We start from the raw sequence: 569,543 nt of genomic DNA on the forward strand, positions 1-569,543 counted from the left end.
GATGCTTTTTTTTTTTTTTTTTTAGTTGAAGGATAATTGCTTTATAGAATTTTGTTGTTTTCTGTCAGACTTCAACATGAATCAGCCATAGGTATACATATATCCCCTCTCTTTTGAACTTTCCTCCTATCTCCCTCCCACCCCGCTAGGTTGATACAGAGCCCCTGTTTGAGTTTCCTTAGCCAAACAGCAAATTCTCGTTGCCTATCTATTTCACATATGGTAAAGTAAGTTTTCTTGTTACTCTATCCATACATCTCACCCTCTCCTCCCCTCTCCCCATGTCCACAAGTCTATTCCCTATGTCTGTTTCTCCACTGCTGCCCTGGAAGTAAATTCTTCAGTACTATTTTTCTAGATTCCATATATATGCATTAGAATATAATATTTATCTTTCTCTTTCTGACTTACTTCACTCTGTATAATAGGTTCTAGATTCATCCACCTCATTAGAACTGACTCAAAGGCATTCCTTTTAATGGTTGAGTAATATTCCATTGTGTATATGTACCACAACTTCTTTATCCATTCATCTGTTGATGGACATCTAGGTTGCTTCCATGTTCTAACTATTATAAATAGTGCTTCAATGAACAATGGGATACATGTGTCTTTTTCAATTTTGGTTTCCTCAGGGTATATGCCTAAGAGTGGGACTGCTGGGTCAAATGGTGGTTTTATTCCTAGTTTTTAACAGAATCCCCATACCATCTTCCATAGTGGCTGTATCAATTTACATTTCCACCAACAGTGCAAGAGCATTCCCTTTTCTCCACATCCTCTCCAGCATTTATTGTTTGTAGACTTTTTGATGATGGCCATTCTGACTGGTGTGAGGTGATAGCTCATTGTAGTTTTGATTTGCATTTCTCTAATAATGAGCAATGTTGAGCATCTTTTCATGTGTTTGTTAGCCATCTGTATGTCCTCTTTGGAGAAATGTCTGTTTAGGTCTTTTTCTCACTTTTTGATTGGGTTGTTTGTTTTTCTGGTATTGAGTTATATGAGCTGCTTGTATATTTTGGAAGTTAATCCTTCATCAATTGTTTCATTTTTTGTCCCATTCTGAGGGTTGTCTTTTCACCTTGCTTATAAGTTCCTGAGGTGGGTCATAGAGAATCTTGCTTTGATTTATGTCATCGAGTATTCTGCCTATGTTTTTTCTTCTAAGAGTTTTATAGTTTCTGGTCTTACATTTAGGTTTTTAATCCATTTTGAGTTTATCTTTGTGTATGGTGTTAGGAAGTGTTCTAATTTCATTCTTTTACATGTGGCTGTCCTGTTTTCCCAGCCCCATTTATTGAAGAGGCTGTCTTTGCCCCATTGTCAAAATAAGGTACCCGTGGGTCCATGGGTTTATTTCTGGGCTTTCTATCTTGTTTCATTGGTCTATATTTATGTTTTTGTGCCAGTACCATACCGTCTTGATGATTGTAACTTTGTAGTATAATCTGAAGTCAGGAAGGTTGATTCCTCCAGCTCCATTTTTCTTTCTCAAGACTGCTTTGGCTATTTGGGGTCTTTTGTGTTTACATATTAATTGTGAAAGTTTTTGTTCTAGTTCTGTGAAAAATATCATTGGTAATTTAATAGGGATTGTATTGAATCTGTAGATTGCATTTGGTAGTATAGTTATTTTCACAGTATTGATTCTTCCTACCCAGGAACGTGGAATATCTCATCTGTTTATGTCATCTTTGATTTCTCTCATTAGTGTCTTATAATTTTCTGTGTACAGTTCTTTTGTCTCCTTAGGTAAGTTTATTCCTAGATATTTGATTCTTTTTGTTGCAATGGTGAATGGGATTGATTCCTAAATTTCTCTTTCTGATTTTTCATTGTTAGCATATAGAAACGCAAGTGATTTCTGTGTATTGATTTTGTATCCTATAAATTTGCTAAATTCACTGATTAGTTCTAGCAATTTTCTGATACTATCTTTAGGGTTTTCTATGTACAGTACCACGATGCTGTCTACATCATGTCCTTTCCTAGCTGAAAATTCTTCTGTGGCTCCCCACTGACTTATTATTATTATTGTTATTCAAAGTTCTTCATAATTAGGTGCCCATTGAACAAAAATTACATAATGCTGGAGTTATATTTTTATATTGTAGATCTCATTGTTTTTTCATTGTTTTCCCCTTACCTGGCTAGTGACATGCTTAATTAGAATTCACTTATTTATTCAACAAATATTTTTTGAGCTACTGCTACATGTCAGGGTCTGCTGAGAACTGGAGGATAAAGTGATAATAGGCATGATGAACACTGGCCCTAGCCATATGAAAACACTTTCTAGTAGGGGAGACAAATAAAAAAAGAAAACAGGCAAATAATGAAAATATTGGAAACTGTGATAAGTGCTAAGTAAGAGTTGATAGAGAATAAGGGAAGTCTAGGTGGTACTAGTGGTAAAGAATCTGCCCACTAATGGAGACCAGGGTTTTATCCCTGGATTGGGAAGATCTCCTGGAGAAAGGAATGGCTACCCACTCCAGTATTCTTGTCAGGAGAATCCCATGGACAGAGGAGCCTGGTGGGCTACAGTCCATGTGGTAGCAAAGAGTTGGACATGACGGAGTCATTTTAACGGTATTTTACTCAGGTCTCTAAATTCTCCCCTTTCCCACTGCTACCTCTCTGGTTCCTGAAGGATATGGTCACTTTTGAGGAACCACCCCTTAATAGCTCCAAAAAAGACAGGCATAAATAATACTTTGTAAAATAAATCATTCTCCTGTGCCTATGTGCCAAGTCGCATCAGTCGCATCTGACTCTTTGCAAACCACTGGTCTGCAGCCTGCCAGGCTCCTCTGTCCATGAGGTTCTCCAGGCAAGAATACTGGAGTGATTGCCATGCCCTCCTCCAGGGGCTCGTCCTGACTCAGGGAGGGAACCAGCGTCTCTTACCTCTCCTGCATTGGCAGGCAGGTTCTTTACCACTAGCGCCACCTGGGAAGCCTCATGCCCCTAGTGCATCTCTATTTTTGTAGCCCAAATAGATATCAAACAAATCAAGCTACGTTTCTTGAATTTAGAATCAAGGATATAACCTAGTGACTCCTTGTTTGGCCTGCAGATGGAAATGGATCTTTACCTTAATATATGAGGGATTCAGGTTAGACATAGGGGAAAACTTACTGGCAAAATTTCAGTGGAACAGATGCCTGAGGGAGTATATCAGTCAACTTTACTAAATAGTGCTGAATACCTTCCCAGGGCTTCCCAAGTAGCTTCCCAGGGTTTCCAAAGTCTTCTCAGGTATTGCTAGTGGTAAAGAACCTGCCTGCCAATGCAGGAGAAGTAAGAAATGTGGGTTCTGTTCCTGAGTCAGGAAGATCCCCTGGAGGAGGCTATAGCAACCCACTCCAGTATTCTTGCCTGGAGAACCCCATGGTCAGACAAACCTGGAGGCTATAGTTCATGGGGTCACAAAGAGTCGGACATGACTAAAGTGACTTAGCATGCTGTATAACAAATAACCTAAAATCCTAGAGGTTACAACCTTTATTTCTTGCTTACTGGTTTGCAGATGGGCTACAGTACTTCTGTTGCAGGTAATGGGTCTTGTTCAGGTCCACTCTGTGTACCTTCTCATTCTGGGACCCAGGCCAAAGTGACAGGAGTGTGCTCTTCTCACAGCCAAGGACAGAAATGGAAAAGCCAAGCCAGGCCAAGCAAATAGAGTTGAAATCTATGCTTATGTTTCATTGGCCAAAGCAAATCACAAGACTAAATCCATCACCCGTGGAGTGGTAAGTTTTCTCCCCCCGTGGAAGGGCAGAGAGGACAGTGAATACTTGCTGAACAATAATACACTCCAGCGCCAGGAGATTATGGAGTTTCCTTCACAAGTGGTCTTTACAAATAGAAGAGATTGTTATCTATCTGGGTTCCTCTGGGTACCATATTATCTGAAGTACAGCAAAGGAGGACCAGAAGACATGATTTCTTAAAGATGCCTATTTTGGTACAAGGGCAATGTAACTCGTGTTTGCTGTCTGGTTGCCACTGAAGCCCCTTTTCCTTTTCCACCAGAGCTGTGCCATGGGGGTGATTTGTAGCCCAAGTCTTAATATCAGAGTCTCTATGTGATTGTATACAAGTGACAGTCGCGGAGCAAACATAAATACAGAAGAGGTTCTGATACCATCGGGGAACAGTATTCCTGCCATCAGGCCAGCTTTGTCTGCCACTGCAGTGCAGTTAAATCTGGAATGAAATTGGAGAGCTAACTGATGGTCAGAGGGGACCGGGAAGATTTCCATTTGTAAGAGAGAGGCAGGGCTCAGCAAAAGGCAAGGCAAGAATAGACTTTACCATGGCTAGATGAATTCAGTTTACATACATTTGTATATTGTATTAAATCCCTTAATGGTTTTAATAGTTGAACTTATCCAAATGGAAAGACAGAGGCATGATTGTGAACCCATACCCTCAGCAGCTTTTCACTTCAAGTTTTCAATCTGTACCCTCAACAATAACCTGTCTCTGTCTTTTTACCCCAAGGTGATTGTCCTCCTTCTCCCCTCTCAGTATTTGCTCCCAGGAACCGTTTCAGTGCTACTCAAGGTATAGACTCCAGACCATGGAAACTGCATTATCTGAGAACTTGTTAGAAATGCAAATTATTGGGGCCTTTCCCCCTGACTTGCTGAATCAGAATCTCTGGGGATGGAGTGGAGAGGAGTTGTTCCAGGAAGCTGTGTTTTAAATAAACTTTTCAACTTAAGCACATCCACTGAATTTTGCGAACCAAGGTAGGTCTAACTCAGTAGGTCTGGGGCAGAAGCCATGACTTGCAGTGCTAACAATATGCAGATGACAGAGATGCTGTTGTCTGTGGACCACACTTCAAGAGCACTGCTTTGGAAGTCAATCATATACACATGAAATGACAGCCAACAGTAAAAGTCTTAGTAGTCCTGAGAGGATAGGATCAAAGTCTTAGAGAGAGATATGAGTCACTAATGGTGGCATTTCAGATAAGAGCCACCCAGGTTAAAACAAACAAAAAACTTTTTTTTTTTTTTTTTGCTCAGAGGGTGGACCTGGAGTCTCTGAAGCCACAATGTGTGTGATTGGAGTCCCTGAAGCCACAATGTGTGTGATTAGCTTTCTTCCATACACAGAGCTCATCCTGGCTATGATGATTAAAGAGGAGGTGCTGTATGGGTGGAAAACATGGAGTCAGAAGACCTGGCTTCTAGTTCTTGCCCTGTCACTGAGAATGTCATCATGGTTGGGTCCTTCTGTCTCTAATTCTCTTCTATAAACAGAAGATGGGAGCCACACAAGCTCTACCACCCCTACTCCCTCCCCTCTTTTCTTATTACACAAGATTACCTTAACAACAGTTTTCTCTCCACATACCTAGTTCAGTTCAGTTCAGTCGCTCAGTTTGTGACCCCATGGACTGCAGCACGCCAGGCCTCCCTGTCCATCACCAACTCCTGGAGTCCACCCAAACTCATGTCCATGGAGTCAGTGATACCATCCAACCTCTCATCCTCTGTCGTCCCCTTCTCCTCCTGCCCTCAATCTTTCCCAGCATCAAAGTCTTTTCAAATGAGTCAGCTCTTTGCATCAGGTGGCCAAAGTATTGGAGTTTCAGCTTCAACATAAGTCCTTCCAGTGAACACCCAGGACTGATCTCCTTTAGGATGGACTGGTTGGATCTTGCAGTCCAAGGGACTCTCAAGAGTCTTCTCCAACACCTCAGTTCAAAAGCATCAATTCTTCGGCACTCAGCTTTCTTTGCAGTCCAACTCTCACATCTGTACATGACTACTAAAAAACCATAGCCTTGACTAAATGGACCTTTGTTGGCAAAGTAATGTCTCTGCTTTTTAATATGCTATCTAGGTTGGTCATAACTTTCCTTCCAGGGAGTAAGCGTCTTTTAATTTCATGGCTGCAGTCACCATTGGCAGTGATTTTGAACCCCCCAAGATAAAGTCAACCACTGTTTCCACTGTTTCCCCATCTATTTGCCATGAAGTGATGGGACCGGATGCCATGATCTTAGTTTTCTGAATGTTGAGCTACCTAAGGGAGTCTCAAAAATATGGGAACGCCAAGGTGCGCAATTGAAGGCTAAGTTAAATACTTAGCCCTGAGTTATACTGTGAATCATGGGGGTGGGTAGGACTGACTCTATTCCGCCACACCCTCCTCAGGGTAATGTTTGGTGAGCATTCAGGCTCTGAGCCAGACTCTCAGGGTTGGGATTCCAGCCTCCCACTTATCAACTGTCTGACTTTGGGCATGTTACTCTTGGAGCTGTAGCTTTCTAGTCTATAGAACAAGGACGACAATAAAACCTACCTCATTGGGTGGTTGTCAAGTTTAAAGCGTTAATATATGTTAAGCGCTTACGACAGTGTCTGACACGAGAAAAGCACTGGATAAACGTCAGGGGCTGAGAAAGAGGAGGGGCCGGTCAATCCCTGCCATCGAGCGGTTGAATTCTCCAGACCAGGTTGCAGGTCTTTCTTTCTCCTGTAGGTGGCGCCTCCCCTCGTTGAGCTGGCTACCTGCGCTCTGGCGCGCTGGAGGAAATAAGTTTCTTTGCATCTCTGCTCTGTTTAGTATTTCTAGAGCCGGCTTTTTGCAGCCCCCTGAAACCTGTGCCCAGGACAGCTAGGTTTGGGGATCCCGATTTCCTTCCTGGAGTGGCTCCTCTCCACCCTACCTCCATCAGAGGCCACTCACCACCCCTGGAAGCCAGAGCCTCCCCCACGGATGCGACCCTGTAGGCCTTGTCGTGGGAGGATTTAACTCCCAGCACCTGAGCCAGGGAGTTCAGTGGGAGTTTCTTTCCTGGTCGGTTAAAATGACAAATTGGTACATGAGCGCTTAATGAAAGATGCTGGAAACGTCCGTGGAGATCAGAAAAATCGCCTCTCCGAGCTGACAGCCAGGCCATCTGCATTCCCACATTCCTATTAATTCCTTAACAATAAACGACAGGAGCGCCTAGAGGGTTAACAGCTTAATTTAATCTCTGAGATTCCTTCGTGAAGCATTGAGAATTAGAAAGACATTCACAAAACGTTATCTGCACACCTGATTTTTTCCCCACTTGATGTGTCTTCTGGAACAGTTACACCCGTTCCTGACAGATCTTGCATAGAGGCTCTGCCCCTCTGACTGATAGAATACTCTCCACTGGGCCACTCTTGGGCCCCTTGAACCACATCATTGGGCTCCCAGTGTCATGGGATTTGGCCTCTTAGCAGGCACCCCAAATGCTGGTTTACTTTGTTTCTCCAGGGCCTTTTAGGGACATAACAGAGCTAGAAAGGTGATGTCCCTGCTTCAGGTGAATTTCCTCTCCTAGTGAGGAGAAAAGGGAAGAGGTACTTAGTAGCAACAACCAGCTTGCTGTGCTATCAGGTCAGGTTTTGAGAATCTCTGGAAGATCATGAGCTTCTCAGTGGAGAAGCTCAATTCTAATGCCATTCTATGGATAAGGAAACTGAGACCTGGAAATGTTTAATAGTTTGTTTAAGGCCATATATCCAGATAATACCAAAGCCCCAGAGTAGGATTCAAGTCTCGTTACTCGCCGGTAAATATTTGTTCGACAATAGATTTCATCTTACAACATCACTCCCATCACTGGTTGGTGGGGGCTGTCCAGAGCCCTGTGGACTGACTTCTCAGAAAGCCTCGGTCACAGTTTGGAGATGACTTCTAGGAACAGAGAAGGGGCAGAGGTGCCAGGTATTTGCAGTTTCTGCACTTTTCAGGCTGCTTCCTTTGGGTTAGGCATTAAAAGACTTCTATTAAACTGGAAATGTTATCTGGGAGGAGTAATGCATTAAGCCATTATCTGTCATTAACACCTTGGCTGGAATTCATTCAAGATTAGTTTGCTGGTTGCCCAGCAGATCCCTGAGGGAATGAGAGTTTTGACCAGGATAGGTGCCTAGGAAAGGACATAGAACCTTGCCCTGGAGGGTGCAATATTTGAGGGCTCAGTGCAGAAAGGACTTAGAAGACACTGCATATCCAGAGGGGCTGAGGTGAGAGGAAGAAGTGACCCTGAAGACTGTTGCACAATCCACTCTTGGCTTGCTGTGCTGTGCTTAGTCACTCAGCCATGTCCGACTGTTTGTGACTCCATGGACTGTAGCCTGCCAGGCTCCTCTGTCCATGGGGATTCTCCAGGCAAGAAGACTGGAGTGGGTTGCCATGCCCTCCTCCAGGGGATCTTCCCAACCCAGGGATTTAAGCCAGGTCTCCTGCATTGCAGGCAGATTCTTTCCCAGCTGAACTACCAGGGAAGCCACCTTTGCATAATATGGTTTCTACCAATCACATTGCTTGATTCTCAGTTTCTTCAAATGTAACACAAAGAGTGAGCTGGACTAGATCACAGGTTCTCAAATCTGCCTGTACATATTAGCATCATCCAGAGGGCCTGAAAAAAAAACACACACACACAACTCAAAACCAATATTTGGGTCCTCCCAGGCTAATTAAATCAGAATGTCCAGAAATGAGCCCTGTGCCTCCTTTTCCCACCTCTCTATAGAATATCCTGGTGTGAGTCATTTTACCATCCAGTCCTTATCCACACACTAACATATTTTATATATTTACAATTCCAGCTTCTGGATAGTTTTGCATTTTTAATATATCAAAATGCTTTCATTGGCAGGTACAAGAATATTTAAAAGCCTCAATAGCAGCTTTCACTGTCTCACAAAAGAAGTGTAAAGGTCCTACTTTGGTTCATCAGCTGCAAAATACTACAGCTGACCAGACTTCTTTTATCCTTTTGTTTCTTTAGACTCATCATTGGCTCTTGGGCTTTAGACCAAGAGTTGTTCCATAGTTCCACAGTTGTGGAACTATGGTTCCCATAGTTGAAGAAATCACGTCCTCACACAACCATATTCACAGGCACGATGCCCATCCTTTTAACTGGAAGAAAAGTGTCCCCAGCCATTTCCAGTATGGTCTTCCTCTTACCTCTCATTGGCCAGAACTGGCTCTTGTGGCCATCTTTAGCTTCAAGTGAACCTGGGAAAGCAAGAATCTTGTACTTTCAGCTTTTATCACTAGAGGCAATTCTGCTAGAAATAAAGAAGTGTGAGTATTGAGTAAGCTATTTAGAGAATCTACCCAATCAATTGCAGTAAATATATTTGGTAACACCTACAACACAATTATCTATAATAACAGCTAGAGACCTAAATGCAGCTGCTACTTTATATATTACTTCCTTAAGCAGCTAACACTTTTTATTCATGTCTGCAGTGCTAACTCCTGAGACCACATCCTCCTACCTAGGCAGGAAGTATAAAAGAAGATCAAGGCCATTTAGATGTGTTTTGTTTACTTGTGATGTGACTATAAATGTCTTCCTGAGCAGTAGACTCCTGTCATCTGGGATCTGATTCCACCACCCCATCTTGCTAACTGATTTCATGATGTTTAGCCCTTTCTCATATTCTTGAACAAGGTAGACCATCCACTTCCTGGCATCTGTGCCTTCATCTCCAGATCCCAGACCACTGGTGTTTGTCTGCCCTTGACATCTGAGAGCTCTCTAGTAGACCTATCTCCCTAACAAACACAATTCTGCTGCTGAGAGTGTGAAAAAAAAAGGTGGTGGGAGGTATGTACATGCACTGAATGAAGTGGAATACGTGTGGAATAAATGTGATGTGCAAGTACTGAGGGATGCTAAACAAAGGGAAACTCACCTGGGTTAATCAGATCAGGGCTGGTTCCTAGCAAAATTTGACATTTTGAAATGGTCTTTGGTTAATGGGTTAATACTCTTACTATGTAAAAAAATTCTTAAAAGTCTATAGGAAAACAAAAGGACAAATACTCACAAAGAAAAATAGATAAGGAGTAGAATTTGTTGTTATTTAGTCACTGAGTTGTGTCTGACTCTTTGTGACCCCATGGACTGTAGCCCACCATGCTCCTCTGTCCACAGGATTTCCAAGGCAAGAACACTGGAGTGGGTTGCTGTTTTCTTCTCCAGGGTGTAGAACTAGTAATTTACAAAATAAGTAATAAAAAGGCATTTTTAGAAGTTCTTTACTGATAATCGGGTAAGTATAAATCAGGATAAAAAGATGCCAGTTCTTTCAACATGACAAAAGTTAAAGAAAGTTCTTAAAATAATAATACTAGCATTTGGTCCATGCCCACTGTTTCTGGTGTGTGTATGTGCTGGTTTTGAGTGTGTGTGTGAGTGTGCATACTGCAGAGGCTGGGAAACTAATACACTGTCTAATTAGGATTCTAGATGTGAGTCAGGTTTCATGAATTAAATGTACTTTCTGGATGATGGTGTCTGCTGCTGTCCATAACCTTAAGCTTTGGGTTAGAGCCTTTAGACTACTAAACATTGTAGCAAATAATAGGCTTAACAATAATTAATGTGTAGGGGTGCTTTAGGGATTCCTAGGTGACTCAATGATAATGCAGGAGGAGGGTTTGATCTCTGGGTTGGGAAGATCCCCTGGAGGAGGAAATGGCTACCCACTCCAGTATTCTTGCCTGGACAATTTCATAGACAGAGGAGCCTGGCAGGCTACAGTCCACTGGGTCACAAAGAGTCAGACACGACTGAGCGAGTGACCATGAGCACAAGCATGGTGCGTTAAATAAGTGAAAAAGCAAGTTTCCCATTCATAAATTCAAGAAAATATTTAGTTCCAAATCTGGCCTCAAGCCCCTGACAGCTCACCTCTCTCTCCGGTGGTCTCAGTTCCTCCTCTGTAGAGCAAAGGGGATTTATTAGATGACTCCTGCCCCCTTGACAGCTAGCCTCATGCCAATCAAGCACAAGGCTGGCTCCTTTCTCCTGAAAGAGTCTTCCATACGGGTGACCCTAACTTGGAGAAGAGTGTGTGGTGGCTGAGAGTGTGGGCTTTGTGCTCACAGTCCCTGGGTTTGAATCCTGGCTCTGTGACCTTGAACAAGGTACTTAACCACCCCTGGTTCCAGTTTTCTGTGAAATGGAGAGAAAAATCATACCCATCTCATAGAGTTGGGAGAATTAAATGAAATAATACATAGAAAGCACTCAGCAATTGTGTCAATTACCAATTGTGTCAATTCTGAGGTGAGTTCTGTGAAACAGAAATGACTCAATTCAATGGCAGAGCTCAGGAGTTCTAGCTCCAGGTCAGGATCTTTGGTCTTATGCTGAAACCAACAGCTTCTCCATGGTGCCCCAGGGATTTTGTGAATCTATTTTATAACTCTTTTGCCTGCCTCATCCAATTATTTTCTCATCTATTCTTTTGTAAATACAAACATGCCTCATGTTCAAAAAATTCAGGACAGGTAAATCTGAGTGTGTTTAACAGATACACCTAGGGTTCATTATTCATATTACAAAATAATTATTTGTTTTAAAAGAGAATTAACCTTTACAAAGTTAATTTCCTGTGTACATGCAAAATTGAGTGCAGAATATAGAAACTTAATTTGCATACATCTTAGAATCATAAAATTGTGAAAACTTAAAGACAGAACTGGCCTTTAGAAATCATTTAGGCCAGCAGTTTTCACAACTTTATTGTAGCAGCGCTATTTCTTTAGAAATCTTTCTTAGATTTCCTAGATGCATGATGCAGGGGAAAGTAGATCTAGTTTGGTTAAACCAGGTATGGGGAGGAGGCACTATTCACTTCCTTACCCTCTTGCCCTATCCCAAAAGCAGCTTCACAATCCTTCTGAGAAACCCTAGGGCTTCTAGCACCATAAATTTAAGTTCCACTGATTTAACACAGCCATCTTGCTGTGTACATTCCTTTTGTAAAACCTGATACTCCTATATTCCTATTAATTCAACTGCCATTTTCTTTTTTAAGTTATAGGTTTCTTGAGGACAAGAGCCTTTTTGTTTAGATTTTAAAAAATTCTTAAGTGTATTGGCCTGCATGTAAGTGGAGTATTTAAGTCTTGCTAAAGTCTTCCTGTTAGTTCCAGAAATGACCAGAAACTATTATTATATATAAACACCATTTATTAAGTCTTTGAAAAGTGATTTCATAGAACCACTGAAGTTTCAGCTTGAAGGGACCTTAGAGAATGTGTACTTTAACACTCTCATTATCTGGATGTGGAAACTTTGGCCCAGATAAGTGATTCAGTTGATATTATATTGTAAGTTAATAGCAGAGCTGGGACAAGAGTGCTGGACACCTGATTCTTGGGTTAGGGCTGTTTCAACTTACAACAAGAGTCTGCTCTTATACTATTGTTCAGTTGCTCAGTAGTGTCCAATTCTTTGTGACCCCATGGACTGCAGCACACCAGGCTTCTCTGCCCTTCACTATCTCCCAGAGTTTGCTCATGTTCATTGGGTTGGAGATGCCATCCAATCATCTTACCCTCTGTCATCCCCTTCTCCTGCCCTCAATCTTTCCCGGTATCAGAGTCTTTTCCAATTAGACCCTGGCTCTTTGCATCAGGTAGCCAAAGTATTAGAGTTTCAGCTTCAGCATCAGTTCTTCCAATGAATATTCAGGACTGATTTCTTTTAGGATTGACTGGTTTGATCTCCTTGGAGTCCAAGGGACTCTCAAGAGTCTTCTCCAACAGTTCACAGTTCAAAAGCATAAATTTCTTTGGTGCTCAGCTTTCTTTGTGGTCCAACTCTCACATCCATACATGACTACTGGAAAAGCCATAGCTTTGACTATACGGACCTTTGTTGGCAAAGTAATGTCTCTGCTTTTTAATATGCTGTCTAGGTTTGTCATAGCTCTTCTCCCAAGGAGAAAGCATCTTTTAATTTCATGGCTGCAGTCACTGTCTGCAGTGATCTCCAGCACTCAGCTTATGCTATTAGAAAATTATAGATTAGTATTCCTGAAAACACATATAAACTACCTACAAATCTCCTTTCTTTCTTCAGTAGTTAACCCAGAGAACTATCTTAATATTTGATGGCCAATGTTTTATTATGTAAATTAAAAAATTATAAAAGTAAAAGTGGACTGACATAAGGAAATGCCCAGGATATAGGAAATGGAAATCCATGTATTATATGTGGGATGATCCTGTTTTGTTTAAAGCTTAGGTTATTTCTCTGAGACTTAGCTGAAGATGTTTTTCTATCATATGTGACTCAAGTATCTAATGATGTGATAACCATACCTGTTAATTTATATACATTGGCATTGATGCATGAATATTACAACCATAAGAATTTTTAATTTACTTTATCTCATTATATTTACTATTGCACAGTATTACATAGTGTATATGCATCACTATTTACCCAGTTCTCTACTGACAACATTTAGGTTCTCTCCGATTTTTAAAAAAGCTGTAGTGAAATTCCTCACACAAACATCCTTTTGCAGATCAGAGCATTTTTGTGGGAAAAATTCCAAAAGTAGAATTGCTGGATCAAATTTTGAGATACTGTGTGGCATTTATTTGGAGAAGGCACTGGCGACCCACTCCAGTACTCTTGCCTGGAAAATCCCATGGACGGAGGAGCCTGGTAGGCTGCAGTCCATGGGGTTGCTAAGAGTTGGACACGACTAAGCGACTTCACTTTCACTTTTCACTTTCATGCACTGGAGAAGGAAATGGCAACCCACTCCAGTGTTCTTGCCTGGATAATCCCAGGGACGGGGGAGCCTGGTGGGCTGCCGTCTATGGGGTCGCACAGAGTTGGACACGACTGAAGTGACTTAGCAGCAGCAGCAGTGGCATTTATTCTCAGGTTTTTCTTTTGTTGCTGAGACTAAAATGAATAAACTCCAGCATTTGTACATAATTTTGTAGTTTACTAAGTTTACTAGTAAACTAGTTTACTAGTTTACTAAGGTTTTCACAAACATGACGTTACTTGAACTTTTTAACAACTTGTTTGGGTTTACAGATGGGGAAGATGAGGTTTAGATAAGGCAGTTTGCTCAAGTCATTTAGCTAGGGAAGGCAGAGCCAGAGCTGAAAACTAGGTCTTCTTACTGCAGATGTAGGGCCAAAAGTCCCCAATGAAAACGCAGAAATAAACCATTAGGATGAGAACAGGAACATGAACACATTCTCTTCAGGCAGCAGAGACCACTAATTTGGGACAGAGACATCATCTCACCTTCACCTTAAAATCACCTTTATATCTTAAAGTCGTAGTAAAAGTGATTCAGTTGTATCTCCACAAACCAACACTGTGCAATCTCCTGTGGTGAGAAGAGGTTCAAAAGAGTATTGACGAAACCATTTGTGCCCTAGATATAGAGGAGAAGCCCTAAGATTTGCTAATTAGACTTACTGGACAGACCTCTGTGAGCAGAAGAGGGGTGTGTGTGTGTGTGTGTGTGTGTGTGTGTGTGTGTGCGCACGTGCACACACATGCGTGCACATAGGGCAGGGGTGGCTGAAGACATTTTTTATTCTGGAGACAGAGGACTCTGCTCTGCTGCATTTCAACTTGCTAGTGGGTTTCTAGCATGGGCTGGCGCTCGGTGAATAAATATGACAGTAAAGTTGTCCTTGTACAAACATCCCTTTTCCCTGTCCGTGCAAACTACATATTGATATTAAAGCAATTAAGTCTTATTTGGTTTAATAGACATTTGACAGGCATCTCCCATTTGTAAGGTCCAGAGGATGTTGACTTAGGGCTGGTATAACATAATACCACAGACTGGGTGGCATAAACAATAAACATTTGTTTCTTACGGTTCTGGAGGCTGGAATTCCAAGATCAGGGTGCCAGCATGGTCAGGTTTCCGGTGAGTCCTCTTCCTGGTTTACAGATGGCTGCCATCTCCTTGGTGTATTCTCCTCACGTGGCCAAGAAAAAAGGTTTCAGTTTCTCTTCCTTTCTCTAAGGGCATTAATTCCATCATGGGATCCCCACTCTCATGACTTAATTTACCCTAAAAATTCATTTGAAGGACTGATGCTGAAGCTCCAATACTTTAGCCATCTGAGGCAAAGAACAGACTCACTGGAAAAGACCCTGATGCTGGAAAAGACTGAGGGCAGGAGAAGGTGGCAACAGAAGATGAGTTGGTTGGATGGCATCACCAACCTGATGGACATGAGTTTGAGCAAACTCCAGGAGAATAGTGGAGGACAGGGGAGCCTGGCATGCTGCTGTTCATGGGGGTCACAAGAGCTGGACAGGACTTAGTGACTGAGCAACAACAACTTCCCAAGTGCCCACTTTCAATACCATTATATCGGGGATTAGTGTTTCAATATATGAATAGGGGTGGGTCACAAATATTCAGTCCATAGCAGATGGGAAATATTCAGTCCAAGCAGTGCAGAGGTCTTTGCTGAAAGGCTAGGGGGTCTTCTGTAGCACCTCCACTCTCAGCCACCCAACTGTACCCAACCCTATATCTGTTGGGAGCAGAAGCTGATTTGGTGGGAGCAGAGCTAGCAATGGAGAAGGCAATGGCACCCCACTCCAGTACGCTTGCCTGGAAAATCCCATGGACGGAGGAGCCTGGTAGGCTGCAGTCCATGGGGTCGCTAAGAGTCAGACATGACTGAGCGACTTCACTTTCACCTTTCACTTTCATGCGCTGGAGAAGGAAATGGCAACCCACTCCAGTGTTCTTGCCTGGATAATCCCAGGGACGGGGGAGCCTGGTGGGCTGCCGTCTATGGGGTCGCTCAGAGTCGGACACGACTGAAGCGACTTAGCAGCAGCAGCAGAGCTAGCAAAGGCCTGTCTTGTCACACACTGCCATGGACAGGTGGCTATGAGGGGGCCTGGCAACCTTTCAGGCTTGGGCTATGTCTGGCTCAAGTCCCCTCTTCTGAGACCCTGTCTCCAAGCTGCATATTATACTAGTAGGACCCAGAGAGAGATTTATTTGGTGACCTTTCTGGATGTGCAATCCAAGCAGGGGAAGGGAGCGAATCAGCTCCGAAGCGGTTAATTTTACTGGCTCCTAAATTGATAAGCGGTGGGACGTCAGTCTGAAATGAACTCGCCTTGTTCGAAGGGGTTCTAAGACAGCGGAACTCAATCAGCAGCGGGCCGCACGGTTCAAGGCTGCAATTCATCCCGCCGCGCCTCTGAAAAATGGGAGGTGACAGTTCATTTTGCCAGTGACAGTCTGTCGGTCTCGCTCGCTGCTTCTCCTGTCGATTGCCTGGCTGAGGTGAAGTGCAGCTCCAAGACACCCTCGTTTGGTATTCCACTCAGCCGAGCAGGATGGTCCCAGGACCCGAGGTGTGCAAATCTGACTCTACCACCGCGGCTCGCCTTTTTGCCTTCTTCATGCAGGCCCGAAATGCTGAAGCTTGATTATGGGTCCCAGGAGCCATCTTCCCACTTCCTGGGCCTCACCTTTCCTTCCAACTTGCACTTCCGGCGGACGGGGTTTCCTCCTCCCTCCGGGGACGATGTAGAACAAAGCCATCCTGCTCAGAGGGCTTCCAGCTTTCCGACAGAGGACTTAGGGCAACGTGAGGCATAGACGTGGGTGAGAGAAGCTGCTGCTGCCAGTCGGGGCACGGAGGGAGAACAGGCACACTCAGCCCTCAGCCAGGCACTGCCTTCCCCACCACGACCTCAGCTTTTGAAGAAGCTCTTGAACTGGGGCAGAGAGAGAGGAAGGAGAAGGAGAGACCTTAATCCTAGAAAGCCCTTCCCCAGTACTTCCTACTTCCCTTAACAAACAAACAAACAAAAAACAGAATTAGAGCTCACTTTCACTTTTCACTTAAAAAAAAGAGCTCAGGTATCTTTGTTAACTTCCCTCATTTTGATAATGTGCTAAGGAAATATCCTCATTCTTAGGAAATACTACTGAATTATTAATGGCAAAAGAAGCATGATGTCTGCAACTTACTCTCAGATGGTTTGGAAAAAATATGTACATTTACATAAATAGAAAATAATAAAACAAATGTGACAAAACCTTATAATTGATGGATCTATGGATGACAAAAGCTTACAGTGGTATATAAGAATTCTAGGTACCGTGGTACCTAAACTTTTCTATAAGTTTGAAATTAATTAAAAATAAAAAATATTTTAAAAACTCCAATAGGGACTTCCCTGGTGGTTCAGTGGCTTAGACTCTGTGCTCCCTATCAGGAGGCCTTTATTCCATTCCGGGTCAGGGAGCTAGATCCCACATATTGCAAGTAAAGACCCCACATACTGCAACGAATATTGAAGATCCATGTGCTGTAGCTAAGACTTGGCACGGCCAAAATAAATAAATATTAAAAAAAAAAAAAAACCAACAGACTTACCTTCACCACGTCCTCAATGAGCATATGTTGAGAACCTACTATGTACCAGGCACGGTAAGTGCTAGGCATACTGGGATGAACGTGAGAGGAAAGGTCTGGACCCTGAGGGAGCTTACAGTTGGGAGGGAAGACAGGTGGTAGATAGGTAGTTACAGATGGAAATTGAGCTTTGAATGGCAGGCCTTAGTGCTACAGGAACATATGAGAAGGAAACAAGCCAGCCTCAAGAGCCGAGGATGGTTACTAGAAGAAATGATGTTTAAGTTGAAACTTGAAGCGTAAGACTCAACTGAATGGGAGTGGGGGGGCGGGGAAGATTGTTGCAGAGAGAGGGAAAAGCACATGTGGAAAAATGAAAGTGGGAGTGGGTATGTCTCTCTGAGAAACTGAAAGAAATCTGCTACTGAAGAGGACAGAGAATAAGGGACCATTTGGCAGAGAAGATAAGCAAGAGGTCAAGTGTGGTCAGGAGTGGGGGCATATTAGCCATATTGAGGGGTTTGGAAGGATAATATTGGGGGGCTGCTAAAGTTTTAAAGAGTGAGAGACATAAGCAGATTTTTTAAAAACGAGATCACTGTCAATAAGGTGGAAAATAGGCTGAGAGGGTAGAAGGCTAGAGGGCTGCAAGGTGAGAGGTGATGGTAGTTTGCAACAGGATGGTGGCAGCCAGGCTGGAAAGAAATGACAAGTCTGAAAGATATTTAGTAAGTGGAATGACAGAGGGAGGAAGAGGAATGAATGATGCCCAGGTTTCTAGATTGGGCAATTAGATTATCCACAGTACCATTTACGGACTTGGGGAAGATGGGAAGAGAGGGGGAGTTGGCTAAGAAGAGACAAGTTGTTATCTTTGTGATATCTGGGTCCACCCTGAACATTTCACAACCAAAAATTTAACACCTAGTAAAGCAGAGTCCCTGTCAGGCTGAAACTAAGGCCCAGTGAGTGAAAAGAGTAAGGATCTAAACCCCTGTCTGACCACACCCCTGACTTTCAAGGGCCTAGAAGTTCGATAAGAGAGAGTTTGTACCTTTTGTATTGTGATTTAGGCATTACAGGCAGATCTGTAGGGAGTTGTGATGGATAGATTGTTTTTTTTGTACAACAACCCTACGCCCCTTAAGAAACAGCAATCTCTGTTGTCTAGGGATTTTTTTCTCCCCCATTTCCACACATTTGGTTTCTGTAGGAGCTGCTATGTTCTTACATGACACTGTTCTCCTGGCTACAACTACTTCTGTTGGGCCAATGAGAGCCCACTCTACGGCCTAAGAAACAATAGTATCCAGGAGCCCAAAGACATTTAAGGCCTGCCTTCCATGTTCAATTATTTCAGCCTTCCTTGAAATCTTGATGACAATTTCCCTATCTGCCTAAGGCTATTTGATTTGGATTTCTGTCTCATCCAAACAAAAGAGTCTTAATATAGGAGACCATTAAAGAAGCTGGGTTGTTGGAAAGAAAAGGAGACTGTTGAAAGAAAACCAAAAAGTAAGGATGGAGTCGACAGATGGGCCACACTCAGTGACAGAGTTTGCGTGGAAGGCAGCATGTGGTTATTCTTAAGCCCTCCTGACCCAGCCATAGGAGGTACTGAAGTCTGTCAAGTGATGGGTAAAAAAGACCACTCTTCTTGGGCAGCACAGCAAAAGTAGGCACTTCTCAAAATAAGCCAAGGGAACAAAAAAGAACCAAAGGGTTGGCAGAAGCAGAAGTAATGCAAATTTGTGAACTAATCCTGGAAATAACAGAAAGACACAAGAAAGGAGAAAGAAGGGCTGAGATCATGTTTGAGAGATGAGGGTCTATTGATCCAGTGGTCCTAGGGACAAATTGTTAAACTGATCTCACCTGGTAGTACCTAGATGGTGGGTTAGTCGCCAAGTTGTGTCTGACTCTTGCGACTCCATGAACTGTAGCCCCGCCAGGCTCCTCTGTCCATGGGATTCTCCAGGCAAGAATACTGGAGTAGGTTGCCATTTCCTTTTCCAGGGGATCATCCCAACCCAGGGATCGAACCCAGGTCTCCTGCATTGCAGGCAGAGTCTTTACCAACTGAGCTATGAGGGAAGCCACACTACCTGGGAACCCACACTAAATCTTATTGAGGACAAAGAGAAGCCACTGAGGAAGCCCAGATCTGAGCCAGGAATTTAGTAAGTTTGGCCAAAGATGGAAGACTCCAGAGGGCAATGATCAAAGCTCCTAGGGAAAAAAATTCTGAAATAAGCTTTCCTTGCCTTCAGATCCCTTTTTTGTTCTCCATCCTTCATTGGTGCCCAATCCCTCAAGTTGATTTTAATATTAATATTTAATTAATTTTTGATATTCACACAGGAACTGAATTCTCTTGGATAAAGCTCAGTGTCCCAGATACTTTTTGCTTCCATATCATATCATATCAAAATTTATCTGCCTATATCCTATATCAGCCTCTGAGGACAGCTACTAATCTGATAAACTGATGTGTACTAATGGGACAAAGAGTGAGAATGGACACCATGTTACCTTTGCCAGGTAATTCATATCTGATTTATTTATGAACTCTTACTATCTGACACTGTTACTGGCACGTTCGAGGTATTCAGTTCATGTTTGCTGAAATGAAATTGATGGAGCATGATTCTTTTCTGGAGATAATACCTTACTCAAAGTTATGGCTCTTCTTCACAGTAAGAATTTTAAGTGTTGTAGTAACCTTTAAGGGAAAAGAGTCTGAAAAAGAAATCATGGAATTCTGGATGTTAGAGCTGGAAGTAAACTTATTTCCTCTTGTACAGTTGAGAAAGTAGATCCTTTAATAAAAAGAAAAGAGAATCGAATTATCTATCCTAGATGATTTAGTTACCAGAAAACATGATGCCAAACCAGATAATTCTCTTGGAGTTCCTATAAACTCCATTGTTCTTTGATTTCATGATTCTGTGTTGGACACTAACCAAAAAACCCTATGAACAATCAGACTCCTGCTCCCCTCAGTGGCCTGAGATAAACAGTGTGAATTGGGTGGGGACAGTTGTGTGGAAGCTTACAGTCCTGTCACTTGACTGTTTTCTTGTCTAGAATCTTCCCTCTTTGGCATCAGCTAACATAGGAAGTGGTAATGCTATTATCTGTAGATTCAGCCAAATCACCATTTCCTGATTCTAATGTTCAACAACCACTTTTGAATCCTCCCCCCACTTCCTCTCTGCTTCAGTTTGAGGTTCAAAAGCATCCAAGAACTAAATTAGTACCTAGCTGAGCAGAGTGGGGCCCTGACACCCTTGTGGTTCCGCTGTTCGTTAATCTGCTGTAACGCAGGTACATTACTTCTCCAGTTCAGGCCTCAGACTGGGCCTTTTCACTGTATGTTATGGGGTTGCAAAAGTCCCTTCCAGCTCTGAAATTCTGAGATTCTCTGTCGGGATTCTGAAAGGAGAATCTAATGGACCAGTTACTTTTGGAAAGAAGAATGTGTCATACAGCCCTATGAATCTCTTCTTAGCCCAAATCTTGGTTTGGTTTTGTTTATTTTCAGAGCACTATACTGAAACAGTGTAAAACATCAGAAAAGCAGGGTGATGGGTAACTGAAGTCTGCCAGTGTCTCATATGAATTGGCAAGTGGACTCAGAGGATGCCGGCATCAAAGTGGCCAGAGCAGCTCTTCGCCAAGGCTGAGTGGAAGTCAAGGGAAGAGACTGTGGGCTCCTCCTTTCATACTGCTACATGTCTTTTTCTTTTTTCTTTTCTTTTGGCCCTACCATGAGTCATGTGAGACCCCAGTTCCCCAATCAGGGATCAAACCTGTGTCCTCTGCATTGGGAGAGTAGAGTTAACCACTGGACCACCAGGGAAGTCCCTGATACTGCTACATTTCTCTCTGAGCCATTTTCTATCAGTTTAGCATGAACTGGTCTCCAACTTAAGGCCAGTTCAGAAGGAATTGTGTCCTGGTTTTGTTTCCAAAGGGAGTCCCAGGTGGCATATTGGTAAAAAATCCGCCTGCCAAAGCAGGAAACACAGGTTCAATTCCTGGGTTGGGAAGATCCCCTGTAGTAGGAAATGGCAACTCACTCCAGTATTCTTTCCTGGAAAATTCCATGGACAGAGGAGCCTGGCAGTCTACAGTCCACGGGATGACAAAGAGCTGGACACAACTGAGCATGCATGGCACGTATTTGTCTACAAATCAGGATAGAGGTGAGGAAGTCCTGCTGAGGCTCTCCAGTGGTAATCCCCACATTATCTGTTTTCAACTATAGAATCAGGGTTTGAAGTCTTAGTAACTAGTACTAGTAAGATGGAAAACTTACTTCTTGGGGCAGGATTGCACTGGAGATTGTAGAATTCTCTCCTGTTAAGTGTAAGTAGGTACTATCTTTTCCTGGGGACTTTGGAAACCCTCAGAACTCTTTTACCCAAGCATTTTCTCCCTGGGGGAAGATGTTGAAAGTTGGAGGTTAAATGACTTGCCCAAGGTCACACTGTTGGTGGCAGAGCAGAGGTGAAAACTTCCACCAATCTTCCAAGTCCTTAATCTGGCTCTCATTGGACCATGCCATAGCTGCTCCCCGTAAAAGGGACAGTTACACCTCCTGAGTACACTGGACAGGGATGCCAGGTATTAATGTGTCTGCTGTTTCAGCCCCTAGTGACCTTTTACATCCTGCAGCCTGCTCAGACTGGAGGAAGCAGCTCTGGAGCAGTGGGGGTTGCCATCTGCAGAGCTGCCCTGGTGAAGATAACAGGTTGTCTGTCAATGTATGAAGCCTATGTATGGCCCGGACCACAGAGCTTCCACAGGAGGAGAAATTAAACCTGTCTCACACACCAATCCCAGTGCTCTGATTACATTTACAGAGGTCATGGCCTGCATTCTGTCACCATGGAAACCTCTCATGCTGCCAGTGTGTTGTCTGTGTGTGTCGTTGATATTTAAAGGCAAAGTCACAGGCCCCATTGCCGAACTATCAGCTGCCAGGAGCAGTTGCTCTCCTTCAGCAGCCCGAGTCCTGGTGCTTCATCCCACAGATAAGAGATGGAGAGAAGGGTCAACCTGTCTGTACCAGGCAGGCCTCTTTAATAGAGCCAGGTTTGCAGGGAGGGGGGCTCTGGGACTGATACGGTGGTTTTGGTATGGCAGACATGGGGGAACCAAAAAGCACCCGACTTTGTCAGAATGCAAGCATCTCCTCACCACCCCCGTGCTGAGTAGAGCCCTTCTCTCTCTGATAACTTCCAAGTCATGAGCACATTTCAGAAAGGCCAGATGGAGCTGGGGGAGGCCCCTGTGCCTGAGTGCCCTTGGTGGTTTCGATTTTGTACATCTGGTAGCTGTGTGAATTGTGCTGATAACAATACCATTTATGAAGGATCCCTGCTTCTTCCAAAGACCCCACAGCACTGTCCTGGAAAAAGCTATCAGGGGAATGACTTATCAGGAGTCCCAGGTGTTGGAAGAGGTAAATAACACCTGATTCAACAGAGTAAGAAAAGAACACAAGTGCTGACTCGGCTTGTGACCATCAATTTTTTCTTTAGTCTCAAGACAATTATTTCCACACCATTGAATGGAGTGTAGATAACACCGGCACCTTAATAGACTGGGAGCAGAGGCTGTTTAGAGGAGATTTTAAGCACTGTGAGCATAAAATGAACATGAATATTCTGCAATATGCATCTTACAAGTTGTCATTAAGTGGATGGCCTCAGTGATTTGATGCAACAGGCTTTGATTGGAATATTGAGCTCTGAGAAAGGAAATTCTGCATCAATAGTCTCACGATGTGGAATATCACATAGTACTCAATAAGACGTGTCATTGTGTTGATAGTGCATATGCTAAAAAGTACAGCAGCAGATAATAATGGCTTGACTTTCCAAAAGGAGCTTTTCTTTGGGAATTTACAGCCTCTTTCTGAAGTTTCTCAATGTCCTTGGCGGTGGAACATAGTATAACCTGGAATTACCACTAGGGAAATGGACTAGATCTATTTGATTTAATTTCTAATCTTCCAGATTATGGGAATCTCTTTATTTTCTCCTACATTTTCTATTTCTCAATTTATTTTTTCACCCAGTTTCTCATTCGCTTTCTTCTTTTCCAGTTTTCTTTTTTGCTTGTTTTATCCCTAGTTTGTCACCCCTTCCTGTCATCACCACGCCCCCCATCCCACCCCTATTTTCGGTAGAGCTCAATCCTGCAGCCTCCAGACTAAAGAGGCTACCAACTCCTGGGATGTCATCTGCCTTCTGATTGATTCTTTCTGGGGTCTGTATTTATAGTGATAATTTGACTTCTGCCACAGTGAGTGAAAAGAGGAGTTAATATCTCATGCCTTCAGATGAATGTTTTCTATGTGACTTGGAAGCACTGCAAGTATTCTAGAATAGACAGGGCAGGGAAGAAATCTTTAGAGGTGGGCAGGGAGAATCTGCCTGCTGATTATTCCACTTCATTACAGCCTGGTGCCAAGGAAGCCAAGGCTGCTCTTTTCATCTCTTTAAAGGTAAGTTAGCTTCATAGAGGAAAACTCATCCTTAGAGACCAATGGCACCCATATCTTGGCCAGTCTCTCCTCTAATATATCTTTAGTGAGCAAGGAGGTTTGAGTGAGAGATTATGGATGATTCAGGCATCAAGCACCTCCCAGGGCTAGTTGTTGCAGGGAATGAATGCAGAAATGATAATAATTGCTACCATATGTGAATCACCTACCATGTTGCAGGTGTTATAAACACACTATATATGAGCTCTTTGAATCTTCACAGCAACCTTGAAAGTGCAAATAGTGTTACCACTGTACAGATGAGGAAATCGAGGTATGGAGAGGACAGGTAGTTTGCCTAAGGTCATAGTAGGCAAGTAGCAGATATGAACAAAGGACAGTCTGACTTTAGGGCCACTATGCTCTATCACCTTTTAGGTGGGGTCAGGATTGAGCTTTGGGATACATATTCTGCAACATGGATGCTGAGTAGCATATAATAATGGGGATATTGGATATTGAGGGATACTGAGGATCAAAAGCCATTTCAGTATCACTTCTCAACAGAGATAATGAGAACCCAAACCAGTGGTGACACTCAGGATTCAAAAGCCATTGTGAGCAGGTAAGATTGGCCAGATTGGTGGATATTTGGAATGGGGGTGAGGAAGGGTCCAAGATGAGTCCTACATTTTGAGTTTGGATTACTGGACAACAGCAGTGTCTTTATAATGGTTACAGTTTATTGAGCATATAACATATACTGCTTATAGATGCCATCTTATTTAAGCTTTGTAATTACCCTGTAAGGTGGGAAGTATGATACCCAATCTACAGATGAAGAAACTGAGACTCATAGAGCTCTGTCCAGAGGCTTAGAGCTGATAGGTGACTGAGCCAGAATTGGGACTCACTTTTTTTTTAAGCTCATACAACTTTCACTGAACTTTGTTGCCATTACAAGGATTAAGGGGACAGGAAATAAATTGGTCAAACTGTTCAGATATCCAGGTGGAAATGGGGAACAGAGATATCGATTAGAAGAGTCATCTACATAAAGGAGAAAGTTGGAGCAGTGGGAAAATGAAACCCTGGGGACTCAGACAGCAAGGAGAGGAAATGGGAAAAGGCCAGTGTGAAACTTTGGTGAATACCTGTGACTAGAAGGTGAAATGAAGAGAGCCAAAGAAAGAGGCAGAGAAACAATAGGAAAGATAGGAAGAAGACCAGAATAGGGCAATGCCAAGGGAGCTGGATGCCCAAAGCAAGAGTAAGAGGCCAATGCCACCCAAGGCTGCAAACATAAGTTGGTAAAGACAGAGCAGAGGTGAGAAGGAAAGAGGGCACTGATGCCCTTGAGAGAGTCGCTTCACTGTGCAAAGACAGACAGGCAAAGACATGATATTTGATGAGGGAAAGGAAGAAGAAAAGATGAAATTGGAGAAGGCCTCAGGGTTGAAGGAAGGTTTTATTTGTGTGTTTTGTTTGTTTTTAGGACGGAGGAGACCAAGGATGTTAGCAGACAGAGGGAAAAGCTGAAGATGAAAAAGACTGTGAGAGTGAAGATCTAGAAGGTGGTAGGAGAGCGGGGATCAGGAATTCTGTGAAAAGAGGAGGAACAATCCACCCTTTAGAAGATAAGAAAAAGTAAAGTCTGAAAATCAGTACAAGGACTGCGAGTACTGTCTTGTATATGAAAGAGCATGGTTTACACTGGTAGAAAATGCTGTTGGAAGCGTCAGAAGTCCAAGGATGTTTAGGACATTTAGGACAAGGGTGTTTAAGAATACACATCTAGAAAGGAAAACATCAAAATGGACACTGACACAATTCTGAAAGAAAGGAAAGAATTTATTTGGGGGACCCAAAGGTCATTACACACAAGATGTCCACTAAGGGAAGGGTATTTTCACCCAGATTCTTGCACTGAAACAATCAGCCATTGCTGGTGTCCAGGTAGTGTGTCTGTTGGTATTTGTGAATATTGTTGAGTCTGGCTAGATTACATCAGTTCCTCTTAGTGTGCACGTGTCGACCTGCGCCATGCAGGTTATTTCTCTCAGATTCCAGATAACAGCCTCTTCTCTCACCTTGAATCCCTCCTGCCCCTACCCTGAATTCTAAAACCTGTAGTGAATTGAGGGAGAAGAAAGGGCAGAAATAAAGGAAGGGGCTTACAAAGCTTAAACTTTTGCTTTTTGAAATAACGAAAAGATCAGTTCAACCTTTGTAAGGTTGCTTTCCTTCTATTATTAACCTTTAATTTCCTTAATCACTTCTAAAAGAAAGGGTTACTCCTTCCATAGTTTTTCAAAGTTATCATGACAGCATATATCTAGCCTATTAAATTAGCTTTGGCCCCACCTGCTTCTCATGCAGATTAACCCCACAGACTGCCTGCACATCCTACTGAGACAGTGCGCAGCCTCATCTACTACAGCTGACACTTTTTGTATGCCCCCCCACCCCACCGCCACTTCAGATTCCCAAGAGAACCAATCAAAGCAAGAGAATGTCAGAGTCAGCAACCTCTGGTCTTTAGGGCCTCTGTTCAGCTCAGCAGTAACCATAGGGGATGTCTAATGTGGTCTAAGGGATAGGCAAAGAAGATTAAAAAAAAAAAACTGATTGAGAAATACAGAGAAACAGAATAAAGGGAGAGATAGAAATATAAAGGACAAAGAGAGAAATGTTACCATTCAGATGGAGGGGGACCAACTATGATGGTTTCACAGAGCTGCTCAGTAATCCCTGGAGTATAATTATCCATCTCAGGTGTTCAGTTGTACAGGAGCTTTGGACCAGCACTAGAGAACCAGGATTTTAGTATCAGCACAGCCTCTGGTGAGCAGGGTGGCCCTGGGCAGAGCACTAGGTCAGTTCCCAATCTTAAATTTGAATCACCTTGAAAATTCTTGAGTTTTAATAGTCTCTCATTCTGTTCTGAGCCTGGGCCTCACTGAGAACCTGTTTTGGAAATGTTCCCTGATACGATATGAGAACCTGTTTATTTTGTTGTATTAGTGCAAAGAATCTGGAAGTGTGAGCGGGGAGACCATCGAAGTGCATCATGTGCATAACAGGACGCTCCTAAATCGAAAGGTTAGCTAATTGGTAAAAATAAGGCTTCTGGCAAGCTGTGAAAACCCTGTATCTTAAGGCCACCAAGCAAAGTGCCCAAGCAAGCATCTGTGTCCAGCTCCTCTGCCTCAAGGGTGCCGTGAGGCTTGGTTTCCAGGGTCTTGCCAAGCATGCCGTGAGCCTGGTTCTTGGCACCAGCTGGATGCATCATCTCTCTTTCCACGGTCCTTAATGAAGTGTGCAGCTCTTGTCCTCATTAGGCCCCAGCATCGTCAATAAAAGAGTCAATAAACCCGGTTGATGGGGTTGGGACCGAGGGGCTGAGATGCAGCGGCCGCGCATTCACAGGGCAGACGTCAGCTTGGCCGCATGTCGTGACCCGGCATCCAGGGATCAATAACCAAATCGGAATAAAGCCCAAGAGCTGCCCTCTGCAGTCTCCTCTCCCTACCCATTTCACCTGGGGCTGAGCAGTGCCAGCCAGCTCCTGCTTTGCTTGCAGTTGTTTCCGCCCCGTGCCATTCTAGGTGCCAGATGCTTTTGTTTCTTCCTGACTGAACCCTCCGAACACCCCATGGATGCATATTTAGTGAGTGCCCACCTGGCATGAGAACATGTAGATGGCATCTCCAAGCAGCCGAGAGGCCAGCATGGGCCCTGTTTTCTGTGTCTTCTGTCTGCTAACAGTGAGGGAGGGGCCCCTGTGGACCAGGTGGTAGACTTTCTGCGTGTTGTGCTATGGAGTCCATTTCAGCTGCTCTGCATCTCTTCAGATACCCTTATCTTATCTAATTACAAGGAATTTCAGATGAATTTCATGGCCTTTGCTCCAAAGAACCTCTTATCTGTGAGGGCCTTGTATTTTAACCTTGTCATTCTTTTGTTGTTAGCCATTACAGGAGAGATAGCTAAGAAAGGGATGCTAGGATCTTGCTGGAATTGGGTTTGGGGGAGGGGAAGAAGAGGGAGGCAGACAGACCTGGGACTTGTGTATTCTGCTCCATCCCCCTGCCTGTGTGTGGAGACAGCTGGCTGCTTACTTCCATGACAGCCACATGGTACCCAGCCACACAAACAGGACCCGGGCAGCAACTCGTCTGCTGCCAACCTCTCCAGATCCCTTTGATATTTCCGACAGAGCAGTAAAAGACTCTTGACTATCACATTTTGCCTTGCCTCTCTCCACCTCCTCTAAGACTCCTCAGTGTGGTTTCCATGGCTACCCCCAATCAGATTTGGCTTCCTGCAAAATTGGATTTCAAAGAAGGACAAGGCTTCAAAGGAATTTGTCCATTTAACAGAATGTCATTAGGAGTGAGGCTGACTGTTGAACCAGGGTCCTCAGATGATTAAGGAGGGGCTGCGTTCATGTGTGGAGGCGGGTTTCTGTCTGCAATGAGGAACCTTGATGCAACATGACAATGGTGTATTGGAATCTGCCACTCACCACACGCTACCCAACTGTGCACCTCCCTCTACTCCATCTCTCTGCACCCAGAATGAATGTAGAATATCTTTGCCTTGAGTTTCTGCTGCTTCCCTTGGTATAAGTAAGCTATGACAGGCAGTGAGTCCTGATAGGATGTGCAATTACTAGGGTTTATTGCTTTTTATCAAACAACCCTTTAACTTGTAGCCTATTTCAGCATTTGACAAATACCCTTGAAGAAGGGAGGGAGGTTGTCAAATTTCCTCCCACTGTTGAGAGGAAAGCAAGGCAAAGTGCTGGGGTTGCATATAGGAGGGACTGTGCTGTTTTTTTAATCTTTTAGATTTAAGAAAAATTGCAACTGTAGTACACAGAGCTCCGTTGCCTTTTAACACATAAGTACTCAAAAATGATTCCAGAGCAGCTACAATTTTATAGAAGGAGCAGTGAGTGTGGGAAAAATGCCCCAGTGGGGAACTGGTCTTACTCTGGAGCCTGAAGGAGGCAGCCTGCCCATGTTAACTTTCCCAGGGCAAGGATGCCTTGTAACAGGGGCCAGATTTCCCAGAGACTCTAGCCAGCCTCTGTCCCCTACACTTTCACCCCAGTTACTGGAACTGGTAGGTGAGTCATGTGACCCTGAAACCAAGGCATCGTTCCTCTTCAGGTTGCAGTACTTAGATGTATAGATGGCTCAAAGACACTGGACCCCTTAAAGGATCAAGCCCCCAAACTTGAAACTGCATCTCTGGAGGGGAAGCTATGCCTGGAGGCAGGAACTGCTTCCAAGAGTCCTCTGAACAGTTTCTCCTTGCCCCCATCCCCACATCCACGGTTCTGTCATTATTTCCCCTGAGGTTACTGTAAAAGGCACTTCACCCATCTTCTCTGTTTCCTTTCTCTTACTACTCCCAATCCTTTCCACATATTCTAGTGTACATAGAATCTGATAATAGAAACTATTTTTTACAAAGAAGGAAACTGATAGAGGTGAAGTGAGATGTGCAGGGGCTCAGGTTAGCTCACTCCCCATCTCAAAATTTGTCTGTGGCTCCCAATGTCCACTCAAATGAGTTCAGAATCCTCACCCTTTCAAGTTCCTTCACAGTAGAACTTTACTTTTTCTTGACAACTATTTCCCTACACCAGCCAGAAGCTGCCCTGAAGCAGGAGAAGGCTTTTCCATCTTTGTTTACTCTGGTCCTTCCACCTGCCCCCTTGCCCCTTCAAAGTGTGGTGTCTTCAGAGCCATCTCAAATGCCACATGCACCATTACACCACACACACATTTTCCCTCCTTTTCTTATATTCATCTCCCTCCTTGTATCACCCCATGGCACTTTATACTTTTTTCATGACACTTGCCCTATACTTAAAAAAAAACAAAAAACAAGATAACTGTGGATTCACAGAAGTTGTGATAAATAATCGAGTGGTCCTGTTTCCCCAGGTAAAATTGTTTAATATCACAGGATATCACAGCTAGGACACCTGACACCTACATACTCTGAATGAGAAGGAAGCCCACTTCTGTTATCTTGTCCTTCACTTTCCTCCCTTTTAAACTCTTACAGGGAAAGGGCTGGATGCTCCTCTCCTTTAGCTTTCTCTCTGGGTTACCGCTTCCTTTTCCTCTCATCCTTTTAGCCTTAGGGAAGGAAGGGATACTTTGCCTCCGTGTTTCCATTGCAGAGGGACTGCTTTGATTCTCCCTGAAGTTGGTGACTTGAGAGTATTTGTTGGGACTTATGATCATTCCCTCGAACAGTCCTGGTTTGCCTGACCAACGGTTCTGCCCTGGTTTTCCGGGCTTGGACTCGCGAACTGAGTCGGGAATAACTGCGGCCCGGCTTGGCGAGGACTGACCCCGTCCTCGGATTCCACCTCCTCGCGCCTCATCTCGGCCCCACGGGGGCTTCTCCACCTGCCGGCGAGGCCCGCGGTCCCGAGCTTAGAATGGGGAGCGCCCGGGGGCGAGGTGCCTGGAGTCGCGTCGCGTCTTTGTTCTGACAGGGAATGGGGGCCGCGCGGCGGGCACCTCCTCCCTGGGGCGCGGGCGTAGGGTCGCGGGCCCCGCGCACAGGTGTCGCCGCCGCCCAGGCGCCCCGCCCGCCGCGCGCCGCTTCCTGAGCGCGCCCCGCCCTGCGGCTCGGCCCCGCGGCGCCGGCGACTGAGGGCCAGGTGCCGCCGCAGCCGCCCGCCCGCCCGCCAGTCCGCCCGTCCGGCCCTCTCCCGCCGCCCGCCACATGCAGGCCGCCGCCGCCCTCCCCGAGGAGATCCGTTGGCTCCTGGAAGGTAACGCCCCGCTGGCCCGGGCGCCGCCGAGCCCGCCGGGAGTCGCACGTGCCGAGCCGGCAGCAGCCGAGACGCCAGCGGCTCCCAAGGCCGGCCTTCCCAGGCGGCTCCCTCCCACCTTCTAGAACCTCGAGGCTGCTGCCGGAGTCCTGACTCTGCAGAGCCAGCTGTTCACCCCTCGCTCAGGGGTCCCTTTCACTCCTAGTAACACATTTTCTTTTCCCTCAAGGCGTCTCCACCTCCCACTTAGCCTCCCGGCTTCTCAGCAAGTTCTGGCCGGGTTCAAGGTCCCCGGGCCGCCGTGGCTGGCCTTCAGCCTGTCCCTTTCTCTTCAGGACGCCCTGCGTCTGTGGGTTACGCGCTGGCCCCTCTCCAGCCCTGACTCTGTCCCTTCACAGGGAACCCTGACCTTCGTGCTTAGAGCTCCCCACGGTCTCACGGGGCTGTTAGGGCTCATGGGCTCCTGTCGGCCAAGGCCTGGACACCCAGACCTCAGGCCCCCTTCACCCGCCCACAGACTCCCTCTTGCCCCGGGTCGGATCCCAGTGTTACATCTCTTCCCTTTCTAGAAGTGCCCCATTGCGGTGTGTTCACCCTCAAACCGTAGAGCCCATCAGTCCTTGTAAGAGTTAAGGCCATACTCACTAACACTCAACACATCCCGCTGTAACACTCCAGAGACGCTTTTTGCTAATGGGCAAGATCTGCTTGCCTCCCACTTTTCCTGGTGAAAAAGTATTAATAATTTGCTTTTCCTGTAACTGACCTTCCTGGAAGGATGGGGACCTGGAATCTGTGTTTGCATAAGGGTCCCAGGAGGAAACTGCTCAGAATTAAGCCTTTTGGTATTGAGGTGACATTTTTGACACATACTTAACAGATGGCCTGTTTTCGGCAGGTCATAGTTTTGGCAAGCAGTATTTTTTTTTCTCTTCAGTTTCTCTCAATTTAATTGGTTTTATATCTCCATTACCATGTTATCTTAGTATAAATGCCTCCTAATCAAATATTTGGCAAGTCTTTTCAGTCTGTTTGTAGCGCTGTTTCCATTCTGGGTTGCTTCCATAAAAGCTGTCAACTACGTGTTTCTTATGAAATGAAGTTTCCAAAATTTATTTTGCTTGCAACCTGAGTGAATCTAAATTTTCAGAATAGAGAAGTATTTGTGGGGTAAAAGAGCATCATCTGGATGTCTAGAAGGAACCCAGCCTTTCTGTCTGCTGTTGGCTCAGTAATTCCAAATATAAAGAGAGTCTGTACTGTGTCTGGTTTCCAGGAGAGAAGGAACTGTGGCAAAAAGTTTCATTCTGCTTGCAGTTAAAGATATAAACAGATTCTTTTTATTGATATCTGTCATTTGTTGAGAGGAAACCTGTTTTACAAACTAGTTAAACTATACTTAGATTTTGTTTACAGCCTTGATAGAAAATTCCTTTTTATTTTCAGAGGCTTACAATGACATCCACTCCTTCAGCATTTTTGATGTGCAGTTCTTTATTGTTCAAAACTGACACTTTGGTAAACAACTCATTTCTGCACCTGCCACCTTCCTTTAGTTTAGATTATTTTCTTGTTAGCTGACTGTTTTTAATTGAAGTCTTCAGATCTCCTCCTAAAGCAGAACCTTTGTTTGCTGACAAGTAGAGCAGAGTATGAATGGAGATTAATTGCATGTCACATACTTCTGTATCAAACTTGCTGTGTCTTAACAATCTGTGTTGGTGCTCGGGTCTTTGGAATATATAGAACAATCCAAGATTAAATTCTAAGGAGCTATGTTGGTTAATGTATTACTTTAAGGCTCCCCCTTTTTTTTAAGGTATGTAATTAGAGTCTGAATCTGAAGTAGAGAAAAAAAATGTGAAAGTGGAATTCAACCAATAATTCTATTGAAAAATGTTTGAAGAATATACTTTTGAAAGGTTTGTGTAATCATAGCAACATATTGGTTGTAGGTTTTGTTTTTTATGGAACACATTCTCTGTTGTAGACCAACAGAATTATTCACTGGACTACAAATAGTTTGCAAATATTAGAAACCCATAATGGCTATCAATTTTTCATCTGTTGCTGTTTGTCTTCCCCCACCCACCCCCACACACACTTTTTAAGGTTAACTGCTGACAATTAGAAATATGTAGGTCCTGATCTCTATATTGTCACTCAGGGGAGGGAGTCATAGGGTGAGAGTGCTGCCACTTCAATGCTGCCACAGGCTGTGGGGGTGGAGTTTCCACAATGAATTACTACTTTCATAAACCAAGGCATAAGCATTTGCACAGTGATTTAATGCTGGCCATCACAGCCATAACTTTAGTATTTATTTATTTATAACTACAAGAGCATAAATGACAGGGGCGTTTTTTGACATAATGTGTGTGCTTTGAAAAATAAGATATGCAAAACATTATGAAAGGTTTATGCCAGATTTTGCATAATGAAGAAGGGAACAGAAATGCTGAAGGTCTAAAATTAATTTTGTTTAAGGATAAAATTTTAAACATTTGACCAAGAAACTCCACTCCTAGGAATCTATGTTAATGAAAGTAAAGAACATGAAGTATATATTTTTGTTTGTTTGTTTTAGTCGCTAAGTTGTGTTCAACTCTATGGACTGTATAGCTCATCAGGCTCCAGAATACTGGAGTGGGTTGCCATTTCCTTCTCCTGGGGATCTTCCTGACTCAGGGATCAAACCTGCTTCTCCTGCATTGGCAGGTGGATTCTGAGTCACCTGGGAAGCCTGAAGTATATGTATCAGGATGCATAGTAAGTGGCCATGAGTTGGGAGAAGTCAGGCGATGATATCTTGTGGAATCATCCATCTTATGGAATATTTTGTAACCGTTAAAAAGGGTGAGGTGGATCTTTATATATTGTCTTAGGATATGTTGATAACATTTTTGAGACTAAAAAGCAAGATGCACAACAGTATAAATAACATACCATTTTTGTTTGAAAACAACCCCACCAAAAAAAATACCCCATAATATTTGTGTAAGCCTAAGAAAGAGTAAGAAAGAATATACACCAAGCTCCCAAATTGGTTCTCTAGGGAGGGGAAAGAGAAGGTTGGGGAGAGAGAGGTTATTACTTTTATTTCATACATCTTCATGTTGTTTGAACCGTGACAATGACCATGTATTACTTTTGTAATCAGGATAAAACAACCAGTAAGGCTATTTAAAAGGAAAAGGAACAAAGGACAAATAGAAGCTTGGAGAGGTCAGAGTTCCAAAGGACCATTAACCAGTATTGTGATTATGCTTTTTTGTTTTTAGTACTAGAGATATGTGGAAGGTGGGAATCCTCCCCACCCCCGCCTTTTTTTAGTGCTTTCTTGGATTTTGGGCAAATATTAAAGCAGTGAGAGATTTCTAGAGTAACTCAGGAACCATCTTCCTCAGATTCTGTCAGGCTCTCATATAGAAATAGTAACTAGTCCATTTCAGCAATTAAGTGCCTTATAGATAAGTAAAGTGAAGGACATTTACTGCCTTATTGAAAGAGGAAGAAATATTCAGGTCTATTTTCAAATAATCAGGCTTCAGGAGTAGAAGTTATCATTTTGTTTTTGTGCTGTGATAACCACACTGGAAACAGAAACAATGGCGTGCTGACAGTTTGCATAGTCTTTGTTTCACAGATACAAACATAATCAGTTTCTTCCTTGTCTTTCTAGTATCACTTTTGAAGTCAGCAGCACAAGAGGCAGCTGTAAAGGAAATAGAATAAATATTTCTTTAGTTCATAATTTGTCCTGTGTGATGGAATGGGGCTTACTGAGTTTAATAGGTAATAAGTATCTACAAGGTACCTAAATCCTGCTCAAACATGGATTAGAGCCAAAATAACATCCACAATTCAGCTGCATTTAGTAGCAATTGTTGCGTTAATGCTGATTCTGACATGCCTATAGTTACTTGTTTTAAACTTCCTTGGAAAGAAGTCATTAATCATTTCATTCCAGGTTGTTCTCCAGTTTTGTACTGGTCGATGTAGCCAACCATCGACCAATATGGTAAAATTCCAACTCTGTGGAACTCGCAGGAGTGAGTTGTGCTGGAGAGCTGAAGATGTTCTGTTTAAGCATTTTTATTATAAACAGTTGTGATCAAATTTTTTCTCGGATTCTATAGAAACTTCTCACACTTCCTCAACCAGTCTGCATTCAAGACGACCTCCTCTGAACACTTTAAGTCTGAATTGTTACAGTGTATATCAATTATTGTACTGTATAGAGATATATTAAGTTATTTACAGATTTTTTTGCCATAATTGCCACTGGACTGCTTTGTGAATGTGTCTGTTTTATATTTTAATTTTTTGTCATTGTTTCCTACAGTTAGACCAGGCCTATCACTTTGTGCTGTTCTCAGTGTATCGGTATCCCCAATGCTCTAGAAACATTAGATAATTAAGTTCATTGGAATTAAGATATGTGTAAAAGAAAATATAAAGGTCTGTTTTGATGAACATGGTACCCAAACTTTAGGTCTGCATGTTGCGACTTATACATTGGCTGCTCATAGTCTTTTTTGCTTAATTTTTTAATACTGGCTTGTCTTCTGGATAAATGGCGGTATTGTTTGGCTAAATTCTGAAATGTATATGACCCTACTTCCATTTCTTTCTTTTTTTTTAACTAATTTTTTCTTTTTTTTTTGGCTGTGTGAGCTCTTCATTTGTGATGCTCAGGCTCTCTAGCTGTGGGGCACAGGCTTGGTTGTCCTGCTGCACATGGGATGCTAGTTCCCCAGCCACGGATTGAACCCACATACCCTGTGTTGGAAGGCAGATTCTTAACCCCTGGACCACCAGAGAAGTCTCTTATTTCTTTTTCATGCTAAATTTTTTGGTTATAAAAATAATATTGCTCATGTAGAAGATTTAGAAAACAGTCACCCATAGTCAACAACTATTAAATTTCCATGCATATTTTTCAGTTTTTATTATTTGTACAGACTTTAAAAGTTGGGACATATTGTGTGTATAGTTTTGTATACTGATTTTTCCACTTACTGTTTTTCACTTGCTATGGTCACCTGAGTATCTTCTTAGATCACTCATGTTCTTTTTTTTTCCTTGTGAGTGATTTTAAAGTTATACATCCTGGTTTTATTCCACTGATAGTTTGACCCTTATAGCTAAAAAAAAAAAAAAAACCATGTCCCTTTGATTAGCAACGTTAAGAATGAAACAGTATCTTCTACTCTTTCCTCCAATGTGAAATGTGAAATGGCTTATATAATCTGAGATTTTAGATTCAGGATTATTAATGTTTTTATTGTGTATATTAGGTTATAAGAATTATTTTGATATTTGCGTAATATTTAAAACCATAGCTATAATGATTTTTTGGATAGTTTATATTTAATGAAATACAATGATATTTTTGTTCAACTTGTTTATTGCATACTTTTTGTACCACAGCTTTTTCATTCTTGAGCTCTTTATCTCTTAGATATTTAGACTTTGCTAGAAGGGTAACCACGGCCATATGTAGCTATTTAAATTATCTGAAATTAAATAAAACCAAAGAAAATCTGTTCCTAGTTATGTTAGCTATGTTTCAGCTACTCAGTAGCCACAGTGGCTGCTGTATCGGGTAGTGCAGAAAGCCCTAGTAGATGACGATTGAGTCTGTGATGCTGAGTGGATTTTTCAGGAAGCGGACTTCGATAGCACACTTACTGAGTGCCTCTGAGTTTGAGTATGTGTCTGTCTAGTTTCATATAAACTTAGCTGTGGGGATAAGGTTCTAGGATCAATTCCTTTCCCTTCCTCTCAACTTAACCTCTCAAAGTTTTACCTATATCTCCTGGTCTTCAGTTTTGTGGAGGAGAAGTCTGATGCCAACCTGATGTATTTATTTTATAACCCATCCCTCCCATTGCCTGCCTGCATGTTTATAGGATATTTTTATTTGCTCTCAAAATGTCACTGGATAATTTCAAAGTTAGACTTTTGATTACTTTTGCCTGGTATGTAGTGAACCCTTTTGATCTATAGTGTTAAGGTCTTTAACATGAGAAAGTTTTTTCTATTGTCATTGCTTTTATTGTGCTATACTAAGGTTTATATTGTAAATATATTGAGCCCCGATTTATTCTCTGCGTTTCATCTCTTTTATTGTTTCATCTGTCACTGATTGTGGTTTTAAATTCAGCATTTATTTATTAAAAAAAAATTTCCATGTGTTCTTTCCACACCATTCATTGTTTTGTTTTCATTACATCTGTAAATCTGGCTTATAGACATAATGACATTTTGGATGTTGTTGGAAATATGAAAGAAAATATTTAAACATTTCTGTTCTTTAATAATAAGGGTACTTCAGAGGGAGATATTTTCTCTAGTTCTTCAAGATATTTTTCTTTTTGAAGGTTAATATTTTCTCATAGCTCCTGTATATTTTCTTTGTGGTAAGTTTTGTTGTTTCGTTCAGTTTCTCAGTCATGTCCAACTCTGTGCGACCCCATGGACTGAAGCATGCCAGGCTTTCCTGTCCTTCACCATCTCCTGGAGTTTGCTCAGACTCATGCGCATTGAATTGGTGATGCCATCCAACCATCTTGTCCTCTGTCATCTCCTTGTCCTCCTGCCTTCGCTCTTTCCTAGCATCAGGGTCTTTTCCAGTGAGTCAGCTGTTCTCGTCAGGTGGCCAAAGGACTGGAGCTTCAGCTTCAGCATCAGTCCTTCCAATAAATATTCAGGGTTGGTTTCCTTTTAGGATTGACTGGTTTGATCTCCTTGCTGACCAAGGGACTCTCAAGAGTCTTCTCCAGCACCACAGTCAGAAAGCATCTATTCAATGCTCACCATCTGAGCCATCAGGGAAGCCCATGCCAGCTCTTAGTTGTATGCAGACTCTTAGTTGCAGCATGTGGGATCTAGTTCCCTGATTAGGGATTGAATCCAGGCCCCCTGCGTTGGGAGCACAGTCTTAGCCACTGGACCACCAGAGAAGTTCCTATCTCATTGAATTTATGAGAAATAAAGGACTAAGTATTTGAAAAGAAGTTAGAATAGTATCTAGAATGTATTATACACCATATGTTTGATAAATAAAATTTTAAAAAAGTTTTTTTCTTTGAGGAAGTCTTGTTGATCTCTCTTCTTGCAACTGCTTCACCCCAGGAAAACTTATAAGCCTTTTGCTTGGGTCAGTGGTTCATCCTTGCTCCTCCAAATTAGAGGAGGTTTGTAGGGGTTCTTTCAGGATGTTCTTCATTTCCTTCCTTAGATCAGAACTTTTTGGAGGAAGGAAAGAGGAAGTTAGCTTCCTTGCTAACTTAAGAAAGACATGTGTTCCTTACCTTGTTATATAGAATGCTTTAATACATGTGTGTTTCTGTAAATAGTATTTTTGCATTATTTCTCAGTTGAAAAAAAAAGGTTCAGTCTTTCCCTTCTCCCTTTCTGTTTTAATAAACAGAATTGTTTTTTAATTGGTAGAAATATTTTAGCTTCATTATGGGTATGTCCTAGATGTTAGCTGGGCTGCCCAGGCCTTTTGAACTCTGTGCTGTGTGTGTTTAGTCGCTCAGTCGTGTCCAACTCTTGCAACCCCATAGACTGAGGCCTGCCAGGCTCCTCTGTCCATGGTATTCTCCAAACAAGAATACTGGAGTGGGTTTTCATTTCCTTCTCCAGGAGATCTTCCCGACCCGGGATTGAACGCAGGTCTCCTGCGTAGAAGTCAGACTCTTTACCGACCGAGCTACGAGGGAGTTCAGAACTCTAGGCAAGATCTATTCCTCAGGGTGGAAGGCCAAATATCTCCTCAAAATCTGAAGAATTCTCAAAGGCTGTGCATTCTCAAGGTTACCTTTCCTTCCAGGTTCCCCTGCTTCCATGGTTCTCAAATGGGGTGGTTTTGTCCCTCAGGGGGCATTTGGCAACACTTGGAGACATTTTTGTTGTTGTTGTCACAACTAGGGAAGGTGCTATTGGTACCCAATGGGTAGGCCAGTGATGCTGTTCAACTTCCTACAATGCAAAGAATTGGACAGCCCTACAGCAAAGAATTATCGAGCCCCAAATGTCAGTAGCGGAGAAGGCAATGGCACCCCACTCCAGTACTCTTTCCTGGAAAATCCCATGGGTGGAGGAGCCTGGTAAGCTGCAGTCCATGGGGTCACTAAGAGTCGGACACAACTGAGCGACTTCACTTTCACTTTACACTTTCATGCATTGGAGAAGGAAATGGCAACCCACTCCTGTGTTCTTGCCTGGAGAATCCCAGGGACGGGGGAGCCTGCTGGGCTACCATCTGTGGGGTTGCACAAGTCGGACACGACTGAAGTGACTTAGCAGCAGCAAATGTCAGTAGTGCCAGGGTTGAGAAACTATGGCCGTGACATATATCCTTGTCTTCAATTTCCACAAAGGCCTGTCCACATGAAGTCCCTGTGAGTGTCGAAAACATCACTGTAGAGTCAGGGGGTAGAGGGAGAGGGAGGAAGGGTTTCCACGGCAGTTATGCAAAATATTTCATATTGAATGTTAGCCATTCCTGTTCCTAAACTCCCTTTTGCCAATCCAGTCATGAGACAGTGCCCTCTGGCCTTTCCCCTGATGTAGTTCTCAGCCTTATGCTTTCTCACTGGCACTTTCTCCCTGTATCCTGTCTGGAGCAAAACAAACAAAAAAAAGTTTTTTTTCTCTTGCCACATGGAAAGGTAGTTTCACCAAAGGTAGTTTATTGGTTTAGGCTCCCACCAACACCCCCACAGAGAGAGAAACAGGTTACTTTGCCAAACAATGGTGATTCTCTTCCTAAGAGGAATTCTAATGCTATTAAGAGAATAACGTTTTTACCTCATTATATAAGTGTAATACTTAAACAATTTTTAATCACTTTAAGTATAGAAAAAAATAAGATAAATTTCAAATTCTGCCATCACCAGAGAATCTTAACATATTGACATAACTATAATAGATCTAATTTTTCACATTATGAACCATTACACTGTACAGAAATCCTATAGTTTCTGCTACATTTATTCATATTTATTTCCCCTGTGTTTCCAAGTTCACTGCTTGCTTTTCTGGTTTACCAGTGTTGCATTATAGGTTAGGTGATTATAACAGATGGCTTTTCAGGTTTGGAGCCTTTGAGTTCCACTGTTTAATTTTACTATCCAATTTTTACATGGAAGATAGGACAGATGTAGGGTCAGAAACAGAGTGGTCTTAGTATCCAGAGAGCAAGCTTTCCTGAAAGCTTATGGCTTTGAAAAAATTATTTATGAATTACGTAAATTCCATCTAGGATCTCCTTCTAACATTGTTGATATTCTAATATTAGTATGTTATGAGGGAAATAAAATTTCTATTCACATAATAGGAGCTTTACTAAAATGTATCCAATGGCACATATTTGTACATATTTACACCAATGTGATAGTTAAGTTGGAATTAATTAAGGTACTGTATATTATAAATCAAATATGAGAAGTGTCCTGGGTACTTAGAAAGTTATAGCCAATCTCTTTTTATGTATTGTAATAAATTTCCTTAAAATCACCCTCCCTTTAAAATAAATTTTCCTTTTTGATAGCTCTTTGTGTGAGCCTCTTCATCCATTGATCCCTCCCCTCTTCCTTTCTTCCTTCCCAGTACTTTATTAAGGTGTGATTAATGTATGTAAAATGCACTAGTGTTAAGTGTTACAACTGGGTGACTTTCATATATGTATATACCTGTGTGACTACAACTCACATCAAGACATAAACATTTCCATCTCCCAATAAGGTTCCTTTCCAGTTCTGGAATTTCATAAATCAGTATGATCTCTTTTGTGTCTGTCCTCAATATAATGTTTTTGAGATTCATACATGTTTTACTGTGTATCATTTATCTATCCTTTTGCTAAGTAGTAATCCATTGTGTGACTCCATTGTTTGCTTATTCATTTTTCTTCTGATGAACAATTGAATTGTTCAGTTTTGGGTTACTATGATTATAGCTGCTATGAGAATTCTTGTATAACTTTTTTTGTAACATAAACACTCATTTCTCCTGAATAAAGATCTAGGAGTGGAATTACTGGGTCTTATGGTATGAAACATTTAATTTTATTGGAAACCAGTTTCCCAAAGTGATCATAACCGCTTTTACACTCCCAACAACAGTATATGAGAATTATAGTTACTCCATTTCCTCACAAACTCTTGATGTTGTATTCTTTATTTTTAGGTATTCTGATAGGTGTTATGGTCCATGTATTTTTTACAAAAATAACTTATGAATATATTTTTACTGTAGAATATTTGTACAACATAGAAGAATATAGATTACTTGACCTAGCTCCAGCAATCAGAGAAGAAAAATAGGTATTCAAATTGGAAGGGAAGAGGCAAAATTGTCATTATATGCAAATGAGATGATATTATATATAGAAGAGCCTAAAGACTCCACACTAAAACTATTGGAACTAATAAGTGAATTCAGCAAGGTTGCAGGTTACAAGATTAATATACAGAAATCTTTTGCATTTCTTTATACTAACAATGAACTATGAGAAAGTGAAAGAACAATCCCATTTAATACTGTGTCCAGGGACTTCCCTGGTGGTACAGTGGATAGGAATCTGCCTGCCAGTGCAGAGGACACGAGTTCAATCCCTGGTTCAGGAAGATTCCACATGAGCACCTAAGCCCATGCACTGTAACTTCTGAGCCCACACCCTAGAGCCTGTGAGCCACAACTGCTAAAGCCCATGTACTCCAGGGCCCATGAGCCGCAAATACTGAGCCTGTGTGCTCTAACTACTGAGGCCTCTGTGTCCTAGAGCCACACACTGCAGCTGCTGAGCCTGCATGCTGCAGTCACTGAAGCCTGCATACCTGGAGCCTATGTGCTACAACAGGAGAGGCCACCACAACGAGAAGCAACTAGAGAAAGCCCATGCACAGCAATGCAGACCCAGTGCAACCAAAAAAGTTTTTTAATGAATTAAAAAAATTGTGTACAAAAAAGAGCTAAGAATAAACCTAATCAAGGAGGTGAAAGACCTATGTGCTAAGAACTATAAAACATGGGTAAAAGAAATTGAAAATGATTCAAAGAAATGGAAAGACATCTCATGACCTTTGATTGTTAGAATTAATATTGTTAAAATGGCCATGCTACCCAAAGCAACATACAAATTCAGTGCAGTCCCTATCAAACTATCCATGACATTTTTCACACATTTAGAACAAATAATCCAAATATATATGGAATCATAAAAGACCCAGAATTTCCAAAGCAATCCTGAGAGAAAAGAACAAAGCTGGAGGCATAAACCCTCCCAGACCTTAGACAATACTCAAAGCTACAGTAATCAAAACAGTGTGGTATTGGCACAAAAACAGACATATAGATCAACAGAACAGAATAGAGAGCCCAGAAATAAACACATACTCAGTTCAGTTCAGTTCAGTTCAGTCGCTCAGTCGTGTCTGACTCTTTGCGACCCTGTGAATCGCAGCACTCCAAGCCTCCCTGTCCATCACCAACTCCCAGAGTTCACTCAGACTCACATCCATCGAGTCAGTGATGCAATCCAGCCATCTCATCCTCTGTCGTCCCCTTCTCCTTCTGCCCCCAATCCCTCCCAGCATCAGAGTCTTTTCCAATGAGTCAGCTCTTCGCATGAGGTGGCCAAAGTACTGGAGTTTCAGCTTTGGCATCATTCCCTCCAAAGAAATCCCAGGGCTGATCTCCTTCAGAATGGACTGGTTGGATCTCCTTGCAGTCCAAGGGACTCTCAAGAATCTTCTCCAACAGCACAGTTCAAAAGCATCAATTCTTTGGCACTCAGCTTTCTTCACAGTCCAACTCTCACATCCAGGCATGACCATTGGAAAAACCATAGCCTTGACTAGACGGACCTTTGTTGGCAAAGTAATGTCTCTGCTTTTCAATATGCTATTTAGGTTGATCATAACTTTTCTTCCAAGGAGTAAGCGTCTTTTAATTTCATGGCTGCAGTCACCATCTGCAGTGATTTTGGAGCCCCCCAAAATAAAGTCTGACACTGTTTCCACTGTTTCCCCATCTATTTGCCATGAAGTGATGGGACCAGATGCCATGATCTTAGTTTTCTGATGAGCTTTAAGCCAACTTTTTCACTCTCCACTTTCACTTTCATCAATATGGTCAATTAATCTTTAACTAATGAAGCAAGAATATACATTGGAGAAAAGACAATCTCTTCAGCAAGTGGTGTCGGGAAAGCTGGGCAGCCTCATCTAAATCAATAAAGTTAGAATACTCCCTCACATCATATACACACACACAAAAAAACTCAAAACGGCTTAAAGACTTAAATATAAGACATGACATCATAGGACTCCTAGGAGAGAATATAGGCAAAACATTTTCTACAACTGCTGAAGCTGTGTGCTACAACCACTGAAGCCTGCTACAATTCTGACATGAATTGTGGCAATATTTTCTTAGTTCTGTCTCCCAAAGCAATAGAAATAAAAGCAAAAACAAATGGGTCCTAATCAAACTTATAAGCATTTGCATAGCAGAGGAAACTGTAAACAAAACAAAAAGACAGCCTACAGACTGGGAGAAAATATTTCCAAATTATGTGACCAACAAGGACTTAATTTCCAAAATATACAAACAGCTCATACAACTCAGTGTCAAAAAAACCAAACAATCCAATTGAAAAATGGCAGAAGAACTTAACAGGCATTTCTCCAAAGACATCCAGATGGCCAAGAGGCACATGAAATGATGCTCAATATTGCTAATTGTTGTTGTTTAGTCTCTAAGTTGTGTCCAACTCTTTGCGACCCCATGGACTATAGCCCACCAGGGTCCTCTGTCCATGGGATTTCCCAGGCAAGAATAAATTGGAGTGGGTTGCCATTTCCTTCTCCAGGGGATCTTCCCAATCCAGGGACCAAACCTGTTTCTCCTGCATTGGCAAGTGTATTCTTTACTGCTGAGCCACCAGGAAAGCCCACTAATTATTAGAGAAATACAAATCGAAACTACAGTGAGCTATCACCTCACACCAGTTAGAATGGCTGTCACTAAAAAGTCTACAATAAATACAGGAGAGAGTGTGGAAAAAAGGAAACCTTCCTACATTGTAGGTGGGAACATAAATTGGTGTGGTCACTGTGGGAAACAATATAGAGGCTCCTTTAGAAACTAAAAATAGAACTACCGTATGATCCAGCAATCCCACCCTGAGGCATATATCTAGAAAAGACAAAAGCTCTGATTTGAGAAGATATATGCAACCCAGTGTTCATAGCAGCACAATTTATAATAGCCAAGAGATAGAAGCAACTAGAGTGTCCACTGACAGTTGAATGGATAAAGAAGATGTGATATGTATATATATCACATTACTCAGCCATAAAAATTATGAAATAGGGACTTCCCTGGTGGTCCAGTGGCTAAGACTCTGAGCTCCCAATGCAGGGGACCCAAATTCAATCCCTGGTCAGGGAACAAGATCTCACATGCTGCAACTAAGACCTGGTGCGGCCAAATAAATAAATATTTAAAAGGTAATAAAATATTGCCATTTGCAGCAACATGAATGGACTCAGAGATTATTGTACTAAGTGAAGTAAGTCGGAGAAAGACAACTATTATATGATAACACTTATGCATGAAATCTAAAAAATAATACAAATGGACTTACTTACAAAACAGAAACAGACTCACATAGAAAACAAACTTATGGTTACCAAAGCAGAAGACAGGGAGGGATAAATTAGGAGTATGGGGTTAACAGATATGCACCACTATATATAAAATAGATAAACAACAAAGATTTACTCTGTAGCTCAGGGAACTATATTCAGTATCTTGCAGGGGCCCATATTGGAAAAGAATCTGTAAAAGAGAATATATATGTGTATCTGAATTACTTTGCTGTATACTTGAAGCTAACACAATATTGTAAATCAACTATAGTTCAATGAAAAAAAGAAAAAAAGAAATTGGTTTTTTAACATCACACCATTGTAAGCTTTCCCATATAAATCTATGAATATACTCATATATATATATTCATTTTAACTATTGTACAGTGTTTCGAATTTAATTATTCCCCTATTAAAGGATGTTTAGATTGTTTACAGGTTTTTTAAATATTTCCACAGTGCCATAGAGAACATATCTGGATCTTTGTCTATATATGCAAATATTTCTGTAGGATAGATTCAGTGAAGATTGCAGAAGTGTTAATTCAGATTTGCAGACCAGTCAGTAGTTAAAACTTAATCTATAGTACTATCTGTATTTCCAGTTTTTGTTTTCTCTATGCTATATGTGTATAGTTATTGTCATTTTTTTCACCTTCAGGAGGTAGAGGAATTAAAAATATAAACACCACACATTTCTTGGGTCATGGGGCAGAAACAATCAGCAGGTGAAGCAAACCACAGAACATGCTGACAGTTTCTCTATTGTATGCTGACAACTTCCTGCAAGGCAAAACAAAGCTGGTGGGTATGATTTTAGCCTTGCCAACAAGTTTTACCTCTTAAGAAAAAGCAAAATATATGCCTTAAAGGATTACAATTGATTGCCAGATGAAAAATTTAATGCAAGGTTTAAAACAAGTTCTAAGCACAGTAAAGAAAGGCAGTGCCAAAGAATGCTCAAATTGCACTCATCTCGCACACTAGTAAAGTAATGCTCAAAATTCTCCAAGCCAGGCTTCAGCAATACGTGAACTGTGAACTTCCTGATGTTCAACCTGGTTTTAGAAAAGGCAGAGGAACCAGAGATCAAATTGCCAACATCCGCTGGATCATGGAAAAAGCAAGAGAGTTCCAGAAAAACATCTATTTCTGCTCTATTGACTATGCCAAAGTCTTTGACTGTGTGGATCACAATAAACTGTGGACAATTCTGAAAGAGATGGGAATACCAGACCACCTGACCTGCCTCTTGAGAAATCTGTATGCAGGTCAGGAAGCAACAGTTAGAACTGGACATGGAACAACAGACTGGTTCCAAATAGGAAAAGGAGTACGTCAAGGCTGTATATTGTCACCCTGCTTATTTAACTTACATGCTGAGTACATCATGAGAAACGCTGGACTGGAAGAAACAAGCTGGAATCAAGATTGCCGGGAGAAATATCAGTAACCTCAGATATGCAGATGACACCACCCTAATGGCAGAAAGTGAAGAGGAGCTAAAAAGCCTCTTGATGAAAGTGAAAGAGGAGAGTGAAAAAGTTGGCTTAAAGCTCAACATTCAGAAAACGAAGATCATGGCATCCGGTCCCATCACTTCATGGGAAATAGATGGAGAAACAGTGGAAACAGTGTCAGACTTTTTTTTTGGGGGGGGGGGGCTCCAAAATCACTGCAGATGGTGACTGCAGCCATGAAATTAAAAGACGCTTACTCCTTGGAAGAAAAGTTATGACCAACCTAGATAGTATATTCAAAAGCAGAGACATTACTTTGCCAACCAAGGTCCATCTAGTCAAGGCTATGGTTTTTCCTGTGGTCATGTATGGATGTGAGAGTTGGACTGTGAAGAAGGCTGAGTGCTGAAGAATTGATGCTTTTGAACTGTGGTGTTGGAGAAGACTCTTGAGAGTCCCTTAGACTGCAAGGAAATCCAACCAGTCCATTCTGAAGGAGATTTCTTTGGAGGGAATGATGCTAAAGCTGAAACTTCAGTACGTTGGCCACCTCATGCGAAGAGTTGACTCATTGGAAAAGACTTAGATGTTGGGAGGGATTGGGGGCAGGAGGAGAAGGGGACGACCGAGGATGAGATGACTGGATGGCATCACTGACTCGATGGACGTGAGTCTGAGTGAACTCCGAGAGTTGGTGATGGACAGGGATGCCTGGCGTGCTACGATTCATGGGGTCGCAAAGAGTCGGACACGACTGAGCGACTGAGCTGAACTGAACTGAAGCACAGTAAAAGTCATTTCCTCCCCCCTCACTATGATACTTTTATTTAATTGGTGTGAAAATAAGCAAGACAAGATTCTATGAAGGCTTCCATCGTGTGTGCATACATGCTCAGTTGTGTCTGACTCTCTGTGACCCCATGGATTGTAGCCACCCAGGCTCCTCTGTCCATGGGATTATCCTGGCAAGAATACTGGAGTGGGTTGCCATTTCCTCCAGGGGATCTTCCTTACCCAGGGATCTAACCCATGTCTCCTGTGGCTCATGCATTGATAGCCAGATTCTTTAGCGCTGAGCCACTTGGGAAGCCTTCTATCATTAGAGTAGGAAAATTAAACACTGAAGTTTCAGAAGTTTGATTTTACTGAGATATTTAAGTTACTGCAAAAATACTAATGGTCTGATACCTTCAGTATATTTGTGACAAGAAATCAGAAATGATTATTTTTTGTTTGTTTCTATCAGAAGCTGTCAATGAGACTTTGTAGAAGTTGGATCAGTAACCAGGGTGCTTCTGTAAAATAGCAATATGTTACTAAAGGGAAAGTTGTGACACTTAATTAAATAGAATACCCAAATATCTGGAATGAAATGTGGTCTTCTGTTATTTCCAAGGTGGAGATTGTTTTGATTTGGCAGGCATGATTTGTTAGGCATGGCCAAGTGCATGGCCATAGTCTGTTACTGGAAAGGTTGTCTTACTATTAGCAGCTCACTCAGGGAAGTCCTGAGGATGGTGCAGATCTGTACTCCCTGCCTCCTCTCCCTTGATCCCCTTTCTCTTCTCCACAATCCCAACAACGTTTCCTATATGCCTCCTTTCCAAATAGGTTCCCATCTTCATCCTCAAAGGGTCACATCTCATCTTTAAGGGTTTAACTCCTTCAAAGTGTTCAGAGTTATGTATCTGTAAGATAAATTAAACATTTTAATTAGAAAAGATGTAGGTATCCTTGAAAATTGAAAGATGAGTCTGAAGTAGCATCCTGCCCCTAGATTTTGTTTTTCTTTTTTTAAATAGTGAGTAGATTGTTTTCTAACATTTACTTAGGTATTTTCTTTATTAATACCTTTTTTTCCCCACGTGGGAAAAAGAACCATGTTCTTTAAGTTGATTCCCAGGCCATCCCATTTTTAAACACTATTTTGTGGATCATAAAATTATGTATTTCTCTGACAAGACTGTTCAGGGCATTAGTGCTAAGTCTGGACAAGAAAGGACAATGGTTCTCATAGATTAGGATTAGAAGCTATGTATAATTTTTTATTATATATTTTTGGAAATTGATCTCAAAAACTTACATGTTCACCCAGTAAAGGTTGTTTATTCAAATTTTATTTTATTTTATTTTAAATTAATTTATTTATTTTAATTGGAGGCTAATTACTTTACAATATTGTAGTGGTTTTTGCCAAACATCAACATGAATCAGCCACGGTGCACATGTGTTCCCCATCCTGAACCCCCCTCCCACCTCCCTCCCCATCCCATCCCCCAGAGTCATCCCAGTGCACCAGCCCTGAGCACCCTGTCTCATTCATTGAACCTGGACTGGCGATCCGCTTCACATATGATAATATACATGATTCAATGCTACCCTCTGATATCATCCCACCCTCGCCTTCTCCCACAGAGTCCTAAAGACTGTTCTTTACATCCGTGTCTCTTTTGCTGTCTCGCATATAGGGTCATTGTTACCATCTTTCTAAATTCTATATATATGCATTAGTATACTGTATAGGAGTTTTTCTTTCTGACGTACTTCACTTTGTATAATAGGCTCCAGTTTCATCCACCTCATTAGAACTGATTCAAATGCATTCTTTTTAAAAATATGGAACGCTTCACAAATTTGTGTGTCATCCTTGCACAGGGGCCATGCTAATCTTCTCTGTATCGTTCCAGTTTTAGTATATATGCTGCCGAAGCTAGCACTGTTTATTCAAATTTTAAACTTAATTGTATGTCGTGCATTAAAAAAAAAAAACCCTTTTGTATTTTACCTAGAGGAGAATCGTTGTTTAATCGCTAAGTCGTGTCTGGCCCATTTGTGACCCCATGGACTGTAACCCACCAGGCTCCTCTGTCCGTGGGATTTCCCAAGCAAATACTGGTGTAGGATTGCCATTTCATTCTCCAGGGGTGTTTTCCAGATGTGGGGATTGAACCGGTGTCTCTTCCATAGGCAGGCGGATTCTTTACCATTGAGCCACCAGGGAAGCTCCCTAGAGGAGAATTCTGTAAGCATATTTTGATGGGGAATGATCGTCCAGTTTGAGACTCCAGAAACCTTTCAGTCCTGAAGCCTGGGCCATTCCCCCTTCTGTTGGCTTCCTCTTTGTTAGTGGGAGCACTCCTTTAATCCCCTGTTCCCTAACTCCAAGCTCTGATGGTGGCATTGTGACTGGGGAGTGACTCCAGTGGTCACGACTGGGAAGGATATGAGGAGCTGGGTGAGAGCTAGGTTGGAGTTCCCAGGATTAGGGAAGAGCCTATTTAATAAGCTAGAATGAGAATGGGAATGGGCCTCACCTAGGAAGGAGGTAAGAGCCAGTGGAGGGACCCAGAGAGAAAGGAGAACAGAATTTCCTCTCATCTCCCACCCTTTCTCTCCTGTCTCTTTACCTCTGACCTCCGCTCCCACTGAGAATGTGGCTACCAACAGGCTTGGAGGTGCTGTGATAAGACAGAAGGCTGGGGGTGGGGTGAGGAGAGATGATGGAAGTCAGCAGAAGGTTACTGAAGTAAAATGACTGTCAAAGCAGCAGCAGTGAGAAAACAGATATTTCTGTGATTGTGCCCAGCCAGCCAGGACAACCATTCACGTTTAAAGAATATTTGTGAGTACTTGGGTTTTTTGTTTTGTTTTTAACTAATGAGAGGGCTGAAATACTGCCTAGCATTAAACTTAATATAATTAATTTTGAGTCATTTCACCCTGTGCCAACAAAAATCTCAAATATTTTCTTGGGTATAATGTAAGTATAGACAGAAATTTATGGTATCCTTCTTTTCAGAAATGTGAGTTCTGCTTTACTAGTTCAAATATTTTAGCAAAATATCCCCTCTAGGAACACTTTGATTGGTTTTTGGTTGGTGGAGTTGTTTTCAGCAGCATTTGGTCATTCATCCTGCCTTCAAATTAGAAGGCTGATTGAAGTGAACTTTTGAATTTTAGAAACAATATATCAACAAAAATTTTCTAACTATTAAAGAACACCAACTTAAATATTTTGTTCTTTCTGTGTGTTAGGAGCAGTATTTAGAAAATAGGTGGAGGCAACCTTTATTTTTTAGTAGTTTGAAAAATGTGACCCTTAAGATGTCATTCTCCTCCAAGTAAACAAAATATCCCCTGGTAGCCTCATAAAATGGACAAGGTGAGAGGCTTGGGAGAATGTCAAAGACTTTCACCAGTCTACAGAACCTAGAGATCTTGGGTGCATCCTGTCAAGTCAGAATCTTTTCAGCTGGCCTTAGACCCTGCAGTGGTTTCTCCCAGGGATCTGATGATTAGTCGTGTCTACAAGTTTCCACATACCCTCCCTTCCCTTGCTCTTCAGGTTTCCTTTCCTACTCTGGTTTAATGAAATAGATATTCATAAGCTGGCTGGAAGCTGAGGAAATCTAAGTTTCAGGGAAGCTGTGAATTATAATAGGAAGATACATGTTTGTCAGAGCTGTGTTTACCTTTTCAATATGGAACTTTAAATCATTGTAGATTACTTTTAGTACAAAATATTATATATTGCTACAAACTTGCCTTCCAGAATAATCTTTCATCACTGTTGCTCTTACCCCTAACCTTTGTATTCTTGCTTCCAAGTTAGAATTCTTTCAGTTTCTCCAGCTGAACTAAGATCTGTCACCTTAGGACCTGTGCACATGATGTTTCCATGCTTGTGCCATTCTTTTCCTCATTCTACCAGCTCTTCCCCACCCCAACATACATACTTGACCTGCTGATCTGGGGGTTTCAGATGAAAGGTTAGGTCTCTGGGAGATCTCCCTAACTTACTTCCCTCTAGACTCGGTGCATCTACTGTGGGCCTGTGCCTCCCTCACTTTTCTTATTATAACTCGTATCACAGTTTATTCTAATTGTCTATTTAAGTCTTTATTCTTTGGTAGACTGTCAACTTTTAGTTTGGATCTGTCTTGTTCACTTTTTCAGTATACAGCATATAATAAGTGCTCAAATATTTGTAGAAGAATAAAGGGATTTAGGGAAAAAAAGTGACAATATTTATGGTACATTTCTGATTTTGTCTTTTCTCCTAGGTGTGAGGATATTTATACCAGTGTGGTATTGCTCACTCATTAGTCAAAGGTATAGACCTTGTACCATCAGGTATTATGTGTAGTGAGTGATGTGATGTCAGAGGCACCTCTGGAATGTTGTTACTCAGTGGTGTTTTTCACTCTGGGCTTGGTAGTTACAGATGCCTAAGGCATTCTGATTTGATAAGACATGATATTTATATTAGAAGCGTTTTTATTTGCACAAGGCTGATTGCTTAATGGAAAACCCACCCAGGGAGAGTGGTGAACTTGGTTAAAATACAGGAGGTGGAAATCTCTTTCTTATTCAGTGGTGAGCAGTACATTTCTGAGCAGCCTTACTGAGGCACCTTCAGGTCATAATCACTGTAAGTAACATCATCTTCTAAACTGAGAGGCAAATGTATTATATGTTGGTCTGCAGTTTTCCTTCCTTAGTATTTTTAAATATATTTTCCTTAATATCTTTGAATTTTGATATCAGAGTTATTCTGGCTTATAAAATGAATTGGGAAGTGTGTAAAATACTAGATGCATAATCCCTCCTATAGCTCTTGCTTTTGACTTATTTATGTTTTCATGATTATAAATTTGTTCGTCTAGTGAGTTGTGGGAGTATTTTTAGATCAGGTTAAAAAAAGATGAGACAGGTGGAAGAGGTTGTCTTTGTGCCATGTTATTCCTCTGAGTAGATGACACTTGCAGATGAAGGAATAAGTACTTAAACAAACACATGGCCCTCTAAAGTGTTTTGAAATAAAGCCTTCAAAAAAGTAATTTTAAAGTGAAAATTAACAAGTAAAGTCATAATGAAATATCAAAGTATCAAATATCCCCCAATGAGTTGGGGGATAATTATATCCTGTTGATTCCCTTTTAACAATTTTAGTACATACAAATATAGTTACATGGGATATTTTACTTATAAGAATTTAGTAAGTCAAGTAGAGGTTCAAAATAATATACACACACATATATATATTTAACATCTATAGGCACAAAATATCCATTATAACCATCTATCTCCCATAGGATCTTTATTCCCCAGAATCATTATTCCACAGGATCTTTATTCTGCCTGGGTGTCCTCCTTTACTGTTCCCAGCTATGAATCAGTACAATCTACTACTACTGAGTGAAATGAAGAGGAGGGTGAAAAATTAAAGTCAGTCTAAGCTAAGAGTAATATTACATTATGCTTGCATAGTAATTTTAATTTTACTTTTTTCATATGTAAAACACATATTTTAGAACATTTAGGAAATGTAGAAGAGTATGAAGATGATAAAATGGCTTGTAATTCCACTACCTAGAGATGACCATTGTTAATATTTTGGTGTCTTATCACAGTACCTGACTGACCTGTGTTGCTGCTGCTGCTGCTAAGTTGCTTCAGTTGTGTCGGACTCTGTGTGACCCCATAGACGGCAGCCCACCAGCCTCCCCCATCCCTGGGATTCTCTAGGCAAGAGTACTGGAGTGGGTTGCCATTTCCTTCTCCATGATTGACCTGTAGGAAGGACTCAATTTAGACTGGGTTAATGACTGAATAAGCCAAGTACCTCCCCCTTTTTTCAGGTAAAATGTCAAGATTATATCATATATTAAAAATTAATAGACTAGTTTTTAGAATAGTTTTAGATTTACAGGAAAGATTGAACAGGTAGTACCGAGAATTCTCCTATTCCCTTCCCCCTCCCCCTAATTTCCTCCATTATTAGCTAACTTTCACATTAGTATGATACATTTGTTACAGTTAATGAACCAAAACTGATTTGTTATTGACTAAAGTCTGCAGTTTATTCCGTCTTGTCAGACTCTTTGTGACCCCATGTACCATACAGCCCATGGAACTCTCCAGGCCAGAATACTGGAGTGAGTAGCCTATCCCTTCTCCAGGGGATCTTCCCGACCCAGGAATCGAACTCGGGTCTCCTGCACCGCAGGCAGATTCTTCACCAGCTGAGCTACCGGGGAAGCCCCTCCTCCCCCTTTCTTTGGATAAAATGTCAAGATTATATCATATTCACTTCTTAAGAATTAATAGACTAGTTTTTAGAATAATTTTAGATTTACAGAAAAGATTGAGTGGGTAGTACAGAGAATTGTCCTATTCCCTGTTCCCCCAATTTCCTCCATTATTAATTAACTTTCACATTAGTATGAACCATTTATTACAATTAATGAACCATTTGTTACAATTAATGAACCTATACTGATGTGTTATTGATGGAAAGTCTGTAGTTTATTCCATTTCCCTTAGTTTTTACCTAATGTCCTTTTTCTTTTCCAGGATCCTATTCAGGATATCTCATTTAATTTAGTTCTTTAGAACTTCTCTGCAACTGTTTCTCAAACTTTCCTTGTTTTTGATGATCTTGAGAGTTTTGAGGAGTACTGGTCACATATATTGTAGAATGCCATATATTAGAATTGACCATTTTCTCATGATTAGACTAGGTTTTTGGAAAGAAGATCACAGAAGTAAAGTGCCATTCTCATCACATGTCAAGGGTACATACAATCAACATGATTTATAACTGTTGATGTTTTCTTTGATTGCCTGGCTGATAAAGTTTCTGTCAAGTTACTCTTTATTTCCCCTTTCAATACTGTATTCTTTGGAAGGAAGTCTCTATGTGCAGTCTACACTTGAGTGTTGGGAGTTATGCTCCTTCTTCCTTAGGGTGGTGTGTCTACATTATTTGGAATTATGCACTGGAGATTTGTGTTTTCTCCCCCATGTATTAATTTATTCATTTCCTTATTAATATTTATATCATTGTGGACTCATGAATACTTATTTTATACTTTGAGTTATAATCCAGTGTTACCTAACTTTGTTGCTCAAATTGTTCTAACATTGGCCACTAAGCTGTTTTACTTGGCTTCTGGGTTCCTTTTGACATGCCACATCAAGTGTGTGTGTGTTTGTTTTGGGCACTTCCTTACTTTCTGGCCACACAAAATGGTCCAGGCTCATCTTGTATGTTTCCTGCCCTAGACCTAGAATTAGCCATCTCTCAAAAAAGCCTTGGTTACTTTTATTGAAGATTGGTTTTAGAAACCATGATCTTGGTAGTAAATATGCTCATTTTCACTGGGACATTGTTTCTTTTAGGTCTTCTCACTCACAAACAAAGATATATATGTATGCATAATAATCCCACATATACATATGCATGCCATGCCAAGTCTCTTCAGTCCTGTCCAATTCTTTGCGATCCTATGGACTGTAGCCTGCCAGGCTCTTCTGTCCATGGGATTCTTTAGGCAAGAATACTTAAGTGGGTTGCCATGCCCTCCTCCAGGGGACTTTCCCAACCCAGGGATGGAACCCGCATCTCTTATGTTTCCTGCACTGGCAGGCGGTTCTTTACCACTAACAACATATATGTTTATCTATTAGCAATTTCTATGGGTTTCCATTGTGGCTCAGTTGGTAAAGAATCTGCCTGCAATGTGGGAGACCTGGGTTGGGAAGATTCCCTGGAGAAGGGAAAGGCTACCCAGTCTAGTATGCTGGCCTAGAGAATTCTATGGACTGTACAGTCCATAGGACCACAAAGAGTTGGACATGACTGAGCGGCTTTCACACTAGCAATTTCTGTACATAACTATCTGTATCTGTACAAACTTAAACATGAGTTCTTTTTTTAAATTTTTTTTTTTTTTTGCAAACCCTTCTTTAGACTTTCAATAGCTTGCAGCAAGGGAGCTGCTCTGCTGTGTACAAAACCCGGACCCAGAAGCAGGTCATCTACCAATGGTTCCCCATGGTAGCACCAGATTCTGTCTAGCAACAGGGTCCCCATGAATGTGTGGTCCTTGATGGGTGAGGGAGCTAAACATGAGCTCTTATTGATGTCTTGAACTCTAATTCATTTTAGACTGCTCTCCTTACTATTCTTTAAAATTGAGCCAACATTGTTGTATAACATTGTATACGTTTCATGTGTACAACATTCTGTTTCTACTTCTGTGTGCACTACAGTGTGCTTACCACGAAAAATTTAATTTCTTGCTGTCACATATAGTTGACACTCTTTTACCCATTTCACCCTCTTCCCCTCCCTTCTGATAACCAATATTCTGTTCACTGTATCCACATGTTTGTTTTTGTTTGGTCTGTTTTGTTCATTTATTTGTTTATTTATTTTATTTGCTTTTTATATTCCACACATGAGAGAAATTTTACAATATTTGTCTTTCTCCCTCTGACTTGTTTCACTTGGCATAATACCTTCAAGGTCCATCCATTGTTGTCATAAATGGCAAGATTTCATCATTTTTTATGGCTGAATGGTAACCCATCATTATATATATATATGGCTTCCCTGGTGGCTCAGACAGTAAAGTGTCTGTCTGCAATGCAGGAGACCTGGGTTCGATTCCTGGGTCAGGAAGATCCCCTGGAGAAGGGAAATGGCAATCCACTCCAGCACTCTTGCTTGGAAAATCCCATGGACGGAGGAGCCTGATAGGCTACAGTCCATGAGGCTGCAAGGAGTTGGACATCTTCATTCATTCATCTATTGATGGGCACTGGGGTTGTTTCCATATCTTAGCTATTGTAAAAAATGCTGTGATAATGGAGATGGAAATGGCAACCCACTCCAGTATTCTTGCCGGGAAATACTGATGGGCAGAGCAGCCTGGCAGGCTACAGTCCATTGAGTTGCAAAAGAGTCAGACATGACTTCTCAACTAAACAACAAGGTCTACAGGACCCAGTTAAAGAGAAACAGGAATTTAGAATGATTCTCAAGTTTTGGGCCTGGGCAGTTAGGTAGATGATGATGTCATTCAAAGGTATAGGGAAAGATAATGGATTCAATTTGTATATCTTGTATCTGAGAGGTTGTAGATGCATAGTCAGTTTCTGGCAAAACCTTGTGCATAGTGATTTTATGATTTAGAAAATGAATAAGGGAACATTTCATGCAAAGATGGGCTCGATAAAGGACAGAAATGGTCTGGCCCTAACAGAAGCAGAAGATATTAAGAAGAGGTGGCAAGAATACATGGAAGAACTGTACAAAAAAGATCTTCACGACCCAGATAATCATGATGATGTGATCACTAATCCAGAGCCAGACATCTTGGAATGTGAAGTCAAGTGGGCCTTAGAAAGCATCACTACGAACAAAGCTAGTGGAGGTGATGGAATTCCAGTTGAGCTGTTTCAAATCCTGAAAGATGATGCTGTAAAAGTGCTGCACTCAATATGCCAGCAAGTTTGGAAAACTCAACAGTGGCCACAGGACTGGAAAAGGTCTGTTTTCATTCCAATCCCAAAGAAAGGGAATGCAAAAGAATGCTCAAACTACCACACAATTGCACTCATCTCACACACTAGTAAAGTAATGCTCAAAATTCTCCAAGCCAGACTTCAGCAATACGTGAACTGTGAACTCCATGATGTTCAAGCTGGTTTTAGAAAAGGCAGAGGAACCAGAGATCAAATTGCCAACATCCGCTGGATCATGGAAAAAGCAAGAGAGTTCCAGAAAAACATCTACTTCTGCTTTATTGACTATGCCAAAGCCTTTGACTGTGTGGATCACAATAAACTGTGGACAATTCTGAAAGAGATGGGAATACCAGAGCACCTGACCTGCCTCTTGAGAAACCTGTATGCAGGTCAGGAAGCAACAGTTAGAACTGGACATGGAACAACAGACTGGTTCCAAATAGGAAAAGGAGTACATCAAGACTGTATATTGTCACCCTGCTTATTTAACTTATATGCAGAGTACATCATGAGAAACGCTGGACTGGAAGAAAAACAAGCTGGAATCAAGATTGCCGGGAGAAATATCAATAACCTCAGATATGCAGATGACACCACCCTTATGGCAGAAAGTGAAGAGGAGCTAAAAAGCCTCTTGATGAAAGTGAAAGAGGAGAGTGAAAAAGTTGGTTTAAAGCTCAACATTCAGAAAACGAAGATGATGGCGTCTGGTCCCATCACTTCATGGGAAATAGATGGGGAAACAGTGGAAACAGTGTCAGATTTTATTTTTTTGGGCTCCAAAATCACTGCAGATGGTGACTGCAGCCATGAAATTAAAAGACGCTTACTCCTTGGAAGAAAAGTTATGACCAACCTAGATAGTATATTCAAAAGCAGAGACATTACTTTGCCGACTAAGGTCCATCTAGTCAAGGCTATGGTTTTTCCTGTGGTCATGTATGGATGTGAGAGTTGGACTGTGAAGAAGGCTGAGTGCCAAAGAATTGATGCATTTGAACTGTGATGTTGGAGAAGACTCTTGAGGGTCCCTTGGACTGCAAGGAGATCCAACCAGTCCATTCTGAAGGAGGTCAAACCTGGGATTTCTTTGGAAGGAATGATGCTAAAGCTGAAACTCCAGTAGTTTGGCCACGTCATGCTAAGAGTTGACTCATTGGAAAAGACTCTGATGCTGGGAGGGATTGGGGGCAGGAAGAGAAGGGGATGACCGAGGATGAGATGACTGGATGGCATCATGGACTCGATGGACATGAGTCTGAGTGAACTCCGGGAGATGGTGATGGACAGGGAGGCCTGGTGTGCTGCGATTCATGGGGTCGCAAAGAGTTGGACACGACTGAGCAACTGAACTGAACTAAACTGAACTGAACTGAATTTGTTAAAACATGCTGTGATGAAAATAGAGGTGCATATACCTTTTTGAATTATTGTTTGTATTCTTTAGATAAATACCCAGAAATGGAATAGCTGAATCATATGATAGTTTAAGTCTTAATGTTTTGAGAAATCTCCATATTGTTTTCCATAGTGGTGGCACCAATTTATACTTCTACCAACAGTGCATGAGGGGTCCTTTTTCTCCACATCTTCTCCAACACTTATTACTTCTTGCCTTTTTGATAATAGCTATTCTAATGGATTGAGGTGATATCTATCTCATTGTGGTTTTGATTTACATTTCCCTAATAATGATTTTGAACATCTTTTCATGTTGGCCATTTGTATCTCTTCTTTCGAAAAATGTCTGTTCAGCCCTTCACCTCAATATTTTTGCTTCTTGCTCCTCTCCTTTCCACTCCCAAACTGAGAAACCTGACTCCCACCATTCACCATCTACTTATTGTTTGATTAGACTATACATGTATAGCAATATAAGAAGTGATAACCTGTACACCCACTGGAAACTGTTGCCTAGGGTCCAGTATTCACCTGCAGTTCCTTTTGCCTTTAGTCTTATAGACTACCCATTACCAATGTTACTTAGGTCAGCACCTTTCCCCCATTCAATGAGTTTAATTCATGTATTTATAATTAGTTAGATTATGTTGTTTATCTGCAATTTTCCCTGAGATCCCCCAACCTGCAAAATGATTTTTTGAAATCTACAGACATTAAAGGTCATTCTTTGTGTTGTAAAGTCCTGTAGGTTTTGACAATTACAAAATGCCACGTGTCAACCATTAAAGTGTCATGCGATATAGTTTCACTGCCCTAAAGGTCTCCTGTGCTCTATCTATTCATCCCTCTGACTCCTCTTGAACCCCTTGCCAACCACTGAATTTTTTTATATTGTTGCCTTTTCCAGAATGTCATGTAGTGGGATAGTCAATAAAGCAGAAGTAGATGTTTTTCTGGAACTCTCTTGCTTTTTCCATGATCCAGCAGATGTTGGCAATTTGATCTCTGGTTCCTCTGCCTTTTCTAAAACCAGCTTGAACATCTGTAAGTTCATGGTTCACATACTGTTGAAGCCTGGCTTGGAGAATTTTGAGCATTACTTTACTAGTGTGTGAGGTGAGTGCAATTGTGCGGTAGTTTGAGCATTCTTTGGCATTGCCTTTCTTTGGGATTGGAATGAAAACTGACCTTTTCCAGTCCCATGGGCACTGCTGAGTTTTCCAAATTTACTGGCATATTGAGTGCAGCACTTTCACAGCATCATCTTTCAGGATTTGAAACAGCTCAACTGGAATTCCATCACCTCCACTAGCTTTGTTCGTAGTGATGCTTCCTAAGGCCCACTTGACTTCACATTCCAGGATGTCTGGCTCTAGGTGAGTTATCACACCATCATGATTGTCTTGGTCACGAACATCCTTTTTGTACAGTTCTTCTGTGTATTCTTGCCACCTCTTCTTAATATCTTCTGCTTCTGTTAGGTCCATACCAATTTTGTGCCCATCTTTGCATGTTCCCTTGGTCTCTAATTTTCTTGAAGAGATCTTTAGTCTTTCGCATTCTATTGTTTTCCTCTATTACTTTGCATTGATCACTGAGGAAGGCTTTCTTATCTCTCCTTGCTATTCTTTGGAATTCTGCATTCAAATGGATATATCTTTCCTTTTCTCCTTTGCCTTTTGCTTCTCTTCCTTTCACAGCTATTTGTAAGCCCTCCTCAGACAACCATTTTGCCTTTTTGCATTTCTTTTTCTTGGGGATGGTCTTGATCCCTGCCTCCTATACAATGTCACGAACTTCCATCCATAGTTCTCCAGGCACTTTGTCTATCAGATCTAATCCCTTGAGTTTATTTCTCACTTCTACTGTGTAATCTTAAGGGATTTGATTTAGGTCATATCTGAATGGTCTAGTGGTTTTCCCTACTTTCTTCAGTTTAAGTCTGAATTTGGCAATAAGGAGTTCATGATCTGAGCCATAGTCAGCTCCCAGTCTTGTTTTTGCTGACTGTATAGAGCTTCTCCATCATGGCTGCAAAGAATATGATTTTGGTATTGACCATCTGATGATGTCCATGTGTAGTCTTCTCTTGTGTTGTTGGAAGAAGGTGTTTGCTAACTCTGTTAACTTTTACCTTGCTTCATTCTGTACTGCAAGGCCATTTGCCTGTTACTCCAGGTATTTCTTGACTTCTTACTTTTGCATTCCAGTCTCCTATAATGAAAAGGACATCTTTTTGGGGTGTTAGTTCTAGAAGTTCTTGTAGATTGTTCAACTTCAGCTTCTTCAGCATTTCTGGTGGGGGCATAGACTTGGATTACTGTGATATTGAATGGTTTGCCTTGGAAACAAACAGAGATCACTCTGTCATTTTTGAGATTGCATCCAAGTAGTGCATTTCAGACTCTTTTGTTGACTATGATGGCTACTCCATTTCTTTAATACATTTAAGGTTCCCCAGTGACACATCATGCGAAGAGTTGACTCATTGGAAAAGACCCTGATGCTGGGAGGGATTGGGGGCAGGAGGAGAAGGGGACGACAGAGGATGAGATGGCTGATGGCATCACCAACTCAATGGACATGAGTTTGAGTGAACTCCAGGAGTTGGTGATGAACAGGGAAGCCTGGCGTGCTGTGATTCATGGGATTGCAAAGAGTCGGACATGCCTGAGCGACTGAACTGAACTGAACTGAATGTTTTTTCATTTCTTGAGAGTTCATTTCTTGTTTGCACTGAATAGTATTCCACTGTTTGTATATATCACAATTTATTATCCTCTCACCTCCTGAAGGACATTTTGATTGCTTCCAAAAATTTAGCAAATGTAAATAAAGCTGCTCTAATCTAAATGTGCAGATTTTTCTGTGGACTTAAGTTTTCAAGTCAGTTGGGTGAATACTGAGGAGTATGATTGCTGGATCTTATGGTAAGACTACATTTAGCTTTGTAAGAAACCAAGCCATCTTCCAAAGTGGATATACCATTTGGCATTCCCATCAGCAATTAATAAGATTCTGGTTGCTCTGCATCCTTGTCAGTCATTGGTATTGTCAGTTTTAAAAAATTTATTCATTCTAGGATGTACATAGTGATATATCATTGTTTTGATTTGCAGTTTCCTAATGACATACGATTATGCTGATTTGCTTTTTTGTTATCAGTGTATCTTCTTCAGTGAGGTCTCTGTTCACATTTTACGTCCATTTCAAAATTGGGTTGTTTGTTTTCTTATTATTGAGTTTTAAGAGTTTTTAACTATTTTGGATATACATCCTTTATTAGGTATGTGTTTTGTAAAGATTTTCTACCAGTCTATGGCTTGTCTTTTCATTCTCTTAACACTGGCTTTTGTAGAACAGCAGTTTTTCATTTTTATGAAGTCTAAATTATTTCTTTCATGGATCATTGGATCATGCTTTTGGTCTTATAACTAAAAACCCATTGCCAAACCCAAGGCCACTTACATTTTCTCCTGTGTGCATTTCCGTCTGTGATTTACTTGAGTTAATTTTTGTATAAAGGGAGAGCTGTGCCTTTTTTTTTTTTTAATTTGATTGTTTAGTTGTCCCAGCACAATTTGTTAAAAAGGCTTATCCTCTCTTGGTTGAATTGCTTTATATCTTTTTTCAAAGATCAGCTGACTGTGTTTGTATAGGTCTATTTCTGTGTTCTCTGTTCTGTTCCATTAATCTGTGTCTGTTCTTCCAATGGTACTACTCTATCTTGATCACTGCATCATAGTAGTAAGTCTTTAAGTTGAGTAATGTCAGTCCTTCAATCTTCCTTCTCCCCTCCCGCTCTCCTTTTTTCTTCGTCTTCCTCTTCTTCTCCTTTTCCTTCAGTATTGTATTAAAAATATGCTGTGAGAATATTTGAATTCGTCCCATTCCCTCATGAATATTATTTTTAATTGGTTACAAAATACTTCATTATATGATCTGTGATATAACCAGTGTTTAGTGGAAAAAGTTCAAAACTTTTGATATCTCACTTTTGTAAATGAAAATAAAGTTATGTTAGCACAGAATAAAAACTGAACGAGTGATGGTATTGTAAATAATTGTAATTGTGTTCCTTATATCAATTGATTTATTTTCCAATGTTTCTATTAATACAATGAGTAGCAATGCCTTTTTTATTAGGGAAAAGTAAATATGTTTGTGTTTGTTTTCTAAAGTCTGAGAAATACTTTTTCTTTCTCCTCTCAATCTGATACTGGTATTTCTCTGTATTGCTTTTATGAATCTTAATAAAATCTTTATGGACTTATCAAATTTATTGGTCTTTTAAAAGAACCAAGCAATGCTTTTTATGCTTTCTATTTAATTGACTTCCATTCTTATTTTTTGTTATTTTCTTTTTTCTGTTTGGAGTTTAATTTGATCTTCTTTTTCTACTTTCTTGAGATGAAAACTTAGATCGTTGATTTTAAACCTTTCTTCTTTCTACCATAAACATTTAAAGCTGTGTGTTTCCCTTAAGTGTGGCTCTAACTGCATCTTACAAATTTGGATAGATTTTATAATTTTTAAATTTTTATAATATTTTTATTTTATAATCATTCAATTTATTAAAAGAAGAATATTTCCTCTTTGAATTATGTTTCTTCAAATTGTTGAGGCTTTTTATATATCTCATTGTTATTGATTTCTAACTTAATTCTTTTTGATTAGAGAACATACTCTAAGATTTTAGATTTTTGGTGTTTATAAGACTTATTTTATGGCCTAGAATAATGTATATCTTGGTGAAGACTTCACCCACTTAAAAAAAGTATATTCTGTAGTTGTTAGATGTAGCATTGTATGAATGCCAAGTGGATCAAAGTTAATAGTGTTGCTCACATTCTTTATCTCTTTATTGATTATTTATCTAGTAGTTTTACTAGTTTCTTAAAGAGGATAGTAAAATTTCCAACTATGATTGTAGATATGTTTTTTTCTCGCTTTAGTTCTGTTGGAATTTGCTTCAAGTAATTTTGAAGCTATTTTGTTACGTGCATGCTGCTGCTGCTGCTGCTAAGTCACTTCAGTTGTGTCTGACTCGGTGCTACCCCATAGACGGCAGCCCATCAGGCTCCTCTGTCCCTGGGATTCTCCAGGCAAGAATACTGGAGTGGGTTGCCATTTCCTTCTCCAATGTATGCATGCATGCTAACTTGCTTCAGTCGTGTCCGACTCTGTGCGACGCTATGGACAGTAGCCCACCAGGCTCCTCTGTCCACGTGATTCTCTAGGCAAGAATACTGGAGTGGGTTGCCATTTCCTTCTCCTGTTATATGCATACACATTTATAATTTTTCTGTCTTCCTGATGACTTGGCCCTTTTATCATTATGAAATATCTCTTTTTATATCTGGTAATATTCCATGTCCTGAAGTCTACTTTGACATTAATATAGCCATTCCATCTTCCTTATGCTTACTCTTAGCATACTGTATAATTTCCATTCTTTTTTCCAGCCTGTGTCTTTATTTGAATATAGTTGATTTACAATGTGTTAGTTTCAGATATACAACAAAGTGAATCAGTTATCCATATAAATATACATATGTATACATATGTGTGTATATATATATATCCACTATTTTTTAAGATTATTTTCTCTGTGCCTTCTTATTTAAAATGTGTCTCTTGTAGATTACTATGATAATTATATGCTAATAAAATGGACAACCTAGAAGAAATGGACAAATTCCTAGAAATGTACATTCTCCCATGACTGAATCAGGAAGAAATGTAAAACATGAATAGACCAATTACCAGTAATTGAATCAGTGTTTTAAAAACTCCCAAGAAACAAAATTCCAGGATCAAATGACTTTATAGGTGAATTCTACCAAACAATTAGAGAACGATTAACACCTATCCTTTCCAAACTATTCCAAAAATATTACCGAGGAAGGAATGCTTCTGAGAACTCGTTCTGTGAAGGCAGTATCACCCTGATACCAAAACTAGACAAAGATATAATAATTAAAAAAAAGAAAATTATAGGTCAATATCACTGATGAACATGAATGCAGAAACCCTCAACAAAATATTAACAAACCAAATAAATACATTAAAAGGATCATATACCATGATCAAGTGGGATTAATCCCAGGGGTGCAATGATGATTCAGTATCTACAAATCAATCAATGTAATATACCACATTAACAAATTGAGGAATAAAAATCATATGATCATCATATGTTATGAAAAAAGACTTTGACAAAATTCAACATCCATTTATGATAAAAACTCTCAACAAAATGGGTATAGAGGGAATATATCTCAACATAAGAAAGGCCATATATGACAGGCCTACAGCTAACATCATACTGAATGATGAAAAGCTGGATGCATTTCCTCTAAGGTCAGGAACAAGACAAGGATGCCCTTGAGGGTGTTATGCTGCTAAGTAAAATAAATCATACAGAGAAAGACAAATACTGTGTGATTTCACTTATATGTGAACCTAAAAAAAAAAACAACAAATGAACAATCGTAACAAAACAGAAACAGAGTGATAGCTACAGAGAACAAGCAGATGGCTGCTAGAGTGGAGAGCAGGGAGGGGAAGGAGAAAGGTGAGGGATACTAAGAGGTACAAACTCCTAGTTACAAAATAAATGAGCCATGGATATGAAATGTACAGTGTGGAGAGTATAGCCAGTAACTATGTAGTATCTTTGGATGGTGACAGATGATAACTGGACTTATTGTGGTGATCATTTTTAAGTGTATAGAAATTGTAAATCACTGTGTTGTATACTGGGCTTCCCAAGTGGCTCTAGTGGTAAAGAACCTACCTGCCAATGCAGGAGACATAATGAGACTTGAGTTTAATCCCTAGGTTGGGAAGATCCCCTGGAGGAGGGCATGGCAACCCACTCCAGTATTCTTGCCTGGAGAATCCAATGGACAGAGGAGCCTGGTGGGCTACAGTCCATAGGATCACAAAGAATAGGACATGACTGAAACAACAGTGTGCATGCTTGTTGTATACCAGGAACTGACATACTGTTGTAGGTCAATTATACTTCAAAAACAATCAAGCTCATAGAAAAAGAGATCAGATTTGTGATTAGCAGAAGTTGGGCATCGAGGGAGAGGGAATTGGATGAATGGTCAAAAGTTACGAACTTTCAGTCATAAGTCAGTACTAGGGATGTAATGTACAGCGTGGTAAATATAAGTAACAGTGCTGTACACTATATATAGGGCTTCCCTGGTGGCTCAGTGGTAAAGAATCTGGCTGCCAATGCAGGAGACACAGGTTTGATCCCTGGATTGGAAAGATCGCCTGGAGAAGGAAATGGCAAGTCACTCCAATATTCTTGCCTAGGAAATCCCATGGACAGAGGAGCCTGGCAGACTACAGTCCATGGGGTCGTGAAAGAGTAGAACACAACTTAGTAACTAAACAACAACAACAGTATATATAAAAGTTGTTAAGAGAGTAAATGCTTAGAGTTCTTATTACAAGGAAAAAAATTATTTCTTTAATTTTCTATCTGTATGAGATGATAAGTATAATTTTACTGTGGTAATCATTTCATGGCATATGTATGTCAAATCATTATGCTGTGCATCTTAAACAATGCTATATGTGAATTATATCTCAATAAAACTGGAAGGAAAAAAAGTGTCTCCTGTAGACAGACAGCATATAATTGGGTCTTGCATTTTTATTCAGTCAGACAGTCTCTGCTTTTTAATTGAAGTGTTTAGTTCATTTACAACTAATGCAACTATTGCTAGGGATGGATTTAGGGTCTACCATTGAACTATTTCTTTTCCAGCTGTCACATTTTTGGCTATACTTGCCCTTGTAGAAAGTTATTCAAATGCTTTTTAATATTCCATTTTGATTTCTCTATTTAAAAAAAATTGTTCCTGTTTGTTTTGTCTGTTAGGGTTGTTCCGTTGATTACAGTGTGTTCCTTAACTTATCACAGGCTACTCAGAATTAATTTTATACCACAAAAGGTGCTTCATTTACTCTCCTTTCCACATCTTCTGTTTTATTGCTATATATATATATATATATATATATATATATATATATATATTATAAGCTGTGCAGTGCCATTTTATAATCTCTGCTTCAGATTGCCAGTTATCTTTCGAAGAGATTAAGAGAAAAAAGTGATAATGTTTTATATTTACCCACATGTTTAGCATTTTGGTACTGCTGTTGATCTGAGTTTCCCTTTAGTGTCAGTTCCCTTCAGCCTGACGAATTTCATGTAGATTTCTTTTTAAAGCAGGTTTCTTAGCAAAAATTTTTCTCAGTTTTTGTTCATCTGAAAAGTGTCTTTATTTTGTCTTTACATTTGGACAGTTATTGTCACTGGATATAGAATTCTGTGTTGACAAGTTTTTTCCCTTTTTCTTTTCAAAATTTTAAATATGTTATTTTAGCATCTTCTGGCCTCCATTATTTTTGATGAAAAGTCAACTCTCATTCCTATCATTATTCTTCTGTGTGTAATAGATCGTTTTCTCTAGCTTCTTTGAAATTCTTCTCTTTATTTTAGGTTTTCAGCAGTTTGCCTGTAATTTACCTGTGTTTAGTTTTCTTTATATTTATCCAACTGAGCTTCCACTGAGCTTCTTGAATCTGTAAATTGCTATTTTTTCACCAAATTTGGGAAAATTTTGACTCTTATTTTTTCTGTTATTTCTTCTGGTACATTTTCTGTCCTATTCTGGTTTTAATCTTCTTCTGAGACTCCAAATATACGTTAAGTTGTGGCACTGGTGTTTTCCCACAGTCCACTAAGCTTTTTGCCTAAGGGTGCGCCCCAGCCACTCCACACCAAATGAACTGGAAGTACCTTTAGGTGAAAAGCTATATAAATAAAAGTCTCACCCAGTAGTTCTTTTCTTTCAAGGATCAAATCCCCACCAATTTCTGCCTGCTTTGGCTACTGCTTTCATTGTTTTTTGTTTAGTTGTATCCAACTTTTTGTGACCCCATGGATTGGGATTTTCTAGGCAAGAATACTAGAGTGGGTTGCCATTTCCTTTTTCCAGGGGATCTTCCCCACTCAGGGGTTGAACCCTTGTCTCCTGCCTGTGTCTCCTACATTGCAGGCAGATTCTTTACTGCTGGGCCACCAGAGAAGCCCTTGGCTACTGTTCAGTGCCCTAAAATAGGTGCTCTTAATTATTTTGTTTAGTGTTGACAGTTCTTATCTGTGGGAAAATCATTGCAACACAAGCTATTCTTCTATTGCCCAGAAAGGTATCAAGTTTTAAAGCATTTATTTTCTGGTTACCCAAGTGAATTCTTAAAATTTGTAAAAGTTTCCCAAGTTCATACTTTAAGCTTATATGTATTTGGTCATAATATCTGCACATAATGACTTCTTTTTCCTTCTAAGACTTATTTTTGTGTAAAACCTCCACAACAATGTTATTTGACAGTGGGAGTAGCTGAAAAAACAATCTTTAGTAATAACGATTTAGTTTTTCAGCCATAAATATGAAGCTAGTTGAGAAGGTATTCTTTACTTACATATGTGACCCCATGGACTGTAGCTCACCAGGCTCCTCTGTCTGTGGAATTTTCCAGTATTCTCGCCTGGAGAACTCCATGGACAGAGGAGCCTTGCGGGCTACAGCCCATGGGGTTGCAAAGAGTTGGACACAACTGGGCAACTCACACACACACACACACACACACACACACACACACAATATAGTTTTGTCACAAACAGATAATAAATATCATCAGAGAAAGTTTTGTCATTTACAAAAAGGTTTGTATAAACTTTTCTTTTAACCTATTATATAAATGGGCTTCCCTAGTGGCTCAGATGGTAAAGAAATTGCCTTCAATTTCAGAGATCCAGGTTCGATCCCTGGGTCAGGAGCATCCCCTGGAGAAGAGAATGGCTACCCACTCCAGTATTCTTGCCTGGAGAATTTCATGCATAGATGAGCCTGGTCAGTTGCAGTTCATGGATTGCAAAGAGTTAGATATTACTGAGCAACTAACACTACTTATAAGAGATGTATTAGTATGTAATATGTCAATAATATTGAAACATCTTTATATTACCAGGATAAACTGTATTGTTCTTGTAATATACTGTTAGGTGTGATCTACTGGTGTTTTATTTAGGATTTTTGTATCTATATTAACTTTTAAAATTTTAATTAAAAATTTTTTAAACTTTTACTTTTATATTGGAGTATAATATACATGAAACTAGCTGTGTTAGTTTCAGGTGCACAACAGAATGACTCAGTCATATATGCACATGCATCCATTCCCCTTCAAATTCTCTTCCCATCTAGATCATTTCATAATACCAAGCAAAGTTCCCTGAGCTACACAGTAGGTCCCCACTGGCTAACCATTTTAAACAGAGCAGTATGTACATGTCAATCTCAAACTCCTTAACTATCCCTGCATCCCACCCTTCCCTCTGTATTAACTTTAAACTGATTCCCTTTTGTGCTCTTTTAGAACTGTGGTTATGCTATGTTATACCAAATAATACGAGAAGCTTCTTTTTCTAGGCTCTGAAATAATTTATATAGAACCAGAATTATTCATTACTTAAAGATTTGAAAAACATCTTAAAAATTATATTAATATGAATTTAGAGAAACATTTTAGCAACCTTTTCTTCTTTTCCCCTGGTTTTTAGCCTGTTCAGGAGTCAGGTTTTCTATTTCTCAATTCAGTTTTAAAAATTTATATTTTTCTCAGAAACTTTCACTGAGAGTTTATTTGCATGACATTTTATTTTGTTTACATGGCACTTTATTTTTGAAAATAATCTTTTAAAGGGATAAAAATGAAATTTACATAGACATAAAAGCACAAAGAAGAAGATTAAAATAACTTGAAATCTCACCAATTTTGTCAAATATTTCATTATCTTTAAAAATTGTGTTTTTTATTGCTTCTTTTTATTCTGTCTAATTTCTGTATATTTGTGCTTTCTTTCCTTTTTCCTTGATTACATTTGCTGACAGTACATCAATTTATTGGATTTCCCCCTAACCCGTGAAAAATTCCAGCTTTTATACTTATTTAGCATTTATATATGTTTTTCTCGCTATTTTTAAGTTCAGTGAAAGTAATGGTTTTTAAGTGGTTTTTTAGCCACTAAGTTGTGCAATGGAACCCTTTTCAAAGTTAAAATCTTATATGAAATCCCAGTGTATAAATAGATAAAAGCCAAGCACTTGTGATTAAAGTAAAGGGGAATTGTAGGGGAGGGAAGGAAGGGAGTTTCCCAGAGTCTCACTCAATTGACACCTCTCCAACTCCTCTTTTTTTTAAAATTCAAATTTATTTATTTTAATCGGAGGCTAATTACTTTACAATATTGTATTGGTTTTGCCATACATCAACATGAATCCGCCACGGGTGTACATGTGTTCCCCATTCTGAACCCCTCCCTCCCTCCTCCCTCCCCGTACCATCCCTCTGGGTCATCCCAGTGCACCAGCCCCAAGCATCCTGTATCCTGCATCGAACCTGAACTGGTGATTCATTTCTTATATGATATTATACATGTTTCAGTGCTATTCTCCCAAATCATCCCACCCTCTCCCTCTCCCACAGAGTCCAAAAGACTGTTCTATACATCTGTGTCTCTTGCTGTCTCGCATACAGGGTTATTGTTACCATCTTTCTAAATTCCACATATATGCTTTAGTATACTGTATTGGTGTTTTTCTTTCTGGCTACTTCACTCTGTATAATAGGCTCCAGTTTCATCCACCTCATTAGAACTGATTCAAATGTATTCTTCTTAATGGCTGAGTAATAAATACTCCATTGTGTGTATGTACCACAGCTTCCTTATCCATTCATCTGCTGACGGACATTTTGGTTGCTTCCGTGTCCTGGCTATTATAAACAGTGCTGCGATGAACATTGGGGTACATGTGTCTCTTTCAATTCTGGTTTCCTCAGTGTGTATGCCCAGTAGTGGGATTGCTGGGTCATAAGGCAGTTCTATTTCCAGTTTTTTAAGGAATCTCCACGCTGGTCTCCATAGTGGCTGTACTAGTTTGCATTCCCACCAGTAGTGTAAGAGGGTTCCCTTTTCTCCACACCCTCTCCAGCATTTATTGCTTGTAGACTTTTGGATAGCAGCCATTCTGACTGGCGTGAGATGGTACCTCATTGTGATTTTGATTTGCATTTCTCTGATAATGAGTGATGTTGAGTATCTTTTCATGTGTTTGTTAGCCATCCATATGTCTTCTTTGGAGAAATGTCTGTTTAGTTCTTTGGCCCATTTTTTGATTGGGTCATTTATTTTTCTGGAACTGTGCTGCAGGACTTGCTTGTATATTTTTGAGATTAGTTCTTTTGTCAGTTGCTTCATTTGCTATTATTTTCTCCCATTCTGAAGGCTGTCTTTTCACCTTGCTTATAGTTTCCTTTGCTGTGCAGAAGCTTTTAATTTTAATTAGGTCCCATTTGTTTATTTTTGCTTTTATTTCCAATATTCTGGGAGGTGGGTCATAGAGGATCCTGCTGTGATCTATGTTGGAGAGTGTTTTCCCTATGTTCTCCTCTGAGAGTTTTATAGTTTCTGGTCTTACGTTTAGATCTTTAATCCATTTTGAGTTTATTTTTGTGTATGGTGTTAGAAAGTGTTCTAGTTTCATTCTTTTACAAATGGTTGACCAGTTTTCCCAGCACCACTTGTTAAAGAGATTGTCTTTTCTCCGTTATATATTCTTGCCTCCTTTGTCAAAGATAAGGTGTCCATAGGTGCGTGGATTTATCTCTGGGCTTTCTATTTTGTTCCATTGATCTATATTTCTGTCTTTGTGCCAGTACCATACTATCTTGATGACTGTGGCTTTGTAGTAGAGCCTGAAGTCAGGCAGGTTGATTCCTCCAGTTCCATTCTTCTTTCTCAAGATTGCTTTGGCTATTCGAGGTTTTTTGTACTTCCATACAAATTGTGAAATTATTTGTTCTAGCTCTGTGAAAAATACCATTGGTAGCTTGATAGGGATTGCACTGAATCTATAGATTGTTTTGGGTAGTATGTTCATTTTCACTATAGTGATTCTTCTGATCCATGAACATGGTATATTTCTCCATCTATTAGTGTCCTCTTTGTTATCGGATGCTCATGACTCCAGAGAGCACTGTTAGACAACCACTGTTCTAACTTTTTCATTCTGTTTTTATCCTTATTGTTTTCTTTCTCCTGCTTTCCATAGGCTGGTTTATTGCTCTTTTCTGATTTTTTGAATTTGTTGCTTCCTGTATTTCTTTTCATCCTTTCTTATTTAATATTGGAAATATTGAGGTCGTTAAAGGTCTATAAATAAGAGATTACCCTGTACAATGCTGGTTATATTTAATAATATTTTACACAGGCTATTTTCTCAATAGATGGTAATTATAGTTTTGAGTTTCCTCTATGACCCACAATGTATGTGTGCATGTGTTTTCAAATGTCTTATGTATGGAGAGATTTTTTTACTCTTTTAAATGTTAAGTTCTTGTTTTATTTTGTTTTCATCATAAAATAGATCTTTCTAATTTTCAGTTTTTAAGAAATTATTGATTTTTTGGTAATCCAGTACTTAATTAATATTCATAAATATGAGCATTTGAATGTGACTAGTCTGAACTGATATGTGTTGTTAAGTGTAAAATGAACATAGCTTTTGAAGATATAATACAAAAACAGGTAAAATAGCTCAATAATTTTTTGTTCATTACATATTGAAATCATACTATTTTGGTTAAAAAAAATAAATTTATTTATTTACTTTTGCCTGTGCTGGATCTTCGTTGCTGCATAGGCTTTTCTCTAGTTGTGGCAAGCAGAGGCTACTCTCTAGTTGTGGTATATGCAGGCTTCTCATTGTTTCTGTTGTTGCTTCTTTTGTTGAGGAGCACGAGCTCTAGGGTGCTTGGGCTTCAGTAGTGGTGACAGGAGGGCTTAGTAGTTGCAGTTCCCAGACTAAAGCACAGACTCAGTAGTTGTGGCACACGGGCTTAGTTGCTCCATAGCATGTGGAATTTTCCCGGATCAGGGATACAACTCGTGTCTCCTGCATTGGCAGGTAGATTCTTTACCAGTGAGCCACCAGGGAAGCCCCAAATCATAATATTTTGTATCTATTGAGTTAAATAAAATAAATATTGCTAAAATTAATTTTCTCTCTTTTGGGGCTATCTTTTGAAATGAGGCTACTAGAAAATTTTAAATTAAGTGTGTAATTTTATTTCTATTGGACATAACTGCCCTCTATAATTATATATTTTTATCTCGAATTTTTCACTGTATATATTTTTGTGCTATTCTGTTTAGCACATAACAGGTCATTTCTATTATGGATTGTACTTTATATAAAATAAAATGACTCTGTTGGCTTGTTTGTGTTCTACTTTGATATGAATTATTGCTATTCTTGCTTTTTAAGAAAATTTTTTAGGACATTTTGCATACCTGTCTTTTAATTTCAGTCTCACTTTATTTCAGGTGAATATCTTTTAAACAGTAAACAAATTAACTGTATCTTTTTACATAGAAATTCTTTACTTTTCTTTTTCCCTTGTTTCTGTTAACTTTTTTCTTTTTTAATTGAAGTATAGTTGATTTACAATATTATATTAGTTTCAGGTGTACAACATAGTGATTAAAAATTTTATAGATTATTCTCAATTTATACTTATTATAAAACATAGGCTATATTCCCCATGCTATGCAATATATCCTTATAGCTTGTTTTTAATAGAGAACTCTAACTTTTCATGATTATTGTCATCAGTTATATATCATTTTATGAGTTTATTATTTGCTACATTATATTTTTCTGTTTTATTACATTGAATATTAAAAAAATTTTTTTCCTCTTTAAATTTTTTGTTCACATAGTGCAGTGCTGAGTTGCCCAGTAGTGCCCGACTCTTTGTGACTCCATGACTGTAGCCTGCCAAAGCACCTCTGTCCATGGGGATTCTCCAGGCAAGAATACTGGAGTGGATTGCCATGCCCTCCTCCAGGGGATCTTCCCAACACAGGGATTGAACCCAGGTCTCTCACATTGTAGGTGGTTTCTTTACCATCTGGGCCACCAGAGAAACACATTATTACACTTATTACATTCAGTTCAGTTCAGTTCAGTTCAGTTGCTTAGTCATGTCTGACTCTTTGCGACCCCATGAATCGCAGCAGGCCAGGCCTTCCTGTCCATCACCATCTCCCAGAGTTCACTCAGACTCACGTCCATCGAGTCCGTGATGCCATCCAGCCATCTCATCCTCTGTCGTCCCCTTCTCCTCCTGCCCCCAATCCCTCCCAGCATCAGAGTCTTTTCCAATGAGTCAACTCTTCGCGTGAGGTGGCCAAAGTATTGGAGCTTCAGCTTCAGCATCATTCCCTCCAAAGGAATCCCAGGGCTGATCTCCTTCAGAATGGACTGGTTGGATCTTCTTGCAGTCCAAGGGACTCTCAAGAGTCTTCTCCAACAGCACAGTTCAAAAGCATCAATGCTTCGGCGCTCAGCTTTCTTCACAGTCCAACTCTCACATCCATACATGGCCACTGGAAAAACCATAGCCTTGACTAAATGGACCTTTGTTGGAAAAGTAATCTCTGCTTTTCAACATGCTATCTAGGTTGGTCATAACTTTTCTTCCAAGGAGTAAGCGTCTTTTAATTTCATGGCTGCAGTCACCATCTGCAGTGATTTTGGAGCCCAAAAAAATAAAGTCTGACAACTGTTTCCACTGTTTCCCCATCTATTTCCCATGAAGTGATGGGACCGGATGCCATGATCTTTGTTTTCTGAATGTTGAGCTTTAAGCCAACTTTTTCACTCTCCACTTTCACTTTCATCAAGAGGCTTTTTAGTTCCTCTTCACTTTCTGCCATAAAGGTGGTGTCATCTGCATATCTGAGGTTATTGATATTTCTCCCAGCAATCTTGATTCCAGCTTGTGTTTTTTCCAGTCCAGCGTTTCTCATGATGTACTCAGCATGTAAGTTAAATAAGCAGAGTGACAATATACAGCCTTGTCATACTCCTTTTCTTATTTGAAACCAGTCTGTTGTTCCATGTCCAGTTCTGACTGTTGCTTCCTGACCTGCATACAGATTTCTCAAGAGGCAGGTCAGGTGGTCTGGTATTCCCATCTCTTTCAGAATTTTCCGCAGTTTATTGTGATCCACACAGTCAAAGGCTTTGGCATACAATAAAGCAGAAATAGATGTTTTTCTGGAACTCTCTTGCTTTTTCCATGATCCAGCAGATGTTGGCAATTTGATCTCTGGTTCCTCTGCCTTTTCTAAAACCAGCTTGAACATCAGGAAGTTCACGGTTCATGTATTGCTGAAGCCTGGCTTGGAGAATTTTGAGCATTACTTTACTAGCATGTGAGATGAGTGCAATTGTGTGGTAGTTTGAGCATTCTTTGGTATTGCCTTTCTTTGGGATTGGAATGAAAACTGACCTTTTCCAGTCCTGTGGGCACTGCTGAGTTTTCCAAACTTGCTGGCATATTGAGTGCAGCACTTTCACAGCATCATCTTTCAGGATTTGAAACAGCTCAGCTGGAATTCCATCACCTCCACTAGCTTTGTTCGTAGTGATGCTTTCTAAGGCCCACTTGACTTCACATTCCAGGATGTCTGGCTCTAGATGAGTGATCACACCATTGTGATTATCTGGGTCATGAAGATCTTTTTTGGACAGTTCTTCTGTGTATTCTTGCCACCTCTTCTTAATATCTTCTGCTTCTGTTAGGTCCATACCATTTCTATCCTTTATTGAGCCCATCTTTGCATGAAATGTTCTCTTGGTATCTCTAATTTTCTTGAAGAGATCTCTAGTCTTTCCCATTCTGTTGTTTTCCTCTATTTCTTTGCACTGATCCCTGAAGAAGGCTTTCTTATCTCTTCTTGCTATTCTTTGGAACTCTGCATTCAGATGCTTATATCTTTCCTTTTCTCCTTTGCTTTTCGCCTCTCTTCTTTTCACAGCTATTTGTAAGGCCTCCTCAGACAGCCATTTTGCTTTTTCACATTTCTGTTCCAAGGGGATGGTCTTGGTCCCTGTCTCCTGTACAATGTCACGAACCTCATTCCATAGTTCATCAGGGACTCTTATCTTTTTTAACAGCTTCATTGAGATGTAGTTCTTATACCATAAAACCTATCCATTTAAAGGGTACAGTCCAATGGCTTCTAGTATGGTATTCACAGAGTTGTTTAGAACATTTTTCCTCATCTTCCAAAGAAAACTTGAACCCTCTTAGCCTTCATTCTTCAATCTGCATCCCTCTCTCCCACAGCCCTAGGCATCTGCTTATCTACTTTCTATTCCTATAGATTTTTGCCCATTCTGTATGTTTCATGTAAATGGAATTATACTATATGTGACCCTTGGTTCTGGTTTCCTTTAATGGATGAAATTATGATTTCAGAGATTTATTTGTATTGTGGCATGTATCAGCGTTTCCTTTTTTATTGCTGCCACATTTTGTTTATCTGTTCATCAGTTGATGAGTGTTAGTATTTATCCACTTATTGGCTGTTAAGAATAATGCTGCTATGAACATTTGTGTACAAGTTTTTATTTGAACACTTGTTTTCATTTCTCTTGTGTATATACCTAGTAGTGGAATTGGTGGGCAACTCTCTTTTTAGCTTTTTGAGGAACTGCCAGACTTTTACAAAGTAACAACACCATTTTACATTCCCACTAGTAATGTATAAGGATCCTAATTTCTCTCCATCTTCAACAGCACTCATTTTTGTCCATCTTCTTGACAGTAACCATGTGAAATTGGTACCTCAGTGTGGTATTGATTATTGTTTTCCTGATAACAACTGATGTTAAGCATCTTTTCATGTGTTTATTAGTCATTTGTATATCTTCTTTGGATAAATGTCTATTTAGCTTCTTTGTTTTAAAATCAGGTTATTTGTGTTTTTATTATTGAATTGTAAGAGCTTTTTATATATTCTGTATATAAGTCTCCTATTAGATACATGATTTGCAAAAATTTTCTCACTTTCTTGATAGCATCCTTTGAACCACAATAGTTTTAATTTTGATGTCCAATTTGTTTCTTTGGTTGCTTGTTCTTTTGGCATCATATCTAAGAAACTATTATCTAATCCAAGGTTACAAGGATTTGTGCCTATTTTCTTCTAATAGTTTTATAGTTTTAGCTTTTGTGTTTGGGTCTATGATCCATTTTGAGTTAATTTTTGTATATTGTATGAGGTAGGGGTTCAATTTCATTTCTTTACATGTGGATATTTAATTGTTCCAGCACCATTTATTAAAAAACAATTTTTCTATTGCATTATCTTGTCATCCTTGTCAAAAATTTATTGAATATAAATGTGAGGGTTTTCTTCTAAATTCCCAATTCTGTTCCTTTGATCTGTGTGTCTGATTTTATACCAATACCATATTGTCTTGATTACTGTAGCTTTGTAGTAAGTTTTGAAATCAGAAAATGGGAAAGTTGTCCTCCTTTTTCAAAATTGTTTTGACTATTCTGGGTACCTCAAATTTCCAAATGAATTATAGGATTAGTTTGTCAGTTTCTGCAAAAAATCCAGCTGAGATTTTAATAGAGATTGCATTGAGTATTTAGATCAATATGGAAATATTCCCATATTTTTAGCCCAAAGTCTCATATGTAAACATGGGATGTCTTCCCATTTATTTTCTTCCTTTAATTTAAGGTCTTTCATTTCTTTCAATAATATATTGTAGTTTTCAGAGTTTAAGTGTTATCCTTCTCTTGTTAAATTTATTCCTCAATATTAATTCTGTTTTATATTATTTTAAATGGAATTTTCCTAATTTAATTTTGGCTTGTTCATTGCTACTGTATAGAAATACAGCTGATTTTTAATATTAATCTTGTATCCTGCAAACTTATTGAACTCATTTTTTAGTTCTAATAGTTGTCAGTGGATTCCTTAGGGTTTTCTATATACAAGATTATATCATCTGCATGTAGAGATAGTTTTACTTCTTTCTTTTTAACCTAGACTCTTTTAATTTCATTTTTTGCATATTTTCCCTGTCTAGCACCAGTGCAATGTTGAATGTAAGTGGTAAGAGCAGACAGCTTGTCTTGTTTCTGATCTTTAGGAACAGGGGGAAAGTATTCAGCCTTTCATTTGTTGACCTAAAATAGTAAAACAAACAGTTATTTTACCTGCAAAATGGTTTATTTGGGAACAGCAATGACTTGCAATTAAGGATGTGCAATCATGGTTATCCACAGGCAAGCCCAGAAAACAAAAGAGAGGAACTTTCTTTTATAGAGGAGAAGAAGGAACTGGGAGGAGCTGTTATAAACAGAGACCATTGGAGAAAACTGGAAGTTCCAAGTGTAATGGATTCTTGTTGACTGAGTTATTGTTAACAGTCTTCCATTGACCAGACTCTTGCAGGACAAGGAGACGTTTTTTCCTTCCTCCTGTTGTAGTAAAGTAGCAACCTTCTCCCTGTTGGGGATATAGTGATATATCTCTTCCAGTTGGGTCTGCAATTGACATCGGTGGGTAGGGCCTTAGAGCTCTCTTTTCTGGCACCCTGACTTTATTTTAAAAGGGAGGGGTCTGTATGTTGATTTTCACCTATCATTAAGTATGATGTTAGTGGGTTTTTGTAGATGATCATTATGAGGCTAAGGAAGTTTCCTTCTATTTCCAGTTTGTTGAGTGTTTTTGTTTGTTTGTTTTATCATAAAGTGCTGTTGAATTTTGTCGAATGCTTTTTCTGCATCTGTTGAGACAATCACATGGTCTTTGTCCTTTATCCTGTTAATATGGCATATTCAGTTCAGTTCAGTCACTCAGTTGTGTCTGACTCTTTGTGACCCCATGCATCGCAGCACGCCAGGCCTCCCTGTCCATCACCATCTCTCGGAGTTCAAACTCACGTCCATCAAGTCAGTGATGCCATCCAGCCATCTCATCCTCTGTCGTCCCCTTTTCCTCCTGCCCCCAATCCCTCCAAGCATCAGAGTCTTTTCCAATGAGTCAACTCTTCACATGAGGTGGCCAAAGTACTGGAGTTTCAGCTTTAGCATCATTCCTTCCAAAGAACACCCAGGGCTGATCTTCTTCAGAATGGACTGGTTGGATCTCCTTGCAGTCCAAGGGACTCTCAAGAGTCTTCTCCAACACCACAGTTCAAAAGCATTAATTTAATTTTGGATAGCATTTATTTTTACCTTTGAATTCAACTTTTCATCCTTTAGCCTTCAGAGGAACTTGGAGGAACCTATTAAATGACATATGCAATAGATATGACATACATCTTGGAATTTAATGGCGGTCCTTAGCGAAATTTTTATTTTCAGAACTTTATACCCCATCAAAAGTCCTAGTTGTGGCTATGTAGGATTTTTTGTTTGGTATTGTTGAGTGGTGAGAATGTAAAACAAAATTTTCATATGCTTAGGTAACCCAACTGTATAAATTTGTAACATTATCTTGATAGTATATCTAGTGCAGTTTCATATTACAGGCACTAGAGTGAAATATTCATAAGTATACTCTTCTATGGCGTTACTTACAATCACCTTACTCTGCAACTTTAAAGTTTTTAAAGAGAAAATTATACCCATTTGTTAATCCTCCAGATTTTCTTCCTTCTCTCTTGGTACTTTTTCTTTTCTGTTGATCAGCTTTCCTTTTCCTTTAGATACTGAAGAGTTCCTGGGTGAAGGTTTGCGGAATGAGAACCTCAGTGCTGGTGCAAAGGACAACAGAGACCATATTCTACGGGGCTTGCAGCAAATCAAAGCTAGGTTTGTATAAGCCGGTTCCATTATTCTTCTTCATAAAGTTTAAAACAGTTTATAATCAGCAAAATCTACTTTAATTGTATATAAATTATCAAAGTAAGACAAACTTATTATAGTTCTTTATACTTGGTAGAGGCTTTTAAGTGTTTACTGAGTTGCACTGAGGGTAGGCAGGCATATTTAGGGTAGTTAGTTTACCACAATGGAAATATTTTGATAATTATGTATGTTAAAAAAGTTATTCTGCTTTTAGCTTTGGATTGTTATGTTAGTCTTTATTGGACACTTTTGCAAAATGGGTGAAAAGCTAAATATTTATGCTTGTCCAAATTACTGAAAGAGAGGATGTTAAAACAGTATGAGATAATTTCCATTATGACTTTTGGTCCTGATTTTATATCCTCATCTCCTTCCTGAATAGAAAACTTAAACTGGACTTATCCAGTTGATTCTCTCTTCCTATTAAAATGTCTTAATCTCAAGCTGATTGGAATATCATGCTCATTAAGTTTCTTTTTTTAATTAAAGGCCCTCACCCAGTTTGTGCCTTTCAGAATGTGAGCACCTGACAGATGCATACACTTGCTTGATGGAGGGAGAAATTAAAAATTTCCATTACAGTGTATTCCCCAACCACTTCTTGTTTGAAGTGTGGTAACTGAATGAGAGTTGGGGATAAGTGAGTACAATCTTAAGTCTTTTCTGACTTGGAGGCAATGTGATTTGAAACGTTTGAACTGTGTACTCTTAGTAAAGGAAGAGCATCAGCAGTGTTATACCTGGGATTTCATTTGTGTGGCAGACAGATCTTATCATCTACTTTAGAAACGTCATTGAAACTCTTTAGAAGCAAGGAGTTTTATCCTTTCGAAGGGCATGGCCAGAATATATTCCCTCCAGGAATGTGAGAGAACTTCACAAGATGCCCTGCTGGATCTTAATCGATCTTTCCTGCTGGCTAATTAAGCATCACTTTTACTCAGCAACTGGGGACTGTGTAATTATCAGCCTGGGTTGCCCTGAATAATTGAAACAAACAGAATGCAAAAGATGAGAGCTTTTTGCAAAAGTGAGAATATCTGTAATTTTTGGTAGGTTGGAAGAGTGTTTAAAACAAACTTCCCTATACTTTATTAGTGGATAAGTTTAGGCTTAGTTGTGTATCTGAAGGCTCAGTTAGTAACTTAAAGAATTTTTTATTTTTTTAATACAAAGTTGAGCTTTGTGTTATAGGATTATTATAAGGATGGCATGAAGAACAAAGATGGAATTATTATAAACTGTATTATAGGGAGTGAAAGTGAAGTTGCTCAGTCATGTCTGACTCTTTGCGACCCCATGGACGGTAACCTACCAGGCTCTGCTGTCCATGGGATTTTCTAGGCAAGAATGCTGGAATGGGCTGCCATTTCCTTCTCCAGGGGATCTTCCCAACCCAGGGATTGAACCTGGGTCTCCTGCATTGCAGACAGACGCTTTACCATCTGAGCCACCAAGCATAGGGAGAGGGATGCCCAAAATATAATTGTGTATGTGGTGGTGTTAATGGTATAAATCTGTGGTAAGGAATATAAAAATAATTTTATTTCATCTATGGAGACAAATATACAATAAGTAGAAATTCTCCTTTCCCGTTATTTGCAGTGTAGCACTGGAAAGGACTGAATTTCAATCTGAAATTGATAATAAAAGGTGATTTTGTGGTGACTCACTGTTATCTCACTGTTATCGTTTACTTATTACTTCTTAGTTCTCTTTTTTAAGTGCATACACACACTCATACACACACACCCATGCACACAGACGTAGAAGCTGTATTTATTATGAGGTAGAGAGGGTTCCTTGTTCTCAAAGGACTTGCTGTGTGGTTTGTGGGATAGATATTCAGGAAATAATCAGCAGAGGTTTTAGGAAACATCTGCATTGTTGATGGGAGCTTTCTGTTCATTGATTTGTTGTAAGAAAGATGACACTTTATTTAGAATTTCATAATTATCAGATCAGGAGGAAATGAGGAGCCAGAAATTAGATACTATACAAGAAAATGGAAAAATGAGGATTTCCTTTGGCAAGCTGTTTGAAATTGTCTTAAATTTACCCATTCAATCATCATCCCATAATGTAACCCTTGTCTTACTGAATCTTCTTTTTCAGCCACATTGTGTGTATGGCCCCATGTATGGCTTGTTGATGTTATGTACTTATATGTATTGGTAGCAGTTGCTTTGAGAGCACTGAAAGCTTGTTCAATGCCAATCACATTTACTTTTTTTTGCGTGGAAGTTGTATCTCTCCCAGAGGCTGAGTATGAAAGGAAATTTGGGAATCATCAAACTTGAGAGCTAAATGTATATGGAAAATGGCCAAGTAACATCAAAAGAATTAATGAAAGCCACTTTAAAAGTTTTATCTTGAGTCATATTAAAGCAATACAACTTTAGGGGTTTGGTAAATTTGTGGGGGAGGTAGGAATCTGTCTAAAACTACTAACTTGGCACATTAGGGCCGAAGGTGGGTAAGAAATCTCTAGCAGGATAATTTGGGAAAGACACTAGATAAATATAAATGCCATATATACATATACTTCCCCCCACCAAAACTTTCCATTCTATCTTTGTTGTGTCCTTGCTTTAATTCCTTTAATTATCTCCTCAACACTGTGCTGCCTGAGAATAGAGTGGAGTGATGGGAAAATACTGATTCCTGGTAAACTCTAGGGGCTTGGCCATAATTTTTATGGTGGCTCAGAATTCAGTGCTGTTTGCCATGACTGTGGACTCACTGTAAATTAAAGCATCTGACTTCATCACAGCTGTTATGTGCTATTTGCCACCTTTCGATTGCCTAGAGTGACTGACCCCAGAAAATGATAGTTGTGTTGAGTCATGAATGTCCTCCAAGTGCTCATCTGTTTTTCAGTACAAGTAGCTTTTCTGTCTTCCCAGACTGAAAATCATATCTGTATTTCTGTCTTTATAGGGTCTTTTTGGCTTAAGAGTGTTACCAGTGAAGGATAATGTTTTCCATATAAGACAAAATAAAAAACGGATGGCACTTTGCATAATTCCAAGGAAACGAAGTCCTGTTGTGGTATTTGATGTCCTGAGCTGTGATGTTCATGGCTCTTCTTCAAACTGCCTCCTCATTTAAACCTTCTCCCTAAAACTAACAGCTTTCACATTCTGAGTCCAAGTTTTCAGGAAGCTCTTTAGAGAATGATTAGGATGAAAGCCAGGCAGAGGCTCCTCCTGTTTTATTGCGGTGGTCACTGCAGGACCAGCGCCAGCTGTGAGACACCTGGAATGAAACATGCTTGATCTATACTCAGACGTTTGATGGCATTCTTATGCATTTGCAGAAACAGTTGAGCATTTCTTAAGTTTGATTCAGGGGAGGCCATCTGACAGCAAGAATGCATTGAGAATGGGGAAAAGGGTGAAGAAAATAGAAAATTTTTATTACTGAGGTAGGGATAAATTCTCCATGGCTCATTTTGGAACAGCTAGTCATTTATGCTCACTGTTGGAAGTGAAGTCTAGAGCCAATGGAAACAAACTTGGAGTATTGTTTTCTTTTGTGAAACTTAAAGGAGTTCCAAAAAGAGACAGGTAGATTAATAGCAAATTGAAATGGAAAGAAATAAAGAAATAACTTTATATAACAGGATTATGGCACAAACCCCACAAAACCAGTGCTTTTAAAGTACAGACTGAAAGAATATCTTGAACATCTCTCATTGTGGGTGGTTAGCATATAGCTCTGCATGAAACATGATATGTTAGTACAAATATCATAAAAATAATTCCAGTTCTCTTTGGGAACTTTGTTTTTCTTGTCATCTTACCATGGATTTAGCTTCAAAACAGAATTTAGTTTAAGAATATATTGTTCTTGTGTCTTTGTATTATAGGAGGAAAGACAAGAAGTTAGTCCAATGTAACTCTTGAGAGCAAGATTTTCAAAGTGATATGCTGTCAATATTATCACCATTAATTACATGGAGAATGTTACTTTTCCTAAATGCTGGTTATTGAGCTTAAAATTCCCAAACAAAAAACATTCAGATGAAGTGTGCTTATCAAGAGAAGAAATGTGAAATGTGTTGTTGGTACATTTGTGTTACAAGTTTAGATATTTGTTCATATCTTCTCTTTCTGTTCACTTTGCTACTTTCACTGAAGTTTCAGTGTCAATGCAGAAATAAAAAAGGTAGTAGGTACTAGTGCAATCTATCTAAGTTTAAAGAGCTCTGAAAAGGCTTCAAATTCATAGCAATAATTTGACCACATCTTGAAGTTTAAAAATTCATTTCTTCCTTTTCCAGTCCTATCTCTTTTTCTCACCCTTAACCAAGAAAGCAAACAAAAACTTATAACTTCACGGCTCTCAAGTTATCAATTATATGCTAAATCCCTGTACTAGTTTTCTGTTATTTAGTGAGTATATGTTGAGATTTCACAATTGTGTTAAAGATTTTTGGAGATACACTTACTGGGAGTAGTAAAGGGTTATTTTTGTTGCTCTTTTAGTCTGAAATGGTCTACAGGTGAAACTGATACAATATTACTTGCTATTGGTCTCTTGGCTTAACCTGGAAAGGAAGATCATTTTATTATATGTTCTTTCATAGAAAGTGTCCTATACTTTCAAAGCAACCTTGAAGTGTATGACTCTTTTTTAATTTTATGATGATGATTATTTTGTTTATTCTTTCACTTGAGTAGGTGTCTTGGATTTGGTACCAGCTATAAGATTAAATTGATTCATTTTTGTTTTCTTTTACACTGGGCTATTTTGGTGGTATTAGTAGATAGAAGCCTCTCCCTTTGGTCATTCCATAAAATAAATATTTTACATGAGTAATTTTGATGTACAGTAACTTTTTAGTAAGTGGGTTTTTTTCAAACATTTTTATTAAACATTCCCAGTACTGAGCTCATGAAACAGAATAACATGTTCTATCAAGAGTGAAAGGACTTTTGAAATGAAACCTGGGAAGCAGGCAGATAACTGAGCTTTCTCCCTTCAGGTTGGACTGACCCATTAGAATAAGCTGAGCACTACTATTTAGTCCTATAGTTAGGTCTCTGAATTTGCTTTACTTCTGATAGAATTATAGCCATCATTTTTACTTGGGCACATTCCTATTTTCTACTTGAAATGGATTTGTCTTGGAAGATCTCAGAAAATCCTCAGTATCAGTTTTTTAATACTAGAAGCTTTTCTATTTGTCTATAAATGGGGGCTCTTAATTCATGCATTGTGTGAAAAGATCCTTTATATGAAATTACTGTCTTCATTTTACCAATGTTTACTTTGGCCATGATTTTAAATCTCACTTGATCTGGATCTAATCTTTTGTCCCAATGTGTGCTATTTTTTGTGCTTATAGAAAGCCAGTGGGGGGAAAAAAAAGCCTCTTTGTATTCATCTATTTGTGGATCTCCAGAAACTTGTGGCGTGAGGCCCTCCTGGTTGTGGTTATCTCTAATTTGCTGGTTTTCTCTTATTTCTGATATAGATCCATCCTGTATCCACTTCCTGTGTTATACTGAAATTAGAGCAAAGGGGAGAGAAATGCAAGAGCACTGGGTCAGCTCTCAGAATTCAAAGTCTTTGTTCTGATGTTTTTTCTGTAACATTGTCTGATTCAATAGAAGATTCGCCTAACCATGATCTTGTGTTTTCTTTTTCAGTTGCCTCCCCCAAAATGTTATTTGGGATTGTTTTTTCAAATGTTACAAAAATGCAAACATTACCAACCAAACCTTGAAACCTCAAAAATTTGATTTTTTTTATGGTATCACTGTGATTTTTCTTTTTTTTTAATTTGCAAAGTGATGCAGGAAATTTCATTTCCTTGGGATCTCATTTCATTTCATGATTCTGTTGAAAATGAGTTGTGCCTAAAGTGGGTTTTTATAATCACAACATGTGAATCATTTCTTCTTTGGAAGCCGGGTCTTCTCTCCACTGTGTAGCCTCATCTAGTCTCCCTGAAGTGCAGCACTAGCAGGGTTGATAATGAAATGCGGTCCTTCTTATCTCACCCAGCAAAGGGCTCGGAAACGACAGGAAAAAAAATCAATCCCACAGGAACTTCTCAAGTGCTAGATATCCATATTTAACCCCCATGCATTTAAAATGGAAATGAGATATCTCAGGGTTTTAGTTTTTGATTTACACAAGATGTCACCGCCTCCTTGGCAGTGGGAATATTTTGCAGACCAACTGCTGACCTGTTTAGGGAGATCTCAGCCTATCGCCTCAGGTCCAGTGTAGTTTCTTCATAATTCTTTCGAAACTCTCAGCAGTGCTTTGCAGCAGCTTTGATTCTTCAGGCTTCAAAGAATCCCCCTTCCAGGCCAATCTTCTAAAAGAAAAAAAAAAAAAATCATTGTAGGGAAATAAACAGTTCATAAAGGAAGGGGCAGCTATCTCTGTGGCAGTGCTTACTGTACTTAATTAATAAGGAGTTCATAAGCCAGCTACGGCTTCACAAAGCCAAGAAAATTCCAGTTTTGTGCTAGTGCCTTGTTACAAATTCCCACTTGGAGTGACTCAGTCTTCAATAATCAATTTGTTTTATCATAGATATACAGTGACGCTTATGCGTTATGATTAAATGCTCACCCTCAAGCTCCCTCTTACTTGTTGAGTTATTATAATTTATAGAAAACTTTATGCCCACATAATTTCCAATTAGCTATTTCTCAGTTATATTAAGGGAGTGTCTCTCTTTTCTGGATTCTGCCGTAACCACAATGTTCATTTTACGATTTGATAATCGAGACCTCCTATCATATCTACCAAGAACCTTTGTTTTTTTGTTGATGATAAAACTAAGATATGTGACATTGCTCAAAGTAAGAGCATTAATAAAAGATTAGGATTTAGAATGTAGGATTTCTAATTGGTTGCATAGTTTACTTAAGCAAGCCATTATTTTAAAAAAGAATTGGCATCTTTCAAAAGCTTATTGGTTTAAAGGAACTGTAATAAATATTGAAGTTTAGTTAATTATATATGCATCTAGAGTCTAGCAACATCTGCTAGATGGATGGATAAGTGACAAAGCAGATATAACAAAATGTGAATCATAGCATCTAGATTATGAGTATACACATATATGGTGTTCATTTACCTTTTATGCATATCTGAAACATTTCATAATATGATGTTGCAAAAAACATTTGTTTCACTTTGCAGTTCAGAAACCATAGACTTCATTCATACTGTGGTTTCAGAAAACCATAGACTTCCTCAAGTTGGAAATGTAATAAGTATGTCTGTGGTATTTTTAGGATTATAATTTTCTAAGAATAACCTTATTATTTCAGACGATAGTAGTCTAAGGGATAATCCTTCAGTTTGTTATTTCTGACATAACTAACTTTAAGTATCTAACTTTTATACTTCTTTAAGACTTCCAGGCCAGCAATTATTGAGAGCTCAAATTCAATTCAAGCATTCTGCCCAGGAGATCCTGAGATTTTGATCTTTTTTAAGGAAAGGCAATTTCTGACTTTCCTCATAAATTTGATAAAAGGAAAGCTAATATGAGATTGGTAGTCCAGTAGGAAATGGAACTCAATTTTACATTTTTAAAATCATTTTATGGTATTAAAAATGACAGAGGTTAGAAACAAAGCTCTTATTCTTTTATTGAACTAGAATTGAAAGTGGCAGAAAATCATTTTGGCCCTGGTGCAGTAAATGTTATCACTAAAACATGTTCAGGGAATATCAGGATAGTCTCTCAAGCACCAGAGACAAAAGTTCACAGAAAAAGAACTGATTTTTCTGTCCTTATCTTGAAATTATGAGATGTACAAGAGATGAAAGAATCTTAGCTCTAATAGGACAGGCGATGGAGTATGTGTTAGAAATGATAATGTCTCCATTCTGGAGAGAGTTGAAATGGAGAGAATGTGGTGGGATGGGTGTCTCAGCAGTGACAGGCATGATGGAGGGAGTTCACAGGGACAAGGAGGGTCAGCAGCTGAGCCAGCCCCAAAGATGAGGAATCCAGAACCAGAGAAAATTATACTTGTGCAAAATTACACTGTGAACTGATGATGAAGATGGTAAGAAAGCAAACAGTACTATTTGTTAAAAGTACTGTTTGAAGATTTTGTTTGAAAGAGAAATTAAACTGGAGCTGTCAGCAGCTACTTGATTTTGAGAATCCAGTAAAAGAGAAATTTTAAGTCCATTTGGGAAAAACCAATCATTTTTGAGTATGCAATGTGATTAATCTTTAGAATTTTGTGTAAATGGAGCAAGTTGGTAGACATATGTTTGCTGATCCTATAATGATTAAAATTCAGAATAAGTAAAACTCTTGTGAAATTGAGTTTTCAGGTTCCAGCCAGTGTTCTATACTGCCATATGGCATAACTAGAATTAATTGCTGCTCCCAGTCTGTTTATTCTTTTACTGAATATTTGGTGCCCTGTTTGAAATAGTAGGGATTCCACAAAAGTATGTAATCACATGAGATAGATGGTTGACATGTTCACGACAGCGGTCTGTATAGCTAATAGTTGCTTTTGTAGCTAATAGAAGAGGAAGCTTTTTGTAAGTTTTTCTACCCTAACCTCTCTTTTTATTAGAAAGAACAGATGGGTAAGAGAGTTAAAAAGGAAAAGGGGAAAAAATTTAGGACCTTATAGGTCAGTGTAAATAGAAAAGGCAAAGCAAGAAATATAGAGTCCTAGCTTCTTGATGCTCAAGAGTGACTCATGGACCAGCAACATCAACATCACCTGGAAAGTTGTTAAAAATGCAGAATCTCAGGCTCCATTGAATCAGACCCACTGAATCAGAACCTGCATGTTAATAAGATCCCAAGGTTATTTGTATGCACATAAACGTTTGAGAATCACTGCTCTACCACATACTTTTAAGTTCATTTTAAATTCAGTTTCTTAGAACTTGGAAGACATACTTATGGAGATTATAAACTCCTTAATCACATGGATGTTCATTTTTTGAAAAATAATCTATCACCGTACTGGCATATGATATGAGCTCAATAATGTGAGTTGAATGAGGGAGAAACTGTTATAAATGTGTTATCTGGTCCTTGGGTAAACATTAGAACAAGAGATCCTCTATATTTTGAAATTTACTATTCAGTAGCCAGCCCCATATATTCTTGTCCAAAGATAGAACACATTCTTTTTATTGAGCATTAGAAGTTACAGAGCCATTTGTAAAGATGGCATCCATCTCTTTAAACGTCTCCTCTGATGACATTTCTCTAATATTCTGTGGCATAAGGTTACAGGGCTGCTGCCCATGTGTTGGAGTTCTGTTGGAGTGTGGATGCCAGTTAGTCCAGACATGATCCATCATAAGCCCTCTGCCTTTGGTTATCATCTTTCCTATAAAGCTTTGCACTTCCTTGTTTCCACCATCTTTCATATTTCTTGAGGACTTCTTTTCTAATCCTTCCCCCTGTGTTTCCTAGAATCCATGTTCTAGTATAATCAAATTCCACAATATCCTCAACCTCTTTTCTGCATCCCTGCCCAAGTAAAACATGACTCTTCTTCAGGATACTGTTTTGCTTGCAGCTATCTTAAATAGAACTTGCTCATTTTCCAGAAGTGCTGTTGGCATCCTTCATGCTCCTTGCTTGTCATTTCTAGATTTTTACTATTCAATCTTTTGCCAAACCTCTTCCCTTTTGAGATTTGCCTACATGGTTTTACAATTCTCTGTCATCGTTTGAGTTCAGAGTCTCCCCTCATGCTATTTGAGGACTGAGGCTTTGACTCACAGTTGTCATCTGCACTCTGCTGTAACCACTGCCTCCCAGAGACCTCTCTCTCAACTTTAGCTTTTCCCTCCTGACTACATCTCTCCATTCATCATATAAATATGCTCAAATCCCTCCTAATATTAAGAAAAACAATACATCCTGCACAGTGATCCCTCTCTGGCTACTGTCCTGTATCTCTATCTCTCTCTTTTTTTAATAGACACCCTTCTTGAAATAGAAGCCTAGGCTAGCCATTTCTGGCTTCTTCTTTGGCCACTTTTTAGTCCCCTACAATCTAATCTCTGCTCCTATCAAGTTATTCTTGCCAAAGTACCAGTAACTTGCTGATTGCATTATCCGGGTGACACTGTTCAATCCTTGTCTTATTTGGTGTGTCTGCAGCATGTGACGATATTAATAGCTTCATTTTCCTCAAAAAGTAAAAACAAACAAGCAAATAAAAACAGCAAAAGCAAATAAAAACTCTCTCCCTCTGTTGGTCCCCATGATAATAGTCTCTCCTGGTTTTCCTTCTTCCTGTATTTATACTCTTAGTTTAGGCTTTGGCTTGAGCTTGTTTTTCTACCCTGCCCTCTTCACTGCTATTTCTTGGGCTTGCCACTTTCTCATCACATTCTCTGTAAGCAGTTGCATGCGTGCCCCCTAACTCTATAGCTTCCCTAGAACATGGATGACTCCTAGTTCTGCAGCTCAACTGCAGTTCTCTCTCCAAGGCACTATACAGCATATTGGACAGCTCCTTTCGGGTGTCTTATAGATTATCTTATAGATATCTCAAACCTGCAAAGCTGGGACAGACCCTGCTATATGCCTTCCCAGCAGCCACCCTCTATTCTTCCTAGACAACAGCACCCCACCTTCCCAGGGAAGGACTCATGATCTGAAAGCCATTCTGTTTTGCCAGTGGTTGGTCTAGAGTTTGCATAAGATACAGTTTTGGCCAAAGAAACGTGAGAAGACTTCTGATAGCTTCTCACATGACGACCTTATGCTTAAGAAAAGAAAGTGAAGTCATTCAGTTGTGTCTGACTCTTTGCGACCCCGTGGACTATAGCCTACCAGTCTCCTCCATCCATGGGATTCTCCAGGCAAGAATACTGGAATGGGTTGCCATTTCCTTCTCCAAATCTTATGCTTGGGAGGCCAAAATAAAGCACTGAAATGCAGTAGCCACTGTAAGATATAACTCTGCTCTAAGGTGTTAGAGCAGAAATAAGGGAAGAGCCTAGGTCCTTCATGCTGTTGGGACCCTGCATCATGCATAGAGTCACCAGTCTTCAGACTCTTTGTTTTGAAGGAAAAATAAACTTGTATTTGCTTAAGCCTCTGCCAGTCAGATTTTCTGTTATTTTGTAGCCAGAAGAATCATATCTGACTGAGTGTCCGGAAGTGAACTCATTATTCTGATATTCTGCTTACGCTTAAAGTCTATTTCTGCTTTCACTAGGTCCTGACCTGCTAGGTAGAATCCTGGAAGTCACTCCTGACTCCTCTTTCTTTATTCCCCAAACCATCAACAAGCCTATTGATTCTTCATTCTAAATCTATCTTCTCCCTTCTATTCTCTTTCTCACTGGCTAAATTTTAGCTCTCATGAAGTCTTACTCAGAGCTTTGCACAATTCTCTTTTCTGATTCTCTGCTTCAGGCTTCTCCCTGTTCCAGTTTATTCTGCTCCTCCATTCTGTTAAAAGGGGAGATATAAAAAAGAAGATAATTTAATCATTTGTGCTATAGAAGAAGATATATTGATTTGGAATGATATGATATACTATACATGAAGAAATGGTTTAACTGTTGTTTTTTTTCTTTTCAGAGACATGTCTGAAAAAATACACCAAAATGTTAATGATAGTAACTTCTGGCATGTAGAATTTGAATGATTTTTAATTTCTCCTTTTTGTCTATTTGTCTTTTCTAAATCTCTACAGTGAATGTGTAAATCTTAAATCACTGATATCAGAGCCTTTCCTGTTTTACAAAGAGGCAGGGAACAAAAAGAAGCAGGGATTTAAAAACCAAAGAGTATTTCTTTCCAGGTGGAAAAGGAGTTGGCATTGCAGGGAAAAGAGATGTGGATAGAGGAAACTGGGCTTTAATTGTAGCCTTGGGTCACTTCTATTCAAATAAATAGATGTATTTGGAGGTTGTTTTTTTTTTTTTACTCTGTAATGCATGCGTGCACACACAAAAGTAAGATTATTTTTGAGCCATATGAAATACAGCAGTCCTTTTAGTAATTTATGATGACTTTTCTAAAATAAGTTTGTTTTTTTTTAAATAAAGGAAGTTCATTCTCAAGGTCTTCATTAGATGAGGTATCTAATTGTTGACAAGGAACAACTTCCGTTTCTTAGATTTTATCTTTTTGAGCTGCACTGAACTGACACAGGATGAATCCCTCATTAGAAAAGGATTATCTACACTCTGTGTGGCTATTTAATGAAACATTTTTATTTGTGAGACTAGCTTTCCAAAGTGATGGTGCTTGAGTAAACCATTCACTTCCTCCTTCTCAAAACATCAGTCACCATGATTGATTTTCATGTTGGTCATGGAGAGAAATGGAATTAACTAAAAGCAAGGGTGAGGATTACAAGCCGGAAGCAGTTAATTTACTTAACAAATATGTATTGGCTATTTGTTTACTCTTTATCGGGCACAATGCCAGGTGATCAAGTGTCAGAGAAGATATATCCCTGTTTTTCAAGAAGTTCTTGGGCCACTAAGCGACCCAAGTCTGTTCAGACTTATGAACAGAGCTAGCACAGAGCCCACCATGCATGGGTATCTTCTCTAGTTAGTCTGAAATGTTTGGTTTCAATTTGCTGCATACCTGGATTTTCACCATTTAGAGATTCGTTTAGGCTCATAGTCCTCTTTTACAAATATAAATTCACTTGGAGGGATAAGGGCTCTGATATCAGTGATTTAAGATTTACACGTTCACTGTAGAGATTTAGAAAATATAAATAGATAAAAAGAAATTAAAAATCATTCAAACTCTACATGCCAGAGTACTTTGATGTGCACTAGCCCTATTGAATGGTTTTCTTCTAACTTTTGGTTAAGATGATTGTGCTGTGGAAATTCGATAAGTTTGTTGAACCTATGTTATGGGCAACACACAGTGCTAGGTACACTGAGGGTTAAAAAGTTAACAGAGGATCCTTTTCTTCAGAAAGAATGAGGGCTTTAGAAACTCTTGCCTCTGCACTGAAGAGTTAGTCACAGCTAACATTCATCACACAGTTACCATGTGCCAGGCCCAGTGTTGGAGGACTTTATACACATTTTCTCATTTATCCCTCACAACAGGTGTGAGGTGAATACTGTTAATAATCCCCAGCTAGCAGATGAGAATACTGAGGTTCAGAGAACTTGCTCAAGTTTATACAGCTGTTAGGGTTTGGAACTGGGATTTGAACCAAGGCGGGATGATTGTTTGGCCAGCACTCTTACTGAGGCTTGATTTCTTCATAAGTGAATAATGCTACTTCATTCATGCACCAAATATTTATTGAGCATCTACTATGTGCAAAGCATTTTTGTAGTGATTATATGACAGTTTTCAGTCCTCCTATAACTTGTTGTTTTTGAACCAGATAAACTAAATAATTATACAATACACCCACCTTGTAGGATTGTTGTTATGGATATAAAAGTGCTTAATACAAGGCATGTTACATTGTAGATACCCAATAGATATTCCCAAGAAATGTACAACCTAATGAGAAAGATAAAAAAGATACAGAAATAAGAAATCTTCATGGATGAAATGTCATCATGGCTTGGTCTTGGGTTTGAAAGGGATGGATTTTTGGTCAGATGTATTGCACACAAAAATAGCATGTACAAAGAAACAGAGGAGATAAAAGTTTAGCCATGGTTGGGAACCAAAGGATAATTCTGTTGATTAGGTATAAGGAAGTAATGAGATACATAGCTGAAAAGATAAGATAGAATCAAATCCTGGAAATGGGAATTTTTACTGGATTTGTGGAGAAGAGGTACATGACTGCAGAGAGTAAAGCATGGGACAGGGATGGGTAAGCTGATGCTTTAGTAGGGAATTATGGATATCATATGAGTCTTTGGTTCCTGGGCTGAGGCCTCTGGGAGGCAGAGGATGCTTGCAAAGGGAGAGAAGAGGAATAAGACTCTCAAAGGGTGCCCGTGTTTATTCTCTATGCATGCCCAGAAAAGGAAGACAGATGTTTCTCTCTTCCCAGTATTTCTTGCTTTGAGCTCATATTTATATCCTTGATTCCATAGCTGCCTTTGGTTTATTATGAGCTTCACAAGCTTTTATGGATAACCAGATAATATAACCACTTTTCCTTTATGTCAGTGGGAAAATACACTCTAAATGGACAACATTGTGCTTCAGCTTTTGAAATGTGGTTGGTTGGTAAATTAAAGATTGTATTTACTATATTTCACATTTGTAAACAAGATTTAATTTTTTTTAAAGAAGACGCAGAAAATTTAACACTATCACTTTGTTTCATTAGGAAAATGCATTTCCAGATCCAAACAATGGAAGTGAATTTTGGAATACAGTCTATACTTGAACTAGGGGCTGCCTGTTTATAATTCCCTTAACAGGCAACCATTTATGAAATACCCATGTCCTTAATGGTGTTCTACAAACTTGCCCCATCATATGAATTACCTGGGGATCTTGTTAAAAACACAGACTTTAAGGTCACTAACCTGGACATGCTAATTTACTAGGTCTGGTGTGGACCCTGGGGAATTTGTGTTTCAATTAGGGTTCCAGGAGATTCTTAAAATCAGACAAGTAGGTGTAGAAATCTTTATTAGAAGATACCATTTTTGTTTAGATAAGTAGCTATTTTGGTTTTAAACTGAATTTTAACAGTGAGAGGGAGCAAAGGAAGAAGGATTTGACTGGGAAGTATGAGTAGGCTGTTTGTTTGAGTGGTTAGGAGAGTCCCAGTATGACTGGGTTTGATTGACAGGAAGATCTTACCAGCCCGGCTTAGGGCCAGCCAGTAGCTGACAACATTTCAACCTAATTAGCTTCTAGGATGAGGGATGGAGATATGGTCAGAATAAATAGTCTTGGTTCTTTCCTTGTCCTGATGTTTGCCTGCTGTCTTAAGTGCTTCCGCATGGCCTGGAAACATCTGGAGACATTTTTGATGCTGGGGAATCCCTTGATGTGGGACAGAACCAGAAGTCCTGGCCCCAGGATGGGTCAGGTAAGTCCTGAGATTGACTGGTTGTTGTGGCTGAACTGCTGGTGACCCTTGACCTGTATTGATACAGCAGTAGAACTGGTCGCATAGTCATTAGCCTTTAGCTCTAATCCAGTTTCCTACTTTTATGATTTGGATAACTGAGTATCTCATATAAGGGTTTAACTGTGACTGCTGTAGGCCCTGTACCAAGAAATAAATGGGGAAGAATGATATTTTAGTACAGACTCTTGTACAATTAGAAAAAAGTCAAGTTGAGGGCCAAACTATGCAATAATTTTAAGATGATTTCTGAATTTTTGTATACATCTCAGTCCTTAATTGGAAGAAAATGTACATTTAAGGATAGGAGTTGTTGTTTTTTTAATTTTGGCAATTCACTGTAGCTCTTAGAGTGGTTACCATAGAAGGATGCTTTCTCGATTCTGTCTTTATATATTTATCCAAATTTTGTTTTAGTGAATGAGTGAAATAATATTAAGTCTTTAATTAGAATTCTGTTATCTTTCAATTAATCTGTGTCAGTAGCTTTAGCATTTGTATTAAATCATTTTCTTCATGAAGGCTTTTAATGAGGAAACAAATTGGTTGTATTTATATATTGGATTCTTGTCACTGTGATGTATATTTGGTTGTGTCTTTTGAAGTCTATTTTTGCCGGTCATTTTGTAGTTAGTCTTTGAAGCCAGGCTTTGGGTGAAAACCTTCTTCGTTTGGATGTTTTAGTTTAACAAAGCTTACTTATTTTTATCTTTCTCTTCTTTATTTTCTTTCCTTCCTTTGATTTCTCTTTTTCCCCCTCTTACCTTTGTGTGAGTAATTTAGAGGAAGAGGAGGGCACTTCTCCCTATCTTATTTGGGATAAAATCCACACTCTGTAGCATTGCTTAGAAAGCCTTGCCTTCTGCCTGCCTCTTCAGCCTTGTCTCCACCGCGCCCTGAAATATACTCAGTGCTCTACTCATGCTTAACACAGACAGCTCTTCTGCTTCTCACCTCCATTTACTTATTTAGCAAGGTCTGTGCTACTGCCCCTTGAGGGCTCAGGAACATAAAGAGACAAGAAGCTTGTGGTGCAGTACACAGGTGCTGCTAAGGGGAGTGCAAGGGGAAGCACCTAACGCAGGAGACTAGACTGAGCCTCAAAGGGCCATCAGGCGTTCGCTAGTAGAGGGAGGGATCTGAGGAGAAAAGTGTACCAGCAGAGAGAGAGCTGTGATGTGTAAGAGCAAGAGTGTGAGCCAAGGAGGGGAGGGCCAGACTGGGGTAAGCCACTGAAGGATTTCAAGCAGGGGGATGATAAGATTTCGTTTGTGTGTTGCTGGGTGGTTAGAATAATGATGGCACTAATGGAACATTTCATGCAAAGATGGGCTCAATCAAGGACAGAAATGGTATGGACCTAAACGAACCAGAAGATATTAAGAAGAGGGTGGCAAGAATACACAGAACTGTACAAAAAAAGATCTTCACAACCTAGATAATCATGATGGTATGATCACTCACCTAGAGTCAGACATCCTGGAATGTGAAGTTGAGTAGGCCTTAGGAAGCATCAGTACGAACAAAGCTAGTAGAGGTGATAGAATTCCAGTTGAGCTATTTCAAATCCTGAAGGATGATGCTGTGAAAGTACTGCACTCAGTATGCCAGCAAATTTGGAAAACTAAGCAGTGGCCACAGGACTGGAAAAGGTCAGTTTTCATTCCAATCCCAAAGAAAGGCAATGCCAAAGAATGCTCAAACTACTGCACAAGTGCACTCATCTCACATGCTAGCAAAGTAATACTCAAAATTCTCAAGCCAGGCTTCAACAGTACGTGAACCATGAACTCCCTGATGTTCAAGCTGGCTTTAGAAAAGGCAGAGGAACCAGAGATCAAATTGCCAACATCCTCTGGATCATCGGAAAAGCAAGAATTCCAGAGAAACATCTATTTCTGCTTTATTGGGGCTTCCATCATAGCTAAGTTGGTAAAGAATCTGCCTGTAATGCAGAAGAACCAGGGTTCGATTCCTGGGTCGGGAATATCCCCTGGAGAAGGAAATGGCAATCCACTCCAGCATTCTTGCCTGGAAAATCCCAGGGACAGAGGAGCCTGGCAGGCTACAGTCCATGGGGTTGTAAGAGTCAAACACGACTTAGCAACTAAACCACCACCACTACCACAGCTTTATTGACTATGCCAAAGCCTTTGACTATGTGGATCACAATAAACTGTGGACAATTCTGAAAGAAATGGGAATACCAGACCACCTGACCTGCCTCTTGAGAAATCTGTATGCAGGTCGGGAAGCAACAGTTAGAACTGGGCTTGGAAAAATAGACTGGTTCCAAATAGGAAAAAGACTACTTCAAGGCTATATATTGTCACCCTGCTTATTTAACTTCTATGCTGAGTACATCATGAGAAACTTGGCTGGATGAAGTGGAAGCTGGAATCAGGATTGCCGGAGACATATCAGTAACCTCAGATATGCAGATGACACCACCCTTATGGCAGAAAGTGAAGAACTAAAGAGCTTCTTGATGAAAGTGAAAGAGGAGAGTGAAAAAGTTGGTTTAAAGCTCAACATTCAGGAAACAAAGATCATGGCGTTTGGTCCCATCACTTCATGGCAAACAGATGGAGAAACAGTGGAAATGATGTCAGACTTTAACTTTTGGGCTCCAAAATCACTGCAGATGCTGACTGCAGCCATGAAATTAAAAGACGCTTACTCCTTGGAAGGAAAGTTATGACCAACCTAGATAGCATATTAAAAAACAGAGACATTACTTTGTCAACAAAGGTCCATCTAGTCAAAGCTATGGTTTTTCCTGTGGTCATGTATGGATGTGAGAGTTGGACTATAAAGAAAGCTGAGCGCTGAAGCATTGATGCTTTTGAACTGTGGTGTTGGAGAAGACTCTTGAGAGTCCCTTGGAGTGCAAGGAGATCCAACCAGTCCATCCTAAAGGAAATCAGTCCTGAATATTCACTGGAAAGACTGATGCTGAAGCTGAAATTCTAAAAGTTTGGCGACCTGATGCGAAGAACTGACTCATTTGAAAAGACCCTGATGCTAGGAAAGATTAAAGGCAGGAGGAGAAGGGGACGACAGAGGATGAGATGGTTGGATGTCATCACCAGCTTAATGGACACGAGTTTGAGTAAACTCCAGGAGTTGGTGATGGATTGGGAGACTTGGCGTGCTGCAATCCATGGGGTCACAAAGAGTCGGACATGGCTGAGTGACTGAACTGACTGGATGACGTAGCAATTGAGGTTTACTGAAGGCTGCCAGGTGCCAGGCCTAATGCTCAGTTCTTTATGTATATCATCTCAGTTAATCTTCCCAAGAATGATATGTGACAGATATGATTATTATTTCTATTTTAAAGATGAAGAAACTGAGACTGCAGCTACAGTCTCACAGCTAGAAGATGAAGGTGCTAGAACTCCAACCTAGACTTATCTGCAGAGCCTTTGCTCTTCACAGTCACTGCACTTCCTTCTCCATCAGCATTGATGGGAATTGCTCAGAGAGGAGCAAAGTGGTAGGTAGACCACTTTGGACGTGGTTATATTAATCTGGGTGAGGTGTTTTGAGGACTTGAGTGAATTCAGTGCCCATAGTGAGGGAGAGGAGATAGATTAAAAATAAATGAAGAAGATAGAATCTCCAGGTCTTGGTGATTGATGGGATATACATAGAATAGGGAACGAGATAAAAGATGACTCCTAAGCTTCAGTTGGGTGGATGGAGATGTTGGCCGCTGAAGCAGGAAACGAGATAAGAGAGGTTTGAGACTTTAGGGACAAAGAACAGTCCTGAGAGAGAAGAGTAGAATAGCTGTATCTCTTATTTTTGAATCTTTTAATTGAATATTAAATGTTGACTATTTAATATTTGATTGTTTAAAGTAGTTTATATGTGCGGACAGCATAGTCAAGTCTCTGGCCATTGGTTTCTACCCTGGCCAGCCTGAGCTCCATGGCATGCTCCTCCAGTCTTCTCTTACTCTCTTGTCTTTTTATCCCACAAGCCTAGAAAAATTCTAAACTTGGGTCAGTTCAGCTGTCCACCTTTTCTGACCTTACACCTGGGCAGCTAATTAGTGCTGGAGAAAAATGACACAATTGGATTGCCGCCACAGTAAATCTTAGTCTCCAACCTCAGCTGACCCCTTAATGATGCCTGGCAGTTATTTCACATGCTTTGTATCAACAGCCTTTTTCATTTTCCTCAATATTCTTCCCTCTAATGTCTTTAGCTGCCTTTACCTTATCATATCACCTCTCACTCTTGCTCAACATCATAGTCTATTTCACAAGATAAAACAAAGACTTTCAGGTTGGAACCCATTCACAATCCTGCCCTGCCTGCGTGCCCGCCCCCACCCCAACATCTGCTGTGGGCCTCTGCCACCTGCTCTGAACACCTGGCCCCTCTGCCTGGCTTCTCTCTGCATCCTGGGCCTGGCCTCTCTGTGACTCTCCCCTCCAGGCATCCTCCCTCAGTCTGACCCCAGGTCCACCCCCAGAAACTCTCATCTGCAGGCAGTAAGACGGATTCTGGGATTAGCCAGACCTAGTTCTGCTGGCCCCAATTTTTACCTCGTATGTGTTTTAGGTCACTCACACCACTTTTGCACAATTTTGCATTATTCCAGCCAAACTGCTCCACAGTTCAGGCTTTCTGTGCTCTCAGACCCTCATGGAGTGTCTGGCAAATAGTGGAGATTTTTTACTGTTTGAGAGAATGAATGCAGTGTCCATAATTTGAGATATAAAGGGTTTGTTGACATGTTAATGTTCACAAGTCCACGCTGCCTGGAGGAGCCCCAGGAACTAGTCCAGTTCAAAAATTTTATGTAATATTTGAGGTCAGGTGAATAAAGTGGCCATGTTCACAACAAGAAAAATACCAAAGGAATTTTCAAATGAATATCACATATTGAACCTGTTTCTGATTTTGCACAAGATAAACTGTCGTGGCTCTACAATGTGGATTTTTAAACTCTTATGGTACAATCAGATAACCTCCTCAGGTTTCGTTTTCCTCATCTATAAAGTCAGAGGCTGAGTTAAATGACCTTCGATGTCCTTCTAGCTGTAAAATTCAGGGAGTATATGGTCCACAGTCATAGTCATCTAGTTATCAGTTATTCATCAGTCACATAACTAGGAGTCTCAGTGGTCTAAGAGTAGCTATTAACCTGAAGCAAGCAAAAAATAATTAGGTTCTAAGTATCAGTAGTGACAAAAGTGGCAGGGCAAGAGCTAAAGATAGTACAGATTAAAATATGATAATCAGCTAGAGTTCTTGTGAGTTCTGCCTTGTTTTCTCTCTCAAAACACAGGTTTGGAATCAAAAGACGTCTCTGACTTTCCTTCTGAAACATTTTGCCCCTTCTCTTGCTCTCCAGCAGCTTCCTAAACCGATTTGCTCCTCTCTCTCCCATCCAGGGTGCACATTTCTGCTGGATCTGATCAAAATGGACATTATTCCCTATCCTTAAAAACAAGCAAACCAACCGACCAATGAACCCTTCAGTTGTTCCCTTTTTTCTGCACAAAGGAAAGAAAATTTTAACTCTGACCTGACATTTAGTGTCTTTCATTTTGCCACAACACAGCTAGCTAGCGTTTTTCTTTAATAGTCCACTGAGTCATATTTGGTTGTCTGTTACATGTAGGGAGTAGGGGGATTGCATAGCAACCACAATTTGCAGTGTTAATGCTAGAACACAGGGGATGAAATATTAGAATGTAGGTTTCCAGTGTTTCAATGAAAGGGCATAATCATTGAGCTCCTAGATTTTACTATTAATGTCATAGCAGGGATTTCATGTAGTGATTGTGTTACAGAAGACTCTAGCGGTGAATAGGATTTTATTTAATGAATTTATTTTATATTATTTCTTTTTTATTATCTGCAAATAGACTTCTAAAAAATTTTTTTAGTCATGGGTGATATTATCAAATCAAATCAGATAGTGTTACTTGTTTATTATTGAATACAAGTTTAATTGTGACCATTGTATTTTATAAGATAACTTTGTGGTGCTGTCTTCTAGGGTTTCTAAAATTTGTGGACATAGACTCAAGATCACAGAAATATTACCTCCCCCCAAATAATCCAAGACTTTCTTATGACACCTCCTTCTATTACATGAGTTAGGTGCTTATCATCTGTTGTTACCATTGTTGTGGTTGTTCAGTTGCTAAGTTGTGTCTTACTCTTTGTGACCTCATGGGCTACAGCATGCCAGGCTCCTGTGTCCTCTACTGTCTCCTGGAGTTTGCTCAGATTCATGTCCATTGAGTCAGTGATGCTGTCTAACCATCTCATCTGGGGATCTACCCAACCCAGGGATCGAACCCAGGTCTCCTGCATTGCAGGCAGATTCATCAGCTGAGCCACCAAGGAAGCTCAAGGATACTGGAATGGGTAGCCTATCCCTTCTCCAGTGGACTTCCCAACCCAGGAATTGAACTGGGGTCTCCTGCATTGCAGGTGGATTCTTTACCAGCTGAGCTACCAGAGAAGCCCCGTCCTCTGCCACCCTTTCTCCTTTTGCCTTCAGTCTTTTCCAGCATCAAGATCTTTTCCAGAGAGTCAGCTCTTAGCATCAGGCAACCAAAGTATGAATGCTGGATCTCTTTGCAGTCCAAAGGACTCCCAAGTCTTCAGTAGCATACTTTGAAAGCATCAATTCTTTGGCACTCAGCCTTCTTTATGGCCAAACTCTCATATCCGTACATGACTTTTGGAAAAACCATAGCTTTGACTATACAGACCTTTGTTGGCAAAGTGATGTCTCTGCTTTTTAATATGTCCGGATTTGTCATGATTTTCAAGGAACAAGCATCTTTTAATTTCATGGCTGCAGTCACTGTCTGTAGTGATTTTGGAGCCCCCCCCAAATAAAATCTGTCACTGCTTCTACTTTTTCCCCTTCTATTTGCCATGAAGTGATGGGACCAGATGCCATGATCTTAGTTTTTTCAATGTTGTGTTTTCAAGTCAGCTTTTTCACTCTTTGCATTAACCCTCATCAAGAGGTTCTTTAGTTCCTCTTCACTTTCTGCCATTAGAGTGCTATCATCTGCATATCTTTTTTTGCTGTTGTTACCATAGTGTTTGTTTGTAATTTACTATCTTAAATTGACTATCTCTTCATGTGTATTCTCTTCATGTGTATCTCATATTTTAGAAAAGATTGTAAGCTTCCTGTAGGCAGATACTAGTTCTTGTACTTTTGATGGCTTGAAGGAACTAGGACTATAGGGGGCACCACTCCCAGGGACCTTCCCATTCTTGCTCAACTGTTTCTAAGGCTGGTACCCCCACCCCTGGTGGCCCAACTAGTAAAGAATCTGCCTGCAATGACCCAGGTTCGATCCCTGAGTTGGGAAGATCCCCTGGAGAAGGGAATGACAACCCACTCCAGTATTCTTGCCTGGAGAATCCCACGGACAGAGGAGCCTGGCAGGCTACAGTCCATGGGGTCACAAAGAGTCGGACACCCCCACCCCTGGGTCCCTGTCCTCTGATGCTCCATCAGAGACTTCCACCAGATGGTGCTCTTTTCCCATTTGTGTTCTTGGGTGTCATGCCCTATTACCTCTGCCCCTTGCCCATTCTTTCTGTTGGAATACTGGTAGTGGAAAGAAAATTCAAAATCAACTGAATCTTCCCAAATGAGAGAAGAGGTTATAGGAAATATTCAGTATAGAGACTATTAGCATTGTTCAGAAAAGTCATTTCCTGGGGGTATAATCAGTATTTACCATGTGACTCACTACTCAAGGTCAAATGCAAGGGTTTTCCTAGCCTTATTAACTTACTACTGAAGCCCTGCTCAACCTGGTGTCCATCTGAATTCTTAGATGCCGTTTCTAGTGCCAGGATAACACTTTAGTGTTAGTCTTTGCAGTTTGTTTGGAGACAGCCATTACCAGGGAACAGAGATGATCAAGAGGGAAATGGAAGTTTCTGGACATTGAGTATTACAGATAGCCTACCCATTTAGAAGACACCACTGTTTTTGTACAAAAAACTGAAGTTCAAATCTGGACATCTGTAAGTCATCAGGAAGAGATTTGATTTTTTTTTTTTTAACCAAGACAGGGTATGTATGATGGGTCTTAAATTTTTGTAAGTCACAAGTAAAACAACACTCTTAATGCTTTAGTTGTAAAAGATTTTCATCTAGATGTTCTAGATTACAGGTTTTAGCCTTTCTGCATAGCTAGGTTTATAATGCCATTATAATCCTTTTCATCTAACCCTACTCATCTAATGATAAGTGGGTCTTGCCATTTTGGAGGAGGCGAGTTAGTGACATTTTTTGAATTCTAATGGAGTTCATGGACTCTTTTTCAAGGAAAAAGAAAACACATTACTTTTCACCTATAATTTCAGGGAGTTTGTGAATTTCCCAAAGCTCAAATAGTTGAATCCATAGTTGACTCCAAATTAAAGACTCTGAACTGACTGCTCCCTGATACTAGGCTGTCTGACAAAACAGTTATAACTTCTCTTACTACTAGACTTGTTTTCTGCATTACAGCCAGTAGAAATGCAGTTACCCAGCAGACCTAGATACAGATACAGACTCTGCCACTTATTGGCTGCATGATCCTGGTCAATTTGTTTGACTATTCTGAGTCTTAGTTTCCTCATCTGTAAAATGGGGATAGTAATAGTATCATTGTAACAGTAATAATCTCATTGGATTATGATGAAGATAAAATAATACATGTAAAATGTGCTCAGTAGAGCACAACACCTCAGTTCAGTTCAGTTCAGTTGCTTAGTTGTGTCTGACTCTTTGCAACCCCATGAATTGCAGCACACCAGGCCTCCCTGTCCATTGCCAACTCCCAGAGTTCACTCAAACTCATGTCCATCGAGTCAGTGATGCCATCTAGCCATCTCATCCTCTGTCATCCCCTTCTCCTCCTGCCCCCAATCCCTCCCAGCATCAGAGTCTTTTCCAATGAGCCAACTCTTCGCATGAGGTGGCCAAAGTACTGGAGTTTCAGCCTTAGCATCATTCCTTCCAAAGAATACCCAGGACTGATCTCCTTTAGGATGGACTGGTTGGATCTCCTTGCAGTCCAAGGGACTCTCAAGAGTCTTCTCCAACAGCACAGTTCAAAAGCATCAATTCTTCGGTGCTCAGCTTTCTTCACAGTCCAACTCTCACATCCATACATGACCATTGGAAAAACCATAGCCTTGACTAGATGGACCTTTGTTGACAAAGTAATGTCTCTGCTTTTGAATATGCTATCTAGGTTGGTCATAACTTTCCTTCCAAGGAATAAGCATCTTTTAATTTCATGGCTGCAATCACCATCTGGAGTGATTTTGGAGCCCCCCAAAATAAAGTCTGACACACTGTTTCCACTGTTTCCCCATCTATTTCCCATGAAGTGATGGGACCAGATGCCATGATCTTCGTTTTCTGAATGTTGAGCTTTAAGCTAACTTTTTCACTCTCCTCTTTGACTTTCATCAAGAGGCTTTTTAGTTCCTCTTCACTTTCTGCCATAACACCTAGCTTGTGTTAAATGCTAAATACAGAGTTTTATTGTAATTAGGAAATGGAATTATTTTTCCTTCTTAGATAGTTCCAATAAAATGAGGATAGTTACATTTGTCTTACCTACTTCACCAGGATCTATCTAATTAGCTAGCTTAGTGGTTAAAGCTCTGAATATTTTAACCTCACTAACCATGTTTATTGGTTAGCTCCATGGTCAAGAATTTGACACCCACCTTCAAACCCCAAACTAATGATCAAAAGTTAATAGCCTCATTTTTAGGAGAAATCTCATATTCCATCAATCTTAAGTGGCAAACTAGAACAGTATGATTGCAATTTGAAAGATACTGAAGTGTAATCTGAGATGGGTGGGCCTCCCCCTGCAGTGGAAACACAGAGTCCCAAAACTTTCCTGTTTAATTTCTTATTAGAGTGACTGTTCTGGATCTAGTTGCTAGAATTAGCTAGGATTAATAAACCTTGATTAGCAGCTATGAAACCATGGGCAAGTTCTCTCACCTCTTGATGCCTTGGTTTCCTCATTTATAAAATAGGCATGATAATAGGGTTAGAATGTGGAGGAAGTAAGTTTATATAAGTACTTAAAACAATGCCCAACAACTGATTTTTAAAAATCTTAGCAGTTATTATCATTAGTATCACTACTGCTATGATAGCTATAGCTGCACATCAAGACTCCCTCCATATAGTGAGTTAATTTTATTTGCTCCACCTTTCCTTAAAGTTCAATTAAAACTTCTCTAATTTAAAAACACAATAGCAAATTTTGTCTTGCATATAAAGTAACCTTAAAATTTCAAGACTTTATTCAGGGACTTCCCTGGGGTCCAGTGGTTAAGAATCTGCCTGCCAATGCAGGGGACAGGAGTTCCACCCTGGTCTTGGAAGAGTCCCCATGCCTTGGGGCAACTAAGCCTGTGGGCGCCACAACTACTGAGCCCGTGTGCTGAAATTACTGAAGTCTGTGTGCCCCAGAACATGTGCTCTGCAACAAGAGAAGCCACTGCAATGAGAAGCCCGTGCATTGCAACTAGAGAGTAGCCCCCCGCCCTACCCCCACAACTGGAGAAAGCCTGAGTGGAGACCCAGTGCAGCCAAAAATAATAGATAAATAAATAATTATAATAATATAATTTTTAAGACTTTATTCTGTAGCATAGATTAAATGTTGTAAAATATTATTCTTCCATTTTAATTTTGGAGGCACAAGTAAAGATGGATTTATTTTGACTGAATGTGAAAATCATCATCATCAATATGGTTGCAGCATTCTCTCTCTGCTCATTCTGTACTCATCTTTTTTCCAGTTCCAAATATCATTTGCATGGACCTGATGATGTCAAGTATGGATATTGTAGAGGAGTGATAGCTTCCCTTTCATATTGAAGCTGAAGCTTCAAAGAGAAGATTAAAGAAGTGTTTGCTATCTATCTGCTCAGCCCTGATATGAAATTCTCAGAGGCATTTAGGATAAACACAACTCTGTGTGTGTGTTTGCATGCTTTTTCTTCTATATATTTCCATTGTGGTCTTTGTATTTTGGTTTAAAAATTCTAGTTTCAGACTTGTTGGAGTCTCTGGCTAAAGGATAATTGTTTTTAAAGTGAAGGATAAGAATTAGAAGATGTTGGCAGGATTTGACTAAATGCCTCCTAAGGAGGCATTCTCTAGTGTGGAATCATCTTTCCAGAGAATGTAATGAACACCATTCATAGGATAGATTTAACAAAATAAGATTAAGACTTTTAAGTGAGTCAGCAAAGAATAATCCATGGTGCCCTCCAGTGAGAAATGAGATTGTTCACCTTTTGGCCTTGCCTTTTAGAAGTATCCTCTCTGAGCTCTGGGATAGAGGGGTGTGTGTGTGTGTGTGTGTGTGTGTGTGTGTGTGTGTATTTATGAACTTCCTTTAGGGTTGTTACATAATAAATAGTTAAAATAAGAAGAAAGGAAAAAGAGGTAGTTTACCAGGGTAGTTTTATATCCCTTGAGAAAGAAGCGAACTGATATTCCACTTCATGTCATTTTTCTACATCAAGTTCTATATATAATTCTTATTGACTAAAATATTTAATTACAGTATAAAGCAGATTATTGGATTAAATTCAATTTTGTTCTTTCTCCATAAACAGTCTTCTTAAAATATAACTACTATTGGGAGAAGCAATACTTGGTATATGTGAACATATAACATCTCCTTAACTAACAAGCGAAACCAGGACACTTTATAGTACGTAGAGAAAGGAACTGAAAATGTGTGTGAGTTGGAATGGAGATTGTGGAGAGCAAGGGTGGGGGGAACAGGTAAGAGACTGAGATCATTAGTAACGTTTTATCTATTTTGACAATTTACCATGAATTGGCCCTTTAACTGCCACTGGGGCATGGCTAAGTTTTTTACTTGATCAGTAAGTGAAAACATTTGTCAGCCAAGTTTTTGCTGTTGCTGTCACTAACATTTTGGAAAGAGGAGTGCACACATACAATTTGCACATGTTCATATCCTAATTTCTATTTATATTGAACTAGGTAGAGGTCAGATAATGATTGGAATGGGGAGGGAGCAAGGCAAAACCTTGAGAAAAGATGGAAAAATAGGACTAGAAGATGGAAAATTGTTCACCCTCTTGATAATTTGCTTGGTAAGCTGTGTTTTACAGACAGGAGATTTATGGAGAACTTTTCACATTGGCCAAGTTCATTGGGAAATGGCAGTGTCTGCTTGGTGGAAATTGACCAATTATACTAATATAAACAAATTATTTAAGTTGCAGCTAGTTTCCATTTGCATATGCCCTTATGTCAGTGTGGATGCCCTTTTCCCCAGATGCTGCACCTTTATATTTCCCACCCTCCCCCTTCTCATCCCCTCTCCCCCTTTCCACTGAAGATGTCAAAGCTGTTCTGAACTTTATTTGCCCTCTAACCCAAGCATCTTAACATTCCTTCACCTGATTGCCAGTCCGAAACTGTTCTGGGAAAGAAAAGGAACAAGAAAAGTCAGTTGCAAGGTTTCTTCACGTTCTCTTTTCAACTCTGTTTATTTCCCACAAATTCATCTCTGGATTATACTCCAGAGATGTATACTCCCTGCATATATCTCCTTCCTCTCCATTTTCTGAATTTTTATAAAGAAATAACCTAGATGCTCATTGGGCTGGTGTTCCTCCCCAAAGTAGCTTTATTTCACTTGGTAAAGAATCCACCTGCAATGCAGGAGACCCGGGTTTGATTCCTGGGTTGAGAAGATCCGCTAGAGAAGAGATAAACTACCCACTCCAGTTTTCTTGGGCTTCCCTTATGGCTCAACTGATAAAGAATCCGCCTGCAATGCCGGAGACCTGGGTTGGGAAGATTCCCCTGGAGAAGACAAAGGCTACCCACTCCAGTAGTCTGGCCTAGAGAATTCCATGGACTATATAGTCCATGGGGTTGCAAAGAGTCAGACATGACTGAGTGACTTTCACTTTCATGTACTAGAAGACACACCATTATCATCACTGTATTACCCTTTTCCTCATCTTTTTTGGAATATTTTTAAGAATTGGATTAAAACTGTGAATTCTCTCCTTTAGAAAAAAAATGCTGTTATACTCATATATGCCCCTGGGAAGTCAAGATGAGGATAGAAAAATATTCTTTCCACTTAGAGGGATAGAGATTACTATGTTTATAGCAAGAATTAATATGTGGTGACCGTAAGCAAGATTGGGATATATTGAAGAGCGGGTGGGAGGTGAGGAAACAAAGAGAGACTATAGCCAACACTTTTGAAAATTTCACTGTGATGTGAAAGGAAAGAGGGCAGCAGATGGAGGGATATGAAGGGGGTGAGGGAAGGTTTGCTTTATTTTTATATGAGCATAAATGCTGATGGAAAGGACCATGTTGAGAGGAAGAGGTTGAATTTATACAAGAGAAAATCGATGTAGAATAATGTAAGTATCCTGTGAAGGCAGGAGGAAATGGAGTCCAAAGTACAATAGACTTTTGTGGGTAGCCACTATATATAACATTGCTTCTGTGGGGAGGCGGGGGAAGCAATTTAGATTTCAAATAAGTGACTTGCAAATGATCCCTTCTGCTATTGCCATTTCATTATTTGTAAGACTTCAAGGGTTATGGGGTTTGCCAGTCATTTCCCAAAATAAAAGAGGAGATGGAATGATAGACTGAATTGCAAGAGCCCCAGTCTTGGCTCGGATACTAAAATATTAGATGACCTTGAGCCAGTTGTTTATGCATCACCTGTAAAATTAAGAATCTAGGCCTAGAAGGTATCTGGGATGTGTTGGGGGGGGGTGTTTTAGTTGTCATAACAACTGGGGGTGCCACTGGTTTTTGGCGCCCAGAACCAGTGAAGCTAATTGTCCTGTAATACACAAGATAGATTATCAAAACAAGGAATTGTCCTGCTCAAAGCCTGCAGAGCTCCTTAGGAGAAACCTGGACCACAGTTAGGTAATATTTTAGGACCTTTCTAGCTCTAAAGTCAAACTTATCTAAGGAGATACAGTGAGTTAAATGTCCCGTTCAAGCCTTTAAGAATCTTTCAAATCTCAAGGACTGCTGCTGCTGCTAAGTCGCTTCAGTCGTGTCCGACTCTGCAACCCCATAGACAGCAGCCCATGAGGCTCCCCCGTCCCAGGGATTCTCCAGGCAAGAACACTGGAGTGGGTTCCCATTTCCTTCTCCAGTGCATGAAAGTGAAAAGTGAAAGTGAAGTCGCTCAGTCGAGTCCAACTCTTAGCGACCCCATGGACTGCGGCCCACCAGGTTCCTCCGTCCATGGGATTTTCCAGGCAAGAGTGCTGGAGTGGAGTGCCATTGCCTTCTCCGAATCTCAAGGACAACCCTTCGGTTTTTCTTAGAGTGGATTGTGGCTTTGGCTAGTTATTGACTGTTTAGGAAGCTTTTTGGAAGGAGTGCCATTGCTATCATATGCCACGATTGAGAAATACAAGTTTGACTTATCTCCATTCTTTTTCCTTTTATTTCAGATACTTTTGGAATTTTCAGCCCCAAGGTGAGTCCTCTCCAACCATTTATGGTTCATACTAAAAATGTGTAGATGGTATTGTTACTTCTATATCTTCTAAGTAAGCTTCTCCATAGGGTGGCATTAGCCTTTTCTGAGGAAAGTTAGTGGAGTGTTTAATTAACCTTCACCCTGCTGGGCTCCCTTGCCCTGCTTTTTAGCAATAAGAAACCCTGATGGTTCTGCCTTTTGAATGAATTAGTGCTAGACTATTTTATAGGACCAAAGCTTTAGTATGCTTTTATTCCTTGAGCTTTGTTAGATGCCAGTAGGATCCACCGGCATTCAAATAAAATGGTGGCCAAGTCCATAATAAAAGCCTTGGGAGGGCTCCAACTCAACTAATCCTTCATTGCTCCAGAAATAAATTCCAGTATGTTACCTCCTCAATCACAGTGCTCTTCCATACAGCCTGCCTGTCTGGCAGCAGAAAAATGTCAGAAATGGAGTAGTGTTGAAATTCCCACTAGAACGGTGTTATCACATTTTAATATGAGCCTGGCTGCAGCCTCAGTGCTTCTAATTGCTTTCAAACCATTGTTTTCCTGCTTTTGCTTGATGAACCCAGCATCTGGCATGATTCTAAAAAGTACAACAGACAGCTGTGTGCAAAATTGAAAAAAAGAGACAGGATTAAAACACATTTTTAAAAGGTTCAAAATTGAAAAATTTTCTGATTTCAGTTTGAGGGGGTGCCTTAAAAGTATATGCATTCTTTATTTTTAGTACCCTGGTTGAGAATGTCAGAAACATCATTCTGAATATTAACTATCCCAACTTGTTATAAATGGGAGATTTTTATTTTCTCAGAAAAATCACAAAGCATTTTAAACTAAAATATCTTTATGAACTATTTTGCTGTATAAAATTTTTTAACCAATTGCAAGCTTTTCCATTTTTTTTCTCAACATTATCAATGTATCCATCTCAGTGAGCAGTAGTACCTTTAAAAATTCAAACTGTAATGATACTAGTTTTATTAAAATTTTAATTTTCTTAGCTCATACTTTGAAGTCTATAAAGGTTTTCTTTAAAAGCAAACTTTAAAAATAAAATATTATATTTTAAAAGTTTTTAAACTTTTGTAAATTATAACCATAGCATTTGTAACATTTTAAATAATGTGATATGGTGTTACTGTATATCTCACTGTCCTAAAGCATTTATGGCTGAAAACATAGGTTGAGAATAGAGAATTATATGTACTAATGTAGCAGTTTGTTTTGCAAAATGTGAAATATGCTATTCAAGAAATGGCCCTATAGTTCAGGGTTTAACAGATGCTAACCAAAATCCACAGGGGGCAGAATATGAATGTAAACTGGCAGAAACGAATGGAACTGTGAAGACAGAATTAATTACCTAAAGGAGAAATAAAGAATTAGTGTCAGAGATGTGGTACAGTAATGTGTTGAGAAGAGAAAATAATTTTAGAACTTAACACAAGGGACTGTGTGGGGCTCAAAGGACAAAGCACACATCTCACCAGATTCTTGTGATAGTGGCATTACAGTCATCTTCCAGCACAGGTAACTTCTACACAGTCTTTCTCTTTTAGAAAGAAGGCGGAGGTAGAGCAGTCAAGGAGACAACTGAGAAGAGTTTATTTAGAGCAGAAGACTGTTTACTTCTGGACAGTGATTGGAGATATGTAGCAAATTGCATATTCTTTGCTCATTTGGAAGTAATGTAAGGAAAGATAAAATAGAAAAACCCATGTACATGCGGCTTGCCCCCAGCTTTGTTCCTCCCACTAAGACAGTTTTGAGGGGCAGAAGAGGAAAGAAAGGATATCTTTTGCCTTGTCCTTTTGGTCAGATCTTAGCAGATTGTTTGCTTCTAGAATGTAGGTTGGCTGGGAGCAGTAACAGGTCTATTTAAGATACTATGGGGCAATTTGGGATTATGAAAAGAAGAAGAATATGTAAGAAGTAGAACAGATGGCAGAAGTATTTTAAGAGCCCTGGAAGAGTAGGTAGTATTGGGAAGGGAGTGAAGAAAGACGGAAATGGTGGCCCCAAACATTCCTGGCATTTTTGTCTGTGGCAGGATTTTTGTGCAGGAAGGTGAATGGATGAATTTTATTAACTCTGTGCGTTTCCCTAAACACATAGGCATATTCTTCAGAATATTTGTACCAAAATCTGGTACCTAGAGGGAAAATAGTCCTTAGTTATAGAAGAGTTGACATAACGTGCTGAAAAGGTAACCTTTAAAAGAGAGATACTTGGGAGAGTAGACTGCTAGACCTAGAGAAGGATTTCAAGCGAAGCATTTCTTATCCATCATTCCATTCAATGCCAGGTTTAATGCGATGGAAGAGTGATCGTGGAATAGTATCAGGAGAGTATTGTCCCTGTTCTGGAGAAGAAACAGGATGTGGTAGAAAGAGCATGGACGTTGAGGCCTAATAATCCTGGGTTCAAGTCTCACTATACCATTTAGCTAAAGGTTATGTGAACTTAGCAAGTTGCTTCATTTTTCTGAATCTTGGCTTCCTTATCTATAAAACAAAGATGTGTCAGACACTGTGCAAAGTCTTTTACATGCATTATCTTTTCTAACTCTCAGAACAGCCCTATGTAATAAGTACTATTAATATACCCATCTGATAGATGTGGCTACTGAGGCAGAGAGTGGTTAAGAGAATTGCTCAAGGCCAATCTCCTCAAGAAGTCTAACTTAATCAGTATGGGTTTGTAACATGTACTCGTTTTAGAAAATATAAAAGCCATATTGTGCTATAATTCGCATAACAAAAAATTAACCCTTTAAAAGTATGCATAAGTGGTTTTTTACTTTAGTCACTGAGTTGCACAACCATCACCATTGTCTAACTTCAGAACGTGTTCATCACCCTAATAAGAAACTCCATGCTTATTAGTATTCTAGAGCCCAGTATCTTCATTGCTGTATTTTACTGCCTCATTGCAGGTTGTCATGAGGACTAATAGTAATATGTGTAAGTCCTAGCACAGTGGCTGGACATAGTATAATTTCTGTTCATGGTGTTATGATAATTCTTTCCTTCCGTTTTCACCTAAATTTTCATATTCGTCCACTGTTTAACTTCCTGAATGATGTTCATTTAAAAATAATGAAATAGGAAGAAAAATAATCCCAATAATTTATTACTTTAATATAGAAGGAACATAAATGAAAGACCTCTTTTAATGGGCTTAAACAAAATTGTAAGACATGGGAAAGACTTTTTCTTTTTTAGTAAGATTGAGATTCCTTTGATAATTCAAGCCCTGTTTACTTCGAAAACTTTTTCTCTACTTAAATTCACTTAAAATTACACAGAAAGTACACTGGAATCTTTGCTATGGAACTTTTACCATTTCAGCAATCAGATATTTAAAACGTGATATTGCTCAAATTACTGCAACAATATTAGCTTTACCTTTTTAGATAGCCATAGTGCTTGATGGTATTGATCCTAGTGACAGTTACAGTTAGAAAAAGTTTCAGTTACAAGGCATAGTGTTTATAATTTAAATTTATTGCTATAAAACTTCTTCATGAGTATTAGAAAAATTGCCCACCATGGACCCAGAGTCTAAAATAATACAATATTTATATAAAAATTTAAGAAAGACCATGGGAATATCATAAATATATGTAACAAAATGGTATTTTTTTCTGTCCAGTGGTCGCTTACATTATACTTGCAATAATGGTAAATATGGACCAGTGAAATTTCTTGCCATCTTGAAGATTCTTTGAGTATCTGCATAGGTGATGTGGAGGGTTTATGAGAAAATTACTTGGTATATTTCAATATGAAAACTTTCTACTATGAGAATCTTAAAAATCTTATTTTGAAGTGCAGGCCTATATCCCTTGTCAAAGTAAATTGATGCCAAAAAATACAGTTTAGCAAAAGCAAATAATACAAAATGAATAAAGAAAATGTTATTATAAAACCACATTAACTATAGATTAAAAGAGATTTAAAAGCCACATCAACTAATGTGTGAACCTTATTTGCATCCTGAATCAAATTATAAAATCTATGAGAGAATTAGAAATTTGGACACTGACTGGATTTTTTATGTTGAGAATCTACTGCTAATTTTTTAGGTGTGACAGTGACATTATGTTTATATTTGTATGCTGTGATATTTGAAGATAAAGTAATAGATTCTGATGTATTATTCAAAATAATATGGGAGAGGAAGAAATAAATGGGGTGGGGTATAGATGAAATAAAATGGATCATAAATTACATTGAAGCTGGACAATGTGTACAAAGGGGGTTATTACACTTTTTCCTACTTTTGTACATTTTTAAAATTCACCATAATGCAAGAATAAAAGAAAAAAATCTAGTTTGAAATTAATAAAAAATGTAATGATATTTTGTTTCTAGTACATTAAAGCGTAAGATACTTTATGTATCTTGGACACAAAATACATAAAATAATGAGGGCTTTTTTTAAAGATCTTGTTTCAAGTTTAAGGTTTTGTTAAGGAAAGAGCATGAGCTTTGAAGTTGATCTGAACTTGAATCCCAGTTCCTTTACTAACAAGCATTGTGAGCTATAGCAAGTGACATCACCTTCTCATTTACAAAATCTTGCTAATAATATCTATGTGTGTGTGTGTGCTGTCACTTCAGTCGTGTCTGATGCTGTACAACCCTGTGGACTGTAGCCCACCAGGCTTCTCTGTCCATGGAATTCTCCAGGCAAGATTACTGGAGTGGGTTGCCATGCCCTCTTCCAAGGGATCTTCCCGACCCAGGTATCGAACCTGCGTCACTTGAGTCTCCTGCACGTTCTTTACCACTAGTGCCACCTGGGAAGCCCTAATAATATCTTCTTCACACTTATTATGAGTTGTAATAATTTTAATAAGATGATGAACTCATGAGGAGTGCTTGCCGCTTGGTAGGCGCTTACTGAAGTGGTAGCAAGTATTGTGTTTATGTTTCAAAGTAGGGCTATGCAAGTAAATCCATGTATGGAACTTAGGTAATATATATTCATATATCTTTCTATAATATTCATCCATTCCAGCTGAACCCTGGTATAAGGCCATTTAACTCACCATATATATTTATACATATACATATATATATTTATACATATATATATATTTATACATATACATATATATATATACATATATTTGTGAGATTTTGTGTTTAAAGGCTGTGTGTGCAGACTTTTTGTTGGTAGGCACTTCAGAGGTTAGATTTATGAGCTTATTGCTCCGTAATGTCTGAGACATGTTGAATCGAAGCATGGATGTCACTTTCCTTCTCTTCTCTTACTATCACATACTTGGAGCATGTAGTTATGACAACTACAAGAAGCAAGTCATTAAAGCAGCAAAGAAACACCATCTTAGCACTAAAAAAAGGAGAGAAAGGTTTCCCTTTGAAGTTGAAGAGAAGTGTTTTTGACTTAATGGAGTGTACAGTGATTTTACAAGTTTTATTTATGAAAATACTCTTTGCATTCATGCCAGAAGGCTTTAGCACAGTCATAAGTAGGATTTACACAAAGAAACATAGCCTAAATTTATGATGTGTTTGCAAATGTAAGAAAAAGTCTGAATTTACAATATTTGTAATTTATTGTTAAGTGTCTTTCTATCACTATTCCTGGAATGCTAATATTTTATAAACACAAGTGTTGGTTATGAACCTAGAATATCCTAACCTATACTACTTTTTAAAAAGAAATCTTCCAGAATGTTTTCCATGTCTTTTGGGAATTTAATAGGGGGAAATGTACACGGGACGAATGCTCCTGCCCTTGGCTTTAGCCCAAACTTTTAGCATCAACAATCTTGACAGCTGCTTTTGTGACTTGACTTCCTTTGGACCTTTCTCCCCTCTCCCTATTTGCTACATGTTATACAAATTAATCTGTAGAAAGTGGACATATACACACACATTGTTTTTAAATTTAATTACTGACTTTGATACCTTTTCAAATATTTTACTTCCTATACATCTACTGGTTGGGTTTTTCTAGAGTGGCATAATGCAATAATGCATTTTTAAATCAATGCACTATTTTGCAGCTTCTATCAAAGGTTAGTTTTTTTTTTTTTTTAACAAAAAGACTCACTTTTTTCCTTTCTAACCTTAAAATTTTCTAAGACTTTGATGTCCTTTTAAAGTCCCATCTTGGCATATGTGATCTTGAGACACAAGAAAAAGAACTGACTTTCATGCAGGCAAAAGAACTCATTTGAATCAGATGCTGCTGCCTTCTGTATTCCCTATACAATATATTATACACACAAATGTTCTTTTATAGCATTGTTTGGAATAGCAAGGACTCCAAACAGCCTAAATGCTCAGCAATAGGGGACTAGTTAAATAAAGTATGTTAGATGCATTTAATGGAGTGCTACATAGAGATTAAAGGAATATATATGTGTATCATGGAGAGCTCTCCAAGGCATATTGTTAAATGAAGAGGGCAGTTTGGACAGTGTACTCTGTGTGTATGTGCACACACATGCATGCAAGTTTGCTTGCTTTTATTTGTATATAGTATATTTTTGGAAGGATACACATGAATCTGTTAACCATGGTACCCCTGCTGAGGCGGGTACCAGTGTGAGTACAGAGAGAATCTTTGTTATTTATATCTTTTGGTGCGATTTGAATTTTCACCATGTGCATTAATTATTTTTTGGCTAAAAATTAGTTAAAAGTGAAGTAAGTCTATTTCTGCTAAGATGAAGCAACCTTCAAGATAAATGATTAGGAGGAAAAGCAGGATACAAGATAAGACAAATGCTACCTTTGTTGTTTTTTTTAAACAAAAAGACTTACTACTCTCACAGACACTTGTTATATTTAGACAGAAAATTCATAGAATTCCCACAAAACATATTGCTTCTGGAGAGAAGAACCATGAAAAGGGAAAAAAGATGAGCTTTCATTACACGCCTTCTTGTAATGTTTGAAATTTTTGCTCTGGGCATACTTAACTTTTTTATCTAATAAAGCTCACTGTAGTTAACAATACTGTATTGTGTATTTGAAGGTTGCTAAGAGAGTAGATTTCAAAAGTTCTCATCATAAGAACAAAATTGTAGCTATGTGAGGTGATGGATGTTGACTAAACTTACAGTCTTGGCCGAGGAGTCTTACCTGTTAATATATTTTCAATTCATTAAAAGTTTATGGAAAATCCCCCCCAAATTTCTTAATGTATACACATATTAAATCACTATGATGTACATCTAAAACTAATACAATATTGTATGTCAATGATATATCAACAAGGCTTGGGAGAAAAAGAAGCACACCAAAAATCTGGATTTAATACAGTAGCTCTTTTTCAATAGAATCATGATTTGGTAGTTTATGTCCATTCATGTTTTTTCCTTGTTTATTTTTACATATGAATTTATAGGTGAGATCCTGATGATGATATAAAATAGCAGTATTCTCTTTTGTTTCACGTTTGGAAACCAGTATTACATAAGTGTGGCAAGTTAACCTACCACTTAAAAGTATACTTTAAAATAAATAATAAAATAGGATCATATCAATTACCCATGGTAATTGATAAAGAATACCTTTTTACCCTATCTTAGTCTTTCTTTTTTGCATGTGTGGTAATTAAAGGCTCATAGAACTTCAGATTCTTGTCATTATGTAGATGGCAAAGAAAATAAAGTGATAAATTAATGACTGCTTTAATTTTATTTGATTAGCCTGGACACTTGTTGAGGAAAAAAACTTATAAACTATTTTTTCTTAGATAGAATTATCCCTGGATCAATACAGAAAATCAGGTAAAGAGTATAGTTCCTGAACACAGAATTTTGGTATAAATATTAATTTACTTCATGAATTGTGTCTCTAATGAATTTTCATGGTTTGGACCCAAAGTGTTGAGAGAAATCCCTGGTTAATTTGAATACAACATTTTTGGGGTTTCTGCTTAAAATTCTCTGTGAATAAGCCCTTGGACTTGAAAGCCAGTGAGTTTGTTTGATATCTGGAGACTGAATAAGGTGATGGTTAAGCCCAATTCTATATATAGCATTTCACTATGCTTCTCAGCAACACATACTTCTCTTGGAAACTTGTTTAATAGTTATTGTTTACCAGGCTAAATCCTATTAAAACAGAAAAGGAACTGTTAAGTTATGAACAACGGGAGTTACATGATGTATAAAATAAAGATTCCAGTCAGTATTAATACTTGAGAAGCAGAGTGGAAAAACCAATCTCTGAACTTGTCTATCCCTGTCCGCTGACATGCACTTAACACACACTTGCCAGTTTAGAAAGTTCTTGATCACAGTTCATCTCTAAAAAGCATTTTCCTAAACTTAAAAAGTGATACCACTTTTCTTAAGATTAGGACACTTTCCTTTTTAGTGGTACCCCAATAAAGATGGAAAAATAAAATTTAAATATAAGGAGATACTTTTCCATGTGAAACTTCTGTTCCAAAAAAGACCAAACATTGAACAGAATTGTTGATGGTAAGAGGCTTTGGTTGTTAATGTTGTTGTTATACACGTTATTTTCATATATGAACAGGAGTTCCTATTAGGCAGAGGGGCAAAAGGAGGCTGAATTTTGTCACTTTTTGCCATTCCAGCTTTAGTGGTATTGGAAGTCTATGTTACTCACAAAGAACACTCACTTTTTCTTCCGTATGTTAAAAGACGTTTCACGTTTTCAGGCCTGCTTATCTTACCCATAGTACATTCTTTATTATACGTTATTTTATTTTTACTTCTTTGTCTTTTGTGAAATTTTCTTATATCTGCCTGTAGACAATGTAGTCCCATTCTTCTTCAGCAGAAGATATTGAAATCCAAGTGGGCTTATAGTTTCCCTCAAGAAGTAATATAAGCTGATTGGGATATGATAGATCCTAGGATGCGTCAGGACAGGGACTAGGTGCTGAGGTCCGCTCAGTTTATTATTTGAGAGAAAGGAAAAGAGGGAAAGAGAGCAAGATAAATCAAATAGTAATAAAATTGCTGCATTCAGAGTCAACGGCATATTTTTGAGGCGTTTTCCTACTATGAGACTTAAGTATGGTGGTGTCAGAAAGGAAATGTATTCTATAGCTAGGCCAGGTCAAAGATGTATTTGGGTGTGGAACATGTTGCCTCACTTTTTCTGAAGCAGCATCAAAATATCCAGGATCAAACAAAATCACACAGACGTCACTAGAAAAAAATTCAACATAATTGATCTGACTAAACCCAAAATGTTGTATTTTTTTGTAAGCATGAGCTTCATGCTAAAAAGTGGTATTTCTAAAAAAAATCACTGCAACAATACTATAATAGGTACCTTTGAACCTATAAATTGGACCACCTCCTTCTTGACCAAATAATTGACCACATTTGACTTTGTTAGTTTCATGCATAATATGACTACTAGTATTCCCACTACTTATAATAAATTATACTTTTGATTTTATAGATTTACCTTACTGAAGTAAAAAAATATACTGATTAATGGCACATGCTATAAATTCAAGTCATTCAGTATGCTTTGCCTTTGAGTAATAATTGTAATTTACAAAGCATGCATATTTGGAGACTGTACAGCTCAGTGAATTAGAACAAGATCTTATAATCAGACAAGGCGGAGTCAGAGCCACTTATGAGTCACCTGTATGACTTTGGGTAAATTGTTTAATCTCTGGATCTCAATTTCTTTATCTGTAACTTTGGGTTAATAGTATATCACAGGATTATTTTGTAGATTAAATGAGATAGTACCTAAAGGGTCTTGACCCAGAGCCTGTAACCAGTAAGAGTTCAGTTAGCTATTATATTTTTATTGTTACTAGAGCTGCTTTCTCCTATAAGTCAAAACATGTTGAAAATTCAGTTGAATAGCTTCATAGTAAGACTTAAATGCCGAGAAGACAGTGGAAAACAGAACAATGAACCAATAATTTCAGTTATGATTGCCTGGCTGCCAAATAATAAATGCATTCATTTTATAGTATATTTACTACATACTACCAAATACCTAGATTTACATGTTTTGAATTCTGTCAAAATCTCATTCCTATTGAAAACATTCAGACTCAGCAGGTCCCACCTTAGTAGCAGTTGAACAATAACAGTGGTGGGTGGAATGTGTTAGCGTAAAGCCGGAATGATTGCTGACAGGCTGTAATTTGCTTTATGAAGTGTGCATTGTCACATATACAATTATCTGGTCCATATTTTGCTATCAGTCTTCCAGTTTGTTAATGTCCAGGAGTTATGTCTTTATGTGAAACCTAAGAAGGGTTAAAAATCTCAGCATTTAAGGTGTGAGGCAAGGGAAGGAAGGAAAGAGCAGAGTGTTCACACAGTGGCTACCTTTTTTTTTCTTTTTTGAAGAACTAGGATGATGCTACACACTGCAGCTCACCCTACTGGTCAAAACGAAAAACTGCATCATGAAGGATTTTTTTTTTTTTAAGGAAGGAGAAAAAAAGAAACTTTTCCATTGGCTCCCCTGGGCATTTTCCTGTCCAACTCACCCCTGACAGATGTAGTTCATTCTGGAAGTATTATTAAACCATGCTGCCCTTTTGGTTGTTGGAGTGATTCTGCTATAAGCATCCAACCCATTTGATTCCATTTCTTATCATTTAAACCATGCTCTCTTTACAAATGAGATCCCTAAAGGTTCTTAAGAAGTCTGTGATTCTTTGCATGATTTATACAATTAGTATAAACAGTATTCCAAGCTAAAAAACTTAGTCGTAGGCTCAATTTATTTCTTGCACATTCAAGATCTAGTTGGAGCAACTTTTTGAAAGAATGATAAATGAAAACTTTCTTTACCTGGGCCATCATTTGTTCTGTAGACTTAATGACATTCAGTACTATTATACTCACTTCCAGGGCCTTGGGAGAAAAAAGAATATTTATACATTGAGTTATGGCTAGATGTAGGAGGCCAAAAGGAAAAAAAAAAGATGGGCAGGAAGTCAGGCTGTATAGAACAGAGAAGAATTTGAGACCTTCACTATACATGGATTAATCACAAGAACTAACCATGCAAATCGAAATGGATATTTAGAAATAGGTGAAGCCTCACCATACATTTTCTAACGCATGAGTATGTGCAAAATGGTATCTAATTTATAATGGAAGTGTTGACAGAACTTTAGATTTGGTGTTACAAATGTTCTCCAGAATATGTTTACATGTGAATAACATTTCACATATATGGACACGTATGTACTCAATATATTTCTTTAGTTGGTATTATATTTAATAATTTAGGTGAATGGTTATAAATAAGGAATAATAAACTGAAGTTTTACTAATCTTACCTTAGTTCAGCTTTGGGAACTGCATTACTAGGAAATTGGTCCATGAAAATCTGGCAATATTAACGCTATCAAGCATGAAAACTAACTGGATTGGATCAGAGACCCCTTTATTTATGACATTTTATTCAAGATTTATTAATTTAAAGAAGGAGCTGTGTGTCTCGCAGGTTCTTAAGTATTAAATAGAGTCAGAAGTTGTATATTCCCTTTCAGTGTCAACAGTGAAAGCAAAAACAATGCAGACAACTTTACATTAATTTCATTTTCCTTATATTATCCAAAGATACTTGGTGAAGTAATAGCAAACCCTAGAAAATTTTCAACCATGCCATATAGTTGGTTGCAGATGTGCATAAAGTTTTTATATAATATAGCTCATAATTAATTAGGAGAAAAGTAAAAGTTAATGACTTCATAGTAACATGAAAAAAACACATTGAGCCTTTGCATATTGAATAAACAAACATATTTATATGTTGTATTTATTATTCTTATGTTTTTATGCTTATGTTTTATGCTTTTTTATTTTTTCTGTCTTTTTAAATTTTTCTCTCATTTCTTGGTAAAATCATCATTATAGTTTGTTTTTATCTGCAAACAGTACCTGCAAGTTCAGAATCAGATGGATTTGCTGTGAGTCAAAATAGTTACAAGGGGAGCATCATCATGGCTCATTTTCCCCCCTGTTTTATTTGGAATTGAATTAGGAAATGAAAGTTTTTAGCAGTTTAATTCACTTCTCCATAAAGTTTATGGAGCAGCAACAGCTGGTTGAATTCATGGCAGAAAAAGCCAGCTTCAAGTGGCCAAGCTATTGTTTCAGAATTAAGGGAGAAAACTCATTAGCTGTTAATGAAAACACAGGGAATAAAAACAAATAGCACAGAAACCCTAGCAAATAATTACCTTACACCTGACACAAAGCTGCTTTATCTTCCTGCTCCAACCCTCAGAAATTCCCAACTTATCACTCTATGGAGCATGAATGAAATTGAGTTTGACTTGAAGGAAAGAACAATAGAGAAGTTATCCTCCTTACAGGCCCCTCAGCACCATACTCAGTGGAAACCTGCCACTGAATATGCTAAGGGGCGTTTCTGGTGCCAAATTCTTATGACACTTAGGATTAGAGGAGCAAATTACCAGCTAATAGCAGGTGAACCCTTAATATAGTTCCCCCAGATCTTGTTTAGAAATACAAAAGGAAGGGACTGAAGGTAGTGGATGTGATTAATGGAGATACTGTGTGTTAGAATATATATATCTGGATAGAAATATATTGATTCTGAGTGAGTTGGCAATGGGGAAGAGTGTCTCTAGTGGCTAGGGGTCTTGCTTGTGAGAAAGCCACTCAAAGCAGGTGGAGTTCTAAGCCCTAATTGTAGAGCTCCTGAGTGGAAATGTCTGTCACTATAGTTTGTGATCATTTATGTCTGATCCCACTGGACTGTGGTTGTGGCCACTTGTAACTGCAATTGTAAGAGCTGTAGATAAGTCCAGAGATTACTTGCGATTATGTTTTAAGAAAAAATTATGTTCTAAACTTCAACAAATCCAAAATGACCACAGTAATTGTTAGTTCTTCTATAAAAATTTTCACCCATGCATCTTGAATAATTATAATCATTTTAATTACATGGGAGTGTTTATTTATATGTTACTGGCTTTTTTTCTGTGTGTGTCCAGGGGAACTGGGCCACTTGATATGACACTGAAAACACTTACAGCTACATTTCCCTCATCAGGAACTAATTACACTTGGATGTAAAACATATTTTTAAATGTTTCCCCCACTGCAGTCATTTTTAGTACTGACCTAGGCCCTATTTTTCCTGCATTGAGTTGTATACCTTTGTTGTTGTATACTTTACAGAGTCATGGTCTTTTATTTAGCACAGAGGTAGCTGTTAAAAACTCACCGTGAGTAACTGTTTAGATACCATAGGAATCACATGGAAGTGACTTTTCCATCTGAAGTTAATAATGCATGCATGCATGCATGCTAAGTCACTTCAGTCATGTCCAGCTCTTTGCGACCCCATGAACTGTAGCCAGCCAGGCTTCTCTGTCCATGGGATTCTCCAGGTATGCCAAATCCAGGCAGGTATTTTGGATAATACTTTAAAAATGGAAGCTCTAAATATAACTGAATTGGATCCTGTGACAGGAAAAGGACACTAGTGGGAAAACTGGTGTAATCTGAATAAGGTCTGTGGTTTAGTTAATAGCAGTGTACCAATGCTAATTTCTTGATTTTGACAAGTATACACTAGTTATGTAAAAAGTTGACATTGGGAAACTGCTTGAACAGTATGTAGGAACTCCTTGTACTATCTTTGCAATACTTAGAATAAATCCACAACTATTCCAAAACTTAAAAGCTCATTTAAAATAACAAAGCAAAGCAAAGCCCCTCCTGATTTGCTTTTTTAAAAAAAGCCTACACTGCTAGAATATGTAAGAGTAGATTTGTCAGATTTCTGGAGCAAGCAGAAAACTTTGAGTCTGGAGTGACAGTTGATAAATAATACCCATTATGTCCTACAAATCTTAAATTTTGCTTGGCAACCCATATGACTACTTTTTAACTGGATCTTTGTTTGACTCAAAATTTTTAAATTCCTTTAACCTCACAGCTCACTTTCAGGTTGCCTGCCAGGCTGTACATTTAGATTGCCTTGATAATATCATTTCAGTGGATTTGCAGTGATGTAAAATTTGAGAATTTTAGCCCTCAGTTCAGTATTTGAGTATTTTTTTGCTTATAATAGAAATTTCTCAGTAGTACTTTAGCAGAACTATAAGCTTTGTATCTTGATCAAGTAACCTAGTAAAACACAGCATTTCTTCCTACTCTAGCCAGTGACTGTTGTGTGAAGGGTTTGTTTGTTTTAATTTTACTTTTATTCTCCACAACAAACTTCACAGTTTATTTTTAAAGTCCTGTATCTGCAGGTGTTCAACTCAGTTATGGACGTCTACCTATCATTGAGCGTCTGCAGAGGAATCTAGATATGATCATCTAATTTATGGAAAGAGAAGGCTACAGCTTTCCACTTTTAATCATTTTATATCCTCCCTATCCTTCTAGTTTAATTGTAGGAAATAAACCTTTAAAGTGAGGCAATACAGATTCTATGTAGGTTGTTCGGTTTCACTGCTCCCTAGTTGAAATCCAGGGCCAAAACTCTACAGTGTTTGCTGAGATTAGCATTGGTGATTTCCTTTGGAAATTAGTATTTGAGATAATATTAAATTCAGTTGAAAATCCTCTTTTCATGTTTGTGAAATGAACTGAGCAGCTGTTGGTATCTTTTTATCAGCAGACTGTACCTCTGTTTGGGGGATTTCGAGGAAAGCCATTTGCAGTGCAGAGCCTTTTCTTCTGGTTTCTGAATGAGCTAACATCTTCTTTCTAAACCTTTTAAAGTGTTGTAATAGCATGGGCCACTTCTACAAAATATAATCCACTAGTGTGTCAAAAACGCCCAAAAGAGATTAGCATTATTTTAATTGCCTTATTCAGAATTGTATATACATTACCTTTCATCAAAGCAATTTTGGAGAACAAATATTACCTCCTTAGGGTTTTTAGAATTCCTAAGAGGTTGGTTGCATAGGTTGTAAACCAGAATTATAAAGAGAACTTCCTTAAAATTGTAAAACAAGTAGTGATTTAAATTGGAATAGTCCAGATTCTTTCCAAATTTTACTTGTCTTATTTTTTAGCAAAGGAAAGAATCTTCACCTTGCTGCTGCTGCTAAGTCGCTTCAGTCATGTCCAACTCTGTGCGACTCCATAGACGGCAGCCCACCAGGCTCCCCAACTTCTCCGCTTGACCTTGCTACACTGTATTATGTATAGAAGTTTAACTCTTTGTGTAATTTATTCTATTTCATTTGGAAATAGAGGCATTCAGGGTACAAGTTGTAATTAATGGGATATTTTTATAACTGTTTTCATTTTAAGTGTGATGGGGAAATTTCTTTCTGGTGGCAAAAGGTCTCCTCACTTTAACAGTTTCTCAGTTCTAGTTAGTTGAATGGAAAATTTCCCATCCAGGTAGGTTGGTTCTATAAATTATTTATATGTTTCTCTTACGTTAATGGATATATATATATTTGGTAAATACCGAAGGAATCTGGGCTTCCCTGGTAGCTCAGATGGAAAAGAATCTACCTGCAATGCAGGAGACCCAGGTTCAGTCCCTGGGTTGGGAAAATCCCCTGGAGAAGGGAATGGCAACCCACTCCAGTATTCTTGCCTGGGGAATTTCATGGACAGACCATGGAGAGTCAGTCGCAAAGAGTCAGACACGACTCTTTGGAAGGAATCTACAAAGACATTTATTAAGATGTCAGAAGTATGACCTTTTTTCCTTTCTTTTTTGTCCCTCAGGGGGAGACCAACCTGAAAATTACCTTGGACAGGACAGCTCCGATGATAATCACAGTGGAACTCATGGCCCTTCTTTTACATCAGATGCACCTTTTTTGCCAGATTATCAGGATGAGGGTGAGTGTCATCTTTCTGTCTTTAGGGTGACCATACTTTTATACTTTTTGCCTTTGGTCATTTTCAATCCAGCAGCCTTCAGAAGGTTCTCTGTATTGGTAATCACTCGTTTGCAAAGAACAACTATTTGTTTCATTGTGGTGCTATCCTCCTAGATAATTCAATAGTTCTCAAGTTAATGTACTTAGGGAAACACTAATTCCATATTGGAGCAGGAAGACATCATTATTGATCTTTCTATAAGAACTGTAGCTGAAAAGCTAAGAGACCTTTTTAAGATTGCAGGGCCCAGTTTAACCTTCTTTCATATTTTTTAGCTTCAGTGAAGTTCATGAGAATTAGAGCTTTTGTTTAATGATTATTGAATTATTGATTTATTGAGGATTATTTGAGACTCTTGAGCTTATCACATTATAATAGGATATCATTTTTACCCATACTCACATCCCTCTGACCATATTGGTGTTGTCTAAGGGGAAGGGAAAATCACAAGAACCATAATGCAGATCTTCCTGGAACATCCATTTTATTTGAAGATTTGGGAATGGGAAGAGTTAAATAATTCAACCCTTATAAACATTATATTAGAAACACATTGGTATATAATATAGTGGCATGTATATGAATTTTTAAGATACATGAATATAAAACTTTTGGCATGGTGGCTGCCAGTTTCTGGCTCAGGCTCAGATATCCCAGGGGTGGGAGTTCACTGTGCCTCTTCTGGCATTTGGCCACTTGAACAGAAGGTTTGATCATCATTGATGCACATGGTTATCTTATCAAAGTCTCTCTTGTGCCTTTGCAGTGTGTGTGTGCTGGGGGGATGTCGAAATGCTACTAAACTGAATATTAAATTGGAAGCTTATTATTCACTTAGGGATTGGGAGTAAAGTTGGTAAATTATTCTTTATTTTTCTTTATTAGTCTGTGATCTTAGTATTTATTTTGCTTCCAAATTTCCCTCCGACTTTGGCATTTTCCAAGTGTTCATAATCGCTGCATTCCCTTCTCCTTTTAATTTGTCATTAATTCTTATTTCATTTAGCCATTTTGGTGATTTCGTATTTTCTTATTTTCGTTGAATTGATAACCACCAAACAGAACTATAGATTCAGTCACACAAAAGCAGTTTATTTTGTTTGAGCTTTGTATCCTAGCTCAATTAGTAATACCTAAGCTTTTATACTAAAAACATCATTTGGATTGAAAGCTTAATAATTACATTGGTAGCTGATTAATAATTATACAAAATTAACAGTGCAAAACAAAAAATTTGTTTTGTTTGTTTTTGATCAATCTAATGCTTGACAGAATTAGAACAATAGTACCTCATTAATCCATAGGTCACTTACTTAGTATTTCCAGCTTTCCCAAACACAACTGAGAATACAATAAGTAAGCCAGAAAGACCTCTAAGTGGAAATAGTATATTTAAAATGTTTTCATTAAAAATAGTTGAAATTAAAGAAAGTGATTAGTGTTGAGAGAGGTAAACCTATTACCTGGAAAATCCCAAAGCACATTAAAGTTGAAAGAATTCCCAAAGTGTCACTGTTAATAGTAGAGGTAAGAGCAGACTTGTTTACTTGTAGGATGATAAGATATGTTTCTGCAAAGTATTGAATCTAGCAAAGTGCCTAGTGCCTGATGGATAATGGGCACAATAAATGTTTGTTTCCTTCCCATGAAAAATAAAGATATGTACATTTCTTGTGAAATTAAAGAGACGCTTATAAAGATGTTAAAATTTTAAGTAAACTTTCTATCCTATTTTACTAGATTATACCATTATAGAGAACAGTAACATTTGATATGTTATTTATTCATTATTTTAACAAATACTTATTTAGAGATTATAAGGCAATGCTATGCAAAACTATAAGGCAGTAAAAAGTCAAACACGGTCCTTGCCCTCATGGAGCTGACTATCTCATTGGGAAAACACACTATTAATATGTTGACAAATGGACAGTGTCTTCATTTGCTGATGAGATAGCTACAGTGATCTATTAGCAACAAAAGATTTAAAAAATTTTTTATTTATAGTAACATTATTTTAAACACTTGGAATTTTTATCTTTATTAGAAAAATGAAAGATCAGTCCTAAAATTTTTCAGCTTGGTTGCTTTCCAGCTCTAGCCAGATCAGTATCCTAAACGTACAACTATGCAAGGACACAGTCTGACCCATTTGGCCATTACTTCAGTGATGAGAAGCAATAACCATGGTGCGTGTCGTGTTTGGGTCATGCTTTTGTGAAAACTACAAAGAGATCTAGAAGAATATAGAAACCTGACCAGGTGCACAGCATAAAATGAAAACCAAGGTTACATGCTAAACCATGCATAAAAATGAGAGCATGTTGCTACCTAATCACAATTCCTTCTCCTCTTCCTTTGTAAATTGCCCTCAGTCTGAGAATGTCAGGCTCTAGCCTAAGGAGAGATACCTACAAACAAGAGCGTAACCCCATAATCAGGAATGAAAACTTGCTAACAAGTAATAAAACTTAGATTTATAGATTTAGGAAGACATAGTTTCTACTATATTGAAGGAAAAATTTTTTAGTATGAAGCATTCAATACAGTAACTATACAAAAGCCAGCCAACTATGAAACTCAAAATCTGATTGCTCTCATTGTCCAAAATATACAATGGATATATAATTACGAAGAACCCCCGTGGGAAGTCCCTGGGAACCTGGGACTTCCCAGGTGGCTCAGGGGTAAAGAATCTGCCCACAAAGGCAGGAGATGCTGGTTCAGTCCCTGCATGGGGAAGATCTTTCGCAGAAGGAAATGGCAACCCACTCCAGTATTCTTGCCTGGGAAATCTCATTGACAGAGGAGCCTGGCAGGCTGCAGTCCATGGGGTTGCAAGAACCAGAAATGACTTAGTGACTAAACAACACATATATAAATTTTTTAAAGATGGGTTAGGGAAAGAGTTCTGTAGAAGGTTACAGTGACTCCTTCTGGAAGAAAAATTTTTTAAATAAAATGATTTTAAGTGAAGAAACCAGAAATCTATAATAATATATTAATATTATGTATCATGTATTATTACCTTCTAATTAAGGAAAAGGTAATAAATGGTATTGGTTAGATATATCTGGGAAGAAATGAGGAAGAATGTTTTTCGAACTTATTTTTACATCTGGATGTTAAAGGTTATAAAGCATTCTTGTTCTCCAGCAAAATGAAAAATAGAATTGGAAAAGTAAAAACCTGTAACCATCATTGGAGAAGAGTAAAAATGATTAAGTGAAGAGCCTTTATAGACCAATTTATATGCTACTTGATTTAAAAGAAATTGTAGACTTGTTAATGTACCAGTGGCCATTTTCAACTCCATGCCTTTTCTGAAAGATATATTAAAAAACAGAATATTTTTAAAATAAAGAGAATCAGTTTTTATGGCTTCATTTTTAACAGTTCTTAAAAACATTTTTTAATGTTTTGTAATGATAACTGGAGGATTTGTTGTTGTTCAGTCAGTCAGTCGTGTCCAACGCTTTGCGACAGCATGGACTGCAAAACGCCAGCCTTCCCTGTCCTTCACTATCTCCCCGGGTGTGCTCAAACTCATGTCCATTGAATTGGTGTTGCCATACAACCATCTCATCCTCTCTTGCCCACTTCTCCTCCTGCCCTCCATCTTTCCCAGCATCAGGGTCTTTCGCATCAGGTGGCCAAAGTATTAGAGCCTTAGCTTCAGCGTCAGTCCTTCCAATGAATATTCAGGGTTGATTTCCTTTAGAATTGACTAGTTTGATCTCCTTGCTGTCCAAGGGACTCTCAAGAGTCTTCACCAGTACCATAATTTGAAAACGTCAGTTCTTCAGTGCTCAGCCTGCTTTATGGTCCACCTCTCACATTCCACACATGACTACTGGCAAAACCATAGCAAGTCTACTCATAGCACCCCTGATAGATTTTATATTCAGTGAAGATAAAAAAATGTTGGTTCACAAGCCAGTTTGAGACCTCATTGCTGTGAGTTGTGTGTAAGGCCTGATTTTACTATATAAATTATATTGTTTCACATAATAAATAAACTGCACATACTTATGGGTTGTGTGAATTAATGGTGCAGTGATTAGTGGTAAGTGACCCCTCTGATCAGGTAAACCTTAGGCTGAATACTGCTGACAGCTTTGGAGGAAAATGTGTGTGTTTTATGGCTGCTTTACTTGGAATGTTAGAAAGCTATTGCAAGTTCAGTCATTGGTACCCTAGTAGGTTGAAAGAGTTAATGGCCTAAAAACAGCAAGCTATTTGCTTCCTTCTCACTGATGGGGTCAAGCACATTACATTCTTCGTGTGTATTTTTCTTAAATTCCATAAACTATATGAACATATTTAGGGTTGTTAGTACCTTCTTATTCTATTATATGATGATAATAGAAGTGACTCAAATAGTCCCTCTCCATATATGATTATATAAATAAACATACATACATTCAAACAAGCATTTATCTCATTTCATTTTTATTCTTCAGTTATTTGCTTTTATCTTTATTGCTTGCGGGTATATTTTTCTTTAATAAGGCATATGACTCCTGTCAAACCTAACAGAAGTTATGTCTGTGTATTTAGAGTGTACGCTGTGGAAGAGCACAAAACTGGTTTCTATGTCTGTGTTTTGAGAGTCAAAGAATAAATTCCTACTGTAAAACACCTACTTTCATGAGCATGGTAGATTTCTGAACAAGTCTTTGTTGGCTTCAGGTGAGTCCATCAGATTTCAGATCATTGGGAGAAATTAAGGACTCAGTGTTGAGTTAACTGTGATAAGGGTAAGTAAGCTGTCACTCAGGATTGCAGTGGCCTCCTTCATGAAGATAAATGTCTTATTAGATCTAAGACATCATGTCGTTTATATAGTCTGGTATAAATCACAGATGAAGATGACAAACTGGGCTTCAAAGTTGACAGTAATTTATATAACTTAAACAAATGATTACCAAGGATTATACATGTTTTGTGAAGAATAAAAAAAACAATAACAATTATCTGTCTATGAACTACTCATTTTTCATTCTTCAGCCAAGCGTGTTTGGGCTGTTGGTGCATATTTAAACTCTAACCTTCTGTCCAGTGCTTTAGTAAAGCACTCTCGCATGTGTTGATTGTTGGATAGCTTCCATAATGCTTCTTTCACTAGGAAAAACTCCTTGCAAACTTAACCCACATTTTAACATTAAAACCATGGCAGTTTAGACATGGAAGAGACTTGGTAATCACCCAATCTAATCTCTGTTTTCCAAAAATGGAAACTACATTTTTAAAAAGGTCAAGTGCCTGGTCCTATGGTCAACAAGACAGAATCAGTAAGAAAACCAAGACCTGGGCACAGCCTCCCCTGACCCCATACTGTGTACTTTCCTCACCTGCCTGATCTCAGCATGCTTTTCAGTGCGGGCCCAGATAGCTTTGCCTGGCCATGGGCATTAAGCTATTTTTCAGAAGTTTTAGTCAAGTTCTTCAGACATGTGTGTCTCTCTGGCCTATATATGTTATCTTCCCAGAATGATTTGGAAGCAGTATTTTATAAAGAATTTCAAAGGGCTCCATAAATTCGGACAATTAAAATTGTGAATAGCATATAATTAGTTTCTGAATTGACTTGACAGAGAACTAATTCATTATCTTTTTTGGCCTTTTTGTCCATGTTATAGATTTTAATAGACTGCCAATGAAGAGTTAGTTATTGAATTCCCATATTGAATGCTCTTATTCAGTTATGAATTTAGAGGATGAGTGGAGGATACAAAAAGAAGTAAGGTGCGATTCCTTTGGTTAGTAAGTAAATAATCTAGTTGAAGAGAGAAGACTGAACACCCCCACAATAAGGTATATGGTACATAATCAAGTGCTGTTTGAAGGACTGAGTTTTCAGGAAAAAAAAAAAAAACAATTGGTTGGAGTAGTTTGAAAGAAAGAGTAGTTTGAAAGAAAGTCAGAAAAAAAAAAAAAGAAAGAAAGAAAGTCAGGATAAGATTTGGCCTTTGCTGTAGCCAACGTGATTTTAGAAATTTTTGCACACTAGCAATATGAGCAAAAGCCCATTCTTTGAAAGGTCAACATTTATTGAGCTTCTACTCTAATTAGTAGTGAAGTAACAGTGGCCATTTTTAAATGTAAATAGTTGATTTTTAAGTGAGTGATTTGGCTGATGAGATTAAGCTTTTTTATGTTGCCTCAAATATTTTTTGTTTCTTTACAAATTCTAAATGAGTTAATGAGTGTAGTGGTAGTATGAAAGTCCTAGTATGTGATTATTGAAGTTGTTAGTGTGGTCATTACAGTGGTGGCAAAATGATATACAGTGTTTTGGTTGCTAATGTGATATAGTTATCTGATATATGTATATATATATATATATATATATATATAAAACTGAGTTAAAGGCAGACCATTTTTCTTCAAGCTGCAAAGCCATTGACCATTTTTATCTCAAAGTTTAATATTCACTTAAATGTGAAAGAATTTTGTTTAAGCATAAAACTTTCAGGCCAAGTATGTAGATACATATACTTAATTTATATAGGCATAAATTTATATTTATACTTAATATATATTATGCTTTATATATTTTTGTTGTATATATATGTAAGTGTATATGTAGAGTGATTTCTTCATGCTTTGGTGATCTTTGTTCTTCTAGCCATAAATTCTTTTGCTTTGTCATAGAACTCTGGCTTTTCGAGTAAAAAGTAAATGTTAGTAATGCTGTTTAAAACAATGCTGAAACATGTTAATCTAGAATATTATTGTCTACTATGGGAAGATTGTTGAATTCATAAACTATAATTACACTTATGCTCTACACTGCCTTTCTGACTTTGAGTGACAGGTTTTTTTATGTTAGGCCCTAAGTAGCTTAAACCCAGATACATTAGTCTAGAGGGAAAGATTATACAAAGTGGTTTCTCTGGCTTGTAAAACTGGGATTTATAGGGGAGTTGTTCCTTCATGGAAAATTTTCACTTATAGAAACCTTTAGCCAATTATTTGTGGACCCATTTCTATGAGCTGTTAGGGTATAGCTTATATGGTATAGTTTATCAGCTATAGCTTATACCGTAGCTTATATGGTATAGTTTATTTTAATGGAATTCTCTATGAGATAAGCATCATTTTAATGGTTAATTTTGTAATTATGTTACTTCATAATAATACTCCAGATTTTGTTTTAATCAAAAAAACATAGGGTTAACTGGGATCATGAGCACTCCTTTCTACAAATGACCATTATCATCATTGAAAGACATTTATGAATATCCAAGTACGTAGTTGAGCCTAGAGATTGTCACAGCTTAGGGGAAAAAAAAATCACTTGAGTTATCTAATCTAGCCCTTCTAATGAATTCACATCATTCTTACTAATATCTCATTTAATTAATTATCAAATATAGCCATTATGCTCTGTATCCTTCCTTTGCAGGACATATTTCCCGCCCAACTATTATTACTAATTTATTCTTCATGTCTAACCTAAACTTTTCCTTCCTTAGTTTCAGGCCATTGCTCTCTTCTATACCATCTTCCGAGACTGGATAATTCCCCTAATTCATTTATATTGTTACCTTTAGAAGGTATTTAAAGACTGTGAACATTCATCCCTAGAGTCTTCACTTTTCCAAACTACATAAATTTCAGTTCTCTTAATCCTTAGTTCACTCTTCTCCTGTCATATTCTCCACTTCTTGGGCATTTTATCACATTCCTTGATATTTCCATTCCAAAGGGTTCACCTAATCAAAAGAGCTGACTAAAGTGTAAAATCTCATATAAACCTCTTGAAGACGCCTAAGTGTTTATTTGATGTTGGTGTTGGTGATCATCTGGTGGGCACGCTAGTGTAGTTCTTGCTTTGGCATATGTTGGGATATATGTGTATTTTAATGCCTTAATGTATTATGGCCTGTTGTAATTGAATGTCTATAAAGTAGCAGTTAAAAGGGTTTTATAGACCTTAGAAGAGATTAGAATTCTCTAGCCCCCTCTTGTGGTAAAAGAAAATATTACTTTTGAACTTGATTGTTTTGTTTTAAAAATGATCCAAGGCTATAAGATACATAAATTCTCAACATGTGAATATAGGGAATGAATCCAACAATTTAAAAATTATAGACTACGTCATATAAAAATTACACACACACACACATATATACATATATATTGTATCGTTTGTTCGTTAGTCGCTCAGTCGTGTCCGACTCTTTGCAACCCCACGGACTGTGGCTCACTAGGCTCCTCTGTCCATGGGATTCTCCAGGCAAGAATACTGGAGTGGATTGCCATGTGTATGTATATATATTCAAGCACAAACACACACTCAGATCTGAGAAGTTCCTATTCTTTTATTAATGCCCTAAAACCTAAAAAATATTAATTTCTTAACAACTGTCATTTCAGTATATTCTTATTACACAAGTCAGGAGGAGGACAAGTAAAACCATAATCTTGAGGGTTTATATTCTTAAATAAATGAGGGAGGCTTGAATATGAATTTTAAACCAAATTTGCAGGTAATTTTTTCTTTTCCATTAAAAATGGATATTGTTAGCATTTCTAACAGATTTAAACAGATATCCTTTATCTCCTATAACAAATTATTAGTTTTATAATATATTATTGTAGCATGCCTTCTGTGAATTTCAGTTATATTTACATAAATGTCTAGTAAGTAGCAAACAGATGAAGGGAAGATTGAACTGGCATGCAGATGAATTCAAGTGTATTGCCTATGGAAAAAACTTCTACATGTAGCACAAAATTGTTTTTCTAGGAGGCCATTAAAAGTAACATTTCTGTTCTTCCTTGGAATAGTTGGTCTAGAGATAAGAACCAATGAAGAGTTGCTATTAATATGCCTTACATGGCAATCCAGGAGGTGAAAAGATAGATTAAAGTTAAACACTGCCCCTCAGTAGTTTTTTTTTAAGCTACTTGAAAAACTTGAATAATGGTTGAGGTAGACTGCCTTTATGCTCAAGTCACATTCTAATGAAAAAAAATGGGGTCCTGTTTAGCAATTCTAAGAGCTCTAGAAATAAATTAGAGACCATGATTTTTAATATTAAATATTTTTAATTTTAAAAGAGAGGATTTAATATTATATTCACGGAGGAAGTACAAGAGAAGAGTGGCGTGGACATAGCAGAACAAGATGAGAAGGGGTTTCACAGGTGAAATAGGTAAGAATAGCATAATGACTTAAATATTAAATAGAGAACTGGCAGTTTTGACGGATTCTCTTTTTCTCCCCCATTTGAAGAGATGATAATTGTTTTTTTCAAACAGGGAAATTAATTCACTTTATGTGCTTCTCCCTTAAGATGTATGAATACAATTTTAATCTCAGCTATTTATTAATTTTTAGTATTGACATTCCTTTGAATATCTGAAGACAAAATTTAACAAACCTAAAGATGGAATCTCTTAATAACAAAGCATTTATGGATCTTCATAGTAAAAGTCTAGTTTTTACACTTTTAGAAAAATAATAATTTGACAACATTTTTGAGATTTATCTGTGGTCAGGTTGAGGGATCTTATATACCCCTGTTTCCTAATCTGTGGTCAGGTTTTTCAGGCTGGATCTGATTTTTTCATGTTAAGGCCATACTTTTCATGAGACAGACTAAACTGTGGAGTTTGTTTAAAACTTTGTAACATGCTTATAATTATGAGTAGAGATGCAGATAATGGCCTTTAGTTATACCTGTTTCTGTTTCAATTAGTTTGGTCATCAAAAAATTACAACTGCTCTTAGGCACATGTTCTTTGAACTATTGATTTTAAATTAAGCATATATACTTTCACAGAGCTCTTTTAAGTGTAGCTTTCTTACTTCAAGGTAAGTGTTTACTTGGCTATTGGAAAAAGATTCATTTTAGAAAAACTGTTTATTAACTCAAATTTATTAATCAGTTTAAGATTTTGTATTCTTTCTCTTAGCATTAAAATTAGGGAAATTAAAACAGCCAATTTGTTGGATGGTTACAGTTGATACATTGTGATATAGAAACTGTTTGCAAATATTTGGCTTTGTAGGTATAAGGAGGTGTCAGAAGGTTTGTTGGAGTTTTGTGATCGTTGTCAAAGTATAGGATAGAAGAGATTTTCCTAGAAAACCTCATCTGTGTTCTTATTAAATGTCATTATAAATAATTTTTATTTTCCTTGTCATATCTTTAAAGCTGAAAATAAGGCAGGTTACTTACTTCTTCCTTGCTTTTTCACTCCATATTACAAATGCTTTCATTTGTAAAGCAAGAATTTTTTCTGAATTTTTCTAAGGAACACCAGGTCAATTCAAGGAGCTTGTCCTGCGAAATCATTTGCATGTTGTTTCTTCAAGAATAACAAATTTATTTAAATTTGATAATGTTGTTTTTAAGTGTTTCTCTCTTAATTTAGAGTTCCTTAAAATACCCTTTTCATTTAGGATAAGACATAAAAAGGAGCCAGAGAAACTTCTTACTGTCTTTTTCACTTGTTTAAATCCTGGTTTCCAAAAAAACAACTTTTCACTGCTTTTATATTTGTTCCACAGATAAATTATCAAATCATAATATAATTCTAAATATATATTAACTTTTTAAAAAATATGTTTCATTTCATGTTAAGAGACAATATATATAACTTGTCTTACCAGTGGAAAGACATTTTTCAGCTGTATTAAGTCCCAGCTTTATCTAAATGAGAGAGAAAGGTACGTGTATGAATAAGGATTTTGCATATTGGGTGCAAAGAAATTTAGCACAACTGTTGGAACAATTGATATTAATTTCAATTTAGTTAAGAAGGCTAGGTTACTACACTAAATATGTCTAGCAAAAATAAATGCAGACTAACTTGCGAAAGTACATAAATTTATAAACTTTTAGGATGTTTGCATTTTGTTTCTGGTGGTGGCCTTCCTTAGCATTTTTGTTGTTTCTTATACTCTTTTTAAGAAGTTAGTTAAGGTGAAATTTCTGGAATTGCACAGGTTAATTCTAACAGTTGAGTTAGTATTTACAGCACATTTTACAGTTCACTTATGATTGTTACTAGTGTTGCTATTATGACTGTTACAGTATGAATCACTGTTCAGAGTGTTGCAGGGATCCTGGTCTAGCACTATAGAAATCAGAATTAGGAAAAGCTTTCAGGACTTTGTTTACTTCTCCTATATGGAATAGGTGAAAACTGAGTTCTGATTTAGTTACAATGCTCTTTAAACTCTTACCCAAGTTATCACTGACAAAGTCTAACATATTCTGTCTTTCAGTCTAGAAGATATAAGACCATATTAAATATGATTTTCAACATATGGCAAAAGTGTAAAATTAAGAAAAGATTTCTATAAAAATTTTTGCACACTCTGCTAAATGAATTATTGAAATTCCAATAAAGAATATTTTAAAACTCTAAAAAACAGTATGGGTTTTATTTTTCCTCAGTCCTTCCAGCACTTATAAATGTGCCCTTGAAAGGTATGTCTATAGGGTTAGAAAAGAATATATTCTATAATATTACCTGATCAGGAAGATTCTTAAAACATGGCATCTCAATGTGAGATATTGACTAAAGGGGCTGGTAGGTTTACTGGCCTGGCAGATACAGCAAGTTTGCAGTAAATCCATGTGGTAAAAAACCTCTAAGAAGTTTTTGATTAAGAAACTTTTACTATCCTTTTAAAATGAAATATGCTGGTCATTTTTTAAATGATAAAAGTGGATATTTTATGTTGTTATCTGAGTCAGATTCTGAAATATATTTTAATGAGTTTGTTGTATGAAAGTTCCTGGATTTCTAAGATGCTAACTTAAATTATAAGTCTATAATCCAGCAGATCCAGACATGTGAAAAGAAATGATAAAAATAAACATATTCAGCAAAAATAAAAATAAAATTTTACATCTAAAACCAGAAAATCTGCATTCAAAGAAGAGTTAACATTGTTATTCTTTTATAAAAGTTATAAATTATTTAAAGATGTAATAATATCATGAACTCTGCCTAATAGTGAAATTAAGGAAAAATATTTTGAAATAAGAAATGTAATTTAAAATACTTGTAGTTTTAAGAGCAAACTAAAATTATGAGTAGTTTTTTTTTTTTAATACTTTACAGGTTGCATTTCTACTTAGAGTCAATGACAGCAATTATTAATTTAAAACATAACATGACAAGACTCTGTTAAGTGGTAAACAACTTTATTGGGAAGGTGAATTTAGGAGTAATATTTTATGTAGAAGTTCACAATTGAAGTTTAAATTTATTGAGAATTAAAATTTGAAGATGGTGCATGTTCCTTCAGAAAGCTACATGCTCAATGAATATATTATTTCCCCCTTCAGATGTTTTATTAACAAGTTCTTCTTGAATTTTGTATAAAATCTGTTGTTTAACCCAACACTAATTGTTTAAGCCTTTAGACTTTTTAAAGTCTTATATGATTCAGTACTGTAAAACTTTTTGATTTAATGAAGTAAGAACAGAGGTTAAAAAGAGGTCTATATCTCAAATTGATTTCTGGTTTCTGTTGAAGAAGAGCTATGTGTCTATATACCTTTCCAAATTAAACTTAATTTTAAAAAAAATCCTCAGCATCACAGTAAAAAACCTGCTGCTTACCTCACTGAGACCCTCTGTTCTACCCCACAATTGCAGGAGAGGCAACTAAAATAATCAGCATCATTCTTCACCTAGATAATGCCTTCTCTGCAGCTAATAGTTCGTTGTTCATCAGGGAAACAAATGTGCACAGAGGTGACATGCTCTTCACCCACCACTCTTTGTTCTAGGTTCCCTCAGACTGATTGTATCAGCCCCGGCACTGACAGCTATCACCCCAAACTGTAACGCTATGTTAAACTGAGTTATGAGGTTTTAAGGTTACACTCCCCTGGCTGAAGGTTGATTGTCTCTAAGAGATAAAGGAATTATGCTCAGTGATAACAAAATCCATGCCATGGGATGATCCTGGTGTTTGAACTCAGAGCTCTCTTCATTTGATTACTTGGTCACTCTTTTTTTCCTGGGGAGTGACTAGATACTAAATTGGTTCACCACTTTCCACCTACTTCTCCAAGGATATTTTAGAAAGACCCACAAGCATTCTAGCAGATGAAGGAACAAGACATAGCAAGCCGGTAGAACAACTGCTTGAAATGTACTCTCACTTAGGGAGTACCAACTACTGGCAACGAGAGACTCAATGCTTGTTTGCCCTTCTCCTGACAGCATGAATTTGTAAGAGGATCTAAGGATACAAAATGCTTCCTTCTCCTTCCTTCTACCCTCCAACTTTTCATATATGCATTTAATCTCTGTTTTTAAAAATACTGTGATTTTTTTTTTTTAAGTTTTTCTCTGAAGGCAGAAATTTCAGACTTGCTGTCTGGGCATAATTTTAAGCTGCAGCCTTCATTGGTGATAGTGATGGTGACAGTTCTTCATGCCAATCTTTGCAATTCCAATCCAGCATGCCACTCCATAAGTGTCTTCATAGTAGTAAAAACTACTGGATAACGGTAAATTAAAGCCTGTCTGATGATTGTGAATACTCATTTTTTTTCTTACATAAATTTAAGAGAACTATTATGAGCAGAATTAATAATACCATAGAGAAAAACTTTAGTTTAGCTGCACTGTAGGAATACTAGAGAAAGCCGTATTGAGGGAAAACTCTTAAAACGATGCAAAATGTCACCCTACAAAAGATTTACTAGCCTGACCTTCATTACCAAGAGCAACAATCACTTAATATGCAACTATGTTGAGTACATGGCACTCTATAAGGTGAATTAATAGTACCTGCTTTCTATAATAAATTTCTTGAATGCCTACCATATGCGAGACATCGTATTTTACATACATTATCTCTAATCATCATTACTACTGTGCAGTGTAGGTATTAGTGTTCCCATATTACAGATCAAGAAACTGAGCACCAGAGATTAATTTGCTCAAGGTCCTAAGATAATAAAGTGGCAGAGGAGGGTTTGAATAAGTCTTTATACATGCAAAGTCGATAACTTTTCGAATATGCCACACAGCCTCGCAGAAAAGGAAGTAACATTTGCTGTTGCTTCTGCAGATTCTTGTATACACTGCTAAAAGGAAAATTAGAGATTCTGGAGTTACTTGGGAAAGCAGTATTGTATTAATGGCTACCATTCACTGAGCACTTACCCTCTGACAGGCATTGTGCAGAGCACTTATACAGTTTCATATAGTCACTTTTAAGTCCAATATTCAAAAGCTAAAGGGCATCTAATTTCAAAGCTTACATATTTCTTCCACATTGTCTTCCAAGACTGTATAGAAGAGGAAGAGGAAATGGGCTGCAGCACAGTGCTATCCAATAAACTTCCTGCAATAATGGAAGTGTCCTATAATACTTACACTCTGCAATAGTATAGCCACTACCATATGTCACTACTGAGTACTTGAAAATGTGACTAGCAAGACTGAGGCTAAATTAGGGATTTCCCTGGCAGTTCAGTGGTTAGGACTTTGCACTTTCACTCCTGAGTTGTGTGGGTTCATTCCCTGGTTGTGGAACTAAGATCCTGCAAGCTGTGCAGCATGGCCAAAAATATATATATTTTTGGTTAATCTAAGTGGTTTCATGTAGTAGGAGTGGGACGAATTGGAGATTGGTCCACTATATATAAAAGAGATAACTAATGAGAACCTACTATTTAGCACTGGGAACTCTATTTAGTGATCTGTGATGACCTAAATGGGAAGGAAACCTAAAAAAAAAGAGTGGATTTATGTATACGTATAACTGATTCACTTTACTGTACAGCAGAAACTAACACAACATTGTAAAGCAACTTGTACTCCAGTAAAAAGTTAATTTTAAAAAATTAAAAATAAGTAAATGGCTTTATGTAGCTAGTGGATTCCATAAAGGAGAATAAAACTCAGAATGGCTTCTTCTTAACCACATGGTCAAGACAACCTGGAAATAGTATTTCAGAAACTTCTTGAAAGATGGATTGGACATAAGTTGGGTGGGCAAGAGAAAAAAGAAAAGAAGGCTCAGACATTGGCTGTGGCTGAGGAGAAGGTCAGAGGTGTGAGGTAGGTGAATAGGCAGAAGGACCCTCAAGTAAATTTATGAGAAGCTCAGAGAAAACAGGATGTGGAGTGGAAGAAGGGAAGTGACCTGGCAAAGTGCTTTGAAGAAGAGCATTAGAATCCATAGTTAATGGATTTGCACAGATTGAAAGGTAAATAAAAATCAGCATTTTTTTTCAGTATTCACCTGCTATAAATCATTACTCGACATTTTGATGAGTGGCTTTGGAGTGAGTTGTTTAAATGGTACTGTGATGTTTGTGTATGCTAGAAGCTTACAAGCTCTCATCCTACAGAACTCAGCTCCTGAGTCATACGGCTGTAAGTTTCTGGGCGGGGCTGGGAGGCTGTCATTTATTCCTTCGCAAGTATTCGTTAAGTCAATAAATCATCTCCTTGTTTTGTGTCAATGCCATATCTAATCTTTCTTAAGAAATTAATTCTCCAAGACATTTAAAACTTTTAATTATAAAACTATTTAAGCCCCTGGTAATGAATAATGATGACTAGTATGATTTTATAGCACTTTACAGTTTAAAAATCTTGTTTGAATGTGTTGCTCCATTTAACCCTCATAGCAATCTCATGAGGTGAGTGGTATCTTTGTCTTATAAGTGAGAAAGCTTGAGCTTGAGGTTTTGTCTGAGATCATGCAATTGACCAGAAGCTGGGCAATTGCAGGGTCTGAGCACACTCTCTCCATGCTTATTCTTAGCCCCTGCTCCTTCTGCAGTAATAAGTACAGACATCCCAGTGAGCTGCAATACTTTCATGTGTGGTTTCAAATTATGGTTTCAAATTAAGAAACTGAGGCATAAAAAAGGCAAATATGAGTCATCAAGTCTTTGGGTCCAACTACCAATTTGCAAGGGGAAAAGGACAGAACCTGTTGAACTTCCCTGTGGGTATGCAATTAGCAAAGTGCTGACAGTAGGAAATTGTAACAATCAAAAAGCCTAGATTTTTCAACAGATAAATTATAAGGAAAAGTAAGGGATGAAGGGGAACATGTAGATTAAAAGAGATTTACAAGGCAAAATTTTCTACATGGGCCAGATTATTTTAAATCAACTTGCGGATGCATTAGAACCCCAATCTAAGAACTGTGATTTATTTTCTGGTCTACCACTTAGCCTCTTGAATTTATGCTTTTCTGTACTTATATTGAAAGAGCATTCCATTACATTTTTAGCTGTCACTTTGGAAAATGCATAGTTAAATTTTAAAAAAGAAGAAAAACAATTAAGCAGTTGCTCTTTTCTGTATTGACCCTAATGGTCCATTCTAAATGGCTATAAACCCTTTACCCATTCAGTTTTCTTATCACTCACATTATGGTCATCACTTAAAATGGTTCTTTGGAAAGAAACTATTTCGGATTAAAGAGCTTTATCATAAGTTCCTAGTTGTCTGTAAATTTTGATAGTGCCCAATCTAGGAAAACAGTGAGGAGAAACTATTGGACATACTGTTAATTTCCTACTCTGAGTTCTAATCTACAATCAATACAAGAATGAAAACAAACATTAAAAAAAAGATTTCAAACATAAAAGGAATGCTTATACTGTAACCTGTAATGTCCAAGTGTTTAAATTTGGTCTAGATAAACCATTTAAAACAAAATTAGTTCTTCACTCACAGGGATGCTGAGTTTGCAGAAAAACAATTCCAATGAGAGACAACCTTACAAATTCTGTTGCCAATAATTCTAAAGCTCCAGGAGATTGAAGAGCCTGAGTCATTTGACCTGTAGATTTTCCCACAAGCTATGATAATTCCTTTTGTTTTTATCTTCTCTGTTGCCCTGGGTTTGAAATAAGTGGGCTTATCAAAGTTTCAGGAATAATATGAGACAGGAAGATTTTGACAGGCATCCTAATTAGTCTGACCCATACTAATGTAAACAAATGCATTCCTCTCCATTATCAGGACAGTTCTAGGAAGGAAGAGCAAGATGTACATACAAAGATGTTCCTGTTTCAAGCTTTTTATAATAAAGGTGGAATTCTTGATGTTTTACAGACTTGGAAAGATTGCAGTGTTATGTTATAACATTAGTATAATGTAATTATATTTAAATTTCCCCATATTTTACTTGTTTTTCCTTCTGCAAAGATTACTAATGAGTACTTCCCACTAGATTACACATCAAAAATCTCAAACACTTCCTATTTTTATAATACCTATAGATTATTATACAGCACGTTACATCAAGCATTAAAATCTGAAAACAAGCTTGGAGCATTTTCTGTAGGAAAACATGGGAAGTTCTGGCAGTAATCTGTACATTCATCCAACAGGTAGTTGTTGTTGCTTTGTGTGTGTTAGACACAGCTAGGTACTAGGACTGTGGCAGTGAATTAGATATGACCTTTTCCTCCAAGAAGCACACAGTCTAATTGAAAAGACAGTATCTGAATAAATAATCTGACTACTTATAAGCACTAAAAATGAGGAATATAAATGCTGTCGTGAGAGCACAGTGTGGGGAGCAGTAACTATACTTGGAAAGGAAACTGGTATTCAAAGAAGGTCTCTCAAGGAGGTGCTATTTGAATTACATCTTAAAAGATAAATTGGAATTTATCAGGCTGAAAGGGTTGGGCAGCAATAAATGAAAATACTCAGTGTTGGACAAAAGTGTAGGAAGTGGCCACACACTGCAAGTGGGTATATTGCTTAGTACAATCTTTCTAGAGGTAAGCTTGGAGAAAAGGTAACAAAAACTGTAATTGCAAATGTCCTTTGATTTAGCAGTTCAACTTTAAATGTACTTTAAGAAAATAAACATACATAAAAATGTTCAAGGGTGTTCATTGCAGACTTGTTTATAAAAGCACAAAATTGAGAACCAGGTTAAACATCTAAGCTACTATCACACAATGGATTATATGCAGCCATTAATGTGATGTTTATAAAAGAACAATGGCTATCAGAAGATATTTATACTTTAAAGGGAAATATAAGGCTTTAAGACAGTACATACAATAAGCTCTTACTTTCTGAAATATATGTATTTCATATGAGCATTGAAAAAAGACTATATTGTTCTTCACCAAAATATTTTTGACCTGATTTTATTTCTAAATTTTATATAGTGAACATTTATTATTTTTATAATTAAAAACAGACAGTTATTTTTCAAAAATCTTGAAAATGTGCATGCAGAGTTCTAGCCCAGAACTTTCACTTTTGAGAAGTTTATTCTAAGGAAATAAGCCAGTACAGCTCCTAGAACATCAAGTAATTGGAAACAACCTAAATGTCTAATTACATGGAATTGGTTTAATAAATTACAGTACACCATATGATGGACTGCAGTTCAACCATTAAAAATCATGTTGTCAGTAGAGGAGTCATTATTGTCACAGGAAAATATTCATGATATATGAAAGGTAAAAAGCAGGCTACAAAACAGTACAGAAAGAGAATATACCAAAATGGTAATAGTGGCTTTCTCTGGGTTATAATATTATGGGGTTTTTCTCCTTTGTATGTTTCTATATTTCTAAATTTGCTGGTTTGAGCATGTTACTTTTTAAAATTAAAGGTCATTGACTGGGTTTTTTTTTTTTTAATGAGTACGCTATTATTTGTGACATTAATCAAGTGTTGACTAACCGCTGAGAACACACAAGAGTCCACAGCGACATAAGTATATATAAGGAGCAAACATCAGGCACAGCACGTGTTTGTAAAGGGCTAGATGTCCTGTAAAATACACCAACCAGACCTGGGAAGGTTATTCCTGCTGTCCCTGGGGCAGTGTTAGAGGAACAGATGCCCAGCACCCATGGTCCTATTTGGAATCTGCCCTCACTCAGCATCATCCCTCTCTCATCCCTCCTTCTGGTCCAGGCCTTCATATATGTTCTCCGTCGTTATTATAACCTCTTTTGCAGGTAGTGATAATGCCTAATCCAACTTTGTGTTGTTCTTCCTCTTCTAGGCTCTAGAATCTGGCATGGTACTTTTCACATAGGAATGCTCAATAATTGCTTGTTAAATAAATGTTAAAATAAATTAATTTAAAAAGAAAGGTCACAATGCTTTCTATCATAACACTTCCATTTTGTGCCCTATTTGGCAGAGTAATCCATTAGACTAATGTCTTTAAGGATCACTTTCTAATGATCTAAGTGAGAAACTTTTCTTTGGTTTTAATTGTTGAATATCCACAGTACACTAGGTATAATCTGAATTCTGTGAGCAAAATGTCTTGTATACTTTCCCAGTACTAAAGAAAAACATTAGCTAATACTTTCCACTGGAGTTCATCTGCCACTTCTCTGCCCAGTGATTGATGCAGTCTTGTGAGGCTTTTCTCTTGTTAGTTGATGTCCTATTCTCTAGCTTTGTTTTACTGTTGTCGTTTTCATGCTACATTTTCAGTAGCAATGTCACTGTCTTCCTTGTAAGTTGTGACAGGCTCTACTTATCGTGTATCGGCATCCATTTCACTTTATTTCTTACTTGCAGAACCTTGATTTTGTCCACAGTAGCCATGTGCCCAGCTGAAAACACTTGCCTTCATAGATAGGCCTGCAGTTAGATAGCCATAATACAGAGTTCTTGCCAGGAAGGTGTAAGGTGGAAGTCACTGGAAGAAATGTCTCTTCTCAAAAAAGCTGAAGTAGCCCCTTGCTTCTCTTGCTTTTGCCTTTCCTCTTGTCCCTTTATCTTCTTCCTGCCTGGGATACAGAGTTGTTGCCTGGAAGTATAGCAGCCATTTGCACAGAGACGTTGTGACTTGCTCTGGCCATCGTCAGTAAGTAGCAAGACTGGAAGAACAGAAATGTCTAGGCCACTCTTTCTGTTATACCTTGAGTGTAATTATTAGTGAACTTCCCTTTATTATAGATTTTGTGCTAATTTTCCCTCTACCCTGGAATTAACTGCATTTCAAAAGAAAGAGGTCTAGATAAATATGCCTACAAATACGCACAACCCAGCGAAAATTTCAGTGCTTTTCTGTGCAAACTCTAAGCCAAGACATAAAGGGGAGGGGGGCAGAAATAAGACTGTCCCTGCCTTCAAGCAGCTTACAAATAGATTTATTTGAAAATGTACTGAAGGTAGACTATAGTAATTCTATAATGTAGTAAGAGAACAAAGGAGTGTAAGACCACCTTGAGTGGAAAATTCTCCAGAAACTTCAAGGAGCCTTGAAGTACAGTCAACAGTTAAGAATGAAGGAAATGTAATACCAGAAAATAAGAAAGTATGAGCAAAGATATGAAAGAAGACTTTCTTGGGTTGAGTTGGGTAGCTGGGCTGGCACAGAGGCTGCACAGGTAAGAACAGAGACAAGGATGTAAAAATAGTCTGGGTATGAATTGTGAAGACTGTGTTTAAACTTTATTTTGTAAGTGGCTATGAAAAAGGTTTTATGAATTTACATGGTAAGGTTAAGAGGCTCTTGCTGTGGTGTTGGTGAACAGTGTTGAAGACCTTTCCATGTTACTGACATGTGATAAAGGAGAGGAATGGACTGGAAAGAGCATTTTACCTCTAAAAATGATGAAAGAGGAGGATGAACTGGACTGCAGAGATCATTGTTGAATATTCTTCCTTGAAAATCTTTTAAAATGAGGTGACTCAATAACCTGTATGCAGGTCAAGAAGCAACAGTTAGAACCAAACATGGAACAACAGACTGGTTCAAAATTGGGAAGGAGTACATCAAGGCTGTATATTGTCACCCTCCTTATTTAATTTATATGAGACTACATAATGTGAAATGCCAGGCTACATGAACCTCAAGCTGGAATAAAAATTGCTGGGAGAAATATCAATAACCTCAGATATGCAGATAACACCACTCCATAGTGGCAGAAAGTGAAGAGGAACTAAAGAGCCACTTGATGAAGGTGAAAGAGGAGAGTGAAAAAACTGGCTTAAAAATCAACATTCAGAAAACTAAAATCATGGCATCTGGTCCCATCAGTTCAGTTCAGTTCAGTTCAGTTGCTCAGTTGTGTCCGACTCTTTGCAACCCCATGAATCGCAGCATGCCAGGCCTCCCTGTTCATCACCATCTCCCGGAGTTCACTCAGACTCATGTCCATCGAGTCAGTGATGCCATCCAGCCATCTCATCCTCTGTCGTCCCCTTCTCCTCCTGCCCCCAATCCCTCCCAGCATCAGAGTCTTTTCCAATGAGTCAACTCTTCGCATCAGGTGGCCAAAGTACTGGAGTTTCAGCCTTAGCATCATTCCTTCCAAAGAAATCCCAGGGTTGATCTCCTTCAGAATGGACTGGTTGGATCTCCTTGCAGTCCAAGGGACTCTCAAGAGTCTTCTCCAACACCACAGTTCAAAAGCATCAATTCTTCGGCTCTCAGCCTTCTTCACAGTCCAACTCTCACATCCATACATGACCACAGGAAAAACCATAGCCTGGTCCCATCACTTCATGGCAAATACACGGGGGAAAAAAATGGAAACAGTGACAGACTTTATTTTCTTGGGCTCCAAAATCACTCTGGATGGTGACTGCAGCCATAAAATTAAAAGATGCTTACTCCTTGGAAGAAAAGCTATGACAAACCTAGACAGCTTATTAAAAAAGCAGAGACATCACTTTGCCGATAAAGGTCTGTATAGTCAAAGCTATGGTTTATCCTGTAGCCATGTATGGATGTGAGAGTTGGACCATAAAGAAGACTGAGCACTGAAGGACTAGTGCTTTTGAACTGTGGTGCTGGAGAAGACTCTTAAGAGTCCCTTGGACATCAGGGAGATCAAACCAGTCAATCCTAAAGGAAATCAACCCTGAATATTCATTGGAAGGACTGATGTTGAAGCTGAAGCTCCAATACTTTGGCCACCTGATGCAAAGAGCTGACTCATTGGAAAAGACCCTGATGCTGAGAAAGATTGAAGGCAGGAGGAGAAGGGGGAGACAGAGATTGAGATTGAGATGGTTGGATGGCATCAGTGATTCAATGGACATAAGTGAGAAAACTCCAGGAGATTGTGAAGGACTGGGAAGCCTGTTATACTGCAGTCCATGGGGTCGCAAAGAGTTGGACACTACTGAGTGACTGAACAACTAACCATCTATCTTGAATGAGTTACATACTTATGTCTAAGAAGATAAAGAATTGGCCCTAATGATTTCTTGAGGAACCATTTTCTGCTTTTGGGTAAATGGAAACCATGTACAAATATGTAGCTCCTACAATCGGGTTGGTTTATTTATTATCTAAATCTCTTGCCTTTTTCTCTCCATCCTGTTATAGACTGCTAACTATATTACTGACTAGTCTGACATCCTCAAAAAAAAAAAGAAAGGAGATATTCTGAGAACTCACATGCCAAGATTCTTATTATCTCTATGCCTGCCATTGGTTCGGATGGCCTAAGCCTGAATACACTGATTTCCAAAAGAAATAGACAACATTAGATGTTTAATGAGTTCAGTAATCACTGTCCTCTACTCCTTGCCCAGCATGATAACAGTTGAATAAGTTTTTAAATATCCATGAATTTTATGTATTATTGCTGTCCTCCCAACTTTTTTGGGGAATAATCAACAAATATAATTGTATGTATTTAAAGTGTACATATATGCTTTGTGAAATGATTGCCAAGATTAAGGTAATTAACACATCCATCACCTCACACACTTAAATCTGTCTCTCTTTTTTTCCCCTTTTTCCCTTTTTTTGTTGTTGTGAGAATGCCTAAGATTTACTCTCAACAACTGTCAAGTATACAATAGTGCATTTTATTTTTCTCTTTTAACTATAATTGCTGATAAGAAGAAATGCTTTTTTGATAAGGAAGTATGCATTATATTTTCTTTCTGTGTTTCCTTTGCCTTAAGATTTTGAAGATAAGCTAACTTTCCTTTTTGTACTACAGTAACTATTACTATTTTTAGAAATTACAAAGTTCATCTCCAATCATTCATTTTTATTTAACATTTATAAGTTTGCTGGGCACTGAGTTTCTACCATGTTATGGGTTTTTATAGCAACCTTATTTCTAGAATAGTAAGGAAAATTTTTGCTTTTGAAGGACATACTTGTCTAGAAATATCAGTTTAATTTTAAGGTAATATTGATTTATTTAGATCCTAGAATTGATACAGAGTTTTCAAGGTATGCAGAGATCTCATTTAATTCATACTTAGGCCAAGTTTTTCCTGATGACATGTTCTTGAATTATTTTTTGGTTATTTTGTGGTTCATGAGAGACTATTTCCTGGCATAATCATTGATAGGAAATTCATGAGGATATCCTGGCAGACCAGTGATTAGGACTCCGCACTCTTACTACAGCAGGTCTAAGTTCTGTCCCTGGTTGGGGAACTAAGATCCCACAAGCCTGATGATACAGCTAAAAATAAATAAGAACTCCAGGGAATAGGAAACTTACTCTTCTTTTCTTTTTGACTTGATTTTTGTTCGTGGCTTATTTTGTATACCTTTGGATCTCTTATGAAATATCCTAATAATTATGCTTCTCAGTTTTTTTGCTTGTTAATTTGGGTTATTTGTCCATTTATTAGATGGTTTTCATATAAGGGATATTTTAGACACTTAATCATAAGCTTTCTTATCAAAGCTTCAAATTTTTATTAAAACAGAAGAACCATCTCTAAAGCAATATTCAGAACATTAATGTACCTGTTTTGATCAAGTTGTATAGCACCATTATCTGCTGTGGTTTCATACGTCACAGATACACTGATGGAGGAAATGATTGGTGTCTCCAAGCCTGTCGTCATTTTCCCAGTTGCACCTATTCTTTCATATTAGCTTAAATATTGTTCTAGCTCTAATTCTTAAATTGTCTCCTCCAGGACTATAGAAAGGATATGGCAGGCAAATATCTTCCCCAAAGGAGATTGTCTGGAGCTGGGAGAACTTTTGGGATTTATAACTGAAGTGATTCTGCAGTGGACATGTGAACCTGCAGAATACCAGAAACTACTGAGATACATCTCTGGTTTCATACTTCTGATTGCCTGCTTGCCTTTTGTCATTCCAGTGTACTTCTTTTATCTTTTTTCCACTCCGTCAGAGAGTCATCAAAACAAAGCCCAAGACCTCATTTGTTCTAGAGAATTTCTATCAAAAGGTTATTGTTACCACTCTGCATATTTATGATTTCCTTCAAATGTTAAAGATTTGTGTTTCTTTTTTGTCTCCACTTCAAGATGACACTTATATTAAATTGGGAATACTCAAGTCTTTGAAAATATTGAAGCTAATAATAGAAAATCTTACGAGAGAAAAGATTCTTAAATCATCAGTTGCTAGTACAAACACAACTATTTATATTATACCTGCGTGATTCCACACCTCTGAGAGCCTAATAGTTGATGGTGGAGTCAGCAAATTGTGAAAGTAGTTTAGTGTATCAGAAAAACCAAATGAATGACAATAGCAGCCTTGATGTAATTTTAAGTGAGACCTCGCTCTTAAGTGGGCCACCCAGCATGAAATCAAAGTAAGTCAGCTTTGGGGAGAAGATAATTGCCATCTGAGGTCAAAAAGAAATGATGTTCTTGATATAGAGTTGCACCATTAGGTGTATTATTGGATTTGGGTTGGTGAGAGTAGACCTTTCCTCTGAACATCTGTTCACTGTCAGAGCAGTGTGGCAAAAGGGATGGACCACTGGTCTGTTTCAATATGGCAATTCCTACATAAGAGTATAGAAACATGAATGCCTTCCTAGGCCAGTATGAGTTATGGTGCTGTATATAAAATCTTAAAATCATTATTTTTGCTATTGTGTCCTATTGCAAGGTCACTTGCTCTTCTCTGTCGTCATGAGATCTTTAACAGTATTGTGCTTTCTAAACTTTTCCTTTTTATGGATACTGGCATTTTGATTTATTTTTCTCCCAGACCTGTTGATTTCAATTTTTTCTTGATTGAATTCCACTTATTCTTGAAGTACTTCAGTTTCTACCTGCTACTTTAGTCTTTGATTGCCTCTCTGTTTTTTCAGAATTCTATGATACTTTCTAAGTTACTGTCTCATGAGAGTTTAACATAAGCACCCTGAAAAACTCAGTTAGGTTCTTACTTGAATTCTTATAATTCAAATAAGAAGAGATATGAAGAAGTTATTTATTACAGTTCCTTTAATTTATGGGTAATGATACTGTTAATAAGATCTGGAAATTTTAAGTGTCTTGCTTACTATTATTTGTTTTCAAGTTTTACGTAAATTTTGGCACATGAAAATTATTCATGTCCAAGTATATTTGAGTTTCCTTCAGAAGGAGATTTTTATGGGCATTTAATATAACCAGCCTACTGGTCTGAGTATAGGATGATACTTTGCTTAGTCTGAAACTTGAACGCTTTCATTTTATCATCCTTAAAATTGTTCCTATTGCATAACTTGATTTCTTAAGTTTATTCAATATATTATTTGTACTAAGCATTATTATTTTAATGCCACATTTGTGATATTTCTACTTCTGTTTAGGAACTGACCTCTAAAACAGAAGGTTTTCTGATTAAGTTTAGTCTCCACTTGTGTTCATCATTCCTTTATCAACATTGAGCTAGTTTTTTTCCTCTATTATCATATAAGGAATTGGTGATTTTTCATAGATTCATTTCCAGTATGAGTCTTTTTTCTTCATTCAGACTTGTCAACAGATGAATGCCCATGACCATCCATTTGAGTGTGGAGTCAAGGATCATCTTTGAAGGTGGCTCCAAGGGGCTGACATTTCTCACTCTTGCATGAGCAGCTGAACCTCAATTTGTCATGGCTAGGATGTAATAACTATCAGCCCCACCCACAGTCCAGGGGCTGGGCACTTGCTCCATGTTGGATGTGATAAGGAGGAAAATAAAGGGTCAGACAGGGATTTTTCCCACCAAAGCTACTAATGGAGATAAGATCTATATGCAAATAGGGATCATACATAAGAAACAGTAATGGTATCATAAGGAAGATGTGAATCTGGTGTTGGGAAAATTGAGAAAAGAGAGAGCTGATTTTTAGATGATAGTTCATCTTAGTGTGGTGGTCTCTGTCATGTGAACATTCTTTTCAGGTTAATTTTCAAATGAACAGCATGTGGAATGTCTGTCAGTTGCTTTGGTGTTCTTCATTTATCATAGAGGACTGGTTTTGAGTTAGAATTACATGAGGTTCTTGGGGACACATAGATGAAACTGTCAAAATCCATCACCACATGGAGCTTACATTTTACTAGGGGAGATATATAGTATAGTGTCAGGCCATAGAACAGGCCATGAAACAAAACAAAACCAAAAAAGACCAGAAGGCACAGAGATAGAAAGTGACAAGAAAAGGGTGTCAGTGGGACTCTTTGAGACAGTGCTAAGAGGGGGTCACTGAGGAGAGACCTGAATGAAGTGATATCAAACCGGGCAAGGACCTGAAGGAAGAGAATTCCAGGCAGGAGAAGCAAGTGCAAAACTTTGAGATAGAAACGATCTTGAAGTGTTCAGAGAGTAATTAAGAAACCTGTATCAGTTCAGTTCAGTTGCTCATTTGTGTCCAACTCTTTGCAACCCCATGGACTGTAGCACACCAGGCTTCCCTGTCCATCACCAACTCCAGGAGCTTACCCAAACTCGTGTCCATCAAGTCGGCAATGGCATCCAACCATCTCATCCTCTGTCATTTCCTTCTCTTCCCACCTTCAATCTTTCCCAGCATCAGTTCAGTTCAGTCGCTCAGTCGTGTCCGACTCTTTATGACCCCATGAATCACAGCATGCCAGGCCTCCCTGTCCATCACCAACTCCCAGAGTCCACCCAAACCCATGTCCATTGAGTCGGTGATGCCATCCAACCATCTTATCCTCTGTCGTCCCCTTCTCCTCCTGCCCTCAATCTCTCCCAGCACCAGGGTCTTTTCAAATGAGTCAGCTCTTCACATCAGGTGCCCAAAGTATTGGAGTTTCAGCTTCAACATCAGTCCTTCCAGTGAACACCCAGGACTGATCTCCTTTAGGATGGACTGGTTGGATCTCCTTGCAGTTCAAGGGACTCTCAAGAGTCTTCTCCAGCACCACAGTTCAAAAGCATCAATTCTTCTGTGCTCAGCTTTCTTTATAGTCCAACTCTCACATCCATACATGACCACTGAAAAAACCATAACCTTGACTAGACGGACCTTTGTTGACAAAGTAATGTTTCTGCTTTTCAATGTGCTGTCTAGGTTGGTCATAACTTTCCTTCCAAGGAGTAAGCATCTTTTAATTTCATGGCTGCAATCACCATCTGCAGTGATTTGGGAGCCCCCCAAGATAAAATCAGCCACTGTTTCCACTCTTTCCCCATCTATTTGCCATAAAGTGATGGGACCGGATGCCATGATCTTGGTTTTTTGAATGTTGAGCTTTAAGCCAACTTTTTCACTCTCCTCTTTCACTTTTATCAAGAGGCTCTTTAGTTCTTCGCTTTCTGCCGTAAGGGTGATGTCATCTACATATCTGAGGTTATTGATATTTCTCCTGGAAATCTTGATTCCAACTTGTGGTTCATCCAGCTGAGCACTCCTCATGATGTACCCTGCATATAAGTTAAATAAGCAGGGTCACACTATACAGCCTTGACATACTTCTTTTCCTATTTGGAACCAATCTGTTGTTCCATGTCCAGTTCAACTGTTGCTTCTTGACCTGCAGATTTCTCAGGAGGCAGGTCAGGTGGTCTGGTATTCCCATCTCTTTCAGAATTTTCCACAGTTTGTTGTGATCCACACAGTCAAAAGCTTTGGCGTAGTCAATAAAGCAGAAGTAGATGTTTTTTTTGGAACTCTCTCGCTTTTTCAATGATCCAGTAGGTGTTAACAATTTGATCTCTGGTTCCTCTGCCTTTTCTGAATCCAGTTTAAATACCTGCAAGTTCACGGTTCACTTACTGTTGAAGCCTGGCTTGGAGAACTTTGAGCATTCCTTTGCTAGCGTGTGAGATGAGTGCAATTGTGCAGTAGTTTGAACATTCTTTGGGATTGGAAACCTGTATGGCTAGAGCTAAATAAGTGAGGCAGAGTTGGGGAACGGGGTTGAAGACACAGAAAGAACTACATTCTGGAGAGCCTTTTAAGCTATATTAAGGAACTAATGAGTTCCAACCAGAGACTGGCATGATATAATTGTTAGTTCTAAAAGATTTTTCTAGTTACTGTTTGTAGAATTAATTATAAGGGGCATAGGAGTGGAAGAAGGGAGAGACCAGATGAAGTGTACTAGATGATCCACAGAAGATAGGAAAAAAATATTAGAATATATGGGTGGGTGTATATGTGTGTCACTTTGTGTGTTTGTGGATATATAAAACTAAGGCTTTCTAACATTAACAGATTAGTGATATCATCTGTATATAAATTGTAAATTAATATAAATATATTTTGTGTCTAACAAAAAATATACAGTTGGGGCAATCAATTTCAAAAATTTAAGAATCACTGTTTTGAGTGAGAGATGATGGTGGCTGTTGTTGACTTCCAACATCTTTTCTTTGGAAATGTAATAATCATTTTTTGTGGGCTTTTATTCCTTTTCTTATCACTATATAGCAGTGGTTCTTCTTGCCATAAAAATGAGCACGCACAGGCAAGCACACATGCGTATTTGCATATCATTTCAGAATGTTCCCAGATACCACATTAAGAATCTCAACTGTAGAGTCATTTCACAGCACCGCCTCCCATCCCAAGGATATAACATTTGTCCTTTTTTCTGAACATTCTACTCCAGTATTTCTTTCCCAAATTACTCTATGTGCAACTTTTAAATTTACCCCTCAAGCCTAGATTTCTGACCTGCAAGTGAGCACAGTTTCTTTTAGTTATATTTTGCTATCCATCCATTTTGACAATGATGGGGTTCAAAATAATGCTATCTAGGGATTTAGAATAAAGCCAAATCCATTATTTCTCTCACAGCATCAGTACACTATTTCTCTATTTCCTGGAGTTCCTAATATGCCAATATTATTGTATATTGATAAAGGACCTGGTGATAGGCAAACAAAAATTAGAAGCAAAGTTTTTACAAATAAATGATGTGACTTTAACATGAATCCCAGCCATCTGACTAGATATAGTTCTTAATCAAGGAAACTGTGGTACTCTTTGGTACTTTTTTGGTTATACCTCAAGCTGTTGGGCAGAAGTAGATATGGAAATCAGGCATTTTTAAAAATATTCCTCAAGTTCTTTATAATTTTTGTACTCTTATAGAGAAGTAGATTTGAGCTATACCCTCGAGAAACTCTGCTTAATGGTCCAGCATTTTGGGAACCTTCCAGCCTAATTTGTAATGTCTGTCCAATTCTAGTTACACTTGACATCATAAAAAGTTAATATTCTAAAGATTTGCCTCACTGCACACCTTGATAATTTTCTACTTAGAAAGTTTGCCTACATACTTTTTTTCCTTTGCTGCTTGCTTAGGCCTTTGGTTTCAGAGTATAATTAAAACTAATTGCTGAGGCCAAAACTCAGATGAGATGAAGGATTACTTTTTATTTGAGTTGTTTAACTTTTGGAAGAGAGGACACAAGAAGCTCCAGCAAAAAGAACAGGTGATTCAACCTCAGAGGTGTATTCTTTGCAGATCTTTTGCCCTCTTTCACCTGTAATGCCTATTAACAAACGTTTGGAGTGATATGACGCAAACATGACATAAAGGAAAATTGACTGTCATTTCATTTTGAGAAAACGTGATGCCTTGAATATAAACTATGACATGAAGAGATAAAACAGTTTCTTCCCTGTTTATTCTTTGTTGTTTTAACTTTTTGCAGTTCATCTTTATTTTTCAGTTGTTTTAAGACAAGATAATGAAAACTTTGTGGTTTCAGTTTACTCCTTTTAGAAATATAAATTGAAGTAGGGAGAAATGCAAATTCATTTTAAAGTCAATTTATGTAGTTTCTATTAACTCGTTTGCTTTTAAATCACATATTTAATATTTTAGTATATTCTATGATTTAAACTTTCTTATTAAAGTCTTTGTGTGGGATTTATTGTACTAAGTGGACACCTCCCCCCACATACACATAGTTTTCTTAAAAAAAAAAAGATAATCCCCCATAGTTTAAATTGATTATACTAACTCTGTTGATATTTCCTGTGTCCACTTTATAACCTGAAGTTTGTAAATTATTAGGAGAGAATCAGAGTCATTGATTCTGATTCTAAGACTGATGCTAAGAAGTGAGATAATTTCAGAATCTTATGGGAACTTTCTAGTTTCCATTCTTTTATCTCCTCAGAAGACTTTTTCATGGAAGACAGGAATTAGTGGCGACCTTCTAATGCAGAGTTAGTCTTTAGTTTTTTGTTTAAAAATGACACTTTGAACATGTAGTGCATAATGCATTAGAAGGTCTGTTGCCAAGCAGCTTGAAACCTACGGGGCATTATTGAATGTGAAGGAATAGTGGGTTCAGGGAAGGGACCAAAAGAAAACTTGAGAAAAATAGAGTAAGACTGAAAGTGTTTTATGATAATTAGAATAAAAATTGGTTATCAGAACTTCACGGGTCAGCTTCTGTTCACACATTTAGTTTTCACCTTGCAAAGAAAGGGATGTATCAGGTAATTAGGTCAAATCAATGATTATATATCTTTAACTCAAGTGGAAGGGACTGTAATTGTGATGAAATTGTCTGAAGGGGAACGCATGGGGAATCTTGTCAAAGGTCATGAGTTCAAAGGGGAAATTAAGTTCAAGGTTCGGTTCCTGTTCACACATCCCTATCAATAGTGCATAACAAGAAACCAAACAACTAATATTTCTCTACACAAGTTATTTTGTCATTTTGAAATAAGCAGAAGCATTCTCAATCATGTCCCTTCGGGGATATAGAATTAAAGCCATTACACCTCCTTAATAGGGCATTTTCTCCTGATGTGGACAGAAAGAATATCTCTAATGTTATATTTCTTGCTTGTTGGTCTCTTCTGGTTTTTTGGTAATCATACACGAGACATCCAGCTGCATGGAATGCAAATAAACAGCCCATCTCCAAGAGATCATATGGCCACATGTTCCCCAATGCAAATTCCTGACTTGTTTGCAAGAAAACAATAAAATATTTTAAGATTGGAGGCAATGAGGAGACAGTTGAGAAAGTTGTTTGGGGCCCTCCTTCTGTCTCTGACTCTTCTCTCTTTTCCTGAATTCAGTTTCCCCTTAAACTTGACAAAGTGGAACCAAAATTCACCCTTGTCTTGGTTATTCTTCTGAAACAAAGAGTCTATTCTCCCTTTTAATGAATGTAGAACTACCATTAAGGTTGACCGTAAGCTCTTGCATGGGATGAAAAAAGAAAAAGCTCTCAAATCTTTTCTTAACCCTGGTATTATTTTTAAAGGACTAACAATAAGAACATAGTTTCACATAGTGGTAAAGAAACCCTGGCTGAAGAGACATGGCCTTTAAAATCCAGTGCCCTTTAAACATTCTGGATTCCATGTATAATCCCAATACATTAAATTCTTTAAGATTGTTTTAGTGTTTTAATAAAGAGACATATATGTAAGAAAAAAGTATATAATTGCTTAAGGCAAATAAAGTTCTTGCAGATACTTTTAAAATATTTTTTCCATCCAATCAGATATTACATTTGAAGTTTATAAAGTGACACTATTACTAACTGGAATAAAGAACTAGCCAATCTGTTTTCTCTCCTCTGCACTGGAGCTATCTCAACCACACGTGCACCAGGGCTCCAACAAACTGGGCTAATGACTGAAATGTTAAATGTGATTTATGTAAAAAATACAGAAATATTTCAAATATAAACACAAGTAACCAAACCCCAGATGCCTGTGTCCTCCTTAGATTTTCATAGTACATGACTCTTACCATAAAACAGGACAAGAAGGTATCTGATGAAAGCCTTACCTATATTTTTGCTAATGAATTTCCTTGTGTTTGTCATGTTCCATGCTTGGATGGGCTTATTATCCTGGTGTCTTCTTGAACAGCTTTATCTTTTTTGTGTCCGAATGTATGTGATTTTGGTCTGTAAACTCTAAGATACTTGGGCAAGTTTTAACAGAAAAATAATCTGACAGATCATGATTGATAAACTGTTTGGGGATAAATTGTTTTGGAATAAACAGGCCTGTGAATGGAGAACATTCTAGGAGATAGGTGCCTCACTTGACTGAATGGGTTTGGGAGGGAGGAATAAAGGGTTGGGGCAGTTCGTTGGTTTAACTCTAGCAACTGAAATTTCCACCCTAGTAAAATTTAGAAGTTCAAGGAACTACATTGCCGTGATACTAATGACCTTTGAGGGCATATAGAGTTCAGAGTTCATTTTCTAGGTACAACATCCTTTTCTGCTCCACCCCTTACCCTTCCCACTTCCAAAAATAAAATAAAAAAGCAATTATTTAAGACATTATGACATTCAGCCTGGCTAATTTTTGTACAAAAATAGAGTGTAAAATATAGCAGTTAAGTAGTAATAATAATGGGTACAACTAGGGAGGGTTGCCTAATGTAGAGAGAGGGTGTCTCCTGAGCAGTTCAAAGTTCATTCTTTGTTCAAATATAATGAAAAGTCTTCAGTTATCAGGTATTTAAACCCAAATCAGCAGTTCCATATCCGTAACCTGAGCTGAGTGTTCCTCCATCTAATGGCCATGCCGCTGTCGTTTGCAGTGAGTTGGGTGACATTCGATTTGTACTCCGAGACGGGAACAGATGGGCTTTCATTGTGAGGCTCCGCCTGTATGCAAATGTGAACCGAGTTTCACCCGATCCCGGGGCCTGACCTGACCGTGCACATGCATTTACTCAACGTGGCTCAGCCTGGGGGGGCGGCAAAGGGGGAATAAAAAATGGCAATCGGATAGTACCAGCGGCAGGTCAAGTTTACCATCCGTCTTTCAGCGGGACTGAGATGGCAACACAGTTATTTAGTTTCAGTGTTGATGTGCGTTGCAATAAACTCCATCATTTCACCTGTTTATGAACCCAGCCTCGTATGAGATCTCTGTGAAATCAAACAAAGCTGGCAATCAACTCTCTTGTTTCCAGCAGAATGGGGGATTATGGACTTTTTTTTAGCATCTTTATTTTTTCCCCAGCCTCACATACATAAATCAGTAAATTTTTTCTCCAGCCCTTTTTATTTCTTACATTGAATTTATTAATTTCTTATTTGGAGGGGAAAAATATATTTTACCCAAATGCTTTTTGTTTCAAATTAAGAAATATGATCATTAATGTCAGAATAAACAACCAGCATTTTAGATGTCGATTAACTGTTTTGCATATACATAGCAATGTACAGTACCTAATAAATCTTACAATTAAATGTGCAGCCCTTCATTAGAATGAAAATATGAACAGCTGTAATCATACACATTCTATTGACAGAGAAAAATTTAGTTTCATTTGTAATTTTTCACACTGGGAAAGAATGAAAGATGGATTGAAACACGACTGTTTCTGTAACTGTGGGCTTTTTCTTCACATGTACAGGACAACAAACCAGTGTCTCTGACTTCAGGGTCTAACAGCAGTGATTTGCCTCAGTTTTCTTCTCTTGTGAAAGTAAATTTCTCTTGGGAAACCTATAAGCCCTTGGCTAGAAAACCCATAGGACAGATACCCCCAAACTGTAACAAATAACAAATTGATGCATTTCTTCAGTACATCTGTTCCTTAGGGGGTTCTGTTAACTGATGTCTGAAACTGGCATAAAAGAAAGAGTTGCTAAGAATATGGGGAAAGTTGATGCATGCAGCAAAAACTGCTTCTGGCAACAAAAGACACTGCTTATGGTAGCACATGCATATTGCTCTGAATGGAAAAGGGGCCTTTCAAAGTTGTATTTGTGCAAATGTGGTCAAAGCCAAGGCAGGCTTCCCTCAAAAAAATGTGCCAAATTGTCTCTGGAAACAGATTCCTCTCTAGCCCCACTAATTCCAGTTCTCACTCGAGGGTGCAAGGCCAACACACCAGAACAGCATTTTCAAGCAGTTCTAAAGAGTTAGGCTTGAAATAATTCCAAATAGAAATAAATGACCACGACTAGGACTAGCATTTGTCTACTAGGCACCCAGTAGTAGCTGACAGAGATAATAAAGAATAAAGGGTTGCTTGACAGTATAGCAGGTATTAAAAAATGTCATACTCGTTCCCTTGGCTATTGAAAATTGATTTGCTTATCACACTTGGTCTCTAAATATGTATTTTCATCTATTTGGAATATATGTGGATGGCATACATGTGGACCTATATGTATATATACATATATATTTATGTATATACATACATACAGATACATACATATTTATTTACATCTATCTATACAGATCCTTCCTTATACAAACAAGGATTTATGTGAATGCAGGATTTTATGTCCACATAAACTTTTGCTCATGGTTGAATTACTGTGGGTCACCTTAAGGATATCATTTGTTCCCTTAGAAAATTTGTTTAAGAGTTGTCAAGGCAGTGCTTACAAGGGAATTCAAAATGTTTATTTACTTTAGAAGCAGGGGACTCATATGTTCTAAGTTTAACAAGAAGCTTAACAAAGTTATATTCTAGCATGAGTAGAATATTGAAGCTTTTTTAATATAGATAAAAAAGAAAATGAAAATTTGTACAATATGAATATTGTAACCAAGTTATTAGAACCATCACTTATGGTTGTTTGCCTTAGTAAAATGATGCAATTGCTAAAGTTTATCTAAAACAAGCTTGAGAGTTAGAAACCAGTGTTTATTTTTTTATGTCATGTTGAAAGCAATATCATGAAATGGAAAGAAACAACTTATTTTTTTTAAATTCTTGAGGAAGAAAAAACAGACATCATAAGTTATCCATGATCAGAGAGCATTCAAGAATCTAGAAAATTATACTCTTCGTGTCTTTACAAAATCCATGAAAGTTCATTTTTCACAAATATTTGTGTCACAAGATAGTTGCAAACAAGGAGGTACTGGGCTCAAATAAATAATAATAATAACAGCAAACATTTATATGGCTCTTATTATGTACTAAGGACTCTCTTTAAATGCTTTCCATATATAACTCATTTAATCCTGACAAAAATTCCTTGAGGAATAGGTCCCATTTTTATCTCCATTTTACAGATGAGGAAAATAAAACTTGTTCAAATAGCTTTTCCCCAGAAAAGAAAATGAAAAATTTGAGAAATTAGGACTCAGATTTTTTTTAAAGACCTTCCATGGAATAGAACAAATTATTTGTCTCTCTGCTTATTTCAGCTGTAGAAAATTATGATGTATTCTGTAAAAATCATATTTATGAAATATGGATCTTGCTTCCTAAGCAGCAAGAAGTAAATATGTACTATTTCTACACCTTTTAAAGCTCTGCAGTATTAGAGATCACTCTTCTTCATCTGTGACATGGTGTGGGACATCTAAGAAAGTGCTTCAAAGTCCCCATGAAAACTTCCTTGTGGTAAAGTTATTGGAAGCAGAAAATCTAAATGCCTTTCCTACTCCAAATGCGGGTCCAGTTTGAGTGAGAATAAGTTATATACTATTCTTAAAAGTGGCCCCGTCTAGTCTGTGAGTCTGTTCTTTGGCAACAAAATTATTCTTATTTTGCCCTAAGGTTAGTCAGTTGTACCCTTGAAAGGACGGGTGAAGAGAAATTAGGCAGGACACAATGGTCTTGTCTTTTCTTTCTGAATTGTATCTAAAGATACAGTTTTGCGTTTTATCATCTTGTTCCAGAGTCTGTGTTGTGATCCATTCAATTCATGATAAAAAATAATGGTATTTACGTGTCATAATTAGCCTTTGAATCCTAGTCGGCCTGCAGCACTCAGCAAAGATGTACACCCTTCTGGCTTGTGAGAAGGGGAAGGGGGAGCCACCTTGTGGCTGGAAGACGACCCAGCAGCCTCCGGGATCCTTGCTCTGTTCTGAGTAGAAAGCAAAGGCGATGAGGGTAGAAGCCAGAGATAAATCAGAAATATCAATCACGAAATATTTGTGGAAAGTGGTAAGGGATATAAATAGAATCTATAACTATAATAATACTGAAGCAGTAGTTGTAAATATACATTATCCTCTTTAATATGACATCGAGTAGATTGAGAACTGAGAAATTATTAAGACCTCCACAAAAAAAATTGGAAGAAAGAATGAAAACATTTAAGTTAAAATTATGTTCATTTTGTAATTCAATAAAGAAATCCCAGAGACATATTTTTAAATTTAATGTTGTTTTCTAAAGCACAGAAAAAGCCCCACAGACATCTGTTTGCATACATTGTGTGTCAGGCAACATCAGATTTGAATGGAATTTATCTAAATTTTATATGCATGGCTTGATGTAAATTGAAATAAATTGTACAGCATACTCTGCGTGGACATATTGGTTTTTCCATCGCTGCTTGAACTTTTAACCCCAGGGCCTGAGCCGGTCACACGTTGACCTGTCTGAACTCTGCTGGTAGATCCAAGTGTGGAAGGCTGACCTTGCCTCCATGGCAACCACAAAGTAGGGTCCATGACTTTTCTCTCCCTTTCTCTCTCTTTTCTCCACACTCCAAACAAAACAAAACAAAACAAATTAGTATATTCTCGCATAGCCAGTCAGTGTAATCTTGGAGTAGTTTTACCAAAATGCATTTTGCCCTAACCTAAGCTCTAAGCAAAGCTTTTTCAGCTTGCTTGTCAGATGTTAATGAAAGTTTGAAATGAAAGCCTTTATAAACGTTAATGGAAAAGACCCCTTCCTGGGACACATTCAGTTTGCTTGTCTACTATTGTAATAAAATATACTTCACATACTCATATATTAAATAATGTTGCTGTAGGTATGTTATACACACAGATGAAAATTATTCTTCTGTAGAATCTCAATATTAAAAAAATACTTAGATTAGTTTTTACTAAAGCCCACTGCATCTACATCAGATATAATATTTTCCAGTGTCATAGAGCTAATATATCTGAAAGAAGTAAACATTAAGGATCTAGAGTTAATTTCTTTATTGTGAGTTGTAGTCTGTACTTTAATTAGGTACTTTTATACTTTTGATTTGTTTTAATTTTGCTGATTTATCTTTAAATCTATGTGCTAACAAATGATCTTTTCACAATCTTGGTGGTTTAAGGGTGTTATTTATTCATCACTAAATTCTGTTCATAGGATATACTTATAAAGTACTGGTTGAATACCTACTATGTAAATAACTTCAACTAAGTACTGTGGAGTAATATTAAAAAAAAATGTGGCATGGTCTTAAACAATTCCAGTTTTGCAAGATAGGATGTACTACTTAGAAAGAGAAAAACTAGAGAACAATTAGACAGCAATGACAAATGTATAATTGTTTAAAATTGTATACCACTGACAAGGAAGCATGGCATAATGGAGTGACCATTTGGAAGTGGATTTAATGAAGAAAGGCCTCTTATGAACAAAGCCTTGGAAAAGGTGGTTATCCAGGGCTGTAAACAAACATTCTACTAAGTTTCAGAGGTTTCACAGAAAAAGGAAAACCTGGAGTGGTGCTGGTTATATACAAGAATTGATAAGGAGGAAAAGTGACAAGAGAAAATGAACTGTGTTATACCGGAAATGCTCATGGACTAATATGCTATCCTTCAAATTCTGAGGTCCAGATCAGTGATTTGCTTCTGAAGTTTTTGCAGCAAATATTTTGAAAAGAACAGACGTACTAATTTTAAGCTGTAAGGGACTTCTATTGTCCTTTTTAGAAAGCATAAAGAAAAATCTTAATTTCTAGATGTCTGAGATAGAAAACTAAAGCTCAGATGTTCCACAAGTTGCCTTTAGGTCACTTTAGGTAACAGGATTGATAGGTGACTGGTCTGATGAAACTGAAGTTCTCATTTAAAGTGGCTTTGAGGTAGTTTTAAAAAAAATCACAGAAATTTTTTTTCTTGGTCTGGCAATATAGAAAATTTAAAAGACAATATCATCAAAGGCAAGGGGAATCAGAAAATACTTCCAGTCTGCCTCTAGCAAATTCTGTGACCTTGGGGTCACTTTATCTCTGTGGTCCAGGGTTTCTTTATATGTAATAACAAAGATATCTAATATTTACTGAATTCTTACTTTATACCAATCATTAATGTCTAAGCACTTTCACTTAATTCTCATAACAACTCTATTAGGTAAATACCATTGTTGTCCCCAGTTTACAGCTCAGAAAACTGAGGCACACTCTTTTCTGGTATCACACCCGAGTAGTCTAGCTTTAGACCTTATGTGCATCATCCACGGTACCAGGCATCTGTAAAGGGCCAGGTAGTTAGTATCTTAGGATTTTCAGACCATACAGTCTCTAGAGTGACGACTGTGTCAGTTGTAGTGCAAAAGCACCTATAATAATATGCAAATAAACAGTGTGGCTATATACGAAAACTGTTTTATAGATACTGAAATCTGAATTCATAACTTTCATATGTCATGAAATATTATTTTGATCTTCCCCCTACCATTTAGAAATGCTTTAAAAAAAATTATAAGCTATCAGGCCCTACAAAAACAGGGTAGGTGGGATTTGGCCCTTGGATCCTACCTAGTGTGGCAACCTCTGGACTGCACTGTGCTGCCTCTCCATGTATAGAAAAGGAATTGAGCTAGATGATCTCTTAAGTTACATTAAATTCCATAACTTTCTAACTTCAAAAGGAGGATGACCGTTTTGAATTCACCACTATGTAATTAAAGAATTGAAAGCTACCTTGGAAAATAAGCTTATCTATCCCTTTTCTTTGAAAAAGACTGTATCTCAGAAGGGTAAAGAAATATCTTTGTTTAATTGCTATTTTGAGAAACAGATTTCACTATCTTCTTTAAGAAGTCATTTTATGTTCATTGCTGTTGCTATCAGGACTGTAGTCCTAATGTCCAGCCTGAGTCCCTTATGATGCAGTGGAAGCCCACTTGCTCTACTTTTTAGAAATGACAGTGAACTTGTCTCTGTCTTCTACACCACTTCCTACAACTTCTGTATCATTTGCTGCAGCTGAAGGTAAGAACCTCCCATCCTTTCCCCAGGCATTTGTTTCTTTACTTATGTAGATTGTTTTCTATTCTCCTAGCTATAATTGTAGTGTTCAAAGGAATCCTTTCCAAAAACTGAACAGGGTAGCGACCTCTTTTCCTTATATATACAAGCAACTTATGCAGCTCAATTCCAGAAAAATAAACGACCCAATCAAAAAATGGGCCAAAGAACTAAATAGACATTTCTCCAAAGAAGACATACAGATGGCTAACAAACACATGAAAAGATGCTCAACATCACTCATTATCAGAGAAATGCAAATCAAAACCACAATGAGGTACCACTTCACACCAGTCAGAATGTCTGCGATCCAAAAATCTGCAAGCAATAAATGCTGGAGAGGGTGTGGAGAAAAGGGAACCCTCCTACACTGTTGGTGGGAATGCAAACTAGTACAGCCACTATGGAGAACAGTGTGGAGATTCCTTAAAAAATTGCAAATAGAACTACCTTATGACCCAGCAATCCCACTGCTGGGCATACACACCGAGGAAACCAGAATTGAAAGAGACACATGTACCCCAATGTCCATCGCAGCACTGTTTATAATAGCCAGGACATGGAAACAACCTAGATGTCCATCAGCAGATGAATGGATAAGAAAGCTGTGGTACATATACACAATGGAGTATTACTCAGCCGTTAAAAAGAATTCATTTGAATCAGTTCTGATGAGATGGATGAAACTGGAGCCGATTATACAGATTGAAGTAAGCCAGAAAGAAAAACACCAATACAGTATACTAACACATATATATGGAATTTAGAAAGATGGCAATGACGACCCTGTATGCAAGACAGGAAAAAAGACACAGCTGTGTATAACGGACTTTTGGACTCAGAGGGAGAGGGAGAGGGTGGGATGATTTGGGAGAATGGCATTCTATCATGTATACTATCATGTAAGAATTGAATCGCCAGTCTATGTCTGACGCAGGATACAGCATGCTTGGGGCTGGTGCATGGGGATGACCCAGAGAGATGTTATGGGGAGGGAGGTGGGAGGGGGGTTCATGTTTGGGAACACATGTAAGAATTAAAGATTTTAAAATTAAAAAAAAATAAAAAATTTAAAAAAAAAGAGTCTTTTTCCAAAAGACACATATATCAGAATTTTTACAAATGTCATTATTATCTAAAATAAGTGCTTTGTAGGGATCCATAGGGCTTTCCAGGTAGTGCTAATGGTAAAGAATCCACCTGCCAATGCAGGAGATACAGGTAGACACAGGTTCATACCCTGGGTTGAGAAGATCTCCTAGAGTAGGAAATGGCACCCCACTCCAATATTCTTGCCTGGAAAATTCCACTGGCAGAGGAGTTTGGTGAGCTCCAGTCCACGGAGACAAAAAGAGTTGATCACTACTGAGTGACTGAGCACACGCAGGAATCCATATGCTTAACTCATAACTTCTTTAATTGTATGATACTTTGGTATTATGATAGATAAAGCAAATAATCTCTTCCTTTAAAGTCAAGTAATGTACCTGATTGTGAATTTAAAACTCTTTTATTTTTTTCTTTTAGCTTTAAAGCTCAGAACCATTCCAAAGTTTACTTCTGTTTCCTTAGTGTTGGTTAAGTAATGTGATAAAAGCAAAATATAAAATCTCATTTATAACGATGTTTCTACATCCTCAGTTACAACCTTAGCATTCAAACTCCTGAACAGTCTACTGAGCTGTATGCCATACAGCTCCGCAAACACTGACAATTTATTTTATATATAGCAAGAAAATATCTCCTTATTGTCTAATAACTCTGTACATGTCCTAGGTATGACAAATTCAGAGAATTGTATTTCATTCTTAGAAATGGTCATTAGAGTCAAATTTTTGAAGGTTTTCCCCAAGCCTATGTCTTTTCTATTGTATACTTATTTTTATTTTTCAGAATTTTGGCTGCACTGTGTCTTTGGTGTGGCACATAGGCTTTCTCTAGTTGTGGCTGTCAGACTCCTCTTGTTGTAGAGCACAGGCTCTAGAGCACGTGGGTTCACTAGTTGCAACACATGGACTTTCTAGTTGTGGCGCATGGCCTCCTCTATTGTGGTGCTCAGGCTTAGTTGCTCCATGGCACGTGGGGTCTTAGTTACCTGACCAGGGATTGAACCCATGTACCCTGCGTTGGAAAAGGGATTCTTAACCACTGGACCACTAGGGAAATCCCAAGCCTCTCTCTTTTATAGACATTTTGTCACAAAGATTTTATCACATATAGAGATTTTCTAAATAGGTCTAGAGCCACAAAATTGGAGGCACATGAACGAAAGTAGTCTGCCTCATTTGTCTGAGTGTTCAGTAAGGTCTTGGTATACTCACTCAACAGCTTTTGTCATAGAGCTGTAGTGAAACCAGATGAATAAAGTGCTCTTTGAGAGCAAAATTCTCATCTATTTATATTTCTAATACTCCAGAGCATTATTTGACAGATTACACAGGCATTAATGTAAAGACTGTTTACAGGTTATTTGAAAGGGTTGAGATAAAATATAATGTTATCTAGGAAAATATCTAGGGCAAGAGAGCCTTAAAAAGAGAAAACAGTTTTGTAATAAGGAGATCCCCTTCCGTACAAATAGTGTCACAGGACAACGGCACTGGATGTCCCCCTATCTGGTAACTTTTTGGTGTAGCCAAAAGATGTATTTACAGGTGCTAGTTGGAGTGAGTCTCATATTTCCTTGCCCCTACTACTGTTGTATAAAAATGTTTACTGCCTTTAAGGAACTTTATTTTGAGAAGAATCTGTTCAGTGAGTAGACTCATCAATGTTTTTCTGTTAGTTTGCTCTCATTAATTTATTCTATTAACATTTAAATGATCCTTAAAATCTTAAATTTCAGATTTTAAATTTGGGCATTTCCATATTTTAAGATAAATGTTGACTTTTACCTTAAAATACAGAATTGTCCCAGATATAGTTCACCTTTTAAGAAAAGTATCCCTGTAATTTGAAATCTTCAAATCATTGCCATCATTGTCCTGGAATTCTGTGTTTACAAATTTCTATCCTGCTCTGGATTCTGGCTCCCTGAAGGTCTAGCACGGTGCCTGTTGTAGGGTAAGTGCTCCCAGAATGTTTGTTTACCTGAACTGTTGAACCAAATAGTGACAAAGAAAATGGATTTTGACTGAGGCATTAGAACGTTGTGCAGGACCCATGGATTCTTTACATTCTTGGTGGGGAGGCCTATTCTAAAGGAATGCTTCAAGTAAACAACTGTAACAAGGCGATTCTGCTGGCTTTCTTAGGCATTTCATGTTGTATGCAATTAGCTGGGCAGCAACACAGGACAGGGAAGTGGCCAGTAACCTCAGTATATACATGTGTCCAAGAAGCTGTGTGACTCTTGAGCTGTTTATCACTGTTCCTAAAGGTTTTCGGTGTATGAAGGAGTTCGTGAGAGATGGGAGAACTTCCTGTTAGTGAAATTCCATATAAGACACTCAAGGGAAATATAGAAGTAAAAAGTGTTCCCACATCCCATTGATTAACCTTAGATGTTTGGATTAGAATATTTGTTTTTGTACCCTCTGCATAAAAGAACCCTATTTACTGAAGGTGTCAATCAGTATATTAGTAGTGACTGGCTTATTTCTGATTATATTTTAGTATGTATTGTGTCTCAGCCATTGTAGAGCTTTCTGGGAAAATAGGGCTTATTGCATAATACCTTACAAGATCTTACAACATGGTTTATGTTTGGATCAACAGAAAGCCACTTGATAAGTCTGGCAAGTCTCTGTGTTTCAAATTCTTCATTTTTGAGTTCTTGATCACTACCATCGATCATCATGATATACATTTCATGTATATGTTTGTTTTGTATATTTTAGCAACAAAATCAAAATAACACAATTTTTATTATACTTTCTGACATACGAGAATTTTAAAATAATTTTGTTGTTGACAATTGAGAATGAGATGCTTCCTAATTCTCTAAACCATTAGAGAAAGCTGCATGCCCTGATACTAGCTGTAGCATCTGAAACCATTCCTAGTTTCCTGACATGATCAGAGAATATCAGGAATCATGGGGACAATGAGACTGGTTGAAGAAATGCACGTTCAATTTAAATACTCATGGAGTTTCTACCATATACAAGGCATAATGCTACATGTTGAGGGGCTATAAAGGTGAGTAACTGACAATCTCCCTCCATGTTTGTGTATTTTTAGATATGGGGTGGGGCATTTTTAGGGAGGGATAAGAATGGTGGAAACAAAACTAAGAAGTTATTTGCTAATTCTTTGAGGAGCAGTTTCAGTAGATTAGTAAAAGTAGAAGGCTGATTTTAGGGATTCAGGAGCGAATGAGAACTGAGAAACCAGAGACTGTGGGTACAAACCACTTTTAAAAAGTTGGTTGCTGAAAATAAGGAAAGGGATAAGTGGTAGCAAGGAAGAGGTGAAGAGGAACCTTTTTTTGGTTCTTTGATTTTTGTTTTAGGAGAGGGTAGATCTGAGCTAATTTTCCTGAAAAGAAGAAAGAACAGTTGAAAAAGAAAGGATAATAAATAGAATCAAGTTCTGGGAAAGGTGGAGGTAGGTTGTGTAATACTATTCAAGAATCAGTCTTTTTTTTTTTTTTTTTTTTGTTTTGTTTTGGTTTTTTTTTTAATTTTAAAATCTTTAATTCTTACATGTGTTCCCAAACATGAAACCCCCTCCCACCTCCCTCCCCATAACATCTCTCTGGGTCATCCCCATGCACCAGCCCCAAGCATGCTGTATCCTGCATCAGACATAGACTGGCGATTCAATTCTTACATGATAGTATACATGATAGAATGCCATTCTCCCAAATCATCCCACCCTCTCCCTCTCTCTCTGAGTCCAAAAGTCCGTTATACACCGCTGTGTCTTTTTTCCTGTCTTGCATACAGGGTCGTCTTTGCCATCTTTCTAAATTCCATATATATGTGTTAGTATACTGTATTGGTGTTTTTCTTTCTGGCTTACTTCACTCTGTATAATCGGCTCCAGTTTCATCCATCTCATCAGAACTGATTCAAATGAATTCTTTTTAACGGCTGAGTAATACTCCATTGTGTACATGTACCACAGCTTTAAGAATCAGTCTTAAGCTAAAAGGTAAGGCACTTACTTCTTAGAGAAAGGAGTTAAAAGATAGAGGGGGGATAATGATGCAGAGATATTTTTACTTGGAAGTCGGGGAGGGCAAGGCCATCTGCTGAGAGTAAAGAGCATGGAGTAGGGTATGGCTCTGGGCTTATGGAAATGGAGAGTGGAAGTTTAGGGCAGCCACTAAAGCATGACAGAGTCAAGAAAAGAATTAATTAATATACAGTAAGAACCATCTCAATCTATTCAACAAGCATTAAACATTAAACATTAAATGGAGAATTCATGGAAGAATGAAATGGTAAAGAGCTCCTGATCCACTTCCAACCATCATAGCTCTCTCCGGTATAATGTGAGGCACAGCTTCCTGTCTCCAGAAAATCACATATGTTCTCATGCTGAGCTGTCCTGAATCTTTGCTTACCATCATCCCTGTTGACACCAGACCCAGTCCTGAAGAGGTATCACATTCATAGAAGCACAATAAGAGTAAACATTTCAGTCCTCACATATACATGCAGTATATTTTACAAGGCCACTGTCCCCTTTCAGAATCTCCACAGCTCCCTGGAGCCTCTTGCTCTCTTGCCCTTGAAATCTTTCAGACCTACTCTCCAGCTGTGTTCCTCTTCATTCTTAGCAGTGCAGAGTGGAGAGTGCTTTTTGGCTATCTGTCCTCTACTATCTATCCAAGTGGCTTTTATACTTTCAAACTCTTGTCTCATTCTTATTCTTCCCAACACTGCATCACAAAAGGCCAGCACACTTGTCTGAGAATGGCAGAACCCTCCATGGTTGAGAGCAGGCCTAGGAGGGAACCAAACCAGTGAAGCCAGAACCTCTTGAGTATACAAGGGGATAATGGGCCAGGAACACTCATCGTTAAGAACTGTTGTCTAGTTACACTGCAGCTTCATAATCTCAGCTTATTTTGAAGAGGATTTGAAAGCATGATCTGAAATACAAGTTATCTGTACTTTTCATTTTACCTCCTACATTTGAATCTCATGCCCTACACTCCAACCTCATTATTCATCATTCCCCAAAAACAGCCCTGTGTCTTCCACCTAGAATGCCTTTCTCATCTTCTCCAGCCACCAACAATGCACTGATCCTACAAGGCTTGGCTCATCTTCTCTACATGGCTTCCTAATTGCTCCAAGGTAGCCTCATCCTCAGAGAAGGCAATGGCAACCCACTCCAGTACTCTTGCCTGGAAAATCCCATGGGCGGAGGAGCCTGGTAGGCTGCAGTCCATGGGGTCGCTAAGAGTCGGACACAACTGAAGTGACTTAGCAGCAGCAGCAGCAGCAGCAGCCGCCTCATCCTCTCCCTGTCTTATGTTTTACTTGATCAATGCCTTTATTGTAGTTGTTGCCACCGTTTGCCTTGCATTATATTACTTACCATGTGCTGGCTTTTCCAAAGGTTGTGAGCTCCCTCAGGGCAGGAGTGGTATCTTAATTATTCCTGTATCTTTCACAGGTTAATTGCTCCTGTATCTTTCACAGATTTCAGCACATGGTAGATATTCAATAATAATTTGTCAAGTTGAACCCTAAAAAATATGACTATACATACATATGTGTGTTTGTCATAGCCCAAGACCCTCCAAAGAACCTTGAGATAATAGTAGTCTCCTGTTTCTACAGTGTTTCTTAACGTGCCACAGAGTGACTGCCACCTTCTCTCCCCCTCGTCCATGATATCTGGAGGTTTTTCTCCTTAGACACCAGAAATACTGAGGGTGGAAAACACTATCCCAGATAGATCCAAGATAAATGTTCCCTTCCTTCAATAGTATGGCCTATGAGTACAAAGGCAAATGCTATATACTGACACTGCAAAGACAAATGAGAGTCAAGAACTTTAGAAAAGGGAAGAGAGGCAGTCAACATGTTCCTTCCATGTTACAGCTCAGGGAAGAGAAGATGGCAGAAAAGTCAAATCCACAGAAGAGTATATATCCTGCTGACTACTGAAATACATTTTTGCTGAGATGTCAACAATCTGTGATAGCCCATGTGAGGTGAAAATACTCATATTTATATGGTACTCTTCATACAGAGAATCCCAAGATATTTTATAATTTATAAATATGAACACTCTTTATGCAATGTCCCTAATGTTCTCCATATAAGAAATCCAGTTCCTAATAGCCCAAATCTCCACCCACAACAACACTGAATATTTAAACATTTTTATCAGCACACAATATTTTGTCTTTGAAAAATCCTTTATATCAAAAAGTCTGCAATTTATACTATTTGTCTTCTAACATATGCAGCATCTCTCCTACCTACCTCCCTTCCCCCACTAACATGGAAAGTGAATTCAATTAGATTTAAGACAAAGAGTAATTGCATTGGAAAATAGAAAAAAAATATCTCATCCCAGAGTGATTAAGCTCTTTACCTCATAGAGGGAGTTTAACTCTTTCAGGAAAACAAGATCCCATATAATAAATGAATACAGAGATTTGCTAAATCAAAGTATAATGTCTTGAATCTAATCCCCCAGTCATCGGTGAGCTCTTTGCTCCAGGAGAATAGTGTACTCATTGTAACGTTTGTAAGAAATAATAAAATAAAAACTAAGTCAGTTAAGAGTTTTAAATTTTTATCTTTTAACTATTCTCATTTTTACAGTGGGTATCTAAAAATCTGAAAAATATTCAGAACTCTTGGATTCTTGAAAGTGAGTTTAATCATCTACTTTCCTAGACTTATTTTGTGCTTTTGGTATCTTGCATTTGATAAACTCTTCCGCATACTCAATGGGAAATGATCCAAGGAAGGCCAGAGTCACTTGTACTACAAAAACTGCTCTGCCAGCAGCTGCTGACTAGTTGCTTGTTGGTGCTCATTCTGGAACTTCTGCAGAAAGATGATAAAGTACCCTAATGTGATGGAATCTTTAATAGAGGAAGTCCCAGAACTGTAGATGACCAGCAGCTAGGGATGATATACAGCACTTTCATTTGCAATGCTTGCTATTTGAGATGGGGAGGATTGTGTTAATTCTGGGGGAAACTTAAAAGGTAAATATTGAAGCAGCTGAGAGAATCTGTAATAAAGAGATAGGTCAAATGTATAGGTGTAGGTTGCAGTCAGCCTGTTGCTCAGAGTTGGAGTACAACAAACAGAAGAGATCTTTCGGGTGCCTTGAACTAAGAAATCTCCCTTCTTAGGCTCTTTCCTACCTATATTATTCAGGCATTTCATACCTATCAGCGTGGTTTCACTTAAGTTGTTGTTGTTCAGTTGCTAAATCATGTCCAACTCTTTGCAACTCCATGAAATGCTGCACACCAGGCTTCCCTGTCCTTTCTGACTCTGGCCCTGTTACCTCAGTTAAACTGTCTTTTGTAATCATAATGTTCTGGAGCCCCAAGCTGATATATTCCTGTCTGTTCTCTTTACCAATCAATAACATAGGTACTACACACTGTTGTGTTACATCAAGAAAAAGTCTACCAACACAAGGCATTGGCTCCCTTTTGAGTGGAGTTTCTCACAGCAGCATAGATTTTTCTCTTTTTAGTAGTGCCCGAACTGAACCAGATGTTTTGGCATGATGATGAGACCCTACTTCCAATTGGTTGATGATCTAACAGGGTGGTAGATCTGACTTTAAGAGGTAAAGCAAGGGAACAAAAGCTGAATACTTGTCTTAGAAGTTTTGCTCTACCTGTCTCACCATGGGATCTTGTTTTGTCCCATTCCTAACTAGGGATTTAAAAGCTATAATTATTTATGAGGTCATTTATATTGTTGTTTGAGACCTTCTGGTGAAAGGCACTATATAAACTAATCCCAATGTTAATATATCTATATTTTTCCCATATCTTACAAACTCTGTTATACATAAGACAGATTCATTTATTTATGATATGTCCTTAGTTTGTTACTCTTAGCCAAATTTGTGTCATGATAAATACTTTAAAATAATTATACACATTAACCAGGGATTAGAGAGACTGATTTATAGACTTGGAGTGGGAAGAATAAAATAAAACCACCATCTATTTGGGTCATGCAATCAAATAAGTTTAGAAGTTCTAAGTGAAATGTTTTTAGTCAAGTCAACAACAAGGTGGGTCACATCAAAAGGAGCATCTGCAATGAAGTAACACAAGGAATTTTTTTTTAATCTGGAAATGAATGAGTTAGGAAAATTAATGGCTCTTCTAACTCCTTAGACAGAGAGTAGTCCTTTCAAGTTTGATGAAGGTCATTTTCAGGACAGTCTAAGAGAGAGGTTACAGTTCAACTTCCACTAGCAGTACTTGAGACAGGCAAAAATGACCAGTTTCTGAAGCATCTGAGTTTTTTTTTCCCCAAAATTAAAGCTAATTGCAAATGATTACCCATATTCTTAATATTTTATATTTTCTCCCCTCCTCCCAAATTAGGAATTTATCACTTTTTCCAAAGACTGGAATGGAGAAAATACCCACTAAGCAAGATACAGTGAATGTGTGCTAGTGTGTACTCCCAGCTGCTCATGTAAATCTTTCTTCACAGCAGGATTTGAATAAAAACTCACCACTTAATTGAATAGTTCAAATGCCACTGAGTAGGAAATTTTAGTGAGGCCAGGATATGTGTAAACTTAAAACAGATATGTATATTCTGGCAACATACACAGTATTTTGAAACAGCAAAAAATGTTAAAGGAATTTTTTGTGCTCTTAGGCCAATTGTGGGTATTGTTTTAGGACTTTGAAAGTATTCCTTTTATACAGTTGCTGTTTTTTTTAAACAACAACAACAACAACCTTGCTTCATTTTCCTTTTTATTTTTGAGCTGTTTGCAACCCTCTTTTGAATAGTGAGAAACAATGCAATTAATTTTCTCCAGCGCAATCATGCATAGATTTAATAAGCATCCGAAGGTAGGATCCATCTGTAAAGTATGCGTTGCATGCTAAATTACTTCTCTTCTGTGGTTTTTTTTCTTTCCAAACCTTAATTAATTGAAGAAAAAAAATGTTTATTAAAGTGGGAACAGGCTGGGCTCTGGCTCTCCGCCTCTGGTTCAAAAGTTCATACAATTCCCTGAAGGCTCATCTGAATGTGTGTGTCTCCCTCTCACAATCTTTCTTTCTCCGTCTCTATAGTAGGGATGAATGCCTAGAAAAGGTGTATTATTTTGTTCCCAGGATCGATTTGAATAATCTTAACTTAGGTAAACTAACTTTTTGTGAGTATTGATTTGCATATATTACATGTTTATATAAACAGTACATATACATAGACACATCAATGTGTTATTTACCCATTTTTCTGTTGCTTAGAATTAAAAATTTATATACATTCAGTGGGATCTTTAAATGGGATGTAGATAGCAGGAAGTATAATTCTACAGGTGGATCTCACACAGGAAATTAAAGGAATTATGTATGAACACAAGCTAAGTCTTTGTGGATAAATTTAGACCCATAAGAAAAAATATTAAATCTATCCCAAGTAAAAAATATTTACCCATAAACAGAGTAATGGAGAAAATATATAATAGGAAGTGACTCACTCCTGTGAACTACTTTGGAAATAAGATATTTCCTGACCTGCAGTAGGCTTTATATGACCTAGGTAAAAAGCAATAAACTTGTTGTAAAATAAAAATATTATCTTAAAGATAGACTCAGAATTTTTTCAGTTATCTCAGTTGTTACCTAAGAAGTCTATTTTTACAAAATATTGTTTTTTTCTCTTTATTAAGTACTACAATTTTTAGATCCTTGGTTTTTTTCTAAATAAACATAAGTTGTAGTTTTCATCCAAATTACTTGTTTCTTTTTACTTTAAAGTAAGATTAGTTTTCTCTTTTAACACAAGTAAGGTTTGCACAATCACCTCCGTACCTCGGAGCTGATGGAATCAGAAAGCAGTGCTGAACTTGACTGTGATCTTGCCTGGCTAAAGTCTTCTTCCTTTAGCCCAGTCGCTTCTTTAAAAGCATAGTGTTCACATAGGAGCCTAGCAGAGGGGTTTCTACAGGTTGTTTCATTTTTTCTTTGGACTGCGTACAGGGCACCTAAAGGCTCTGGGCTATTAGTCATTTAAACTTTAAAAATAGGTGTTTAAATAGGGGAAAAAATAAGCAGCATGGAGAATGATGTTAGTTTGGGATAGATACAGCTTTAGTCATATTGGCCCTTTTACAACATACATGACTACCATCCTATACTCATGCCATGTGAGTATCAGATGAGCCATGGGGACATTCCTAGAAGGAATTTTGAGGAATTAACATGAGGAATCGCCTTTCAAATGTTGTTACATGTACATATTTGGGCCATATCTGCACACTTGTGAGTCAAATTACTTGGAGGTGTTGCCAAAATATGATCACCAAATAACAGTTAAAACTGATGTCTTGGAAACTTGAAGACTCTCACCCACTATGTATGTACCTATTTATGTGAATACCACGTCATAAGCTCCTCACACCCAGCCTTCTGTGACTCTTGGAAGAATCTCTCTACTGTTTTCCAAACAGATTTTAGTTTAGACTTCTGTGAAATCCCTGAACTGAAGAGCTGTGGGTTTCACAAATTACATGCATGTAAACAACATACCTTTGAAAGGAGGTTGTGTGGGCCCTTTCTCCTACATGCTTATGTCCCTGTTGTCGTAGACTGGCGTCCTTTGTGAGCTATTCAGTGACATTTCAGAACCATTTCGCTCTGCAGAAAACCCGCAGTTGTGTTTCTTTAGCTGACACTGTGGCACTTGCTCTCGAAATTGCTAGTTAGAAAAAAAAATTGTTGAGGCCGGTGGCTGTAATCAGCGTTGTTGCTGTCTGTTTCCTCAGACTAATAGCAGAGCGATCCGAGTCTGAGAGTTCAAACAGAGGTTATCTTTCCCAGGTAGCATCTCGTCCAACGAGAATTTGATTTTTTTCTATAGGACTTTACTCCATTAGATTAATGAAATTTCAATGAGAGCCTGGCGCCCCCTGAAGCTTTGTTAAGAAAACAAATGGTGATTCTGTAGGTGTGACAGCTTGCTTGGAGAGTTACGAGAAGGTGAATACATCCCCACAATCCAGGCAGCCTGGAACACATTGATCTCTATTTAAAGCACCAATCGGATTTTTGTTAATTATAAATGATTGATCTGCAGTTTTTTCCCCTCTCTCTTCTTATATGTGTGGCTCCCCCTCCTTTCCCCACTTCTAACTTCTTTGCATGCTGAGTACAGAGCTTTTTGTTTAAAGGGACGATCATAGAGAGCAAATTATAGGAATACCCAGCAGCGATGCTGTTGTGAATGTCATTGTCAGAGCACTCACTGTTCACCGATTGAGGTGAACTCTGAAGTAGATTTCAAACTGACTCTATGTTCCTTCTTTACCTGACTCATTCCTAAAATAAAGAATCATTTTAACAAAATAAAGCATTAAAATAGTATCATAGACATCACTGTTATTATGTCTTAAAATCTGACTTGTGAGCCTGTGAACCAAGTCCCCAGTATTAACTCTGAACCACAGTGTATGCCTCGTGCGCACCAGGATATGAATTGTGTCCAACCAACCCTGTGTGAGACAACAGGGTGAGTAAAGGGAATATCTCTGACCTTACATCTCAATTTATAGGCATTTAGGTGACTAATCCACCTTTTATCATCTTTGTGTAGTGGTTTTTTAATAATGTTTAGAAGCAATAGTGTACTCAAAAACTGACACGTATATTACTCCTGATAATTACTCACCACACTTAGTTCTGAAGCACACAGAGATATGTCCCCAAGCTTCTTTGTGGACCTCTATATAGTGAAAATATCTGAGCACTAAATATATTTGTGTATTGAATACAAAAATGCATAGTTACTTATTTGTTATTTATGACATGTACAATATATAATTTGCACAGATCTCAGGAAACATATTTGTAAAAATTATAGTTTAAGGATGGGTACTAGTGGATTACATTGAAAGCTACATTAGTTTCATAGTTTTAACTAAAATATAGATTTTTATGAATTTTTTCTTAAGTGTGAGCCCTTAATTAAGTTTTAGGACATATGTGTTCAAGTTATAATAATGATTTTTACCTTGGTATTCTTTTTTGTTAATTGTCTAAATAATCCATGAAATGTACGAGAGACTTCTCTAGACCAAGAATCTTAAAATAGTTTATAGTTTTCAGTGACACTCTTATGCAAAGTCCTTTAGATGTGAAGTATTGCCTCATTTCTTTGAATGTCTTGAAACTTGTTCACCTTCCTAATGAGTTGCTCTATCACTGATTGTATGTGATAAACAGTAGCATAAGAGCAATTTCTATCTTTAAAACAACAGTATAAAATGGGCAACAGCCTCATGTATAACATAACCTCCTCCAACTCCAAATTCTGTGATTTTTAAAGAAGCTCACTATTGCTTTCTAAATCGATTCGTCTATAATATGCACCTAAATATGAAAGGTGTTCTGACAGAACTTCCCCATGAGGTAATTGTTTAATGATCCTATAAGTACTCTCCGGAAAACTAGATCTAAAGTGTAATTTTTACAATGTTTTTACCCAGTATTTTTAAAATATTTATTTTTTCTTTATTACTGTTTATTGTTTTATTGTAATATTTTTTAAATTAGCAAAAGTCATTAGGGCACATTTATAAATAATTATAACCATAACTTTTAAAATCAGATTTGAATTAGCCAGAAAAAGCAGTGTAACATTTTTACAAATATTAGCACATCAGTAAAGTTGTTGATGTCAGTGTCTAAATAAGTAACCAACAACAACATTAAGAAATGAATGATCATGGTAAATGCACAAAGTTATTTTTATAACATGTTTCCAAAGGGCTGATTTTAGAAATGTTTTAATTTTACTCCTGTTGATTTTGTTTTTGAATAGTCTAACTAATGATTTTCATTAGTGTATTTGTTATTTATGTGATCTGAGTAGTTCTACCAAGGTTAAATAATTTAAGGAAATAAACCCTTATCTGATATAAGATAGCTAATGAAGTATATTAGATACTTGCCCTATTGCTGTATGAATTGGGTCTCCAAAGCTAACAACAGCTTTCTGCGGGAACACAAATCTCTATATAAATATCCAGATGTAGCAAGATGTTGCAAATTTTTAAAGATATGCCATAAAAATAGATTAACACTAGTATGCAGTCCTGTTCAACTGAATTACAAAGGGATATCATGGGATTGCCAGTGACATTCACATAAATAAAAAATCAATTCTTAATGATGAGGCAGACTTGTTTTAGCACATTACCCAGGTTAAATGGGAGCATACAAAGACATCAACTCCTATAAGACTAGTGGAATCACTGTATATTAATATGATTTAGGGAGCCACACACCTCGATGGAATAATTGTTATTATATCTATAGAGCCAGATGGCACTTGATGTAAACAGCCATTGAGCACCTCAAACACAAGTATGGCAGGTGATCTTTAAGGTGTTCTTGCATCCTGCTCACTCATCTTATCATTGGAATCTGCATTCCTGTTTGCAGAATGGTTTGATTGCCAGTATACAGATTTTTCAGAATGGTCCTCTTATTCAATAAGAATACAGGGTATAGAATTTCCTTAGCAGAAGAATAGATGAGGCAGAGTAGATAAGGCAGCTACCTGGATTTGTGTGGTTACTATATTTTTTATAAGAAAGAGAACAGAGGGAATCATATTTTTCCAGCAACAGTGGCAAAAAAAATGGTGTCTTCAGAAATTTTTTAAAATGAATTCACAAATTTTCAGTGAAGTAGACTCTAGTAATTGTTGGTATCAAAATAACCCTATTGAGGAAGCCAAAACTTATTAAAATATATTTCCAAAGTAAGAGAAATCCAACTTTAGAGAAGAAATATCTTTAAGTTTCTTGTTTTTAAAAAGAATCTTGCTTTGTTTTGAAGATTAAATTGACTTCTGCTAATTCTTAGTATCCAGTTAGGGAAAACTCATTAATTTTTCCAACAGATACTAATTGGGCACTTACTATGTGTTAGTACTGTTCTAGGTGTTAAGGATTCATCAGTGTAAAAACCCCACTCTCCAACAGAGTTTACATTCCTCCAAGGGGAGGGGGGCAATAAATGGTATGATATGATATAAAATATGAGAGAAATGAAATAGAGAAGGGAGATCATGTGCTCAAAAAGTGTAGAAGTGTAAGATTTGCCTTCTTCCCTTTAAAAACATAAAAGAGGCCATCTAGAAATAATAAAAGAGGCTGGGAAAATTCTTGTTTATCTTCTAACTTCATTGATCTTATGAAATTTCTAGTGAGTTGTCTGATAAACACCTACTGTAATAGCCTCAGCTCAGTAGCCAGAGTTAAACAATTTGGAATGGGTTCGGGATAAGCTTAGATTTTCTTGGCTTAAATTAAATTTAATAATGTTACATAAGTTTTTTATGGTTTGTTAATAGCATACCAAATAGCATAATATGGTTTGCTATTATCTTTCCTTTGATAATAGCATTAAAAGGCATATCATCTTTAATTATAAATAATTCCTAAATTTCTCCCTTGCTTTACCTTATATAATCCAGGTTTTTAGTTTCAAAGATAAAGGACATAAAACTAGCTTTTATCGGGATCTTTATTATAGAAAATTTATAGATTTCCAAATATATAAAACAGATTTTCCAAGTGTCTAAAATATAGGATGTTCCTTGAAATTTCAGGATCTCATAAATTAACTCTTCTGTTCCATAATGACAAAATTCATCTTAATCCATAGAATATATCCCCCACCCCACTCCATGATGCTATTGACCAACTAATTCCTAGATTTAAAACTATAATGTTCAGTTCTTCACCAGAAGCAGTTTGTCATATAACTGTAGCTTATCTCTAGATAAAACATAGTATATGCTGTGAAATATTCCTTTAGTTTAGGTGAAAAGATAAAATTCACTCTGTGAAATGGTATAGTCTTCAGTCAGGTTTATTTTTGGTTAACTACTAAGAATTAAAAAGCATATGTACTAAAAATAAAATAAAAGTTTAAAAAAGTACATGTGCTTATCACTGCATAGGAAAAAGTACTGAAAGGTTGTGTTCCGAAGTGTTAATAATGGCTAGAGTTTACAACATAACATTAGGAATAATATTTATTCTTTTCTTTGCACTCTTATCCTTTTAATTCTTTTCTACAGTGACCTTGTATTCCTTTTACAGTCAAGAAAAAACTCACTTTTAAAAGCTGAGGATGCCTAAAAATTGATATATTTACTTAACATAAAATCTCATAACTGGTAAGTGTCTGCAGATCAGTTCTGCAAACAATAGAAAGTAGTAAAAATAGCAAACATCAAGATTTAGATAATATCATGAAGTTACTAATTTTATCTATTTCTATTTCATTGTACTACTTGAAAAGTACCATGCAAAATTTGACCAATTTATCCTTTTTTTTTTTAAATCTCTAAGACATCAAAGTTCTGTTAAAAAAAAAAAAATAGGCTGAGACATTTCTATAGCAATATGCCAGATATGCCAAATTTTATAAGAAAACATGTTTTTAATTTCAGGCCTTTGAATATGGTGATACTCATAAGGATGAGTATTTATGGATGTATAATAAAAAATAAGAGGCTTAGAAACTTTATTTCTTTTAACAGTCAACAATATTTAGCCTATCAGAATGCTTCAATAGATAAACATTCCTACTGTTTTAATTTTGAATATAGATTGTCTCGTGCTGATGGGAAGTATTGTTAATTTTAATAAAATTAACTTTATATTGTTATTTCACCGCTTTATAATAATTTTACATGGCGCCCTGGGGATGCCTCTGTTTTACATTATCAGGTGTCACATTTGCCATTTGGTTGGTATAGCAGCGTTCAGCTTCACTTCTCTATTCGATTGCCTGAAGCCACACTATTCACGTTATATTACAAGTAGCTATATTGCTATACGCGGTACAAGTTTATACACTTTTATTTTGTATGTATATATCATTTTTGTATTTTCTTAAAATCATTGTTTGTGCTATTTCCCAGCATTCCTGTTGCTTGCCTTTAGGTAGACACAGTTATGATAAAAAGTTGGCTAAGACACCTTAGCAATCTGCCTCAAGTATTAACATTTAAATTTATTTTCAACCTGGAATCAGTCACAATTTTGATAATCTTAGCTAATGCTTCAAGGTTTTTGATAAGAGTTATACTTTGATAAACCTATAAAATATAACTTTTTACATAGAGTTATTGCTATTTAAAAATAAGAGGAAATCACTGATGACTTTCATAACTCACTGTATGTTGGACAGATCAATTAGAGATAATAAATCAGAGCATGTCTCCATTAAATGTTACCTCTTGACTTAAGCTCTCCCAAGAATTCGTAGAAATCAGACTTGCTTGCAAATAATCTGTAAGAAAATTGAATATTTGTCAAATACCAGTTACTAAATACACAGTAATTAATAGTAATTAAAGATATACCAGTTCCTCTTGAGTAAGTCTGTTTTTACTTTTTACTTCTTTTCATATAAATTTACATCATAGCTTTGAGTTTTGTCTAATGTGAATTGTTCTATTACCTGCTTTATCCTGCTGCTATCTAAGGTGTAAGAGTGTGCTAAAACATTTTGGTTAGCTGTGTCAAATATTTATTGTGGGCAATTCAGAATGTGCATTTTAAAATGGACTTTCTTTTTCACTTGAGTTTGTGTATATATGTTGACAAGCAAGCTGGTCTCTTGTCTGAGACCCAGTGTGCAACTGGCTGTTATTTAATTGATAAGCTAATGATCCCTATAGTCTGAGGAGCATTTAGCTAACTGATATCTGATAACAAATAGACCAGTCAATTTAAACCTGCTTTAGTAATTCATAGTCCAAAATTACATAAAAATGAGTACTGAGGAGTTTCTATATGAGTATGTTATATATTGGTATTTTTGTTTTTCAGAAATTGCTCCCTTTTTTCTTCTCTTACCAAAAATTTCCCTGGCTAGTAGGAACTATGTCTCTGCTTTGGATTAACCATTATTTCATGTTATTAGCAATCATGTATCATTTCCTTTCACACCTTCAAGCTTAATATCTTATGTACACTATTTTAGTTAGAGTCTTGGAACAAAATATTATGTAATAGTCTTACTTTTGTTTCTACTCAATAAATGTAATTACCCTGCCATTCTCTTAAACTGTAAGTTGCTTATTGGATATATTTTTCATTTTCTGTTATTGTGAAATTTTTAGGTTTGGGGGATGTTGCTGACTACAGGTAATGAAATGTGGAACCAGGTTTGTAACAGACTGTTCTAGTTGTGGTACTAGTACAATTTACTGAGTGACTTTGATGAAGTAATTAAAATTATCTAGCTAGTTAAGAGGAACAATACAAAGAGCAATTATAAGGGAACAGAGAATTACTATATTAAGCTGATTTCAAGCCAAAAAGAACTGTTGCTCTTGAGGAAGATGTCAAGTATATGTACATATGTTACGGGAATATTGTAGATGTTGGTTGTAAATATTGTATGCCTATTGAATGCTTATGTAGCTTTGATCTACTTGGTAATTCCTAGTTAGCTATTTGCCTTTGGGCTGAACTCATAGACTTTATCTTTGCTTTTCTAGTTCAAATATTTAGAGATTCTGCATGTGCCATTTGAAAAGTCATTTTAATGCCATTGCAATGGCTATAGTGCAGAGAATTTTCTTATAAAAATTTTGCAGGACATGGAGAGAATTTGGGGATAAAACTAGTTTGCATAATTCTGAGCCAGAATTGGAAGCAAGTGACCTGCAATGTTCACACAGCAATTTAATGGCTATTAATATATTTCTGAGTTTTTAGGAGAAAGTTTATTGGGAAAAGATTTTATGAAGTCTCTGAATGTAGGTAATTTAAATCATGTTTATAAATATTTTACCTGCCATGAATAGATGATTAGTTTTGTCCAATAACAATTTCAGAGTAGCTAATGTGGCAATATAAATATGAATGTTTAGAAAAACATTTTTTCTTTATATAGTAAATATGTGATTAGTAATGATTTCTTTTACGGAGGGATTTTTATGGCACGTTGCTTTATAAAGGAAACGAAGTTAAGTGTGAAAAATTACATAATGAAATCTTCTGGGAATATGTGGTTTAGGTATAATTATAAGCATGAAGGTGTATAATTTATACTTGCATAATGCCTTTCATTGAAGGTTGTGAAAATAAGTCCTGTGAGGTACTCCAGGCTTCATATTTCTTATATACTGTACTTCCCTATATAATTGAAACAACTTCCCTACTATGGTCTAACAATAGTCTGACACTCAAAAATACCTAAAATTTAGCATTATACAGCCAAACCTGTCTATATGGTAATGTGAGTGATGTCTCTTTTGTCTTTTTTTTTTAACTAATTACTTGTTTATATATTTTCTCCTTCCACCAAGCACTTGAGGTAGCCTTCCCAACCTTTTCAAAAACTTTTACCCAAGCTAATTAGCTACTAATTACCAAAATTAAAATTGCAACCATTTGTTGAAAATTTTGTACATGCCAGGTATTGTACTGGCTGATTTCTATGTAATATCTCACTTTAACTCTTCCAGTAATCCTGTAAACTAAATATTACCAACTCTATTTTACAGATGAGGAAATTAAGACTCAGAAAGGTTAAGTAACTTTCCCAAGACCATATTGCTCAGCTGTGGCAAAGCAAGAATGTTAATTTATATTTGACTTCCAAAGTAGATGTCTGAGGAAATGCACAGAGTAAGGAACAACATTCTGAATCCCTCTGTCCTATTCTCATTATAAAGTTATACTTGATGATTTTTATGATTTCTGATGGAGAAAAGGATGAATGAAAAAATGAAACTTTTATTTAGAGGCCAAAGGAAATCGCAACCCACTCCAGTCTTCTTGCCTGGGAAATCCCGTGGACAGAGGAGCCTTGCAGCCTATATATAGTCCATGGCGTCACAAAAGAGTCATACATGACTTAGCGACTAAACAACAAAAGCATTGAAAGGACTTATGGGAAATACTGATATATGGACTCTGTGTTTCTTTTAGACCCAGCGTGACTAGCAAAAGGAGTTGACAGTGTATAAAGGAGAGTAGGTGTTTAATGTAGTCCCACTGACTGATTTTTGTTTTTGTTGCTTGTACTTTTGGTGTATCCAAAAAACCTATTGCCAAGCCCAATGTCAAGGAGCTTTTCCCCTTTGTTTTCTTCTAGGATTTTTATGGTTTCGGGTCTTCTGTTTAAATCTTTAATTTCTTTAGGGTTAATCAGTTATATATCTGATAAGAGGTTAACATCCAAAACATATGAAGAACTCATACAATTCAATAACAACAACAAAACCCAATTCAATTTTAAAGATAAGGAGAGGAGCTGAATAGACATTTTTCCAATAAAGACATACAAATGGCCAACAGGTACATGAAAAGATGCTCAACATCATTGATCATCAAGGAAATGCAAATCAAAACCACACTGATACATTACTTCACATCTATTAGAATGGTTATTATTAAAAAGGCAACAAAGAACAAGTTTTGGCAAGGATGTAGAGAAAAGGGACCCCTGGTGCACTATTGATTAGGAGTGTAAATTGGTACAGGCACTATGGAAAACTATATAGAGGTTTTTCAAAAAAATTAAAAATAGAATATGATACAGCAGTCCCACTTCTGGGCATATATTCAAAAGAAATGAAAAAAGCATAACAACGAGTTATCTGATTCTCTTACTGATTGCATCATTATCCACAACAGCCGAGATATGGAAATAACCTAACTGTCTACCAATGGACAATGGATAAAAGGTGTGATATATATTAATATACGAAACAAGGGCATTATGCTAAATGAAATAAGTCAGACAGAGAAAGACTTATTATATATAAAGTATATAATAACATGTGGAATCCAAAGATGTTGAACTCATAGAACCAGGGCCCAAGGGGTAGTGTGGAATGGAGCAATGTTGGTCACAGGATACAAAATTCCAGTTAGAAAATGAGTAAATTCTGAGCATCTAATGCACAGCATTGCAATTATAATTAATGATACTGTATTATGTACTTGAAAGTTGCCAAGAGAGTAAATCTTAAGTTTTCTCACACAAAAAAAGAAATGGTAGTGATGTGATAGAGATGTTAGCAAAAGCTGTCTACAGTGGTAATCACTTTGCAATACATACATTTATCAAATCAATACATTACATACCTTCAGTTCAGTTCAGTCAGTCAGTCATGTCCGACTCTTTGTGACCCCATGGACTACAGCACGCCAGGCTTCCCTGGCATCACCAATTCCCAGAGCCTACTCAAACTCATGTCCATTGAGTCAGTGATGCCATCCAACCATCTCATCCTCTGTCATCCTTCAGACTGAAGATTGTGCCTTCAATCTTTCCCAGCATCAGGGTCTTTTCAAATGAGTCAGTTCTTTGCATCAGGTGGCCAAAGTATTGGAGTTTCAGCTTTAGCATCAGTCCTTTCAATGACTATTCAGGACTGATCTCCTTTAGGATGGACTGGTTGGGTCTCCTTGCTGTCCAAGGGACTCTCAAGAGTCTTCTCCAACACCACAGTTCAAAAGCATCAGTGCTTTGGCCCTCAGCTTTCTTTATAGTCCAACTCTCACATCCATACATGACTACTGGAAAAACCATAGCTTTGACTAGACGGACCTTTTTTGGTAAAGTAACATCTCTGCTTTTTAATATACTGTCTAGGTTTGTCATAGCTTTCTTCCAAGGAGCAAGTGTTTTTTAATTTCATGGCTGCAGTCACCATCTGCAGTGATTTTGGAGCCCAAAATAATAAGGTCTGTCACTATTTCCATTGTTACCCCATCTATTTGCCATGAAGTGATGGGACCGGATGCCATCATCTTAGTTTTCTGAATGTTGAGCTTTAAGCCAACTTTTTCACTCTCCTCTTTCACTTTCATCAAGAGGCTCTTTAGTTCTTCTTTGCTTTTAGCCATAAGGGGTGGTGTCATCTACATATCTGAGGTTATTGATATTGCTCCCGGCAATCTTGATTCCAGCTTGTGCTTCATCCAGCCCGGCTTTCACATGATGTACTGTGCATATAAGTTAAATAAGCAAGGTGACAATATACAGCCTTGACATACTCCTTTCCCGATTTACAACTAGTCTATTGTTCCATGGCCAGTTCTGTTGCTTCTGGACCTGCATACAGATTTCTCAGGAGGCAGGTCAGGTGGTCTGGTATTCCCATCTCTTGAAGAATTTTGCATAGTTTGTGATGATCCACACAGTCAAAAGCTTTGGCATAGTCAATAAAGCAGAAGTAGATGTTTTTCTGGAACTCTCTTTTTCGATGATCCAGCAGATGTTGGCAATTTGATCTCTGGTTCCTCTGCCTTTTCTAAATCCAACTTGAACATCTGGAAGTTCATGTACTGTTGAACCCTGGCTTGAGAATTTTGAGCATTTCTTGCTAGCATGTGAAATGAGTAAAGTTGTGCGGTAGTTTGAACATTCTTTAGCATTGCCTTTGGGACTCGAATGAAAACGTGACATTTTCCAGTCCCATGGGCACTGCTGAGTTGTCCAAATTTGCTGGCATATTGGGTGCAGCACTTTCACAGCATCATCTTTTAGGATTTGAAATAGCTCAACTGGAATTCCATCACCTCCACTAGCTTTGTTCGTAGTGATGCTTCCTAAGCCCCACTTGACTTTGCATTCCAGGATGTCTGGCTCTAGATGAGTGATCACACCATCGTGGTTGTCTGGGTCATGAAGATCTTTTTTGTATAGTTCTTCTGTGTATTCTTGCCACCTCTTTTTAATATCTTCTGCTTCTGTTAGGTCCATACCATTTCTGTCTTTTATTGTGCTCATCTTCGCATGAAATGTTCCTTTGATGTCTCTAATTTTCTCAAAGAAATCTCTAGTCTTTCCCATTCTATTGTTTTCCTCTATTTCTTTGCACTGATCACTGAGGAAGACTTTCTTATCTCTCCTTGCTATTCTTTGGAACTCTGCATTCAAATGGGTATGTCTCTCCTTTTCTCCCTTGCCTTTTTTTTGCAATATATACATGTATCAAATCAATACATTGTATACTGTAAGCTTATATATTATATGTTATTGTTTGTCATTAAATCTGGAAGGGAAAAAAAAGGACAGTAGGTGGAAATAAGCTTTTTGTTCCTCTCCTAGAATCACGTTTCCCATCTTATTAACTGCTCACTCACAAATGGCTTGGATATTTTGCTATATGTTTATTTTCCCATCCCTAGTAACATTTTAAAATTGAGCAAATACTCCAAAAGAATATTTAGAGATGGCTGTGAAGATTTGGAGAGTTTATAGAATGAGCATACCGAAAGCATAAAAAAATGACCTTCTCTCTGAGTCATAAGAGGCCTCAGGCTTACTGTGAGAGAACTCTCCATTTAATTGCTTTGTAGGCTAATCTATACCTCCATGTCTTTCAATATGACTTTCATAAATCTCAAGCAGCTAAGAATTTCAGTGTGTGCTGCCTGGCATCTGATGCTGAAAACTACTGATCTGGTAACTTAATCGAAGTTTAATGACTACGGGGAGAGATTTTTGTTGAATTGTGAACAAAGCCCAAATGCTTTCAGTCTCATCATGTATGTCTGTACCAAATCCTTTGGTGGTCCATGAAAGCCAGGTCCTCCCAGACTTGGCTAAAGTCCAGGTTTCTTTAAGATTTCCAAGCTTTCAGTACTGCTAAAATATATACTAGTTGATATAGATATCATGTCCTCTAGTTTAAGAAGAGAGTGAAATTATCACAGAATATCTGAATCCCTGAGTTACTTGTAGAAAAGGAACGTATCTAATATAAGTATATTTTTTCCCATAATGTGCCAGTTGTGCTTTTCAGAAACTATTTCCGAACATGGTGATAGATACATCTGAACATTGAAGTGACCTATGTACCCACATCCAAGCCTGCTTCACAGATCACCACCCCCAGAACTGGCAGAGCTCACTGTGGGCCCACATGCCTCTTGAGTACACTGAAAGGAATGCCATTTCATAAATAACCTACGCTAAGACGGCAAACAGTTTTGCCTGTATGTTCTGACAACTACCCATAAGTGATCTGCTTCAAAACTTCAAACTCACCATAAAATTTCTATTTGAGGTAGAATGTCTTGAAAGATACTGACCTGTACAGATTATTTCTTATCTTAATTAGCATCCTATTCATGACCTACTTTTTAAAAAATGATTATAAAGGATTTCCTAAATAAAATCAGAACAACTACAGATGCTTGCCATAAATGGTGTTGGATTGGCCAGTTAACAGGTTGGTACCTCATGCTAGAAGAAGGGACCATACTGGATTTAGCTAAGGAGGAGCAGGGAGTAGAGAACGAGGAAAAGGAATGTGAAATGTAAAAGGGAGGGAGTGGCTGGTTTTCCTGTGAACTGTGTTTAAGCTGGAAAAACAACTTCAAAATTACTTCTAAGGCATTCAGCATAAAAGGAGTAGGCAAAAAAAAAGAAAAAAGGAGTAGGCAAGTAATAGCATAAAAACAGACTGAATAATGGTGTTCAAATGATGATGGTGAGAGTCTGGGGCATTCATCAGAGAGTTCCATATGGGACAGGGAAGGAGTGGAATCTGGTCTCAGAGAAGGGTCTCCTTCTCTCTCCTAGGGGAACTAGCTAGGTACCCAAACAGAGAGCCAGTTCGGCAGCCTGAGAGCACTTTGTCCTCCTGACATCTGAGTTACTTCCCCACCCAGAGGAAAATGGAATGGAGCAGCAGTTTGTAACCATCTCTCACTTGTAACTGGATGAGTGTTCAGGGACCAGTGAGACCCCATCTTTGCCTGCCCCCAGATTTCAGTAATCACTGGTCAGGTAAGTCAACAAACATTTGATCTCCTCTGTGTGGGTCTTATTGGCCCAAATCTGCTGCGTCTGTGGATGGCAAGGGTTATTATAAACACCGGAAGTTAAGCTGAGTTTGAAAGAGGTAAAAAACTTGGCCAGGTCACAGACTATCTAGAGGGAGGTGAACTAAGATTTGAAGCCAAGCAGTCTGACTCCAGAATTAATCTGGCTTTAGCCACTATGTTGTGCTATCTTAATCATATGCAGTTACATTTTAGATACAATTTTAAACATATCTTCTCGTACTCGTAGGAAACTTTCTTTAGTTCTCTATCGTAATCACAACTAATCATACCCTAATCACAACTTTTCTCTGTATTCTCTCATCAGTTATGTATTTTTGTCTAAAGACTCTAAGCTCTTTATTTTTCACTGTTGTTAATGCTGCCTTGGATTTCTTAAGTTGTTTAAGATGTATGATTGTTTTGATGGTCTTGACAAAATTGTGCTCCAAAATGACCCCAGCTGTGTTTTTTGCCATGATTCTCTTATTTACTGGAGCTACAAACAGGGATAGCATGCCAGCCCACTAGCTCTTAAGGATCTACTAAGTACTGGTTTAGTCACCCTGCCAAGGAAGACTTACACTGTAAGGCCATCAACAGAGGAACCCAAATATTTGATGGCTTAGATAACTCATTATATTTCATGATGAACAATGGAATTTGGTATGGCAGGGGGAAACTCATTTGCTCTTAAACATCCTACGGGACACTCAGAGCAGGAGTCTCTTGACATTGTAATTATATTTTAGAAACAGCCGATGTGTCTGAGCCAAAACTTTATTGGTATTTCTATGTTTAGATAATTATTAGATCATATTCTGTCCCTGAACTAGGAACTTGACTCTCCCAAATATCTTGTTAACTAAAAATATCATTTGTTTATGATTATTTCAGAGACCTTAAAATGCTTGTACTTTTTTAGCCAAATTCAGAAAATAATTGCAAGGAATTGCAAAATGCTAAGGGTGAATGGTATTTTATAGTTATTGTTCCCTCAAATGAGTAGATATGCACGCAGCAAGAAGCACAAAAATTATGCAGTTTTTCTTACAGAAAAATAAAAGCAGTTTCTTGGTATGGGCAGTGACACTGGTTTTGTAATGTGTTAGCACTGCGGGGAAATAAAAAAGTTGGCTTAAAGCTCAACATTCAGAAAACTAAGATCATGGCATCCAGTCCCAACACTCATGGCAAATAGATGGGGAAACAGTGGAAACAGTGGCTGACTTTATTTTTCTGGGCTCCAAAATCACTGCAGATGGTGACTGCAGCCATGAAATTAAAAGACACTTGCTTACTCCTTGGAAGGAAAGTTATGACCAATCTAGACAGCATATTAAAAAGCAGAGACATTACTTTGCCAGCAAAGGTCCGTCTAGTCAGGGCTATGGTTTCTCCAGTGGTCATGTATGGATGTGAGAGTTGGACTATAAAGGCTGAGCCCCAAAGCATTGATGCTTTTGAACTGTGGAGTTGGAGAAGACTCTTGAGAGTCCCTTGGACTGCAAAGAGATCCAACCAGTCCATCCTAAAGGAGATCAGTCCTGGGTGTTTATTGGAAGGACTGATGCTAAAGCTGAAACTCCAATACTTTGGCCACCTGATACGAAGAGTTGACTCATTGGAAAAGACTCTGATGCTGGGAGAGATTGTGGGCAAGAGGAGAAGGTGATGACAGAGGATGAGATGGCTGGATGGCATCACCAACTCGATGGACATGAATTTGGGTGAACTCCAGGAGTTGGTGATGGACAGGGAGGCCTGGCGTGCTGCAGTTCATGGGGTCGCAAAGAGTCAGACATGACTGAGCAACTGAACTGAACTTAACTGAGCACTGGGGGGAGCTAGTGAAGGATATATAGGAACTCTGTACCATCTTAGTCACTTTTCTCAAAATCTAAAATTATATTAAGGTTTTAAAAACATAATTCATCAATTTGGGTGTAAGTGAGAAGTTAATGGGGAATACAGGAAATAGGATTGGCCATGAACTGATAATTGTTGAAGCTGCAGTAATTGGTGATAAGTGCAGAGGTTGATTATCTCATTTTCTTTATATTTGTACATGTTTGAAATTTTCATAATAATTTTTGTCTAATAAAAGACATAAAAAGAAAAAATTATGCACAGTTTGACTTTGGACAAACATAAGAATTTTCTAAATAACTTTATTAGCCTTGACAAACTGTTATCATTGGATACCAGGGGGTTTTGCCATTCTTTTCCTTTCCCCAAAGAATCAAGTGTATGCTAATGTGATTTTTAAAACATTCTAGAATATATATTCCTTGTTATATTTAACTACTGTTCCTCAGGTTTTATTACTACAGTGCTAAAAATATGAACTAGAGATGAACTGAGATGAACTAGAGATGAACTAGAAATTTTTAAAAATTGTCTTACCTATCCATAGACTTCAATTCAGTTGCTTAGTTGTGTCTGACTCTCTGCAACCCCATGAACTACAGCATGCCAGGCCTCCCTGTCCATAGACTAGTGGACAGTAATATTAATCTTATGCCTATTTTTGGTTTTTGTTTTTCTAAATTAAAAAGCCACACCACTGTCAGATATTTTTCCATTGCTTTTATAGTTCAGTTCAGTTCAGTCGCTCAGTCATGTCCGACTCTTTGCAACCCCATGAACCGGAGCACACCAGGCCTCTCTGTCTATCACCAACTCCCAGAGTCCACCCAAACCCATGTCCATTGAGTCGGTGATGCCATTCAACCATCTCATCCTCTGTATTCCCCTTCTCCTCCTGCCCTTGATCTCTCCCAGCATCAGGGTCTTTTCAAATGTGTCCACTCTTCGCATCAGGTGGCCAAAGTATTGGAGTTCAGCTTCAACATCAGTCCTTCCAATGAACACCCAGGACTGATCTCCATTAGGATGGACTGGTTGGATCTCTTTGCAGTCCAAGGGACTCTCAAGAGTCTTCTCCAACACCACACTTCAAAAGCATCAATGCTTAGGCGCTCAGCCTTCTTCACAGTCCAACTCTCACATTCATACATTACCACTGGAAAAACCATAGCCCTGACTAGACGGACCTTTGCTGACAAAGTAATGTCTCTGCTTTTTAATATGCTGTCTAGATTGGTCATAACTTTCCTTCCAAGGAGTAAGCAAGTGTTTTTTAATTTCATGGCTGCAATCACCATCTGCAGTGATTCTGGAGCCCAGAAAAATAAAGTCAGCCACTGTTTCCACTGTTTCCCCATCTATTTGCCATGAAGTGATGGGACCGGATGCCATGATCTTAGTTTTCTGAATGTTGAGCTTCAAGCCAACTTTTTCACTCTCCTCTTTCACTTTTATCAAGAGGCTCTTTAGTTCTTCTTCACTTTCTGCCATAAGGGTGGTGTCATCTGCATATCTGAGGTTATTGATATTTCTCCTGGCAATCTTGATTCCAGTTTTGGCTTCCTCCAGCCCAGCATTTCTCATGATGTACTCTGCATATAAGTTAAATAAGCAGGGTGACAATATACAGCCTTGACATACTCCTTTTCCTATTTGGAACCAGTCTGTTGTTCCACATCCAGTTCTAACTGTTGCTTCCTGGCCTTCATACAGGTTTCTCAAGAGGCCAGTCAGGTGGCCTGGTATTCCCATCTCTTTCAGAATTTTCCACAGTTGATTGTGATCCACACAGTCAAAGGCTTTGGCATAGTCAATAAAGCAGAAATGCTATTACGGAGGCTTCCCTGGTGGCTCAGATGGTAAAGAGTCTACCTGCAACATGAGGGACCCCAGTTAGATCCCTGGGTCAGGAAGATTCCGTGGAGAAGGGAATGGTTACCCACTCCAGTGTTCTTTCCTGGAGAATTCTATGGACAGAGGAGCCTAGATGAGGTCTCAGAGTCAGGCATGACTGAGTGACTAACACTAAGATGCTATTACAAAGATAAACAACTAGATCAATAATTATGAGTAAGAGAGGTTTCAAGAGCCATGTTAAAATTTAAGCTGACCACTAAATGGTGGCCAAAGTGTTATTTTGTTACTTTCTAAGTCCTCTCTTTAAAGATATCTGTGTTAGAGGATTTCCTTACAAATAAATCCCTTAATTAGTTTGAAATGACAAAAGCCTTTCTTTAAAGCACAATCTGAAGTCACATTTCTTCTGTCCACCAGCCTAAATGTGTGGTATTTGATGTGGGTGCAGGCAACATCTACTTTGTGGGCATCACAGGAACCAGGAGCAGTCGGGAACATGAGAAAGAAGTGTGGCGATGTTGGCAAAGAGCTTCACAGTTCCTGTTTGGGCACCTGGGGAATGGAGTGTGTAAAAACTTGGGCTGTGAATCTAGACTGCCTAATCTGAACACAGAGTCTGTCTTGGCATTTATAGAGGCTTTGTTCACAATAGCCCCAAACTGAAAACAAGTCACGTACCCATCAACTGGCGAATAAACAAACTTTGGTATATCCATATAATGGAATACCATTTGGCAATAAAAAGTACTAAACTACTGACACATATTTTGTTAGTAGTGTATCACTTTTACATATAGGGCTTCCCAGGTGGCACTAGTGGTAAAGAACCCACTTGCCAACACAGGAGATATATATAAGAGATGCAGGTTTGATCCCTGGGTCAGGAAGATCTCCTGGAGGAGGTCATGGCAACCCACTCCAATATTCTTGCCTGGAGAATTCCATGGACTGAGGAGACTGGCAGAAGCCTATAGAGTCTGTGGAGTTGCAAAGAGTCAGACATGACTGAAGTGACTCGCACTGAAGTGACTTCACACGCACACACTGATACATATAACCACATGGATGGATTTCAAAGGTTTTATGCTAATTAAAGGAAGCCAAACATAAAAAATTAGCTAGCATATGATTTTTTTCAATTAATTTTTATTGGAGTATGGTTGCTTTACAATATTCTGTTAGTTGCTATTGAACAGCAAAATGAATAAGCCATATATATACATGTGTCCCCTCTCTTTTGGAATTCCTTCCCATTCAGGTCACCACAGTGCATTAGGTCAAGTTCCCCATGCTGTACAGTCTGTTCTCATTAGTTATCTATTTTATACATAGTGTCAATAGTGTATATGTGGGGGGTTCAGGATTGAGGGGACACATGTATACTTGTGGCTGATTCATGTTGATATATGGCAAAAACCATCACAATATTGTAAAGTAATTATTCTTCAGTTAAAATAGATTAATTTTAAAATAGTATATATGTGTCAATCACAATTTCCTCCCACTCTCCTTTTCCCCCTTGGTTTCCGCATATTTGTTCTCTATGTCCATGGCTCTATTTCTGCTTTGTGAATAAGATCATCTATACCATTTTTCTAGTTTCCACATATAAGCAATATTATATGATGCCTGTTTTTCTCTTTCTGACTTAACTTCACCCTGAATGACACTCTTTAGGTCCATCCATGTCTCTACATATGATTTAGTCTATCAGTCAGTTCAGTTAAGTCACTCAGTCGTTTCTGACTCCTTGCGACCCCATGAATCGCAGCACGTCAGGCCTCCCTGTCCATCACCAACTCCCGGAGTTCACTCAGATTCACGTCCATCGAGTCGATGATGCCATCCAGCCATCTCATCCTCTGTCATCCCCTTCTCCTCCTGCCCCCAGTTCCTCCCAGCGTCAGAGTCTTTTCCAATGAGTCAACTCTTCGCACGAGGTGGCCAAAGTACTGGAGTTGCAGCTTTAGCATCATTCCTTCCAAAGAAATCCCAGGGTTGATCTCCTTCAGAATGGACTGGTTGGATCTCCTTGCAGTCCAAGGGACTCTCAAGAGTCTTCTCCAACACCACAGTTCAAAAGCATCAATTCTTTGGCACTCAGCTTTCTTCACAGTCCAACTCTCACATCCATACATGACCACAGGAAAAACCATAGCCTTGACTAGATGGACCTTAGTCAATAGAACCTTGTTAAAAAGTCAAAACTATACATAGAAAAGTAGATCAATGGTTGCCAAAACCAGGGATAGAGGGAATATATTGACTGCAGATGGGCACAAGGGAACTTTTTAGAATGATGAAAATATTATATATCTTGATTTGGTAATGATTATATAAATAAAGAGGAACTAAAAAGCCTCTTGATGAAAGTGAAAGAGGAGAGTGAAAAAGTTGGCTTAAAGCTCAACATTCAGAAAACGAATATCGTGGCATCCAGTCCCATCACTTCATGGGAAATAGATGGGGAAACAGTGGAAACAGTGTCAGACTTTATTTTTGGGGGCTCCCAAATCACTGCAGATGGTGATTGCAGCCATGAAATTAAAAGACACTTACTCCTTGGAAGGAAAGTTATGACCAACCTAGATAGCATATTCAAAAGCAGAGATATTACTTTGCCAACAAAGGTCTGTCTAGTCAAGGCTATGGTTTTTCCTGTGATCATGTATGGATGTGAGAGTTGGACTGTGAAGAAAGCTGAGCACCAAAGAACTGATGCTTTTGAACTGTGGTGTTGGAGAAGACTCTTGAGAGTCCCTTGGACTGCAAAGAGATCCAACCAGTCCATCCTAAAAGAGACCAGTCCTGGGTGTTCATTGGAAGGACTGATGCTGAGGCTGAAACTCTAATACTTTCACCACCTGATGCGAAGAGTTGACTCGCTGAAAAAGACTCTGATGCTGGGAGAGATCAAGGGCAGGAGGAGAAGGGGATGACAGAGGATGAGATGGCTGGATGGCATCACCGACTCGATGAACATGAGTTTGGGTAACTCCAGGAGTTGGTGATGGAGAGGGAGGCCTGGCATGCTGTGATGGGGTTGCAAAGAGTCGGACATGACTGAGCGACTGAACTGAACTGAACTGATAATATGTATTTCAATATATTTTTTTGAAAATTCATCACACTATGCATTTTAAAAGAATTCTATTTTATGTAAATTATATCTCAATAAAATATTCAAAGTCCAATATATAAACTACATTTTCCAGAAGCCTTTATGATTTGCCTGGCTTCTGTAAAAAAGTCTACTGTTATTGCTATAGGTTATGTCTTTCTATTTATTTTTTTACTGAAGTACAGTTGATTTATAACATGTTACTTTTTGCTGTACAGCAAAGTGATTCAGTTATACATAACATTCTTAGGTCATGTCTTTCCAGAACCAAGGGATATATGAGTTCTTTGCTACATGTATATTTCTATCCACCCTCTTCTGGTAAAACTGTATACAACAGGGCCCTAGGGGATAAAGATAGAAAGAGAGACCCTGGGTTAAATACTGGCATTAGAAGACAAAGTCCTAGAAGGAACTGTAAGCACAGGAGAGAAGGATTCAGGGAAAGTGGAGCTGGCCCAGGCCACAGAGAGAGGAAGACCAAGAACAGAGTATTGGCTGGTCCTAGGAGAGGAGGTGAGGGTGAGGTGTGGGGAAAGGTAAGCTAAGAGAGTGAGATGAAAAGTACCTCTAGGTATCACAGCTCAAATTAACATGTTTACACGTTCATGACACCCAAGTGGTTTCAGTTTCTCGGCAGTGGAATTTCTCACATAATTAAGCGTTTAGAAAAAAAATTCATTTTTGCCATTAAAAAAACATGACAAATGGTCCACATGTATCATTTGGACATAGGTTACATTACCCAGATAATGAACTCTTTCATGTAAAATTTCCAGTAGATTTTTAACATGCAAAAGTCCTGCTCATATGTTATTCTGCATTGATCTGATTGGAGCTGTTAGTGTCTAGTGGATCAATGATCAGCAAACTAAAAAGTCACTTAGCGGCTATGACACTCCTGGCAGTGTTAGAATCTATTGTGTCAGGAATTCTTGTTTTATTAACTCTGTAATTGCCTGTTCAGCTGAACCAGTGAATTTTATTACACATTTCCTTTCACCTGAATAAGACCTTTGCACTGCTGCTGGTGCCCTGAGGATCCTCCATTTTTTTCTCTGCTCCATGTCTTTCCCTAGCGCCCTGTGGCTTCACTGCCATCTATTTAGGCAGAGACATGTGTGGAAAGAAAGGCTTTCAGAATATCACCACCTTGCCTTAAAGCTGTTCAGTGGCCTCTTCAGCATGGTTGCCTCCACTGAGACACGCTTTGGTCTCAGGAAGTAGGAAGTCAACAGTGCAACTAACTCTGTTTGCTGTGTGTTGATGCTTTCTTTAACCAAAGAACCATGACGTCGAGTGGCATGTGAATTAACAGCATTCACTCTGGAGACAGATCCTGGCCAGTTGGCAAGTTAAATAAACTCTCTCAGCCTCAGTTGCCTTGTATGTAAAGAGGGAGGATAGGACTGGTTCCTCCCTCATAATAACATATGGATGTCTCACTAGCACCTCAGATTCAACATGCCTGACACTTTGTTCCCCCACACCTGTAACTCGGCTACTTTCTCTTGAAAAATGACACAATCTTCTTTGACCCCACCCCCCACCCCAACATTCAGCATTCATCAAATGCTACGACCTGCCACCTAAATGAATCTTTGATACATCCATTACTCTTCATCCCTACCATCTCTGCCCAACCCAAGCCATTACCATTCTCATCTGGAATCATCTTAGTAATCGTCCAGCTGGATTCCCCAAATTCACTCTTCAGTTCAGTTCAGTCACTCAGTCGTGTCTGACTCTTTGTGACCCCATGGACTGCAGCATGCCAGGCTTCCCAGTCCATCACCAACTCCCAGAGCATGCTCAAATTCATGTCCATCGAGTCGGTGATGCCCTCCAACCATCTCATCCTCTGTCGTCCCCTTCTCCTCCTGCCTTCAATCTTTCCCAGCATTAGGGTCTAAATTTTCTCTTAGCTTCTTTTAATAAGATCACCATGCTGCCATTATTCAAAGATTTCTGTTTCCCTTAGAATTGGATTCAACATCACTAACACATCCAAAAAGACTTTATATGATTTCATCCTTTTCTCTGCCTCATGTCACTGCTCTTGGCTATTGTACTAGGATTTATTCATCCAGTTTACATTTTCACTTATTCATTCATTCAACTAATATTTATTGAGCATCTAGTGTGTCAGGCATAGTGCAAGTGCTGAGACTACAAAGGGAACAGGATCCCTGACTGGGATGAGCCCAGTGCTTTATGGGGGATGGAGATACCGGAAGACTTAAAATGGTAAAATGTAATAGAGCAGAAGGAGTAATTAGCTTTGTGTTTGGCACATCAGAGAAAGCTTTGCAATGAGAGTGACTATATTATGCCTGGGAGGATAAACAGAAATGTTTGTGTGTGTGTCTGTGTGTCTGTGTCTGTGTCTGTATCTGTGTGTAAGATTAAGTCAGATTCTTTCTGCCAGAAAGTGTTTTAGGAGTATAATACACACCCAAAGCATATGCCTGGGAGGATAAACAGAAATGTTTGTGTGTGTGTGTGTGTGTGTGTGTGTGTGTGTGTGTGTCTGTGTCTGTGTCTGTATCTGTGTGTAAGATTAAGTTAGATTCTTTCTGCCAGAAAGTGTTTTAGGAGTATAATACACACCCAAAGCATATGCCTGGGAGGATAAACAGAAATGTTTGTGTGTGTGTGTGTGTGTGTGTGTCTGTGTCTGTGTCTGTGTCTGTATCTGTGTGTAAGATTAAGTTAGATTCTTTCTGCCAGAAAGTGTTTTAGGAATATAATACACACCCAAAGCATAATTGTGCTTTAGATGTTGTTGTTATTGTTGTTCAGTCACTCAGCCATGTCTGACCCTTTGCAACCCCATGGACTGCAGCACACCAGGCTTCGCTGTCCTTCACTATCTCCCGGAGTTTGCTCATTGAGTTGGTGATGCCATCCAACCATCTCATCCTCCATTGCCCCCTTCTCCTTCTGCCTTCAATCTTTCCCAGCATCAGGGTCTTTTCCAGTGAGTCAGTTCTTTGCATCAGGTGGCCAAAGTACTGGAGCTTCAGCTTCAGTATCTGTCCTCCCAGTGAATATTCAGGGTTGATTTCCTTTAAGATTGACTGGTGTGATCTCCTTGCTGACCAAGGGCCTCTCAAGAGTCTTCTCCAGTACCACAGTTCAAAAGCATCAGTTCTTTGGCACTCAGCCTTCTTTGTGGTTCAACTCTCACATCCATACATGACTACTGGAAAAACCATAGCTTTGACTGTATGGACCTTTGTTGGCAAAGTGATGTCTCTGCTTTTTATTATGCTTTCTAGGTTTGTCATATCTTTCTTCCAAGGAGCAAGCGTCTTTTAATTTCATGGCTGCAGTCACCATCTGCAGTGATTTCAGAGCCCAAAGAAATAGTCTCTCACTGTTTCCATTGTTTCCCCATCTATGTGCCATAAAGTGATAGACTAGATGCCGTGATCTTAGTTTTTTCAATGTTTAGTTTTAAGTCAGCTTTTTCACTCTCCTCTTTTACCTTCATCAAGAGTCTCTTTAGTTCCTCTTTGCTTTCTGCCACAAGGGTGCTATCATCTGCATATCTGAGGTTATTGATATTTCTCCCGGCAATCTTGATTCCAGCTTGTGCTTCATCCAGCCCAGCATTTTGCATGATGTACTCTGCATATAAGCTGAATAAGCAGGGTGACAATATACAGCCTTGACATTCTCCTTTCCCAGTTTTGATCCAGTCCATTGTTCCATGTCCAGTCCTAACTGTTGGTTCATGACCTGCATACAAATTTTTCAGGAGGCAGGTAAGGTGGTCTGGTATTCCCATCTCTTGAAGAATTTTCCACAGTTTGTTGTGATGCACACAGTCAAAGGGTTTAGCGTAGTCAATGAAGCAGAAGTAGATGTTTTTCTGGAATTCCTTTGCTTTTTCTAGATCCAGTGGATGTTGGCCATTTGATCTCTGGTTCCTCTGCCTTTTCCAAATCCAGCTTGTACATCTGGAAGTTCTCAGTTCATCTATTGTTGAAGCCTAGCTTGGAGGATTTTGAGCATTACCTTGCTAGCATGAGAGATAACCGCAACTGTGCAGTAGTTGTAGAGGATGCTTAGTAGTTTCCCAGATCATTGAGGTATATAACCAGCACAAGCTATTGGTCATTTCTCTCAGAACAAATAAAGCTGATGGAACATTTCCTTTTTTTCATAGAGAGTAGTTTTCTATCATCTTTGTTAATATCTCTTCATTGTTTTGAGTGGTCAGTGCAAATTCTCAAATTTTCATTTTCTTTATATGTATCCCAGGAACTGGAAAAAAAAAAAAAAAAGCTGTTGATTGTGGAATTTGGTCAGAATGAACCTAAAAGAAAATAAATTCAACATTCTTGGATTTTGAGTCTTTTTAACTGACTTCTCAAGGAATGCACCATATACTCATCTTATAAATCAGACCTTCTTTAAGATTTAATTCCAGTACAGAGGAATTAGACCATCCACAAATGACAGAAAGTCTGTCACTTTAAGGTTTTGTGGCCTGCCTAAATCCCAGGTTATGTGTAAAATATCTACTTTTCTAGAAATGCAACTTTAATACTTAACTGCTACTGAAAGTCCATTTCATAAATTTAATAGTTTCCTTTAAAATTTGGTTTCTGGTTATATTTTATTTTCTAAAACTTTTAGATAATCAAAAGTATTCTCATAATTAATTCCTAAAAAATATGTTACTAAGATAATTTCTACAATGTAAAAGAAATATTCTTTAAAAAGAAACTTAATTTTCTTTTTATGCCTATGATGCTTATTGACCATGTTATTTTGCAGACATTTCACAGAATTGTTTTTACTATAAGGAAACTGATTGATAACCACAGATACTATTTGCGGCAGATAATATCTTGTCTAAACTCTGTTACATAAAGATCTCAATGCACTTACTGCATAAGATATTTTAGCGTTCTTAGTTTTAAGCTCAGTGTCTAAGATACAGAGAAATGAATGCAACTAACTCAGCCTGTGCTTCTGAAAGAAATATTTGTCAATTAAGCAAAATTGAATTGCTCGTAAGACTTCTGAAAGTACTGATGACATCTCAGGAGTAAAAAGCAATGGGAACATTACTCTGCTTCCTTTGGCTAAAGAGTAAGAAATAAGAAAAGTTGCCTGACCAAGGGTAAAGTTGACCTAAAACTCTATAGACTATTTCATTTGAAATGATTAGGAAAGTACAGTATATGGAACAAAAGAAGTTAAACTGAAAAATGTAAACTGTAAGTTAGGAGAACTCATAATTATAGCAACATCACCTTTTCTGCTTCCTAATTCTTCCTTAAAATGTGCTTTCTGATATAGACTCTGAAGATATTAAGATGAATAAGACCCAGTCCCTGCCTTCAAGGAACTAGTAATCCAGTGGAAAACAGATGTGCACAGCTAACCCTAATTATTGAGATATATTAGTGTTTTCAGCAAGGTGCTAAGTAGAGGGAGAACAAAATAAGTTTTACCCAAGGGAATCAGGGAAGACTTCGCAGAGGAGGTGACATTTAGTTGAATCTTAAAGGATGAGTGGACTTTAACCTAAGGAAGAAGGAAAGCAGGGATACCTTGAAATGGGAAAATATCAAGAAACAAAAGCAGATTGTATAAAAATACTTAGCAGATTGGAGAATATGCAGGGAGAATGACATGGAGGTAACTTAAGGTTAACTGTGAAAAATATGAATATTCCTCTTCCCTTAATCCACTCTCATCATCTCCTGTTAATGGTTTAGACTTTAGTTTGTGAGATATTAGGGAACCAAAAAACCTTAGTATTTCATGATGGGGATGTTTTATTGTTTGGTCATCTGCAATCAGCTCTTCACCCTTCCTATAAACTCCTTTATCCTTTTTGTGTTACCACCTATTATATGTGGTATTAATAAGAGTAGTTTCTTCCACTATCAAATTTTTCTTCAACAAAATCTGGTGTTGTCAGGGTCCAACCACCTGATTTAAGGTTGACCAAAGGAACACTCCTCTTTGAATACTTTGAATTTTAATCAAGTGACGCAAAGATGCGAGGACATCTGGCGGTCATACACACAACAGCAGCAGAAACTACAGTTGGTGCATTGTGGGATTTTGTTGTGGTTTCTGTCCCTTGACCCTTGGGAGCTCCTCTGATTCTAACCTTGAGTCATTTTCTGCCTTGCCAGTAAGAGCTATGTCCAAACAATGTCCAAAAGCAAATTAATCATTCAAATTCAAGGAGTTATGCAACTGGGATATTAGAACTATAGGTTCAGAAATTTAAATGAAAGACTTTTCAGAGATAGAGATAGGTTTTATTAAAACCTGTATTTCTCTTGTTTTAAAGCTAAAACTTAAAGCCCAAGAGATAGATCACCCTGGGAGAAACTACAGAGGAAGAAAACAAGAGGATCAGAAATAATACTCTGGGAGATGCCAATATGTGAAGAAGCAGACAGAGGCGATAGTAAGGAAAAGGATATCAGAGAGTTAGGAGAACTCAGGGAAGAAATAATTTCAAAGAGGTCGTCAGAAATATAGCAAATTGCTTAAAGATCAGACAGAGTGAGTACTGAGACGAAGTCATTGGGATGGGCAATTAGTGGGCCATTGGGTACTTTGAAAGAAGAGGTTCAGAGTCACTTTTCAGGTAGGAGTCAAAATCCTATTGTTAAGGAACTAATAACTGCAGATGGTGACTGTAGCCATGAATTAAAAGACTCTTGCTCCTTGGAAGAAAAGTTATGACCAACCTAGACAGCATATTAAAAAGCAGAGACATTACTTTGCCAACAAAGGTCCATCTAGTCAAAGCTATGGTTTTTCCAGTAGTCGTGTATGGATGTGAGAGTTGGACTATAAAGAAAGCTGAGCACTGAAGAATTGATGCTTTTGAACTGTGGTGTTGGAGAAGACTCTTGAAAGTCCCTTCGATAGCAAGGAGATCCAACCAGTCCATCCTAAAAGAAATCAGTCCTGAATATTCATTGGAAGTACTGATGCTGAAGCTGAAACTCCAATACTTTGGCCACCTGATGCAAAGAGCTGACTCATTTGAAAAGACCCTGATGCTGGGAAACATTGCAAGCAGAAAGAGAAGGGGACGACAGAGGATGAGATGGTTGGATGGCATCACCGACTCAGTGGACATGAGTTTGAGTAAATCCAAGCGTTGGTGCTGGACAGGGAGGCCTGGCATGCTGCAGTCCATGGGGTCACAAAGAGTTGGACATGCCTCAGCTACTGAGCTGAACTGAGCTGAAGAAACTAATAGGTGACAAATGGAAGCAGTAGTACAGACTGTTTTAACTCAAAGTTTACTGGTGTGATAAGGGATGAAACAGCAGCAAGGGGGTTAGGGTTAACCGAAGGCTTTTTCTCTAGAGAACTGAGACTTTTCAAATGGAGGAGGAGACGTTGAAAATTTTGGGAAAAGAGATTGGGAATGGCACAGTAAGTGTGGTAGATCTCAAGGAGACAAAGGATTGAGGTGGTTGACCCTGAGATCCAGGCCGAGTAGGCAAGAAAGTGCAATGGCTCTAAAGTGCAGGCATGCCTGTGTGCTCACTCAGTCAGGTCCAACTCTTTGCGATCCCACAATACTGCCATTTCCTACTCCAGGTTCTAAAGTGAGGTGGAAACAAACAGAAGCTCCATTCGAATCAGCTTGGCTGGCTTGAAGGAGTGAGTGCATTTGGTATCACCAAATTCTGAGCTGCTCTTACATGCGTATGTGCTAAGGCACTCAGTCAGGTCCAACTCTTTGCAACCCTATGGACCATGGCCCACCAGGCTCCTCTGTCCATGGGATTCTCCAGGCAAGAATATTGGAATAGATTGTCATGCCCTTCTCCAGGGGATCTTCCCCACCCAGGGATAGAACCCACATCTCTTCTGTGTTCTGCATTGGCAGGTGGGTTCTTTACCACTAGCACCAGCTGGGTAACAATCAAAACTGAACAAAGTTGCTATACTTTATCCTTGCTGCCTTCATCATTAGAGTGAAAAACTGGAAACAATCTAAGTGTCCACTAGTGGGGATTTCTTAAATAAATTATGATGTATCCAAATTGTGGTGGCTCAGACGCTAAAGAATTCCCTGGTGGCTTAGACGTTAAAGAATCCACCTGTAATTCAGGAGACCCAGGTTTGATCCCTGGGTCGGGAAGACCCACTGGAGAAGGAAATGGCTACCTAACTCATTGGAAAAGAGCTTGATGCTGGGGAAAAATTGAAGGCAAAAGGAGAAGAGGGCAGCAGAGGATGAGATGGTTAGAGAACATCACCAACTCAATGGACATGAATTTGAGCTCACTCTGGGAGATAGTGATGGACTGGGAAGCCTGGTGTGTTGCAGTTCACAGGGTTGCAAAGAGTTGGACATGAATGAATGACTCATCAACAACAAATGTCATGACTATTTTTTCGAAAATAAGTAGACGGTTATCATTGTGTTAATGATTATATTCCAGCCATAATTCAAATTGTTGTTGTTGTTCAGTCACTCAGCCATGTCTGACCCTTTGTGACCCCATGGACTACAGCACAGCAGGCTTCGCTGTCCTTCACTATCTCCCGGAGTTTGCTCAAACTCACATCCATTGAGTTGGTGATGCCATCCAACCATCTCATCCTCCATTGCCCCCTTCTCCTTCTGCCTTCAATCTTTCCCAGCATCAGGGTCTTTTCCAGTGAGTCAGTTCTTTGCATCAGGTGGCCAAAGTACTGGAGCTTCAGCTTCAGTATCTGTCCTCCCAGTGAATATTCAGGGTTGATTTCCTTTAGGATTGACTGGTGTGATCTCCTTGCTGACCAAGGGCCTCTCAAGAGTCTTCTCCAGTACCACAGTTCAAAAGCATCAATTCTTTGGCACTCAGCCTTCTTTACGGTTCAACTCTCACATCCATACATGACTACTGGAAAAACCATAGCTTTGACTATATGGACCTTTGTTGGCAAAGTGATGTCTCTGCTTTTTATTATGCTTTCTAGGTTTGTCATAGCTTTCTTCCAAGGAGCAAGGATCTTTTAATTTCATGGCTTCAGTCGCAGTCACCATCTGCAGTGATTTCAGAGCCCAAAGAAATAAAGTCTCTCACTGTTTCCATTGTTTCCCCATCTATGTGCCATAAAGTGATAGACTAGATGCCGTGATCTTAGTTTTTTCAATGTTTAGTTTTAAGTCAGCTCTTTCACTCTCCTCTTTCACCTTCATCAAGAGTCTCTTTAGTTCCTCTTTGCTTTCTGCCACAAGGGTGCTATCATCTGCATATCTGAGGTTATTGATATTTCTCCCGGCAATCTTGATTCCAGCTTGTGCTTCATCCAGCCCAGCATTTTGCATGATGTACTCTGCATATAAGCTGAATAAGCAGGGTGACAATAAGCCTTGACATTCTCCTTTCCCAGTTTTGATCCAGTCCATTGTTTCATGTCCAGTTCTAACTGTTGGTTCATGACCTGCATACAGGTTTTTCAGGAGGCAGGTAAGGTGGTCTGGTATTCCCATCTCTTGAAGAATTTTCCACAGTTTGTTGTGATGCACACAGTCAAAGGGTTTAGCGTAGTCAATGAAGCAGAAGTAGATGTTTTTCTGGAATTCCTTTGCTTTTTCTATGATCCAATGGATGTTGGCCATTTGATCTCTGGTTCCTCTGCCTTTTCCAAATCCAGCTTGTACATCTGGAAGTTCTCAGTTCATCTGGAAATTCTCAGTTCATCTACTGCTGAAGCCTAGCTTGGAGGATTTTGAGCATGACCTTGCTGGCATGTGAAATGAGTGCAATTGTGTGGTAGTTTGAACATTCTTTGACATTGCCTTCCTTGCCTTGAGAACCCATTGAACAGTATGAAAAAGTATGACATTTGAGAAGGTTAACAAGCATGTTATAAAACATTATGTAAACATGATTTGATTTTGCCAAGATTTTGTGTACATGTGTGAGTACATGCATATATGCAAAGGAGATATCTGAAAGAAAAAGTCACAAATGGTGATTTTTATTTGCATTTTCTATATGATTTAAATGTTTACTACATATTTCTATTATTTTAGGGCTCAGAAAATACAATAAAGTTGTTTTTTCAGTAATGCAAAGCATTAGAAACACCCAAATCACTTATGTTTCCTCCCCACCAGTCAAAACTTTCTTTTTTCTTAGCGTGGTTTATCTCCTAGAGGTAGGAACTAGGCTGATTAAATTAATGTATGCCAATTTCTGAATAATTAGTATCTCCATTGTCCTTCAAAACATATATAGTTTCTTAAAATATAAATGAATCTCAAAGTGATATTCAAGGTAGATGAACAATGAAGCATGATAATTTGGATAAGGCACAGAATATGACCCCAGGGCTTCCTTGGTGGCTCTGTGGTAAAGAATCCACCTGCCAATGCAGGAGGCCCGGGTTTGACCACTGGTCCATGAAAATCCCATATTCAGAGGAACAGCTATGCCCATGTGCCACAACTACCGAAGCCCGAGCTCCCTAGAGCCTGTGCTTTGCAACAAGACAAGCCACTGCAGTGACAGGCCCTCACACCACAACCAGAGAGGAGTGCCTGCTCGCCACAACTAGAGAAAACCCCACACAGCAACGAAGACCCAGCACAGCCAGAAATAAGTAAATAAATGAAAATCTTAAAATAAGAATATGACCCCATAGCAGATTAACCCTGCCAGGGAAGGTATGTATATCCCTCAGGGTCATATTCCCATTTATGCCACATTCTCTAGTCCTGTTATAGACTGACACTTGTTATACACACAAGTTATGTTTTGTTTTTGTTTTCTAACCTTGTCTTATTTATTTATTTTATCACTTCCAACTTAAAATATACTTTTTTTCTATTCTATTCTCTTTTACTTTGTTAAATATTCTACTGTCTTTTCAGTTCAGTTCAGTTCAGTCGCTCAGTCATGTCCGACTCTTGACCCCATGAATCGCAGCACTCCAGGCCTCCCTGTCCATCACCATCTCCCAGAGTTCACTCAGACTCATGTCCATCAAGTCCATGATGCCATCCAGCCATCTTATCCTCAGTCGTCCCCTTCTCCTCCTGCCCCCAATCCCTCCCAGCATCAGAGTCTTTTCCAATGAGTCAGCTCTTCGCATGAGGTGGCCAAAGTACTGGAGCTTCAGCTTTAGCATCATTCCTTCCAAAGAAATCCCAGGGTTGATCTCCTTCAGAATGGACTGGTTGGATCTCCTTGCAGTCCAAGGGACTCTCAAGAGTCTTCTCCAACACCACAGTTCAAAAGCATCAATTATTCGGTGCTCAGCCTTCTTCACAGTCCAACTCTCACATCCATACATGACCACAGGAAAAACCATAGCCTTGACTAGACGGGCCTTAGTCGGCAAAGTAATGTCTCTGCTTTTGAATATACTATCTAGGTTGGTCATAACTTTTCTTCCAAGGAGTAAGTGTCTTTTAATTTCATGGCTGCAGTCACCATCTGCAGTGATTTTGGAGCCCAAAACAATAAAGTCTGACACTGTTTCTACTGTTTCCCCATCTATTTCCCATGAAGTGATGGGACCAGACGCCATGATCTTCGTTTTCTGAATGTTGAGCTTTAAGCCAACTTTTTCACTCTCCTCTTTCACTTTCATCAAGAGGCTTTTTAGCTCCTCTTCACTTTCTGCCATAAGGGTGGTGTCATCTGCATATCTGAGGTTATTGATATTTCTCCCAGCAATCTTGATTCCAGCTTGTATTTCTTCCAGTCCAGCGTTTCTCATGATGTACTCTGCATATAAGTTAAATAAGCAGGGTGACAATATACAGCCTTGACATACTCCTTTTCCTATTTGGAACCAGTCTGTTGTTCCACGTCCAGTTCTAACTGTTGCTTCCTAACCTGCATACAGATTTCTCAAGAGGCAGGTCAGGTGGTTTGGTATTCCCATCTCTTTCAGAATTTTCCACAGTTTATTGTGATCCACACAGTCAAAAGGCTTTGGCATAGTCAATAAAGCAGAAATAGATGTTTTTCTGGAACTCTCTTGCTTTTTCCATGATCCAGCGGATGTTGGAAATTTGATCTCTGGTTCCTCTGCGTTTTCTAAAACCAGCTTGAACATCAGGGAGTTCACAGTTCACATATTGCTGAAGCCTGGCTTGGAGAATTTTGAGCATTACTTTACTAGCATGTGAGATGAGTGCAATTGTGCAGTAGTTTGAGCATTCTTTGGCATTGCCTTTCTTTGGGATTGGAATGAAAACTGACCTTTTCCAGTCCTGTGGCCACTGCTGAGTTTTCCAAATTTGCTGGCATATTGAGTGCAGCACTTTCACAGCATCATCTTTCAGGAGTTGAAGCAGCTCAACTGGAATTCCATCACCTCCACTAGCTGTGTTCGTAGTGATGCTTCCTAAGGCCCACTTGACTTCACATTCCAAGATGTCTGGCTCTAGATTAGTGATCACATCATCATGATTATCTGGGTCGTGAAGATCTTTTTTGTACAGTTCTGAGTATTCTTCCCACCTCTTCTTAATATCTTCTGCTTCTGTTAGGTCCATACCATTTCTGTCCTTTATCGAGCCCATCTTTGCAGGAAATGTTCCCTTGGTATCTCTAATTTTCTTGAAGAGATCTCTAGTCTTTCCCATTCTGTTGTTTGCCTCTGTTTCTTTGCATTGATCGCTGAAGAAGGCTTTCTTATCTCTTCTTGCTATTCTTTGGAACTCTGCATTCAGATGCTTATATCTTTAGTTTTCTCCTTTGCTTTTTGCTTCACTTCTTGTCATAGCTATTTGTAAGGCCTCCCTAGACAGCCATTTTGCTTTTTTGCATTTCTTTTCCATGGGGATGGTCTTGATCCCTGTCTCCTGTACAATGTCACGAACCTCATTCCATAGTTCATCAGGCACTCTATCAGATCTAGACCCTTAAATCTATTTCTCACTTCCACTGTATAATCATAAGGGATTTGATTTACTGTCTTTTAGTTTTCTGTAATTTGACTTCTATATATTTACATTTAATTCAGGTGGAATTTATTTTGGTATCTAGTGTGAAATACTTTTATATTTAGTGTGAGGCATCACTGATTCAATGGACATGAGTTTGAGAAAGCCCCAGGAGTTGGTGATGGAGAGGGAAGCCTGGTGTGCTGCAGTCCATGGGGTCGCAAAGAGTCAGACACGACTAAGTGACTGAACTGAACTGAGTGTGAGATAAGAATCTAGATTGATCTCATTCCAAATTGCTGCTTTTCTCAATATCATTTATTCAATCACTGTCTTTTGCTTGTGTGCCTTACCATGCATTAATTTATTATATCTAAAAGATCTTTTTTTGTTGTGTTGATCTGAGTATTTTTGCACCAGTCATAGGGCTTACTGTAGTTCTGTAATGTTTTAATAATTGTTCATGTCAGTCGTTGCTTTCCTTCTTAAAAATTCCAAAATGCTATTTTTGCTTTTTATTTTTCCTATGAATTTTAGAATTATTTTTATCAACTGTCTTAAAAATCTTAATTTGGTTTTAGTTCATATAGCATTAAACTGAAAACTCGACTTGAATCTCTCCACGTTGTACCAACAAATTATTTTCCGTCTCCTAAGTATTTTTCAGAGGCTCCCTATTACAGTGGTGGCAGTGGATATATTAACACACTGCAGTGGTGACGCAAAGGTTTGTAAGGCAAGGATTGCCTATTTTCAAGTAAAGTTAGTATATTAAAAAACTGTGACATTTAGGGCCTTCCACTATTAAGCATCTTTGTAATACAAGTTTTGTTGTTGTTTTTTAAGTAGTCCTTTTTTATCTTATTATTTCAGTGTGTCATCTTGAACTTTAGCTACTAATTATTAAGTTATCCGGAACTGATTTATTTTCCATTCTTTTCCCATTTTTATAAATTGGCTTATCATAGTAGGTTGAAGACCTCTTCAAGTTTTCTTTCTTGTAACTCTAGAGAGTAGGTAAGGTCTGTCTTTCAGAGACTTTACAGATTCATTTTGTAAAGTATTCCAAAGCCTAGAATGATTATTACTTTAACTACCTGTATGATCTCAGGGAAGTCATTTAAATTCTCTAATCTTAAGCTTTCTCATCTATACAGTGGGCATAATAATATATACCTGAGGTATTACTGTAAGTATACATATAAATGGCCTCTGTGTGGTCACTCAGGAAATGGTGTGCCTTTCCATCTCTCCCTTCCCTCCATTTATTTGTCAATATCTATTTTGTCAGTCCTCCCGGCCTTTGTTTGCATAATTGCTCTCCCTAAGGAAGTTCCTAAATGTCTCCCATGGCTGGTACTTAAGACCAAATGAGGAAAGGATAGAAATAGAGCAAATAATTTTGTAAGCAATCTAATATTAAATTAATTACAAATCATTTTATAATAGCAAATGAAGCTAAGCCATACCCATCCTTTAGAAAAATAAGCAAAGTTTAGAAAATCACCTTCTAAGTTATTAATGATTAATATAGGATAATATTTTGGGTGTCAACCTTAAGAACTCATTTACAGAACTCCTATTAGTACCAAGTGGTAATTCTAAATGAAAACTCTAGTCATGTCACCTTCAAGCCAAAATCATTGATTAAATGGGCATGTTCAACATTAAAGTGTGTGTGTTTAATTAAAATTGATTTTGGAAGAATTCGCCAACTACTTTTTCTTACGTTCAGAGTTATTTTTTGATTATAAAACCTAAGTAAAACTGAGGTATTATTTAGGTTAAGTTATGTATGTTGAGAAGTATCTAATTTTGTTTTTTGTCTTTTTCACAAAGGCCTAATATTATATATCTACTTTATGTTTGAATTTCAACCTAGGGTATTCTTTTCAGTGTTCAAAATTCAAAAGTTGAAATCTTATCTAAAGAAAATCTTTGATGTTTTAGGCACATTCAGAGCCCTGAGTATGGGGCGAGAGGTAGAAAACAAATTTGAGAAAAATAATTATTTGATTGCTCTTCATCACATTATTTTCATGGTAAAATAATATGCAACATGCTAATTCTGTCATCTGCTATATTCTGTGAGGGCTTTCCTTAGGGCAAAGCAGTGAACGCGTATGTTTAGTGTTAGTCGTATTCACAGTAGAAAGACAGTTTCACGTGTATTTGAATATTTCCACTTCATCCCTTAAGAATTCTCCCAGTAATTATAAGGTAGAAATACTATTCTTGAATTTAAAAAGAGAGAAAGAGAAAAGGAATAAGAAAAAGAAAACAGAATCTTGAAAATTTGATTTCCAGCTACAGACACGATTTCTTGCGCTAACAGTTTCAATACTATGTTTCTCGATGAACGTGGCATATGCAACAACCATCCGTCTGTTCTGATGGGTGGAAACTGTCTTTAAATAATAAAGAAACTCCTTTCTGACACAAATACTCTTTACCTTTGAAAGCTAAATAGAATTATGCAGCATGATGTTTGTGTCAGTCTGACATTTATATGAAGACCTATCTGATTATATCTTCTAAAATCTATTATTTTTGGTAAACACTTTGGTTGACTAGATTGGGTTGGTTTTGTCTTTGGTTTTGCTTTTTTAAGTTTTTCCCTAAAATACTTTCACCTAACTGTCAGATTAATAATCACACTATGATATCAGCCAAATCAAGTGCTAACAAGGAAATGGGAGACCTGTTCAAGAGAGAGATGAGTAAATATCCCAAGAGAGCAATCAAACAGAAAGCACTCATGTTTCATAAAAAGGAAAATCATTAAAGAAAAGAGGTTCTTTTTAAAAATAAGTTTAACTGGAAACCTGCACAATCTAAAAAGGTGTGCAGATGGTAAGATACTAATGGAAGGGGCAGTTGGCAGTATGGTCAGCAGCATGTTCCACCTGCTGCAGGAGTTTGCCTGTGGGCAGATGCAACTCCCTAGCTTGAAAAATAATATAGAGATTACAGTCCAAGTGAGCTAGACACACCTCTAGCCAGTGCTGCTCCTAAGTAATTCACACTGCTGACAGCAACAACACTAGAATTAAATAAAATGGGAAAACAGTGTGCTGATGTTTTTTTTAACTACCGTGTCAATATGCTTAAAAAATAATTTGAGGTTTTGTATGCCTTTTCTGAATAGGTAGCACTCCACAGTTTCATAGGTTTCTTCACTCTTCATTTCAGAGTCTTTGGGGCTTCGATGTGAACTAACTTTTAAAATTAAAACTGGATCCAGGTACTTTTTCTCTTTAACAGATTGGGATCCATTAAATCCCACTGCAGACAAATCCTATGAAGAGTGTGTATTGTTTCAAATAGCTGGAGAGGAGAGCAGCTTTCCCCATCACTCACCGGAACTGTGGTTCACCCAGTAGAGTCATGTTTTTAGTAGGGTTCCTGTGGGAGACCTGTTTGTGAAAGTGGCATTTGTGATTGACTTCAGCTCCCCATGCCAGCTTCAGAAAGTCAAACAGATGTTTCCTCGTTTACTGCAGCAGAGCTCATCACTTACCCCAAGAGGAAAGTCAGAAGAGGCTGGGGACAAGCGCCATTCTGTCAGCCAAGCCACAAGAAAATGGAGATAGAGGGCTTATTTGTGTGTGTGTGTGTGTTTTCTAAATCCGATTAAATCGAGATTAAACTTTGCTTTATTTAAAGATAGAAAGATCCATCTAAATTTCCTTTTTTCACTCTTTTCTCTCCCCCACTTCCTGTCAAAGTTCAGTCTCTTTGATGGGTCTCTTTGGAATACAGTCTTTGTGCTTTACAGTTTTGCTTTGAGACCAAAGTTTAGCTCCTGATTTGTTCTGAAAGAATAATAAGATCAAAAGTTATTTCTTATTCACACATATCCAAACACATGCACACCCCCAAAAATCAAATAAAATAATGTATTTTGAATTTCATATACCACAAATGATGTGGCCTGGGAATTATACTTATTAAATGGATTACAAAGATCTAGGTGACACACAGTGGAAAACAATATTGCATTAAGCCTGAACTAACATTAAGGGAGACACAGTAAGACTTTTTTGTCTGATCTGTGTGTTTAAAAAGTAGTAGTGCTGACTTTTAAGCTAGAAATAAAATTGCTTTAGAAAATACCCAAAAAAATCCATTTTAACCATTTCCATGTTTTTATTTTAGACTTGTATCAGATGTAGTCTTGCTTAATTGTAGTCTAGAGTCTGTTTTTTAAGTTGGACTTTTCTGGAAAATGATCTGATGTCTCTTTGCTTGGAATGAATTCCTCTAGCCTGAGGCTTTGGTCAGTGGAAGGGTCGCGGCTAGTTTAGAAGTTTCTATGTGGATGTACGTCTCTGTCTCTTCCCTTTCAGGCGCTCTCGTTTGCTCTCCTCTCTTGCTCTGTACAAATGCAGAGTGCTGTCTGTGTTTCAGGAAAAGAATGTGTGTTAAAAGAACTAATGGTCCAACTGTCCATCAGACTGGGCAGCAATGGAGGTCATCTGGCGGTCAAAACCAAATAATTTCAGCCTTTTCCTAAAGGCCCTGAAGCTGTTGACTCGCCGACTGGAGTTCACCGTCTCTTGTTGCTTCTGTATCCTCTGAAACCTGGGAGTTTTATTTTGGGAGACAAGAACGTACATATTTTCTCCCTAGCAACTGTGTATACACAGTGCCTGCCGTTCAGTGTTGGCTCAGGTTAGTTTGGCTGAAGTATACAGTTAGTGCTCCTTCTTGATACACGTCTGCCTAGAGTAGACAATAGACGAGGTTCTAAACCTGGATGTTCCCAAAATATTGAGAGAGTCTAATTATTTGTGTTTATTTGAAGTGCATTGTTATACAGAAATTTAAAATATTTAAAAATAGAAAATACTGTCTCTTTTATGAAGAGATCTGTTGTTTTTAATGTGAAACCTCCTATAGGCACATATTTTAAGGTAACTTCCAAGTTTCTACATTCATATGGAACAGATGGAAATGGAAGTAGTTTCAGAGAGCTGACAACTCCATTAAAAATGTTTTAAAATCTATAATCCATAAATCTGAACCACATATTGGTTCTATTCACAGCCCTTCCAGTATTTCTTGTACCCTATTTGTGAATACCACCACCTGCTGGTAGTTAAATGACAAGACCTTATTTTCCTGAAGAATCAATCTAATAAAAGTCAATATTAAATAAAATTTAAATGCTTTTAAGTAGGTAAGCTTTTGAAATGAAAATCTATTTACTGCACTAATTTGAAGCATCCCAGCCACAATTCATTTGCCAAAACTTTTTTAAAGGCTTTAGAAAAAATTGCACATTGGAATAGTTTTGAAGGGAAAGCTATTCTTTAGTTGTTTTTATTTCATAGCAATTCTTGATTGTCTTTTCACTTTAACTTTTTTCCTTGCCCACAATATTTCAAGCAATCTTAGAAGTATCCAAATCATCAAGTTTGAGTTTCATTGCTTTTAATTCTTTTGTCTGCCGATTTTCTAAAATAAGTGTTTGTGCACAATGAAATATCTAAATATTGAAAATCTACAGGCTGAATGACTGTCATCTTTTAAAGATTATGTCTATGATTGAGGAATTTTCCATTCTTATTTTGGCATTGACTCATAAAATATATATTAAAAAAATCTGTTTCATGGGCTTTTTAGTAACAGGGTAAGAAATTTAAAATGTACAATAGAATAGGAAAATCAAATCCTCATGCAGTGATATTACAATATACTTGTTTCTTTTAATTGTTCAAATCTTTACTCATCAAACAAATATACTTTTATACTTTATAATAAAATAAAACCCAGTGTCAGTATTGCCCAATTCATTGTATGACATAATTTTATGGATTAAGGTAATCCAAAACCACAGCTTTCCAGACCCCAAAAAAAAAAAAATGTGTGCTGTTTTTATTCTGAAGCTGTGTTCCTAGAGTTTTCTATCATTTTTAAAACTGCATCCTGGTCCAATTTTAACATATGCCTCTAGCAGGGTTATTTTATATTTGTATCTAGTAAGTCTACTTGAAATGTACTGATTTGGAGCCAGGCTCAGCAAATGATTCCTTCTTCTTAAATATGATTTTCTAACCTAGTGATTGAGGGCTGGTCCTGCAGGTGAAAGGTTCTTTTTGACCTTCCAGTGTGAGAGGTTCTGGACACCCCAGCTAGGTCCTCTTGCCTTCTGCATCTGCAGCCACACTCCTAATATTTTTACTTATTTGTAACATTAATGTCTCAGTATGTTCAGCATTTCAGGAAATTAGAAGTTGCAGATCTTTGGCAGAGAGCAATAAAGGCTTACTGAAATTTGGTTGTACTTACATAGCTTGGCACAAGTTTTATACACTCACTATCTGGAGAAGAATGAAATTGATCCAACACCGTATTGAGAGGAAGAATGACTTCCAGATATTTTGTTCTCTCGTGGGAGCTTTTACAGAACTTTTCCAATATTCTTTCATTGTGTGTGAGGCCCCCACCCACCCACCATAAAACAAAAGCAACATCTAACGTCAGAAGGGAGGGAGGAACAGAAGAGGGTAGAGAAGGACCACACCAAACCTCTTTTGATGATGGAAATCTAAGTAACAACCCCTATTAATTCAGAACTTTCTCTCTTAATCTGAGAATTCTGGGTTCAGACTGGCCATCCTTTTAGTTTTCACATCTCCCCACCCACCCCGCTACCCTCAACTCCAGGCCTCTGATCTCTGCTGCAAGAACTGACTAACGCCCCCTGCTGCTTTCATTTAAAAGGTTACCAAAACAATGACAAGGTTTTCTGCCGGCTCTTCCCATCACAGTCTGAGGCTCCTCCGTCGGGAGCCTCGGCTGTAAAGCGACCCCTACTGTTCCTATGAGGCCAGTGCACTAATGATTCTCAAGCCTGCACTTCCTAGAACTGCTTAGTATATAAGGAGAGGGTACAGCTTGGCGCCATATTTCTTCTTCAGCTTTTTAAGAATCTATTCAGAGCAGGCCACCCTTCTCTTGGTCAGAACACAGAATTCTCACTATTTGCAGCTATGAAACAGGTCATATTTTACGAGATGGTTTTAAGTAATCCTTTCCATTACTTCAGATAAACACACATGAGGCATTCTCTCCTTGAAGAGCATGGCACCAAAACTTTTTCAGAAATTATCAACGAATGACCCCTGCCCTCCTGAGACTTGCAAACTTGGGGGTCATCCAGACCCAAACACAAATGTAATTAGCTCTAATACTGGAATGTGATCATTGCTATAATAGAAGTTTAAAGAGATACTGTAGGAGTGGGAGAGATTAATTCCACATGGGGGATTCTGAAAGGCATTTTGGAGTAGGTGGGTTTTGAATTGAATCCTAAAAGATGAATAGAAGAAGAATGTTCCAGGCAGAAGGAACAGTAGTATTGAGAATGTGACATTTGTTTTCACCAGGTTTCTTGCATCTGTTGACTTCTTGGTTGCCTTTGTTGTTAACTGCGTGGTTAACCAATTAAGGCAAAGAGAAAAGCTGATTTGAAATAACCATGGTGTGAAAAAGCTTTGATCTGTAAGCTTACTTTTCTTTCTTTTCACATGGTGATTCTAATATGAATAACATCAAGTTTCTGTTTTCCTCAGACAATCCATTTACCTGTTTCTTTCCATCTATATTCACATACACACACACACATCTCCAGAGTTTATTCTTGGGCATTTCTCTAGTTTCTAATATGATCTCCACAAGTCAAATCAATTAGATTGAATTGATAATACAATTTAATGACCCTGCTTATCTTTGCAGGTAAACCTGGGAACAGAATGAATCTAAATGCCTACTCATTAACCTTGAGAGGCAATTCAGGTGGTTTTATTCTAATGTTTCTTATGTTTATTTAGAGTTGAGCACACTTTAAATATGTCTACATTGTTTAATAGCTTCTTGTTGTAAACAGTTTTTTGATGGACTCAATTGATATTCTTCATTAAAGACCAGAGCCTAATGAACTCATTCACCTTCCCTTTAAATTTACATTCAAACGGGAGATTTCTTAATGACTTCTGAAGTTGCTAACTTACTAGTTTTAAGTTTATATAGTTCATGCTGCCAACGGAGTCTTTTGTCCATATAAAATTCCTAATTCTTACTCTGAGATATGTGGAAAAACAATTTTCCAACCCTCTCTCTTTCCATTTTTTCCTAATTTCATCTTCTGTGCTGCTCATTCTCTGTGCTATGAATGTCTTCATTAAGGGATTGGTAGGATTTTGATCCCTAAAGACAAATATTTTATTAGCTGTTAATAGTGATCTGCTATGGGAGGTTACATTTCAAGACATTATTTATTTTAGTATGTTTGTAACTTGTTTTCAGAGAGGATTTTTTTGCCTCCTTTTACGTTTCCAACTGAGAAAAATCATCCAGACAAGTCTCCACTGCCACCTACTTGTAGTTTGGAAATTTACATGCACCTGGCTTTTCAAATAAGGCTGGTTTTTTGTTTTTGTGGGGTTTTTTTTGCTGTCAGGAATGCTCTAGGTGGCATTCTGGATTCTTCTCATGTTTTTAAAGGCATGGGTTTTGTGAAATTGCTAAAAAAAAAACAACCTACATTATAGGATTTTTACTAACATTCATGGAAATGACTTTTTTCTGTAAATGTAGTATGTCTTCTCCTATGATAATTATAATGCTACAAATTATATAGGTAGCAGTCTAAGTGAAAATACCATTCCTAAATACTTTATTCATATTTATATTAGGTTTATGTTGCTATAGTCATAATCCTTAATAACTTCTTATAAAAGACATTATATAAAGCATTCATGATTATGCTACGGAAAACTGTTACCTAGCACATTGTAAAAGACAGACATTTTAAAAAACAATGTATGTTCCTGCTTAATACAGAAAGATGAGTTATCAGATGCCGTGTATACTTGTAATTTCATAAATAATAATAAGGTATGCATAATGGCTCTTTAATGCCCAGTGTTATTATATAGAGAAGAAAGTGGACTATTCTAATATAATAACAGATATTAGACTTTTGAGTTATTTTTTTCTTCTCATCATAGCAGTGACCACTCTTTGCCTAATGATTTCATTTTATTGCAGATCCTCTGGATGGAAGCTTAAAGATTTGACATTGTTATGTGCTCTTTTAATGCAGGTTATTTTACATTTTATTCAGCCTACTAAAAGTATATTGCTTTGTCTTAGCGTATTTAACTGAAATCCTAGCTTTGAGTCATTTTTGTAGCATGCTCTGTAAAATCTCCCATCTAAAAAAATTATGGACATCCAAGCATCTGCCTAAAATTTTAATTATCTCCCAAACTTCACCTACTTCATTTTTCTCAATTTTCATACTAGATAACTAGATTCAATTTTAAGAATATTTCAGAAAGTGTTCGTTAATCATTCTTACTCTGAGAAATCATTTTAATCACATTGTAGATGTATGTATTCTGTGTGAAAACATATGGTTAGTGATGAGGAATAGTTTATATTTCACATGAATGCAGAGCTGGCAATTCAGAGTATAGGGCTAGTCCTTTTCTGAAACCATTCAATACTATCTAATTTCCCATCTATACAGTTTGTCCCTAAGTGACATTTTAAAAGCAGCTGTAACTTTATGGTTGTTTATGTTCAGTGACTGTAGAATGGTTGTCTAAGAAAAGTGAAACAAATCTTTGCTGTGTGTTCCCTGGCTAGTACACAAGCAGTATTATGCTTGTACTTTTAAACAACTTCTAATGTAATCTGGTTTCATTTGTATGCTCTACACTCTTTTTAAGACTTTTTTTAATCTCATCTAGAGAAACTGCAAGTCATTCAAGTTTTCTTAACTGCACCAGTAATGTATATAAATCTTGTTAGTATGCAGTGCATTACAGAGTGGAGTGGCATTAAAACTCCTTTGTTGCAGAGTCATGCTTTAAGGAAGGCTTCCAGATCTGAAGATAAATGGTGTGCTTGGTGAATCCACTTCATTTGAAAGTGTCTGGAATATAATTTGTCTTACATGGGCAGTTCTTTCACACAATATAGAAACCAGGTGAGTTCTTGAGCATGTGAATATCAGTGTACTAGGATGAAATAAAGCTTCATATTTTGTATCCTCTCTGATAAATGCAACAGAAGAAGATATTGGGCTTTATAGGAGATTTTGTTTATGGTTTTTACTCAGGTGAACAGAGATCTTTGAAACTTCAATATCAAAAGCACCATAGAAGATAGTCCTGGTGGGAATACCGATGATTTAGTGCATTAGAGCATCACTGTAACTGGCCACGAATCCCAGCTTTCCTCATGTAGGATGATAAAGCACTAGCATGTTACTCTGACAGAGTTTTTTGCTGGCACTTGGTGCAAGAGGACAGGCTAGCCAGAAGGTGACTATCCTCAGCAAATTTCTAGTGTTGGGTCACTTTTCTCATCCATGTGGCCCACACCCAAAGTAGCCCTTCTTTTGTGAGCACATCAGCCTCTTGCAGGCATTCAGGAGATATATAGACAGCCTCAGAGGCGCCAACTGTCAGCTCCTTTTCTGCTTCAAGAAATGAAGAAGCTCCATGCTCTACAGTTATTTTTAAAAAGACTGTAATAAGTTACAGTTATGGGTCATGGTAGTTTTTTCTATAGTGTTATTACCATTATTATCTTCTACAGCAGTAAAAATTGATTGTTCAGATGAGCAGTGTGAGAGACCCTCAAATTCAGGCAGCAGGACTAAATCTCCCATCTAGATAGAAAAAAGAAAAAGCAAAGAAAAAGAGTATATTAAGCTACTATTCTTCTCCCTCCCTCATGACTTACCAACAAATTTTATGAATGTCCATGGATATGCCACAAATATGTCCCTCTAAATGAAACCACCTTTTGAAGTTATAAATCTTAAGTTTGTGACCATCTGTTACGTTCTGGTCATCTTTACGCATATCTGCATTATTGCTATAATTATAGTAACCTATTGCATAACTCTACATATAAGATTTGTGTTTGTAAAAACAAATGGCTAGATGCTGCAAATATGAAAAGGCAAACATTTTTGAGCCCCAGGGTGTGTTAACAGAGAGTATAGCTAGTGGTCAAAATGGAATGCTAAATCAGGAATTTTGAGTTACATGACCTGGCAACAAGCTACAATACTTTCCAAACTTAGAAGGCAATGAGACTTATTTTAAAATGTTTTAAGACAGAGGTTTTAAGATATAATAAAATATTTTAAAAGCTGCAATATGCTAGATTTTCATATAGTTGTTGGTAGCTTTAAAAAATTGAGACTGTCAAAATAATATTCTGTTTTTTCATCCCTTTATTGCATATCAATTATTTGCTATCATCCCTGTGCTTATCAAGTAGATTTATGAACACTTAATAAAACTCTTTGACTTTAGGGGTATTTTGAATCCTTCTAAAATCGCAAGAGTCCCAGCAGTGTTTGGACCAAGTGTCTTGTGATATTGGCTCTATTCCATCTTGAGATGTGGCCACTCTCCTTTCCATATTGAGATATATTTCACAATCATTAATAATGCATCAACCACATACCATTTCTAGAAATATTTTTTATTTATAGCTTGGCTCCTTCCTTCCCCACCTCCAATTGCTGAAGGAGCCCTCAGAGCCTCCTGCCCCATTTTTACCCTCCTTTCCTTGTATCATAGGCATTGTCCTTTAGAAGACTTTCTGAGCACTGATGAGTAGATCAGTCCTGCTTTTCCATGAATCAAAGTGTCTCCAAATTGTACAGGGGAGTTTCTCTTCATGGGGTTTTGAGAGCACTGCCTTACAGCTCTCCTGAGAAGCAGGAGCCTTGGTATGCAGATGGAGGTCTAGTTGCCTGCATCTCCAGTGCAAAAATGTATGACTGTGTAATGCCACAGACTGAAAGAAAAATACACTGTTATGGGACCTTTATTTCCTTTTATGTATAAACATGATATTAAAATTTTTTTTTGCTGTGTTTTCATCTTTATTCAATTATCATTGATAGTCATTTTCAACTCTGAATGTTAACTTTTATAGTTTTATTTTAATTTCATCATGTAATATCAGACCATTGTTTAAATGAGACTGATTTATTTGAATATTTCTCTCTTCCTCTACTCTCTGGACTTTATTGACCTAGGTCCATGTGTGAATTCCTAACACACACATACATACACACAAAGTCTGGTAAACTGAAGAATATACATGAATATGAAGAAAGTGACAAATGTATAGGAGTAACAAGTAAGGAGGAAACTATGCTAAGTCCATTTTATAATTTTATTTATGTTGATTTTAAAATACATTCTTTGCTGAAAACTTTTTTCATTTGCTCTTTTGCCTACTAAACTGAACAGGGAAACTAGTGGTAGTCAGGGTGTTAAACTGAGAGCAGACAGTAGCAATTTAGTAAATATTGTGGTGTCAGTTTTATTTCATTTATACAATTTATTTCATTGAGAAATATAGGGTAAAATAGGTTTCCAAAACAAACGTTATGACTTATATTCTCCTAGAGTAAACTGACTGCATTTCTCAGCCTTCAGCTGAGGCTGAAGATCTCTTCAAAGGAAAAATTATGGGGGTTGATATCACAAACCTCCCAGGTAGCTCTTAGGGTGTATATTTTGAGAAGCAGAGACTGGAATGTTTGAATAACATGGAATAGTTGCAAAATAAAAACTATAATCTCTGACCACATTTTAGTTACATTTGGGAAAATTTTAGTATTCAGCTTTTTGACTGGAAGGTTAGTTTCTGCCAGATTACATAATTATCCATTTTAGGGGAATTGTTTTGAATTTAATAATACATGGTGCTTCAGAAATAGTCATAACTTTTTCATCTATTACTGTATTCTTCATCCTAATGTTCAGTACATCTGTCTTTATATATATATGATTTAGTAAATATTGATACAGAAAGAAGAAAAAAACCTTTTTCATATAGCCAAGAAACTAAAAAGAACTTGCCTATACATAGTGGAACAAAATGGGAGACCCAGAAAGTGGTGTAGGTCACCTCTAATGAGTACTAACAGACGACCGCAGTCTCTACTGTTAGACATAATTCTGATTTAAGATCCAGTCATTTTGTCTGGCTTTAATTTTAATTATATTTTGTTAATTAAAAACAAGATAAGCCCAAACATAAGTTTCAGACTTTTTTCCTCTTCATTTCTTCACCAAAGACAAAGCTTATAATCGTCTGCCTCTTATTAGGTCCCTCTGCTATGATGACGTACAGCATTTGAAGGGGGAGTACTAGCCCATCCCAGGGAGGAGCTTCTGGTTCATTTCAGTGTGTGTAGAAATTTCCATGAAAGGGAAAGAAGAAATCTTAACTGTTTACCCAAAGGAACAAGCAAAAGCAAACAAAACCTGAAGCTTTAAGAAATTCAGAACTCTTGGGGTGATATCATAGATTTTTCAGATTATTAATGATAATGTTAGAATTGTATTTGCTTCCATTATTGAAGTTCACATCCTTACTGTTTTGAATTTATGGAATTTACTGGTATTTCTAGTGGATAGGAATATAGGGGAACTCTTGTCACTTTAAGGAGGTATAATACCGAGTTTAAGTAAATCTACTTTTCTTCCAAGGAGGTGTGCACAAGAAACTTCATGTCTTACATCTAGTAGGCACTCAGTAAATATGAAAAAATGAATTAATGTTCCATGAGCATTATCACAAAGCTAACATGTTGTCAAGTTCTCTGTAGTAAAAGTGATAATACAATGAAATGTGGATATAAATATTTCATGCTTTTATCTTTAGTCATATATATATGTATGTGTGCACTTAGGGTTTAAACTCTGTTCATGGTTACATGACTGCTTATTCTGTGTATCAAGAAACTGGTTTAAATTTCTCTAAATGTTTGTATATTACGTGGGACACATAAATTAGAGAGTTAAATCAGTATTTCAGTAGCAGCAAATGGCAATTAATACTATACAAATTTTGTATATTCTATTCAAGTTTTGTGATTAGGGATGAAAGTTACTTTATACAATGTGCGTCATGAACTGAAGGGAGAAAAAAAAGAAAAGAAAACATTTCCTGAAAGAAGTTTCTCTTACCAAAAGTTTTCCTAGTGTTATTTTTATAGCCGAGTGAGAGAGAATTTACAGGGAGCTGAAATCATTGAAGCTAATTAGTTGAATGGCCCTATTATTTATCCAGGGACACGTAGTACAATAATTGCTATTGCAGGTTTGAAGCATCTCAGGGATATTAATTCCAGAGCTTTCATGTCATCTCAGTACAGTAAAACTTCCTAATGGCACCCTGAAGGTGCATAATCTCATTTTAAAACTACTTTTTCTTATTTTTTTCTGAAGGAACTGGCAGAATCTCCTTCCATAAAAGCTGAAAAAGGGGAAGAACTCATAATATTTTCCTCATAAGAAAGCAGTTATATTTTCTTATTATTTTTTTTTTTTACTGTGTGACCTTTCCTACCTTCTGATGAGGGGTTTGCTATGGCACTTTATCAAAAGTTTATCTGAACTTGGCTCCTTTGCCTCCCTTTGGTGGCAGCCAGCGTATCTCTTGATCTCTCATAGAGAACTGGGGAAGGGGTGAGGCAACATTGACCCTGGTCCCTTCCACGGTAATTTAGAAGAAGAGGACTTATTACAGAACACAGGGGCTCCCTGTCAGGTAGGGAGAGATGAGTCCAGCACCTAAGCCTGAGAGAAGTCTCCTGAAGCCATCTGAACCCATCCCTAATTTGGGTCCCCTTAGAGAAAACAACTATAATATGATCTCTATAAAATCACAAGAAATGCCACTTGTGTAATTTTAGAGGGAAATGAAGCCATTGCTCATAAAATTGCTCTGTCTTGAGTCAAGAATAGTGTTGGTTATTTGGCAAACATCCCACACTCATCTCTGGAAAACCATCTTAGTTCTTACATTTATCTTTCTCTTCTCCCTCTCCCTCCCCACACTCTTTCATTCTTGGCCTTGCCACAGCTTAAAGATCCAAGTTCTGTCCCAGAAAAAATAGTACAATCCTCAAAGTTTCTAGGCTTAGACTCATTAGAGTCCCATTGGACTTACAGGAACCATTTCATCCATGCCTCAGCCTCAAGCCTTTCTCTTTCTTCTCTGACCTTGTAAATCTCCAGTGAGGTGAAGATTCAGAACCTTCCCTTTAATGATAGTTAGGACAACTCAGAACCTGAAACTTACTGTGCTTACTTCAAGTTTCAGTTAAGTGAGGAATGACCACAGTGATGTGTCCCCACTGGGGACCAGAATGATGCTATTCAATCTGTGGTCTTAAAGCCTAAACAATAGTTCGTATCCAGTTTTTGAGATCTGAAAGGTACATAGAACTCTTGAGGCCTGGCGTGCTGTGGTTCATAGGGTCTCAAAGAGTTGGACACAACTGAGCAACTGAACTGAACTGAATTGATCCATGCCATTAAACCAGAGAGAATTCCTCTAGCATCTACTCTAACGATAAAACAGCAGAGATCTCCAGGAAAGCCAATGCAATTAGGAAAACTTGAGTACAGGATGTAGATCAAAGTTCCTCCCTCATATTGGCTGTGGTTTTAAGTGGTTGAATCTGTATACACACAGATGTGTACCTGTGCACACACGTACTGTCTTAGTGCTTTGGTCATTTTTATCATGATATTCTAATTTCTATGCTGAAGTTTCCTTGACTTCCTTTAAATCCAATGTAAACTTATTTAGATAGAAGTTCTTCTATTCACTAAGGCATTAACTAGAACAAGACACAAAAATGGTAATGGTCCATCCTTGTATTCCTTCTCTTGTTATTATTTTTTAGTCACTGAGTCATGTCTGACTCTTTGAGATCCCATGGACTGTAGCCCACCAGGCTCCACTGTCCATGGGACTTCCCAGGCAAGAATATTGGAGTAGGTTGCCATTTCCTTCTCCAGGAGATCTTTCCAACCCAGGGATCAAACCCGTGTCCCCTGCTTGCAGGCAGATTTTTTACCACTGAGCCACCAGGGGAGACCCATTCTGTCTATTAGAGTTCATTATAAGGATTGGTAGATTTTCCAAGGAGTCAGTGGGTATCTTTTCAGATACAAGTATGAATGTAAAAGTGAAGTTGCTCAGTAGTGTCCAACACTTTGCGACCCCATGGACTGTAGCCTACCAGGCTCCTCGGTCCATGGAATTTTCCAGGCAAGAGTACTGGAGTGGGTGCCATTTGCTTCTCCAGGGGATCTTCCCAACCCAGGGATCAAACCCGGGTCTCCCGCATTGCAGGCAGACGCTTTACCATCTGAGCCACCAGGGAAGACACAAGTGTAAACACATGCAAAGTAACAACTAATTTATGGCTCATATCAAACCCAGGGCAAGATAGCATATACCTATAGAGTTGCTATGGGGCCTCTGCTCTTGCTGAAAACAGTGCTGCCTTCTTATCTGACTCTTGGTCTCAAGAAATGCTGCTGAGTGAGAAAACCAGGATTAAAATCAAGGATCCTGTCTTCCTGTCCTATTTCATCTAAACAAACCAACTGGGTCACTCATAAGTGTGTTGTTCTCTTTGTTTCTCTCTCTCCCTCTTTCTCTCTCCCTCTGTTTCTTCCATCCTCTCTTACATATATTATTTACTCAAGAGTCTGTACCAACCCTTTGGGGGCTGTTAGAATCTATTTTATAGTTTGTTGGTCACTGACCTGATAAGTCATAATCGCTCAGAAAGAATCATCACAATTTTATCAGGTAAGAGCAGCTGCTGCACAGGCACAGTAAATTGTTGGGCTTAAAATCTGTGCAGTTATTTTTTTTTGCAGAGGAAATGGTAAATGAATGCTTTATGAATGCAGTGAAGGAAAGTGTGTTCTTGTTTAAAATTTAGCAATGGTGTTTTGGAAGAAAAAAATTACCAAGTGTTCAGGGAAAGAATTAAAAACAGAATCTTGAAATTTTACATAGTCCTACCCTATTTGACTTTGAAACCCTAACTTCCCCTTTTCTTGCATTTGCAAAAAAAAATGTGAGGGATGGGGGAACACTATTTGTGGTTTGTGTGTGTGGCAGAAAGTGGGAAGATGGTACAATGGAATTTCTAATATTTAAATTCTTTAGAAAATTCAAGCACATAGATGATTTAATGTTTTAATCAATTAGCTGGAATGCCTTTGAAAACTTAAAAAAAAAAAGACAACAACAAGAAAATTCCAACCAAATGTCTTAAATTGCTAAAATGTCTTTATCTTTTGACCAAGATGGACCTTTAAAAGTCATTAAAGATAAGTAAAACTTCATTTCCAGGCCAAGCTCCTCTATATTTAAGTTTTGGGGGGGTTCCCCCAATTTTCTCCTTGTCCCTTCCAAGTTATAAACTTGTGGCTACAGGCTTTGCATAAAAATGCTGAGAGACCCTTAACTATGTGAATGGTACTACTTTCACTTTAACTTAATTTGATTTAAATGAAAAGAATGTGGAATAAAAGAGGGTATACATTTGGAGGTGATTCTGTATACTTGGTTTTAACCAACAGGCTTTATAAGTGTTCATTAAGAAACTCCACTAGGCATGTTTCCTGCTGCAGAATAGACTTTAACGGAAGAAATAAAGCTGTGAAGATTCCGTTTTCACTTTGTTTCTCGTAAAGACAGTCAGGATCCAACATAAACAACAATTTACACCCAGCATTTATTCTGGAAATTACAGTATCGTGCAGTTAACGCGCACAGATAAATAATGTTTTATGGGATTCTGTGGAGCCCTTTCAGGGTAGCGGATGTTTAACCGAATTAAAGGATTTTGAGAACTCAAAGCTCTCATTTTAAGCAGGTTTAAACAGTTAATATTACAAAATGCCAGCACAGAGGAGCTGGTCCAAATATATTTTTAATACACAGTTATTTTATTTTCATGATTTCCCATTTTGTTTTTATTACTATTTGGCATCTTCCGTTTATACTAAGTCACTTGTCGCCCAGGCCATCTCCCTCAGGACTTTGCTTGCTTTATGATGACATTTCTTCATCCACTTTTTAATCTCCTATATATCTGCAGGTGTGGAAATATCAGAAATAGAACTATAATTCCTGATAGATGAAGTTATATCACAGAGATGATTATAAAAAGAGAATTGTGATTTTAAATAATGATACCACAAAATCTTTTTCTTTTTTCAGGAGAGAATCACTTATTTTGGCTAATATGTGGTTTTTCTGTTAGTGAAAGGGGTCAGTTTAAAAAAATCATTTCTTTCTGGGGCAGGAAAAAAAAGACATCATCTTTCAAACCATGGTAGATTTAACAGTTTGGAGTTGTTTTAATATACAACATATTACAAAACTGTAATAAAGGAATGCTTTGGTGAGAAAAGGCAAGAGATATTTAAATGCAAGCCAGAGTGCAGGTAAAAGGCTCTGGATAGGGAGGCTTCTGGTAAAAAGTAAGAGCTCCAACTGGCAAGCTGTAGAAAATGCTCCTCAGGTCCTGTCTTACCCTTCAGAGCTATAACAAATCTATGTCATTTTCAAAAGATCGCTCCCTTTCCGAGCCGTTAGGTCTACCTAGTCTCCTTTCTCACTCACTTATGGGGCCTCCGTGCTCTCCCAGATAAGCAATATGTGTCAACATTTACCAGTGAGCCATAATTTTTAGTGAAATTCAAATTGTGGGTTTTTTTTAATTTTACTAAAATTCTGTTTTTATAATATAGCCTCAGGAAAGAATGAAAACGTTTTAATATTCTTGTTTCACTTATAGATTTTATATGAGGTACAATTTTCAATACTTTTATAGCATTAGTTTAGCTGTGGTTAAGGTTAAGTTGGCATTTCTATTCTAAATCACTTTTTTTAGGCTTCTGAAACTTGACCTTTTAAATTCTAATGGGACTGAAGCTGAGAGAACTACACCAAGTAAGAGTGATTAAACATGCATAAAGCCATTGAAAACCTGCTATGGGGCCAGCCCAACAGTTTTGCATTGACAAGCTACTGTCTGTTGGAGGATCTCAAAGTATTTCTAAAGTATACTGAGGCATATTGAAGTTACAGGATTTTATTTTAAAGGCCTCCTAGTGAGTCCTTTGCATTGATGGAAACTCAACTCAAAATCCTTCCTCACCCTAGGCAGCTCTTCCTGACCATACCACTCTAAGTCAGTTTCTTCTTCTCTGAAAACAAATGTTGACTGCACCACTTAACTTCGAAACTGTTTTTATTATCTTATATTACTGTCATATTGCTGTAATCACATGGGATCCTTGGAGACAAGGGTTATATCTTAAACTTCTTATTGCCTACAGTTCTACTGCAGTACCCTATACCGAGAAAGAGCGTCCCAGGTGGCGCAGTGGTAAAGAATCTGCCTGCAAGCAGGAGTGAAAGTGAAGTCGCTCAGTCCAGGCTTCTCTGTCCATGGGATTTTCCAGGCAAGAATACAGGAGTGGGTTGCCATGGGTTCAATCTCTAGGTCGGGAAGATACCCTGGAGGAGGAAATGGCAGTCCACTCCAGTATTCTTGCCTGGGAAATCCCGTGGACAGAGGAGCCTGGCAGGCTACAGTCCATGGGGTCACAAAGAGTCAGACAAGCAAGTGAGCATGCGCACACATGAATACTGAGAAAACATTCAATAATTATTTGGTAGAGGATTGGCAAACCTAAAAACTAAGAGAACTGTTTGTTTTTCTGTAGATCATCATCCCTCATGGAAGATAAATGGGTAAAAATACAGCTAATCAGTCCTTCACTAGGAGGTCTGTTGATTAGCCTCTTTTATCATTATGACCTATTTGTCTTAATAGAAAGAATATTGTTGGCCATTCATTTGTTTATTTATTCAGCAATTTCTTGTCAAGTTCTTACAGTGAAAGAACAGGATGGATGAGATTCCTGTCTTTATGGGGTTTTGCTTTCTATTGGAGAGACTAGTAATAAAGAAGTAAACCAATAAATAAAGTAATTATGTATTGTGATTAAGAAATTAAGCAGGATATTATAATAGAGATATGCCTTTCTTCCTTTAGGAAAATTCATGAAAAGAAATTCTAGAACTAAAGTAGAATAATGTTGCAAAATAGATATGTAGCTGCTATACATCATATACACATCAATGGCATATAGTTTGCACTTGACACACCCTCCTGAGTTTGCTGGGAAAAAAAAGGATGGAAAGAGACGTATAAAAGCACTTTGAAATTTTTTAAATGGTTCACATATTGTTACTGCTATTGTTCCCAGCTGGAAAAGTACACATGTAATGGTATCAAACCTTGATCAGCAACTAAAACTTTCATAGGGAAGGAGAGGAAGGTTACTCTTAAATCACTGAGTAAAAAAATAAATGAGTGACAACGAGAAATCAGAAGTGTTGGGCTTAGTTTGCAAATTGGAGGATCAGAAAGTAGACAACATAAGACATGGCACATGATATCAACAGCTTCCTCTGATGACTACTACTCCCTAGCCTCTCTATACTTCTTTGTTGTGTCATTGCCTTAATTATCATGTGTGTGCTTTCAAGGTCCTCAGTTAATAGATCTCTAGTTGTGTCATATGTAGTTTTCCCCAAGGGATGGCAACCAATCAGAATTCAGAATTTGGTCTCCTACTTATTCCATAAATTATCAGCCCAAGATCTCCTGTGCATAACTTATAATGAAATACACATGAATGCTCAGAAATTTTTGTAAAGCAAGTGAATTAGTGCTTACGTGTAAGGTATAATGACACCTAATTTCCACTAACTTTTCTGCTAATATAGAAGTATTTTTTTTATTGTGCCCTGGAATTGATGATTCAGTTCAAATAGTTGGATTAGCAAGAACTTTGACACTGTGAGAGATCTGAGTCAATGGAATGAAAAGGCTGCTCATCTCCTTTCTTGTGAACATTCTTTCATATATTACTTCAAATACTTACTAAGTACCTCCTTGTTATAGGCTCTGTTCTAAGCCCTCTGGGGATAGAAATGGAGGTGTCAAAGGTGAATGAGACATAGTGGGAGATGACATGTACCCAAATAACTGCTGTTCAAAAGGTTATGTTATAAGTGCTTAGGTGCTGTAACAACTCCAAGGATACCAGGCAGGTTAAGATCAGAGTGTTGAGGGGACTTCCCTGGTGGTCCTGTGCAGGGCGTGTGGTGGGTTTGATCCCTGGTTGGGGATCTAAGATCCCACATGCACGTGGTGTGGCCAAAAAAAAAGATCAGAGTGATGAGGAGGACCAAGAGGCTCTGTGATTTGCTCTCAGAGATGTCTGCACAGTTAGGAAGCCCCAGCTGTAGTCTGTAACTTGATGTCTTTAGGCAAATCATTTAACTTCTTTGGGCCCTAATTAAAAAAAAAAAAAATAGATCATTTGGTCTCTAAGCTCTTCCAGCTCCTAAAACTCCTTGATTCAGGAAGCAGCTGCATTTGAGTCAGACTTTAGATGGATAGGAAAACAGAATAGTCTTAGTGCTTGAATGAGAGAAACTCTGTGATGCTGTGGTTTCAGTAGATAGAGATGGGGGAAGACAAAAGTAGGAGTAGCAAACTGCAGAGTGAGGGAGCTACATCTGCCAAGATGTAGGGGTGGGAAAATGCGGCTGAGTTCAGGAAACACCACGTGGTTCAGTCTAACTGGGGTTACTTAATTGTGGGAAGGTGAAAAGAGAGAACTGTAAAGCAAATCAGCCAAATTTATGGAAAACTTTGAATGCCAGTCTGAGGCCTAATTGAAGCTTTTTAAGAATGTAATCAATATCTTTTGCTTTAGATGCCATCCAGATGACTAAATTACCTAAGCATTCTATTTCATATGCAAGGTAACACTTACATAGACACTACAATGTGCCAGGTTCTGTTCTAAGTGATTTACGTAGGTTAATTTAGTTTATCTTTGTAAATCCCAATGAGAAAGGGAATATGAAGGAAGATAACTTAGGTACAATGAAAGAAAATGACTCTGAAATGGAATAAAATAGGAAAGTTATGATATTCTATGTATAAGAAATGAGATAACTTAAAATGTGATTTTAAACTAGATTTCAGTGAACATAAACTAGATTTCAGTGAACAATTTAAAAGGGGGAGGGGACTGTTATTGTACCCATTTTGCAGATGAGAAAACTGAGTCACAGAGAAGTTAAGTAAGTTTCCCAAGGTTACACAGCTAGTGAAATGTTGGGGCTGGAGTCAAACTCATTTGTGATAACCATTACAGAAAACTTGTTAGTGCTATTTTCATTTTTCTCTCTTTCAAAGTTACATAGTATCTAAATTACACAGAGCAGCCACTCTCAAAGCATAAATGAAGATACTTTTTCCCAACTCCAGTCTGAGCAAGAAACCTCTTTTTATAATCAACCACAGGCTGGCATTATCATTATTATTTAAAGAGACTTTACTGTTTTACCAGAAAATGTTCATTTAAATGATGTTTTCTTAAAAAATCAGATTGTGGAACTTCCCTAGTTGTCTAGTGGTTAAGAATCCATCTGCCAGTGCAGGGGACATGGGTTCAATTCCTGGTCCAGGAAGATTCCACATACCGCAGAGCAGAAATTTTTGTAAAGCAAGTGAATTAGTGCTTATGTGTAAGATATAATGACACCTAATTTCCACTAACTTTTCTGCTAATATAGAAGTATTTTTTTATTGTGCCCTGGACCGCAACTACTGGTCCATGCTCTAGAGCTTGAGAACCTCAACTACTGAAGCCTGTGCTCTCTAGAGCCTGTACTCCACAACAAGAGAGGTCACCACAATGAGAAGCCCACGCACCACAACTAGAGAGTAGCCCCCACTTACCGCAACTAGAGACAGGCCATGCACAGCAACAAAGACCCAGCATAGCCAAAAATAAATAAATAACAGCAAAAATATATATATTTTAAAAACAGTAATTTTTTAAAGAATCGGATTGCAGGCTGCATTATATAAAGATGATAGTGACTTTTGAAAAGCACAAATATCCCAGAAATTCAAGAGGGGCAATTGCTCCAGCCAAATGGAGGAAGAAGATACCCACTATCTTCCAGGTTTCTACCATTTTGTATTCTACAATTTTGGAACTGCTAAGAATCCCTCAGACAGATTGTTTCCCAAGTATAAGACTACTTGAATGAAAGGAAGTCAGAAGGTCAGTCCTTCCCCATGTGCCCAACTTTTGTAAGTAAAAGGGGTACATTCTTTTTCCAACTTCTAGCTAAGCAAGGACTTTTAATTGAATTACTGCTCCCAGAGATCTCCTGTTCCCATCCTGTGTGATAATGGTCTGGGTTCCAAACGCATGAACACATGGAAAGAACCCGTGCAGCATTTTAGAGGTTCTAGGACCAAGAACAAAAGCTACTGACAGTATTCAGCTCTTCTGTTTGTTTGTAATGAGTATAATTTTCAGCTAATTACTTGAGCCATTTTCCCTGTGAAAGTATCTTCATCTAAGTGGATCCTCATGCTTTTTTGCTAGGCAGTTTGGTTGTCTCCTGGTCTGATCAAACCTTTCTCTGAGGTTCCCAAGTTTCCCTTACTGCACTGTATCATCAGCAGAGTTTTTAGTTTTCTTCCACCCACCCCACCTACTTCTAAATGTTTGCTGAAAAGAACCCTTAACAGGAAGTAAACTTGCCTGGCGTGGCCCAGCTGTGTGTGAGGCTTGAGTGAGAGGTATTTATGACCTGACAGGAAGATAAAGATAAAGATAAAGATGAAGCTGACTCTGTGGCTGTTAGCACGGGGAGAAGGAAATGTTTATGACCCCATCTGCTGGCGTTTCAATAGGATGGAACTGCCTTTATGGCGTCAATCTCCCCTGTGACTTCCTTCCATTTGGGGAGCGATATCTTATTTCAAGATGTTCCCACCGCACACACTGTTGTCCCCTTTGTTTAGGGGCATGGGAGGAAGGAAGGACTTTGTGACTGGAATGTGGGGATGGAGTGGTATTTATGGTTATGACTCAAGCTAGAGAAAAGGCTTCATTGGGGTTGATTGTATAGGTCCAGAAAGCGGCCATGCATCCTGCTACTCTAAGCATTACCCACACTGAAAGCAGAACCATATTAGCTCTAGTCATTATCAGGCATTAAGGCTAACCATTTTCTAACACTGTTATAACGGGAATTACTATAGCTTGATTTCCTTGCCCACTGGGGGGAGAATATCTTACTTTGTAAGTTTCTTGTCTCTTGTCCTTTATTTAATTTCTCTTACTTTCCTTCTCCCCAGTGTCTTTTCTTTCTTTTCTTTTTTTTCCCTTTCTTTTCTTTCTTTGGAGGAGGAGACACTTAAGACCAACAGGTGCAGTGTTGCTCAGTTCAATATCTTTGTCCATAAAGCAAAAGCAGTTTGAAATGATCCCTTGCTTAAAACTAGCCGAGGTTAAGAGAGCCTGTAGATAGGTTGATATTCCTTTGTGAGGCAATGCATTTCTAAAGTGCCAAAAATAAGGGAGTAGTCTTAGAGTATAATATTCTGTGCACTGGTGTTTTTATACATATTGATGGTATTCATTTTACTGCAAAATAAGTATTTATTCTTCAGTTTTATTTGTACTTCCCCCAGGCCCATTAGTGTAGATTAAATTTTATATTAAATTGCTCAAATAATCAGCACAATATATGTAAATCAAGAGCTTTAGCTTCATTGGTACTATTTGTGTGGATATATGTGACCATATTCAACACAGTCATTTTTTTCTTTGCAAAAACAAGGTTTCTTTCCTTTTTAAAGCTATAATCCTATTTCTAAAAGATGAATTGTTTAGCAAACTACACACATACAAAACTCAAAATTACAAAAGAAATGACTTTGTTCTTGCCACTGGGTTTGTCATTTAAAGAACCAAATAAAGAACTTCTGTTTTGGGGTGAATCACCCAATGATGTGCTTCTCTGTCTCCTTAAGGCCCTATCTTCATCTTCACTGGTTGGGAGGAGCAGGGGAGAAGATGCTTACTCAAGCATTTTTCCCCAGAGAATTCCATAGCAATATTTTTCTAATGGGAGAGTCCTGTAGTTAAGTCGGGCAAATTAGTTATAATCTTTGTACCTGATTACCTAAAGACTGGAAGGTAATAGTGTGTGACAAGTTACATTTTCCATTATAGCTCAGGTATAGTCAATTCACAGAGTAGAAATATTCTGGTGGCAATGTCCCTTCAAGGGATTAGAGCTATAACTAAAATAAAACCTCATATAAACATCAAATATCATAAAGCCAAGATTTGATCTTTGATTTTTACAGAAGTTCCTCCACAAAACATCCTATCCTTCCTTCTACAGTACAGGCCTAAGTCTTGGCATGTTCAACCGACTAGCAAATCCAGTCCCAACCATATTTATTCAGTGTGATCCCTGAGAATAATTTGATAGGCTTACTAGGGAAGATCCTATCACAACTGTGATTTTCTTTTGTGCTACAGGTTACCAGGTGGCATTCGTATTAACAAAGGTTCAAACCACACCATCAAATGGTTCAAACCATATAACCTCTTGTCTTAGGAGTTAAGCCAGCTTCCTAGGCTTCCCTTGCAGTGGTTAACTCTACTGAGAAGCTTTCTATCAGCAATAATAGCTTCAAGGTGGGAAATAAAAAATGGTAAGTGTTTAAATTGTTAATGGGTTTCATGTTCTTGTCACTGTTGAGGGTTTGTTCCCTTTTATAAACTCATAGTTTTTGGTTGACATTGCTTTTATGCGAGCCATCAGCCAGTTGGTGATGGTGTTGCTGTGTTAGACCATTACTGCCGGATTGTATTTGCAGTAAAGAAGGAGAATAGAGGCTGTAAATCTGCAACTGGAGATTTAGGGCTCTGTTACTCTGCAGTTTAGGTCCATGTGCTGGGGAGTCCATTCTCCTCCGGCAGAATTATACCCTCCAAACATGCCTTCCCAGGCACTGATCGACGACGTTCATTCCCTGGGCTACCAGGGCACTTAATACGGCTAATTCAGTTAAAGAAGCCTGAGGGGTGAGGTGGATGAGCCTCTCTCCCTGCTGGAAGCCAGATGCCAGGCTGGTTAGTGATCTTGCTTTATCCCTTCCCCCATGCAAAGCTGTGAGTAGCTGTTACTGCAATCACAGGGAAAAATAAGAAGAAAATGCTTCTAATGTTGGGCTCTTTCCTCCTTTAAGCAGGAAACGCTGCTTTACCCAACCTCATTGACGCTTGTAGTACTAAGTCCATTATCAGGAATATTCAGGAAACACATTCTTGGGGAATTCAGGATGTGTCAGGGGCCTGGATATCTTGACATCATTTCACAAAGCTACCACCAGGGTCCCAAAAGCAGGAGAGTCCGTGCTTAGGGGACAGGTAACTGGAAAGTAGAAAAAAATTTCCCACCCTGACCCAGCTGGGTTGGTTTTGAATAGAAGCAGTTTAGAGGATAATACCTCTTACTGCTGGATTCAGAAATACTTTGGAAAGGCATCAATATTAAACATATTTAGAATTGCTTTATTAATCGTGTATAATTTCTACTACTAAGATATTTTATAGTGAAAAGAATGTTAAAATATTTCCTTGACTAGCAAAAGTTGCAGACAAGATTTTAGATGTGTTTTGTTTTGCTTTGTTCAGCCTTCCCCAGAGAGAAAGGGTGTTAAATATAGACTCATCCACATGATCCCTCTGAGGCATGTGGGTCTGCTTTCTGTGTCAGCTGTGGCACAAATGTGCATGATTTACCCATACAACTATTGAACCAGCATTGGCCTATTAAGACTTCAGATGATCTGTTCATGAGCTGTCAACCCAAATTGAGCTTGAAGCCTGCTGTAAAAGATCTAATTTTCATAATTATCCAGAACCTTCACACCATCCTTCCCTTTAGTACCACCCACCTCCACACACAGTACAGGAAGGAGTAAACACATACATACACAGAGGCACAGAGCAGCACTGTCCCTGGAGATTCATCAGGCCTCTTGCCCGAAAATGCACCGAGTTCATCCAGGGGTCAGGCCTGGCTTTGACTTCCTGTTTGAGGAGCCCCATGTGTGGTGTTCAGCATCGCTAGAGGCTAGTGATGACTAAGTAACCTTTCACACTATAGCCTCCCACTAAGAAACAAGGTCCCTTATGATTCTAGACCTGGAGTGATTAGGGCACACAAATACCTTTTTTATATATAAGGTGGAATTAATGCCTGTAGAAATAGCACTTCACTGTCTCATGGCCTTGCATTTATATAAAGAGGAGAGAGCTGTTGTCTTTGAGGATGAAGAATTTTAAACGCAACCTGATTTAGTCTCAGAGTACACCAGGGACTTTGATCATTTAGCTGTTGCTTAAGGCTGCCTGTGAGCTTTACCTGACCCCGGTCTCCAAAGGAAATCATCATTTTGCACGTGGAGTTCAGCTGGTAATATCCCTCTAGGTAACCTGGCCTGAAATGTGGACCAGCAGGAACAGGCAGCACGTTCAGGCTTAACCCTTTCCGGCACTGGAGATAAAGAGGACACACCCCAAGGATTTGGCCATGCTGGTGTTCCTCCAGTAACTCCACTGGAACTGCACTGTACCATAAACCATTCGGTCTCTGGACATATATTGCCTGTGTGTCAGGAGTGGACAGGCAGCGCTTTACTAGGTTCTTCTACAACCTCAGGTTTTTGAGGCAGCTGAGGCTTAAATTCCTTGTCTTAACATGGGACAACTGTATTTCTACACTGGTTGTCAATTGTCTTTGCCCTCAGAGGGCATTTGCTGCAACTCAGGGTTCTACACTTAGAATAAAGGGAGTTATTTCCTGTCTTCACTGCTTTTTTGCCTTTTTTTAAATCGTGAGTAGAGACAGTACATTACTCAAACCTTGGCTTTTCCCCCAAGTCTGTTGTTTACAGAGAGACATTTGGGTCCCTGGGGCTCACTCCCATAAAACCTTATTATCATATATTTCAAGACGTAAACTTCAGTTGTCAGCTCAGGAGCACAGTTTTTTAAAGCCCTGGCTGCTCTTGTTTTTCTTCTGCTTCCCTCTGGTTTATTTTTCTTTCAGCTTTGCCTGTTCCTCCCTCTTCCTCATCTCAAGCAACGCTCAGTTCCAAGCTGGCTCGCTTCTTATTCTACTAATTAGACAAGAAGTCCAGAGAGGCCATTATTAGATTCTGAGAATCTTTATCAGAGCCCATTATGGCCTTAAATACTGCACAAACATTTTACTAAGTGAACCCATGAAAATTTCAGCTGATCCATCCTTGGTCTTTAGCATCTACTTTCTTTTGTACCTACAGAGTTATGTTTCTGATGATAGAATTCCTAACAGCTTATTTTTCTTTGTATTCATTTTCTCAGAGGCAGCAGTGAAGGTTTATTCTTTCTCTTTCTTTCCCTCTCTCTCTCTCTCTCTCTTATTCTAATTACTGGTCCTGGTGGTGAAGGGGGTTCTGAGAAGCCTGCTTTTTCTTGGTGGAATACATGTGAGTGTGTGTAAATGTCATATGTATTAATGTCACCAGTGAATGGAATTCATGGTTGCCTGTTTTTCTCTCATTTTCTTTACAGGGCCAGGGATTATTTGTATGGACCAGTGGTCTCCCTTTTCTTTCAATGGAAGAATAATCCTGCATTATAATATAGTAACTGCAAAAGAAAGCTCTTTTTCTGTTTCATTCTTTTCTTTCTTAATTCACTGTCTAGTGAGTTTCTGATTGACTCACAGACCAATTAAAGTAAAATTTAATGGAAGAATAGATTAACTCCCTGAGGTTTCCCTACCATCCATCACATTTTTATAGCAGGAGCTGTGAGGAAGCTCATAACTTCATGCTGTGAATGTGATAATAAAGAGGGCACGGAGAGGATTCCGATTTACAGCCGAGCTGATGTTCGCCAGGACAGAATTTACTGCCCAATCCCCTTCCCCTCTTTATTCAGGAGGAGGTCACTAGATCTGCCCTCAGCCCAGGTCTCAGATACTGAAGGGCAGATTGTCAGGTTGAGATTCTTTCCCTTTAATTGGGGTGGGTGAGGAGAGAATGTGAATTTCATTGTCCAGAGATGGATATTGTGTTAAAGAATATCCATCCTTAGGAAGCTGTTGTCACCCCAAATGTTCATATTTTTAAAGGGTGTACTTGATTTGTTACTATTTACTCTCATAGAAATTCAGAAATATCAGGCATTTGTTTCTGAGTCACTGAGTCATTGTCTTTTATCTACAGGCTTTTCTGGGTAACTGAAAATATTTCTTTCTATATCTTTATAGCCAACATTAATAATGTCTTCTTCTGAGCGTCTTTCTTTTGAGGATCTCAAAGCACTTTGTGATCATTATTTTAGTCTTTCTACTAGGTCCCCAAAAACCTTTCAAACAATTCACAGTTTACTAATATTTCTCTGATTCATCTTAACAATGAAGTGTGACAGTGCTTACAGTATGAGTAGTCATATGACACACCCAATGTCTGGGATTAATTTTGTACACTTACTAAAATTTTTACTTCATGTAGCAATTGGGGGGGGCCTTGAATATTTAAAAACTATATCAAATTTAATGAATATATTAGATATTCCTTTTTTTTTCCAGAAGCTTGGTAAGATAGAATCAATATTTTTAAATCACACTCGTTTGACTGTCCTTGAAATCAAAACATGTCTGAACTGAACTTAGTGTGTCTCCCCTCACTGCCCTGCTCTCCTTTTTGTATTAAAAAAAATCTTAAACAGGATGGTCCATCCTTCAAAGTGTTGTAGGTTGGAAACTTGAGAATCTCCCTAGATCCTCTCTCTCCTGCACACCCAGTATCTCGTTGGTCACCAAGGCCTGCTGAGTCTGCCACTCCAGTGTCTCTGGAAACCATCCCCTTCTCTCAATTCTCTTGCCCTAGTCTTACTGCAGCTTTCTCATCATTTCTTTGGACTATTATGATCAACTTCTAGCCAATCTCCATGTCTTCAACTCTCATCATTCCCTCTCTAATCCATCCTCAATGCTTATAAAAGAGTAATCCCTCTAAATGCAAATTTTATAATTTTATCGCTAAAACTACTCAAATGACTGCCCATTGCTTACAAGACACATTTAAATCCTTACGCAATCGTTCATAAGGCAGCATAGCTTCATAGCTTAGATGTGATTTCCTAGATTTGAAGAGGTTATCATGATATTGCCGGTTTTTAATTTTGACAAGAATTTTTTTAAAGTTATCACCTTCTTTCAACATAATTTCACAAAAGGAATATATTGATGTCAGAAAATAGGAAGAACACAAATCCAGAAAAATATTCTCTTTTATTGAATAGTTATGTAACTTTAGGACTTCCCGGGTGGCTCAGCTGGTAAAGAATCTGCCTGCAATGCGGGAGACCAGGGTTCAATCCCTAAGTTGGGAAGATCCCCTGGAGAAGGGAAAGGCTACCCACTCCAGTATTCTGGCCTGGAGAATTCCATGGACTGTATAGCCCATGGGGTCACAAACATGACACTTTATGTAACTTTATGGGGAAAAAAAATCACTTTATAGTTCTTATTTTTCTCATTTTACTATAGTCCTGAAAACTTATGATGTTCTCTTATTGTATTTGGGAATCTGGAGTTGCTGAGTCATAACAAATATCTTTTTAATGTATAAGATAGAACTAATGTTGGTTAAGTGGATGGTCTTGGCAGTCAGAAAGAGCTGAATTTGAAGTCCATGTTCACAACTTCATAGTTGCATGATCACGGGCAAGTTGCTTATCCTCACTGAATTTATTTCCTCCATCTATAAAACAGAGATAATAATAGTACCTACTTATTAGTGCTATTTTGACTATTTCATAATAAAATGCATATTTTGACCCACTGTCAGGTACATAGTAAGCACTTTGACAGTGTGAGAAACTACTATGATGACCTCCTGGCCTCATCTCCTCTCACTCCCCTAAAAGCACCCTACGTTTCCAGGTACACTGAAGTGTACACAAGCGGTCCCCTGGACCAAAATACACCTGCGTATCTTGGAACATACTTTCCTCCTTGCCCAGAATCCTGCTCCCTCCACTTGTACATGTGGTGAATTCCTACTCTTCCTTCAAGATTCAACTTAAACCTCATATTCTCAGCATCCCTACTTGTCCCTCCTCCTCCTCCACTGACAAACTGTCTTCCACAGTCTCATAGCATTTTACAGATTGCCAAGCTCATACCAAGTGTTTGTTAAATTTCTTTATTTAATCTCAATTAATATGATTAAATAATCGCACTAGTGATTATTTAATTATATCAATCACTAAACACTATGGATACATTTATATTAGAGGTTTTATCACTTTTTATTCATTAATTCAATTAATACTTAATTGTGAACCTTCTATGATGCATAAACTTCTGCATAGGATATATTCCAATAACAGTAATGCAACATTCAAGATTTGGGAAGACTTAGTCTCCTCTATGATTTCATGGAACCTGGTAGAAGCATTAATACAAATGATAATTTGTATTTTAGCTCTTTGTTCCCATTCTATCCCCTTCCCCTCTAGACTGAGTTCCTCAAGGGCAGTTATCTTACTTATTTTTGTTTCTCCGGTACCTAGAACTTTGAAAGTGCTTGAGGTGTATTTATTGAACAAATGAAGGAATATCAAGAAGCATCCTCAGTATTAAAGAGCTTGAAGAACTTTGTTAACTCTGTGGTTGATTGTGTTGTCCCTGACTTTGAAAGAACACCATCATCCCATGACAATGTAACTTTTTTTTTTTAAAGGCTGAACATCTTTTCTGGTGGGCCCACATGAATTTTATCCTTCAAACTGTGTCTACAGCTCCATCCAAGCCTGGGGTGGTTTCCCTCCTAAATCAATGGATCATCCTAAGCTATTTCTGGAAAAAAAAAAAAAAAATGAAGAAGAGGAAGGAAGTATGTTCCCTTGAGCTATTGTGAGAAAAACAGATCTTCTAGTATGTTCTGGTGTTTTTCACTTCTGGTCCAAGTATACTTGAGTCTTGCCTCTGGGTGATGTAATGTTGGGAATGGAATATCACTTTATACTTGCAAAGAGTGTGTTCTCAGTGCCATGAGTTGGATCTGGAAGGTGAACACCAACATCCTTAGCCATCCTTAGTTTTGCTTCACTCCTAAAAGCTGTGCTTCATAGGCAATTAAACATCTCTCTGGCCCAAATTTAACAGACTGCACAGCAGCATCTTGGGTATTCTGCTGTTGTTACCTCCACACAGGATATAAAGACTGCATTCTCCATTTCAGAGTTTTGTTTAGTTGATCTTGTTCTGCAGTTGGCTACTGAATGAAGTCTATGAGTGACACTGATGAACTCAGAAAGCTAACTTTTGAGACTGTCCAAACTTCATAGTTACCTGGCAAGGTAGGACAGTCCACTACTTTTAGACGTTCAGCTGTCATGATTGCTTAATGCTCCTTGGTCACCCATTCTGTGATGCCTCCTGAGTATATACATTTTTGTTCATTCCTCAGTTTCTTTGTAAATCTCTGCTTCCTCTCTAACTTCATCTACCTTTGCTTTTGTTGTGCCTTTTATATATTTATATATCAACAATAACAGATATTCCCCACTTTTTAATCTTTTTTCTCTAGACTTTTCCTTTATTCCTAGAGAAATCCTATTCATCATTATAAACCCAGGTTAGTCTTTGTCTACTCTGTGAAATCTTCACGTGCACACACACACACATACAGAAAAAACTAAAATACTAAAATGTATTAAGTGCCTGCTAGGAAACTCATCAGGAACTATATCTGATACTTTTATAAATCTTACTTGCTTAGACCTCACAAAGCATTTCAAAGTAGGTACTATCTCCGTTCTCAAAACATAAAGTGAAAGTCGCTCAGTCATGTCCGACTCTTTGTGATCCCATGGACTATATAGTCTCCAGTCCAGAATACTAGAGTGGGTAGCCTTTCCCTTCTCCAGGGGATCTTCCCAATCCAGTGATCGAACATTGTCTCCCACATTGCAGGCAGATTCTTTCCAGCTGAGCCACAAGGGAAGCCCAAGAACACTGGAGTGGGTAGCCTATCCCTTCTCCAGGGGATCTTCCCAACCCAGAAATTTAACTGGGTCTCCTGCATTGCAGGCAGGTTCTTTACCAACTGAGCTATAAGGGAAGCCATAAAATCAGGATAAAAATAGTTAAAATGTTTTCCCTAAAGCTTTATGTCAAGCAGTTGACAGATCTAGAGTTTAAGTCAAGGTTCACATGATTTCAAAACTGATACATGTTCTACCATATCATGCCATTCCTCATCCTTTTTATCTGTTGTGTATTAATGTATGTGTCTATAATTTTGCTTTTTATTCTCCATGTTTATTATTTTATTCATTTGACTGTCTTTCCTATCAGAAAAATAACTCATTGAAAGTTAAATTTATTTCTTATTTATCTTAGTACCCTTAGGGCTCTCAGAACATTACCTAATACATAATAACATTGAATTAAGGGCTTACTGGATTGGATTGGGTCTCATTACAATTGAGTTGAACTGCACAACAGATTTACCTTGAACCTTGAAATTTTGCATTTCTGATGATGTCTGGGGCTCAGGATGCCATTTCCCTCATGCCAGGTGACATGTTGTCTTCTCATTTGTCCATATGTAGCCACGTGTCTGTGCTAACTTCATCCTGAACAATTGCTCATCTTCCCAGGAAAGTAACTGGAGAACACAGTCATTAGTGTACGTAAGTTCCTGGAGAACTGTCTTCTATCTCATATATTTACTGTAGTCAGTGGAGTATATTCAGTCTTTTAGGAATAATTAAAATAGTCTGTGGCTCTAATTAAAGTAGTCTGGATATTTTTAAGAAACCTATATATAAGAACAAGCTGAGTGCTGACATCAAGTTAATTGTGTTATTTTTAGTGGAGCTATCATTGGAGACAGCAGTATGGCACCCAGTGCCTTTTTAATCCTCGTGTCTGGATGTATAGTGTTAAATAACTAGCATCTTGAGCTCTTATGAGGAAAGGCATTAAAGCATAAATAAATAAAGCTGTTATGAAAACCCAGAAAATTATCTAAATGCACTTGTATAAGGAATCACGTAGTGATTAAACTGCTGGCTATGAAGACAAATACCCTTAACACCTTTCACAACTAAAAACAAATCACCAAATGACTTGGAAATTTTGTCCTATATGGTAGGGGAGCCAGAGAGAAAAGCTGTTGCACTTAAATTTTTTAGTATTATATTTGATCTGTTTAAATAACAAAACTGTTATTTTTACTAGAAGTCAGAATCGTGCCTCTCTTTTATTGACTTTTTTATTTATTTTTGGCTACACTGGGTCTTCCTTGCTGCACAGGGCTTTCTCTAGTTCTAACAAGCCGGAGGCTACTCATAATTGTGTGGGCTTCTCACTGCGGTGGGTTCTCTCGTTGCACAGCACAGGCTCCCAGTGCCTGGGCTCAGCAGTTGCAGTGCTTGGGCTTAGTTGCTCTCTGGCATATGGGATCTTCCCAGGGATCAAACCCATGTCCCCTGCGATGGCAAGTGAACTGTTAACCACTGGACCACCAGAGAAGTCCCTCCCCTTCTTTCTTGTCCATCTCCCTAAACCTTGGCCAAACGGGAGATACAGTCCAGCAAAACCATGCATTCTAACAGTGTAGTTCTTCCACTTTTCTTTTAATGTGAAGAGTCACACCTGTTTCCTCTTAATATCCTCCTTCATCTTAATTCCAGTTGAATGCTGAATCTCATTGCAAAGTAGCTCCATCTAATTTTCTGTAGCTGAAATAGGGCTACTTTTAAATGAGCTGCCCAGAAACTCATGGCCTCCCCAGATTGTGATATCTACTAGCCACAACTGCGGCAGAGTTCCTAGTGGAGGTGAAGCATTTCTTCTATAAGATTTACCCTGGAAACAAACCAAGCTTCTCTAATTTCTTACTGTTTCCCAAGATCAGAATGGAAAAATACATTTCTTATAATAAACAAAGCATAATGACTTATACAAGGATACAGTCACAGGTGGGGATATCCACTATGAAACATGGCTCTGGATCATCTGTGATCCTAAGAAAAGAAAGGTCGGGGAGCAAATTTATTTGGAAATAACAAAAACTTTTGGTCAGGTTTTGTAGGCTGAAGTTCTGGAGTTAATCATTATTCTGCCGAATGCTGAATGATGTTGCTTGTAGCTTTCCTACGCAGGCAGCATCCCCATGGGAATCCTACTAACGGTCTTTTGTCAGGCACTATCAGCAGTATTGAGCCAACCTGAGCACCCTATTATTAATCCTTTTCTCCTAGTGACATGACAGCGATCGATGTCTGAACAAGCTATTGAAACTGTAGCAATCAAGTGGACTCCAGTTAATCCAATGGGATACTTACTCAGAGCTTATGGGAAGGGCAGGGAATTTTTTTCTAACTCTGCTCTACTCCTATATCCATACATTCTAGCTGCTATAATTTGGGTAAAAGCTGACATTTACCCAGGCCTGTAAATACACAGGGAACCCTTACTGATGACTCAGATACATTTATATCACATTTGCAGCCGTCTGCTACTTCTGTTAATACATAAACTTATCATTGTTATGTATTTACATATGTGCCTATATAAATATAAACTGAGGACAATGAGATGTTTATATAGAAAGGTGATGTTTTTGAACTTACAGAAAGCTATCAGAAGTTACAAAGAATAGTAAGTACAACACAAGGTTATCAGATTTCCTGTCCTCTACTTCAGGTAGAAGGAAGTCTAAAATGGTGGTGTCCCAACCTAGCTGTGCATACAGATTCCTAGGTCCCGTTCCCACAGATTGGGATTCAGCTAATCTGAAGTGATGCTCAGGAATCTGAATTTTAAGTTTCAAGGTGACTGACCTTAAATGGCAGTTTTCAAGCTGTATTCCAAGGTGCTCTGGGTCTTCCTAAGAGACTCCTAAGTGGTTTATAGGGTAGAGCAGGAGGGGCAAGAGGGAAGAAGGGCAGGAAGGACAAACCTGTCCTCGATTTTGCTAGTAAACACCTCACTTAAGCAACTTAGTTTCTTGACTCAGTTTCTCTGTCTGTAAAATCCATATCAGTAATATTTACTTTCATTTATTCCACATGGGTATTTTGAGAAGAATGAATAAAGAATATAGAGAGAATAAAGAATTACAGAGGATAAAGCCAACTCCCTAGTCAGCGTAGGACACTCTATGAACAGGAAGTGACAGTTTCTCCTGCAATGAAGTGGGCCTTCTTATCTTAGAGTCACCATTGCTCCCCAGGGCTGGCTGGGGTTTAGGACAGCTCTCCAGAGTCTGAAGTATCTTTCGAATGCCGAGTCTAATCCTGCCTTCATTAGCTTCTGCTCACAGATTCTACTTCTCCCAATATTCCCTATTTCTATGGGATAGCCCTTGAAATATTTGGAGACAGTTATCAGATCTCAGGCTAAAATTCCTTGCCTTCTAAACTATTCATTGATTAACTCATTTTCTGAAATCCTGTCACCAACGTGAAGTATTTGTGTAGTCCCCTTCCTCAGATTGTGCCAGTTGTTGATTTAATCTGCCTTTACTTTCTGCACCTGAGTTTTTGTGTTTTCCACTCAGTCCTCTTTCTTCAGCATGTCTTTTTGCAGGGCATGTTTTCGCAACAGCTGTTGCAATAAGCCCTAAATGTTTCTGAAATTAAGGTGTAAGTAGCAGTACTCTTGCCTGGAAAATCCCATGGATGGAGGAGCCTGGTAGGCTGCAGTCCATGGGGTCACTAGGAGTCGGACACGACTGAGCGACTTCAGTTTCACTTTTCACTTTCATGCATTGGAAAAGGAAATGGCAACCCACTCCAGTATTCTTGCCTGGAGAATCCCAGGGTCGGGAGAGCCTGGTAGGCTGCCGTCTATAGGGTCTCACAGAGTCAGACATGATTGAAGCGACTTAGCAGCAGCAGCAGTATTGGTCTGAAAGAACTAGTGTGCAAGATGCCTCTCAAACATGGTTGCATGATCAACTCTTTTGGAGAAGGTTGTTTTTAAAATGTAAATGTCCAGTGACCTCAACCAGTGAAATAGGGGTGAGGCTCTGGAAAGTGTATCTTTAAGGTACCAGGTGATGCAAGTGCAGGTGGCCTGAGATCCACCGTGCACACTAACTCAAGAACACTAAATGGTTTAAAGAGTCTGGGACAGAGACACTGCCTGCAGTCTCCTGGCTGGCTTGAGACCTGTGCAAGCAACTTAAACGCCAGAGTCTTTCTGCATTATCTATATCACATCTACCCCCTCCATCATCAGAATTACATGAGATAATATATGTAAGACAGTAATTATCACAATGTCTTTTTATGCAAATGTATTTTTATACAAGCTTCAGTCAAGTGAATATTTTTATGCCTCTATTTTATGCCATTTTGATGTATTTTGTCTAAATAAAGTTTAGGATCATGTAGTCATACCTGCTTATTCATTCAGAGAATAAATTTAAGAAATAATTATTTCATTTGTGTAAATGTGTTGGTCTCGAGTTGTCAATCATCAAGTTATTCTTTTGCTGGGCATGATCGTCCCTGTCCCCATCCAGCAGTTCTGGAAGAATCTACCAAAAAAGACCTTCAAGTTGAACACAAAACAAAGCTTCGCTGAGGCCTCAGCCTGGCATGGACGTGGGGAGACATCCTGGAAGGCTCCCTCTCGTGCAGATTGTTCTAAGAAATAGGTTTCAATAAGAAAATTGCTTGGTTTATTATTTTTAATTTAATGAACCTTGTTCCTGTAAAAATCACAGGGCAGATATTCCAGGAAATCATCATCTTTTTTTAGCTCTAGAGCAGACAGTTCAGTAGTGTCCATGGCTAGACAAGTTTGCCTGACCTGCATCCCAACCCAAAGGGGCATTGTTGAAAAATGAGAAGGATTTTTCAGTTTAAGATCTGAGCCTGCATGTTCTGCCCTTCCCACAGAGTCTGTCAGCAAGGAGGTGAATTTTAAAATGAAATTTTGTGACATGTGTACTCTCCACTAAAAAATGGACAGTGCCGAGACTCATTTCTCCAAGCTCCCTATCCAAGCACAAGATGAGGAATGGTCTGTGGTCATTAGCGCTTGGTTTGGAATAGCCCAGAGGTGAAAGAGTTGCTATTGGATTTCATTAATCTGAAGAATAGTGTTTAGGTTAAAATGTCTTCCTGGTGTTTTAATTGGGGAGCGTAACACTGGTGTTCAGCATCAGACAAAACACATACTCAAGATTAAGGCAGGAAAAAAAATGATGACGAGTTGAACCTATGTGTGAAAATCTGGAAATGTTTTATGACAACAAGAAAAGCTTTTGCCAACCGAGTTGATATTTTCAGACAACTGATGCTCATTATTCTCTTGCTTTATTTCCAAGTTTATGTAATAGAAACAAAAACTAAAATTTCATCTTAAAGCTTCAAAACTCCCTAAGCTGAAAAGAGTATTCATACTTTCCACATGTTTATTGGGTGCCTACAACATACCAGGCACTGTGCTAGGTTGAGGATAAAGGGCATGAGACTTAGGCTTTGCCCTTGGGGATGCATGGATGAGAACACAACGCTGGTGGGTCACCAGGTGTGAAGGCAGTGCTAAGAAGTGACCACTCATCCTCTTCAAGGAGCATCAGATGCTAAACCACGGTGTCTTCCCTTCCCTTTCCTTTCCTACCTTTTCCTTACCCTCCCTGCATGTAGGAGGCCCTGTGCCAGGCACTAAAAAAGTCTATTAGGAATCCTACTACACCCACCTCTCCTTCAGGTCAGATCTGTGGTGCCTAGTTCTTCCTTTGGTTTCCCATGATGCCTGAAACCTGGTCTTCAGCCCCACCTGGTAAGCTTTAAAAGGCATGACAATGAGCTCTGACACTTCCTAGCTGTGTAACTTAGACAAATTACTTAACCTTTCTGTGCCTCAGTTTTTTCACCTATAAAGAGGGAGGATTCCTACTTCATATGGTTGTTATGAAAACTGCATAGTTGATACCTGTAAAGCACTTAAAATAACAGCTGACACATAAGTGGAATCTAATAAATGTTAGCCAGGCTATTTCTCCAGCTCTAGAAGAGTACAAGGCTTAAATTTTTCCCACCTTTATCTTTAAGTTGAGTATAATTGGGGAATCTAACACAGTCCTACAGTAATATCTGAATGATGCTCTAAAAGCAGAAACCAACCTATAGAAGCATCTGTTACCAGCTTTGGCCAGATGTCAAAAAACATTTAGGGCTATTCAAGTGTCAGTGCTCTCTATGGGAGGTTTATTAACAACACAAATGTTCTATATCCTGTCCTTGAGCTAGATACAATACACTAAAACTGTTTTAGAGGCAGACTTTTCCTTGGTGGGTTAGAAAGATTTCTCTCTGTTCATTCTCCCTCTCCCTCCCATGCCCTCTCTGACACACACACACAAATACACATATGCAAACGCACATACATACACACTCTATTTATATGATGGTGATTCCAGCAATCTTAATGATACTGAATCACATCAGTGTTTCTGTATACATAAGCCAAATTCTAGATATTAAATATGGATCATATCTCTGCTACTCATTAATGCTCAGGATACATATAGGAACATACTTTGAAACGCCTGATGGAATTTATAGCTACAGTATTTATCTTTATTGAACCAATATTTATATAGTAGTTGCATATCAGACACAGCTCTAAGCACCTTTCCAATAATAATTCATTTTATCCTCATAACTATATAAGGTAGATATTATCATTACCCTCATCTTGCAGATGAGAAAACTGAAGTGTAGAGAGCAACTTGCCCAAGTCTTAGAGCTAGTAAATGGCAGAACCTGGATTCAAAGCAGGCCGTTTGGCTCCAGAGTCCGTGTTCTTTACCACCACCATTTCAGTTCAGTTCAGTTCAGTTCAGTCGCTCAGTCGTGTCCAACTCCCTGTGACCCCATGAACCACAGCATGCCAGGCCTCCCTGTCCATCATCAACTCCCAGAGTCCACTCAAACCCATGTCCATTGAGTTGGTGATGCCATCCAACCATCTTATCCTCTGTTGTCCCCTTCTCCTCCTGCCGTCAATCTTTCCCAGCATCAGGGTTTTTTCAAATGAGTCAGTTCTTCGCATCAGGTGGCCAAAGTATTGGAGTTTCAGCTTCAACATCAGTCCTTTCAATGAACACCCAGGACTGATCTCCTTTAGAATGGACTGGTTGGATCTCCTTGCAGTCCAAGGGACTCTCAAGAGTCTTCTCCAGCACCACAGTTCAAAAGCATCAATTCTTCAGTGCTCAGCTTTCTTCGCAGTCCAACTCTCACATCCATACATGACCACTGGAAGAGCCATAGCCTTGGCTAGATGGACCTTTGTTGACAAAGTAGTGTCTCTGCTTTTTAATATGTTGTCTAGGTTGGTCATAACTTTCCTTCCAAGGAGTAAGTGTCTTTTAATTTCATGGCTGCAGTCACCATCTGCAGTGATTTGGGAGCCCCCAAAAATAAAGTCTGACACTGTTTCCACTGATTCCCCATCTGTTTGCCGTGAAGTGATGGGACCCGATGCCATGATCTTAGTTTTCTGAATGTTGAGCTTCAAGCCAAACTTTTTCACTCTCCTCTTTCACTTTCATCAAGAGGCTCTTTAGTTCTTCACTTTCTGCCATAAGGGTGGTATCATCTGCATATCTGAGGTTATTGATATTTCTCCCGGCAATCTTGATTCCAGCTTGTGCTTCCTCCAGCCCAGTGTTACTCATGATGTACTCTGCATATAAGTTAAATAAGTTTACTGACTAGTAAACTTCACTTCTTCCATTCCTCAGAATTAAAAAATAAAGATGTTCTGAGGCCATGTTGTTGAGCCTACTTTCTCTTGATATAAATTTCCAAAATGCCAGTACTTTCTGTATTCTATAAAATTCTCAACACTATTTATTAGTGGTGTTGATGATACATAAAACTTAAGATTTAAGACATTTTAAAGTCCCTTTCTCTGGGTGACAGGGATCTCAAAGGAGGATCCAAGAATCTTAGACCTGAGCAGGAGCCATGTACTCGTGAGGTACCCCCCATGAGTTCTACAAATCAAAATGCAGATAGATCAAAAGACTTGCCCATCATTACAGAACTACTTAATAGCAAAGCTGGTACTAGAACACAAGACAAGAATGAATAGGAGCAATTGAAGGAACAGACCTGCTGGAAATTGTCTTTAATTTCTTTAAAATTAAGGCTCTTTTCATTATACCATGTTCCTTCTCCATCTATAGAAACTGAAGTAAGACTTGAAGGAGCACTCCAATCTTGGAAGTCAGAGTAGGGAAAAATCCAGATCCAAGCCATAAGTAAGACGTGGAGAATTAGCCTGTGCCAGAATTCAAAGCAAGGTCAATGGCCACAACTGGAGAAACTAGCCAAGGTCAGGCTAAGAGGAAGATTCATTGAAGGGTGAGGCACGAAAACTCAAGTCCAGACAAACAAAAGGTGAAGAGTTAGGAAGGAGTAATTGGGATTGCAATAACCTGACCATTTTTAAACTCCATATGCTTAAGAAATTCTAAATTTGAGGGAGGATGCATTCTCCCCTAAATGGTATGTCCTTATTGAGTGACAAGCATCAGATTAACCATGCATATTATACAGAATTTTTCAGTGAGGTCAAAAACACCAGAACCAAGTTTAATGTGCACTTAAAAAAATAGATGAGACTATGGTTTACTACAGTTCATCTAAGAGATCTATCTATGCATGGTAAGCTTCTTAGTATCTTAATTTATCTGCCAGTGAAGACTGGAGGACTGAGCCGATTCAGCTGGGAACTGAACCTGTGGTTCCAGGAAGTCTAGATATTTCAAACCTCATACTTAGTCCATTAAGATATCCTCTCCAAGAACATAATGTAGTTAAAGTAGATTTAGATATCTTTAGTACAGAGAGTGGATTTTATTTCCACTTTGGGAATTTCTGATCCACAGTAGGGAGAAATATAGATGAAATTCACCTATAGTAGTGCCTATGGAATAATGCATGTATGTCAACATACACTGTCACTTTTCTGATTTACCATTAAGAAGAGAAAAACCATCTCGAGAGAAGAATTGATTACAAATGCATTTGCTAAATGGAGGCTTCTCTTATTTTTCCTAAAGATCCACAATTGCCTCTATCGATAAAATAGAATAAATTATACTTATTCTGAGAATCTGAAGAGGGACCACAGATTTCACACATCTGTCAGGTGGGTCAGTTTATTTGGGGGACAGTAGGGGAACATCCTGTACCATTACAGGCTGTCAGCCACAGAGAATGTTTACTAATAAGCCTAGCCATTAAGTTGGGTCAGTGATGGATGGTCTGTGTTCCTCTGCCCTGGCCTGGCATGTGCTGTGATACTCACTGACCAGCAGCAGCTGTTGTACTAGCTGCCTTGTTAAGGGTCTCGCCAAGTGACATCAGCTATACATCACCCAGGCTGATACCTTTGATTATTTGGACAGCTCCTGGCATGATGAATCGTTGGGATTGATCTGTCTTTTCTCGCACGTCCTAGTCAGTGTTCTTTACCCATCTCTCTCAACTCTTCATTCTTAAGTTGAGGGCCCTTATTACTGCTCTTTCAGATTATGCACCTTCTGCCCACTCCAAAGTATAGGATCTGCTCATTTCAGTATTCATAATGAGAAACTGGGATAACGCTGAAGAAAATCAGTGCATCGTAGTTAGAACAGACAGGCTGGGGAAACAGTAGCCACTCTCTTGCAGGCAGAAAAACAAGGAGAAAAAGCTTTCTTCCATGGGCATCAGGGGCTCAGCAGCTTTCATTACTGAGGTCATGGATCTTCCACGTATTCCAAATGCTACAAATTAAATTTGAATGCTATGGGTAACCTGAACAATGCCTTCTATTTATAAGATCCCTCTCTTCCAAGGAGTACAAATCATTTTGCACACAGTATCTCAGGCATCACCGTATTTCTGTAAAAGAAGTTTTGTCATCGTGATTTCACCAAGAGAAAAAAATGAGCACAGATAGGTATTCCCATATCTGTTTAATTAATAAATATATGACAAAATCAATAACAGGACCTAAAATCTCTGACTCCCTGCTATATTAAGACCTTTAACTCATTGATTTATAAAATGTTTATTGAGCACCTACTGTGTGTGGTCAAAAACTGAGAATACAGAGAGCCTCTGTGTGCAACCATTAACTCATTCAATCCCACCTAACTCTAAGTCAATATTAGGAAGGGAGAAGCACATGAAAATATACTATTTTACTTAGAGAATCTACATGCATGTATTGAGATACAACTGCTATTAGACTTTACCATGACTCAGCCAGAGGCCATGGTAATCTGCCCTTCTCTATTAGATTATAAATTCTTGTGTAGTAAAGACAGTGTTCCCTATCAGTTCAGTTACTCAGTCATGTCTGACGTTTTGCGACTCCATGAACTGCAGCATACCAGGCTTCCCTATCCTTCACTATCTCCTGGAGTTTGCTTAAACTCATGTCCATTGAGACGGTGATGCCATCCAACCATCTCATCCTCTGTTGACCCCTTCTCCTCTTGCCCTCAATCTTTCCCAGCATAAGGGTCTTTTCCAGTGAGTCAGCTCTTTGAATCAGGTGGCCAAAGTATTGGAGTTTCAGTTTCAGCATTAGTCCTTCCAGTGAATATTCAAGTTGATTTCCTTTAGAATTGACTGCTTTGATCTCCTTGAAGTCCAAGGGACTCTCAAAAGTCTTCTGCAGCACCACAGTTTGAAAGCATCTCTTCAGTGCTCAGCCTTCCACATCTGTAAATGACTACTGGGAAAACCATAGCTTTGACTATGCAGACCTTTGTCAGCAAAGTGAGGTCTCTGCTGTTCTTTCTGCTTTCTAAATCTATTGAAATTCAATAGATTTGAGTATGGCTATATTGGGACGTCCCTGGTTGTCCAGTGGTTAAGAATCTACCTTCCAATGCAGGGGACCCTGGTTCAATCCCTGGTTGGGGAACTAAGATCCCATGTGCCACAGGGCAACTAAGCCTGTGCACCACAACTAAGGAGGCCTATGCAATGAAGACCCAGCACAGCCAAATAAATAAATGAATAAATAGAAGTAAAACAATAAGACTTTTCAGAAACATAACAGTGATTTTCAAATGTGTTCTAGTACAGCTGGCAAAACCTCATTAAATATGTTTGATTCCTATATATAAACAATTTTACTAACATAAAATAATGTCATATTATATTACGCAAAATAAACTTTCAACTAGGAGTATAGCCAACTCCCCTCTCCTCTCAAAAGGGCCACTGAACTAAGCATGATGGGCATGGTCTCCAAAAAATTCCCATTATATATTTGTTTACTAGTTCTTTTTGGCTCCCTGTAGAAAAGTGGTAAAATAACTCAAGATTTAAGGGGAAATTATGGGAGAAAATTTTAATTTGATAGCATTTCTTACCTATTAACTACCTTTGGATATGCCACATTATTCCAGGAAAAAAGTCTAAGGCAAGAATTGAGAACTAATTTATTTATTAAGAATTATTATTCTGTTTGAAAAATGGAATAGCTCAGTCAGCAGCATAGTTGTAGAACAACTATGTTTGAATCATCTCCACTGCTAGAAAAACGTTACTTTCTGACTGAAAACTTTCAATGACTCTGCATAACTAAAGGAAACCTAGATTTCTGGAACTTTTTAGCATGATCTTTGAAGTCTCATTGTTTTTCCAAGCACATAGATTAAATGCTGAGCATTTCCTAGAACACAGGCAAACATGCTTACCCAACAGAAGCTTTCAGAGTCCAGCTCCAGGTAGCCTCCTCCACAGTCCATGAGCACCTCCATCTCTGAACTTCAAATGTTTATCTTTTATCTTGACACCTAATCATGTATTTTCTTGCATTGTTACAATTTCAGATAATCAGCTTAGCTCTCTGTGGCAGCTCCCAGAGGCCATCTGCCCTTCTCAATCCCTAGCACAGTACTTGTACTCATAGAATATGCCAATAGAGTTTCAAGTGAATGAGAATAACTCAAAGCAAACCATCAACCATGGGTCACTCTGAGCTAATAAAACTGGTTACATTGGCTTATTTTTAAATAACCAATTGTTTTCAAACGTATGTGATAGTTCTCCTAGACTTGATTTGTGAAATTTGTAGAAGTATCTGTTCTTGGACAGACTTAGTGGTTCTGTAGCCTGGCTTTTATAGATACAGACGCACATAGGATACTGGCCCCACACTTCAGTTTTCAGAAGTTCATAGGGCATGCCAAAAGGACAGTACACTGCGCAGCATGTAGTTGCAGCGTATAATGTGGAAATTTAGTAGTAACTCAGGAACTGTCCAGAAGATAAGGTCATATACTTGATTATATAATTTGGAGAATTGCCGTGTTGCTTATAATTAAGCACAAGTGCCTTGGTTATGCCAGCAAGCCATTCTAGGGCTGCTGGAAATCAGAAACTGAAAGGACTTAAAATTTCCACATAGTTATTTCTCTTATATAGGTCTTTATGAAGCATAAATCTATTTCTGATTCTTCAGACTATAGTTGCTATAACTCAATTTCTATTTACCAGGCAGGAACTCCAGCAGGTTTCAGAATGCCACTAATCTCCACAGCTACACAGGAACTGAGTTAAAAGCACTTTAACACTAAAGGGCTTGTTTTCAAATCATATACCTTTCAAGAGGACATTTTAAAAGCACTAAAAATATTTTTCTAGTGTGGTATATATGTATATACAATGGAATATTACTCACCCATTAAAAAACTAAATAATGTCATTTGAGCAACATAGATGGTCCTAGAGAATATTATACTTAGTGAAGCAAGTCAGACAAAGACAAATACTATATGATATCACTTATATTCCACTTTAGTGAAATCTAAAAATTCTACAAATGACTCATGGACATGGAAAACAAACTTTTGGTTACCTAAGGTAAGAGGGAAGGAGGAAGAGACAAATTAGGAGTATGGGATTAATGGAAACAAATTACTATACTTAAATAAGCAACAGGATTTACTGTATAGCACACAGATTAATACTCAAGATCTTATAATAAACTATAATGGAATATAATCTGAAAGAAATAACTGAATCACTTGGTTGTACACCTGAAACTAACACAATGTTGTAAATCAGTCTTACTTCAATTAAAAAAATATTGATCTATATACATCTTCATTTAAGTATATTTTTCAGTTACCAAAAAGAAGTCAGTTTAATTATATCTCTGAAATATGATTTTTCTTAGCTGCAGAAAGAGTGTAGGAGTATAGAGGAAGGTAGTGAATGGAAAGAAAATTTCTAGAAAACTCTCAATAATAGCTAAACCATTATTGATTTACATTAGCTTCAGAAACCCATTTTATCACATTTGCTAGGAAGTTTCCTCTAGACCTATCTCCTTTTACCCCAGCTTAGCTTCCTCAGAGCCCAGTGGTGACTCTCTTTGCTTCTCAAAGCCCATGGGTACCTGTAGCTACTTAATTCCTGAGCCAATGTTAAGATTCATTTAGACTGACATTTCTGGTGTCATCAATGTTGCAGTTGGCCAGGTTTGTTGTACTAATAATTCTTTATGTTTACATACCATGTTTCATCTCAGAAATCACTACAGTTTAGAGATACTAACCATTTGGACTTTCTCCCTCTTTTATCATCAGGAGGAGTTGGCTACAGAGATTATAAACAGAGATTGATTTGGGGATGTCTCACTGTCACTGAGTAAATTTAGGGCTAGACCCCCACCTAAACTTGAAATGTTTTCTAAGTATTATTAGCAGTGATAGAGTGGAGCTAATATTTTTGAACACTTGCTCTCACCAGGCATTATACTAGAGTAGATTTTTAAACATTCCACCTTTCCACTATGAACTGAAGAATCCTGCTAAAAGACATCTCAGGGGCTCCTGTCCACCTGCCAGCTGTTTTTCTTTCTTTTAAATTTATTTATTTTTGGCTGTACTGGGTCTTCATTGCTGCGTGGGCTTTTCTCTAGTTGACAAGAGTGGGACTCTTCATTTCAATGCACAGGCTTCTCATTGTGATAGCTTCTCCTATTGTGGAGTACCGGCTTAGCTGCTCTGAGGCATGTAGGATCTTCCCAGACCAGGGATCAAACCTGCGTCCCCTGCATTGGCAGATACATTCTTAGCCAATGGACCACCAGAGAAGCCCATGTTTTTCTTTCTTAAAAATGTCCAACACTTATGTTTCCACAGTCATTCAACTTCCTGGCTCAGAAATTCCTCCTAATGTTCAGCTGAAATTTTTCCTGTTTTAAGTTATTTAAATGGCTGCATAAATGGAATAGCTGGTTAGCACCCTCCTTATAAGACCTCTGATATAACACACTGTTCAGTACTCAAGTTCTGTATCAGTATAAGCCAAGTCACCACTTAGCTTTATGAGTTCCAGGCTAAGAAACACAATTTTTTTTAACCATGTAACATGTAATTTCTTATATAATTCTATAGAAAATTTCACTCAAGGAGAAACTACCTTGGTCGTTCTTCCCTTGTTTCCTAGTATTTCATAAGCTGACAAAGGCATTAATTAATAACAAACTACACTGATAGTTTTTTGGTTAACTTTTATTGTATATTATGTATACAGAAAAATGCCCAAAATTGTAAGCATGGAACTCAATGATTTTTTTTTTAAACAAAGTGAATATTTTCATGTAATCCCTACCCCAGTTAAGTTTTAGAACATTATCAGCACCCCAGAATCTTCTCCGTGCCCTTTCCTAATATCATCTCCCCCAAGGTAACGACTCTCATGACCTCTATCACTAGGTTAATCTTGCCTGTATTTGAACTTCATGTGGATAGCTATACAGTACACTCTTGAGTATCTAGAGTCTTTTATTCAGCATTGGATTTGTGAGAACCATCACTCTTTTTGCATGCAGCAGTAGTTCTTTGTTCTTATTGCTGTAAAGTAGTTTATTTATTCATTTTATTTCATTCTATTGTAAGTAGACACTTGAGTTGCTTCTACTTTGGATATATTATGAATAATGCTGCTATGAATATTCTTTTTTCAGTGTTTTTGTTTTGGTTGTTTATTTTATTTGTATGTATCTTTTTTCTTTTAAATCTAAATATTTTAAAAGTTAATTGCCTAAGAAAAGATTCATGATATAGTGTTAAATTTTAAAAAGCAAGTTACAAACTCTCTTCACAATATGAATTACTCCAAAATATTAATTTCTGTCAAAGTGGTAGGATTACACATCATTTTCTTATACATGATAAAGAGGTTAATTATTATTGCCTATAGTTGTCTTGTTTTAAGCTGCTGTGAACATTCTTATAACTGTCTTTTGGTGCACACTATGTTGGTGTTTCTGTTGGGTTTATACCTACGAGAGGTCAGAGGATTCCATTTTCATAGATTCTGCCAAGCAGTTTTTCTAATGGCTTGTACCAATTTATACTCCCACCAACAGTGTGTGAAAATTCTAGTTGCTCCCATCCTCACCGGCACTTGGTATTGTCATTTTCCGTTAATTTTAACAATTCTTGTGGGTAGCTTGTAGTAGTTTGTTTACTTGAAATGAACCAGCTGCCCAGATGGATTAGGCCTCTGAGAACATCCTTTTTTCCTGCTGCTGTTGTGCATTTGCCAAAGGATCACAGGAACACAGTGGTAGCCAGTAGCCCTCATTTGCATGACTTTGAACTGTTATCTCTGGCGGCTGGAGATTCTAGCCAGAGCAGACTGGGAGACACCACGTGCAGCCATGATAACCTTTTCTTGTTCATTAAGGACCCACTTAGCTCTCCCTGGGGCTGCAACAGACAGCCTAGAAAAGCAGGTCATGACTTCGAGACTATATAATGCCAATCTCATCGATAATAATTCAAAGAGAAAAAACAGAATTTAAATTTAAATAACTAACCCACAGAAGTATGAAAGTTAGGTTGAGGATAGCTGTATTCATGTTTTGCAGAGTGGGTATGATCCCACTCTCCATAATATGCATTCAGATAGAGTTTCATATTGGATGCTGAAATCTAGAGAAGGGAAGGTTAAATATCTTGAAGTGTTTTGAAAATAATAACCAGTAAACAGTCATATTAGAAGCAGTTAGGCAGAATTGGTAAGGTACTTAAGGCTGGACACAAGAATTTTTAAAATGTTTGTGAATGATAATTCCTCTCCTTTTTTCAGCTAGAAATTCAAGTTCAGTGACTGGTGTTTTGCCAGTGAGAAGTAAATAACACCAAACTTTAAAATCAAATGTCCAATTCCGCATGCTTTCTACCTTGGACTTGTTTAGTTTCTTAACAATGGAACAAAATTTCCAATAAGTACAGAAGTACAAATATTATCCAAATAACCTTGTTAATATTGAGGGAGCTCTTATCTACTAGAAATCTATATGTTTTGCCCAAAAATTAGAAACAAATGACCCTTTATTGATGGTTCTGAAAACTCAGAAATTAAACATAGCTGTAAGATACACAGATTCAGGAAATTGGATTATTATATCTTTTACAAAAGGTTAACTTTTCTCTTTCTCAATCTGTCTTTCTCCAAATTCCCACCGTAAAATATGTGTGCATACTTCTTTTTCTTTGTGTTCTAATTTCACATGGCTACCCCTGTGAGGGTTTTTTAAATCTGCAACCCTCAAAATACTGGATTAATATGGAAACAAAGTACAGTATTTCAAGCATCATGCCACAATAAAAATAACAGGATAATGATTTTCTTTCTCAGTTCAGATATCACAGGCCCAAGTATTGATTGCCTGTTTCTTTTGCCTCCTGTCCTCTGATGAAACTACACTTTTGACACAGAGTCACAATAAAATGTGCCCTTTCCAGAATGAGATCTCTGTAAATGTCATTCACACAGTCATTGTTTTCTAATTCTCTATGTTTTCATCAGAGTAGCACAGAAGCCCTTCACTAAGTAGAGAGAAAGCAAGCGATGTTTAGACTTAGAATTCACTGGAACAAACAAGTTCCATTATTTTACTAATGACAAGTAATATTCTAAAAATAGGCCTCCCTTTCATAGTGACTATGAAATTGCTATTATTAGAACTGAGTGATGAGGACGTAGATAACAGGGGGTTTCATGAAATGTTGTTGGGAATATTGATGTTGGGTTTGGCAGGCAAAGAGAGGTCATAAAATCAGTGTGAATGTTAGTGTTTATGGATGAGAAGGGTTGCTTGGTTGCATGAGCTGAAGTAAGGCTGGAGACCCAGAGGTAATGGCTGGTTTTCCGCCCAAGTCTTCCTCCTGACCTGTGACACTCTTGCTATCAGCTCCAGGTCTCTGATCTCTGCTGCCAGCAAATGATTTGTGATTTTGTTTAAGGATAACTATTGATGGTGGCCTCACTTGAGGCCACCAAACTCATTTCACTTGTGCCCTGCACCAAATTTGATCCCAAAGGTGGAGAGTTTGTATATTAACACAAGGTGACACTTATTACCTTTCTCCTCTTCTGTGAAATCAGTTTATCTAAAAATATCTCATACAAAAGATCTACAAAAAGCAAGTCATACACAAAGCAGTCATTAAATGTGACAAATGTAATCAGTGCACCTATGACTTCTCAAGATGCTCCATTGCTGTGACCCTCCGCTTCACATAATGTAGCCTTTTTATTTATTTCCAATAGTTTTCCAATCAGTCAGCACTGGAGTCCTTTTCCTAACCTCAGATCATGGTCTAATAATCAGGTTTGGTGCTTTTATTGGCCTCCAAGGTAGTTTGAGCTGTTAAAATCTTTTTTTAACAAGTTTTTCTTTGATAGGAGATGTTTCAGTGAGCTCTGTATCTCTCTTACCTTTGCCTAACCTTTTCTAGACAGACACACAAAATCATGGGTGACACAGACGTTAGCAATATCATCTAACCTCAGCATTAAAACTCCTTTGGGCATAGCATCACCTAAAATTTCTAAAAATTACTAGTCATATTAGGTCAGAAGAGAGAGCATGAAGTCTATACCAATAACCGCAGCTATTGCAGTTTGTGAAAAATTTAAATGGCTGGTATTATGAAGATAGCATTCTTCCCACTGAGAGTTGGTTTAGTTATCTTTTGGAGGTAGAATACAGGGGGGAAAATCAATATTTTATTTGTGTGCTCCATTTTGTTTATATGTGTCTCAGTCCCTACCTTTCTGATCCAGTTTATACCCCAGAGAGATAAAGCTGGGCAATTGCAATTTTTATCTAGCACTACTGCAGCCGATCCTTTCCTGAGAGAGTTTTCCTGGAGGTCTGTCCACAACCTCTTCTTTTGCTTATCTTTGTATCAACCTGTCTGGGAGGCAAAGTAACCTGAAAGATCACTGAAAAGGCAGGTCTCACTCTCCTTTCCAAGCTTCTTGCTTGTTTTCTGTTGACTGTACCTAGAAAAGAAGGTAACCAATTTAGGCGGTGGGTCTGAAAATGGTTTGGGATAGACTGTGAAGAAAAAGATGAAATCAGTGTAAAATCAGTGCCACATACCTCTCTTAAACTTGACAGAAATATTTAAATTCTAGACTTCAGGTAAAGAAAGAAAATGTGTGATAAGAGATAGGTTACCTGACATATATTTTAAGAAACCACTCTCATCACATGAAATGCTGGAAATGGGATTTCTGCTCACTGTTTTAGAAGAACTTTCAAGATTTAAAATTCTCAGAAAGTTTTAACTTTCACAAATGTAATATTTGTCAATGTGTCAACTAAAATAAATGTATTTTAGAGAATGTTTGTCAAAAGAAAGGTGAAAGTTTTTCTGTCTTAAGAATATTCACTGTATTGGGTACTTTGTATAAAGTCCACATAGAGTACATAGTTCTTGCAGCTTATCAGAAATATGTCAGGTGTAATTTCTATTTTATAAGCAAAGAAGATAAGTAGTGACTTTGCTTTTATCACACAATATATCAGCGGGACATTGTCAAGATAGAACCTAAGTTATAAGCTCTCTATTTAGGAATTTTGACCATAACGGTGTATTACTCTCTATAACGCAAACAAAATCAAGTTGTTGCTGGCACCATTTTCTTCAGAGTGCCAAAGATGGGAACCAGTTCTTTCCTGAGAAATGTCAAGAGTTATCCAACCATTCAGAGGTTACCAGAATTCATACTGCCCCAAAAAACACATGCCTGACACATTGCTAAAGACCCCTCTGCAGGTTTCCTCTCTGTGGCAGTGATGTGAACCCAGCAGCTAAAATATGGCCATTTTGGCCAGAAGGGCATCCTTAGCCTTAATGGCATCCCTCAGATAAAGCATAGACCAGAGATGGAATGGACAAAGCAGTATTCTGCAAGCTGATGACTCAAATGCAAAGAAACAGACCTGGGAATGGAGAGCTACGTGGAGAGATGGTAGTAAAGCTCAGGGCTGGGGAGGAGGGTGGGGTCTCCTGAGGCCTGAGCTTGCCCTGTTGGTCATCTCGCGCACAGAAGGACAGTCTCCGTCAGAATCAGGGAAAGCTAGAGGCGCTGGGGCCACCTAATCTAAACCCTGATCTCATACTGCTTCCCTGTGGAGAACTCTCAGAACTGCAGCTTCCTCAGAGGGACCCAGTCAGTCACACCCGCCCAGTGTGGTCTCTGCGTGGGCTTGGTATCATCTGAGAGAAAAAAAAAAAGACCAAAAGATGCTGCTGTTAAGAACCTGAGCAAAAAGAGTAAAGTGGGAAAGCGCAAGAGAAGGGTCATGGCCTGAACCCAGAGGTATATCCGCGCGCAGGTTGGTCTGACAGGCCCGCATACTCACCCTTTCCCTTTTACATACTTTAAAAGCCCAAAGCCTCCGGCTGCCCAGTGGTTTTCCTTTGGCTCTGCTTTCACAGACCTATATCTGATTTGTTCCCTTGGATAGCCCAAATAAGTTAGTAAAATTGTCTACTCTTTCTCCAAATTTTTTTTCACAAGCACTAAGTCACAGTGCTCTGACCAACGCAGAGGTTCCCACATTCGCCTTTTTAAAATTGCCATCACAACTTGCTGCCTATCCTCAGCACCCACCCAAAGGTGTTTTGGCAGAAGACACAAGCATGAACTTACCCCAGCTACCCTATTTGTAAGGCGTTGGGGCAATAAAGGGAGAAGGAAATGGCAACCTGCAATGGGCTGCACAGAGTCAGACATGACTGAAGCAACTTAGCATGTGTGCATGCGTTGGAGAAGGGAATGGCAGCCCACTCCAATATTCTTGCCTGGAGAATCCCAGGGACAGAGGCCCCGGGTGGGCTGCCATCTGTGGGGTCGCCCAGAGTCGGGCACGACGGAAGCGACTTAGCAACAGCAGCAGCAGGGGCAATAAAACACCTTTTCAGTATATAGTTAACTACTTCATTATGGTATAAAAACAGTATTGTATGGACATTACAGTTAGTGGAGGAGGTTTCATTTCCCATTTCTTTACATATTAGGAATGGGAAAAAGCTCAGACTTAATTAGTAAAACAGTCAGAAGCTAATGGAAAGCTGTAATGATTAAATTTTGATACTTTTTTAGGGGAGCTGAAGAAAGAGGCAATAAAAGCTTGGGGCTTGTTGGTGATATTTTCCAGGGACTATCTGAATCAGAGTGTAGAAAGGAAGTTGACAATGTAATTCACATTCCACAAAGAACCTGTGACCCTTTCTCTTCCTCTCCTCTCCACCCCTGTCAAAGGCTCCACGGTGAAAGCTGTGAGTTGAAGAGGACAAGCCATCAGCAGAGGGTAACTTATGATGAGAAATGAAAATATTTGGATTAGCTATAATACCAAGCCAGTGATATTTACAAATTATTAAACTGCCATCCTCACATCAAACGCTTTTTCTTTTATGAAATACTAAGCTGTACTTTCAGTTTGTTTCAAACTGTCAGGTCCATTATTTGATGTTCCTCTTTGTTTGTTTATCTTAATTAAGATGTTGAATCAATCATTTTTACTTTCTCTGCCCAAGAGCAGCAGCCGGCTCAGAGTGAGGATGAGGGCCGGCCACCCTTGAGCGCTGTGCAGGTGCTGAGTCTCGTTTGTTCACAGAGGGATCAAAAACACATTTGTTCTCCCTGATGTGTGGACAGAGTGACAGATTTTTGATAAGGAGAGGGTGGGGGAAGTCTTCCAGTGGTGAGAAATGACATTTCTATCTAGAACAAGTAGAAGCAGTTGTGAATTTTATTCCTGTTTTGGACATGATTTTCCTCCACAACATCACAACAGCTCACCACTGACTTGGGAACACCGAGGTGGGGTTGGAAATAGGAGACCACATGTGATCTGAATGTCCTGGATCCAGCAGGAAGCAGGAAACAAGACCTCTGGACCCTAGCCTAGGAATATGACAATTTTCTTGCCTCTCTAGCTTTCTTTTTCCATCCTTAGTGTCTCAGCTCAGTCTCCATGCTTGTGGGTCCTAGTGTCCTGGAAGTAGGAGGGACCTTTTCGTAAACCAAACTACTTTGTATTCCTCTTGGTATAGAGGTATTTCCAGTCCAGCATTTTGTGGGGTTTTTCCACAGCACAGCTTATCTCTGCTAAGACACCAACTCTTTCTTACTCTGTCCCCCTTTTGAGAAGTACACATCCTTTCAGAAGTGCTAACCAGAGAGAGAGAAGCATCCAAGTAGACGTGGGACAGAATTTTACTCTGGATACCTGTCTGCCTATCTGGGGATAAAACCTGTGACCTTGGTCTCATTAGCACCATGCCCTATCTAACTGAGCTAACTGGCTATACAATTCAATCAGCCAGACGAGTGAGAAACACAGAGAAAGGGAACAAGTCTATCAGGTGATATAGGGAGATCTGATGGGAAAACAAAGCAGTACTTTACTTTTCAACCATCCTAGAAGCAATCCAAACACAGTTACAGAGTTAAACAGATTTCTTGTATTTTAGACTGCATGCTTCTAGACCAGTATAGTTCTGCTTTGTATTCTCAGATTTGTCACAGACTGGGAGGTACTGACATACCTGGAACCCTAGAGTCAGGAGAAAGTACATCTTTTCATTGATCAGAATCTTTTAAAGCTCATCTCAGCAGAATTTGTATGTGAAATAAGTATTTCTCTTGCTTATTGATAGCTAGTGTGGAAATCCGTTCTGCTCCTGACAGATTACAGAAGTTGACTCCAGGGACTTGGGAAGAAGGACTGAATTCAGATCTTTCATTAGGCAAGAGGTGGACTCTTGGGATCACATAATTCCAAGAGGAATTGTAAGCTTTCAAAAGACAAACCAAGCACTTCATTTATTTGAGGCCTCTGTTGTGATGCCTGGTCCACAGATAACTACTTTCAACATAATCTCACTCTTCATTAGTGGAAAACAGTTTCCTCTAACCACCATGAATTACTCAACACCTGGCATTAAGCAGTCTTTGCTTACCACACTCATTTGCTCTTTCCGGTGAGATAGTCTAGGTTCATAAGGTGACCGCCTGTACTTGTTTTGCTGCGTGCACAGTTCCTGGTGTGGCTTAGCCATCTCCCCTTCTCTGTCTTTCTAGATGGGCTCACAGCTGCCCTGAACAGCTCCCTGCCTCCTCAACTCCCTAACAACTAGACTCACCCATGCAGCTCAAGTTCTGGCCAGCGGAATCTGAAAGGAATGGGTTAATTTTAGGGATACACACAGGTGAGGGAGGGTGATGCTGTGGCCCTTGCCCCCTTTTCCCTTCCTGCTGGCTGGAGCTGGAGCCACCTCAGACCATGTGGAAGAAATCATTTGCGAAAGGTGGTGGAGACAAGACAGAGGAGACGAGCCCATGAAATACCCTCCAACTGCCTGGCTACCTCCCTCCTGCATAGTTTATTCCTGAGAGATTATCTTCTTTCTTGTTAGGCCTCTATTTTAGGGGGGCTTCTGTCACATTGACGGAACTAGTCCTAACAGATTTACCTGGTAAGTACTCTCTTTGGAGGCTAATCGAGGATAAGACGAGTATGGCAAGACTCAGAGAGAGGACTATAAAGAATGGGATGGGAAGAGATAGTACAGTAATGAAAAGACTGCAAGAGGCTTCTTCAGCCTTTTGAAAGGATGAAATAAACCTGAGTTATATGAGCATAAACAATCATTGCCCGGGTATTTCTTAAATGGTGTTATGCAGAAGTCCTAACTTTCATAGACTAGTGTTTTATCAAGTCTTGGTAATAATAATACTCCCAGGTAGTTTGTCAAAATTGTGATATAGATAAGTCATCTCGGTTCTTTTCCGCGTCATCTTTTGTTACTTTGTGTTATCCCTTGCCTCTCACCACTTGTTCTGGTACTCAGTGTTCAGGCCCCCAGCCTAGGGTCCCGCCTCACCAAGGCCCACCAGCAAGCCATCAGGATGACACATTCACTCCAAGGTTGCAGTTTTCAACTCTGGAAGAACATCTGAAAATCCATAGAGCTTTGTAGAAATAAACATGCCTCAGCCATATTCCCACATGATCCTGATTCCACAAATGTCGGGTACTGTCCGAGTATCTCCATTTTTGAAAGATTGACAGGTGATTGTGATTGTGATGTGCAGCTGAGTTAAGAACCACTGCTCTGAGGTACTAATGACTGATAATAGCTCAATGCAACATCGTCAGCCACACACAGCTCATGGGTAAGAGTCAGCACTGGACATACTTCTATCAGTTATCTTTGCTTGGTGGCCTGAGGCATGGTTGCAAGTGACCGTGCTTTGTCCCTGGGAGAGCCGCTCTCCGGGCCTCCCTCTCTTAATATCCCTGATGCACTTGTTTGTTATTATACTATGGATGGGAATGCCTCTCCCAGAGGCATTTGGATTTCAGTAGAGAATAATGCTTTCATCTAAGGGAATGGACTTCTAATGGTGGTATTTCAGGAATTAAGGGAGTCAGTTGAGAAGATACTTTGGAAGAGGACCCTTTTCCAGTTTCCTTAAACACACACTAGTTAAGCAGCATTGATTCCATTTGGTACTACTTTTTTAAAAAAATCACTGGGCCTATTTCAAAAGATTAGACTTCTGAGGGTTTTCCCTGGTGCCTCAGCTGGTAAAGAATCCACCTGCAGTGTGGGAGACCTGGGTTTGATCCCTGGGTTGGGAAGATTCCTTGGAGAAGGGGAAAGCTACCCACTCCAGTATTCTGGCCTGGAGAATTCCATAGACTGTATAGTCCATGCAGTTGCAAAGAGTCGGACACAACTGAGCAACTTTCGCTTTCAGACTTCTGGGAGGCAAAAGAGCCTTTTTTCTTCATTTTCCCTTGTATGCTATTTGGGATCCCTCTCAGCCCTCACACTTTCTTTTTCCCCTGCAGAGAAGCAGTGTCATTCATCCCTAATTCAGCCATGGTTCGATGACAAGAGAGCTTGTGTTAAAAGAGCACATTACACCATTCTGAATATCCTTTCATGACTGGAATATGATCTTAGAACACAGAGCAGAGGCTCTTTTAGAGATCAGTCTGCTATTATAGCACAGAAACAGGCAGGCTAATAAATATATTCATACATCTAGCTGTCTCTTACAAACATGATGTAATTATGGATTGTACAGTGTCTTAAGTAATCCTTAATCTTTCCCTGGCTCTTCTCAGCTGTTTAAGCTGTTTCGTTTTACTTTTATTCCTTCATTACAGAGTCTATAAATACCTACCTCATAGGACTGTTATAAAAATTGAACTAAATAAAAGGTTTGAACATGCTCTAAAATTTCTGAAGCTCTATACAGATATATAGTCATGTTTCTATAATAGGGACTATATATTCTTTGTGTGCCAGTACTTCAAATCTTTGATGGAGAAAAGAGATGCCAAGAGATTAATGGTACGGATTGTCATATGGACTCTTTATTCCTGTTCCTGCTTTGTCCACTTGCTAACTGAGAGACTTGAATGAATCACTTGAATTTCTCTATCAAGAGAAAAATGATCATTTTTCTTATTACAGATAATTATGCCTATTATATTATGGGCTTCCCTGGTGGTTCAGATGGTAAAGAGTCTGCCTGCCATGCGGGAGACCTGGATTCAATCCCTGGGTCAGGAAGATCCCCTGGAGAAGGAAATGGCAACCCACTCCAGTATTCTCGCCTGGAAAATTCCATGGACAAAGAAGCCTGGTGGCTACAGTACCTGGGGTCACAAAGAGTTGGACACGACTGAGTGACTAACACACATGCCTATTATAGAGGTAGTAGTGAGGATTAATGGAGAAGGCGATGGCACCCCACTCCAGTACTCTTGCCTGGCAAATCCCATGGGCGGAGGAGCCTAGTAGGCTGCAGTCCATGGGGTCGCTAGGAGTCAGACACGACTGAGCGACTTCACTTTGACTTTTCACTTTCATGCATTGGAGAAGGAAATGGCAACCCACTCCAGTGTTCTTGCCTGGAGAATCCCAGGGATGGGGGAGCCTGGTGGGCAGCCGTCTCTGGGGTCACACAGAGTCGGACACGACTGAAGCGACTTAGCAGCAGCAGCAGTGAGGATTAATGAATCAAAGTGTGTTGGGAGATTTAACAGTCCATAGATTTAAAATTTTTGCAGAAAGAATATTGGAAGGAAGTTTTAGATACAGCCCAAGATCACAGTGATGAGCTAGCACTGGAAACTTGGCCCTGGGGCAGTTGGTCCTCTATTCTGATTGCTATTAGTACACTTCCTCTGCTAACTAGAACAAAGCAAAGAGTTTTTATTCTTCCTCATTACAAAAATGCATTGAATTGTCTGCAGAGATTTTTTTAACCATCACTGATTTATTACCCTGGAAACAAGGATTTGTAATGAGGGTATCACACCTTTGTTGGTGTGAACTGTTCTCTGGGAATAGACAGAGATCATTGAAATATAAGCAGGACCAGCAGGCTAAGGGCAACCTCCACTAATTGTTTATTTTCTTTCCAAAGTGGCAAGAAGTTGTTGGAGTTTCATACTTCATTTTGTATACAAATTGAGGTCCTGGGGGAGAGTATCCTTCACGTGAACAGCTCTCCCAGTTACAGCAGAAAACTGAGTAACAGTAAAACCCTCAGGGACATCATTTAATATTTCCAGCATTTCACATGAGCTTCTGACACTCGAGTCTTCAAGGGGAAAGCTGATTTATACCTTCAGTCGTTGGACAATGTAAAGGTGAGGTCAGGCATAGGCATCCTTCATCCCTTTTTCTGTTGCTCACAGGTCCCTTGGGCAAGGTGGAATCAAAGCATTTCAAATGGTAGAGGTCACAGGAGTGACACTGTAAGAGGTAAGAGAGCACAGCCTCTTTCCTCTACCAGAGGGTCTGAAGCCCATATATCTTCATATTGCCATTGTTTCCACTTGAAAAATTACATGCAGTTGGTTTTACTTTTCCTTCCCTTCCTAGTCTTAAAACATGATTTCCACTCCCAATCTAATGTGTAATTTATGTCAAGAATAATGATTATGGGTTTCTGATTATTTTTTTAAAAAATGAAACCTTTAACATAAATGCAGACAACAGGTGTCTTGTTTTATGGCCTTGTACCTTTCTAATCCTATAAATTAAAATCATGTCTGTACCCTCTGTGCCTTTGCACTGATCTGAAGTTGTCTTTCTAGGACGTCCTGGGAATTGTTTGCTCTCAGGTGCAATACCTACCACATGGTAGGTTCCAAATTTTTTCTGACTTAATTTTATCTGCAGCTACTTTATACAATTTTGGTCATGCCTAGTGATATAAAACTATTCTGTAAAGTGCAACGCAAGTTTATACTCAGGGATTCAGACCCCCAGATTTCATTAAGGGATCACACACCCTTTGTTACTTGTGAAATAAAATGGATCTCCTGTGGAAAGGGACCTCCTGTTTTTGTGGCTCCCCTTGCAATGTAGGAAGGGCTTAAGCAGAATTAAACCTATAGTACAAAGTACAACATTAGAATTTCAAATGAATCTTAAATTGTACAAAGATTACAGATATTAAAATATTCTTAAAATGGTACCTAATTCAATGGTACATATGGCTTTGTGTAAGTGGTTTTTAGTAAAAATTGCTTCTCTTTATTCCACACCAATTTCTTCTTTCTTTTCTCGATTCCTTTGTCATAAACCCTTCATACCAAGTTTAAGAATACTTGTATATTTAGCAAAATTCAGAATGGATGTTATGTAAATATGGAGTCTTGTGGCTTTGTTGTAAAATAGTTGTAAAGCTGTTTTTTCTATTTTCTAATTATTTTTTATTTCCACCAAAATAATAGACATATGGTTTTAAAAATCAAATAATACTACATTCATCCCTTTCTAATTCCTGAGTACCACTCTCCAGAAGCAACCCCTTCAAATCTTTCATCAATTCTGCTGTGTACATTTAGAAATTCATGAAATAATTCTTTCTAAATAATATTATTTCTAAATAATTTTAAATAATAAATTTCTAAATAATATTATCATACAGTTTTTTTTTCTTTTTCAATTTCCAATATTAACTGTTGATTTTATATTCTGGCAGAGGAGGATTTAACACTCTTCTCTAATCCCAGTCTTCACTTCTCCTCCCTTCATCTTCCCAACATGATTATACTATAATTTTTAGTTTGTTCAGTTTTAGGCTTTACATGTTTTAACTGTGTAAATTTTATTTACTGCCAACCCTTATAAACTTCTATAATTAAATTTTATTTCTTGTTTTTTCCAGAGTAGGAAAATGCCTTGGTTTTTTTCATGGTATTAGTTTTCTAAGTCACCATTCCTAATTCTTCCCAAACTTTGTAGCAGAATTGGAAGTGTTCGCCCACATCAGATGATTCAGCAGGTCCATTTTGTTCTTAGAGCAGCTCTTCTGGAGACCTCTGTCCTCCTCCGCACTGTGGGCTGCCTACCTTGGAACTTCCCTGTGTCTCTTTCCTTGGTCAGAGCCCCACTGGGATCCATCACCTTCTTTCTTGATGGACCCTCTCACTTTGGTGGGGCACGTGTTCTGGTGGCATTCTAGAAAGGATGCCCTGGATGTAAGTTTCCTGAGAATGTGCATGTCTGAAAACCTCTTCAGTCTACCTTTACACTTGACTGGTAGTGTAGGTGTTAAAACGCTGATGGAAATTATTTTCCCTTAGAATTTGTAAAGTTTTGCTTCATTTTAGCTTCTAGTGTCACTGTAAAGAAGTTCGATGCCGGTCTGATTCTTGATTCTTTGTGTGTGACCAATTTTTCCCCCAACTCAGAAGCTTTTACAAACTTCTTGTTATTCGTTGTGTTATGAAATTTCAAGTCATCAGCAAGATGTGGGTCTCTTTGAAATTTCATGTGCTGGGTATATGGCAATCTCTTTCAGTCAGAAGATTTGTTTTTATCTCTTCTGTTTTCTGTTTTCTTAATCTTTTTGCCCTATTTTTTTTTAAATATTTCCCCAATTACATCTTCAACGCATCTATTGATTTTGGTTTTAAGTTTGACTACCATATGTTTAAGACCAGCCTTTCTTATTCTCTGATCGTTTCTTTTTAAGCATCCTATTTCATGAATTCAGCGTCTTCTCATCCCTCTGTGAACATTAATGATGGCTCGTTGGTTTTGGTTTTCAATTTTCCTTTCTGCTCCTTAAATTAACTGTTTCCTCTGAGTTCCTTTTTATGTTTTGGTCTTTGTCCTCCATGTTGGAAGCTTTTCTGCAAATGTCTAGGGATCTTTAGACCTTGCTTATATTTAAATATGAGGCACTAAAAGGCTGATTGAAACTTCCGTGTGCCAAGGTGGGACATATTCACTGATGGACTTCACTTTAGAAAGCCTAAACTTAAGAGTGACAGAAAGACCCAGCCATTTCGCTTGGGGTCTCCCAAATGTCAGTGTCTGCAGGTCTTTTCTCTGAGGTCATTCATTTTTCCAGGGAAGGATCCATGAATCTGTTGGAGGTACCCTTGTACACAACTACCAGGGTTTTTAGAACTGAACAGTAAATGAAGACTAGGGGCCTCAGTGTTCAGGACAGAGACTATTACTTAATTCACCTGTTTTCAGGATGGCTTACCACTTTCTGCTGTACTGTGTGTCAAACAAGGGTTAGAGAAGGATCATTTCCTGACTGTGGGAGTGAAAGAATGATATGATGCTGAATTGGAGTCAGAAGACTCCATTTCTCTTCTCAACTCTACAACAAATTAGTCACATTACCTTGGATGATGTCACATAAGGGCATCATTGAGTGAGTCATATAATGCATCACAGCTGGCTGGGCTTTCATTTCCCTATGTGCAAAATGAGTGGCAGGGTCATTTGCTCCATCACTTCTGATGAGACCTGTAACCTCTTCATCTAAGAGTTCTTCTTTATGGAAATGCTAAAATAGTGATTGCTGCCTCCTCAAATTATACTACTGTTTAGCAATTGGTCTTACTTATGGAAATCTTGGTGCTGGCAATGCAGGATACACAGCTCAGATTCTGCATCAGAGCCTCTCTAGTCCTTTCTTTCATATGTTCTACATAGTTTGGCCCATGGGAGACCCAACAGGAGAGTCATCCAAGTACCTGCCTTTTTCTGGTAATGCCAAAAATCAGACCTCATTTCAAAGCTGGACATCCTGAACAATTCCAAGAGTCCATCCTGCAGTACCAATAATGTAGCCATGTTTAACAGAGAGGGTTCCTAAAAACCATTTGGGCTGAGAAATCTAGAATTAAAACACTCATTATCTTGACTACATTATAGTTATGACTATAGCATTATTCATTACGTAAAATGTTTGTCATAGCATAATGTAACCAAAAAAGTACTAGATTCAGAGCTTAAAAAAACACTGAATTTGTGTATTGATTCTCTTTCCTTCCAGCTGCGTGAGAGTCTTTTACCCTTTCTGAGCTTCAGTTTCAACTCCTAAAGGCTAGACTATTGAGGCCATTCTATCTGTATCAGAATCAAAGAGATGTTGTTAAGGAAAGCACTTTACAAACACTAAATAAAGGGCTATCCAAATGTGAAGTATTAGTATTATCATCATTACTATTGTAACTGGTCAGAGAAGCCTGAATTTCATGCTGCCTCCCATCTGCTTTGTAACACTCAGGCAATCCCATGATTAGAGTTGGCTTTCCAAAAAGACACTATAGTTCTTTTTTTCCTCTAAAATAAATGATTCCAGAACCAATCTACCTTAGCCATCCAATATGTGCAGCCTCTTTTGTTCATGAACAACCTGAAGGTAATAAACTGGTATGCCCCTGTGACAGAGAAAGATGTTGGGAGGAAATGGGTTTCCATCTCAGGTTTCTAAGGTGCTATACCAAACAATAACAAGGGAAAAATTATTCAGCTAAATGCACCTGACATGCATTGGCATCCAATATGCCACCCTCCTCGCCAGGCATTATTACTTATATACCTGCCTCTGAGAAAGGCTGCTTGGAAGTTACTCTGTTTTTATCGGACATACATTTTAGGGAGTTTTAAATAAACTCATATAGCCATACCGAGCAGCATGTCTTCTAAACTTCGCTATTCCATCCGTCTATACCAAGCACCGTGAAGCAAAATGGATGTGCCTTCAGCTTTCTACAGTCCTGGAAAATGAACCAGTCCACTTAACAATAAATGGTGGTTGGTTCAAACACACATGACTGGTCTAGTGAAGAAGAAAAGAAAGTTGAGCTTAATGAAGTCCAGTGTCTGTGTCCCTGCTCATGGACAGGAAAGGACAAGTGTTTTATAACTGTTTATTGGAGTTAATGGTAATAAATTCCTCACTTGTGATGCATTAACTTTAATGTTTTCATTACTTAGTGATTTAGGTTTTCCCTTTTCACATTGTAAATCATGTTGTCCCAGTAGCAAAGCAGGTCGAGTGCCTGCTGTAATGTTCAGAATACTCAGTGGAGAAAGGAATGTTCTCTTTTTCTCTCCAGCACAGTCTGACAAAAGATGCTTTGCCTCATCCCAACTTGCGGCTTCCCACATAAACAGTAAAGACAGACAGACGGATGCATCTGACAACAGCCTAATTTAGATCCTAGGGAAAGACAGGTCTCCACAGTAACTTTCCAAATGTACTGAAGGTTTTTTCCTTTATTTTTTTCCCATTTGCTGAGTGTGAGCCCTTAGTTAATGAGCTGTGCAAATAGATATTGAGATTTAGTGTTTTTATTTTGCAATTACAGACTTGGTGATTTGGTTGGAAACTTTTGAGTCTAGCAACATCACCCTCATTTTCCTCTCCCTAATTTTTTCTTTGCAAAGTTCAACTTACTTCAAACTTGCTTGAGTTTTGTCAGATGAAACAGAAGAACTGAAAAAGATCTTAAATCTCATATGTATAACGTAAAAGAAAAGGTGGTGATTTCTGCCCTCAAGGTTCCTTATTGCAGCCATCATTTTTCTGTCATCAATCCCATATGGTTGCACAGAGGCACCCAGGGAGCTGGCTGGGAGCGAGGTCTGGCATGGGAGTGGCCCTTTGTCCAGCAGCTGATACATCTCAGGTCAAAGCCACGTTGCTGAGATCACTGCGTTCCCATCTAGTTCTTCCTGATGGGGTATGAGAGTTCTCATTAGATCACCCACCCTGAAATACCCCCAGAGAATCACAATAATTAGTTCCTGAGTCTTCTTTTTTATTTTCTGCTTTGTTTGCTTTAAAAGTTTTCTCAGTGCAGTGCTCTGATGATATCTGAATGTTTTTCACTAGAGAGACATGGAGAAGGCAAAATTACTATTATTGGATTCCTTCCTGAAATCTTTGGGTTTGGAGAATAGCTAAAATAAAGACTCCAGGATTCTAGTATACTAATCCCCATGCAGCTTTCACCATCAGCAGTGTCAAGTGATCAGGCACACATAGAATGTTTGTGTACAGGATGCAAACAAACACACTTGTGATGTTCAAAGAGAAAATAAAACTTTCAGGAAAATAAAAGAACAAAACTAGGGAAAGAAAGGGCCAAGTTCTCAGCCACTCAAGGGCTGCAGCTCAGAAACTGCCATCAGTGGCTGTTTTCTGAAGTATATTCAGTTATCCACTTGGTAAATTGTTGTGGTTGGCTCCTTCTTTGTCCATTATGACTTTCTCTGTACACATCCTTTGATGCTTTCCTGAAGGTAAATAACTTCTGAGGTAGAAAGAACCTCCATGAGTCTCTGCAGTCAGCTGGGAGATTTAGTTCTCTCCAGTTGAGGTCCATGCTATTTTTTCCTGATTTTTTCCCCTCAAATTCTCTTTATCCATCCTCCCGTCATTCTTAGCACTATGGTTCCTCTTGACTTCTTCACCTGCTACTTTCTCCTGGCTTTCTTGGCTAAAGCTTCCTTTCTTTCCCTTTTTCACTTTCTTATTTCACAGTACCAACCCTAAGATTAAAATAGTGACTCTATGGCAGAACAAAAGTTACTGTTTGTGGCTTAGGTGGAAGTGATTTTGGTTCAGTTCAGTTCAGTCGCTCAGTCATGTCTGACTCTTTGCGACCCCATGAATCACAGCACACCAGGCCTCCCTGTCCATCACCAACTCCCGGAGTTCACCCAAACTCATGTCCATCGAGTTGGTGATGCCATCCAGCCATCTCATCCTCTGTCGTCCCCTTCTCCTCCTGCCCCCAATCCCTCCCAGCATCAGGGTCTTTTCCAATGACTCAACTCTTCTCATAAAGTGCCCAAAGTATTGGAGTTTTAGCTTCAGCATCAGTCGTTCCAATAAACACCCAGGACTGATCTCCTTTAGAATGGACTGGTTGGGTGTCCTTGCAGTTCAAGAGACTCTCAACAGTCTTCTCCAACACCACAATTCAAAAGCATCAATTCTTCGGCACTCAGCTTTCTTTATAGTCCAACTTTCCCATCCATACATGACCACTGGAAAAACCATAGCCTTGACTAGACAGACCTTTGTTGGCAAAGTAATATCTCTGCCTTTCAATATGCTATCTAGGTTGGTCATAACTTTCCTTCCAAGGAGTGTCTTTGAATTTCATGGCTGCAATCACCATCTGCAGTGATTTTTGGAGCCCCAAAAAATAAAGTCTGACACTGTTTCCACTGTTTCCCCATCTATTTGCCATGAAATGATGGGACCAGATGCCATGATCTTAGTTTTCTGAATGTTGAGCTTCAAGCCAACTTTTTCATTCTCCTCTTTCACTTTCATCAAGAGGCTTTTTAGTTCCTCTTCACTTTCTGCCATAAGGGTGGTGTCATCTGCGTATCTGAGGTTATTGATATTTCTCCTGAAAGTGTTGATTCCAGCTTGTGCTTCTTCCAGCCCACCATTTCTCATGATGGACTCTGCATATAAGTTAAATAAGCAGGGTGACAATATACAGCCTTGACGTATTCCTTTTCCTATTTGGAACCAGTCTGTTGTTCCATGTCCAGTTCTAACTGTTGCTTCCTAACCTGCATACAGATTTCTCAAGAGGCAGGTTAGGTGGTCTGGTATTCCCATCTCTTTCAGAATTTTCCACAGTTTATTGTGATCCACACAGTCAAAGGCTTTGGCATAGTCAGTAAAGCAGAAATAGATGTTTTTCTGGACCTCTCTTGCTTTTTCCATGATCCAGTGGATGTTGGCAATTTGATCTCTGGTTCCTCTGCCTTTTCTAAAACCAGCTTGAACATCAGGGAGTTCACAGTTCACGTATTGCTGAAGCCTGGCTTGGAGAATTTTAAGCATTACTTTACTAACGTGTGAGATGAGTGCAATTGTGCAGTAGTTTGAGCATTCTTTGGCATTGCCTTTCTTTGGGATTGGAATGAAAACTGACCTTTTCCAGTCCTGTGACCACTGCTGAGTTTTCCATTTTGCTGGTATATTGAGTGCAGCACTTTCACAGCATCATCTTTCGAGATTTGAAATAGCTCAACTGCAATTATTTAACAAATATTCGCTCCCATATTGCCTTCTTAGACCACAAATCCCATAAAGCTGGAAGTGGTTTCAATTCAGTTTAACAAACATTTATTGGGCACCTGCTGTGTGTGTGAGGCCCTTGGGGATACAGAGAGAAACAGATACATGACTAATGAATCGAACTGCTCTCTATGAAAGGGACCAGACTTCCCACCGCAGGTTTTCTTTAGGCTTCAAGAAGTTAAATAATTAGCACCAAACTCCTTGGAGTTTACTGAGTATATTTTAGGGAAGGATTATTCTTTATCCCACATCAGTTCAACAATTACAGTACAGCCCTGCCCTGCGATGGGTCTCCGCCATTCCAGCTCTGCCTCAATCTATCAATAATTCTTACTCTCCTTACCTAAACACTTGGGGTGCAAACACTGGCCCATCTCCTTGGGACACAACCATATTGGATCCTTCTTTGTTCCCTCATTTCAATCCAGGCACTATGATATTTTGTTCATTTAATTTTTTTCAAAGTGTTCTCTGTCTCCCTATGAATGCAAGATCTATTTTTACCCTCCTTCCCTTTTTAGGCCATCCTCCCTATTGCCTTCTACCCAGATCCCCTGCTACATTCTTTTTCCTGGGAAGTCCCTTTTCTATTTCTTCATTCAGGCTTCTAGCAGTTTTATATAGTAACTAAGGTCTTATGTACATAAAGAGACAAGAATGGAGAGAGAGTGTTGGGGGAAAGATTTAGGGTCTCTGGGAACCAAGACTGTGCTATAATAATACCCTATAGAAAATGGTATTAGAGCAGAGAAAAGAGAGGATATAATTCTATTTGGAGAAATAGAGAAAGATTCAGAAGGGATGTGACATTTGAATTAAGTCTTAAAGGAGCACTCCCTCCTCAGAAAATGGTGATAGAGATTGAAATTCCCAACCAAGAAAAATAGCATGAGCCAAGGCCTGGCAGTATAAAATACATGCCATATTCCAGAAGGCAAAGCCTGTCACTTATTGTTTGGAGTACTAGGAAGGATAAGGGGTTGGGACAAAATGAAACTGGAAGACAGGGTGAGACCAAGTTTTAAAGTTTTTGAAGAGATGGAGAGTTTGAGTTTCCTCCTACAGGCTAGGGAGAACCATTAAAGGCTGTAAACAGGACTGTGACAGGGACAGATATATGTTTCAGGAAGATGATTTCTGGCCACAGTATGGTAGAGGGGTAGAAGTTAAACCAGTTGAAAAGTGACCCCAAACCCAGGGAGGGCTCTTTTGCTTTCCTTTTCTCCTTGTTCTTATCATAATCCAGTAGAGAAGTAAGTAAATATATTTGGAAATAATATTTTGTCATTCATTTTTAAAGATAAACACTCTCAAGTAACACATGTATAAAGGTGGCCTGTCTCAAGATGAGATGAGAATACAATGATTCTTCAAGATTTGTTTTAAAAAAAAAAAAACAGTTTGGTATTTGAAATCCTCTCCTCCTTAGACTCTCAAAGCCATTTGAAGCATCACTGTCTGGATTTGGGTCAGGATTCTCACTTTATCCTGCTGCCACTTACTGTGGTTTGGCTGCTAAAAGGAATTCAGGTCGTTTGGATCTCTGTGGCTCAGTATTAAGGATGGATTCTTAGGATTAAAAATAAAGCTAAAGGTACTGAATTAAAGTGTTAGTCACTCAGTCATGTCCAACTTTTTGTGACCCCATAGACTGTAACCCTCCAGGCTCCTCTCTGTCCATGGAATTCTCCAGGCATGAATACTGGGGTGGGTAGCCGTTCCCTTCTCCAGGGGATCTTCCTGACTCAGGGATCACACCTAGGTCACCTGCATTGCAGACAGATTCTTTACCATCTGAGCTACCAGGGAAGCCCCAAGTTGTAGATACATGTCATTAATAAAATCAGAAGACACAAGAGGCTTCCTGGGTTTAAACCATTTCTGTGGTGATTACATGAATTTTCCATCTTTTTTCCCATAGCACATGACCACCAACATTTATGTCTCCAACCCACTTCCATAAGAACCCATGATTTTGAAGAAACACAATTTTTTTTTCAAGGATATAAAGCTCTGTTGGAGTCATTGATTGCCATGATTATAATACTACATCAAATGTGTTTAATCACCATCGACTGTGGCATAAATAAAATACACTATAAGTTATTTTTAATTGACTTTTCCCTTAAGAAAGCATATTGAATGTAAATGATGGTATTATTATGGAAAAGCTTTGAATCCATTCTTATTCTTAAAGTGAATTACTCAAAATCTCTGCCATTTCTATCAATACCTTCAACTGATCAAAAGACGCCCTGGTGTCCTAATACCAGGATTGAGAATTAATAAATTCTTACATTGGATTAGATGAACTATTTACTTACTGGATGCTGTTGTTTATTCCCATTTATTTAGATGCTAGAACTGGTGCATTGAAGTTATCACACTTAGAGTTGGAAGGCCTTTTTTCCAAAACTTTCACTTCTTGTAAGTAAAATCCAACTGAAAGTAAAGACATGGAAGAGGAACATCCCTGAAAAGCACAGGCATCTGTGGTAATTAGTGTAGTGCCTTTTTGTGGAAACAAGAAGTCTCTTCATATGCCATGAACATTGATTGTTTCTGTATGTTACCTTATAGCTTGGCACTGGGGCTTCCCTGCTGGCTCAGTGGTAATGAATCTGCCTGCAATGCAGGAGACGCAGGTTCGATCTCTGGTTGGGAAGATCCCCTGAAAAAGGAAATGACAACCCACTCCAGTATTCTTGCCTGGGAAATACCATGGACAGAGGAACCTGGCAGGCTACAGTCCATGGGGTCACAAAAGAGTCAGACATGACTTAGTGACTAAACAACAAACAAGTTTGGCATTATTAATGGACAGTTTATGAAAAGAAACCAATTTGGATATTTGACTTAAAAATCTTCCTTCTTTTTAAACCAAGATTTCTTCCTTAAAGAATAAATAAATCATCTCCAAGATTCCTGCATGAGCCCCACAGTGGACCAGGCTTCCTTTTCCTTCTTCTCTTGTGTCAGAGAGGCCTTTCAAATCTTGGTGTTCACGCAGCACTATTTGAGAGCTCCAGGTTTCTTTCCCTTGCATTTTCTTTTCCTTGTGTATCCTTTTATTGCTTTCTTTTTCTTTCATTTTTGTTCGACATATCTGTTGATCTCTTGAATTTCACACAGACTTGCCCTAAAAGCAATTCTATAGATTAGTCATCTAGTACCTTACAAAGTAAATGAGAAATACAGGACCTTAAAGTAATTTTTTGATATTAAAGTATTGGAATAACTGTACATTATGTCTATTTCTTTTTCTGTATTTTTTTTTTTTTGGCTGCACCCCACAGCATTTGAGATATTAGTTCCCCAACCAGGGATCAAACCTGTGCCCTCTGCATTGGAGTTTTAACCACTGGACCACAAGGGAAGTCCCACATTTTCCATGTTTAAATGAGGTCTCTTATGGGCAAGTGAGGTGGGAAGACCCTTTCTTTCCTCAGCTACTTCTGAATGTGTCTTTTCAGCTGAAACTCAAGGTAGTGAAAAGTGCTTGGGCTTTTCCAGCTGAGCAACCTCCAGCAAATCCTGTAATTTCAGTAAGCCTATTTCCTAGTCTATAAAGTGGAAATGGTAGTAATACATACTTCACAGGGATACTATGGAGCTCAAATTAAATGTGAAAATGCTTGATAAAATGCAGGTTAAGACCTGTTAGGTTTTTAAAAAACATTTTTATTAAAATGTATTAGTTTTAATAATTTTATACATCAATTGTCTATTTTCTTCTTAGCACTTCTGGCCTAGACTCTACTGGGAATTTTCTGTATCCTCAGTGTAACAAATTTCTTTCATAGATTTTTACAGTTTGGTCTGTTACCTGGATTAACAGATTTTTTTTTTTAAGGCCTTAAAATACTGGAGGGCAAACAAGGGTCCATCAAGATCTCCTGAATATTTGTCTCCTGCATTGATTTTAACGATATGTGTGATTTCTACCATTCTCTGACATCCTTCAGTCTAGCTCCAATCGCACTTATTTTGTTTCTTAGTTTCTTATGTTATGGTTTGTTGAAGAACTTGGTTAAGTACTTTGTGTTCAGTCCCTTCCTTTCACCTCCTATCCAATTAAATCTATTATTATTAATGGCTTAGAATTTTTCCCCTTACATGTGTTAGTCTATATTCCTTAATAAGCGAAACACAAAGACTGAAAAGTGTGAGAAATAAATGTAAACTCAAGTGGATATTGGATGGAACCATAGCAGATCAAGACTTATGTAAGCCTGTCCCAGGGGATTAATGAAGGAAGTCATTGAAACCATTGTCCATGTTTCATGTGTAGAAGATGAACACTTCCTGCCAGACACCTCAAACTGTCATTTATTGACTGGTTTCTGAAAATTGAGAATAAAAGCAAAAAGTAATCCAGAAATGCAAGAAGCTAAGAAAAATAGTAATGAACTTATTAAAGAAGGACTCAGAAACCAAAAACAAATGAGAGGATTTAACCAACAGATTATTCAGTCTCTCAGTTATGTCCAGCTCTTTGCGACCCCATGGACTGCAGAATGCCAAGCTTCCCTGTCTTTCACTGTGTCCCAGAGTTGGCTCAAACTCATGTCCATTGAGTCGATAACCATCCCATCCTCTGTTGCCCCCTTTTCCTCCGGCCCTCAATCGTTCCCAGTATCAGGGTCTTTCCCAATGAGTTGGTTCTTCGCCTCAGGTGGCCAAAGTGTTGGAATTTCAGCTTCAGCATCAGTCCTTCCAATGTATATTCAGAGTTGATTTCCTTTAAGATTGCTGGTTTGATCTCCTTGCTGTCCAAGGGACTCTCAAGAGTCTTTTCCAACAACACAGTTTAAAAGCTTCGATTCTTTGGTGCTCAGCCTTCTTTATGGTCCAACTCTCATATCCATACGTGACTACTGAAAAAACCATAAGTTTAACTACACAGACCTTTGTCTGCAAAGTGATGCTGGAGATTAACCACCACCAGACAGGGGACTACTATACCTCCCACCCTACCTGCCATATCCCCTTTGATTTTGTCCATTTGAGACACCGTGAAATATATCCGTCATTTTGCAAATGCACACACACCCCAGTGATCCGTGAGTGAATTGGAATCACAAATGGAACTTGATCATTCCCAACCTTCAAATTTTAGATTTTATCCAACCTCATCCCCCAAAATCCCAGGTCCTATATCATGGGTACTTTAATGAAAGAAACTGGTAAACTTCATCCTGCCTGAAATTCACCCCAGGTAGCTATCCGTCTCCAGGATGGAGTTGGCTTGGTCTCTTTTTCAAACAATTGAAAAGAACTTGGATTAAAAGGAAAGGAGAGGATAGAAGTCCAGTTTCGGGAGAGGAAAATGTTGAACAAAAGATGGAATTTTTTAAATCATTGATTTTCATTTCAGGTTGATTGGGCAAGAGACCAAGCCAGTACCTATAATGAAAGTTTGTGGGTACTGTTTTTTGCTGCAACCTTTTTGCAATAGAAATTGTGCGGCCTCTTGTGCTATTAGCCTTGTGCTGTGGTATTGCCAACTGATTTCTCCAATTCTCTTTTCTCAGTGGGCTAGAATGCAGCTGATTAAATAGGCCGTGACTCACATAAGCTCCCGTGTCTTTTTTATTGACTACTTTATGGAAATGTATCACACTCCAAAGGGCCCCCATTGTTGTTGCTGTGCGTGGCTAACTAAGGAGTCATGCTTAGTGCTGAGAGATGGACTTCTACTCTGCAGAGGTGGTGTGGGTGGGATACAGGGTTTAAAGGAATCTGGATGGGGAAAGAAAGATGTCTGAGAATTTCTTTTATCTTCATCTGTCATGAAAGTTGGGTGGCCATCACTTCTGGGTAACACTCTTCTCTGTTGATCTTATCTTTATGGCCCTACATCCTTCAGCTAAGTGAATCTTTTCTTTATATGGGCTATTCTGAGAGGTTTAGTTAAGTGCAGTAGGAGAGAGAGATTATGACACTAATGCAATTCTGTTTTGTGCTGATATAATGTGATACACCCCTAGGTTTATCCAAAAGGCAATTTATTCCCAATAAATCTAAATCATTTCTCTTTTTTTCCATCAAGGTGGTGATATCTTTTTTAGGTAATAGACAAAAAGCCTTGATTTAAAAAAAAATTTATATACTTAAATGTTTTTGCCTTAAAATAGCAACTCATGCAATTGTTTGTGGCTTCTTCCTTCCATTTTTATGATAGGAAAAATGATATTTTTATTACCATCCTGTAAAACATCTACATACTTTCTATTACATGTTAAGTAACTCTGCATATTGGTTCACTTGTGAATTCAGGCATACAAGGCTCTTCCAGCCTCATCATACAGGACTGGAGTTAATGTGTATATCCTCAGGACCACCAGTTCTTGATCAGTGAGACTCTGAGCTGACACTGAAAGGGGAGAGAACTTGATTGCCACAGTGGCTTCTCACCTTGGATTGAGATTGATCTGGATCCCATCTGGGTTTATCTAATAGATGGTGGAGGTAATAAGATTGGGCTCAGAGTCAACTTTACATTGAGAACAGTTCTGTTATTGCACTCATCACAGAGTGCCTTAGACATAGAAGACAATCAACAGAATAAAAATTGATTTGTTCTAATTTTTTTCCCTAGCTATTCCAAACTTCACCTATAATCCCCCATTTTTTCCCACTGCCCATAAGGGAATGCAGGCAAGAGAGCTCATCAGTACAGATTCCCTCTAATAAGAAAGCAATGTACCACATCTTACAAAAACACAGCATATAAAATACTGTATTTCCAGCTCTCTTCCTCTTTAGAATCTTGTTGATGGATGACCAAGAGAGGAAATTCAGCAACTCATTCAGTGCTCAATTTTAGCAAACCAAGTGTGACTTTTAAGGTAAGAAGGTAGTGATGGTGCTGTCCCTAGTCTCCTAAAATTAGTAACTATGAATTCAAACATCTCTGCTGCATTATGTCTTTGTTTTCTTGGTGGTGGCATTCTTGGGTTTCAGTTGGTAGGGAGAGAAAAGCCTCATGCTGATAATGTACTGAAAGTAAATGAAATTAAATAAGCGAAGCAGTGCTCATCACTACTTCCTTCCCCCCTGGGTAATTCAATTCAAGCTCTCTCTCGGATGGCAACTCACAGGGACTGTCTCTGTCACCCCGCTGGGGCCTGGAGTCTTAACATCTAAATAAAAGTTTCACTCAAGCATTTTTTATGCTCCTGCCAGCAGGATCAGTGAGCTGGTGTGGGCCCATTAATGTAATATTCATACTCACAGACTCTCCCTGCACACGAGGCAATGTCTTCCCATTTTCATAATTATAGATGTTCCATAAAATGGCATTTAGATTTGCATTAAAAAAGGAGGTTTGAATTCTAATAGAATGTTTAACATGTCTTTTATGATTCAGACTCTCGGCATCCTTAAGAAACTGTGTCTCTAAGTTTAACAAGACCTTAAAAAAGGGGGGAAAAATGGTGGGAAGAAAGGATGGAAACTCCAGGCTTAAAGGACCCTGTTTTTCTTATCCCTTGTGTCTTTCATTTAATTTTTAGGCCTCCAAGAGCAATTTATTTTTTGACAGCAGGCAGAGGATAGGTTCTCCTTCAAGGGCTTGCTTAGCTCACCAGGTCCTCACCCTCAGTATGATCTGCCTCTGTTTTCTTGGAGAACATTTTCAAAGAGATATTAAAATTTTCAGAAGGGTGGGAGAAATGAAAGAATCCTAGACAGATGAACTTTCCTTTGCTGCTGTTCATCTCATGTGTGCACCCTGAGACCCATCCAGGAGATTTATAGCAGCCACAGAGTTTGCTAACTGCAAAACACACAAATGGAAACAGCCCATGAACAAGAAGTTGAAAATACGAACAAATAGGAAAAAGAATCAGGCACTCAGCTAAAAAAGAAAGAGCTCTTCTGATCTACATTTTTGAAACTAAGCTGGAAACGGTGTAGAAGCAAAAGGTTTAGTCCCCGAACCTAAAAAGAATGAATATTAGGACTGTGCTAGCCCACTCCCTTCATTTCTCCTAATTAAGAAGTACAGAGTTTTTAATTGTTTTTGCTGTTGTTTATTTTTTTGAGAACTAAATTCCTTCCTCTTTGTCTCTGACCTTTACCCCTCCCTTCTGTAAAATAAGTATAAACCCTAGTGGTGGAAGACAAATTAGGATCTTGACTTCTCAATAAATTTGTACCTAATGAGGCTAATTGAAAGCCAAGAGTGTTAGCAGCATACAATTAAAAGCTGATGTCAGATCCAGATCTTCTCTGTGTAAAGGCTTCTACCATTCCTAGACTTTTCCCTTGACATTGACAAAACCGGGATTTGGCAATTATTGCCAAGTTCAGCTATGCATAGCCTTTCTTTGTGTGAACTTAATAAAAATATGTTTACTAAGGTGACTTTTTGTTTGTTAGAAAAAGGTGAGTGTGTGTTTAGTTAAGCAAATTCTTAGTTTTTTGGAGTCCTTTTCTTTTTTTTTGTAACACGTAGAAAGTTTTATTGTAATCTTAACTCTGAGGCCTGATATGTACCCTCTACCAGTCTGACAGTCATTTCAATTACAACAAAGTTTTTCTATTCCTCCCACCAAACTTAACTGCTTTGTCATGCTGAAAAGTCATGTAAAAGAGGTATATTAAAGGAAAACATTCAGGAAGGATGAGATACCCACTCCCTCGCTGGGCAGCATGTACTTAGACTCTACACTGTAGGTTTTGTCCTGGGCTCTGGGGACACTGGGTGCACATGTCAGAGGCCTTGCCCTGCTCTCATGGAGCTTCCATTCTCCCGGGAGTCAGACAGGGGCCAACAAACAGATCATCGCTCTTCCATAAAGGGCAGCTCCCTGACGGGACCGACAGTGGGATGTGGGTGTACAGGTGGTCACACATGCCTCTGTGACCAGATGACACGTGGACAGAGCCAGGTCAGGCTAGAGATCTCTTTCATAACTCTGAATGAAGCAAGACTGGGTCGCTTTAATCTATTTCATTTTTAGTAACATTTGAATCAAATTAATGTCGGGTTTTGAGTACAGTTAATTCACTAATAGAATTGTCTTGAAGCCAGACATGGCACTAGCAGGATGGCCGCGCTCTCCCTACGAGTTCTGCCAGCTCTCACTCCAGTGGCAGCCCTCCTGGCTCCGGCTCTGTGGCTCCCTCTTCTCGCCGCACCCATGAACAAGTGTGTGGTGATACCCAAGGTAATGCAGGTCAGGGGATCAAAGGTGAAGAGTCACACATTATTAAAAAGAAATCCAAAAGGACGGCTGCATCATGATCTCTCATTAGTGTTCCATCGGTGCCTTTCTTTGGGTAAACTTGAACATTTCGGCAGACATTCAAGCAGCTTTTTCGGTAAAAAGATTTTTACATGACTACTATTGCTGTTCCCATCATCATCTTCCGGCTTGTTTTCGGCAGCCATTTCCCCTCCGCGCACCACATCCTCCTCCTCCTCGCCTGGAGTCCTTTTCTTACCAATCAGTGCACATTTAAACAACCTCCCTTGTACAGACCAATATTATATTTAAGTCATTTTAAGCAATTTCGGCATTAGATATAATTAGAAAGAAAGAAAATTTACTCCCCTCCAGTCATCTGGAGATTGTTTTATTCTGTATCATATTTAAGCAATAGCCCGTCTGCATCTCTTCATTAATGTAGATTATCTCAAGTAGCCCAAATCAATGAAAATTCTGTCAGATTTCAACAAAACATTTTGCTCTTATTCCTTTTAGGAATGGAAGACATCGAAAGAGGAGCTCAAGAGCTTGATAATATCATCAAGCAAGGATACTTAGAGAAGAAAAGCAAAGGTGCTGATTAGACCCCAGATCTCAGAACATTCCAAAAGAGAATGGAAATGAGGAAAAAGAGGGCCAGCCTAGGGAACGCATTCTCTGTGCCCAGTGCTATACTAGGCAGGCATAAGGCCAGGGGAGAGGGAAAAAGAAAAGCCTGGTACCTGTGTGTAGGCTGGAAAGACCTGGCCCCAGATCTCCACTTCATCAGGAGAGGGATTGATTTCTGTCTTGTTCACCTGGTACACCTGCTTAGTAATTACTTGTTGAATAAATAAATGAATGACTGTATTCTTGTTCTCATCTCTCAGTGTACACCCATAAAGAGTGAAACTGTGTTGCCTCAAGTGTAATTTTTATACCATATGTGAAGCAGCTGACTTTCAAGTTTCAGACAAGTCCAAATCTTCAGCTCTTACTCTTTAATTAGGATAGTAGGGTTGGAGTACCAGGTTTAACACTCACGCAGATTGGCTTAGTACAAAGAAAGCCTTGCTCATGCCCATGGCCTAGAGTGTCATGGACATGGGTTTGAGTGGACTCCGGGAGTTGGTGATGGACAGGGAGGCCTGGCATGCAGCGGTTCATGGGGTCACAAAGAGTCAGACACGACTGAGCAACTGAACTGAAAAGGCAACAACACATAAAGATCTGGAGATGTGGAGAATTTTATAACTATAGGATGAGAATAGAACCTGAAAGATAAAGGAAATGTAGAGAAACCGCTGAGGTCAGAGCAAGCAAAACCTGTTTAGAACTTGGGCCTTTAACTGAGTGAGTCCTCTGCACTCTGAGTCAATATGGGATAACCTGTGGGAGTGAAAGGGAGGGTTTTACAGTCCATTAACCTGGAAAATAAAACAATAACACAGTGGACTGTGTGTTGTTGGATTTTACAGACTCTTCAGTGATTGTAGTTACCTGAATTTATGTCCCTTACTGCTCTTCTGTTTAGATCATAGTTTCTTTGGATCAGAGTGGCAGAAGCGATGGTGTGTTGTCAGCAGAGGCCTCTTCTACTACTATGCCAATGAGAAAAGTAAGTGTTCTTCATTTGCACAGCAGCATCTCACTCCTGGATACAAGCACTTCGTAAATTCTCAAGCACTTAGATCTAAACTTAGTAGTCCTTAACTAACACCCGTAAAGAGACATGCTGGAAAGAAGCTTGGCTAAATAGTACCTTGCTCATCACCAAAAACTCGTACCAATTTAGAAATTATAGCCCCTTTAAGCACTAGGACAGTGTGGTCAGCATATCAAAAGGCTACCTTATGACTAATAACATATTATTGAGGTCAAATGCCTTGGCATTTGTTAAAAAAGAACTTCAAACACTTTATAGGCATTAATAACATAGGTTAAATATTGAAAAATAATAATTCTGAGAAGGATTTTAGCAGCTTACCAACAGCCCAGAAATATAACCTTTGAGTACGAACTCTCTAAGAGCATGCTTCACACTTTATCCTACTGGCTCCTGGGATGTAATCCAATGGACATCCCTAGAGCCATGGAGTATTGAGACCCCAGTAGTTGCTGTGCCCAAGAGACACCCTTCAGCCAGATGGCAGCAGCAGCAAAGTGTTGACCCAAGCCAGAAGCAGCTTCTTATGAGCCACCACTGACTCAATCAGCCACAACACTCATGAGCTATCCCTAAAAGACCTCCCATCCCAGCTTATCACTCTTGCTTAGTTCATGAGAAGGAATAGAAGATATAAGCACAAACTGGAGGAGCTACAAATAACTACAAGCTAAAAGTTATCATTGTAGGTGAATGCAAACTTTGAAATAGGGAATTCCTTCCTGCCGGATAGACTGCTGCAGGAGTAATGCTGCAACGCAAGAGGAAGATAAAGTAGCAATCTTGCAGGGATTTCTTTGGGTTCTACCACCTTACAGAGGCGAGTGGTCCAAAGTAAATCCTTTATTGTCCTTTCAGTAATTTTCTGTTTCTCTTCTTCCTTCTTTCCTGGACTTATTCCTCTCCCAAAGCCTGGATAACTAGTCAAGGGAATAGTCAGATACTTACTCAGTTGCCTTTGGACTTCCTGCACCTTTGGCTCAAAAGTAGCAGAAAGAACAGCTTTGCTAAATGATATGGAATCCTTCAGATTAGATCTTGGGCTTCAAGGCAGTTACCTCACTCTGCCTCTCTGCCTGCAACAGTTATTACTAACCTTCATCTTGGGTTCACCATCACGATTCCTCAGAGCCTTTCCCATATATGGGTAAAGTGTGAGGTGTACTTGGAAATGATAGTAGCATAACTCAAAACCTGAATAATAAGCCTCCTGCATCCTTCCAACCCCTAGCCCACTCTCAAATCCAGCAACTAAAATTTTTCCCCTGAATTCTAGGCTAGCCAGGTTTTCTTTTCTTATTTTGAACCTTCAAACTAATGTAACATATATGTCCTTGGTAAAATGTTTATCATTTCCCTTACATTTAAATACGTGGTTGGTATATCTGGATATAAAACTAGGTATCACGTTCATTCATTCAGAATCCTTCCCACGCAAGGTGAGGAGGGAGAGCAAGAGCGAGAGGCTTGGAGACTTTTATTGACCATTTTGCCATCAGAGTGAAATAAAATCTGGTGACCAAAGAACAGCAAAGCATTTTAGTGGCCAGTTAGAGCAAGAAGAGATACTTTAACAAAAAAGATTCTGGTGTCAAAAAGCACTGTTGCATGGCTCCCTTCTTGCCAGTTACTTCTTATTGTGCCCAAGACATTTTCTTAGTAAGTACAGAGTGTTTGTGTATTTCTTTTAGCTCAACCAGGTGAGGACAGATTCTTTTACTTTTCTGTAACTATTTTCTTCCCACTGCCACCCCTCTCATCATCATCATCAAAAAGTAATTCATTCTAGGGACTTCCCTGGTGGTCCCGTGGTCAAGACTCCATGCTTCCAATGCAAGGGGGCTTGGGTTGAAAACCTCGTCAGGGAACCACATGCTGTGAGGTGCGGCCAAAACAAAGAAATTTATTTATTCTACAGGACAGAAAGCATCACCCAGATACTGTGGCTGTGTTCTTCTACAAGTTCTGAACCACACCACAGGGACGTAAAATCATTGGGAACCACCCCCTCTTTTTCTGTTTCTAATTTTTTTTTAAGAGTGACAGGCATAGTCGTCTCTCCTTTTACTCACTTAGGGTCCTTTTCCTTTAACACTCCCTCCCTCATCGTCTAATGATACTCAACAGTACTCTGCTGCTTCCCAATCTGACTGCTTGCAAGGGGGATAAAATACTGAGTTTTAATTATTCTCCCTCTAGCGTGAACTTCCACCTGACCAACAGGAGAGGAAGAGAAGTCTAGCTCAAATGCTACGTAAGACATCAGAGGAGAACCCGGACTTATAATGCCCCTTGGGCTGCTGTCCCTCCCCTCACATGTGCTCTGCTGGCCCTGATAATAATGTTTCAGCTCTGTAATAGGCTTCAAGAGCCTCATGTTTACAGCCACACTCTCCCCCCGTAATAATTTCTTCTTTCTCTTGTTATAGATCTCTTAACATTCTAATAAATTCTCTGTCTCCATTGTCCTCTTTTGGCAAAATAATCTTTCATGTTGCATTCCCTAGCTTGGCAGTGATCTCTGCCTGGCTGTCACAGTAGCCTCTTCTTAAGCTTCTCTAATAACCCTTCCTCGACTATTGTGGGTCCTCAGGGAGGTAACAGCTGTTTCTGTGCTTTTATTTTACATCCAGAGAAGATGCCCTCCCTTGGCAGTTGCATCTCTCTAGAGATAAAGGAAGCTTTCCTGTCTTGCAGGCAAGCAGCCCAAAGGGATCTTCCTCATTAAGGGCTACAGTGTACGGATGGCCCCCTACCTGCGAAAAGATTCCAAGAAAGAATCCTGCTTTGAGCTGATCTCCCAGGATAGGCGCAGCTATGAGGTAGGATGAGCCGAAGAGCTGGAGATCCTCATTAGTGTCACAGTTTTGTTCCATGTTGCATGTGAGCTGTGGTTGTGATGCTGGATGCCATCCTTTGTTACCTGTCGTTTCTTAGCAAGACTTTCTTTCTTGACATGTCCTCGACCTTTGTTGTGTTGTGCCCACCCTTCTGTTGCCACATTCATCCATCCATCCTAGATGCTGCCTTTGCCAGGCTTCCGTCTCTTCATCCCTTCCCTTCTCAGTCTCATTCTGCAGTTGAAAGTCTTGTCTATTGCAGCACACAACCCAATTCTTTATTCAGTCTCTAATTCCATGGCTTTAATTTCCATTCGCTTTCTTTTTCAACTGATAATCTTCACTTCCTTTTATGAAATCCAGAAAAAGAGAAATCTGACTGTAGAGTGAAGAAATAATTCATTTTTGTATATTCATCTTGCTATCGAAAATAATCTTCCTGTGTGTAGGTGCACTGCATATCTCTGGAAAGATTTCTAAGATACTAGAAGCAATGAGTACTGAGTAATAAGAGTGACTACTGAGGAACTAGAGGACTTGAGTGGGGGTGAGAGAGACAGTCTTCACTGTGTTCGTTTTTATATATTTGATATAATATATTTATTTATATATAATATATATATTTGATATAATGCATTATAAAATTTAAAAGGCCAAAAAAAGTCTGAATATGGGAATATAGTGATTTTTCACCAAAAATATACTTTTACATTGAATACACATAATTTGTGGGTGTATACACGTATTCTTTCCTCCTTGTTGGCTACTTTTATCACAGTTGTACTAAAACAATTTAGAAAAACTTTAGCTAACTTAAGAAAAAGAGAAAAGCCATGCTAAGGTTAATATTAACCACTTACGTAACCCTTTGACCCTTCAAGTCTTTCTCAGCACTCATCCTTTCCTGTTTCTACAGTATCCTCACCCTTATTTTGTAAAACTGACCTAGGTTTTAATTATGTAATTTCAAAAGAAATTTTTCAATTTAAACCAAACTTTTCTATGGAATTTTTTATAGACCTATTTTTATTATTAAGTTCTGATTTGCAAGGCCCAGATAAAAATTTATGTAAGTCTAAAACAATTTCCCTAGTCATTTGTATAGACAAGTGTTTTTAAGAAATCAAGAATGACAGTATTTATTAATAAGTTTTAAGCAGGAATCTAAGTTTCTTGTACAGCACATGTTTTTATCTTACCCTAATGACCAGATAATAAAAATGTTTTTCAGGAACAGTCATTTCAAGTTGATTCATTTAAAATAAGAAATTACTAAAGCCTGTGATGGTCTGTTTTGTGAATCAGGATGTAGTTTGTTTACTTCTTTTCTTTGGCCCATTGAATGCAAGTCATTACCATAGTCTGTGCATTCTTCCTCTACAATATCCTTTGGATCTTTCCCTTCTGATTTATTTCTACAGCCATCACAATAGTTAAGTCCCTATCACTTCCTTCAGAGGACTAGTTAAGTAGCCTTCTAGTTGATCTGTCTCTAATTTCTCCCTATTTCAGTCTGTCCTACTCACAATAAGTGAAAGAATCTCCCTCTCCTTTTGCTAGAATTTACAGTGGCTTCATCTGTATTGCCTGCACTTGAAATCTGAATTCCTAATACTCAAAGCCTTTTCCTCAATTCTTTGACCCTCAGCTCTCCAGCTTTATCTGTTAACTGTTCTCCAGTCAAGCTGATCTGCCTACCTTCCCTATACTTGATGGTCTCATTTCTAATCTTTGGCGGCTGGTTCTCCCTACCTGAAATGTTCAGCTCCCTCCACCAGTTTCCACCAACTCTCTTTAAAAATTCAACCCAAACAGTATTACTTCAACAAGCCTCCCTGGCTTACCATAGGTGATGATAAGTGCTCCCTGTCTTTTCTCAACATCCAGCTGTTTTCAGATGCACTTACTTTGTAGTGTTCCCTTGTCAAGTGTGTGTGCTGTCTCCAAAACTGACACGTTGATCTGAAGTCAGGAATTTGGGTTTGCCTTTTTCTCTGTAAACTGTTCTCAATAAATGCCTGATGAATGAATGGGTAATCAAATGAATGAATGCACATGAACATGAATTCAGGATTCAAATCCAGCTGTCAACTTTGGGTATGCAAAGTTACTGAAGGAGAAAAACCACTTTGAGTGGGATTTTGATCTTTTTTCTAAATTTTAATTCTCAGGAATCTGAGAATTAATGAGAATTCTGAGCCTTCTACTTGACTCTGCAGTTCAGCTCACAAGATTCCTCCCCTTGAACCTCCCTAAAGGATTCACAGAAATTTTAGTGAAAGTGATAAACTAATGCACTAATTTTTCTCTAGTTTACAGCTTCTAGTCCAGCTGAAGCCAGAGACTGGGTGGATCAAATAGGTTTCTTGTTAAAGGGTAAGTATCGTTATTACAGAAACAGTATTTCAGTCTGTTTTCAATTCAAGTTGTATTGTATAAATATAATCCATGGACTTCAATATATTTTTATCTGCCCATTCTCCCTATCATATCTTTCACATAACAACAAATAGTACCATGTGTGATTCAGAAGGAAAAGAAACCATCAACCTGGAGGTGACCTCTAGTATCATTCTAGCTTTTCCACCTACCTACAGGCAGGTCTGTAATATTTATAATCACCAGAAAAGAGATGCTAAGAACCAGCTCAGCTCAATTCAGTATCTCCTAACCCCTTATATTCTGGAAAGGAAATACATGATACCAAAGTCATCTAGATGTGGTTTAGGTTCAAAATCTTCCAGTTTTAGTCAAGTAGAAATATAAACTCATCTAGGTGGCCTTTAAGAACGTTGGACACAAAAAACAAATTGCTGTTTCCCAAACCACAATCAAATGCTCTTTGCTTTGACTGGGAAGAGTCCTGCCTGAAGATGTTAAATGACTGCTCTTAGACTACCCTCTGCTGGCCATCCTGTAGGCACAGCAGTGACAGGGCCCAGGCAGCCTTGTCTGGGAGGGGCCCGGCAGGTAGGAGCAGCCAGCCTTGAGTCTATCGCCTGACACTGATAACCCTCTTGATGGTACACATACCTCATGGCAGGACCCTGCCTCTGCAGAAAGGCAGAAGCACCAACTTCATACGTGACCCAAGACCTAGTGAGAAGAACATCAACCTAAAAACACCAAGCCTTTTCATCTAGTTTTTTTAATTCTGCTATAAGATTTTATTGTGGATGAAAAAGAAGGAAGCACCAGAGCTTTAATTACAATTGCCTCTTTTACTCAGTTTATGCCTTTACTATCACAGGAACAAACTATTGCAACTACCAAGAGCATCACGTATAATAGACTAGAACTAGGCAAACATGAACATTGATGGTGAGACTACAGGGTACGCTCTCATCTAGGTGCCTTGGATTTATGCGTGTAATATACCCCTAAGTGTGTAAACCTCAATAAAACTCCAAGCAGCTTTATTGAGCTGTACCCTGTGGTACTTTCAGAATCCCACATTGAAGAAATTATTCATTCCATTTTATTTTAAAACAAACAAAATAATAACATATGGTTTAAGCCACAGATGTGTCTTTGATCCCTTCCTCATATGAGGTGGCACCAGAATTCAGATGAAAATAGTTGCAAAATCTTTATTAAAAGCCTAATCAAGCCAAACAGTTTTACTGCATTTCGAAATGAGCATCGGATGTCTCTCTATTCTTTCTTCCCCAGAGCACCCTGCTTGCTCTCGCCCATCCTGCAGAGGCCCCTCAGCAGGGTTTCAGAGAGCACTATACTGCGCCTCAGAGAATGAACCTTCCCAGTTCCCCATTAAAATAAGAAAGCAATCTCCCTCTCCTGCCCTGTGCTCCCCCGTGCTGTAATGGCTCAACATCCTCTATGTGGTGACCCATTTTAAGGTCAGCCAGACTGCACAGTTGCAAAAGGACATGGAAACCACATCACTCAGCCATTCCATCTGGTCCTATATTACTGTTATATTTTTCCACATCCCACTTTCTCTTCCTCTTCCACTTCTGTCCGCTTTTCTCTTTACAAGCAAACCTCTCTGCAATTCTGCAGTGAGACCATGGGGGAGATGAATGAGCTCGTGACAGCTCAGGTATCCTATGGAAGCCACCATAGTTCCCAGGCTCCGTGCGCCCTGGAGAACCTAGGCCATCACTCACCCTCCCAGTTTTCCATTTGACAAGCAGCGCGAAGCACGCTGGCATTTCCTCTTCTGGCCTATTCTCTTCCCTTCACCTCGTGTGCTCTCACACACCCATACTTTTCAGGGCTGCTTCATCCTGATCAAGTTTTATTGCAAGGAAGGATTTATGTTGATGGTTTAAACCTGATGCAGTGCTAGTCTGGCCTTTTCTGTAGATTTCCTGCCACCAAGTCCCACATTAGAAATAACAGCACTTAACCTGGTGTTTCATTTTCTTCTGACATCTTTTATTCTCATCCCTCCTCCTCCTTCTCCCTCCTTCCTTCCCTGACTTATCCTTTTCCTTTTCACCCTATCTTGATTCATTCTCATCCCTGCCCTGACAGACCTGAGCTCCTTAACCATTCCATATGAAGAGGAGGAAGAGGAGGAGGAAGAAGAGGAGAAAGAGGAAGAAGAAGAGATGTACGATGACATCGATGGTTTTGACTCCTCGAATTCTGGTTCCCAAAGCAGACCCGTTCTCTTGCCTGGTAGCGTGGGGCTCAAAGAGGCTACGGAGGAGAAAGAAGAAGATATTTATGAAATCTTACCAGGTGAGACATTTCGTCTTCTAACTACCTTCCTCTGGTTTAGACACTCTAGACCTGGTAGAAGAGTACAACTTGGACAGCTCCAGAGGAAGCCAAACCTCTGAAGGAGGCACTACAGGGAAGCTTCCGTGATTCCCAGCACAGAAGCCCTGCCCTGGGAGCAAGATGAGTTGATGGGGGTGGGGAGTGTCTTTTATCTCTGCACGTGAAGTAATTTATTACAAACATCAACAGATTCAAGAGTCAAGAATACTCATGCTGGTTCTCATAGGTTCACCGCGAGTTTCATCAAAACTCTCTAGTTTGAACTTCTTTTCTGTGTAATTGTGAAGATAATGGAAAGTCACCTCAAATGATGAAGGATATGAAAAGACTGCAGAAATATAAACGCTGACAAGCCTTTTCAGTAACACAGTAAAGCCTTGACAGAGCACAGTTCACTTTGCCTAGTCCAGATACACCACGAATCAAATCCCATCTCTTGCTAATAGACCTAACATGCGTCCTCTGCCCACCATTACCCCAGGTCTACTGTACGTATTTCTTTTTTTTCCGAAGGCATGATAATCAGCATCTCAAAAACTGTGTAGTCATCCCTGCTCCTGCCCAGCCACTTCATGTGTGGGTAATAGCAGCTGCTGAACAGTGCAGAGCCCAGTGGGGGTCAGACTGTGCAAAAAATGAAGCCTGAGCCTTTCAATGGTGAGGTAGTTAGACCACAGAACGCTGAATCTCCAAGTCCATTCAGAAAGATCGCTCCTGTGGAAATTTGCCAGGAGTTCAGTGCTCTGCTGAGAAATCCAAGTTAAGTCTAAATTTATAGCAATTTAAACCTCAATCCCAGATGAACCTAGGAGCTGAGGTGAACCTAACACTCAGGCCCCTGAAGTCAGGGCTGGTTGCTAAAAATATTGTCAGTAAGCAACTGACATTTCAAGCCTTCCTAAGAAGGGTTCAACCCTGTCAACACCGCGTTCATCTCTCCCTTGGGGAGAAGCTACGTCATTGCTTCCTGAGTTGCAGGGCTGTAGCTGTACATTTCCTCCTGACTGGGACCTCACGCACTCAGTCTCCAACCCACGACAAGAAGAGCCTGCTTCTTCTCCCAGCACTTCCAGCCTCTGCCAGTCGCTGACTTCCCCAGCCTTTTTGTTGTGTTTTATTATGCAAATGATATCTTGGTTGAGGTCGAGCCATTTCTTGTGTCTGAAGTTAAAAAAAAAAATGATAATTTCCTCAGCAAGTCATCGTCGTTAATGAAGTTTTACAAAAACAGATACAACCAAAGGAAAATAAAATTTCACAGGTGATAAATTTTTCCAATTTCCCTGGCAGAATTCGATAGGATTGTTAAATTAAGAGTGAAGGTGTCTGTTAGAAAGCAACGAGCGGTGATGGGTAATTTTATAGAGTGGAAAATTGAATCAAATTGCTACATTAAAACACAGCTCCTCTGAGAATCTTCCCTTTCACAGTCTGCTCCATCGCAACAGCAGGGTGCGGAAATGGATCTAAATCACAACAACCCCTAAAAGGAGATGTGCTCCCCAACTTGGCCAGAGGTTCCTGATAAGCTCACATTCTGCTTGCTGCTGCCCAGGCTGGGGGAGATATCCAGGTGACACTCCACTTGAGGTCACAGCTGTGTAAGAGTGCTCTGGGAAAAGCTCACAGAGCCACTCAGCCTTCTGCGGAGCAAAGAAGGGTTGCTAGCGCCCGTGTTTACTTCTCAAAGGAACAGGGAGAAGGCAGCTGATGCTCAGACACACAGAGCAAAGGAGAGTAAAGGGAAGGATGCCTCAGAAAATAAAACCTAACCCCAGGTGGGTTACTGAATGTGTGACTGGTTTCTTAGCAACCATCCTTCCCAAGCCTCTTAAAACCCTACCCTCAGCCATTATGGCACTGCCCAGTGTGCCAAAGCTCATGCCAGTTTGGATATTGGAGTGGACTCCAAGGACATGGAGACTGGTCTACTTTCTTGAGGAAAGCCACTTACCCTATGCTTACAACAACTGTCCCTCAGAAGTGAGGAAGGCCACATCACAGGAAAACCAGGGTCTCTTTCCAGGTTAGGGCAAAAGCAGCCAACTTGCTGGTTTATTTTCTAAAGGACAGGGCTGTTCCCAGCCAACAGGTTCTTTCCCCAAAGCTTCTATCCATCACAGTTTTTAGAGACTGCATTGAAGTTGGGATCTATTGGCATTTTATTACGATGCAATTATTTCAGAGACAAGTCTCCATCAGCCAGCTTCCTGTCCATGCTACTCAGCTTGTTGCTTCTGGAATTGTGGTTAGTTTTGCCTGTGCCACCCTCCCTGTCTTGGAGGAATTGAGGGAAGATGTGAGGGAGCCTGACACTCATCTCAGAAGACCACCCCCTGAGCAGTGACATGTGAGACACAGCATGATGTCACAGTAACAGTGCTGGCTCTGGGTCAGGATGGACCTGCTCTGCCATCTGCCAGCTGTGAGACCTTGAGCAAGTTATCTGCCCTGTTTCTCAGGGGTGGTTTTGCCAGCTGTAAAATGGGAAGAACAGTAGTAGCTGTCACAAAGGATGCATGAGCAGCCTGGAATAGAATGCATAAAGCACTGAGAGCCCTGGCATAAAGGCAGTGTTCAGTAAATGCTGGCTGTCCTCCATTCGGTGGCGTTTAAACAGAAAGTGTTGCCTCTTTGAAGAATCCTGGGAATTGGCTCATTCCCCATCTCCGCCAACCAGACCTAAGACAGTCCGGTTGGACATTTTCAGTGATACGTGTGAAGCAGGTGAAACTGAAAAGCCTGAGCAGATGGAAAGTGGCTCACACCTTCTGCTCAGGCCCATTTTTACTGCGAAGACAGGTGCTGGGTGGAGGGACAGTTGACAGTAAGGTGGGATTGTGCTAATATTGCACACTCATCAATAATCAAATGACTTGGGCCTCTAAGACACGTCTCACAGTAACAGTTAAATGTGCTTTGTAGAGGAGATTTAGCCCGTCAATTCTGCTTCTCCTTCTTCTTTGGGATGGGGCCTACACCAGCCTCACTGTCTCTATGGGGAAGGCTGTGTAAGTGAGATCTCCTTCCAGAATATAATTTTAATGGACTTCCTAGTTTTGAAAGAAAAGTGCCTGTAACGTATACCAAGTCAATACAAAAATGTTTTTTCCTAATCAAAATAGTGTATGGATCATCAAATTAAATGCACTACATCACATTAATCATGGGATAATTAGCATTTGCTACATGGCTAGCACTCTCCTTCCCTTGAGGGAAAACCAGAGCACTCGAGGTTTTCAGCCAAGACCACAATGTGAGTCCTAGATAATATGGTTTCAGGATTGTTATCTACTGGGATTTCTGAATATCCATGTTAAGAATATGGGAGCCCTTGATTTTAAAGATCTCATGTGCAGTAGATTAAACTGTAGGGAACTACCAACAAAGAAATACTAAAGCAATATGTAGAAAATGGAAGGCTTTTCTGAACCCTCTTTCACCCCTCCCCCAAATTATTTTGCAGCCTAGCACAGGCCCAGTTTCATGATTCCAGATTCCACAAAAGGACAGTTGTTTATCAGGTTTGTTTTTGGGGCCTCAAGCCTGGAAGCAGGCAAGGCACCTGAGATCATTGAAGAGCTGTAACTGAGGCCTCGCAGCAGCTGCAGTAGCAACAGAATCTGGCCGTGCTGTCTAGAGAGATTTCAGGAGAGCACATGGAAAGACAAAGCGCCTTCCCTGGGAATGTGTGCACATTCTGAGGCTGCCCGCACTGTCCTGGAGGGTCATTATAGACTCAGAAACCAGATCACTTTATAATAAAGCAGATAACTGGTTTTTTTTTTATTTTCATTTGAGACAAATGGAAACCATTCTGTGGAATTATTTTTCCCCCATACAATTGTACAGACTGACAGAAAGGGGGAATGATGGTAGCAAGAAGTCTAAGGAAAGAAGAAAAGCAGACACCAAAAGTACAAAGTTTGTGAAGAAACAAGTTCCAGTTTCATGGAAAATAGGGCTCCATGAGGGGCGCATCAAAGAATCAAAGCTACCGTCAGGCCCCTTCTTGGCCTTTCTTCCCCGCGGCCCTGTGCACCCCTGGCTCCAGACAAATCTGCTTTTGACCAGCACCAAAACTGGAACCGTGCATTTTCTTCTACTTTGAATCCCTGCCCCCAGTCTGTGAAAGGGGACCCACTGAGTCTCCTCAGTGACAGCCTCCCAGAGACTCAGCTGGAACTGAGCTCTGTTGCAGCCTTTACCCCAGGGATTTGTATTTAGGTTTTTCTCCTCCAATTAGTAGGTGCTCAATTATGATTTTTGAAATTAAATTCAGTGTATTCCAAGTGTTGCAGTTAGCAAAAATTGAGTTTAATATCTAGTACTCAAGATCCTACCACGGAGATAGGATGCAAATATTTTGAGGTAACAGTTGAGATTACCAGCTATACAACAGAGAATTAAATGTGCTATTAGCATCATGCTCCTATTTGCCATGTTATTTGAAGAGGTGCTGTAGCATCCATGGATTTATAACATATCTGTGCATTCTGTGGAGTGGTTTCTGTTTCCATTTTTCTCCTGTTCCCTTTGCACTTCGAGGTTATCTGCATTTCTGCTACATCTGTCACCAGAGCACCTTGACATCTGGTTGCACATTGATACATTCAGCATTTTTAAAGCTTCTGTCACTTTGCTTTACTTGAGAGAAGTGACCTCCCTCTTTCTTATCTAGTCATTTTAAAAATTTTATTCCCAGTTCAACTGATGTCAGAGCAGCACTTCAGAAAGGAGCTAGGTGTCATAGCAAGCTGGCTTCTCTCCGGGTCCCCACAGTGGAGTCAGTGTGCTGTTCCTCTCAGCCTCTCATTAGTGTCCCTGACATTGTGCCAAAAGTGTTGATTGAAATCAACTCTCTGGATACTGGAGATGCTCATTTGTGATACCCCATGGTTCTCTTACACATTCGCACAGTTAACAGAATCTTCCTCAACTGTTTTCCCAATTGAAATGAAATATTTGGGAATCAAGTAGAGCATTTAATGTAATAAGTGGACAGTAATCTTTAGAGGTTAATTTGTTTAAAGCCTGTGTAAGGTTGGGTTCCCATATGCGCTGTTAGGAGCAAGAACCATTATAATCTATTACTGTTTAAAGTTGAGCAGCACATAAATTTTAATTCCTCCTTAAATGAAGATGTATTTTAGTAGATGTCATGCTAAAAAGCCTAATAATATTCTTATACAGAAATTCAACAAGTTCTTTAGCCTAAAAAGTTTTTTTTCAAAATAATCTTTTTAAAATTAAAGCCTCACCTTACAGATAAAAAAAAAAAGAAATTTGGCTGTCTAACCCCCTTTTGTGAGCAGTTTTTTTTTTTGCGTGTTGCCATATTAATCAGTCTTCTTGATTTTGGAGTTTGAAAGATATCAGTTTGACTTCACGGACAAATCCGAGATAAATTGTACGCCTCAGCTTTCCTGGTAGCTCAGACAGTAAAGAATCTGCCTGCAATGCAGAAGACTTGGATTCAATTCCTGGGTCAGGAAGATCCCCTGGAGAAGGGAATGGCAACCCACTCCAGTATTCTTGCCTGGAAGATCCCTTGAACAGAGGAACCTGGTGGGCTATAGTCCATGGGGTTGTAAAGAGTCAGACGCGACTGTGCAACTAACCCTTCAGCTATTTGTGTGGTGCCCTCTGAAGCTGGGGGCTTCCCTGGTGGCTCAGACAGTAAAGAAACCGCCTGCCAATGCAGGAGACCCAAGTCAGGAAGATCCCGTGGAGAAGGGAGTGGCTACCCACACCAGTATTATTGCCTGGACAATCCTGGCAAGGGTGGCAGGCTACAGTCCACGGGGTCTCAAAGAATCAGACACAACTGAGCGACGGACACTTTACTTTCACTTTTTACTCTGGGACAATGCTGACAGGACACATCTAGCTGTGGAGGGAGGGCACTTGCCTTCACCAGGTGATGGTCCCCATACTTACTCCCTCAAAGACCGCAGAGACACAGCACCCAACCTCTCACTTCAGTGGCTGGGCTCCTACTCTGAGGCCTGCTTTTAGCCACCTGGGAAGGACAGACCTAGATAGACATAGGGATTGGAGCATCCTGGTTCGCATGCACCACCATAGCGCTTGGAAACGTTGATGAATGATATGTAAGACCTGTGGCCAACATTCTGCTTTCTTTCTAGGTGACTCTACAGGCCCAATGGAAATCAGAGTATCTGTTCTATAATTGAACTGCATAAAGCAGAGTTTTATTTTTTTCCATTTTTGTATCATGACTGGTTTAAGTGATGTTGCCTGAAAGGATAAAGGAATCAAGTTTTAGTTTTCATTTTTATCATTGCAAATACATTTACATTCTCCTATTTTACAAATGCAAAGAGCAGGCAAGCCACTTTCAATAATTTATTTTAAAATCAATGCTAATGAGGTTATGTCTCGTCAGTGGCCGAGTTTTACAATAAAGTCTGATTTATTTAGAAAAGATCTTTGGTGTAGCTTCCCATCTAATGGTGGTGGGAAGGGGGAGGAGTAGCAGGCACAGTGACCCTCCAACTTCGGATCCAATTTGTAATTCACAGCGGAGATCTGACCCAATTTACATTGATTAGAATTGGGAGGAAGAGACATCTGCGCACAGACAGCAGAGGTAGAATAAACCCTCTCTGCAGAAGTGCCTCAGCACAGCGAATTACTGGTCTTTGTGATTAAGTTGTCTGATATCAGCAAAAGAGCTGTTCTCTGTCCAAACTATTGGGTATCTCTAAAACTGAGCACATACCAACTCTTCTTTGAATGTTTTCAATCCTGCGAAATTGGTCCCACATCAAAAACAAAAAGCATCATGGCAGAGAAAGGAAGGAAATGCAGGTAATAACAAGAAGACCGTGTGCAAAGAATGATGTTAAATGTGATTGATTTCAGTGCGATCTATTTCCGATATTTGATCTCACTCCTCCATTATCTCACATCCTTATTCCTCATGGAGAGGTGGGGTAGCACTTCAGGCAGTGAGTAGGAAATTCTCTGCCGCAGTGTCGTACACAGAGATTAGGAGAGTTGAGCCCTTCTCCCATACGACCTTAAGGGCAGGCTTATGTTATATATATATATGTTATATGCCTAGTTAAATGTTAGTAACATGTGACTTATTTCCCAAAGTATCAATCCCAATAACAATATTAATTTAAATTTTTGCAGGGGAACTATTTCATTTTGTATGTGAAATTAATTGTAATTCTTTAATGTCCTGTAGTGTGTTGCATACTCTTATGCTGGTTCTTCATAGTTAGGAGCTTAGAGTTTACTTCTCCTAGTCTGACATACTGTAACTCATGTTGCCCTGTAAACCTTATATTTAAAGAGGAGGCTGTCCTGGGCCGTCACCTCAAAAGTTCCATTTAAAGGTATAACTCTGGGGATCAAGACAGGTAAGTGCCCTCAGATTCACAAAGAGAAAGGAAAGTATATGTGGCCAGAAGAAACTGAGTGTTCAACCCTCAAAATGTTGTTTTTTATGCCCCATTCTCTGAATGTTTGTGTGTGTGTGTGTGTTTTTGTGTGTGTGTGGTAGTGATGAAAAGGAGACTAGCAAGTATATTTCTGTACATTTTACCCCACATATAAAACAGCTTAATATGATTCTGGTACTCATGCTTTCTTGATAAGGACCCAATTCTCATGTTATCAGATAGTACAAAGTCTGGGATGAAACAGGTTAAGGAAGGTAAGAAATCCCATGTTGTGATTCTGACTATATAAACACTTGGATGGAGTGAGACAATGGCAGTGACTTAGAATTCATTGTGTACCTGCCATTCATTCCAACTGCCCTCAGGAGCTCACACTCTCATGAACGAGGCAGCCTGAATATCAACAGTAAAAAGATAACTACAAGCTCCAAGTACCAAGAACATGAAATTGTGTATATGACCAGCTTCTGTAACAATTGAAGAACGTTTGATACATTAAGGATTAATTAATCACAGAGGGTTTAAACATGTGCTTAGCTTCACATATACAAACTCTGAATACTTACATGGAGATAACACATTTTGAAGAGAATTCTCAAAGGGAAGGAGAAACAGGGTCTGAGAAAGAGGATTGGGATCCTAATGATAGGCACCTAAATAACTCAGGGGATTGGAAGCTTCACAAGGGCAGGAGCCTGACCAGTCCTGTCTGGTGCCACACCTCCAGCTCCTAGGGCAATGGCTTGCATATAGTAAGCGCTTAAGAATGTTTGTGAATGAATGAACAGAGAGGGAGAGAAGGCCACTTTGAAGGTGAGAAATGATTTTTTTAAAAAGAACATGGAGGCATATATCCTGAGGAAACCAAAATTGAAAAAGACACATGTATCCCATTGTTCACTGCAGCACTGTTTACAATAGCTAGAACATGGAAGCAGCCTAGATGTCCATTGGCAGATGAACGGATAAAGAAGCTGTGGTACATACACACAATGGACTGTCACTCAGCCATAAAATGGAATGCATTTGAGTCAGTTCTAATGAGGTGGATGAACCTAGAACCTATTATACAAAGTGAAGTAATTCAGAAAGAGAAAGACAGATATCGTATTCTAACGCATATATATGGAATCTAGAAAAATGGTACTGAAGAATTTATTTACAGGGCAACAATGGAGAAACAGACATAGAGAATAGAGTTATGGACATGAGGAGAGGGTGGAAAGAGTAACATGGAAACTTACATTCTCATATGTAAAATAGAGAGCCAACAGAAATTTGCTGTATGGCTCAGGAAACTCCAACGGAGCTCTGTATCAACCTAGAGGGGAGGGATATGGGAGGGAGGTTCAAAAGGGAGGGGCTATATGTATACCTATGGCAGATTCATGTTGAGGTTTGACAGAAAACAACAAAATTCTGTAAAGAAATTATCCTTAAATAAAAGATAAATAAACTTAAAAAAGAATACGGTAATTATTGCCTTAAAGAAGAGGGTGTGTTGAGCTCAGAGAAAGAAGACCCATCAGTGCAAATAATAGACTGTTGACCACTAATTGCTAATGCTGATCATGTTTATCCCCACAGATGAAGAGCGTGATCTAGAAGAGGATGAGAGTGGCACTCAACAAAAAGGAGGTATGAGAGCTTCAAAAATGTACAGAGCTGGGTAGGATATTCAGGCTTCCCACCAGAGAAAGCACCGTTCTCTGACTACAGACATTACTGGACTTGCTAACTAAGAGGGTACTGGTGTGTTGACCTCAACAGCCCCGAATAAGATGACTAGACGGGGAAATAGCTCAACCTTAAAAGTAGCCACCCGTTCACTCTAATTAATGTTCCCAGAACGGCTAAGATTTATCCTAAAGAGGGTGAGAAGCCGAACCAGATATTTATTTTTCCCTATCAGTATTTCTTAAATCAGTACAGTGAAAATAGAATTGCCTCATCTCTAAAAGATCGGAGGATTGAGAATGGAAAGAATGGAAATGTCTCCTGTCTGAGAGGCCCGGAGATTGCAAGTTCAGAGGGGAATGGAAATGTGTCAGATCTGAAAAGTGAGCTTGGGGTGAAGGATAGAATTGCTTGGTGATGCTGACTTCTGATGGCCTGGTTTGATTCCAGGCACATTTGGAAATGAATATGTAACAGGTTTGTTGAATACAAAATTACATCTTATTCATCCCAGACTGTTAACCATGCTTCAGTCTGTTAGTCAGCCCATCCTTTCTAAGGTCAGATGCCCCTCTAAAGCCCCCTCAAGTCGACCAAGGTCCTAGTCTATCATTGTCTGTAAAGGAATATATGATGTACAGGCCACCTCAAGGACGTTCATGCCATCAGCAGAGCCTGGAAGCGACTGATTTAGATACTGGCTGACTTTTTCTTTGAGATCCCAAGGAAGTCTTAAGCCTAGGGATTCTTTCCCTCTTTCTGTCCTTTTCCCCTCCTGTTTCTCCGGTCTCTCCACCTTTTCCCATTCTCCTCTTTCTCTGTTTCCTCGTGCCTTTTCTTCTCTTCCTAATCCATTCAGCAAAGCCCACTTCCTGGGTGAATTCTCCATGGGAAGTGAATATGTAACAGGTTTAGTGAAGGACCCAGCTTCTCCAAATGAGAGAAAAAACAGCAAAGAGGCAGGACCAGAAGTCACGAGCCAAAGCCAAAGAGAAGTGAAGCAAGTATGACAGGAATGTTAGTGTAGTTTCAAGTAAGGACCTCATGACTGTTAGCGCTTGTGATTAAGTCCACTGTGAAAAATTTTTTTTTTACTGTTCTGCTTGCTGTACAGAATTCCAACAACAACAAAAGTCTGTTTCTTTACCAACCCATATCCCACATATGCCTTTTCTCAACCAACTTCCCTCACTGGTGCAGGAAAGAAGTACTTCGTGTGGACAGCTTGGATGGAGTAACTAGAAGCTTCTTATGGTCAGCTTTATATTAAACTCCCTTCAGGAAGCAGCAGCCTTCTGGCAAAAGCCTAAAATTCAGTTTCAGACTTCTCCCCCTTCTCATTTCTCCCTCTACTCCTCTTTTTAAGGTTCAGTCTGAAGAGTGAGGAGAGATTTGTCTCTTAACTGTTCCAACAGCTATAATCCAAATACTTCTTTAAAAAACAAAAAAACAAAAACCTTTGTTCCTCAAGCTTTCTGCCTCCAAAATAGGTGTTGTTAAAGGGCAGTGAGCTCTAAATACATTTCTATGGTTTATACTTCCCACCAGTTATAATGATTGGTGACTTAGGGATTAAAAAGCAAAAGAGGACTTTTCCCTCTCTCTGCAGAATCTGAGGCAAGAATTTTTATTATTATTATATTTACTTATTTATTTATTGAATTTATATGATGGCTTTCCTACAAAGGAGCTATAGAAATGGCAACAAATATGTAACATCCAAGTGTCATTACTTAGCTTTAAAACAATAAAATATAGAGGTTTGAGGGAAGGGTAGACATATAAAAGGCAAGAGCTCCAGGACAGTGTAAATTCTTCTATAATAGGCAAGCTACACAAGTTTGGTTCACTTGGGCAAGTCAGGTGTCACATGCCCTTTGAGGGGGAAAAGTATTTTCTCCTAAATGATACCATGGCTACCAGGATTACCTTTAAAATCTACTTGCTTTTCTTCACTATTTCAGGGATCCTTCCCCTGGAATGCTGTGCTTTTTCCCTGATGGAATTGCTAACATTTTTAAAGCCCAACTAAGATCTTATCAGAAGAGAGAGAAAAAAAGAATTCAGTTTATCCTGATTGGGTGTTAATGACCCTGCAAGATGTAATTTCTTTTATTTTATTCTGTTACCTAGAAAATCTATCACAGGCTTGTAGTATTGATTGTTCAATCTATAAAGAGCTCAGTTTACAGCTTGACTGTTAGTAACAGGGTTATTCTAATGAGTGACTCTTCAACACCTCAGATTTTCACTAAATTCTAACCCATCAGCCTAACGGTCTAACACTAAGTATCTTTGGCGATGATAGCTTATCTCCATTCTCTGTCATGAGAAGGCATGTCCAGGTAGCCAAAAGTAAAACTCATTCTCTGCTGTTTGTATGAAAACAACTGGCCATTTGCTTGGCTATGCCATGTCAGATCAAAAGCAGGGCTGGAGGCATGAATCATCCTTATAAATGTCAAACCTCTGACCAAAGAAGATCTTGAAACAGGTTATTTTTGCTCTGAAGTTATGGCCAAACTCAGCCAGGGAGGAGACCATGTTCAGTCATTTCTGCAGAAAAATGATTGCTGATGAGCTTTCCATTTCTGAGGTATTTTTTCCACTTTAGTGGCCGCCAATGGAGTAAATTATTACATAAAAGAAACAGAGGGAATCCACAGAGGTATTTGCAGCTCTTGTTAATACTTTTTGAAACCTGTTTTCCAAGACCAAACATGAGTGGATAATCACCCAACTATAATTTTGGCCCAATAAAAGGAACACACGAGATGAAAATTAGAATCTGTGAATGTGCCTGGCTTCAAGATCATGCTTAATAACATTAAGAACCATAATAATTTCAAAACTGAAAGTCTTAGTCACTCAGTTGTGCCTGACTCTTTGTGACCCTGTGAACTGTAGCTCTCCAAGCTCTGTCCATGGAATTCTCCAGGCAAGAATACTAGAGTGGGTTGCCATTCCCTTCCTGAACCAGGAATCAAACCTGGGTCTCCTGCATTGCAGGCAGATTTTGTACTATCTGAGCCACCAGAGAAGCCCAGTAATTTCAAAACTCAAAGACTAAAAAGCTATGAAAAAAGCAAATAGTATTGTTTAGTGGTTTTTCCTGTTCTGGTATCATAGTCAGTAGAGCTTGGCAAATTTTTCTATGTCTTTCTTTCTGAAATAGCTAATAAGTTATGAGACTGAGTCTGCTTAATGGACTGTATGTACACAGTGGCCTTCATGGGCTGGTCTAGAGAACATTTCAAGTCCCTTCCAACAGGCCACTGCTTTGGCCTTCTTTATCCTTTTCTCATGCTTTAGCAAGAACTGGCTTTATCTGTCTTCTCCTTTTGTCTCTGTTTTCCATAATCTATTAAGTAATTATACCCAGGGCGACATTGGCACAGTCCTTTTGCTTATCAAGAAAGTGTAAACAACATGCTGGCTTGCCTTTAGCCTCTTTTCCTTGGTCACAGCATGAATTCTGGAGCTACCCAATATCCCTCAAACAGAAACCCAAAGTGACATGTGAACTCTGGAAAGAGCATGGTCAAGCTCTGTTGTCCCTAATGAGTGGGGCAGGCAGAACTGTGTCCGCTCCTTTCACCTTAGAACTCTCCACACCATGGTGACTCATTTTCGAATATCGACTCTGTCAATAGTAGCACCAACTTGGCCTCCGTTACTAGAGAAATGACACTATCACTGGTTGTAAAGACCTGGTGTGGAATGACAAATGCTTTGCAATAAATACCTAGAAAAGAGAGAAAAACAATATATTTTTAACTTGCTCTGCTTCTATTCTTCTAGGACATTTTGCCTGCTTGGGGGCATAGCTTCTCTTACATGGGATTAAAAAAAATATAAGATGCTGCCCCTTTTTTTCCCTCTAGTAAAAGTCCTCCTCAGCTCTGCTAGCAATTTAAATGCTGTGATCATACCCATTAGCTTCTCTATCATTGTAATTGTTGTTAATTGTTATAACTGTTTTAGTTATTAGTGGTGTCATTATTGCTCTAGGTCCTCTGTCTGTTTTATGCTGAATATATTAGTGCTTTGCTTTTGAATTACCAGGCTTTATTTAGTGCAGAGTTACGTTTTTTGGAAAGACATTGAGAAATGCTGGCATTAAGCTTTATTCTTTTGTTTTTCATTCCAAATGGACAGACTGGAAAAAAATAATTAGATGGAATAATGTCCTCAAAATGAGAATGAGGATGTTTTGAATTAATTAAATGGTCAGAATGCTGCACCATTTCTGATCTCAGACTGCTGCCAAAGGAATGTAAACCTAAAGGAGCCTCAGACCCTCCCAGAGAGTCAATCTTCTCTCAGGCTCCCAATTCCTTACTGGTCTAAAGACGTCCTAGTCTCCTCACACATCCTCTGTTCATAGGAGTGCTGGGCAAGCCTAGGGAGAAGCTGGCCTGGCCCAGCAGGCTCCCAGCCGTCTAGCTCTTCCTGGGACCAAGCTACAGGAATAAAGCCCTCCGTGGTCTTACCTCTTCCCCTCTTCAAGATTTTATCAGGTTTTTGTTTTACAACTTAAAGCTTCAGGGAAGGCTTCCCTGATCCCTCAGACTATGTTAGATTCCCTGTTATACAGCACCCTCAGATTCTCATTTGCAGATATATCACAATCATAAATAAATAAATAGTTGTGTGACTTTGTTTCATGGTGCTGCCCCTGCTGGATGGCAGCCCTAAGGGTAGGGACCATGTGTATGGCCCATGCAGAATTCCCAGTGTCTTGCATGTTTGCTGAAGGCTAAAGAGTGAATGTAGTGAAGTTGTGTGCACATATACACATAAATGCCAGTCACCTGTTTTAAACTGGGAGTCTTCAGTAGAGTCCAGTCTTGTCCAGTTAAGGCATTCCTCCACCCTGATTTCATTAATACCAGGATACCTCTGTTTAGACTGCCAGTCCAACCTCCTCCCATTTTTATCCTTTATTCTGCTTCTTTTCCAAAGCAGCATTGTAATGGTTCTGATGATTCCAGTTCTTGGACTAGGCTAAGCGATCTCCTGGATTCCTGAGTTGTATCTTCTTTGGGCTTTTAGCTTATGAAGAACTGAAAGTGTCTTCTACCGTTCGTTTTTCTTGGAAGGTTTTTGTTTTTCTCCTAGCTTTTTGCATTCCCTACGATCTACTGTGCTTTTAGAATAGCTCTTTTTCCTGGTGTTCTCCACAGGTGTCTTATATATCCAATATCAAATCACTTTGTACATAGAGACTCAAAAGGTACCCATCATATCAGGGAGCTGGCCCACACCCAGGCACGTGGGGGGCATACACCACAGTGCCCATCTGCTAGACCAGAAAAGGCCAAGATAACTTTGTAAGTCTTCCTATTTGAAAACCTCAAGTGATGTTTTTTAAAAATCTGTTTTTATAAAATTATTTTCTTTACCATATATAAATCCATGAAACATATTGATGTCAATGTACTTTTCATTCCTAAACTTAGCCAAAATCTTGGCATGAATAATCAACTCCATTACAACTGAAAATGCATTATATCCTCTGGGAAAACTACTTTAACTTTTCAGGAACTGATATTTTTCTGTTGTTTCATACACTGATATCCCTGCCAAAATATGCCTTGTCTTTTCAGTAATTAGCATTTTTTCCCAATGGTTTTTTTTTCCCAAACATGTTCATAACTCTGTGGCAGAATGTTTCCAGTCCAGTCATCTCATTTGCTGCCCTCTGTTGTCTACTGAATATATAAACACTTTCTGTGAAAACAAAATATCCTTGAGTTTCTATATGGTTAACATTTTCACTTCTGTTTGCAATATCTGAATCTTAACTAAATAGCTCTCTCTCCTCTTTTGTGCACTTTAAGGTTCCTACTAAAATTCTTTCCCAGAGACATATAAGGATCTTGTTCTTCTGTGCCTTTATTCTTTGAATTGCTCATAAGTTAGGAACAAGGAGGAAAAAAGCAAATATAGGCAGAGCTTCTGTCCCCGCACTGCCCACTTCTCTCCACCTATCCCATCCTCAGCAACTAGCACCATCACTCTCACTAGAGGGTCAAGACAAATGAAGGGAAAGGTGGAAACTGGCAAAATAAGGTGCCCCCCAAATCACTTGAGGCTTGATCAGAACCAGGACTCCCGACTCCTGTCGTCAGGAATGTCACCTTTTGTGGGTGTTCTGCATACAGTTCTCATACACAGTGTCCCTAGGAATGGCAAGCACTGCCACATTAGCCCTGGTCCAGGAGGCATTAGCACTCCTGCCATTCACATCCCCAGATCCTCTCCCACTTTGTACTCTAGTGTTTAACCTTTCCGGGTAGAAGAAGATCAATACAAATTCTTCATTGTTAGGAATCAATGACTGTCCTGTAGCATCACTGCCATCTAGTCTTGCTGAGGAGGCCAGTAAATCTCTCCGGCTGCTTCTAAAGCTTGGTTTGTCGTCTTCAGTTGCTTTCATTTTTAATGCAGATCACTTTGGTTTCTTTTCCCCAGGGGGCTTACAGATAAATCTTGGCAGACATGTTCAGGGTCTACAAATGAGATGCTGGAAAAGGGCCAGCCCACCCAGAATTTAGTTGTAATGGATGAGACACCCCCTTGGTTCCACTTAAGAACTGGGCTATTCTTTTCCACATTTATTGGTAATTACCTCATATAGTAAGTACCTGGGTGGGAAGTGCAGGATGAAGTTCCCGTGTAACAGAGGAGGCCAGCCTTTAAGGCTGCAGTGCCGATCTGTGCTGGCTGACTCAGCCTTTCTTATAAACGGGCAGAAGTTGGAGACACCTCATTCCTTCAGTGCATAATAAAAAGCAGCACTGGATAGTGTAGACAGCCTGTATGAAGAAAGTCTGACAGAAAATCTCTTTGTGCTGCTTACTTATAAACCAAGTGAAAAATTACCTGCCTGATTTTCTTTTATTAATAAATGAATATATTTATCATATTATTGAATAGCATCTGACTAAGGATGATCTGTAAACATTTAATGTTAGTTAATAACCTCCTTCTCCCACAGTCATTTGCTCTTGCTGAGTGTTTGGCTGTATCTCATCCCAAATCCCTTGAATCTTAGGTTTCCTAGGGGCAATATCAGAACCTTGTTTCCATTTGCAGCAAAAATGTGGGCTCCTTTGAAAAAGACAGGGTCCTTTTAACTTTGATTTCTCCTCTCTTTGATCAGTGGACTATGCCAGTTATTACCAGGGCCTGTGGGATTGCCATGGTGACCAGTCAGATGAACTGTCCTTCCAACGAGGTGACCTCATCCGAATTCTGAGCAAGGTAAGCGTTAGAGTGTGGGGCTTGGATCAAAAGTTGATTTTCTCCCTCCTGATGATGTAGTCACCCAGTCAGAATTATCCCATGTCATATACTTTTCATGTGCGTATTACATGGCCCCCTCACACACAGAGTAAATCTCCATTGTTTTAAAATTGTCAAAGTTTATTTGAAAATTCAGATTCAGGAACTAATTTCCAAATTTAAAAAAATACAATAAAGTAGGCACAATACCAAAACCATGCCAATCAAAATTTGATCCTTTTAAAAGAGTCTATGTGATGCTTAAAAAACATCATTACCATATACATAATTTACTACAGTAAAATACTTCTGAAAATATTCTAGCTAGGTCAGCTGCCTTATTTCATTTATAGATAAACAAAACTGTAATATAATTACATATGCAGGAGGGAGTCAGAGCTAGTTAGATCAGTTGATTTGAATAAGTGCTGTAAGGCCAAGATAGTGAATCCAATCCACAAGGGCTAACTTTATTCTCTTCCTCAGTCACAAAGGTAACCCCTAGCCACAGCTAACTACCTCGCAAATGGTGGTGTTGAATACCAAAGAATGGGCCAAAAAAAAAAAAAATAGATTATTTCAGATCTATCACTGGTGTGAAGATTTAGAACTCATGGGTTACTCTTTGAGGGATCAGTAGCATCATCTTTGTAGAGAAAGACTGCTCATATTCTGTACAGGTGGACTAAGGAAATAAATTTCTGTCCCTGAAAAAAAACTTTTAAAAAGTTCTCCCTCCATGAGACAATATCAACAAATACATTTTTGAAAGAGGCACAGTTTGCTCTTTAATTGTTGAGTATGTGAACTCCATGGGCTTCAAGGGTGGTGCTAGTGGTAAAGGAGATGTAAGAGACGCTGGTTCGATCCCTGGATTGGGAAGATCTGGAGGAGGGCATGGCAACCCACTCCAGTATTCTTGCCTAGAGAATCCCATGGACAGAGGAGCCTGGCACGCTACAGTCCATAGGGTCGCAGAGAGTCAGACACAACTGAAGCAACTTAGCACACATACTCAGGTGAACTCCATAAAGAAAAATTGAAAACCCATTGTGTTATTAACCCATCATTTGCCATTCATCTTTATTCTGTGAATGTCACTCCCTTGACCAGATGTTTGTCTCAGTCTGAAATATCCCAGAGCTTGTTAGAAAAAAGACCAGGACTGATCAAAGGTAGCTTCCAGCAGTTACAAGTCCTCTTTGAACTGGGACCAAATTCATATCCAACCTTCTTTGAGACAGCAGGAGGCCTGCAATCCCTGCTGAGATCACAGTCTTTTAGTGATCTCTTCCAGACTCCGAGTTCAGCACCCACCTTAGTGCCATTCTGGTGCAGCTCCAACACACCAAGAATAAATTGAAAGCAAAGAAGGGAGTGGACATTGGCCTGATTGGTATTTCAAATGCCCGAAAGCAAGGTTTGCCGTGTAATAGAATTTGTGTACATTACCACGCTGGCATTACAGGGGTAATCGAGTTATCCACTCAGGTGTGACCAGACCTCTGTTTGCCCAGAGCCTGCAGGTGAACAAATTAACTGTTTACATTGTCTGAGGTGCCTGCAGCAGGAGGGGGGAGAACAGAGCCAGACTGTCTGCTGGCCTCCTCTCTCGGTCATGATTATTTTGTTTGTTTTGCATGTCTTTGGCCTTTGTTAATGGCTTCTCACTGGGGGTCCCTTTCCTCCATTTAGAAGGAGCTGTGCGGTGACTTGCCCAGTAGTACAGAGCTGTCTGTGGTTGCCAGGGCTGTTGTAATTTTGAGATACCAAAGAACATGGAGACCTTCCCAAATCTGGATTTTTTTTAACCAATCCCTCTTCCCCTCCTCCATTACTAAAAGCTAATATATCAGAGTTTAATTCAGGGGCAGTACGTTGCTGCATCGATTCTATCAAGCTTCTTTCTCTGTCTTTTGGAAGGTCCTGAGTCTGTTGTCATCTCTTACCTTGATAGTAGCACATTTCTTACCCTAAAAGCTACATCGGTTGCCTCCCTTCTTCACATTGCTAACCTCTGCATGTCAGGGAAAGAAATGAGAAGCTAGAAGCATAACTGAAGATTCCCTCATAAAATTTCATTCCAGTTAACGTTGGCTTGGGGAGCATTTCAGATTGGATTTACCTTTATTATATTATTTAACTCAATAAGAGTCCTTGGACAGGAAGCAACCTTAAAAGGCCACCCAATCCATTCCCTTGCCTCTAAGAAGCACAAATGAACCAATTCAGGCAGATAGAAAAGGAGATTCCACTACCATTATCAGCTGTCTGTCTATCCAGATGTTCAGTTACTCGTAATCTCAGGAATTTTCTCTCATATGGATGCTAAATTTCTTTCACTTTAGCCCCAGTTGCACTTGTGGTAAAGATCCTGCCTACCAATGCAGGTGATGTAAGTGACGCTGATTCGATTCTTGGGTTAGGAAGATCTCCTAGAGGAGGGCATGGCGACTCACTCCAGTATTCTTGCCTGGAGAATCCCATGGACAGAGGAGCTGTCAGGCTACAGTCCAGAGGGTCTGAAAGAGTTGGACGTGACTGAAGCGACTTAGCATGCGTGCATGCAGCCCTAGTTGCCTTCCTTTATTGGAGTCAGTTATACTCTGCAGCCTGCCTCTCACACCTGTAGGAACAGAACTGACTCAAGTTGAGGTTAGTCCAGAAAAATGATATCTGGAAATCTGCATTTTACTTTTCTCCCTGACCAGTAGAACCTTTGTCAAGTAAGAAAAGCCTGCTTCTTACGAACCTGGAGAAGTCTGTTTCCCTGAGACAAGACAAGATGCAGCTCAGCTTACCTGGAGCGGTTTTCTTGCCTGTAAAATGAGGGAGTTGTGTTAGACCTCTGAGGTTCCTTCCACCTCAGACATTCCCGGTGTAAACAAACATGGTGAGGCTGACATTGCAAATCTGCTGAAGAAATTCCACACAAAGATGTGTCTTAGCTTTAATTATTTTTTCAGATTAAACCAAAAAACTCCTATGTTCTTTTGTTTTGGACCCTTATAAATGCATCTGGCTTTTCCCTCTCTCTTTGTATGATGAGAGAAATATTCTGAGAGGCAGGGGGTGGCAGGTAAAGAACAGGAAGTGCGGTGGGAATTGGGGAGTGATAACTATTCTTGGGCTCCTGCTGCTTCCTTCTGCTTCTTTCTCTCTCTCTCTTTTTATTTTTTTTGGTTTGTTTGTTTGTTTTTGAAATGTAGTTGATTTATAATGTTGTGTTAGTTTCTAGTGTACAGCAAAGTGATTCGGTTTTACACATATACATTCTTTTTCAGATTCTTTTCCAGTATAACTTACTATAAGATACTGAACTTAGTTCTCTGTGCTATACAGTAGGACTTTCTTTTATCTGTTTTATATATAGTAGTACGTATCTGCTAATCCCAAACTTCTAATTTATCCTTCCCTCTCCCTTTCCCCTTTGGTAACCATAAGTTTTCTTTCTGTGTCTAGAGTCTATTTCTGTTTCATACATATCATTTTTTCATTTATACATATTGTACATAATGTATATTATACATATACATTCATACATATTATTTTTTAACCTGAAAACTCATATCATATTTGTCTTTATCTGATTTACTTCTCTGAGAATCTCTAGGTCCATCCATGTTGCTGCAAATGGCATTATTTTATTCTTTTTTATGGCTGATTAGTATCCCAGTGTGTGTTTGTGTGTGTGTGTATGTATACATATATATACCACACTTGCCATTTTTTAATAGTTGCCCAAGTATGACCCAACCCTGAATCCTAGAATCCTCCAGCCAAGAGAGTCTGTTAGGGTCTAGGGTTTTTGGGCAGGAATGATCCCAAAAAGAGAGCTACTTACCCTTTAAAAACTTTTTTTCAGAGAAGTTTATTGGTTGGGTATCCAAATGCCCATCACCTGTCCTTAGAGAGGCAGGTTGTCAACAGGTGATTTATTTATGTGACCCTGAACAAAGTCACTTCATCTTGCTAATCCTTAGTTTCCTCATCTGTAAAAACTGGGATAATTTCTATTTAAAGGATGTTGTGCTACTTACATTAAAGAATTGTGTAAAGAAGTGCCTAGCATCTAGGATGATAACTATGATTATATTCCCCTCTTTTCCATTAACAACAAAGTAAAATTTTTTAGGTCAATGTTGGGTCCATATTAGGAGTTCAATAAATTAGTGAATTGAGAGAGAAAAAAAGATATCCTGTCCTGCCAAGAACACTTCACAGAGATGTTTGAAAGCTCAAAATGTCCTCACTTGGGAACAGAAGGTCACCCAGTGAAGAAACTTTACATGGAAATGCACTGTGCCTTTCCTGATCTGAGAGAATTCGTCACTGGCAAGAAAGGTCAACAGCTCAAACTTCTTTGAGGAGGGGCCAGAGCCGTGTATCCCACCTCTGAAACAGTAACCAAAGACACAGTCAGCAGGATCCCTCTTGCCTCCCCTAACACATCTATACATTCCTAAGACCCAAAGTTGCATTGCCCACATAATGCACTGAGTTCCAATTTGGGTTGCAAATATATTAAAAGGCGACTTTAATAACAGAGAGCTGGGCATCCATCCCTTTTGGACCCAGATATTTCTGAACAGCTCTTTTGGTGCGGGTACTGAACTCCACTTCCGCCCGTGCAGGGACACAGCTCAGGCCACAGCGGGGTGTTCAATGCTCTTCAGTGGCTCCAGATTGTGGCGCTTGTGCAGGTCTCCTCATACGTAACCGATGGCTCCTGAGAGCCTGCCTCCCGTAAATTACTTCCCACGATGCCTGCGACCACCGCAGAATTCAAGTTTGAATAGAGCAGGAAAAAGGTGTTTGAAAGGCCTGTTCACTCAGCTGCATTTTAATTTCCTTTTCAATCTTGTCCCAATTAATTTCACAGAATTAATCTCACAGACGCAAACGCGGCAGCACTGAAGCTGTGGTTTTAGTGTGGCGGTCGCTCTGCCTGAACATGAAATAGGAGCTAATATAAAAATCCATCTGCTGTGTTTGAAATACACACCGGCTGCTGCTCAGTCCTGTCTGACATTCCAAACATCAACAGCGGGGAAAAGTGATTTGGGGGTTAGTGGCCATCAGTACTTGGCAGGGGTTCAACAACAGGTGTACTCCAAAAATCCATTCAGCTTGGGCACCAGGCATGACAGGGCAGGTGCTGAATCACCCTCTGTGCAGTAACACAACGCCCTGGCTTGATTCCTTTTATCTGATGATCTTAAGGCCCTTCTGGGGACCAGCACTGCTGTGGGCATTTATCGTAAGTGGGAGAAAGGGCAGTAAGAAGTCTCTGGTTGAGTCAAGCCACAGTTTGCAACTTACAGAGAAGTGACTCTATCTTCTTGGCTTAAAGGCTCTCACTAGAGAACCTTCTTCTAAATAATAAAGGTGTTTGTTCTACTATTCGCGATAACTTAAATAAACACCCATTTAAAATTTAAGCCTCCTGTTCCAGAAGTGATTTATGGTAGTAACATGACCTGTCCAGCAGATAAGGGCAAATGAGAGAGAGGAAGAGGAACTCTTTCTCAGTTGACGAGGAAGAAGAGGTTCCTGAAAGAGGTCTTCCACTTAAGGTAAACAGAGTTGATAAGCTGCATCTCTTGGGCTTATGTTGGTGTACCTCATGAGCTGGCCCTGGGCTCTTCCAGAGTTTGTCCTGCTGCTTATTCCCATGGAAGGCAGCCTTGGAGCAACAAACTGGGTGCCAAGAGAGGTGATACTTACACGGGGCCGAGCCAGAGTCAGAGATATTCTCAGCACCCACACACCATGCTGTGGCTGTCTTCTCTGCTGGTACAGTTGATATGGGAACAGGGAGCCTTACAAGCAAGATCATGTTTAATATTGAACATACAATGTTCTCAGATGGCCATAGGTCTTATGTGGATGAGGATAGACCAATTTCATCACCCTGGGTTACATTTAGCTCCCAGCATTGGGTCGTAGCTACTTAAATTCAGGGTGGATCGTGGCTCCCAAGCCAGCACCTAGTTATCTGAATGCAACAGGCCTGCCCCACCTGGACTGTGTGAACGTGACACCATGTCTGTTGTAATGGGATTTTTAAAGCCCAATGTTCTTCACCTACTCCCTCAAAGGACTGCTTAAAGAATGTAGACCTTTCCCCTCCCTTGACCCCATCTCCTCCAGAAGAGATTTGTATGTTGTAAAAATTATCTGAATGCAGCAGTACTTCCTCTTTTAAGTGTGCTTAGTTGAATGTGACAACAACCCTCATAAAAACAGATAAGTTAATTCCTTCAATTGCTTTAAATGAAGGATTTTTTTTTAATTTCAGGGCTCTGAGGGAAAGGAGGTGTTTGGTGACATCTAGTGTCCATTTAGGACTTCCTCAGGCACTATTACCTTCTGCTTGGCTGAGCAGGGGATGGGCAGGGTAATTTGGGAGGTAATTCAGGGATAGGAAGTGGGGAGAATAGGAAAATACAGACCTGGGGCACAGACTGCCCAGACATAGCGATGAAACTGATCAATGCCTGCCAAAGAGCTATCATTCACCTCTGACCTAAACAAAGGGGGCAGTGAGGAGGGGTACCATTGGAAAATATCTTTTCTTATTTATGATGATATGAAAAGAGAAGCAGAAGCTGTCCCCATCACCCCATTTCATGTTAACAAGCAGGTCGACACTGTGCTGTGATGACGAAGATGATGATGATGGTGGTGTTTTCTCTCATCAATAACCCCTGTGGGAGGCTATAGAGTTAGGAGGATGGGAATGGGATTTGGGGTCAGCTGGAAGGCAACGGTCACACACCGGTCAAATTCAGTAGAGGCCATTCCTTTCCCCCAGACAGGAACCAATCGTCTAGAACAAACCCTGGCAGCCTCATTCCTTCCAGGTAATTTTTATAAATGAGGGGACACCCATTCCAAGAGAGGACAAAAGGGAGAGGGTGTTTGTGAGTGTGTGTGTGTGTGTGCGCGCGCGTGCATATGCATGCATATAAACTTACAAGCAAGAGGCCCGACTACTTATCAACCTTATTCTCTATACCCCGGCCGTTTATTATAAACCCTTTTTTTAAAAAAAAAAAGTAAACTTGGCATTTTCCACTTTAATCTCCTTAGTCCTGAACTTTTGTCCTGGACAAGACCCTTCACTTTCTATACACACAGACACACACACACCCCTTTCAGTCAGGTGGAAAGTCCCAGATCTGATAATTAGCCATGAGACCCAGACAGAAATGTTTACCTAGAGCCATATAAGCCATACAGGGTTAGGTTAATGCTCAGAATCGCCTGATACTTTACAAACTCCAGCGTAAAAAGAAATTCCAGCCATTTATTTTGCAGTGAATTTATAACAAATGCTGTTAAAGGCTTCGTCTTTTGACAGAGGTAATAATAAATTCACTGTTAAAGACGGTAGTTTAATTCCTTATACCTCCAATACTGCACAGAATAAACCATATTCATCACTGAGTAATTTTTTACCACATAAATCTTTAAAACTAACCGGTGAAGGCTGTTGAGACTGAAATATTGTGAATTTATTAGATATGCCCATGTAGTATTGGATTCAGAGGTTTCCACTCGAATATATTATGGGGAAAATTTGTGTCTTTAACTGTGACATTCCCTCCATTTCCAACTGCCAGTAGTATAACAAGCAGCTCCTCCAGAGTCAGCTGCACGTTTATCAGACAGAGATTTAGTGATCAACTCCTCACTAATCTGCCAGAGAGGTTGGATGACATTTCAGTGAGATGCTCTATTTAAAAGGAGTCACGAAAGCTTTGTTTCTGTGTAATTATTTTCTCAAAAGGAATTCAGCCTCCCCAAACCTCTGCCCACCAGTGTTTCTTGGTAGTGTATGGATCCAGTTCTCCAACCAAAGTAGCAAAATATTGAAGCAAATTATAACCTCTTGCCAATACACAGGGCAGTAACTTCTATGCATTATACGATTAGTTATGGGGGGCTTGAGGTAACCGGTTAGAACACAGAAAAGCTGGAATTAGCAGAGGTTGCCAGACGTGTGGTATTTAAGGCTAATAAGATTATATTGATTCTAAAACTAGAAATACAATGATTTCAGAAACCTTACTATTTAAAAACTTTAATCTTGGCATATGACACAATCAAGATACAATTAAATCCTCACATTTGAACAAAACTCCTTTTACTCTTCTATATAAATTTTGAGTGAAAATCTGTGCCTGTTAGACAAATATTCTGAAGCTTTCTCATTATTTGCTAGTGAAGTGACATTTAAACTGACCAGTTGATTATATCAAATTGTAATGCCCTCTCCAGTTTCATTAAGGATATATTAATACCGCTAGAATGAAAAATATTTTTTCTTTTAGATGCAGAAATGAGCTTCATCTTTTCAGCAAAGAGCTTTGGCAATTTTCTTCTTGCCACTGCTGCTGCTGCTTGCCACTAATATTCTGCATTTGGCAAGGGCTCCAGATACTAAAAACTTCCAAGGAGGATTATGAACTTTAAAAAAATTTTTTAACAAAATAAAATGCATTTCTAACTCTTAAACAAAGGTGAAAAATCTGGCAGTGCAAGATTGCAGCCCATCAGAGTAATTGTTAAAAGACAGAACCCGGCTAGAAAGATAAGCGAAATACCAGCGATTAATATTCAGTATTTTACATTCTAGTCAAGAGGATGTGTTTTCCTTTGTGATGTGGCTCATAGTGTTGGGAGCCAGACTCTGAGCTGTGTCTTCTTTTTGTGCATGAGGATTAAGGGAAAAAAAAAACACCAACAACAATCCTGCTCCATCTGTAAATGAACAAACATCTTGATTTTATAGCTATTTGCTTTGTAAAACTGAAGAATGAAACAAAAATTACTGGATGCCTAAGTAACACTTTAATTCCGAATTCATTTACGCTGTAGCTATGTAGTTGTCACAAACCATAATGCAGTATTTAATTAAAATAACAGAAGTGCATCTAGATATGTCCTGGGGTAGCTATCATCAAATTATAGTCTATGCCATCCGTATTTTATTTATGAAATGGCAGAGTCTAAGGTGCAACCAGGCTAATACAAAAGCATAAATATTTTAAACCTGCATTTTTATAAAGGGTTCTTTTCTTCCCTGCTACGTCTTTAAATTTTTCCTCCTTCTATCTTTCAGGGGTGTTTTTTAGTGGGATTGTTTTGATGTCGATAAAGATCTCGCTTTGTAACTCTTGCTTTTCAACTATTGACCTCCTGCTTCTTCTGGCTGTGAAATCCCCCATCTGTTGTCATGGAAAGGCTTGTGAGGTTTCATAGGAGCTACAGTGAGCTCGGGACATCTTAGCGGAACTTGGACGTGGAGGGTAGGAGAAAACCCTCTTCAGTTCAGTGTGCTTGTTCCCATACAGTCTTCCTTGCGCCTTTTTCCCCCTATAAATACCCGTTATAGTTCACACGCTTGCTTGCTCTACTTTGTGAATGTTCACATGCAGACATACTGCTCCTTTTCATAAACGCATAGCATCTATCTTACACGCACCCACCATCTATCTCTTCGTTCACATTGGCTGTCCCATCCACCTCCTTGTCTGCAGAATTATGTTCAGCAAGGTCCCGATTTATAGGAAATAAATAATGAAAATGGAACCGACTGGGAAAGATAATCGAAACATTCAAATTGTTATTTTTCACTGTACTTTCTACAAACAGAGCATCTATAAACACCTAGCAAAGGTGTTCACTGATTCCTAAAAAGGAATCAATGCCTATTGGAACATTCTGATCCAGTGGGTCTCTACATTGTATTTTTCCTATTTTGTCTTATTTTTGGATGATCTAAAATCTCACCTTTTTTAAATGGCAAATGATGCCATGTTATTGTTTTCATTCTTTCAGCTTCTGATTTATCCTGTTTATAATGACAAGTTTTTGTCATCATTTATCCTCTATAAGATAATCCTAAGAATTATGGAATGAAAACAATAACTGCAATCACCTTTTTAAAGAAAATAGCACCTGCAATTACTGTATAAAGATATTTGATAATGGTAGCATCAGATCACAGCCTGATCCTGCAGCAAGGGTCTTTTAGAGAAGGCTTTCTTATACACACTTGTAATTATTTTAGCCCCTTTCACAGGTCACATAGAAAGTTAATTTCAATAGCTGCTAATTTCCGTCCAACAAGAGTGCGGTACTTTAAACCACCCAAAATAATTGGATTCAAAACAAATTTAGGAAATTGAGTGTGTTAGCAAGCAAATAAAAATATCCTTTTGGTAAGGAGGAGGGTGAAAGTAGTAAAAATGGCCTTTTTTTCTCCCTTCTTTCCCCTTCACAACTTTGCCATTAAAGTTGCACCTACAGCTAGAAGTTTGTCCGTGAAAAATGGTCATTTTGTTTCTCTGCTCAAAGAATGTTATTAAAATGCTAATTTAAAAGAAAAAGGAGTTAAATATCTAGCGATGGTGCATTCTAATTGCAACCATAATGAGCTCTCTAAATGTGCGTGCCCCTGACACACACAGAGCATAAACAGCAGTAAACAGATCATTAGTACCCGCGTTCATTTATTCTGGCGACCTTACCATGACCCCACGGAGGGTAGGGTGAAAAGCAGGTGGATCTGGCTGTGACACCCCCTAGAGGGATCCAGGAAATGAAGCTATAAGCGGTTGTCATGGAAACGCCTATGTGTGCAGATGATGTAACACACCGACAGGCTGTAGGCTCCGCAACTGGGACGTTGCCTTTCCCTCGCCGGAACAATCTTGTGGATTAAATTATTCATTTCTTTAGTTCACATAGCAAAAGGAATCCTAATTTTCCTGGTGATGTGCAACTCTTCATTTGTCTAAGGTCTGGAACATAGTGACTTGTCATCCTCTCTTTCTCCAAAACCTACCCCAGCTTCTTACATTCTAGACCCAAATCAGGAAATCTGACAAAATTAAGTGGAGAAGAGGCAGCGGATATTTGATGCTCAACATCTGTACTTATAGAGAGAAAAGCTAAGATTTTAAGCTAAAATTAATAATATAGACAGTGTCCCTTTCTGATGAGGGCATGGTGACCAGGGACTAAACGTATACCTGTCCTGAACAAGATGACTTTATTTGGAGCAGGGCAGGGTCAACGCAATACCTGATGCAGTGAGAAAAGCAGAGAAGCATCAGCGCCAAATGAACACATGACCCTAGCAAGGTGCAGTGATAAGAGAAAACCAGAGAAGAGAAAATGAGCATCTGCTCACCCCTTCACATGTCCAACTGAGAGAATCGAGATTAATAAAAATAATTCTTTGGAGAATGATTCCACTCTATCCTACCCTGTTTTGCACCAAACAACCTCAATAACCTTACGGCAACAGTAGAATAACTTTTCTTCTTTTTTTTAAAGGAAGCAAAAAAAAACGATCTCTGAAAATTATTTTAAAATAAAAAATATCCTGGCCTGCGCCTCCCCCCACTCCACCCCCATTGCACTTTAGATGAACCTGTGATATTGTAGCAATGGCCCTTGAAGTGCAGTGGGGAGGTGATTTAGGAGAATATTAAAGGCAATGTGGAGATTCAAGGCGCCTCTCTCAGGGAGATCTGGAGAAATACGCAGCACAGATGGGCCGAGCAGATTAAACATTTCCGTCACATTGTTTCCAAATTGTGTTGTGGTGCCTGAGGCTGGTACTGCGGTCAGAGCAAAACAGAACTGTGCGGGGCTGCGAGCTGCAGTTTATGGAATACATATTAATAGGCTGGTCTCACATGGCATCACAATCCTATCAGCTCGCAATGGTGCTGTCTCTATTGTTTCTGAATTCTGCACTGGGCACCTTGCTTCCTCCTGTCTGCAGTGTTTACCCTCCCTTTATGCTTCCTCTCTCCTTTAGGCAGAGTTCGAGTTGTGTGTTTCTCTCTCATTCCTCTCTCCACACGGCCCTGCACCCCCTGCCCTCTTCACTGGCGGTTTTCCGGTCATGCACACTCTGTGTTTTGTACACACTCCCGTGACCAAGACTGTCCACTGTGTCTGCTCTGTGCACAGGTCCTGCACCCTTGCCTGGCTTTGACTTTGTGGTATCCACTCACACTCAGTTCGGGACATCAGTTCAGACTTGAAGCTGAATAGTCCCCTGGACTCAGGGCTCTCAGACCCTCCATGCAGCTGACACGTTCCACGTCTCAGAACTCTCAGCTTCTAGCCATAGTGAGCTTTGTGGAGTTTCCCCCTTCCCAGCTGCAGTTGCTGGCCACTCACCTTTCCATGTCCCCTTTCTTATACTCAGAGCCCCCATCCCCAGCCCAGGATCCAGGCTCACCAGTGTCCAGGTTAGCAGGTTCCCTGAAATATGGCAATAAATAAAACTAGTTCAGTTGAGGCAAATTTAATGATTCATTTTTATTATGATTTATAGACCAAAACTTTGAATAATAGAAAAAAGAGAAAACGATTGCCAAGAACTTTAAACATGGTGTGAAACAAACAGCCTGGAGAGGCCGCCAGGCTACCCAAGGTTTCAGCCAAGCATTGGGCTCAGATCCTTTCACAGGTTCCAACAGCACTAATCCACTGTCGACCCAACTGACCACTTCCTTTCTCCTTCGACAAAACCTCTTCATAAAACCGTTTGTTCTGAAATACGGGCACCTGTTTGTCTGTGGTGAACAATTGTTTTTCTCAGCAATTGGAAGGATGCTGAGTTAGAGACCTCAATTGATTTAATAATTTTTGATAGCCTCAGAAAGCATTAAATTTCCAAAGCTAAATTTCAGTAGAGAGATTGCAGTCCAACCCAGAGTAAAAATATTATATTTTTGGCTGACCTTGGAATATTACTATCTACTCTGCTTTGGAATTCAAATTCCCCATCTTTACTAATGATAATGTATGATGCGCAAGCACTAATAAGAGAAATAAGCAATCATAAGCCAATAACTCTGTGATTGATTGGTCTTTCTTAGACATGTATCAAGCATTTATTGATCTTTCCTGTTAGGGGCTGATTGATTGTTCTCTTGGAGAAGAATTCTCCTGTTTACAAGCACTGATATAGTGAACTTTGATGGTTAAAAGAACAAAAGTATGAGACATTTTCTGGGAATCTTGTTCCACAGAGGCTTATTGCAGCTCAATTCAATGTGAAAAGAGAATGTTTCCATTAGGAACATTCTCAGGGAAAAAGAGGGTGTCAAGCAGCTTGTTCCAAAAGCCATCATGTGGATTTGAATGGAAGCTATGAGAAGACACCACAACTTTTAAGTCACATTAAAGAGATGGGGCCTTAGAAAGGATAAGCAAGCTTGGTCAGCCTTTGAAGCAGGAGCAGACTTGGCAACTGGAAGGCTGAAGCCTTGGAAACCCAGCATGGCAAGATTCTTGATTTCCTTTCCTTTTGTGTTTTAAAAGAGGGAAGTAGCGGGAAGATGGCCACACTGGGTCAAAGTGCCGATCCAGGCCGAAAAGATCATGTATTTTCCCCCTGAAGTGCTGACTGATAAAACAGTAGAGGGTTCATAACCCTTTGAGAATGTGGTGAAAGGTCTGGGACCTCACCCAAGGGATGAGACACATGTACACATGCATAAATTTCACCCAGTTTCAAGGAATTCTAAGATCCCTTCACGTCCATCCACACGCCAGGGGTTCACAGACTCTAGTTTAAGAATCTGCCCTAGAGGATGGTGAGCTCCTTTTGCTGAAACAGCCTAGGATTCACTGAGCCTAGAAATTGAATTCTCATCCCAAGACAGGATGGTCATTCCAGGTCATGTCTGTGCTACTCCAGGGGAGCCATGGAAGAGCGTTCGCAAATAGGAACCAGCAGGGAGGAGAGAAATTAAAATGTAGCGATCATGGAGTAGGGGCATTTAATCTCTTTTAAGGCTTATGATAGGCGCCTGCTGGTTTTCCCCCTGACATCCCCTGACACCTACTGACAGGGTATTTGCAGCACCACACGGACTCAGGGCCCTGTGACAGGAGGAGCACCGAGGAGGGCCATGATAGTCTTGAAGCCATAAACAGCAATAGGAAACCACTGGAGGCAGAGCCAAGCTGTGCAGTGCGCCCGTGGTTGGTGGCCATACTGCTTTTTGTTTATAGAAGTTGCTGTTCTTTTTATGGCAGGTTTGGTAGGGCTGTTTTTTTTTCCTTGTTGATGGAGATTAGCAGCATAAATCCTTTTATTGTGGTGTGCAAGCTTCCATAAACACTTTTGATTGTTGCTGATGGTGAAGGCTGTGCCTATTTCAGGTTCCCCCAATAATCTGCTCATCCAGGCCAAGAGCGACTCCAACCAGATTAACGGAGTCCAAATAACTGAGTTTGTTTTTAAGACTCCTTCATTTGAGAGGCTCAAGGAGATGGGGCAGGGTTGATGTTGAGGCAAACAGATGTTTAATCATGCCTAGAAATATTTATAATGAGAACAAACCACATTGAGTGGCTTCTTAAAAGATTTTGCGGCAAGAAGCAAGCACTGATGTAAAAGGTTTGTTTTTTAAATAGCTTTTCATATTCTTATACAAAGCATCTTCAGTTAACCATTTTGTATAATTAATGTCTTAGCTCTACCACACACAGTGTATAGAGTTACAGAGCGGGGAGCCTATATAATTCTGATTCCCTAAATTGTCACTGGTAGGTATGCATCACCCCCCAACCCTTGACTGAAGGTAGAGACATTTCTGCATTGAAGATTTCAGGTCTCCCGGGACCAACTCAGGCATTTTTCCAGTCAGTCCTTCCAAACATCTGGGCAAAAAGAAGTCAAACTTTATTGAAAATGTTGATCCCAAGAATTCAGTTATCTCTGCCATCCCAAAACTAAAATCCAAGAATCAGCAACTTTAATAAAAATGCAGTAAATTAGCACCTCTAGACAAGAGCAGAGTTCATTCAGAGCTGGGGTCTGCCTGACTGAGCCAGTACTCTCTCCATTTTAATAGTTTAATAAAAATTAGCATAATTAACGAACATCTGTATGATCCAGAGTGGTGCAATTTGGCACTTGGAAACGAGGGCTTAAACATGATTGCTGTGAGTTTAATGTTGTTTTAATTCTTTTTGGCACTGTGCAGTGAAATAAACGTTTGGTGGTGATAGTTCTCGGCCGGATCTCATTTGCATTTTTCTCCCTTTGATTATGAGCAATTGTGGACTCCCCAGCAATTCATCAAAGTAGAAATTATTTTAAAATACCTCGTGGTGTTCAGACTGGGCTGGAGCAATGCATGGGCGTGGGGGGCGGTGATAGGAGAAGAGAAGGCTAGAAATTTTCCATTCATGCTTTAAACATCTCAGCCCTGCAGCCTTTTTTGGCTATCCAGCCAAGGGATGAAATCTGGAAAAGCCAGTCAGATCCCAAGACCTATAGGTGCTTTGATTCAACTCCTAGGCTCCCGCAGCAGGAGGCATATGGTCTCCGAGACTGCGCCATCCTCCTTACACTTCTGCCTGCTTTTTTGTTTTGAAGGGCAGAGAGTTGATGCCACTCATCCCAGTTCTCACCGCTGTGCTGAGACTGCCACATCTGTGGTCAGCAGGGTCAGCGCTCCCCTCGAGCAAGGGCGCACTGCCTGGGAGCCCAGCCTTTGTAGCCTCCTGCTGGGCCTCGTCTGCCTCCTCTTCGCACCCTGTTCGAGTTGGCAGACAGCACCTTCCCCAGGCTCAGTCTCTACTCCTGGCATTACAGCTAAAGCAGGATGCTGCCAAGCGTGAGTCAGACCCAGAAGTCTTGAATGGTCCCTGGGGAGAGAATGCCCGTGCTGAGCCCCTCAGGTGATGAAGGTGGCAGCATCTGGCAGGCAGAAGACCACACCTCACACCTGTGTAAGCAAGCTGACTGCTCAAATGACTGTCAGACAACACGGTGCCCACTGTCTCCAGTGAGACAGCAGAAAAGCTAAAGCTAGAACTTCTAAGATAGAGCATGCGTTCCCTCCACGCAACAGGACCCTGGTTGACATGGCCAGTGCAGCAACATGCTAGTGGGAGGCAACACTATAGGGAAACTTAAGGCAGAAACTGCCCTAACTTCAGTGCTGGGAAATAGCAACATAACTGTACCAAGAGGAGCTTAAAAATGTTCTAACATAGGCGTTCCCTGGTAGTCCAATGGTTAGTACTGCAACTTTCACTGCTGTGTCCTGGGTTCAATTCCTGGTTGGGAACTAAGATCCTACAAGCGTTATGGTGTGGCCAAAAACTGATAATTATAAAAATAGAATGTCCTGACAGGCATAGGCTGAGGAATTCTGGGTAATTTCCCATACAGCAGTTCAGGCTGTAGGGGGAAGCTGGCCTCCCTCCCGGGGAAGGGGGCGACGAGAAGATGCAGCGGGGACAGTGAGGGAAGGAGGCGGACACATTCATTTATTTAAGACTGATTTTTAAATGCTAATACCCTGTTCCTTTTAGCATCAGCTCAGTAGTCTCACTTCCTATGGCGTCTTCATGGTATTTAGGGAGCCATTTGGGAAACTCTCTCTAAAGGCAGTTGCTCTCTTCCTGCCACAGTCACCAGGGAGTATCTTCAGTCACCAGGGAGTATCTTGGAGTTGGCTGTAACTAAATTTGCTCAATTGAGAGTGTGTATTCCCACTTGTCCCCCTCCATTTCTTCATAATCTCATTTTTCGTCGTTGTTGTTGGCTGCGAGGCACGTAGGATCTCAGTTCCCCGATCAGGGATCAAATCTGTGCCCTCTGCTTTGGGAGCAAGGAATCTTAACCACCAGGGAAGTCCCTTCATAACCTCATTCAACAAGGTTTTTTTGGGTCCTCTTCTGTGCCAGGGACCATGCTGAGAGTGGGAAAACAAGAGCAAACAAAAATATCAAGGTCTCTGCTCCCACAGAACTTTCCACCTAGTGACTGGCACTGAGACAAAGGCCGGCAGATACAAGGCAGCATGATGAATTCTTTCCTGGAGAAGCGCAGAGCGCAGCACTGTGGACCACAGAGCTGGGGCCCCCGCTCAGTCAGAGAGTGGCAGCAAGGGGTGTCTGGAGAGGCCAGAGAGAGTTAGGAGCCGGGATCTGAGGGCTGCTTAGGTGTGAGCCCCCTGGAAGGGAGGGGGGAAGTGGAGGCTAAACAGGCACAGGAAAGGCTCCACAGTGAGAGCCTGAGGCCCAGGGGAGAAGCAGAGACAAACTCTGTTTTACTAAGAGCTCACTAGGTTTAGGGGATACGTGACAATGAGTGGGACTAGTTCATGCAAGGTCTTATCCATCTTTTTAAGAAGTTGACAATAGGCAGTAGGAACTCAAAGGTTTTAGGCAAAGCAGTGATATTATCAATGTGCCTTTTAGAAAGATTCTGGCTACAGAATAAAGAGTAGATTGGAGAATAAGAATGGAGATACAGAAACCAATTTGGATATTGCTTCTGTAGTCTTAAGGAGAGGGGACAGTGACATGACCCTAAGCCGTTGCCAATGCGAATAGAGAGAAGTGGATGGAGTCCAGTGATATTTTGGAAAGAGAACTGACAGAACCTGAGGATTGATGGGAAATAGATGGGGAAACAGTAGAAACAACGTCAGACTTTGTTTTTTGGGGCTCCAAAATCACTCCAGATGGTGATTGCAGCCATGAAATTAAAAGATGCTTACTCCTTGGAAGGAAAGTTATGACCATCCTAGATAGCATATTCAAAAGCAGAGACATTACTTGGCCAACAAAGGTCTGTCTAGTCAAGGCTATGGTTTTTCCGGTGGTCATGTATGGATGTGAGAGTTGGACCGTGAAGAAAGCTGAGCGCCGAAGAATTGATGCTTTTGAACTGTGGTGTTGGAGAAGACTTGAGAGTCCCTTGGACTGCAAGGAGATCCAACCAGTCCATTCTAGAGGAGATCAGTCCTGGGTGTTCATTGGAAGGAATGATGCTAAAGCTGAAACTCCAATACTTTGGCCACCTCATGCAAAGAGTTGACTCATTGGAAAAGACCCTGATGCTGGGAGGGATTGGGGGCAGGAGGAGAAGGGGACGACAGAGGATGAGATGGCTGGATGGCATCACCGACTTGACGGATGTGAGTCTGAGGGAACTCCGGGAGTTGGTGATGGACAGAGAGGCCTGGTGTGCTGCAACTCATGGGGTCGCAAAGAGTCGGACACGACTGAGCGACTGAACTGAACTGAACTGAACTGAGGACTGATTGGTAGAGGGTGAAATTGGGAATGACTCTTGGGTTTCTGGCTTGAGTAACTGACTGCATAGCGGTACCACTCACTGAGACAGAGAACACAGGTGATAAAGATACTTCGGAAATGGAAACAGAGAAAGAGGCAACGTGATGGTTAAATTTAGGACAGAATGAGATTGAGAAGCTTGAGAAATATGCCCTTGGGTTTTGGGATCCAATCCTTAGATCCGGGCTGGAGCTATTGTTGTGTCATTTACACAGGAGGTGTGTAAGATTGCTCAAGGAAAGCACATCAAATTGGAAGAAGGCCAGGACAAAACCCTGGAAAATCACAGGAAAAGGAGGGACAAAGGAAGATGAGAATGAAAAGAAGCAACCAGAGAGGTAGGAGGGAAACCAGAAGAGTATAATTATAGAAATTAAGAGAAGAAAATACCTCAAGAAACTTCCATAGTGCCAGGACTGCTTGAGTTAAGGATTGAAAAGTACTCACAGAATTTGAGCAATCAGGAGGCTGTAGGAAGCATAAGCGGAGAAGGCAGTGGCAGCCCACTCCAGCACTCTTGCCTGGAAAATCCCATGGATGGAGGAGCCTGGCGGGCTGCAGTCCATGGGGTCACTAAGAGTCAGACACGACTGAGCGACTTCTTTCAACTTTTCAGTTTCATGCATTGGAGAAGGAAATGGCAGCCCATTCCAGTGTTCTTGCCTGGAGAATCCCAGGGACGGGGGAGCCTGGTGGGCTGCCATCTGTGGGGTCGCACAGAGTCGGACACGACTGAAGCGACTTAGCAGCAGCAGCAGGAAGCATAAGTGGAGTGATGAAGGCGGAATCATTTACATTACAGTGGCTCAAAAAGTGAATAGAAAGCAAGAAGTTGGGGCAGTAAATGAAATAAATTCTTTCAATAAATTTGACTGTGAATTGGCAGTTTGCATAGATAGGCTAGTCTAAATAGGAAGTAGACATGTGGTGGTGTTTGAGTCGCTTAGTTGTATCCAACTCTTTTACAACCCAGCGGACTATAGCCTGCCAAGCTCCTCTGTCCATGGGATTACCCAGGCAAGAATATTGGAGTGGATTGCCATTTCCTTCTCCAAGGCATCTTCCCGACCCAGGCATCAAACTCACATCTCCTGCATTGGCAGGTGGATACTTTACCACTGAGCCACCAGGGAAGTCCGCAGACATGTGGTAGGAACTATTTAATAACTGTTTTCAAAGATGAAAGAAACCTGAGTACACTTCAGTGCTGATGGAAGGAGCCATTTACATTAGAGGCGGGCATCAGACTTCTCAGAACCTGGTCTCTAAGAAACAAAGCAGAGTTACAAGTGCATAACCAGGGGAGGGACGCTTCCTCCACTTTAATTGAACAGAAGAGTGATTGTCAATACAGGTAAGTTCCTGTTTTGGTGGCTGAAGTTTGATGGATCTGATAGCTTCTCTTCTCTTTGAAGGTGGAAAAGAGGTCGCTGCCGAGAGTTAAGGGAGAGGCAGAGTTGGAAGAGGGGAGATCCACTAAAAGAAACAAAAAGATAATCAGTTGACCCAGAATTTTATTGTATCAAAAACTTGGTTTTCTTTCTTTTTCCGCTAGATCTCAGCAGTCAGCTGTGCAAAAGATAGACGCAATTGAAGTGGAACACATGTACTTCCCATGAATTCCTAAATATCTTCCTTCAAAAGAAGGAAAGCATGTCCTGGTGCTTGCAGGAGTTGCTCTGTAATGCCCCTCAGCCGCTGTGCTTTTGAGCAGCTCTTCTGCACTCCAGGAGCTCTGTTCACAACCCTGCACTGTCCTTCTTTTAAACCCTCTCAATCCCCTTCTTGTTTGCCCCTTCCCTGCCTATCATGTCCTGCCTGTTATTATTGATGTGCTTGTCAACCTCCCACCTATTCCAGGGGAGGCATCTAATGTTTAGAGTGTCAACTATGTATCAGACACTGAACTATTTTCACTTCGGCGGCATCACTTATGTCTCCCACCACAGAGGGGAGGGGTGATGTTATCCCAACTCTTACAGAAGAGGAAGTTAAAGCCAGGAGACCCTCCAGTCACATGGCTACTAAATGACCAAGTAGGGATGAGATCCCAGTCTGTCTGACTCCAAAGCCCATTACTCTGTGCTGTGAACTCCCGGGGAGCAGGCAGTGTTCTGACTCTCACCCATCTCATGGGAACTCAAACAGCACTTTGCACATGGAAGAAGCTTGGGAAAGATTATTGATTCGCACTATGACCTGACTCCCTGCATACGTTAGTGCTCTGGCATGTTGGGGTGTGCCCAGCTTTCCCCAAAGAAGCTGTTCCACTCTGCTTGGTAAAAGACATGCTCTTCAGGTTCAGCCACGGCACCAAACGCGCTAAATGTACAGTGCAGACAGAAAGATGGTGAGAGGAGAGCAGAGTTTGCTGGCTTTCTTCTAGATAACTTTTCAAATAATTTTTTATTGATTTATTTTGGGCTGTGCTGGGTCTTCGCTGCTGTGAAGGTTTTCTCTAGTTGTGGGGTCTCTAGTTGTGCGGTCTCAGCGTGCAGTGAAACAGGCTCTAGGGCACCTGGGCGTCAGTAACTGTGGCACGTGGACTCAGCAGTTGCAGCTCCCAGGCTCTAGAGCACAGGCCCGATAACTGTGGCACTCGGGCTTAGCTGCCCCGAAGCATGTGGGATCCTCCCAGATCAGGGATCAAACCTGTGTCTCCTGCTTTGGCAGGCAGAGTCTTTACCACTGAGCCACCAGGCAAGCCCTAGATAACTTTTAGCAAGCCCATCAGGAGTCTTAATGAGTTGTACTGATAGTGTCAACAAAGAAACCAGGCAACAGACTCTCCGATGTGATCATTAACAGATTACTTAAGATTAACAGAAGCATGACTAAATTCCAACCGAAACCACCCTCTTTTCATTTTTCAGGAATATAGTATGTATGGCTGGTGGGTAGGAGAACTGAACAGCCTCACTGGGATTGTTCCAAAGGACTATCTCACCACTGCCTTTGAAGTGGAAGAAAGATGAAGCCCAGGTATCAGAACCATGCCGATAGATTTGTTGGCCATGCCTTCATTTCTCTGTGAAGGATGAGAGTTTCCATTGAAGTAACTTTTCTTCATTTCCAAAAGTGATGACGGTAATTTACCATTGAAAGAAGCTAAGCCTGTAATTGTTTTTCCTAAATTGGGGGACTATGTCAGTCAGGATTAGATTCAATAACGTGTGACAGAAAACTCACACTAACAGTGATTTAATTAACACAGAAATTTATTTTTCTTTTGTAAGAATCTGGAGGTAAGTAATCCAAGGTGCTCAGGTCCCAGGTACCTTCTCTTTTGGCCACACTGCATGTGGTCAGCATTGCCATGGTTACCTCATGGCCCAAGATGGATGCTCCAGTTCCAACTATCATGTCAGTTTCCTACCCAACAGGAGAGAGAAAGGAGACACGCACCTCTCTCCTAAGGACACCTCACAGATGTTGCACACGCCACTTCTGCTTATATCCCATTGGTCAGAACTCGGATATACAGACACCCCAAGCTACAAAAAAAGTTTCTTCTAGGTAGAACCTGTATCCAGCTTAAAAGTGGAGTGGTCGGGAGGAGGGGAGGCATTAGTAAATTTAAAGGAGAGAATAAATATTGGAGAGCAATTAGGAATGTTTGCCACAAGGATGGATCTGGGTTTCTTTATCCACAGCTCTCAAATCCCAGGCAACATTTCCCCCAAATGCCCATGTATTGCAATATGATTGGCAAAGATTAGGAATCCAGTATAAGGATTCCTGTGGAACATAATCAAATTAACTTTCAGGTAATAAAGAATACGGGCTTCCCTGATGGCTCTGCAGGAAAGAATCCACCTGCCAATGCAGGAGACATGGGTTTAATCCCTGGGTCGGAAGGACCCCCTGGAGAAGGAAACCGCAACCCACTCCAGTGCTCATGCCTGGGAAATTGCATGGACGGAGGACCTATAGAACATGGGGTTGCAAAGAGGCAGACATGACTTAGCAACTCAACAAAAAGACTATGGGTTGCATTTTATGAGCAAGAACCACATTATACCACATTAAGCAGCAGAGTGAGTGCGTGCTTTGGGTGGGATAACAACATGATTAGAATTAGGATGGTGGTGGTGGACACAAAGGCTCCATCTTCCAACCTGAAACAGGAGCTGCCTTTCTTGCTGGGGGTTGGGGGTGGCCCGTGTGACAGTGACAGTGACAGGCCTCGGGACCTTCCAGACCAGGGCCACTGGAGTGGCAGCAGCAGTGTCCTAGCTGCACATTTAGGACGTTGCATAAGGAGGGCTCTCACTCTCTAATGCCCTTGTACAACCACGAGGCGCCAGCTCGCGCCTCTCACTCAAGGTCTGACTTTATGACTTTCCCAGTGAGGACTCTGAATGCAGAAGAGCTGGAATTTCTAGGCCCTGAATGCAGAAGAGTTGGAATTTCTCTTCAAATCTAAATAAATTCTCCCTACTTCACTCTGTCATTTACTTAATGACAAACTTGTTTCTCTCCTCATTCTCTTTGACCCAACAATTCCACATCCAGGGGTTTATCCTACAGGTACACTTGCACTCAGGCAAAATAATATACACACAAGGTTACCTGTAATAGCAAATCACTGGAAATGACTTAAACATTCAACAGAGACCTCCCCAAGAACTGTAGTAATTCATAGAATTGAATACTATGCAACAGTAAGGGGAAAAAAAAGTGCTCCACACCTATGGAATACATTCTGAGATATGTAGGTAAGTTAAAAAAAAAAAGTAGTAAAAGATAGGTCTAATTTGCTCCATCTGTGTAAAAAAGGGAGTCTCATTGCTTCTATATGTATGAGATTGAGATATCACTGGAAGGAGAAAGATAATGATAACACTGTTTGCCTCCAACGACAGAAATTACATGACTGTGAGACAGGGTAGGAGGGAGACACTTTTTACTCTACACCCTTTTATATCTTCTATATTTCGAATCATAAAAGCAGGTTTATGTGTGTCTCCCCCTTAGGACACACATCCTTCTCTCTACCCTGCCTTTATGAAGAAACGGAGAGCCCGCTCCCTACCCCTGCCAGCCCACCACCACCACCACCAACTCTTCTCTTTAGAGAAGAGACCCAAGCCACTGACACCCCTGCACAGTGAACATAAACCACCGTAAGACAAGTGAGAAGAGGCCTCTTCAGCCGACCTGTTACTAAACCTGCCTCCGCATAGCTGAGCCATTGCTAAACGTGTCCACACACCCACCTCTGCCTTTTCCACAGGCTCGTCTCAGAGAAGGTGAGAGAGAAGGAAGCCTTTGGAGGAAGAAATTGCTGGTTGCTTTGGCTGGTTTCAAAAGCACAAATAAACTTCTGATTTGGTTCTTTACCCCGTGTGATGGAGTTGTGTTTCCTTTTGTAAACTGGTATCAAAATGCTGGCTCTGGGCATTCTTATCACCTCCAAACAACATGGGAAGGGACAGCCCGAGAGAAAACGAAAGCCCACCTACTTGGTTATTTTTATCTTTTGTGCTCACTGTGTCTGAAATGAGACAGGGCCAGAAGCACATTCTTGGAGTCAGCACATTGGAGAGTTCCTTTTGGGGCCTCAGTTACTAGCCTGTGTTCTGCAGGCTGAGGAAGTGCTGTGGGGAAGGCTTGTGTCTACACAGCCCTGTTTCCTGGGGCTAGCACTCGGGGTGTCTGTGCCTTGAAGAGGCAGCAAAACATAATGGCTAAGAACATAACTTTGAGGGCTTCCCAGATGGTCTAGTGAATGGGCATCCACTTAGTGCTGGGGACACCAGTTCAATCCCTGGTCCCAGAAGATTCCACTTGCCTCAGAGCAACTAAGCCTGTACGCCGCAACTACTGAGCCTGCACTCTAGAGCTTTCGAGCTGCAACCGCTAAAGCCAGTGCACAGCAAAGAAGGCCCAGGACAACCAATAAATAAATAATAATTTTAAAAATTTTTGTTTAAAAAAAAGAACATAACTTTGGTGGAATTCCCTAGCAGTCCAGTGGATAGGACTCGGCACTTTCACTGCCAGCCCAGGTTCAATCCCTGGTTTCCCAATCTTGGGAACTAGGATCCCACAAGCCATGTGGCGTGGCCAAAAAAAAAACAAAAACTCTGGGATCAGCCTAGAAATAAATTCCTCACCTTAGAAGGGGTATACTCCATCTCCCTGGGTCATTAAGAGATTAAAGGAGTTAATAAGTGTAACATACCTGGAACACCATCTGGCACATAGTAACTGCTCAATAAGGTTTAGTTATTATTAATGCCTGACCCTCTACACCAGAAATATTGAGAGATGGGCAACTGAGCAGCTTAGGAAATTTCATCTTCAAAGCTTCTCCTATTCAGAGCTGTCCTGGATTGGCAGTATCCTTCGTCCCCACCATCTCATAGCCCTGCAGTAAGATACTACTTCATGTCACCGAAGAGAGAAACTGGGAACAAACAGGGATGTTGTTAGTGGATTCCAGGTTTCTGAAAAGGTCCTATGCCAGTTATTCATTTCCAGATTTCTCTGACCCAGGAGTAAAACAAAAGGAAGCTTTGTGTATATGTGATGGATAAAGATATAAAAAGAGAGGACAATTTAGGTCTGGGAGGGGAAAAAATAGAGACAGAGATAAACGGCGCTACAGAACTGTCCATGACAGCCCCTCAACTTTACACAGGGTGTCAAAGGAGAAGCAACCGCTAGGTGGCAGCAGATGCGCAGATGAACCAAAGGGAACCAATTGCCTTCTGTTTTAGGAACATTTGCACCAATCCCAACCTACAGGTAAAGACAATGGGCATTGTTCTGAAGTGGTTAACAGAAGGAGCAAACAGAAACCACTCTACCCAATTGCTTCCTCTGTGGAGAATCCTCAGAGTCCCAAGTCCGGAAGGCTGGGTGGCTAAAAGAAGAGAATACCATTGTACCACCACTGTTCCATGAGGAAAGACAGAAAAGGAGAAACCGGAAGAGGAAGAGGAGGTATCTGGGGCAGGGTCAGGTGCTTCTCCAGTCTGCACAGGTGGACATTCAGTGGCATGACCTTTAAAACAAAGCCCCCTTACTGCAATAGTCCTTTCGGTACCTGCAGACCTGAGGAAATCATCTGCCAAACTACAAGGGTCTTTTGGCACCTCCATCTACCTCCCCACACTCACAGCCTAGCTGCAAAAGAGGAAAAAGAAAGTAGACTGGCCCTAAAGGAAACAAATGGACTAACTGGGAATCTGGTCCATAGCCAGCTGGCCATTTCTGACCTTGTTACATGCTGGAAAAGATACAGCAAGTTCAAGACCATCTACAAACAAAGGGCATTCTCTGTGAAGGAGAAAGCAGTGGATTCCCACAGTCTGCCTGAAGCTAAACCTCATCTAGCAGATCTGCTCAATTCCACAGCCACCATCTCAGCCAACAGTCTCAGAAAGCAACTGGTTAATCAGATTACTGCTTCTCTGTTTGACTCCACTAACCAAATCCCCACCTTACTGCCTGTGACTAACTGGATAACTGGGGCATTAGAGCACTTAACTAACCACATTATATGTAGGATGGCTTCTGAACAGCCACTAACTGCACTAGCACATGAAACTCGAGAGGGGAGAGGGTACAAGGTGGGACACCTTTTTCCTTCCTTGATTTTATGTTAAGAAAATAAGAAAGCTAAAATCCTGTATTTAAAAGGCAAATGTACAGATATCCATTACAGATAAATATCTGTATAAATATCTTTACAGATAAATAATAATTAACACAGAACTTACCAACATCCACTGGATAATCTGACCTGAGATTGGTACAGTTCAGCCTGCATCATCCAAGTTGATATCTGAGAATACTAAATGCTCTGAAAGCAATCTTGCAGCTACATTTCATTAAAAATACATTTTTCCAGTGTGTTTCTTCTGTCATCCATATAGCAAAACAGCGTAGACACTGTTTTACAATTACCTCAATATTAAATATTTCGACATGATGGTCTGTCTCTTAGAAATCTGTATTTAATTCAAAACCAACTATATCTTTTCCCTCTGGTGAATAAAAATGGAAAAGACAGGAGAACTCCTATTCAGTCTCATTCCCTAAACCCAGACATTTTTATTCCATTTAAAGTGGGACCAAATCAATGCCATCCCTCCTGTCAGGAACAGATACCTTGGTAGCTCAGCTGGTAAAGAATCCGCCTGCAATGCAGGAGACCACGGTTTGACTCCTGGGTGGGGAAGATCCCCTGGAGAAGGGATAGGCTACCCACTCCAGTATTCTTTGGCTTCCCTGGTGGCTCAGCTGGTGAAGAATCACCTGCAACGCGGGAGACCTGGGTTCGACCCCTGAGTCTGGAAGATCCCATGGAGAAGGGAAAGGCTACCCACTTCAGTATTCTGGCCTGGAGAATTCCATGGACTGTCACAAGGAGTGGACACGACTGAGCCACTTTCACTTTATGTAAGGAATAGCCTAGATTTCAAGTGTTAACTTTTTTAAAAGCTCATTTAACTTTTTTTTACTTGCTCATTTGCACCACCTTAAATGTAGTTAGTCTTTTCAAATGGCAAAAGGACGAACAAAAATCACACAAAATCTGCTGTTAAGAGGAAATGACATAAGGAACTTTTGAAAATCGAGGTCTGCTGCACTGCTTATTGAGTCACTCCAGTTCGGCTGCTGCAGCAAGACACCCCAGTGACACATTCCCAAAATCCACATTCCACACCAACCACATAATAATGCACTGGTGTCACAAAGCCTCTGCCTGCACTTGGGGAGGAGGTGGGACAGTCCTGCTTTTACACATCAGTCTGAGAATGAGGGAGTTGAAGAGAAGGAAGAAACGAAAGAAGAAAAACGAATGTATGTTTGTATGTTCTTTCTTTTTCCCCTTCTCATCTTGAGAACAAAACTCCTGGACACCAGGGACAGAGGCACTTTAATCTCTGGCCGAAAGGAAACTGTCCCTGCGGTCTCCCCATCAGGAGCGACTCTGGGAAGATAAATCTTGAGTGGCACTGACTTGCTAATTCCCAGAGCGCCAGCAGACTCTGTAGAGCTGACTTGAGAAAAAGCAGCTGTCTACATAGAGGATTATCCCTGTTACACAGCCCAGTGACTCAAACTAATTTTCTCATTTGTGGATTACCCTAGTCCCTTGCTTCCCCTCTCTTCTGCCCAGCTATTTCATTTCCCATTAGAATTTACAGACATTGGGCAGGAAGCTTGAAACTTAAAACTAAAAAGAGACTTTTCTTCTTCAAGGGATTTGAATTAATTCGCCCTGTTTTCCTATCAAAAATTAACTGCTCAGAAAACATGTTTTTGGTTTTGGGTTTTTTTTTAAGTTAGTATGAACTGACTACCCTTTTGCTTCTCTTGGGATTCAATTAATGATATATTTTAAGATGCGGCCTATTTTGTACCAAAATCCTTTCTAAATATAATGCTCCCACCCCTAAAAAACTATAGTATTTGAGGAAACTAAAGTACAATTAATAGACTATGTAATTTATTTTCTAAATAGTGACATTTTTTGGAAATGAAAGGTGGCATTACTAAGGATGTCAGAATCGTAGGTGTAAACAGGGATGAGTGGTCACCCTAAAAATATGCCAAAACAGGTTATCTAGTCACCAGGGGAGTGGGCAGCAGATAGAGAGATGAACTGGTTCTCCTGGTACAATGCTTGGCGACATTCCTTCTCCCCTGCAGGCCTGGCCCCTAGGCAAACCCTGCCAACCAGGCTCTCATTTCCTGATGCCCAGGCTGTTCTGAGAGGCCTGGTGTCTCTGGCATCAAGCTGCTCACGGCAGTGGCCAGCCGTCAGCAGCTGTGTGTGTTCACTCCCTCATGGGGCCCATCATGGCCTGCTACCCCACCACCTGGCAGAGTGCCACCGAGGGAAGCATTTTGTGGCACTGGGCATAGTATGCCACTTCCTTGCCTCCCATGATGGGAGTGAGTTCCAAGAGGTTTCTAGTGCAGGTCCTCAAAGAAGGCATCTGGTTCCACTGCAGATCCTCTTAGCCTGATGGTGAGCAGCTGGGCACCTTTTATCCCCCACATGCGATCATGGAACAGAAAACAGGCTACAAACACCTCCCTTTGAACCAGTCAGGCACGGGCTTTGCCCTGCCCTGAATCACCGAGACGGCACATGCACGCCACCTACATTTCCTGGATGCCACCCACAGTGGGCACCCTGCTCAGCCTATTGTGAATATACTCCACCTCCAAGAAAGCACCTGGCATCTGGAGACTTGGGATCACCTCTTCCACGTCTCCAAAGCAGTGCAGTGGAGGCGCAGGAGGGGACTGAGTGCTCACTGCTTCACTGTTGATACGGGGCTTCTCAGCGTGGCACTACTGAAATTGGGACCAGATAATTCTATGTTTAGGGGTCTGTCAAATGTTCAGCAGCATCTGGCCTCTACCCACTAGATGCCAGTACTGATCCCCCAGCTCCCTCCACCCTTTCTGACAGGAGTGTCTCTAGACATTGTCAGATGTGCCCTGGGAACAAAACCACCCCGGTGGAAAACCACTGTCTCAGGGCATATGGATTTGCTTAGGTCCAAGTAAGAGAAACTGCCTTGTTTTCTAAAAGTCTGCACTTTAGCCACTACATTAGTGACAGGGAGAGGCTTAGGAAGTTGGAAGGACAGAGTATAACTGTCATGAATTCTTCAGAGTTTAAGAACCAGCAAGCCAGCCCCCATGTTCAACAGGAACACGGAGATCTGCTCACCTGCACTGCCGCGGAACCGCACCACAAGAGTGATGTTTTCGAAAGAATAAACTGGCGCTTTCCGATTCAGAGAGCTGCACCACAGTGAGTCCCGTAGTAACTATCCTTTTTCCTGTTTCTGTAGCAGAAACCTAGAAGGGGTGCCCTGAAAGTCTCAATCAGGACTGAATTTTAACCCTGTGTACTATTTCAGAGCAAGAAGCCCAGGTTCCCAGAACCGGCGTAGAATCTGCGGCGGTGCAAGGGCCCACGCTGGATCCCTGCGCTTGGTCTGGGGCTGGTGCGGTGCCGACTGCTCGTCCTGGGCAGAGTTGGGGGTCAGGACAGTCATCTTAAGGCTATGATTTTCCTGATCCTTTGTGCTAGTTTAGGGGAAAGTCCTCTCTTACAGAATGGCTCCCAGGAGCTCTGTCAAGAATCAAAAAATAAAAACACAACCAAAACCCATCACCTTCTCAGGAGGCCAAAAGGAGATGAGGGGTCCAGGACCTTTGTCTCTGCCTGCAGAGGGCAGACTGAAGGGCCAGCCAGAGCCCTGTCCACGCTGCCTCCCATGGGCCCCGAATCTGAGGCACCTGGAAGGGTTATTAGCAGGATTGGAACTCATCCCTCTGCTGGGACTAGATCATAATTACAGTAATTTTCTAACAGAGCTCAGCAGTAGGACTGTTTAATCAGCATCTGACTCCCTTGTGTTCCCAGCCCTCATCACTCAAGGAGAGGAGTGGGATGGCTCTTAAAGAGACAGTGCCTGCCTTTCAACGCTGCTAACAGATGTGCCCTAATTGGTAGAATATATCTAAGTCTTGTAGCTTGCAAGCAGGTTACATTGCGTCCAACAAACCGCTGCAGGCTCTCACTAGTCTTGGCCTTCTGCTGGAGGGATTCGGGTCAGGCTGCTGGTGGGCCTGGTTTCCTACGCCAACCAGGCCACCAGGGGAAGGGACACACACAGGGCTGGAGCACTTCAAAGCCTGAAACACAACACACACAAAAAGGCTCTAACTAGCTGGCCCCTTCGAAAGGCTGTTTAAAAGAAAAAGTCGAGCAGGCTGAAAATAGGAAGGAGGGACTTGACAGCCGCAGGTAAGAACTGTTAATCCGCAGATCACAGAAGCATCTCGTGCTCCTGCCCTTCCCCGGGGCGGAGCCCTTGCAGGCGTTCGGGCGCTCCTTTACTCTCACAGTCGCTTCACCATCTCGCCACTTACGACACACCTCCCTCGCTGCCGTTTCAGCGCCCGTCTCCTCCTTTGCTGGGGGAAGTGGACCCGGGCTCCCCTGAGCAGAAGGGAGCAAACTGACTCTGCCCACTGAGCCAGGTGCGCTGTCTCCTACAAATGCAGCACTTTTCATCCTTTGGAGCATAAACGGTCCAAGTTTATTTATCTTGAGGCTTGAGGTTCCAGCCTTCCAACTCCAAATCCAGCCATTACTGAGGGGGAAGTGGTTGTCCTCATGGGTTACTTCTGCTGCCCCGCTGGTGAGCCCAATGGACAGCTGGTCACGGCAGCAGCTGACAACTGTTCCTTGGAGAGAAGAGCTGGGGCAGGATGAAGATGCGAGAACATGGTGGGGGCGGGGGGGGTTCCACAGCAGACTGAAAAACCCCACAGCAAAGAAGGTACAGTTGTAAACAGAGCAGGAAGAGGGACACTCATCCCCAGCTCAAAGAAAGGTTACCTCAAGCCAGGTGACATTCCCCCTACAGAGCTGGTCCCTGTTGGCAGATGGCCGCCTGGGAAGGTGGCTGCGGATCAGTGCCCGGGCGTCCCGAGCTTGCCCTGCAGGGCTCCTCAGCTTGGTTTCAGCTGTGCCTCAGTTGGCTGCTCATACGTAAATCTGCAGACGCCACTCCGGCCCCAGTGAGACGTCCCCATGAGGCAGGCCGGGGGCTGGGCTGCTTCCATTCTTACCTCCAACCTCGCATCCTCCCGGTCCACTGCCCTCCCCACTCCTGGGTGTTAAGAATATTCTGCAAGAGCATGTAAACAAATTCATAAACATGGAACTAAACTTACTGTCCAGTCAGACTGTTAAAGTCACAGTCACCTCCTAAGCAAAGCTATGGGAGCGGGTACGAGGCACCTGGGGCTCGGTGGTATAGCTCTACGCCCCTGGCGGTAAGCAAACCTTGGACTGTGGAGGATTTCTGAGAACGACTCTGAAAAGATCTGTGGGGGAGTTTTTTCCTCCTTGAACAGTGGGGGACTTAGTTATCCCTGTTTTTGGCCGTACCGCACACAGGATGTCCCATCTGCACTGCTGCACGTGAGATCTTTAGTTGCAGCAGGCAAACTCTTAGTTGCGATATGTGGGTTCTAGCTCCCTGACCAGGGATCGAACCTGGGCCCCCTGCATTGGGAGCATGGAGTCTCAGCCACTGGACCACCAGGGAAGTCCCCAGCTTTTTTTTCAAGATTTTTTTTGGGGGGGAAAAATCTTGTTTTACAGAAGTTGGGAAGTATCTCTTCCCAGAGTTCTCTTCCCACAGTTCTACCTGACACATACTTTTAAAAAACCATGACCAGCTCAGTGTCCTCAGCTAGAAACTAAGGGTCATACTTCCCCTGCCCCTCCTCACTGGGCACCATGGTCAAATAAACAATGTGTATGAAACTCATTTTCACACAAGAAAACCCACCTCCTCCTACACACACACACTTCCTCCCACGAAACAAAAGGAAACCTATGACTTTGGGATCACTTATTCTGTGTTACAGGAGATGAATAGACTTGGGCCACACAAGTAACTGTCAGAAGAAAGATGACAAGGGGCTTCCCTGATAGTCCAATGATTAGGACTCTGTGCTTTCACTCTAGGGGGCAAGGGTTCAATTCCTGGTCAGGGAACTAAGGTACCACATGCTGAGCGAGATAGGCAAAAAATAAAATTAGTACGGTGACTGTAAGTCAGACACAGAACCTACCTCAAACCATTCTACAAAACAGCCCAGCAGGCCACTGCCCCGAGTAGCTCCCCATCCTCCCTACAGAGGCTGTCAGCCACGGCAGCAACCACGCACACGCCAGGACACAGCAAGACGGGGGAGCAGCAGACGGCGCTGCCGAGATGGGGAGGAAACCATTCCTGCTGTTTTTCTGGTAACTCTAGGCCCACGTTACTAGAAAAGCTCTCCCCCATAGGACATCTCCTTCCATGGCCTACACTCAACTCTGCACAAGACAGCGGCGGGACGGCGCCTGGCCTTAGATTAACTGAGGTCCTGCTGTATGCACTGCTGATAATGGATCATTAAAAAAGCCAGGAGTCAGAAAGATCGCATCCGTGTCTTTGACCAGCTCCTGCTGTCCCAGCAGCCAACCCTGCTGGCAGAACTGGCTGCTGAGCACCAACTCCAGGAAGAAAAGGCATGAACAGAAGAAGCCGACCCAGCTTGCTGTTTTTTGGCTGAGTAGGGAATTGACACAGACCACCTCCGGCTCCTGTCTGGAAGTTTCGAGATCAGAGAGCTTCAAGCACAGCTGGGTTCACAGCTGCACCATTTGGAGCATTGGACTCATTAATATTCATGAGTCATCCCCACCAATCGGCAGAGCGGATGCCATTAGCTTAGCATCTGTCGGGTTTTTGTGAGGGCTGTGTATGGAGTTTTTTTCCCCTTTTAAATGAACTTCTTTTGACACTTTGGATTTGCCTCTGTAGGCTTTCTATCCTCGCCTTGCTCTGCTGCACCATATAAAAGAGAGACCCAGGGGAGGCAGGCAGAGAAGAGAGATGAGTCCCAGCCAGGGCTCGGCATCTGCCTGTTGACAAACTTTATTTCTCTTTCAGCACCTGGCACCTCAGACAGGCTGCAAGGATGGAAGCAGCATCAGGTAAATTATACCTAACAAGGTTCATGCCCATCACTGTGAGAAGAGCTGGATCCTGCCTCTTTGGAAGGCAGTCCTTCCTCCAGTGGTGAACTTGAGCTGCACACACAACGCAGGAGAGCTGCCGAGCTCAGTTCTGAACCATTATTTCCACGCTGATAAATTCATGATTTATGAAAGTGACTACCGCCAGCCCTCAATGCCTCCTCCACTGCTACAGCTTGTTAGACACCAACTGCAGCAACAGTCTTAAATACTTGAATTTTATTTCAGGCCAAAGCCTCCGAACTAAATGCCATGACAGTCCCACAGCATAGGCGAGTAGTAGAAGAGCCCACGGACCGGTGCGGGGGCCAGGGGAGGGAGGGGCAGGCGAGATGGAGAAGAACCACACACAGACGCCAGGGCAGATAAGCAGAACGCCAGCGACACTCGTCTCCTCCAGCTCCAGCTCTCAGAGGAGAGAATTACTGCAGCAGGAGGGCAGGACGCCTCATTGTCTGAAGGAAGGCGTGTTGTTTCTCATCTCCATCCCCAGAGCCCTCTCTCCAGGCAGAAACAAAGCCCCCGCACCCCACTGGACTGAACAGACGGCCTCCCGCGACACAGCAGAGGGACACGTGGTGGCTGAAGCCCTGGGGAAAGGGAGCTGTTACTAAGGGAGAAGAAAAGGATTCAAACAAGAAAGGAGCTCAGCTAACCCTGCAGAGAAGACAGTCCATTTCGGCTTTATAACCAGAGAGGCAGGGACAGTCCAGGGTATCTTTTCCAAAACAAAGCCCCCGGAATCATTCCCTGTCCTTTGGCTGTGACCAAACCTTTCTCTTTTGTGGATGGCCACAAGCTATTTCACAGGTCTCAGGCCCCATACAGCCAGGCCGAGGTCCTGGGATGCGCAGGAAACCCCAATGTCAGGAGTCACAGCACCGTTCCATTCAGTGGTTATGAGTGGAGGAAAAGCAAGGAGGTGGGAGAAAAAATATTCACCCCCCTGTCCATGCAAGGAGGTACCAAGAGGCCAGCCTCCCAGAAACCAGTGCTCCCGGGACTTCAGCAAAAACATAGCCAGCTGGAACACAATGACACAACAGAAACACAAGCATTTCTGCTGCAGCAGTCTCTGATAAGGTAGATTGAAATCTGCCACCTACAGGTCCCCAACCAGCCGCCTGAGACAGTGCTCCTGGACCCATTAACAAACATCGAAAGAAATTCAGCTTCCAGGAGAGTAAATTCGGGGTTTGGCTCAGAACCAACAACTCCTGGGTCTTGTGCTTAACTTAAACACCTGCACAGTGTCTTATCCCTATCGAAGAAGCCTGAGGAGTTATGACCAATCTCCACAGAACCAACTTGAGCAGAGGCCATGGTAAAACAGGAAGCAGACCAGCCTCCCACCACCAGCCTGTGCCTAACCCCGCCTGAGCAAGTCTCCCTGCCTGCATCGCCTTCATCCACCTCTGAGCAAAACCCAGAGCTCCAAGGAGAGCTCACTTTTCCAAAACTGTTTCCAACTGACCAGGGTCCAAAGGCACAGCATGGTCCCCTCCCAGGACTCTCCTCACAGGCTGAGAAGCAGAGATTCCCTCATCAGGTCTTGTAAAACCACAGCATGATGGAGAGGAGGTGGGTGGGAGAGTGGGGCTCTCCAAGGGAGGAGCCTCAGAGTCAACCACAGGAGCCCACACCTCGAACTGATCCTTTTCTTCCCCGGGAGGCGGTGAGGGAGAGCTCCTCCGGCCGGGTCTTGGGAGAAAGCAACAACTGGAAAAAAGTGGGAAAGGGAAAAGGAGGGCATGAACAGGTAAACAAAAATCAACAAATACAAGTGAACGGACAACAAGGGAGGCCTGTTCATCCAAGGAAATAGTATTTGGCCACAGGAAGGAATTAAGTGTTGATATGCCCTGCCACACGAATGCGCCGGGAAATGGTGCCAAGTGAGAGAGGTCTGTCACAAAAGACCACAGGTACAACTCCACCTGTGTGAAATGTCCAGAATGGGCAAAGTAGACAGTGTTTACCAAGGGCTAGGGTCTGGGATTGGGGAGTGTGGGGAGTCACTGCTAATAGGTACAATGTTTCTTCAGGGGTGATGAAAATGTTCTAAAACTGACTGTGATGACAGATGGCTGCATGACCTCGTGAATAAACAAAAACTACTGAGCTGTACATAAAAGGGTGAGTTTTATGTATATGAATATATCTCAATAAAGTTGTCATCTAAGGAAAACGGGGGTTGGGGGAGAGGATAAAGAACAAAACAAATAAGAGAGCCTTTCCTTCTTTCTCCCCAGCTTGCAATAGGAGAGCCATCTCCCAGGGATGAGTCAGCACAGACCCAAGGCCCTCATGCATGGGATGACAGGGGCCCTCCTGAAAGGCCACCAATGCCATGACCTTACTTTCCCTACCAATGGACACCTCACTGGCCCACGTTATAGTAATCCTAGCCACTGGTGTCTCAGAAAAGAGCATTCAGTTACCTCTTGGGCTGGTCTCCTTCAGCCAGGTGAGAGGAACCCCGTCTCTCTTCCTGGGCCCAGCCGCAGTTGGACATAGCGTAGCGCAGAATGGCGTCAGAAACGGACACGGAGCTCCGGCCCTGCACGCAGGCTTCTATCTCGGGCACTGAGAGCTGGCTTTGCAGGAAGAGGTGTAACTGGCTGTCTGACAGGAGGACCACGCTCTGCAGGACCCTGGGGCAGACACAGGCAGAAGAGCGCAGAGCGTCAGCCTCACAGCAGCTGACCCAGCCCCATCCTCTGAGGCCTTCTGGCGTGAGTGCTGAGGGCACAAGCATCTGACACAAACACGCCTGTGTGTTCCTGGGGGCCATTCTGCACAGCGCACACACCCCTGCCACCCCCAGAGGCAAGTGCCAGCCCTCCAAGTCCACTCACTTTTCAAGGAAGTGCTGTAGACCTTGTCGTCGCTTCTCAATGAACTCATCTGAGCTGCCAAAGAAGGTTGACTTGCCAGGAAGTTCAGGTACAGGCCTGTGAGATCACACAACGTAACACATACCCAAGATAAGTAATATCCCAGTCACTCCAGTCCCTGATCAAGGAAAGCCCCTAAAAAGAGACACAAATCAACACAAATAGCATTTGATAAGAGGGCAAGGGCAGAGGGTTAACACCGACTGATGACATGCCTGGTGTCAGGCACTGTGCTAAACGTCTACAAACCTTACCTCGTTTATCCTCCTCAAAGCCCTGTGAGAAAGATGTCAGCGTACCCATTTTAATGGTAAGGAAATAGAGAAGTTGAGTAAATCTCCCTATGGCACACAGCTCGTAAGTAGGCAGCAGAGCTGGCATCTGAACCAAGCCTAGGACTTACAAACTCCAGGCTGCTAGACTCTCTTGTTTTCAGAACCCACTCCCACCATCAACTACTATTTCAAAAGGAAGAAACTTGGACATGGAGACATGGAGGATGCTGGGTCCTTGTGTGTAAATTAAGGCTACCATCTCCAGTCCCGAAAGATCACGTTTGGAATTTTCTAAAAGTAGTCAGGTTGCAGCAACTCATCCACAAACTCTTCCAGCCTCCCTAGCCTCTCCTGTGAGGCATGGCACATGCTTGAAAACAGCAGGCCAGACTAGAGGATACAGGATCTGTTCAGAGGAAGTTCCGACTGGCTTATGAGGGCCTGACTGACTCATGACAGTGGCTTCATCAATCACACATGTTAACTAATTGGCTAAGTTGTCAACAAAGTCACCACAGCACTCAGTAACCACACTGTGTTGGAATCACTGTCATAAACTGCCTCCAGTTTTTGGGCTTATCTGCAGCATGTAGGTGAGGAGTGAACAACAGTGCTTGTCCTAAGGCTCTCAGTCTGTAGTAACTCTGGATAAAGGTCTCTACACAAAAAAGAAGAAAGGAAAAAAAAAAATCACAATTTTTACATATCAAACGGACAGGAACACCATGTGTCAAATTAGTCCAGGTGCTAAAAAGTTCCTGATAACCAGTGAAGCATATTTACACAGCCAGCAGTACCTTTGTTTAGCCCTATGCATATAAAAAAGAAAAATGTTCTTTAGATTTGTTTGGCTTTGTTAGGTCAAAATATTAGAAATGAGAACTCTGTCATTACTTTTTTTCACTGACTTGAAAACATAATTTAAGAACACATTTCTCAGCGACCTTAGTCCTGTCATGCTGCCAAGTTCTCTTGATTGTAAACCCCAGTTGCCAAGGAAGAACCCAAGAAGCCGGTCTCGGACCCAAGAAGGAAGTAAGAGAACTCACACTAAACCCGCATTTCTCTGGAGCTGCTTTCTCAGCCACACAAACTCCCGGTAGCGGCGGCGCACACAGGACGTCTTGGCGGTAAAGGCCTTGCTGTTGGTCTACAGGAGAAAGCATGTGAAAAGGGTTTGGTGGAAAAGCCCAAGTTCACACGAAATCCCCGTCATCCCTCTCACCAAGGACTCAAGTCACCAGGCCACAGTCCCAGTCAAGGGGATCCAAGCAGAGCACAGTGCCACCCAGCAGCCTGAAAACAATTCAGGCAGACCCCAGGCTCTCTTTCCTCTCCTCCTTCCTTTTCTTCTGTCAATACCTCCATAAACAGGTTCTGCTCAGGACTGGCCCTCAGCCCTGAAAGGTATATTGATCCCAATATCAATGTCAGATACACTTACATGAAGGAATATCTTATAATCCACATAAGAATTCCAGGAGCCCTCATTCTGCACGCGGGGGTCCTGAACACGCACAGTGATCACCTCCTAGAGGTAAGAAATGCTCCTTCAGCTTCAGCGCAGCCACATAGTAAGGTGGTTCCAACACACGGGCGGCCAGAGTATTCCACTCAATGCCAACTTTCACTCATTTGTTCATTTATTCATTCAATTCAGCAAATATTTATTGACCACCCTCTATGTGGCAGGTACCGTGCTTAGGCACTGGGGGCAGAACAAGGACAAAACACAAAAATCCTTGTCCTCGTGAAGCTCCCATTCTAGCACCTTCCGATGAATAGAAAGTTAGTGGAAATGGAACCTCGTTTCTCAGTCATGCCTTCACTACTGATCTCCCTCTTCTCGCTTGACTTTGAGCACATCAGAACCACTAAGGCATTACTGTCAGAACACCACCACCGAGCAGTATCTGGCTCTCGCAGAGCCCCTCAAGCTTTCACCCAGATGTTTCCCGGAAATCACATGCTTACCTCCTGCTCTTGGTTCTCCAACATCCTACACCAAAAGCCCATTGGAAGAAAACATCTGATGAGAGACAGGAGATTCAGGATCAATCTCTGTTAGCATGCCTCTACTCTCACCTCTCTTTGCCAGGGCAAAACCCTGAAAATTTTTAATCGACCCCCCTGGGGAAATCCAGGCAACTTTTTTTGCTCTTGTGTAAAATTTAAGAGGAAGCAAAAAAATCCCCCCACACGAGCTACCGCACACCGTTGCTCAGTCATGTCAGACTCTTTGCAACCCTTTGGACTGTAACCCATTAGGCTTCTCTGTCCCTGGGGTTTTCCAGGCAGGAACATTGGAGCAGGTTGCCATTCCCCTCTCCAGGGGATCTTCCCAACCCAGGGATCAAACCCATGTCTCCTGTTGCAAGAGGATTCTTTACCTGCTGCGCTTTTGGGGGAGCCCCCCCACACACATGAGCTGGGGGCCAAGCTAAAAGCCCTGAGGGATTTACCTCCCTTCTCAGACCATGGCAGGGACTCTGAACCAGGGGCCACTTCTAGCCAAAACAAGTTCAGGTCAACAATGTCACCTCAGGCGGCCAGAACTGGCGGGCTGAGCTGTAAAACCTTTTTGCCTGAGAACTGCTGGCCCCACACAGCACAGATCTCTAACTGAGCCTAACATTGCCCCCTCCTGGCTGTCCAGAGAAAACCAAAACCCCACAAACGCGGAGGCTCCTGAGACGTCTCCCTTTGTCTTGCTTAAGCACACCCAGGACCCCAGAGGCAGTTCTGAGTTGGAGAGTTCCAGGGGCACCTGAGCGGGTTGTCCAGTTGTGACCTTCTCTTAGCTAATTCCATTTCCAGAACCCAAGACAATGGTTCTAATCATTTCCTCTCAACATGCGGTTTGTACCTCTGCCCAAGCACCCCAGAGCCGCACAGGTCGACTCAGGATGTTTTCCGCTCCTTTGCAAAGATTCATTAAAGCCTAAGCCACTGATTTCCCCCAGTGTGGCAGTTTACATGCGCAGCAACATCGCCCACTCCAACAAGGGGACCATGAAGGCTGAGGCACAGGGTTACTCAAGTCCAAAGGGGCCCATGATGTCACCTTCTGTTAAAATACAGCACTAATCTTGTTACTCCTAGAACCACTTCAACAGCATCCACTCTGGCTGCTGCCTCCACCCCCTTCTCCTCTCTTAAGGGCGGAACAATAAGGTTTAATTTCCCTTTACAATTTACCTTGAAATGAAAACTGACTTCAGCCAATATGTACTGCCAACAAATGATCCAGCCTGGCTCCTGGGAAAATGAGACTATCTCTAAGCTCCCCCTGTCCTCCCCCCATGCACATTCACACACCCACTCATTTTTACAGTCCCACAATTAATTTTAAACACATTCTCTTATTAGTTCTGCTTTACCATTAGAAAAGCAGGTAATGAGTTTCCTTCCTACTTTATGTTGTGCTAACACAAGGCTAACATTTCAGGAGGAGAGGAACTCGTCTACACCACAAAATTAGCAGGACACACAGCTTTCCCAATCTTTTCCAGAATATCAGAAGGTCTCTCCACACACAGACACTGCATGCAGAGATGAAGCTGCACGATATAGGACAAATCTGGGCTATACAGTCCAGCAAACTGGAAATGCTGTGATTGCAGTGCCATATTAAATAATATACTTGCTGACATTCTGACTTTTCATCTGATGCAGTCACTACCACAAAGGCCCTGAACTGAAAAGTGGGAAATCCCAATTCCATAACAACTGATGTATTACATCCTGGATGGAAGCAGGCTAACGGCTGTAACTGAAGAGAGCAGGTCGACTCACTGTGGACAATTAATCTCCTCAGATTAAACAAAAAATTTTTTTCTCTTCTCATTTCAGGCATTTGGTATATTCCCAGCACAGGAGCAAAATTAAATACACTGAAGTGTCTTTCCACAAAAGTAAGGGCAAGAAAGATGACAATAAGGAAATCCACACACTAAGTGAAGCTCACGAATCTCCAGGGCCTTGAAAAGTTTGCCAAATTCAGGACCATATTTCAGTAACTAAATGGTCATCACTCTTAGGCTCAAGAAGAGTGAGCCAAGGGCTCTGAGAGCAAGTGTCTCTCCTTTCTTTTGGGACTCATACCACTTAGAAACAAACAGCTATAAACTGACTTAAAAAATATCCGAGAGGGGATAAAAGTCTTAGGACCCCCAAGATGCTATACACTTAACCCTAAGATTTGGAGAAGGAAATGGCAACCCACTCCAGTACTCTTGCCTAGAAAATTCCATGGATGGAGGAGCCTGGTGGGCTACAGTCCATGGGGTTGCAAAGAGTTGGACACAACTGAGCGACTTCACTAACCCTAAGATTAAAGGGCACTTAGAAAGCTTCCAATGTAACTTTCCTTAAAAACACTGGACGAACACAAAAACCTAGACTTCAAGGAATAATTTCTAGCAACTACTATTCTCCATCAGCTTCCTCCCTGTAGACCCCACTCCTCAGGAGGAAATGAAGCATTTCTGCCCTTGGAGGAAAAAGAGGAAGTTCTTAATTTTAGCTCTATGATCTGGAAGATGGATCCGTGTGTCACCCAACTAAGGATAGAGTCAGTGGCCCTCTCAGCTACTTATGCAGCGCTAACTACATTTCCTGGGCCCTTTCAATCACGTCTGAAGTTTATTTTCTCCACCTGTACCAGCACCAGTATCTCCGGGGAAAATCCAGTTGTTTGCTATTTATAAAGTAGCCTGTAAGGCTTTCCAGTGTCTAAACAATTCCAGGCAGGAACTGTTTTAGACACTGTTCCAAGGCTTTAGCTCCACAATTTTCACTCCCATTTAAACTAATACTTCAATACTTTCTAAAACTTCAAGAGGCACGTTAAAAAAACAAATCCGAAAAAAAAAAAATCCGGTGATAAAAGTATATAAGCCGCCAAGACTCCCATCCCTTCTTGCTCATTCTTCAGCCTTTGGTGCCGGATAGCAACTCAAAAAGCTCTCCTTCTGAAACACTCACAAGTAGCAGAAGTAGCTCCCCAGGTCTGACCAGCATCTGCCCGTTCTCAGCCAAGCAGCTCTGCTCTATCCTTCTGTTCATCTGTAACTTGCCACTCCTTCTACTTGCAGCTAAGTAACAAAGGCACCACAATCTAGCGCAAGAGCCTCCTGTGTCCCCGTAGAATACTTGCCATTACTCCTAGTCCCAGCGTTTGGGTCAACGTAGCAAACTCCTGTATTCCTTACGAACGAGGAGCCAAAGGACGACGTGGTCCTTATTCCTCTTTGCCTACTAAGCTTGGGGAGTGGGAAGGAAAGATGCTTTATATATTTTATAAAACTAAATGGAAAGCCAGGTTTCCTTCCTTGGACCCGGACCAAGCACCCGTCTTCATCCCGGGAGGTGAGGCTGCTCCTTTCTTAGGATGTCCAGCAAGGTCCCCACCTCAAGTACCACTGCTGACGCTCAAACCCATAGCCCTTACCAGAGAGTAGCATCCACCCCCCGCGAACCTGTCCACGCCCCCTCACCTGAGAGCAGCGCCCACTCCCACAGCGACACCGCCAGCGCCCCACCATATAGTAAGAGTCCCGGCTTCTCCTTCCGGGTGAGCGACCGGCGCCCCGGTGCACGACGGGAGAAGGCTGCAGGCACGCCAATCCCTGGTGCCCAGGGCGCCCCGCCCCCTCAGGCCCTGGCTCTTAGTGACAAGCACCTCTCGCGGCGGCGCACTCCGCACCGCCCAGGCCCCGGCTGGAATCTGGATCCCGCACCTCTCTCTTGGGGCGCTGCTTGGGGGATGAGGGCGAGGGGAGGAGAAGGGGTTCTGACGTCCAATCCGGAGTCGCGTCCCGCCCATTGTTGTTAAGCGCAGCCAATCAGTAGCCAAGAAGCGTCCCTGAATGTCCGAAAGTGGGTCCAGGAGCCGGGAGGTGTGAAAGGTTAGTCAGCGGTGCTGAGCGTGGGAGAATCAGGAACGTGGGAGCCTCTCTCAGTCTGGAGAGAGTGCCCGTTTGAACCCTGTAAGTTTCTGTTCCCCGGCGGAATTATCAAGGGGTCGCCCACTCAGATTCGAAAACTCGATTGTCCTAGAGAAAGCCGAACTGCGGACAGTCCTGCAAACACTGCAAGTTCGTTCACTTGAGAGACAAACATAAGGAAGGATCGCGCAGCTAGTCAGTAATGAAAGAAGAATCCGTTGACTATGATGAAGATTGTTTTAATACTGTTAAAATGTCTTAGCAAAGGTTAATTTCAAGGGAAAAGTTACAGTCACAAATACAAGCTCTGGAGTTAGAAGATCTGGGCACAATACCCAGCAAGCACTACAGTAACTATGTGGCCCTAAACTGGCCTTAAATCTTTGTCTTACTTTCCTCTTCTATAAGGTGGATATAGCTCAGAACGTAAGGTGCACTTAAAGCAACTTTTGTCAAACGTTTTTGTCTCGGGATCCCTTTACATTCTTACAAATGGTTGTGGACTCCCAAAGAGGTTTTGTTTATGTGGGATGTTCACTGGATTGGAAATTTAAATAGAGAAATTTAAAAGCATTTATTAATTCACCTAAAGCTAATAATGGACTTCCCTGGTGGCTCAGATGGTGAAGAATCTGCCTGCAATGCGGGAGACCTGGGTTCGATCCCTGGGTTGGGAAGATACCTTGGAAGAGAGCATGGCAACCCACTCCAGTATTCTGGCCTGGAGAATCCCCATGGATAGAGAAGCCTGGCGGGCTATAGTCCATGGGGTCACAAAGAGTCAGACACGACTGAGCGAATAAGCACAGCACACAAAGCTAATAATGAGGCTTCCCTGGTAAAGAATCTGCCTGCAATGCAGGAGACCTGGATTCAATCACTGTGTTGGGAAGATCCCCTGGAGAAGGGAAAGGCTACCCACTCCAGTATTCTGGCCTGGAGACTTCCATGGACTATATAGTCCATGGGGAGGAAAAGAGTCGGACACGACTGAGCAACTTTCACAGAGCTAATAATAAACCATTACATGTGGACATAATATATTTCATGAAATATAACTACACTTAAAAAAATTATTGAATGGGTGCTCAGTCACTTCAGTCATGTCTGATTCTTTGCAACCCCTTGGACTGTGGCCCTCCAGGTTCCTCCTTGCATGGGATTCTCCCAGCAAGGTTAGTAGAAGGGGTTGCTGTTTCCTCCTCCAGGGGATCTTCCTGGCCCTTGACTAGAACCCCTGTCACCTGTGGCTTTTGCATTGGCAAGCGGATTCTTTACCACTGTGACACCTAGGGAGACCCTCTGAGCAGAGTGGCATTATATTACAGTTTTGTAAATTCCCATGTGCTTCCCCATTCGTTCGTTGTACTGTTTTTTGGACAAGGAAATCCAGAAAATCTGGTCTCATGCAGATAAGACAGCTAGAAAAGGGAGAATTATCTTTAGCCTTCTCTGATAATTGTGGATACTTTTTTTATTTTAATCCAAAAATGTCTTATTACTCACTCTCTGAGCTGTTACATGGGAGCAGGTGGGGTGTGCATGGGGATTGTTGACAGCAGGGGGTCTCCGGGGTTGGTAAATACAGAGCTCACACTGGACACCAGGCTGCTTCCCACACTGGAGAGATGAAGGACTTTGGAGAAATTCGTAACTTTTTCTGGAACAATCTGAAGAGAAGTCCTGCTGCCAAGTCTTGGACCCAGCCATGCCTCTTACCTCCAATTTGTGTAAGATGCCGTGGTATCTGCACAGATGGCCCCAATGGTTCTGTGCTGAAAAGAAAGTTACTATTTCCCAGATGTTGCTAATGATGGAAGAGCTACAGCAAAGGTTCCAGTGGTGATGGCAACCTGCAGAAGGCTGTCCAGTAAGAATGAGCACCTGTGGGGGTTGGGATGCCAGGGTCCTCCTCCTCAGAGGAAGGGCAGCCAGGAAGTCATGGAGCTCTTCTGAGGAATGTTTTGGATACAGAACTGAGTGTATGCCCTGCTTGGGATGGGGCAGTTTGCTTTACTAACTTGCAAGAAGTTACTTCTCAGATTGCTCAACCATTTCATTTGGGATCATTTTTTGAAATTGAGGGATCAAATTTTCCAAGTGAAAGTTATTTCATTTATCAGGGCCAGCTAGAGACGTTTTTCAGCTTCCTTCCAAACTTGAAGGATGCAGGGAGTGCCCAGCCTCCAGACACTCTTAATGGATCTTGCCCCCCACCCTACTTCTATTTTGCTTTTGGTAGAGACAAGAGGGAAGTTGACCAGGTTAAGGCTAGAAAGCATCAGGCCAGAGGGAGAGGGTGGGATGATTTGGGAGAATGGCATTCTATCATGTATACTATCATGTAAGAATTGAATCGCCAGTCCATGTCTGACGCAGGATACAGCATGCTTGGGGCTGGTGCATGGGGATGACCCACAGAGATGTTATGGGGAGGGAGGTGGGAGGGGGTTTCATGTTTGGGAACACATGTAAGAATTAAAGATTTTAAAATTAAAAAAATAAATTAAAAAAAAAAAAAAAGAAAGCATCAGGCTGGAATTGTAGTGGGACAATCCCATATGGTACCATGTGGTTAGTCTTGATGAGGAAGACACCACTGATGGAGAGTAAGATGCCTGATTCCTAAGGAGGGCAGTGGGTGAGGGCATATGAGCCTCTATGCTCCCCATTCCTGAACAGCTCTTTATTTTCTTTTGACCATGCCACAGAGCAAGTGGGATCTAAGTTCCCCAACCAGGGATCGAACCCATGCCCTCTGCATTGGCAGCACAAAATCCTAACCACTGGACCACCAGGGGAAATCCCTGAACAGCTCTTTTAACCATCTTATATGCTCAGGATTCACTGTACAAGTTAAAAACAAACAAACAAACCCTGGCATGGGGCATAGGTGCCAAGGAAGAGAAATATAGAATTTCAGAGAGAACAGAAACTTGCTCTGGACTCAACCCTCTTTTGTGGCAGAAAGAGAAAAGGACAGTGATGCCTCTAGTATCTGTGGATTCACAGTAGAAAATCACAAACAGATTTGGAAAAGAACTTCACACTGAAGTTTTCAGTAAAAGGACAGATCTTTTCTTCTCTCTGGAGACTGGCTTTTTCCAACTTCAAAACTGGTACTGGCAGGTCCACCATCAGTGGGGAAGTAGATTTTCTTAACATTCCTCAGGATCATCTCTCTGCTCTGGCTGGTTGGGGGCTCTTGACATTGCCTAGAGCTCTGGAGAAGTGTTCTGAGAAAGTGTATGCTGCTAATGTCCCCTTCAAAATAGGTGAAAAGAACACAGCAGGAGTTCCATTCAGTCTTGACAGGGCTCTGCATTTAGAAGGCGGGTCTTCCTTGCTTCTTCCATCATAACACAGGGGAGAGCTTAATTCTTGATCAGGGACAGAGACAAAGCAAGATGCTCTGGCAGGGTGCATGTTGATAGCCAGAGCTGCCTGGCCAGCTTTATAGCAGCTCAGTGCTGGCCCAAGCAGGGCTTCTGAATACTCTTATTTGTTACTAGCAAAACTCAACAAATGGTAGTTCCTTAAAAGTTAGTTGCAATGGGAAATCTGAAAACATTTGGAAAATATTCCTGAGTTATGCAGATCTTCCAAATATGTTTTATTTTTCTTGGCCACGCCAGGAGGCATGTGAGATTTTAGTTCCCCAACCAGGGATCGAACCCACACCCCTTGCATTTGAAGCTCAAAGTAGTAACCACTGAATCACCAGGAAAGTCCCCCAGATCTTCCAAATATTGATGCATTTCATTATTCAGCATTTTAAAAATCACATTTATTCAAATCATCAGTAATCTCATCAATCTTCTGAAGCCATCAAGCTCACTGGTGGATACAGCATTTTCCTGTAGAGCAGAAAAGTTTTCCCTTTGTTACTATGTTCTTTTCCTGGTCTACTAATTAAACTGAACTAGCATATTCAATGGAGAAGGAAATGGCAACCCACTCCAGTGTTCTTGCCTGGAGAATCCCAGGGATGGGGGAGCCTGGTGGGCTGCCGTCTATGGGGTCGCACAGAGTCGGACACGACTGAAGCGACTTAGCAGCAGTAGCAGCATATTCAAAAGCAGAGACATTACTTTGCCAACAAAGGTCCATCTAGTCAAGGCTATGGTTTTTCCAGTAGTCATGTATGGATGTGAGAGTTGGACTGTGAAGAAAGCTGAGCCCCGAAGAATTGATGCTTTTAAACTGTGGTACTAGAGAAGACTCTTGAAAGTCCCTTGGACTGCAGGGAGATCCAACCAGTCCATTCTAGAGGAGATCAGTCCTGGATGTTCGTTGGAAGGAATGATGCTAAAGCTGAAACTCCAGTACTTTGGCCACCTCATGCGAAGAGTTGACTCATTGGAAAAGACTCTGATGCTGGGAGGGATTGGGGGCAGGAGGAAAAGGGGATGACAGAGGATGAGATGGCTGGATGGCATCACTGACTCGATGGACGTGAGTTTGAGTGAACTCCGGGAGTTGGTGATGGACAGGGAGGCCTGGTGTGCTGCGATTCATGGGGTCGCGAAGAGTCGGACACGACTGAGCGACTGAACTGAACTGAACTGAAGACAAAGTAATGGGAGAAAAACCAACTTCGTACTTACGGGAAACCCATCAAAATGAGACCCAAGGGCAAGTTAGGCAATGGAGACTTCTTTGCTATCCTGAGATGAAGACTAGAATAGGGGCTTGGAGCTTCAAAAAAGGAGGGCGATTCACAGTACTAGAAAGAGAATAGATGTTTGGTAATTAGAAGTTTACCCAGTCTTGCTGAAGAAGTCTATCAGATTAAAAAAAAAAGTTATCTCTGGTAGGAGCTCTTTTTTAATACAGGCCTCCTATCTAAATTCTGTTGGGTAGTTGTGGTTAATGTTCAGTCACTAAGTCGTGTTCAACTCTTTGCAACCCAATGAAATGAAGCACACCATGCTTTCCTGTCCTTCACTATCTCCCAGAGTTTGCTCAAACTCATGTTTATTGAGTCAGTAATGCCATCCAACCAGGTAAAAGTTTTTCCTAAGTCTGCTGAGTGTTACTGCCTTCAGCTCAAAATAATCCACAAGCCAATGTACCATATTTGTGGGTGGCATATTCTGCTCTACTTCAGCACAATTTCCAAAAGTATAATTTATGCTTGAAAGCTCAGATTTTGTCACTGGCAGAAATACGTTCTTTCAGGCATTTTCCTTGAAGGGACAGGTCCATTTTGCCCAAATATCCAAGTTGAATGACCATAGTTTTTGTTATTCTTAAAAAAAAAAAAAAAAAGGTATTTAATGAAAAAAAGCAGCTAGTTCAATTCGAACCTCTCAGACAACTGCACAACTATAGACTTCAGTAATTAGCAGAGCTGCTCTATGTATATGTCACATTTATCACACAGAACATTAAAAAGATAGGAGAGATTTCATAAAATTAATCATTTGTACTGCTTCATCATGGACACTCTTAAGTGAAAGTGGACTCTTAAATTGTTTTATTGCATTGTAGCAGTGAAGAATATAAATATAGTACAAGTTGGTGCCACACTGCCTTGATTCATGCGAAGATGCCAGCAGTTTCATCTGGTTTTGTACAATCAGTGACAATACAAACACAATGCAAAAGACCAAATATTGTCTTAATATTATTATGAAAGTAGTTTTGACCATGCAGACTCCCTGAAACCATCTTAGGCACTCCCAGAGTGTGTGGACTATATTTGGAGAACCATAGAATATATCTGTAGAATGTATCCACTCATTCATAACAAACACTGAGCCCCTTAGATAGTCTAGGCACTGTCTCAGGCTTTAAAAGTAAAGCAGTAAGCCAAACAGGAAAATACCTTGGCCTTCTGGAGCTTGAAATTCTAAAAAATATAAGAGCTTGACATCACTGCACCATGTATTATTCAATAAATGTTTTAAAATAAATTAATTAAATAATTTTCACAAACAGGCAGTGCTCCATCTGTCTTATTTTTTTTCAACATTAATTTCTAACACTGGATAATGGGGTGAATCTTTATTGTACTTGAAATGTAGGCAAGTCACAGCACTCTAAGTATTGATCCCTTAAGAAAAACCAGTCACATCAGGGCTCTGGGTGTGTGATTTGAGAAGTATAGGTAATTAAGTCCAGTTACTACCAGCCAGTCACTGAGAATCAGTCTGACCAGAGGAGATAAGAGAGATAGCTGTTAAGTATATTTGCCTTTTAAAAGAGAATGCTGGTTAACCCCAAATGAATAAAAATCTTTAACAATAGAATTTCAAGAAGTAGTCGAAATGAAACAAAGAATCTCACACACCATTAGGATGGCTGCTATTAAAGCAAAACAAAAACCAAGACAACAAACCATGAAGGTGTGGAGAAATTCAAACACCTGGGCACAGTTGGTGGGAATGTAAATTGGTGCAGCCGCTGGAAAAATAGTGTGGACTTCCTAAAATATTAAAAATGGAATTACTAATATCCAGCAATTCCACTTCTGGCTATGTAACCAAAATAATTGAAAACAGGGTCTAGAAAGATAGCTGTATAGCATAAAACCTGGAAGCAACTCAAGTGTCTGACAACAGAAAAATGGATAAGGAAAATTTGATATATACAAACAATGGGACATTATTCAGTCTTAAAAAGAAGGAAAATTTGACATATGGTGCAACATATGTCCATATGAACCTTGAGAACATTCCAGTTCAGTTGCTCAGCCGTGTCCAATTCTGTGACCCCATGAACCTCAGCACGCCAGGCCAACTCCCAGAGTCCACCCAAACCCATGTCCGTTGAGTCGGTGATGCCATCCAACCATCTCATCCTCTGTCGTCCCCTTCTTCTGCCTGCAATGTTTCCCAGCATCAGGGTCTTTTCAAATGAGTCAGCTCTTTGCATCAGGTGGCCAAAGTATTGGAATTTCAGCCTCAACATCAGTTCTTCCAATGAACACCCAGGACTGATCTCCTTTAGGATGGACTGGTTGGATGTCTTTGCAGTCCAAGGGACTCTCAAGAGTCTTCTACAGCACCACAGTAAAAGCATCAACTCTTCAGCACTCAGCTTTCTTTATAGTCCAACTTTCACATTCATACCTGACCACTGGAAAAACCATAGCCTTGACTAGATGGACCTTTGTTGGCAAAGTAATGTCTCTGCTTTTTAATATGCTATCTAGGTTGGTCATAACTTTCCTTCCAAGGAGTAAGCGTCTTTTAATTTCATGGCTGCAGTCACCATCTGCAGTGATTTTGGAGCCCAAAAAAATAAAGTCAGCCACTGTTTCCACTGTTTCCCCATCTATTTACCATGAAGTGATGGAACGGGATGCCATGATCTTAGTTTTCTGAATGTTGAGTTTTAAGCCACCTTTTCCCTCTCCTCTTTCACTTTCATCAAGATGCTCTTTAGTTCTTTTTTGCTTTCTGCCATAAGGGTGGTGTCATCTGCATATGTGAGGTTATTGATATTTCTCATGGCAATCTTGATTCCAGCCTGTGCTTCCTCCAGCCTAGCGTTTCTCATGATGTACCCTGCATATAAGTTAAATAAGCAGGGTGACAATATACAGCCTTGCCGTACTCCTTTTCCTATTTGAAACCAGTCTGTTGTTCCATGTCCAGTTCTAACTGTTGCTTCCTGACCTACATATAGGTTTCTCAAGAGGCAGGTCAGGTGGTCTGGTATTCCCATCTCTTTCAGAATTTTCCACAGTTTATTGTGATCCACATAATCAAAGGCTTTGGCATAGTCAATAAAGCAGGAATAGATATTTTTCTGGAACTCTCTTGCTGTTTCGATGATCCAGCAGATGTTGACAATTCGATCTCTGGTTCCTCTGCCTTTTCTAAAACCAGCTTGAACATCTGGAAGTTCACAGTTCACATATTGCTGAAGCCTGGCTTGGAGAATTTCAGAACTTTATGTCTAATGAAATAAGCCAGTCACAAAAAGATAAATACTGTATGATTGCATTTATATGAGGAGTACTTAGAGTAATCAAAATTGTAGAGACAGAAAGTAGAATAGTGATTACAGGGCCTGGAGGAAGGGAGGAATGAGGGGTTATTGTTTAATGGGTATAGTTTCAGTTTTAGAGGATGAAAAAGTTATGGAGATGAATGGTGGCAATGGTTACACAACAATATGAATGTATCTAATATTTTTAAAGTTTTATATATTTTAAAAATTGTGGAGAGAAAGAATTTCAGATAGTGCAGAAGAAAATATTTTTAAAGTCCTATATTTCCTTCACTCCTCAAGTCATATCTCAAAAGCAGCTATCTATTGTACTTAAAATAACTACTGTGTACTGAGGGCCAGTTATGTGCCAATCCCCATTCCCTTTACACATTACTATTAATCCTACAGAAATGCTGCATGTTAGGTCTTAAATAATATTTTGGTATTTTATATTTTTATGGAAGCTGATGCTCAGATAAGTTAAGCAGCTTGTCCAAAGTTACACAGCAGGCAAATAATAGAAACAGAATTGAATCCAGTTCAGCCTGATACCAAGTCCTTGTTCTTTTTTGTAATATCACACTTCCTCCTTTCCTCACGTTCCTTGTGATTTTGGGAATTCCGTGTGACAGATATACTTCCTGCTGGAGCAGTGTCACTTCAAATGTTGTCTCAAGCAAGAGCATTATGACTGAGTTGCCATTACTCTTAGAAAGAAAAGAAACGCTGCAGGTCTGAATAGTTTGAAATGTCATCATTCTCATGGGAAAAGAAAAGAATTAAATCCATTTAATCCCAAAAGACTTTCAAAAAAAGATTTTGTTAATGCAGAAGCTTGGAGGCTTGAGAGTTTGACATCCATCCCTGGCAGAACTCCAGAACAGATGATTAACAAGAGAGCTCTTAATTGATTGCAGATTAGCATAAACTAGCCTGTGCTCTGGTACCTAAAAAGAGGTGACCTTTGACTCCTTTAACTCAGGAGAGATGTAGAGCACCAGGGCTGTGACGGCTCCTCTATTCTGAAATATGCTTCTAAGAGGCAGAATTTAACAAGCTAGATGCGCTAAATCTGAAACTGCTGTCCTGTGATATACAGTACAAGAAAACTGTGATGTTAGCTTAGAAAGGAGAGACCTTAAGGAACATGAAGGCTGAATTTCAATACTAGAAGTACAATACGAAAGAGGAATTAAGTTAGAGAAGAGAACTGTGCTGCTACAGAAGCCAGAAGGAAGGAAATAGGTGGCATTTCCATGGGGAAGCAGATTCAGCTCAGTATGAGGAACTGGGGATAACAGCATTTTATGCAGGCAGAAATATGGCTTTAGAGTTAGAAATAACATCAAATCTTGATTCCAACACTTTCTTGCTTAATGCCATTGGACACGATCTGCAGCTTCTGAGACTTTTCTGCAAAATGGAAATAGAAATTCCACCTCCCAAGGTTGATATCAGGATTAAATAACTTTGCTTTTAAGATAGCAATGTGACAATTTTTAAATAAGAAAAAATGTATTTATTTGGCTATGTGGGGGTCTTAGTTGCTACATGTGGACGTAGGATCTAGTTCCCTGACCAGGGATAGAGGCCAGGACCCCTGCATTGGGAGCATGGAGACTTAGCTACTGGACTACCAGGAAAGTCCCCCACGCATGCTTTTTAAAGAGAGGATTAAATAATATTAATCAGAGACTTAAGATTTGTAGAACTGGGGAATAAGCACTCAATAATAAGTAAGTAATAATATTACAACTAAGTTTCTATCACTGAAATAATCTAAAACAAACTAATGTACTTCAGGAGAGAGTGAATAGATGAATTTTTGGACACCCAACCCAAAAATGTCTCGAGAAGAACTGCCCCCTTCACCTGTCTCATAGGTCTTTCAGCAAAACTCTTATGATATTGTTGGGCTGGGTTCTTCTTACATGGCAGTTCTCTAGAACCCACTACGGGTTCTAGAATATTTCTGTAGACCCCCAGTTCTCTACCGTACTCTGTACGGTACCTGACTCAGCAAACTGCTGCTGCTGCTGCTAAGTTGCTTCAGTCGTGTCCGACTCTGTGCGACCCCATAGACGGCAGCCAACCAGGCTCCCCGTCTCTGGGATTCTCCAGGCAAGAACACTGGAGTGGGTTGCCATTTCCTTCTTCAATGCATGAAAGTGAAAGGTGAAAGTGAAGTCGCTTAGTCGTGTCCGACTCTTCGCGACCCCGTGGACTGCAGCCTACCATGGGATTTTCCAGGCAAGAGTACTGGAGTGGGGTGCCATTGCCTTCTCCGGACTCAGCAAAACTGTTATATAAATGCAGACTCCTGCTTTCTGGGGCGGAGTGCAGTAGACTCGTTTCCTTTCTCCTTTTCTTCTGATTAGAAGGATATTTGAATTCCAAGTAAGGGGGGAAAGGTCACCTTTTGGTAGACATTCTGTTTAGATCCTAGTTGAACAAGGAAATGTAGAGTAAGGGGGAGATGGAAAAACCCCATGAACGTGATGTGAAGAAAAAAGATGAAAGCTTGATCACCTCCATTTTCTTTCAAGGAGGAAAAGAACATTAATTTGTGTGCGTGCTCAGTTGCTCCTATGAGCGTGTGCTAGGTTGCCCCAGTGGTGTCTGACTCTTTGAGACCCCATGGTATGCAGCACGCCAGGCTCCCCCATCCGTGGGAATTTCCAGCAAGAATACTGGAGTGGGTTGGTATTTCCTCCTCCAGGTATTCTTCCTGACCCAGGGATCCAATCCGCCTCTCCTGCATTGGCAGGGAGGTTCTTTACCACTGAGCCACCTGAGAAGTGAAGGTGAAAGTCGCTGAGGCTCAGTCGTGTCAGACTCTGCAACTGCATGGATTATACAGTCCATGGCATTCTCCAGGCCAGGATACGTGGGTAGCCTTTCCCTTCTCCAGGGGATCTTCCCAACCCAGGGATCGAACCTAGGTATCCCGCATTGCAGGCAGATTCTTTATCAGCTGAGCCACAAGGGAAGCCCACATATTAACCTATTTAATCATTTATTCAACAAATGTTGATTTGACTGTCTTATGCTAGGCACTGTACTGGGCAGAGGTTTCTGCACTAACGGGAGTGGAGTTTTAAGTCCAACAAAGACAGACACTAATTAATGACAGTAAAGTAGGGTGAACATTATCATGAGACCGAATTTCCACATGAACAGGTTTGGGGACAGCAGTCTAGCTGAAATCAAAACTAGAACACTTGTCTCAAAGAATAAGAAACAGGTTTTTTGCCTGTTTCGGTGTGTCTTTGAGGAGGCTGAGTGAGGGAAGGGTACTCATGGATATTGAGGGTTTCGGCCCTAAAGCCGCCCATTCGTGCAGCCAGTGTAAGGGGGAAGTTCAGGATATCATGAATGACACCTACCAGGGGGACCTAGCCTAGCTTAGGAGGTCAGGGAAGGCCTCGAAGGGGAAGTACTTTAATCTCAACGATGAGAACTAGAAGCCTTATAAAGATCTGGTGAGAAATAAGATTCAAAATTTTCAAGGATGTGAACTACTGTCCAAAAGTGGTTTATATTTTACACCAAACATCAAGGGGTTCGCTTGTAAAACCACACGCTTTAGTTTGCTAGGTTGCAGCGTTCTCAACTACAGTCGCTTCGGCACTGCTGCTGCTGCTGCTAAGTCGCTTCAGTCGTGTCCGACTCTGTGTGACCCCATAGACGGCAGCCAACCAGGCTCCCCCGTCCCTGGGATTCTCCAGGCAAGAACACTGGAGTGGGTTGCCATTTCCTTCTCCAATGCATGAAAGTGAAAAGTCAAAATGAAGTCGCTCAGTCGTGTCCGACTCTTCGCGACCCCATGGACTGCAGCCTACCACGCTCCTCCGCCCATGGGATTTTCCAGGCAAGAGTACTGGAGTGGGATGCCATCGCCTTCTCCGACACTGCTGCTGCTGCTAAGTCGCTTCAGTCGTGTCCGACTCTGTGCGACCCCATAGACGGCTTCCTACCAGGCTCCTCTGTCCCTGGGATTCTCCAGGCAAGAACACTGGAGTGGGTTGCCATGTCCTTCTCCAATGCATGAAAGTGAAAGTGAAGTCGCTCAGTCGTCCGACTCAGCAACCCCATGGACTGCAGCCTACCAGGCTCCTCCGTCCATGGGATTTTCCAGGCAAGAGTACTGGAGTGGGGTGCCATTGCCTTCTCCGTCTCCGACACTAGTGGTAGAAAAATTAAAACTTCTCGAAACCCTCGCAAACTGTGCGTGGCGCCGTGGAAGGCGCGCAGCACTTCGGGTCTTGTAGTCCGGGACGGACTCCGAGTCCCATATTGCTGTGCGGCGGGTCGTCGCGCCTGCGCGGTGCGGGCGGCGGGCAGCGCAGAGTGCGAGGCTCTTTTGTTCGTCTGAGGGGAGGGCCGTTGGCAGGGGCCTGCGGTACGCCGCTTCAGTGAGGGGGCTCGACAGTGGTCACCCGGCTTGTTGCTTTTCTGGTCGCCACTCCCCCGGCCGGCCGGACAAGACCCGCCAGTAGCGCGGCACCGATTCCTCTCGGGCTTGTGGGCGCTGCTCTGAGGTGAAGAGCCCGCTAGAGGCGGGCAAGCGGGGGGATGGCGCGCGGCGGCGGCGGCGGCGGCGGGAGCCGTGGATCAGGGGCCGCGAGCTCGCGGCAGAGGTTAGGAGCGAGGAGCGCGCCCGACTCCCTCTCCCTCCCCGCGCAGTCTTCTGCCGGGCGCAGTGGGTAGGGCGAAGAGCGCGAGAAGATGGAGAGGGCGGGGCGGCGAGTCAGGAGCCAGAGATTGAAGCGATTTGGGGTGGGCCGAGCGTTTGCGGGTCGCCCTTCGGCCTGAGTAGACCAAGACAATGCTACGTGGGTTGGGTGGGCGGCTGGGGGATTGGGCTGGAGAGGAAACATAGTAAATTGGGAAGAGGACGGACGGGGTAGCCTGGGCGCTTGAACCAGCGTGGGGAGGGTTGACGACTGCAAGACCCGAGGTTAGAAATGTAACCTGAGAATATTGGGTCCAGCCAGGGCTGCCGTAGGAACTCCGCTTGCGGAGTTGCGGAGCGATAACTTCGAGGAAATTGTAAGCGGCGGGGGAGGGGGGGGGGCAGGGCAGCCCCAAGTGTAGTGCTTTGGGGAGGTCTGTTGAGTAAATTGGGGAAGGGTCTAGAAGGAGGGGTGGTATTTGCCTGGTTTTGCTCGGGGACTAGGGGTGGCGGGGAGAAACTGTTAGAGTAAGTGGGCGGAGGTCCCGAGAGCTTTTCTGTGAGGCTTGCACAAGAAAAGGGAAAAACTGGCCACCGCTTGCTTTCTGGTTGATCGGCTGTAAGAATGTGTGAAGAAAAGATGGAACGCATTTTATTATCTTTTCCAGGTTTTCTGCTGCCTTCCTTCATTCCGTGTTTCCTTTAAGGAGTTAAAAAGTCCCAGTGCAACTCTTGCTTCAATTCGTAATTGATTACATAAGTTTTTATCTGGGACTGTTGCTGGTCACAAAAGGCAGTGAAGTTGTAGAAATGTGTAGACGAGTTCATATTTAAGGAATGAAGTTAGTGAGAGATTGTGAGATGGTGTGGGAAGTTGAGAGAGAACGTGGAAAAGTTCATGAGATTGTCAGATTTTTTCCTTCAGCTCTTAAGTTTTTTAGCCAGCTTGTCCTTGGCTAGAAAATTTGAACACGAAGGGAGCACTACTTTACCCCTTTTTCAAAACTTCAGATGCAGGTTTTTCTTGGATTGCTGTTGCATTCAGACATGTACGGGTTCGACTCTGTTGAGGTGGCATTTACAAGATCAGTTATACCAGAACCTCTAGCTGAGGGTTTAAGATACCCTTCTCAATTGTGTTAAGATTCCGGTCGGCATTTTGAATAGTTTTAAAAGGTCCAAGATTTTGGAATGGGTGCAGGAATACAGTTGGGAAATTAGTGTCTGTGTTCCAAAGTGCTTACAGATATTTATATGGAAAGTGATATGTTTGAAGAGCACATTGTTGGAATTGGCCACTCCTTGATAAAGCTTTAGGGCAGTTCAGACTCTCCAGTCCTTTACAATTTTCTCTGTGGTGCTGTTTTCTTCATTGGCTGCTGTAGCCTAAGTTTTTTTCTTTTTTTCCATTAAAAATGTAAGTATCGTGTAGCTTTGTGCGTCTAGTTTCTTGATTAAGGGAGACCGAGAAAGAATACCCTATCCTGCAGTTTGACTACAGGATACTAATATTTTTATCATCATCTAAGGAAAGGAAGCAACCATTCTATCTTCTGGTGCCCATTTTAGAGACTAGGAAAATATTTCTTTTTGAATTCATACCACTTAAAGAGAAGTGATGCATTTTTGTCATTTTCTAGTAGTTTACCAATGAAATCTTCCCTTTTCGTATACTGTCTCTGATGGTATAATAGATTTTCCGTTGTATTTGATGAATTTTTGCATCATAGTTAATTTTTCTGGGTAGTTTTTTAAATAAGAGGCTAATGGCAAGTTTATGGGTTCATGTAGGATGAGCCATGCCTCTTGTTCATCCAAGACTAACACATAGTTCATTCATATTGTTGAATGAATGGATAGGGCTTTGAGATCTTCCTGAGAATTCCCTGAGTTAGCAGAATGACTCACTGTGCATTTATATAATCAATTTGCCTGTTTTTGTTCTATGACATTTGGCAGAGTAAAACTGTTGCCCTTGGCGTTCTTGTCTTAGCCTCCGTTTTTAATATAGTCACCTGGGTATTAAATACAGAAAAGGTGTGCAGATTGTGTAAGTGGCAGTTTTAAATACGCTAAGCCAGGACTGGGAGAGCACTCAGGATCTGGGTTTCAACAGCAAGCTATATAGTACTTTGAATATTTTCTGTTACGTAAGTATTTTGAAAATTTTGTGTCCTTTGTATGGAGCTAAGTATTTCTCAATAGAAATGTCTATTGAAAACTTGAATAGCCTTTCCAAGGTTAACTGGAGAAGTTATTTGATTAAGGACAAAATTCTGATCGTGTGAGTATTTGAGTTACTGCCTTTAAGCTTTTGTGATTTGCTGACCAAGAGAGGATGGCCTAATTTGTCTGTGAAATTGTGCCTTTCTTTAATAGTAGCTAACACATTGAAAGCTTAACAACTGTGGTATTTGAGAAGTTAGTGTCATTATTCTGATTTTGTTGTGTTGTCTATGAATGCTTTGGTCTCTGCTTTTAATTCCAACTTAGTCATAGTTGTGGTCTTGCTTTCTAATCACTTTTATTTCATTTTAAACTAAAAGATTTGCTTCTGGTATCATTGTGTCCTGCTAATATTTACAGATGCTTGTGGCTTTTATAGATATAGATAGATATAGTTTTATTTACATCAGCACAATGAAAAGGAGTTAGCCAAAGTTTTGGGACACATCTCAGATAAAATTCTAATTTTATTTTCACACTGATATTCTAGTCCTAGATCCCAAAATTCGAGGACAGGGATTCCTTTAAAAATGAAAGTCCTGCTCACTGGGTATGTGGCACAAATTCTTGTTTTTTGCCCAGTAAAGTTTTCCATCTGGAAAGCATTTGCCTCACAAACAGCTACAGCTAACGGACGAACTAAAAGCATTTAGAAACATGCGTCAGAAGGACTACAAATTGAATGTTCTATACATGCCTTCACCTGCCTTTCAATGTCTGGTAATGCTACTGATCATAATCCAGTTTGTTTGCTGAGCTTTCCCTGAAAAGCTGAGAGCTTTCAACCTCTGTTCCTTGGTTATCTGATTCTGAGACCTCCATTCTTATTGCCCATATGGGGTTCAGCACCGTATGCCAGGTCCAGACCTACCTTTAATTGAGTGTCTGAGTAAAAATAAAAACAAAATGCTTTGGTAATTACAAGAAAAAGAGAAATAATACTTGGCTGAGTTGGGTAGACGTGATAGAAGAAGTAGCATTTGCGCTAGCTCTTGAAGGATGGGTAGGGTTTTGACTACTAGTTTTGGACAGGATAATAGCAACCCACTCCAGTGTTCTTGTCTGGAAAATTCCATGAACAGAAGAGCCTGGCAGGCCGCAGTCCATGGGGTCGCAAACAGTTGGACACACTGAGAGTGTGCACACACACTTCTAAGTAAAGAGCAAATCCATGCATAGAGGAAGTGTGCAGCGTATGTTCAGGTTATAGTTTTCCGTTTTGACAGGAATGTAAGATTTGTGAGGGAAGTGGGAGTATGGAATAGGTGAATCTAAAGGGTGTTAGATGTTATGCTGAGGAGTTTGGCCTTTCTAAGGAAGGAGGAGGAGACTTTGCAGAAAATTTTTTAGCAGTTACCTGCTGCTTTCCTATTCATTCTACTCCCACCCAAGATGGTTTACACCCTGCCTACCTCAGAAGTGCCTCATTGCATTTGTTAACAATAGTTCCCTGGGCTTAAATTGCCTCCCTCCAGTCCCGCTTTTCAAATGCTGTTGGAGCCTTACCTCAAATCCTGACTTTTCAAAACCTCTAGTCACCCTAGCTATTTATTTTTCTAAACCCCTGTAATACTTTTGTGGCTACTTATTCTTGCTTATATTTATTTTGCTAATTATTACATACTCCTGTTATTTCTTCTGTTGAAATGAAACTGAACTTCAGTTGCTTTTGTACTTTTTTGTATGTTTTTAATCTTACATTCCTGGTTCTGTGTCTTACCCTTCGGAGACTTTGGGAATTTTCCTATGCTTCAGAAAGCCTTAGTTTCCCGAAATGGACTTAATAGTGTTTGTTGTGAGAGTTGAATTAAGTGCCTTTCTATGCATTGTGTTCAGTATTCAGCAAAAGTTATATGTTATATTAAAAGTTATATTTTCAAAAGCCTCTACTTCTGTGAGTCTGCAGATCCTGCTACCCTAGCCCAGCAGTTCCATTTGCCAGGGTCAAAGGGGTTCCTGTGATGTGGAACTTGCAGAAGCTTTCAGTGCTTTAGCTGGAATGAATTGGTTACCTTTTTCCACCCAGGCTGTTAGTAAGTGCTTATTGTTTTGATTTGTTTTTTTAATAGATGGTATTAAAAGCTAGTAGAGCTGTAGCCATTAACTTTTATGCTGTTAACTGACTAGGCCTTGAACCTAAGCTAGAGGCAAAAGACAGGTAAGGAAAACATGGAATGGAAAAAGGAGCTAGATGGAGAAGGAGTGAAGTGGGGAGTGAAATACACAGTAATGATCAGCTGGTTCTTGCCTGCTGCTCCCTCAGTCTAGCTCTTTCTACCTGGCCACACTTCTGTTCCTCAGATAAAGCAGGCTCTTCTCACCCTAGGACTTTGAACCCACTGTTCTCCAAATTTGGTATATTTTTCTAAGTTTTGCCGAGTTGTCTCCTTAAAATCTTTGTTGAATTTGTTACAGTAATGCTTCTGTTTCATGTTTTGGTGGCGAAGCATGTGGAATCTTAGCTCCCTGACAATAACCCACACCCTCTGCATTGGAAGGCGAGATCTTAACCACTGCACCACTAGGGAAGTCCCATTAATGTTTTCTTGCTTCTTCTCTGAGCCCTACTCTGCAGACACATGCATACATAAACTCCCACTCATGCTCACTTATTTGTCCTCGTTAGAATATAAACTCTAAGAGACCAGGAATTTTGTTTGTGGTGTTCTCCCCATTTTTCTAGTGTCTCACACATAATAGACGCTCAGTAGATGATGTAGGAGTATGTTCACAAGAAGAGTTAATCTAGTCTGGGGCTTCAAGGATGCTTCTTATGGGGGCATTTTAGTTAAGGGAAGTGGTTGAGTGGAGAATGGGGCAAAGGGCAAGGTAATCGTGATTGTTAGGGTTCGATGCAGTGGTCTTCAGTTCAAATGCCTGCAGATAATGGTATGGAGGTCTTCATTTTTACATCAGTGGCTGCTGTTGAGAATGAATTGGGTTAGGAGTTACCCAGGCAGGAGATGGTGGTTACCTGGAGTAGGATGGTAGTAGTGGGACTAGACAAATGTATAAGTTAAAAGATACTTAAGATAAAAAACAAGAGACCAGATACAGAGTATGAATAGAGAGAAATCAATGTCATAATTTTGTTCTGAACTCAGTAAAAGCTACATGAATTCTTAGACCATTTAATTGAGTAATTGACCTTTTTAAAAACTATATCTGTAAAATCAGAGCCTGAAATCATAATCTCTGAAGTTTATTATAGAATTTTACCATAGAAATCATTAAAACTGACTTTTGGTATTTATGTAGTTTCTTCAGAAATCTTAAAATTCCTTTTGCAAATAATTCTGTTGAAATTTTCCATAGTTTGTTCCCAGAATTTACTTCCTTTTCGTCACCTATCTATCTTCATAGGAAGATACATTCCTTTTGCCATTTACTACAAGGTCTTCATTTTTCTGCCTGGATAAGATAAAGAACATAAGGAATTTCTACACTTCAGGTGTATGAAATGTGATTTCTCAGTTTCTGGCAGCTCTTCTCTCTCAGTATTCCAGAAATGAGATCTTGGTTTCTGTTTTGTAATTACTGGTCATTCTTACCAGTCAGATCTGGGTCCTTCTTGAGTGTTCTGGAGCTGCTATGATGTTTTGAAAAACCTAGCCATGAATTTCAGCCATATACACAGGGGGAAAAAATGGTATTTTCTCACCAAGTTCCCATTGCACTGGATTTCAGAGTTATGCTTAAAGCAGTAAATAATTAATGAAGTAGAACATAAGTGCAAATATGTAAATAGATAATGAATGCCAGAAGGTAATAAAAAGCTCACCCCAGTGGAATTCCATGGAGTTATTACACCTGTTTTACAGATGAGGAAACTGAGTTTGCAGTAAATATACATAATGCCTATAGGCATAGTTTTGAGAGATCGAGCACAGGAAAGATATGCTTCCGGTGCTCATACTAGCTAGAGGAATTATAAGGAGTCTTCAAGCAGTACTCTTCCAGTTTCATTGCTAGGAGAAAAACGGTCTAGAGTGAATGCTGTTGAAGATGATATGGAGGTTTTGTTTTCAAGAATCAGTTATCACTTACTGTTCCAGCCTTATTCTAAATGGGCTGGAATAATGGGCTTTATGGAGGAAGTAAAATGTTCACCTACCTTTTTGCTAAGTATAAGAATTGATTTATGTTTGCAATAGTTATGTAATTTTACTGAGGAAAGTAGTTTCTGTCAATCCTCTTGTAGCAGTGGCTTTTTTCCGAGGATGTGCATCAGATCGCCTAAGGAGCTTTTAAAGATGAGATGCCGTGATCAAAGCAACACTCTTTGCAATAATAAAAAATAGGAAACAAAAAATTTTCATCACTAGGTGAATGGTTAGAGTATGGTATGTCCATACAATTTGGAATATTGTGCAGCTTAAGAATGGAGATCTTTATGGAATAATGTCAGAGATACTTATATTAAAAGGCAAATTATAGAACTGTAATATCTATTTTCACATATGGTACATCTGGGTCAGTTTACATGTAGAAGGACAAAGACAGATTTTCAGGAAGGAAACTGATTTCTTGCTTTAAGTAATTTTGTAATTCAATATGAATAAGCTAAGCTAAGTCATTTCAGTGTGTCCGACTCTGTGCAACCCCATAGACGGCAGCCCACCAGGCTCCCCCGTCCCTGGGATTCTCCAGGCAAGAACACTGGAGTGGGTTGCCATTTGAATACATAAGCTAATTACAATTAGAAAAACAATATTTTTAAAAATAATACACATACTCTATTTTTTGACTCCCGGGATGTAGACTTCTGTATTTGTAGATTCCATAGGTGAGTGTTTCTCATTTAGGTGGAAGTTCTCTGTTCAAGGTCTGCTTTCCTGTGAATGCTTTCTTAATACAGATTCACCAGACCAGTGTGTTTTACCTTAGCGTTTACTGAAAACATCCTGCTGGTCTGGTTTCAGAGGTCTGTAGATGTTACCTTGTCCTCACATGTGGAGTTTGACCTTTCTGAAAGCTGGCAAGAAATCAGCTTGGAAGTTCTGGGCTAGCCCTTTATAATTCATGTATGTGATGGCAAGCAGGAGCTATGCTCACATTGTCTTCTCAGATCCTTCTCATACCCTTTCACTCGGACTTCACTTTATTGCACTTCACTTTATTGTGGTTTGAAGATAATTGAATTTTTTACAAATTGAAGGTTTACAAGTTAAAAGTTTATGGCAACCCTGTGTCAAAAAAATAAGTCTATCAGTGCCATTTTTCCAACAGCATCTGCTCACTTTATGTCTCTGTGTCACATTTTGGCAATTCTCTCAATACGTCAAACTTTTCATTACTGTTAAATTTGTTATAGTGATCTGTGACCAGTGATCTTTGATATTGCTATTGTGATTGTTTTTGGGTGCCACAAACCATGCCCATTTAAGATACCAGAACTTAATCTGCCAGCTGTTCCAGTCTCTTCCTTTCCCCAGGCCTCCCTATTCCTTGAAATTAGGCCATTTAATAACACTACAATGCTTTCTGAGTATTCAAGTGAAAGGAAAAGTTATGTCACTCACTTTAGAGGCTAAAAACTATTAAGTTTAATGAGGAAGGCATGTTAAAAGCCGAAGGCCAAAGATAGGCACTGGTTAGCCAAGTTATGAATGCAAAGGAAGTTTCTGAAGGAAATTAAAAGTGCTACTCCAGTGAACACATGAATGATAAGAAAAACAAAACAGCCGTTTGCTCATATGTAGAAAGTTTTAATGGTCTGGATAGAAGATTAAACCAGTTAGAGCATTTCCTTAAGGCAAAGTCTAATCCAGAGAAGGCCCTAACTCCTCATTTCTGTGAAAGCCTCACAAGGTAAGGTAGCTGCAGAACAGTCAGCAGAGGTTGGTTAGTAAGATTTAAAGAAAGAAGATGTCTTCATAACTTAAAAGTGCAAGGTGATGCAAGTGGTGCAAGTGCTGATGTAGAAGGTACAGCAAGCTATCTAGAAGATCTAGCTAAAATAATTAATGAAGTTGGCTACAGTAAACAGCATATTTTCAGTGTAGATGAAACAACCTTCTATTGGAAGAAGATGCCGTCTGGGACTTTATCATAGCAAGAGAGGAGAAGTCAATACCTGGCTTCAAAGGATAGGCTGACGCTATAGGGGCTAATATAGCTGGTGACTTTCAGTTGAAGCCAGTGCTCATTTACCATTCCAAAAATCTTAGGGCCCTTAAAAATCTAATCTGTTTACAACACAGTTTACAACATGGCCCCCAAAGCTGCTTTTTTTTGGTCTTAGCAATGTATGGTACTTTCCTTATATCCCCTTTTTCCAGACTATTCTGTTTTCCAGTTTCAGATGAAAACTCTTAAGCTTTTTCTGTTGCCTAGTGCATCTCCTTAACAATAACTTTATCATTTTAAATCTTAATTTATTTCACATGGAAAAACTAATACTTGGTGTGAAAAGATCTGCTGCACACAATAAAATTACAGTATTTTAAGCCCACTGTTGAGGCCTACTGCTCAGGGAAAATGATTCTTTTCAAAATATTACTGCTCATTGATAATACACTTGGTCACCCAAGAGCTCTAATGGAGATGTAAAAGATTAATGTTGTTTTCATCCCTGCAAACACAGCAGCATTCTGCAGCCAGTGGATCAAGGAATCATTTTGACTTTCAAGTGTGATTTAAAAAATACATTTTGTAAGGCTATAACAGCCATAGATAGTGACTCCTCTGATAGATCTGGGGAAAGAAAATTGAAAACCTGGAAAGGATTCACCATTCTAGATACCATTAAGAACATTTGTGGTTCATTGGAAGAGGTCAAAATACAACACTTATGGGAATTTGGAAGAAGTTAATTCCCGGCCTTTATGGATGACCTTGAGGAGTTCAAGACTTCAGTGAAGGAAATGCACATGTAGTGGAAATAGCAAGAGAATTAGAAGGGGAGTCTGAAGAGTAAATTACTGCAATCTCAAAATAAAACTTCAACTGATGAGGAGTTGCTTCCTATGGTTGAGCCAAAAAAGTGATTTCTTGAGATAGAATCTACTCCTGGTGGAGATACTGTGAAGGTTGTTGAAATGACAACAAAGGATTCAGAATATTATACAAACTCATTTGATAAAGCAACAGCAGGGTTTGACAGGACTGACTCCAATTTTGAAAGAAGTTCTGTGGGTAAAAGGCTATCAAACAGCATTAATACTACAAAGAAGGCAGTTTATGAAAGGAAGAGTCAATGTGGAGAACTTCATTGTTTTAAGAAACTGTCATAACCACCCCATCTTTCATAATGCACCACCTTCATCAGTCTGCATCCATCAACATGAAGGCAAGACTCTTCACTAGCAAAAAGGTTATGACTTGCTAAAGGTTCAAATGATGGTTAGCATTTTTAGCAGTATTTTTTGTTTAAGGTATATGTATTGGTTATTTAGACAGTGCTATTGCATGCTTAGTAGACTATAGTGTGAACAACTTTTATATGCACTGGGAAAAGAGAAAAGTTGAGAGACTCATTGTAGAGGTCTGGAGGTATGCGTGTATTCAAAAACAGAATGCCTAATCCTGTGTCTGATACTTCACGGTCTTCTGCCAGCAAGCAGCGTTGTTACTCCTTTACATTTTCTAGCTCTTAACTGTAAGAGTGGAGGGGTGTCTAGGAGAATCTCAATTGTGTTTTTTTCTCTTAAAGAGCTATGAGTTCGTGACTTTGCTTCAGATTTACACTATTCCTAGATTCTTTGGGACACCATAGAACAAGTTTGGGTTCTTAAAACTGGCATTTTCTCAGTAATTCTCTGTAGTCTACTTGCTAAGCAACAAAAATGCAAAATTCTGTACTTGTCAGGGCTTCCCTATTGGCTTAGTGACAAAGAATCCACCTGTAGTGCAGGAGACGTGAGTTTGATCCCTGGGTCGGGAAGAACCCCTGGAGGAGGAAATGGCAACCCATTTTCCTAGCAGTGTTCTTGCCAGGAAAATCCCATGGACAGAGGAGCCTGGCGGGCTGCTGTCCATGGGGTTGCAAAGAGCTGGACATGACTGAAACAACTCAGCAGACAGCACTTGTCAATTTAAAAGACTCAGAAGACTCCTGGGGCCCTAAAAACCAAAACTTTGTCACACCTGTTGATTTAACAGCTGTTGTTCATTCGCTAGGTTGCGACCCCATGGATGCAGCACACCAGGCCCCTCTGTCCTCTGCCATCTCCCAGAGTCTGCTCAAATTCATGTCCATTGAGTCAGTGATGCTATCTAACCATCTCTTCCTCAGCCGCCCCCTTCTTTTGCCTTCAGTCTTTCCCAGCATGTGGGTCTTTTCAAGTGAGTGTGCTCTTCACATCAGCAGACTCACTGGAAAAGACCAAGTAGTTTTTAAACACCTATACATACTCCAGGGTATTAACTGAAAGAAATCATTGTCCATCACTTCCTTATTTACTGATGACAAATTGTAGAGAGGATCAAGTCAGATCCTTTCCTTGTATAGACTGGAGGGAAATCTCCCTTTAAGTATGTTGTCCTTTGGTCTAGCTCCTAGATCTGTGTGGGTGGCAGGGTCATTAGCCCAGCCCTGCTAGGAAATGTGCATACTGAAGTGCTGTAATTTTATTAATTGTGTGACCTTGGGAGGTTTATTTCCTGTAAGTCTGTTGTGTTATCTCTGAGGTGTCAATGACATCTGAATGGCTTATTTTATAGGATGATTTCAAAGATCAAATGAGTTGTGGTAGCACATTAACTGTAAAGTGCAATATAAATGTGAAGTATTATTTTTCTAGGCATTTTAAATGTGGCAGATCAGACTTCCCTTGTGGTCCAGCGGTTCAGAATCTGCCTGCCAAAGCAGGGCACATGGGTTCGACCCCTGCTTTGGGAAGACCCCACATGCCTTGGGGCAGCTAAGCCTGTGCACCACAACTACTGATGTCTGCCCTCTAGAGACCAGCCATCCTCAGCTACTGGAGCCCTGGGGCCCTAGAGCCCATGCTCTTGCAACAAGAGAAGCCACTGCAACGAGAAACCTGTGCACCAGAACTAGAGAGTAGCCCCCACTCTCTGCAACTAGAGAAAGCCTGCGTGCAGCAGTGAAGACCCAGCACAGACAAAAGTTAAAATTGATTTTTTTTTTAATGTGGCAGATCCAGTTTAATATTTAGGTAAAAATTATAGCAGCTTAACTGATCATAGGTATTTTTGTCTGAAACATCGTGATGAGCTTTAAGAAGACTTGTCCACGGACTAAGATTTCTAAGTTAATTTAGAACCGTTCACCTCTGTGTACACATTGTGATGTATGGTATATATCTTGACCCTTTGTTCGTTGATTTTGGCACTTTTTATGCTATAATTTGTTTGCCAGGATATTTAGAGAGAGTGGCAAATAGAATTGACTAATGGCATTTTTCCATTGTGCTACTACTCTGATCTGAGTTACTTTGAAATTTCCTTGTCAAGCAATTACAATTGAGAGCCCTCCTTCAGGTATTACTGCTGGTATTTGGAGACTGCCGTATTCAAGGAGAGGGGATTTCTCTTGACATTATCAGTTTGGAAAGTATATGCAAATGACTGGTCTGTCATAATATTTCAGGGAGATCTTGGCTTGTCTGACGTCCCTGGTGGCTCAGACAGAAAAGAGTCTGCCTACAATGCAGAAGACCCAAGTTTGATCCTTGAGTCAGGAAGATTCCCTAGAGAAGGAAATGGCAATTCACTCCAGTATTCTGGAAAATCCCAGTATTCTGGAAAATCCCACAGATGGAGAACCCTGGAGGGCTACAGTCCATGGGGTTGCAAAGAGTTGGACACGACTGAGCAACTAACATTTTCACTTTGGCTTGTCTGAAAGTGCTTGGTTTTGTGGGAAGAGTGAGTTGTGTATTTAATCCACTTCTCTACTGACTTTGACAAATGGCTTATTCAGGACCCCAGAAATGTACCAATAAATAAGGAAAAAACTCACATTGGGAAGCCTGGCTGAGAATCTCCAATATAAAGAATCTAACCTGGAGACGGGTGCTGGGATGAGCTAGTTAAGAAAACTCAAGACAGAAGTGGAGGTCTGTTTTCTACATTCTTCACTTCTCTTTTCAGTTGCTCTTAGGACAATGAGTTTAAGAGGAAAATCAAAAAGTCTTACTCCAGATTTCCCAGTAGCTAGCGATGAGGTAGAAACTGTCATTATTTTGTAGTAACAGGACTTTTTGTAAGACATATACAGCTATTAATGTAAACAACACAGATAAGTAGCTCTTAATTCTGAAGCCAGAGTGATAAGACTGCTTTTTCTTTACTTTAATTGCTTAGAAGAAGGTTGATGAGGGGACAGTTACTGGTTTGGAGTTGTCTGTAAACCACTGTTCTCTTTCTGTCTGTTTAGAAAGGGAGTGGCTTCTAATTTCTGAGTCCAAACTAATATAGGGAGTTGTGGTACCCTTTGTTATTGAAAGGTAACTGTCAATTTATTTTTCTCTGCACATTAACCAAAGACTGATGATAAATCTTGCAAAGAGTAGCACTTGTTCTTGGGAGCAGCTACTACTGCAGCACTTATCCTAAAGAAAAATTAGGTTTGTTTTCTTTCCTGATAAAATAACACTTATCATGGCAATCAGAATTCTGAAAATACTTCCCTCCAGGAAGAAGAAACAGCCTTTGAATCAGAGGCACAATAGCCAATAATTAGCCAAAGCTGACATTCAGTGCATTGATTTGTCTGTTCAGTAACAGAAGAAAAGGAAAACTCATGTGGCACTGAAACATAGAGGGCTTGGGGAGGGGAGGAAAGCAAAATCTTCGGTATGTAAAAGAAGAGGAATGAGCAAATGTAAATGAAGAAGAGTCAGCTTAGACGTGTGTGTGAGCTGCGTGGACAGGGGCATTGGGTGTTGCCACAGACCACACTAAAAGCACCTCAGAAAACTTTTTTTGTGTGAAGTTCAGAATGCCTTTAGTGGAAGAGGTATCTTTATTTTTAATTGGCAGACTTGAGGTTTCTGGAAAACAGGGACCGTTACTTACTCTCTTGAATCTGCAGTCTCTTGCAACGTCTAAAATTTTCCGGCAGCCAACCAAATGTTTGTTGTTTCACTAGTCCCAATTGCTCATATGTACCGAAATGAGAATATCTCAGAATGTAAACTCAACATCTGTAGATACTGTAACTGATTCACAATGGTGAGTCTGATTTTTATGAAAGGTTTGTTTCATATAGTCTATAGATGAGCTCTTTCTAAATATATTCTGTCCACATGCCAGTTTAAAAATATGTAGTAGAAGTGTTTATACTTTAACTCAGTAAGACTCCTTTCCCAAGGATGCTAGAAATAAGCAGTTTAACCCCCAAATTGGCACTACCTTAAATACAAACATGAAACATGGTAGTAACCACTTTCTTGTCTTGGATCATCAGCCATACTTTTGACTCTATAGTTCCCTGCTGGTCGCTGATCTATCAGTTTGTAGATTTCAGCCAGTTTTGTAGATCAATTTTATTGTCTTAGTATCTAATGGCGCCACCTACTGACACAGTTGTAGGCTTTATGCCTACCCAGCAGTTAGAAGAGTTGTCCGAAGGACCAAAGAGAACAGATTTGTAGGGGACTGGAAAAACCCTTAGAGGTTACTGTGCGTGTGTGCTAAATCGCTTCAGTTGTGTCTGACTCTTTGCAACCTGTGGACTGTAGCCCACCAGGCTCCTCTCTCCATGGGATTCTCCAGGCAAGAATACCGGAGTGGGTTCCCATGCCCTCCTCCAGGGGATCTTCTCAACCCAGGGATCGAACCCATGTCTCTTATGTCTCTTGCATTGGCAGGTGGGTTCTTTACCACTAGCACCACCTGGGAAGCCCTACAGGTTACCTAGCTTGATGATATACAAAAGAATACAGGTTTTGTTATCTGTGATATCTTTTTTCCCATACTTCCAAATTCATTAGAGAATCTCATGGTCATTCTGGCATTTTTATGACTCCTTCTCAGACTTAGAAAGAATAAAAACTTAAGTGACAATTAATGGTGCCATTCTTAGAAAAGAAAAACCACATAAAAAATCTTAAGGGAACTCAAAAGAGATGGTGCTTAACAATGCAGAAGAACTGTATATATTATATATGCATATACAGAAGGGAAAATTAAACTAAATGTCTAATAAATAGGATAAGCCATTTCCCACAGTAAAAATCCAAGTCGAATACTTTGGTGAAATTGAAAAACATTCAGAGAATAGGAGAAAATATGGATCAGCGAGTTATATATATTTTAGGTTTGATGTATAGACCTTATTTTTGGGAAGATTGCTTTTCTTTCAAATTAATGTAATACTTTAGATATCATAAGTAAAGAAGTATTGGGAGTTATTTTTAAACTTAGAATGAGTATAAAAGTTTTAAGTGGATGTGCAGGCATAAAGAAGTCTTGCTGTGAGATTAGTTGGAGCTGTTTTAGAAAACTAACTTTCTAGTTCAACATAATCAGAAAACTCTTGGCTATTGAAAATGAATAGGCATAACATTTAATAACAGCATTGGGCCCTATTAAAGTCATTTTTTATATCCCTGGTTTTCTTATCTACATATTTCCCTAAGAAGAGTACCCTAATGTCCTTTTTATTTCCTTTATCATTTTAGCGGCGTCATCCTTTATACCAGAAAGCTGGCGGGCACTATGGGGAAAAAACAAAACAAGAAGAAAGTGGAGGAGGTGCTAGAAGAAGAGGAAGAAGAATATGTGGTGGAAAAAGTTCTAGACCGTCGAGTGGTAAAGGGCAAAGTGGAGTATCTCCTAAAGTGGAAGGGCTTCTCAGAGTAAGTTTCATTCACCCAGAAAGATGTGTTCATCCGATCACCAGCTGTTTCTCAGGAGACTGATAATGTGCGTGACACAGGGCAACAGGGTGCTCCGATGGGTACATTGTGACTCTGGCTTGGCCTCCATGGCTTATACTCTTAGGAAAATGATCTACATGTACAAAATGCTATCATGCATGACCAATTTCTGATGAGCAGTTTTGTGTATGGCTTAAGACTGATGCAAATTTGCAAAGAGAACGTAAACTTTCTTTTGAATGAGGCAGCTTTCAATTTGTGTTAATACTATAAAGCCCCCTACCACTTACCAAGAAATTTGAGCTTTGTCGAGTTCTTGGTCTTGGACAGAATCTAGTTCTTGGTCTTGGACAGAATCTAGTTCTTTTCCAAGGACAGCAGCTCTCGTCCTCCTGTGCCTCTCGGTGGAGTGTGTACTAACTTTGTGACTCGTGTGCCTCTGGTTTCAGTGAGGATAACACATGGGAACCAGAAGAGAACCTGGATTGCCCTGATCTCATTGCTGAGTTTCTGCAGTCACAGAAAACAGCACACGAGACAGATAAATCAGAGGGAGGCAAGCGCAAAGCTGATTCTGATTCGGAAGATAAGGGGGAGGAGAGCAAACCAAAGAAGAAGAAAGAAGAGGTAAGACTTGAAATAAGAATTTTTACTAGCCCCGAATTCATGCTGCTATCAAAGCAGCTGATAGCCAGATAGTTTCAGCACTTTTGTTCTGCTGCTGCTTGGATCTCAGTCCTTTTGCAGTCTTAGATAGGCTCATGCTTTAAAAATACCTGGGGGCTCTCTCATGAAGGCACATAATCTACTCACATCTGAGGTTTAAGAACAAGTAAGTGCAAGGGTATTAATTTGTGTGAGGAGATGCTGTCAATGTTTTAATCATTTCAGGTTTTAATCCATTCAATACCATAAAGTAAGGTACCTTTTGAGGGTGAAGAAACAATTGTGAACATTTATTTTGCTTGACATGAATGTCCCTTTTTACACATGGGGAAACCTCAAGCACATCAAAACTTGATGGAACAATCACTCTGATTCTAAAAGGCTTGTGACTTAGAGCCAAAGAATTGGTGAAATGTTGGCAGAAGGATTTGATACATTATCATCAAAACAGGAGGAGCTGTAGTCTGGAGAACAGTCCCATACAGTTAAAATTGTTCCATCTGGTTTTTACAGTCAGAAAAGCCACGAGGCTTTGCCCGGGGTTTGGAACCAGAGCGGATTATTGGAGCTACGGACTCCAGTGGAGAACTCATGTTCCTAATGAAATGGTGAGTCTGCCAGTGGCTCTGTGTGTTGTTATTGTTTTTCTTCTCCTCATCTGTTCCATGCCAAAGGAAAAGAGGTAGACCTTGGAAATTCTAGTTGCCCAGGTGTGAAATCTTTAAGATGGCATAGCCCTTCAATAGTTACCCTCGGCCTGACTGCCAGCCTGGTCTCATGAGTTACAGGGAGGGCCCTTAGGATTCTCAGATTTTTGCACCCTCCCCCCCCTTTTTTTTTAAGGAGGTGGGAGAAAATCTAGAGTGGAGAGGTGTATACAGGAAGGAATCACATTTCACTTCTGTAATAAAGGGGGGGAAAATGAAATGTGATTGAACCATCCTCCCTTTCCACCACCTTCTTAATAGAGATCGGGCTAGCCCCAGGATCAGAAATTGTTAACTTCTCAGGGTTAGGAAAGAATTTCTGAAGCTCTTTCTTTGTCCTGGTTAGATCCTTTCCAGTTGGTGCAAATTTTCAATTGCAAAGTCTGCCAGCAGGGGTCAGCAAGGCCCCTTTACTAAGCACAGAGAAGCCTGCTTTTTTTCACTATAACCAGTGGTGGTAGTACTCCATGAAACATCTTAATGAAAGCAGTTGTCCTGAGACTCTTAAGAATTAACTATAATTAACCCAAAGTTCTCTACTCTGTCCAAAAGCAAGACTTTCTTCCCTTTTTCTTGCTTGTTGGAAATGCTTGTTCTCCTCTCTCCAAAACAGAGCTCAATCACTGCCTTTAAAATATAAATTAGGAGTGAATAATTCTAAGCCTTTGCCAAGGAAGCATTATTCTAGGGACTTTATCCTTTTATCAGTCTAGAACCTTCTTGGAAACTTGTGTCTATACTAATTTCTCTCCTTTAGAAGGTGGCAAGAGAAGCCTAACTTGAACACTGAAATCCAGTGTCATAGCTGGCTGCTGCTGCTGCTAAGTCACTTCAGTCATGTCCGACTCTGTGCGACCCCATAGACGGCAGCCCACCAAGCTCCCCCGTCCCTGGGGTTCTCCAGGCAAGAACACTGGAGTGGGTGACTAAACCTCTTCTTTTTTTCCCATCCATTCCCTAGGTGTTTATTGAACCTGACCTTCTTTTAGCTTATTTATTGCTGGCCTATAGGAGAAAAGTTCATTTTAAAGTGCTGCATATGGGGGAAAAGAATTAATACCAGGAGTTACTCAATCCAATTATGATATACTTTTGTGTGGCTGTATGCGACCAGTCTGAGTAATGGTAGCACTTCCTCATTGCTTGACATTACATCCCTTTGGTTGACTCACTAGTATGTATAAAGATTATAGGTGAATGTAACTGCAAGTTAAGATTGGATGTTGATTATAAAACCAAGTTAATTTTAAAGTTATTTCTCCTGGAGAATGGAGATACTTGTTCATTTCCCTAAGTAGCTGTTTTTCTGTGCAGTGAAATGACTGAACTGTTACCTCAGAGGCTGTTGTTGAATTGTCAGCAAGGGGTAGGCTACTTCAGGCTCCCATACTGTTACACTTCTTTGCCCTCCCATTCTCTTATCTGTTGTTTAAAAACATACTTTCCTGGCTTACTCTTCCCTGGGTCAGTGGGGCTGTGTGGCTTAGGTATACATGTTGCTGAGGTTCCAGAAGTCTGGCGTGGTGCCTCATCAGAGATGCCCTCATACGTGTATCTGTCTGCTGCCTGCCCTGTGCTGTTGCTTTCATCTAGGATGCTCCCAATTACCTGAAGAGAGAGCTTATGCTGAAGTCCCTTGTAATATGTATGTGGTTGTCAATTTTTTAGAACATTTTAAAATTCAGAAAAATATAGAGAATTACATAACAGTCCCTTTATTTTCTACCTCCTAGTTTTGAAGCACCATTTCAAAGCACCTGGGAGTTGTGGCCTATCTGTGTGCGCATGGTATTTGGTAGTGTTAAACAGTGCGATTATGAGTCAGCAAGAAAGTCTCCACCTGCATTGGCTCTGGCCAGAGCCAGATTGGTATTAAATCTTACTATCTAGCATGGTATTAAATCCTGTTAGCAGGCCAGGGTCTATGGGCTTTTAGTAGCTGGGATATGGCTTTGGGGGAATATGGCAGCCTCCCTTACTCCTTCAGAGAATCTGAGAGTGTCATGTTTTTTATGTGTGGGGGTGTTCAGAGGTTCCCAGCGGTTTAGAGTTAGCTTTTGACAAAGAGGGTATTTTCAATGGGAGAAGATATCCGAGGATATTATTTGACCAAAAGCTGCTAGTAAATGATGCCTACCCCATGTTATCATCCTTCCCTGGCCTGACTTCTGGAGTTAATATTTTTATTTTTTTATTTTTTTGGGTGCTCTGGGTCTTAGTTGTAGCACGTGGGATCTAGCTCCCTAACGAGGGATCGAACCTGGGCCCCTTGCACTGGGAGCTCAGAGTCTTAGCCACTGGACCACCAGGGAAGTCCCTGGAATTAATATTTTTAAAGCCCAATTTCTTGGGAGATCCATGTTTGGAGACCACCAGCACCTGCTCTCAAAGTCTCTTGTGCTTTGTTCTACAGGAAGAACTCTGATGAGGCTGATCTGGTCCCTGCCAAGGAAGCCAATGTCAAGTGCCCGCAGGTTGTCATATCCTTCTATGAGGAAAGGCTGACGTGGCATTCTTACCCCTCAGAGGATGATGACAAAAAAGATGATAAGAATTAACTTTCTTGAATACCAGCCCCTGTCACATCTGACTGTGGGTTTCAAGTGGGGAAAGAAGGAGTTCTCCTTGTCTTGACACCATGAAGGTGGCTTGAGAAGATGTCCTTTGAAGAGCCAGTATAGTTTCTGTGCCCTACAGCAGCCCAGGGCTTCAAAGCCGCTCCATGCTGTACAGTTTGCACACCCATCCCGGTGGAGGGGAAGGAGGGTCAGTGTTTCAAGGCAACCCGTTCTGAACTTTGCTGAAAAAAAAAGCAAAGGGCCTTCTATGAAGGACAAAACGTAGAATGGGATGTGGGAGAGCAAGAGATACTGTAGATCTTCAAAGAGCATCTCCACAACCACACAGCCTTCTTCCCGATAGTGTTAACTCTGCATTTTTACAGCGTAGCATGTGTGTAGTTTTTGGCTATTACTGGTGTATTATTTGGGGTGGGTGGGGTGGGGTGGGAAAGAAGGGAGATGGGTTAGGATCATTTTTGTTAAAATTTGGGGAAACGGTGAAACGAAGGAAAGAACAACTAATGATGGTTGGGTTCAGTGTCCAGAATATTGTATCCTTTCAAAAAATGTCATTGGCAACCTAAATGAGGACTGTGAGAGACTGTTTAAAAGCTGTGAATGCCTGAAACTTAGAAGCCAAGGTATTCCCCTGCCTGAGCTTAATGCTGTTCCCAACAAAGGAATAAAAAGCTACCAAAGCTGCCATTTGGGAGATGGAAACTGGTTGAGGAGGAAAAGTCTTATTGGAGTGTATACACAGGCAGATCATTCTGTCTTAGAGGTGCTACTCATGAAACTGACAAGAAGACCCTTTCTTTTCCTATTGTGAAGTTACAAATATCAGCTTCTCCATCCAAGCCACTGGTGAAGTATTTAGGGAAGGGCAGAGAGTGGTATAGGAGGTAAGTGAGTAGGGAAAGACAAGGGCCGGTGCTCATAGGGTGGAAAACTCTTGGAGCCTGTTTTTTGAACTTTGAAACCATTGGTGGCAGGGTTCAGTCACTGACAGCACAAGTTCAAGAGTTGAATGATTTCAAAAGCCCTGGTCTCAGGAGAAGATAAATTTTCATACTGGGGCAGTGGTTCACTTTAAAACAATTTTTTTAATCCTAAGAATTAACTAAAATCCAAAACGCTGTCTTGAGTCATGAGATCCATCCGTTGTTGACATCGTCTTGATCTGCATCTAGAACTCCATTGTAATTTTTAGGCGTGTGTTAGGTTTTTGTGAAAACTTTTGTTTAAATGTAAACTTCATATCAACACTGTCAGTTTTTTGTCTTAATAAAACTATATAGATTTATAATCCTTGATTTTTGTCTTATCTTGCTAGAAACTCTCCTTGCCTTTTATTATTTTATAGATTGATCCTCTTTGGGAACAACCTGCACACTTGAATGGTTTTTCAATACTATAGGCTTGAAAATCTGGTATCTGGTGTGAGTCTTTTGAGTGGTCTCACCATATTAATTTAGTATTTACTGAGCATTTACAATTTTTATAGAGATTGTCACGTCATTCTGTCTTCATACTGCTCAAAATATGTTTAGCAGTCTGTGACCTGGTAGCAGTTCCAAACTGTGATATGTTTGGAAACACAGATTTGGGGGTTAGCTTTAGATCCTGACTAATGTTATCATAAATTTGTATGACCTTAGCTAAAGCCAGCTTCTCCAGACTTTTCAGGAATTGGTCCTGTGATTGATCAGTGAATTAAAATGTCATCCATTTTCTTAACATCATTTGCTGCCTATAATTCTAGACCCCAAACAGAACTAGATTCTTTTTTTTGGCTGCGCTGGGCCTTTTGTTGCTCTGTGTGGGCTCTCTCTAGCTGGGGCGAGCGGGGACTGCTCTTTGCAGCACACTGGCTTCTCGTTGCTGGGGGCTGCTCTTGTTGAGAGCACAGGCTCTAGGTGCACAGGCTGCAGTAGCTGTAGCGTGCAGACTCAGTAGTTGGGGTGTGCGGGCTTTATTAGAACATGGGCTCAGAACTTGAGGTGCACAGGCTTAAGTTACTCCGTGGCATGTGGAATCTTCTGGATCATCCACTGCACCACCAGGCAAGTCCAGGACTGGATTCTTGTCAGTTACAAAAGGGGAAATAGGATTTCCACTGAGATCAATTCAGCTCTACTCAATAGTTAATAGCATTTGTCCCAAATAAACTGTAGGACTTCGCTGGTGGTCCAGTGGTTAAGAATCCTCCTGAAATGAAGGGGACACAGGTTCTATCCCTGGTCCAAGAACATCCTACATGCCATGGGGCATTTAAGCGCATTCCCCACACTGCTGAGCCTGTGCACTCTGGAGCCTGTCCTCTGCAACAAGAGAAGCTATCACAATGAGAAGTCCACGCACAGCAACTAGAGAAAGCCGGGGCACAGCAACCAAGACTCGGCATAGACAAAAATAAGTATTTTTAAAAAGAAACCATATTCTTTCCCAGGGAAGACACTGGAATTGATAATGCATGCAATGAAAACTGAAGTGAAGGAACACAATTTTGTTATCTTTAAAAGCCAATTACCACACATTTCTAGACTCAAGAATGAAGGATAAATTCTTCTCAAGTGATTGTTGAAGCCACAAATGCATGCAGAAGTGTTAGGGAAAAAATAAGACATAGACACAACAAATCTTAAGTCTCCTTTCAGAAAGTATTCGTAGAGCATGTCTTCAGATGTGCAAAAACATGTTGGACGCCTTTGACAAAACTACATCATCATAGACCTCTAGCCCAAGAGTCAAGGAGATAATATTAAGTTTGTTGCCCTAGTTACCATTACAGAAGAAGAGCTAACTAATTTGATGACAGAATCATTGTCTGACACTGGCAAAGCCAGTCAAGAGAAAACACCTTGCTCCTTTACTGCCTTTAGTTTCAAGTTAATAAATACAAAAACACTCTTTCTGCTTTCCAATGGCATTTGAAAGTTTTGACTACCAATTACAAATAATTTTTAATAGCTGAGTTTTTAAGTACTTATTTTCAGATGTAATCTTATATTCCAGAACTCATTCAGACTGGAGTTCAACTGATTTTAACCCTTGGCTAGTTAGCATTGACCATATGTACACAACACATTTACAGTTTATGGTCTGTGACACTGGGAATCTGTATTATAAGGTATATTTTCCTCTTAGAGAAAGGGGGAATGCTAGAAGAAATTGCTACATCAAAATAATTTGGTGGAACTCTGAAATCCAAATTTCTGCAATGGCTCCAAATCCTGAACTATGTATGGAGCTGGGCCGTTGGAGATCAAGCGTATCTGATCAAGTCATATTAATCTGATGTGCATGCAAGTCAGCCTTCTCATAAAGATGTTCTCATTTAAAACTCAGAACTGATAGGAATGAACTAAAGTCTAGGCTCAGTGTTTTCCCGCCACTAGAATTTGATTGAAATACAAATACCACTACCAGGCCAGCATTCAGCTTACTAAGTAAAAGGAAGTCTTGGCTTCCTTCACCTTTTCTTTTAGCATCCTGATGTTCTGGTGTGTGGTAAGAAGTGTGATATAGGAGCTTAAGATCCTTAGACAACCATCAGTCTCTGATCTGCACATCACCTTGGTATGACTGTCCAGCAAGGTTTTCTCTAAAAGTTAGTGATTCCCTAGCCAAAGAGTTCAGAGTTGTTTTCTCTCTCATCTGTTTGACTTTTAATCGACTTGGCCTAGGGCCTCCTTTTGAGTAAACTGATGGGTATTGAAAGCAAATGAAATCTGGAAAAAAAAAAAAAAAAAACATCCTTCTGGGATAAAAAGCATAGTTGGCCCTGCTTGAAGAAAGTAGAGCAAGGAATGTTTCTAAGGCTTTTCTTTTTTCTTTTTTTTTTTTTGGCTTAGGCCAGTTAGGTGGCAGAACTCTGAGGCAAGGCTAAAACATTCAAGTTTACAATATATTCTGACTAGTTTTTCTTAATAAATAGCTAGTGTTAATTCACCAACAGGTCTGAGTCTGCATTCTGACCTTGTTGGTTTGCATAGTTTGTGATAGTACCAAAGCTACTGTTCATGCCATGAGGATTTTAAAATCCTAGTTGACTTTGACCAGTCCTGCCCTGTTTACTGTTTTGCATAGCCACAGATCAGGCTGGGCTACTTTAGGGCTCTGGGACATGGGCCTATAGCTTCAGTTACTGCTTCAGCCCCTAGCTGAAGATTGGAAGGCTTGTTGAGACAACTGAATTAGCCTCATTAAATTTGTTTAAAAGGCAGAGCCCCAACACTTGGGTCTTTTCTCCCTCTCTCCAGATGAACTAGATTTTATTTCCTTGGTTGAAACAGAAACTGGAATTAGTAACAAATACCATGTAGCCTACTCCATTATACAGTTAGACTGGAAAAGAACCAGCTTTAAGACAGTATGTCTGCACACTCAAAAAGACAAGGGTTTCTATCCTACTGATTGTGAAAATGCACCTCTTCAGCAAGGGCCCATATTCTCACTCCACTGGCGGCAACTTGTACACTAGATTTATGTTTCTCCACTACTTCAGGCAGAACTTTCAAAGTCCTAGATCTAATAAGGACGAACTCAAACCACGCGTAAGTTTCACATTATCCCCTCAGTCCCCACATGCTCATTGTCTACTGAAAGGTTCAGAACTAGAGGAAAGGAGGACACCTGTGTGTGAGAAGTGGAAGTGAAAGAAGGGTGCTTGGTACACTGACAAAGTGACAAGTTGAAGGTCTGAGTCCCTTTCACTTCCCAGATAGATCAGGGATAGGAAAAAAACGCTTAACCACTCATCATAATCAGTAATCAAACACAGATTTTGCTAGAGCATGTCTACACTGGGTTGTGAAAATGACTTCCAAGAAGGCAGACCCCAACCTGGTACCCCTTTCAGTACCTGCATAGCGTCAATGCCCTAGAACTATGTATTTAGTCTGAGCTTCTGAAGCTGTTGCTCTAGGTCAGTCCCTACTGGATGAGTTAAAATAGGGTGGTGGAGACACTTTTCTACAAGGCACTTGTTTTTCCAGCTACTTGCCAAACAGACCTGAAGAGCAGGTCTGCTGTAGCTGTGGGTGGTAAAAGCAGGGATGAAGGCCGCCTAAGAGGACTCCATGGTAAGTACCTCCTCATTCAACAGCTGTTTTTAATTGTTCAGCTTTCCCCAGGACAAGCAAGGAGTCAGCTATGAAGGCCAGGTCTTGACACTGGAGCATGTCTCTAGATTTCTGTTTTTCCCCTCGGTTCTGTGTGGGGTTTTTTTTCTATTTTTATTGAAGATCTATTTTATTGATACTGAAATAGCCTTGGTTTCAGTAGTAAGACCTTATGTGGGGCAGAGACTGAAACAAAGGATCTGGGACTTTCCTGGCGGTCCAGCAATTAAGACTCCATGCAGGGGGTAAGTGTTGGATCACCCATTGAGGAACTAAGACCCCACAAAGCCTGAAAAAAAAAAAAAGGATTTACTTCCACTGCCTTACATAATTAAAGATGTGTGGGAAAATCAGTTTGAATGACGCACAGAACTAAACTCAAGACAAAGCAAGCTTTTGACCCCTACCCAAAAAGGCACCCGGAAGTTTGGTCCTGAGGCCTACTCATCTCCCTGTGAACTCTAGGACCTTGTGTCACTTCCTGACTCAGGTGCAACAGCTTTCACAGGCCTTACTTGAGTTCTCGTATCTTCTTCCTGCTTCTTCCTGCCAGAAAAAGCCTTGAAGCTGGAACACCCACTCCACCTGCCAACAGCAAAAAGAGGTCAGCCCCACAGTGGTGCTGACCAACTTGGCTCAAAGCCCCAGCTAATCAGCAAGCTCCCAGACACAGCTGTACATCTCTCCATAAGGGGCCATGAGGGAAGGGGGTGACCAAAACATACTTTCTCAGACCAGAAGCAACACTAGCAAAGGGGAGGTAAGGCATTTTTCTCTTAAAAGCTAAAAAAAAAAAAAGAAAAAAAGTTTAACAAGTTGCAAAACTAAAGTTAAAGCCTAATTGTGTACTAAACAAAAATATGTATACATGTATCTAGAAGGAATACAAAGACATTACTCTGAATTTTACTTGTCACAGTTTTCTATATATTTTTATCAGCAGTTTTTCCAACTTAATTTTTAGCCTTTTTTCCCTTTAAAATCTGTTTTATTTGGTTTACAGTCAAGTTTTGTTGTTCAGTCGCTAAATTATGTCCAACTCTTTGCAACCCCATGGACTATAGCACGCCAGGCTTCCCTATCCTCTCCCAGTTTGCTCAAATTCATGATTCATGTCCATCGAGTCGGTGATGCTCTCTAACCATTTCATCCTCTGCTGCCTCCTCTTTTTGCCTTAGGAAACAGCTCTTACTTGATAGGACCAACCAACCCCTTCCAACTAGGGTTGGGGGAGGAGGGGGTGGGAAGCCATTGTAAATTGAAACAAATTAAGAGCTCAGCCTTATTCCCAGAATTCTATTCCACCCCACAGAATAAACTCTTGTAGCATCACGGAACCAGGTCACACAGTGGTACATGGGGAGTTCCAGATCACAGGTTTCATAATAGAGAACACAGCCTCCAGCCCAAAACCTTGTCTGGTAATCTCACAGAGACTGCCAAGTGGCCCATTCATTACTTGGGCATTTGTAAAGTACCTACCATAGATGGGCATGAGGCAGTCCTAACAACCATCTGGTACCTTAAAGCATTCACCACTTCATACACTTTTGGTTTTTAGAGGGAGAAGATTCTGGTCACCTCAGCTGGAAAGGATTTCAAATGCCTTAAACCCTGGGGTCAAACTGTCTGTTTCTCTAGTTCTGGGGCCCTGCTGTTCCAATGGAGGGCCTGGCATGCGCCGGTCCGTCCATCCCTCAGGTTTCCATCCTCACTGTCGTCACTGACTGCGCTCCAGTTGGCAGGTGGGACCACCCGAGAAGTAACAGCATGGTCCGTGTTAGAACTGGAGTTGCCGCAGGGGGACAGGTAAGGAGCTGGGCCACGTGACGAAACCCGCCCAGCCCTATGAGAACAAGGCCAAAGGACACTGAATTCTTCCTCTAAAAGGATTCAGCTGGCAAGCCCTACAAAAAGGTAATAAACTCATTTTTGGAAGATTTAATGCAGTATTTAAGACTGAGTTGTCAACCTCCCCCACTCTTCACCCACCTTCCCGTAAGAGCTTTGCCTTAGCCACAGTGGTCAGTGCTCTCCTCTTGGGGCCTATTTCCTTTACACTCAGTTTAAATTCAAAATAGGGAAAAATTGCACTTGAGAATGAATCATTCATTTTATTTTGTCATGTGCTCACAGCATCTTTCTTTCTCTCTCTCTCTCTCCTCTCCCTGGCAGGTCACAGAGATAAATTAAAAATAAATCTACAAGGAAATAATTTATAAAAGCACTTCCCAGGCTCATGCCTTCTATCCCTACTGCTCAGTTAGAACGCCTCCCCCTCCAAGTGGGGAAGAGAATCAGTGCTTCCCCCACTTGAACTCATTCCTGTCAGTCTGGGGCAGACCATGCTCTAGACCCAGGCAGAGGTGGGGACGGCAGTAGGCAGCAAAGACATGGGTCCAGGAACCACCTGGTCACCTTGGCGCTCCCCTCTCTGCCTCCCCCAGGCAGTCTGCCAGAAGCCCTTGCTAAACCGGGGTACGGAGAAGCTGCCTGTGGCCAACAGCCTTGGGGAAGGGGTACCCTCAGCCCCTCTTACATGCACTTCTCATTCTCCTAGAAAGAAACCCAAAAAGAAAGCAGACAGAGACCTCGGGACAGAGGAGAAAAATCCCAAGTGTTCACACGATTACACGGAGTCTTTATGGCAAAGAGAACATTTAGCAGCTTTGAATATTGGGGTATCTCCTTTTTACTCAACACAAGCATTCTAGACCCTATAAGTGAAACAGGGCTCAAACCCTAAAAAAAAAAATCAAAGCGCAAGAAACTCTAAAAGGACTAGTTTTTGTCGTCGTTGCTGGGTTTCATATTTTTTTTCTTTCCAGTGACAAGCCCAGTTGGTGGGGGAGGCCTGAGGGAAGGGTCACTCCCCAGTGTTGTGCTGAATACTGCCTGGCTTCTCCACATCACCCCCTGCCTCAGAGCAGCTCCCAGGAGGCTGCAGGCCCAGCACCCCAGCTGCAGAAGAACTCCAGGCAGCCGCTGAGGGGCAGGGGCACGCGGGCAGGAAGAGAACAGCATTCACATGCAGGCTCTGGTGGAGATGTGGGAGCCTTGGCTCAGGGGTGACTGGGCAGAGGAAGGCGGATGGCAGGGCAGCTGAGTGGCATGCTTGGCTGGGGCTGCTGCAACACAGGGCCTGACCCTCGCCTGTCTACCGTTTGTTTCATCCTAACTCTTCAAGTCAGTGTCGGGTCCCAGTGGCTCCCCCATGACCGAAACCTCACAGAAAACATCATCCAAGAGCTCCCCTTCAGGGATGCCGAAGTGCAGGGGCAGGAGAGTTCAGAAGCCCCTCCCAGAACCCACTCCGTGTTCCACCCCTCCCCTGGGGTGAAGTGGGGTTTACTCACACCAAATGATCTAGTCTCCCCTAAAACCTGATGCCTGGAATCCTGGCCAGAGCCTATTTAACCTGCCCTTTGATTTTCTTCCCGCTTTGATTTTTCTTCCCCTTCCTTCCTTCCCGGAAATGAGACTGCCTTTCTACTACCTCCCCCTCCTCTCACAAGTCCCTTCCTTCCCATCTGCCGGCGCCCAGCAATGCCAGCACCACCCTTCCCCTGAAGGAAAGGGGCAGGGGTGAGGGCCCCGTCCACCCAGGCGGTCTGGCCACTTCCACCCCCTCAGCGGGGGAAGCTGAACCCGACAGCGCCTGCCTCTTCCTGTCCACTGACCCGCAGTCATCCCCTCTGAGAAGATCTATTGGATAAGAAGGCATTCAAGTCCCCGCTGTAGGTCCAGGTCCAGGCCCAGCCCTTCTCCAGTTCCCATCTCGGCGAGCGTCAACCCCCTTCCTCCCCAGGCTCACTTTCTCCGGTCCTTCGGCTTCCTCTCCTGCCGCCGGGCCTGCTGGTCGGCCAGGGTGCGGGGGATGAGGAGGACGCTGCCGTCCCCGGCGTACTGGAGCGCGTACTGACTGGGCGAGTAGGGCCGCCCGTTCTCATCCCGCAGCCGCCCAAATACCTCCTGGTACAGGCTCTGGACCTTCTGCTTCATCTGCCGCAGGGACCGGAGGAACTCCACCTTCTCCCGCAGCAGCCGAGCTTTATCACGCTGCAGGTCCTCCACGTCCCGCTCCAGGTTCAAGATGGTGTCCAGCTTGCGCTTGCGGCAGTTCTGCGCCGCCATCTTGTTCTTGCCGCGGCGCCGGATGTCACGGATGAGGCTCAGCTGGGCCTCGCTCAGCTGGTACTTGGACAGCAGCTCGTTGAACTCCTCCACAGGCAGGTTGATGATCTTGTCGTTGGTAAACGGGATCTTCATGGCTCGGGCTCGATGCTCATCCCGGCTCATCTGCTTGTCCAGGAAGTCGGCCTGCTTCTCCTTGCTGCCCTTCTTGAGAGTGCTGGGGGGCGGCAGGTCAGCAGAGTCGAGGGCACTGGGCGCCATGTTGTACGTGTGGTTGTGCCCCACGTGCTCCAAGTAGGGCAGGCAGGAGAGCTGAGACGGGTCCTGGTAGCTCATGCGGCAGAACTTGGAATACTCAGGCTGGTAGCCCACAGCGCCCTCAGCCTCTTCCAGATCCAAGGTCTCAGAGTCAGAGCTATAGCCCACGGCACCTTCCTCAGAAAAGGAGGAAGAGGCTGAGGAAGAAGCAGACGAGGAGGAAGAGGAGGACGAAGAGGAGGAGGAAGAGGAACTACCTTCAGAGCTGCTCAGGGAGGAAGGGCTATGGCTGGAGTCCAAGGAGAGGCCTGAGTCAGAATCGAATTCTTCTTCGAGCTGGGAGGCCTGCACCGGGTTAAAGCCTTCTTCTATGGCCAGGTCCATCAGGCTGATTTCATCCAGCATGGCTTCATCTAACAGACCCCCCAGCGGATCAGGCAGCTCAGGGCCGGCTGTGTCGTTGGCCGTGCCATTGAGCTGTGGCGGAAAGAAGAGCCCCGCCAGGTTGGTGGAACCAAAGGTGGAGTTGAGGCTGGTGGAATTGCTGGGGACCAGCGGGAGCAGTGTGGAACTGCTGGCCACAGGCAGGCTCTCCACCTCTGGGCTGAAGAGTGAGAAGTCCTGGCTGCAGCCCCCCAGGGATGCCTGATGCAGGCTGACATTCTGATTGATGGGAGTGTTGGGGGCAAGGCTGTAGTTGGTGCTCAGTGGGTCTCCTGGAGGGGCATTATACAGGATTTCACTTGTTGATGTGTTCACTTCCATGGCCTGGGAGGAGAGACGAGCATCACCATTCACTCTGCGCAGATTCCCTCCCCTGGTGTGGCTGGGGGCTCACACTAGCAGGCACCCAACACAGGCATGGCCGCCTGGGTATAAATGCAAGAGATGGGAAACCAGAGCCCATCAAGTGGGGCTTGGAGCAGCCTCAGCTCCCAGCCCCAGCTCCCAGCCCCACTTGATCTACCATGGCTGGCAGAGATGGGTTCCTCCCTGTGAACTCCCCCCAAGGCAGGACTGATGGGCTCCCGGTCACCTCTGGTCAGACTCCCCCATCATGACAGGAGAGGAAAAAAGCTCCTAACACTGCAAAATCAGCACAGTGAAGAGAACACCTGGGCCTGCAGTGAGACAGCCTAGCTGCACCACTTGCTGGAAGACCAGAAGCATTTCACTCAGCCTCTCTTTGAGTTCAGTGTCCTCACCTTTAAATAATAAAAGGGCCAGCAAGATGATGTGAGGGCCAAGTGACCTGACAATGGCTGCAAAGGACTGCAGGAATGTCAGCCTGCTTTAATGCTCAATCTAGGAAACACCTAGCCAAGTGATTACCTGCCTGAAGGAAAGGAAGACGGTGCACCTAGGAGGCAGGCCTGCTTTAGAAGCCTCAGTCCCGGGGCTGCTTTTCCCAAACCCCAATCCTGAATCCACCCACTGCTGCCCCAATGAGACACCTGGACAGTTACACCTCAGTATCCCCACTTTTCTTATCAATCAGAAAGGTGTTACTCTTTCTTTACCCAGAAGAGGAAAAGCAACTGAAAACGAAGATACTCCACACAAAGTCTGACAGGTTTGTGCCTGGTTCTGATAATCCTACCTGCATTTCCATGATGGACATGAGATCTTGCCACTGCTGTTCCAAATCAAATGGCGACTCTGTCCCAGTCAGCAGAGGAGACAAAAGGTTGTTCTGAAGACCTGGGGGCTCACTCTCACTAGGCACTGCTTCTGTTATGCTGGAAATGTCTGCCGGAAACTAGGGCAAAACACAGAAGGTTTAACAAGGGAGGAGGAAAGACCACCTTCTGCTTCCTCCCAGAGACTACCGCCTGAGGCTCTGTATCTTCCTTCCTCTGCATTCACCCCCAGCAGCCAGGATAGGGCCAACACCAAAAGCTGGCCCCTCAGGCAGCCACAGAGACACACCATGTGCAGGCTACCCCGCTGGCTCAGTGGGCTCTCCCTAGAGTCCTGCTCACCTCAGCATTCTCCCCAAAGGGGCAGGTGGCCTCCAGCAGCCTAAGGCACTCTTCCAAGGACAGGGCTGTCTGGTCCTCCCCACCAGGCACCTGTGGCAACAGCAACTGTTAAGTCTGACTGACCCAGGCCTTGGCTGCCTGTGGGCCAAAGCCCCTTCCCCAGCCTTTCCAAGGGAAAGCTGGAAGGAGGCCTTGTGTGGTCATAGGGCTACACTCTCCCTACGTCCCCAGGCTGTCGGCTGGCCCCAAGTCCCAAACTCCAGGGGAGGAGAGAGCGAGCGGGAGGGCTCTGATGCCAGCAGACAGCCACTAGGTGCTCTGCCTCCCTGTGCTCTTCTTTGTGAGGTGTGGCCCCTCCACTGCTGCTTCGGCTCTTCCACTCCCACTTCCTCAGCCACCGCTGTGACTTAGAGATCCCAACCCAAGGTACACATTCAGGCCCATCCCACAGACACACACTGCCTTCTCTAGAGAGAAGTTTCTAGAAGGAGGCAGAGGTGGGAGTACCTGTGCAGGGAAGCTCTCCCCGGTCTCTCCATCCACTAGCAGGTTTCGAGCCAGAGCTTCTGCACCCTCGCCTGGCCATGTGTCCTCTTGCTCTGCTCCATCTCGCAGTTCCTTATCCACATCCTGCTCCTTCTGGCGATGACTGTAGTCAAAAATCTCACGCCCAGCCCCCAGGTCAATATCCTGTCGCCAAAGGATGTCAATCAGATCTATGTCCTGAAAGACAGAGCACCATGACTTTAGCTCTGGGGTCCTGGGGCCCCTCCCTGTCCTGCCCCTCAGAAGTCCCTCCAAGCATCACCCCAGCTACTCCTGGGTGGGGTCGCTCCCAGTCTACACCTGCCAGCTTCTTCTGCTGTCCCCTCCGTACCAGCAAGGATTCATTCATCTATTTCCAGACACCCCCCTCCAAAACAAAAAGAGAGCTAGCAAAAACCTCTAGCATGACTATCACCAAACTAGCCTGTGCACTTAGCATCTGGACCAGAAACACAGCCAGGCCAAAAGGCGGGGCAATCTCACCACAACTTAAGAAGGAGGCGAAGCAGAAGACACCTCTCATTTTGGGAATGGGAATCCCTTAAACTTGGTTTGTAGAAAGATGGCCATGGCAACCAAGGGTGAACTGTGAAGCAGAATCACTTCGCAGTGGCCAGGCTTGCATCAGCCTATGGTGCCATTGTATTTGCATAAAGGGGTGGGGTGGGCTGGAGAGGAAAATCCCTGCATTTGCAACCACCTGATGCAACCAATGACAACCACAGGCTACCTCCAGCCCTTCCTACAGCCATTCCCCTTTTCGCTGGCTGAGGCAGGAGTATGGATGAACACCCACAACTCTTAGCCCAGGCTCACCTCAAGATCCATCCCTGCTAGAATGCCCACTCTCAGCTGATCCCAGCAAGCCGCCTCAATCCCCGGAGAGCCTCAGGCAGTCAGATGATCCTCACTGGGCACCCCACCCCTGCCAAGGCCAGCCCCACAGTGTCCCCTCACACCAGTGCTCACTCCCTTACCACACCCCAGGACTCACTGACTGCCATCAGTCAACCCACTCAAGGACATAGCCCCCATCACCGCCCAGCCACAAATGCCGCCTTGGGCACCAAAATGCCTCCCTCCCACTCTACCCTGGCGCCTTCCGATCAGTTCCTGCTCCAACTGCCACCCCCATTGCCACCCAGCATACCAGCACACAACCCCAATAAATAAGAGACATTTGGATTTCCTATACATGCATGTGGCTGAAGAAACCCTGAATTGTTGCCTTCCACTCAGATGTTAAAAGGCAGATACTTTCCATAAAACATTATCCTTAGTTTAGAGCTTAGACCCACCTCCCTAGCTCTGACCAGACATTTCTTTCCCACCGTAACTCTAAGACCTCCCAGGTGTCTCCCCCACCCCCAGTCTCCCCACACACACCAACCTGAACAGAAGCCCTGGACCCAGGAGCAGAGGGGGGCTGGGCCACCCGGTGACCAGCCACCAAAGAGTTAAGGGGCCGGCTCCCTTTGGCATGGCCCCCACCACTGTGAGAGCTGCGGTCCAGGCGGGTCATGGTCTGCGAGATGAGCCCCAGGGCAGCTGGTGCCGGGAAGCCGGACAGGGGGCTCCAAGGAGCTCTTGGCTCTCAAGGAGCAAACCAGGCTGGAAAGGTGGCCCCTTGCTAGCTCCGAGGGGCCCAAGAAGGGTGCCCCGCCCGTGCTGCTGCCTGGGCGGCCCAGCCCAGCCCCCTTTCTCCATCCTGAAGCAGCCCCCTCCCACCTCACAACCCCAGTTCCACTCAGGCGCCTGGCAGCCCCCACCCTGAGCTCACCGCAGAGGCTGCAGTGAGATGGGACTCCCACCCCATGCTCCGTGCTCAAGCTGCAGAGGAAAGCAAGCTCCCTCCTGGGCCTATCCTCCCGCTCCTCCCTTTCTCCCCCTTCCCATGCCCCCCAAACTTGTTACCTAGGCTGCAGCAAGGAGCCAATCCCCTCCCCCTCCCACCCCGCAGGTCACTGCTGAGGCTGCAGAGAGCCAATCCCCTCCCCCAGGTCAGCAGCTGGGCTGCGGAAAGAGCCAATCCCCTCCCACTGTCGTTACCTAGGCTTCGACGAGAGCCAATCTCCTCCCCCAAGTCTCCGCTGGAGATGCGGAAGGAGCCAATCCCCTCCCACCGCCTGTTACCTAGCTGCAGCCGGGAGCCAATCTCTGCACCAGGGCAGCTGGAGAAGCTGCCGCAAGGAACCAGCCCATCCCTGGGCCGCCTCCGTCTCCTCAAGGAGACGCACCCAGGGGCGGGCAGCCCCACCCAGCCCAGTCAGCCAGCCTGGGTGGCGCAGTGAGAGAGCCCTGGGGGGAAGGGGTGCCACTCTCCCTCCTGTCGCATCCTGCTTACCCAGCCCACTCAGGACTGGACAGACACTCCTCCTGCAGCTTCCCTGGGAATCTAAGTTCTTCCCTGGAAGTGGAAGGAGTTTTCCCATTCCTCTGTAGGGCTGTGGCCAGTCGTCCTCAAGCCCAAGGATCAAAGCTAGGCTGGGCAGGAACCCAGTGCGTCCAGATCCACTGGGAACCAGGGGTTTTGTCACCCCAGAGCAGGCCAGATGAGAGGAAGGGGGAAGCCATCCACACACACAGGCAGGGATGTCATGGTGCTGGGCAGGCCTAGGCAAGAGGCAGACAGGAGCCTGAAGGCCAGCATGAAGGGTGCTCTGCAAAGTCCTGGACACAAAAACATCCCCTGCCCCCCCACCCCCCACCCTTAACCCCAGCTGTTTTCAAGAGCATTCTCTGCCTGAGCCCCAGCTCACATCTCTAAAGCAGAAAATAAGACCCTGGCAGGATCAGGGTCACAATTCTGGCTCCCATACTCACTGCTGCTCCCCTTGCACCTAAGGTCAGGTCAGGGACAGTATGTTCTCCACGGTCACAGACTGCTCCTCCTCGCCTGCTAAGAGCTGTACACAGGCCACCCCCCGCTCTGGGCAGAGTGCCAACCTCGAGGGGAATCCTATCCCTGACAAGGGCCTGGGCTATAGCTGTCCATCGAATAGGCCTGGCAGCAGGGGTGTGCTGCCACCCCGGGGATAATACCAGCTCCAGCAGTGCTTGTCACATGCTCTGGACCTGGGTATTTTTATCCCTGAGTTGCTGAGGAAATGTTGTTCTAGACACAATAATCCTCCCTTCCCCCATACCCAGCCTGGGCCCCTAATGCTGACCCATCCTCAACCTCCAAAGGGAACGGTGAAGGCCTGGGGTCAGGCAAAGAATGAACTTCACGAAGGCCAAGAAATCCCAGGAGAGCTTCCAGTAGGAAGAGGAATGAAGCTACGCCTGCAGGGTTCCCAGGAGCAGAGTTCCCAAGCCCAGTTATACTCAACCCTTGAGGAGCTACCATGGGGTGGGGGGATGGAAGAGGAGGCTGGGAGGTACACTGTGCCAGACTGGAGCCCATTTGAAGGAAAAGAACAGAGAAAGCAAAAGAGAGGTGGCACTGTAAGAATCTCAGCAGAGAGGCACTGCAAGGCAAGCAGCGCTCCCGGCCCCCTGGCTCAGATAACTCTCGTCTCCCTCAAAGCAGAGCTAGTATGAGCCAGCTAAGCACAGAGCAACCCTGCCACCATGGACGTTTGGGGCCAGGTCAATCTGTTATTTAGGGGCTGTCCTATGCTTTTTAGGAAATTCAGCAGTATCCCATGCCTCTCCCAACTAGATCCCAATTACACCTTTTCCAGTTGTGACAACCAAATCTGTTTCTACACACTGCCACATGTCCCCTGATACCACAAAATCATCCCCAGTTGAGGACCACGGGCCCAGAGGAAGCCACATGATTTGACAGTCACTACATGATTTGACAATCACTAATATTCAGAAAACTGAACTCAGGAACAGACTTGAAGGGAGGGTGGGAGGCAAAACCTGGTCTGATTGGTAGAGAGAGCCAAGTTCTACAGCTTCTGTAAAAGTTTCAATGTATCTCCATACCCTCTTCTTCCCAAACACTCCCCCCATGCACCCTTGCTTCAAGACTCAGCCCTGGAAAACCCAGCCCAGTACAATCCCTCTTTCCCTAAAAGCCGGGCAAGCAAAGCAGACCTTTTCCCAAGCTCCTTAAGACTGCATGGCAAGACAGGGTCAAAAGCAGAGTTCAAAGCCATCTTATCACACTGGTGGAGCAGGGGCAGCAGAAGCCATTTAACACTCTTAAAGGCAACTGCATCACCTTCTTTCCAGAACAGAATGTCAGCCACTCGTCAGGAATTCAGATCTCTGACAGTTCAAAGCAAGCTGACTTCAGCAGCAGAATGCAGTTTCTCTTCTAGCTTCCAGCCCTCCCGTCCCTACTCCCTGCAATAGGCCTTTAGCAAAGAATGGGAGCCTGGCCCTCTCCTGGCCAAGAATAACTATCTAAATCTACCCCCTGGCTCAGGCCCAGGAGAGCCGACTTATCAGGACCTTACAACAACAACACGCCTGACCACAAAGGAGGAGAACTTTAGGATATGTATGTGTGTTTTGATGTGGGGGGAGGTACAAGGCAACAGTCCACAAAATATCTGTGTCTTAGCAACAGATATACAGCGCATCAAAGCCCATCACAACATGACTCCCTCCCCCACCCCAGGCCTCATGTTGAAATCCAAGCAGTAAACACACAGGCATGTTCTAGGAACCTCCCACTGCCCTGACAGTAGATTTAGAGGTGGGTCGATTCTAGTCAGACAACCCAGCCCATTCCTAACCAAGAACAATGCCCGAGACTCCTTGGAACCGCTCTGGTTCTTTACAGGGCTTAGTACAACAACCATACTCCTTCAGCACCAGCCCAACCCACCCCCCCAACCTCAGACCCTTCCCACCACCCCTCCACATTGCCACTAACCTCTTTGGTTAAGTCTCCACTGACTGGAGGGGCTACAGCTCCCAAATCCTCCAAATCTTCACTGAATCCCTGCTCCGTTTCGCTTTCTCGCACCCCGTTGTCTGGGCCTGTCACATCTTGGAGACCACTGGAACTCTCGAGGGCGAGGCCTGAGCTGGGCTGGCTGCCAGAGACAGATCCCTCTGGATCCCGGTGGACCAGCCAGGCGTTAACCTCAGTAGTTGGCACCTGGAACCTGTCCAGGGCCCTCACCTGATTGAGGAGTCGCCGGGCAGTGAAGTAATTGTCCAGGTCTATGCTCTTGGGGTGGATACCATAGCCATCCAAGGTATTCCTCAGGTTGTGGAACTGGGTCTGAGTATAGGCAGAACTGGGCCCCAGGATGATCTCCCGAAGCGGGGGGAGCTGTGAGGTCAGGTAAGTATCCACGTCCACCCGTACCCCAATCAAACTGAGCAGAATGGTGAACTGGAGGAGTCCTTCCGTTAAGTATTTCTTCAGAGAAAGCATTGCTGAAGGACCAGAATGTTTATGTTTTTTGGTTTTTAAATCTTCTGAAAGACAAATCAAGGCCACTGCTCTGCTGCTCCAGCCAGCAAGTCACCCTCCTCAGTGCCAAACCCTGTACCCCACCCTGGCAGAACACAGGGGCTGAGCTCCCTGATGGCCTCAGAGGAAAACACGCCCCTTGGAGCCAAGGCCACACTCCAGACCACATTCACTTTTCCCTTCTTGACACCTCACCTCTGAAAGTACAGCTGTTGCTAACCCAGTCCAGGCCCTCAAGGCCCACGTGACTTACTGTCTCCACAGTCCACATACAGTCACTTCCTCACTCACGTTAGTTGTCCTCTCTGTAGATTCTGTAGATTCCACTGCAGGCTGTTCTCAGAAACAGCTGAGGATTTTTTTTTTCTCCTTCTCCTTCCTAAGGTTTATTTTCTTTGGCTGGAGCTACAGGCCTTTTGTCTTGGGTCAGAGTGTCCCGCCTCCTCCACACTTACCAGGGGGGTTTCCAGAGAAACCTGAAACAGGAATCACAAAAGCAACAGGATAAGGTTCTATAATTTTCATACCAGGATCAAGGCAAAAGGTAAGAAACATATTAAAAGGCCACTTTTATCTCTTTATTAAAAAATAAATCCAGTTATACTCCCAGAAAACCCACAAAATCCTGTACAGATGGAACAACTATGAAAAGAGGGTACTGCTCACAAGGGATCTCAATATCTGGATATTAATTTTGTGATGCTCTAAAAGGTAGCTCATTTTGGATAAGCAGGCCCAGGGCATCCAAAATGTTTTACATGTTATCTGATTTACCAACCCTCCCCCACCCCATTACACGCTACCCAGCTTCTATTTTTAGCATGAGAAGTCCATTTCCTATCTTAACATAAAGTTTGTTTCCCATCTCTCAGGATAAAACTGCCTATAATTCTTGTCCCTTCAAGTTCTTAGGAGAATTTATTAATGCGTGGGAGTGTGAAAGAACACCACCACAGAAAAGAATAACACCTTTTGTTTCCCCAACTTTAAAATCTGATTTCTCTTTCCTATTACTTTCACATTAAAAAAAAAGTGGGGGTACTGGTGGGATGAGAAGGGGTCTGTAACAGGATTATTCTGTCCAGAATCTGAATACGCATGTTTTATTTTCATTCATGTGACCTTCTGATCCAAATCAGAAGGATATGGCCAACTCTTCAACCCAGACAGCCAAGTGGGGAGGGAGTAAACCTGCCTTTCAGTTCTAGTCTCTACTTTTGAGCTTCCATTAACCTTATAAACCAAGACATAGCCCTCTGATCTCCAAGGCTGACCCACCTACCAACTTCATTCTAAAGGGAAAAAGACACACACATACCCAAAGACAGACAGACAGACACACACACCCTTTATCTGGTTAGAGTAAACATAACTGCGACCCAGAATTCCTGCTTACACTACCCTCCAGTTCTCACGCAATTTACTACTAAAAACCTCCCAAGAACAATTAAGTTCCAGAAACCGGACGAGGTCCCTTAAAGATCGAGTAATGCCAGGTCTGAGCCCGGTCCCACCCTGCCCCGGATACCCGAGTCCGGCTGGGACCAAATCGCCATGCCGCTCCTGGCGCCTCGGCTTCTAGCCTTCTGGGCAGCAGAGAACAAGTGCTACTTTCCTGGCCTTGACCCACCGGGGCGGCCAAACCCCACCCCGCCCTCCGCCCCTATGGCCCCACCCCGCTCCCAAGCATGGGCTTAACACCACGCCTTCTCAGGCCCTCAGCCCTCCCCAGTCCAACCCACCCCGGAGCTGGAATTCTCCACGGCCTTTCGGCCCCTCCCTGCCAGGCCCAGGGCCCGGCCCCGAGGCAAACCCCGCTCGGCCGCCCGCTCCCGCCTCCTGCCCCTCAGCTCCACCCCGCCGCCCTTCACTCTGTAAGCCTCGGTCCCGCGGCGCTGCGCCCCTCCCGTTAGGGAAAGAAATGTGCTTGATACCCGCTGCTGAGCTCGGCGTCCGCCGCTACCACCACAGCAAGCCCTCAGCCCGAGTCCAGGCCTTGCAGCCGCCACCGCCGGCCGGCCTAGAGCTCGCCAGCCTCCGCTTCCCTCCCCGCCCCCTCCTTCCACCTCACTCGGAAGCCCGCCCTCCGCGTCCTCCCCGAGAATACGTTTCTCCAATCAAAGAGCCGAGATGGTGGCCGTCGCCGGATGTCGCTTTGACTGATAGTAAAGAGAGCCCAATGACTGAGTATGCCTCCTTCTCCCTTTACCGGTTTCTCAAGACTGACATGGTCCATGGCCCAATTGGCATGTAGGCCCGCCCCGCGGCGTGGGCCCACCAATAAGTGGGGCGAAGGCCACAGCGCCCGGCGTTTGGGACCCCTCGGCCGTGCTTCGGCCGCAGGCGGTATTACAGCCTGGGCATGGAGTGAAGTAAACAGGCTGAGCGCTTCCAGTGCGTTCTTTGATGGGTATAAGGGCTTAGGGCTGGGAATGGGAGGTGGTATCACCGCCGGAGCGCGGAATCCCCCCATTGAGGGTTCCCATGGTGACTTGCAAAAGTCCAGTGAGACCTGAGAGGCCGAGGTAGGGCACAGAGCATGTGTTTCGCGTGCTGTGGACGCTCGTGCCGCCATTTTGGGTGCTGGTAGCGGAAACCGCTCTCCCAGCTTCCGCTCCATGCGGGCCTGGCACTGGGCCCTTTGCCAGTCAGGGATCGTTGCACCCCATGTCGTGTGCAAGTCGTGTGGACGGGTTGCCATGACAGTGGTGGGACGTTGGGGATAATGAGCGATGTGGCATAATTGGTGGTTTTCGTCACGATACAAACACCTTCTCCTCTGTCTGCTCCACCCCCGCCTAACTTCCCACGTAGGTTAGTTTTGCTTTTCAGAAACTCCTCAGTTTCTACTGTTCTCCAGTCTCTTCTAATCAACATCTTTGATTTTCGAACGTTGGTTTACTCCAGCATCACTTTGGGGAGTTTTTAAGCTTGCACATTTTGAGGCATCACACCAGTTTCTAATTCACTTAACCTGCGGTGGCAGCGTGATAACCTCGCTCGTTTAGTAAACGACCCATAGTGCGAAGACCCCTTTTAGACAAGCACTGAGTTGGAGTCCGTAGTACGTTGTTCCTAGCTGTGGGACAAAGAGGCGTCGACTCAAATTCTTGACTCCCTAGAAGATCCTGCTAATCTAGTGGGCAAGTCATTGGTCCTTGTACAACAAAGGACAAGGCCAACTGATAACTCACTTGATGAGGTCGAGTCCATCACATGTTTGGAGTTAGGCAGCTAAATCTGGGATGGTTCACAGATTATAGATCATTTTCACTATACAGAAGTATAACCGTTGAATTCTCTGAAAACTACTGAGCTAGTTACCCATTTCAAAGATGGATTCAGAGAGCACATGTTTTGTTTTCTCGTTTTACTATTTGTCTTCCAGAAAATGCTAGAATATGAACTCCATTGAGGACTAGAATTTTGTGTATTAACGGTTGAATCTTCAAAGCCTAGAACTGGGCCTGCAATAGTAGACACTTAATAAATACTTGCTAGGAGTTCCTCAGGGGTCTAGTGGTTAGTGACATAGGCTTTCACTGCAGTGGCCTGATTGGAAACTGAGATCCCACAAGCCCACAAGGTAGCTATAAATAAATAAATAAAATCTGAAGAAAAAAAAACCTTGCTGAATAATTGAAGGGGAACTCAAGCAGTCCTGTGATTAAAAAGTTCTTGTTAAAAACAGAAAATCCTTGGAGGAGGTGTGGTTTTGGAGGATATGGCATATTATCAAGGAAGTGGATGGCCATTCAGCCCCTGAATAAGACCAGTATTGGATAAAAATGAAGGAGAAATTAAGGTGAAATCAGTAACTCTAAAAATATATCAAGGGGGTTGAGAAGAAAATATTTTAAAACCAAAGTATTAGAAGATACCAAGGCTAGACTAAAGTTACTGGGCTTAAATACAAGACTATTTTGAGAAGATAGGAGGGACTGCATACGAAGAGTGGCCATCTGTTTCACATAGCAAATAGAGAACAAATTTAAACCTTGACACAGTTCTGAGAAGACAACTGAGCAATCTTTATGGGGAGTCAGGGAACTTTAGCACCAACAGAATTGAATGTGTTGGACAGTCTGTATTTTCCAAGTTTCTTTTGAGCTGCACAGTAGGGTACCAGGTGTCTGGGATGAAAAATAAGATCATTAGTACATGTAAGAGTAACATGAAATCTAGATAAATGTTTACTGAAATGGCAGCTGTGGTTGGGAAAGCTACACCAGGGACATCACATGTGATATTCTCACATCACTGTGGAAGCCTTAATTCACTTGGTCACTTTTTAATCACTCACAGGTTTTGCCCTCTTACCCATTGTCTCCTTTCCTTTCTCTCCTTTCTGGGGTCTTGGGTCTGGAGAGAGTTGCCGGCACTGAGGATAGGAGGGGCTCCTTGTTCATCCTTAGAGAAGGGGTGAGAGAAGTGCGGAGAGGTCTTTTGTTTTGCCCACACTGTCCTGTTCATTCTCTTTTTCCCTCCCAGCTTCAAGTACCATGTTTAAATGTGTATAATAATTATTTGAGCGTAAAGTGGGAGAGAGCTGAATTGGGAACTGTTTTGCTGGTTAAAGAATGACTAGGGGTAGTCAGAAAAAGTTTTCTGCTTAACGGTTACTGAAAAGGTGGGAAGAAAAAAAGGAAAGACAAAGAATTGCTGGCCCATTGCAAGGGCTAAGGAGAATCGAGATGTAGAGACACTGTCAGCAGCCGGTGGTGAGGCCTGGCAGGGTGTGGGCGCCCAGGATGTTTAATAGTACTCTATGTAGGAAGTGGAGATTGAAAGACTGTCTTGTCTTTCACTCTGTCTATATAGAGTTTCAGATCAAGTCTGAGCAGGTGCAAACCTCCTTCCCAGAACCCACTCATTAACCTTGTAAAATCCAGGGTGTATCCTTCTTCACCCAGGAAGCCTCCCTCTCCCCCACATCCCCCCCCTTTCTCTGCCTGGAACAGCTGTTAACAGGACAATTACCCAAGAAGCAAAAGAAAGATCCCGTGCTGATGTGTCATCAGTCCTGGTATATCCATTAAATCAGACCGAGAAGCCCACTGGAAAAAGTGAGCGCATGCACTCACTCCCTGAGAAGAGAGAGGCTGAAAGCCACCAGTTGAACCAGGCCTTGCTGAAGAGACTCCATCCAGACTGCTCAGGAGAGAAGGCAATGGGAAGCCAGGAAGCTAGTTAGTTCTAATGCACAGGAATTCGGGGTCATACAAAAAGCCAGCTATCCCTGGATATCCCTCCTTCCCCCAGTGATATCTGTGTTGACCCACCTTCCTCCCTGGGGAAAGTTCTACTGCGCAGGCATCCTCCAGTCATCCTCCCATAATGGCTTCTGCCAAGAAACCCTGGGAGAAGAGCACGTGGGAGGGCAGACTGGCTGCCTCTCGAGGTTCTTCTGGAATAGCAGGAATTGCTTTTTCCCCTAAGGGGAAACTCAAATCTTTCTGCTCTCTTGTGGTTTCCTTTCTTTAAAAACGTTTTTAAATGATGTTAATCTATATATTTTTCACCCCCCAACTTCAGGGGAATGCTGAGATTTTCTTACAGCCCTTCTGAGAGATTCTAGGATCACACCCTGTCAATACTAAATGTTACCCTGTTTTGCAAGGAAATCAATTAATTCTCCAGCTAATCCAGACATCTGGCCCCCTTTCTTGCATGGTAAACATCATTAGCAAGCTTGTTACCATTAAACCATCAAAAGAGGTTCTACAAGCCAGTCTTCCCTGTGTACCCCTCCCACTGCTGTCTTAGAATATTGCTTCTCAACCCTGGCTGCACATTAGAATCACCTGGAGAGCTTGTAAAAATTATCAGTGCCCAGGTCCCACCCCCAACCAATTAAATCAGAGTCTCCCAGAGCAGCCCTGGGCATCAGGATTCTGTAAGAGCTCCTTAGGTGATTCTTATGTGCAGCCAGAGGAGAGAATCACTAGCTTGGAGCAAGAATCCATGTTGAGTGAAAAAGAACAGCAGTGCTAATCATGGGCACAGACTCGAATCACCACCTGACTTTAGGATGTGTTTTCTCAATCCTGACATGTTCTTGTCCTGGACCTATCCAGTGAAAATGTTTCACTGATCATTCACATCTTGGTCTAACATTTTATGAAGCTGAGTTCAGTGGTCCTTGTATGTCTCACTATGTTATCTCAAACAGTGTTGGGTAATTCTCTTTGTGTAGCTCTCAGTGTGGCATGTCACAGTCAGCGAGGTGTTACTGTGATGTGGGAAAGGTGGGTGTTTTAGACTCAGCTGCATTCAAAAACTTACTAGCTGGGCCCTCCGAGATAAAATGGAGATAATATACATATTCACCCAGTTTGAAAATCCGATCCTGTGTATAAAGCCACTCATGCTTGGGTAGAGCTAAGGGTGAGGTCCTTTTCTTGCCCAGCTCTCTCTCCAGCCCACCTCACAGCCTGGTTATCCCAGAGAAAACCAAACGTCGAAGATATGAGAGCTGTCCTTAGATGGTCACCTGGAAATTCATCCTGCAGAAAAAGGATGGAAGCTTTCATTTTTTCTCTGGAGGATGCCACAAGCACATACAACCACACCTCACACTGCACACACACCTCCCCCTCTTGACATTATAGCAGGAAGGAGAGAGAGAGGCTGTTGCCCAAGGGAGCTGTTTCTTCTTGTCACACAAGAACAGATGCTGAAATCCTAGGACAGACAGCACTGAAATGTGGCAGCAGGAGGGTGAGTCAGAGGAAATGGAATGGTCTTACCTCCAAGATACAACCAAGGCCCAGAGGGAAACCTATTTGAATCACTAGCCTCCTGGAGACTCCAGAGGGCAGAGACATATGTGTGTAGGTTTTCAGGACCAATTCTGAGTCCAGCTTCTCCCCTGACCTCAGCAGCTTAGAGATGCGCGCAGCACCTCCTCCTAGCACAACCTGCTCCCCCCACCCCCAAGGAAGGAGAAAGCTGGGAAACAGCAAGCCACTTTCTTTTTGAACCCAGCTCTGGCTTCTTCATTCCGAGAAGGCTCTCCAGCAGCTTCTCTGTTGCGTTCGCATGCTTCCCAAGTGCTGTCAGCCTTACACTAAACTCCTTGTGGGGTGATGTTCTGTGGGGGCCATTGCCCCAACACCATTCACACTGAGCTTGTATGTTTACACAGAACCCCCATTAAAGGGGTGCCCCAGGATGGAGGGGCCCTCAGGAGGGAAAGGGATCAGAGGAAGGAAAGGAGTCCTAGGTTCTCTGTTGAGGGAGTTCACCGAAGAGTCATCGCTGGCAGAAATCTCTTCCTTGAAAAGTTCTATCTGAGCGCTCTGGATTTACTTACTTCCCAGGGCACTTAAGCAGTAAAGCAGTCCTGATGATGTTAGCAATAGCAGCCCAGGTGATGAAGGTGGTGATGCTGAGGACTTTGTGGTGGTTCCTAAGCTTCTCTCCCCAGCCTCCTCTCTCATCCCCAGCCCCTCTGTCCTCTCAGCTAGTCTCCTGTAACTGACTCCTCCCTCTTTACCGGAAGCCACACCTGCTAAGTCCCCAGTCTTCCTAGGTCTTCCTAGATCTCTCTTCTGCAAGCTGACTCTCTCCCACTGTGGGTACCATCCGCTATACAGAGGCTAGAAAATGCCCCGGAGGCTTTTTGGTGCTGTCTTTGTAAACGTGAACTAATAATGGACTAGGTCACAGAATATTAAAGCATGGAAATAATCAAATCAGGATTTTTAATAACATATTGACCTGGCATGATCATTGACATAACTTCTGATGATCTGGAATCCAAACTAAATACTGTCTTTTCCCGCATTATACCAGATAGCATTGATTAATGTTCATTATTGTAAGTCTGGTAGCCTGCAGGGAAGATCTGGGTGTGCCTTCTACAGCATCATAAAAAGACATTCAGTAGAAGTTTCCACAGATGTCTGTGTGGCTTTTCCCCTCATTTCCTTCAGCTCTTTGCCCAAGTGTCACCTTGAAGGCTTTCTCAAATGACCCTAATGAAAATGGCAATTTCCCCTGCCTCTCCCCAACCCCTAACATTCCTGATACCCTTTCCAGATCAATTTTTCTTCATAGTATGCACGCATGCTAAGTAACTTCAGTCATGTCCAACTCTTTGTGACCCTATGGACTGCACCCCACCAAGTTCCTCTGTCCATGAGAATTCTCCAGGCAAGAATATTGGAGTGGGTTGCCGTGTTCTTCTCCAGGGGATCTCCCTGCCAGGGATCGAACCTGCATCTCTTAAACATCTCCTGTATTGGCAGGTGGGTATCGCCACCTGGGAAGCCCCTTTCTTCACACAGTACTTATCACCAATTCAAATATGACTATTTTATTCACGTATCTGTGTACTGTGGGTATTGCACAGAAATGCATGCACACACACACAAATACTTGAATAAGCTCCATGAGAGCAAAGATTTTGTTTACTTTGGCTGCTATTGCGTCCCAGTGACTAAAAAAGCAACTGGCACATGGTAAACACTCAATAAATATTTGTGCAGCACATAAAATATGGTTTCATTGAACCTGTCATGTGCCAGGCTCTGCTTGGGGCACCAGGGATTCCGCAGGCACGTTATCTCTATTTCTGTAGGACATAACACCTGGTGCAGAGAAGGACCACACATGTTTGTAAACAAATTAGTAAAAATGGTATTTAGAAATTAAGTACAACAAAAGTAGGGTGCTGAGACACAAAGGGACAGCAAAGACCTATCAAGTCAGAGTTGGTGGTTGTTAGAAAGGGCCTCTTGGTGATGACACTGAAGCTGAGATAAATGAGACAGCTTGATACTATTCAGCAGAGGAAACCCTCATAAGTGAGTGGGGTACCCAACATAAGATGACCTGAAGAGAAGAGTGGAGAAGAAATTCTTGGTCTGAAACCTGGGTTCCACCTCCATTCAGCTACTGATTAACTAAAGGATCTTGAAAGATCACACAAACTCTGAGTATCCCTTCCTTAAAATGGGGGTGAGAACAACTACCTCATAGGTGTGAGTTATATAATGTACCTTAAAGAGTTTAACTATAAAATGCATGCCTATCAGTTTAGTTCAGGTGCTCAGTCATGTCCGACTCTTTGTGACCCCATGGACTGCAGCACAACAGGCCTCCCTGTCCATCATCAACACCTGGAGTTTACTCAAACACACGTCCATTGAGTCGGTGATACCATCCAACCATCTCATCCTCTGTCATGCCCTTCTCCTCCCACCTTCAGTCTTTCCCAGCATCAGGGTCTTTACAAATGAGTCAGCTCTTCACATCAGGGTCTTTACAAATGAGTCAGCTCTTCGCATCAGGTGGCCAAATATTGGAGTTTCAACTTCAGCATCAGTCCTTCCAATGAATATTCAGGACTGATTTCCTTTAGGATGGACTGGTTGGATCTCCTTGCTGTCCAAGGGGCTCTCAAGAGTCTTCTCCAACACCACAGTTCAAACGCATCAATTCTTCAGCACTCAGCTTTCTGTGTCCAACTCTCACATCCATACATGACTACTGGAAAACCCACAGCCTTGACTAGACGGACCTTTGTCGGCAAAGTAATGTCTCTGCTTTTTAATATGCTGTCTAGGTTGGTCATAAGCTTTTCTTCCAAGGAACAAGCTTCTTCTAATTTCATGGCTGCAGTCACCATCTGCAGTGATTTTGGAGCTCAAGAAAATAGTCTGTCACTGTTTCCATTGTTTCCCCAGCTATATGCCATGAAGTGATGGGACCAGATGCCATGATCTTAGTTTTCTGAATTTTGAGTTTTAAGCCACCTTTTCCCTCTCCTCTTTCACTTTCATCAAGAGGCTCTTTAATTCTTCTTTGCTTTCTGCCATAAGCAGTAGTGTTATCTGCATATCTGAGGTTATTGATATTTCTCCTGGCAATCTTGATTACAGCTTGTGCTTCATCCAGTCCAGCATTTCCCATGATGTACTCTGCATATAAGTTAAATAAGCAGAGTGACAATATACAGCCTTGATGTACTCCTTTCCCAATTTGGAACCAGTCTGTTGTTCCATGTCCATTTCTAACTGTTGCTTCTTGACCTGCATACAGATTTCTCAAGAGGCAGGTCAGGTGGTCTGGTATTTCCATCTCTTTAAGAATTTTCCACAGTTCGTTGTGATCCACACAGTCAAAGGCTTTGGCATAATCAATAAAGCATTAGTATATATTTTCTGGAACTCTCTTGCTTTTTCGATGATCCAACAGATGTTGGCAATTTGATCTCTGGTTCCTCTGCTTTTTCTAAATCCAGCTTGAACATCTGGAATTTCACAGTTCACATACTGTCGAAGCCTGGCTTGGAGAATTTTGACTATAGTGATGGGTAAATGCCTGCTGCTGCTACTACTAAGTCACTTCAGTCGTGTCCGACTCTGTGCGACCCCATAGACGGCAGCCCACCAGGCTCCCCCGACCTTGGGATTCTCCAGGCAAGAACGCTGGAGTGGGTTGCCATTTCCTTCTCCAATGCATGAAAGTGAAAAGTGAAAGTGAAGTCACTCAGTCCTGTCCGACCCTCAGCAACCCCACAGACTCCAGCCTTCCAGCCTCCTCCGTCCATGGGATTTTCCAGGCAAGAGTACTGGAGTGGGATGCCATTGAAGTACTGTTAATTTCCCACTACCCTTGAAGATTCTGAAGCTAAAGCCCTCTAGTATACTTAATGGGTTTCCCTAGTGACTCAGGCAGAGAAGGCAATGGTGACCCACTCCAGTACTCTCGCCTGGAGATTCCCATGGACCGAGAAGCCTGGTAGGCTGCAGTCCATGGAGTCGCTAGGAGTCGGGCACGACTGAGCGATTTCACTTTCACTTGTCACTTTCATGCATTGGAGAAAGAAATGGCAACCCACTCCAGTATTCTTGCCGGGAGAATCCCAGGGATAGAGGAGCCTAGTGGGCTGCCATCTATGGGGTCACACAGAGTTGGACATGACTGAGGCAACTTAGCAGCAGCAGTGGCTCAGGGGTAAAGAATCTGCTTCAGATGCAGGAGACAAGAGTTCATTGCCTGGGTTGGGAAGGTCCTGGAGAAGGAAATGACAACCTACTTCTGTATTCTTGCCTGGAAAACTTCATGGACAGAGGAGCATGGGGGTCTACAGTCTTTGGATTCGAAAGAGTGAGACACGACATAGTGATTAAACCACCTAGTATACCTAGGCCAAAGGAACCAAAGCATGGCAAAGCCTGATGCCATTCACAGGCGGAACATTTGTACTGCTGGGTATCTGTCTCATTTCAGATTGTGTCCGTGTCTGCAGAGGTGTCCGGGCAGCATGCCTGCCTTCCCCAAGTCGCGGGAGAGGCATGGGAGAAACTCTACTGCACAGAGGAGTCTCTCTAGAGCTGTCCTCATGTGCTCCCGCTGCTAGGACCTGTCTCTGAAGTCCAAAGGATGACCTGATGTGTTTGTGCCAACAGTACCTACCAGGAGTCCAGAGACAAACTGGACTTTGCCTGTGTTTTCTGATGGCTTCAGGGCAGCCTGTGGACGTCGGTGCAAACCAAACCCACAGGCCAGAGAGAAGGCAGGAGGGGGAAAGGGGGCCGTTCTTGACACAAGCTGAGGATACAAGGAGCTCTGGGCTTTGAGGGGCCGAGGAGGGCGAGGGGAAGGAGAGCCAGGGGAAGGAGAGCTGGGCTGTGAGCGCAGGGCGGAGAGGGCGGGAAGGGAGAGGAGGGAGAGCGAGGAGGGAAGGGCCTCGGGGAAAGGAAGGACACGCGCGGAGGGGCTGAGAGGGGCGGGCGCGAGGCCGGCGGCCGCCGGGGAGGAGCGGCGGCGGCCCGGGGGGCGCGGGGCGGGGCGGGGCGGCGCTGTCAGCGCGAGGCAGCGAGCGGAATGCAGCGGCCGGAGGCCTGGCCACGTCCGCACCCGGGGGAGGGAGCCGCGGCCGCCCCGACTGGGGGCCCGGCGCCGCCTGCCCGAGCTGGGGAGCCCGCGGGGCTGCGGGTACGGAGCGGGCGGCGCCGGGGGCCGGGGGGCGCCAGCTCACGGGCCGGGCGCCGGGGAACTTGCTGCCGCCGGGACCGGCCTAGGAGGGGCGGCGCCCGCGCGGGCAGAAAAGTTCCTCCGCGCTGACTCGAGAGGAGGCCGGTGCGGCGTCCGCGTGGGCGAAGTTCTGGAGCAGTCGGAGCGGGCGGGGACGGCTCGGCCGGGCTGGATTGCGTCTCTCCCGGAGGGCTAGGGAGCGCGGGGCCGCCCCGGTGGCGGGCTGACGTGCGTGCTTCTGGAGCCCGACGGGCCAGGGCGCCGGGGGCTGCTGGAGGAGCTCGGCGCCGCTGTCCCCCCGGCCCAGGTTCTGTGATACACTCCGACTCGGGCTCTGGAGCAGTCAGTGCATGACAGAACTTGGGCCCGGACGGACCTTCTGCACCCAATGGGCACAGCGCCCACCCAGGGCCTGCAGTGGGGCATCTGCCTGGGAGGGGAGCGGGCACCAGAGTGGTCCATGTGGCATAGGGTTGGGCCGGAACCAGCTGTGGACTTTTGGGGCTGGGGTCGCTGGCCTGAGGATGGACTCCTGGGATCAGCAGATCACGTAGAGCCAATGACAGGGGTCTGCGCTGGCTTAGGGGCCAACAAAGCTCTCCCCCGTGTCAGTTGCAGGAACCTTCCCTCTACACTATCAAGGCCGTTTTCATCCTAGATAATGACGGACACCGCCTGCTGGCCAAGGTAACCTCCCACCCTCACCGGAGGGCCCCTGAAGACACTGTGCCACAGGCCCAAGTCCAGAAGTCCCCACCCAGCTGACTCACCTGGCAGGAGAGACCCCACTGTGGGCTCTGCAACACAGAGCAGCTCAGCTGAGACCCTTCCAAAGGTCATTCTGTCCATCCTCCTGCCTTGTCAGAATGCTGGCCCCCAAAGGGGGGAGGGGCTGTCTGTTCTGTTTCTACTCATGTTCCCCAGAATGTCTTCTCACTGTCCTTTACACTGGCCTGGGACCCTGGATTCCTGGTCCCCCAATTCTGAACAAGTACCCTCTGCTTTGCTTTTACAGCTTGGTAAACACTAAGGATTTAAAACATAGGATTTTATAGACCAGATTTTAATCCACCTCTTTCATAAATGAGGAAAAGGTAGTCTAGAGAAGCTAGAGTTGCCTGGAGTCACAGGTACTAATATCAGAGCAGGGATCCAAACTCTGGTATTTTGACTTGAAGCTCGGGAGGATGATTTTCTCTGCACCAACTATTCAGTTATCTGGTATATATGCTAGTGATCATGGCCGGACAAACCAAACTAGAATAATCCAAAAATAAATATCTACCATCAACACAATTAACTATAGTGGGGCTGTGACACCTCAACTAGCTATGAAACGCAATGTAGACTTCTTAGATTATTTAGGCTGAAACTTCTTGTCTTCATGACATTGCAGGGAGCCTGTTCATCACAACAGTGGCTGGCAGGGAGACCACTAATTGGCCTGCAGATGGGGCACTAGGTGGCAAAATCTACACTCAGAAAATGGAAGCTGAGCTGACCGTCCCTTGCCCTAGCAGATGGTCAGAGGTAGCTCAGCAACCAAAGGTTCCAGGGCCTCCTCCCAGCAGATCACATCCATGTGCAAATGCAGGAACTGAGTCAGAGAGACAGTCTTATCAAACCCAACAAAACAGCATTGATTTCCTTAGGCAGTGTGTGCCAGGAACTCTGCCTTAGATAGTTCATCTTCACCATAGTTGTCATTGTTGTTTAGTTGCTAAGTCGTGTCAACTCTTTCGACTGTAGCCACCAGGCTCCTCTGTCCATGGGATTTCCGAAGCAAGAATACTGGAGTGGGTTGCCATTTCCTTCTCCAGGGGATCCTCACCATAATCCTGTCTGAAGTCAGACTATCGCTGCCATTGCATCCCAGCTCTGTCCCTTAAACTGTGAGGTCTCAGGGAAGTTACCCCATCCATATAATGTGGATAATAAAATAGCTGTTATGATATTATTGTGGTAAAGAGCCCCTGGTTCTGCCTTCTTTCCTGTAGATTCAGGTTAGTGTAGAAACAGTGTGGCTAGTGACTGCCCCAGCCATCTGCTGAATGCACAAAGGTCTCCAAGAAATCAGGACAGGACTCCAAAGGCAGGCCTCAAAATTCCTCTACTTTTTATGACTCTCTTTGCTCAGAATTTGTGTTTAGGAGGAAATAGCAGACAGGCATAGAGGGCAGTCAAGAGGAGAGGGGGCATGGCAGCAGGGTCCCACTTGGCCAGCACCCTGCCACCCATCCAGGGAGAAGCCAGACCCTGTGGAACGGCTGTCACTTTTTCTCCTTCCCTTCCTCCTAGTATTATGATGACACATTCCCTTCCATGAAAGAGCAGATGGCCTTCGAGAAAAATGTCTTCAACAAGACCAGCCGAACTGACAGTAAGTGTCCTCGTCTTCCTTGCACAGAACTCTCAGATGCACACTGTCATCTCCGCCTAGACAGAGCTGTCCCTGTCGGCCTCACATACCCACAGGCCATTCCCTTTTCTTCAGAGGTGCTTTTTCCTCCCCTTCCCAGCTGTTCCCTTTTCCCTTCTGGTGAACCTTCACCCTCCTCCCCTTCACCAGCACACACACACCCCTGCTACCGCCACCTGCTCCCACCTACCTGCTTCTGGCATGCCTGGACTCCTCTCAGTGGAAGAGGCCACCGCCAACCTGAGGGTCAGAGGCATTGCACATGGTGGGTGGAAGGTCAGCCTTAAACCAGGTTTGTTGACTTCTCAGAATGAGGCAGTTGGGTGCTAGGAATGAAGTAGAGGGACACTGGTAGTGTCCCTAGTGCACGTCTTTCCAAGGGTTCTAGTCTTTGCAAGGATTCTTTTTTTGTTTGGCCACTGCTTGTGAGATCTTAGTTCCCAGACTGGGGATTGAATTCGGGCCCTTGGCAATGAAAGCACAGAGTCCTAACCACTGGACTGGACTGGAATTTCCTTTGCAGGTGTTCTTGGGAAGAAGAAGGAAATAGGGGGAGAGGGGCAGAGCTGGAGATGGGCAGGAGGGGCCAGGCAAAGGTGACCAGAACTGAGACCCCATTTCTCTTCTAGGTGAGATTGCATTTTTCGGGGGCATGACCATCGTCTACAAGAGCAGCATTGACCTCTTTCTGTATGTGGTGGGCTCATCCTACGAGAACGAGGTGAATTCAGGAGGTTGGGGAGACAAGGAGGGTCTCTCTGTGGGGGAGTGGCTTGGAGTCTGGGGAAGAAGCTGGGCGGCTCACCCTTGGTATCCCTGCTTCTAGACTCTAGGGAACTGGAAGCCTCCAGAATGGTTCTTTCTGGAACAATGCATATCCATGATACCCCTCCGTTCCTTGGGTACCAGAAATGGAGTCCTCTGCTGGGAGCTTCTGTCTCTATTATGCATCACTGGAGAAGGATGTATTCAGTGTCCTACAGCAGGCATTCCAGTGCTTCCCAGTTCAAACACAGGGAGGGACCTTCTCAGGTCAAGTTGCAGCCAGGCTCCAGCCTTGTCCTCCCTAGAGAGGGGCAGCTGTCCAACAGTCAGGTTCTGAGGTTTCCTCTGGCCTTCTCAACCTCAGTCTCTCTCGTTTTCCTCCTCCTGTATCCACTCCTCACCAGCTGATGCTCATGTCTGTTCTCACCTGCCTGTTTGAGTCCCTGAACCACGTGCTAAGGTGAGTGAGGTCCTCTGTCCTCCAAGGCTCCCATCCCCCAGACCTTGGTACATCACAGGCAGGATGGTTCCCTGCTTTTTCCTGAAGTCTCCACAAGATGAAATCTGGAGCCAGAGCAACTTCCTGCAAGGCTCCTGCCCTTTACCTGATCAAACAATAGTATGGCCAGAAGATGAAGTCTGGAGAAGCTAGGTGATTTGCCTGAGGTTACAGGTTGTTTCTATCAGAACCAAGATTCAAACTCAAGGTTTTTTGACTTGACGCTCAGGGTGATTTTCCCTCCGTTCCCATTCGGTGATCTGGTATCTACTCCAGTGATACCAGTGGCCTGGGTAAATCAAACTCAGATAACCAAAAATAAGTGTTTACAGTCAACATGTGTAACTACAATAGCGCTGTAGTACCTGAAGTGTTTTAGGATGGAAATAGCATCAGTGCCCAAAAGTGGTGGGGGCGGCATGGGTAGAGTTGAGCATGAGGGGCTGAAGGAAGCAGACCCGTCCTCTGCTCAGGAATCCCTTGCCCAGGTGCCACCCTCACTCCCCTTGACATTCTCCTTCCCTGTGCTTGTGGGGGGACAGGGGCTGGAGGGTGGGGAATGAGGCAGTCTTTGGAGAGAGCAGGTCCACCGCACTAAGGCGAGGACCCGGCTTCTCCCGGCCATGCCACAGGGAGGTTCCAGAGCTGTGTCTTCTTTCAGGAAGAACGTGGAGAAGCGCTGGTTGCTGGAGAACATGGACGGAGCCTTCCTGGTGGTGGATGAGATTGTGGATGGCGGGTGAGGAGTGGGAGAGGAAGAGGGACTGGTCAAGAACCCTCACAGTGGGAGGTGGCCTTGAGGGTTCTCAGCTCTAGGTTGCACCCAGCATGTTGTTGGCTCTCTGGCCAGCTTCTCCCTCCCTTTTTCCAGCATATTCCCTGTGATCCCACCCCCCAACCCCACTCATGATGATGGAAGTTGACTTCAATGTTAGCCAAAGTCAAGCACGCAAGATAGTAATCTGATGTCAAACTGTGGCTGACTGTTGACCAGGCAAGGTTTTAGGGGAATGGTTTGCTCTCCAATGCCCAGGAGAAGCAGGCAGCACGGACACCCACCCTTCCTGGGAAGACTTCATTCAGGCAGAGCCCTGCGGCAGCTACACCTCTCGCTCTTAGAGGTTCACTCCAACATCGACTGCATGCATGACCTGGGCTAGTTGTTTATTTTCCTTACTTTCCCCAGCTTTGAAATGGAGACAATAAGGAAACTGCCTCAAAGGATGTGGGATTCAATGAGGTGATGCAGGTGGAGTTCATAGTTCTCCTTCAGTAAATCTTGTCTCCTCTTATTGGTTTAAGATTATAATCTTAGGAAGCTGGGAGCTCTGATGAGAGGTTGGTTAGTGAATTTCCATGGGGGGATTGGGTAATATTCAGGGAGAAAAAGAAGTTCTGGCTCTGGGGCAAAGAATAATGGAAACAGATCACCTGTGAGACATCCACATGCCTATGATTATATGCATTTAATAGATGAGGAAACAGAGGCTCAGAGATCTAAGTGACTTGCCCAAGGTCACATGACTAGGAGGTGGCAGGGCCAAGATCTAAACTTGTGCATGTTTCCAGAGATTGTGCTCTTCTCGTGGCAATGACGCACATTGCTGGGGGACAGGGGCCCCGGGAGATGGGGTGCTGTGGGCTTCTTCCTGCCTTCCCTCCCTCTTTTCCTCTATGTCTGTTGACTGCCTGCTGCTGCTGTTGCAAGGCCTTGTGCTAATTGCTAGGGCCCAACAGTGAGGGAAATAAGACCAGGTTTTGTGGAATATAAAAGTTGTATATAAAATTTGGTGTGGAACTTCTTCAAGAAAACACAGTTACAAATATAAAATGAGGTGCAGGGCATTCACAAGGGAGATTGTAAGTTTTATCAGCTTCCCATCTGTACCTCTAGAAGGCCCAGTTTTTGCCCCCCTTTCCCTCCAGTGAAAACAGGGAAGCATTTGTGGAAGCAACATTTGGTCCTGAACCTTGGCCTGGAATGGTCGCTCTAAAGGACCTCTGGTGAGGGACTTGGGGCTACAAGTGCCCCTGTGATGAGCCTGGGAGAAGGTCTCAGGAAATGTTTGTTCACTTCCTTCAGCCCTATAGGAGGCTCACTGGGCGAGGAGGAACAGTCACTCAGTTCCTGTGGACCCTTTCTCACCCACAGTGACCAACTCTTCCCCCCTGCACACCCCCCAGGGCATCATCAAAGAGTGCCAACTAGCCAAGAAATGCCTCCATAATTGGGTCTGTCGAAAGGGAAGTTTAAAAAAAAAAAGGGAAGGTAGATTCTGATTTTGCAGTTCCGTTTCTTTCATGTCTAGCACAACCCCATGGCAGAAAATAATAGTGGAACCAGATAGGGACCCCAGGGGGCTTCTCGTCCTTCACTGCATCTGAATCCAACCCTTCATCCCAGAGGTGAAGTGAACTTTCTAGAACTCTCACTTTTTGAGTCCCTGCTTTTGCCAACCTGATCGATCTAGACTGGACTGCCCTGGCCTGATCTCTCAAGTGTTTGCCCAGTAATGACAAAGTATGTGAGAATCAGGGCTCCATGGTGAGGGAGAGTTCTGGCTTAAGGAGTATGGGCGGGCCAAGTACCTTGGAAGGGAGATGTTGCAGGATATGGCAGGGAAGCAAAGGGCTTAGCAGGGAGCAGAGTCCAAGGAAAGCATGGGGCTGATTTTCTTCCTCATTTCTCTCTCACTTTATAGCGTGATTCTGGAGAGTGACCCTCAGCAAGTGATCCAGAAAGTGAATTTTAGGGTAAGAGTCATCCTGCATTCCCCCTTACTCCCATCCTCTCCAGGCATTCCCCCCTTCCCATCCTCTGTACCTCCGGTCTTCCCTGTGTCTGGGCAAAGGGAACCCAAGCTCCTCTCGCAGAAGCAGCCACTGGGTTGATGCACTTCTGGAGGGGAGCAGCAGTTTGGAGGGATGTCAGCCAGTAAAAGAGATCTCTGTCCTCTTCCCTTGGCCAATTACAAATACCTTACCATCCTCCCTGGTGAGAAGTACAGACTGAGGAAATAAATCCTCACAGAGACACCTGGTGGCTGCCTTGAACTTGGCCTTGGAGGGGAAGAGATGGAGTCTCCCCACCCAGTTTGGCTTCTTATGTCTGGATGAAGCCTTTCCTGTCATTTTTAATCCCCCTCACTCTCCACCCACCGTGTCCCAGAGACATCCCTGAGGATGCTGGCTTCCAAGGGCTCTAGAACTTCCCCTGAGTGATACACATGCAGTTCTGGATCCCCTGATCACAGCCTCTGCTCACCACCCACAAGCCCCTTTCTCTCACCTGTCTTTCTTCACCCGCTACCCTTGCCCTGGCCTGACCACCTTGATTCTGCTTCCCCCATAGGCGGATGACAGCGGCTTGACTGAACACAGTGTGGCCCAGGTAGGCCCTCTCCATCTGCCTTGGCCAGAGATGGGCTAAAGGGAGGAGAACAGAGCATCCCAGGGGGACCCAGTGGGGCTTTCCAGGCAGAGAAGTCAGGGATGCAGGAAGGAAGGGATGACTGTGTCAGGCCACCTCTTGGAGACAGTCCACTGGAGGCTGCCAGGGTCCCCATGGTAATGTGGAGCTTGGGTATTAATAAATGATGATGCCTTCCCAGCAGTTCACCTTATCTCCTAGCTGGGTGTAGTTGGGTCAAAGCCCAGGAGGAGCTGCCCACACTGGAGATGCCTGGATCACTTGTTCCCCAAGCAGTGTGGGGGCTCAGGCCTCTGGAAAGGATCCCAAATAGGAGTTTTCTTCTAACCCCTCACCCCTGCTCTTTAGGGTCCACACTGAGGTTGTTAAGAAAGACTTAAATCCACCATGGGATCTCATTCTCACCGCTGGCACAGCCAGTTTGGGCTGCACCTTGTCCCCGAGTGACCTGAGTGTGGAAAAGTCCATGCCCGCCAGTCCCCTGCATGGTTCTATCTGAGGGTGCATGTGGGACAGGGCTGAGGTTTCCAGATCTACGGCCTGACTGGTTTCCCAGCTGCCCAAACTTCCTACTTGTCAGGCTTGACCTCCATTCTGTCTACCCGCAGGTCTCTCTGCCCAGACTAATCCTGCTTTTATGGAACTTCCTGCCCTGGCACTAACTTCCTCGTGCTGTAGTGGCCAACGCTGAGATGGGCCCATGCCATTTCATGTGGGGCTCCAGGTGTGGTGCCCTTTGCTGTACCTGCCTTTCATGCTCACGCGGCCTCTCCCTTCCCCGTTCTCCTTGCCTCCTCCTACCCTGATGAGATGCATGCAGCCGCATGGCAATTTTCAGGGCTGAAGAGGTTAAGGGGCAATGCGCAGAGCAGATAAGAACAGGGGCACTGGTGGGAGTCGTCCAAAGGATGTGGCGTTCTGCCTTACTACCTACAAGCTGGGCGGCCTAGCGCAAGTTATTCTACCTCTCTGGGCCTCGCAGAATCACAGGTGAAAGTGAAAGTGAAGTTGCTCAGTCGTGTCCAGCTCTTTGCGACCCCATGGACTGTAGCCTACCAGGCTCCTCTGTCCATGGGATTTTCCAGGCAATAGTACTGGAGTAGATGGCCATTTCCTTCTCCAGGGGATCTTCCCGATTGAACCCGGGTCTCCCGCGTTGTAGACAGACGCTTTACCGTCTGAGCCACAATAATCACAGGACACTCCTTATAGAGTTATTACGAAAATTAGATGACCTAAAGCACGGAAAGCTCTTGGCATACATCCTGTTTTCCATGGGGGAAAGAATGAAGACATAGCACTTTTAATGGAATTCTTGAGTAAACACCAAGGGATGTGCAGGTAGTGAATGGGAGATGAAATAAGGAGAAAGGCAGATCTTCACTGAGAACTGCAGGAGGACTCCAGGTCCAGGCTGTCCCTGAGAGAGGAGGGGGAGTGGGCAGGAGGAAGGGATATACAGTGTGGGATCAGCCTTCTTCGGGTGGGAGTGAGGCTTGATGGCTGGAGGGACAATCTGAGGGACATAGGTGGGGTCCGCACTGTGTTTGCATGGTGTGTGCGCAGTTGCATGGATCTGTGTAAATATGGGGCTGAGGTGGTTTCACAGCAGGATATGAAAGTGAACACATCTGAGTGCAGGTGGCCTTCAGCAGAGCCTGCCCAGGAGTCCTTTGCCAGCTGTGCCACATCAGCAGCAGCTTGGGGTGGGGTGTTGAGGACTTACTGCCAGCCAAAGCTAGAGCTAGGGGTTTGGTGAGGTGTCTGGGCACAGGAAGTGTCAGGCCTGGGCCCGCCTCTGCCTGGACGTGGCACTGCGGGTGGAAGCTTGCATGGCATGGTGTGGGTGTGGGGGAGACAAGGCTGCTGCCACACCCAGGGCTGCAGATGCTGGAACCAGAGGGCAGGCTGGGCCAGCTCCCATCTGGGCTGGTTGCTGGCTGCAGCCAGTTTGGGCGGCTCTTTCCATGTTGATGGCCCAGCCCCCCTTAAAGCAGGCAGAGATGAGCTGCTGCCACCTAGTGACTCGGGATCGCCAGGACATATATCCCCCAACCCACCACTGCACTGTTAATGCACTTGAATTCCACCCAGTAATTCTCAACCTTCCACACCCCACCCTACCCAGGTTCTTCAGTCTGCCAAGGAACAAATTAAATGGTCGTTACTGAAATGAAGGCTGTGCATTCAAGGCTCCTGCCCCCAGACCATTCCCCCAATCCTAGCAAAAGCACAGAGACCCCAGGGAACATTAGAACCCATGCCCTCCCAGAACTGACTCCCGAGGTCTCCGGCCAGGGACTTGAAATGCAGAGATTTGGCTTCAATACTGAGTCACCCCTTCTCCCTGCCCTGGCCTGCCCTTTGGGCATTGAGAACCAGCTGAGTTGTCTTAACTCACACCTTAGGCATCCCTGGCCCCAGAGCCCAAATAAACCTGCTTTTGTCTCCTGCCAATGGTCTCTTTCTCTTTTGGCCTGGGAAGTGTGTGTGTGTTCTGATAAGGGCTTCTGCACACTGAGGCATCTTCCGGATGCCCAGTACTAGGTGTATCTTTGTGGTTGTGTGACTGGGGAGGAAGTGGGTAAAGGGAAAGGAGCCGAATTAACTTAAGTGAGGCGGTGTATGATTGTGGAGGGCTAGATATGATTGTGACAGGATGAAAGAGTCACGATGGGAGAAATAGTGCATTTGGGAAGAAAAGAGCAAAAGATACTACACACGTGGTGGCCGCACTGGTATTCTTCAGCTCACTTTTTCCATTCTCAGTCTCCAGAAGGGAAGGGCGTAAAGGTTTCCTCTGGACAAACTGAGGAACAGCACGCCTGTTTTTCTTGGCTTGCTCGGGAAGTTGCCGCGGAAATCCAATGCTGGCATATATCCTGGGTACTAGAGCGCTGCAAGCCTGGCTAGGCCCAGATACTAGGGGTGAGGAGACACCGGCCCAGCTCCCACCTTGCATTTGTGTCCAGAGCACCTAGCGCGCCCGAGGGTGAGAACTGCAGGTAAGGAGAGGGATCCTATAGGCAGATGGGAAAGATGGAGTGACTTTCGGGGGTCACGACTCCTCTTCTCTCTCCCTGTTCCAGAACCTCCCCTTTTTCCCTTTTCTGCGTGGCATACAGAAGTCCCTGAGAGTGTCGATAACTTTCGGCCCGGGATCGCTGGTTTCCCCAGATCCAGAGCCAACTGCAGATGCAAGTTCACGCCCCGCCTTGGCTCCGCCCCTAGGCGCCTACCGCCGCGGGGAGCCGGGTCCAGCGACTTTATCCACGATCCTATAGCGCCACCTGGAGGGAAAGGCGGGGAACGCGCTCCCTCCGAGTCCCGCGCCCCCTGCTAACTCCGCCCCCAGGGTGGGACAGACCCCTGCTCCCGCTAGTTAATCGCCGGCCTCCAAATTTAGCGGCAGGGCGTTGCCCTAGCAACCAGCGGGCGGGACCGGCCTTGCGAGCTCCGCTGCAGGCACTGCTCATGAATTTCTGCCTGCTGCTGCTGAAAGTGACAGACCCTGGGTGTTAGTAGAAGCGGTCCCTGCGTGTCAGCAAGTCCTACATTATAAAAAAACTCTCTACAATGGATATTTATAAATGGGCCTGCCTACTTTTGTAATTAGAGAAAATAAGTTATATAGACAGATTATAAACACTTTGTACACAACCATTCCAATAAATAATGCAACCCTGAAAAAAAAAAAAAGACTGCAGTTAAGTGCTGTAGAGTTCAGGGGCCAGTGTGGCGACGGGAAATGAGAGATTTTCCAGAAATACTTTGGCTAATGTTCGGCTTCATCCGGTGTCCGCTCCATCCACCGCCTCTAAATGACCGCAAGAACCGGAGGGGCAAATTCGCTTCCTAGTAACCCTTCGCGCCCAGCTGGGTCCTGCAATTTCAATTGTGCAGGGACTGGAATGGGAAGGCCCGGCACTTCACACAAACTGGCTCACCGAATACTGTGGACTATGCGGTGCTTGCCCATTTTACGGAGAGGCACACCGAGGCTCTGAAAGGTTAGAGTATTTACGACAGTTTCCGCAGAGCCAGGACCGCTGGAAAGAGGCAGCTTTGTCACGCTCCCAATCCTAGGGTCGTCCGACCCGCTCGCCCACACAGGGACTACACTGGATTAAGAGGAATGAGTAGAAGGGCCCTGGTAATGCGGAGAGGCAACCAGAGAGGTGCCCTTGCCCTTTATGGCCAAAGGACTCTGGAGAGAGGGGCTGCAGCGAAGCAGCCGACCCACGCCCGCGGCGGGGAGGGGGCAGCTCAGAAGGTTGCGCGGAACCTCGGTGGCGGGGGCAGGGATCCGGGAGGTCCGGGGAGCGCCGGCAGAATGAGGGTCCGGGACTCCAAGTTTGCAGGCTGGCTCTCCCGGGGCTGAGGCGGACAGGCCTACTGCACCCCCAGCCCCTTCTCGACGCCCGCAGCCCCGCGGAGCCGCCAGAACCGCGGGCCTGGTTGTCTGGCTTGAGTTCTGCCCCCTGGCCCTGCCTCCCCCGCTCCCCCGTGTGTGCGCGGCCTGGGGCGCGCAGCACGCGAGGGTGGGGGCGCCGTCTGCTCTCAATTCCTGGGCTCCTTTCTGCCCTCGTGGGCTACCCCGCGGGTCTCGAGAGTATCTGTGGGTAAGGGGCTTCAGGGCGCCCCCTTTCCTCCTGTGAATTGGCACTGGGGACGTCAGTAACCCAGCCGGAGGGCGCACACTGAAACACTGGCCCGGGGCTCAGATGTAGGGGGGACGCTATCCACACCTAGACCGAGCTAGGGACACAGAGGTAGTACCTCCAGGCCCTTGGACCCCGCTTTAAACGACACTGAGCCGGCGGTCCCCTCTCTGGCTCCGCTCGCCCTTTGCTTTCCGGCCATTGGCTGGCAGAAAGGCTGAGCTGGTCGGATTGGCCCGTATCCAGACAGTGATGGATGGCTCCCCGCTGACTGGACCTCGGCCGGGAGGGTGTCTGCTTCGCGGCTCAGGATGGCAAAGGCGGGACCAGACAGGCCTGGGAGTGGGTTGGTGGATGAGCTGAAGATCGGGTTAAGGATCAAACTTTCGGTGCTCTTAATCTCCCTTTAAACTACAAAGGGGGAAAAAAAAATCTTACCCCTGATTTCTCGTAGATACTCTCTAATTCCGGAACCTGATGTAGGCAAAATTGAATCATTTACCCAAAGTATTTTGGGCACAACCCTACGGACCTCACTTTCACTCCAAACTGGGCCTCCTTCATTTAACGATATTCGCGCATTCCTTTCGTTCACTCAAATATTTGAGTGTTTGCCAGGAGCCAGGCAGTAGGGAAAGAAGGGGAGGGAGACTGATAAGCAAGTGATTGGGCCCAGAGGTGGCAGTGGGGTGGGGTGGAGGGTTGAAAGGAGAAAAAGGATGACAGATATTTCAAGGTAGAAATACCTTTTGCAATCAAATTGTGTTCATTTTGATCTGAATGGTGTTAAAAATTCAGTTTGTGCTTAAGACTTGTTCTTTCCTGTAGGTACGTCATACTTCATGACAAAAGAAAAAATAAATTAATCAAATGGCTGCCAGATTGTACTCTGTCATCAGTATTTGTATGGTCCTCATCTGCTTCCTAATCTCTTCCTCATCTCTATCAACTAAAACTGGAAAACATCTTCGATGAGGATCCACAGAAATGAGAGTTATTGTGAAACATGTGTGGACCTTATATTGTACATACAGACCAGTGGGCTATCCCTCAGAACAGGCTCTTCAGTAAGAAAAGCAGTATTGACACAAATAATAACAATAAAAGTAAAATAATGTTTCTTTTTAAATAAGTCATTTCAATAGACATTTACTAATTGGCTGTTCCAGTTCATCTTGAAAACAATTAGAAATGTTGACACAAGAGACTATGTTCTGTAGTATTTGGTAGAAAGAAGTTGGAGAAAGAGACACCGTAAAGGGAGAAATAGTGTAACCAAAGCAAAGCGGGAAAGAATCTGTCTAGGGAACTGCAGGTAGGCACATGTAGCTGGAATGGAGGCTGTGAGTCTCTGTGGGGAGGCCTGGATATGTCGAGACTTGAAACTCCTCACTAAACAGGTTGTGACGGGATCAAGGGCAGCGTTGAATGGCATGCTAACTAATTACTGCCATTTACTGAGTTGACTGATCTGTGCTCCTTAGAAATCCTACTGTCTTCAAAACAGGCTTACCAAGTAGATGCTGTTAGATTTATTTTTACAACTGAGGGCCCAGGAATTGGGATAGTTTGCCTCAGGCACAGGTGAGATTAAACCCAGGCTGGTCTGACTCCATTGCCCACTGCTCTTGGACTACAGAGTCTGGTTTGTATTCTGAAGGTGATGGGGATCCGTTAAAGACTTTGAAGCAGTTAAGTGATACCAGCTCAGTATTTTGAGCAAAGAACTCTGCCAGCAATATGGAATGCTTATCGAAAAGGGAAATAAGAATTTAGAGTCAGCATAATACCCACAGAAGGCAGTCATTTCATTATAGTCCCTTTCCATTCTTTATCTAAACAGTGCCATCCAGCTTGATGACACATCTTGTCACCAAACAGCCTGCAAAAGTCCACTCAGTTTGAAGAGTTAGTGCTTTTGAATTAATTTAGATAATTGCAGGCAATCATTCCACAAAAGGGCTTCCAAAAGGACCGTTTTGTTAGGGAAAATGATTTAACATTTATGTTCTGAATGGCGTATTAAAAAGTAATAAACTGGACTTCCCTGTTGATCCAGTGATTAAAAATCTGCCTGCCAATACAGAGGACACGGTTTTGATCCCTGGTCTGAAAAGATTTCCCCCATACCGCAGGGCAACTAAGCCCGTGTGTCACAACAACTGAGCACATGTGCTCTGGAGCCGGGGCTCCACAATAAGAGAAGCTGCTGCAGTGAGAAGCCTGGGCACCACAACCAGACAGCAGCCCCTGCTCTCTGCAACTAGAGAAAGCCCACGCAGCAACCAAGACCCAGCACAGCCAAAATAAGTAAATAATAAAAAATTTAAAGTAATAAACCAGTTATTACCAGTGGGAAGAGGAAAAGGGGGAGGAATAAAATAGGGGCAGATGATTAATAGGTACAAATTACTATGTATAAAATAAATAAGCCACCAAGATACATTGTACAGCACAGGGAATACAGCCAATATTTTATCATAAGTATAAATGGAGTATAATCTTTCAAAGTTGTGAATCACTATGTTGTACACCTGAAACTTCTGTAACATTACACATCAACTATACCTCAATAAAAAAATTTTTAAGTAATAAATCCACTTTATAGCTTATGTATTTGGTGCCCCCTTATCACCCTCACCTACATCCACTCTAAAAACAGACATACATCAAATGAAAGAAAAAGAAATGGCACGAGAGATGTGATTCCTTTTGACCAGGCCCACAATTTCTCTTTATCCCAACATCTGACTTTTTAATTAAACTTTTTATTTTGTATTGGAGCATAGTCGATTATTAACCATGATGTGACGGTTTCAGATGAGCAGCAAAGGGACTCAGCCATACATATACATGTATCCATTCTTACCCAAACTCCCTCCCATCCAGGCTTCCACAGAACATTGAGTGGAGTTCCCTGTACTACACAGTAGGTCCTTGATGGTTATTCATTTTAAATGTAGCAGTGTCAGTCTGTCCATCCCAAACTCCCTGACTATCCCTTCCCCTCATCCTTCTCTCTGGCAACCTTTGAAGTTCATCCTCTAAGTCTGTGAGACTGTTTCTGTTTTGTAAATAAGTTCATTTGCATCAAGTCTTTTTAGATTCCACATATAACATTATGTCATATGATGCTTCTGCTTCTTTGTCCAGATACCTGATTTTTAAGGCATTGAAAATACACATCTTATTCTCCTGGCTGCAGTGAGCCCTCAATCAGGGAAACTGAGGATAGAAGAAAACTCTGAAAGTCGCGAAGGCAATGTCCCTGCCTGCGGGCAACAGCTTCTTAGTGATTGACAGGGATTCCTGGGGTGGGTATGTTGGGGACATATGGGGACATATGTGGAGACATGGGTTCACTGACAGAATGATTGAAAGAGACTGGCCTCAGCTGCTCTGAGTCTCGATGGATTAGGGATCATCCCTATCCCTCCAGCTTCCCTGGTGGCTCAGCTGGTAAAGAATCTGCCTGCAATTCAGGAGACCCACTTCCCTGGGTTGGGAAGATCCCCTGGAGAAAGGAATGGCAACCCATTCCAGTATTCTTGCCTGAAAAACTCCATGGACAGAGAAGCCTGGTAGGCTACAATTCATGGGTCGCAGAATCGCACACCTAACCCACTACCCCTCCAGAGGATCCAGCCCTATGTTCAGAAGGTTAGAGGGCTCCTGGTACAGTATCTCCTGAGAAATGGCTCAGAAAGGGCAGAAATCAGAACTTGGTTATGGGGAAGCGGGTGAGATTTTTTAAAACGTTGAAAACCAAAAAAATAGCTGTGTGTTCTCTGAATAACTGCCAAGTAGAATGAACTCTCACAGGTCTGTCCAGAAGATGGCGCCGTAAGACCAGCTCCACATCCTTCCTTCCTGGCCGCCGGGGATCAAGATGAGGCCTTTGGAAAGGCCGGCAGGAACCAGATTTAGCTGAGCTCTGCAGTCCATTCCTAGAGATGCCCTCCACCACAGAGCAGAACGTGGCCCCTGTCGGTGGGGTGGGCGGACCTTGAAGGGACGAGAGGGTGAGAGACCCTAGGAACTAGGGGCGGTTATGCTGAGAAAACAGGGCCCCTGATGAATACAGTGTCCACAAAACCAGACCTCTTGTCCAACACCCCAGATTTGACTCCATTCAGCTGGAAGTTGGGGATGGGGGCTGAAGGGCTCGGACAATGAAGAAAGCCTAAACTTTGAGATAGGGAAAGGAAGTTGGGTGATTCTGGGAGAAGAACAGCTGAGGAAAGTGAAACTCAAAAGATGATTTAGTCAATGTCACAGAGCTAAGAAGTGACAGAGCTGGGTCAGCAGTAAGGGTTCCCTGAAACCCTGCTTACCTCCCCATATCCTTGTGCTCTCTGCAGAGCCCCCAAATCTAACATTTATATACAGAATTCCCACAACAAAGAGTGCCTTCCTGGGCAATTAAAACAAAATAAAACAAAACAGGGCTTCTGGATTCAAAACCCCAATACAGGTTTTCTTTGCACATTTTCAACCAGATTTATTGAGATATAATTTACACACACTGAAATTCACAAATTTTAAGTCTACATTTCAGTGAGTATTGACACCTGTCTGTAGGTAGGTTGTACAGTTTCTAAGTACAATAACTCCAACTCCAGGGAATCCCCGATAGTGGTGGTTTTATTTCTACTTCTTAAATTTTTTGGCTGTGCCGTGGGGCATGTAGGATTTTAGTTTCCTTACCAGCGATCGGAGAAGGCAATGGCACCCCACTCCAGTACTCTTGCCTGGAAAATCCCATGGATGGAGGAGCCTGGTAGGCTGCAGTCCATGGCATTGCTACAAGTCGGATACGACTGAGTGACTTCGCTTTCACTTTTCATTTTCATGCATTGGAGAAGGAAATGGCAACCCACTCCAGCGTTCTTGCCTGGAGAATCCCAGGGTCGGGGGAGCCTGGTGGGCTGCCATCTATGGGGTCGCACAGAGTCGGACACGACTGAAGCGACTTAGCAGCAACCAGCAGTCGAACCCACGCACCCTGCATTGTCAATTTGGAGTCCTAATCACTGGACCACCAGAGAAATCCCCAATAGTGTTTTTTTTTTTAATTATGAAATTAATAAATGAGTGTCATCAACTTTGTTTTCTTTCAAAGAAAGGAAGGAGAGTTTATATACAAAATACAAAATAGCTCCTTGTACAGGTTTCTTTAAATAGGACTCAGGTAAATAGCTCACATTTGCCAGGTTCTGTAAAAGAATTCTGTTTTCTTCACATATGTAATTTATTTTGCGATCCCAACCTCTGTGAGGTAGGCAGGTGTGTCAGCCCTGCTTGACAGGCGGGGAAACTGAAGCCGCTCTCGGGGTCCTGGGAGCAGAAGCAGAGAGGTCGGAAACCTGTGGGCTTCACTTTCAATAAAGTTCTCTCTTCTGTGAGAGCACTGCCCTGGACCTGCCCTGCCTTCCTGTTTGCTCCCCAGTGAACCCAGAATGTTTGGTGGAGCCAGCAAGATGGGGCATCGTGACCGACAAAATGGCCGGGATGGGGCTACTGGGTGTGTGGGTGGGGGAAGGAGATGGAGAACAGACACACCTCCCCAGATTCCAGGAGAAGCTTTGGGGGCAACACTGAAGTGAATCAGAGAAGGTAAGAGCCCTGGAAAGACCTGAAGAACAGAGCCATCAGCCCCTCCCCTCCCCCCAGTGAGGATTAGGATGTAGGGCATCTTGTATGTCACAAGGATGAAACACAAGTGTTTAGGAAGGCTGTAGAAGCATGCCAGGATGCTGGTCCAGGCACACAGTGAATTTCTAGGACCTGAGACTAATACTACTCCATCCTGAAAAAATTAAAGGAAAAAAGTGTAGGTCTCTAGCTTTGAACACCTTTTATCCTCAGGATGCATTTGGAGTGTCCTTTAAGTTCTAGCTGAGTAAGTTGAGAGAAGCCTAGGTGTAGCTGGTGAGAAAGAGACAAAGAGGACCTAGGAAGGCAAGAAGGAAGTAGCAGGGGAGAGACAGAGGCCCGGGGCTGAGAGACAGCCCAAGACTTGGTAAGGCTCTTGTAGGCCCTGCCTCCTGTGTGCACAAGCACCCCCTCCAAGAAGGGGCCCTCCAGAGGAGGCTTAGCTTAAAGCTGAGACCCTGAGCAGCAGCAGGGAAGGGGGATTTGGGGTGTCCCAGCGCAGATCAGCTCAAGGGAGTCCCAGGCTCAGAGTCTACTGCGTGCAAGTTGCTTAGAGCTCTGGGTGACCAGAGAGATAAGGAGTTTCCCTGATGACAATCTTTCTCTTCCTTCTCTTTCTGACTTTCTTTTTCCTTCCACTCCGTAAACCTACACAGTCTCTTAGGCAGCTGGGATCAACATAAGCTAGGGACTGATCCGTGTACAAGGGAAGTCGGGGAGCCTGGAAACAGCAGAACCTGGGAGAGGAATCTGTGTACAAGGCAAATGAGGGGAGCCTGAAAACAGCTGAATCTAGGGAAATGGGACTGCCTAGTGAGAGAGCAAGGGGGTTCTGGAAACTGCCAAACCCAGGGAGGCCAATTTGTGTACCGGAGAAACATGGGGGAACCTGGAAACAGCAGGATCTGGAGAGATAGTCCGTGTACAGAGGGCAGAGAGAGAGAGAAGCCTGAAAACAGTTGAATCTGGGGAGGTAGATTTGTGTGCAGGGGGAGCAAGGGGAGACTGGAAACCGTACAATCTGGGGAGACAGCAGTGTACAGTGGAAGCCAGGGCAGTCTGAGAACAGGGGCTCTGGAGGGGAGGGATCTGGGTGGGATTACAAGCTGGGGGGTGGGGGTGGGTGGAACCTGGGGGATCTGATGAGGCAGATGGGGGCGGGGACACAGGCAAGCACAGGAGTGTCAAGAAGGTGGTCGTGTGGAATGGGGGGCACGAGGAGACCCCTTTCCAAGTAGGTTTGAATTAGATGCCTTTGCAGCCCCTTCTAGACAGGGCAGGGCAAGGGAGCAGATCTCCAGTGGGGATTCAAGATTTCACATGGCGAGAAGAGACGGGTCTTTGTGGACAGTTGCTGCCCTGGTCCTAAATGAGCAAAGCCTGGAATTTCCTAGGGGAGCCAAGGCAGGTAGAGGGGGTGGGATGAGCCAGATGAATAAGCTGCCTTGCCCCCCATCTTCCCCACTCTTCTCTGAGAGGGACAGGCCTCTTTCTCCCTGTCCACCAACCAGCCTGACCTCTTCCCCTCACCGGTTCGCTTCTGAGTGACAGACAGACAATGACAGAGCTGCAGACAATTGACTGAGGGAGGGCCCACAAAAGCTCCCCGGCCACCCCCCACCCCCCAGAGGGGCCCTGAGCTAGCAGGCCGGCGGGAACTGTCACTTCAGTGGAGCGCCTTCAGGTGACAGGCCTTCAGGAGACAGGGTGACGTCGGGCTTAGAAAGGCCTGAGATTTTTGGGATTCTGCCTGTGCCTCTTGGAAACCAGTTTCCCAGGCAGTGGCCTCTGCAAGGGGAAAGGGAGGGGCCACAGCAGCCTCACAGCAGAAAGCGAAGCCGCATCCACTGTGTGAGCTGTGGGATCTCTGGCCAGTTATGCTCTCTGTCTGGGTCTCTGTTTCCTCTCCTGTAAAATGAAGGCTTGGGCTCGATCTTTGAAGGCCCCATGACTTGAACATGTGGATTCCCGGTAGACAGGAGGGAGAGCACAGAGAGAGCCCAAAGTAGCATTTCTCCTCATTCATTGGCACTGCTCAGGACTTCACAGCAAACACACCGGGCGAGGGGTGTTGTGGGGGGAGACTGGCATTTTGGATGCTGTAGCAGTGTTGGAGCGAGCTTTCCCAGGCCTAGATGAGGACTTTAACACTTATCACTCCAAGGGGCCCCTTCCCTTAAAGCAAAATTATTTTTTGCTCTAAGCCCGTTGGATTTCCTGGCTGGTGAGCCAGCCTGGAAGGTGGCATCCTCACCCTGTCCCACATGTTTAGCCCTGCTTCCATGTAGGCCTCACCCCAGCCCCGATGTCCTCTTCTTCCTGTGGCTGCTGTTATTACCCTGTTTGTCCTTAAGCCAGGGATGTTTGGGATCTTGTCACAAGGCTCAAAGTCTCAGGGAGAGGACCCTCCTTGCCCAACAGAGAGCTCTCCAAATACCCCAAGGCCCTGAGGGCTCACAACTGCCCCTTACCCACTGCCAAGCCCGAAGAAGGTTCATGTGTACCACTCGCACAAGGCTGCCTGCTGGGCATGTAGCTGAGGCACCCATAGACCTACCCACCACCAGTCTGGATGAGTGCAGAGTGTACTGGGTATTGATGGGGAGGGGTGGAAGTAACATGGGACTAAGTCAAGCCAGGCCTGCATCATTTGAGTAGCAAACACATGCCTTTCTACTCCTCCTCTTAGCCTGAGAAACCAGTGGGTTTAACACAGGGGCACAGCTTAGACTGATGCTCTGATTGTTCCAGAAACCCTCCTCACCTCTAATCTGTGCAGCAGAAATTGTTCCTAGCACTTCCAGAATCAGAACGGAAGAGTCTTGCCCAGGTGGAGGTGGACTAGGGTTGCTTGCCTCATCTCTCCCCCTCCCTCTCTCAGCCCAGGTGACCTGTCTCCGCATACCCAAGCAGGGAGGGGAGGAGGAGTCTCCGGGGGACAGTACTGAGAGCTGGACCCCTGGAATCCAGGGCCACCAAAGATGGCCTCAGGTGCACAGAACCTCTTCCCAGGGGGATCCGATCGTCCCTACACAGGAGAGCTCCTCCTCTCTCTCATTTCTCTTTCCTGGCACTATCAAGGATGTACCCCAGTTTTTAATGAGCCCCAAGGATGTGGGAGCTGGAGGGGTAGTGGGCTGGCCAGAGGAGGGTGGGCTCCGCCAGGAGGCAGGGAGGAGGGGGAGGGGATCTGATTAGAATCCGGGCCGTATGGCGAACGCTGCGGAGATGGAGGTAATCACTGAGCGGGCGAGACAGCATGCTCAGCGACAGCAGGCGGCCGGGCCGTCTCCATGGCAACCGCGGCCTCCGGGGCGCGCGGCTCGGCGCTGCTCCGCGTCCGCTGCGGAACATCTGCTTTGCACTGGGCTGCTGGGAGCCGGGGGGCGCGGGCGCGGCTGCTCCCTCCACCCCGCAAAAAAGAAACAAATTAGGCCAACTGTCCAATGAGGGGCCGCAAATGTATTTATTAATGCGAGGGAAAGGTTGTTCCGGAGCGCAGTTTGATTAATGTTTGAGTCTTCAGCTTGTCAGTCTGGTTTTGTCTCCCGCAAAAGGGGAAAGGGAGGGGAGGGGTGGGGGGCTGGAACGGGAGTGGGGAGGAGAGAGACAACAAAGCGGGAGGGGATGTTAATAGCCAAATAGGCTCTTTTTCATGTTTCCCTCAGCCTGCCACCCTTGATGGATGGCTCAGACAGAGACCGGAGCGCATCAGGGAGACGCGAGCCCCTCTGGAGAGCTGGGGGAATGGAGGAGAGAGGGGGGCTGCTGGAGCCTGGTTGGGGTCTGCCGGGAGGGGTCTCCCGGAGGGTTGTAAGGAAAGGAATGGCCCCAGGAAACAGGCAACTCCTGGAGAAACCCGAGGACATTTTCATCAACTGTTTACAAGGCTGCCCTGTTTGCAACCTCGGGCCGAGACAACACCGGAGGGGGAGGGTAAGGGGGAGGGTGGTGTCCTCTCTGGATTGCATGGAAGGCAGAGAAGCTTTCGCCCGTCAGTTAGGGAGGGGAGAAGGGAATACGGTTCCATAGCCTTCTTTCTTTCCTCTGCTGTGCTCTCTGTGCTCCCACCTCCGCCACCGTGTTTGCCATCTTCCTGTTTGCACCATCCTCCCTCCCTCTCTCTTTGTCTCTCCTCCTATTGTTTCTTTCCTCCATCTTCCCCTCCTCTCTTGGTGACATCAGCTGGCTGTGATAGGGCCTGCCTTGCTGAGATGTCTTCTGTGAACACAGTCTGAACACACGCAGTGCATCCTATTTTGTCTCCTCTTTTCTGGAAAAGGAACAGAATGCCCCATTGGAACCCCAAAGTTGACCTAAATTATGAGAAAACACAACCCTACTCCTACGTCCTCCCCACCAAATCCTCCTCAGCCCCAACCCTCTAGGAATGCTGGGTGGAAGCTGAACACTGTAGATTTCTAGCCAGGCCTGGGATTCAGAAACACTGGAGCCGGTCTGTAAATATAGACTGTTCTGAGGTTTGAGACTTCCTCCCTACTATCCTGTGCCAAAAAACAAAAAGAAGAAAGTAGCCCTTGAAAGACCAGGCAAAATTCAAATATGACTTTGCAGCTTATTTTATCTTCTTTTCATGAAAGGATTGAATGCGTACACCCAAAGAGTTTTGCAAGAGTGAAGTTATTAAACATTAAAAAGCTGTTTGAGCGTATCAGAGCCCCACTTTCCTTGGAAAAAAATGTTTATTTATTATCATCAGCATCAAAATTATTACTTAAAGCCTTGGGGTGAGAGGGTTACCTTTTTTGTGGATGTAGCATGGTGGTTGAGAGCCAGGCCCTAGAATCAAACCATCTGGGTTGAATCCTGGTTATTTTACTCACTAGCTGGATGACCATGGGCAAATTAGTAAGCTTCTCGAAGCCCCAGTTTCTCATCATTAAAATGGGGATTATAATTGTTCCTAGATCACTGGGTTGTAGAAGGGATAAATTAGATAATCCATATAAAGTGTACAGCATTGTGTCTGATGATTATTGTGTGCTCAATGCATGTTGACTGTTATATTATTTGGTTATAGACCCTTTCAAACAAGCTCCATGATCACCAATACTGAACATGCAGTGTCCCAACTATATAAATGGCATTACTTTAAATATAGGGCTTCCCAGGTGGCCCTAGTGGTAAAAAAACCTGCCTGCCAAACAAGAGACCCAGGTTCAATCCCTGGGTCAGGAAGATCTCATGGAGAAGGGCATGGCAACCCACTCCACTATTTTTGCCTAGAGAATTCCGTGGACAGAGAAGCGTGGCAGGCTACAGTTCATGGGGTTGCAAAGAGACACAACTGAAGTAATTTAGCACACAAACACACACACACACACATTAAAAATAAGAAGATAGGTAAACATGATGTCTACTCCTCAAGGGCTTACAGTCTTTCTTAGGAGAAAGAGTATATACGTTAAATTTACGAATCATCTAAGGAGTCATGTGCCAAGTGCCAAAAAAGTAGTATAGATACCAAATGCTTTCAACACTGAACTCTGAGAGAAGAGAGAAGAGTTGTAGGATTTGGAGCTTGGGGTCCCCTGAGCCATGGATCCCAGGTCTCTAAAAAAGTGACCGATGGAGTGATGGAATGGAGTGATGTGGAGAGGGAATGAATGACAAGAGCAACGGCCAAGAAGAAGGCTGTTTGTGGATGAGTGAGTTGGCTGGATCTAAAATGGAAACTTGAGGAAAGTATTAAGCAAGGACTTGTGGGGCAATGTATATACTGTGTGTGTCAGTGTGTGTATGTGTGTGTATATATATATATATATTTACAGGGAAAATTAATCTAGTGATAGTACATAGAATGAATCAATAAGAAAGAGACTGAAAAAAAAAAAAAAGAAAGAGACTGGAAAGCAGGGAACCAGTAAAGTGGGACCTGGACCAGAACAGAGAGGAAAAAATAAATGTAAAAGGGACTTTCCTCATGGTCCAGTGGTTTAGAATCCACCTTCCAATGCAGGGACACTGGTTCCATCCCTGGTCAGGGAACTAAGATTCTCACATGCCACAGAGGAGCTAAGCCCACACGCTGCAACTAGAGAAGTCCACACACCACAGTGAAAATCCAGCACAGCCAGAAAAAAAAAAAAGAGAAAAAAGAGTAAACATGAGAAATGTGAAGTAGTTTGATGATGGATCTGAAATTAGGAGGACAGACAAGGAGAAGAAGAGCAATGAGAGGCTAAGCTCTAAGGCTGTGAACCTGGGTGCAAGGGAGGAAATCCACAGAAGCATCGTTTGGTCATCATTAACCTGAATTCTGGATGGAGACCAAGATGCCTTAGTTTAGCAAATCCTGTACAGAATGCTGCCACAGGCTTGTTAATGTGCTTTCATATTTATTGGGTGTCCATGATGGAGCAAGGGGGTGGGAAGTCAATGTTATCCATTCTCCATAAGTGTGACCACGTTTTGAGTTGTTGGGAATTGATTACCCTGTACATCTTTGTTGGTCCACCTCCCTCCCTCATGCCTGACCTTAGCGGTTAAGGGTTCATCCTATGGCAAGTATAAATAGCTCTTTTGGGGAGCAAAACCTGGGGCTCAGCTCCAGCAGTCCAGGACTTTTAACAAATGGGCCAGGGAGAATGTGTCTATTGTATAGGCCTTATTCTCTGGGAGGTGAAACTCTAACTAAGATGGTGTGCAGTTTGTCTATCAAGTCATGAGGCAAATTTATAAGCAAATATCCTAGGAGTCATTCTTCTCTTTGAGGAAGTTTCCTCTCAAGCCATCTCACCGGGTGCCTACACTTGTTACAAATGCTTCCATTGCTTGAAACGTTTGTGGTGGCTTCATGGGAATTACTTTCAGAGTCTGCAAAACATTTGTTTTGCTGTCCTCAGAGGTACCAGATCTTCATCCTTGGAAGGTGGGATGTTTTGACTGTTTTTCATAGGTTGGCATTTAAAAAAAGAAAAAAGCTTCCAAACTGCTTTTAGCAAAATGTTGAAATGAAACCACAGCCTCCTATAAAGAGCTTGGCTACTCAATGATCCCAGACTGACTCCTGGACCGGGAGTGAAGGGAGGTGGGGCTGGAAATCGCTGTAAAGCACATTGCTGAGGAAGTTGATGTAATTTGAATATGGATTACATAATAGTCTTGCAGCAATGTTAAATTTCTGAATTTTGGCAACTATAGTAAAGTTGTTTGTATAAGAGTATGCCTTTGTTCTTGGGAAATACATACTCAAGTAGAGAAAAAGGAACACGAGGTCTCCAATTTCTCTCCAAAACTCAGAGAAATTATGCATATATAAACATGTGGATAGAGAGAAATAAAACAAATGGAGGTGAATGTAAACAGTGGGTGAATCTGGTAAAGGGCAAATGGGAGCTCTTTGTACTATTTTTGACAGTCTTCTGTACTTGAATTTGATCAAAATTAACAGTTACCAGAAAACCAACTACTTCCTCCATTTGAAGGAGAGACTCATTTAGATACTGATTCTTTCAAAATAGTCCTCTCAGGAGGCACAGTACTTCATGGAGGGTGAATGAAGACATGGAAGACAAGCTCATCAGATCTGAGGCTGATACAGAGCTAGTCAATATTTTAGGTGACAGGTTCAGGATCAGTAGGACGGGAACATTGGTCCAAAATCGAGCATAGCGAAACACAGTATTGCTCCATCAGTGTTAGTTAAATTGAATTGAGTGAGATGAAATTTTAAAGGGTTAAATGATAAATTTTCTGTTCCTCACTAAAAACATTAACTCAGTAGAAGTGAGGATGACATGTCTAAGGGTGGCATATCCCCTAACAAATCAATTTATTCGACTGCCACCCCACCTCGGTATGCTGATAGGATAGAAAGATTACTATGATCTGTAGTGGCCATAAAACATTATAGATTCTGAGCTGCATTAATAAAAATACAGTATCCAGAACAAGGGAGGTAATAGTCTTTCTCTGTCCTGTGCCCATTGGACTTTAGAGAATCCAGTTTCGGTCTGGGGCAGTATTTATAAAGAAAGGCATTGCTAATGAAAAGGGGTACAGAGAAAAAGAATAGTGAGATTTTGAAATAAGAGCAGTTGAGGAAGAGCTGAAGGAACTAGGGATGTTTAAATTCTCAAGGGTTCCTATTGGTTGCCTTCTTGACATTGGATTGGCATCTGAACTGAGGAAGAAAAATTTACACATTCTCCATTGCTTCTCAAGGTAAGAATAGGACAAAAGGATGGAAATTACAGGGAGACTTAATACAAGAAAGGATTTTCTAAATGTTAAAATAGTCTGAAAATGGAAAAGGGTTACCTTGTGAGGTAGTGACTTCCCTGTCATTGGAAGTATTCAAAGAAATATACTATGATGGCCACTATAATAAGAATTCTTGCAGCAGGAAGGACTCTGGGTTAGATAGACCTCTCTAGTCCCTTGATATCTTAAATTCTAGGTAATCAAGTTTAGAAAAAAACAACCCAGCAAACTCATTATTCTGTGGTCTTTATTACAGTATGTTTATAGAAACTGCCCACAAACCCACTGCTTATATAAGGCTGGGGAAGCTTGGACAAGAAGCCTCCACATTCTGAGTTCTGCTTTTCTGCCCCTGCCTCTCTTCCAACCCTTCATCTGCATGTTGGTTGCCTCTGCCCAGACTTTTCATAACTGCCTACAGAATGGCATTTCCTCTGAGAGATTTGTAATGATGACAGTTTTAGGTGAAGTACCAGTCCCCTTACCTAGGCTGACTCTAATCCACGTTTCCAGGTGCTTTCAGAGACAGTTCCTGTGTGTGAGGAACGTAGTGGGAGTCCCAGCACTCCTGCTTCAGGGAGCAGAAAGCAGGGTAGAAGTGAGTTCTCAACCCCAAGTGGACCTAACCCTGCTGGATGGACTGCAAACCTTAAAACCAAAGAAAGGTAGAAAACAGAGATAAGAAATAGGTTCCCCTTCACTGCTGTAGTCTCCCCCCAATCCTTTCCTGTTTTAATCACAGGAAGAATGATTAGTCGGCCAAGGAAGGACAGGGGAAGAAAGCAGATGAGTTTTATCTGGCTGGGGTCTGCCTGACCACAGCCATGTGACTACCTGGCCAACCTGGGGTCTCCATCATGTCCCTGCCTGTCCACAAGACGGATCAGGCTGCCCTTCTCCCGCCCTCCCCCCGCCTCATTCCAGGAGAGGGTTGCTAGGATAATTAGAGCCTACTGGTTTCTCTCCTTCTCCCCAACTGCTCCGGGGTCTTAGAAATTTTCTTTCTTAGGGGACTGAGAAACTTCTTCAACACTAGCAATTTAGAATCTGGAAGATTCTTTCCAGCAGAAATAGTGAAGTTAGTTTCTCAGAAATCATCCCTAATTTTCACCCAGTGTTAACTGGTAATCTCTGGTTCTGCCCTTCATTTGAGAAGCACAGAGCCTTCCCCCTGCGCCCCCATACCTAGGCCTTCTCTGCTATCCACCAAGTTGCTCCCCTCACAGGCGCCAGCTCTCTTATTCAGCATCAGCGTAAACAGACCTGGATTTGAATCCTCATTCAATACATTGCGAACTCTGTGACCTTGGGCAAGTTGTAAAAATTTCTCAGAGCATCAATTATTACACTTATAAATGGAAATACTTAAACCTACTTCACAGAATTTTAGTAACAATTCAACCAAATAATATACATAAAGTTCTGAGCCAGTCACTGGCCAGATCCTCTGGCTGACATTTGTCTGTGTTAAGTGGACCAGACAAAAGGAGATGCTAAAGGTTAGGGAAACAAACCAGGAAGGAAACTCAAAGAAGAGATGTTGAAAGGGATGGATCTGCTTAAACATGGGAGGGATGGCAAAGAAGGAGAAAGAAACAGGAGAAGGAAAGGAAAAGGAGGGCTTTCTAGAGACTGGCCTGCAGAGACTGACGGCAAGTTGGAATGAACAGAGCCAGACAGAGCCGGGGAAAGGGACGGACAGACAGCAGATAGGGGTGGACAGACAGATGGGAAAGGAAGATATAATGACAAAGATCAGGGGGAAGACCCAGCTGGCTTGAGGCAGACAAGAGGTGCTGGAGAAGAGCGACAGAAGGAAAAGAGAAAACAGGGGGGTGATCAGAGTGAGATGGGGAAGTCGGGGCAGGACAGACAGACTGAGAGCGGGTGGGGAAAGCATCAGACAGACAGACAGATGGCAGGGATGAGAGGGTGCCCCGGGTTGCCTGCATTCTGCTGTGTTTACCAGCTAATTGAGTTAAATTGTTGTCAGAGATGTAATTAAAGGGTAGAGAGAGCTCTCTGGCAGGCCTGAAACAGATGGAGGGGGCTTTAATTGGTAATTAAATTCTTCCCTGGCAGCTGAGGAAGGAGCCTGTGCTTCAGCCTCACAAGGCCACGGGTGGCCTTCCCCCCTTCCCGGCCCCTCTCAGGGGCTCTTTGCGGAGGGGGCTGAGCTCCGCACACCAGCAGCCAGGCAGGCAAGAAGGCCCCGTAACTGCAGGAGAGTGCCAAAGCAGCCCCGCCCGCCGGGGCTGGCTCAGCTCCCACGGGCTAATCCGAGCAGACCCACCCCCAGCCTGCCCCTGCTGACCTCCCCGCTCCCACCCACCGATGAATTCCTCCGTGGCCCCAGTTGCTTCACTGGGGATCTCACGGAGAAAGAATGGGCTCTGGACCCGCATGCGGATTGGCTTGGGAAGGGTTCGTTGGTTTAGTCAGGCACCCAGGCAGACCCATCTGTTGGCATGACTCCCATGAGCCTCTCAGCATCTGCCCCCTCCCCACTGCCCTCCCTTCCAGGAGGCGCTGTGCAAAGATGCTATTCTGCCTGGCACATCACTGTCTGGCGCTGACTCTGCCCCAGCCGCGAATAAGACAGGATGGGATCAGCAGCCTTGATGGGCAGATTGGTTAGACTTTCTAAGATGTGAGCATTTAGACTAATCAGCTTTCAACTCCAAATCTCAGGCTGACCTGCATTTCATTGGAGAAGGCCCCTTGGGATGGCAGATTTCCCTGAAACCCACATGTTCTCTACGTGTTCCACTTCAAAGAAAGAGATAAGTAAAAAGGGAGCAAAGAGGCAAGGCTTTTAAAAAGAAAGCTGAAAGGGAAGTTAGGCAGAAATAAAACCCAGGGTAGACAATGTGGAATTATTGTAAAATGCATGGCTGACTGTGAGACAGCAATACAGTGCTGCTCTTACAAAAGCAAGCTCCGTGCCGGATGCATAAATAAAGAAGCTGGGGGTCATTCTCTCATTATAGCTCAGCTGATCAGACAAAAGTTCTTTGTCTTGCTCTGGACTCCATGGAGCCCAGACAGTCATGGAGGCGCTTGGAGGGGTTTCTGGGAAGGGCCATAGAAATGACAGAAAGCTTTAGCTGTGTGGACATTCACTCGGTCAGTTGAGGCCCACTCTGCTGTCTTGGAGAAGGCAATGGCACCCCACTCCAGTACTCTTGCCTGGCAAATCCCATGGACAGAGGAGCCTGGTAGGCTGCCGTTCATGAGGTCGCTAAGAGTCGGACACGACTGAGGGAGTTCTCTTTCACTTTTCACTTTCATGCATTGGAGAAGGAAATGGCAACCCACTCCAGTGTTCTTGCCTGGAGAATCCCAGGAACAGAGGAGCCTGGTAGGAGGCCGTCTATGGGACTGCACAGAGTCGGACATGACTGAAGCAACTTAGCAGCAGCAGCAGCAGCAGCAGCTGCTGTCTTACCTTCAGCCCCACACATGCCATTCTATGCTGAAAACAATGCTCCCTACCCTTCCATCCTCCTTCCTAGACTATCTTAAGGCCACAACCCTACTCTCATTTCTTCAGGACGCTCTCCCTCACTCCCTCTTCTCAACCCCGACATCTCCCTTGTGCCGCATCCCAACACTGGTAGTTTCGTTCTGATTCCCTCACAAGGCTGTAAGCTCAAAGGTCAAGGATCAAGTCCATTTTACTCATCACTGTCTCCCCAGCACCAAACATAGGTCCTGGCAGTTAGTAGGTGCTGAATTAATTTTTGTGGAATGAAGAAATAAATCCAGAACATTCAGCATGCAGGCAAACTCTGAAAGTCATCAGTAAAATAATTATATAGATGAAAGAAAAAGTGAAAGTGTTAGTCGTATCCAACTGTTTGTGACCCCATGGAATTCTCCAGGCCAGATCACTGGAGTGGGTACCCATTCCCTTCTCCAGGCGATCTTCCTGACCCAGGGATCACACCTGAGTCTCTCATGTCTCCTGCATTGGCAGGTGGATTGTTTACCACTTGTTCCACCTGGGGCTTCCCTGATAGTTCAGTTGGTAAAGAATCCACCTGCAATCCAGGAGACCCCAGTTTGATTCCTGGGTCAGGATGATCTGCTGGAGAAGGGATAGGCTACCCACTCCAGTATTCTTGGGCTTCCCTTGTGGCTCAGCTGAAAGAATCTGTTTGCAATGCAGGAGAGCTGGGTTCGATCCTTGGGTTGGGAAGATCCCCTGGAGAAGGGAAAGGCTACCCACTCCAGTATTCTGGCCTGGAGAATTCCATGAACTATATAGTCCATGGGGTCACAAAGAGTCAGACACAACTGAGCGACTTTCGCTTCACTTCAGTGCCACCTGGGAAGCTCATTATATAGATGAGAGGGCTAGAAATGCAGCAGAGACTTAGCTGTGGGAAAGCACTTTAAAAATATTCCTTTGCTAAGGGAGAATGAGGACATCTCTTTTAGAAAGAGGACAAAGTCTAATTGATGATTCACCACCGATTGTAGCCCTCCATCTCTACTGCAGCAGCCAAGAGAGAAAACCTCTCCCCCAGTGGAGATTTTGAAATCAGTAGGTCTAGGCATAGGGGCAAGAAATTGTTATTTTAAAAATCTTCCCAGGTAATTCTGACGATTTAGAAACCTCTAGATTAAATACCAGAGTTCTTTCAGCTTCGAACATTTGTTTTTCTTTTGCTTGTCCCCACCTTTCCACCCGGACAAGAATGAATCAGCTGATTCTAATAGACAGGAAAGGAGGCCGGCTTTGGGAATATTGATTTTTGTATTCATCATGGAACTTAGGTGAACACAGGAATGAAGCTTGCTTGTCAGGTGCAAGCACTTTCTCCTTCCTGTGTCGCCTCTGTGGCCTGTCACTTAGACTCACAGCATTCAGAGCTGGAATGAATCTCATCCTTCTGATATGACGGTTTATGAGTCCTGGATTGGGGCAAGGTTTGGTGGGGAGAGGGCAGCCCTGCTTTAACTAAAGTGATTCTGCTCCTCTCTGTTTTCATACCTGTCACATAAGAGCTGTTCCGTAGTGTGTTGGTAAAAGTTTAACAGCCAGTTCTTACTGGGGTGGTGATAGAGAAGCTCCAGTCTGTAGCATTTTCCAGTTTCCGTGGTGTGAATACTCCCACCAAAGCCCATTTCAAGGTAATAACTGGAAGTCACCCAGCGCAAAGTTAGAAATGCACGTAACAGGCTCGTAGAGCCCTCGAGTGGTGGTTTAGTCACTAAGTCGTGTCTGACTCTTGTGATCCCATGGTCTGTAGCCTGCCAGGCTCCTCTGTCCATGAGACTCTCCAGGCAAGAATACAGGAGTGGGTTGCCATTTCTTTCTCCAGATGATTTTTCCCAACCCAGAGATCAAACCCCAGTCTCCTGCATTGCAGGCAGATTGTCTACCAACTGAGCTACCAGGGAAGCCCTTGAGAGCCAGTGCAGATTAGCCAGTCACAGCACTAGCTTTGGGCCTTCTATTAATATTTAAAAGATGTGAAGGGCTTCCCTGGTGGTCCAGGGGTAAAGAATCTGCCTACCAATGAAGGAAACACGGATTTGATTCCTGATCTGGAAAGATCCCGCATACCGTGGAGCAACTAAGCCTGTGCCCCTCAACTACTGAGCCTGTGCTCTCGTGCTCAGAAGCGACAACTACTGAAGCCCACACGCCCTAGAGCCCGTTCCCCGCAGCAAGAGAAGCCACTGCGATGAGACAGCCGCACACCACAGCTAGAGAGCAGCCCCCTCACCGCAACTAGAAGAAAGTCCACGCAGCCGCGAAGACCCAGCATAGCCATAAATAAACAAATAAAATTTAATAAGTAAAAGAAGTATAAAGACCACTGTCTACCACTACCTTTTAAAGATAAAGCAACTGAGGCCCAGAAAAGAGTTGCCAAGACTCATACAGCTAAGCTGAACCAGAGTCCAAGCCTCCTGAGGCTGCACCACAAACCTGCTCAGCCTGAACTAAATAGCTGGGAGGGAAGCCAGAAATCACTGCAGGTGGTCACTTGGGACAGACAAGGTCAAAGTAGTGGCCAAAGAGTCTTGCAGCCAACTTTTGCTGGGTATCCAGTGAAGACTAAGCTTCTCCTTAGTCTTCATGGGGTTATAAAGGACCCCCCTCAAACTCAAAGAGCCCTATTTTCAACCAACCTCATTCCTGTCCTCAGGGAGTGAATTTCTCCCCACTCCCTACCAGAATGACACACGAAGCACCCTCACCCCTTTCCCCAAGTCAGTCTAACCCCTAAACCTACTGAAAACCTTTGGGCAACACGTTGTGTGTTGAGCAGGGTGGAAGAGGAACTGGGCAAAGCAAGTGCTTTCAGACAAGTCCAGGAATGATTATTGAAGCAGCTGTTTTATGTTCTTCCTGGGTATGAAGCAAGGAGGGAATGTGGTGCGATGCCAAGCTAAGGGCCTCGGCCTTCTTGAACCCTGGATTTTACCTCTGGCTCCGCTACTTGTTGGGTGAGTCTCTTCCCCTCTCTAGGGGTCAGTTTCCCCAGCTGTGGAATGCAAGGTTAGAGCTGATGCTTTCCAGGATCTCCTGCTTATAAAATTCCATGAATCACTAAGAGGAAAAATGCATAGGAGACCCCCTCCAATGTTTCTTTTCCCTCACCCCTACCCATCATCCCACTCTTTTCCCTGCTTCAAAAGGGCTCTTTCCTTACATCTTTGAAGATGCTCCCCCCTCTATATAGGGTCTCGCAGCCAACCTTTGCTGGGTATCCGGTAAAGACTAAGCTTCTCCTTAGTCTTCATGGGGTTATAAATGACCCCCCTCAAACTCAAAGAGCCCTATTTTCAACCAACCTCATTCCTGTCCGCAGGGAGTGAATTTCTCTCCACTCCCCACCAGAATGACACACGAAGCACCCTCACCCCTTTCCCCAAGTCAGTCTAACCCCTAAACCTACTACAGGCAACACCCCACAAAGGCTCCCACTCTCCAGTTTCTCTGTACTTGGACAGGAGACTTGGAGTCTCCTGGGACTGCCTTAGGGCTGCCGCAGCCAGGCAGCTGGTCTCCTGTTTCCTAGAGATTCTTTGTGTCTGTGTTTCTTCCCAGGGAGCCGGGGTCACCACGCCAAGGAGAAAGAATAGGGGGTGGCGGATCCTCTTTTTTTTCCCCCAGGCTCTCCTCATCTCTCCCGCCTCAAGTCTGGTTGCCAGTGGAGGAGAGAGAGGGCCGGGGTGGCGGGGAGCGGGGGGAAGTGGCAACAGAATCCTGTGCCCTCCAGGCCTGTATTGCAGCTTCTCCGTCCACGGTTGCTCCGCAGAAGGAGCACAGGTCATACCCAGCAAGGGCCTTTATTACCAGCCTGGCCCTGCGCTGCCTGATCGAGCCCAGCCCTCCCCGCCCAGATCTCATTAAGGGGTCGGCGCTTATGCTTCCCAGCCATCCCCCCATCCATCTTTGGCCACGGTTGACAGACTGGGCCCCGGGGCTGATGTCCGGCAGGTGACAGGGTTAATGGCAGAAGAGGGCAGAGGGCAGAGGCCAGCCAGCTCACAGGGGTGGGAGGGCAATCTGGGGAGGCCCTGGGTCCATTCCAGCTGGGCAGCCCCTCGAATTACAGCACCTCGGGGAGGGATGAGTCCTGGACCATCCATCCCCTGGGAAGCAAGGTGGACAGTGTCGGCCATCTTGGGAGCAGATGGTGGAGGAGAGCCCCTTAGCCTGGGAAGAGGGGGAGTAAGAAGCTTATTAATCGAAAGGGGAGACGGGCCAGCAGGAGAGGAAAGAGAATCTCTATCTATGTGGGCCCAGTGAAAAAATTGCTTCCTGGATCCCAGGTCGCTCCTTGGCGAGAAACGCATATCTTGCCGACGTGAATGGAGTCAGGTGAGTGAGTGGAGTGGCTGCCTGTGACCCATCTTGCTTTCCCTCTCAGCCGCCTAGTACCGTGGCCCAGCGCTGTGGTTAGGAGCAGGCTTCTAGAGTCAAACAGAGTGAGTCCAAACCCTGTTTAGATCCTCCCTCTGGGAGGCCGGGTAAGTTACTTAACCTCTCCGAGCCTGATTTCCTCCTGCTGTGTAATGTACCCAGCTCCTGTGAGGATGAAATAACGTGATCCATGGAAAACACAGAACCTGGTCCACCCTGAGTGTTCAAAAAAATTTTAGTTGCCCTTGGTAGTAAGTAAGAGTATTGTTACAGTACTGATATCACTTCTGCGGCCTCCTCCATCCCCAGGCTTTTCCCAGGCCTTCTGCCTCAGGAGCTCCCCTCGCGTGACCTCCTGCATGCCCAGGATCACCTCCTGGCCTGCTCTGCTCACTCCCAGGGAGCTCCTGAATGCTGCTTTGGGGGCAGCTGCCCCCCTCACAGCTCCCAGAGGAGAGGCCCTGCAGGGGCAAGGGTTCGTCCCTGCAGGCCTTTGAAGCCTGGGGAGGGGAGGGGTTGCCCTGTGCTCCTGACCTGGGGGGCCAGGCTCAGCCCCCCTACCTCCCACCGTGGGAGGAGAGTCAAGGAACAATAGGCCGTGCAGCACTGGCTCCAACGCTGGCCAGCTGGCATTCAGGCGAGGGGTGGGCTGGGTGTGGGAGCTTGCCCTCCCCACAGCAAGCGGAAAGTCCTTCAGGAGAGCTGGTGGTGGCTGGGGTCTCCCCACGGGGACCCCGGATGTCAAGGGTATGGTAGAGAGAGGAAGAGAGGGGTTATTTCAGCACCATGTCCTGGGTTGAAATTGTCCAGAGTCCTCCCTGAGGGGTTGCTGCAAGCCCCTCCTTAGTTCCAGGGGCCCCCTCAAGTACACCCAGATCTCAGGGTGGGCAAAGGCACCAACCAGCACGTCTCTGCCCTCCCTCCTAAGCCTGGATGGAGTGGCTCCCCCGGTGCTGATTACCTCCATTAGGCCCTCAATCTTGCGAGGATAATACATGGCCCAGGCTGGGCTGGGGGAGGAGGCCCCTCTGGCAGGGGAGCCAGGAGGCCGGATGCAGGGACCTGAGCAGAATACCAAGCAGCCAGCCTGCCGGCCAGCAAACCTAGGCCAGGCCAGGAGAGGCAAGGAGTGGGAATGGGGGGAAAAGGGGGAGTGGGGTCTGTCCCGACTGTCCACAGCCCCTGGCCACCTCTCTACTCTTGTGCCAGCTCCACCAATTACCCACTATGGCTGAACTCCTAGGGCCTAAGGGGGGACTTCTCCTTGGGGGCTTCACCTTCTCCAGGCCCATCAGTCCTTTGTGGAACCACATCCTGGATAGCAGGAAACAGCAGCATCTGCCCCCTCAGCTGGACCACAGCTCTGCTCAGCTCAGAGCCTCTGAGGATGACCCAGCGAGACCAGAATCAAAAACAGCGCGGCAAGAGCGGGAAGATTCAGAACATGAGAAGAGTCTCCCCTTTCATTGTCAAGTGAAATCAACTATCATGTGTTCTTCCAAAGGCAGTATTGCCAGGATGCGGCCTGCTCACTGCTAAATCCAGTCCCCTGGGGATGTTGCCAGCTTCTTCTGGTAGCCCATGCCTCTAATCTCAGTTCATCCCACCCCAACTTCTTTTGCCTTCCTTTGGGAAAGCCTTTTATGTCACCACGTCTGACCGCTGTGCGCTTGGCAGTGCCCTTCCACCGCCAGGGGCGCATCTGAGTCTCCCACCCTCCCAGGTGGGAGGACAGGTGTTACTGTCCCCAGCAGGCAGCGCAGCCTGACAGTGAGGGGCTTTGGCCCCGGAGTCAGGCAGATTAAGGTTGCAGACCAGTATCCCTGCTTACCAGCTGTGTGACCTCAGACAAGCTTTTGAATTTCTGAGAACCTGAGTTTCCTTATCTACTAAATGAGGATTAAACGAGTATTATCATACACACTCCTGAGAATTCATTAAATAAGACAATACTGGGAATTCCCTGGTGGTCCAGTAGTTAGGACTCAGACCTTTGAAAGCATTTGGCTTTCACTGCCAAAGGCCCAGAGTTTAGTCCCTGGGTTGGGGAACTAAGATCCCATAAGCCATGTGGTGCAGCTGAATAATAATAATAATCTAAGGCATTTAGCACAATGCCTGGAACATTATACATGCTTAAAAGTGGCAAAGAGGAAGAAATAAGTTTTAAAAATCCTTATGTAATAGGTGAAGAAATGAGGTCCCGGAAACCGAAAGATTGGGCTGAAACATAGAACTAAAGATGGTGTTAAAGTGAGGCCTCTGGATTCTCAGTCAAGTGTTCTCACCACCACCACACCCAATGGGTGCCTTCTCACCCAGCCTCAGCTAGTTCTTTCTCACCCTCCAGCCCCACCCCTTAGCCAGACTCCCCAAGTTCTCCTGCTCCCAACTTTGGGGCAGCAGGCCCTGCTCCAGACTCTGAGGTCTCTGTGCGTGTGCAAGGACAGAGTGGAACTGTTTGCAGTAATGGGAGCAGCAGTCAGAACTCAAGGCCCATAATTCACCAGTGATCAGATGTAGGGGAGGTGCCAGGACAGTTATATTAATAACCGTGTCATTAAAAATTTGCAAGTGATGTTCTCATAAAGCTTGAGTTGGTTGGGGTGGTTGGGTTTGTTTATTTATTTATTTTTCCCTGCAGGAGCAAACAGGGCCACTGAGAGAGAGCATTAAATTATCTCCTGAAATGATTCCAGTAATAACTTGGGCGGGTTAGGAGAGCTGTTGGCAGCTCCCATCAGACCTCCTTCAACCTTTCTGAACTCCTATCTTTTACTTGGCCTTGTTTTATAAGGGGCCAATGACTCCCTTCTGGCTTAGCTGTGTCCCTTGGTTAGAGCTGCTGTCTATATAGGCAAAATATGCCTTTTTTTCATCAACAAGCAATTGAGAGTGACCGTATATTATTCCTTGCCAGAAATCACAATGTGCTGTATAACATAGAAAAGAGAGAGAACTTGTAGGGACAAAGACTTTGAATATTTGAAATAAGCACTGTTCAGGAAGTGCAGGTCTACAAAGACCCAATAATAATAGCATCAATAACCCTCATAACTAACATTTATGTAACGTGGACAACAAGCTAGTTTCCCTCTGGGCACTTTACATGTGTTAAACCATTTGATCGTCGTAACTGTAGGCAGTATTATCCCATTCTACACGTGAAGTCTTACAGTCGGTAGGTGGTGGAGCTGGGATTGAGTCCCAGCCATTCTGACTTCCTAGTCTGTGTTTCCACCAGATCCACTCCCTCGAATATTCTTCTCCAGGGATGGGGATGGCTTGAGCTAAGTAGATCATTTCTGAAGCCTGAGGCCTCCTTCCTGCCTAATACAGTCACAGCTCTGCTACCCAGAGAACCTCCTCTGAGCCGGCAACTAAGCTAAGGAACATGTTATGTGTGTGATCTCACTTAGCATGTTACCCATGAGGTTGGTGCTATTAGTGTTCCCATCCTGCAAATAAGCACATCAAGGCCCACAGGGGTCTAAGCAAGCAAGTACCAGCGTCAAAACCAGGCTGACTCTGCACACCTGGCTGCCCTGTACAGACAGTTTCTCCCACTTCCCACATCAGGATTTTTATGATTCCGATATTCCAGATCAGGTTTGACCGAGCCCCATTGCCAAGAGTTTAACTCATTTCTAAGATGTCCAGATTCCCAGGGGTGGGGTCCCAGGCCAGGCGACCCAGCCTGAGCTGCAAAGACAGGAAGACACAGGGAGTCTTTTAATTTTACATTAAAGAAGAAGGCTCCCTCCCCCATGCTCGTCCTCCCCCTACAACCCCCCACATCCCCCGCCTCAGCTCCCTTCCAATCACATTGGAGACCCTAGAGGGGGCTTGACCCCTGTCCTCGGGGGAGGTCAGCCGGGGTGACCCTGCCTGTGTGCAGGATCCCATGAGAGAGGCCCAGCTGCAGGCCCCGGAGGGCTGGAAGCGCACCGGAAACGAGCTCGGGGTCACCGGGGCGGCTAGGCTGAGGGAGGGGCTTCCCTGGCCTTTGTGAGCTGATGGGCAGGGAGAGATTAGTTCCACAGGCAGCCCCTGTGTCTCCAGAGAAAGGGGCTATTATGGAGCGACTCAAAATACAGGGCACAGCCCACCACACCTCCCCTTTTATCGCCATGGAGATGCGAGAGGCTGTGGAGGAGGGAAGAGGGTTAGGAGAGCAAAGGAGGGAGGGAGAAGCCAAGGCAGGTGGAAAGGGAGCCGATGGCTGGAGGGGAGTAGGAGTGGAAGCCAGCAGGAGGGGCGTGGGCCGGAAGAGAAAGCTCTGAGCCTTTCTCTACCCCGGAAGCTGGTGGGATCTCTTTCTCATCACTACCTCTCACATCCTGCCTTCTCCAGGCCACCACAGACACTGCCTGGGGCTACCAGAGCAAAGAAGGGCTTGCCCACTACCCTGCCGCTGGCCCTGTGACCTTAGAGGGTGAGGGGTCTGACCATCTGGGATTACATGGCAAGATGGCCACATGGAAGGCAGCTGGTGAACAGCTGCTAGGCCTTGTTCAGCTTCCGGACATACCAAGTGCCCCAGTCACTGACTCTCAGAATCATCCCACCAATCTCCCATCCTCTGCAGTGTCCCCACCAGATACTGACCTGTCTAAGGTCCTCAGTGATGATGACTATCTCACCTGTGTCCCGTGGAGCACCTTTGGTTGTCATAAAAGGCTTCATATATTAGGCAGAAACCTGCCTCCCTCTTACCTTCACACATAGTCCTGTCCTCTGGGGCTGGACGACTGAATAAGGTAGGCATGTAATAAATATTATAGAAAGGAAGGATAAAAGTCTGACACTTCTTAACATGAAATATTCGGGGAAAGCTGCTGAGAACGTAATTTCTTTGAAAACAAATACACACACACACACACACACACAAATCAGTCCATAGTTTAAAAAAAAAATCCAAAGTTATCTAGAAGTACTGGGATGGGAAGTGATTCCAGCCTTCAAACACTGGGTGGGCAGAAGAAAGGACATTTCAAGAGGCCAGTGCCCGGGGTGCTGCCCTGATGTCAACACAGGGCCTTTATATGTTTCAGTAAACTAGGCACTTGGTGACAACATAGCCCAACAGAGATGGAGCCCAGAGTCAGATTTGCCTGGGTATAGAGGCATAGAGCTGCAAGCTGGAGAAACATCCTCCATCCCAAATAGGATGCTCTTGAAAAGAGGGGCCAGCTCCTAGCAAGAAGCCTGAGGCCATGCACGCTTATGTAGAAAGGAAGGGAATGCCCTCTTTGAGAGCTGGAAGTTTCCAGGCAGGAAGATTTGTGATCCCATCGTTTGAAGAGACTCAGGATTCCGGGCTGACTGGGGTTTTCCAACTGGCATGATTACAAGTTCCATCTGGCACTCTGGGGAGCCTGCCTGGGAAGCCTCCAGCCTAAGACCCTTGTTCCAAGATGGGTCAGTCATGAGGCCGCACAGGGCAGGGAGAGTAGAAGAGGGCCAGGAGGAAGAAGAATGGGGGGCTCTCTCGTTGCCTTTTGGTTCCTCCCCACACTGTGCCACATGGGGAGCCCTAGGAAGCGGGTGCGCAAGCAGACATGTAGAACAGGTGCCATTTGGGTGCGCCGGGCACCAGAGATAAGCTGAGGCTGTGGTCATGCTAACAAAGGCCACATTCTACGTTTGACAACAGTTGTTTTCAAGATGCCAGGCCCCAGCAGATGTTGGAGACGGCCCTTATTCTTGCATTCGAGAGAAAAAGGAGAGGAATCCCGGGCTCCCTGTTTGAGCCTTGGCTGTCAAGGAAGGTAGGCGTCCCTGCTGTTGTCTCTTCCCATTCAGCACTGGGGCTCCTGCCCAAATGCTCATGTCCAGATTGTATTTATGACTGTTTTAAGGAGTGACAGAGCCTTTTAATATCCCTGACAGCCCGGGATGTTTTAATAGATGGTGGAGCTGGGCTGCAGGAGTCAAGAAAAGAGAGCTGAGTCGCTGAGCGAGCTGTCAGGCCTGGTTTCTATGACAGACCTACTGATCCACTTGACGACGACAAAATAAAATACGGGCCCGTGTCTCTCCTCGGCCCCGTCAGCTTGACAGACAGTCTGTCACCGTTGTATGTCATCTTTCACCTCCTATTCACTCAGGCTTAGGGGACCTTCTTTAACGGGGAATCCCTACAGGATTTCCACCCAATCCACCTCTGGAGCATGAGGCCTCCATTCCACTCACCTGGAGTGCCAGGCACCAGCGGCCTTACCCAGGTTTCTGCATTTCAAACAAAACTATTCCACCTACAGTTCTGCCTCACTGTTGTTGTCTATTAGAGGTGACTGTAGGTGGCTGGTCTTTGGCTCTATAGGTGACCCAGGATGGCTCAAAAATCAGACAGAATGAGTGGTGGGGATGTTTGTACAGCAATGTGAATGAACTTAACACCACTGAATGGTGCCCACAAAAAGGGTTAAATCATATGTTCTGAGCTGTGTCAGATATCTTAACACACACATTCGGATGGGTTAAGAAACAGAGAGGGCTGCCTTGGACCTTTGACCCCTTCTGATTTGGGTGCTGGACTCTGTAAGCTTATAACCTGTATAACCTGCAGCAAGACTATTCCTAGGGTCTCTACTCCCATAAATGGGGCTTCCCGGCGGCCCTAGTGGTAAAGAACCCGCCTGCCAGTGCAGGAGACATGAGATGCTGGTTGGATCCCTGGGTTGGGAAGATCACCTGGAGAAGGACATGGCAACTCATTCCAGTCTTCTTGCCTGGGAAATCCCATGGACAGAGGAGCCTGGAAGGCTACTGTCCATGGTCCACGGAGTTACAAAGACTCAGATACGACTGAAGTGACTTAGCATGCTCTACTCCTGTAAAAACAGTCCCTGACCTCCTTCTGCTTCTTTGCCTCTTCCCACCTCCCTGGGCCCAAGGTCAGTTTTGGAGTTGAACTTCTGGAGGTTCCTCAGACACACATTTTCAGCCCCAGGTTTGGGGCTAAAGGCGCTGTGGTCACACCAACAGTAGGTCCTGGCAGGGGAGGCCAGAGAGTCCGCATACTTTTGTTGTCGAGGAACAGAAGGCAGCAACCCAGGGCCACTCCCTCATTCTTAGGGCATGGGGTGCTCCCTTCCCTATGTGTTAAGTTGCGCTGGATCTGCCCACCTACCCAATTCGGGGCTCCCCTCCCTCCTACTCCACAATGGCAACGGCACACAGGTTAAGGGTCAGACTTCCCCTCGATCCCAGCCCCTCGGGGGCTGCAGCTACACACCAGTGCCTCCCTCCACCTGCACGGCCCAGGGCTCTGCGTTCGAGTCCTCTGCCAGGAGAGAGTTAAGGGCTTGGGTTTAATTTGCCCGTTAATCACAGTTAAAAGAAGTAATGAGCGTCTCCCCAAAGCCTGGGTGTTTCTCTGCAGATTAAGCAGCAATTTGCATAGCCCCTTTATTCATCCCCGCCTCCCCCTGCAGGGCGCTTGTCCTTTCAGACACAGCCAAGCGCAGCCTGCGGCGAGGGCTTTGACAAATGGCTTCACTGCGCGGGGTTTGGGCAAGAGGGAGGGAGGGGAAGGCTGGGAGGGAGAGGGCAGCTCCCGACAGTAATGGATAGCTGGGGCGTTAAATAGTGCAGAACTTTTTATTAGACACACAGGAGAAGTTTAAATATTCACACTGGTTTTCTTTGGAGCCTGGGGGAGGAGAGAAGGGTGGCAGGCAGGACAGGTGTGAGTTTACTCAGGGCCCATGTACCCAGAAGGGCCCTGCTCACCACCTGAGAGGAAGGGCGCCTGGAGGACACAGAGATCTTCGTCAGGGTCAGCTGGCATCCCAGGCTTCTTCGCCCTGAAGCAGGCTCAACACCCTCCTGCTACCCCCCTTACCTCCCCGCCAATTTGCTAGGAACCTGGGAGCAGAGCCTGGGGCCTGATTACCCAGTGTGCAGATCACCTTGTTCAGAACGCAGCATGTGGGCAGATTCAGTAAGCGGCGACAGACTTAGGTCAGTGAAGCCATGAAACCTCCAAGAGGCTGAACAGCAGCTCTTTTCTCTGGAAGAGTCCTCAACCAAACAGGGATAGGACAGACTGGCCCAGAAGATCCTCGGGGCAGGCACTATCACTAGACAACTGTGGATCAGACTTAATCTGACCATTGGTTCATTTATAAAAGCCTAATTAAATCCAATTTCCTTCCCAAACTTCTTTATGGGACTCTTTTTTTTTTTTTAACTTAATTGTGCACCACGTTGATCGTAACACGTCATAAAATGTCATATAATCATAAAATGTCATAAATGATCTGACATTTTAGAAGTCAGAGTCAACTGTGAGATCACTAACACAACTGAAGTTCAGAGAAGTGAAGTTTGAGATTCCAAAGCGTGCGTGCTCACTCAGTTGTGTCCGACTCTTTATGACCCCACAGTTTGCAGCCTGCAGGCTCCTCTGTCCGTGGGATTTTCCAGGCAAAAATCCTGGAGTAGGTTGCCATTTTCTCCTCCAGGGGATCTTCCTGACCCAGGAATCGAACCCAGGTCTCCTGTACTGCAGGCAGATTCTTTACTATCTGAGTCACCAGGGAAGCCCATGAGATTCCAAAGGGACGGGCACAAAAGGGAAGGAGGCAAAAATGAGCGAAAGTCAGCCCCTGCTCTTAAGCAGTTCCGTTTGGGGCTCAGCCCATGGGAAGGCAGTCACGTAGTCGAGAGATGCTCCCTGAATTCAGGACATCTACAGATAGCATCAGGGATGCTGCTGAGGATGGGGGGAACTCATTCTGCCTGGGAACTGGAAATGAGTGTGGGTCTCACCAGCTGGGTCTAAAAGGAGGGCTAAAAGAACCCCAGAAGGGGTCTGGGGACATATATGGGTTTGGTATCTTCAGTGGATACCCAGCCTGGAAAGGCAGGTGAACATAGATGTCAAGGGCTGCCCTGTGACACTAGGGATCTGGGGAGCTGAGGGGGCATCCGAGTTTCTAAGTAGGGAAATCATTAGGTCAACAAAGCACACAGAAAAGGTGGATTGGAGGTGAATCAGCAGAGCCAAGAGCCTGTTGATAGAACAGAGATAGGAGATAAGAGAGGGACGCAGGGTGGGATGCGGATGCTGATGGGGGTGGTTTGGGATGTGTTGGAATATCCAGGACATATGGAACCGGGACCTGAATGGAAGTTTCTAACCTAAGTCCAGGATGTTTGCATCCACCACCCCTCACAAGCTGCCAGCAGTCTTTCTGCACCAGGTACCCTCTGGGTGCTGCCCATACTCACCACAGCTATCCACCTCGAGGGTGTCTTCCTTTGTCATTTCACTGGTGAAAAAATGAGGTGCAGAGAGGTCCAGCGACTCACCCAAAACCACACAGGCGGCAAGAGTGGAGCTGGGATTTTACCTGGACAGTCTAGCTCCAGAGAAGATGCCCATCACCACTGTTACTGTTATTAGATTGTGTGTGTGTGCATTTATGTACGTGTTTGTAGTAGTGGGGAGAGGAAAATAAACACATGGCAATTAAAAGATGAAGCAGGAATTCCCTGGTGGTCCAGGGGTTAGGACTCTGTGCTTTCACTGCTGAGGGCCAAGACCCTGGTTGGGGAACTAAGATCTGGTGGTGGCGGCCCAGGCAGGGGTAGGGTGCAGGGGAAGATGAAATAGAACTTAGTAACAGGACAGGCAAGTGCAAATGAAAAAGCAGGGAGAGCTGCAGGATCCACGTTTTTAGGGGAGAAACTGTAAGGAACACCTGGGGAATTAACAAGGGAGACGGACACAACCAGGCAGAATTAGCTCCTGCTGCCCTAGAGCCTGGGGTCTGCTTTTTCTTTGGCCCTCTGCTCTGGGCCAGTCCTCTGGAGCAGATCATACTCAGAGGAGTGAGATTTTGGTCTTAATGATACAGAGAACCCCTGCCCCACACAGGCCCTGGGACAGTAGTTCTGGATGTATAGGACCTATCTCCCTGTCAAGCCCTTAGTTGAGTGGCCGGAACCCAGAGGAGCCATCATTAGCACTCTACTTAACCCACCTTCATGGTCGGCCATCACGGGCTGCAGAGCAAAGGGATCCTACACTTTGAGAACCAGACTTGGAAAGGACAGAGTCTATGCGGGAAGAAAGGCTTCACCTGAACAGAGTCATGGTGAGTGGGCTTGACAATGCCTGGATTTGCCTGGGTGAAAGGATTTTGGAAAGGTGATGTTTTCCTTATCTGAGGCCAGTAACGACATGTCTTAGCTAAGCAGTGAGCACCTTAAATCTTCTCTGGAAAGAGGTGGTATAAAAGCAAACAGAAAAGTAGAATACTCTTGGCAACATAACTCTCATCCAACGAAGGATTCCAAGAGTGTAATCTGGGCCCATCTCCTCTCTCTCCCTGAATGTTGTTTTGGGAGTTCCAGAAACCTGACTGTTCAGAACTTGGTCTTCAAGCCCCCCAAGGAGCCTCTTTGCCACTCCCCCCCCCCACCACCCGCCCCAACCCGCTTCAAAGAAGGAAGTTAGGACAGGAGGAAGCATTCTTAACATTGTTTCAGAAACCCAAAATAAGAGCTCACATATGTCCAGCAAGCACATTGGCTGTGCCAGGCACTGTTTTAAGAGCTCTGCAGATGTTAACTCATTTAATCCTCACAACCACCTCTGAGATGAACAGGCAGGAAGCTAAATGCAATCAGAGTGATGCTCCGGGAAATCTGGGAGCAGATTGGAAAGACACAGAGCTGCCCTTCTGCAGGGTCAAACAGCCAGGTGGGCTCTTCAATACCATTGGGTGGTTGGGGAAAGTAGGACCCAGGAAGCAAAGCACAGGGTCACAGGCAAATAGGGCTAGAGGCTCTGGAGAACAAACCCAACGTTATGGTTCTTTTAAGAAATCAGTTACATGAACCTACAGCTAGATGGGCCTTGATTTCAACAGATAAGCAGTGAAATGGGCCCAGTACCCCCTGAGAGAAGTCTCTTAGCCACACTGCTTACCAAGGTGACAAAAATCTGCTGAGAAAACCTATTAAACCCACTTCTTGTCTCCTGCAGCCAAATAGCACATCTAGCATCTCCTACTGGCCCCAGGCAGGGCAGAGAAGGCCAGTGAGGTGCGCCCAAGGGCAGGAGCAAGAGCTTAGGAGGCCTGAACCCAGCCTGCTGTGGTCACATGACCACAGGGTTCTCCCCAAAGCCCAGTGCCTGTGAGCAAAGAGCCTGTGTGACAGCTGGTGATTGGACGAGGGACATTAGAGCGGGCAAGGGTAGCATGGCTCAGTGAGCTGATGGCGGCCGCAAGGGGTAGGTCAGAAGGCCAGTGGAGCCAGCAGCCAAACAGGTGGGGCAGGAGGTAGCCGACATGCTCTCAGAGAGAAAGGACCCCAGAACCGCAGGCAGCTCCCCAGCAGAGGCTTCACAGCGCCTGAGGGTGGGACACACCCGCTCAGGCCCCAGAGCCCTTCTATTCCAAGGACAGTTGTACCTCGACATTCCACACCAATGTCTTTCCTTTTTCAATTCCTAGACTTCCAATCCCCCCAAAAGGAGGTGAACAGGCAAAGATTGGGGGGAAGCGATGGGCTGACATTAATTGATAGGAGCGGCTTCGAGCAGTTCATGCGGCCTTATCTCTCTCTCCTCTGGATAGCGTGTGTCCGCCGGAGTCCGCGGGGTCGGTGATTAATAGGGGCCATCACTCACTGTCCAGGACGGCTGAAAGGCAGCAGGGAGGGGGCGGCCCTCCCCAGAACTGAGATAACAAGCAGCAGGAATAATGAGTGGTGTCACTCCACTTTTCATTTTGATGGAAAGTCATTACGGGAGTCAACGCCAGCGACAAAGAGCCATGAATCAACTGCTCTGCTATGAAATTAAAATCGAATTGCTGGCCACCCCCAACCCCTACCCTTCCTGGGAAATGGGGATGGGTAGGTGGCCAGGGAGAGGGGTGCTGGCCTGGGGTGGGCTGTACCCAATCACAGAGCAGGCAGTTATGGGTGGGAAGTAGACAGGCAGCTAGCGAAGGTGACAACTCCTGTCTCCACCTTGTTGATCAGACCTTTCCTTCCCAAACCGCATTTTCCCTCTGCCTGGAGGTAAGCTGTGATTAAAAGGAAAATACAGCTTTGCTGGCTCCAACAAGGCTGCCACCTGACTGCTCCCCTTGGGCTTCTGGCCTGAGTGGGGCAATCTGGGCCTGGCCGTGGAGAGAAAGGGCCCCGGCTGACTCAGCTACCCCAGAGCCCCTTGCTGAACTGTAGATACTAATCTGTGGGGCCTCCCTGCCACCAGAGGCAAAGAGGAAAAGTCCCCAGCCTGGTACCTCACAGAATCAAGAACCCCATGCAAATGGGTATACAGCCTCAACCCCAGGCCCAGGGACGGGCACTGTCAGTAGGGAACAAGAATGTCTCTCTTTTATTAAAGTCCAACTACATTAACAAGAAAGAGCAGAAGCTGTGATTTGAGGATGAGGGGCTGAAGGACCATCAAGACAGCCTCCTGCAGAGAGTACAGAGAGTGCTGAGATCACCCTCCGGGTGACAGTTCCATCCGGGGCTTTCCATCTTCCAGTTGGCTTAGTCTCTCACCAGGAAGGGCCCCGTGCTGTCCCTCCTCCGTCCTGAACACTGAGAAGATGGACAGGAACAACAACAGCAGTAGGTCACAGCGAGGTTCCCATCAGGTTCACAGGGCGTCCATTGTACCTCTTGGAAATGTCAGCTTCAATCTGAAAGACAGTGATTCCGGGTGGGCGGGAGGCAGAAGGCAAAGGGGCCTCGTTCTGTGCAAACTGGGCAGGTTTGCCTCTCTGCTCTCACCAGCTTCTGCAGCTCCTTTGTCTTCTCCAGCAGCAGATCCAGCTTGGGCTCCAGAACTGCCTGCTCCTGGAGGGCTTCCTGTTGCTTCTGCACCATCAGTTCTTTCTTCAAAGCCAGCAGCTGGGACTGCTTCAGCTTCTGCTGGAGGAGCTCAGTCACTCGGTCCACATACCTGGGCAGGGCATTCACGTAAGTGTTCAGTGTCTCTGGGCAGCCTGGGTGTCCCCATCCAAACTGCTGGAACAGGGCAGTCTCTGTTGGCCGCTCAGCCTCCACATCCGTCAGTCCTTCCTTGTATGGAATGCCACTCCCACTTCCCCATCCTACGCAGGAGGCAGATCCTGCCTGCATATTTCAAGCCACCCCATCTTGCCCCAAAGAGAACCCCCAACCCTAGTTGGGGTGGTGCAGTTATGGGAGGCAGGGATGAGGTCCAAGGGGTCAAGGAGAGGAGGAAACGAGGAGGCGGGGCCGCCCAAGATGGCAGCGCCCTGCAACATGCCCAGGAACAGCCCAACAGCAAGGGGAAAGCCAGACCTTGGTGAGGCCAGGATCATAAACAGGTGCTGCATTCGAAGACTGGTAAGCCGGCCAATCAGATCCTGCAGTGCCGACACCATGGCGACCATCTTTGCCTTGGTCTGGCCCTGCAGGATGGCTGGAGCCAGCTGGAACTGGCTCACAGACAGGATGTCTGCCTCCTCACTCATCTCCACTGCTCTCTGGGACAAGAAGATTTCGAGCTGAGGACAGAAGAGGATTTGGTTCAAACTGAGAAAAGCACTCAGAAGCTAGGCCCTCAGCCTGCTCTAAATAAAGAAAAAAGTAAGGGTTGGCTGGAGGAGGCACAGTAGGGGACTGCCCGGTGTGGTATAGTCCATGGTGTCAAATAGAGCTGGACACGACTTAGCAAATGAACGGGGCTTCCCTGGTGGCTCAGACTGTAAAGACTCTGCCTGCAATGCAGGAGGCCCACGTTCGATCCCTGGGTCAGGAAGATCACCTGGAGAACGGAATGGCAGCCCACTCCAGTATTCTTGCCTGGAGAATTCCATGGACAGAGGAGCCTGGTAGGCTACGGTCCATGGGGTCACAGAGAGTCAGACGTGACTGAGCGACTAACACGCACCTAGTGACTGAACAACAGAGGCGCAGCTATGTCCTCTGAGCATTGTTATTGCTAGAAACTCACCAACTCTAAGGTGGGAGTCTGGGGCAGCCTCCACCATCACCTTTCAGCCCCTCATTGCTGCCTCAGGCCTTACCTAACCCAGGACCACCCCCTCCTCCTCCCAGGCTATGGATCACATAACTACGAAGCAGAGAATTCAAGGGGTTCTCTCTGCTGAATGAAGGTATTTTCTCTCCACGGGAAAAATGAGATTCAGGGAACAGGAGTCCATGTTTGAGAAGCCCTAGATTAACAAAAGGCTAGGCAGAATCTGAGAACCAGTCACATGTCTTGTCACTTTTATTTAGCCATGGAAACCTGACCTAGACTGGTGAGGACAAGACCTTCTAGGAGGCCTTCCCCTGCCAGCAGGCCTGAGAAGTGGACAGACTCAGAAATCAACAAAGACAGGCCCCCAGCTCCCCAGTACCACAAAGAAGGTCCAAGAACAGCTTCTTACTATGGGCTGCCAGACACCTCAGCCACAGAGACGACATGAAACAAAAATTGCTCCAAAGCCCCAACAGCTCCCCGTTGCCTTCAACTTTCTGAGCTCTTCTACTCCCCCAGCTCCCCTGCTCGGCCTCCTTGCTCATCACTTGTGCAGGACACACTTCTGCCTCCAAGCTTCTGTGTTGCTCCCCCTGCCTGGAAGGCTCTTCTGCCGGACGTGGGCGTGGCTCTCTCTGCACCCCCTGCAGGTGTTGACTTACTGGTCCCCTTTGCAACAAGGCCTTCTTGACCACTAACATAAAAACAGGCCTTCCCAGCAGCCCCATCTCCCGTTCCAGCTCTCCTTCTGCATGGCACTGTGTTAACACCTAACATGCTGCGCATTTCACTCATTTGCCTCGTTTCTCGCCAGCGCTCCCCACTAGACTACAAGCTCCGTGAGGTCAAGGATGCTGCCTTGCTTTCTGCTCGTCTCCTCAGACAGTGCCAGGGGTTTAGGAAGGATGATAAACATGATAAACACTGTTGAGTGAAGACGTGCTCGGTCGCTTCAGTTGTGTCCAACCCTTTGCGACTCTATGGGCTGTAGCCAGGCTCCTCTGTCCATGGGATTCTCTGGCAAGAATACTGGAGTGGGTTGTCATGCCCTCCTCCAAGGGATCTTCCTGACTCAGGGATCAAACCCATGTCTCCTGCGGCTCCTGCATGGCAGGTGGGTTCTTTATCACTGAACCACTGGGGAAGTCCGTTGAATGAATGGAATGAATGGGAAGCATCCTAATGCTCCAGAGTGAATGGGAGTGCCCCTGCTCTGGAACACTGAAAGCACTCAGCATCCTTCACACAAACAGGAAGGGCAGGTCAGGCGTCTAGAGCAATACCGGCCTCCCCGTACAACATCCAGAGACAAAAGTACCTCCATGAGCTCATCAATGAACTGATTCCGGGTCTCGGGGTATTCAAGAAGTGTCAGAGCATCCGGGCCCCTGGCAACACCTTCGGGAGCTGCCAGGAAGAGAGAGAAGTGATAAAGTGGTTAAAGACTAGGCAAGACCATCGGTTTGAGAAGTCCTGGTTAATATGGACACAGACACTGCACTAAAGCCACTTCCTGTTCCAACCCAAGAAGGAAGGGTCACCCTTTTCCATTTGTCGCAGCCCTAACCAGGCACCAAGAGCCAACTACAGTCTGTGAGGAAGACCACAGAGCTGAGTTCCAAAGAACCAAGAGTTCCTTCACTTTGGTGGGCATCAAGTCTCATCCTGCACTGCCCTCTAGTGGCTCAGATCACAGTCACAGCCTCTCCGCTTGTGGGGAAGGGGGGCCAGGTCAGGCTTCAGAGCCTGTCAGCCCTATCGGAACATCCCAGACAAAGGCTGACCCACATTCAATATCCAAAGCATTGAGAGTTTCTAGGCTTCATTTTAAGAACTCTTCTCTATCCACTACACTCACATCATCAACAAGATTTTGAAAAAAAAAGACAGGTAACTGTATGAGAAGCGCAATCTTGGCAGTGTACTTTTTCTTTGCTTCTAGAGACACAGGGGTACCCTCTGCCAGGGTTGCAGGGAGCAACACACTCACCCTGGGTTCCGGCTTCCAGCACGGTGATCTGCAGAGCAGTGGCATCGTCTCCCCAGTCTATCTCATCACCCCCAGCTTCCTGGGTGGAGAGCAAAGAACCCCTGCACTGTTGGGAGAACTCCCAGCAAAGGGAGCCAGGATAAACTAAAGCCCTCAATAAGCCCAATGATGCACATTTCAACTGTATGAAGGACCTCCAGCCCTGATGGAGGTGGCAAAGATGGCAGCGTGGGCCCATGCATATAGGTACCACCTGCCTATAGCCCTACACCTGCCCCAAACACCAAGAGAAAGAGGTCAAAACTCTGACATGTCACTTTGGAAACTCTACCTCCTCCCAAACTATATGTGGTCCAAGAGCTGTGAACTTCAAGTGATGTCTTTGAAGAGAAAGAGAGAAAAACTTTTTTTTTCCTTTGGCCACACTGAAAGGGACCTGGGATCTCAGTTCCTGACCAGGGATTGAACCCTTGCCCCCTGCAGTGGAAGCACGGAGTCTTAACCACTGGACCACTAGGAAATTCCCAACATGTTTCGTATCACCAAAACAGCAATCACAGAAAGTCCTCAAGAGAGATGGACTGAGAGAGCATCCCAACCTTTGAATCCGATTCCAGGGAGATGCCCCAGTCAATTCCAGCAGTCTGGGCAGAGATGCCAGAGTCAGCCCCTTCAGATGCCACCTCCAACCCAAAGTCACCCCAGTCAATCTAGAAGGGAAAAAAAGTGTTAGTTCAAACAAGATGGGTGAGAAAAAGGGGCCTGCCTTCTTCTAGGTCTCAGTAGGAAACAACGGCACACTGTTCAAACATAATGGCCTCCAAGCTTCCCAAAGGAGAGTCTGTCTTCAGAGAGCTCAGGGGACTGAAGGGCTCCCAGTTCAAAGCTGACCAGCCTTCTGGGCCTCTTCAGCACTCATCTACCCTGTGGTCTCAAGAAAGCCAGAAAAAAGGAGTAGGGCCTTCTGGGCCCTTCCACATACAGTCTCTCTCACAGGAACACCCCTTTCTTCCCTCTGGACTCTGAGTTCAAAGGGGACGGGGGAGGACTGAACAATGTCTGAGGGGAGGAAGCGGCTCTCACTCGGCCTGTCTTACCGCGTCTTCTTCCACCTGCTCAGGGGGCTCCTCAAGGTGTGGCCTCTCCACTGCCGAGGGCTCCGTGCCTGTCCTCCACTCATACACTGTGCAGTTCCCCCGCGTCTGCACAAACCGCAGCATCGGCAGCACCTGCTCTGTGGGGCTGCAATGGAGCATGCCACTGACCCTCCTGCTGCCCACTTGTGAGGCCAGGCCCACTGCTGGGCCTGGCACTCAAGTGCCACGAGGGGAAAGCACAAGTGGAGAAGAGAGCTCAGCTGGGGAAGTAGCTCAATGGTCCCCGCCCCTCCTCCACTGGGGAGAAGCCAGGGCCCTCAATACCTTTCGCACACAAACCCCACACAGGCCTGGTACAGGTCAATGGCTTCGCCCAGGGTCTGGGCCGCCGCCCCGATCTCGGCCAGCTGACTTGGTAGGTCCTTCACCAGCGCCAGTAGTTCTCTTCGGACATTGTCCCCCTAGAGAGGATCCACAAGGTGGGCTTAGACAGAAGTGGTGGGAAGTGCAGTCCAGTGGATTAAAGAAAATGTCTGAAGACTAAAGATGGGCAAGAAACTGGCCCAAGAAGGGCCCAACCAGCAGAGAAGGAAAGCCCTCCCCAGAAGCAAAGGCACTGGGCCCAGGAAGACAGCCAGGCCCCAGGCATGTGTCCCCCGCCGCGGGAAACCTGGCCTGCTCACCGTGATGCCGTACTGCTTGCACGAGTGGTGGAACTGCTCCCTCATCTCGGCAGCCCCCGCCTGGCCCTCTTCCTCCTTGCGGCTGTATTCTTGCTGCAGCTGCTGGCACTTGGTGATCTGCTTCTTCAGGGAGGGGATCTCATAGTTGACGTTCCGAACCAGGAGGCTGGAGAGTTCCACTGAGAAGGATGGGCACAGGAAGTTCACTCCAGACCCCCAGACCTAAGGCAGGCATGCCCCAAGGACATGTGCAAATATACCCTGGCCTGGTGGCTAAGAGCATGGGGGTTGACCTCCCAGCTCCTCCCCTTCCTGGCTGTGGAACTGAGGACAGTCATTTAACCTCTCCAATCCAGTCCTCAACTATAAAACAGAGGTAGTAATATTTATCATGAGAATTAAGAGAATTCATATAAAACTCAAGTATAATTCCTTGCATTTAGTAAGTATTAATATTTGGTCAATATTAGCTATTATAATTTTTTACACAGTTAGCAAATACAACCCAAACTACAGTCAGCCTTTTAGTTATTCTCTCAGGCACTTGATACAGACCCCAGGTCAGCCTGTGCCTCTTCTGCCCAGTGGAGCAGAGGGTTGCCGGGGGAGCTAGTCATTAAGAGGCGACCGGCAGAAGACCCATACGGACCCATCCAAACGCCCACAACCTGCCTGGTGGTCATCCTCCTCCCAACACTCATTGAAATTTATTTTCCCACCTCACAAATATCTACACACCAGCCTCTCTCCCCACATGAACTGTACCTCCTAGAAGCCTAGTGTCTCAAAATTCGAGGAGGGAGCCTCCCCGTGGACACTGGGACTCCCAGGTTGGGCCCCTTACCTAGGTAGGTGTTGTCCTTCTCATACAGGGCTACGATCTCCTGCCAATCCTAAGAAAAGAAACAGGAAGTGAGCCAGGAGGGCAGCCACATCCCAGCTCAATCGCCCAACAGGGGACACTCTCCCAGTCTCTGCATCCTCATCCTCCTTCATAATGCTGGCTGGACCACCCACTTTAAGAGTATGGTGCCAAAGAGCGATTCCCAAAGCAAATGGAAACCCAGGGGTAGGGGCACAAGGAGTTGGACACGACTGAGTGACTGATACTTCCACTTTCAGGATCTACTTTTGGCATAAACTATGGGGACAGAGAGAAAGCTGAGGAAATATTCCATGGGGGCATCTCCAATGGATCCTCAGTGAGACCAGACAGCCTCTGACCCCCTGGACTGGATGCCTCCAGCTGCGCGTTACCACCGTCACCCATACTTGCCTTCATTCGCTGTGAAGAGTACCGGCCGAAAATATTTTTTGTGGAGGCTTCAGTGCCTTTGAGAAGCTCCACAATTCTTAGGCAGTGGAAGTAGTGAATGTCTGGAAAGCAAAGAAAAACAAAGACTTTGGAAATAACAGTCTCTAACCCACCACTGCGGCCACCGCATATGGCTGACTCATGTATATGCCAGTAACTTTAGAGGGCACAGCTCTCCCCTTCATCATTTTGTGTTGAAATAAACCAGCCTCTATACCCCAAATAAAAGCCTCTCTTTCTTTAGAGGTCAGTCCTCTGACTAAAGAAAGGGGAACAGCTCAGCAGATATATACCACCCCAAGAAAGACGGGGGTCCAGTAATGCAGCCCCGAAGCACTCACAGGATCCAGAGAGCAGCTGGGCGATCTCTTGGCTCTCTGGCATGTCCTGGATGGCGGCATTGATCTTCTCTCGGATGGTCAATACTAGACTCTGCCATTTCAGGTTGCAGTGCCTTCTGTCTACCAGCCAGTCTATAGCAGAAACCCAAATCATAGCATTCCCATGGCCAAAACTGCATCACTGATTCAAGTGAAATATGCTAAGGCATTGGCTAAAAGTTGTACTCATACTGGTTAAGGTGTGGGGGTCACGGGAAGATAGGGATGAAGACAGGCTCAAAGGGATGCTTGGGGCTAAACAGATTCCAGCAACCTAACTTTATCCACAATGTGACTTTATAAAGTAACTGCCTCAACACAGGATAAAGAAAAGCTTTCAATTGGTCCTGACATCAAAGTGACACTTTGGACCACTCTAAATTCTCCATGATATTTTTGCTTCCATGGATAATTATATCTTTCTTACTGACAGAGGATGCCATTCAATTTCTATTTTCTCAGGGCTGGGATTAACCATGACAACGAAAAATACAAGACGGTTACACCAAATACCAGATGAATGAACAACTGCAAAGCCGCTAAGGACTAAATAACACTGGTCTACTCTTACCAGCGAAGCACCATCCTGCACACATGGATACCAGTGTGACTGATCTCCTGGATTCTGGGCCAGATCTGTTTTTAGTTGAGGGTATAGGTGGATGAGAGCCATGTACATTTCCTCATAGGAGAGAGCTAAGACCTAGACTTTGTGGTCAGCTGGTCCTGGTTCTAATTACCAACTTTCTTGAGCAAGTCTCTCAACCTCTCCGTGCCTCAGTTTCTCTACATGTAAAATGGGGATGATAAATATACTGAGTACAAACGGTAGAACACTGAACATTGTGCCTGGCGCATGGCAAGGGCTCAATGAATTGTAGTGGTCTTCATTTTCATAATGTTAAGCCCATAAAACAGCACTTGGTATAGAATAAACCCTCAATAAATGGTTGGGTTTTTATCGGTCCTTTTCAGGACCAATAACAAGCATATACATCAAGAGTGTACAGGTCCTGAAGAGCTGGGACAAATCCGAAATGAAGTTAAAGACGCTCCACTAAGTGGCCACCTTGCCCTTGTTAAGAAATCTGCTAACTGGTCAAATGCTGGGAGCCCAAACTAGTTATCAGTTATATCCCCATTGTTGCACTCCCCTAAAATCTCCAAAAACAAAAATTAAGTAGATGTCACAGAAGTAGAAGCAAAGAGATGACACAGTCAAACAGATGTCATCTTAATGACACAACTGGCATCAAAACAATTAATTCAAAGACCATTTAAAAATCCAGGAGCTGTGCACTGCCCTAGAGGGGTCAGAGTGAAGAGGCCCTTCCCTGGCTCTGAACTAGAGAGAAGGTATATAGACGCGATACAGACAGCAGGGAGATGGCCTGGCCATTAAAAGGTTTTCTTTTCAACTGGATCTACGTGCCTCTTCCTCCTAAAGTCAAAGGAAAAAATAAAAAGGAAGAAAGTTTTTTTTCCAGCGTAATACAATACTGGAACCTGACAGACTTAGGTTCTAACTTCAGATCTGCCATTCAGCAGCTGATCATCTTTAAGGTAAGCCTTCAACTCTCCTCTGTCCCTGAAATATATGATTGACAACATGTTATATACGTTTAAATACAAAACACAGGTCAAGTATAGACTCTATGCATGGTTCCTTCCCGCTCCTTTTACTGAGGCAGGTCCAGCCACAGATGGGAGCACAGAACAGAGCGAGTGGTCGGCGGGTCCGCTGTTGGTGACAGAGGGCCAGGGGGGCCAGGTCTCCCCTAGACAGCTAGGTGAGCGGGGGCGCCCCTCCTACCGAGTAGCTTGCTGGTCTGGATGTCGATGGGCACGTGCTGATGGTCCTGGCGGGAAACACGGCGGGGAAAGGTGCGTGAGTGCTGCGAGCGGACAAGCCGCTCGCGCGCTCACTTCATCGCCCCAACCGCCACCCTGCGGGGCTAGCACAACGGGCCGGGGAGGGCGCCCCCGGAGAGAGCCTGAGGAAGCATGTCAGGAAAGGACCGTCTGAACTCAGCCCAGGGGCCCCAGGGCAGCCCCCCATTTCCCCAGCTGCTGTTCCCCCACCTGCATCTTTCCTCCACTTCCGTTTCCGGCCTCCGACCGGGACACGCCCCGCCTACCACTAATCCAGGGCTGTTGTGGCTGAGCCTCGGGTTAGGCACAGACGGGTCTTCTCGGGCCACGTCACCGCCTTCCTCAGAGCCAATCGGGAAGCGCGCTCCATCCCAGGCCTCAAGCCCCACCCACGCCGGGGTTCCGAGTGGCTGAGCCCGGGAAGGGCGGGAGAAGAGGAGCCAGCCAATGGGAGACGCGAGGCGGGCTCAAGACCTGGCGGGAGCCGGGGCGCCAGGAAAGGGCTGCAGAGGCGGCAGAATCCCGGCAGGCGGCGCCCTGGAGCTGATCCCCGTCGCTCCCGGCCAGACAGGCGCGGAGCCCTCTGCGTAAAGATTAACGAGTCTGCCGACAGGGTCCTAGCGCCTACTGAGGAACCTAGAGGTCCTTGATGTTGTTTAGATACGCTCAGTCGCTCAGTCGTATCCGACTCTGCGACCCCATGAATAGGAGCACTCCAGGCTTCCCTGTCGTAAACCATCCCCTGGAGTTTGCTCAGACTCATATCCATTGAGTCGGTGATGCCATCCAACCATCTCATCCTCTGTCGCCCCCTTCTCCTCCTGCCCCCAATATTTCCCAGCATCAAGGTCTTTTCCAATGAGTCAGCTCTTCGCATCAGGTGGCCAAAGTATTGGAGCTTCAGCTTCAGCATCAGTCCTTCCAGTGAATAGTCAGGGTTGACTTCCTTTAGGATTGACTGGTTTGATCTCCTTGCAGTCCAAGAGACTCTCAAGAAGAGTCTTTTTAGAAACGCCCTACTTGCCTCGCTTTACCGTGGATCATGGTTTAAAAGTCTTTTGTGGCACATTACCTTCTCACTGAATTTATACAATAGACAAGTGTTGAACACCTGCTACGTGTTATGTGATTAGGGCAGGGATGGGGAGGGAGAAGGGTCAAAGGAGGCATCCCAAAGATAACACCTAAATTGAGTGTTAAAAGAAGAGCTGCAGAAAGAGGGAGACGTGGGAGTGGTGTTCCAGGTGGAGCAGACTGTACAAAGCTTTGCAGGCTTTGCAACGAGGTGCAGGGAAAAACAGGCGGGAAAGACTAGCAAGATAACTACAGGAGTCCCGTGTATAATTAAAATCCCCTTGTTAAAATATACGAACTGGACTTCCTTGATGGTGCAGTAGATAGGAATCCACTTGACACTGCAGGGGACCTGGATTTGATCCCTGGTCTGGGAAGATGCCACATGCCTCGGAGCAACTAACCTGTGTGTCACAATTACTGGGCCTGTGCTCTAGAGCCCAGGAGCCACAACTACTGAGCCTGTGAGCCTAGAGCCTGTGCTTTGCAACAAGAGAAGCTACCACATTGAGAAGCCCCTGCACCACAACTGGAGAGAGTAGCCACCACTCTTTGAAGCTAGAGAAAGCCTGTGGGCAGCAACAAAAACCCAGTGCAACCAAATAAATAAATATATATATAAACTGCATAGGTCTCACACTTATGAAGCCGGCCCTTCAGACAGGCCAGCTTCTGTGCTGTGAAATGTTTGAGGCAGAGGGTGGCTGGAGAAGGGACTGTAAAGGCGGAAGGGTAGTATCATATCATATCATCTCAGGAAGGAACTTGGACTTCACCCCTGCAGGGAGAGAGGAACCACTGGAGGGTTTCAAGGCTTTGAGGCTTGAGGCAAAGAGGGACCTGTACAAACTGACTGCAGAGACTGATGGATTTGTGGGAGGTAAGGCTGAAGGCAAGGAGACTGTTAAAAGGTTATTATGCAAGAGTTAGAGCTTGACCTGACACAGAGGCATGAGGAGGAAGAGAAGGACTGGATTTCAAAGATGGTTTGGAGGAAAATGAACAGGACTTGGCAGTTGGTTGGCTGTGTGGGTGGGGAGTGGGACAACAGGGTGACGCATAGGTGGTTGAGTGGGAGTGCCCCACCTAATTCAGGGATGCAGGATACTGAGCATCCTGCAGGGGCTGAGGAGGAGGGCATCTCAGCTTTGAACTTGTGGGGCTGGTGGCCCAGGGAGACTCCCCTGTGAGAAGTGTGCAAGAGGCACTTGGGTCTGCAGCTCTGGAATTCAGGGGGCTGGAGATACAGCTTTGGAGAGCTGTAGGCTGACTCATCTGCATCCAGGTTGTGGCTGAAGCTGAGGGAGAGCATCAGATGGGTCCAGAAGTGCAGAGGAGAGAGGGTGGGCAGGGGATCTCACAAGACTGGATGTGCCATTTTGCACCCTTCCCCTTCCAAGTTGTTAGCGCCTCCAGGAGGCTCTGTCTGAGTCTTTTTAAGTGACCAACCTCCCCTACCACCTCTGCCCAGCACATCACTTGGGGCTTAGTAAATTTTTTATTGAACTGTGTGATGTGATAGGGCAGTGAGAAGACCTAGATTCCTGCCCAATGAAATCTTGGACCATTTCGATAAGCTCTCTGCTAGCCACGGTTTCCTCAACATGGAGATAAAACATCCTGACCATCTCAGAGTATTTCTATTTACAAGCTTAAATAAACAAACCCACTAGATGTATGTAACTCTTTATAGTTTACAACATACTTTCATAGATTTGTTTTTCTCATTATTTGCAAACTCTGTGTGTGTCTATGAAACATTAATCATTATTGTTATAGAAGGAGTTGAAAGTCTTCCATAAAAATGGCTCATAGGGCAGAACTAAGAGCCTCTTCAGGGCTCTCTCATGGGAATTTGGCTCCCATCGTAGAATCCTGACTCAGGCTATAGGAATGGCTGGAGCTTCCCCATGATTAAACAAACTTACTGGGTTCCAACTATGTGTTCCTAGCTCCCTGGGACATCCCAAGAAGCATGGCCCTGCCCCACCCTCAAGGTGCATCTCTCCTCCTTGAACCAACAGGCAGGGCAGGGCAGGGCAGGGCAGGATGAGTCTGGAAGGCCCAGCGCTGGTAAGGTGGTGGAGGCAGAGACCACCAGCACTTCACCCCCACCCGCTTGCAGCACCCCAGGTGACTCATGCGGAAAGAAGAGTGTTTGAGAACAGCTCTGGCCGAGTGCTAGCGTCAGGGTGGTGGCCCCACAGAGCGTAGGGGTCCGGATTTTGTGCAGTATCTGCACTGTTTGTCCTTTTCTGAGGCCATCGAGAGGCTCAGGGCCAATGGGCAGGTAAGCACACAAGTCGTCTGGCCTCTAGGGCATCGAGATCCTTGGGGCTCCCATCCTCTGGAAAGTGGCAGAGAGAGGCTGTGAAAGGCTCTGACTGTGAATCTCAATTCTCTGCTGATTTAGCAGGTGGGGTGCTGTCGGGGGAGCGGTAGCACTTAGGAAGGTGAGGAAGAAGACAGGAGGCCTGTGGAGGCTTTAGACAGGAAAGCGCAGGGCCCCGGGGTGCTGTGTATGCAGGCTGCCTTGCCGTCCTTTGTTGTTAGCTTGCTTATTAAGTGGTAGTCTGTGCTGAGCGCCAGTGTAGATCGAGATGTTTTACAAGCCTTATCTAATTTGATCCTTCCAAACAACCTTATAATCTGGTACTGTTATTAGCCAAGTTTTAAAGGCAAGGGAGCCAAAGCTCAGGTAATTAAGTAACTTGTCCAAGATCATAGAGCTGGTAGTTGATGAGGCTGGGATCCAAACTCAGGCCTGTCTGGCTCCCCAGCCCGCATTCTTGTTCTCCGTGGGATGTGGCCTCTCTGGCAGCCCTGCCTGCTGCATTCACGCAGCTGGGCCACTACAGCCGCAGGCCTCTTCCTCCCTCCTCTTCGGCCCAATTCCCACTTTCTACCCTGATGTTGTGTCAGACAGCATCCCCACCTTGGCAGTTCCTGGCCTTTACCAAAGTTCTTTCTTACCACACCCCATTCTGGGCAAGAAGATCCATTGCACATGTTCTTGCAATATCTATAAAAGGAAGGCTTACCCTTGACATTCAAATAATCCATTTATTTTATCTACCCAATGTTTATGACTTTATGGTCCATGTCTTATGTGTGTTTGCTCACAGCAACACTGACTGTGCTGTGTGTGTGTGTGTGTGTGTGTGTGTGTGTGTGTGTGTGTGTGTGTCTGCCTGCCTGCTGGGCTGAAGGCTCTGAAAACTCAGCATTCTCAGCTGGCCTCTTGCTGGTTGCAGTGTAGTCTCTGGGTTGGTCTTTGCAGTCTCTCTCCCCAGCTAGTCAGTGAGCACCTTGTGGGCAGGGAGTACAGGCCTGTTCATCTCTGGGACCCCCCAGCCCCTGAGTGTCAGGTGCTTAATGGATGCTTGTGGAGGAAGGAGAGAAGATGCAGCTGGTGCAGGGAGGTATTTAGCGGTGAATGGGGACCATGATCACTCGGCCTGGAGGGAGGGCTGTGCATGCCCCAGTTCTTTCCTTCACCCCTCCCCCTACAGCTCAGGACTTGGAGTCACTTGGAGCTCGAGGGAGGAATTTGAGGCGAAGATATTAGAGCTGGTTAGCTTCATAAGTTAAGCATAAGCCAGAAGGCCCATGAGGTGCCAGTCAGCTGGGTGGTGCTCTGGGACCCATGATAAACCCTGGCCACCATGCCCTCTCCTTCCCTTCACCTTTGTTAGTCGTCTAAGGGAAAATAACTCACCGGGGAGTTTCATGAATTGGGTTCAAGGTGTCATCTTCTGAGGATTGCCCCTGCGTTCCATGGTTTCTTCATCCCCATCATGGCAGGTGAAGGGAATCTGCTCTTTCACGGGGAGGAAAACCAAGCCCATTGCCACACCTCTCACCTCTTTAGCCTCCCTTCCCATTCTGTTCAATGTTAGTTACCCTCTATTCGTCAAGCACTATTTGCCAAGGTGGGCCTTCCAGGTGGCTCCGTGGTAAAGAATCTGCCTGTCAATGCAAGAGAGTCAGGAGACGTGGGTTCAGTCCCTGGATCGGGAAGATCCCCTGGAAGAAGAAATGGCAACTCACTCCAGTATTCTTGCCTGGAAAATTCCATGGACAGAGGACCCTGGAGGACTACAGTCCATGGGGTCACAAAGAGTCAGATGTGACTGAGTGACTGAATACATTTGCCAATGTGTTGGAGACCTTAACATAAGACATGGTCTCAGCCCTCCAAGGAAATGACTGTATGATATGTGAGAGGCCCACCACATTCTAAATCCCATGACAGCACATCCAGAGCCTAACTCTGTGCTCATGCATAGTAAGTGCTTAAACAAATCCATACAGACAAAATAAGAGGGATGCTTAGAGGGTCAAAGAAACAGAAAAGGGGGAGTATCCCTCTCAACTGGCGGGTAAAGGCATGAGATGGGGATGGAAAACCGTCAGAGCAGACTCCTGGGAGAAGTAATACTTGAGCTGAGTCTGGTAGGATGGGAACGAACTGTGGGAGGAGGGAGAGGAGGGAGGAGAGGCATGTAAGTGATGGGTGTCATTCTAGGAAGAGGAAGTAAGTAACATGGATAAAGCACATAGGTGAGAGACAGCATGGCTGTTCCACAAAAAGTCTATTGTGGGATATTCATGGGAAGAGAAATCAGGTTGAAGAGACTGGCAAGATGAGACCATGAGGAACACTCAGGTCCCTGACGAAGGGTTGAAATTTTATCCTGTAGATCAGATTTCCCAACTAATAGGCAGCCGATATCTGTCAAGCTATAGAGTTGTGCAAAGAGCCCAAGAATCCATAAAAGCAGTTGTATTATTTTAGTGCTAGAAGGACAACAGTGGGCAGGTGGAGACGTTTTTCTGTGTTGCAAAAGGATCTTTTTAGAGAACAGGAAATCCAAATGGCCAATACATGTGTGAAAAGACTCTCAGTCTTACTAGAAACTCAGTGTATGGTTAACTGGGGCTGCTGTAACAACTTATCACCAAGCAGGTGCTTTAAAGGGCTTCCCTGGTGGCTCAGATGGTAAAAAGATCCACCTGTAATGCAGAAGACCTGGGTTTGATCCTCAGGTTGGGAAGATCCCCTGGAGGTGGGCATGGCAACCCACTCCAGTATTCCTGGAGAATTCCTGTGGACAGAGGAGCCTGGTGGGCTACAGTCCATGGGGTCCCGAAGAGTCAGACACGACTGAGTGACTAAGCACTGCACCGCACTTAAGGTGCTTTAAAATAATAAAAATGGGACTTCCCTGGTATTCCAGGGCTAAGACTCTGGGCTCCCAGTGCAGGGGCCTTGGGCTCAATCTTTGTTCAGGGAACTAGATCCCGCATGCTGAAACTAAAAATACTGCATGACGCAACTAAGACCTGGCACAGCCAAATAAATAAATAAGTAAATATTGAAAAATAGAATAAGGACTTCCCTGGTGGTCCAGTGTGAAGAATCTGCCTGCCAACGCAGGGGACGTGGGTTTGATCCCCTGTTTGGAAGACTCCACATGCCTTGGAGCAACTAAGCCCGTGCGCCATGACTACTGAACCCACGCTCTGGAACCCGTGAACTGCAACTACTGAGCCCTCACACTGCAGCTACTGAAGCCGTGTGCTTGGAGTCCGAGCTCCACAACAAGAGAGGTCATCGCAGTGGGAAGCCTGGGCACCGCCTCAGCTCATTGCAACTGCGAAAGCCTGAAAAAAGTGGTGAGGACCCAGTGCAGCTAAAAATAAATGGATAAAATAAAATAAAAAATTTTAAATAAATTAGAAATGTATTCTCTCACAGTTCTGGAGGCCAGAAGTCTAACATCGAGGTGTCAGCAAGGCTAATTCCGTCCACAGGGACAATCTGTTCCTGCCGCTCACTCAGCTTCTGGTGGCTGCAGACAACCCTCGCTGTTCCTTGAGTGGCAGCTGCATCACTTCATCCGCTGCTCTTGTTATCACATGGCGTCTCCCTTCATGTCTCTCCTCCTGTAAGGACACTAGGCCTTGGATTTAAGGCCCACCCTAATCTAGTATGTTTTCAGCTTAACTAATTACGTCTCCAAACACCCTATTTCAAATACAGTCACACTTTGGGATTCCAGGTGGACCTGAGTTTGGGGGACTCTATTCAACCCAGTGCAGTAGAGCGTGCTAAGTTGCTTCAGTTGTGTTTGACTCTTTGCAAACCCACGGACTGTAGCCTGCCAGGCTCCTCTGTCCATGGAATTTTCCAGGCAAGAATACTGGAGTGAGTTGTCATGCCCTCCTCCAGGAGATCTTCCTGACCCAGGGATCGAACCCACATCTCTTACTTCTTCTGCATTGGCAGGCAGGTTCTTTACCACTAGAGCCACCTGGGAAGCTGCAATCCAGAGCTTTAGGGAAAGTAAATATATAAGACACAAAAATGATTACTTCACTTCCGTCGCATTGGCAAAATGTTAATATCTCTGTCCTGGGTTGTGTTCTCCAGAGTAGGTGAAGTTTAGGGAGCAAGATGCTTACTTGGGATCACTTCCTGTGAGAGGAACTGGACAGAAGTAGGATTGGGCAGAGAGAGAAATTCAGCTGTAACGCAGGCCTTGCAGAACTTGTCAGTTTGGTGAAGTGAATATGGCCCCTCTGCATGTCCTTCATGGGGCTGAAATGGCTGGACCTTACATCTCTAGAAGGGCAGGCCCTTGGGAGAGATGCTCTCTGCTGCTGAGGTGGACCCTGAAAGAGCTGACAGCTGGAGGCCAGCAGTTGAGGAAGGCAGTAAGTCCTTCCTTGCAGGGTATTCTGGTTGGCACACTCACTACCACAGTCTGACAGTACAGAAATGGTCAAAATGAAGAGTGTGGTAGGACAAAAAAGTCATCTTCCAGTCCCCCCCCCACCCTCACCCCCGCCGAGATGTCCACATCAAATCACTGGAACCTGTGGATATGACTTGGTTTGAAAAAGAGGCTTTGCAGAGGTGATTAAGTAAGATCATCCTGGATCGTCTGGGTGGACCCTACATACTCTCCCGAGTATTCTTTTTTTTTTTTTAATTTTTGGCTGTGCTGGGTCTTTGTTGCTGCCCCTGGGCTTTCTCTAGTTTCAGCAATCAGGGGCTACTGATGCACAGGCTTCTCATTGTGGTGGCTTCTCTTGTTTCGGAGAACGGGCTCTAGGGTCTGGGCTTCAGTAGGTGTGGCACGCAGACTTAGTTGCTTCATGGGAATCTGGGAATACAACCTGTGTCCTCTGCAATAGCCAGTGGATTCTTAACCACTGGGCCACCAGGGAAGTCCCTCTCCCAAGTATTCTTATAAAAGAGAGATAGAGAGAGATTAGACAACATGAAAGAGGGGAAGGTGACGTGAGGATGAAGGAGACAGAGAGGGGAGTAATGTGGCCGCAAGCCAGGGAATGCCTACAGGCACCAGAAGCTGGAGGAGGCAAGGAACGAATTGTCCCTGGAGACTCGAGAATGATCATGACCCTGCTAAGACCTTCGTCTTGGCCAGCGAAACTGATTTTGGAATTCTGACCTCCAGAACTGTGAGAGAATACATTTCTGTTGTTTAAATCCATCGAGTCTGTTGTAATGTGCTACAGTAGCCACAAGGACTAATACAAAGAGTAATAGGAAAATTGCTGGTGGGGAGGCAAGTTGGTGAACCCACTCAGAGGCAGTGAGGATTCAGAGTTCTAAGTATTTGCACAGTCCGCATGATTACTGGCTGCTCATATTCCCACTGCCCACTGAGGTCTCCTTGAAGGAGAGCAATGGCAGCCCCTTCAGTGGCAACCTCAATACCCACCTCAGACCTGCTCTGCCCTCTTCCCGGCTGTACCTGGTATAGCTTCTGGAGACCAGTCAGTGGCCTTGCCCCACTTGGCCCTCAACCAGGCTGGCCACCCCCAGACTCTCTCATCTTTTGGCCTTCCAGAGGAAGGGGAGTGCTGAGGAGGATGGCAGGCCCTCCCTTCTCCCTACTTTGGGAAATAAATATCCCTGGAGTCTAGCTCTACTCCCTGGGTAGAGGTCAATAAACTAGGAATGATCTTTTGGGCCAGATTAGATCTGCAACCCAATGGGGCCCCATGGCTGCATGTCTAAAAGGGCACCCAGGTCCTGGAGACTCCCTTAGGTGTATTTTAACTTGCTTTAGCCAACAAGGACACATTTCTGAAAACTTGCACATTTCATGTTCGTATTTGAAATATCACACTTGAACCTAGTTTTAAGAAGGTGTGTTAAAAGGTGGAAAATTCTAGAAAACAATACAGCAGCCTTGTGGGGGTGATCTGTTTAAGGGATATTCATAGTTTATAGCCTTATCTCAAACTTCCCTCCCAACCCTGCTCCTCCCAGAAATAAACCTACCAAAGGTCAGGGGTTGGGCCTAACTTCCCAGGTTGGTCCCTCCCAGGATGGGGAGCTGGGGCGGGCCTCTGCTCCTGTACCTGGCCCTGCTGGCCTTCTCTGAAGGGCAGGTCACGTAGGCATCCGCTTAAATCCCACCCACTGGGGTGCCTCCTCCAGAGTGGAGCTGAGAAAACAGAATTCTGCCCCCTCTGGATCGCACACATCAGAAAGGCCTGGGTTTTGAAGCAGAGTGGTGTGGGGTGAGAGGGGGGAAGGGAGTGAGTGTTTTCAGCACAAGCCCCTTCCTCCCGTACAGATGGACAGTGTCCTGACCCTTGGTTACAGTCCCCAAGCTAGTGCTCATCCCATCATCCTTCTACTATTTTCCCAATACCTCAGTTAAGTTTTTAGCCTCTTCGGTACCTTCTGGACTGGACCCTGACTCTCCACCAGGCTTTCAGAGAAAGTGACAGATCTGGTAATCTTCCTGGGACAGCTGTGTATACCTCTCATGAGAGCCAGGAGAACCTTACAAAACAATATCCTTAATTCTCATAGATCCCCAGGGAGCTGATAACACGTCAGCAAGTGTGCTGTAGCTGAAACCGCCAGAAGTGAAATAAATGGGTTTTCTCTCACATTTACCTGGGACAAGTGGCTGCATTAAGAATTTCTTAAAGACAATATTTATATTTCTTATTTGTATTTTAAAGTTTGCATAAAGTACTAACTATATGCCAGGTCTGTATCAGTGACAGACTGGGCTCAAGGAGCTAACTTTTTTTTTTTAACTTTTTATTTTATATTGGGGTATAACTGACTAACAATGTTGTAACAGTTTCTGGTGGACAGCAAAGGAACTCAATCATATATATACAGTCCGTGGGGTCGCAAAGAGTCATACACGACTGAGCGACTTCACTAACTAATCACTAATATATATACATGTATCCATTCTCCCCCAAACTTCTCTCTCATCCAGGCTGCCACATCACCTTGAGCAGAGTTCCCTGTGCTATATAATAGGTCCTTCTTGGTTATCCATTTTAAATAAATGTGGTGTACACGTTGATCCAAACTCCCTAATTATCCTTTTTCCTCATCCTCTTCCTTCTCTAAGTCTGTGAGTCTGTTCTGTAAATAAGTTCATTTATTTCATTTCTTTTTAGACTCTACACATAAGGGATATCATAGGATATTTCTCCTAAGGAGCTAACATTCTCTAAGAGAGGCAAATACGTGACTGGATCGTTACATGACTATATATGTATATGTGTGTATGTACACATTTAATCAATCATGGTATATGGCATGTTAAATAGAAGCATGTGAGTAAGCCCAGTAGGAGTAAGACAATTCTCGGGGGAGTAGGGGGCATAATAATTCAGGCCTTGAAGGATGAATAGGAGTTTGTCTTGGTTTACTCAGAGGGTGGGGAGACCATTCCTAATCTCATCCTCTTAGCTTCCATACCAAGGAAGGTATGCAGAGAAAGGCCTTGTGTGCACGTTCAGGGAGAGTTTGGAAGAGAAAGTGCAGACTAGGAGGGCCAGGCCAAGTGGGTTCCACTATGGGCCATGGGGAGCCTCTGCAGGACTGTCCACCTGAGGTCCAGGGACACAGGGGCTGTTTAGGATGGAGGCAAACATGAACTCACGAGGCCTTGAGAAGCTGAACCATGTAGACTCAGTGCTGAAGGTGTGGGCAGGTTTGAGAGCTGGTTAATTAGAATTTAGAATATAACTTGGAGGGAGAGCCAAGGATGGGGGAATTGTACGCTTTTCCTCTACCCAGTGCCCTCCAGATCTCCTCGGTCCTGGAATGGGACACAATCCATGGCGGAAGACAGAGTTTCAAGGTCTTTGAAGACTGCTTCTAAGTGAGGGAGGAGTGGGTGTAGACACTTGAGGTTGCGGTGGGTCTGGAGAACATGGCCTAAGGAGGAGCTGGTGCCACTCAACCCCCTTCTAGGGAGAACTTGAGGAAAAGCCTTCAGGTCAGGAGGGAACCGCAGCCTCCCACCCAGCACCCGCCTGAGGCCTGGGGTGGAAGCAGGCAGCCTGGGAACCGGTCTGCCAACCAGTTTGACCAGGGACTGGTTTCGACTCTTAAGTTCAAAGGAGCTGGGTGCACCCGTTTCTCCCGCCAGGAGCAGCGGCCCTTAACCCTTTCTGGATTGTGCCTGGGGTAATGTCCAGGTGGCACTCCATGCTGGAGAGGGGTCTGGCCTCCCTGGGGCATGAAACAGGTAGGGATGACCTCAGTTATGGCTGGGGGTGCAAACAGGCGCCCGAGAGTGGCAGACTGAAGCAAGAGGCTCCCGGGCTCTCCCCACCCCGACTTCCCTTGGGGGTTCCTCTTCCTGGCCAGGCGGTCCCTGGAGGACCCTGTCTTCTGGGTGGGTGCAGGGGCGCTGGGATTGGATTTCTGGGGTAATGAATATTCATCAGCTGAGCCGGCCTGTTTACTTAGCCGGGAGGGGCTGGGTTTCAGGTTCACCTTGACTCCCAGCCACAGCGGAGCAGGTAGGGCTCCTGCACCTGTTTCTCCGCACCTGCTGCACAGCTGCTCCTACCCAGCTCTCCCAGACTGAGCCTTGCCTGGCGCGGCAGTCCGGAGGCATTCCCACCTCCCCCAGTCTCCTGGGGCGCAGCTCCTGCACTCAGCTCCTTCTCTAGGGAAGCTCTCGCCTCCAGTCTCCCAGCAGTCGGGCTCACAGGTATCGGCAGAGGGTGGCCGGGAGGGGAAACCAAGGCATGGACCTCTGTCCGGGGGCTCAGTTCTGCTTCCACGGCTGATACGCCCAGCTGGAAAGGGGGACCAGGCATGTCGGCTCCCATCTCTAGGTGGGCAGGCAGGGCTCGACTCATCCCACTGGCTTCTTGGAGTCAATCCAGGCCTCCAACAGAGCTCCTTCTGGGAAAGTTTTACTCCAGAGCAGTGATCTATTAACTCTTGCTGGACAGGAGCTTACCAGCTGCTACCTCCTCCTCCACTGGAGGATGTTTCTGGCTGTCTGGTAGGAATATATCCCTGTCCTCTCCAGGGTACCTGAGTGTCACGCAGAGTGGAGAAGTACCACAGGGGCCGTGCAGAGATGCGAGGAATAGAGGTTCTGAGTTTTGTCTTACTGCAGGAAGCTGACTAGCCCCTTCAACCCTCCCCGCCCCCCAGCCTTCCACCTCCACCCCAGTCAATGGTTAACTTGTTCCAGCTCAGAAGGAGCCCAACCCTGTCTGGGCAAGGCCCTTAGGGGAGTTCACAGAACCCAGCTGGCATGGTGGGAGCTGTCCTGGGGTGCCCACATGAATGCCAGGGTGCTAACCACCATAGGCAGGGGATGGCAGGATATCCTGTGAGGCCCTTGTGGATTCCCAAGCTGTGCAAACGGTGGAGGTGTAACTTGCATCTTCAGGGCTGATTTCTATCATCTGATGGATTGCAAGGCCCTGGGGCAAGGGCCTTGCCCTCAGTGCACCTGCTCAGGCCCTATGGAAGCAGGTATATCACCAACTGCTGAGTCTGTTCAAAATTCCAAGTACTTCCCCTCCCCCAGGTCCCTCTAGCCTCCTGTGACTACACGTGGGCATGTGGCTGTTGGCCTCTGGCTTTTTGCAACTTTGGATGCCAGGGAAGTTGACTGTTGTGTCACTTTTTCTAAACAAATCAGATTTTACACTATTTTGAGGTAGCTCACTATTTAAAAGAATCGTGTAGCCCCCTTGTTTTGAAAAACAAAGAATAGTCCTCTAGTTTATCTGTTCTGCAAATTCAGATTTCCGTAGATTAGCCTTGGTTAAAGGGCTAAACATCTGCCTACTGGTGTCATGTCCTCCTGGACAGAAGGGATAGCAAGGCCTAGCAGAAAGCATTTTGGAGAAACCAGAATTCAAGGCCAGGAGCCAAGGGCACTAATACTTTGGCGCCGTGGTGGAGGCTCCAGGGCAGGGCCCAAGGGCCACTCTGACCTCTTTCTGTGGTTTTCTGACAAGTGGCTCCCTTTACTCCAAGGAGAGTTAAGACCCATGCACGCCAAGTTCAAAGACCTGTTAAAGTGGTGTATTTTAAGTGGCCCAGGCAGAGGGTACTCTCATAGAGCAAGGCAGTTTGGTGGTTACTGTTGTTTCAGGAGCTGAATCCTCCATTCCCCAAGTTCCTTAGCAGTCCCAGATGGGCCGTGGTGGGGTTGTGGGCTTTGCCCCAGACCAGGTGGTGACTGCGGCACCCATAGGCCAAGCAAGCACCCTGTCCCTCCTTCCTGGCCCTCCCCAAGGCTCCTTCCAGAAACCTATTCTGGAACACCAAGTTCTGTGCAAGGCTGTGCTAAGCCCAGGTGGGGCAGGCTGCCAAAGCAAGCTTTCAGGCTGTCTCCTTGGTGCACTCACCTCTCCAGGGCGCCCTGAACGTATGTACCTGGCCACTCACCCCTCCTTCACTTTCTAAGTGGAAGCTGCACTAGATCTCTTTGGGATTTTCTTGGTTCTTGAGCTCAGCTTGAGGGACAGAGCTGGCAAAGTGGGATCTGCTTCCTGGACAGAGAGGTGGGGAGGAATCCCCTTGCTCTGGGCAAGCGGATGGATATACGCAGGGCCAGGGGACAACCACAACAAGGAGGCCATGGATGCAGGCACTCAGTTCACTTCAAGCTTAGGTCAGCATCCTGCTTTCATTTCTTTATGTTTCTTTTTAAATACTTTTTTGGCTGAACTGCACAGCATGTGGGATCTTAGTTTCCTGACCAGAAATCGAACCCATGCCCTCTGCATTGGAAGCATGGAGTCTTAACCACTGGACTGCCAGGGAAGTCCCTCTTTCATTGTTTATGAATTTGACCTGCTCCCCTTCTAAAAAAACCTCCAGGCTCATTATGGAAAATCTGGGAATCAAAAAAATAAAATAAAACTTTTAAATATGTATATGTATATATATATATATATATATATATATATATATATATATGTAGAGAGAAAGAGGAGAAAATATCCCATATTCCTACTACCTAAGGAAAACCAATATTAATCATTTGTCATATTTCTTCTGGTCTTTTTAGAAAATGGAGTTAAGACCATCAGTTTTTAAATGTAGGTGATATATTTCCCTGACCTTGGGCTGGTTGATCATCAAGCTTTCAGGTGTGCTGCGGCTATCGCCCCCTCCTCCTCCGGACTCGCACAGCTCACACTGATACCAAGTCCAAGCTCGCTGTGCTCTCTACATGACAGGCCAATGAATCCGAGAGACAAGGTGTTGAGGCAAGGAATACAATTTTATTCAGAAAGCCAGCTGACCAAGAAGATATCAGACTAACGTTTCAAAATAACCATCTTTTCAGGGTCTGAATGCCAGGTTCTTTTATGGATCAGAGATGGCAGGGAGGAGGAAACAAAGTAAAAAGGCCATTAATTTTGCAAATATCTCCTAGAATGGCAAGCCTCAGGCAGGGGGATGTGTTAGTTTCTTCCTTCCTGCCATCTATGGGTGGACAGGGTTCTGAACAAAGGCACTTTAGTTTAATAGTCAGGCAGAGGGGCAGCATTCTCTGACACAGGCCATTATGTAGGATTATAATAACAAAAGCAATGGAAAGCAAGTCAAAGAAACAGTTTAAACATGGAGCCAGAACTGACTTCTCCCTGCAACAATACCCCGGAGTTCTGAAAATCAGACCACCAACTTCTCCAGGCCCAAAGATGTTTCCATTTCTCATCACTCTGCCTGCTCTTTCATTGATCTTAATATCTCTAGCCTATACTCTCTTTTTCTTGTGTCCAGATAACTTCATCTGCCAAAACTTCTACCAGCTCAGGTAGCAACTTCATGGAATAGTAAAAGGTGAGGCCACTACTGTGTCAGGACACGTCACGTTGTCAGTAGAGAAGCTTGGATTTCAGAACCCTGCCCCACCTCTCATGGGGCGCCCTTATGGAGGGTCCAGCCTGTGATAACCAGACCCCACATGTACCTCTTTGCTCCACCAAACTTCCTTCCAAATGTTCAGGTTTCCTTCGAACTCCTGTCCTTATGGAAGCTGTATGGGGAAAGGGAACCACCCTTCAATAAGTCTTACTTTGCAAAGCATGTCTACCTTGTGGGCAAGGATTAACATTAGAGCTGAATGTTAGGTCTGGAAAGGACAGTTGAGGACACTGAGGTCCAAAGATGTACATTGCCAGAGGTCACGAGGCTGGAATAGTTCTTGGGACTTCCCACTCCCAGCCTGATGTTTCTCTCCCTTAGAAAAACCCCAGCTGCTTCCTCAGCCTCGGTGGTGACCCACAGGGAAGTCCAAATTACTCTGAACATCACAAATACTGTTTAATTTTATAATGAATTCCAAAGAAAATGCATAGGGTATTTCTTTCCGTCTGATACCAGCTGATCACCTGTCTGCTCCTGGCAGCAGAGCCTGGAGGCATAGCAGGAAGAGCTTGGGAAGGTGGCCAAGGCCTAGTTGCTGTATGACCCGGCAAGCTATTCACTCTCCTGCAGCCCCAAGGGGCTTGGAGTGTCAAGCTGTCTGGCAGCGGAGTGTAGCTGTCCCACTGTCCCATCCACCTGGCTCAGATGGCTTCCCCGTGGATGTTTTCTTGACTGCCTCTTCCCCAGACCCTTCTCTCTCCTCATGGTCACCAAAAGGATTGCATCGCTTACCTGAATCCTGGGTTCACTTGGCCCCACCTTCAATTCTTTCAAGCCTGGTTGGGAGACTAGAAAGGGCTGCTCCAAGGCCCCTACCCCTTCTCCCCACTGACCCCTTTCTCTACGTCCCCTGCTCCTGCAGGAAGCCCCACCTTCAGGTCTGGGAACGCCATGACCGAAGTTGGTTGGTGGAAGCTGACCTTCCTGCGGAAAAAGAAATCCACTCCCAAAGTGCTGTATGAGATCCCTGACACCTACACCCAGAGTGAGGGTGGTGCGGAGCCCCCGAGGCCTGACGGTGGGAACCCCAACAGCAACTTTAACACCCGTTTGGAGAAGATTGTGGACAAGAACACCAAGGGCAAGCACGTCAAAGTCTCCAACTCAGGCCGCTTCAAGGAGAAGAAAAAGGTCCGAGCCTCATTGGCAGAGAACCCCAACCTCTTTGATGACAGGGAGGGCAAAGGACAGTGAAGGGGGCCGAGGAGGACGCTAGCACCTTCCCGCTCCCTGCCATCAGCTGGGTCTGAGACAGGAGCTCGCCACGCTGGCCTCTTTGGCCACAGCTGAAGCTGTGGGGGGACTTGGTGCCTGCTGGCAGGAAATGTTTGGTTTTAGGTTTGTATTTATGTGCTCTGGCTTTCTGGAAGGCCTGAGAGATCCCAGGTCCTCCTGCCCTCCCCCACCACATACAAAGGCACTTCAGTTCAAGGTTGAAAAGTCCCACTTGGGAAGGACAGCCCTCCTGGAAGCACTGGCAGCGCCAGCAGGGAGGTGGGCATGGAAGGAATGGAGCAAGGGATCCGGACAGACCTCACCCTCTGCCGGGGCACAGGGTCAAGGGTGAGTTTAAATTACTGCTCCCTCTCCTTTCTCTACCTGTGATTATTCTCTGGATCCATTCTAAGTGCATTTTCCAGAAGCCACGTGATGGGGGTGGTTTCTTGGCACTGAGGTGGAGATGATGAACTTGAGTTCACCTCCTAACTCAAGTGGGAAACTTCCTGGAACTTTGCCCCCAGGTGCGAAGGGGGAGGGGACCCTGGCACTCCCTAGGAGGTGCTGCAGAAGGCCGGACCAGGGACCCCACAGGTTCTGCATGCACCCTCAAAGGGAAAGTACACTGTCCCTCGGGCCCAAACTTGGAAAAGGGGTGGGAAGTTCTGGCAGGAGCCCTCCTACCCCTACTAGTATTTAAGATGGATCAGCCCCAGAGATGAGTCCTGGAGCCTTGAATTTTGTTTAAAAGAAAAAAAATTGTAGGTTTCTTTTTGTAATAAACAATGCTGCAAAAGCAGAGAACCTATGTACGCTCTTGTCTTACATTTACTGTAAAGTCTTTCATGACTTTACTCTTTTTTACTTTGTGTTCAAACTGTTCCTTTTGAGCATCAGGAAAGGTCCTCAGGTGAAAAAAGATAGCGTACGGGGCACTAACTTCACCACCAAGCCATCTTAGCATCTGGAGATGGAGAGAGCAAAGGAAGGAGCTAGTTATACCTCAGCAACAGAAAGGCCTTCAGGTGCTCCAAGAGAATGGAGCAGACCTCTGGTGCTGCTGCTGCTGCTAAGTCGCTTCAGTCATGTCTGACTCTGTGTGACCCCATGGACGGAAGCCCACCAGATTCTCCCGTCCCTGGGATTCTCCAGGCAAGAACACTGGAGTGGGTTGCCATTTCCTTCTCCAATGCATGAAAGTGAAAAGTGAAAGGGAAGTCGCTCAGTCGTGTCTGACTCTTCATGACCCCATGGACTGCAGCCTACCTGGCTCCTCCGTCCATGGGATTTTCCAGGCAAGAGTACTGGAGTGGGGTGCCATTGACCTCTGGTGACTGACCCCCAAATCTCAGGGGTTTAGTTTGGGATCCAGATTCAAATTCTGGTTTCTCCTTTAGCAGCTGGGTGATTTGGGGAACATTAAAAAGCAAAAACAAAATCTCCTCTGAGCCTCAGCTTCCTCTTCTGTAAAAGGGGCTGTACTAATATTTATTTCACAGACAGTGGCCAGGATAGGGCTTCCCTGGTGGCTCAGTGGTAAAGAATCCACCTGCAATGCAGGAGTCACAGGAGATGCAGGTTTGATCCCTGGATTGGGAAGATCCCCTGGAGGAAGGCATGACGACCCACTCCAGGATTCTTGCCCGGAGAATCCCAGGAACAGAGGAGCCTGGAGGGCTACAGTCCAAAGGGTTGCAAAGAGTCGGACATGACGGAAGCAACTTAGCACACGTACATGGTCAGTATTACATGATCCATAAGAAGTCCTATGTATGTGCCCAGTGCATATCGGTTTCCTTTCCTCTCTTTTATGAAGGAACTCCACCACAGCTCCTGCTTCCGTTTAAGGATGAAGAGAGAGCTTACTCCCTACACTGTTAGGTCTAGACCCTCCTCACGCCCCAGGAACTGAGAACTGGGAAAAAATTGGCCAAATCTCTGGAGCTCATGGTGAAAGAGACAAAGGTGACAACAATGTGATTCTGTGGCTTCCAGGTCAGCTCCTCACAGGCTGCTGGGCCACCCCAGGGAGGTTACTCAGGACATTCACCAAAACAAACAGACCTGTACAAGGGGGCCTTTGTTAGCTGGCCTCACCCAGGCCAGAGGCAACTCTGAAGAAGAGGAAGGGAGCCCAGGGACTGGAGGGACGGAAGGCGGGCTCAGATGTATGGCCTTCCCCCAAGCCTCTTCCCCATCCCTCCCCACCACACGGAACTTTCTAGGGTCCCTACAATCATTCAGTCCACAAAGCCTCCCATGGAGGAGCTGACTTTCAGCCGACTGCAGCTCTGCCCAGTTAGCAGCTCATACTCGGAGGGTTTGTAATCAGCCAGCTCTATGGTGAGTACCCCACGAAGTTCCTCCTATAACCCTCTCATCATAGGTGCTGTCATTATCACCGTTTTCTAGTTTTCCAGCTGCATTAGCTGACCTGGGTCAGGGGTTCCTAGTGGCAGAGCTGGGACTGAGGCCAGAACCGTGCATATGCCTGCCGCACCACACAGCCCCCTTCACACTGGATTTTTATCTGCTCAGGGAAGGGAAGCCTGGCGTGCTGCAGTCCATGGGGTTGCAAAAAGTCAGACAGGACAGAGCAAATGAACAACAACAGGGAAGGGAAACTGAGGCTCAGAACAAGGAAAGGAGTACAGTCACCTTCTGCAGTGGGAAGGTGGGGAGGGCCATGCCTGGGCCTTGCGGTCCTGGGAGGTGAGCATCCTCTGAGGGGGCCGCCCAGAATCTGGAACCAGTGAGGAAAAGCCAACCAGCTTCAAGGGTGAGAACTCAAACCATAGGGACCTGCCGCTTCAGCCATCCTGAGGTTCCCTGAGGCAAGGGGTGGGGAGGGGTGAGAGGCTGGGCCCCAGGCAACTGACCTGTGCTTCTGTCTCATACTGGCAACCACCAGGCCACTATCTTCCCTCTTAGGTGGGAGGGACTGTGGGTTCCTCAACCCTGTGCATGCCACTCCACTCCACGGCCCCAAAGTGACAGCCACAGAATCTCCCATGAAAACTCCACACATATCCCTAAGTTAAGGGATGGACGGATGGGCTGGAGGCAGGTAATAAGGGCCAAGGAGATCTGGCTGCCCAGGAAGTCAGCGCCCAGGCAGCCGCAAGTGTTCACCAGGCCAGAGGAGGAGGAAGCGAGAGTGCAAATATGAAAATATGAGCAGGCGCGGGAGAGGCCACGGTTATTGACCACAGTTTCACTGGGACGAGACCCAAGAGGGGAAAGAGGGGGGCAGGAGGGGCCGACTAAAACTGGCCTGTGCTGCCTAGAAGGGGCCAACCCTGGGCATTGGGCTCCCCCTGCTGGACGCCCAACCTCCCCAAGTGGAGAAGCCAGGTAGGAGGAGTTGCTTAAATTCTTCAACTCCCCTCAAACATGGGGGGTGGGGGACGAGAGCAGGCTAGATCAAATATTTACATAATGGATGGCTGATGAGCTTTTATTTTAGACTTGGCACAGGGACTGTCAGACAGAGGAAAGGAAAGGAACAGCTGAGACCAGGCTCAAAGCAGGGGATATACACAGACCCCATAATATAACAGGACAAGATAGAGAAGGGCACTCCAGCACCCTCTCTTGCAAGTGGCCACAAGGCTAGCATTGTGCCTTCCTGCACCCTGACTTAAGGAGGCCGGTGGGGGTGGGGGGTGGTCAACACCCAGAGGGCCGCTCTTGGAGGAGGCAGTCAGTAACAGACGCCAAAGCACACACCCATACAGTGGAATGAAGCAGTTTACAGAGTTGCAGGCTCAAAGGCCAATGTATGCAGTCAGTTCTCTGATCCTGGCTTAGGCACAGCAAACATTTGCCCAGCCTGGCTCCTCTCCGCAGCCCGGAGGCCACTCATCCACATTACCCCTGGTCACCAGACTTGTGCTCGAAGAAGACAAAGTCTATAGCTCAGCACAGGCCTTAGCCAAATGCTACCAAAGAATCCAGCTGCAGAAGTGGTTGGTTTAGAGCTTGAGACTAATCTGGTTACCTGGAAGCGGGAGTGGTCTTGTTTAAAGCAGCGTGGGATTCAATGGGTCTGGGGTAGACTCCCAAGGGAAGCCAAAGCTGCTGGCCTGTGGACTACACTGCAAGTGAATCAAAGTCGCTCAGTCGTGTCTGACTCTTTTCGACCCCATGGACTACATAGTCCATGGGATTCTCCAGGCCAGAATACTGGAATGGGTAGCCTTTCCCTTCTTCAGAGCATCTTCCCAACCCAGGGATCGAACCCAGGTCTCCTGAATTGCATACGGATTCTTTACTACCTGAGGCACAAGGGAAGCCCCACTGCAAGGAGCAAGGATCTATTAACAGGGGCTCTCAACCTTGGCTGCACAGAATTCCCAAGGGCCTTTGAAATTTCCCCAAGTCCAGGCTGCACTCACACTGGTCAAATCACCTCTGAGAGTGGGACTGAGCAGCAGGGTTTTTAAAACTCCTGGGTAATCCAGTGAAAACCAGTGACCTAGAAGTCATCATCAGTAGGGGTGGAAGGGAGGTAAAGGGATGTGTGTCAGAAAAGTATAAGCTCTATTATTTAATTTTATATCTGGAAAGTGAAATACATATAAATGTATATATATATGTATTTCACATACATATGTGCTGTGCTAAGTCGCTTCAGTCGTGTCTGACTCTTTGCAACACTATGGACTGTAGCCCACCAGGCTCCTCTGTCCATGGCATTCTCCAGGCAAGAATACTAGGGTGGGTTGCCATGCCCTCCTCCAGGGGATCTTCCAGATCCAGGGATTGAACCCACATCTCTTACACCTCCTGCACTGGCAGGTGGGTTCTTTACCACTAGTACCGCCTGGAAACCCCTCACATACATTGAGTTTTTAAAAACAAATGTGGAAAGTAAGGCCTGATGAAAATCTTCCTGACCCACAGGTACTAGCATGAGTTCCTTCTACAAAACTCCTGTCCAACAGGGATGGAATACTCACTAACCTACTCCCTCTTAGGCAGCCCCGATTGTTTGAAATTTCTTCCCATATTGAGATGAAATCTAACTTCATCTAACTTCCACCTATAGGTCCTTTACAGCTACAGAGAATACATTTAGTCTCTTTTTCACATTGCTCTTCTTCAGATAATGGAGGGCAGCTATCAGTTGGGTAAGAGGTTTAAAAATATCCTATTAGTAAATGAGTTAGTTAAGATTCTTTTCATTATAAGCACATCAATTCTGACTGGTTTAAGCCAAGAAAAAAATAAATCTCTCTCTTTTTTAAAGACAATGGGTTTTCTGAGGTAGGAGGAGGAACTGGACAACCCCAGGGGTGGGAAGGAGGGATCCGTGGATCGTTCAGAGAATTGCAAGAGCAGCAGCCAGAAGTTGCTGTTTCTAGGCCGCCATTGTTTACTTGGCTGCTATGCTCTGAGTCTCTAGATTTCAAATTTGAAACAATAGAAAAACCGATTGGCTAGATTGCCTCGGGTGCTTCTGCTGGGACCAATCGGCTTTGGCCAGACTCTTGTCATGTGATAAGAGACAAGGCTGCTGGGGCCCTACCCCTGTCACACCAACCCCACCCCTACAGGGAGCTATTCCAATAAATTATAGTTAAGGTCGAGAAGATAATCATGAGACCTTCCGTTTGTGATCGTCTGTGCCACTGTTAAAACTCCACTAGACTAGCTGACTACGGAGAATTCCGAGGGTAAACACTGAAGGGCCCTGAATATAAGAGGCAGGAAGGGAAATGGGTTGAGTTTATAAGGGTCTGGCCCCACATCCCATACCCTCTCTGGGGCACTGGCCCCAGCTCCACTCAGTGCCAACAGATTGGGAGTCAGGGTGCAAGTCTCTCATAGAGCCAGTCTTCCTCGCCTCGGTGGGTCATGGGCCCCAGAGGGGTGTCTCCAGTTAGTAGGCCTCGTCGAAAGACGATCCGGTCGTGCAGGCGGTTGGTTTGGCCCTGCCAGAACTCAATCACCTGTGGGTACAGGATGTAGCCACCCCTACAAGGAGAAGTAGATGGTTTGGTGCCCTGTGCATGCATTTTTCCAGCCAGGCAACCCCTACTACCTTCCACGCCATCCAGGGTCCCATGAAGGAAGTTGCTGGCATGCATCTGACAAGGGTTGCCAGGGAGGAGTATATCTGTAATTCCAAGCATGGCTTCAAGGAAGCGTGAGGGCCCCAGTGTCCCTTTCTAGGTGACCCCCCTGTATCACTCACCAGTATTTTGGCTTTGGCACCTCCTGTTCCTGGTAGAGTTGCTCCAGTTCCTTATTTTTCTTTCTCAGATACTGTCCAGGGGAAGGAAATGAAGGAAGGGCCAGACCCAGTCAGTGATTCATTTAATCACCACTTATACGGTCTGTGCTCTGTGCCAGGTGCTGGGGACACAGGTGACCTCCGGGGGCACAGTTCAACAGGAGAGTCAGACAGACACAGGAGGCCTGATCCCTGCTCCCCATATTCACATCCCCCAGGGAGACCATCCATTTCACTTTGCTGGAGAGAGAGGGCCCTGGCACCCCCTGGGGACAGCCTCTGAGGCTGAGCCAAGGCACCCACCACTCAAAGGACTAAGGAGAAGCCCCACTCACCTCCCGATCTGGGATCACGGAACTCTGGTGACTGACCACAGCCCCAATCTGGCTGCTTTTGGGGCGGGAGTGGAAGTAGCATTCAGCCTCCTCCTCAGGCAGCTTCTTCACGGGCCCCTCCACACGCACCTGCCCAGGGACGACCCTGGTTAGATAACATTCAAGGCCACCTGCCCTCCAGACCAGCACTGGCCCCAGTCTTCTTTGTTCTTCTCTTTATCCACTGCCCCATTGCGCCTGACTCCAGGTGGCCCAGCTAAGTGAGAGCCATTTGAAAGGCAGGATGTTTGCGAGGCCTGGGGACCTTCACCAGGTTCATCCATAAACTCAGGCCCCTCCTACCTCCAGTCCACCTCCGGCTGTCCCAGGAATGCTCACTCACCTGACGGTGCAGGGGCTCCCAGTAGAAGACGAGGGAAGCAAAGGGATTCGAGTCCTGGAAACCGAAGAGAATCCACAGACAGTCATCAGGACAGGAGAGAGGAGGCCTGAGCACAGGGGCAAGGTAGGGGGTCTGCACCAAGAAGGCCCTGCAGATGCATTTACTGTAGCATCTCATTAAGTCCCCAAAGGTAGGCCTGCTTTTACAGGTGTGGAGATAGGCTCAGAGAGGTTCACTAACATGCCCAGGTTCACAGAGTCAATGGAAGACCTGCATTGAAAGCCTCAGCTAGATGGACTCCAGAGTGAGGCTTGCCATTTCTCTCACCCACAGATTTGCAAATCCTCTGAAATGCACATTTGACTGCACTGGACTCGGGGGAGAGCTACTCATTTTGGATTCATTAACTGAACACATACGAAGTGCCAGCTCTGTGCTCAACAACAGAAGAAGTGCTGGGGGTATAACAGAGACATCTCAGAGGCAGTCCTGCCCCTGCAGAGCTTACCGTTTAGCAGAGGACATAAACATTAATCACATAATCCCCCGAATACATGAAGTTAGAAACTAAAACAATGGCAGAAAGGAAATTTGTAAATTATAGTGACCAAAGTGAGAGGAGCTGGCTCAGCCTGGGAGTCCAGAGGCTTCCGTGAGGAGGTGACGGGGGCGCTGAGACCTGAAGAAACAGGAGCTACTCAGATAAACAGCTAGGGAGGTGGAGGAGCTTAAAGCTTGCCCTCATTCACGGCAGAGAGAAGCCAAGTGCAAAGGCCTTTAGTCAGGACAGTGCCTGAGCACGGCTGGCAAGTGGACGGGGGCAGGGGTGGCATGAGTAGGCGACGAAGAAGCCAGGGCTGGACCCTGCAGGCCCAGGAAGAATTTATCGTGAACCCTCACCAGCTCTTTTCCCTTTCGACTCTCGAAGTTAGTGAAGAAGCGGAAGCCATCCTTGTCAAAGCCCTTCAGCAGCACCATGCGAGCAGACGGTTTCCCATCTCTGGGGCAAAGAGCAGAGGGGGAAGAAGAGTTGAATAAAAGGCTAATACAAGCGACGTCTCAAGGGATTTACAACTGATTGTCAAATGAATGATACAAACCAGCACTGTGCTAGATTTCAAGAGAGGGAGATGGCTTTATGGAGATCTACCTCCCCAGATGGGAACTGGGGAGACTGGGAGCTGAGGGAGACAAGGGTGTGTGTACTGGGAGGTGGAAGCATCAAGGGCAGAGATGAATGAGGCACTACATTTTATCACTAAATGGAATTGAGTCAAGTCTAATCTTTTGTTTACAGGTAAGGACACCGAGGCCCAGAGAGGACAAATTACTTGCCTGAGGCCACACAGCATGTTAATAATAGAACTAGAATCATAAAGTTGTCATCCATCAAATTGAAGTTTCCTACTTCATCTGAACCCACCTACAGAAGGGCCCACGGCTATGCCTACCTTGTACACGTAGCCAGACACATGGCGTTAGCTTCCATTATGTTAGGACACTGAACAGCTTCCTCGAACCAGGCAGCAAACTGCTTCACAGGGTCCAGGGAGGTCAGATGAGTCTCCTCAAATGCCTGGGAAGAGAGAGTTTTAGTTCATTTTACAAACACAGAGTGTTTACTGTGTACATGGCTCTGTTCTAGGCACTTTTCAAGTATTGACTCATTTAGTCCTCATAACAAAAACCCGTCCCCAGGAAGGTTCTGTTAGCCTCATCTTATAGGTGAGAAAACAGGTACAAAATGGTGAATAATTTGACAAATCAGGGTTTCATGTCACAGGTGTCAAACCTATCACCTGGGTAGCCTAAAAAAAAAAAAAAAAAAACTCCTGGGCTCCACCCAGTAAATTCTCATTCAGCAGGTCAATTGCAGAAAGGAGGATCCCTTCCAGGGCCTGAGAGTGGACTCTGGTCTGACACTCAGAAATGAATTGTCCGAGGAGGTACAGTTCAGTTCAGTTCAGTCGCTCAGTCGTGTCCGACTCTTTGTGACCCTATGAATCGCAGCATGCCAGGCCTCCCTGTCCATCACCAACTCCTGGAGTTCACTCAGACTCATGTCCATCAAGTCAGTGATGCCATCCAGCCATCTCATCCTCTGTCGTCCCCTTCTCCTCCTGCCCCCAATCCCTCCCAGCATCAGAGTCTTTTCCAATGAGTCAACTCTTAGCATGAGGTGGCCAAAGTACTGGAGCTTCAGCTTTAGCGTCATTCCCTCCAAAGAAATCCCAGGGCTGATCTCCGTCAGAATGGATTGGTTGGATCTCCTTGAAGTCCAAGGGACTCTCAAGAGTCTTCTCCAATACCACAGTACAAAAGCATCAACTCTTCGGCGCTCAGCCCTCTTCAAAGTCCAACTCTCACATCCATACATGACCACAGGAAAAACCATAGCCTTGACTAGACAGACCTTAGTGAGCAAAGTAATATCTCTGCTTTTGAATATGCTATCTAGGATGGTCATAACTTTCCTTCCAAGGAGTAAGCGTCTTTTAATTTCATGGCTGCAATCACCATCTGCAGTGATTTTGGAGCCCCAAAAAATAAAGTCTGACATTGTTTTCACTGTTTCCCCATCTATTTCCCATGAAGTGATGGGACCAGATGCCATGATCTTCATTTTCTGAATGTTGAGCTTTAAGACAACTTTTTCACTTTCTTCTTTCACTTTCATCAAGAGGCTTTTGAGTTCCTCTTCACTTTCTGCCATAAGGGTGGTGTCATCTGCATATCTGAGGTTATTGATATTTCTCCCAGCAATCTTGATTCCAGCTTGTGTTTCTTCCAGTCCAGCGTTTCTCATGATGTACTCTGCATATAAGTTAAATAAGCAGGGTGACAACATACAGCCTTGCCGTACTCCTTTTCCTATTTGGAATCAGTCTGTTGTTCCATGTCCAGTTCTAACCGTTGCTTTCTGACCTGGATACAGATTTCTCAAGAGGCAGGTCAGGGGTACACTTGCTGACAAAACAAGAGACTTTATTGGGACGGAGCGCCCAGGTAGAAAGCAGCAGGGCAAGGGAACCCAGGAGGACTGATCTGCCATTTGGCTTGGAGTTTCATGTTTTATGGTGATGCTGTTGGTTTCCAGGTTGTCTCTGGCCAATCATTCTGACTCAGGGTCCTTCCTGGTGGCATGCCCATTGCTCAGCCAAGATGGATTCCAGTCAGAAGGATTCTGGGAGGTAGGCAGGACATACAGACTGTCTCCTCTCTCCTTTTGACCTTTTTCAAATTCTTCTAGTCGGTGTTAGCTTATTAGTTCCAGGTTCCTTCCTGGGACCTCTGGTTTAAGATAACTCATGCAAGTGGTTACTTTGGGGCCTGGCCTGGGTGGGCAGTTTGGGTCAGTGGTTCCCCCAACAAGTCTGAGATTTAATGAAAAACTTCATGTTTAACAAGCATTTCTGGAAATGTTACATGCAACTAGATTTGGTAACCAGTTCTGGGCCCTAATTCCAAAATAGTTCTCTTGGTTTCTCATCTGAGGAGAGAAAAGGAAGTAAGATCCAGGAGCTTTCTCCTGCACTCCTGGGTAAGTTATTCCTCCTCCTTAAAGTGTTATTTATTTATCAAACACTTATGGACTTTCCTGGGGTCCAGTGGTTTAAAATCCACCTTCCAATGCAGGGCGCTGGGGTTTGATCCCTAGTCTGGGAAGATCCCACATGCCGGGGGGCAGCCACTGAGCCCATGGGCTGCAGCTATGGGAAGACCGCACACCTAGAGCCCCATGCTCCCCAGTGAGAGAAGCCTTTGCTCAAGGAAGACCCAGAGCAACCAAAAATAGACAAAATAAATTAACTAGTTACATTTAACAACAACAAACATAAGCTTCCCAAGTGGCTCAGTGGTAAAGAATCCGCCTGCCAATCCAGGAGACACGTGTTCTAATCCCTGGGTTGGGAAGATACCCTGGACAAGGAAATGGCAACCCACTTTAGTATTTTTGCCTGGGAAATCCCATGGACAGAGGAACCTGGTGGGCTTCAGTTCATGGGGTCACAAAATTGGAGACAACTGGTGACTAAACAAGCTGATTACCACTGTTCTAGGCACTTTACTCAGAGAAGGCACTGGCACCTCACTCCAGTAATCTTGCCTGGAAAATCCCATGGGCGGAGGAGTCTGGTAGGCTACAGTCCATGGGGTCGCTAAGAGTCAGGCACGACTGAGCGACTTCACTTTCAATTTTCACTTTCATGCACTGGAGAAGGAAATGGCAACCCACTCCAGTGTTCTTGCCTGGAGAATCCCAGGGACGGGGGAGCTTGGTGGGCTGCCGTCTATGGGGTCGCACAGAGTCGGACACAACTGAAGCGACTTGGCAGCAGCAGCAGGCACTTTACTAGCTTTATTACTTTGGCCACCTGATGCAAACAGTCGACTCATTGGGAAAGATCCTGATGCTGGAAAGACTGAAGGCAAAAGGAGAAAGTGGGCAAAAGAAGAGGGCAGCAAAGGATGAGATGGTTAGATAGTGTCACCGACTCAATGGACATGAAAGTGGATGTGTGCTCAGTCGTGTCCGACTCTTTGCGACCCCATGGACTTTAGCCTACCAGGCTCCTCTGTCCATGGGATTTTTCAGGCAACAGTACTGGAGTGGTTTGCCATTTCCTTCTCCAGGGGTCTTCCCAACCCAGGGATCGAACCCAGGTCTCCGCATTGTAGACAGACGCTTTACCACCTGAGCCACCTTTGGGAGATACTGAAGGACAGGGAAGCCTGGCCCGGTGCAGTCCATGGGGTTGCAGAGAGTCTGACGCAACTTGGCGACTGAACAACAGAGGTATTTTACAAATATCAAAGTCCATAACATCCCCGTGAGGTCAGTGATATTACTTGTGAAGTGAGGAAACAGACCCAGAGAGTTAAGTAAACCGTCCTAGAAGTGCGCCCAACGACCGGCAGGATTCCTCCCAGGCAACCCCCAAGTGAGCGCCCTTAGTGCCTATAACGAGCTGCCTCTGGAGTCGACCTTCATCCTCGTTTCTCCAGAAACCCTCCCCCATTGGTTGTCTTTGAACCCCCGCTTCCCCCATTGGGGTAACCCCGAGCCCCAAGAGGTGGATCAGAAACCCCAGGGGATCCCTTCCATGCCCCTCCCCTCGGGAGATGACTGCGGAGGCCCTGCAGGGCAGCGGCACCTCTGGGTCCCCGCGGTAAGTCTTGCGCATCGGTCCCAGATCCATGGCAGCACCGCGGCTGCAGAGGTGGCGGAGGCAGCGGGGCCACTCGGCGGGTCGCCCAAACGTCACGATGACGCTCCGCAGCCAGAATGTCATGGGCCCTTTGGCCACGTGACCCGGCGTGGCTCCGCGCTGGGTTCCGTTGCGTTCGGAACCAGTGTCTTAGCCGGGAAATCTCCCGGCAAGGAAGAATTTATCAGTCACCAAGCCAGGCCGACAGCCTAAGTCCTCCGAGCCAATGGGAGCCAATGGGAAGCCAGAGACGGTGGAGAGCCGGGAGCGGAGAGACCATTGGTTGGAGTTTTCCAGGAGCGAGACCAATTAAAACAAGAACAGAGGAACCCGGCAGCCAATGGACGGCGCCTCCCGGGGCGGGAGCAGAGAGACAAGGAAATGCTGTCACCGCGGTTAACACGCACGTGGAGGTTTGTTAAAGGTATAGGGACTGCAGCGGCCCAGGCGGGAGGGACAAGGGAGGAGCCGCTGGGGGCTTGTGGAGATAGTCAGTTTTAAGAGGCCCGCCCCTAGCAGATACCCGAAGGCTAGTGTAGAGATTGGCGGTCTGGAAAGGACAAACGGAAAATGGAATTAGGGGCCAGACTCTGAGGCAAAGTGTAGTGGAGACACAGAAAGGGGCGATCTGGTGGGGGTTTGAAATTTGGGCTCGAGAATGGGAGAGGTTGAAATATGACTTCGGGTCTCGTGGGATAGGGGTGTGTATATAGTGTGTGAGTATGGGGAGGTACTCTGGTGTCTGGGAGGAGCAGTTTGGTCAGGAGGAGACTATGGGTAAGAAAGCAGATGGCCAGATGGGAAAGGGGAAGAGGGAAATTTGGGATCAAACTACCCCAGATGAGAACCATCTTCCTGTTTCAGCTCTGAATTGCCGCTCTCCAGCCTCATTTCTGTACTGCAGGTCAGAGCATGCTCCTCGCTTTCCTCATGGTTTCCTCTTTTGTGGTTGCAGCGGAGCTCATACTACCCAGTGTTCCAGCAGATGGAAAGATTGCCCCATCGCTCCAGGGCCGCCTCCCTCTTTGTTGTTTCTCTTTTTTCACATTTTGCCTCTTCTCGGTAGTTGGAGTCTAGTTCCCAGGTCAGTGACAACCATAATTAAAGGCACAGGGGAGCAGGTTGCCATGCAAAGTCACTTCCAGGATGTGGACTAGGGGCTTGAATAATAGGACACTTGCCAGTGCCCATTCCAGTTTTGACTTGGCTGGGCAGCCTAGGGTCAAGGCTTCTTTGTAGTTCTTCCTGAACATCAAGAAGGAGAGCTGCAAGAGCCTTTTAGGCAGGCACCCCAGGACTGTGTCAGGTAAGGGGAACTTCCCTGCCCTGCCCAGGTGTTTGCATTACTGCCGAGCTTCATTAAGCCCTACATTAGATGACTGTCATTCTTTATTATGTGCACATAGCTTGCCAAATGGCATCTGGAAGACAAATTTGCTGCAAAGAAATAATTCATCTCAAGGTTTAATGATGTTGATCAATGGATTCTCCACTGGTTGAAATTTTTTTGTGTGGCCATCATTTTTCTCTCTTAACACAATTGAGAGAGAGGTGATTAGACTTCCTTTCTTGTTGAGGTTGTCCTTCCACATATGACCATTGCTTCCCCCCTCCCGAGGCCCTGCACTTGAACCCGGATAAGCAGTGATTAGTACTCTTCAGCTCACATGATTTTATTCATGGGGCTACACTCTTCACACTGCTGGGTTATGCTACCCTGGGCCCAGATTCTGGGGCACCAAAATTAGGATCATTTGAATGGTTTGTTTAAAATTTAAAAGCCATGGGCTCAGTGTAGTGGGGAAGACATGTGTTAAAGACCAGGCACTGAACTATGTCTGAGAATATGAAGATAAACGTGCATAGTTCCTGCCCACAGGGGGCTTACACTCTATAGGGGGAGACAGATCTCTAAACTAAGGAGGTACAGGAACTTTAACAGATGTATCTGCAAGGTAAAGGGGAGCAAAAATGAGAATGTGGTCTCCAAGGGTTACGCAGTCGGGAAAGGCTTCATAAAGGGAGCAGACATTTGATTTGTCTTAATGAGTAAGTGTTCTCCAGATGGGCAAAGAACAGTCATTCCAAGAAGACGGAACAACTTGAGTGTGATACTGCCAGAGCAAGGTGGTGAGAAAACAGGCCAGGCAAGGAGACAGGGGCTAGGTGACTGCTAAAGATCAGACAGGTGGCAAGGGCCAGCTTTAGATATCTCTTCTCAGTTTTCATCCTGTGCTGCTGTCGAACTAGGGTGTCTAATTCCTAGTTTTTTAAGGCCAGGAAGCAAGAAAAAGTACTAGATTCTGACAGCCTCTTCCATCCTTTGCTGTTGGTGAGGAAATTTGCAACTGGTTGCCTTTTTATATTTCCCCTTTGTCTTGAAGATAATCAGTAGGCTTGTATTGTGCTTTTCTGCCTAGTGGAATTTGGTGTCTAGATCACAAAGGGGCCCTGCAGTGCAAACCAGAGGGGGGACATGATGCCCACTGTGGGTTCTGCTGCTGCTGCAACCCAAGCAAGGGGTTTGACTGCTTGGGAGAATTGAATTTCTTTTTTACTGATTTTCTTAAATATTTTGCTTACCACCTCCAACTTTGTAAAGTTACTAATCTTTTCTTGGAGGTCTTTAATGAATAGAAGCTATATTGCAATACTGCATTGTACAGAGACACCCCAGTTTCTCAATATGCAGCAAAAGGTTGGAGACTTTGTTTGGGGACTATGCCTTGCCTGTTTTGTCCTAATGCTTTTGCATTTATGTTCTTAAATCACTGTTTTTAGTCTAATTGTTTGATTAAATTATACATTTCAGTTACATCTTGATGACTGGATTTTTGTTTGGGGACATGGCTCTGGTGACCAGTAGGTGATGGGCAAAGGAGGGTGAGGCAGTGGCAGGGAGACATTGGGAGATACTGTTCTCTAAGCTAGACCTGGGAGTAGGGAGCCTGATGCTTGAGTTTGGGGGGTATGAAGTGGAGAGGAATGATTTAACTCAGCAGGATGCCTTTAGGTGAGCTGGGTGGTGAGTGAAAGTGAAGTTGCTCAGTCGTGTCCAACTCTTTACGACCCCATGGACTGTAGCCTACCATGCTCCTCCATCCTTGGGATTTTCCAGGCAAGAGTACTGGAGTGGGTTGCCATTTCCTTCTCCAGGGGATCTTCCCAACCCAGGGATTGAACCCAGGTCTCCCGCATTGTAGACAGATGCCTTACCGTCTGAGCCACCAGGGAAGGTACTGTTCTTTAACGTGAGGGCGTGTTGGAGGAAAGGTTTCAGGGAAAGATGAAGTCGCCATCAGGCCTGTTGAGTGTGAGGGTTTATGGGACAACTATGTGTGGTCTGAAGCTGGGGGAGAGGTCTAGACTGATGGGATGGTTGAGGTGTCATGAGCCTCCGAGGTGGCACTTGAAGCCATAGGGAAGGATGAGAATGTCTGGGGAGGGAGGGGAACCTGGGGGAGTTAATGATGCTTGTGCAGTACAGCCCCCAGCTTTCCAGGGAACCAACAGCAGGCTGGAACCAACCCCAGGTGTGCTGGGGGCCCAAATCTCAGGAATCCTCCGGCCCGGCCTTGGGTGAGGCTCAGCCTGGAGCCTCAGAATGCACAGATGGGTACTTGGTGCTCTGTCAGCAGATGCCTGAACCCTGAGTATGGTTACCAGGGGACCCAGAGCTGGGTGCAAGGAGGCTGACCCTTACCTAAGTGTCCCGCTTGCAGTTATGCGGTTAACCCCTCATGTGATCCTTTGCACGGGCTCACGGGTTGCTCCCCAAATATGTCCCTTCGTTTTCATATGTGTACCCCACGAGAAGCTCCTTCATGGGAAGGATTCCTTAATGTTCCTAGCTCCTTCTCACAATCCCAGCCAGGAAATGCTAATGTGTAATATTTATGCATTATCTGCTTTTCTTAAGCTTCTCTGAACCTGGTGAGTGGAGCTTGGGGTTTTGGGCACCTGGTGGGATTGGAGGGGTGTTAAGGTTTCCAAGGTTGAGTGAGCTCTGGGGTGACTATCTTAGCCGCAGCGCTGAGTGAGAGCCACAGGAACGGGAGGAGGCCTGATGGGGTCTCAGCAGACCCAAAGGATATGACCTGGTGGCTCCTTAGTTTTATTTAAGGACTGCTGGTCAATTGTCTTGACCTGACCTGTGGTCATTTATTTCCTCTTGCCCAGGATCCCAGTGAGCAGGTATCTGATGCTCCTCTCCAAGCCCTGATTCTCTGCTTTTCCCTCCATTCTTTGCTTTCTTTTCACCCACACCCCTGTTCTTTATTCCATCCTCCCAGGCTGATGGGGGTGTCATTTTCAACCAGGGCCAATCAGGTGTCCTGGGAGGCCTCTGGCCTAGAGTGAGCTTGGGCTGCATCACTCTAACAGTCCCCACCCCTGCAACTCTGAAGTCTCAGTAAGGGATAGATTAAAGCAGATGAGGGCTAATTAGCCACTGGGTCTCTCTGTTCTTCCCTCAGGCCATTAGCCATGCCAGGCAGAATACATCTTCCTGCTCCCCTTCTAACTCAGGCATCCCATAGGAGGCAGAGATCATCAGGTATGTGTCTCACTGGAGAAGGGAAACCCTGAGTGACAGCATGCTGTTCTGCCCGTTAGGGGCTGGCACCTCATTTCCAAAGGATGCCGAGGAGTCAGGTCAGCTTCTGCCCTTGAAGCATAAACCACAGTTCCCAGGAAAGGATAGTTGTTTGTGCCTGAGAGCAAAGCCAGTGGGGAACGTGTGGCAGAAAGAGATCAGTTGTTAACATTCCCCTTCTTTCCGCCAGTCCCAATCCAGAACACAGTAAGACAGTTTTCTAGTTCCACATTCCACACTTGAGAGTGGATAAATATACCTCATGTCTTCTGCCTCTTTCCAGTGCAGCGATGATATGTGAGGCTGCTGGGCTAGGTAGGAGGCTTCATGTCAGGGAAGTCAGTGGTGGGTCTGGTTATCACTCAAAAGGGCTTAAGTATGCTTCTTGAACGGGCCTCCCTACCTTAATAAATAAGTGATCAGGGCAGACAAACCTCTGATCCATCCTTTTATTTCTTCAGCTGATGTGAGGGTGTTCAGGCTCTAAAGACAAGATGTTTGCTTGCAAAAATGCAGGCTGCTGGTGACAGAGGAAACCGAGCAAGGGGATGGAGAGCTCCACTCCTGCACAGAACAGCCACCATGGCCGGATCCTTCTGAGGCTGGTGAAGAGGAATTGCTGATATAAGAAAAGCACATACCGTTCTCTATATGCTTGAGAACAACTTGTCTCTTCTCCTTCAGCCCAGATGCTCTTCAGGCCCTTCCTAAGTTTAAACACAGGTACTGAACTGGCTCCAATCTCAGCCTGCCTACCATCACGAGCCCGATCTCCTCATAGCCTTGCCCCATCCCCACCCCTCCAAAAATTCAGATCTGCAGCACTTGCTGAAACCAAAATTAGCCTGCTGCCCTCCCTGGGGTGCTGGGGTGAGGGGATAATAGAAAAACAGAATCTATGGCCAGGGTTCTCTCTTGAGCTGGGTTCTGGCTTGGCCCCCCACCCTGGGAAGGGGCCCTGGGGAATTCTTTTCTCCAGATTCTTTAGCCTTCTGCAAGTGACTGAGGTGAGGTCCTTTTGGGTTTCTCTCCCAAGCTTCTTATTAACGGGCTTAGAGGCCAAAGCTCTCCTCCAGGGGTTGGAGAGTTGAGTGGAGGGATTCACTAGCTGGTAAGGAAGGCATTGCTATTGACTTGAGTCTGTGGACAGAGTCTGCCTGCTTCGATCTGGGAAAAACCAGGCAAAACAAAGCAGAAACTCCTGCACCAAGCTCAGCCCTCTGGAGTCCCACCAGGTGCTCTGGGGGCTTGTGCCAATGCCAGGTCCATGTGGCTGAGGCCCTTTCTGGGCTGCATCCCTGATTTGCCAAGGTCAGAAGGGCAAGGCCCCACCCTGGTCCCAGTGTGGATTGCTCTGAAGAGACCAGGGCTCCCTTCTCAGGATTCCCTGCTACCAGGGAAAAGACAAAGGAAGCTGCATTGCCAAGTTGCAGATTTTGCCTCAGGCAACTAAATTTATTAGCAAGAAAAAATTTTTGTCAGCCCAGTGCTGACCAACAAAGTACATCGTTAATAAAGGATAACAAATCTGTCACTTAATTCATAAAACATACCTCAAGCAGTTACAACTAAAAATAAAGTTGGATTTTTGTTTTAATTTAAAAGCCTCAAAAATAACAAGCAATATGTTTTTAAACATGTAGTAGACACAATTGTCTATTATACAATATACACTGTACACAAGTAGGGCTTGGGCTGGTCAGGGTGGGTGAGATGATGGGGAGAGGGAAGAGGTTCAGGATGGGAAGGTGTTTTATCTGAATCCAGATTTGAGTTGAAATGCTGTGTCATTTAGAAAAGAGAATTGCTAAAGTGAGAAAAAAAAATTCATATGCTTATCATTGCCCCCCAAAAACCCTAAACTAAAAGCAGGCATGGGGGAAGTGAGTAACAAGGACAGGAAGAAGGGAGCAATTAAATAAACTTCTTTAAAGCACACACAATACACAGTGTTCATCATCGGAAGTAGAGTATAAGGCAACGTTCTCCATAGAAAAAGGGCAATCAGGGAGTGGGTGGGTAGCTTTACTTTTTAAATAGAAAGTTGGAATGTGCTGGAGGAGAGTCGGGGTCGGGTGGGGCGTGTGGAGTGGAGGCGGACTGGCTGCCAGTGGAGCCCTGGGTGCAGGGCCCCGGGCGTCCAGGCGTCCGCAGTGGCCGAGGGGGCCGGGGCGGTGCAGGAGAGGGAGAGGGGCATGGCACGATGCGACTCCGGCAGTGTTGGGGGGAGGGGGCTCACTTTGCTCCTCGACGGAGTGAAATTCATGTTTTTCCTTTGGAAATAAGGGTTCCCACTCGTCCTGATTTAGAACGTCTCATTGGGCATGGCCAGTGTCCATGGTTTGGGCAGGCCAGGAGCTTGTGGTGAGAGGGGAGGGCCAGGGCGGAGCCAAGGGGCTTCAGAAGGAGGTGCATATGGGGGCAGCAGAGCCCCTTCCTGTGGGGACAGTCGCACAACAGGAACGGGGGTTGAGGCGGGCCCGTGACAGCGTGGGCCTCCTTTCGGCCAGAGGCCCAGGCAGGACACGGGCAGGTCTGCATCTGTGGGGCCTCCTGCCTCAGTTGGGCTTACAAGTTCTTCGTGACCAGGTGGGTCTTGTAATGCTTGGTGAGGTGGTCACTCCTCATGAAGCGCTTCTGACACTGGGCACACTCGAAGCGTTTGTCCCCTGGGAAGAGGAGATGCCTGTCACTCACAGATACGTGTCCCTCTGCCTAACCCCGGCTCAAAGTCCTCCCCCTCACAGGAAAAGCCCTCTCCCCTCTGGCCTGCCAGCCTGAGCACTAACAGCTTGAATCACACCCACCCACCCGGGCTGGGTGAGCTACTGTTCTGAGTATTTACTCTGAGGCTACAGAGGGTGTCTGAGACCTGCCCCCGCTACTGGCCTCGCATCCCAGGCCCAGGCCACGTGTCTGCTCACTGGGAGCATCTGCCAGAATAGCAGTTCTCAAAGCATGTGCTGTGGACCACTGGAGGCACCCAGGACAATCTTAGGTGGTAGATGGATGAACATTTTTCTACTTTATAGTTTTATATTTATTTGTGAGTACATTAAAACACTTAGCTATGGTCTCAAGTCTGTGATGTGAAAAGTTAATCCTTCACTGGACATAAGAGTAAAAATAGTAAAATGATTTAAGGAAAATCATTTGTTAAATAACAGTACGAAAGCTGGGAGCCAGAGGGTCTGGGTTGAACCAGCTCCACCAGCCACTGGCTATGTGACCCTGCCCCTGCTCCATGCCTCAGAAAATGGGCATAATCATAGTACTGTTTCCATAGAGTCGTATGGAAATTAAATTAGTTAATGAGAAAATGTCTAGGAGATTGCAAGACTGAACACTGACATCTTAGGAATCAGTGAACTAAAACGGATGCAAATGAGCGAATTTAGTTCAGATAACCAATTCCTTAGAAGAAATAAGAGTAGCCCTCAAAGTCTACAAAAGAGCCCAAAATGCAGTACTTGGGTGCAACCTCAAAAACAACAGAATGATCTCGGCTTGTTTCCAAGGTAAACCATTCAACATCACAGTAATCCAAGTCTATGCCCTAATCACTGATGCTGGGGAAGCTGAAGCTGACCAGTTCTATAAAGACCTACAACACCTTCTAGAACTAACACCAAAAAAAGATCTCCTTTTCAGTATAGGGGTAGAATATAAAAGTAGGAAGTCAAGAGAGACACAGATTACAGGCAAGTTTGGCCTTCAAGTACAAAATTAAGCAGGGCAAAGGCTAACAGTTTTGTCAAGAGAACACACTGGTCATAGGAAAACTCTTTTCTAACAACCTAAGCTCTATACATGGACATCACCAGATGGTCAACACCAAAATCAGATTGATTATATATTCTCTGTAGACAAACATAGAAAAGCTCTATACAGTCAGTAAAAACACGACCTGGAGCTGCCTGTGGCTCAGATCATGAGCTCCTTATTGCAAAATTCAGGTTTAAATTGAAGAATGTAGGGAAAACCACTAGGCCATTCAAGTATGACCTAAATCAAATCCCTTGTGATTATACAGCAGAGGTGATGAATAGATTCAAGGGATTAGATCTGGTAGACAGAGTGCTTGAAGGACTGTGGACGGAGGTTTGTAACACTGTACAGGAGGTGTGACCAAAACCATCCCCAAGAAAAAGAAATGTAAGAAGGCAAAATGCTTGTCTGAGGAGGCTTTACAAATAGCTGAGGAAAGAAGAGAAGCAAAAGGCAAGGGAGAAAGGGAAAGATAAACCCAACTTAATGCAGAGTTGCAGAGAATAGCAAGGAGAGATAAGAAGCTCTTCTTAAATGAACAATGCAAAGAAGTAGAAGAAAACAACGGGGAAGACTAGAGATCTTTTTAAGAAAATTGGAGATATCAAGGGAACATTTCATGCAAAGATGAGCATGATAAAGGACAGAAACAGTAAGGATCTAACAGAAGCAGACAAGATTAAGAAGAGGTGGCAAGAATACACAGAAGACCTATACAAAAAAGATCTTAGTGACCCTGATAACCATGATGGTTATCTTTCACCTACAGCCAGACATCCTGGAGTTTGAAATCAAGTGGTCCTCAGGAAGCATTACTACAAACAAAGCTAGTGAAAATGATGGAATTCCAGGTCTGAGGAGATATTTAAAATCTTAGAAGATAATGCTGTTTAAATGCTGCAGTCAGTATGTCAGTAAATTTGGAAAACTCAGCAGTGGCCACAGGACTGGAAAAGGTCAGTTTTCATTCCAATCCCAAAGAAGGGCAATGTCAAAGAATGTTCAAACTACCAAACACTTGGGCTCATTTCACATACTAGCAAGGTTATGCTCAAAATCCTTCAAGCTAGGCTTCAGCAATATGTGAACTAAGAACTTCTAGATGCACAAGCTGGGTTTAGAAAAGGCAGAGGAATCAGAGATCAAACTGCTAACCTTTGCTGGATCACAGAGAAAGCAAGGGAATTAAAAAAAAAACAACCACAAACTACTTCTGCTTCATTGACTACTACTCCTTTGACTGTGTGGATCACAACAAATTGGAAAATTCTTAAAAAGATGATACCAGACCATCTCACCTGTCTCCTGAGAAACCTATATGCAGGTCAAGAAGCAACAATTAGAACTGGACAGGAACAACTGACTGGGTTCAAAATTGGGAAAGGAGTACAACAAGGCTATATATTGTCACCCTAGTTCTTTAACTTATATGCAGAGTACATCACATGAAATACTGGGCTGAATGAATCACAAGCTGGAATCAAGACTGCTAGGAGAAATACCAACAATGTCAGATATGCAGTTGATACCACTCTAATGGCAGAAAGTGAAGAGAAACTAAAGAGCCTCTTGATGAGGGTGAAAGAGGAGAGTGAAAAAGCTGGCTTAAAATTTAACATTCAAAAAAAACTAAGATCATGGCATCTGGTCCCATCACTTCTTGGCAAATAGAAGGGGAAAAAGTGGAAGCAATGACAGATTTTATTTTCTTGAGCTCTAAAGTCACTGCAAATGGTGACTGCAGCCATGAAATCAAGACACTTGCTCCCTGGAAAGAAATCTAGACAGCATATTAAAAAGCACCGACATCACTTTGCCAACAAACGTCCATCTATTCAAAGCTACTGTTTTTCCAGTAGTCACGTACGGATGTGAGAGTTGGACTATAAAGAAGGCTGAGTGCCGAAAAATTGATGCTTCAAACTGTGGTGCTGGAGAAGACTCTTAAGATCTCCGTGGCATACAAGATCAATTCTGTCAGTCCTAAAGGAAATCAGCCCTGAGTACTGGAAGGACTGATACTCAAGCTGAAACTCCAATACTCTGGCCACCTGATGCAAAGTGCCAACTCACTGGAAAAGACCCTGATGTTAGGAAAGATAGAAGGCAAAAGGAGAAGAGGGCAACAGAAGATGGGATGGCTAGATAGCAGCACTGACTCAATGGACATGAATCTGAGCAAACTGGAGAGAGTGGAGGACAGAGGAGCCTGGCGTGCTGCAGTCCATAGGGGTGCAACGAGTCAGACGTGACTTAGAGACTGAACAACAAGCCTGGCACAGTGCTTATTAAATATGCAGCTGCGGCAGAAGTCATCAAGGCCATGCAGCGCAGGTGACCTCACTGTGGGAAACACTATGAAAAAGGAAAGGCTTGTGAGAACCTCCCGGGGAGTCCTGCACCAGAGAAGAGAGTCTGTACCCTGCGCTCACTGTGGCAGTACCGTGGCCAGGCCAGGAATCTCCACGTCGCTGGTGGGGAGCTGACATGGGGGTGGGTTGGAGGGCGCTGCAGGGGAGGGAAGCAGACCTGTGTGGGTGCGGGCATGCCGCTGGAGCTCGTCGCTCCGTGTGAACCTCTTGCCACAGAAGAACCAGTTGCAGACGAAGGGCCGCTCGCCGGTGTGCAGGCGCACGTGAGCCCGCAGCAGGGACGTCTTACGGAAAGTCTTGCCGCAGTCGGGGATGTGGCATACGTGCTTCTTCTTGCCCTGCTCGCCAGACCTGGGAATTGGGTTGAAGGTGGGGTAGAGGAACAAGCAGAGAGAGCAGGAGGTAGAGATGGGGCAGAACAGGATGGAGAGAGGACATGGGGTCAGGCCGGAGAGCACAGGAAGGGGAGGAGGCCAGGCAGTAGGAACTGCTGCCTCGTCCCCTTTGTGTTCCAGGGAGGGCTTGGGGAACAGGGCACATGCTGGGCTGGCCACCTGGCCAGTTGCCTCGAATTACCTCTTGTCCCCATCCTTGCAGTTGGGACACGTGCAGGCCATGCGGCGCCGCTTTTCCCCAGGCTGGGCCTCTCCAGCCAGGGCCTGTTCCATCTGCAGCTGGATCTGGGTGGGGCTCAGCCCACTGATGGTCAGGTTGTTCCCAGAAACATTCTGCACAGTCAGCTGCTGCTGTCCTATGGGAAGGACGGGGGCACAGTTCAGGGTGAGGAAGCTGAAGGGCGCAGAGGAGGGAGCCTGACTCCTGTCTGCCCTCCTGCACAGGGTGAGGGTGACAGTCATAGTGGCTAAGAGTTTTTAGCCTGCTGTGTGCCTGATACCATTTTAGAGATCTTAAATGTATTTAACGCAGTTAAGTTTCATAAGCCCATGAAATAGGTACTATCATCCCCCTTTTACAGATTAAGAAACTGAGGCTCACAGTCACACAGCCAGAACTTATAGAACTTGGATCTGAACCCAGGTCATCAACCTCAGAGTCAATGCCCAGAACCACTATGCTACACAGGCTGAAGTCACTTCCAGACACTGCCCACCTGGGTCCTATCTTGAAACGCTTTCCCAGAATCTCCTCCAGCTTCAGGTCCTTGTGAGACACCAACTCTGCTCCCAGAAAAGCATCCAGGAATTATTGTTCATAGAGGGAGAGACAGTGCTTTGCACTCTGGAATAAATCAAGTCCCCCGGCACCTGCACAAAGCCATCAAAGCAGGGGAGTGCCTGCAGGCGAACTCCTCCCTGCTGCTAAACCAAGGATGAAGCGAGGAGATTCAGACAGATTCAATTACTCTGAATAGTGCCCTTCACCCAGCTAAAGAATGCAATGAACCATTTTTGCTCAGTAACTAGTGTTTTATTATTTGCAAGGTGGGTTTCATACTGAAGATATTACTAAATATTGCCACTGAACTGAGTGCCATACAAGCCAGTCTTGCTGCCAAAGGCTCCCTTCTCTTCTATCAACCTTAAGTCAAGGCTTTCTCCAAGAAGCCTTCCTTCAAGTACCTTTACCCAGAGCCTCCCCTGAACATGCCTTTGGTCTGCACCAAACTATTTTGTATGCATATGTTAGCTGGAAAGTTTTCCTGAGTGTATCTTATGTTCTCCATCATATTCAAGGTCTTTAGCTGCCGGAAAGGCCAACATGTGTTTTAAACTACCTCACAAAGCTGATGTAAGGACCAAGGAACATGCTTTTAAGATGGCAGGGACCAGGCAAATGTCAGGCCTATGTGTGGGATGCACAGGTATGCTGCCCACACCCCAGCCCAGGGGACTTCCCTCACCGCCAGTGTTGGTGATGGTGACGGGCACGCCCTGGACCTGGACACCGTTGATGTTGATGGTCTGCATGGCCTGGGCCGCTGCTGCCAGCTGTGCTGCGTTCAGGCTGATGATGCTCCCAGCAGGAGCAATCTTTGGCAGGGGTCGTTCTTTTCGGAGAATTGCAGCCGAGTGCTTTTTGCTGGTCCCACTCAGATGGGCAGCACGGGACGCAGGGCTACTACAAGTGGTGGTGGAGGCAGTCGCAGCTGTTGCTGGGGGGCTGTCCTGGACGAGGACCGTCTGTACCTCACCAGAAGGCGTACGGATGTAGACCTGGGAGGCGCCAGAGAGAAAAAGTCAGTGCCCCCTGAGAGTCCTGGCACCTGCCACGTTTCAATGCAACGCTATCTCCCTGCCCCAAGGAAGAAACGGGGACCTCTTTGTCCACCCAAGTCTTCTCCAACTAGCCCAGACCTACATTTACCCCCTGCTGATGCCCAACAAACAGGGCTGATGGCGTCCCTGTACTAAGCTGACAGATGTTATCTGCTGATTTGAAACAAAACAGTTTACTTAGCATAGAAAAATATAATGCCAAATCTCTGAACTAAAGAATTAGAAGGCAGCTAAATGATGATCTCACAAAAGATGCACTGTGAATGTTCTTCGAACAAGTGAAAACAGCCTTTAGGAGATCCTTTTGCCACAAAGGAATCACTGGGGCAAGTGGTGAGACCTGAACGGAGTCTCTGAATTAAAAGTATGCATCCTTGCTAGCTTTCTATGCTTGACGGTTGTGCTGTTGTTATGTAGAATGTCCTTCTTGTGTTTAAGAATTACACACTTTCTATAAAACATTGGAGAGTAACAGGGGCAAGATGGCAACTTATACTCAAATGATTTGTTAAAAAAAAAGTCTGCTATGATTTTGACTGGAGTTATTTTTTTTGATTGGGATTATTTTTGATCCTTGGATTATTTAGGACCATATTTCTCAGTTAAAAGCAAACAAAGCTCATGTTATCTATTATTAAGTACACATCTCATCCTCAATTTTCTGGTATGTGCCTGCCCCTTTTGCAAATCATTGCTATTTTCTGCATATCCAAAATTTCTGTTACTAGAACATTTTCTTTCTCACAATACAGAGCAGAGTCCAACACACTTTTTCTCTAAAGGGAAGATAATACATACATATTTTAGGCTACGCAGGTCTTGAGGTCTCTGTCTTATGGTGAATAACCACACAAATTGGCCAGATGTGACCTCAGGACTGAGGACTGCGAATCTCTCTCATAGAGAGTATAGTACATTTTTAAAAACATGCATATCCTTTGACCCACTTTTAGGAATTTATTTAGTGACAAGATTTAAATTCGCCTAGAAGATCCAGTTAATAGCTGGGTTTTAGCTGGATAACAGACAGTACCTCAGGAAATATACTATCATTAAAACATAACATTGTAGCGCTAAATCTTTCTGCACATGTATTCTTACTTCCTTAGGAGGACCCCGATTTTAAGCCCGGGACCTTAGGGAAGAGAAGGAGGTGCCTGGAGGCTTCAGCACCTGAGCAGTCTTGCCTCAGTTCTTCACCATCAAGGTAGGTCTGATAAGGGAGGCTCACACGTGCTACAACAAATTACACTGATTCATAGAAAGCCACTGGGCAGTGTGCAATATACCAGAAGGGAGGAGGCACTTGAGGGCAGGCCTCAGATTTCCTCCCCAGGGTGCTTCTCCACCTGCACAACTGTCATCACTCTCCCTGATGCCCTGGTCCTCTCTACAGACAGCTGGATTATAAATTCCTCCATGGCAGGAGCTGGTTTTCTATATTCAAAAAGAAATCTTTGTACAATTTTAAGTGTAGCCCCTGCCATACATAACATAGTGAGCCAAGGTGGAATAAGGAAAAAAAGTGTGGGTCTGAAATCTGAGCTGAATCCTGGCTCTTTATGTTGAATCCAGTTATTCGTGCTCTATTAGATCTGGATATTAATAATTTCTCTGAGTTTCAGGTTCTCCATCTGCAACATGGGCCTAATCTCTGGATTTTACTAAATTTACACAAAGTATAAATGCTGCCCTGCAGAGCCATATAAATTTGAATATTACAGCCCCCTAACAAATGCCAAAAGTAAGTTCCTGTTTAGGTCACCATTACAGATAGATCTATCCTAAATGTTCCTGCTATAAAGCTAGGGAGGGGTGCCTCTTCTGAACTTTTGTCATTAACAATGATTAGCATTTTTCTCATTGGTTTTCTTACTTTATATCAAATTCTATGGTTCTGACTAGAATTTTTTCACTCTTACTATCATTCTGAGTATGTAGTTCTAGAATAAAAAAAATAAAATTTTTGCGGCATGTGGGATCTTAGTTCCTCTACAGGCATTAAACCTGTGTTCCCCTGCAATGAAAGGAGAGTCCTAACCAATAGACTGCCGGGGAAGTCCCTGAACTTTACATATCTGCCACCTACTCATCCCTCTACCAAAAGACCCCCCTAAAAGAAGTTTTCAAAATATAGGTATATATGGATGTTGTACCTGATTTCTAAAGATAAGCAGTATGTGGCCCTACGATCTGGCAGAAATGGGCCCTCACTACCCATCCCAAACGATCCTGACTCCCAACGCTGAGGTCAGATGGGAAGATGCATCAGCATCACCTAGAAAAGCGAGCCAAGTGGAACGGAGCATCAGACGTTTAGAGCTGAGGAGGAGAGGGAAGCTCTGCGGAAAGGTCAGCGTGGTACCTGAGTAGGTGACGGCTCAGCAGCCTGGATCTGGAAGTTCTGGGAGGGCTTCTGGGGGACGGTGGGGAGTGTGGCGGACGCGGCCTGCACCACCCGCAGGGCCTGCTGTGGAATCTGCACCACCTGCTGCTGCTCAGCCTTGGGGGGCACCACCTGGACCTGCTGGACCACGGCTGGCTGGCCCCCGCCGGGGCTCTGAACAATGAGCAGGTTGTTTCCTGCTTGGATGATGTTGTCCGCGGTGGTCTCGATCAGCACCGTCTCCACCTGCTCGGCCACGGCCACAGGGGGCTGGGCGGCAGGAAGACTCTTCTTCCTGGCTTTCTTGTTAGTCTTAGACAGCGGGGCAGGGGGGCTCTCCGTGAGGAGCTGAGTGGTGGCCCCAGGGTCGCTGGTGTTCACGAGGTTGTTGACAGGCAGAGTAAGGGTCACATTGCCGCCGCCACCTGTCAGCTTCACCACATTGGCCCCACTCTGTGCCGGAGTGGTGGTCGTACTCGACTTCTGGACAGGGGCTGGCTTGATGGGGACGGGCTTGTGACTGGACGGGGACGGGGTGATGATGGCTTGGTTGGTGCCAGGGATGATCTGGATCTGGTTGGTGAGACTGGGCTGCACCTGGATGGTCTGAGGACTGCTGGCCTGGATCTGAGGGACTGCCTGGTACTGGATACTGGTGTTCGATCGGGTCCCTTTGTTGACCACGGTGGGGTTCTGGATGGCGAACACCAGCTGCCCCCCAGGGTAGGACGTGCTCAGCTGTGACCCCTGAATCTGAAGTATGTTTCCCTTGGAGGACAAGATTCCAAAGCTATTCTTGCTGGGGCTGAGAGGGAGAGGGGCGGGTTTGATAGGGATGAGTTTCCGTGGAGTGGGCTGAGGGGGAGCAGGAGGCGTCACTGCAGCTTCAACAGCTGGAGGGCCGATTTTGCTACATGTCGCGGCAAGCAGCGCCAAGGGAGATGGCTGGGAGTCCTGCAAAACACCAGGAGGAGACCAAGAGTGAGGCATGAGGCCTGCTGCCCAGCCGCCCCACCCTTTAGGATCCTCTCCTCCTGGCAGGCTCCTCCCCACCTGACGAGTGGGGTGCCAGCATCCTTCTCCTGCAGTTGTCCCAGTCTCCCCATCCCCAGTGGTTTCTCCACTGAGGAATTAACAGAGAAAAGGTGGAAAGTGTCCTTCTCAGGAAGGAACTCCCCAGAAGCAACCCTTGGCAGGGTGAACTAGCAACATGAGCTGACCTCTTACTCCCTGGGCCTAATGGTATCTAATGGGGATCTAGAATCACCCTCAGCTTGTAGACGGAGCTCTATTAGCCCCCACCCCACCCCAGCGATAAAGGATCCTTGACTCATCAAGTGAGGAAGCACTGAGGAAGGGAAGGAGAGAAAGACAAGTGGAGGGGACAGGAGGAATAAACCCTTTGGAAAAGTGTTTTCCAGCACTTTTTTGGGACATGACATTTTCGATGGACAAGGAAAGAGTCTCTGGGGTGCAGGGACAGTCTCTGTTTTCCTTGGATGGTCAGTGGGGTCTGGTGGAAGGACCTTGAGTTGCATCCTGCTTTTCCTCCTGACTCAATTGTTGCACCTTAGATGAGCTACCTTGGTTTGTTAGGTCAGAAAAAGTGAAAAACTGAACCCTCCCTGGTCTCACAGCCTTGGGCAGTTATAGTGAGCCAGCACAGAGCTTCAGTTGTGGTTTCATGTCAGCCTGAGCAAGCCCTTCCAGGCTAATGCAGCCCCCAACCCCCAGAGCCCACTGCCCACTCGCCTGGGTGGTAGAGGCGGCAGGCTGCAGATAGTCACTGGGACTGACAGCGGCAGTGGCAGCCATGCTGGTCTGTGGTTCTGTTGGAAGAAAAGAGATGGAATAATACTCATGGTGCTTGAAAAGAACCCAAGTCCCCTGGCCTCAGATTTTCTTTTTGCCTCTATTTGCCGTTGCTTCCCCACGAGAGGTTGATGACCTTTCCCCACACTACCCTACTCAAGGTTAGCAACCCTACAAAGACCTCTCTTTCTCAGACTTAGCCATCCAGGCTGTGAGGACAGCTGGTCCTGCCTCCACTGGGCTGTCTTCCAACCATCAAAAAGTCTAGAATAATGTAAAGATACCGAGACTATAAAAACATGGGCTTCAGTAACTAAGCGGTGCCACCTAATGGAGCCCTCTCTGCCAGGCACTGCTGCCTCTCCCCAGCTAGACTGGGGCCCCTATTCGGTGGGCAGGAGCGTCCCCCCAGCTATTCCTGTAGCTCTGACAAGGGCTTCTGCTCACTCCTGCTGTAACCAGATGCCAAGCCAGTCTGGGAGAGAAGCATCGCTGAGCTGGGATCTCTGACAAGAAGGACACACCCACTCCATGTAAAAAGTCTAGACTGCTTTATGCTCAGCCTTTACCACATGAACACAATGGCCTAGGTATCGAGCTCTATATATATAGACAGAGAGAGAGAGAGAGAGAGAGAGAGAGAGAGCGCATATGAATAATTACTTTAAATAAATTTAGTTTTACACAGCATGATAGGCATGGCCCCATAGTATCACCAAGACTAGAAGAGTTAATAACTGAATGTAATGAGAATGAAGATATCATAAATCCTACTTTTTCTTAAATGAGTATATAATTCTATATATGAATATAGCAGGGGAAAAAACCTATTTAAAAAAAAAGGCTAAAATGTTAAAAGCCATTATCTCCTGGTGGTAGATTTTTGCTTCATTTAAAGAATTTTTCCCATTTTTCTGTATTTTCTCATTTTCCCCGCAATGAATATACTCTACTATACTTTCGTCTTAAATAAAGGAAAATAAAGGACGCTGAGGGAGTAATGAAGGACTCTCTACTCTGAACTCAGGTCTGATCTAGGAGAAACAGAAGACAAGTAAACCGGAAATCAGGGGAGCTTGCGACTCTAAGCCCTCTTACAGTTTACAGATCACAAGAAAAAGAGCACCGTGCAGAGAGCCAGACTTGGATACACCTCAGACCTTTGGAAAGCAGGTTTCAGGAAGTACAGAAACAAGAAGGGTATCACTCAGAGACGGGAAGAGGCAGAACGGCTCAGGCACTGAGCGCTTGGAACCACTCACAGTTTGGCTGGTCTCTGGTTTCTCTTTGGGAGAATGATTCTTAAATGAGAAAAGGTAAAGAAAAGGTAGGAAAAGCAGGAACTGCAGCCCAGGACAGGTTAGTAAGCAGGCTCGTCAATGCCCTAAATGGTTTCCAGGCCCCGAGGCCACATGAGCTGCACTCCACAGTAGGCAGAGACTTTGCAGCAAACTGTGTGAGGAGCCAGAGGGCAGCTCTGGGCAGATCGTACAGGTGGATCCTGAAATATCACAGACACTGATCCTCAGCAAAACCCTAGAACAAACGACTGAACAGCGCTACAATTACTAAGGTAAGGAAGGCAGTGATCTCAAGGAATACGCATGGGGTTGCTAAAACCAAGTCATGCTGAACAAACCTGTTTCTTTTTTATGGGGTTTTGGATGGCTACACTGAGAGAATAGTACACAAAAGCTCCCTGTGAATCAACAGGGCATTTGACCGAAACGGTCACAGTATTCTAATGAACAAGAAGGGAAAGAACTACATGCAGAATAATAGTCTAGTTTGGGGGCTAAGCTGAACATGCCTCTACCTAAGTGCTGAGATCCAGTCTGTCCTGAGCAGGGTGCTGCTGTGAGGCCAGCCAGGGTCTCCTGCTAGAGGTGGGTCTCCCGACCGGGTTGGCAGGGTTCCCCTCGGAGGCTCATGCTTTTTCTAGCAGAATGTTTTATTCTTGTGTTTTCACTGCGATGATCATCTTTTAAAAATGAACACATACTGGGACGTCCCTGGTGGTCCAGTGGTTAAGATTTTGCACTTCCACTGCAGAGGGCATGAGTCTGACCCCTAGTCAGGGCTAGGATCACGCACTGACTCGTGAGGCAGCCAAAAAAGAACATGTAACTACAGATGACTGAGTAACTGCTGCTTAACCAGTTTGCACATTTCTGGGCCTCTGTGAGTTGTGTACCACTGTACTGGTACCAAGTGGCACCACTCTAACTACATGGGCTTAAGACAACTTAGTTCTGCACATTTAATCCATGGCACATTTGTGCAAAGTGATGGATGATGGCTCTTCAGAAGCCTCGGAGGACGTCACTGGACACTAGACACGGCAGGGTGGGTGTGCAGAACTCAAGGAGCCAGGGTGTCAAATCTGTGCTGAACGTATACTGACAGCAGCAACTGAGGTTCAGTCAACTTTTCCCCCCACCAAATGATGCTGATTTTATTGGCTTTTCTTTAGTTATTGAATTAATTTTATAGGAACTACATCTATGAACTGATAAACAGATTGTTATACATAATTAAGTAAGGTTGCAGCCTTACAGTGTAAACAACCTAAGTTGACTGAAAAAACATCTTCCCTTTGGAGCAGTGTTTAGACTATTTAGACCATGAACCACAATCATAAAAACAATTTACATCAAGACCCAGTATATGCACATACACCCCCACATACTTCCCTGTCCTGTGCTCATGCAATAAGAATTTCCTGAAATAAAATTTGCCCTTGCTACATGTGATGGGCTTTGATATTTTTCTACTCTATTTCATTTTTTTAAATGCCAGTAGTGACTCACTAAATTGGTTTTGTGCCCTACAGGCTGGAAACATGGCTTCAAAGCAGTCTATCCACCACCCAAGTTAGGGAAACCATGCAAAAGACCTAGAAGGCAAATTAACTTTATGGATGTCACAAAACTGAGGATTGTAAACACAATGGGTGTCTGTACCAGGGTTCAAAGAGAACTTAAAAAAACCGGTGTGTGCAGTGCTCAAGAGCATGAGGCTCCAGACCAAAATGAGCGTTCAGACTGTGGGACGGCTGGGGCCTTCCTCTCCCAGCCTCAGTGCACCACCTGTAAGACAGAGGTAAGGTCATCCTAACACGATTCTAGGAGGCGTCAGTAATGAGAAATATTGAGCCTAGAGTGGGGAATCAATAAATGGTGGTTTAAACTTTGAAGTTGAGTAAACACTGCATTTGAGTTAAGAAGAAAAAAAAAATCGCATGCACATAGGACAGGAAGACAGAGCTTAACCGTGTTTCTCATGTGAATAAGCCCCAGTGGTTTTGACTCAAAGTTATATGGGAAGCAACAGAACCTAGATGTGGTTGCCAAAAAAGCTACTGCGATCTTGGACTGCATTTCCGAAAGTTCAGTCATAGAAAATAACAGTCCTCGTCTGCTCTGTACTGGCCCCGCCGGGAGTGTCGGGTTCCGTCCTGAGGGATGTTTTGAAAGAGGGATTTTCAAGCGGAGCTCAAGGGCAGCTGTGGTGGTGTCCACCAGGACATTTATTCCACACATGTACTGAATGAGAAGAACCAAGACTTTGGGGTGGAAATTTCAGCTTTCTAGAGGGGAGAACTTTCAAACACTGGGATCAGTTGCCTCTTGAGGTAATGTTCTCCCTTCTCTGGAGTCATTTACCCAGAGGCAGGATGTGTGTTCCTCCGGTGGGGTGGGAAGATGGATGAAATGATCTGATCTGAAAATTTAGATGTTTTTATAATCCTCAAACCTCACTGCTGATAAAAACACAGGATGAGTTAGTTGCTGGCAGGGCTGGGAAGGGCAGGCAGGGGCTCTTCCAGGAGGCTCCCCTGGGCTCAGGTTCACTTAGCTAAAAATGGTGAATGACTCTCCCTCTGACATCCCCTGTTATGAAACAGGAGGACACCAGAAAAGGATACAGTGCAAACAAAATGAAAACTGGCCCAGCGCTTATTCACCTCCCTTTCCCATCTCTCTCCCTCTGCGGTCATCAGTGCCCTGGAGTCAAAGTGTCTGGAGATTCCGCTGGGCTGAGTGGCTTTTCAGTTAGGAAGTTAGAGCAGAGTCCTGACGCCACTGCAGAATGACATCCCAGGATGTGGCAGGGAGATGAGTCTCCATTTTGGTTGTCCAGCTCCACAGCCCGGGGGCCACAAAGCTCTGCGAGACTCCAGGAGAGAAACCACTGGTTTGAGATCTAGAGGAGTATTTCAGGGGCCGGCCGGGGAGGAAAATGAAACCAACCAAGATGGTGCAGGGAGAACGCTCTCAGTCTGTGCTGGCATCAGGACTCTGCTGTAACTTTCCCCTTTCCCTGGCTCATGAAGTTTTATGGTGGTTTGCTCTACCAGCAATTGCAGCTGTCTTAGGCTCCAAGGAAAATTTCCAAGGCTGTCACACAAGGCTTCCAGGCAGGGGTTGGGGGTTGTTCAGTGCCTGACGGGTCCACTCTTGATTTTCCTTTTCCCTATACTGGAAACCAACTTAATTCCAATTTAAAACCGTGAATGTCCCAGATCTGGATGAACATACGATGGTTCATCTCCACCTCCATCCCTCCAGCTGTGGCTTCCTCACTCCTTGGCCAAACTTAGTGGAAAAGCTGCCAGCACCCTGCTGTCCCGCTCCTTTCTCACCTGCGCACTTGGACTTTCACCCCAGGTCTCTGCTGATACTCCACTTGCCAGGCGACCAGGGCCCTCCTCATTGTTAAATCCAGCAGACCCCTGACCCTTTGACCATTCCCTCCTCTTGAAATCCCCACGGATTTTCTCCTACCTCTCCAGCCACCTCTTCCCTTTGCGGGCTCCTCTGGCCATTCCTTCAGTACGGATGCTCCTCACTATCATCCTTCCCACCCAACACCCATTTCAGGGGTGACTGTGCCCACTCACATGGCTTCAGGTACCTTTCCCAGGCTGATGAGCCCAGGTCTATGAATGGGCTACACGTCTCTCTTCTGAGTGGTGGACCAGTACCTCCAGCCCTCTGTGGGCTTTTCACTTGGGTTGGCCACAGAACTGCCAATGCCGAGCTGTTACCTGGGCCCATTCTCTCCCTGGCCTGCTCATCCCCAGTCACCATGGGCCTCCTTTCAGATCCCTGAAGAGCCTCCATCTCTTCCCTGTTCTCATCCCTGCCCTGTCCTTGCTCAGAACTCTTTCTTCTCTCTTCACTAGCTAACACGACTCACCCTTCAGACCTCAGGTTGTTTTTTTTTTCCCCTCAAAAGCCCACTGTGTAAAAGGCATGTCATTTCCTCGGAGAGGCCTTCGAGGAGCCTTGACATGAGGTTAACTCCTCTGGTAACTCACCATGCATTAAATCATTATGGGCTTAACGTCTCTCTTCCACACTCACGGAAATCAGAGGGCTCAGGTCTGTTTTGACTGCTGAGCCGCTACATCAAGCCTATTACACAGCACAGTGACACCAGTGCCTGGAGGCTGAATGGATAATAAATATTTCTGGTTAACCAGCCCCTTCTGGTACTTCCAATCACAACGAAACTAGAGCTCCATCCTCATCACCACCCAATCATCAAGTCCTCCTGGGTCTGCCTCCTATATATCAATCTCTCTCCATCTGCCTTATGCTAGAGTTAACCACCTTCAGCCCAGCCAGAAATACAGCCCAAAGCCTTCAAGATGGCTCCCTAGCCTCTGGCCTAGCCACCTCTAATCCAACCTCCAGTCTTGTCTGAACAATCTTTTAAAATGTAAATTCACTCAACTACTCCCCCAGAGTAAATCCTTCAATCAGTTTAGTTCAGTTATGTCTAACTCTTTGCAACCCCATGAATCGCAGCACGCCAGGCCTCCCTGTCCATCACCAACTCCCAGAGTTTACTAAAACTCACATCCATCACGTCAGTGATGCCATCCAGCCATCTCATCCTCTGTTGTCCCCTTCTCCTCCTGCCCCCAATCCCTCCCAGCATCAGGGTCTTTCCCAATGAGTCAACTCTTCGCATGAGGTGGCCAACTAGAGTTTCAGCTTCAGCATCAGTCCTTCTAATGAATACCCAGGACTGATCTCCTTTAGGATGAACTGGTTGGATCTCCTTGCAGTCCAAGGGACTCTCTCAAGAGTCTTCTCCAATATCACAGTTCAAAAGCATCAATTCTTCGGCACTCAGCTTTCTTCACAGTCCAACTCTCACATCCCTACATGACCACTGGAAAAACCATAGCCTTGACTAGACAGACCTTTGTTGGCAAAGTAATGTCTCCGCTTTTTAATATGCTGTCTAGGATGGTCATAACTTTCCTTCCAAGGAGTAAGCGTCTTTTAATTTCATGGCTGCAATCACCATCTGCAGTGATTTTGGAGCCCAAAAAAATAAAGTCTGACACTGTTTCCACTGTTTCCCCATCTATTTCCCATGAAGTGATGGGACCAGATGCCATGATCTTCATTTTCTGAATGTTAAGTTTTAGGCCAACTTTTTCACTTTCCTCTTTCACTTTCATCAAGAGGCTTTTGAGTTCCTCTTCACTTTCTGCCATAAGGATGGTGTTATCTGCATATATGAGGTTATTGATATTTCTCCTGGCAATCTTGATTCCAGCTTGTGCTTCTTCCAGCCCAGCATTTCTCATGATGTACTCTGCACAGAAGTTAAATAAGCAGGGTGACAATATACAGCCTTGACGTATTCCTTTTCCTCCAGTCTGTTGTTCCATGTCCAGTTCTAACTGTTGCTTCTTGACCTGCATATAGGTTTCTCAAGAGGCAGGTCACGTGGTCTGGTATTCCCATCTCTTTCAGAATTTTCCCCAGCTTATTGTGATCCACACAGTTAAAGGCTCGGCATAGTCAGTAAAGCAGAAATAGATGATTTTCTGAACTTTCTTGCTTTTTCGATGATCCAGCAGATATTGGCAATTTGATCTCCGGTTCCTCTGCCTTTTCTAAAACCAGATTGAACATCTGGAAGTTCATGGTTCACGTATTGCTGAAGCCTGGCTTGGAGAATTTTGAGCATTACTTTACTAGCATGTGAGATGAGTACAATTGTGCGGTAGTTTGAGCATTCTTTGGCATTGCCTTTCTTTGGGATTGGAAGGAAAACTGACCTTTTCCAGTCCTGTGGCCACTGCTGAGTTTTCCAAATTTGCTGGCTTATTGAGTGCAGCACTTTCACAGCATCATCTTTCAGGATTTGAAATAGCTCAACTGGAATTCCATCACCTCCACTAGCTTTGTTTGTAATGATGCTTTCTAAGGCCCACCTGACTTCACATTCCAGGATGTCTGGCTCTAGGTGAGTGATCACACCATCGTGATTATCTGGGTCATGAAGCTCTTTTTTGTACAGTTGTTCTGTGAATTCTTGCCACCTCTTCTTAATATCTTCTGCTTCTGTTAGGTCCATATCATTTCTGTCCTTTATCGAGGCCATCTTTGCATGAAGTGTTCCCTTGGTATCTCTAATTTTCTTGAAGAGATCTCTAGTCTTTCCCATTCTGTTGTTTTCCTCTATTTCTTTGCATCGATCGCTGAGGAAGGCTTTCTTATCTCTCCTTGCTATTCTTTGGAACTCTGCATTCAGATGCTTATATCTTTCCTTTTCTCCTTTACCTTTAGCTTCTCTCCTTTTCTCAGCTATTTGTAAGGCCTCCCCAGCCAGCCATTTTGCTTTTTTGCATTTCTTTTCCTTGGGGATGGTCTTGATCCTTGTCTCCTGTACATCAGGCACTCTGCCTATCAGATCTAGTCCCTTAAATCTATTTCTCACTTCCACTGTATAATCATAAGGGATTTGATTTAGGTCATACCTGAATGGTCTAGTGGTTTTCCCTGCTTTCTTCAATTTAAGTCTGAATTTGCCAATAAGGAGTTCATGATCTGAGCCACAGTCAGCTCAGATGAATTTAACTCAGATGACCATTATATCTACTACTGTGGGCAGGAATCCCTTAGAAGAAATGAAATAGCCATCATGGTCAACAAGAGTCCGAAATACAGTACTTGGATGCAATCTCAAAAACGACAGAATAATCTCTGTTCGTTTCCAAGGCAAACCATTCAATATCACGGTAATCCAAACCTATGCCCCAACCAGTAACACTGAAGAAGCTGAAACTGAACGGTTCTATGAAGACCTACAAGACCTTTTAGAACTAACACCCCAAAAAGATGTCCTTTTCATTACAGGAGACTGGAATGCAAAAGTAGGAAGTCAAGAAACACCTGGAGTCACAGGCAAATCTGGCCTTGGAGTACAGAATGAAGTAGAGCAAAGGCTAATAGAGTTTTGCCAAGAGAATGCACTGGTCATAGCAAACACCCTCTTCCAACACAAGAGAAGACTCTACACCTGGACATTGCCAGATGGTCAACACCAAAATCAGACTGATTATACTCTTTGCAGCCAAACATGGAGAAGCTCTATATAGTCAGCAAAAAAATCCTTCAATAGTTTAGGCCAAAACAAGCTTCCCCTCCCTGACCACCTCCCCCTCCCCCGCCCCCAACCTCTCCCACTTTATCTCTTGCCCTTTCAACTCTCTGCACAAACATTTCCATTTTTTCCACTTCAGGAACTACAACACATTCTCACCTGGAGCCTAAGCACACTCTCTCCCATTTGTCTGGCCAACTCCAGTCCTTCTTCAGAGCTCATGTGTAGCCCTCCTGGCATCTGGGGCAAGTGCTCCCCACGTGTGAGGCAAGTGCCGCTGCTCTGTGCCAGTGTATATGCGCCATGGCACCTTCACAGAACTTTCCCCTGGCAACAGGGCAGGGAGCGCAGCTCCTCTAGAGCTCTTTCCACAGGCTGCCCCAGGGAGCACCACGGAACAGAAGAGGCTTCAGACGGGGCCCTGGAGCCCTGCCCACCAGACTGGGGGTTGTTTCACTGGTCTTTCACTTGAGAATACTACTCTTGAGCCAGGGGATGAGAGACAAGGGAAACAAAGAAACACCACAACTGAGAAAGAACTTGGCTCAAATTCCACAGCCAGGCCTTGGAGGTACTTGGTTTTTATTGTGTCGTTGAGTCTTACCACCCTAACTAAGGCTTTCTTGGCTGTCTGCTATGGTATTTCCCCTAGAGGAATTTCACTCTGCGCAAACAGTTCTTCTGTGGGCTATTTTGGTCAGCTCACCTGGGCCTGAAGCCAGCAACAGTTCCTAGGCCCAGTCCAGTTGCCTAGCCTGGAAGAATTCAGAGCTGGTAAGGGAAAGACTAAACCATAGCTGGTTTTAGGAAACTAAGCTGGACCTCAAAGGGAGCTGAGAATGGACTGAGACAGAGAAAGGATCAAGAAAGACTCTAAAATACTCTGAGCAAAAATCCAACAATTAGAATAATCATATAAAAGAGATCCATAACAGTAGAAGGAATTTCATTGATTTTCATGAAAAGAGAGTAGTTCCAGGTGTGGTTATTGCCAGAAGCAAGTAAAGATTGCAGATCCTGTCTCCACCCACTTATTGAGCCCTCTAGTCTTCTCCCAAGTTTGACCTCAGCCTCAGCCACAATTTCATCAAGAAGACTCCCTTTATCAGCCAAGATCGTTATTTCTCTCCTTATCGAACAAAACTCCTCGCAACAGCCACTGTACGTGCTGTCCCTCATTGCTCTCCTTCCAGTCTTTCTTGAGCCTGTTCCAGCCAGGTTGCCCCTTTCTATCCACACCACAGAAATCACCCCCACCACCAGGGACCTCCATTTGCCAAGTTGGATGGTTAATTCTTAGATCTAGGCTTGTGTTATCTGACAGTTGGCCCCTCTTCCTCCTTGAAATAACATCTTCACTTGGCCTGCAGGGTGGCCTCTTACCCCTCTGGCTGCTGCTTCTGAGATTCCTTGGCTAGGTCTGTCTCTCAAATTCTAAATGCTTAGTCTGCTCCAGGGCTCAGTCTTAGGTCCTGTTTTTTTTTTTCTGTCTACACCTGTTTGCTGGGGGATTTCATCTAGTCTCATAGCTTTAGAAACCAATAATATATATAGGTTCACACAGACCTAGTCGGCGCTTCCCTGGTGGCTCAGTGCTAAGGAATCTGCCTGGAATGCAGGAGACACAGGTTCGATCACTGAGTTGGCAAGATCCCCTGGAGAATATGGCAACCCACTCCAGTATTCTTGCCTGGAAAATCCCATGGACAGAGAAATCTGATGGGCTACGGTACATGGGATTGCAAGAGTCGGACACAACTTAGTGACTAAACCACCACAGTCCTGATGACTCCTAAACATATCTTCAGATTTGTATATCTTGACTGCCTACTGTTATCTCCACTTGGATGTACTGGTAAGCAACTCAAACCTGCCCTAGCCCCAAAGAGGGCTCCTGTTAGCTCCCTAATTCTGTGCCTCCTTCAAACTTCCCCAGGGCACTGAACGGAACTCCACTTTTTCAGCTATTCAGCCCTAAAACCTTGGGAGTCATCCTCGATCCTTCTTTTTTCCACTCTGTGTTAGTTGCTCAGTCCTGTTGGATTCTTTTGTGTCCTTATGGACTGTAGCCTGCCAGGCTCCTCTGTCCGTGGAATTTTCCAGGCAAGAATACTGGAATGGGTAGCCATTCCCTTCTCCAGGGGATCTTCCTGACCCAGGGACTAAACCCGGGTCTCTGCATTACAGGCAGATTCTTTACTTAGTCACTAGGGAAGCCCACTCTCTACTTGTCAAGAAACACTTGAGCTCTATCTTCAAAATATATACAGAATCTGACTGCTTTCACAACCACTTCTTTTTATCACCCAGGTTCAGGTCCCCATCATCTCTCGCTTGGATATCTGTGAGTCTCCTAGCTGGGCTTCTTTGTCCCTGCTGGTTTTATTCTCAACCAGGATCCAGAGACCCATCGAACTTAAATGCAATCCTGTCGCTCCTCTGCTCAGAGTCCCTAATACATACTATCTCCCAGGCAAATTAAGAGTCAAAGTCCACACCATGACACATAAGGGGTCCATGTGACCTCTGACTTAGCTGTCACTCTCTCTCACTCACCGCTTAGGCCATGCTGGCCTCCCTGCTATTCCAGTACATGCCAGCTAGGGCCCCTCTGCAGGCCCTTTGTACTCACTGTTCTCTCTGTTTGAGTTCTCAGTCCCACCCCCGTCTCCCCTCCCCAGATTGTTGTTGTTTAGTCGCTAGGTCTTGTCTAACTCTTTACGACCCCATGGACTCCCCAGATTATGCCTGGCTCAATCCCTCCCCTCCCTCCTTCAGGGTTTTCTCAAACTCCCTTCTCTGACAACCCTATGTACACCATACCCCTCATGTTCTCCCGTCCTCTATTCAGTTTTCCCCTTAGCACTTCTTATTGTCTGATATCTACTAGTTACTTAATGTCTTCTACCAGATGTACCTTCCTTACCTACTGGCAAGGAAGATGCTTCATATACATATTTGTTGAGTGGATGAATGAATGAATCCTGGAGGCTGCAGACCAGGAGAGCGTGAGTAGAATCTAAGAACCGAAGGAAAAAACCTGCAGATCTGCATATCCTGGCACTAGGTGCTGGCATCCACTCACCAGGTCAGCTCAGCTGACCCAATCACAGAAGGAACTCAACTCTGCCAGTCACTTCACATGGGGACAAGAGTCTGTGTGTGGACCAGCACAGTCTCTCCTGGACAGAAACCTCGGACATACACCTCATCACCACACACCAGGTGCCGCATCTTAATCCCTCTTTCAATGAACAGGTACTGGGGAGAAATTCTTTCCCAAGGTGAGTTAAGACGATGTGGGTCCCTGCTGTCTGAAGACCTCTTATCTGTCTCCACCCTGCAGCTCTCTCCTGAAAATGGGACCACATCATTTGCTAGCTCGCATCCTATCAGACTGGAAGGGACCCTAGAGAAGTGAGTGGGGACACAGGACAGCCAGCAGGGGATGGTGAGAAAGAGTCCCAGGAAACGGTACAAAAATACTGGGCCTCAGAACTCTGCCAAAAACAGGAAAGAAGAAACCAAGACAGACTTTTTCCCCTCTAAAGAATATCATTATGTACAAACTTTATGTACATGCTTTCTCTGCTTCGTCACGTTTGTGAGTCACTCTGTACATTCATCCGGGACACAACTGGTTAAAGTTAGTGGTGACTTCATTTCCCCTGGGACGAGAGAGTCACCATTTATTCTTCTGATGGCTGGGAAATGTTTTGGTCTGTTCTGAGGCTAGTCTGAGAAGACTTCCAGTTAGACACTAGCTGGGGGCAGACATAGTCCACATCCAATCACACGGCCCGGCCTGCCGTCTCTTCCTCCCTATTCACACCCTCTGAAAGGCGGCTTTGTGGTTCCACCGAGTCCCCTAGGAGAGATAACAAACACCCCACAGAGGAAGCTCTAGAGAGAGGATATTTGGAAGTGTGCAGGCCAGTGCCTGCTGCTTTCTGAGCCGTTTTCACTGCGTGGCTGAGATGAAGAGACCACCTAACAGCCTCAATCATGGCTTGGGGACAGATGCATCCAGTGAGGTGGGGCTTCTGGCTAGAGACAGCATGCAGTGCTGATGCTGAAACCAACTGTAGCTCGGGGAAATGAGATGGGCAAAGGGAGGACTCAGCTGGGTCTGCAAGCACCTTCTTCCTGTGGCAAACAGCTCTGACATCTCAACGGTGCTTGGAGTTGCTCACAGAGGGTAAACTGAGAAGCAGCAAAACTGAGCACTTTGTTCTTCGTGCTCCTCCGCTCCGGAGCAGTACTCATCTCCCAAGAGCACGCCAGCCTGAAGGCCAAGCTGATGAGAAGCATCATCAGTGGGGGCCTCAGAATACCCAGGAAGAGCAGTGGAAGTGGCAGTGTCCCCAGGCTGCCAGAGCTGATTCAGCTTGCTTCTGGGCTCTCTTCTCACCTTGAGTGAGGCAATACAAAAACCTGTTTTCCATTTCGGAATCCTGTCAACTGGAACAAATCCACCAGTGAGAGCATCTCCACAAGGGCAATCTCTAACCCTTTCTTACTCAAACAGATAGTGCCCTTGAATTAGTACTGCCCCATGTTTTTACCTTCTTCATTCATCTTTCCAACCTAGCTTCAACAGACAACTGACAGCAAAGTGAGGCCTCCCCACCCTGAGGTCCCCAAGAGAATGCTGCTAGCCAAGAAAAGATCTGATAACCGAAGTAGTTCTTAACAGAGAAAAGTGACTTTGAACTATGTTTCAGAAATACAAAGATCTAAGTGCTGACTCTGGGTAGAAAGGAATAAAGAAAAAGTTCTTTTTCCTTCCTTCAGTAGAAGGAAGTCACTCGAGGAGATGCATGTGGATTCAAAACAAAAGCAAAGCAAAAACAAAAAAGCACCAACAAATGCATTCCACAGTGATATCCACTTCTTAGCCCATCTTGGCTTCTGGCCCAGCTAGTTTAGAACTTGCTGGGAAGACATTCACAAATCCAGTTAAGCTGCTCAAAGGGAAACTCCAGATATAACACCCAATACACTAATAAGAAAATACTAGAGCGCCTCCAGATAGATTTTGCTGTAAGTCTTCAGCTCACGAAGTTTCAGATTGGACAATTTAATCATTTAAATTCAGAAGTATTCACATCTCTACGTTTTCTGATACTCTATACACCCTTTAAAGCAGTTCTCTGCACCTTCATTCTGTGGCCATTGTCTACCTCCTGCAAAATAATTCCTAAATTTTTCAATCTCTCGACATAAAGCTTCCAATTTGTGTGTTGACAGAGAACAAAGGAGGTAATGCTACATCTTAGAAGAATATATTACATTTCATCATAGAAATGTGGCTGAGCAAGGTCTATAAGATTGCTAAACCCAAGCCAACACTAGGGTCTACTGGTTAGCAGCAACAAGCTTAAATGTTTTCAAAAAGGCCTTGGTTGGGCAATCCTTGCGTAAAGCAAGCTTGTGAATGATCACATACGTATAGTGAAAGCAACTGTTCAGGCTACAAGAGACTGTGCAACTTCTCCAAAACGCTACTATTCACCAACAGAGGAACTAGCAATTTCAAGGCCAAAGCTATCCAAATGAATTGTCCTCTCTGCTGTCATGCCAGGAGGCTCCTTTACCCGGACAGTTGCCAGAATCTTAACACTTCTTTTCTCCTCTGACAGGCCTGCAGAGCCCCAAACTTAATAGAATCTAAGAGAAAAGAGCCTATTTGTCTATAAGAAGCCAAACAGTGAGGCCAAACTCTTCCTCCTGGCATTAGTTCTCCCTGCAGAGCTGTGAAGTGACGCTCCAAAGATGAACTAACTCTACCTGGGTCTGCTTGACAAAGAGACCATGTCTTTACAAGCCTAGCCCGGGGGGTTCATAATTATGTCACACCAGCTTTTTTTTTTCCCCTCATTGTTGCTGCTTTTAAACAAAGACGTTAAGCCTCTGTACAACCTAGGGGAAGACCAAGAATTAGAAAACTTGCCAATCGCTCCAGCCAACGAGAATCCATTTCCAACAGATATTAATGCCTGTTAGAAGCCACTGGTCTGACAGAATGTGGTCCACTGGAGAAGGGAATGGCAAACCACTTCAGTATTCTTGCCTTGAGAACCTCATGAACAGTATGAAAAGGCAAAATGATAGGATACTGAAAGGGGAACTCCCTGGGTCGGTATGCTACTGGAGATCAGTGGAGAAATAACTCCAGAAAGAATGAAGGGATGGAGCCAAAGCAAAAAAAACCACCCAGTTGTGGATGCGACTGGTGATAGAACCAAGGTCCGATGCTGTAAAGAGCAATATTGCATAGGAACCTGGGATGTCAGGTCCATGAATCAAGGCAAATTGGAAGTGGTCAAACAGGAGATGGCAAGATTGAACTTCGACATTCTAGGAATCAGCAAACTAAAATGGACTGGAATGGGTGAATTTAACTTAAATGACCATTATATCTACTACTGTGGGCAGGAATCCCTTAGAAGAAATGGAGTAGCCATCGTGGTCAACAAAAGAGTCTGAAATGCAGTATTTGGATGCAATCTCAAAAACGACAGAATAATCTCTGTTCGTTTCCAAGGCAAACCATTCAATATCACGGTAATCCAAGCTTTTGCCCTAACCAGTAACGCTGAAAAAGCTGAAGTTGAACGGTTCTTTGAAGACCTACAAGACCTTTTAGAACTAACCCCCCCAAAAGATCTCCTTTTCATTATAGGGGACTGGAATGCAAAAGTAGGAAGTCAAGAAACACCTGGAGTAGCAGGCAAATCTGGCCTTGGAATACGGAATGAAGCAGGCAAAGGCTAATAGAGTTTTGCCAAGAGAACGCAATGGTCATAGCAAACACCCTCTTCCAACACAAGAGAAGACTCTACCCATGGACATCACCAGATGGTCAACACCAAAATCAGACTGATTATATTCTTTGCAGCTAAGGATGGAGAAGCTCTATACAGTCAGCAAAAACAAGACCGGGAGCTGACTGTGGCTCAGATCATGAACTCCTTATTGGCAAATTCAGACTTAAATTGAAGAAAGCAGGGAAAACCACTAGACCATTCAGGTATGACCTAAATCAAATCCCTTATGATTATACAGTGGAAGTGAGAAATAGATTTAAGGGACTAGATCTGATAGAGTGCCTGATGAACTATGGACAGAGGTTCGTGACACTGTACAGGAGACAAGGATCAAGACTATCCCCAAGGAAAAGAAATGCAAAAAAGCAAAATGGCTGTCTGGGGAGGCCTTACAAAGAGCCGTGAAAAGAAGAGAAGTGAAAAGCAAAGGAGAAAAGGAAAGATATAAGCATCTGAATGCAGAGTTCCAAAGAATAGCAAGGAGAGATAAGAAAGCCTTCTTCAGCGATCAATGCAAAGTAATAGAGGAAAACAACAGAATGGGAAAGACTAGAGATCTCTTCAAGAAAATTAGAGATACCAAGGGAACATTTCATGCAAAGATGGCCTCGATAAAGGACAGAAATGGTATGGACCTAACAGAAGCAGAAGATATTAAGAGGTGGCAAGAATACACGGAAGAATTGTACAAAAGAGCTTCACGACCCAGATAATCACGATGGTGTGATCACTCACCTAGAGCCAGACATCCTGGAATGTGAAGTCAGGTGGGCCTTAGAAAGCATCACTACGAACAAAGCTAGTGGAGGTGATGGAATTCCAGTTGAGCTATTTCAAATCCTGAAAGATGATGCTGTGAAAGTGCTGCACTCAATAAGCCAACAAATTTGGAAAACTCAGCAGTGGCCACAGGACTGGAAAAGGTCAGTTTTCCTTCCAATCCCAAAGAAAGGCAATGCCAAAGAATGCTCAAACTACCGCACAATTGTACTCATCTCACATGCTAGTAAAGTAATGCTCAAAATTCTCCAAGCCAGGCTTCAGCAATACGTGAACCGTGAACTTCCAGATGTTCAATATGGTTTTAGAAAAGGCAGAGGAACCAGAGATCAAATTGCCAACATCCGCTGGATCATGGAAAAAGCAAGAGAATTCCAGAAAAACATCTATTTCTGCTTTATTGACTATGCCATCACAATAAACTGTGGAAAATTCGGAAGGAGATGGGAATACCAGACCACCTGACCTGCCTCTTGAGAAACCTATATGCAGGTCAAGAAGCAACAGTTAGAACTGGACACGGAACAACAGATTGGTTCCAATTAGAAAAAGGAGTACGTCAAGGCTGTATATTGTCACCCTGCTTATTTAACTTCTATGCAGAGTACATCATGAGAAACGCTGGGCTGGAAGAAGCACAAACTGGAATCAAGATTGCCGGGAGAAATATCAATAACCTCAGATATGCAGATGACACCATCCTTAGGGCAGAAAGTGGAGAGGAACTCAAAAGCCTCTTGATGAAAGTGAAAGAGGAGAGTGAAAAAGTTGGCCTAAAGCTCAACATTCAGAAAACGAAGGTCATGGCATCTGGTCCCATCACTTCATGGGAAATAGATGGGGAAACAGTGGAAACAGTGTCAGACTTTATTTTTTTGGGCTCCAAAATCACTGCGAATGGTGACTGCAGCCACGAAATTAAAAGACGCTTACTCCTTGGAAGGAAAGTTATGACCATCCTAGATAGCATATTAAAAAGCAGAGATATTACTTTGCCAACAAAGGTCTGTCTAGTCAAGGCTATGGTTTTTCCAGTGGTCACGTATGGACGTGAGTTGGACTGTGAAGAAAGCTGAGTGCCGAAGAATTGATGCTTTCAAACCGTGATACTGGAGAAGACTCTTGAGAGTCCCTTGGACTGCAAGGAGATCCAACCAGTCCATCCTATAGGAGATCAGACCTGGGTATTCATTGGAAGGATTGATGCTGAAGCTGAAACTCCAATACTTTGGCCACCTCATGTGAAGAGTTGACTCATTGGAAAAGACCCTGATGCTGGGAGGGATTGGGGGCAGGAGGAGAAGGGGACGACAGAGGATGAGATAGCTGGATGGTATCACCGACTCGATGGACATGAGTTTGAGTGAACTCCGGGAGTTGGTGATGGACAGGGAGGCCTGGTGTGCTGTGATTCATGGGGTTGCAAAGAGTCAGACATGACTGAGCGACTGAACTGAACTGAGAAGCCACTGGAACACTGACATCATCAGCCCAATTGATAGGTTGTCTGACAGATTCGCCCCCTTCATCACACACAAGAATTTAAAACAAAACAAGACACTGCAGTTATATTCATTACTGCAGACAACAGGTGTCTTTATACTATCAAATCTAAATTACTCCTATGGTGTGGATTCTACATTCATTCCCTTCAAAGCCTCTCTATGAGCTGGCCAACACCCTATATGTTCTAGCCTGAAAAATCTTATCCAAAATACCCACTCAACACTTAGTCCTCCACTGTCATACTTAATGCCTTCTGAGGTACAGCATGCAAGTTTCGGGCATGCCAGTGTACTGCCCAACAGTCATCACTCTTCTGTCTGCAATGAAACCCGTATAATGAGTGACCATAGGTCAATTCACTGTTTAAAGCGGATTCACCAGCTCCTCCCTCCCTTTCTCTAAGAAAGCAACAAATAAGTGAGCAAGAAGTAGTCTCAGAAGAAGACACAAACTTCGGGATAATATGCACTGGGAAAAGCCAGACTGAGTCCCCCTGGATCAAGTTAATTAAGAAACAATTAAACATGACAGTATCTTGGAATCAAAACCAAGGAATGCCGTGAGGACAAGTTTCTCAATTGCTGGGAGGAGAAGACACAATTCCTTTTCATCTAAAATTAGAAAGCCACCGGGAACATAGGCCAAGAAGCATGGGTAGAAGGCTGAGAATCATAAGCTAGCAATGAGAATGGAGGTGGGGTGAAGAAAGGAAATACCCATCTTGTTTTACTTCTTCTGTCATTCATTAGGTTTGCTCCTGGCCTTTGGGATTCGGCAGTTCCAACCTCCCCACCCCAATGGGATATCAGGCAACAGGCTGGGAGTTCTGTCCACAAGTTCTTAAACGTCTCACAGTTCTGCTAAGCGTTGACACATTATCTAGCTGGAAGCTCGAAGATGCAAGTGAAAATATTAAAAGGTTTCTGCCCACTCCTCAGTCTAAGGCGAGAGGTCATCTACTTAGGGAGCGCCCTAGTGTCCTGACACCATCTCTAGACTTTCTACCCAGAGAACTACGTTGGCTTCCACGCCCATCAGTGCCCATGTGTTGGCGCCGTCGGAATTTCAAGTATTCCCCCGCCCCTCTCTGCAGTCGGGAGAACACTGAATCGCTGGTGGGCACTTAAGAGTCAGAATGCAAGAGGGTCCCGGAACACAGGACAAGCCCACAGGGAGCCCGACCGCCTCCTCAGAGCAGACCCAGGCAACGTCCCCGGGCCAGGAAACACTCAGGTGGGCCGGCGACCAGGCAGACGGGATGCCAGGTTTGCCCTGGATGCCCGCTCCTCTCGCCAGCCCCGGAAGCGCCTCCCTCCCGCCTAGCGGGCTCCGAGGGGGCGGGGAGTCGAACGCCCCCTTCCGGGTGCCTCCGCCTGGCTGGCCAGCCCCGCTCCTCCTCCGGGCGGGAATCCTCCCTCCCCGCCCCTACCGGAGCCGGGCCCCGGCGCCAGGTCCGGCCCCAGGGGGGAACCCCCAGCCCCGGCTCCCTCTCCCTGCGGCCTCTGCCCGTCTTCCCGACCCTTGAGAGCCGGGAAGACCCCGCCGGCAGCGGTCAGGACCCACCGCTCATTACGACATCTTCCTCCCTGGCCTCCGCCGCCTCCGCCGCCACCGAGAGCCTGACACCGCCCGCCTAGCACCCGCCAATCCCGGAGCCCGCCACCGCCCGAGCGACGGCAGCGTTCACCAATAAGAGCTCGGTACATTGGGGACCGACAGCACTATCAACCAATCAAAGAGAGTCATCTAGAGCGACGTTGGCTTGGCCAATAGACCTGTGAAATGTCACTGACGGACGGTAGAGGGCACCAACCGGAAGCTTACTGAAGAGTGAACGACATGTTCGCCAGCCAACTGAAGGGAGGCAAAGTCCCACCTACCAGGTGTTTGATGGACAGCAACAGGAAGCTAGATGGGGAGGGGCTTAGCCAAGGAGTGGTTTTGTATTGGTCGTGGTTGACCTTCCACCCACCTCTAATCCAGAAGATGAGTGATAGATCTGCCCTAAAGCCAATCAAAAGTCCTCAGGGTGAGGCCGACAAATGCCCTATAAATAGCATCTACTTTGAGCCTAAATCCAGCGTCGCCCTGGTGTGGTAGGGGCGTCTCGCTTTTCCGCTATTCAACTCGTTGCCTGGTGAGTTGAAAGCCACCAGCTTTTTATTCAATTTTTTACCTTTCATCGCTTCTGAAGAGGGAAGTGAGCCTCCAGGCGACTTTGTCAGTGAGACATTGGCGGCAGGCACAATAGCGGGAGTTGGGGCTGCGTGACACTTCTCAAAGTATTTTCACCGTCTCAGTTCAAATCCCTCATAATCTTCACCTGGTTATTGCATCAACCTGCCAACGTGGGTATCAGAATCACCTGAAGCTCTCTAAAAAATTCTAGGACTGCCTCTCGTGTCCGGCACACGACAGAAATATGCATTCTAACGAGCGCCTCTGGTGGACAGAATTGGCCTCTGCCCCCACTTACCTCCTTGAATGAAGCGCCGTGAGTACAGCACTTGGCAGGCGCGACCTGGGTAGGTTTCTCTTCCCTGTAAGATGTGTAACTTTGGAACGCGTTAGTGAGAAGGAATCCACTCTGGTGTCAGACCAGCCTGGGTTCGAAACTCGCACGGCCTACTTACAGGAGAGGGTACCGAAACTCCGTGCATCTTATGTCCTCATCTGTGAAATAAGGCTGCTCACACCTACACCTTACAGCAGGACTTTCCTTTTTTTTTTTTTTAATCATAACCCCACAGTGAGAAATACATTTGCATTCTTACCCAGTACACTTACACTCCTGTGAGTGGATGATAAAATTTTACAAAAACAATACTTACCCTTCCTACCATGATCCATTGATGTTTTTTGTCCTGTCCAATCTTTTTCTTTCTTCCCTCCCTTTCTCCCTCCTTTCCTTTTTTCTTTTTATTTAATATTGAAGTCTAGTTGATTTACAGTATTGTGTTAGTTTCAGGTGTATAGCACAGTGATTCAGATATATATATATATATATATATATGTGAGTGTGTGTGTATTCCTTTTCAGAAGGAATGTATTCCTTCTGAAATACATACACAGTGTGTGTGTATTCTTTTCCCTCATAGGTTACTACAAATTACTGAGTATAGTTCCCTATGCTATACAGTGGGTCCTTATTGGTTATCTATTTTATATATGCATGCATGTTCAGTCGCTGAGTTGTGTATAACTCTGCGACCCCATTGACCAGGCTCCTCTGTCTGGGATTCTCCAGGCAAGAATACTGGAGTGGGTTGCCATTTCCTTCTCCATGGGATCTTCTCAAACCAGGGAGCAAACCCACATCTACTGCATTGACAGGCAGATTCTTTACCACTGTACCACCAGGGAAGTTGTTATTTTATATATAGTAGTGAAAGTGTTCGTTGCTGAATCATGCCCAATTCTTTGCGACCCCATGGACTGTAGCCCGTCGGGGCTTCTCTGTCGATGGAATTCTCCAGGCAAGAATACTTGAGTGGGTAGCCATTCCCTTCTCCAGGCGATCTTCCCAACCCAGGGATCATACCCAGGTCTCCTGCACTGCAGGCAGATCATTACCATCTGAGCCACCAGGGAAGCCCTATGTGTATATGTTAATCCCAACCTCCTCCTATTTTATCCTTTCCCTTACTTTCTTTTCTTGATCATGGCTGGTAGTTTGAATAATATTATCATGAAGGGTTGATGTAATAAAATACAGAGCAGAATGCCCAGTATATTGTAATTATTGAATGATTGTTACTAGTCTCTTCCAGGCTACCCCTTTGAAAAAATAGGACTTCAAAAGAATTCATTTTTTCTGTTAAGATCCTTCATTGGCTCCCTTCGCCCTTCTAGATAAAAAGTCCATACTCCTTTCTAGGCAAGCAATGGCCTTCACACTCTTTGTGTACCTTTCATGTTTCATCACCCTCTGCCATCCTATTCTCTTTCCATAATCCTACCTTTTTGCCTCAAGAAAAGGTTCCACAGTTCCTAAACACATACTCATCCATTTCCTGTCTTTTTCCTTCCTTTTTCCTGGTAAACTCCTATGCATCCTTCAAGAACCTGCTCAAAGTTTGATCTCCTGCTAAGCCAGATCGTTTTCCTTCTCTGGGCTGTTCTTGGCACAGGCAAAGGGCTTCACTCTCTCACACTGTATTACTCAATTTCATTCTTCTGACTTCTCTCCTAGACTGTGGGCTGCAGTGGAAGGTTTGAGGCCAGTACTAGAAGACTGGCAGGAAATGTATGCTGAGCTAAAGAATGAATATTTGCATACAATTACATCTACATATGACTTGTTTATGTAGACCTTACAGTCTGTTCCCATGCCATTATTCGAGGTAAGATTGCTTCACTGTTGAGCCAAAGACTCCGCCTGGGTTCCATGAGTCAGCTACTTTAGGGTGCAGGGATTTGAGGGGTGAGGTGGGGTTGAATTTCCTGCTGGGCTACTGCCAGACCTCTTATGAGATGAAAGCTGGGGCCGCTGTGCTTCTTCCACCCTAGAAGCCCCGTCATGAAGCTAGCAGAAACTTCTTCCACCCCAGAAGCCCCGTCATGAAGCCAGCAGAAGCGGGAGGGATTTGCATATGTGGGTAGAGGGCAGGGTGCAAAAACTTCAAAGAATTTGGCAGCAGTTTTGAGTAGTTTAAATGGTTCTTTCCTTTAAAGACCACCATGTTTCTTTTTTCCACCAGAGGTACAGCTGAGGAAGGGGGCGCCTGCTAAGGAGAAGACCCCCTTGTACTTTTGCCAGGACCCTTGGAGTCCTTGAGCCTCACTTAGAACACACTAAAGCCATCACACAGTTTCGCTTCCCATAGATCGCTTCCCGCAGATGGCCCCCAGACTCTACAGAGAGGACAGGCAAGGTTGCCAGCTCCTAATGCCTGCTTTCCCCTGGGTGCTCTTTAGATTCACTAGAGATTGTTTAATAAATTCTAAACCACGGCCAAGAAAATCAGTATCTCTGAGGGTGCAACCCTGGTGAGGGTATTAAGTTCTTCAGGTTACTCCAACAGGCAGCCAAATTAGAGAACTGCTGGTCAGCCCAAAGATGTTTTCTGGTGGGGGTCCTCAGGTAAACCACTATGAATAGTCTATAACCTTCACCTAAGGTACCCATTCCTGTCCCTCCTCTTCCTGAGTTTCTCCCCTGCCCATCCTACCTGCTACAATCTCCACGGAGCCAGGGTGGACAGGTGGTTCCAGCTGCAGGTCTCAGCATCAACCAGGAGAAGAATCTCTTCCATGGGTGCACCTGGACATAGCTTCTCCTTTGGTGATACCTGCCTTGTTTCCAACCACTTTCAGCCTCTTCCTGCCCTAAGTTGTCACTTTCTCCCCGTTTCTAATTTGTAAAGTTAACCTGTTCTCCACCGCTAAAGTCCCTGTATTTGTCTTGTCCACCACAGCACCTTCCACTCCCAGCACATTGCTTGATATATAGTAGGTACATGGTACATGCTTGTTGACTGACTGATTGACTGCATCTGGAGGAGTCCTTGGGCCTAGAAAAGAAAACAACGGTCTCAAAGGCCCTTGCTAAATCATCTAACTTCTGGGAAAACAAAATCGAACTTTTAAGTCCCGCCCTGATGCTCCAGGCCTCTACCCTGATGCTGCAGTTGCATCTACCTGTTACTTATCGCCTCCTGCCCAAAACCTCCCACCCCCTGTTCAACTACAAATTCCTTCTCAACCAAAGATTACCCAAAATGTCCCGCCTGATAACGTTTTCCTTATCGCTTCCACAAACCTCCCTTTAAATATGAAGCCTCCCTAATCCCTCTCGCGCTCAGCCTGGTTGTTAGGCCGACTGTCACCCCTTCTTGCCTGAATAAAGGTAACCTACCTCCGTTGAGGTTGTCTCTTCTTTTCTGCCTCAGCCCGCACTACCTTACATTCTTGGTGCCGAAACCCAGGAGAGGGCGAGGCACTCATGTCTCTCTCTCGCTCTCTCTCCCTCTATTGTTTCCCCTTTTCCTGGATTCTGGAAACGTGAACTCACTTTCTGCCAGGGCTCATAAGTTCCCCTCAGGGACGCCTAGTGCCCTTGTGAGTGCTGCAAGCCTTGTCCTAAGGCTTTATTGGTGCTTTACGTACCCTCAGGCCTCCGGCTCTATCCCCTTTTCTCTCTGACAACCTCTGGAATAGGGAACTCTTGCCATTCGACTGCTCTACATGCAACACTCCACTCAAGCCGGCCCCTAGATTAAGGTAAGATCTGGACGGTGTTCTAGAGGCGCCCTAGAACCCAGTCCTCCCCGGGTCCCGGGGACCCCGGCCCAGGGCCACTCTGTAGGTGACAGTGAGGGACGCTCCACCTTGACACAGAGCTCTCTTCTCATAACACCTATTATTATGGGTGACAACTCGAACTCCCAGTGAGAACCTCTGCTTGCCTTTCAATTATGGGATCTGGCCAGTCTGTCCCAAAAGATTCCCCTCTGGCCTGTGTTCTCAGAAATCTCAAACCACTCTTACTCACTGAACTCAAAGCTAACCATTTAAAACAACTCTATACAGATCTGGCCTCAATACCAATTGGACAGTCAAGACCGCTGGCCTGAATTTGGCACATTTGACTTTAACATTCTTAAAAATCTCACTGACTTCCTTAAACGGAATGGCAAGTGGTCAAAGGTCCCATATAGCCAAGCCTTTTGGGCCCTTCGGAGCTGGTCCTCCCTATGTAAGGTGTGCTCCACCCACAAGGTCCTTCTATGCACCTTGCCTCCCAAAGAAAAGGGCTCTTCTTCAGTTAACCCCCGGTGGTGACCTTCTGCATCCCTGGAGTTTGACCCCACTGACAGCCCCCTCCCTACCAGCCACACCTCTGACCCTCTCCTTCCCCCTCATCCAACTCACCTACTGACTCTGAAACCTCTCCTGACTCTCCCTCAACCCCACTACCCCATCTTCCCGACCCCTCCCCACTCCCCCCCACACCGTCCCCCCCACCACAGGGTCAGTACATGTTTCCCCTGAGAGAAGTGGCAGGACCAGAGGGCCCCACCTGAGTCCATGTGCCATTTTCATTGTCAGACATGAACCAGATAGAAGAAAAGTTAGGATCATTTTCTGAAAATCTACCAGATACAGAAAAGAATTCCTGAGACTCTCCCAGACCTATAACCTACATGGAATGACGTATATTATATCCTAAATGCCACTCTCACCCCAGATGAAAAGAACCGTGTCTGGGAAGCAGTGAAAGCCCATGCCGATCCCTTACATAACCAAGACCGGGATAGCCCAGCTGCTGATGAGGCGGTGCCTCAGTTAGATCCCTGCTGGACGTACCAGCCTGGTGACCCAGGTATCAGGAGACTCAATCATATGACTACCTGCCTTCTAGAAGGAAAGCAGAAAAATACTCTTATCCATGTCAGTTATGATAAAGTCAGGGACGTCACCCAAGGGGCAGATGAAAATCCAGCCTTATTCTTGGTACGCCTCACAGAGGCAGTCCAGAAGTATACCAGCCTAGACATCACCACCCCTGCTGGGTTACTCTACCTTCGTGTTCAGTTCATCAGGCGGTCCACCCCTGACATTAGACGCAAGCTTCGACAACTAGAGAAGGGCCCTGAGACCGCCCACAAAGAGACCTTCTAGAAGTAGCCTTCAAGGTGTTCAATAATAGGAGGCGGCTACGAGAGAAGACCATGAGAGAAGCTAAATATGCCTTTTTGGTGGCAGCAATTAAGGGAAGAGATCAGCCCGGCCCAAGTCATCTCAGACCAGGACTTAAGACCTTCCCCTTGGACCCTGCTTCCGATGCAACCAGTCAGCACACTGGGCAAAGACATGCCCAAACCCACGATCCTCCCCCCAACAAAAGCGTACCCAAACTGTGGTTGATGGGGACACTGGAAAATGGACTGTCCCCAGGGATGCCCTGGCACTCCTGCGGAGGTCCCCACCTCCCAGACCTGGAGAGTGGAATGTCCACAGGGATGCCCTGGCGCCCCTGGAGAGATCCCCACTTCTCCCCAGAACCTCAGCCTAGCCCTACGAGAGTTGTTCCAATAACGGGACCTGGGTTCCAGCCCCCTGGCCCGTGTCCTGGACACAAGCTTGGAACTCAGGTTAGGTGGGGTAGTGGCTGGTGAAAAGATCTCCTTTATAGTAGGCACTGGAGACACTTTCTCTCTCTTAATTTCCTACTCTGGTCCAACTCAAGACTCAGAACTCACAATAAAGGAGGTCTCTGAAGAAACCTATATGCAGGTCAGGAAGCAACAGTTAGAACTGGACATGGAACAACAGACTGGTGCCAAATAGGTAAAGGAGTACGTCAAGGCTGTATATTGTCACCCTGCTTATTTAACTTCTATGCAGAGTACATCATGAGAAATGCTGGGCTGGAAGACGCACAAGCTGGAATCAAGATTGCCGGGAGAAATATCAATAACCTCAGATATGCAGATGACACCACCCTTATGGCAGAAAGTAAAGAGGAACTCAAAAGCCTCTTGATGAAAGTGAAAGAGGAGAGTGAAAAAGTTGGCTTAAAGCTCAACAGTCAGAAAATGAAGATCATGGCATCCGGTCCCATCACTTCATGGGAAATAGATGGGGAAACAGTGGAAACAGTGTCAGACTTTATTTTGGGGGGCTCCAAAATCACTGCAGATGGTAATTGCAGCCATGAAATTAAAAGACGCTTACTCCTTGGAAGGAAAGTTATAACCAACCTGGATAGCATATTCAAAAGCAGAGACATTACTTTGCCAACAAAGGTCCGTCTAGTCAAGGCTATGGTTTTTCCAGTGGTCATGTATGGATGTGAGTTGGACTGTGAAGAAAGCTGAGCACCGAAGAATTGATGCTTTTGAACTGTGGTGCTGGAGAAGACTCTTGAGAGTCCCTTGGACTGCAAGGAGATCCAACCAGTCCATCCTAAAGGAGATCAGTCCTGGGTGTTCATTGGAAGGACTGATTCTGAGGCTGAAACTCCAATACTTTGGCCACCTGATGCGAAGAGTTGACTCACTGGAAAAGACTCTGATGCTGGGAGGGATTGGGGGCAGGAGGAGAAGGGGACGACAGAGGATAAGATGGCTGGATGGCATCACTGACTCGATGGACGTGAGTTTGGGTAAACTCCGGGAGTTGGTGATGGACAGAGAGGCCTTGCGTGCTGTGATTCATGGGGTCACAAAGAGTCAGACACAACTGAGCAACTGAACTGAACTGGAGTTCCCTTAAGGTCAAAAATCAGCCCTCCATTACTCTGTCAATTTGGAAAATCGACCCTCATACACTCATTCCTCATAATGCTTCAGTGTCCCATGGCACTCCTAGGGAGAGATTTGTTATCCAAATTGGGGGTCTTTATTACCATACCCCCCCGCCCCGATAGTGTCTCTGTATTCTACATGCAGACGGCACCTGGACTGTCCCTGTCCCTCACCCCTGACCTTCCTTTGGATCTACCCGCCCTCGACCCCCAAGTCTGGGACACTGATCACCTGTCCGTGGCCAAACATCATCCGCCACTCCACATTACCCTAAAAGACCCCTCAGCTATAATCACTCGACATTACTCTCTCACCCCTGAGGCCCACGAGGGATTTAAGCCTATCATAGACCATCTTCAAAGTCTCCATCTTAATTCCTACCCATTCACCACCACACAACACCCCTAATTCTGGCAGTAAGGAAGGGACCAAACTCTTGGAGACTGGTCCAGGATCTGTGAAAAATCAGTGACGCCATCATGCCGACATTCCCAGTAGTCCCTAACCCTTACACCCTTCTGTCTGCCATACCCCCGACTGCAACCCACTTCACGGTATTAGATCTCAAAGATGCCTTTATCACCGTCCCCCTCCTCCCCGTCTCCCAACCCCTTTTCACCTTCACCTGGCAAGACCCCGAGACTCATGTTTCCCAACAACTAACATGGACAGTTCTCCCCCAGGGGTTCAGAGACAGCCCCCACTTTTTTGGACAGTCTTTACAAAAGGACCTACAGACACTCGACCTAGCTCTGAGTCATCTCCTCCAATACGTAGATGAGCTCCTTTGTAGCCCAACCCCAAAACTCTGCCCTCCAACATACTGCCAAACTCCTTGGGGCCCTGGGGTCCTGGGGTTATTGGGTGTCCCGATCCAAGGCCCGAGTAGTACAGACAAACGTCACCTACCTGGGGCTCTCCATATCCCACCAACAAAGAACTATTCTCCCAGATAGAATCCAGGCCTTGATTAACCGTCCACTTCCAAAAACAAAAACGGAATTCCTGTCTATCCTTGGCCTCCTAAACTTTGTCCGTAGCTGGATCCCTAACTTCTCCCTCATTACAAAGCCGCTCTATGAGGCAACTAAAGGTTGTCTGGGTGAGCCCCTCTTTAACCCCTCCTCGCTGTCCAATCCTATTTGCTAGCTCACCAAGAGCCTCCGCCGAGTGCCAACTCTCCACCTGCCAGATTACACCAGACCATTCTCTCTCTTTGCCCACTCCTACCAAGGACAGGCCCTGGGACTTCTATGTCAGTGGGCCAGAGACACCTGGGCTCCCATAGCCTATCTGTCAAAACAGCTTGACATGGTGACCCAGGGATGGCCTCCCTGTGTACAGGCCGTGGCTGCTATTGCAGCGCTCGTACCCGAAGCAAATAAACTCTCTAGGCATGCCCCTTTAACAGTCTGTTCTCCGCACACCTTCTGAGACTTGCTATCACATCAGGCTTTTCTCTCCCTTCCCTCTTCCAGGGTACAGGTCCTACATGACTTTTTCCTCGACCCTCTGCTCTCATTCTCCCCTACCCTCCCCTTAACCCCGCCAGCTTATTACCCACATCCTTGACAACAGACCCCCTCCTACATAGCTGCAGCCTAACGGTAGATCTTACCCAAAACCCCTTCCAACATTTAACAGATCAGCCCGTCCTAGACCCACCACACTGGTTCGTTGATGGCAGCTCTCAAAAATCCCCACCCTTTGCAGAAGGATATGCCATCATCCAGGGGGACCTTCGTCACAATCACGGGACCCAGACAATTGAAGCTTCACCTCTGCCACCTCACACCACCTTCCAACAGGCAGAACTGATAGCTCTCACCAGAGCTTTAACTCTGGCTAAAAATCTAAGGGTTAACATCCACACAGACTCCAAATATGCCTATAACATACTTCACTCAAATATCCTAATATGGAGAGAAAGAGGTTTCCTAACCCCAAAGGGATCCCCCACTATTAATTCAGACCTGATCCACAAACTTCCTAGAGGCACACTCGTACCAAACAAAGCCACCATCCTCTACCGTAGGGGACATCAAAAGGGAAGTCTCATATCAATGCCACAGACCAGAAGGCAAAGGAGATAGCCCTGTCCCATCCTTCCCTCCAGTCCCCTGTCATCTTAGCCCTGACTCCATCCAGAGAAGTCCTCTTATCTATACTCACTCTTTCATCCCTCGTCCAAGACACTCCAACAGTTCCTCCTCCGTAACCACTTCCCCATGTCGACTGCTGACCAACAATATTTAGATAACCTTACTCGCTCCTATCAGACATGTCAATGTACTAATCCCGGTTCCAACCTTAAACCTACACCCTTTCCAACCCATCAAATGCGAGGCAGCCTCCCAGCACAGGATTGGCAGACAGACTTTACTCATATGCGCCTGGTTCGGAGATTCAGATACCTCCTGGTCCATGTGGACACCTTTTGGGGATGGGTAGAAGCATTGCCTACCGCAAACGAAAGGGTCCGCACCGTGGCCCAAATCCTCCTCCCAGAAATTATCCCCAGGTTTGGCCCACCTTCATCCCCACCGTCTGATAATGACCCAGAATTTACGTCCAAGGTCACCCAACAACTTGTCCAATTCTTACAGATACCCTGGAAATTTCACATTCCATATCGTCCCCAGTCCTCAGGAAAGGTAGAAAGGATGAATAGAATAATCAAATTCTTCCCAAACTATCCCTCGAGGTACATCTGGATTGGACTAAACTTTTGCTGATTGTTCTCCTCAAAGTACCAGCTTTGCCCAGAAAGCCCCTGGGGCTCAGCCCCTTTGAGGTGTTGTATGGAAGGCCCATGCTCCCTCCTGGACTCCCCCCTGAACCTCCTCCGATACCAAGCTTCCTACATTCCCCTCTGCTGATGGAACTCCACAATACCCTCTAGAAATACGTCAACCACAACTTGCCCGCCCTTGACCCCCAAGCCCCCTTGCCTCCTTTACAAACTGGGGACATGGTCTATCCGTTTGATAATCCCCAGGGTGACCTAACCCCAAAGTGGCAGGGACCATTCAAAATCCTCCTCACACCGACTGCAGCTAAACTCAGAAGGTCACCTCCTGGGTACACCTCTCTCGCCTAAAATGGGTCACCTCCGACCCTGCGCTGCCCTCCTTAACTGACCCTTATTAGGTCTCCCTCACAGGACCCACCTCCTTAAAAATCACCCAGTGACAACCCCTGTCAACCACCCGAGAGGACACTGAATGACCTCGACACTCCTTAACCTACAACTGTTCCTGACCCAACTACTACAAGACCTCTGGACCAGCAACCCGACCAGAACCTCCTTCAAAGATCTGACCACCCTGGTGTCTCATCGTGGCTCCAGGGGACCTTCTACAACCTAAGACCAGAAGAAATTGATTTCTTTACTCTCATACATGAACACTGTTCCTCCTCAGATTCAAGCAACCACCAACTTGGAGCCTTCCGCCCCTCGCCCTGACTGGGCTCTCCTCGTCTCTCTAACTGTAACTGCACTCTTAATTTAGTCCTTGCTATAGGCCCAGTAACCGTCTCCCCTCAGGACTGGTCACCTATCCTTCATCTCTTCGTCGGTATCGCCTACGTTGTTAGCTGTATTCTACTCCTAGGGTGCTATTTCCTCCACACTGCCTAACTAACAGACCCGTGACTCCCCTGTTCCTTATCCTTGCTGCACTCCCTTGCCTTCTGGCTAGTCCCTGCCCCTGCTCAGACATTTATTCTATATTCATTCCTCATGTTATAATATGGCTCCAAGACCATGAACCTTGCGGGGGCGGAAGTCCAAATCCTTACTTACTGTTAAAGTACAGAAGAGAGGGAATTTTGTGAGCACCTGCCATTAGCCAAATGGAAGAAACATATGTTTCTATCCCATTACCCACTGGGGGTACTCAGACCGGAGTGGCTGCTGCTGCTAAGCCGCTTCAGTCGTGTCCGACTCTGTGCAACCCCATAGAAGGCAGCCCAGCAGGCTCCCCCGTCTCTGGGATTCTCCAGGCAAGAGTACTGGAGTGGGGTGCCATTGCCTTCTCCGACGGGAGTGGGGTAAAAGATTAATATTGGGAAAAGAAAACAAGAACAAGTCATAGAGAACATAATTTCCCAGTTACAGGCGACCCCAGAGCCTTATAAACGCCTAGACCTCCTTTCCCAATTACGGCATTTCCTAAAACCTCCCTCTGACAACCAAGACCTTACCCGCCTTCTCAACTCTTCCTTCCAATTCTTCCAGCGCACACGACACACATCCCAGTGCTGGACATGCATGTCACTGTCTCCCTCACCGCACAGAGCAACGCCCTTACCCTCAACCTGGCTGTCACAGGGCAACTATACCTCCCCTCCCCAACAAAAAGCTACACAACTCACTGGGCCAGGCACTGACAATGTCCTCTCAGCCTCTTCAAACCTAACCTGTATCAACTACTCTGGTCCCAACTACACTGGTCTCACAAACTCCGCTCCCTCCTTCTGTTCCACTTGGGTTCTCTGGAATAGCACAAATAATTGCACCCTGGGGATCTTCATTCTCTGCAGGACCTACGCATATTCATGTCTCCCCCTTGACCCCACTGGACCCTGCATCTTGGTCTTCCTGACCCCAGATATAACCATCCTCAAAGAAGAAGAGATAGAACAGATAGTCTACCCCCAAGGGGAACATTCCCACAGGAAAAAACGAGCTGTCATAGCCCCACTCCTGACTGGGACGGGCATAGCAGCAGCCCTAGGCGCCAGGACCGGGGGCATCTCGACCTCGACCCATTTCTGCTACAAGCTGTCCCAAGAACTTAATGAAGATGTGGAGCAGGTAGAGGAGTCTTTTGTTTCCGTCCAAAGACAAATTAACTCATTAGCTTCTGTGGCCCTACAAAGTAGGCAAGCCCTGGACCTTCTCACTGAGGGAAAGGGAGGGACCTGCCTTTTCCTAGGAGAGGACTGCTGCTATTTTGTTAATGAAATGGGCATAGTCTAGGGCAGAGTCAAAGAACTGAGAGACAGAATCGAATGCCACAGAAAAGAGTTACAAAACCTTTACACTCCCCAAAACCTGTTCCAACTGGCCCTCCCTTGGTTGCTCCCTTTCTTGGGACCATTGGTACTTATAATTTTATTCCTCTTATTTGGACCCTGTCTCTTCAATCTCTTTCAAAGGTTTCTCCAAGAATGAATTTGGGTCACCTCTAGAGACCAGGTCAAGACCATTCTTCTCAAGAGCCTCACCCTGACCTCAGGAAAAGGAGACCCTGGGCCCTAGGACAAACCTCCGTTCCAGACCCAGAACCATCGTCCCTATCCAGCAGGAAGTAGCCAGAGAGATACAGCACCCTTTCTCCCATTTCTTACGATTTCAGGGTCTGGAATGAAGGAGTCCTTGGGCCTAGAAAAGAAAACAATGGTCTCAAAGGCCCTTGCTGAATCATCTAACTGCGGGGAAAACAAAACTGAACTTTTAAGTCCCACCCTGGTGCTCTGGGCCGATTGCATCTACCTGGGACTTATCACCCCCTGCCCAGAAACCTCCCACCCCTTGTTCAACTACAAATACCATCTCAACCAAAGATTACCCAAAATCTCCCACCTGATAACGTTTCCCTTATCGCTTCCACAAACCTCCCTTTAAATATGAAGCCTCCCTGATCCCTCTCAGCCTGGTCGTTAGGCCGACTGTCGCCCCTCCTTGCCTGAATCAAGGTAACCTACCTCCGTTGAGGTCGTCTCTCCTTTTCTGCCTCTGCCAGAACTATACCTTCCAGCATCCTTTTAACATTTTTCATGTACTTATCTCCTTCTCTTCCAGTCCCGGCTTCCTCCACCTCCACTTCACTTTTCCTTCCCTGTCTGTCTCTTAACCCCTTTCCCTCTCCATTTTCCCCTGTTTTTCCTGCTTCCTGACATTTTCCTTCTTCTTCTTTTCTGCATGTGGTTGCCCCCATCTGTTTCATCAGTACCAGATAGCGAGCATCTATCCCTGAGGATGCCGAGGGCACCAGAGGGAGGGAGGAATGGCTGCAGAACCACAGTCTTTGCCCTCAAGAAGCTCCACATTCCTTCTGGGACCTCTTATGAAAGGAACCAGCTGGTGCAGTTGCTGTTGGAGGTCCAGAAATTAGAAGAATATCAATGTCCCAGCGCTTGACTTTCTGTTGATCCTCACTCATCACTACAACCCAAGCTTTATTGTTATTTTTGAAGAGTCGCAGCCAACTCAGCCTTCTACAGGCTGCTCGTTCTGCCTTAAGGATCTCCCCAGTAGCCTCTGCTTCTCTTTCCCTCCTCTGGTTTTCTACATTCTCATCTCTCCTCTTGCCACCTACAGAAAAATCAAAGTTGCAGACTTTTCAAACCATTCCTGACACTCTTACGTGCCAAGAGAAAGATTTGATGGGACATAGACCTAATTTAAATGAACCATTGTTTTTTTTTTCTCCCAGGTCCATCTATGGTTTCAATTATCCAGGTTTCCTTAGTCTTTTCTGAGCACGAAAAATTTAACAGAAGCTGTAAAATGTATCTCCCAGATTTTACTTTGGCAGCTACCCCATCCTCACTTCAAGGGCACACACACAGCGATCCTTCTTTCTCCACTACCCAGAGATGCCTAGCCTAATACTGACTCATCAACTCCCTCTGTCCCGTGGTTCCCCTGCCCAGACCTATGGCTGTCCTCCACCAACTGCCATGGAGTTTTCCAGCGAGGACATTCCACTCATCCTTCCCCACAGAGTTCTTCCCCTTCCCCAGCTTCTCCCTGCTCCCAGTCCCCTTGGGATGATATCTGTGAAACCTCCAAAAGGCAGCCCCCACAGGATTCTTTTAGGATGGAAGGCACTGGTGGCGCCTCAGCCTTTGTGTGTCGCCACCAGGGGGCGGGCAAGGCATTTACAAACAGCGGATGCTAGGTGTTTTTTTTTTTTTTTTTTTAATATTGGAGCAGAAATACAAGCTTGAAAATTCAATTTAACAAGCATTCATTGAGTACCCACTGTTTGCCAGGCTTGTGCCCTGATTCGCCTGAACACAGAGCACGTTCCAGCCTCTACAAAGACTCCTTGAAAAGAATCATTTGCCTCTCCAAGGAATCATTTTCTACCAACCAGCTCCTCTTACTGCCTGTGGTAACAGCATCCTCTCTCCCCCTCGGCCTCTTGCCTGCACTCAGCCCCTCCCCACCGTTCCTGACCTTGGGAACACAGCTCCATGTCTGCTTCTCAGAGCCCAGACTCCCCACAGCAGACTGGAAACATCCCTAGGCACGCAGAGCAGTTGTGAAGTTCCCTGGGCAGGCACTTTCTCTTCTGGATCCCCAACGCCCTTCTGTCAAAACTCCATCTCCTTCTTCGTCACTAGCCTCCTGAGAGTCCCCCAGACCCCCTGAGTGTGGAGAGTGGGCATTGAGTGAGGCCATTATCTGGGACACTGGGCTCAAGAGCATGACTTCTTCACTTGGGAGCTCCGACCCAGCTGGCAGAGACTCGGGAAGTGGTGATAACAATAACCATAATAATATTAATCATAACGTTGGGGCCCACAAAATGGCTGTGAAATCCTCTCTAATGATCCCTTATATTTATAAATCTCCTTCCTCCTAGACACTTCAGAGCCATTGCCCAACAAACTCTGCCAGCTTCCCTAGGAGGGACAATTAACCCCTTATTTTATGGTTGGAGAAACTGAAGCCCTGAGAAGGTGAAGGAGTTGGCCGAGGTGACACAGGGCATTAGTGATGGCAGAATTTGTGAAAGGAGTGCTCTCGCCGTCCTTTCTTTTACATCAAGACCCACCTAAGTGCGTGTGCCCAGGAACGCACTTGCCAGGGACCTCAATGTCTGGGAGAAGCCGGAACCTGAGTAAAGGATTGTTGCCTAGGGCAACAAGGAGGGCCATCCTTGTCATGACCAGGGAGGGCATCTCAGGGTCAGCCAAGGTTCTGGGGATATCTGTCTCTGTCCTGTTGGACGCACCTTGTGTCTAGCAGCAACCAGGCCTTTCCAGACTTCAGGAGTCGTGAGGAAAGAAGGGTGGGCTGCTTGCACAAGTCCCGCACTGACAGTGTCAAGGACGTGTTCACTCGGAAAACCAGTATGGTTGCAGGATTCCATTAACCCCATCCAGTCACAATATTAAGGATGGCAGTGCGGCTCCAGGAAGAGGAAGAGATATGATAGTCCTTAGGGGGAAGGAAAAAGTCTCCCAAACAAGAATGGCAGTTATTTGGCCTACATAAGAAGACACTGTGGTCAGCAGCAAGGAGGGAAGGGAGAGCTGCTGCTGGCACGGCTGACTGAATCTCAGCTTCACCAGGAGAGTACCGAGAAGTAAGGAGATGAGTTTTTCTAGTCTGAGCTCAGAATGGAAAGGGGGAATGTGCTCTCTTTTGCAGCAAGAGGGAGTAAGTTTATCTAATCTAAGAGCTTCCTGGTTTACAAAGGAATGCCCTGGAGCCAGTGGCAAGGATGAGAGCGGTGACATGTGGCCAGTGTGAACACAGGTTCCAGTTAGCTTGGATGCTGGGACTGGGAGAGTCACACGTGGGTGGGTCCCTCCTTGGAGAGTAGAGCAGTGGAGACAAGGGTGACCGCAGCCTGGCCTGGATCCTTCCAGTCACTGATCCTTCCTGACGGGGCCCCCACCCACCAGCTCCACTCCTGACTCTCGTCGCATCCCTGAGCCCTCAGGGACAGTGCCTCCCCCAGCTCCTGGTTCCCCGACTGAAACTGAGGCTCCGCATTGCTGAGATTTTACTAGAGCGCCCAGCTGGATCCCACCTTTGATCTGGCTTCAAAAAATTAAAAAAAAAAAAGCAGTACCAGGAGAGTAATTTTGCCGACCCGCTGGGAAGGAAGGCAGGCTGGAGGCAGGTCCTGACCAGCCCAACCCACTCCTCCTTGGGCCTGTCATCTGAAGGGGGCTAGGAGCCAAGGAGGCAGAAAGCCCTCTCTCCTCTTTGACTGCCCCCTCCCTTCTGGAGCGCTGACCTTGAGTTTGTCCTCCTTCCCTGCCCTGCCCACCTGCCTGCCAGTCAGAGAAAGACCAAGAGGGACAGTACAGCTGCACCCCACCTTCTCCTGAATATGGGGCTCCCCACCCCAACCTCTTCCCTGGTGGGCTGGATTCAAGTGGTGCCCTGCTTAGACTGGCAGTGCCTCCGTCTCTTCCCTACCATGCCCTGGCCTGGTCCTGGGGGTGCTGACCCACCACTCAGGGTGGGGCCTGGCAGTGAGTGAGTCTCTGTCCACCTGGCTGGGCACCCGAGACATTACTCAGTTAGCTGTCTCAGTGCCAGCTCTTGTCTTGGGAGGCTGGACTAAGGGGCGTGGAACGGAAGGCTAGGCTGGAGAGAGGGTGGGTCAGCCTTTTATGGGGCTTCCTCCCCAGCCCTCTCCCTGTGGCGCTGCCAGCCTGGCCCAGGATTTCCATCTTCTGGCAGCAGCCCCGCCCCCTCCCAGTTCAAAGGCTCTGGATCTCCACCTGTCCCACGATGCTCACCTGGCCCCTTTCAAGTGGTTTGCAGTGTACCCCTCCCCCACCCAGCTGAAATTTAGGGCTTCTCAATACAGGTGCAGGGGATGTGGGGGACCAGGATGATGGGGTGCCAAGTCCAGAGTCAGGGAGGAGACCAAAATATACCCTTGAACCGACTAAACTGCCCCCAGTGTGGAGCCCTAGCACAGATAATCCTGCCACGGGTGGGAAGGAGCCAGAGGTTTGGCCCAGGGGAAAACTGGCAGCTGAGTTGAGCGGGCAAGAACTGAGGGTGTGGGGCTGAGTCAAGTGCCTTCCACTCCTGAGAGTCCCAGCTCAGCTTTTCGGCTCATTGGCTGATCTGAGAGACGGCCACTGAGCTCTGGGGTTTTCATTGTTTTTGTGTCCTTATTGGGCCATCCTTATCTCCCTTCAGGTAAGACTCCTACCCCACGGACACACTCTGAAAGTGCTCCCTAAATGTTGAGACTCTTCCAGAATTGTCGGGAATCCACCCACACTCTTGCCCCCACTTCCAGGCCACTGTTGCCCTTTCCTTGTCTGGGAAAAGGGACCCTGGGAGCTTGAGCCCCACTGTCCCCAGAGGGAGGCCCTCCTGGAGGTTGTCCCTTCTTCCTCCCCACCACACAGCCCCAGGCACCTCTCCCTGACCTGCGGGCAGAGAAGAGTCCAGGGTAGGGGAGGAAGTTTGGAGTCACCTGGTGGGGCGGGGTCCCCGCAGTGATAACCATCTTTCTGGCAGCTCCAACCTGTTCTCGTGGTGAGTAATTTTTTTTTCCTAGAGGAGAAAGGTGAAGGCTTTGGTGGGGAGTTACTCTGGCTCTGAAGTGTCCTCACAACTTCCCCAGGTCCCCTCCAGGCCTTGTGCAAGAGCTGTAAATCTCTCACCACCCACAGGCCTGGGGGGTTGGGGGAGGCTGCAGCTGAGACTTTCATGTTTGGAGGTTTTATGCATTTGCTCCTCAGTCAGGTTCCACAGCTCCCGCCTGGGGCCTCTCCCCAGCCTGTAAAAATCCAGTCCTATAAATCTCAGCTGCCCCCCAGGGGCTAGCAGCGTTGCTCCCACTCCACCCCCTACCTACAAGCATCCCCCCCCCACCCCGCCCCAAGAGACAGCAGACACAGACCAGTGGCAGGTGATGGGGAGGGGTCAGAAAAAGTTCTGAGCAGGGCAACAGTTGGGTGAGGGGTTTTCCTCTCTTGCTGCAGCCTAGCTGGGTCCTGACCCTGTCACTGGGTGATCTGTTATGGCAGCCTCCAGCACTGGACAGGCTTCTAGGGAGTCCCTGATGGGGAACCCCTGGCCTCCACTGCCTGCCGGCATCCACCTGAGCCTCCTGAGACAGGTGGCTGTCTGTCTGCCAAGCCCCCAGGTGCAGTCAGAGGTGGCAGGCAGCCCAGTGACTATGCCGCTTTCCTGGATCAAAAATGGGGAGCCTGAAGAATGGGAAAAGGTTATCATGGCTGAGACCCAGAGGGATGACCTGCATGATCCAGGGGGATCAGTAGTAAGACACAGGTTGCAGCTTCGAAGGCTGATGGGGGAGCCTGGACACTCACCCAGGACCAAGGGGAGAGACAGAGGGTCTCAGGTTGCAGGCCCTGGGGAGTCTCAGGGCGGGGACAGGCAAGGAAGGGATGGGCTGGTGTCCGGTACAGGAGGGGCTCAGGAAGGACCAGATGAGAGCTGCAGAGGGTGCAGGGTGTTTCCCAGAGGAGGGAACAGTCTGTTCAAAGACTCCCAGGGGAGAGGACGCAGCCTGGGTGGCAGGTTTGCCAGGAATGTGAGGAGCCTGTGCTTGGCTCTGCCCTTCCTGGAATCAGAGGTAGGAAGAGAGGAATAGCTTTCCTGCTGAAGGTCAGGAGAAGCAAGGTGGACGGTGAGAGAGAGGGCTTGGGGGAGCTGAACACAGCCTCTACGGCAGAGGATCTCCCATCCTGGGATCTCACTGGCCCTCCTGGCTTTCAGGGCTCTCTGGCCCAAGGTTAGAAGCAAGTAAGTGCAAGCGTTAGTCACTCAGTGTCCGACTGTTTGCAACCACATGGACTGTAGCCTGCCAGGCTCCTCTGTGCGTAGGGATTATTCTTTCAAGAATACTGAAGTGGGTTTCCATTTCCTACTCCAGGGGATGTTCCTGACCCAGGGATCGAACCTGGGTCTCCTGCACTGCAGACGGATTCTTTGCCATCTGAGCCACAGGGAAGTCCTAAGCTTATAAGGGGTGTCCTCAAAATGGGAAGGGAAGAAGCCATCCAGAGTGGTGACTGTGCAGTCTCTGGCTAAGACGCAGGTAGACAGGTCAGGTCCATTATCCCCAAGAGGAAACAAGGAGAGCTGTGTTCAGCATGGGCAATCTCAGAGAAACCCATGGGAAACCCAGCTTCTCTGCCCCAGAAATCATCTCATCCATCCCCTTCCCCCCATGGGGAAATTCAGACTGACTTACATCCCATCTCTTCACTCCCATTGCCAAGCTAGGAAAGTCCTAGTGGCTACAATCATTCAACACTTATTACATGCCAGGCACTGCTCTAAATGCTTTGTATGTGCTTAGCCCCACTTTACAGATGAGAAAGCTGTGGCACAGTGAGCTTAAGTAACCTGCCCAGAGTCAGCAGCTGGATAATGGCACAGTCAGGTGCAGCCTGGCTTTGGAGCCCGTGTTCTCCTCCCCTGCCCTCTACTGCAGAAGCAAAAGTGCTGCGGCTGAGGCCAGAGCAGAGAGCATGCCTGCACTCCTCCTGACTCCCACAGAAGCCAGGGGGTGGTATCCTCTTTCCCAGGTTAGGAGCAATGTGGCCTGCCTAACATTCTGGTCCTCTCTGGGGCCCTTTGCCTCCCCGGGGATGCCTATTGCAGAAGCAGTATCCTGTACTAGCAGCTGACTCCCACTGGATGCCCTGCTTCCGCTAGCACCCAGCAACCATGGGAGGCTGCAATAACAAAAGTGAAACTAACTCAGCCGGTTTCCCGCCCCAACCAGGGGAAGAGGGAGCAGCCTCAGCTGGACAACAACCAATTAGGCACTTTTTATTGCCCACACTGAAGACTGTCATAATCCCCAGAGCTTGGCCAGGACGAAGAAGAGGAAATGGGATGGGACGGAAGTCCAAGATGCCTTCAGAGTTCATCCTAGCCATCTCCCTTCTCTCAGGTGGGAGAATGTTCTTCCTTCAAGAGAGGCCTGCAGCCATGGAAGTCAGAAGGTCTTCTGAAGAATTCTTCAGCCTTGGAAAGGGGTTTTCTCTTGTCCTCGGAGAAGAGGAATCCCAAGTCTGTTTATTCTGGGGATAGGGTCGGCAGGGACCTAGGCTCACACCTGGGACCTGGACACAGACGTGGAAGCCTCTGGCTGGTACCAGTGGGATGTTGGCTTTAGGGATCAGGAAATCGCTGTTTTTTCAAGTACAATTTGACTCTTCTCTCAGATCATCAGTGCCCTCCTCCAGACTGAACATTCCTTGAGACAGGTGTTTGGGGACTTCTGGTGGTCCAGTGGCTAAGACCTCACACTTTCAAAGCAGGGAGTGTGGGTTTGATCCCTAGTTGGGGAACTAAGATTCCACATACTTTGTGATCAAATAAATCAGTAAATAAATAAAACACTTTTAAAAAGAGATGTCATCCCAAGAGAGGGCCAGGCGTTTGTCCACTGACCCTTCCCTCAAGTGCCCAGAGCCTTGTCCACAGTGGGCACCCCCTGCTGTCTATCAAACAATGATTCTGCCTTTGGCCTAAAGGGAGGCTGGGAAATGTAGCCGTAACCTTCACTTCCTCATCTATAAAATGGAGTAATAATAAGACCAACCTTAGGGTTTGTTGTGAAGATTGAACCAGAAACTGTGTGTGCTCGATCCACGATAGGAGCTCAGTAAATGAGAGCTCTCATTAGCTCTTTGGGCAGCTGGCAAAAGGGAAGAGACGCCTGGGCAGCAGCTTTCTGCCAATCAGAAACTAGATGGGACCCCAGTCTCCTAGGTTTAGATGGGAGCAGCCAACACCAACCAGCCTGTTGGTTCTATGTGGGTCTCTGCATTTCATTGCTTCAGAATACTGGGGAGAGGTGTGGTGGTTTCTTTTTCTTTTTTAACCACCCTACATGGCTTTTGGATCTTAATTCTCTGACCAGGGATTGAGCCCAGACCAACGCAGTGAAAGCACGAGTCCTAACCACTGGACTGCCAGGGAATTCTCAGGCATATGATGGTTTCTTTGCTAGGGTGGTGGTGGTCTCAAACCCAACAGAGATGCTCATTCAGCATGGGCAGGAGGATGGACACAATGACCTCTCCGAGACCATGGATTCTAAAATCACTTAAAGGAGGTGAAAATGCACCCAAGCTGAACACACACACCTTCTCTGTTGTGGATCGAGAAATCCCCCTGAGTTCAGAGTGGTCCACAGGCTGCTTCACATATTAATACTGCATCTTGTCACGTGGAAGGGGGCCTTGGGGTTGACAGGTTGACAGATGTCAGGAGGAAAAGGAGGCACTGCCTCCCCAGCTGGTTCTGCCCTGAGTAAAGGACCTTGGGTGGGACTGGGCGGGTTGACACTTGGCTTGGCGCCAGGGCCCTCAGGCGGGCAGGACAGGCCAGTGGGAGGAGAAGGGAGAACCATGACAGTCCAAATGAGATGGGGCAGACCCTCTACCCTCTGTCTTGGGCCTCCAAGGAAGAAGCAAGTGGGAAGGGGAAGGCAGGGTGGGATGAGGTGCTTTTGAAACTCTTGGGGGAAAATGCTTTTTCTTTTTCCTTCTTTTCAAATTAAAAGTCTCCCCTACTCGGAAGGAAGCCTTTCTCATAAGCTCCTATCACTCCCTGGGTTTAACTTTGGGGTGATCTGTTTACAGGACTGGAGAAATGAGTGTGCCTGTCTTCCTCCACCCTCCTCCCTCCCCAGGGCTGGCTGTTGGCTCTGCCTGCCAGTGGGCAGGGTCCTGTGCCCAGCACTGGGAATAGGTCCAGAAGGAGACTGTTTCAGGGAGCTCTTGGTTAGATAGGAGAGACATGGTTCTAGACCACAAAGATTTCCCAGTCTGAGGGGAAAGACAGAACACATCCCTGATTCGTCATCAGAGTCCAGACACAAGGACACACAGCAAATGAAGGAAATCTTGAGGTGGTGCTGGAAGGATGGAGAGAAAATCCAGCAGAGGGCTTCCGGAGGAGAAGGTGAAGGAGATTAGGGGGGGAGGCAAGTGAGTGTCATTTATCCTTAAGCTATGCCCATTTATCTTTAGAAGAAACTGCCTGAGACTTCACGGTAAGTGTAAGCTAGGATTCCAGTTCCCCCCTTTTTCCCAGGCTGGGGGAGGTTGCAAAGATCAGGTACAGAGGAGGGGAAGTGGCAGAGAGCAGAACAGACCCGAAGGGGAGAGGGTAGGGGAGTGTGTCATTTGGTGAAGTTCCTCCCTGGCCCATGGATGACCCAAAGTCACTGAAATGACAGAGAGAGGCAAGTTGGACAGGTCCCTGTCTGGTGAGTCAGGGAGCCGGCTGGCCGTCTGATCCTATGAACTAAATCCCCAAATCGCTGGGATTTTAAAGACTCCCCGTGTCCAGTTTTGACCACCACGTAGGAATCTGCCCCCTCCCTGACCCCCTCCTCTTCCCACTCTCTGACCTTCAAGCCTAGGACCTGAGGGACCAGTTCTCTCTGGAAGGCTGAGTTACTTCTCCTTCTGCCCAGATTTAGGGTAGATCTGGATCAAAATGTCAGGATGAAGAGGCCATGCAGATGGGCACAGGGCAAGGGAGGCCAGAAAAATTTGTGTTGTCCAGCTGCTGAGAGACCAGGTGACTGCTGGATCCCGCTCCAGTAAATTCCAGTGGAATTTACCCTATTTAAGCGGGTGCCAGGGGCGGGAGTATGTCACGGGAGAGAAGGAAGAGTTCACAGGGGTCCCCAGAGCCCCTCTGTGTGGGTGTTAATCACCATTAGAGGGAGATCATTAGAAACAAACACTGCAGGGACTTTCCTGGTGGTCCAGTGGTTAGGCCGTCCAGGACTCTGCGCTTCCACTGCAGGGGCCTGGGTAAGATTGCTGGTAGGGGAACTAAGACCCCACAAGCAGTGTGGAAAAAAGGGGGAAAAAAAAAAAAAAGAAGGAGAAGGAGGAAGAAATACTGTAGGGAACCAGACCCTTTGGCTCTGAGTCTGACCCCTTGGGGACATCAGAAATCTCCCATAAGTCCCTGCTCTAGGGAGGCCTAAGCCAGGCCAGCCCAGGGGGCTCCGCAGACACTTCCAAATCCAGACACTTGAACTGTGTGGCCTCTCTGCGGGAAGGACCTCCTGAGGTGGTATCTAAACCATCCCCCTGTCCCCAGGCACGTTCATAGGAGTGGGTCTCCTTGCCAGAGTCAAATGTTCTCTACGTCCCATTCAGGGCAGGGTGGGGCATAGGGGAGCAGGACACGAAGTCCTCCACTTTGTTGGAGGTAGACCCTGAGCCCTGGACGCTCTCCCCCAGGCTCCAGGAGCTGGCACCGCAGGCCTGCGCCCGACTGGCGGGGGAGGCTTGGAGCCTGGCTGAGCCCCAGTCTTAGGAGGGAGGGAAGACAGTGGCGGCGAGGGGGTGGAATGTCTCTTCCGCCTGGTAGATTAGTGACTCTGAGACAGGAGAGGGCCTGTCACCGGGCCCATAAATAAAGCAGCTGAGTCTCTCCCTCCATCTGTGTTTATCTGTCTGGCCTTAAGTTTCCGGGAGAGGAGATGTCTCCGCACCCCCAGCATCAAACGCCAGGCGCAGAGAGGAGGGGGGCAGCTTCTTCCCTCCGCTCTCTACCTCTACCGTTTCTGCTTCCTCAAGCCCTTCCTCTCAGCCCCTGTCTCTTTAGCCTGGTCACAGACTCCAGGAGGACCTCTTTGAGAGCAGGAGGAAGGAGCAGGTGGGGTGGGGAGTATGGCCTGGGGTCTCGGCCAGACGGCTCTGCTATCCTGCCCGGTTGGTGCTGACCCTCCATGGACTCCAGAGAAGGTGCCCCGCTCCCGTGGGAGGTGAACGGCAGGAATCAACAGGCTGCGATGGAGCAAGGCCCTCCTCAGGAGAGGGAGCCAGGCCTGCTCCTTAGGAGACAAGGGACCGTGAGGGGCCAGCGAGCCGCCCTGACGAGACCCTGCACCTCCCCTCCCGCTCATTCCTCCTCTCAGCACCCTCCTCCCCTCTTTCTGCCTCCCGGGGGCCTCGAAACTCCAGGATGTTCTTAGAATTCAAAACATACCACCAGGGATTTATAAAAGACTTTTGAAACATTAATCTTTTTTTTTTTTTTTTTTAATACTTATTTACTTATTTGGCTGCTGGGGTCTTAGCTGTGGCGCACAGGTTCAGTAGTTGCAGTGCAGGCTTAGTTGCCTCATGGCAGGTAGGATTTCGTTCCCCAACCAGGGATCGAGCCCACGTCCCCTGCATTGCAAGGCAGATTCTTCTTCTTCTTTTTTTTAAATTCTTTAAATATTTATTTATTTATTTGATGGCTGTACTTTGTCTTCGTTGCTGCACAGGTTTCTCTAGTTGTGGAGACTGGGAGCTACTCTCTAGCCGTGGCTCTTTTTGTTGTGGAGCGTGAGCTCTAGGACCTCGGGCTTCAGTAGTTGTTGTACATGGGTTCAGTAGTTGTGGCACACGGGCTTAGCTGCCCTGAGGCATGTGGGAGCCAGTATCTCCTGCATTACAAGGCAGATTCTTCACCCCTGGACCTCCAGGGAAACCCTCCTTTTTAAAAAATTTATTTATATATTTTTGGCCACACTCTATGGAACTTCCTCAACCAGGGATTGAACCTGTGCTCCCTGAATTGGAAGGGGAGAGTCTTAACCGCTGGGCTACCAGGGAAGTCCCTACCAGGGTTTTCTATCCCCAGACCACTCGCATGGATATCACTGGGCAAGGGAAGGAGAAATGCTTGTCTAAATGCACATTCCCGGGACCTCAGAGACTTACTAAATCAACAGGGGCTTGGAACCTTTTGTTTCAATGAGCATCCCAGGTGATGCTGGTGTAATTCAAGCTTGAGAACAACCCCCTTGTGCTAAATGAGGGCGGGCACTCTTCACCACACCTGCAGGCCCAGCTCAGTTCTTGGGACACGGTAAATGCTCAATAAACAACGCCCGTCAAGTGAATGTATTTCTAGCGATTACTCCTTCTTTCACTCCAGCTTTCTTCCCTGGCCCTCTCCAACAATCCCAAATCTACACTTCCTGCTTTCTGTTGAGGTGGTAACCCATCAGCCAGACCCCTCAGTGTCACAGGTCTTTAAATAGATGCTGCCTGCATTTATCACTGGCACTCACAGAAACACTCTAATAGCAGAGATTTTAGGTTCATGGGCAGATTGGTGGGGAGGACCCACTGGGGCAGGTGAGGCCCCTCAGAGTCGACGTGGTGAACCATGTCTGTCACTCAGCTACAGGGAGTATGATGGGGTTTGGGGCTCCTGTGCAGAGGGCCAGGAGTGGCAGGAGCCAGAGAAGGAGCAAGTCATAGAGAAGGAAAAGCGTATTAATAGAAACTGTGTGAAAGAAGCCCCACAGGCTAGATGAGGTCCAAGGAAGAAGAGAGCATACCTGTTACACAACTCAGGTCAGTGGCCTCTGGAATCTTCCAAAGGCCCCAGCATCCCAGCCAGGAAAGCATTCTATCTAAGCCTCAGTTTCTCTGAATTGCAAATCACCACCTCTGGAAAGAGAGGCAAGTCTCCTCCTTCAGATGTAGAGCCTCTTTGTATCAGGTTTGCATTGCATTTGCATTAATTTTCTTGGGCTGGACCAATAAATGTAGTATACGAATTAATACCAAGTGGCAGGTTCCCTGGTAAGGAGTCTCTCTGAGGTGAAGGCAGAGAAGATGTGAATGAGCAACACTCAGGAAGATGCATGCAGTGTCAGTGCCCCCCCCCCCCCCCCCAGGCTTACTCTGACAGGTTTTTCAGCCCCTGAGTAGAGAGGATAGACTAGGACTTTTGGATCCCAGACACCGCCGGCCCCAGGAAGCCTAGGAGGGCGGTGAACGAGGGACCTCCAAGCATTCTGGCGGTGGTGAGGGCAGTTCTGAAGAGAAGTGTTCTCAGACCCTCCAGGGCAGCAGAGAGACTGGGAGCCAGCCCCAGGATCCCACTAACAAGGCAGATGGCAAATATTTGCCCTGAGGTCTTAGAGAGGGATGAGGGAGGCAGGAGGCTAGGAGGGGAGGAGGGGGAGGAGGAGGCAGATTCCAGGCCGGTTTCCTGAGGAAGAGGCAGAACGACCCCCAGGCAGGAGAGGGAGATGGCAAAATCAGGCACCTGGCCATGGCACGAAGTTGAAGGAGAAGTTGAGAAATCAGCCAGTGAAGAGCTGGGAGAGGCACACTGTCTGGGTCCCTCCTCCCGAGAAGGGCCCCTGCAGAACAAGGCTCTAAGCAAGTCGGGGAGGCAGAGTCCTCAACCCTAGGGGAAGGTTCTAATCTGATGGTAGAGACACAGTTCCACCCAGGTGGGGGCCTCTGTCCCAAGGACACTGTCCAGGCCCTTAGGAAGGCCCTAGTCCAATGGAAGAGACACAGTCCTTGCCTGCAGCCTGTGCTGGGGGCAGGGGGCGGGGGCAGAAGGGGATATTACACACATTCTCAAAATTACTTAGGAGTTCTTTCAGCAACAATAACAACACAGCCAAACTTAGGGGACAAACAATGCCTTTCACAGACGGAGGGGCCCCAACATAAGGGAGCAATCAGTTCAGCTGGGTTAATCAGGGGAGGCTTCCTAAAGCAGATTCTGAGTGAGATTTTGAAGAGACAGTCAGGGGTTAGGGGTTCACTCTCCGTGGAACTGGAGCAGGGAAGGGTGGGAGCTGATGGGGACGAAGATGGGGGTGGTGGTCTCAGAGGTCTCTGAGCAACACCACCAGATGGCCCTGATACACCTGGAAGAGCTTTTTTCCAGAGGTGGTCATTTGACATTCAGAGGAACCAAGCCCTAGAGAAGGGCGTGAACCTAGAGAAGTGACTTGAACAAGATAACCCAGCAAGTTAGGGGCAGAGCTGAGACCAGAGACCAGATTTTAGGGCTCCTAGTCTGAACTCTTTCCCCTCCCACAGTTGGCGCATGGATAACCTAGGGTTGTTGTCAGAAGGCTCCAGGAGCCCTGCCATCCTCCAGGTGGGCTCTTAGTGCAGGGGAAAGTACCTGAATTCTTGAGGCCTCTTTTTCCCCATCTGTACTTTGGGCTCTTTCATCTCAAGAGGGGAAAGTCCTTTGCAGGAAGGTCCTAAATGAATCCAAGGTATTAACAGGACTTTCTAACAGTTTTCCTGTAGCAAACATGGGTGGATGGAGAGTCTGGGGTGGGGGTGTGGGGGTGGGTAGGGTCAGCAGAGGCTGAGGTACTCCCAGCTCATCAGGCATACCTCACTTCCAAAAGGGCCTGACCCGAAGATTTTTGAGGGGGGCAATAAAAGAAGACAAATTTGCATTTGATTTGCATATCAACTGTGTGAATTCCAGGTCTGGCCACGTGCTCTGGAATCTCCCTGGCTCCTGCTCCCTCCTCTGTGGTTTCCCACCTGCCTGGGAGCCTCCCGGTTGCCAGTTGTGTGGCCACAGCTGGGGAAGAGGGGTGAGGGGGGGTTCAGATGCTGGCCACTGGCTTCCCTAGGACTCGCACAAAGTCGTCCGCGCCCCAGCCCCGCCCTGGGTCCTGCTCGCCTCGCTCTCCTGGGTGCCCAGGAGGCCTCCCCGAGGCCTTGTGGGAGGCTCCGGGCTGGCTGAGCGATGGCTCTAATCATGCTGAGGGCCTCCTACAGCTCTGCCTGCCCCAACCGGGACCCCCTCTGAGGGTAACCCAGCGGGAGTCCCTCGGGCCCCCCTGCCCGCGGGGGCCGGTGAGAGCGGTCCCTGCTCTCTCAGCCCCCGCGCCCTCGGCGAGGCCGGGTGCTCAGCGGCAGTGGGCCGGCGAAGGGCTGTCCCCTCCCACTGGAGCCAAATAATTGCCTCCTGCTTTGTTGTGTGGTGTCTGGGGCCCGGGGCCTCTCATTTGTGGGGACGTGCTGTGGCGAGAGCCTCCCAGCGTAATTACCCTCCTCCCCATCGCCGCCGCCGCCGCCACTGAGCCTCCTGCGTCCGCTGGGCCTTACTCACCCCCGCCGGCCTGCAGCTCCCCCCGCGGCCCAGACACAGGGAACTCCCCTCCTCGGTCCCCAAGTGTCCTTTCCCGGCAAACTACCTCTTGGCCTCCCCCCACCCACCCTTCCCCGCCTTCCACGCCCGCAAGCCAGAGTGGGGAGGAGCAGTCCCGGCGGTGGCCGGGGTCTTTGTCCGGGACAGGGACCTGAAAGGCTATTTCTGGTCTGGACAAACCCCCAGCCCTGTCCCTGCCCCGCAACCTGATCCAGGCCTGGGCTGTGGGCACGTGCCTCGCTTTGCGCAACATCTGGACAGGCGCTGCACCTGTCCGGACTCGCTCCTGGGGAGGGCTGGAGCTACCTGCGACCCTGATACCTGGAAGAAAACACTCCACTCTAGCTTCTTCTGGATTTTTTTTTTTCCCCTCCCATTTGCCATTTCTCAACCACCTGTTTACCCATTTGCTGTAAAGGAAAGGAGGAAAAGAGAGAGAGAGATTGAGAGAGAGGGCCTGAGGCACACCCAAAGACAAAGGAAGAAACAGACACACACATAAAGAAGCAGAGACTATAGAGAAGGCTACAGAGGCAAAGGACAGAAATGCAGAGGCCTTCGCTTAAAACGGTGACACAAGAAGAAACAGAAAGAACAAATAAAATTAGAGAAAACAAGCTCCTTATTTCTTGTATTCTTTTAAACCCTGGGTAACTCTTGGAGCATAGATCATTGAGGTTGAATGAAAGTTGGACTTGGAGGATGAAGGGAGGTAGTAAGAAGCACTGAAATGAGCCAAGACTTTTTTTTTTAATTGAAGTGTAGTTGATTTACAACATCATGTTAATTTCAGGTGTACAACATAGAGACTCAATATTTTTATAGATTATACTCCAATTAAAGTCACTCCAAATAATGTCTATATTTCCCCGTGATGTACAAAAACTCTTAAATTATGAAAAGACAGTCACATATCACAAAGGTTTGCTCACAGTAGGTGTTTAATCCATCATTGTTGATGGCAGATGACCTCTCTCTCCTGAAGCTCCAACAACTGAAAATTTGAATGGCGTTTATAGAGATGTAGGATGGACTTGAGGGGGACTTTTCAAGCGTAAGAACCATTTGTCATTGAGCAAATATTTATAGAGCTCCTACTATGGGCCAATCACTGTTCTGCAAGGATCCTTGAGAATACTTCAGAAGGTCAAGGACTCTGCCTGCTGGAAGGAAGCTCAGAAAAGTACAAATCCCTCTTAGTGTGTTTTAGCGGAGCTGCTTAGAGAGGATGAGTTCAACGGGTGCTGAGATTTGCCAGAAAACTAGGGAAGGTGGCTCTCGGCTCCCGGTTATGGAGACCGTCAATCAAACCAGTGGGCACCAGGTCTCCCCACTAAGTTCGGAGCAGGAAAGAGTGGGTCCCGCCTGAGGTCACATAGCACAGGCAGAGGTTCAGTGTCTGATATGACTGTGGGTCCTGGGCTACCCACTGAGAAACCCAGACATTTATCCGAACCAGACAGACAACGTCGGAGGAAGCACCATCATTGTGTTCATGCCTTTCTCTCCTGGTTCTTTCCTCAGTCCCTTCACATACGTCTCACCACCTCAGTTGTCAGGAAGTTGTCCCAAAGGTCCAGCTCAAAACCCTCTCCCTCAGTGGCAGTAGAAGAAAGCAATGCCTCCTACCCTTTTCCAGGGTAGAGGAAAGACAAAGAAACAAGGATGTCATTTGATGAGGTGGAGACCAAAGGCTCCTCCACGAACACCCCTCCACCTCTCCCCAGATACCTCTTTAGGCCCTGAAGCAGAGGAGGAAGATGAAAGGGACAGAGCTGACCTTAGGGGATGGGGGGGTGGAGAAGGTGGGAGCTGACTGGAAATGGATTTCAGGAGCAGATAGAGGGGGCGGGGCAGAGGAAAACAGAGATTCTGACGATCTCATTGGTTCCCTGGGCATCAAAGCATCCACTGGCTTTCAGCAAAATAGCACTGGTTAGTGTGTTAGTATGAATATTAGGGGGGGTGGCAGGATAGGGGGTGCAAGAGCCTCCCCCAATGTGCCGACTCTGTACAGTTTCTTATCCGCCTTCTTATCCACACACACACATACAGTCCAGAAATTCTCCAGGAATCTGGCCCCACTAGGTCTTCATTCTGGAGTGATCACTATGATCTTCTAGCCGAGGAAAGAGACCGATATGAGAGGTCCTTCAAGGATTCATAAAGCATAGTTTTGGCTTGATATGTAAAAATCTTTTAATGCAAACATTTATTGAACTATGAGATGCATATAGAAAGGTGGCTCAAGAGGGAGATAGGATATGTGGCTGATTTGTCTTGTTGTAAGACAGAAACCAGCTCAACATTGTAAAGCAATTTTCTTTCTATTAAACAATAAATTAAAACACACAAAAAGCGAAAGGTGCCACAAGTACATGATAGAAGTAAATTAAAACATGAAGTGAAAATTCACAAAGTGAACACACTTGGGTAACCAGAACTCAGCTCAAGGAACAGAATTTGACCAGCACCCCAAAGCCCTCACTGTGTCCCCTCCAGTTATTAACCCCTACCCAAGAGTCACAGAATATTCTGACTTCGAAGAGCATGTAGTTGTGGCTTTTTTGCCGATTTTTCGACTGTCATATAAACGCAGTCATGTAATGTGCTCTTTGTATCTGGCCTCTTTCACCACAGGCGTTTGCGAGATTCATCCTTTGCTAGAGTTGGAACCCATCTGTGAGGAGACGGATGGGATGTATCAGAGATTATTCCCTTTGGGTTTCAAACTCAAGTTCCCCTGAGATCCCCTTCTGTATCCCCAGTTCCCAAACAGGAAGAACACTCTGGGAGACCTTGTTCTCTCGGGGCTCCTATCCAAGCAGGGATCTGGGAACTGCTGGTCCCAGACCACACCCCTCTAAAGGGACTCAGAGGAAGTCCCCAACCTGGGCAGGGTTAATTAGATGGCGCTTTGAGATCTCAGGATGAAAGGACTGCCTAGGGCCATTGTCCTTGGCCTGCTGTCCAGCTTGGCAGGGGAGGGGAGGAAGTACGCTACCCCCTCAGGCCCAGGGATGGGGCATCAGACTACTGGGGTTGACACCACCAGGTTCTGGAGGATTCTCCACTCTGAGAAGCTCCTGCCCAAAGAGGCAGGAAGCCCAGGGCCAAGAGACTGGGGAGAGGGGATTCAAGGGCCCACGCCCCTGGGGTCTGCCTCCCTGCCTCCCGGGCAGCGCCCAGACAGCCCGGCTCTGGTGCCGTGTGTGGTTTCAGGATAAGCTGCCGATGCCACCCAGAGCGCCCTGCTGACAGACAAGGATCTCACCCGCTTTCAAAGACGCCCTTTCATCTGCCAGGGCTAATTACACCTGCAGAGAGGAGGAGAGGGCACTGGAGCCAGCCCCCTCCCTCTTCCCCCGTCCCAGCTCCCAAGCCCCCTGCCTCAGGAGCCTTTCTCCTCCCTCCCATCTGCCTGTTCTAAAGCTCCAGCAGCAGCCTCAGCACCTGCCAATTATGGCTCCTCTAGTGACAAGTGGCCCTGTCTCCTGGGAGGGAGGACCCGTGAGGTCAGCTGGCTGGAGGGTGGGCCTGTGTGTGTACAAGAAGGTTGGGGCTTGGGGGGTCTGGGTGGCATTAGAAGGGTTGGTGAATGGCTCTAGAGAGTAGGTCCTGAGAGTGTGAAAGTTCAGTCCCCAGTGGAGGCAGTTTAATGGTGTCCATGAGCACCTGGGCTCTGACTCAGGAAGCTCTGGGTTGAAGTCTGTGTTCCATTACCTTATCGGCTGCAAGACTTTCCTCTCATTTATTCAAGCCTCAGTTTTCTCTCTTGTAAAATGGGGATATTTATACCTACCTCACAATGATTGTGAAGCCCTGAGCCTTTAGGAGGAATGCATCTTTAGAAAGGGAAAGATGCCACTCTATGTGGGAAGACTCTTGGGACCCCCAAGACTGAGTAAGTCCCCATAGTACTTGATGTCTACTCCTCTGAAGCCCTTAGTGCATGCTTGGCAACAATCTGTTTATTGGTCCGAGTTGCCTATCCCGTCACCTTGCAAATTCCCTGAGGCACCATATTGGATCTGCCTCCAGCCCAGTGCCCAGAACACAGCAGGTGCTCACTATAGGGTCTACCAGTGAGGGAGAGGGAGTGTGTGATGGAGGCATATGAGTGCAGGGCCCCTCTGGAGTGAGGGTCTCTGCGTGAGCGTGTATGTGACCACTGCAGGTCACAGCGACACCATGAGGGGATGTGTCCGTTGGCACCCGCACGCGTGGTCACTGTGGGCTGACAGGGAGTGGTGTGACTCCGTGGTATCTGTCTGTGTTTGGTTCTGAATGAGCCGCTCAGTGAGTGATGATCTATGAGAGTGTGTGGATGAGTGCAGGTGTGTGTGGGTGCGATGGCAGAGGATGGACATGATTGTGTGTGAAGCTGTGTCTGGAGTCTGAGGGTGGTGGGGGCCGCATACAAGTCTGACTGAGCCTGAGGGTTGGTTTAGGGTTTCCAGTGGTGATGAGGTCTTTAGAGGAGCAGAAAAGGTCCCCAACCAGGGAGCTTCTTCCTTCCCAGGCCGCTCACCTCAGGGCTGGGAGGGAAACACCATGGAGCCCACTCCCTAACACCACAGCCCTCCTCCCTGTCCTGGTCCGTGGGAACAGGTGAGGTGCTGGTGGCGAGTTTCCTTGGAAGGCCTTGGGAGTTCTGTGGCTCCAGGGGAGGGGGGCGGGGGAGGGTCAGAGCCCCCTCCTGCCCTGCCCTCACCCTGCCTGGCTGTAGAGCCCAGCAGTGATCTGCCCTTGCACGGAGCCCTGATTCCACACTGCTAGTGTTGGCGGGGGGCTCTATACTCAGAGCCTTATTGGTCCTACTACCCCAAAGAAAGGGATTTCTTGGGGTCTAACCCAAATTATCTATATGCCAGGCCCACCCACGCACTGCCCTCCCCTTGTCAGCATCTTTACATGGACACAAACCACTGATGGTGGGTACCCTGGATGCTCAAGTCAAGGGGCACCATTGACATCACATCTTTGCCCCTTTCCTTCTAAGCTTCATCATTGCTCTTCACCTCCCCATGTCCCCTCCTCTGACTGTATGCATCTCAGGAAACGCAATTGCCCAGGCTCATCCTGACAGCAGGTCCGGCTGGTAGTCTAACTGACTTTCTTTATGTTCTCAGGACGTTTGGGGGCGGGCTCCAGGGGGACCCCACTGGAACAGCATGATGAGACGGGATCTGACGGCTGGCTGAGGTCACCGGCCACTGAAGTACGTCAGCGGAGGGTGTGTATGTCCCAGCTGGCCACACAGCCTCCTTTCATCCTTTGTTCTGCCTGCCCGGCCCATTCCCACCACGGATTCTTGGATTCCCAGCGTGGCATGTCCGATGAGCCAGAGTCTTCGCCCGGACATGATCCTTTCCAGGCCCTGCCCTCTGCTCATCTCCTCCTCCCTGTCTCTCTTCCAGCCACTTTCAGGGTGGAGGGGTGGGGGCACTTGCTTGCAGTCTGCCCCTGCTACCTTCGCCATTGCCCCTCTCCTTACCAAGCCCCCACTGGCCACCAGGGGAACTGTGGTCAGACACAAGGAAGTTTTTTGTTTTTGTTTTTGTTTTCCATAAGGAATTTTTATCAGGAGTATCATGTGGCAAGGCCCCACTTCCCTTGGGAGCAAAGGAGCGCTGGTCAGCGGGTTGGGAGGGAAGGGAACGCGTGTGCCTGGGCAAAGAGTGGATGGGGGACTTCTCCCTTCTGCCCTTCATGCTGTCCCCGGCACCGTTCACCACAGATGTCTGGCTGCTCCAGTCTGACAGCCAATCCCCAAAGATTTCTCCATTCACCCCAGCATAAAACTGGGTTTCCACACCCTAGAAATGGTTGTTCACAATGGACCCTGCCAGCGGCCTGTCTGACCCCATAGTTGTCCTGGCTCCCAGCTCCCTCCCAGGCGTCATGATGCTGCCCCAGCCTCAGCCTGACTTCTTCCTCGTCTCCAAGTCTCCAAGGATTCTGTGGCTTGGATCTTCCACTCCAGGCATCTCCTCACATCTTCCTTCCCCTTCCTTTCCAGGGAGTCCTCACTCGACCGTGCTTCCTCCTTCCTCCCCTGCCCCTTCTCCCCATCCTGGTGCCCCTGTTTTCTCAGCCAGAGTCTGCCAGGGTGTGCACTGGGTCTTGCATAAGTAGGCCAGGAGCTCCCTGAGGATGGGGCCTGTACCTCCCGCCTCCCTGATAAGAAATACACCATGGATAGGAACCTTGATAGTTTCTTAATTTCCAAAAAAAACTCCATGAGGGCAGGGCTGGGAAAAGTGAGGGAGGGAATTAGAGGGAATTATCAGGAGGTGATGGGAAAGAATTGACAGGAGCTGAAGCACAGATGAGCACGGAGTCTCCCTGAGCCCTGGCCCGGGAGCAGGGCAGAGAAGAAGAAGGCAGAGTCTTGAAAGTTGAGAGGGGAGTGGCGGGGTGGAAAGAAAGACAGTCCTGGTGGCTTCTCTGGCAGGTCTGACAGAAGGTTCCCTGGAAGAGTTTACCAAAGTGAAGGCCCAGAGAGGTGAGGTTTCCTGGGGGAGCCAGCCTTGGGGGTCAGTTGTTGAGATGGAGGGAACCTGTGTAACTGGTCCCTCTTTCTTGAGCCCTATAAACCTGGCAGTAGTATTTGGATGCCATGGGCTCACTGCGGCCGTCCCAAGTCAAAAAGTTCTAAATGAAGTCTCCAGGCATCCTCCAGTTCTGGCCTGGAAGAGAACCCACTGGGTTCTAATCCTGGATCTGCCATTAATTAGTTTGCCGAGTGATCTCTGGCAAGTTCCTCCACTTCTCTGTGCTTCCCTTTCCTCTCCCCACCTCTCTAGCCCATGAACAGGTGCCTGAGGGAGGAGGTGGAGCCTCTCTCCAACCTGGCTCTGAGGCAGGGGGATGAGTGAGATGACCTCCCCAGAGTCTTTTTGCTGCCAGTGGTCAGAGCTTGTCCCTGGTCAGGGGAGGAGGTTGACAAGGAGGACATAGCGCTGTTTTCCTCCTAATGGGGACGTTACTCTCTCCACACCTCCTCCCTGCTCCTCCTCAGGTGCCTCCTGGGCCCTGGGCCCCCTCCCCTGACACGCCCATCTTCCTGCCCACCTGGGGCCCTGCACGGGAGCAGGAGAAACCCTCTGGGAGAGAGACTAGCCCAGCACTCTTGATGAGCAATAATTTGTTTTATGACAGAAAAGGAAATTGTCTTCAGTTTCACAAGAGCGAAACGAATTCGTTTGAAGTAGTTTGCCCTGCGGCAGGCAGGAGAAGGTTTCTCCTGAGCTTGTCTTCGCACTCCTTCTCCCCCTCGTTCCCTCTTCCCTTCTAATTACTGCAGCTTCCAAGCTGTGGGCATGAGTTGATGCCAGGCTGTCAGATGCCAACTGCCCCAGGATCTCACCTCTTGGGTGTGGATAGGGGGATGGAGCCACGGGAAGAAGGTGAGGTGGCTCTCAGTTCAGCTTCTGCCATACCCCAAGACTGGCACCACCATGGAGGAAGGAGGCGGGCCAGGGAAGAGGGCAGCTTGCCAGGGCCCAGGAGGGCCAACAATTCCAGGCTTGGGAGACCACTAGCACCATAATGTCCAGGGAGGGGTCTGTCATGGCCTGGTGGGCTTTGCCTTATGGACCACCTGTGTTTCCTGATCACCCCTCCTCCTCATCCTCTCTGATTGCAGCCTAGAAGTTGAACTCCCTGGTGGCATCTGGGCAAGTGAATGGACCATGGCCACCTACTGGTATCAAGATTCAAAGATTCATTTGTGGGCAGCCAGGATGGGGAGGAGAACACCAGTGGATCACCAGTGCTCCCACTAAGAAGTCCAGTGGGCCGAAAAATCATGGGACCCTCCTAGACGCATTCTAAGGGGCCCTTCCTTCCTTCCTTCCACCTATCCATCCTTCCATTCATCCATTCAGCAAACTCATAAAGCCTTCATAGAGTGCCAGGCACCTTTCCAAGAACTGGGAGGGAAATGATACACAAACCCCCTGCCTCCATGAAGCTTGCTCTCCAGCAAGGGGTTTGTTTAGCTACAGAGGAGAGGGACTGTGCACAGCCTGGGCCTGGGACAGAGCAGACACTTATAAACACTTGCCCAATCTGCATCAGAGGTGACGCTACAAAAGTTCAGCTGGTGAAGGAAAAAAAAGAAACCCCTTGTTTAACCCCTTCCCTGCCATCTCCGCCTCCAGACTCCCTTCCTCTCCAGGGAGTCCTCCTGCAGAGGTCCTGACTGAGGGTGTGAAGCGGGAGCTGCTGTGTAGCAAGCATGCAGACGCCAGGCTCCAGGCTGCCAACCTGGCACCGCTGCTTGGCGCTGGGCGCCCTCTAAAACAACAAACTTCATGTCTCTAATTCAGCACTTCCTGTTTGTCTTGATATTATCTCCTGTCCTTGAAGCCCACAGGCCCAATCGGGAATGGGGTAAAGGGCTAGAGCTCTGGGGACTCCGAAAGAGGCAGAGGCTAGGGGACCCTCTCCTGGAGGTTTCTAGTCTGTTTCCAGTGGCACCAGGCAGAGGTTAGTGGCCTCATGTTCCAGGGCCCTCAGTGAGGAGCCTGAACCCCTCCCTGTCCACTCGAGAGGAAGTTTCTAGATTCTGGGTTCTGATTGTCGCAGGTTCTTGGAGCAATGATACACCGTCCCCTCTATGACTCTTGGTTTTCTGGACACTGCAAAATAGGGGGAATTCATGGTGGAAATCACTGCGATTCACTGGCCTCCATTTTCAACGTGGCTGGGAAGTTCTCGATGTCTAACTTGACCGCCTTCACTAGCCTTTGGGGAATGACTCTGACTTAGGGTGCTTTAACCCCTACGTCTTACGTGTCTCAGGTTCCTGAATCAATATTGTAGGCTCTTTACAGACGAAGCTTCTTCTAGACTTTAAAATCCTGCTGGGACCAGCTGTCTCCCATAAAAGCAGTCCCCCACTGTGTGCGTGTGTCCACCATGCTAGGCATCAAGATGGCGGCCCCGTGGGTGGTAGAATCAGGGCAAATTCCAGACAGGCCCCCACCTCGGCCAGAGGGGCAGCCTCTGCCACCCCCAGAGCTCCAGGTAATAACCTAGGGGCCACGCCAGGCTCGCCAGCACCTGAGCCACCGGCAGCAGATAATGACTGGGGAGCTGGGCAGGCAGAGCCAACCCCTCAATCAGGAAGCAAATTAAAAAGGGGAGGAATCTCCCAGACAGACCACAACAATGAGACCGGCCCCTTTTCCAGGGCACTGCCTGCCTCCCCCCTTCCCTGTCAGATTTCGCCCAGCCCGCCCCTCTAATTCTCCTCTCGTGCAACCCAACTGGAGGTTGTCTGGATGACCCTGGCTGCAGGTTGGTGGCAGTGCCCAGTTGGCCACAACACAGGACACTGGGCCTCTCAGTGAGCCACATCTGCCAGCCTGATCTTGGGTTCCTGACAGGGCCCTGGGCATAGTTGGGGGTGAAAGAGGAAGGGTCAGGGCATGCTTTTGTGATTTTGGTGCTCCATCTTGATGCCCCCCAAGGCAAACCCCGGGTGGCCGAGACAATAGGATTTATAGGTAACCCACAGTCCCTGGGCTGGCAACCCCTTCTCCTCTGCAAAGGGCACAGTTCAGTTCAGTGCACCATCAGTTTATTGCACACTCAGCACTAGTCATTGTATGAGATGCTGCAGGGATACACAGAGGATCAGAAAAACTCCAGTCTCTCAAGGGG

At 43.2% G+C, this 569,543-nt stretch overlaps 9 protein-coding genes and 1 non-coding gene across 16 annotated transcripts; 4 read left to right on the forward strand and 6 right to left on the reverse strand.

The window, feature by feature from the left end:
• Window positions 1-48,249: 48,249 nt before the first annotated feature.
• On the reverse strand, window positions 48,250-48,356 carry LOC138084819 (U6 spliceosomal RNA). Its single transcript, XR_011145228.1, has one exon. It is a non-coding gene; the product is annotated as a U6 spliceosomal RNA (small nuclear RNA).
• Window positions 48,357-76,419: 28,063 nt separating this feature from the next.
• SKAP1 (src kinase associated phosphoprotein 1) lies at window positions 76,420-332,108 on the forward strand. Its single transcript, XM_068977471.1, has 13 exons — window positions 76,420-76,435; window positions 78,036-78,141; window positions 107,718-107,743; window positions 123,446-123,562; window positions 283,725-283,802; window positions 284,743-284,826; window positions 287,572-287,696; window positions 290,027-290,090; window positions 292,215-292,424; window positions 301,490-301,540; window positions 308,748-308,848; window positions 329,887-329,995; window positions 331,991-332,108. The coding sequence occupies exons 1-12, from the start codon at window positions 76,420-76,422 to the stop codon at window positions 329,986-329,988; spliced, it is 1,080 nt and encodes a 359-aa protein (XP_068833572.1). The 3' UTR covers window positions 329,989-329,995; window positions 331,991-332,108.
• A 7,484-nt stretch (window positions 332,109-339,592) lies between these two features.
• On the reverse strand, window positions 339,593-350,311 carry SNX11 (sorting nexin 11). 3 transcript variants are annotated; one of them, XM_068977281.1, is made up of 8 exons: window positions 350,271-350,311; window positions 346,747-346,801; window positions 346,217-346,303; window positions 345,822-345,922; window positions 344,459-344,554; window positions 344,042-344,254; window positions 343,244-343,319; window positions 339,593-339,693 (listed from the first exon to the last, which is right to left on the reverse strand). In XM_068977281.1, exons 2-8 carry the CDS (start codon window positions 346,786-346,788, stop codon window positions 339,631-339,633), a joined length of 678 nt encoding a protein of 225 aa, XP_068833382.1. In that variant the 5' UTR covers window positions 346,789-346,801; window positions 350,271-350,311; the 3' UTR covers window positions 339,593-339,630. The 3 variants fall into 3 exon arrangements, with proteins under 3 accessions (XP_068833382.1, XP_068833381.1, XP_068833380.1); XM_068977280.1 differs by having other exon boundaries at window positions 339,600-339,693; window positions 343,075-343,319; XM_068977279.1 differs by lacking the exon at window positions 339,593-339,693 and having other exon boundaries at window positions 341,864-343,319.
• A 12,705-nt stretch (window positions 350,312-363,016) lies between these two features.
• On the forward strand, window positions 363,017-382,702 carry CBX1 (chromobox 1). 2 transcript variants are annotated; one of them, XM_068977998.1, is made up of 5 exons: window positions 363,017-363,205; window positions 378,159-378,335; window positions 378,806-378,983; window positions 379,536-379,630; window positions 382,143-382,702. In XM_068977998.1, exons 2-5 carry the CDS (start codon window positions 378,196-378,198, stop codon window positions 382,285-382,287), a joined length of 558 nt encoding a protein of 185 aa, XP_068834099.1. In that variant the 5' UTR covers window positions 363,017-363,205; window positions 378,159-378,195; the 3' UTR covers window positions 382,288-382,702. The 2 variants fall into 2 exon arrangements, with proteins under 2 accessions (XP_068834099.1, XP_068834100.1); XM_068977999.1 differs by lacking the exon at window positions 363,017-363,205 and adding an exon at window positions 363,269-363,304.
• A 5,574-nt stretch (window positions 382,703-388,276) lies between these two features.
• Window positions 388,277-401,770, reverse strand: NFE2L1 (NFE2 like bZIP transcription factor 1). Of its 4 annotated transcripts, none has more exons than XM_068976697.1 (6): window positions 401,654-401,770; window positions 399,171-400,195; window positions 394,295-394,477; window positions 393,788-393,877; window positions 393,406-393,564; window positions 388,277-392,573 (listed from the first exon to the last, which is right to left on the reverse strand). In XM_068976697.1, exons 2-6 carry the CDS (start codon window positions 399,678-399,680, stop codon window positions 391,224-391,226), a joined length of 2,292 nt encoding a protein of 763 aa, XP_068832798.1. In that variant the 5' UTR covers window positions 399,681-400,195; window positions 401,654-401,770; the 3' UTR covers window positions 388,277-391,223. The 4 variants fall into 4 exon arrangements, with proteins under 4 accessions (XP_068832798.1, XP_068832795.1, XP_068832797.1 ...); XM_068976694.1 differs by having other exon boundaries at window positions 394,295-394,510; XM_068976696.1 differs by lacking the exon at window positions 401,654-401,770 and adding an exon at window positions 401,248-401,342 and having other exon boundaries at window positions 394,295-394,510.
• A 9,787-nt stretch (window positions 401,771-411,557) lies between these two features.
• Window positions 411,558-421,259, forward strand: COPZ2 (COPI coat complex subunit zeta 2). Its single transcript, XM_068977674.1, has 9 exons — window positions 411,558-411,668; window positions 412,320-412,394; window positions 414,006-414,087; window positions 414,756-414,847; window positions 415,296-415,351; window positions 416,052-416,129; window positions 418,093-418,144; window positions 418,743-418,781; window positions 420,949-421,259. Exons 1-9 carry the CDS (start codon window positions 411,558-411,560, stop codon window positions 420,994-420,996), a joined length of 633 nt encoding a protein of 210 aa, XP_068833775.1. The 3' UTR covers window positions 420,997-421,259.
• Window positions 421,260-457,610: 36,351 nt separating this feature from the next.
• Window positions 457,611-466,884, reverse strand: CDK5RAP3 (CDK5 regulatory subunit associated protein 3). Its single transcript, XM_068977640.1, has 14 exons — window positions 466,791-466,884; window positions 466,522-466,567; window positions 464,670-464,801; window positions 464,290-464,390; window positions 463,858-463,906; window positions 463,014-463,192; window positions 462,655-462,791; window positions 462,331-462,475; window positions 461,833-461,943; window positions 461,234-461,312; window positions 460,562-460,650; window positions 458,559-458,764; window positions 458,022-458,193; window positions 457,611-457,930 (listed from the first exon to the last, which is right to left on the reverse strand). The coding sequence occupies exons 1-14, from the start codon at window positions 466,794-466,796 to the stop codon at window positions 457,865-457,867; spliced, it is 1,518 nt and encodes a 505-aa protein (XP_068833741.1). The 5' UTR covers window positions 466,797-466,884; the 3' UTR covers window positions 457,611-457,864.
• Window positions 466,885-478,613: 11,729 nt separating this feature from the next.
• On the forward strand, window positions 478,614-483,491 carry PRR15L (proline rich 15 like). The gene is made up of 2 exons (XM_068978423.1): window positions 478,614-478,675; window positions 482,738-483,491. The coding sequence occupies exon 2, from the start codon at window positions 482,767-482,769 to the stop codon at window positions 483,067-483,069; it is 303 nt and encodes a 100-aa protein (XP_068834524.1). The 5' UTR covers window positions 478,614-478,675; window positions 482,738-482,766; the 3' UTR covers window positions 483,070-483,491.
• A 2,900-nt stretch (window positions 483,492-486,391) lies between these two features.
• PNPO (pyridoxamine 5'-phosphate oxidase) lies at window positions 486,392-495,462 on the reverse strand. The gene is made up of 7 exons (XM_068976876.1): window positions 495,205-495,462; window positions 491,500-491,624; window positions 490,949-491,048; window positions 490,049-490,102; window positions 489,667-489,795; window positions 489,293-489,363; window positions 486,392-489,072 (listed from the first exon to the last, which is right to left on the reverse strand). Exons 1-7 carry the CDS (start codon window positions 495,340-495,342, stop codon window positions 488,904-488,906), a joined length of 786 nt encoding a protein of 261 aa, XP_068832977.1. The 5' UTR covers window positions 495,343-495,462; the 3' UTR covers window positions 486,392-488,903.
• A 6,011-nt stretch (window positions 495,463-501,473) lies between these two features.
• Window positions 501,474-531,567, reverse strand: SP2 (Sp2 transcription factor). Its single transcript, XM_068977986.1, has 7 exons — window positions 531,522-531,567; window positions 512,368-512,444; window positions 510,595-511,569; window positions 507,854-508,166; window positions 506,569-506,743; window positions 506,150-506,343; window positions 501,474-502,521 (listed from the first exon to the last, which is right to left on the reverse strand). The coding sequence occupies exons 1-7, from the start codon at window positions 531,526-531,528 to the stop codon at window positions 502,421-502,423; spliced, it is 1,842 nt and encodes a 613-aa protein (XP_068834087.1). The 5' UTR covers window positions 531,529-531,567; the 3' UTR covers window positions 501,474-502,420.
• Window positions 531,568-569,543: the final 37,976 nt, after the last annotated feature.

The sequence above is a fragment of the Capricornis sumatraensis genome, chromosome 8 (genome assembly GCF_032405125.1).
Source record: "Capricornis sumatraensis isolate serow.1 chromosome 8, serow.2, whole genome shotgun sequence".
NCBI classification, from domain to species: Eukaryota; Metazoa; Chordata; class Mammalia; order Artiodactyla; family Bovidae; genus Capricornis; species Capricornis sumatraensis.

Bases quoted from the DNA above. Each gene is read 5' to 3' on its own strand.
- PRR15L (XM_068978423.1), top strand. From the start codon at position 482,767: ATGACCGAAGTTGGTTGGTGGAAGCTGACCTTCCTGCGGAAAAAGAAA.
- CDK5RAP3 (XM_068977640.1), bottom strand. The intron at 461,313-461,832 runs GTTGGGATGCTC...CTCTCCACCCAG, and splicing joins CCCTGGAATCGGATTCAAAG to GAAGCTGGGGGTGATGAGAT. The intron at 460,651-461,233 runs GTGAGTGTGTTG...TCTTCCTGGCAG, and splicing joins GCTGGAAGCCGGAACCCAGG to CTCCCGAAGGTGTTGCCAGG.
- SNX11 (XM_068977279.1), bottom strand. From the start codon at position 346,788: ATGGGCTTTTGGTGTAGGATGTTGGAGAACCAAGAGCAGGAG. The intron at 344,255-344,458 runs GTGAGTGGACTT...TGTCTGCCCCAG, and splicing joins CTACAGCACTTCCTTGAAAA to GGTCCTGCAGAGCGTGGTCC. The intron at 343,320-344,041 runs GTAACTGAATGC...ACTTTTTTCCAG, and splicing joins GAAGGAGACCAGCCCAAGAG to TTGTTGCTTTCTCCCAAGAC.
- NFE2L1 (XM_068976694.1), bottom strand. From the start codon at position 399,680: ATGCTTTCTCTGAAGAAATACTTAACGGAAGGACTCCTCCAGTTCACC. The intron at 393,878-394,294 runs GTACTCCCACCT...CTGTTGCCACAG, and splicing joins GGGAGAGCTTCCCTGCACAG to GTGCCTGGTGGGGAGGACCA. The intron at 393,565-393,787 runs GTGAGCAGGACT...GTTTTGCCCTAG, and splicing joins CCTTTGGGGAGAATGCTGAG to TTTCCGGCAGACATTTCCAG.
- SP2 (XM_068977986.1), bottom strand. The intron at 508,167-510,594 runs GTACCACGCTGA...GGCGCCTCCCAG, and splicing joins CTGAGCCGTCACCTACTCAG to GTCTACATCCGTACGCCTTC. The intron at 502,522-506,149 runs GTCTGCTTCCCT...TCCTCTTCCCAG, and splicing joins GCATGCCCGCACCCACACAG to GGGACAAACGCTTCGAGTGT.
- PNPO (XM_068976876.1), bottom strand. From the start codon at position 495,342: ATGACATTCTGGCTGCGGAGCGTCATCGTGACGTTTGGGCGACCCGCC. The intron at 491,049-491,499 runs GTAGGCATAGCC...TCTTTGCCCCAG, and splicing joins TGTCTGGCTACGTGTACAAG to AGATGGGAAACCGTCTGCTC. The intron at 490,103-490,948 runs GTGAGGGTTCAC...TTCGGTTTCCAG, and splicing joins GTCGAAAGGGAAAAGAGCTG to GACTCGAATCCCTTTGCTTC.
- CBX1 (XM_068977998.1), top strand. From the start codon at position 378,196: ATGGGGAAAAAACAAAACAAGAAGAAAGTGGAGGAGGTGCTAGAAGAA. The intron at 378,984-379,535 runs GTAAGACTTGAA...TGGTTTTTACAG, and splicing joins CAAAGAAGAAGAAAGAAGAG to TCAGAAAAGCCACGAGGCTT. The intron at 379,631-382,142 runs GTGAGTCTGCCA...TTTGTTCTACAG, and splicing joins CTCATGTTCCTAATGAAATG to GAAGAACTCTGATGAGGCTG.
- COPZ2 (XM_068977674.1), top strand. From the start codon at position 411,558: ATGCAGCGGCCGGAGGCCTGGCCACGTCCGCACCCGGGGGAGGGAGCC. The intron at 418,145-418,742 runs GTAAGAGTCATC...CTTCCCCCATAG, and splicing joins TCCAGAAAGTGAATTTTAGG to GCGGATGACAGCGGCTTGAC. The intron at 418,782-420,948 runs GTAGGCCCTCTC...CACCCTACCCAG, and splicing joins CTGAACACAGTGTGGCCCAG to GTTCTTCAGTCTGCCAAGGA.
- SKAP1 (XM_068977471.1), top strand. The intron at 283,803-284,742 runs GTGCTGATTAGA...TCTTCTGTTTAG, and splicing joins CTTAGAGAAGAAAAGCAAAG to ATCATAGTTTCTTTGGATCA. The intron at 290,091-292,214 runs GTAAGTATCGTT...CTGCCCTGACAG, and splicing joins AATAGGTTTCTTGTTAAAGG to ACCTGAGCTCCTTAACCATT.